This window comes from Capricornis sumatraensis, chromosome 12, assembly GCF_032405125.1.
Source record: "Capricornis sumatraensis isolate serow.1 chromosome 12, serow.2, whole genome shotgun sequence".
Taxonomy (NCBI): Eukaryota; Metazoa; Chordata; class Mammalia; order Artiodactyla; family Bovidae; genus Capricornis; species Capricornis sumatraensis.
Window position 1 is genome coordinate 43,068,653 of NC_091080.1, and position 496,127 is coordinate 43,564,779.

General features: G+C 44.6%; 1 protein-coding gene and 2 non-coding genes across 4 annotated transcripts; 1 reads left to right on the top strand and 2 right to left on the bottom strand.

Moving 5' to 3' along the window:
* Positions 1-22,729: 22,729 nt before the first annotated feature.
* On the bottom strand, positions 22,730-425,166 carry ATP8A2 (ATPase phospholipid transporting 8A2). 2 transcript variants are annotated; one of them, XM_068984498.1, is made up of 36 exons: positions 425,030-425,166; positions 391,156-391,255; positions 390,622-390,720; positions 389,776-389,821; positions 389,069-389,109; positions 385,083-385,156; positions 383,244-383,313; positions 381,871-381,998; positions 380,228-380,339; positions 372,746-372,911; positions 367,382-367,509; positions 366,480-366,557; positions 363,653-363,741; positions 361,000-361,044; positions 360,155-360,230; positions 358,396-358,501; positions 357,953-358,035; positions 356,398-356,447; positions 355,554-355,623; positions 353,661-353,745; positions 351,054-351,193; positions 349,534-349,672; positions 340,128-340,192; positions 278,266-278,438; positions 221,999-222,182; positions 218,001-218,111; positions 165,147-165,221; positions 157,537-157,659; positions 155,547-155,625; positions 140,555-140,616; positions 139,155-139,211; positions 137,665-137,772; positions 74,346-74,434; positions 66,435-66,539; positions 27,662-27,753; positions 22,730-22,827 (listed from the first exon to the last, which is right to left on the bottom strand). In XM_068984498.1, exons 1-36 carry the CDS (start codon positions 425,128-425,130, stop codon positions 22,730-22,732), a joined length of 3,447 nt encoding a protein of 1,148 aa, XP_068840599.1. In that variant the 5' UTR covers positions 425,131-425,166. The 2 variants fall into 2 exon arrangements, with proteins under 2 accessions (XP_068840599.1, XP_068840598.1); XM_068984497.1 differs by lacking the exon at positions 165,147-165,221 and having other exon boundaries at positions 425,030-425,130.
* Positions 344,229-344,335, bottom strand: LOC138089372 (U6 spliceosomal RNA). Its single transcript, XR_011145801.1, has one exon. It is a non-coding gene; the product is annotated as a U6 spliceosomal RNA (small nuclear RNA).
* Positions 425,167-492,455: 67,289 nt separating the features above from the next.
* On the top strand, positions 492,456-492,528 carry TRNAG-CCC (transfer RNA glycine (anticodon CCC)). The gene has a single exon. It is a non-coding gene; the product is annotated as a tRNA-Gly (tRNA).
* Positions 492,529-496,127: the final 3,599 nt, after the last annotated feature.

Here is a 496,127-nt window from a genome sequence, read left to right on the forward strand (position 1 = left end):
CTTTGTTCTTTTTTCTCAAGATTGCTTTGGCAATTTAGGGTCTTCTATGGCTCTATGTGAATTTTAGGATTATCTGTTCTAGTTCTGTGGGAAAATATTATTGGTATGTTAATACAGCCTTCTACTTTTTGTCTCTGTGAATTTGCCTATTCTAGGTACATCACATAAATCATGTAATATTTGTCCTTTTGTGTGTAGCTTATTTTGCTTAGTGTAATGTCTTTGAGCTTCATCCATGTTGTAGCACGGCAGAATTTCCTTTGGAGAGTAAACAATACTCCACCGTATGGATAGATGAATTTATGTATCTGTTCACCCGTTAGTGGACATTTGTGTCGTTTTCCGTCTTGGCTGTTGAGAATAATGCTGCTGTGAACCTGGGTGTGTAAATATCGGTCTGAGTCCCAGCTTTCAATTCTTTTGGATATATACCCAGAAATGGGGCTTCCCAGGTGGTGCTAGTGGTAAAGAATCTGTTTGCCAGTGCAGGAGATGCAAGAGACATGGTTCAGTCCCTGGGTGAGGAAGATCTCCTGGAGAAGGAAGTGATAACCCACTCCAGTATTCTTGCCTGGAAAATTCCATGGTGGGTTACAATCCATAGGGCTCACAAAGAGTCGGACGCAACTGAGTGCACACACATACACACCCAGAAGTGAAATTTCTGGATTGTATTTAACATCTGTTTAGTGTTTGAGGAACCTGTTGTTTTGAGCCTAAGTTCGGAGGTGGTTTGTTCCACGGTAACAGGCGACCCGAATGCTCCTGGATGGCACTGTGTGTTTGCATGTCTGCCTTCTCCACTGGGCAGAGCTCCTCTGATGCCATGTGTCTGAGCTGTTAGCTTGTAGCAGTGAGTGTGAAGCATGGTTCTGGCACTAGTTATTGGAGAGTCTTACAACCAGCTGTGACTTTGAGAATATTTACGAATCTGATGGGCAGTAGGCATGGGTTCGTTACAAAGGACCAGTGCCTTGTAGGGTCAGGGGTGCCCCCTGCCCCCTGGCAGGTATCCCCTCTAGTTGCTGGATGGTGGGGTGGTCCAGAGGTCACAGTGGAGTGGACCCACCTGCTGCTTTACTGGCAGGGGTGCAGCTAGTTATCACCTGGTATGGATATTTCAGCATCTCTGCAGGCAGCTGAGTGGTCCCAGGGTGGGTGTTACTCACAGCGACAGTGTTCACCATCACTGATGGGGAGGAGGGGGATGAGGACCACGTCCTGCAGATGAGGAAACTGAGGTGTGGGGGGGGGTGGGTCAGTGACTTCTGTGAGGTCACAAGGTGAACAGGCGTCCAGGCTCATGAAATGGGGGCTTTTATTCTTAGTTGAAGCCCTTCCATCACACTATGGGTACTGCAGGGGAAGTTCACAGTCATCCTGGGAGGACAGGCCTCTGTGGGGCCTGGGGACTCCAGGCTATGGGTGCAGGCTTGTAAGCCCTGCGGTCTGAGACGTGCCCTGGGGAGGCTGCGGGAACCAGGCTCTGAGGATGTGTGGGTCTTGGTCGGGGGGAGGGCAAGCAGGGAGCCCGGGTGGGCAGTGGGCCTGGACGTCCAGAGGCCCAGAACTCTGGCTGAAATGGCAATCCTCTAGTGAGCAGACAGATGGCCATCTTCTGGGGAAGGGAAGAGACATACTTGTCCCCTCTCTGGTCACTTACTGTGTGGCCGACGTGAATGTCCATTCAGAGAGAAGGTTGTGCGGTGAGAAGGAATTCACAGAAATATTAGCAAGAGGAGAAATTCATTTTCCAAGAGAGGAAAGGGTCAGATGCTTAGACTGGCGTTGGCACATAGATGGGGGTCTGACTTTTATCAAGTTTAGGGGACCAGGTGCAGGGAAGAGGGGGTGTGGGCATGTCTGTCTTTGTCCCCAGCAGAATCCGGGCTGCTGTGTCTGTAAGATGTGGTTTTACTGAGATTCTGTACATTCTTGTCCCCAGTAGTTTTGCAGTCCTGGGGTCTGAGAGAGACTCGATAGTGGCCCTTGACAGGTGCTGCTATTGTGAACAGTGTTAGGTGGGTTTATATTTCCCTCCTCTGAATATTCAGGCTTCTCAGGTAAAGAATCCATCTACCAATGCAGGCGACGGATTCAATCCCTGAGTCAGGAAGATTCCGTGGAGGAAGAATGGCAACCCACTCCAGTATTCTTGCCTGGGAAATCCCATGGACGGTGGAGCCTGGCGGGCTATAGTCCATGGGGTCGCAAAGAGTTGGATACGACTGAGCGACTAAAAAGCAGCTGCAGCTTCTGAATATTAACTTAGTCCTAAGAGTCACATGGAACCTAGATGGCCCCTCTGTTGGGAATCAGGATGGGGGGCTCGTCTTCTGAGCTGGGCCACAGAGCTGTCCCCACCTGGGGGCCCTGGAGGGTTGTCTTGGAATTGAACTGACCTGTGGTGGGCATGGGGGAAAGGGCAGAAGACAGTTCTTGGTGAGGGAGAGGAGAAACCATACAAGACAGGCAGAGGAGACAAAGCGCAGCGGTCAGGAAGTGCGTAAGAGAGCCACGCTTAGTGCCTGAAGCCGGGGCCACGGTTCGAGGACTGACAGAGGCTGCCATGTCATCCGCCATCTGAAAAGGTTGGGGGAGGCCTAGACCTGGTGTGGCTGCACAGGGGTGCAACAGTGCAGCTTTTGATCCAGTTAGGAGGAGTACAGAGGTCCCGAGGTCCCGCGGAGGAAGTGCAGTCCAGATGAAAGTGGTATCAGGCTATAAGAGCTGTGGTAAAGCGGACGTTCACACATCTGCCACTCCTGGCAGGGCCTGTGTAGGGGTTACAGCAAGTCCCTCCAGAGGGGTTAAGGTGGCAGAAGCCTTGGGGAGGCTGGAGGTTCTTTTCCCAGGTGAGAAGCTGTCCTTGAAAGTCAAAGCCCCAGCTTTTTGTAGAAGGAGCTGATGTGACAGGTCCTAGTTTCACCCAGCTGTGTAGGGCAGGTGCCAGGAGTTACAGAGGAGGTCAGATAGAAAGTCAGTGGAATTGATCAGAGGACGAAGAGAAGTCCTGTGAAAGGACCATTCACTGAAGAAGGATGGGATTGTTTAGATGCCCAATTTGGGAAGGCCCCTCAGGTGGGGAAATTATTTATTTGAGCTCTGTTTCTTGTTCTGCCCCAATGTCAAGAGGGGATTTAGGTAGAGAGTTTGATTGCAGTTTGGAGGTGTTGGGGGTGAAGGTGTGGTCTGGGTGTGAGGCCAGGGGACCACCCCTGAGGTAGTGCTGGCCATAACGTACCTGGGAGACTTGATCAGTAAGGAGACCTCCTAGAAGAGGGGTCTGTGGATGGGGAGGGGCATTAGAGGAAGTGGACCCATGAGACAGCCTGAGGCCAGAAACACCACTGTGAGGGGAGGGGCCCAAACCAGGGTGGGGGGCCTGAGTAGGGTACAAGGTTATCTGAGGGGGTGCTGGGAACCCGGAGGGGCCTGTCCCGACAGTGGTAGCAGCCAGCAGCTGTGATGCTGTGAGCCCTTGGCCTTTGGAAGGAGGGTTGTGGTTTCGTCTTTTGTGCGGAAGGAAGGGCGATGGATGAGAGGCTCCTGACGGGTGGCTGGAATGAAAGAGCGTGGTCAAGTACAAGGTGAGAAAGAGAACAAGCATTCTGTCTTAGCCATCTGTGGGGCTGGTCCAGCAGGGGCCGGGAACTTCCTTCCGGGGACAGGAGAAGGGTTACATCTGCCGTTGTGAACGATTATAAAGAGTAGAAGGGGAAATAAGAGCATAAGACCCATGTAAGCCCCCAGGGTATACAGGTCCTGGTGGTCTCTGGGTTCCAGTGGACCCGAGGTTTGGAGGCGGATGACTGCGGACTGGCGTAGGGAGAGGACTGTGTTGGGGACACAGCTGGGGGACCAGGGGGCTTGAGTCGTGACGGGTGGGTCCAGCTGGATGTCCAAGAGCTTGGCTGCCGTCGTGAGTAGTACCTGAAATGGACCCTCTGCAGGAGATCGGGGGGGTTGGCATGTGTGTGGAGGCTCTTTCATAAGATCCGGTCCCCAGATTGTAGGACTGTGGGTGGGGACAAGCCCTGAGATCAGGGTGCTTGCTGTGTGCCAAGTCGCTTCAGTCGTCATGTCCAACTCTGTGTGACCCCATGGACTGTACCCCACCAGGCTCCTCTGTCCATGGAATTCTCTAGGCAAGAATACTAGAGTGGGTTGCCATGCCCCCTCCAGGGGATCTTCTCTGCCCAGGGCTGGAACCCAGGCCTCTTATGTCTCCTACATTGGCAGGTGGGTTCTTTACCACTAGCACCACCTGAGGTTGGGGTAGGTATCTATTAGCTTGGGTCCGTGAAAGGTTGTAAGTTTAGTTTTAAGGTTGAGGGGTAAGAGCTTGGGGGAGGAGGCTTCATGGTAAAAAAGAATAAGAAGAGCTGGGTGTCATACATGAGTTCAAAGGGACGGAGGTGTAAGCGGGCCTTCAGAGTCATCTGGAGTCAGCAAGCCAGGGAAGGTGTTCTAGCCAGCCCTGATGGAGTTCCAAGGTGAACTGAGCTGATTTTTAAGGCAGGGGTCCCCAACTTCTGGGACCTAATGCCTGATGATCTGAGGTGGAGCTGATGTAATAATAATAGAAACAAGCGCACGATAAATGTAATGCTCTTGAATCATCCCAAAGCCATCAAACCATCCCCCAGTTTGTGGAAAAATTGTCTTCCATGAAATTGGTCCCTGGTGCCAAAAAAGGACGTGGACCGCTGTTTGAAGGGAAGAAGGTTGGGGATGCCAGGCTGTATGTGGTTTGTATTTAATGTCTAAAGTTTGAAACACCTGTTGGGTAATTTGAGAGGTGAAAGCTGAGCCACTGTCAGTCTTGAGAGAGGCGGGGAGACCCAATCTAGGGATAATTTCTTGCAGAAGTGCCTGAGTTGCACAGAAGCCCTTCCGGGAGTAGCAGGAAGGCCTTGGTCCACTTAGTAAAGTGTCTACGAGTGTTAACAGGTGCTTGCACCTTTTATGGGTGGTCGTACGGGTGAAGTCTAACTGCCAGTCCTGACCTGGCAGGCATCCCTTTAATTGCTGGGTTGGGAGAGATGGCACAGGCTTTAGACACCTCTGGGAGTTCACTCATTTGCAAATAGGATATGGTGAGGTGACATCTTTTAGTTCTACTTCCAAGTTAGCAGAGTGGAGTAGAGGGGCTGAGAGAACCTTTCAGGGCTCTGTGCCCATGTGGAGAGTGGTATGTGGGTCAACAACATTTTCCCAAGAGTGAAAACCATCCTGAGGAGGTCCTGGTTCTGAGCACACCTCAGCCTCGGACTGGTGAACTTGCAGGGCGACTTGAGAGGGGGAAGGGCTGGAGAGAGCCTGGCGGGAAGCGTGAGGCCCTGCAGTGGCCAGCGTGGCCGCTTTGCCGACTGTGCTGTTGCCTGTAGTCTCTGAGCACTGGGTCTGTTGTTGCCCTTTGTGGTGCGTGACTGACACCTGAGCAGGTGATGGGGCTGCCTGCCCGAGTTATAGGGTAAGATGGGCATGTTTACTTGAGGTTCCCTGGGTGGTGAGCAGGCCCCTTTCTTTCCAGATAGCACATGTGAGTGAAGGAGATGGAAGGCAAATTTAGGATCTGTGTGTATGTTGACCTCAAGGTCTCTGGCTAGTTGTAAAGCTCTGTGCCATGCCTAGTCACTCAGTCGTGTCCGACTCTTTGTAACCCCATGGACTGTAGCCTGCCAGGCTCCTCTGTCCATGGAATTCTCCAGGCAAGAATACTGGAGTGGGTTGCCATGCCCTCCTCCAGGGGATCTTCCCAACCCAGGGATCAAATCCACGTCTCCCGCATTACAGGCAGACTCTTTACCATCTGAGCCACAGGGAAGCCTGTAAAGCTCTCATTAGGGCTTTTAATCCAGCCTTTGGGGCAGAGGTGTTGGGTGGCAGTGGGGAGCTCTCTCTTACTCACGTGATGGTGACAAGAGTGTATCCTGTTTTGCATTGTTCATTGACCATATAGCTGCTGCCACTGGTGAACCAAGTGTGATCCAGGGAGGATATGGGGGTGTCTGTTAAATCAGATCAGACAGTGGTGGGCTGTTCCAGGATTTCTACACAAGAGTGTTCTGGGGTTTTGGGTTCAGAGGAGTCTGGCAGGAATGTGGCAGGTTGAGAACTGAGTGAACAGAGAGACAGTGAGTGACGGACTATCAGGTAAGAGAGTTTGATACTGAGTAATCCTACTGTTGGTGAGAAACTGAGGGGCCTTGTTTAGAATGTCCATCACCTGGTGAGGTGTGGGGAGAGGAAGTGTCTGTCCAGAAGTGAGTTTGTTGCCCTCTGCTCGGAGGAGGCCAGCCTTCAGCTGTGGTATCCTGGTTCTTTGAGAAGTAAGTTACAGCTTTAAAATCAGGGCTGTATTTTTGTCGTAAGACTTGTAGGGTGATTCCTCTTCATCCAGGGGAGTATAGCCAGAAGGGCTTCTCCAGGTTTGGGGGGCCAGGGCTGGAGTAGTGGGGAGGACTGAATGGGGAGAGGGCCTCAGGAGGAGGTTTGGCTGTAAGGCCACAGTGAGGGGCCAGATGTGGAAGTGTCCAGTAAAGCTCAGAAAGGCCCTGATTTCCTTTTAGTTCGGAGGTGGAAGGAGAGAGGCTGTGAGCTCTGTGTGTTGAGTAGTGGCTGCATGATGTCCTGGGGATGAGAGAAATTCCTGGGTATCCGACCAACTGGACTGATGTGTGCTCTAGAAGGAAGACCTTGGTAGCCTTGCAGAGCTTGGTGGGTGAGGAGGGCGATGGATCTGGTGAGGGAGGTGCAGTGGTCCCGGCTGTAGAGGAGGTGTCATCAACACAGTGAGGAGGAGTGCTGCCCAGGAGCCATGGGTAGATCAGAGGGAGGGGCTTGACCAGAGAGGTGGGAGCTATCTCTGAATCCCTGGAGAAGGGAGGGCAAGGTGAGTTGTTGGGAGCAGAGAGTGTCAGGGTCCATTCAAAAAAAAGCAAACATATTTCGAGAATCTCGGGGGAGAGGGATGGTGGAGGGCAGTGTGGGGATTTGGGACTGCAGGGTGGAGAAGGACCACTGCCTCATAAATCATAGCTAGGTCCTGTACTGGACGACACGTGCCTTCTGCCGTTTTAACGAGTTGAACTGAGTGTTATAAGGGGAGTTGCTAGGTCTGAGGAGTCCAGAGTGTAGAAATTTGTGAATGAGGGGTGTGTGTCCCCTAAGATCTTCCAGTTGTATAGGGTATTGAGAGCAGCGGGGACAGCGAGAGGGGTCCCTCCTGGTGACAGTGGCTGGAGTCAGGTGAGAGGTCCTCTTGGGGGTGTCAATGTCACGTACCATTGTTGTTGTTCAGTCGTGTCTGACTCTTTGTGCCCCCTTGGATTGCAGCACGCCAGGCTCCTCTGTCCCTCACTGTCACCTGGAGTTTGCCCAACTTCATGTCCATTGAATTGGTGATGACATCCAACCATCTCATCCTTTGTTGCCCCCTTCTCCTCTTGCCCTGAATCTTTCCCAGCATCAGCGAAAGAGCAACACTTTTTCAGTGAGTTGGCTTTTCACATCAGGCAGCCAAAGTATTGGAGCTTCAGCTTCAGCATCAGTCCTTCCAATGAATATTTGGGGTTGCTTTCCTTTAGGATTGACTGGTTGGAACTCCTTGAAGTCCAAGAGACTCTCAAGAGACTTCTCTACATAATTGAGGGAACCTGTTTAAGTACTGGGCTTCCCTTGTAGCTCAGTGGGTAAAGTATCTGCCTGCAGTGCAGGAGACCAGGGTTTGATCCCTGGGTTTCTTATGGGAGAAGAGGGCTGAGCATCAGAGGGAGTGTCTCTTAAGACTCCAGGGAAGGAGGTTTGTGATGTAGAATTAGTTCAGTCTTTAGTTTGGTCAAAAACACAGTTGGCAGGAGGCCTATGAGGGTGCCTAGGAGGGGATGGGACAGCTGGGAAGGACGAGGAAGGAATGTGAAGGTCTGATCTCCCAGTGAGTGTGGTGAGTCAGAGCTTTGGAGCGTAGGTTGAGGTTTGCCTTCTGCTGTGATAATGATGATGGGTGAGGGAATCAAGAGACCTGAGAACTTGGGAAGAGCAGAGTAAGTGGCTGCAGTATCAGTTAAGAAATTGACTTTCTTACCTCTATGGATAGTTACCCGAGGCTTGGCCAAGTCAATTAAAAAATATATTTGTTTATTTGACTGTGCCCGGTCTTTTAGTTGCAGCATACAGGATCTTTAGTTGAGGCATGTGAACTCTTTAAAAATAAATAAATACATATATATGTGTGTGTATATATATATATATTTTTTTTTTATTTGACTGCTGGGTCTTAGTTGAGGCATGAAAACTCTTTTATATATATATGGGCTTCTCCAGTGGCTCAGTGGAAAAGAATCTACCTGCGGGCCTGGTGGGCCATGGGGTCACAAAGAGTTGAACACGACTTAACAACTAAACAACGACAGTATTTAGTTATTTATTTGGCTGTGTTGGGTCTTAGTTGCAGAACGCTGGATATTTGGGTGCAGCATGCTGGCTCAGTAGTCATGGGCTTAGTTGCCCCAAGGCATGTGGGATCCTAGCTCCCCAACCAGGGACGGAACCCATGTCTCCTGAATTATAAGTGGATTCTTAACCTCTGGACCATGAGGGAAGTCCCATAGGCTTAGCTGATCTCATGTCAGGGAGCCAGGTCCAGGGTCATGACCGTCAATCTGAAGATGGTAGACGTTCTTGAAGATCATACGGGTGGAGGAGTCCTCACAGGAGGGTCCCCGGTTTCAGAAGGGGATTTCGTCCCTTCTCATCAGGGAGAGGGTGGGCAGTCCCTCGCCCAGTGCCTTGTTAGTTCACACAGTGGGCACGGTCCTGTGGGCAACCTTTCCTGGTAATCTTGACTCCAGTGCCCCCTTGTCTGCCGCTGGAGTAGGAGCCAGAGTCGGGGCTCAGTGATTTTTTCCTTGTCACTTTTGGGGGGGCCTCGGACAATTCTTAGCCTGATGGGTGCCTCTGATCGATTGCAGAGGTGAGCATTTGGAGAGATTTTTCTGCTTTCAAGACCCTGTGGTCTCGCTCCATCTCAGCCATCCTCATCTCGGTTATTGGAGACCTTAAAGATTGGTCTCTGAGTTCAAACTGGGGAGTCCGAGGGCCCTTCTCTAAGTTTTGGAGTTTTCCACGTGTGTTGGAGGTCGGCTGGGAGATGAAACACCTTGCCAGGATTGCTTTGCCTTTCTCAGAGGTTAAGTCTGAGTTGGTGAAAAGGCATAGAGCCTCTGAAAGATGAGACAGGAAACGAGCAGGGTTTTTTCCTGGGCCTGAAGTAATTTCTTTCATTTTGCCGTAGTTACGGCCTTGGTGGTGACCCTCTTCCTGCCTTTGATGAGGCAGGTAAGCACATGGACCCATCGCTGTCTGTCCCGACCCTTCCTGGTAGTTTCAGTCAGGGTCATTGTCAGGGGCCACCATGGGTCCCAGCACATGAGCATCAGCTGGCCCCTGTTAAGGTCGTCCCCATATTCCCCGGCTCTAGTCCAGATTCTAGCTTGTTCCGCTGTATTAGTACAAGTGGGGAAAATGACATGTATGTCACACCAAGAAAGGTCTTAAGTCAAAGTAAGATATTCAAATTCTTTAGTAAATTTGGTGGGGTCGTCCAAGAAATTGCCTAGCTTGAGTTCAGTTTGAGAGAGATCAGACATAGAAAAAGGAACACAAACACGAATGATTCCCTGGGAACCACTCACTTCATGTAAAGGAACTTGGGGGGCTGGCTCCAGAGGAAATTGGAGGGGTCATCCAGACCGGGTGTGCCAGGGAGGAGAAGGAGAACCGGGGGCTGGTGGAGGAGTGGTTGGTGGTAGGGAAGAGGGGGTGCTGGGGGTCCTGGTCTGGGAAAGGGTTTCCGTGGTTTTGAGGGGCTGGAGGAGAATGTGGCTGAGGGGACGCGGGAAGGAACAGAAAGAAGGAGGTGCTCAGGATCGGAGGTGGGGAAGTCAGGTGGTTTTGATGGTGATGTGTGGCACAAGGACCACAGTTTGGGGTCTTGAGTGAGTTGACAGAAGGCCTAGACGTCAGGAACCTCAGACCACTTGCCAAGGCAGCGGCAGTACAGATGGAGGTGGAGAATAGTACTGCAAGTGAGACAGCCATCCTGGGGCGGGACCTCCCAGTCGCCCAGTGTATATCGAGGCCAGGCCGTGTGGCAGAAGACCGTTCATTTGGGTCTGAGGTTGTCCAGTCTGAAGTGAAAGTGTTAGTTGCTCAGTCATGTCCGACTCTTTGCGACCCCATAGACTGTAGCCTGCCAGGCTCCTCTGTCCATGGGATTCTCCAGGCAAGAAAACTGGAGTGGGTTGCCCTTCCCTTCTCCAGGAGATCTTCCCAACCCAGGGATTGGACATGGGTCTCTTGCATTACAGGCAGATTCTTTACCAGCTGAGCTACCAGGGAAGCCTAGTCTGAGAGCTTTCCAGTGTTTGAGGAGACATCCCAAAGAGGAGTCTTTCCCTGGGGCAGATTGACAATTGCCTATAATGACAGCTAGGAAGAAGAGGAAAGAGAGAATTTGGGAGATTGGGCCATTCTGGGAATCCTGGGGTTCAGAAGAAGCATCCCCCGCCCCTTTGAACAACCTAGGATTCACTCTGAGTCAGAGATGAATCGGATCAATGATGGAAGGGAATAAGGAAGATGGACAGGGAGGGGCATCTGAGAGGCCATGTTCCAACCTAGACCTCGATGGTGACAGGCCTGACCTCGGGCTTTGTGCCGCCCAGATTCTGCCACTGATCTCCCTAGAGGAGGCTCCATCAGAGGAATGACTTTCAGTTTGGTGGATGTCTCGGTGGGTGATGAGGAAGGTCAAGCCAGAGGTGAAGGCGAACGAGTTCAGTTAGTGGAGGTTCTCCCCATTCCAGCCACCAAAGTGTTAGGTGAGCTGATGCAAGTTGTGAAAGACTTCACAGGAATATTAGCAAGAGGAGAAAAGAGTGTTTGCATTCGCTTTCCGAGAGAGGAAAGGGACAGATGCATAGAGCAGGGCTGGCACTGAAGATTGGGGGTCTGAGTCTTTTATTGAGTTTAGGGGACAAGGTGCAGGGAGGAGAGGGTACATGCATGTCGATCCTTGTCCCCAGCAGACTCTGGGCCACTGTGTCTCTGTAAGATATGGTTTTACTGAGATTCTGTATGTTCTTATCTTTAGTAGTTTTCCAGTCCTGGGGACTGAGAGACTCAATAGTGGCCCTTGATAAGTGCTGCTATATTTGTGGACAGTGTTAGGTGGGTTTATGGAGGTTAACAGAGAAGGACAGTCTTGTTGGCTGAGTGGGACTAAACCATCTTCAGGGCCGTGGGATGTGGCTCCGGGGTTTGGTGCAGAAGGTGGTCACCCTTTGCTGGGACTGGGTGCTGTGTTCCCCTGAAGTGCTGCCCCTGTTAGGAGATGGGCCATGGCGGGTGGTGGAGTTAGTGCTTTTGTAGAAGGGGCCCAGGAGCTGCCCAGACACTGGTGTGGTGGGAGGACTGGGTGGAAGGAGGCTGTGACCCGACCAGACCCCTCCCCTGCACCTCAGCCTACAGCCTCGGCTACGTGGGAAAGGAACGGGGTTCTCACGAGCCTCAGGGCCGAGTGGTCTTGTTGGGGCAGTGTCTGCTGTGGGCTGAGCTGTTGGATGCCCCTTTCTCTCTCTGCTTCCCCCAAGAGGCAGGGACTTTGTCTGCTCTGTGGCTCCTCTCCAGGGTTGGGAAGATGGCTCAGGAGCAGCTATGCAGGTATGTGACTATTCCAGGCCAAAAACCCATGGATGGCAGAACCCAGGGTCATTGGCAGGTCTTGCTTCTGAGCTTGGCGCCCACGTGGACGGCAGGGCCCAGGTCTTCCACCTCTGCCTCCAGCCTGGCTTCTCCCTGGGCACTGGGCCTCGGCCACCTCGTCAGAGGCCCAGATTCTCAAACAGCTGTCTGGGCAGCTGGGACCCCAGGGGCCCTGAGCCATCCCTTGTGCATGCAGTTGCCAGAAGTATGTTTTCTCCTGTCTTCAAAAACGAGCCATGGGCCAGCCTTTGCATACCTTCATAGCATTGTCAGAGCTGCTCTGCCAAATTCTCAAGGTTAAGAAGTTTTGTTCATTTGTGTTCACGGATGTTTGTCTCCTTCACTCCCCACCTCGGAACCAGCCCCTGTTTCACTGTGCCCATGTGGTTCCAGAAGTGTCCTCTGTGTCTGCCCCGGGGGCCTTCATGCGGGGGCAGGTGGTGATGGAACACCTGCCCACCCCACTTCCGGGCTCCAGGTCTGCAGTGAACCCCCTGGGGCTTATCACTGAATAAATTGGAGAGCAAGATTCCATTAAAACGTTTCCAGCAAAAGTATTAAATAAATTTGCTGGGAGATGGTTTCTTTTACTGATGCATGAGGGTCTCCCCCGCCCCCATCCAAGTTTAAATGTAATATGGAAACAAATTCAAGGGCTTTTACCTGCAGCCATCTTTGCATGTAATTTGCAGGCAGCAGCTTCTCTTAAGGACACTGAGAAGGAAAAAAAGAGTGACTTTGTTCTTGGCTGAAGGTCCATTTCCACTCACAGCAGCTACTTGTCCCCTCCATTTGGGGCCATTTGGGAAGCACTGGGGACAATCCAATGTAACCCCCCATCTCCCCCGGCCACGGGCAAGGTGTCTGGTCAGCAGAAGGACTTTACATTAAATGAAACTTAACATATGCACAGATGTTTTGTTGGAAGAGAATCAGGAAGAGTTTCTCAGCAATTAGAGTATTTCAAATCAAAACACACATTCTTTAGAGTAGAGGAGAGAGTGCAGGTGGCATTAAACTGTGAACAACAGAAACAAACTCTGTAGATCCTGGACAGGACAGACCCTCCCTGTTCAGGGCTCAGGCCAAGGCTGTGACTCTTAGGACAGCCCTGAATCCTTGCTGTCAGCACCAGTCACTCTGCAGTCTGAGGTCAAGGACGGTGCACTGCAGAGAGAGACGAGCATGAAGACAGAGCTTTGAGGCCGGCCGTCAGGAATTTTAAGTCATTTTATTTTTGTGTGTTGTTGTGATTCGAATGCTAAGTTGTGTCTGACTGTTTGAGACCCCCATGGACTGCAGCACACCAGGCTTCCCTGTCCTTCACCATCTCCTGCAATTTGCTCAAACTCATGTCCATTGAGTTGGGGATGCCATCCAACCATCTCATCCTCTGTTGTCCCCTTCTTCTCCTGCCTTCAATCTTTCCCAGCATCAGGGTCTTTTCCAATGAGTCAGTTCTTCGCATCAGTCTTCCAAAGTATTGGAGTTTCAGCTTCAGCATCAGTCCTTTCAATGAATATTCAGGACTGATTTCCTTTAGGATGGACTGGTTGGATCTCCTTGCAGTCCAAGGGACTCTCAAGAGTCTTCTCCAACACCACAGTTCAAAAGCTTCAATTCTTCAGCACTCAGCTTTATGGTCCAACTCTCACATCTGTGCACGACTACTGGAAAAACCACAGCTTTGACTGTATGGACCTTCGTAGGCAAAGTGATGTCTCTGCTTTCTAACACACTGTCTAGGATGGTCATAGCTTTTCTTCTGAGGAACAAGTGTGGCCTCTTTAAATAAGAAGACCTCAGTGTCTGGGAGCTGGACTATGTGGTTTGGTGCTTCTGGCTTTGGTAAGTGGAGGATTTTATTCAGTCCTCCTCTGGGAAAAGATTAAGTCCCACACCTCCAACTATAGACCCAGGTACATCGACTCCTTAGTTTTGCAACAAGTGCTGGAAAGTCCCCATGAAAGATTCCCATGTGGAAGAGAACGTAGGCAGCTGTTAGAGGCTGGAGTAGGTTTCTGCCATGTGCTGTGCTCCTCCGACCATACTTCAGTCCCTCATATTGTGTATATTGTACGCAAAGGTTTTGAAAATACACAGTGGAACCCAAATGATTTTTCAGAGTATTCTGAGTCTTTTTCAGAGAGAGAACTATTCTAGAGACTGCTGCTTTAGGCAGAAAGGTAGGGTTGTCAGCTGCCCTTGGCCTTGGTGGCTCAGGTTCATTCTGGTGAGCAGACTGGCAAAGGCAGATATTTGTAGACATGATCCAGAGATGACAAAGGGTGGAATTTAATACTTTGCTGCTGATTGTATGAAATCATCTTGTTTTGCATGACTTTTTAAAAGAGAGAGCAAGGACTATTTAGAGCAGAGGAAAAGCTACAGAACTGCCTGGAAGTGAGGCTGGCCTCTCCCCACCATGCCTGGAGATGGCGCCACCAAGGTCATGACCCCTGCCCAAGTCCAGTTCTAACAGCACATGGCTTATCTAGGAGGAATTGATACTGACCAGGGTTCTTGGCCTTCCCAAGGCAATAGAAACTGATCAGAGGCCAGACAAGAAATTCAGGCAGGGCTTTACTGAGGCCCCTCTGCAGCATAGGGGAGCAAGAACAAGTAAGGGGTTCCCTTACTCACTTGTTCCCCAAGGGGAGGTGATGAGCTGGCCCCTTATATGGGGTGAGGGTAGGGGTGTGTCCAGGGGTCAGGCTGGAGGGTGGCTTAGGTGGGGTTTGCTCAACCCTTTGGGGGTATTGAGTGCAGGGGACACGCATAGTACCCTGCTTTTGCTCTTGGGTCCTCAGAAGCGGTAGTTGGGGTTTTTTGGTCTCTCGGTATTTTATTGTCCATAACTTGCCCTAACTGCACATTGTTGGTGTTAAGTCTAAGTCATGTCTGACTCTGTGACCCCATGAACTGCAGCACACCAGGCTTTCTGGTCCTTCACTATCTCCTGCAGTTTTCTCGGTAATACCATCCAACCATTTCATCCTCTGTCACCCCTTCCCCTTCTGCCCTCAATCTTTCCTAGCATCAGGGTTTTTTCCAATGAGTTGCCTCTTTGCATCAGGTGGCCAAACTACTGGAGCTTCAGCTTCAGCATCAGTCCTTCCAATTAATATTCAGGACTAATTTCCTTTAGGATTGATTGGTTTGATCTCCTTGCAGTCCAACGGATTCTCAAGAGTCTTCTCCAGCACCCAGTTCAAAAGCATTAATTCTTTAGCAACTCAGCCTGCTTTATGGTCCAACTCTCACATCCAGACGTGTGTGTGTCCGGATGTGTGTTAGTTGCTCAGCTGTATCTGACTCTTTGTGACCCCATGGACTCCCAAGGCTCCCCTGTCCAAGCATAACTACTTGAAAAGCCATAACTTTGACTATATGAACCTTAGTCATCAAAATTATATCTTTTTAGTACACTGTCTAGGTTTGTCATAGCTTTTCTTCCAAGGTGCAAGTGTCTTTTGATTTTGTGACTGCAATCACCATCCGCAATGAGTTTGAAGGCCAAGAAAATAATCTCTTTCACTGTTTCCACTTTCCCCATCTATTTGCCATGAAGTTATGAGACTGGATGCCATGATCTTAGTTTTTTGAATGTTGAGTTTTAAGTCAGCTTTTTCACTCTTTTTTCACCCTCATCAAGAGGCTCTTTAGTTCTTTGCTTTCTGCCATTAGAGTGGTATCATCTGCATATCTGAGGTTGTTGATATTTCTCCTGGCAATCTTGATTCCAGCTTGTGATTCATCCAACCTGGCATTTCGCATGATGTACTCTGCATAAAAGTTAAATAAGCAGAGTGACAATATACAGCCTTGATGTACTTCTTTCCCAATTTTGAACCAGTCTGTTGTTCCATGTCCAGTTCTAACTGTTGCTTCTTATTTTGCATACAGGTTTCTCTTGAGGCAGGTAAGGTGGTCTGGTATTCCCATCTCTTTCAGAAGTTTCCACAGTTTGTTGTGATCCACACAGTCAAAGGCTTTAGCGTAGTCAGTGAAGCAGATGCATGAAGTTATTTTTAGTCCCTTAATGTTTCTTTGTATCCTGTTTCTGGAGGAGACATTTGTCCAGGTGACAGGCACTGCAGCAAAGGGGCCCAGGGCCTGTCTCAGAGTCCCTCAGTGTGCTAAGGGAAGTCACAGTAAATGTGTCAGTCACTCAGTTGTGTCTGACTCTTTGTGACCCCATGGACTGTAGCCCGCCAGGCTCCTCTGTCCATGGGATTCTCCAAGGCAAGAATACTGGAGTGGGTAGCCATTGCCTCCTCCAGGGGATCTTCCCACCCCAGGGATTGAACCTGCTTCTCCCATATAGCAGGTCGGTCCTTTACTGTCTGAGCCACAAGGGAAACCCATATGAAGTAGATAGGTAAGAGTTTTTTGGGTTCTGGCCTCAGGTCCTGCAGGGAACTGTGTCCAGCATGCTTTTCTTCCTCCCTGCCCTCCACCCCTGGGATGTGTGGAGCTGCCAGACAAAGCCAGGCGGGTGGGCCACCGGCCAGGGTTCCGGTGAGGATGCCCCCTCCCCTGTGCTCCAAAGCTGGCTTCTGGGCCCTCAGCTCCCCTAACCCAGGTTCCGCATGGCCTGGGCCATGTGAATTGTGCCTCCCAGGGAGGGACTTCTGGGTCTGTGGATGCTTGCCCGAATGCAACTCGTTGTGCCTGCAGGGACATAAGCGGTCTTGTGATGCTCTTGAAAATAATGTCAGGAAGGAAACCTTTCCTTCTGCCCTCCTGGTTCTGTGGCTGGTCAGGTTCATTGACATGAGACAGGAGAAGAGCACACACATTTCTTTAACATTTTTATGTGCACATCAGAGTCTTCAGGAGGAAAATCAAGACCCCAGCAGCTCATCTATTGTTTTACAGAAAGAGAGACTGTGGGACGTGAGCAGGAAATTTAGAGGGGGGAACTCGTGGAGGATCAGGGTTATTTCAGAAGATGGTTTGTCCATGCCTATGACTGCCTCCACACCCATTTCTGGTGGCAAGAACGTCCTTCTCTTCCTGGTGCAGGGAGGGAGGGCCCCTTTCTCACGCGGATGCTGGGGCCTAGCTGTCGGTGGAAAGCGGGGGCAGGGAGCCCTTCCCACACCTGCTGTTTCACAGGCGCCTTCAGCTCAAAGTCATCATTATGCCAAAGCGGTCCCTCTCCGGATGCCGTGTTTGGCCCCTCTTTCAGGACAGTGTCATGACTTCACACTTGACAACAGAATCTGAACTTCCCACATCTCAGTTTGCAAGGGAACTGGGATGAACCAAAGGGAATGAAGTAATTGAGAGAGAAGTCCTTCTGTGCACAGTTTGCCCCTTTGCCTGGTCAGTCCAGCTCAGGGAGGCCTCTCAGACCTGCTTCTCATAAAGGGGGCCTGGCCTCCTGCTCATCTGCAATTCAGATCACCCTGCACACCCGCTGTTCACAGTGATTCCAGGCTGTCAGCTTGGGAGGCAGAGCATGCGTGTGTGTGGATGTGTGTGTGTGTGTGTGTAGTCTGTAGCTGCTGACAAAACCTCTGTGTAATAGGCCAAAGTCCCTATGGCAGGAGCTGCTTATTAGTGGGAAAGAAATTCACAAATACAGCCAGGTCCAATCATTTACTTTAACAAAAGATTTATTTGAAACAGGTTTGTGCAGACATACACCAGTCAACAGGATTGATCAAAGCCATGTATCACTACATTTTCCAACCCCCCCTCCCCAAAATACCAGTAAATGCCCTTCATTTGTATTCACTCCATGAGGAACCCCTGTTCTGGCTAAAGACTGCTGTAATTTAACAACCAGAGGACGTTAATAGGACATGAGGACGATAGTAAGACTTCTAGAGGGGGAGGACAGGACCCCTATACTCCAGAGAAGAGCTGCCCACTCTGCTGGGAGCCAATTAAGCGAGCTGCCCCCTCCCCATGCCCCCTTCCCTCTGCATAACCAGATGAAATCTCCCAGCCAAACGCCATCTCAGCGGTGGCAGCACAGACGTGACAACAGAAAGGAGAACACGTGGCTTTGCCCAAGTGAAGGAGACACTGCCGGGTGGCACATTCAGACTGCAGCTGGAAGGGTGACCTGTCGGGGCTGCAGTCCCTGGGGGCTGGGGGTTGGGCGGGCAGCCCAACATACCTCCCAGCTCAGCCACCCGGGAGTGGGCAGGTGGAGTAAGAGCGACTGGACTTGGGTTGACGTTATTAATGGAAAACTGCGAACGCATTCCCCTGTGGGGAGGAGGGAGGCCCTGAGACTGGGCAGGTTGTCTTTCTGTTCTGTACCTGGTGTCTCCGGCTCTGCCTGTAGCTGCATGCCCAGCCATCTCAGGATCCCGGCCGGCTCCAGTCCCTCGGAAGGAAGCGGGTTCACATCCTGACCCTCAGGCGGCCCCCTCCTGCTGGCCCTTTCTCCACAATGTCAGGCTGGCCTGGGAGAGGCCCTTGAGAAGGCTCTCTTGACCCTGGGTTTCCCCGGGCAGGGTTATTTGGATAGCGCCAGTCTTTCCACTTGCTTCTTCCTCTTCCGTCATAAATCAAAGCCACCTGACACTTTGTTCCTGGCTTTTAAAATGCACAGGTCTCCTTTCTGTGGCCAGGTCAGGAGAAATGCCGATGGGCTAATCTCGGGAGTGTGTTTTTCTTGGTCTGCTGCCTGGGAGTAGATATCACTAAGGCAACTTAGGCGAGAGATTGTCGCTTGAAAACGAGCCGGCCTGGGTGTCAGAAGAATCGCTCCCTTGTCTCCTTCCTGCCCCCCCACCCCCCACCCCCAGTCAGGGGGGCAGAGGGGCTCTACTGGGTGACAGGTATGGGTTCTACGTGGTGTGTGGACATGGGGGCACGTGCTCCTCCTCCACTGCCGCTTGTTTCACGGTTCCAGCCACGTGGAGCTGATGTGGGCTCCCAGGGCTTTCTTCCCACCGAAAGGATTCCCACGTACCTCACTGAGACCCAACAAACCAGAAGCCCTTTAAAACAGCTGGAGCTGGAGGTCTGGCATTAAATGAAGCTCTTGTAAAAGAGAGTGGAGGCATGTGCTGCTGGGCACTGGAGGATGCAAGAAAACTCAGTGACGAGTCCGACACGTTGAGCATCATGGGTCTCTTCCTTCTGGGGACACTTGTTAATTTGTCATCACGTGGGATCTCAGGTCCTGACCTCTAAGGCCCACTGGAAAATCTTCTAACTGTCCTCTTAGTTCTTCAAGATGGAAAGATGGCTAATATGAGGCAAAATAATTTTCCCCCAAGACTTACAGAGACCAAGAATAGACTTTTAAAGCCATAAAGCCTCTGCTGTATGGCTCTATCTTTTTGGAAGGGACGCTTTATTTTCACTGTCTCCATCACTCATATATTTTCTAATTTAAGCATCTGTATGAAGAAACTGTTTAAGGAATATGATGGGGGGGTGGCATCCTTTAACTTGACCTGACAAACTCTCTTCTTTGCCACATTATTTCAGGCTCTGCTTAACCAGTTTCCCTGTTAAAATTCTTTATGGCTCCCAGGAGATAAAGGCTACATTTCAAATGCTGAGCCTAAATCACACTTGAATTACTTGGGGACAGTGACCCTGGGCAGTAATTCAAACCCTGGCTGAAACATGTGTAGTTCTTTCACATGTTCAAGACTAAAGACCACCTTATCTTAGAGCAGAGCTTTGAAAACATTCTATTCAACCTGTGGTCCAGGATGTAAATCTCTAGGAGTGGAACTATGATAGAAAATTCTCTTCTTTATGGCTCAAAAAGATAAAGGGTCATTGTTATAACAATGAGATGATAGACTACAGCTTTCTTTAAAGAATATTCAACTGTATAGTTGATAATATTATGTCCATATGCATTTTCAGACATTAGTTACTTATACTCACTTTTTCATGACTCATGGTTTCTGGACAAGTGAATATAGATTGTCACTGCCAGCTTCCTACAGCAAGACTAAAGCTTTGTCAGGGGAAAGCAAAGACCAGCTGAGCTCTCAGCTGTGGTCCACCAAAGCCCAGGCTTGTGTGTAAGGTCTCACAAGGCATAGCATCTTCTTCAAAGCATGGGGGGGCGGGGGGGGGGGCCGTGGTGGTGGTGGTGGTGTGTGTGTGTGTGTGTGTTGGGAGGTGGGAGACTGTAACACTGGTCAAGAAGTCTGGAATATTCTGCCTAGAGACAGACTAGAGCCATCAGTGACACCCCAAAATTATGACGAAGCCCCCAGACTGGTGATCACAGGCTAATCTCAACACCTCAGAAGAAATGGCTGATTTCTTCTGCTCTTTCATCTTCTCCTCTCAAGAGTTCAGGCACCCACCCGTGCTCACTGGTGCAGAGCTGAGAGCTGGGGAGGCTGCTCTCTTCCATCTGCAGAGGCAGCTGGCACTGAGCAAAGGGTCAAATGAGCATCAGCAGCCTGGGTACCAGACAAGCCCAGCGCTGGGCTCGAGGGGGATCTGCCATTTTAGCCCAATCGAATGTCAGGCCCTGCAGTGCCGAACTGCCAGCCTGTGTCACGTTCCGTGTGGCAGAGTGACAAGTCCCAGGTGGCATCTCCACGGAGCTGACAGCGAGCGGCTTAGTCGGCCCACCCTGCTCCCAGAGGAGGGCTTGTGTGTGACACTCTGACCTCAATTTAAAGATAGGACAAACAACACAGCCCGAGTCGCCCCAGCTGAATGTCATGCATCTCACAGTGACAGCTGCTCCTCCCGGACACCCAGTTTAGTCATTTGGCTACAAGATAGCTTAACCGTGGGAGAGAATAAATAGAAAGGCATCTCTAGCGCTTCCTTCTCTGTGCATCTTTCATGACTGCAAAGGCTGTTTAGTCTCCTTCTCAAGAGAGCTGGAAAATATACTTCAATCTCAGAAAACTTGGAACTGTATTTCAATGTGAAAAATCAAAATCATAAAGCCCTAAACAAGCACACGCTGTAATTCACAAATCTGATTCGGAAGGCTTCAAGTTCAAGAGCCAGCCAAGTGTTTGACAATAGAATTGAGTTTGAATTCCCTTTTCCAACCACGCTTAGTTCCCAGATGAAACCAAATCGTCCTGGGTGCCTAGCGCAGCTCAATCCAAAGGTTCATTTCCCCTCTGTACTTAGGATTTCCTCCTGTATGTGAAGGTGGGGCATCTGTCTGGCTTTGTGTGTTAATTACAGGCACGTATTTTGTTGTGATTCCTGCTCAAGGGTCCTCAATGCCCCCCTCTCGCTGGTTGCCCTAGTGTTTAAAATGCCTCAGACCTTGGGGAGGGAGGAGGGGCAATTTTCCTAACCTTGCCTGTTTGCTGTGCTGTTCTGCTTGCCCCAGAGCCCTCTCTGGGCTCTCATCACCTCTCATTTTCTGTAAGCCAGGCAGATCATACCCTAAATGATCTCAATGCCCAATCAGACGCGGATGCTCCTAAAAGAAGGCAAGGAAGCAAAATGCCCCATTGTTTTATTTCGTAATTTAGCATGGCCCTCCCCAGGGGAACTGTGTCATTTTAACCAGCAACAGCTGCCCAGAAGTATTGATGTTACACCATCAAAATAGCTGGTTTGGCAACAAAGCTGCAAGCAGGGGACATGCCTCCAGGCTGGTTCCAGGTGGTGCCTTCCCTCCTGAAGGCACCTGGGTTTTGTCCTGTTCAGAACTTGGACAAACACGTGGCCACCCACCCCCCACCCCCCACCCCCCTGTGTTGGAATCAGGGACCCTCCTGTTCAGACAGCTGCTTGCATCTGACATGGGCTGGATAGGAAGGAAAATCTGTCCAGGTAAGAAAAGCTGCTTGCTTGAAACGTCTGGAGCTCTGTTCAATTAAAACTGCGGGCCTGTGGACACTGTAGGCTGATCATGACCACTGTCTGGGCTTCGGGCTTGATTTCAGAATTCTACTGAGATTTGCAGGAAAAGCATCCTCCTTTGGTGTCTCTGCCGCCGCTCCCCTGCAGTGGCTGTCTTCCTCGGCACCCTCAGGGACCCTCACTGGGCTATTTATCCTCCCAGAGTCTGAAGCGACCGGTGTGTTCCTTTGCTGCGGAGACATGCTGTAAATTTACTTGAAATCCAAAATGTGCTCTGAACTCCCAAGAGAACGAGTGTGGGTTCTAATTTAAGCAGGTGTCAAGGTCCAGGGGTCTGGAGGCCAGAAAATGAGGTTTGCAAGCCTGAGCAGGGCAGGCAGGGCTCCAGCAAGTCCACATCACCCTGACCCGCAGGCCTCCTTGCCACCAGAAAGAGGAAGATAAACACTTGGAATATATGCAAATTGCTGTTTCTTTAGATAGAGAAGAAGGGGGCTTTCTTGCATCCGTTTCTGAATCTGGGGGAGGAGGGAGGGTGAGGATCGGAGCCGGTGCCTGCAGCTGCCATGCACCAAGCGCAGGGCCAACCATGCAGCGGGACTGTTGTTGGGGCGCCCGGCCGGGAGGCCCCGGGCAGGACGGGGCAGGAGACTGTGCGGACCCCGGCGGGTCCGCCCTGCCGAGACCATGACTGAGGTTCCAAAAGTTCTTCTCAGGTTTACCACCCAGATACCTATGTTTATGACTTCATTGCAATCACGATGATGATGCCAACTTCAAACCAACACATGGGACATCAAAGCCAGTGGGCTGTCCACCTCGAGGTAAGGTTCCGTGCAGCCTGCGGAACAAACCTGCGGGTATCCGACCCCCCAGCTGGGCTCCTCAAGCAGCACGAAAGCCCGTCCCTGTTCTCTCAGAGCCACCCGGACGGATGTGTAAATACTGGGGAAACATAATGGTTTTAATTTCACACCTCACAGCGCACAGCTGAACGCTTAAACAAGAGTCGGGCCGAGCATGGCGGACGAGCAGGGAGGGCGTGGGGCACCCCGGCGGTCCGGCTCCAGGGTCGCCAGGGCACAGAGCGAAGGAACGGGCTAAGGCCACAGGACGTGTTGCGGTGTTTTGGCTGCTGCCATGAGTCTCTTCTTGCGCTCCGGCGGGAGGCAGCGTCCTACTTCTTCCTGGATTTCTGCTTCGTGGTGTCGTAGGCGCGCACGATTTCTTCCTGAGTCACGGCTCCGTGTTCCTCCTGGGAGAAGGCGTACCCATCTGCAAGAGGAGCACAGGGGCCAGTGAGGAGGGGCGTCCAGAGCAGCTGCTCTGGGGGGAGACACTGCGGCTCTGTAGCCTTGGATGGGGGTCCAGGGACCTGTGACCCCCGTGAAGGGGTGGGTGCTGACACGACTGGGCAGGGCTCAGAGGGGTGGCCTCCCATTTAGCGCAGCCTGTGAGGCATCATCTGTGGGTCACTGGGCCATGGCTGCACTTTCCCACCACCCATCAAGGGGAAAGGCAAGTTGTCCTGTGCGGGAAACATTCCAATGCGCCCTGAGCCGCAGGCCAGTCGGTAATTCATGCAGCCCTAAACGCACTAACAGGAAAGGCTGGCAGAGCGCACGTGGTGCTGGGAGCCTGCCTGGCTGATGTCGCACGGATCTGGACCAGCAATAAATTATAGTGAGTGTGTGTTCATGTAAATAAAAAGATCACTAGATAAAGTTGAGGAGTTTAATGATTGGCCCAGTGGCTACATAAAGACTAGATTTTACAACCAGTACCAATAATGATTTTTTTTGGGGGGGGGGGCCACAAAGCTTGTGAGATTTTAGTTCCTCACCCAGGGATTGAACCTGGGCCCTCGGCATTGACAGCCTGGAGTTCCTAACCACTGGATCCCCAGGGAGTTCCCAGTTCCAATGATGACGACAGCAGACAATTATTAAATGCTCTGCGTCTCAGGCATTGTTGTATGTATTATGCTAAGCACATGTGGCTTGCTTCCTCCTCCTGACAGCCCTAGGAGACAGGTGAGAGTTCTTCCCATGTCACAGGTGGGGAAACTGAGGCACAAGGTGGCAGAGCTGGGAGCCAAGCCCAGGCAGGGCCCACATTCCCCTGCAGCTCCCCTGTGTTTTTGGGACGGAGTTTGCATTCCCAGCTCGAGGCAGGATAGTCCCTCCTAACCAGCCATTCCCACTGGAGGGACATTTGCAAGACGCCCTCTCTGCTCACCGACCCTCCTGGGTCAGAGGTCTGGAAACACCCCACAGCCAGATAAGACCTTCTGAGCAAAAGACAACCCAGGCCAGGGCCTGCCTCCCATCCACACCTGTTTATGACTTATCACTGGTGCTGTTATCTCATCACGTCCTTTAAAGGAGAACAAGAAATCAGGAGTTTTGCCTGTGTATCATACTGGATATCTTTTCTGTTTGCATTTTTATTTTATATTGAAGTATAGTTGATTCATAGCGTTGTGTTTTGGGTGGACAGCACAATGACTTAGTTATACATATGTTCAGTTCAGTTCAATTGCTCAGTCGTGTCCACCTCTTTGCTATCCCATGGGCTGCAGCACGCCAGGCCTCCCTGTCTATCACCAACTCCCGGAGTTTACTCAAACTCATGTCCATTGAGTTGGTGATGCCATCCAACCATCTCATCCTCTGTCGACCCCTTCTTCTCCTGCCCTCAATCTTTCCCAGCATCAGAGTCTTTTCAAATAAGTAAGCTCTTTGCATCAGGTGGCCAAAGTATTGGAGTTTCAGCTTCAATATCAGTCCTTCCAATGAACACTCAGGACTGATCTCCTTTAGGATGGACTGGTTGGATCTCCTTGCTGTCCAAGGGGCTCTCAAGAGTCTTCTCCCAGTTAAAAAGCATCAGTTCTTTGGTTGTCAGCTTTCTTTATAGTCTAACTCTCATATCCATACATGACTACTGGAAAAACCATAGCCTTGACCTGACGGACCTTTGTTGGCAAAGTAATGTCTCTGCTTTTAAATATACATGTGTGTGTACTCTTTAAGCTCTTTCCCCATTCAGGTTATTAGGGAGAATTGAGCAGAGTTCCCTGAGCTACACAGTAAGGTCTCTTGTTTGTCTGTTTTATATACAGTCGTGTGTACACGTCAGTCCCAGTCTCCTGTCCTATCCCTTCCCCCCACCCCTATGCCATGAGTTCATTTGCTGTGATTCTGCTTCTGTTTTACACAAGTTCATTTGTAGCCTTTTTTAGATTCTGCATGTAAGTGACATCCTGTGATATTTGTCTTTCTGTGTCTGACCTACTTCACTTAGTAGGTAAGTGCTTCTCCCACACCTGGGGAGGCAGGCAGCCACAGGGCTTTCCATCCTAAGCTGGATGTCGCCCCGCCCCACCTTTACAGGGGATCTGGAGCCCAGGGCCGAGGCCCCAGGTGAGAAGGGCTGGCCAGTCCTTGCTTGGCCATAGAACTGGTGCCCTTTAAGGTTTCAGTCTCCTGGGTTTACTTTGCTGTAAAATAAATGGCCTGTACTGGATGAGGCCTTCACCACGAGTCTTCCATGCGGGTGCCAGGAAGGGCCCTCGGCTGGCAGTGCCCAGGCCACAGAGCCCTCTCCTGCAGGCAGACTGTTTCTATCCTTGGCATCCCCAGGGGAGGCCTCCACTCCAGGCCAGGGACCAAGGAGCCTGACTTGACAATCAGCCCAGACAAAACAATTGCTAACTGTGTTTTAATGTGTCTTCTCTGGGGGTGGATGGGCTGGAGTGAAGGGGACTTGCTGAGATGTACAAGTAAACATTGCCTGAGATGTTCTGTAGGGAAGAGGACCTTAGCATCCGGAGTGGTCTACTCCCTGTTCCAGGGGAAGGGCCGCAGCCTTGTCTTTTATTTCTTGTTTTCTGTTCAGACCCGCCTGCGCCTGGGGAAATCAGCTGCAGTGCCCTCCCGGGCTCCTGTTTCCACTCACAGGCACAGGACGGTCAGGTGGGGTAGCTCAGCCCCTCGCAGGTGGGGAGGGTTTCCAGGGAAGCTTCTGGTCTGACAGCAGAGCTATTCTCCTGGAGGCCCCTCCACCGGCTCCCCCAGGGGGCATCCACCAGGAGGTTCTCAGCCTCAACTGAGGCTAAGTGGACTTGCAAGAAAGAAAGGATGGTGGTCCTGGGGACAAGGGTGCTCTGTGATTCAGATAAACATTTTCGTCTTGGAAACCAGGCCTGGGAGGGGTTAGACCAGAACCACCAGAACAGTAATCACCCAGCCAGACTCCGCTTGCCCAGCCTGACAAAGATTCCCCATCACTCACAGCTCCTGCCAGATGAACAGGTAACTGCCATCTGCATTCAAACGGGGAAGAGGGGAGCTCTGGCTCTTAGCATTTCCTACCATCATTCATCTCCAGGAAGTCCTGAGAGCTGGGAAGGAATGCTGGGGGCCTGGAGAACATACTTGATGGCTGGCGCATACGCTTTCTTGACGCTCAGCCGTGGCCAGGACCCAAGGACAGTGTTCGGGTAGGTGGGAGGGCAGACGCACTGCTTAGCTGTTTTGTCTTCTTCTGGTAGAACATTTGGGGAAGTCCATAAAATTGGGTCATTTTTTCATTATTTTGGAATAAAACGTCCCTTAAGTAGTAGCATTCCTTCGACGCTGAGCTCTGATAACATCTTAGGGAAAGTAGCTGTTTCCTGTCTGGAAGAGTCCTCAGAGCAGTAGAATGTGGGAAGACCAGGGGGACGGTAAGGAGATCAGACCAGCCAGGGAACGCTGAGCTCAGGCTGCGGACACCGTGTACGTGTGGTCCCTGCGAGCAAGTGCTCCGGGACCTGGGCTCCCGGTTCCCTGGGAACACTGAGGCCGGAGGCTGCTCCTCATGCCAGATCGCCTTCTCTGGGGGTGGGTGAATACCCTGCTGTCCATCAGGGTCTTACTACTAGTTGCTGACTGTCTTTAAGACATGGTGTGATTTTAGCAGCTTGCTTAATATGTTTGTACTTGCTCATTAGAATTTTTTTGTGTGTGTGTGTCCTTCAAAATATGGAGAGTTCAGAAAACAATTCTTTGTTGTTTTAAGAGCCTTTCTGGTTGTCGCCAGACACTTCTTGCATGGGTCCTCATGTGGTCTTTGCTCTCCTCTCTGTTCTTTCTCTGGTCGGAGGCTAAACGGCACAAGTCCCATGTTTATGGAGCCAGCGCTCCTGTTCCTCGTGGGCTGTGCACCGACCATCATGTGGCCTCACAGACTGTGTAAGATGGACATCATTCCATTTTTTCTCCTCAGGTGAGAAAACAGATGTTCAAAGAAATATGTAAGGGGCTCAAACTTACTCAATTAGTGGCAGAAAAGTAATACCTAGCATTTATCAGAGTCCTTACTGTTAGGCTCTGTTCCAGGCACTCTGTACGCACAACCTCAGAGAATCATCCCAGTAACCCAGGTATGTTCTCATGTCCTCCCTGGTTTATAGAAACAGAGGCGTTAACTCACCTGAGATCACAGAGGGGCAGAGATGGGATAGGACTGCAGGCAGCCCGGCTCCAAGGTGCGACCCCGAACCTGGGAGCCCACCACCCCACCTCCTCCAGACTCACCCTCTCAAGGATCAGAGGCCCTGGCTGGGCTCTGGAGCCCCAGGCGGTGCTGGATCAGTTACTGCACTGACCTGAGGCTTGGCCAGGTGTCCTGAGGCAGGTAAGCCCATCACCTCCCCGAGCTCCATTCCCGCTGACTCTCATGTCTCCCGCTCCCCTGGCCTCTGGCACATTCCCGTGGACCCCACTTGGCAGAAACCAGGCCAAGCCTCCACTTGGGGGGCCAGGGGAGGCAGGGGCTCATGATTGTCATTGCTTAGTTTGCCAAGAGCATGGGGCCATCCTTGGGGGGCACCAGGCAAAGGCAACATCACTTCCATCTTAGAAAGAATCTGACTGGGAGGCTAACCACACATGAGTTTTAAATTTATGGACCATGTCATTCAGACACTTGACTGGGTCCTGGGGAATTACCTGCTATCTGGCTGGCCCTGCCTGGCGCCAGGTACACCAATTCCACTTCCCCATGTGGGGCTCCAGCCTGGCCGTGGTCTCCCTCCATCCCCCCGTTCCAGGGGGCTACTCACGTGGCATGGACTGCTGGAGGGAGCTGCCCCGGAAGAGGGTGGGTGGCGTCTTCCTGCTCAGCCTCTTTAGCAGCCGGTCTCGCTCGTTCATCCTGGGGGCACAGCGCACATGGTCAGTCTCCAGCCCTGCGGATACCTCCTGGAGGTGCTTGGAGGGCAACTTCAGATCGTAAGATGAAACAGACCAGGAAGAAGCTGCCCCATCCAGAAGAACGCCCCATCTCACCAGCGCCCGTCTGTTCACACAGATGCTACCTGCTGCTGTTCGACTCTTTTAACTGGGTCCTCTGAAAGCCGCCCTGTGTCCAGCTCACCCTGTGCAGGACGCCTTGGAGCCCCACCCGCCTCACACCTGAGGGGACCAGAGCTGTGGTTCTGGTGAATGAAAACCCTCCATCCCTGCCAGGCCTGGAGCCTCCCCCGGTACCCTGGGGACCCGGCAGGAAATGGTTTCTTTCTGCAGAACCTGATGCTTCTTTAGAACCACGGTGAACACCAAGGTGCATTTTCTTTGAAAATACAAGGATTAGGAGTTCTTCCTGCCTCTCCAGACATGATCCTCTCCAAGGCCGCCACTGCTGTGGGGAGACAGAGGTCCCCCCCGAGGACGGCTGGGCTTTATGCCTGCAGACCAAGGGAAGGGGTACTTGGGGTGGTACAGTGCCCTGACTTCCTCCTGTTGGGGGGACGTCACCGAGCTTTCCCCAAGAGACCACGGTGTACAGAGCTGCCCACACCATCTGTGACGGCTGGACTGGGCCCCTCCAGACTGCGCCTGTGGGAGCCCCAACCCTTCAGAATGCCAGGATGGGGCTGGACTGGACAGGGGCCTTTTAAAGAGCTGATTAAGTTCAAATGGGTTCCCTGGTGGCTCAGACGGTAAAGAAAACATCTGTAATGCAGGAGATCTGGGTTCACTCCCTGGGTTGGGAAGATCCGCAGAAGAGAATAGCTACCCACTCTAGTATTCTTGCCTGGAGGATCCCATGGACAGAGGAGCCTGGCGGCCTACAGTCCACAGGGTTGCAAAGAGTTGGACATGACTGAGCAACTAGTGTTAAGTTCAGATGGAGTCGTTGGGTCAACCCTAATCCAATCTGACAGGGTCCTTATGAGGAGCGGCGATTAAGACACACACACACAGAGGGACGACCAAGCGAGGACACAGAGAGGAAACTGCCTTCACCTACAAGCAGAGGAGGCCACCCCCGGAGGAACCAGCCTGGTAGACACCTTGCTCTGGGACTTCTGACCTCCAGAACCGTGAGAAAACACTGCTGTTGTTTAAACCACCTGCTGAGTGGTACTTGCTATGGCAACACACACAGCCCCCTCCCCGACCCCCAATCTGCTCTGCCCCGCTTCCCACGATGGCAGTTGTAGGAGAAGCCAGGGTTGCCTATGGTCCAGGCCTGAGCCCAGGGCCCACTTCATGCTCCCCCAAGGGCCTGTGCGGGGGAGGCAGGGCCCAGCTCCTCTCCACAGACCTACGAGCTGAAGTTCACTGTGCACCAAGACCGCAGTGCCTGATTATCTTGGTTGGAAGGATGAGCCTCAGCCTGCCCACCTCGGGAAGACAGCTGATGAGAACACGCGCTTCTCTCTCCCCTCACACTGCTTCTTCCTGCCCTCTTGTCTTTCCTTCCAGGGAAATAAACTGCCCTGGGCCCTCTGAACCACCACCCTGAGCCACAAGGCTGGGCAGATGCACCATCCACAGCTCCCAGACTCTCTGGTCATCACCAGGCACTGCGCTCTTCAAGCAGGTATGCTGATCATGGTGCTTGGTTATTCGTCAGCTTGACTTACTTCCACACACACATTCAGACACAGTCTCCACTTGCACTCTTTTACCAAGTCCTACAAGTGTTGAGAAAGGGGTATAAGAATAATATTTACCACTTCCAGCATTCTGCTATCTATATATGGTCTGAAAGTCACCAACTCATGAAGACTTAGGAAGAAAGGTGAAGAAAACACAATCAAATATTTACTTTGGTTAATTCTGCTTAATAAGAAGAAAAAAAAGGAGTACAGATTACTCAGGAAAGAATAATTTAGGTCTAAAAAAGAGAACTCTTGACAAAATATTACAAACCAAATTCAGCAGTATAATTAAAGGATTATATAACCTTACCAAGGGCTTTGCTTGTGGCTCAGTCAGTAAATAATCTGCCTGCAATGTAGGAGACCCAGGTTCAATCCCTGGGTCAGGAAGATCCCCTGGAGAATGATATGGCAACCCACTCCAGTATTCTTGCCTGGGAAATTCCATGGACAGAGGATCCTGGCTGGCTCCTGTCCATGGGGTCTCAAGAGTTGGAAACAACTTAGCGACTAACTACCACCAACAACCTCACCAAATGGGATTTATCCCCGAATGCAAAGGTGGTACAACATACAAAACTCAATCAATATAATATACCACATTGACAGAATGAAAGAACAGTATCAATGATCTCCTAAATTCACACAGAAAAATCACTTGACAAAGTCCAATGCCCTTTCATAATAAAAATACTCAGCAAACCAAGACAAGAAGGGAAATTCCTCAACAGAGCATTTATGGAAAACCCACAATTGACATCATACTCTGTAGTGAAACACATCTCTCTTATGATCAGGAACAAGACAAAGCTGTGTGGTTTTACCACTTCTATTCAACAAATTTACTGGATGTTCTAACCAAAGCAGTTAGGTAAGATTCCAACAACTTTTTTTTTAATAGAAATGGAAAAATTTATCCTAAGATTCAAGTAGTCAAAATGATCTTGAAAAAAGAACAACAGAATTATTGGACTCATACTTCCTGATTTCAAGATTTACTATAAAGTGAGTCATTCAGTCGTGCCCAACTCTTTGCGACCCCATGGATTAAATAGTCCATGGAATTCTCCAGGCCAGAACACTGGAGTGGGTAGCTGTTCCCTTCTCCAGGGAATTTTCCCAACCCAGGGAACGAACCCAGGTCTCCCACATTGCAGGCGGATTCTTTACCAGCTGACCACAAAGGAAGTCCAAGAATACTGGAGTGGGTAGCCTGTCCCTTCTCCAGCGGATCTTCCTGACACAGGAACTGAACTGTGGTCTCCTGCATTGCAGGCAGATTTTTTACCAACTCAACTACCAGGAAGTCCTGAAATTTACAGACATATAAATCAGTGTAGTGTAGTTAACAGCCTAGTAGTAAACTTGTACATCTATGGTTGGCTGACTTTTGCCCAAGGTACCAAGACCATTCATGAGGAGAAAAATGTCTCTTCAGCAAATGGGTCTGGAGTAACTGAGGTTGAGCTCTAGCCTGCAATCACAGGCAAAAAGTAGCTCAGAATGGGCCAAAGACCTAATGTAAGAGCTGTGCTTGTTCTTCAGTCACCCAGTCATGTCTGACTCTTTGCGACCCCATGCACTGCAGCACACCAGGCCTCCCTGCCACTGTAAGAGCCAAAACTACATAAATCTTTATATGGATAAAAATAAAAAGATTTTTATATATCTATATAGAACTATATAAATATTTATGACCTTAGATATGGCAGTTTCTTAGCTATGATACCCAAAGCATAGGCAACAACGACAAATATAGATAAACTGGACTTCATCAAAATTAAAAGCTTTTCTGAATCAAAGACATTATTAAGAATGTGAACAATCCAATCAAAAAATAGGTCTTCTATATGTCTAAAAAATAGACATTTCTCCAGACAGATGGCTGAAAGATATGAAAAGATGGTCAACATCGTTATCAGGGAAATGCAAATCAAAACCACAAGGAGATTTCACTTCACAATGGTCAGAATGGCTATCATCAAAAAATCTACGAACAATAAATGCTGGAGACAGTGTAGAGAAAAAGGAACACTTCTACCCTGTCAGTGGGAATATAAATTGGTACAATATACATGAGTACAACTATTACATAGACCAGTATGGGAGTTCCTTACAAAACTAAATATAGAATGACCATGTGATCCTTAAATTCCACTGCTAGGCATATATCCAAAGAAAAACATAATTCAAAATGATATATGCACTCCAGTGTTCACTGTAGCACTATTTACAATAACCAGGACATGGAAGCAACCTAAGTGTCCATAGACAGAGGATGTATAAAGAAGACATAGTACATACATATATACTGGAATCAGTAATTCAGTCGCTCAGTTGTGTCCGACTCTTTGTGACCCCATGGACTGTGCACACCAGGCCTCACTGTCCATCACCAACTCTCGGAGTTTACTCAAACTCAAGTCCATTGAGTCGGTGATGCCACCCAACCATCTCATCCTCTGTGTCCCTTCTCCTCCTGCCTTCAATCTTTCCCAGCATCAGGGTCTTTTCCAATGAGTCAGTTCTTCATATCAGGTGGCCAAAGTATTGGAGCTTCAGCTTCAGCATTAGTCCTTCCAATGAATATTCAGGATTGATTTCCTTTACGATGGACTGGTTAGATCTCCTTGCAGTCCAAGGGACTCTCAAGAGTCTTCTCCAATACCACAGTTCAAAAGCATCACTTCTTAGGTGCTCAGCTTTCTTTATAGTCCAACTCTCACATCCATACATGACTACTGGAAAAACCATAGCTTTGACTAGATGGACCTTTGTTGGCAAAGTAATAACGCTCCTTTTTAATATGCTGTCTAGCTTGGTCATAACTTTTCTTCCAAGGATCAAATGTCTTTTAATTTCATGGCTGCAGTCACCATCTGCAGTGATTTTGGAGGCCCCCCCAAATAAAGTCTGTCACTGTTTCCCTTGTTTCTCCATCTATTTGCCATGAAGTGATGGGACTGGATGCCATGATCTTAGTTTTCTGAATGTTGAACTTTAAGCCAACTTTTTCACTCTCCTCTTTTGCCTTCATCAAGAGGCTCTTTAGTTTTTTGCTTTCTGCATTAAAGGTGGTGTCATCTGTGTATCTGAAGTTATTGATATTTCTCCCGGCAATCTTGATTCCAGCTTATGCTTCATCCAGACTGGCATTTCTCATGATGTACTCTGCATATAAGTTAAGTAGGCAGGTTGACAGTATACAGCCTTGACATACTTCTTTCCCAATTTAGACCCAGTCTTTTGTTCCATGTCCAGTTCTAACTGTTGCTTCCTGACCTGCATACAGATTTTTCAGGAGGTAGGTCAGGTGGTCTGGTATTCCTATCTCTTTCAGAATTTTCCACAGTTTGTTGTGATTCACACAGTCAAAGGCTTTGTATAGTCAATAAAGTAGAAGTAGATCTTTTTCTGGAACTCTCTCGCTTTTTCGATGGTCCAACAGATGCTGGCAATTTGATCTCTGGTTCCTCTGCCTTTTCTAAAACCAGCTTAAACATCTGGAATTTCACAGTTCACATACTGTTGAAGCCAGGCTTGGATAATTTTGAGCATTACTTTGCTATTATGTGAGATGAGTGCAATTGTGAGGTAGTTTGAGCATTCTTTGGCATTGCCTTTCTTTGGGATTGGAATGAAAACTAACCTTTTCCAGTCCTGTGGCCACTGCTGAGTTTTCCAAATTTGCTGGCATATTGAGTGCAGCATTTTCACAGCATCATCTTCCAGGATTTGAAAATGCTCAACTGGAATTCCATCACCTCTACTAGTTTTGTTCATAGTGATGCTTTCTAAGGCCCACTTGACTTCACATTCCAGGATGTCTGGCTCTAGGTGAGTGATCATACCATCATGATTATCTGGGTCATGAAGATCTTTTTTGTATAGTTCTTCTGTGTATTCTTGCCACTTCTTCTTAATATCCTCTGCTTCTGTTAGGTCCATACCATTTCTCTCCTTTATTGAGCCCATCTTTGCATGAAATGTTCCCTTGGTATCTCTAATTTTCTTGAAGAGATCTCTAGTCTTTCCCATTCTGTTGTTTTCCTCTATTTTTTTTGCACTGATCACTGAGGAAGGCTTTCTTATCTCTCCTTGCTATTCTTTGCAACTCTGCATTCAAGTGGGTATCTTTCCTTTTCTCCTTTGCCTTTCACTTCTCTTCTTTTCACAGCTATTTTTAAGGCCTCTTCAGACAACCATTTTGCCTTTTTACATTTCTTTCTCTTGGGGATGGTCTTGATCACTACCTCCTATACAATGTCATGAACCTCTGACCACAGATCTCCAGGCAATCTATCAGATCTAATTCTTTGAATCTATTTGTCACTTCCACTGTAAGGGATTTGATTTAGGTCATACCTGAATGGTCTAGTGGTTTTCCCTACATTCTTCAATTTCAGTATGAATTTGGCAATGAATTCATGATCTGAGCCACAGTCAGCTCCTGGTCTTGCTTTTGCTGACTGTATAGAGCTTCTCCATCTTTGGCTGCAAAGAATGTAATCAATCTGATTTTGGTATTGACCACTGGTGATGTCCATGTGTAGAGTCTTCTCTTCTGTTGTTGGAAGAGGGTGTTTTCTATGACAAGAGCATTCTTTTGTCAAAACTCTATTAGCCTTTGCCCTGCTTCATTCTGTACTCCAACGCCAAACTTGCCTGTTACTCCAGGTATTTCTTGACTTCCTACTTTTGCATTCCAGTCCCCTATAATGAAAAGGATATCTTTTTTGGGTGTTAATTCTAGAAAGTCTTGTAGGTCTTCATGGAACTGTTCAGTTTCTTTAGCATTACTGATCGGGGCATAGACTTGGATTACTGTGATACTGAATGGTTTGCCTTGGAAACGAACAGAGATCATTCTGTCGTTTTTGAGATTGTATCCAAGTACTGCATTCTGGAGTCTTGTTGACTATGATGGCTACTCCATTTCTTCTAAGGGATTCTTGCCCACAGTAGTAGATATAATGGTCATCTGAGTTAAATTCACCCATTCCAGTCCATTTTAGTTTGCTGATTCCTAAAATGTCATTGTTCACTCTTGCCATCTCGTATTTGATCACTTCCAATTTGCCTTGATTCATGGACATAACATTCCAGGTTCCTATGCAATATTCCTCTTTGCAGCATCAGACTTTGCTTCTATCACCAGTCATGTCCACAACTGGGTGTTGTTTTTGCTTTGGCTCCATCTCTTCATTCTTTCTAGAGTTATTTCTCCAATGATCTCCAGTAGCATATTGGGCACCTACCGACCTGGGTAGTTCATCTTTCAGTGTCATAACTTTTTCCCTTTTCATACTGTTCATGGGGTTCTCAAGGCAAGAATACTGAAGTGGTTTGTCATTCCCCTTGCCAGTGGACCACGTTTTGTCAGAACTCTCCACCATGACTCATCCATCTTGGGTGGCCCTACACAGCATAGGCTCATGGTTTCACTGAGTTAGACATGGCTGTGTCCATGTGATCAGATTGGTTAGTTTTCTGTGATTGTGGTTTTCAGTCTGTCTGCCCTCTGATGGAGAAGGATAAGAGGCTTACGGAAGCTTCCTGAAGGGAGAGACTGACTGAGGGGGGAAACTGGGTCTTGTTCTGACTGATGGGCCATGCTCAGTAAATCTTTAATCCAATTTTCTGTTGATGGGTGGAGCTCTATTCCCTCCCTGTTGTTTGACCTGAGGCCAAATTATGGTGGAGGTAATGAACATAATGGCAGTTCAGTTCAGTTCAGTTCAGTCGCTCAGTCCTGTTCGACTCTTTGTGACTCCATGAATCACAGCACGCCAGGCCTCCCTGTCCATCACCAGCTCTCGGAGTTCACTCAAACTCGTGTCCATCGAGTCGGTGATGCCATCCAGCCATCTCATCCTCTGTCGTCCCCTTCTCCTCCCGCCCCCAATCCCTCCCAGCATCAGAGTCTTTTCCAATGAGTCAACTCATCACATGAGGTGGCCAAAGTATTGGAGTTTCAGCTTTAGCATCAGTCCTTCCAATGAACACCCAGGACTGATCTCCTTTAGAATGGACTGGTTGGATATCCTTGCAGTCCAAGGGACTCTCAAGAATCTTCTCCAACACCACACTTCAAAAGCATCAATTCTTTGGTGCTCAGCTTTCTTCACAGTCCAACTCTCACATCCATGCACGACCACTGGAAAAACCATAGCCTTGACTAGATGACCTTTGTTGGCAAAGTAATGTCTCTGCTTTTTAATATGCTGTCTAGGTTGGTCATAACTTTCCTTCCAAGGAGTAAGCATGTTTTAATTTCATGGCTGCAGTCACCATCTGCAGTGATTTTGGAGCCCCCCAAAATAAAATCCAAAACAATGCCATTAGCAGCAAAATGGACAGACCTGGAGATGATCACATCAACTGAGGTAAGTTAGACAAAGACAAATATCATATCACTTAGATGGGGAAATTTAAAACACTAATAAAAACGATACAAATGAGCTTAGTTTCAAAGCAGCCTCACAGATCTCAAAATCACACTTAAGATTAACAAAGGGGAAACTTGGGGGAAAGTGATAAATTAGGAGATTTGGATTAACATGTACACACTATTATATATCAAATAGATAACTAACAAGGACTCAAAGCTATACACTGAGCACAAAGTTATGACACTGAGTGTGTACACTCAGTGTTCTGTAATGATGCACATATAAAGTATTTATATAAATATATATATATGACTGGATCATGTTGCTGTTCACATGAAACTGATACAACATTGTAAATCAACTATACTCCAATGGAAATCTTTTTAAGAAAGTGAAAGGACAACCACAGAATGAAAGTATTTACAAATCGAGTATCTGGTAAGGGCCTAGTACCCAGAATGTATCAATAATCCCAACTCCACAGCAAAAAGACAGACAAACCAAACCGAAAACGGGCGAAGGATTTGGATACATTATCCGAAGAAGAAATAACATGGTCGATGAGCACATGAGAAGATACTCAACATCACTAGTCATTAGGGAAATGCAAATCAGAGCCACAAAGAAATAGCATCCTAGCATCCACTAGGACAGCTATAAGAAAAACGAGAACAAATAATGACAAATCTTGGAGAGGATGTGGAGAGATGAGAACATTAGCACATTACTGGTGGGCCTGTAAAATGGTGCTGCCATGGTTCTTCAGGAACTTCAATGTGGAACAGCTATCTCACCTAGCCATTCGACTCCTAGGTTACGTAACAGCCCAAAGAACCAAAAATGGACTCAGACCCTTGTACACCAATGTCTGCAGCAGCGTTATTCATAATAACAGTCCAGAGAGATACCTATCAATTGCTGTGTGGATAAACCACGTGTGGTCTAGCCATACAGTAGAATATTATTCAGCCACAAAAAGGAACGAAGTACTGACATGGGCACAACATGGAAGAACCTTGAACACCTTATGGCGAGTGAAAGGCGCCAACCCAGTAGGCCACGTCTCATCTGGTTTCATTTACATGAAGTGTCTGGAACAGGCAACTACATGGAGACAGAAGAATGGGCGGGGACTGCAGCGGGCAGCTGGGGGGAGGTGGGGAGGGGAGGGGAGTGGGGAGCGTCCGCGGAAAGCATCTGAGGTTTCCGTCTGGGGAGATGCAAATGGTCTGGAACTAAACAGGGGTGATGGCTGCACAGCAGGTGAATGTAGTAAACGCCACCGAACTGTACACTTAGAATGGTAACTCTCATATACAGGGTAAACAAGGGCTTATACTGGACTATAGTCAGTATCCTGTGATAAACCACAATGGAAATGCCACCGAACTGTACACTTAGAATGGTAACTCTCATATACAGAGTAAACAAGGTCTTATATTGAACTATAGTCAGTATCCTGTAATAAACCACAATGGAAAAGAATATGAAAAAATACATATGTATAACTGACTCATTTTGCTATACAGCAGAAATTAATACAACACTGTAAACCAACTCTACTTCAATAACATTAAAAAAAACAAAACTAAATTTAAAAGGACAGGGACTGGCTTCTGAATGGAGCACAATTCCCTCTCCTCACCTGAAGGGTTGGTAATGATGTCCTCTTTATGGTTTATCTTCCCCACCGGGGTTGGGAGGGGGAATGGAGTTGAGTGCTTGTTTGACCTTTGTCCACTGCAGCTTAGGCAGAGATACTGCCTGAGCTCTATCCCCGCTGTGGAAGGTGCAGGCAAACACCAGTGACGGTGGTGAAAGCCTGTCTCAGGCAGCCCCTCAGGCAGACTGCTGCGAAGCCGGCACATCCCGGGGGAGGTGGTTGGTGCGCTCCAGTCTCAAAGAGCAGCAGCAGAATGGAGCAGAGAGCTGGCAAGTGTTATTCGGGGGATAATAAACCTATACCCACGTGTGTACCGGGCAGCTGCTCCTGCTAGAACCACACATGCATCACTGGTACAGAGCAGAGCATGGAGGGTACAGCAAGAACCACGAATCTGCTTTAGATCTTGTCAAAACTTGACACTTTCCAACTGTGGGGCCGGAAAAGCGAGGAGATCAAACCAGTCAATCCTAAAGGAAATCAACCCTGAATATTCATTGGAAGGAAGGATGCTGAAGCTGAAGCTCCGGTACTTTGGCCACCTGATGGCAAAGAGCCAACTCATTGGAAAACACCCTGATGCTGGGAAAGATTGAAGGCAGGAGGAGAAGGGGATGATAGAGGATGAGACGGTTGGATGGCATCACTGATTCAGTGGACATGAGTTTGAGCAAGCTCCAGGAGTTAGTGATGGACAGGGAAGCCTGGCATGCTGCAGTCCATGGGGTCGCAAAGAGTTGAACACAACCAAGCGATTGAACAACAACAGAAGTTACAGCTGGTAGGAATCACAGCTGACACCACAAAGCAGCCAAAAAATCAGGTATTTTTAGAAACTTATTTTTAAGTGACTGCAGGACTGTCTTCAAAACATAAATCTCATGGGTTCCTCAAGATAAAAGCTAATCCAAAGTCCCCTTACCTTCAGGTAGAGCCAAGCATCTACCCAGCTAGCTGTTGAAGTTTGAACCCACTTTTAAAAATCCCCAGGGAATGAAACTTCATGGCCTCAATTTGTAATTTATTTGGCCTCATTATAATCTCAACATTAGGAAATGAGAAATTTTGGGCTCAATCATATTCCAGACTTACCCAGGCCTTTGTAGGATTAAAAAGTAAAAACCCTACCAAAACAACAAAAACGAAAAAACCCCTCACCATAGTTAAATACACTTATGTAATGAGGGAAAATAGCAAGAATAAAACAAAACAGTATTTCCAGCCCAAGATTCTGTTAAGACAGGTGTTCTACGCTGGAGGTATGAGCCCTTCATAAACTCTATGGTGGTGGTGATGCCTTAAGTCGCTCAGTCGTGCCTGACTCTTTGTGACACCATGAACTGTAGCCCACCAGGCTCCTCTGTCCATGGGATTCTCCAGGCAAGAATACTGGAATGGGTTGCCATTTCCTTCTCCAGGGCATCTTCCTGACCCAGGGATTGAACCCAGGTCTTCTGCATTGGCAGGTGGATTCTTTATCCACTGAGCCACCAGGGAAGCCCTCATAAACTCTATTAGATGGTGGTAAATTATTCTCCTCCTGGTTTGCCTTTGAGGCACTGGGGGTGGAGGGCCATATCAGAGAGGCTCTCCTGGCCGCTTATCCTGCAGGAACCAGAGAGCAGGCCGGGGAGGAGGCCTTGTGAGCAGAGACTCAGGAACACCAATGCAGCTCTGCGTGTTCCCCTGGAGGGCTTGTCCTCAGACAGGGACCAGGTCCTCTGTCTTCTTTGCATTTTCACAGTGCCCACCCTGGCTGAGAACAGGGGACACAGTTACACACACAAAGCAACACTTGTGCTTGGCACTACCGTGGGTGTCTGCCCTGTGTCTCCATCACTGGACCTTGCATCCTGAGGCTCTGCGTCCATCCACACTGCCCACCGCTGACCTCAGGACAGCAGGTGTCCCAACGCTAGCTGTGAAAATTCCTCTTTAATAAATTCTTCTTTTAAAATGCCAGAATAGAGAGCCTTCCCGGGGGGCTCGGTGGTAAAGAATCCGCCTGGCAGTGCAGGAGACATGGGTTCGATCCCTGGTCTGGGAAGATCCCACATGCCACGGGACAGCTGAGCTCATGTACTGCAACTACTGAGCCTGTACTCTAGAGCCCTGGAGCTACTGAGTCCACGTAGCACAGTTCCTGCAGCCCCGGCCCCCTAGAGACTGTGCTCCACAACCAGAGAGGCCACCACAGTAAGAAGCCTGAGTGCCACGGCTAGACCGCAGCCCACGCAGCAATTGAGACCCAGCACACACAAAGACACACAAAAGTTAGAGAAGTGACGGAGTAGGGACACCATCCCACCTCTCTCTGAGAAGAGGAAAGCGCCCTCGACTACCCTGTGAGCGAGAATTGAAACAGCTCCGTGGCATTTACAGAGACAGGACACTGTGTTTTGTCAAGAAAAGAATTCAGATGCAAGCAACAGCTGGAGGACAGTCTGGCTGAGGACAGGATAGAGTTCAAGGTTAACTAACTTAATACAAATTCCATTCCCCAAATAAAAAGATTCCTCTCGTCCTCCCAGGTCTCAAGTCTCCTCTGACCATCAAAACTGGGGAGTGGAGGGAAGGAAGGCTTGTCTCAGCAGCATCTGTTTTCTTCTCTTCTGCACAAGGCTTTGGACAGTGCGGGTAAGGGGCGCATTCTGGGTGTCAGAAGACATCTCAGCCTTCTATAGTGTGGATTGGGTGATTTCTTTTCAAAAAGAAGAGTGTGACCAAGGAGTGGTAGTACCAAATTGTGTGGTGAACTTGATAGGAGAAACAGTGGGTATGAAACCTCAAAAAAAAAGGGGGTTCTGATAGAGAACAGACCGTGGACACAGTGGGAGAGGGCGGGGCAAGTTGAGAGAGTAGCACTGAAACATACACGTTACATGTGCAAAATAGCTGGGGGGAAGCTGCGGCATCTCACAGGGGCTCAGCTCGGCTCTGTGATGACCTAGAGGCGTGGGACGGAAGTTTAACTGGAGGGTACATATGTTCACTATGGCTGATTCACGTCGTTGTACAGCGGCAACCAACACAACATGGTCAAGCAATTATTCTCCAATTAAAAGTGAATTTTAAAAACTATTATACAATACCTCCTTGAAGTCAAAAAAGACAAGCGAGGTCTGTCTGTTGACAACCAGCCTGGCTCAGGACACAGGTGGTGTGTGTGAGGTGACGGTGGTGATGGATAGAGCTGCCTGGGAAACTTTTAACAAAAGGAGGGGCAGGAGACATTGAAAAGATCCCACAGCAAATACAGATACATGTAAATCCTCTTCCACCATGCCTGCTCATGGGGTGGGAATCTAAGTAAACAAGTGAGGTTAGGAGGAAAGCCAAAAAGAGATAGAAATGGGCAGCCAGCAACTATACTGTCCTTCACCTGAAACAGCAAATTAGGTAAAATTGACAAAAATGCTTCTCCTGAAAATCAGTATTATCATATTCTGTCTACTTTTAAAACATTTAAAAGACTGTTAAAAACAAAATTCCCAGAGAAACTTCTGCCTCCAAGAGGATGGAACAGGTGCATTTTTTCTCTCTTCTTCCTGTATAGTACAACGGACAATCCTGGACATCACATGTCAGACAAACATATGAAGACTTGGGAAAAGTGGCGAGAAGGTGGAAGGCCAGCTGGGCACCTTGGGGCATGAGAAACCGGAGTCTCCTTTTGGCTCGCAGATTCCAGACTTAGAGTGGAAGAGCCTGGGAATCCAGAAATGCCCAGGGGTGCAGACAGAAACACCCAGGAAGAAAGCCCTCTTGTCTTCTGCCAAAGAAGCAGGAAGGCTGCAGCCTCACAAGACAGAACACTCTTAGACTACAACCACTGTAACCCCACACTGCAGAAGCTGGGACTCTGCTCTCATCTGTGTCAGCAAAGACAAAGTGAGGCCTGGACTCCACCCTCAAGAGGCTGTGACAAGGTGTCCTAAAACCCTACTGTGTACGTGATGGAGGAGGCAAGGTAGGCACCTGTGGTTTTCATCCTTGCCAGCATCTGGCTCCCTGTGGTGTCAGCGGAGATGTTGGGAGATGCACAGGGGAAAATGGACTTCTGTCCTTCCTCTCCTCACTGGGGGTGATACCAGAAAAGGGCTAATGGAGAATCAGGACTTTCATCCTTACCCAGTAGTGATGAGGAGGTACCTACCTCTGACCCCCCCACCCCCCCCACCTTCCCTGCAGTGTCACTGGAGACCAGGCGGAGAGCAGGAACTCTCATCTGCTCTCTGCTGGCATCAACACAGACCAAGCTGGGGTCCGGGAGAACCTCTGCCTGGCTGGGGGGAACCTGCTATAAATCCAGAGTCACATAACACAACACCCAAATGTCCAGGTTTTATGTGAAAGGTTCTATACTGAGAACCAGGAAGGTCTGAAATTGAATGTAAAGAGATCAACAGATACCAATATTCAAGATGACAGAGATGGTGGAATAACCTGGCTAAGATTTTAAAGCAGCCACAATAAAAATGCTTCAGTGAGCAACTATGCTAAAAGCAAATGGAAAAAACAGAAGAAAGCCTCAGCAAAGATATAGAACACAGAAGAAGAACCAATTGGAAATTTTAGAAGCTCAAAAACACAATCACTGAAATAAAAAGCACGGTGGATGGGCTGTCTTGATGCCAGGGCAGAGGGGACAGAAGAAACAATCTGTAAACCGGAAGACAGGGCAGTAAGCAATTATCTGAGTCCAGTAACAGAGACAAACAGCCTGAAGGAAAAATTCACAGAGCCTTGGGGACCTGCGGGAAGATAACTGGCAACATAACCATTCATGTCTTTAGAGCTCTGGAAGGAGAGGTGACCAAGGATGGGGCTGAAAAAGCATTCCAAGAAATAAAGGCTGAAAAACTCTCCAAATTTGGTGAGAGACATCATCCTAGAGATTCAAGAAGCTCCATGAATCTTAACAGGGATAAACCCAAAGAAAGCCAGGCCAAGACAGATTATAATTAAACTTTTGGAAATTAAAGACAAAGAAAAGATCTTAAAAAGCAGCCAAAGAGAAATGACACTCTATCTATAGTGGAAAACCAATTCAAATGACAAAGGATTTCTCATCAGAAAAGACTGAGGCCAGACTTGGCATAATATTTTTCAAGTGCTGAAAGAAAAGAACTGTCAACTCCATGAAAATACCTTTCAGAAATGAGGAAGACATTGGAACATTTTTAGATGGAAAGAAAACTAAGAGAATCTGTCACCACTGAAACTGCCCTATGAGAATTGCTAAAGGAAGTTCTAAAAACAAGAAGGGAATAATAAAAGAAGGAATTTTAGCACATCAGGGGAGAACATGGTAAGCAAATATATGGGTAAAACAATGAACCCTCTCTTTCCTCCTGAATTCTCCAAATTACATCTGACAAGTTAAAGCAAAAATTACATACTTTCTGATCTGGTTCTGAATGTATGTAGAGAAAATATTTAAGAATATTATAAATATGGGTGGGTAAAGAGATAAAAGGAGGCAAGATTTCTGTACTTCATTCAGACTGGTAAAATGACACCACCAGTAGACTGAGATTAGTTTTGTATTTATAATATAATGCATAGAACAACCGGTAGAAAGAAACTATACTGTAGAGACATTAAAAAACACAACAGATAAATAAAAATGGAATACTAGAAAATGTTCACATAACACATGAGAAGAAAAAACAGAAAAATGAAAAATAGAACAAATAGAAAATAAAGGATACAATGGTAAATGAAGCCCAAACATATTAATGATACATAAAATATAAGTGCTTTAAATATGCCAATTAAAAGACATGGGGTGGCAGAATGGATCACAAAACTGGACCCAATGATATGATATGCTGTTTACAAGAAACTTACACTTTAAATATACTGCTATAGAAAGACAGAAAATAAAAGGATGGAAAAAATACATCACATGAATATTAACCAAAGGAAAGGAGGAGTAACTGTATTAACATAAGATAAAGTAGATTTGAGAACAAAGAAAAAGTACCAGACAGTGAAAGACATTATATAACGACAAAAAGGTCAGTGTACCCAAAACACACAGCGATCCTAAATGAATGTCTGTGCACCAGGCAACAGAGATGGAAAGTGTTGAAGCCCAAACTAATACATTGAAAAGAAAAGTAGATTCACAATTACAGTTGAATCTGTCAATATGCCTCTCCCAACATTTGATAGTACAGACAAAATACGCAAGGAAAAGTCACATAATCATATCAGTTGGTGCAAATTAATACTACAGTGAGTTGTTATTACACAGCTTTCACAGTGGTTAACATTATAAAAATAGGGACCACACCAAATGCTAGCAAGGATCTGGAAAAACTGGATTCCTCACACATTACTGGTAGGGATGTTATGTGGTCTGACCACTAGTTCCTTAAAAACACCAACCATACCACATTGTTATGAATATACCAAAACCACTGAATTTACACTTTAAAATGATGAATTTTATGTATTTAAATTGTATCTCCAAAAAAATGATTAGATAAGCCTGGACTAACATGCAGCCCAAGTTGCCAATCCACAGAACTTTGAGCTAAATAAATGGTTGATTTTTTTCAAAGAGTGGAGGGAACACCTAAGCATGCGTGTACCGTAAACCCAGCAGTTGTGGTGCTGGACTTTCATCCCAGAAAAATGAACTCGTGTTCATGCAAAAACATGTACACACATGCCTATAAGAGCTTTATTCATAATAGCCCCAATCTGGAAACCCAGGTATCTTTCAACAGGTGAATGGTTTAACAAAGCTTGGTATATCCATACCATGACGTACTACTCAGCAGTTAAGAGGAAGGAAGAACTGATACATGAAACCACACACACAGATCTCCAGAGAACCATGCTGTGTGAGCAAAGCTCACTGCCAGAAGGTTACATACTGCATGGTTCATTCATATGACTTTCTTGAAATGACCAAATTATAGAACTAGAGAACAGAGAGACGGAGCTAAGCAGAGGATAGAGAGTAGATTCGATTATAAAAAGATGACATGAGAAGCCCTGTGGCGATGGAAACATTCTATATCCTGACCACGTCCGTGTCAGGTATAGACGACTGAATCTATTCCTGGTTGTGAGACTGTTTCTTCGGTTTTGCAGGATGTTACTATCAGGGGAGGGCTTCCCTGGTGGCTGAGTCCGTAGAGTCTCCCTGCAATGCAGGAGACCCGGGTTCAATTCCTGGGTTGGGAAGATCCCCTGGTGAAGAAAATGGCAACCCACTCCAGGATTCTTGCCTGGAGAATCCCATGGACAGAGGAGCCTGGCAGGCTACAGTCCATGGGGTTGCAAGAGTCAGACACGACTTAGCAACTAAACCACCACCGCCACCACCACTATCAGGGGAACTAAGAGTACGTGGGATGTCTCTGTATTATTTCTTACAACTGCAGGTGAGGCTGCAATTTTCTCCAAATAACAAGTTTTAATAAAAATCCCTCTCAGTTTTATGCATTCCCTCCTGTTTTGTGTTTGTCTGCAGTTGCCCTTTTGAAGCAGTCGGGAGAACGCTACATCTCACAGCTGTGTTAGAGTGGGATCGGGCGGGGCCTCCTCCATCCCGCACCAGCCCTGCCCCAGGGAGCGGCCGTCCACCTCCGCGGAGCCGTCTGACCTCATTAGCGCAGGAGAAGTGGAGTTGGATCGACAGCCCCGCACATATGGAAACCATTCCCATCCCAGGACTCGCAGTGAGGTGGGAGGCTCCCCTCGAACAGAGCTGAGCTCCGTGGGTCAGTCGGAGAGCCCACGGTGAGGTTAGGTCAGAGTCCTGGGGCTGTGAGGAACAGATAAATTAGCAGGGGCACCTGGCTGACCCAGAGGGGCCTGGGGGAACGGCGGCTCAGTGGGTTGAGGAGCCCCAGATGTAATGGAGCGAGTCAGGAACGGCCCAGGCTCCGTGCGTTTCCTGATGGGCATCTGGGGAAAGGACGAGCCTCAACAGCACTGCAGCGGTACAGCAGCATATGGGGCAGTAAGAGGCAGCTTTACTGGCAGGAAGTCCTGTGAAAGCTCTGTTTCCACCCATTGGACCTGCTCAGAAGCACTGGCTAAAGGACCCTGGCTTCCTTTCCAACCCAGCATCCTACCAGCTCACCCCTCCCTCCCTCTGCTCTAGCCGCAGGGCCTTCTGGCCTTTCCTGGAGCACCCCAGACAGTTTCCCACCCCAGGGTCTCTGCCTCCCAGGCGGCCCCTTCCCCCAGTTCCCTCAGAGCAGCCCCAGGACCACTCACGTGAGAACGCCCTCCTCTCTCCACCCCCGTGTCCCCTGCTTTATCTTCAGCCTACTTTCACTGCAGACTTTGTGTTTCTGTCTGTGGTCCGTGCTGGATGTTAGCTCCAGGAGGGCTGGAATTTGGGTTTTGTTCATAGTTCTGCACCCAGAACAGTGCTTTAGCCCATAGCAGATGCGTAGGAACTATTTGTTGCAGGATTGAAGGAGTCAAGAGTCTGGTCTCTGGGCCAGAGCACCAAGCAGAGACAAAGACAGACGTGGCAAGGCCACAGAGCCCTGTCTTTTCTTCTCTCCATAAGCTCTCCTATTCCAGAGGGGTGAGGGGGTAGCTGGCACGACCTCACAAGATCTTGTCACAGGAGCTTCTTTCTATAAAAGGGAATTTCCAGGCCCACAGGACTCCCAAGTCTACTCTGTAATTTGGCCAAAGAAGAGCGGGCACTTAGCAGACTCACAGTCTGGTGAAGAGTCAAGAAACCATGCATTGCGGCCCCAGTCCCAGGTGTGCCTTCAGATGATGCACAGACTCACTGAAGGCCGCTAAATTAATAAATGAGGGAGTCCCTGGACCAAATCAAGGTTAGGAATTAAAATCTCAGGACACGTGATCCACCAGCAGCCGAGAGGGTTTGAACCGATGGCCAGTCAACAACCACCTTGCCTTTCTCCCCCTCCTCTGAGGACACGCCTCTCCCCAGCTCCACTCTGCTCTGTTGCTGCCTGACTTGGACTGTTTTTTTTTTTTTTTTTTTTTTGCTTAAACTCTTGATTTTTTAAAAGATGCCTCAGTTTTCTCTTTTTGTAGGAACAGTATGTAAATGTGATGAAAGAGGGAAAAGAACTTCGGAAAAATATTTATAAAAAGGCAACAGAGGAAGCAGCCTAAATGTCCATCAACAGAGAAATGGATAAAGAAGATGTGGTATATATATACAGTGGGACACTCTTCAGCCATGAAAAGGAGTGAAACTGTGCCATTTGCAGAGACACAGAGGTAAAGACTGCCACATGGGTAAAGTAAGTCAGAAGGAGAAAAACAAATACTGTATATTAATGCATATATGATGAACCTATAAAAATGGTATAGATGATCTTATTTGAAAAACAGATATAGAGACACAGATGTAGAGAACAAATGTATGGATATGACAGGGGCAGGATGAATTGGAAGATTAGGATTGACATACATACACCATTGATACTACATGTAAGAAAGTGAAAGTCGCTCAGGTGTGTCTGACTCTTTGTGACCCCCGTGGACTATACAGTCCATGGAATTCTCCAGGCCAGAATACTGGAGTGGGTAGCCTTTCCTTTCTCCAGGGCATCTTCCCAACCCAGGGATTGAACCCAGGTCTCCTGCATTGCAGGAGGATTCTTACCAGCTGAGCCACAAGGGAAGCCCAAGAATACTAGTGTGGGTAGCCTATCCCTTTTCCAGTGGCTCTTCATGACCCAGGAATCGAACCTGGTCTCCTGCATTGCAGGCGGATTCTTTACAGCTGAGCTACCAGGGAGGCCCACCGAGTGTAAAATAGATAAGGAGAGAACCTACTATATAGCACAAGGAACTCGATTCAGTGCTCTCTGGTGACCTTCAGTTCAGTTCAGTTCAGTCGCTCAGTCCTGTCCAACTCCTTGCGACCCCATGAATTGCAGCACGCCAGGAAGGAAATCCAAAAAGAGAGAATAGATGTACACATAGAGCTGATTCACTTCGCTGTATAGCAGAAACTGACATAGCAAGGTAAAGCAACAGTACTCCAATAAAATTTTTGTGAGAAGGCAGCAGTGAGTGATTTTTGATGGTTACAGGTAACAGCTGGAAGAGGGGCTGACGTAACACAGGGTTCTGGAGAAAAGCCGGGGGCGTGGAAACCACATAATAAAGGTGGGTTTGAACAATGAAGCCTGTTGGGCTGCAGTCTAATTTCCCGAGGGTAAGGCTAGCAGCCCAGGCACGTAAAAATACTGGAAAGTCAACCTGACTGGACAAAGGAGCCAGTCTGTGAAGGTTAAGGCATGAGGACACGGCCTTCATCATATTTTTTTAAATCAGTTAAATTCCCTGAATGTGAGCTTGCCCTTAAATGAAAAATAAAATTTGCCTATTAGAACCTGAGCAGATTTGAATCAAGTATGAAACCACCGATATCTCTCATGATGGTGATTTTGTTTTAAGGTAGCCAACTTCCCAGGAGGCCCATGAAGCTGCAAATTAATTACAATAAAATAACTCCCCCCAGCCCCGCCACCATCACCCCACTTTCATTCCCTCCAATACACACAGGGTCTGGGCAATGAACACCTGACTTCACAGATTCAAAGCAGCATGCAGACAGACAGAAAAATTCAGAAGGGGGCACAGGGTCCCCCGACTCAATTGTGGAAGAAATTAAAGAAAGATGAGCTTCTCTCCTGATTAACCTCCTAAACGCTAATTAAAGATAATGATGGATGGAGGTGCAGCCTGCCCTGTTCTCTGGTGGCTGCGGGCAAGTGCCCCCAGGGAGGTGAGGGTGGAGTGGGCACTGCCTCCCTGCTGATCGGTAGGGAAGACAATAACCTCACCTGATACGAACAACCGGGGAGGCCCTGCAGCCTCAGACCATTCTCTGTTTCTTTACAGACGTCAGACCACATACGAGTCACTGCTCGTTCAGCCCAGCCCACGGGGAGAGGTGGAAGACTTCAAGAAATTGGTTTTTAAACCAGAGCACTTGAGTCACAGTCTTGAGCTGCCTACAGCCTGTTTGGGAACCAGGTGGGTTTGTAATGTAAGCAAGACTTTACAAAGGGGGATGCACTCATGGTCCTGAGTCCCCAGAGTCCAGTCGGCCACTCCCAGCATGTGGGGGAAGCTCCTCCCGTCCTCCCCCCACCGCATCTATCCCCAGTCGGGGAGGGGACCGTGACAACCAGTCCTGGGGAGACTTGGGAAAAGCCACCAGCTGCCCTCCCTTTAGGATGATTGCGTTCCACGTGGGATGCGGTGCTGGGCTGCAGCGCCTGGGGACAAGGTGAGTGGGGTGACTGCGGGGTGAGCCCAGGCCTGTCCCCAGCCCCGTGCCACGGCCCAGCATCTCCACACTCGAGCACAGCGGGCGTCCGAGCTGTGTGACCCCGAGGGACAGGCCTGCCCACTGGCTGAGGCTGACGGCACCGCTTCGTGTCTTGGCGGGGCCCCTTCATCAGTCCCAGGGGACAGGTCTCCGCTACCAGGCAGGGCCACTTTGGAGCTTTCCCAGATTTTTGGAGATTTCCCAGAATCCTCTCTGGAGACTAACAACTCTATTTCTCATGGCCAAGCTGCTGGCCTGGCTGAACCCCTGACTTGAACTGCTTTTTGCTTAAATAAACTTTTTTTTTTTAAATTTTAATTGGAGGCTAATGACTTTACAATATTGTATTGGTTTTGCCATACATCAACATGAATCTGCCACAGGTGTACATGTGTTCCCCATCCTGAACCCCCTTCCCACCTCCCTCCCTGTACCATCCCTCTGGGTCATCCCAGTGGAGCAGCCCCAAGCATCCTGTATCCTGCATCAAACCTGGACTGGCGATTCATTTCTTATTATGATATTATACATGTTTCAATGCCATTCTCCCAAATCATCCCACCCTCTCCCCCTCCCACAGAGTCCAAGGACTGTTCTATACATCTGTGTCCCTTTTGCTGTCTCACATACAGGGTTATCATTACCATCTTTCTAACTTCCATATATATGCGTTAGTATACTGTATTGGTGTTTTTCTTTCTGGCTTACTTCACTCTGTATAATAAACTCTTACTTTTTAAACATATGCTTTCAGGTTTCTCTTTTTGTAGGATAGTATGTAGACAGCAGTGATGTTTCTCTGATGTTGCTATTAGTTGCTATTTCATAATCTTTATGGATGACCTAGAGAAAGTCTTCTTGGAAGAGGCCCTGTCTTCTTGCAGGTAGGAGAGCTGCTAAACCTGCTGGTGTTTCTGGCAGACCATCACTTTCAAAATTTCAAAATAAGATTATTGTCTGCATCACTGCTGGCTCATCACAGTCTGAAGAAGAGCCCTTGTTGAGAGGACTTACCTGTATCCAGCAGGGTGAGGCTGTCCAGGCAGGTCTGTGGGATCACCTTGGTCTGGGTGCCCAGCAGTCTGTGGGAAAGTCCTGGCAGCTGATGCTGGGACAGTGTGTGAAGGACGTGATGAAGAGAAGTGCATGGAGCACAGGAGAGAAAACAGGTTTCCTTTTTCTTTTCCAATGAATAAAAAAACCCTCTGGATTATGAACTTTTTAAAGGGTATATTAAATGTTTAAAGTTAACTCTTCATATATTATTACCTGGCCTCTCTCTGGGTTATCCATAAAGATGATGAAATAGCAACTAAAAATCATAGTCTGTCTCCAGTGTTTGAACCCTGTATTTCAGGCATGCATAAACCGCATGGGAGAACGCTGAGACCTCAGAGTATGACATATCTCTGCCTCTGGGAAGCGATGCTGTTTTTCTACAATAAAGAATAACATCCATCGAGAGAGGAATGGCTAAGGAGGATGTGGTACACAGATACAATGGAATACTACTCGGCCCATAAGAAGAATGAAATAATGCCATTTGCAAGAACATGGATGGACCTAGAGGTTATACTTAGTGGAGTAAGACAGAGAAAGACAAATACCAAATGATACCATTTATACGTGGACTCTAAAAAAAGAAAGATACAAATGAACTTATTTATAAAACAAAAACAGCTTCAAAGACTTAGAAAACAAGCTTGTGGTTGCCAGAGGAAAGGCGAGGGGCCAGGAGTTTGAGGTTAACAGACACACGCTGAGTGCTGAGTGAGTGTTCGGTCGCTTAGTCGTGTCTGACTCTGTGTGACCCCATGGACTTATGCCCACCAGACTTCTTTGTCTGTGGAATTCTCCAGGCAAGAATTCTGGAGTGGGTTGCCCTTTCCTTCTCCAGGGGATCTTCCCCATCCAGGGATTGATCTCGGGTCTTCTGCATTGCAGGTGGATCTTTATTGTCTGAGTTACCAGGGAAGCCCAAGATACACACTCAGTTCAGTTCAGTTCAGTTCAGTTCAGTCGCTCAGTCGTGTCCAACTCTTTGTGACCCCATGAATCACAGCACACCAGGCCTCCCTGTCCATCACCAACTCCCAGAGTTCACTCAGACTCACGTCCATCGAGTCCATGATGCCATCCAGCCATCTCATCCTCTGTTGTCCCCTTCTCCTCCTGCCCCCAATCCCTCCCAGCATCAGAGTCTTTTCCAATGAGTCAACTCTTCGCATGAGGTGGCCAAAGTACTGGAGTTTCAGCTTTAGCATCATTCCTTCCAAAGAAATCCCAGGGCTGATCTCCTTCAGAATGGACTGGTTGGATTTCCTTGCAGTCCAAGGGACTCTCAAGAGTCTTCTTCAACACCACTATATATAAAATAATCAACAACAAGCTACTGTATAGCATAGGGAACTTACACCTAGTGGTTACTTTTTAAAACCTGTTTTTGGATGTGATTTGTAATAGTAGTCTGGGTTTTAACACCTTCTCCATTCCTGTAAATAACCAGCACATGTTCTTTCTCCTGGCTGAGTAGACCCATCAGGTCCTGCCTGGGTGACAACACGCCCACAGAAGTGGTGCCGTGACTTCAGGATGGAGGCCGGTTCATGGTCATCTCCGGGGGCAGCGCTCTAAGGAGGCCGGTTCACGGTCACCTCCGGAGACAGCGTTCTAAGCGTGCTCAGCACTTCTCTGCAAGGCAGTCACTCACCTGCACTTTTTCTTTTCTCAAAAACGGTGTGAGGCCACTGTGACAAAACCTTCCTATGTTGTAAGCTGTTCTAGGGTGGGGTTGAGGGTGACCTTGGAATACTCCTGGATGGAACATGCGCATCCCAGGATAGCCCCGGTGAGGAGGACTCCTGGGGACATCTGAACTCTGTTTCTGCGTGGACGCACCGTGCAGAGCAGGGTGCAGAAGGCCAGTATCCTCTCTGCAGAGGATCTCACTACCTGGCTGTTTCTCGTAAGTGAGGCTGTCGACGGCTTCCTGCGGCTTACAGAATAAAGCCCCACAGGTCATATGATCTGGCCCTCCACCTACTCATGAGACCTAACTCCTCAGCCCTTGTTCTGCATTTTCACTGTGCCCGGATAACTCTTCACATTTGCCCTACGGCCAGATCCCTCCCCTGCTTCACTCTCCAGGGACGGATCCTAATTCGCACCGTGCTCTCTGGGCAGTCTCTCCATCACTGTTACAGCACCTTCCCACTGTATTCCCATGCTTCTCTGCCATCCCTCCCTGAATTTCTATACCACCCACAATGATCTCTGGTAAAACACAAGGACTCAGTATAGGCTCTTGCCTGGTTTAGCATCACCACGAGGGACAACAACATCAGCATCTCAGGGTGAGCAAACACATAAGCAGCCCCATGTGGAAAACTCTCGGGAGTCCACTTTTATCCAAGCTGACCCCTAGCGATTAGGAGGAAATTGCATCAAGGCTCTGTCAGAGAAACCTCTTTTCATAACATGACCTTCAACAACAGGATATGCCTATTCACAGGCATTTAAAAATAGTGGGATTCTACTTGCAATAGTGGGATTCTACTCGCTTATCAGGTGTTCTGTGCAAAACATTTGTAAGAGTTTGGACATGAACGGTAATGGTTTATAGAAGAAAAAAAATTAAGGGAGTATTATGTCTTGTACTTCTCTCTGATGGTTGAGCAGAGTTTTGAGAGAACAAAATGTCCCTGAAAACTCTAGCGTTGTTTTTGTTGTTACTTCATTTTTCTTTTGTTGTTCCTATAAATAGTAGAAATATTCTTTGCACAGCAAAGAAAGCCATTGATAAAATGAAAGGACAACCTCCTGAATGGGAGAAAATATTTGCAAATGATATGAATGACAAGGGATTCATATATAAACTATATAAACAATATATACAACTCAGTATCAAAAAAACCCCCACAGAACCCTATTGAAAATGGACAGAAGACCTGAAAAGACAGTTTTTCCAAAGAGGTATGTAGATGGTCAACAGACACAGGGAAAACTGCTCAATATGGTTACTCATCAGGGAAATGCAAATCAAAACCACAGTGAACTATCACCGCACACCTGTTAGAATGGCTGTTATCACAAAGACAACAAACAACAAGTGCTGGTGAAGATATAGAGAAAATGGAACCCTTGTGCACTGTTGGTGGGAATGTACAGAATAAACCACTGCAGCCACTATGGAAAACATAGTGTGGAGGTTCCCCACTCCTGGGTATATATCCAAAGAAAATGAAAAGACTAATTCAAAATGGTAAATGCACCCCAGTGTTCAAGGCTGCATTATTCATAATAGCTAAGATATGGAGACAATCTTAGTACCCATCAACAGACGACTGGGTTAACACACACACACACAATGACATGCTGCTCAGCCATAAAAAGAGTGAAATTCTGCCGTATGAAGCAATGTGGATGGATCCAGGGAATATTATGCTAAGTGAAATGAGTCAGACAGACAAAGACAAATACTGTATGATATCACTTACATGTGGAATCTAAAACATAATACAAATGAATGTATATTGCAAAACAGCAACAGACTCACAGATACAGAAAACAAGCCAGTGGTTACCAGTGGGCGGAAGGGAGAGAAAGGGGCATGAGATTAAGAGACACAAGCTACTATATGTAAAAGAAATGAGCAACAGGGAATTATAACCATCATCTATAATTATAGCTATAATTTAAGCTATCTAACTAACAATTGATCAGTCGTGTCCGACTCTTTGCGACCCCATGGACTGTAGCCCACCAGGCTCCTCAGTCCATGGAATTTTCCAGGCAAGATTACTGGAGTGGGTTGCCATTTCCTTCTCCAGCAGATCTTCCCAACCCAGGGATCGAACCTGGGTCTCTCGCACGGTAGGCAGATGCTTTACTGTCTGAGCCACCAGGGAGATCCTAATAAATAGCTTTAAATAGAGTACAACTTATAATAATACTGAATCACTATGTTTTACACCTGAAACTAACATTACAAATCTACTATATTTCAATAAAAATAGAAATAGATGTTCTTCTGTTGTTCTTGTAAATGGCAGAGGTGGATGAGAAATGTTGGCTGAGTATATGTGTGTGTGTGTACCTAACAGCATCAATCAGTGGTTAGGTATGTGGAAACATTTGCTGCTGACATGAACATGAAAGCAACAAGGAAAATCCAAGTGGATTTCCAGCAGGTGCGTCTCCCGGCCTCCACGCTACGTCTACTGATGTCATGGGCTGGCCGCACTCCAGCAGGGCTATAAAAGAACAAAAGTCAGAACCACGAAACCTCTGCTGAGTATGAGCTGCTGCCTTTGAGAAAGAAACGAAGGCAGGGAACACAGCCGTGACACAGCTATGAAGTAACCCTGATGGAATGATGTGGTTATGTCCTTTGAGACTACTACACGAAAAGGAAGAAGAAGAAGAAGTCGATCATAAGGATCAAAGCAGGAAGGAGGATGTCTGCTGGGCTGAGAGGAGAATTCCCTCACGATGCTCAAGACGAACCTTTATCTGGAATCAGACGGTGCACTCTGCCCATAGACATTCCTTACAAAACAGCACAGACACATACCGGTTGTTTCTGAGGACGAAAGGGTGTTCTCATTTCCCAGCACTGAAGAAACTCAAGCGAAAACCTCTGCGGGATGGCAGAAATGGTCCTCAGCTGTTGGATCAGCGTGGCACGATGTCCAGATGCAAGAAGCAGGGGCCAGATGGAGCAGACATGCAGGTGCAGCATTTCCCTGGGTTATCAAACGAGCAGCTCCCTTGGATTTTAATTTGGAAAGCCGCTGGGGAATCTCAGAGGCTCCAGGACACATTATTTGTGATGCTGGTCAAAGAACGCAGCACCTCAGCCATCAGGCCTGCACACAGCCCAGTCCGACACCGCTGCCGTTGAGGGCCTTAGTATCTTTCATCTACTCTGAGAAAGGCTGAATGAAAGATGCTGCCTGGATGGAGCAAGGAGAGGCCTTGGTCTCCAGCCTCGACAGTTCTCCCGCTTTCTACATATTTGTGAGGATAGTGAAAAAAATGCCACTAAGACAAGAAGCCCAAAGTTCACGTGACCAAAGTGCCTCCACCGAGTTCCCGTCCTATGTGCTTTTCAAAAAAGACAAGTGTTTTCTGAATAAGCAGCAGGACGATACAGGGCATCTGGGTGGTATGTCAAGGCTTTAATAAACAAAACTATTGTTCTACAGATATCTTGAATATCTAACAATTGTGACTATTTTGGATGAACAGGTAAAAAGAAATCTATGAGAGAATTTAAATTTTAAAAATTTCATTAATAATGAAAAGTTATATTTGTCAGTAAATTAAATAAGTACATAAAAATTTAATCACATGTTCAAGAAAACCGGGTCCTGCAGTCCCCTTGCTGAGACCCATCCCCGGCTCTGGTGACTGAAACCCTGGTCCCCCTGAGCTGGCTTACAATCCTCCAAGAGACCCTGCTGCCTGCAAGAAGATTCTGCTTGCAAGAAGACTCTGCCTGCACTGTGGAGGTCCCGGTTTGACCAGACAGCCCCCTTGGCTTTCCCACCAGCCTCTCTGCAGCCAGCAGGGCTCTTTCCTCAAATCTCTGTCTGGTTGGCCGTGTGTATTGATTTTATTCGGGTCTCTGATGAGTGTCACCTGGAGAGGCTCTGCTGCCACTCCAGCCCCACCAGTCTCACCCCAGAGCTCTGTCTCATTTTCCTCCTTTTCCCCTGTTCATTTTTCTGTTTGTCTTCTGTCACCTGCACTGGAATGTGAACCCCAGCACAGGAGAAATCTGTCTCGCCCTACGCCACACCCTGGTCTGGCTGGTCCTCACTTTGGACTTGTCTCCTAGTAAGCCGATCACTGGTTCTATTTGTTTGGAAGCCAATCCGGTGACTCATTAACAAGTGTGTGAACTCCCAATTATCCCACCCATGGTGCCCTGAGTAGATCCTAACTCCATGAGAGAGAATACATGCTGAAGATCCATGTTATCACTGTCTTGTTAGGAAGCAAAGACTTTGCTGAGGTCCCTGAGTAGCTGAAAACCGAGGTACCATGATTAGCACTCATGCCTGTGTCCTACGTCCTGGCCCAGAGAAGGATTTATTCTCTAGAGACACAACTCAGTCCATCACTAAATGCAGTGATTCTCCGACAATGACCGTCCCCTAGTTCTTGTGTCTTGGAAATTTATTCTCCAAGTTCTTCTCAACCTCAGGGTCAACGATGTCATATTTACCTGTGACCAAATGGGCAAATAGATGGGGAAAGCTGGAAACAGTGACAGATTTTATTTTCTTGGGCTCCAAATTCACTGGGGATGGTGACTGCTGCCATGAAATTAAAAGACATTTGCTCCTTGGTAGAAAAACTATTACAAACTTAGACAGTGTATTCAAAAGCAGAGACATTACTTTACTGACAAAAGTCTGTATAGTCAAAGCTATGGTTTTTCCAGTAGTCATGTATGGATGTGAGAGTTGGACCCTAAAGAAAGCTAAGCACCAAAGAATTGATGCTTCTGAATTGTGATGCTGGAGAAGACTCTTCAGAGTCCCTTGGATTGCAAAGAGATCAAATCAGTCAATTTTAAAGTAAATCAACCCTGAATAGTCATAGGAAGGACTTAAGCTTCAGCTTCAGTCCTTTGGCCATCGGATGTGAAGAGCCAACTCATTGAAAAAGACCCTGATGCTGGGAAAGATTGAAAGCAAGAAGAGAAGGGGGTGAGAGAAGATGAGATGGTTGGATGGCATCACCAACTCAATGGACATTACTTTCGAGCAAACGCTGGGAAACAGTGAAGGACAGGGAAGCCTGGTGTGCTTCAGGCCGTGGGCTCACAAAGAGTTGGACAAGACTGGGCAACTGAAAGACGACAACAAATGGGCCTTGACTGGCCTTCCAAGTGCCAGGAACAGACGGGGCCGCCTCATCTGACACAAACAACCATGCCTGGGACACGGGCAATATGTTCAGAGCAGTGTCAGTGCAGAAGCAGATATGGGACATCAACGAAAAACGTCCAGCAGCCCATCTCAGCTTTCTCCCCCCAACAGTCCAGTATGACCGGGAAAACCCACTGGCAGGGCACCAGAAACTCCACACTTGTTTCTTCAGCCTCCCCAAGAACCGAGGAGTGAAACAGGCAGTAGCATTGGGTCCTTCCTGGACAACATCTCACTGTGGCTCCGTTTCAAAGCAGGTATTCTGGGCCATTTGGTTTCTGGCTAGGATGTTTTGCTCCCATCTCAGCTGGAGGCAGGGGAGACAGGTTGGGGGGAGGCGGGCAAATGGAAAAGCAAACAGATCCCCGATAATCAAAGGAAAGCAATTAGCAGAGATCTTCTAAGGCAGGGAAGAACTAATCCCTGCCTGGAATGTGAAGCATCACCATTCAAATGATATGACCTGTACAAGCAAAACAGAAGTCTTACGTCCACTCTTGATTGCTTCTCTTGTTGCTCAAATGGCTTAAATATTAATAAAGTCAACTTTCAAAAAAGGGGATTAAAATGTTAGTTTTCAAAGTTTGCAATAAGCTGTCAATCCTGGGTCATTGCTGACATTAACTTCATGGGTGAAAAATTTTTGAAAAGGGGTCTTGTTGGCAGATAAAAGTTGACACTGAGCTAACTTAAGTCATAATCCAAAAAAATTAAACATATTTAAGTCATTTGATTAATAGGATGAGGACTGCTCCCAGCAAACCACTGATCAACACTGAATCTGCCTTCACCCATTACCTTGTCTCCCTACATCACAAGGAAACGGTGCTCCTGCCTGGCCCTCTCCAGGCGTCCTGTAAAGATGCCATCATCTTTCACCAAGCTATGGCCAGTGGCTAGATTCTGGGCAAACTCAGCACAGCTAGCCTGCCTCTCAAGGTGGAAGAGAAGTCTATTTCTCGCTTCAAAACAAATGACAAATGGTGTTCAGAAAAGTTGTTCTTAATTGTCAAACATCAGGCCATAACAACAACAGGGCCCTTGGGATGGAGCATCATAAAATATTAATAACAGAGCCGATTAATTCTAGCTGACACGGGCGGCTTAGGTGTTCATTAACCACATGCTAGTCAGGTCTCTCACCTCCTTAAGAGTTTATTCCCGCATCCCCTCCTGCCTGGGCCCAGGATGCAAAACAGTCCCCAGAAATCCCCGTGTGGGTCACCCCGTCAACCCTCCTGTCATTTTCTGGGTCGTTTACTCTCCCTGTCCCCCAAATGCATTTCCTCGCCTGCTCTGACAAATCCCTGGTCTCACCTGGAGTGTTGCTGCCTCTCTTCTTGGTTGTTTCCCTGAGAGGGCTCCCTGGTGTCTAAACTGAAAGACCAGCCGGTGCTCGGGCCTGCCCCAGGCTCTTCCCCACGCTCAGGGTCTGTTAGGCACACACAGGTCCCCTGGAAGGTGATGCTGGCCGGACGCCATCTTTCTCCACCAGGCTGCTCCTCTCTGAGCCCATGGAAACAGAGCAGTCTTCATCAGCTCCCTGCCCTTATCTCCTCTGCAGTGGTCAGCTACTTGGCTTCTGGGTTCCTTTAAGGGAGGGTATGGTTTCTCCATTTGCTCCATGTTCTTTTTGCATTTAGGGACCTAAAGCCACCACCCCCGGCTCCCCAGCTCCTGCAGAGCCCTGCTCATGACGTCAGACCCTGGTCTGCAGCCTCTGATGGAGCTCCCGCTCCAGGACCGGCCTCCCTCTTGGCCTCTGGGGTTCCAAGGCTCTCCAGGAACTCTGAGGAGGGTCAACTCAGAAACTGAAGCACTCAGTGACTCTCACAATCTTGGCTTCCTAGAAAGAGCCCTGGACTTGAAAGACGGGGTCCAGACCCTGCTTAGTTGGATGACGGGGGCATGAGTCCACCTCCCGGAGGCCAAGCTCCCCACTCTGTACAGAAGGAAAGTGCCAATTGCTGCCTGCAGCGACGATCGTGATGAGGAAAATCAAATGGGGCATCACGTCTTCAAGTCCACGTCATTAATAACAAGGAAGGGGATGCTTCTGGAGATTCAAAGAGACTTAAAAAACAGCAAGCCCATGTTATGTGTGGACCTCGCCTAGATCCTAAAACACACCTAATAAAAGCCTAAAGACAGGGCTGAGATGACCCAGAAAATCTGTTTATGGACTGAGTATCAATTGATACTGGAAAACGATTGTTAATTATTAGAGGTGATAACAGGCAGTGGAGTTACAGTGTTTCTATGTCACGACACAAACAAGGATAAGATGTATTTGTCATCAGTTCAGTTCAGTCACTCAGTCGTGTCCAACTCTTTGCAACCCATGGACTACAGTCCACCAGGCTGCTCTATCCAAGGGGATTCTCCAGGCAAGAATACTGGAGTGGGTTGCCGTGCCCTCCTCCAGGGGATCTTCCCAACCCAGGTCTCCTGCACTGCAGGTGGATTCTTTACTGTCTAAGCCACCAGGGAAGCCCATAACGTAGGATATTTAGAGCCAAATGCTGACGTACGCCAGGGTGAGATGCTGTCATGTCTAGGATTTGAGTGGGGAGTTCCCTGGGAACCCCAGTGGTTAGGGCTCGGTGCTTTCACTGCTGAACGCCTGGGTTCAATCTCTGGTCAGGGAACTAAGATCACCCTGCAAGCTGCGAGGCATGGCTGAAAACAAGAAAGAAAATATTTATAACAATAGGTGTATTTGATTGAAGGCAGAAGAGAAGGGGTGATAGGAGATGGTTGGATGACGTCACCAATTCAATCGACGTGAACTTGGGCAAACTCCGAGAGATGGTGAGGAACAGGGAGGCCTGGCGTGCTGCAGTCCACGGGGCCGCTCGGAGTCAGACGTGGCTTGGTGACTGAACAACAACAAAAGGGACTAGATGAAGCAACCGTGGCAAAATCTTGGTAAGTGTTGAACCCGGGCAGTGAGTACAAGGCAATTCCTTGTACTCGTCTCTCTACTCTTGTGTTTGTTGAATATGTGAATAATTTAGAAAACTGTAGAAATGAATATACTCAGGGAAGCCCAGGCATATGTCAGGATAGTGGGAAGACTCAGGAACGAGGGAGCAAGGTCAGTGTGTCTGGGGTAGGAAGCATTTGTCCTCAGGGCTGGGTCCGTGCAGGACGAGGATCCGACTCCTATGTCTCTCCAAGCCCTCTGGGAAAGCCAAAGATCCAGTGGAACTGAACTGCGGTTCTGCTTCTGAGTTACAGACACAGGGGTATTAACACTTTCTGAACATCTACATGTGCTACGGATTTAACATATATTATTTCGTTTAGACCTCAAGTCAAAGTGATGATGAGCAAACTAAAGTTCAGAGACGTTTGTAACTCAGCCAAGGTCACACAGCTCAGTGAGCAGCCAGGCTTGGAGCCCAACTCAGGTCTGTCTGTCTCCACAATCTGTGTTTCCTCCCCGCTTCATGACACATAGATGGAAAAAATGCAGCTGGAAGTGAAATAAATCTTAACCAGGTGTCGGAGGCAGGAGTTTGCCACCTGGCCTGGAGAGGTTCGTTGAAATGATGGCATAATTTCCTAACCTTTTAGCTAATAAAACAACTAATAGATATTTTAGGGGAGGAAGTGTGGGGAGTGGGGTGGAGAGGGAAACAAAATGAATGTGTTGTCTGCAGCCAATACTTTGAGAAAGAAAGTATTTTTCCTGAAACGATATAAAACCCATATTGGAGAATAATATACAGTCAAGCTGGTTGTATCCTATTTTTGGCCTTGTTTCTACTCATCTTTGACTCAGCAGTTGTACCCAATTTGCCTTGGAGGAATGATGAAACCAAATAGCTTTTTAAACATTATTTTAAAGATCAAAGGATTTCCATTTGAAGATCAAAGCATAATGGATATTTTTTTTGGTAAGAATACACACTCAAAATGTATTGGGCAGTTTTTGTGTTTTGTTTTTAAACTAACTGGTTTCAAAAGAGCCTGGGAGAGTGTGGCCTGGGGTGGAGTGGATGAGCTTTTTTAGTCTGAAAACCCTGCTGACGGTGCTCTCTGACAACCTGGAGAGATGAAGTGGGGATGGAAGTAGGAGGGGGAGCTCAGGACGTGGGTTGCGGGGGAAGGGGAGGGTTGGAGACACATGTATACCTGTGGCCGATTCATGTTGATGTATGGCAAAAGCCATCACTTATTGTAAAGTAATTATCCCCCAATTAAAAAAAAAAAAGAATAAAACAACGCCTGATGATGTGTTTCAGGCTCTGTCCTCTGGTTCTGGGCAGATGACACTCCACGAGGCGGCCCAGATGGCCAGCAAGGACCGTGTCCTGGCTGTGCGGAGCAGCCTTGATGCGATGAACGCTGGGGAACGCGGACTGTGGCCCAGACAGAGGAGCAGAGAGGAATTCCTGAGAGGCAGACGCGCATCTAGATTACCCCTGAGTGCTGGCTCAGGCGGGGTGGTGCGGGGGCGTGGGACATTGAAGCCTGTGCATCAGTGCTCGCAAAGGACAGAAAACCACGCGGAGGATGCGGTGATGCTCAGGGCCCGAGGAGACCAGCGCATGGCTTCCTCTACCCAGGCCTCAGCGAGCCTGCAGAACGCACATAAGTGAAAGAGAATTCCACCACCTGGCTGGCCCAAGGCAGAGGCAGCAACCAGAACTCTTGACCTTGAACCTGGAGAAGACCAGCACAGGGTCCACCCCACCGACCTCCTGCCAACTCTGATGAGCAGAAAGAAGGTCTGGGACAAGACTGGGGCCTCCTTGTGGTTCCTTCAGACTTAAGCCACAGCTGGGAAACTAGGTGTTTGCATCAAACACACCCAGCCTTTCCTCTTGCTTTGACAAAACACCTAAAACACCAGGACACACCCTACCACACACCAAGGAAGAAAAACAATGTAAAGGGGAAAAAACAATAGCTTGTCCCCTTACATGATATTTTAGGCATTTGTCTGAACTGTATTTGTAAAGGAAGTGGCCACGGGTAGATTTTCTCCCAGCAGGAAAAAAAAAATGCATGTGTTACACATTAGGAATAAAGAGGAAGGGATAAACAGCAAGGTCCTACTGTACAGCATAGGGGACTACATTCAACATGCTGAGAGAAACCCTAACGGAAACCAGTATGAAAAAGAATGTATAAATGCATAACTGAGTCACTTTGCTATAAGCAGAAATTAACACAACATTGCAAGGCAACTCTAGTTCAATTTTTTAAAAAAGGAATAAAGAGGGAAAGATATTACCAAAACATTGAAACAAGGAATTCTTCCAACTTAGCTCATTTTTAAGACCACGTAGAGTAACGGTGTGCATGCCAGACTGTTCCACAGGCAGAACGGTAGGGTTATCCTCTGGTGAAGAACACTGGGAAGATGGGTTGGCAACAGGCGTTCCAAACAACCAAATATCCGTTAAGTTCTTAGCATCTCTATGGTACACAAACTACCTGGTGAGAAAACCGCTTCACCCAGAAAAAACAAACTGAAAATCAAGAAAAATCATTTTGCTCATCCCCTTGGCATTTCTTACTTCACTATACTTTCCAGACACCTAGTTCTCTTTCTCGGTTTCTTTTCTCTACGTCATGAGAACAGGCTGATTTATGTCCAAATCACACAGGTTAATTTTGGAAGCCGATTCCACTCATGAGAGAAGGCAGAAACAGGTTCATGAAACTTCAAGGTTTACCAAAATCATGTAAAAATCTGGAGGCTTAGATAAAATCAATAAAATGTTTAGGTATTTTCACTGGATGAATTAGGGGCACAGAGGGGTACTTGGAATCTCCAGGTACCATTTCAAAATGCTCATTTGGCAGAAAAGGGGTTTTGGAATTGATGCATAAAGATTTTGGTTCTGTTTCTTATGAGCACGTTCCCGAGAAAAACGGCTAGACTTGGTTGTTCGTTAGACTTTGCCGGTGACTTGGACCTGCTTTTAAGGCTTGGCAGGCTGTGCTCAAGGGACCCTCTTTCGGGCATCAGAGCTAAGCTGAGGGACAGTGAGGGGCAGGGCGGCCACGGAGCCAGGACACCTGGGTGCTGGGGAGGCAGGGAGGACCAGAGCCCCCATCTGTGCTTCTATGTGAGCTCTCCTCTGAAGCCACCAGACTGAAGGGCCCTGTCACTAGCGGTCAGCCTGCACCCTCCGTGGCCACTTTCAACAGGAGCGATCGCCCTGGCACCCGCTGCCTGGGTGCTGCATGTTCACCCTCCTCTGCCCACTGGGTTTCTGCATTTCCATTCAGTCAACAAATACTTATGGGGTCTTCCCTGGTGGCTCAGTGGTTAAAAATCCACTTGCTAATGCCGGTTTGATCTGTGGTCCAGAAAGATCCCACATGCCGGGAGCAGATAAGCCTGGGCTGATGCTACTGAGCCTGCACGCTAGAGCCGTGTTCTGCAAGAAAAGACGCTGCAGTGAGAAACCTGGACACCACAAAGAAGAGTAGCCCCCGTTGGCCGCAACTAGAGAAACCCGAGTAGCAACAAAGTCCCAGTGCGGCCAAAAATAAATAAATTAATTCAATTAAAAGAAAACAAATATTTGCAGAGCTTCCCTATGTGCCAGACTGACAGCTGGTGAGAGAGGCGTGGAGGAACTCAAATATCACACGGGGCGGGGAAGCAGGCACGGGGAGGTGGGAGGAGACACAAAATACTCAGGGTCTCTCAAAGAGAGAGTCGGTTTGTGACTCTTCAGAGGGAGGGACAGGGTGGCCCCCACCCCTGCCCGGGCCGCCCCTCCCCCAGCAGCTCCGCAGCAGCAGGGAATCCAAGCAGGAGTGAAAGGAGCCGGGCAGGTGGTGGACGAACAACTGGGAGAGCAGAGTTCTCTCTCCGGAGCAGCTGCCTGTCCAGGCTGCCCATGGACCACCCAGGAAATCTGGGAGCCACTGGGGGGAGGAGTCAGATCGAGTGAGGGGTGCTGGGAGGCCCGGAGTCCCCGAAGTAACCTCTCCAGGAGCCCCAACGTGAGGCCAGATCTGTGACAGCAAGAAAGGAAGCTGTGACCCCACGTTTCCTCCTGCACACCCACATTCAAACCCTCCCTCCACCCCCCTGAATCGACTGTCCCGGCGAGAGTTTACAGAGGGCTCAGAGAAGAGACTCCAAACTGCAGGAGGCAGAGACCACGTTTAAACTCCAGTTATCTCCTGATCCACCTGAACATATGAAAGTGAACTTTGAAGAGGATAAATGCTTTTAGAAATTACATTCTTTTTGAATCTGAAAAAGTATGTGTATGTGTATATAACTGAATCACTTTGCTATACACCTGAAACTAATATACATTGTAAACCAACTATACTTCCATAAAAATAAGTATTTTTTTAATTTACTTTTTTTTTTTATCAACCACAAGCTGAGAGCCCACAACACCCTTCAGTATCATGACCTTCCTGCCAAACCAAAGCCCAGCCGCCGACCTTTTCCTGGCCAGAATCTCAGGCTTGCTCCCTGGGTCAGGAAGATCCCCTGGAGAAGGAAACGGCAACCCACTCCAGTATCCTTGCCTGGAGAATCCCATGGACAGAGGAGCCCGGCAGGCTACAGTCCACGGGGTCACAAAGAGTTGGACACGACTCAGCAACTGAGCACAGCACTGGCCAGTGAGCTGTCACTCATCATAAATTCAGTTTCATAAATTCTAACACCTCCCACCCCCCCACCCCCCCACCCATGAGTCTGCATCTGTAACAGATGAAGACAGTCTCCTTACAGAAAATCTCTCTCGCCCAAGACGGCAGGGCTTGCCCTGGCTGAGTCAGGATTCGGACACAGGCTCAGAGCTCTGTGATACTCCCTGCACACGTCGGACTTGAGCCTCTGCCACACAGCCTCTCATCCTTTCTGTGCATCACCATCTCCCCATCCTCACAGCTCTGCCTTCCATCCTGTCTCCAGTGGGCAGCCTCTCTCGACTTCTCAAGCCAGAGGCTGCCTGGGATTGCCACCTCTTCCGGACATCCCCTGTGCCGCTAACCCCCCATCCAGGCCTGTTTTGAGGACCCCATGGGCCGGAGATCCTGCCCAGGTCAGCTCAGACTTGGTGAAGGGCTATCTCACGCTGCCTTCCTTGCAATGTTTTCCTGTCCAACGTTTGAGAAGAGTTTTAGAATTTTGCTTGGAAATTCTCCTTGTCCTCAGAAATGACTCATGATCTCTTAGAAATCACTGTGTATATATGGGAGAGTTCTTGAGATACAGAAGAGCTTGCAAAATTTTTTGCAAATAGGATAAAACAGTGTGCTTATTTTGCTTTAAGACTGACATCCATGTATTAATTTCAATTTGCAGAGGCATCTCCCTACTTTTAGAAGCTATGAACACATTGTTTTGGGGAGATTAAAGAATTTTGTGGGTCCTTGACCACCTAGACAGAAGCCCTGTGTCTGCTGTCCAACGGGCAGAAGAGGCCTGCTCACCCTTAGCTGTGTGGCCTGTGTATCAGTTATACACAGACCACCACAAAGTCTAGTCCTGCCCCACCAGTCATGACTTCAAGCTTCAGACAAAGATTTTTGTTCAGCTGACTGATAAAGTCTTACAATGACTAGCACAGCTGGCATAAAATGAATGCTAATGGACTCAGGAAAAATGTCATAAATACACACAAAAAATCAAACTTCAACCAGAGAGTCTTCAATCCTATACTCTTCAGCCCCTTTCCTAAAATATCTAGCCATTTGAGATAATATTACTGATACTTCTCAAAATATTTGCATTCTCTTTCCTAAAAGCAACACAAAACAAAAATGCTTTGATTTCATTGCTTTGAAAGACGGTACAAGAAGACAGAACCTAAATAAAACAGAATAAATATCAGAGGGTCTCTGGAAGTACTCCACCTCCAGATATTTGTTTCTTGAGTAGCTAGTTCTAAGGTCCCTTCCAAGTGCTTAGAGGGGAGCCTTGCTCATAATCTCCTGGACCTCTGTGTCCCTAAGGTGGCCAAGGCCTCCTATTACCAGCACATTGTCCTTGAGCTCAGGTCAGTTTGCTTCAGTAAACTTTAACCAGATGCAATCTGATAACATTTTAACATACACGATTAAATCAAACCTACTCACTTGCCCAGAAGTTAGGGGAGGAGTGGGGGCCACTGAGGGTCTGTAAGAAATAAGGGGGGTGGGGGAGGGGGCAGGGGCTGCCCTGCTTTGCTGGACCAACCAGTAGGTCATGTGATGCTGTCTGAACACCAGGAGCAAAAAATAATTTGTCAAAAACAAAACAAACCACGGGTATACCTGAAATGAACAGAATCTACACAAACAAAATGCATTCTCTGATGAGCAGAACTTCAGGGCAGATACCCTTTAGCACATCACTGGGGCTGAGAGCAAGAGGCCTGGCTTTTTAACATGCTTTGCTAATACTGCTGACACAGCACTTCTCCACCTGAAGATCACAATGCTATTTCTATTTTCTGCATGTCCAGACGCCATATAAGCCTCAGTTTCACCTGGGGGCAGGCCCAGGGACCTGAAAGTAAGATTTTATGTTGCTCCTGAGAGGGCATAGTTTCTGTCTCACCCATCGTGTGCTCACATTGAAGACCGAGAAGAGGAGAGGAAACCCCAGAAGGGAGGTAGGGAAAAGGAGAGGGGGTCCTGGGGACCCTGGCCTGGTGCTGCCCACCTCTTTCCATTACTGTCCCGGAGCATTGCTCTGCCCATCACTCTGGACTTTGTCTCCAGCTCCTGCACTTCCTCCAGCAGCGTTTTCTTGCAGGTGTGCTTGGCCCTGTGTCCGAGGAAAAGACAAGAAGGACATGATGTGTGAACTCAGCTGTGACAACAGGCTGCTCCCCCATGGGCCCTCTCTGATGTCCTCTGACCCAGGCTTGGGCTTAGAGTGTCTGTGGAACATATGCCAGCCCTGTGCATGGTGAAGGCTCCACCTCTGCAACCCGGGAAGCACCCCAAGTCCTGCAGAATGGGCCCAGGCCATGGGTATCAGCAAATAATCCCCTAAGAGCATTGCTTGTGGCTGCAGAGCTGGCTGATGCCCTCCAAGTCCAGACAGAAGCCCACAGTTCCTGCAGGGTCACAGGTCTACCTTGAAAGCTGCCTACTTCAGGACCTAAAGACCCAAAAGATGCTCTAATCCTCACCCAAGTGGACATAAGTGGGTTCTTTGGACTGTGCCCCAACTGTAAGGTCAAGAGCCCAGGGGAAACAGTCGTTCACCCTTTTAGGGTGAAAAAAGTCACAGCCAAGATGGAGGTATGATGCCAGAGGTCACTGTCATCACACCAAACCCTTGATCTGAAATTTGGGCCAACGCATATATCTGGGCACAGATTTCCTTTCTTCTCTTGCAGACCTCAGCAGCATAAAACAGCAAACACAGTACCAAAACAGGCTGGCCTTTCCAGCCTGTAAACCTCAAATGCTCTCCCTGACCTGCAGAAAGAGTTACCTGATTAAACTAAGAAATACTTCACAATGTTTCAATAAGTGGCTGATCACAAAGGTCTTCCTAAAATTGAGATTAAACAGAGAATGGTGGGTTGGAACCCATACAGGAAAAGAAAGGGCACTGACTGAGATACAGGTTAGAAATGAGAGAAGAGAACCTGTATAAAAGCAAAAGACTCTAGCAGAGCAGCACAGGGCAGTGTTCTTCTGAAAATCTTTTTCTAGGTTTTTTTGCAGAGGCGCATGTGGGGTGCCCATCAAGCACCCAGACTCAGAGACAGAATCAGAACCAAACTGAATGTGTCTGCAAGGACACGGCACAATGCAATGGAACCTTCTGGAGACCTGAGCTGCTCCACGGAGCCACATGCTCCCGTCCACCTTCTGCCTTCAAGGAGTCTGGGAAGACAGCGCCCAGTTGTCTGCTGACACCCCAAGTTCATTTCCGGTGGAGAGTCAGAGCGGAGGCTCTGTGTAAGTGTAGGTCATTCATCTCCCCACAGGAAACAAGAGCTGAACCACACAGTTTTCACACATAATTCCTTAACCACACCAAGCAGTGTCCTGAGACTCAGGGGCGATTAAAACACTGCAATTCAAAGCGGAGACAGGGGAATTTTCATTTAAACAAGAAATGAGAAAACGTTTAACTTTCTGCTGGAAAGAAGACAAAGAGAACGTGACACTGTTCACTATGAATGAATATGCCAGGCCCAAAGTCTACCTTTGATCTCAACTGGGCTTCTGGGCTGTATTGATAAGAGCCATCTGGGTAAACAGCCAGCCCCACTCCACTTGGATTCACCCCAGATACACAGGTCCTGTGGAGTGTGTCTGGCTTGTCCTTACTGTTTCAGGAATGTCTTCACTCCAGCATCCTCCCTTCCTTCTTCCTCTCCCGCCCACAGAGCAAGCAGCACTCATCAACCTCTAGACCAGCCCCCAGTGTTATCCTCTGGGCTGGGGTGGGGGAAGGGAGACACGAAGTAGGCTTGAAACAGGAAGGCTGGACCACTGGGCGCAGAGCACCAGAAACTACCGCTTGGGCCAAGAGAAAAGAGACTTTGACCCATGGGACTGACCGCCAGTTTTCACTCATTCATAAAACTGCTCGAGAAGGAAACAAGCATGTGGATTCTACTTGGCCTTGTTCACATCCCGAGTAGATGAAAATGTGTTCATACCTAAGAGTTCTTCAGCAATTTTGTAGTATTTCCACAAGGCTAGTTCCCTTGTCAGCCTGGGAACTTAACCAGTATGAGAACATGGCTAGTCTTTCTGCCTGGAGCACTGCAGTAAAGTTGATGCTAGCAATTTAAAACCATGTTTTTGGGGACTGTCCTCATGGTCCAGTGGCAAAGACTCTGAGCTCCCAATGCAGGGGGCCTGGGTTCAATTCCTGGTCGGGGAACAAGATCCCAAATTTGGGGTTGCTCTTTAGTCCCTAAATTGTGTCCGACTCTTTTGCAACCCCATGGACTATAGCCCACCAGGCTCCTCTGTCCATGGAATTCTCCAGGCAAGAATACTGGAGTGGGTTGCCATGCCCTTCTCCAGGGCATCACCTGAACCAGGGGTCAAACCTGAGTCTCCTGCATTGGCAGGCGGATTCTTTACCACCAGAGAAGAGCCACCAGGGAGGCCCAGATCCTGCCTGCTGCAACTAAAAATCCCCCGTGCCACAACAAAGATTGAAGATGCCACGTGCTGCAACTAAGGCCCAGTGCAGTCAGATAAATACATAAAAATAGCTACAAATATTTTTCTTCAAGAATCTTTACCCAATAAGGCCTTACTTAGAGAAATGATTCTAAGACCTCCCCTGCCAAAGTCTACATTTGTCATCGACTAAAATCTAATACTTCCAAGTTTCAAAAAGCCAGCCACTAAGTATTGACCACTGGCAAGGAAATCAGATCTCACCATGAGCTGGGGTTGGGTTTGTTCTCAATCACAGCTTGGGCAGAGTGAACCCAATTACCTGTGGATGGCTGTTTCCCAGGGCTCCTCCCCCAACCCCATGTCCAGAGGCCAGGTGAGCACAGAAGGGCAGGTGGGGTGCTTAGACCCTGTAAGAGTCTGTGGCAGTCCACAGTGATCCTTCAGATAGAGTGAAAGGTATTACTGGGGTTATCAGAGATTTTTGAAGTAAGTAAGTTGGCCTAAAACCCTGAACTTTTCATCTTCTTATTTCTGAAATTTTTTTTCCTGGACTCCTTTTCTTTTTTTTCCTTATGGAAGGAGAACAAGTCAGAAGGAAACATTAGATTCTAAATGTGGATGAAAATGTAAATATAATGTGTCTCAAAAGAAATTAGTCTGGTTGGAAGGTTTTTTTTTTTTTTTTTTTAAATCAAGGACCCGTTGTACACAGAAATTTCTTATTACCTTTTATTTCCACTTAACTGCCTATCTGGGATTATAATAAGGAAATGAAGTCATTCTGGACTTGCTGAATGTACTGTGTGCTGACTGGTAAGGTACAGGAGATACAGTTAGATAAAAAGAGATGGGTCCCTGAGCTCTGTGGCCTTGAGCTTTATATTATTTCTATAAAGCAACATAAGTGAATTGTTGCTTTATGAGCGTAAGTACATGGCAGCTTACCTAAGAATGCAGTCATGGGTAAACATTTTGGAAGCACGTGAGCTAAAGGATATTAAAGTAGTTCCGGACAATTTAAACTGCACGCATCTAATAAAAATATTCATTAGCCAGGTAGCATCTATCATCCATTATTTTAATAAAAGATGTGTTAGTTTAGTCCCTCATGAAAATTCTGGTTAACAGGGTAAACAGAAGAAGTTTTTTACAATGTCCAAATCTGCCTTAGCATAGTTCAATAATGGATTTTCATTCAGAAATTTGATAGACTTCACTGAAAAAAATCACCAAATTGCCTCATGCTGTTTTTTTTCTTCCTTACGCTTAACAGTGCAGGTCCTGAAATGGGAGAGAGACTGGGCGAAGAAAGAGGGAAAGTGCAGGAAGACAGAGCAACCTGCGTGCACAGAAGTGCACAGTTAAGTCCCCTACATACGACCCTTCAAGTAGCGAACTTTCAAAGATGAGAACGTGTATCTGGTTCCAGCACGGAGCCAGCACCTGCTCCATCCACATCAGGCGTGAGGCACTCTGCCGCTGGCCCTCCATCTCCTACTGCTGACGGCCCTTCAGCTCTACCATCTCCCACCTCCTCTCCCTCTCCCGGGCAGTAACTCTTCTTGTCTGTTCACTCGATGCCAGCCCCTGTGTGCCTGCTATTGTACTACTAGGTACTGTACTGTACGATTTAAAATGCCTTATTTTTTGTTTTGCTTTTTAATGTATTACTTGTGTTAAAAGTACTATAGATCACTACAGTACCATATAGCTGATTATGTTATTTATAGTTGGGTACCTAGGCTAACTTTGTTGGACGTGTGAACAAATTGGATTTAGCAAACACACTCTTGGAATGGAACTGGTTTGTATGTAAGGGACTCACTCTATGTAAAAAGGCAGGACTGCTTTGAGCTGGAATTTAAAAGCGTTTTCAAAATAGAGTTAACCACCAAATCTCAAAATCAAACTAAAAGGTCTTAAGACTGGCCCAAGGCAAGATGAAAGAATCACAGCAAATTTACAGAAGTTCCAGACACTGCCTCAAGCTGATTCATCAGAGCCAGCCCTCCAGCGGCTCCCTGGCTCCCTATCATGTCACTCAAGCTCTCTTTCCCAGAGTCCAGGCTGCAGCCTGGCACATCACGTGACAAGAAACATTCTACAATCTGAACCAAATGACGGGCAATTTTCTGGACAATTGGGATTAATATTTTTGTTCAGTGTGTAGGAAGGAAAAACAGGACAGCTTTGTAAAGCTGAAGAAACAGAAATGACAGGTAAGTATCATGGCCTCATTAGAGGTAGTTCAGTTCAGTTCAGTTCAGTTGCTCAGTCGTGTCCGACTCTCTGCGACCCCATGAATCGAAGCACGCCAGGCCTCCCTGTCCATCACCATCTCCCGGAGTTCACTCAGATTCACGTTCATCGAGTCAGTGATGCCATCCAGCCATCTCATCCTCGGTCGTCCCCTTCTTCTCCTGCCCCCAATCCCTCCCAGCATCAGAGTCTTTTCCAATGAGTCAACTCTTCGCATGAGGTGGCCAAAGTACTGGAGTTTCAGCTTTAGCATCATTCCTTCCAAAGAAATTCCAGGGTTGATCTCCTTTAGAATGGACTGGTTGGATCTCCTTGCAGTCCAAGGGATTCTCAAGAGTCTTCTCCAACACCATAGTTCAAAAGCATCAATTCTTCAGCGCTCAGCCTTCTTCACAGTCCAACTCTCACATCCATACATGACTACTGGAAAAACCATAGCCTTGACCAGACGGACCTTAGTCGGCAAAGAAATGTCTCTGCTTTTCAATATGCTATCTAGGTTGGTCATAACTTTTCTTCCAAGGAGTAAGCATCTTTTAATTTTGCAACTCATAATACTGTTTCCCTGGGAGAAGCCTCTGAATTTACTTGAAGTGAAGTGAAGTGAAAGTCACTCAGTCGTGTCTGACTCTTTGTGACCCCATGGACTGTACAGTCCATGGAATTCTCCAGGCCAGAATACTGGAGTGGGTAGCCTTTCCCTTCTCCAGGGGATCTTCTCAACCCAGGGATTGAACCCAGACCTCCTGCATTGCAGGCGGATTCTTTACCAGCTGAGATATCAGGGAAGCCCCCGAATTTACTTGACTCAACAATAAATATTTCAGGCTGGGAGTATAATAGGAGATAAAAGATGGACTCCTTGATCAGAAGCAAAATGACCAAACAAACTTGCCAAATTCTTGCTTTTGAGGAGAGGGATAAGTAGTTTAGACATTAACTATGTATTATTGGTCATATATTTTGGGCAAACACTCTGGGCCAGAGGCTATACACGCCATACAATCCAAATTAAATGAGACAAAAACGCATTTCAGGAGATGGGTCTGGAATTCAGAGGGGCCTTTCCTGCTCCTACCTGGCTGGCAACCCCCTTGGAAAGAAGTGACTTCCCTTTCCATATGGTGGAGCTGGAAGCAGTGTCCTTGTTAAAATGTAAATAGTGCTAATCTGACAGTGCCAGGAAACCACCCCTCCCCCCAAAAAAAGAGTCCCGTTGGAGAGGATAGATAATTTGCTTCACGAAGACTGGGAACTCTTCCTTTGAATGTATTAGAAAAGATCCAGAAAACAGAGGAGGCGGCAGAGATATTACAATCTGCAAATACTCTTTTTTGAAATGAGATATTCCTGCCAGCATCTCACTTAGCAAATATATCAGTCTCAGCAAAAATGTATGGCCGAAACCAACACAATATTGTAAAGCAATTATCCTTCAATTAAAAACAAATTAAAAATTACATACTAATAAAAATTTTTCATGACATTAATTTGATAGTTGAATTAAAAGAGACCAAGATTAATTTATAATCAAGTTACTAGTCTCAAACTATACACTAAAAAGTGATCTGATGTAATCAAGACCACATTCTATTTACCCAAAACTAACTTGATGATCTTGCAAAACTGAAGAAATTTGGCAAGGCAATATATCATGCCATAATTGGGTTGTGTTATGAGCACAAGTCATAGAACTCAGATTTTCTTTCAGTTCATTTATTAGATTAAGAAAACATCTTTCTTGGGTGTCATAGTTTGATTTTCAAGGATTCCAATTCTATTTATAGAACACAGTTTTAGCAGATAAAATGGACGTAATGATAAAGTTTCTGAGAAATCACAGTTATTTAATTTTCACTAACAGTTGTAAAACTTAGTGAAGAGAAGAAAAAAAGGAAAACACCCAAAATATGTGCCATAAAATCCTCTCTCCCACCTTCTCTCTCTGTGGATCATTGTTGTCAAGATAATGTCAAGATGAAGATTTTTTTCAAAATACATTCCTACCTGTCAGGTAGGAGCAGTTCTCATTGAGTGTGGGAGGAAGGGAGAGAGAAAAATGAAATCTGATGTCTTCTGGAAGGTTTGGAATCAAGTCTCAATTCTCTACCTTAGAGACGCCAAATAATTATGTTTTGCCCAAAGTAATACCAATCCAGGAGTCTCGATTTTCAGGGAAGCTGGCAACAGTAGAGGTCATCAGGTCTAACCCTGACCTCAAAAATCAACCTGACCTCTTTTGCAGTATTCCTTCTTTTCCTTGCAGATGAAATAAAGTTTATTTTATCTTGGAACCTTGTACCTTTTTTTCACATTGTAAATAAGATAGTTAGAAAATAATATCTTCTGAAACACAAATAAAAATTGAGCATAAGTCATTTCCTACTGAACCTATGTGATAATTTTGTCATTGTGATTAATCTTCTCATAGACTTGTACACTGACACTTCAGGAAAATTATATTTGAAGGATTCTTACTGGGAATAATTTGGAAAAACCAAGACTACTTGATTCTAAGCATTTGGTGATTTGAAATGACATACATATACACACAATTTCCCTTTAAGCATGGAGTTTAAAGCCAGACGATATTTGTGATCACTCAGCATTGATAAAAATCAATGAATTTTGAGGGGCTTGTCTAGTGATCCAGCAGTTAAGGATCTGCCTTGTCATACAGGGGATGCTGGTTCAATCCCCGGCCAGGGAACCAAGATCCCACATGCCTGGAGGAGCTGAGTCCTCACACTGCAACTACTGAGTCCACATCACAACTGCAGAGTTCACGCAACACAAAGAAAGATCCTGCATGACGCGATGAAGATCTCGTGCGCCGCAACTAAGACCCGACACAGCTAATTTTTTAAAAAAAATCAATGAATTTTGAGTTATGCTTCTTAACCCTGGTGGAATGGATCTGTACTCAGAAATTCTCCCTTATAATCCTGTACAAGGAACACCTCTCTTGACCTTCACACAGCCTGACTCCTTTTCTATTATATTCTCATATCAAGGTGAAGTGCAGGTTAAAAGAAAAAAAACAAAACAAAACAAACCAAGCCAACATCTTTTATACCTGCTGTGGCCGGTGGCAGGAGACCTGTGACTTCAGAAGTCTCACAGCATCTAACACCCTATGGTGGGGCTTGCTAAAGACTAATGGAGGACACAGGACAAGATCTGGGGTATCACTTTATCTCTCACTTACGCTCTCCATGCCACGTCTTCGATCAGACATGCGGTGGGAACCAGAAATAATCCCAGCCAGAAGTGCACAGAGCTCAGAACCATGGTTGCCTGCAAAAACCAGAAGTGACACGTGCATTAACACTGCTGAGAGAGAGAAACGTAATTCAATCAGTATAAAACGCCCCTTAAGCAAAAGAAGGTTATTAAATTCAATGAAAACTGAAATACACACTCAGGAAGAATGTCAAGGGGACCAACCGGTGGCGAGAGCCCCTCACCATGATCTCCATCAGCTCGTGTCTCCATCCTGATAGGCTGACGAGTTTTGTCTTCCTCTTTTACAAAGCACTTCAAGCCCCTTCACGGCAACAGGAGTGGGCGTGGGAAAGGAAGCAGGATTAGCCCAAGTCTCAGAGTCAAACCTGAGACGTGATCTCCTGAAGCTGCCCACCCAGAGTTACACTGCCTCTTTAAGTGTTACATGCTGTGTATACGTCCATATACGTTGATGCGTATGATGGCTTTTGTATGTTCTGTTTTGGAATCTCCTCACCTTAAAAAAAAAAAAAATTCCTGGGCCTCAAACACAGAGCATCACTCCAGGCCTTGATCCACTGAGACTATGCAGACCACCAACCATTGGACCCACCATGAGATCACATGTCAGGAAAAACGCACGTGGGGGTCTCTCAGAGGGCGTGCACTGCCGTGTTCAGAGCTCTTTGGCTATCTCGAGTTCCCATTTCTCATACAGAAAGCATAAACACAGAAGGAAAATTTAACTCCCCTGCCCAGCCACAGCAGCCCAAGCAAACCACAGGGAGGAGCTGAGTTATCCAGGTTCTTCTGCAGGTCCTGCCTTCCTCCTCCAAACCTATCCCAAGTTGATGGAGCAGCAGAAGGCGGGCTTGTTAAAGCTACATTTCTGGGGTTGCTACATCCTGGATCATTACCGGCTGGGATATTTATTAAAGAATACAGTCATTTAAAAATAACATCTTATAGAATGCCATTTATACTATCATGTAAGAATTGAATCACCAGTCTATGTCTGACGCAGGATACAGCATGCTTGGGGCTGGTGCATGGGGATGACCCACAGAGATGTTATGGGGAGGGAGGTGGGAGGGGGGTTCATGTTTGAGAACACATGTAAGAATTAAAGATTTTAAAATTAAAAAAAAAAAAGGAAAAAAAATAACATCTTATAGAAATGACAGTTGTGTGATGGGCTGGAGGTGTTAGCTAGTGCTGTGATGATAATCATTTTCCAAGACGTAAGTGGATCAAATCGACAAGCTGCATGTACCCCTTAAACATATGATATTAGATGTCAGCTGTGTCTCAATAAAGCTGGGAACTGCTTTTTGAGAACAGTAAAAATGACACTTGATAACAATCATGTATGTGCTGTTTAAAGTCAGTTATGAAACATCAGTAAGAACGCTTATGGCTGAGGGAAATGAAGAAGATGATCTTTGAACCCAGTTGGCAAAGGTTATGTGGGGATTTGGAAGTATGGTTTTGTCGCTGGTTTTTAAAACTTGGAGCTGTTAAAACATGTCGTGGAAATAACTGATTTTAAGGGTGTGTCTCCAGAAAGATTTTCTAGTGTCTTGATTTTCACATACTGACTAAGTTCAAGGTACTGAAATCTTTGGCAAGGCCACAGCTATTGGTATTGAAATTGAGATTTAGTTAGATTGTTCTTATTCTCTTAGCATTAAAAAAAAAGGTTTATTAAGCTGGACTAGGTGACAAGCGGCATGACTTACTCCCTTCTCCCCACTCACGTACACTACTGAGCAAGGCGTCCTTTTGATGTGCTAGCAGCCCCACTGGGAAGAAGGCACCCTCAGGTACATCTTTAGCCAGTGAGGACTCTTGGGTTGGGTGCCAAATGCATGGGCTTCCCTGGGCACTCAGTGGTGAAGAATCCACCCGCCAATGCAGGAGATTTCAGTTTGATCCCTGGGCCAGGAAGAGCCCCTGGAGAAGGAAACGGCAACCCACTCCAGTATTCTTGCCTGCAAAATCCTATGGACAGAGGAGCTTGGCGGGCTACAGTCCACGGGGTCACAAAGAGTTGGACACGGCTGAGCTCACAGGCCAAATGCAGAGGGACCTCTTACAGTAAATCAGAGGAAAGCGAGGCTTGGGCGTGAAGCTACTTGATAATGAAACTACAGCTGGTGAGAGCCCAGAGAGGGCAGAGCTGGTCTGAGTGTAATACAGCACAGCATTGCATCTGGACAGACCAGGGATGCCGTGAAACAAGTGGCCAGGGATTAGGGCATGCAGAAACTTCTGTGGGCTCCTCATCACACACACACAATGTCCGTGGTGCTCAGGTCCAGCCCCCCATGGACATGGTGACAGACAAAAGAAGGTTCTAGAAATGAGGCTGGAGGAGCCTGAGTTGGGCAAGGTCGGTTTGTTTCCTGTTGTGGGGTGGATTCTGGACGCTGTGATAACCATGGAGGAGGCAACCACGGCAGTTGCTCTGCTGCCTGGAGGAGGAGACCAAGATTGCCTGGAGGGTCACCGAGTGCCAGGACTTCCCATAAAGCGTCCTTCTCAGTCCCTTTTCTACAGAAAAAAATCAATACTACCACCTCTGCAGGGACCCAACTCCCCCCCTATGTGTGAGGGGTGAGGGGCTTCCTTTGGGAGGGACCTGGTGGGGGCCATCTCCCCATGAATGAAGAGGCAGACAATAGGAACCAGGTAATTCATACAATGTGTGCGCTGACACACATATCCCAAATGGGACATCCTTCATCTTACAGCGAAGTCCTCTGCAATCACTCCTTTGGGCATTTAGAGTATCTTTAAAACTCCAAGTGTGACCTGAAAGACATGTATATTCTAAATTAGAATAAAAACCACCTGATAAAAAGGTCACATTTTCCTGGATCTTCAATCTCACCCAAAGATTTGAAAAATGGATCATTTCATATTGGTAAAACCAGAGTGTTCAAATACATATGAACTTGGAGATGCAGCGAGTGCTACCGGATGCGTCCCCGAGCCTCCAGGGTATGTATGTCTACCTCATCCGCTGTCAGAGAGAGAAATTAATTAAGGAGAGTGGACTTAACAGTCAAGAACACATATCTGGTGTGGAGACTATTTACACATTAGATAACCAGTCCCTGAGGTGGGAGCTTGGAGGGGCAGGAGCAGGCATTGGGGGGACACAGGGGCTGTGGGTCACCAGGCTTCAGTCACATGACAGTTTCACTGATTCAGGTTGCAGGTGGATCCTACCTGGATCAAGGCTTCCATGTTTCCAACCCACTGGATCTCTTGGGGGTACTTCTCAATCTAGACCTCAGAATGGACACAGAAGGGACAAGAAGGATTCCCCTTGGGAACAGGACCACCATCTTCTCCTCCATGAGTCACTGTGAGCATTTGCTGGGGATGGAGGGGCAGAGTCCTCGCCCCTGGGCAGCAGCCTCGGGCTACCAACTCTTGCGTCCTGGGTGATTTCTCAGCACTTGAGCAGGTGGATGGAGCAAGGACTTCAGGTTCACTCGGAGCTGGGAGGGAGCTGTGCCTCTAAGCTTTAGACAGTGACACCTGCACAGGGCCACTACCCTCTGCTTGACTCAGTTTCCCCTGAGTGGCCAGGACCAGGACAGTGGAAGCTCTTTCCTTCAAGGGGCTGTGGTACCCAGCTCACTGTCAGCTGTACTCACAGACGATCCATGCCACCAAAGCCTCGAGCAAACCTTCAAAAATAAGGCTGTGCTCCTCCCTTCCTTGAAGTCTTCCTAGTTCCCCCAACCCCCAAACATCTGATCTGGAAACAGCTCTGCCTGTAAGATGACTTAGAGCCGCCAGTGAGCTCAGGGCTGGCGCGGGGCACCGTGTCTGAGCCCCCGCCCGCCCTCTGGCTGCGCTCCAGCCCTCTGCTGCCTTCCTGGAGCAGAGCAGCCCGGGACCCTTGATGAGACATTTTCTCCACTGTTTTCTTTACCTCTGACAACTGCAACTGAAACTGAGCAGCAGCCCGCAGCCCCCCAGGGAGCCCTTCTGCAGTTTTTTCCTCTCTCTCTCACTCTTGCTGTTACTTTTTACAGCTCCTCCAACCAAAGTTCAGATTGCTATTTTTTTTTAAGAGAAAAAAAAAAAGTCTTGGGAAGAAAAGATTTGACTTCATTAACAGTTTATGATAAACTGAGAATCGCAAATAATCCATCCCAAGGACCAGATTGAGAAATGAAAACTATGCTTTCTACTTTTAATGTAAATTTATTTCTTGAAGCTAGAAACTTCACAGCAACAACTATTCTGCCTTCCCTTCTCTAAGGTTTTGGAGCACTTGGTACGCACCAACTTCAAGGTCCCTTTGTAGAGACTCGGGGATGGAGGAGGGCCATCCATGCCTCCAGGGCCTCATCTCCACCCACTCACAGCTTGTGTTGTGGGCACCTTCTCATCTCCATGGACACACTGCTGGATGTACACAAGAATCCGCCAACACACCCTGCACCAGCTCCAAATTCCCCACAAGGGCTTCCCAAATAATAGATGTGTATTAGCAGCTGAAATTAGTGATGGACAGGGAAGCCTGGGGTGCTGCAGTCCATGGGGTCGCAAAGAATCAGACACGACTGAGCATCTGAAACTGAACTGAGTAACCGAAAATCAACCCTCCCAACTCCCCACTCCTCCCCTAGCATTTCCTACTTTCATTAGGTGACACCACCTGCCTCAGGCTTATATAAGAGATGGGTTTGATTTCTGCTTCTCTTCTGTTAAACCTCTCTTTCTGGGCACTCCCACATATATTGTTTTTAAGCCCTACAAAAACCCCCCTGCAAGAGATACACTAATTGTTCCCATTTTACAGATGAGGCAACTAAGGCTCAAGGCCAATTCAAGGTCACCTGTAAGGGGCTAAGTCAGGATCTGAAGCCAGGTCTCTCTGACTCTGGTGCCAGGGCTTCTCCTGTGGTCTGAGATCCATATTCTCAACAGACAGTGGCTTTAATGGCTCCTCATAATTGTCTAGTATTTTCTTTACCATTTTGCTAGCATTTCAATAACTTTTATTTTAATAAATTGCAAGCCTTTAGATATGTATAATCCAGCTGCAAGTTTTAGCTCAGAAGTCCTACTCTATTGCAACCTTTCTGACCTTGTCTTTTTCTATTCTGCTTAAAATGCAACATTTTTCAATGATGGATTTAATAACTGGGCTATTTCATGGGAATGTCATTGTTCCAGAGGGTGATGCAATATTGACCCAGCGAGCAGACGTGCACTGTCTCAATTAACAGACAACAAAGTGCCATGTCCATAAAAACTAGAGTCCAGTATTGGAACAGCTGTGGGTCTGAGTGGGTCTCATGGTCCTTACTATTTCTCAGTAGGACAAGTCTTATTAAGGTTGGTACCTGTGAAGCAAAACCAACATCTTAGTCTTCATAGCATCTTGGCTGGCATTAACAGGTTAGGAAACAATCATTTTTATAAAAAGGTCTTTGATGACAAAGGTTCATATAGTCAAAGCTATGTTTTTTTTCCAGTAGTCATGTATGGATGTCAGAGTTGGACCATAAAGAAGGCCAAGTGTCGAAGAATTGATGCTTTCAAACTGTGGTTCTGGAGAAGACTCTTGAGGGTCCCTTCAACAGCAAGGAGATCAAACCAGTCAATCCTAAAAGAAATCAACCCTGAATATTCATGGGAAGGACTAATGCTGAAGCTGAAGCTCCAATACTTTGGCCACCTGATGCGATGAGCTGACTCACTGGAAAAGACCCTGATTCTGGGAAAGATTGAAGGCAGGAGAAGAACGGGGTGACAGAGGATGAGATAGTTGGATGGCATCACCGACTCAATAGACATGAGTTTGAGCAAGCTCTGGGAGATGGTAAAGAACAGGGAAGCCTGGCGTGCTGCAGTCCATGGGGTCACAGAGTCAGACATGACTTAGCAATGGAACAACAACAATTTTAAAGTGGAAAAGAGGCTACCAGTGGATGGCCCAATTGTTCTCTAGAGATTCCAGCTTCTAGACACTTAGCCTTAGCTATACCGAAGATCTCAGGACTCTGAGACTCTGCAGAGGGACAAAACCTCCCATGCAGTGGAGCATGCACCATCTCAGGCAGGCTCTATATTCAAGCCACTCACCTGCAGGCAAAGGCTCATGGTCCTCTAAGCCTGGCTAACAGAGTACCCCCACCCACTGCTCAGACTCTGCCCCTCAGATGCAACCCCAGTGACTGGGGGCCTGGATGTGCAGAATCCCAGTGACAGAGCTAGAGACCCAGAGGTTAGGAGTCCCACAGACCCATAGGGGAGGAGCTCATCCAGATGCAAACATCCGGTTCCACCTGCTTCGAGCCTCAGACACACATCATTTCTGGGGGGATCGGAGACCTCCCGGGGAAAGGCAAAGCTTAACACTTAGGGAAGAAAAGGTGGGACAGTCCCTGATTAGCTTTTGGAAAATTTGATATGAAACAGCAAAAACTAGGCAGGGAAATGGATGAGCATGCATTAAAATGGAAGACTTGCACTAAAGCACAACATAACAGAGTTTAAAGAAAAGCCACAGGCTAAGAGATTTCCAACGGGCATTCCAATCCCAGTTATACATACGCTCTGGTTATACGTATACATGTTAAAAACCAGATACAGAAATCTGTGCAGGAATGTTCACTGCAGCATTTTTGGTGATTGAACTTCACCAAAAGTCAAAACCTTAAATGTTTGTTAATAGGAGGAGAAATGCATTCTGGCATATTTATATGGGGGGATTCCCTGATGACTCAGCCGGTAAAGAATCTGCCTGCCAATACAGGAGAAGAGGGTTTGATCCCTAGGTCAGGAAGATCCCCTGGAGAAGGAAATGGCAACCCACTCCAGTATTCTTGTCTGGGAAATCCCATGGACAGAGGAGCCTGGTGGGCTACAGTCCATGAGGTTGCAAAGAGTTGGACACGACTGAGTGCACACACACATATTTATATAACTGAAAACGACTAAAATGAGTCAGCTACATATGCATCACTATCGGTAATCCTCAAAAACCAGTCTTGGAAAAAACCAAAGCAATCCAGTGTTGAGGGGAAGAGTATATATCATACAATCTATGTAAAGTTCCAAAACCCTGCAAAAATTAACACTGCCCATTGTTTATATTTTCTACATACATATTATATGCATGAGAATAGTAAACATGAAAGCAATGAGAATACTTCTAACTCAAGAGGAATGAGACAGGGAGTTCCCCGAAGGGGACTCAACAGCATGGCTAACATTTTCTTTTCGAAAAGATATGAAGCAAGTGGCATGTCAATATTCAATATTCAACTAAGCTGGGGGTTTGACTCCACATCCTTTGTCTCTCCATGTGAAATCTCTTACCAGGTTGAAAAATTCCACAGAAAGAGGGTCTCTGAAATAGCCAGGGGGACAAAGGTGAGCCTTGACTGGTCAGAGGGTAACAGAGGGGGTGGGCAGGAAGAAGAAAGCGCCCGTAAGGAAGAGCAGGTGGAACCACAGGTCCTGAGGCTGAATGAGGTGGACTTTCAGAAAGTTCTGGTTTTGCAGAGAACTTGGAGCTCCCAGTAATGACCACTTGGAGATGGATGAGGAAGGCCATGATGACAAGGAAAGAGCCTGCTGTGTGCTCAGTCCTTACCAAGTCAGCTTCCCCCATCATCCCTGCATCCAGGTAAGACGGGCACTATGGCAACTCCCAGCTTACAGATGAGGTCCTCTGCATTCTATTACAAGTTAATCACTAAAGGGACGTTGCCTATAAGCCATACATAATGGCTCAGCTCTGGGAACTCTGCCTCTTGGGTAACAGCATTAAGTTAAAATACCTTTATTTAGGTCACAGGAAATATCCTGACCAGACCCACGTGTGAACGACTGTGGGCAAGAAGAAATTAATACATCCCCTTTGGAGTCTAGCCGGAACCAGGAAATGTTTGACATCACTCCCTCCCCTTTTAGTATAAAAGAAGCCTGAATTCTAACTCTGGGAAGATAGTTCTCCCGCCCACCATCTTCTCGGTCTCCTGGCTTTCGAAATAAAGTCCTTGTTCCTTGTCCCAACAACTCCTCTCTGGATTTACTGGCCTGTTGTGAGGTAAGCAGTGTACACTTGGCCTTGGTTATAAACCCAGCCATCTGACCCCAGGGCTATGCCTTCTCATAGGAGAGGTGGGCTAGCTCTATTTATTCAGAGGCTCGTATGTACCCAGTGATGGGTGAATCTGTGGAAATATATGAGATCACAAGGAAAGGGAATACTGGGTGGGGAAAGGCTTGAGATTACCATGTGAGTGATTTCTACACTAGCAGGTGGGGAGCTGGAGGAGGAACCAAGACTCAGCGAAGCCTCGGGGGAGGGAGTCCAGGATGGAGCTGGGTTCTGAGGTGAGGAGATTTTAGGGACGATGAGGGGGAGGATGATGGGGGTCGGGGTACAGAGATAGCATGAGGAAATGGGGGGAAGGAAGGAGAGCCGGATGGAGCTTCTCCAGCAAGATGAGAGGGCAGCGGGGGGATGGGATAGGAGAGAGAAAGAACTTGGGAGGTAAAATGAAAGTGAAGTGAAAGTGAGAGCTGCTCATTCGTGCCCGAATCTGTTCGATTCCATGGAATTCTCTAGGCCAGAATAAGGGCTTCCCTCATAGCTCAGTAGGTAAAGAATCTGCCTGCAATGCAGGAGACCTGGGTTCAATTCCTGGGTCAGGAAGATCCCCTGGAGAAGGAAATGGCAATCCACTCCAGTATTCTTGCCTGGAAAATCCCATGGACAGAGGAGACTGGCGGGCTACAGTCCATGGGGTCGCAAGAGTCAGAAACGACTTAGTGACCAAACCACCACCAGCCGGTGCCCTTCTCCAGAGGATCTTCTCAACCCAGGGATCGAACCCAGGTCTCCCACATTGCAGGCAGATTCTTTACCAGCAGAGCCACCAGGAAAGCCCAAGAATACTGGAGTGGGTAGCGTATCCCTTCTCCAGGGGATCTTCCTGACCCAGGAATCGAACCAGGGTCTCCTGCATTGTAGGCGGATTCTTTACCAACTGAGCTATGGGGGAAGCCCTGAGGTAAAATAATCAGGAGGCCAGGGTGGGAGAATGGTCCCAGCAGACTGCAGAGAGGGGATGGGGTGGAAGGTGTGACTTGGGAAGTTCAAGGGCCAGTGTCAACTCAGAGGTGCTAAGGGCAACTTTCCAAGACCCCAGACACACATGGCACTTCGCAGTTGTCAAGAAACGACCCTCCAGCTCCTCCGATGAATAACGACACTGAACGAAAGCCTATCTCCTCCCAAGTCTTTCCTCAGGCTCCCAGGCTCCAGACGGACTTGGGAAAAGGAGCAGAGACCCATCACACATCCTGTCTCACCTCTGTCCTGTTACAGCTATAATTCAGATGAAACACGCACACACGTCTATGCGCGAAAGTTAGCATCACATCCCGGAATATGAAATACTACACATGTGCCATGGGGCTAATTTACAGTTACTGCGGGATCCACAACTGTGTAATTTCCTGGCTTTGGTTTGTATGGTTTTTCAGACGCAACGTTTTATTAGCTTTTTTTTTTTAACCCAGCTATCTGTTTTTGGCTAGTATTCCCCATCGTACTTGCGTGCATATTTCTAAGCTGAATATCATGTTGTAAAGGTCTGTCTATTTCCTCTCATCTGTCTCAGTCCATCTGTATTTTTATGTTTCACCTCCTGGGTCTTCACCTTTTTTTGGCTCTGTAAATTTAATTAATGTAGTTTTGACTTTCTTTACCAGGTCACTGCTGAAAATTTACATAAAACAGATGCAATTTTTTCATCGCACTCTAATAGAAACATATCAGCCATGTTTCCCTTTCCCATATATTTCATTTTATCTCAATATAGCTTCCTGAGTTTAAAAATTCATAGACGCAATAGCACATGAATGCTTCTGACTGATTCTTCTATAGATAGCCTACTACATTTCAGCATCTTCTCGTGTTAGAACTGGGTTGTCATGTACATAACATATGATAGCACTTGGTCTTCATAAAATCATCTAGACTTTCTTTTCTTCTTTAAGAGTTCAATACAAATATTATACATATATATATTCTTTTTGATCTTCTTTTCCATTATGCTTTATCACAGGATATTGAATATAGTTCCCTGTGCTGCACAGTAGGACCTTGCTGTTTAACCATCCTATAGATAGTGGTTTGCATCTGCTAATCCGACACTCCCAGTCCGTTCCTCCCCTGCCTCCTTGGCAACCACAGGTTTGTTCTCTACGCCTGCAGGTCTGTTTCTGCTTTGCAGACACGCTCACTTGTATCGTATTTTAGATGCTGAATACAAGTGACATCATATGGTATTCTAGACCTTCTTTTCTTTTGTCTTAGTTCCCTTAATATTGTTGAAGGCACTGTGGGATTTCTTTTCTTTTATAGAAATGTCTTATATTAATTTTGGAGAAATGAAGATGCTTTCAGAGGAGAAACAAAATTCAATAATTATCCCGCTTTCTCATTTTTAAAAAACAAAACAAAACAAAAATCAGTTAGGTTACATTGAGGCACTGTTAAAAAAAAATTCCTAGCTGATTGCATGAATGAATTCTACTAATGCATTTGAGATTTTGAATAATACAATGTTTATTCCAGGGATCCATTTTGCTTTTTCTCAAACTTTTACTTGTTTATTCATTATGGAAATTCATGCCAGTGATATACAATTTTATGTCTCCTTTATCTTTTTTTTCTTTAAAAAGATTTATTAGCAACCTATCACCATTCCTTTGTTCTCCATATTAACTACCTGCTTTCTCCCTAGCACAAATGTTTATATGTTTACCTCCAGAAAACACAACATATATACTACAGTCTCAGAAAAAAACAGAAAACAAAAAATTCATTATCAACTCTAAGGCAGTAGTAGTTGAACATACATCTTTGCCTGTAATTCTTTCTACTGAAATCCTTGAAAGTGAAAACCACTCAGTTGTGTCCGACTGTTGGTACAGCCCATGGAATTCTCCCAGCCAGAATACCGGAGTGGGTAGCCTTTCACTTCTCCAGGGAATCTTCCCAACCCAGGGATCAAACCCACGTCTCCTGCATCGCGGGCAGATTCTTTATCAGCTGAGCCACAAGGGAAGCCCAAGAATACTGGAGTGGGTAGCCTATCCCTTCTTCAATGGATCTTCTGGACTCAGAAATCAAACTGGAATCTCCTGTATTGCAGGAGTATTCTTTACCAACTGAGCTCTCAGGGAAGCCCTCTGAAATTCTTAACAGGCTATAAATAAACTGGCAACAGACCTAATGGAAGAGAAAAATCTGAAAAGAAAAAAAAAAAAGGTATTCTGAGTTCTATTCCACTTAGAGTCCCTATTTAAATACTTTTATTTCTAAAGTTTTCTTCAATGAGTTTTACTGGCTGAGGTGATTCTAATCATGCCATTCCTTTCTTTGTGGCTCTTTAAATGACTTTATTTTTTAAACCAACAACAGTTACTGACATGCACTGAACGACACAATTGAATTGTATGAGAAATTAGACTGAAGCCCATTACCCGCACAGAGGGTGACCCAGAAGCACTTAATGTAGTTGTCTTCCGGTTAGCTTTCCACAAAGCAGCGCTAAGAAACAGCCGAGGCTCACTGATGGTCATTGCGCAGATACTGACACTGTCACCTAGAGCGTTGTATGCTCTGCACTTCTAACTCACGGCGTCTCGGAAAAGCAGGCCGAGGATGAGGCAATAGTACAAGTACCGCTGGTGGAGCAGCTGGGCAGAGGAAGTTTAGGATGGCCAGACATGGGCAGGAACAAATGACTCTGTGTTATCCTGGGATAAATTGAGCCCAGCCTTAAAGGAGGCCCCTGGAAGCTGGGCCCAGGATGGGCCACCAAGCTTCTAGGGCTCTGCCAACCATCTCGCAGTGATTCGTGCGGAATCAATCAGAGGATAGCACTCTGATGCTTCAGAGTCAGGACCCCACTGATTAATCCACAGTTTAGAATTTGAACAAGTATCGGTGGGATTAGGGTTTCTTTACTTCTCTGTTCAGCTGGACTTGTAGATGATGATGAACGATTTTTCCTTCAGTCCAAGGACACTGGGAGAATGTCTGTTTTGCACCCTGACCTGCAGGCCCATTGAGGCTTATTTCCTAGAACTTCTCACTGCAGGTTCCACGGGGTCTGTCCAGTCCCCACAATGAATTACTTCCGCAGATGCTCAGGCCCACAGCCTCCCCAAGTCCTCCCTTGTAATCCCCAACATCTGTTCTGTGTCCAGCGCTGACCAGCGTGGGAACTGGCAAGTCCCGGCCATCAGCATAGCACAGAGGAGCCGCCAGGCCTGCACGGCCTCCGCTCTGCAATTCCAGCTGAACATGCCGGACATGGCAAGGCTCTCAGTTAAACCCTTGCAGCCCAGAGGAAACACCTGTTTAGAACTCATCCAAAATAAATGTGTGGTGAGCATTCCGGGTGCACAGCAGCAGTGGAGATTACAGAGCTCAGGGTTCTGGGGTGTGTCAGATATCCCAACTCCTGGCTTGATGTGAACGTGTGCTTTTATCACCTTTTAATTGAGGATGCTTCATCTGAGATTGCCTGCATGCATGCTCGGTCTCTCAGCCATGTCCTACCCTTTGCAACCTCATAGACTGTAGCCCACCAGGCTTCTCTGTCCATGGGATTCTCCAGGCAAGAATATTGGAGTGGGTTGCCATTTCTTCCTCCAGGGGATCTTCCCAAGTCTCCTGCGTCTCTTGCATTGGCAGGCGGATTCTTTACCTGCTGAACCATTTGGGAAGCCCAACCATCTGAGGTTGGTTTGGGTCTTATTCCTTTCTGGGTGACACACAAAATTTCATGAAATTCATAGCTTCAACCTCAACCCAATGTCTCATATTATCCTATTTTGCACTCAAGCTAATACCTACCATAAAAAAATAGAATGTGTTGTTTTTTAACAGGATGCCTTATTTATTTGGAGAGAATATGACCCAAAGTAAACATGAGTCTCTGCGTTGGTATTTTGCTTTTAACAGAGAAGTGGGGCTCCACCTCATCTGGTCAGTGGTCCAGCTGGTGAGGGTGACCCAACTCTATTTCAAGTCTCACCGTCAGTGGAGATGGTGTATTTATTGTTGGTATTGCTTTGTTCTAAATGCATCCAAGGGGAAGTGAGTAAACATGAAACAAAAAATGAGGCAACACAATTGAACATGAAATATGAGATTCCTCTGTCAGGTGGGCAGCCTGCCTAATTCCCCAAAAGTGAATATGGTGAGTTGAATGATGAAGTGACAATCTCCTTGAGCTCAAGTGCACACATCTGTAAAATGGGGCTATCTTATCCTTGGAGGGTGAATTTGGGCATCAAGTACCATAAAGAAAGCTGAACACCAAAGAATTGATGCTTTCAAACTGTGGTGCTGGAGAAGACTCTTGAGAGTCCCTTCGACAGCAAGGAGATCAAACCAGTCAATCCTAAAGGAAATCAACCCTGAATATTCATGGGAAGGACTGATGCTGAAGCTGAAGTTCCAATACTTTGGCCACCTGATTGCAAATAGCTGACTTACTGGAAAAGACCCTGATTCTGGGAAAGATTGAGGGCAGGAGGAGAAGAGGACGACAGAAGATGAAATTGTTGGATGGCATCACCGACTCAATGGACATGAGTTTGAGCAAGCTCCAGGAGATAGTGAAGGACAAGGAAACCTGGCATGCTGCAGTTCATGGGTCACAAAGAGTCAGACATGACTTAACGACAGAACAACAACAACCCATATATAAACTGCCTAATAGTGCACTCGGCACTGGGCTTTTTAGCATGTTGCAAAACTTGGCAAAATTTAACTCGCTACAAGGGCACCTGAGGCCACTTGTGGTCTTTCATTCAAGACCCAGCTCTTGGCCTTGCATGCCCAGCCATGCATTCTGGCCACAGGGACTGTCTACATTTCTCCAAATCCTCAAGGTTCTTTTTTATTTGGAGGGGTGCTCTGCCCATCTTGTTTTATGCGTGGCTGACAGTGCCCACCTCTGCCATGGTTCTAACAGTGAGAATTCCTCTTCCTCCCTTCGGGATTCAGTTCAAGGATCACCTGCTCGGTGTCTCCAGGCAGAATGGTCCACTTCCTCCCTTGTGTTCCTACCGGTGACAGTTCTATTGCTGCCACTTCTTGCAAGACTACTGTGTGTGGCTGCATGGTCACCTGCTGTCCTCTGGGTTAACACACACAGATGGCCCTACAACAACAGCATTCACCTCTGCTTCATAGATGGGGAAAGTCTGGTTCAGAGAGGTCATGTGTCCTCCCTCTGGAGCCGGAGGTAAGAACCACCCCCTGGTCCAGGTGGGCAGATCTCAGGGTGTACCCGCTTTCCACAGTGCCTTGTGATTCTGCTCTGTGCTTAGGGATGCTCACATGTTGCTTGATCTTCTGCCTTAGATGGAAAGCCTCCTGAGGGTGGAGGTGGGTCCTCAGTGGCTGATGTCATAGGTGGCCCCTTGTTAACAGGTTCGCTGGCACGGGCTAATCATATACACTATAGAATCTACACTGTGGTCTTGGTTGGGGTACAAATACTTGGTAAGAAAGCTAAGGCCGGGCCCACGAGTACCACCAGTTCCTAAATCTTCAGCAGCTGATACTCAGTATTTTCATCCAGACTCTTAAGGATTCTTCAGATGGCATCAGGCAAACGTCTTCCCTGGCCTGGCTTTCCAGCAGTCAGATCGGGCTAGGTTCCTCAACACGTGGGTCCATTTTGAGCTGATGACTGAGTGATCCTCTCCGAGGAGCAGGCAGTGTGCTCACTCCCAGGTCGGCATGCCCCAGCCCTGGGAAACATGGTGCTGGCCTGTAGGACTGTGATCCTGGTGATAATTCCTCAGTGAAGGAACAAGGCAAACCCTAAGATGTTGACAGTTTCCACCACTCCGCTCCCCCTTTGGCAGATGACGCAGCAAAGCATAAAGATATGGTGACTTGTCTAAGGTCCAGCTGGGAGACCCCGTGCTCTGAACCCTGGGCTGTGCTGCTTCTCAGGCAAACCCAGGTTTTACCAAAGCCTCTAGAGACCAGCAGGGAAAAGCAGGCAAGGAATCCGAGATCATGACCGCCAAACCAGGCAGAAAAGCCGGGCCGGCCCTGTCTTATAATCTGGCCTCAGCAGAAGGAAAGCTGAGTAAACAGAAGTTGGAGGAAAAGTTCACACATGGCTCATAATAACGCACTGGGAATGGGAAACCTCGCCGGGAAGATGAAAAGTGAAATTTGGGAGCATTCAATATGGTTCCTTTCAGCTCTAAAGCCCACGATTGACTTCCCCAGCAGGCCTGGAGCAATCCAAACACCCAGGACAAATCCTATAAGCGTGCCTAATGGAATAATCCACACTCTGTTTGCTTGGGGTTTTGAAGCATCAAAACAGTTCCTTTCTGCGCTTACTTTGGCTCCCCTGCAGTTTTAATTAAGCCTCCCGCAGCTCACGAGCATATGAAAATTAGGCAGAAAGAAAACCCGGGGCCTCTGATGCCAGGGACCACAAGGTGCAGGCCTTCCGGTTTGCTCTTTGCTTGAGCGGCCTCAACGAATGCTCAGAGTCCACCCAAAGGGAGAATTTTCCATCTTATTTTCTTTTGTGGGGAGGGGGCTGTGATGACTCAAGTGATGAAAAGGTTTCTTGTGGGAAGCTGCAACAAAACAGGCACCAGGGAATCCCCAGGCCGGGCTGTCATTTCTCCTTTGACCCGTCCCAGGAGACGAGATGACTGTGGGCCTCTTCCCTCTCTGCTCCTCTCTGCAGGCCACAGCATCCACCCACCAGCTGTGATGATACCATACTCTGGTCCTACGCTTGGTCTGCTGTCACGGAAGCCAGACATGTCAGGTCTGCACCCTGTGGGTAAATTTATTATAAAACAAGGAGCTCACCTACAAGTATATCCAATGGATCTAGCAAGGGAGACCAACAAGACACAATTTCCTCCAGAATCTCACATTCTAGTGCAGGAAAGGAAAAGAGTCAGTGTTTCTGGACGGCTTAGAATGAAAGCCGCCGAAATGAAGACTGGTTTTGACTTTTTCTACCCCAGCATTTCTGGAAGAAGGCATTTGCTCCACCATGATCCAGAGCACCCAGGTTTTTCTGGTCCTTCGGCGCTACCACCCTCAGCACTGGTTTTCTTCTTTCCTCTCTCCTGTGGCCTCATGGCCCCAAGATGGCGGACGTAGCACTAGACCTTCCATCTGTCTTCCAGGAGGGACGACAAGGCAGCCTATCCAGCTCCCCTTGTGCTGGAAGGCCCTGGCTGACATCCCCACTGACCACGAGCTAATTTTGGTTCATAGGACCACTTCCAGCTACCAGGGAGTTGGCCCCCTAAATATGTGTCTCCTTAGCATCCTTAGTAATAACTGGTAGGAACCAAAGAGGTTGCTAATGGCACTTGAGTCAGCCATGGAGATGTAACTTGGGGAAGAGGCAGTTAGCTTGAGGGAACAGAGCAATCACATGGCTCCTGAGAAAGAAGGTGAAAACATATGACACAGAGGAGCTGGGAGAAAGAGGAACATGAAGGTGGTGACAGCTCAGTCACCAGTGTGGCACACGGGACCATCCTCGGACAGAGCGCAAGCAAGGGAGGGCAGGGGAGAAGGGTGACCGCGGCAATGTCCTCTGGGCACCATGGAGAAGCACCTGTCTGTACTTAGGGTGAACCGCCGAGCTGGACTCCAGCATAGAAACCTAGGACCATGTTCCATTACTGAAACACCACTTCTGATACCAATTTCCTTTTAACTATTGGGTTGGCCAAAAGGTTTGTTTGGGTTTTTCCATAATGTTGTATGGAAAAGCCCGAAAACTTTTTGGCCAATCCAGTTGAATACTCATTTTGTTTTTTCTTAAATGGTCAGCTTTCAAATTCGTGGGGAGTTCTTGCTCTTTATTCCTTTTAAATATTTAAGGGACTGGCTGGACTAATTTTAGGGTGTAAATATCAGTGTAGGCTTAAAGGAAAGAAAGAAGACAGAGAAATATTGTCAACAATTTCCTCTTGAACACAGAAAAGTAAGTGGAATAAATATTTTTCCTACCTCCCTCAATTACATAATTTTGAATCAACTGAAAGGATTCTAGAGCTTCCCTGGTGGTCCAGTGCCTGAAAATCCGCCTTGCAATTCAGGAGACACTGGTTTGATCCCTGGTCTGGGAAGATCCCACTCACCTCGGGGCAACTGAGACCATATGCCACAACAACTGAGCCGGTGCTCTGGAGCCTGGGAGCCGCAACTACTGAGCTCACGGCTGCAGCTACTGAAGTCCACACCCCAGAACAAGAGAAGCCACCGCAACAAGGGGCCCGCACACCACAACTGGAGAGAAGCCCCTGCTCGCCACAACTAGGGGAAAAAGCCCACAGAGCAAGGAAGACCCGGCACAGCCAAAAAGAAATAAATAAATAGATCTTAAAAGAGAAAAAAAAAGGATTCTAGTATCTATGATTGCAAAGAGAGTACTTACATACGCTAATACGTATGTCTGCTGACTCCTTGTCCTTCCTTAATAAGCGCCCCCCCTCCAGCCCCCCCGCACCTCCCCCTCCCCCGTCATCTGCTCTGGGAAGCCCAGAGTGTCAAGGAAGCACCTCTGCCAAGCTGGAGCTCCTTTCCAGCCGACAGGGAGAAAATGTGGCTTTGCAGAACTTCCCAATTGTTTTCCCTGGGGTTTGAAACCATAACATTTCCATGCAGAGGAAATAGTCGTAGTATGTTTATTTTTTCAGACTTCATGAATATTAAAAGCACTCTGATTGAGGCCAAAACATAAGAAAAATGAAGGCAGGGATACCAAATGTGGGTGTTCTGCTTTCAAAGCCGTCTTCGCCCTTGTCAAATGTTTGACGCAAAAGAGGAGTGGGGTACATGTAAAGTGAAATCAAACGTGGTTCTGGACATGCGGTGATCAGGTTTATCTGGGCTTTGGCTGTGGTCTAGGGGACAGTGTGGGGGAAGGGCTGCACGGCTCTGTGAGTGGATGGAACCCCGAGAGGGGGAACCGTTGAATTTTCAACTGAAAACTCAATGTGCCAATTCTTTTTTAAAGGTTCACACTTACTCAGTCCGGATGTACCATGAACCTCTGAGGACTTACACATCTTTTTAATGTGAGGAACTAATAACCAGGGAGTGGCTTAGATAAGACCGTATGAATATTCAGACCTTTTAAATCTTCGGGTCCCAAGACACACACACTTCCAATGTGAACCTATTTACTCCAATGAACATTAGACTATTTCTTTTCCAGCCCTGTTGGCCCAGGAGCAGCCCCCACAGTTGGAGAAACGCTATCTGGCATTATGACAAAAAAGAGCTCAGAACCCTGACACAGCCACCTGCCTATTTTGAGATTGAGTATGATTCAATACTTTGGCCACCTGATGCGAAGAGCCAACTCACTAGAAAAGACCCTGATGATGTGCAAGATTGAAGGCAAAAGGAGAAGGAGACAGCAGAGGATGAGACAGTTAGATAGCATCAGCGACTCAATGGACAAGAATTTGAGCAAACTCCAGGAGACAGTGGAAGACAGAGGAGCCTGTGGCATGCCAGTCCATGGCGTTGCAAAGTATTGGACATGACATTGAGACTGAACAACAACATGATTGCAGGTCCCCCAGATGTCAACCCTGCTTCATTTTTAACGAGAAAAACCAAACACTTCTGAAATGAAGAAGTCATTACATTTTGTCCAACGAAAGTGATAAAATACAGAACCTTAACCTTTTAAAAGTTAAGATTACATGCTTTTTCCAGCGTGTTGAGTAGTAGAAGAGATGAATATACTGTGATGGTGGGGTTCAAAGCACAAGGGCCAGCCGCATGGTCAGGGAGGGGAGCCCAGTATCGAACTAGCATTGATACGCTTCTGTTAGAACAAACTGTGGGCCCAACACACCAGGAAGGATGGAGGGTGGGGAAAAGGAATGGGAAAGACGGAGTCAGCAGAGGAGAGGGATGCTGGGGCCATCGGGGAACACGCATCACCCACTGCTCCTGTGATCCTCGAAGGCTTCCTGGGGTCAGGGTAAGTAACTACCAAGCCATTTTTCAGTTCACTAGTTTATTCTTCCAAGCCTTTCTGTTAACTAAATCAAACTACATTAGCTCTGCAGTTTTACAAAAGATAATAATAAAAAAGCACAATCAAGTCCTTCCTCTGGGTAGTTCTTAGTGACAATTATACACAGTAGGAAGCGAAGCTATCTCAATGTAAAATCAATTTATGACACTGCTATAGGTTGAACTGTACCCCTCCCAAATTCTCACGGTAAAGTCACAACCCCCAGAACCTCAGAAGGCTGGAAATATGCTCACTGCAAATGTCATTAGTTCAGATGAAGTGGTTAGGATGGGGCCTTAATCCATTATGACTTGCATCTTTTAAAAAAGGTGAAGTGTGGACACAGACATGAACACAGGGAGAAAGCCATGTGAACATGAAGGCAGGAATTAGGTGCCAAGGGATGCCAATAATCACCAGCAAACCACTAGAAGCGAGGAGACAGAGGCCTGGGGAAGACCCTCCCTCATGGTCTCAGGAGGAATCAATCCCGCCAACACCAGGACCTCAGACTGGCAGCCTCGAGAACCGCGAGACATTTCTGCTGTGTGAGCCACCCAGCACGTGGTCCTTTTGGACAGAATCCTAGGACATGAAGGTGGATGTTAACAGGTCTGCTGTTTGCAGTTCAGTCGCCCTTATCAAGCCTTCCATTGCTCTTCCTCTGGGTCTGGGACCTACAGGAGGAAACTGGGAAGGAGCTGGGTGTGTTTGATGGGATCCAAACCATAGACATAACCAACCTACTTGATTCTTGCAAAGACACAAAGGGTGAGCTGAAGGGCTGCTGACTGGCCAGTGTGTATTTGCCAGCTGAGCCAGCCACCTGGAAGAGAAGTACCCTCTGAAAATGCTGTGGCTTCCAAGGTGGCGCTAGTGGTAAAGAACCCGCCTGCCAATGCAGGAGACATAAGAGATGCTGGTTTGATCCTTGGGTCTGGAAGAGGCCCTGGAAATGGCACCCCATTCCAGTATTTGTGCCTGGAAAATCCCATGGACAGAGGAGCCTGGCAGGCTACAATCTATGGGGTCACAAAGGGTTGGACACGACTGAAGAGACAGCCCACACGCATCCATTAAAAAGCCTGACACTGTAACCATACTGCTGTTTTCTGGAATGTCTTATGTAGCCAGAGAACAACTTCACAGAAAATGCTAGAATTACATGGTCCTATCTAGATGATATTCTCAGAAAAATAAAGCCAGAGAGGAATGAAATGATTCAACCCTCTGTCTACAAAAAGATGAAGATCAGAGCCATCATATCCAGAGCTTCTCTGGATATGGGCAGTGTTTTTAATACACACGGGACCTCCAAGGCCACTGTTACGATAACTTCCAGGTACCAAGGGGCCTAACATCATCCCCATTTTATAGAAGACAAGTGGAGGCCAGAGATCAAGATATCCCCAGGCTGAAATGTAAGTCATCTGAACTTCATCACTGGGATTTCAGTCTCAATCATTTTTCTAAAATAAATGGTGTCTGGATGGACACGGTCACGGAGAGGGTAACTTTTCTTAACTTGAAAAAAAAAAAACAGTAAAAGGCATAAAGCGCTTTCATACACTCTGCACTTCACGCTTTTCAGAGCTTAGAACAGCCCTCAGCGGCGGAGGCCACGGCCTCCCCTACTGTCTGCAGCGCCTTGCCGATTACTGGCTTGTGGAGGGCAAACAATAAACGTTCCCTGAAAGTGAAATAAAAGACTTTAATAAAATGCTCTTTTAGGAGACTCCTTGAACTGCAAGCCTGTGGCTGCTGCTCTTGGCAGGGCATTGCCAGTGGATCTGGTTGTGGGAAAACTTGACTACACTGTTCAGCCAAATATGATAATTGGTGACCTTTTCTGATGTGAGAAGGGGCGCTCTTTTTCACTCTGTGTTCCTCCCAAGACATGTGTTTCTAGGTCTTTCCTTGGCTGTGTAAAGTAAACAGGGTAGCCGAGTCTGGAGCTATTCAATCACACTTGTCCCTTCCCTATCACGTCGATAATAGAAAGAAGACACTCCACTTCAGATCCGGATCAGCTCAGCACAGGGTCTAAGACTGGGTCCCTGGGAACGAAGGCGTTCTCTGGGTTTCTACCAGGCGAGGCTCTGGGTCCAGTGATGCAAGCGAGGCTACAAGGATCAGAATTAGCCCATGTTGCAGGCAGACAGCACGGCTGGCTGGCAGCTGCCTGATGCCAACAGATGAGCAACAAATGCGCAGCAGACCAACGGTTCTCCCCTTTGGTTTGGGACGTGTGGGGTCTCTGGATGCACACAGGCGTATGCGCCTCGGCATCAGAATTCTAGCGGTGGGCCAAAGAAAGAATGCCAGGAATCACTGACCCTTCTGCCTGGTCTCTGAAGGGGTTCCAGTAATTGCTTATTTATAACCTCGGAGCACTTGGTGGCCGTCCAGGAAGCAGTGAGCAGCTGCCTATAACAGGAAACCCACGGCCCTGCCCACTGACTGCAAACACATGCTCCTTTCTGTCATCTTGGGAAGAGGTGCAGCTCCATTACGAGAGAGCTGTCGACTGGTTCACTGCAACTTCAGGATCGAAAGGTCTCATCGTCCTGTCACCAGCCGCTGTTAATTCCCCAAACAATGTGACAACAGTTAAGACCGATCACTCTTACTAAGTCACTTTTCATCCTAAACTACATGCTCGTGTGCCCCCTCCACCTACATACTCAGATACCCAAATTCTGGATGCTGGAGTAAAATTCTGAATGTTTAAAAACTCCAAACGAGCAATAGAGAACTGGCCACAGAGACATTTTCAAATCACATGTTACTGGTGAAGATGACAGACCCATTCACGGAATTTTAGAATTGAAGACCGCATCCATTTTGTAATAGTTTCACCTCCTTATTTATACAGATAAGATTCAGGCCATCACCATGCCAAGACTTCTCTGTTTGATCCTGAAACTCTGAAAATGCAGCTAATTCTTACTCTTCAAATTTAAATGAAGCTGCTTCTTACCCTCCAGACTTCACACAAGGGTGTCACTGTTTTTACATTTCAGAAGTTGAAGAAATAAAGCAGGGAAAGGAAAAATATTCAATACCTCAAGAAATTATTTAACTTATTTCTGGTTTAGAAACCTAGTTCAATATACGTTTCACTTTCATACACATTTGATCAAATAAACACTGAAAACTACTCTTTCAAACTATAAATATTGTACCGGGCCACAGCATGTCACATATTCCATCAAAATAACATATTTTGGCTTTGAAGTCTTTCAAGTCAGCACACAATTTTATAGGTAAATAAATTAAACAGAACACACAGATATGAATTACTTTCAGTTCAGCTTTTCTAATACCTGATCATCTTTTATATATTTTAAAGGTGGGGGGAGATTTAACAGTATGTTCTCTTTAGAAACTTGCTTACATTAGCTTATTCAGTTGGAAGCAAAGTCTTGCACCTTGCTGTTGAACTTCGTTAGGCCTTATTCATTAGTCATTGCTTTCATTGTGTGTGTAAGAGTGGGGAAACTGCTGCTTCTTGTAACACCAGGAGGAAGACAGAGTTCCTGCTCTCTGAACCCTCATCGTTTGTCCCTTGGCACAAATAAGGAACAGTAAAATATTACAACAGAGGATGAGATGGTTGGATGGCATCCCCAACACAATGGACATGAATTTGAGCAAGCTCCGGGAATTGGTGATGGACAGGGAGGCCTGGAGTGCTGCAGTCCGTGAGGTCACAAAGAGTCGGACATGACTGAGTGACTGAACTGAAGTGAAAATAAGAAAGTGTTGGGAACGTTAGGGAAAAGGACTATTTTAAAGGCAAAGGAAGGACTGGGAGCTCGAGATGCTGGGGCAAATGGTAAAGCTGCAGGATGGGGACCCCTGTGGCCTCCTTGGCCAGAAATGGTGCAATTCTACTGAGCCAAGCAGCCAGCACGCAGGGAGACCTGGCAATGTTTCAGACACAGAAACCCCCGGCTCGGTGATGCCTCGCCTGCTGAGAGAGAGAGGACGGTGGCTCCCGGTCATGTGGGCTGGGAGACGGGGAAGCCACCTTTTCTAAGAAGAGGCAGAAACCCAGACTGTTTCTGGGGATGTGCAGGGGAAAGTGAGGACCCTCCCCCACATGCTGGGCTAAGGGTGTGAGTGTTCTCATCCAGGCTGGGAAGCCAGGAGGATGCTGCCTCACCGAGTCCTCACCTGTCAGCACTGATGACGTTCCCATCAACTAGTCTCACCCAAGTCTGTGACCAGCTCCTAATTCCAATTCCAAAGAATAGCTTCCATCTTACAGACTTCCCTGTAGTTTGTAACAGTGGCCAAGGCTCTGAGCCCTGCTGCCGTTTCCAGTGTCCAACGAGCAGGCTAGGGAGCGGGAGGTCCTGGGGGGCAGGAAGTCTGTCTCATGGGAATACAAGTAAATCCCAGGAACAGTCCCAGGAAGTGGATTGGATTTCCTCTATTTTACTATAACAAGTGTGGGTATGTACACACTTAGCAGTCATCAAAATAAGTGCAGACAGTGACCGCAGCCATGAAATTAAGACACTTGCTCCTTGGAAGGAAAGCTATGACAAACCTAGATAGCGTATTACAAAACAGAGACATCACTTTGCCGACAAAGGTTCATCCAGTCAAAGCTATGATTTTTCCAGTAGTCATGTACAGATGTGAGAGTTGGACCATAAAGAAGGCTGAGTGCCAAAGAATTGACGTCTTCTAACTGTGGTATGGAGAAGACTCTTGAGAGTCCCTTGGACAGCAAGGAGATCAAACCAGTCAATCCTAAAGGAAATCAACCCTGAATATTCATCGGAAGGACTGACGCTGAAGCTGAAACTCCAATACTTTGGCCACCTGATGTGAAAAGCCAACTCACTGGAAAGACCCTGATGCTGGGAAAGACTGAGGCGGGGAGGAGAAGAGGGTGACAGAGGATGAGATGGTGGGCAGCATCACAGACTCAATGGACATGAGTTAGAGCAAACTCTGGGAGATAGTGAAGGACAGGGAAGCCTGGGGTTCTGCAGACCCACAAAGAGTTAGACATGACCAAGCATCTGAACAAAAATAACTTTAAAAATATCTGGAGTTAGGAGTCATGATGTGTGTATAATTTCACATCTTAGTTTACTCCTGAAAAACTATTCACAAGCCCTTTCCCCCACCCTCAGTGCAAAGACCACACTTAAGGAATCAAGGAAAAGAGAAGAACGAATCATTTCCCAGAACGCTGAATGCTTTAGCCAAGACTTGCTTGGTGTTTTTTCCCAGATGAACACATGTAGTTTTTCTCGGCATCTTGGTCTTGACTAAGAGATCACCTGAACCCTCCAGTAAGAAGAACAATGTAAAATTTTGGAGAATGTACTAAAAACATGACTTGAAAGCCGAAGTCAAATTCCAAGTTGGGTACACAGCCATTCAGTCACTGGCTAGGACTGTCCAGGCTTCCATTTCCTCATGGAAGGAAAGGACTGGGATGTTTTCTAAAGGTTCCTCCAACTTTGCTCGGACACATGCTTCACATAGGGCTTCCCTGGTGGGGTCAGTAGTAATGAAGCCACCGGCCAATGCAGGACACACAGGAGACTCAGGTTCGATCCCTGGGTTGGGAAGATCCCCTAGAGAGGGGAATGGCAACCCACTTCGGTATTCTTGCCTAGGAAATCCCATGGACAGAGGAGCCTGGTGGGCTACAGTCCACAGGGTCGTAGGGTTGGACACAACTGAGCATGCATGCTATGCTATGCTTCATGCAGTAGAGCCATGGCACTTTATTTAAAAAATTGAAGTATAGTTAATCTACAAGGTTGTGCTGATTTTCAGGTATACAGCAAAGTGACTTGACTCAGTTATATATATGTATTTTTTAAGATTCTTTTACACTAAAGGTTATTATAAGATACTGAATACAGTTGCCTGAGCTATACAGGAGGTTTCTGTTGTTCATCCATTTCACCCATGGCGCATTTTAAGTTGAAGCCTGCTATCTGACAGCCCCAGTCTGTAGGTTGGGCAGCGGCCAGGTGACATCTCAGGAGGGTGAGGCTAATTTACGAGCTGGAGGGTGACCCCTGCATGCCAGGACCATGGACGCTGCCCTGGGATGGCTTTATTCTTTGGTATGTCTCCTTCCAGGGAAAGCTGGGCCAGTGAGGCCGGCAGGCTGCCTGACTACACAGCTCTGGCCCCATACTCACTGTGCCCTGCCCATGGGGCCCATCTCTCTGCAAGATCCACTCTGCGTGGTCCAGGGAATCGGGTCACAGCTGGGGAAGGAGTGTGTTCAAAGGCGTATTAAGGATGACTAATGTGAAAATTGCCCACGATGTCATTTTTCCTTTTTCTCTCACATTGTTAGTGTTTATGAAGCCCACATCTCGGTTTCCCTTCCTTTATTTTCACGTGACTCACAGTTGGTGGAGAATGTTTTCAAAACCGAACTCAGAGCTGATAAATAGCACTGGCTTCACGGTAATAAAGGAACAGAGTCGAGATGGAACGAGAGCCTGGGTTTAAGTAAATAATGACACAAAATCCTATGATTTTTGTAAAGACAAATTTCATGGAAATGTTTCATGTTTTTGCTTCCACGTGATGATAAATGGAAGCAGAGCATGGGTAGAGAAAGTATCATTTTAGTCCTGGAAGGGAACTCGAGAATTCACTCCAATTCATTAAATATTTATTAAATCCTACTTGGTGCTGGGTGCTGTGGTTACAAAAGCAAGTGAGATGAGGTCCCTGTTTTTGAGTAGCTCAGAGTGTATCATGGAGACAGACACAGCCGCTATCTGCGCTTGGTCCTGTCTGCCTGCACGGCCCCGCTCTGCTTTGCTGCACTCGGACTGAACCCTGCGGGCTGCAGGTCCTGGGACCTCCAGCGGGGGTCTGCCAGGAGGGAGGCGTTGGCAAGCGATGACAAGGTGGGGAGTAGGGAGAAGCCAGGATTTCTCCCCTCTGCCTGGATGTCTCCAGAACTGGCTGTGTTTTCGCCGGGGCTCTTGCTCCTGCAGGTGAACTGGCCAGGATTCCTGCTCTGTGCAGTGATCCAGCCCTTTCCTCCTCCACCCTGCAGCCTAGGGTGGGGGTACTTTCCACTATGGCTCACCTCTGGCTGCCCTCTTAACCCCTGTGTTACCTCCACAACCATCTCTTCGAATTTAAAAAAAAAAAAAAACACTTAAAAATAATGAGCCTGTCTTCTCTGTTGCTGGTTAGACCCTGACCAATGTACAACAAATTAATGATGAGACAGAAGATGGCTGGAGAAGGAAATGACAACCCACTGCAGTATTCTAGCTTGGAAAATCCCATGGACAGAGGAGCCTGGCGGGCTACGGTCCATAGGGTTGCAAAGAGTCAAACACAACTTAACAACTAAACAACAGCAACAATAAGTAGAATAGATGTTCTAGCAATCTGAGCACTTCAGAGCTAGGGGTGGGCATAGAGAGAAAGTTAGTTTGCTCAGAAGACTGGAGAAGACCCACCCAGGTCGTAACACTTGTCATGGTGAAACCCTGACAAGTGATGAGGGTTTAGTCCTTGAAAGGTCAACCAAGTCTTAAGAACTTTACAAAAGGGGGAACTGAGGTACAGGCTGGAAATGAGCCTTGGGTTTTCCTGCCTAGAAGGGAAGGTTTTGGAATGTTTCCACCTGGGCTTTCCTGGCGACTCAGATGGTAAAGAATCTGCCTGCAATACAGGAGACCTGGGTTAGATCTCTGGGTTGGGAAGATCCCCTGGAGAAGGGAATGGCAAGACACTGCAGTAGTATTGGTTGGAATCCGATGGACAGAGCAGCCTGGCGGCGGGCTAAAAGTGGTGGAGTCACCAAGAGTTGGGCATGACTGAGCGAGTTACACTTTCACTTTCACCTGGGTTGGAGCCTCCGACCCCCACCCAGTCGCTGACCACATGGGTCCTAAACTGCCAAGCTACTAACTCCTTCCTTTCAAGCTCCTCCCTGATCCCTTTATGATTCTCAGGGTAAATTCTAACTGCTCTCAGCATACTTCCTCCTGCTTAAGCCTAAATGAGCCCCTACTCTGGACCCCCACAGGGCTGCCCTGGTACATCACAGGACACTGGCTGGGAAAATCTCTTTTTAGTGCCCGAAAATCACCCTAGTACCTGTGCCTCTGAGGAGGCCTGTGCCATTATTTATTACAGAATAAGCTCTAGCTGTTGAGGGTCAATTATTCCATTGACCAGGCATTACAATAATTCCTGGTAATTAAAAGAGGTACTTATGTGAATCCGGGTGCATATTGAAAGAAACATTAGCCCTTTTGTCATCTTGGCAAGTCTATTGTTCTGAGCCAGGCCCAACCAATTAACATCTTTCCCCAATCCCTGTCAGCTGGGGCTTGAAAAAAAAAAGGAGAGAAATGGGGTCACTCAGATGCTAATTTAGATACAATTGTGTCAGGGCTGTTTGGAGGAGTCTGGCTAGAAAGAAGCCACTGGGGTTTAATGAAGCAAACAGCTTGGGTCCCAGCGACCCTGCAGGGGTAATTTTTAAAAGACCCTTCTGTGTTCCTTTGCCAAATAGAAGAGGGCATCACAAGAAGCCCTTCCTTCAGAAAAAAAAAAGAAAAGAAAAGAAAAGAAAAAAATTAAGACAGGGATAATCATGCATTTAATCTGCTCATTAAACAAATCTCTCAGGCGGACTTAACATGAATTAGCACTTCTCTAAAAAGGTAAAATGTGACATAGAGCAGACAGTTCAGATCATTTGAAAAAGGTCACAATTCTTTGTCAGAAGCTCAATTGTTAATGTATTAATATTCGAGGATATTGAGCAAAGACCTCCACCTCCATTCAACCCCAGGAACAGAAGAGTATACATTTTCCTAACTGGAAAACAAAAACACTTTCTCCAGGTACTGATACAGATGGAAGCACAAGCTACATACAGATGATGCGTGATTTTCAAACATAGGAATTAAGAGAGAGAAGGGAAAAAAAACCACAACTGAGTCTGTGGACTCCCAGGACAGCTTTCCACCTGACCCTGCTGGGTTCACCTGTGTGGTTGCTAAGATCCAATAGCGAAATCAATCCTGAATACTCACTGGAAGGCCTGATGCTCAAGCTGAAGCTCTAATAATTTGGCCACCTGATGTGAAGAGCCAACTCACTGGAAAAGCCCCTGATGCTGGGAAAAATTGAAGGCAGGAGAAGAAGGAGGCAACAGAGGCTGAGATGGTTAGATGGCATCACTGACTCAATGGACATGAATCTGAGCAAACTCTGGGAGACGGTGAAGCACAGGGAAGCCTGGCGTGCTGCAGTCCATGGGGTCACAAAGAGCTGGACAAGACTTAGCGACTGAACAACAAGACTCCCCTTCTGTGTGGACCCTCAGGGCCACCTGGTCTGAGCACTACAGTCTAGACACAGGGACTCTGGCAGCTGAGGCTCCAGTGAGGTTCCAGATTGACAAGGTCTGGAATATGAACTTCCTGGAAAACTGTGGAGTCTTTTGTTCACCCATGAAACATCACACTGACACATACACCTTTCAATGATCTCAGCCTCCTCTAAAGGGGGCTAACTGTCTTCTCTCCATAGTTACCTAGTTTTCTGTAGGTGCCGCAGAGGTCGAGGCGGTGTCTACACGAAGGCGTGAGGACTCACACAATCGTCTAACTTGTCAACCTAGACCCTCATACAGGACGCGCATACCCATGGAAGTATTGTTTCCATGGAAAAGAGTAAAAAGGCTAATCCTGGACCTCTTTTGAAAGATGCAGTTGATGTTTCTTGTCAAAAAGTATTTCCCATCATAAGAAAAAGAGAGAGGGGCCCATTTCAAGACAAGTCAATACTCAAACAGAAACAACACACCTCTGTTCATGGCAGCATTACTCACAATAGCCAAAAGGTGGAAATGACACAAGTGTCCATGAACAGATGATGGATAAACAGAACGTGGTCTGTATTCGTGGGGTTGAGGACACCCTATCCTCACCTATGGCACCTTGGCAGAAAGAATTGTTTAAGCTGAAGGAGTTTGCAACATGGCAGGAGCAAGATGGGGCTCCGACCTCCGCCCTGCACCTCTGAGGTGGGTAACAGACTTTCACCTGAGAGGTATGTCCTTAAAGAGCGGGGACACAGAGGGATCCAATAGACAGGCTGTGCGAAGCCCCTCCAGGTCACCATGCTGAGCTCCTTCTCTGCTCAGCACAACTTTCCACTCTTCACCAAGTGAAAAGGGAAAGTATTAGTCACTTAGTCATGTCTGACTATTTGCGACCCCATGGACTGCAGCCCGCCAGGCTCCGTTGTCCATTTGACTCTCCAGGCAAGAACACTGGACTGGGCAGCCATTTCCTCCTCCAGGGTGTCTTCCTGACCCAGGGCCTGAACATTTGAGCTATCTGAGAAGCCCACTCTTCACCAAACTCAGCATAAAGGCATTCAGGTTTAATCATTTTTTCTGGTCTTCATTTCCTTATGAAGTTTTCTGAGTCATATAAAACTCAAATAAATTTGCATGCTTTTCTCCTGCTGGCTCAGATGGTAAAGAATCTGCCTGCAATGCAGGAGACCCAGGTTTGATCCCTGGGTCAGGAAGATCCTCTGGGAAGGGAATGGCAACCCACTCCAGTATTCTTGCCTGGAGAATTCCATGGACAGAGGAGCCTGGTGGGCTACAGTCCATGGGATCGAAAAGAGTCAGACATGACTAAGCGACTAATGCTTCTCCTGCTAACCTGTCTTTTTCAGTTTAATTTTCAGACTCAACTAGCAACTCTAAGAGGGTCAAGGAAAACCTTTTCCTTTGTTTATGAAGCATTTAATGGAATCATGTGATTCAGCCTTTGAAAGGAATGAACTTCTGATACGAGCGACAACATGGGTGAGCCCTGAACGCATCATGCTACATGAAATAAGCTAGAAACAAAGGATGAATGTTGTATAGTTCTATCTACACGAGGTACCTAGACTAGGCAAATATAGGACAGAGCGGGGCTGGGTAATGAGGGGGTGTGAGGAGTTGATGGGTATAGACTTTCTGTTTGGAAAGATGAAAAAATTCTGGAAGTGAATAGTGGGGATGGTTGCAGGCGTTATGAATGTCCTTCATGCCACGAGTTGTACGTGTAAAAATGTTTAAAATGATTAAAAATTAATATGAAATGAAATATGACATGGATAATAAGTCACAGTTAAATGACTTTACCAGATACGTTATTCTAGAAACTCAGTCTCTCAGTCGTGTCAGACTCTTTATGACCCCAGGAACTATAGCCCACCAGGCTCCTCTGTCCATGGGATTCTCCAGGCAAGAATACTGGAGTGGGTAGTCATTTCCTCTTCTCCAGGGGATCTTCCTGACCCAGGGATGGAACCCAGGTCTCCTGCATTGCAGACAGATTCTTTGCCATCTGAACCACCAGGCAAGCCCCCTAGAAACTTATGAAACTATTACCTTGGAATGATTTAATTAGAGTAACATAAATTGGAAAGTAAATAAACAATCAGAAGATAAATCATTCAGCAACTCCAACGTCTATTTGCAAAGCTCTTCTACTCAGCTTACAGCAGGTTGAAATAAAGATTCAGCATATGGGTATTACTGATAAAGAAGAACCCTCAAAGTTCAAGGTTTATTTTACACCATCTAAAAATTTAATTCCATAAATTCAACTTAAAGCCATGAATAAATTATTTAGCTTTCTTTTGCTCCAAAACTGTTTGGTTTTCCAAACGAAATTTTCTATTTTATTAGCTGCTTATATAAAAGCTAAGTCACACACTAAAAATATTAAGAATCATTGAGTCAACTGCCCCGTCTACAGAAAGGCCAAGGGAGAGAAATGCTGTTGAAGTCAGTGGAACTAGGCTCCCAACTGCCTGAGAGCTGCTCCTGGGAAGTCAATCTCTTTTGAAGAAAGCAGCAGTTCATTGGCATTTGAACTGTTTTCCCTCTTTGGTACTTGTCGTCTGAACAGTAAGTCATGTCAGCTTTGGCTCAGCCCCCTTGAGGCCCAAACCCAGCGAAGCCTGAATTCACCATTCAGCGCAGCAGCAGCCGGAGGGTGTCTGGAATCTGTTGAGTGCAGTGAGCCTTACAATGGCACAGCTGCCCTGGAATGCTGTTACACGACACCCAGGGGGCCTGGGCCTCAGGGATATCCTGAACAGGGAGGCCAATCACGGCTTCATTACCTCTTTACCAGACAAGAAGCTGCAAATGGGAAAGTGTCCAGGAGCAGCCTAAGGACCAACGGGGAAATTCTCGGCTCCTTGCAGCCCCAGCTGCACAAGACCACTTGGTGGGTGAAACCCGGCTCTGCTCCCCTCTATCACTGTGACCACAGACCAAAGTGCTCAGTGCAGAGTCACCAGGCTGTGAGCCCACAGGATTGATGACTCATAGAAACAATCGCTTGTATAAATATACCATGTCTTCTTTATCCGTTCATCTGTCAATGGACACAAGTTGCTTCCATGTCTTGGCTATTGTAAACAGTGCTGCAGTGAACACTGGGGGGCATGAATCTTTTTGAATTATGGCATATTTATACAACAGAATATTATTCAGCCACAAAAAAGAATGAAATAATGCCATCTGCAGTAACATGGGTAGACCTGGAGACCACCTTACTAAGTGAAAGAAGCCAGAGAAAGACAAATACCATATGATATGACTTATGCGTGGAATCTTAAAAAAAGATATAATTGAACTTATATACAAAAAAACACGTAGAATACAGAGCTGTGGTTACCAAGGGGAAAGTGGAGCCAGGGATAAATTAGGAGTTTGGATTAACAGATACTCTCTACTGCATGTAAAAGAGTATATATATGTTTGTGTTACTGAATCACTTTCCTGCACACCTGAAATCAACTCAACATTGTAAATCAACTATATTTAGATTTTAAAAAAGGAAGCTATCAAAACCATGCATGAAAGATTTGCTCTATAGATGCAGAAGCAAAGAAAGTCTATTTCAATAGGAAACCATCAGGCATGGAAGAACTGGCTCCAGCAGAGATTTCTAAGGTTTATGTCAAATCATGGTAGTTATTATTTCAATCTTGATAGCCTGGTAGTGGGCGGCACTAGACCGTAGAAACGATTTGTTATCAAAGAACGACGATCTGAAAAAAGTCTATCAAGGATGCAGAAGTAAGTAAAATCCTAAGGACACAGCTACATAACATGACACCTTAACTCCTGAAAATCACCTGTAAGACCCCACTTCTGTTCAGAGCCAGCTGCACCAGGTCACGCTTTGGTCAGTCACAGACTCTCAGAAAATCTCCTTTTACTCTGTAATCTACTGTGTTTATTTAAGAATGTCGTCTGATGTCTGAGAGCCAAAAGCACAGGGACCAAACCTTGGATGGGAAATAAAGGTAGGAGATAAAAAAAAGAGGGGCATGTGGAAAGCTTGTGATGGCAAAATGGGAATTATAAAAAAAATATCTCTCTGAGGCCTGTTAATCAAGTAAGGCTTTTTTGTCTGTCTTCAGAAAATGCCACTGATACTGTGTAGTTAGAAGCAGACTTAGGAATCTGCCGTGTCCCTTTCGTAGGAATTCACGGAACGGTTGTTGAATGGTTGAGTCAATAAACCCTTTTACTGACTAAATGAGACAGCAAGAAAAACAAAGAAGACATCTTAGACCTCTGTCAAGGAGGAACCCACCGAAGAAGCCAAGATTCCAAACTAGTGTTAATGTAAATGGTTATCAAAGTGGAGGTTTCAGGTTAATTGAGCTCCCTTTGAGAGTTATTATTTGCTGGAGCACAGCAACATCCCAGCTCTTTGAATGTGTTCTGCCCTGTTTTAACTGCCTGACAACCTGTACTGGTTGAGGAGCCCTGCTCCACGCCTAGATGTGCTCACCAGCGAGAAACAGTGTGTGTGCTCAGTCGAGTAGCCATGTCTGACTCTTTGCCACCCCATGGACCACAGCCCTCCAGCCTCCTCTGTCTGTGGAATTATACTGGAGTGGGCTGCCATTTCCTCCTCCGGGGGATCTTGCTGACCCAGAGATTAAACCTGCGTCTCCTTCAGTGGCAGGCGGATTCCTTACCACTGCGCCTAGGAAGCCCAGGGAGAAACAGGCACAGATGCAAAGCTCAGCCAGGCCCACATCGGCGCAGAAACACATCACAGGAGCCAAGGTCTCCTAATCAAAGGCTCTCATTTTGTCATCTTGATAATGAAGCAGGAAAAGCAAGAGCAAAGCAAAGACTGTGTAGAACGTATTCACAAAGGAACAAGAACAAGGAGAAGCAGAGTGTCTGGAAAGAGGGATGGAGAGGAGAGCAGAGCGTCTCCTCTGGGAGCACAGAAGACGTCACAGGGAGGCAGAGCAGGGAGGAGGGAGGGGACCCCGACACTGGGCAGTGGGTGCAGGGGGGCGGCGGATGGCCGTGAGGAGCTGGGAACACCGGGGAGGTATGTGCGAGGGAAATAACGGAACCTCTGCAGATTCTGGGCAGAGGGACAATGAGAATGGGCTTTCAGAAAAGTCAAGGCTGTCGCTGTGTGGGTCCCAAGAGGAGAGACCAAAGGTGGGAAGCCAGGAAGCAATAGAAGGTTTACACCCTCCGGCTGGAAGAAAAGCCAACAGGGGCAGACGGATGGGCTGTAAGGGCAAAGGTGGAGGGCAGAGAGGTGATCAGAGGCCTGAGACACGAGTCAGAGCGTGGATGGCAGCCACAGAAACTAGGAAGCATCTGTCGTAAAAGGGAGTAAAGAAGACAAAAGTCTCAGACAGTGAGGTTTAAGGGAAGGGTATAACCCATAGGGGCACAGCTGGCAAGCAGGGGGCTGAAGGGAGGGCTGGGGGTGCTGAGACGGAGGGAAGAAGGACAGAAGTGGCAGCCAGGCCATGTCAAGGAGAGGAAACTAGGAAGCAAGGTCAGGGTCCTGCTGCTGACCTGGGGAGGCATGCATACAGGAGTGATGCAGGAGAAGCCAGAATGAGTCCCTGATTTGGGTTACTTGAAAGCCAGACAGAGCTCACAGCAGGAGAAACAAGTTTCATTCTGCTTTGTTCCCCCATCCTCCGCTGCACGCATGTGTGTATGTGTGTTGGGGGGTGGATAAACTAGTTACTATTTTGACATGTTGATTCTGAGAGGTCCGGAGACATTTAGGAGGAAGTGACCAGTTGAAAAAGCTAGAAATGTGCCCAGTCAATATCAGTCTGAGGTTCAGGATGCAGTCTGGGCTGGACAAGGGCATAGGGTCATTACCTAAGAGTCAGGGTGGATATTGCAGCAATGATGTACCAGGCATTTCCAATGAATGGATGTAACAGACTGTTTCAAATACCCATGATCCAAAATCCAAATACAGGCACGTAGTATTTACACTTTTCTCTGTCCACCAGGTATGGGGATTCTATAGGCAGAAGCTGGATTTCCTATTTCAAAAATGCCCATCATTTGGACAAATAACCCAATCAGCTTGTAAAGAGAAGTGTCCAATGTCCCCCAAGGCTTTGGGGAGAGGGGCACAGAGATATGACTGAAGCTTCAACGTGTAACTAAAAGAAGACCAGATGGACCATTATCACATCACTCTGCAGTCAGATAATGTCTTCTGGCAGGAACTGCAGCTGCCTCTTGAAACGCCAAGATGCTGGCGGGAGAGATGGGTCCCCGTCCACTGAGGAATCACCCCTTCCTGCTCAACTTTTTCATTGTTCTTTCCCAAACTCCATGCTTTTGTTTCACTTTTTTGCCAAGAATTTTTAACTTTGTTATCTTTTTCTATAAATGCTAGGCTAGTCACTTAATGAATCCCAAAGCCAGGTCAACACAGCCAAATTATTTAGAATTATCTTTAGTGAGTCACCTTCCAGTTTGGTAGGTCAGCTAGTATTATGTATGCTTGCGCATATGATATTTTCATTCAAATCATCTGTATATGTTTCAAAGCCGGCCCTCTGAGTACTTGGGGATGAGCTATTGTCAGAAGGAGCAATGATCATTTACAAATAATCACCATATCCTGTTTGGAGAGAGTTTCCCAGCCAAGAGGCTGGAAGAGGCCTCTCCAGAGTGAAATCTAATCTGACTTTGAAACCTCAGCCATCCAGCACAGTTTCTTTGTTATCATCAGCAATTTAAAGCCTAGCTATTCACTCCTTCTCAGAAACAGACCTGTGAAACGGCTCTGTTCCCGCTTCTAAGATTTATATACAAAAAACAATGGAAAAACGAATCATTAAAAATTTTATTTGACCCTATCTAGTTGACCTAATTTTTCTATGAATCATACTTTATATGTATATAATATAGCTATGAATTTGTAGTCATAGCTATGATACATTTCTACATAAAAATGTACATCTTCTGAGTATATAATTTAATTCCTTTTAAGGCACACATGTGCAGAGAAAGCATCTCAACTACAAATACTACATGTAATTTTTTTTTTTTTCTTGAACATGAACAGATGCTGCTGGAGCTCCTTCCTTCAGAAAAGTTCTCCAATCCCACAAAATTCCCAAAGCCCCTCCTGCTCAGCCCATTTCTCTTTTCCCTGTTCCTCAGACTCTCAACTTTCATATCCCAGCGCTACTTACAAGATCCCCAGGCCAATGCGCTTATCACCCGCTTCCAGCACCGCTCACGCTGGCAGAAGCCTCCAGACGTATCCCTTCCTCCAGGCCTGGCACCTTCAGCAGATCTCACCAGCCCTGTGTAGTCACCCATCTTAGCCCGTTTCTGTGCCATCCCAGGGTGGTCGCCATCACTCCGCCTTTCTTCACCCTCCCTCCAAACTTCCTCCTTAGACCGGTGGAGGGTCACTCCCTGGGCCCCAGCTCCGAGCACGCCACCGCGCTGGCATTTGCTTCAGAGTGGCTCATGTTTTGGATACCATCAGATCCAAGGGGAGTCAGAATTTTCTCTCACCTAGACCCCAACTCCAATGCTCTCTGATTTTCTTGCTTCTTCCAAGTATCTCCCTGGAACCAACGAGGCCGGAATAGACTCACTGATAAAGGGGAGCTGACTCCCCAATAAAGGCACCTCTGTGCTTCACGTGAGGGCAGCCTGGCCCAGGACCCTGTACGAGTCACCTGAGCTGGTGACGAGGCCGCTGCAGAGAAGGGGGCGTGGGAGAAGCTTCCAGTCGTAGGAGAGACAGCCCTGCACTCTGTGGGCACAGACCTCCCAGAGCCTCTCAGTAACACGGGTGGGAGAACAAGAAAAGTCACTACGGCATGTGAAAAGACCGTGTCCGTGACTTTTCACCTATTTTCCATGGGCATCAAGGAAATTTCTCTCCTCCAGCCCAGATAAATCTCTGATAAATCTCTTATATCTCAGATAAAGCTCTTATATCCACAGCACGCCCAGATAGGCCCTACATGTAAGAACCTAAATGACACCACCTCCTAAGAAAATGAGAAAAAGACATTCAAGGTCACACACATCCATTTTCTAAAAGACATGAAGCCTCAAAATCAAGCAGACAACAACAACAACAAAACACAGTTCCAATCAATCCATTAGAGACCTTACCCTGGGCTTTCTTTTGAATGAGTCAGACAAAAGAAAACCATCAGTGGTCTTTCTGCTTCTTGTTCTTTTCCCAGAGTCGTGCACTCTGGCCCTTCCTGGGGAAACACTCAGACACCTGAGTGCAGAGACAGAGACGGCAGTGACCCCTCCAGAGTTAGTCCCCTAAAGTCGATAGATCTCTCTTTATTTTTTAAAGTTTACTTTACTAAAGTATGATTGATCTATGATGCTGTGTTAGTTTCAAGTAGACAGCAAATGATTCTGTTATACACACATTCATTCTTTTTCATATTCTTTTCCATTATGGTTTATCACAGGAGAGTGAATAGTTTCCTGTGCTGTACAGTAGGACTTTGCTGTTTATCCATAATAGACAGATTTTTTTTTTTGATAAGTCATAGGGATGAAGGAGGGTGGTGGCAGGACCCAATGGTTCAGATCTAAGAAGCATCGCTGAATCTACTCCATTCTGGATTCTGTAGGCTTCTTAACATGATCATTTTTGAATTATTTGAGATATTTGCCCTAAAGAAATATCAAGTGAAGAATCTAAGCTACTCCATTTTGTAAACAGAAAAACTCCATTTTGTAAGGTTCCGGGAAAAGAGCCTTTGGAAATTCAAGAGCCTTTGGAAATTCCCTGACCTTACCCCACCGCCCACGAGCCAATCGAACCCCAGACCAAAATCTCCTGACTTAACGCTCAGGAACTTGTGTTCTACCTAGATAATAGGGACCAATCAAGAACCAACACACAACCCTTCTAAAGAAAGTGACCAATCAGACGTTCCCCTACCTAGAAATCCTTTTTCTTCCATGTATACTCCCTATATAAGCAATGTAATCCAAAACCCGGGGCTCCTCCCTATAGCCGCTGTGTCGGTATCGGTGGGAGCCCCAGCTCCAGCTTGGTAATAAAAACTCTCTTGCTTTTGCATCGGATATCGGCTCCCTGGGGGTCTTTGGGAGATTTTGCGACTTGGGCATAACAAAGCACGCATCAAAGAAAATCTATGGTTTTCTCCAGTGAGACCCAAGTAGAATGTCTATTGAAAAGTGAAAGTGAAAGTCGCTCAGTCTTGTCAGATTCTTTGCGGCCCCAAGGACACAGTCCATGGAATTCTCCAGGCCAGAATACTGGAGTGGGTAGACTTTTCCTTCTCCAGGGGATCTTCCCGACCCAGGGACTGAACCCAGGTCTCCTGCATTGCTGATTCTTTACCTGATTGCTGATTCTTTACCAGCTGAGCCACCAGGGAAGCTGGTAATTGATTAACCCACATTTTTCATTAGACAAAAGTAAATCTCAAAGATCAGGGAGCTTGCTGGCCTCAGAAAGAGAAGCATGATACTCTAACAACGATGGACACCCCTTCCCTCTGCAAACCCGTGGCCACCACACACCCTCAGCTGTGAGCTCCGCTGAGCTGTCAGAGTGCGTTCCAGGTTAGAACTTGGCAAACGTGACTTAACCTAAAGGAAATGCTTTAAAACAAATTTTCATAACATCTGCCATGTTCTGTCTAAGCAGTACCTTCTGTTTCCACAGAACTTAAACACAACTTTGTTTTTAAAAGCTAAATTTCATAGATCTTTCTTCAGCCCTATGGAAGATTCACTTTTGGCCATAAAAATCTCTCCCTAGGAAAAAAGTTTCCCAAATGTTTCAGCATTTCAGCTCCGTAGACTTAAGATCAAAAGCAGTCTGTCCCACAAGAATCTAGGAAAAAACTATTCTGCAAAGTGTCACCTTGATCCCCAAAGATGCACTTGTACAAGAAGTGTGATAGGTGGGTCCTCAGGTAAAAAGGTATCAATAAAGAACATGGCATGAGGACAGAAGAGTCTGGGAAAGGAAACATCCTAATTCATCTTTCAACATTACTTAGGGAATGGCTTCCCAGGTGGCTCAGTGGTAAAGAAGCCACCTGCCAATTCAGGAGATGCAAGAGACACAAGCTCAATCCTTGACTTGGGAAGATCCCCTAGAGAAGGAAATGACAATCACTCTAGTATTCTTGCCTGGGAAGTGTCATAGACAGAGGAGCCTGGTGGGCTGCAGTTTATCAGGTCGCAGAGTCGGACATGACTGAGCAACTGAGCACTATTAGAAGAAGTTCATAAAATTAACAGAGAAATTAATTTAATTAAGTTTCAATTAAATTTTTACCAGTGTGATCATGTTCTCCATCCTTCTAATATTTATTATGTACCAGGTATTCTGTTAGGTATTCAAAGAGATACAAAAGGTGAAAAAGACCTGTCTCTATTTTCTAAGTAAATCAAGCTGCAGGCAACTATCAAGCTTTGGCTGAAAGACAGTTAGGTGTCATTAGTTTTTAGCTGAAATTGAAGACTTTGGTATATACACTGTAACCTAAGAGAAAGTTAAAATAAAGTAAGCAAAGAATCCTTCAGACTAATTATACTTTAGGGATGTGCCACTGAAATGGAGGTAAAGAAACAGTTAAGAAAGATAGGAGAGAACTATGTTTCAGAAGCAAAAGACAGAATTTCTAGAAGCCTCAGGATCAAGTGCAGCCCAGAGATCAACCACCATGAAGGTGAAGAAGAGGTCATTGCATCAGGGAGGGAGGGGGCGGAAACGGTACTGATGATATCCAACAGGAAAAGAGCTAAGGTTTGCATAAAAAAGCCCAAACTGAGCCTAAAATAATAGTCCTTCCGAAAGAACGCGTTCTTCATCCGCCACGGAGCCTCAAGCAAGTGTGAACAGAGTTATGATCAGACCACATGTCAGGGACTTTCTTAAGAGAAATGAAACCACGTCTTCAAGAGTCCTCCAGCCAAGAAGCAGAGAGGCAGTGATTTCAACAAAATTCGTGCATACAATGCTCTGACCCCAGGATTTTCAACTTCCTGAAATCATAAAACCTTTTATTATCTTTGAAAAATCATTTCAGTGACATATTTGACGATGAGAAAGCAAATTTAACAGCAATAAAGAGACAAGGTCTCTGCTAGGAAATGGGGAAAATCGGAACAGTAAGAGCAACAAGATAGTAGAGCAAATGATAGTCTGAAATGGGCTTCAGACAACACTGCGTTATTCCTTTGTGGAAGTCTCAGGTGATGAAGCTGAAATGGCTTGCTTCTTGGCACAGCCCGGGTCAAGGGAAAAAAAATGCCATATTAAGGTGAAAAAGGGAGCATCAGAAATAGAACTTGCCCATAAACTTAAACCTATGGGGGGAAAAACTGATCTATTCCAGTAAACTTTCCATCCCTGAGAAGGGCCACTGAACTCACACAGGAAGATGCATCGACTGGTCCAGAAACGTGGCTCCGGTCCTGGCGCTGCCTGAACCCCCACTGCCGACCCCCGAGAGGCTGCTGCACACAGCCTCTGTGTGGTCACTGTCCTTTTGCTTTTAGCTTTTTCTGCACTTTTTCTTTACGGAAAAAAAAAAAAAAAAAAGAGTTCTTATCTAGTTTTAGAAAATTTACACAAAGTATTTTAAAGTTCTTTATTGAAGCAGACTGTCTTGCTTACTAAATACTCTGTCAGGATATTGCTCTAACTTTTCAGATTGGGAATATCATAGTGACTCAAAGTTATTTCATTTTTCTTTTCAATTTGAGTTTTTAATTGAAGTACAGTTGATTTACAATATTGTGTTAGCTTCAGGTGTACAGTAAAGTGATTCGTGTGTGTGTGTGTGTGTGTGTGTGTGTGTGTGTGAGTATGTGTAAGCTCTCTCTCAGACTCTTTTCCTTTATAGGTTATTATAAAATATAGTTCTCTGTGCTATTTAGTAGGTCCTTGTTGGTTATCTGTCATATATAGTAGTATGTATATACTGAGCCCAAACTCCTAATTCATCCCTCCTACACTGTTGATGGGAATACATGTTGATGCATCCATTATAGAGAACAGTATGTAAGCTCCTTAAAAACCTAAAAACAGAGTTACCATATAACCTAGCAATCCCACTCCTGGGCATACGTATGGAGAAAATTATAACTTGAAAAGATAACGTGCACACCAATGTTCACTCAGCACTATCTATAATAGCCAAGACATGGAAGCAACCTAAATGTCCATCAACGGATGAATAAAGGAGATGTGTTGCATATATGGGTTTCCCAGGTGGCACTGATGATAAAGATCCTGTCTGTCAACGCAGGAGACGCAAGAGATGTGGGTTTAATCCCTGCGTTGGGAAGACCCCCTGGAGGAGGAAGTGGCAACCAACTCCAGTGACTAGAGAATCCCATGAATATAGGACCCTGGTGGGCTACAGTCCATGGGGTTGCAAAGAGTCAGACAAGACTGAAGTGACTTAGTGTGGCTGGGTGTATATGATGGAATATTACTCAGCCATAAAAAAGAATGAAATAATACCATTTGCAGCAACATGGATAGATCTTGAGATTATCATACTAAGTAAAGTAAGCCAGATAAAGACAGATATCATATGAGTTTGCTTATTGTGGCAGCTAAAAAAAAATGACAAAATGAACTTCCCCAAAAGTTCATCCAAAATGAACTTATATACAAAATGGAAATAGACCCACAGACATAGAAAACAAACTTGTGCCAAAAGGGAAAGAGAAGGGACAGAAGATTTAAACAGACATTTGTCCAAAGAAGACATACAGATACCAAAAGGCACATGAAAAGATGCTCAATGTAGCCATTGCATTTTTATAAAAAGACTGAGTTATTCAACCCATCTTTCTATTCACTGCAGTACTGCCTAGGAGCTCTCCTGGTGGCTCAGATGGTAAAGAGTCTGCCTGTAATGCAAGAGACCCGGGTTTGATCCCTGGGTGGCTAAGATCCCCTGGAGAAGGGCATGGCAACCCACTCCAGTATTCTTGCCTGGAGAATCCCATAGACAGAGGAGCTTGGAGGGTATAGCCCATGTACTGCCTACTATCCTGTGCTATCTTTGGTGGGCAGAAGGACGTTACCCACCCCACCGTGTAAATGCTGGGTTCCCTCGGTCTGGTCCTTTCTTGTCTCTCTGCCCACTGACGACAGGGTGTGCTGCCCCTCCTGTGATCATCACCCACATGGTACTAATTTCCAAGTCAGCCTATTGAAAGGGATATTGAAGATTATTCATTGCAGAAGCAGCAACAGAAGCTTTTATTCAAAAGCATTCTACTGAGGTTAAAAAACATATTGATATGCTTATTATTAAAAAAGAAAAAAGAAACCCAAGCCAAAAAACCAACCTGGGACCCTCAATAGACAATCCAAAGCTTTGTAGGGAGGGTCATCAGATAACACACAGCCGATGGGGTCCCCACCTCCAGTGCTGCAGGAAACACCCACTTCAATCTGCAGCCTCCTCTCTCCTCTCTGCAATTATTATTAATGAGAGGTGGATTGATGGCTCAGCGGGTAAAGAATCCGCCTGCAATGCAGGAGACACAGGAGACGTGGGTGCAGGTTCAATCCCTGGGTTGGGAAAATCCCCAGAGGAGGAAATGGCAACCTACTCCACTATTCTTGCCTGGGAAATTCCATGGACAGAGCAGTCTGGTGGGCTACAGTCCCTGGGGTCGTAAAGAGTTGGACACGACTGAGTGACTAAGCACGACAGATTGAGGAAAGAACATTATCCGTATGCTCTTATGTCATACTTATAAATGTAAAGTTTTGATCAAAGTTTTGATCGAAATGAAACATGTACATGACAGAGTGCACAGATAATATGTGTACATCGCAAACGGGCTTTCCTTTTTGCAAAACGAATACTGTGAACACAGCACTCTGATGGAAGCCCCCAGAAACTCAGCAGACGACTCTTCAGGCCTCTCCCATTTCTCACTCCTCCTCCACTCAAGCGTAACCCCAGCCCTGACCTCTAACACCATAAATTAGTTTGGCACGTTTTTGAACTCTCTACGAATGTAATCACACAGCATGGATGTTTGGCGAGACCACTTGGATGTTACAGAGAGTCAACCAGTCCATGGGAAAAGGTTCTGTCTGCCTCTTGACTGGGTGTTGTCAACAGCCGAAGTGGATGCCCTTTGCTTTGCAAACTGGGTTCTATAATATAATAAACAACCTGTGATGTCACATCTGTAAAGCCTACGGAACACAAAGGGCCTGGCAAATGGAAGCCTCCTCATGTTTTTCTCATAATTTTCCATGTTCATGGCAGTAAATCTCTGATGGTCCCACTGAAGGAGGCCCCAAGTCTCAGAACATTTTTCCTACGTGCCGTTCAACAGCTACCAGATGTGACAAAGATGCCCTGGGCTGCTGCTTGGCACAGATCCCCCGAGTGGCTGGGGAGCCGCTCTGTCCATGAGGTCAAACCCAGGGGGACCACCCCTCTCCTGCAGTCAGCACCCAGCACACATGGAAAGTGTGGGGCCATCATGGCGGCAGCTGTGTGTAACACCCTTGTCTGGATTTAGGGACCTGTTGTAAAAGGCAGGCTATGCTTCCAGATGTGGCCCAAAATAGAGAGACCAGAGGAGGGGACAACGTCCAACAGTCACTGCCTGTAAAACTAGGGCACGAATGCCCTCCTGCCATAAGCACACAAAAAGCACATGCGGTCAAGTCCAGCCAGAGCCCAAAGCCACCAAGTCCACTGTGAGAATCTTCCAGAATGAGAGCGGATTGAGATGTATGACCTAATTTCCCCAGCATCACTTTAATTCACCATCATCTCCCATGATCCAGCATCTTTGGAGAGGGGTGGGACAGGGTTTGTATTAGGTAGGGTGGAATGCATGGCATTGTTGATTGCTACGGGCACATAAACACATAACCTCATCTAAGAGGGGATGCGCCACGACTCGCCAGCTTCAGAACTAGCTACGACAATATCCCTAGAGATAAAACTCCCTTCAGGCCAAATGCAACTTGAAAATAAAGGTATATGCCAGAGGGGCAGTAATGTGCTGCTCTGGGAGGTTGCTCTCTTTTTTCAAAAGTTTAATTTAAAAAATATATTATTTTAATTAATTTATTATTTTTATTAATCAGAAAGATTTTTATAATGCCATGTTACATTGGAGATGGCTCTCTTAACTTAGACATTTCCACAGCCTCTTTGGTAGGGTTTTAATTCAGTTTCTCTGGAATTTTGAATCTTCAGTTCCCTTCGCTTTTCCTGAACAAACCCCTTCCTTCAGTAGAAATCCTGGTTATTACAAGTTAATATTGGATTACTCAGGGTGAGAGAGGTGGTGTGGGTCTAGGTAAATAAACACACCATCAGGGAGCAAAGCGTGGAAACAATGCCCGTGACTGCGTCAGAGGCCAATTTTCAGAGAGGAAAAAGCACCTCAACTCCACAAACACGCTGACTGAAGTTCCCTCCACTTGGGTTATGACTTCTAGGGGACAAGACTATAGAATCAATGGAAAGAAAGTAGATAACCAGAAACAGTGGGCACTGAGGCGTCTCTGGGTTGGGGCTGGACTGTTCAGGGGCTGGTAGTGTTTTCTCCAGTTTACCTGGAGTGGCCGACACAGGAGGGGGCTCTCTAGCTTTTCAAAGCAGCTTCCACAGAGCCCTCAGCAGCCCACTCCAGTATTCTTGCCTGGAGAACCCCCATGGACAGAGAGGCCTGGCGGGCTACAGTCCACGGGGTCACAAAGAGTCCGGTATGACTGAGCAACTAAGCACACGTGGGACAAAGCCCAGGGACAAGGGCTCTCCTCGCCCCTCCAGAATCACTCAGCGGTCAAGTTCCATCACCCAGCCTCCCCTTCACCGTCCCCCCCGCCCCAACCCGCCACCCAGGACAGGGCACGGCACAAGGATGGAGACTCGGGGCTGGGGGCATTCAGGAGGAGCCACCTCTGATCACTGCCAGCCCGTCCTAAGCCAGGCCCTCTCCTAAGATCCCTACCGGTCCAGCGAGTGAGGGACGTGCACACACACTCGTCTGTAATAATAACGATAATCTTTTTTCATAACTAAATGACACAGAGGACTCTGAGAGCACGGAGAAGGCAGGAAGCCCTCTGGGAGGCAGTGGCAGGGAGGCATGTTAAGAGGCTAAGGGGGGCTGTGTTTGGGAGGGTGGCCGGGGCTGATAGGGGCCCTCAAGGCAGCCCAAGGTCAAATCCTGCCTCCCTCCCTGACTTAGCAACCACGGCAGTTCCTTTGCTTCACCAGAACTTGGTTTCTTGTCTAAGAAATGGAAACTGTAGTGAGGATTAAATAGCTGAAGCATTCAGTAAAGTGCCCAGCACTGGGTGAGCCCTTCTGATCAGCAAGGGCACCGAAGGCTTAAAAAAACATTTGCAGATAAAATGAGGGAAGAATCTGCCTCTCTGGACAGCCATTCCTTGCTGAGTGGGGACAAGGAGTCACCGGTCATTACTAGCCGGGAAACAGATGTCTCTTTGGAACACGTGGCAGTCAACAAGCTCCTACAAAGGGCAGCACAAGAACCACCTGGCAATACGCAAGCGAGCACCTTGCCCAGCACGGTACGAGGAGTTTAATAAACACGATCCGGGGAGGATGGCTCCATCCCCCAAAACCATTCATGAACATCAAATGCCAAGAACCAGCCCTGTCAACATTTACAGGTTTATGGTACCAAGGATGCTCTTGTTCTAAGACTCATTCTTCCCCTCCCTGCTTCTCAGGGACTCAGCTTTGTAAGGGAAGAGGTGATGTGAACAGGTCACTTATCTGCCAGCAGGCTGTGTGGGACCGGCCGCTGTCCCACTCATCTGAACCCCTGGAAATCTGATCTGTATTGATTTAAAGGAAGAGGAGGGGGCCGTCCAGGGTGTTTCATCTTTTCAAACAACTGAGATTTGATCTTGGCTGGCACAGCCCTCTCCAGCTTCCTTTGGTTTGGCGCTTAATGCTGCCCTGAAAACCTTCCTTGCAGGGCAAGACCATCTCTTCTGCGTTATCTCGTGGTCACAGGGCTGCTGCACTGGTCTGCAGTTGGGTTTCTGCGGTGCTGGTCCCTGCATTCCAGCCTGAGCCCGGCAGGAAACAGAGCCTCTGCAGCTGCCAGCGTTTATTTACACACATTCCTGCCTCAAATTGAATTAATGAGCATAATTTAACTCAGCCGATGTCCTCCCTGCCCTCCTTCCACTCTGCCCCACACGCTCTCAGACGATCTTACTGGGATGGGACTCTGGTGGCCGAGACCTAACTCAGGCTTCTTCCCCTTTAATGTCCTACGAACCTCCTGGGACTCTGGTTACAAATGCAGACTCTAGTCCAGTAGTTCGAGACTAGGGCCTGAGATTCAGCATTTCCAACAAGCCCTCTCTTCAGTGACACTGGGGCTGCCGGCTGGGGGCTGCACGAATTACCGAAAAACTCACCTGTGCTGCATATAATGAGCCCCGTCCTCAGTGAGTCACCTGAAGGCAAATGTGACCCCGTGAGCCTTCTGACAAACCTGAAGTAATGTAAGATTTCTCAGAAGCGTGTCCACAGGGAATCCATTTCCTGCGTCTACCTTCTCTGTGTGTGCATAAATAATACAGAATAAGTCCTATTAAACCCCAAGGCCTATTAACCCCTAAACACAGCCATACGCCAATTCCAAAGTGTAGGGGTTAAAGGAGTTGGCATAGGAATGCTGGGACCCTTAACTTTTACACAAAGAGCAAAAGGAACCCCACATAAGAAACTTTGGTGTGGATGTGGTTAGATGCAGGAGGTCTGTTTATTGCATCGGGCAGACCCTGGAGGAATTTCCTGTATGCCAAGCCAGAGTCAGAGTGCATGGAACTTTCTCTGAAGTCTGCAATGAAACCAGCAGCTCTCCTGTGTATTCACACACTGTCTGCCTTCGCTTGTTACTCCTGGCAAAAATCCTTCCAAATTCTACCAAGTGTGGAAAAGGATTAAAAGGGGGAGTGGGGAGAGAAACATTCCCCCAAGACAAGAGAAGGCAAATTAATATATTTCAAAACCACTGTCAACGTGTTGGATTTTGCTCTTCCTGGATATGAATACATGTAATGCCTCCAGCAATAAATATCCTTAACCTTGGACCCAGCACTGTTTGCCCAGGTCCACACAGACTCAGCATTTGGCTGCTTCATGAGAGAAAGTCCCACATGTCAAAATTTGTGCAGAAAAGTAGATTCGGGGAACTTCTTTTTAGAGGAAAGATTGAATTTATCATGGAACATATTTCTTCGAGAAACTGGTAAAATGAACCACCTTTCTACCCAAACCACAAAGACTGCAAATTCCTTTGCTGGAAAAGTTGGCTGCTCTGTTGAAAAGATTAACTCATTCTGAGTAGCTTTAGGAGGGGGCATGCAGGAGTAGAGGGGATTGCATTTTTCATTTAGAGACACAGAACTTGTAAAGACACTTAGTAACTCTTGGGAGAGGAAAAATGGTTATCTTATTGTAAAGATTCTTCTGAAAATTTTACATGAATTGATCTAAAGGTATTCTAGAAAGATCCTCACAATGCCTAAATTCTGCTGCAAAGCCAGAAGTCATCTCAAACCTTTCATTCCCACTTAAGGTCTCACTGTAAAGACTAACAATAGGGGAGCAGCTTCCCCTGGTTTTAGTGACTGATCTGCTCAAGCTGAAACTACCACTGTGTTTTAATTAATATGATGAAACAATGCTAATCATATGTTTTCTCTTCTCTTATTTTGGTTGCTCCTGATTTGACAGAATCCTGAAAAAACAGAAAAATTACACTTTTGAACCTGGTGGAATGTTTAACTACTTCCTGTGTGTGTGTGTTTAGTAGTTCAGTCACGTCCAACTCTGGGACCCCAAGGACTGTAGCCCACCAGGCTCCTCTGTCCATGGGGATTCTCCAAGCAGGAATACTGCAGTGGGGTGCCATGCCCTCCTCCAGGGGATCTTCCCAACCCAGGGATCGAACCCAGGTCTCCTGCATTGCAGGCAGATTCTTTATCATCTGAGCCACCAGGGAGGCCCTACTTCACACAGAGCAAGTTTGCCAAGAGACAGCCCTCTATGGATGAGCTGCTCACTCCCCTTGAAGCAGAAGGAAAAGGAAATTCATTCTTTGAGTTGCTATGGACCCTGACAAGCTCTAGGTAATTATATGTCTATATGTGGTTTACTTCTGACTCCAGGATTATGTCCTTCTTGAGTTCTTAATGAGCACAGCCACTTCCTAAGCTACGTCAAAGGGGGCTGAGGGTCTTATAGGATGGTGTCAGAATTCATGGTGACAGATTTTGGTAGAAGACACCTGGGCAAAACTGTGATCTATAAGTTAATTTAGTCTGGAGCCACTACGGCAGCATACAAAAGTTTAGAAAGGCACTTGCTCTAAGGCACATGAAAGGAGACGCCCCATAGACATGACCAGAGTCAGATGGGAGAGCAGGGCGCGACCGTGACAGGACATCAAAGGGAAAGCCAAGAGCTAGCCTGAAAGAAGGCGAGAGGTACGGAAAACTACCAAATACAGCCAACTCTCTGTGAAACACAGCAAAGCGACATAGAGAAGTCACACACAGCGCAGCTTCAACACGTCACTTTTTCGGTCAGATGTTCATTGTTCAGAGTTTTGAGATTTGGAAGCTCATTTCACCCTATCGAAAGTTTAGGGGATAAAGAGGGGTGGGGCTCTGTGGACAACGTGGCCCCCAAATGCAACTTTCTAAAATGACAAACTCCATTTTAGAGAACTAATGGTTACCAGGGGGAACGATGGGGAGAAGGGATGGTTAGGGAGTTTGGGATGGACATGTACACACAACTATAGTTCAAGTGGAGTACCAACAAGGACCTACTGTAGAGCACAGGGAACTCTGCTCAGTGTTATGTGGCAGCCTGGATGGGAGGGGGGCTTTAGGGAGAATGGATACATGGATATGTATGGCTAACTTGCTTTGCCACCCACTTGAAACTATCGCAACATTGTTAATTGGCTATATTCCAACATAAAATAAACACTTAAATAAAATGACAACCCCAATCTTTGTAGTTACATAAATATATATAGAAGAATAAAGGACAAATTGCTTTTCTTTAAAAAAAAGTTTTTGGGGAGCAAATGGCCTGAAACAGCCTCTAGAAGATGATAACCCATCACTAAGACCTATGCCAGAAGAAGGTCTTAAAAGGTTTGAATAGAATTCACATTCGTGCCTTGTATGAGAATACTGCCTTTGTTTAATTATTCCACTAAATCTGAGTCATTGAAAACACTGAAAATCAAAGGACCAATTTTTCTTTTAACACAATGAGCACATCCCCAAGTAGACAACTTTGTTAATTATCTAAAGTTGTTCCTTGATTTTATGTTTCCAGTTCAAAACAAACCATTCTGGCATAATAAGCTATTTTCTAAAACTGTGATCATCTCAGATTTTTTTAAAATTTCATCTAGAATCAATAAGTTTATATAACAGAAAACTACTGTAATGTTCTAATCCAATATTTAATTATTTTTCAATGGTGGAATGAAGACTTTTTTTTTTTAACAGCCTAGACAAGGGTTACAATTTTATTCATTTAAAATGATTCAGTCATCAGAAAGTCAACAAAAAATGAGACTCCTATGCCCTCTATTTCCTTTTGTTTCTAAGAATTAATTTTCCCACATTGATCATAAGAAGGTAAAACCCAGACTCATTATGTTACAGGACCTTTATTTATGGTCACCCTCATTCTTTCTTGATGCCATGTCTTGGAAAATTTCTCAACAACCCTGTAATTTCCTTTGGTGAAATTTTAAAGCCCTCTCCTTCCAGCTTCATTGCCCCACCTGGCCTTCTCCATCACACTAAGACTTCTCATGTCCTTCCCGTATCAATCACTCTCCCCTCCGTCTCTGCTTCCCACCGCTGCTTCTTCTGGTTTCACTGGGCATAGAAATCACTGTACCTACCGCTTTCCTTTCTTTTAATGAAGATGCTGTATTGGGTACAAATCAAACTTTTTCCTTTCTTGTAATATCACTTTACATGACACTGAAATTCTACGTCCCAAAGTGGTTCTTGGTGTCAGATCCACTCCAGCTTTAAGCCACAAGCCTGGAATGCTTCCCCTTTTGACTAAAGGCACAACACCCTCCAGAGAAGGTCTGTTTCTTCCATGAAATCATCTCAGATTTATCACAGGCCAGCTGCTGATGAAACTCTACCTATGACATTTTCTTGACCAAAACCTCCTCTCCAGCTATGTGCTTGTATTTATTACTCTAAAAATAACCAATCCCTTCAACAGAATAATGAAAATGCTGTCTGATAATGCTTTTTAAGAGAATTTACATTTCTGCTAAAACTATCTGTGAGCCACTAACTTCATCAGTTTTATCTCCAGTAATAAAACTGTTGGAAAATGATTAGCTTAGTACTTCCTTGAACTAGGTACTCACTTCTATCCCACATTTGCCTTTCCTTTAATATTTGCTCCAAAACAGCCATTTCCACTAAGTAATTAAACCTTAATATTAACTCTACACAAATACCAACATCAACAACAAACACTTACCACAGATATCACCCATGTAGCTAAAAGTTATTCAACTACAGTTTTAACTGGAAGTGTTTCAAAATTTTTAAAATCTAGAAATCATTCTTTTGGTGGGAAAAATGTATGGTTCGTGCACTGGTTTTTTGAGCACACTTCAGAAAATGGTAAATTAACTAATCAATCACTTCTTGCACATCGTGTGCCAGGCTATTTCCAAATGTTGGACTATTTGGCATCTGCTTTTGTTATCAATTCAGCAAACAGATATTAAGCACCTATTACACAAAGTCAAATCCATTCTCCATTTCTACAGGAGAGGTGTTTAATTCTGCTTTATTAATCCATTCATTTAAATACTTACTGAATGCCAGGAAAGAGCAGAGGTAGGTACCAAAGATATATTGAAGAGGGTTCACTTTCCTCATAAACTTACAATTTAGAGGAAGAAATAGATATGAATTAGATAAATATAAATAGAAGAAGAAACTGACATGAATTATGAAACCACATAAATACAAATAGAGGACAAAATTGATATGAATTATGAAATCACATAAATATAAATTTTTGAAAATTGTGATAAAAATAACATAAAGTTTATCATCTTAAGCCTTTTAAGTTCAATAGTGTAAACTATCTTTACATTGTCCTGCAATGTTTTCATCTTGCAAACCTGAAACTCTGCTTCCATGGAACACAGCACCCCATTTCCCCTCCCAGCATCCCCTTCTATTTTCTGCCTCAATGACTGTGACCACTCCAGGTTCCTCATACAGTGGAACCGCAAGGTGTCTGTCTTCTTGTGACTGGCTGATTTCACACAGCCTACTGTTCTCAGGATCCATCCATACTATGTAGAGGCTGCATAGCATTCCACGGCATGGTGTCTGTCTTCTTGCGACTGGCTGATTTCACACAGCCTACTGTTCTCAGGGTCCATCCATACTATGCAGAGGCTGCATAGCATTCCACGGCATGCACAGATTGCATTTGTGTAACTGATTACACGTCGACAGGCACTCTGCTGCTCCTTCCTCTTGGCTATTGTGAATCCTGCTGCTTCGAACAAGAGTGTACAAATACCTCAAAATTCTGCTTTCAATTCTTTCGGGAATAAGAAGTGAAATTATGGGATCGTGTGGTAATTCTTTAACTTTTTGAGGACCCTCCATACTGTTTTTTTGCAGTGTCCACACCATTTTACATGCCCACCAACTATGCCCAAAGATTCCATTTTTCCACATTTTGCCAGCATTTGCTGTTCTTCTGAGTCTTTTTAAATAGTGGCTATCCTAATGTGTATAAAGTATTATCTCACACACAAAGGTAGATTTTTAATTGTGGTAAGTGCAAGGGAGAGAGGTAAGTTGTGTTAAGAGAACACACACCTAGGAGGGTTCGACCTTGTCAAGGCCACAAGAAAAAGTACCTGCAGGAAGAAACGACTCATCTGAGGTGTGAACACCAGGTGAGCCCTAGCTCCGTACAAAGTAGAGACCAGGGCATTAGGAAGTGGGGGCAGGAGCAAACACACTGTGAGAACTTAAACGGGGAAGTGAAGGAAGGCCAGTGTGGGTGGGGTGGGAGTGGGCACTGGACAAACAGGCCTGGCAAACGGCCTGTAGTTTTACCCTGAGCACACTTGGAGGCCAGGGGGACAACTCCATCAGCTTTCTGTTTTGAAAGCCACTTTGGCTGCAGAGGGCTTCCCTGGCGGCTCAGATGGTAAAGATTCTGCCTGCAGTGCAGGAGATCCAGGTTTGATCCCTGGACGGGGAGGATCCCCTGGAGGAGGGAATGGCTATTCACTCCATTATTCTTGCCTAGAGAATTCCGTGGACGGAGGAGCCTAGCAGGCCACAGTCCATGGGGTCACAAAGAGCTGGACATGACTGAGCGACTAACAGTGTCACTTGGCTGCACAGAACAATGGGTCTAGACAGATTTTGAGAAACCAGTCATGAGGCTACTCTACTGCAATGGTCCAGCCATGAAATTCTGTAGCACTAACTAACTGGGTGGGAGCTGAACTGGATGGAAGGGGACAAGGTAAGAGATATTTAGGAGGTAGAAACAGTAGGGCTTGTATCCAGCACAATGAGGCTGGAAGGATGGCCTGAAACTCTAGAAGGAATAAAAGGGATGGAGGTTCCTACAATCTTAGGAATTAAGACTCCTACTTGAAATTGCCACTTGCTGAACAAATTAACCCCCTGTTCAGAACAGATCTGGTTTATTTTTGGTGGCACTGGTTCCTGTGACTCCAGTGACTCCTTAGTTGGTTGCATCTGTGTGCATGCTCAGTTGTGTCCGACTTTTGTGACCCCATAAACTGAAGCCCACCAGATCCCTTTGTCCATGGGATTCGCCAGGCAAGAATACCGGAGTGGGTTGCCATTTCCTCCTCCAGGGGATCTTCCCCACCCAGGGACTGAACTCATGTCTCCTGCATTGGCAGGTGGATTCTTTACCACCGAGACACCAGGAAGGTCCTTTCAGCTGGCTGCCCCATCATAGAAAAGTGACCAAAGGCCTCCATCCTGACCTCTTCCATCCCACGTCCAGGTGGATGTGGTCGGAGAATTAGCCAGCACTTTGGGAAAACCACCTGAAGTCAGATCCATGCTTTATAAGTCTTGGTTTATATACTTTGTTTAAAGCAACTAATCAGCAGCAATGAACAACAGCTCTGGGGTCCCCAGAGTTTCTTCTTTAGGGGAAGCCTCCTGTAAGAGCCAAGACCCTTTTCACGGCAGGTGACAGAGATCAAAGTCAGGCACCCACACCATGCTGCAGAGGAAGGTCCTGGAGGCCAGGCTTCTCCCAGGCCCCAGTCTTATCTGAGCCTGGGTTTCCCATCTCTTAATCTCGCCTGCACTAAATTTAGCTCTGGAGCGTGAAACTGCTGTTTAAGAGCTGGACTGTCTGATACATTAGTTGCTGTCCAGATGTGGCTACTGGGCACTAGTCATTGAGTCAGGCTGCCTTGGGATGCCCTCCAAGTCCAACATATACACTGGCTTGCAAAGATTTAGTGCAGCAGTGCAAATTACCTCTTTAATAATTTCTTTTAATGTCGACTACATGTTTAAGTGATACTACTTTGGAAACGGTGGGCTAACTACATTAATAAAGCTAACTTAATCTGTTCCATTTTCCTTTTTTTAACGGGGCTGCTAAAAAATTCAAGGTTATAATGTGTCTCCCGTTCTATTAATATTTCTATAGGACAGTATTGCTCAGGACCATGTGACTCTGAGCCATGTTGAATTGTTGGCTGCAGAGAGAAAGAGGCCCATCTTAGAAAAACTTCCATTTCCTTCCATTTCATTTTTGAAGAACCACTTCATGTCTTCTTTTTCTTGGGGGTGGTGCATGCCAGGAGAAGGGCATAGGAAAGCCACAAAACTAGGCAAATTCCCTTGGTACCCTGACTCTCTGACCTCCGTTGCAAGATGCACAGTAGGGAAATTCACCAGCTGCTTTTCTACAACATAACCAGTTTCCCAGAAGGGAAGGGTTCCTGTTACCTTAGCTTGACCCAGCTGATTTTATTCTTTGTGTCTGTAACTTAGCAATTTTTTTGTTAATTAGAACCCTTTTCAGAAGTACCAGAAAGCCAACTTGAATTGTATTCTTCTGCAAAAATGGGTATATATTGATTTAATGTATCTGGAAGTTCACAGATCATTCCAGCTTCAGGTAGAGCTTGATCCAGGTGCACACTCAATGCCATCATCTCTCACTTTGGTTTTTCTCTGTGCTCGATTCATCCCTGGTCACACACTCTCTTGGCGGTGGCCCATGGCATCTCGAGACTGATGATATCCCTAATATATAACAAACCCAGCGGCAAGAGAGCTCCTCCCTTTCCTCTTAGTTTCTATAAATAATCCCTGAATTGTCTCTAAGTGGCCTTGGTGGGACACCATGCCGTTCCTGAATCAATCCCACAGTCCACGAGACGAAGATCCTGCTTGACTAGTCCTGGGTGGCGGGTCCAGACCCAGAGGCAGAGCAGCAGTAGAACCAGCATTGTGTCAAGTGCATGTTCTGAAAGAGGGGATGGGACTGGGGGCTGGGACCAGAGGAGGGGAAAGGGGATGTAGGACAGGTGACAGGCAAGGAGATGCTGCCGCAGGGTGGAGTGGGGGAAGATGCCTCCATTTCTCTTTTCCTATCTTTTGCCAAAGGAACACCAAACACCATGGTTGGTTAACCCAACTCAAAAAGCATATCATTTCAATGAACATTTGAGAGTTTGCAGCACCCTGAGGACCAGCACATCCACATGTACCCTTCGTTCTGTTTCTATCCTTTATCAAGACCGGGGATCCCTGACACACTGTTGGTGGGAATGTAAACTGGTGCAGTCACTAGGGAGAGCAGGGTGGTGGTTCCTTAAAAAACGAAAGCTAGAACTACCATATGATCCAGCAGTCCCACTCCTGGTCATATATCCAGAGAAAATCATGACCTGAAAAGATACCTGAACCCCAGTGTTCACAGCAGCACTATTCACAACAGCCAAGACATGGAAATGACCTAAATATCCATCAACAGATGAATGAAGATGTGCTACATATATACAAAGGAGCATTACTCAGCTGCAAGAAAGAACTAAAGAATGCCCTCTGCAGCGACACGGATGGACCTAGAGATTACGATCCTAACTGAAGTAAGTCAAAGACAAACACTGTATACTATCACTTATGTGTAGGATATAAAATGGAAACGAATGAAGTATTTACAAAATAGAAATAGAGTCATAGACATAGAGAACAAATTTATGATTACTAAAAGGGAAAGGTGGCAGAGTGGGATAAATTGGGGAAAATAAATAGAGAAAATATGTAATAGATGGAAAAAAACAAAATTGGAGACAAAGGACAACAGGGTGCTGGATTAGGATGGACCCAGAGTACTATCAAGTAAGACTCTGAAATCAATGGCTATTTCCTCGTAAGAGACGCCTTGTCCCACGCTAACGACGTGTGTTTACATTATGGTATGTCTAAAATTTTCCATAATAAAAAAATCTTAAAAATTAAGAAAAAACACACTGCAGTAATTTTACTTAAAAAAAATATGTGGATGAAAGTGCACTACAGACATGGACACAGATAACCTAGAGTTCTCTTTTCCTGCCTTTTGCCAAAGGAATGCAAAAAAAAAAACCCAACAGCTGGTTAATCTGACCCAAAAGGCATATAACTTCAATGAACATCTGATAGTTCGCAGCACCCGTGGCAACAACAGTTACAGCTCTCACCTGCTTTAAGTCCTTCCACTATTTGGTGCTCTGGGGCGCTGTCAGTAAGAGCTTTGCATCCTCATTCGCACAAAACAGGGGAACTTGGTGCATGTATAATAGTGTGCTGAGATTCTGTTTTCTCTCTTCTTAGCCTAACCCAACCTATCTTCTCCTGCACGAATCCTGTATCTGCTGGTCTTTCTCAGGCACCTCTCTATCTCTTAAATAGAATAAACCTAAAGAACCCGGATGTCAGCGGGTGGCGGGGAGAACTATAGCTCTGGTCCCCAGACAGGCATCTCCCTTCACAGATGTTTGAGAAGAAGTCAATCCCTGCAGAGAACTTCAACCCCAGGGCTCCCCACACACATTTCCACATGTTTGCAGAAAGGAAAAGTTCAAAACCACATCAAACATCCTCTGTGACCATGGAGGATAAATATTCCAAACAAACAAAATCAGCATGTAATGTGTACTTCAATTTGCTGACAGATATTTTAAAAATTAACATCATAATGAATGGCAAACGCCAACACCACCACAAGACCTTTAACCCCAGAGAAAAAGAACTCGCAACCAAAGCCATCCGGTCTTAAATTAGCACACAGCATCCTTGAAATGAGAGGCCAAAATAAAACAAATCCCCAGAATGGAGAGAACAGCGCAGGGGGCAGGGCTAGGAAAATTTCGGCTTTCTGTCCTGTGGTTAGAAAAAGGCCATTGTTTGAAACTGGCTTGACTAGGGTTCATAGACAGTTGTTATTCAGTCACTCAGTCATACCCAACTCTTTGTGACCTCATGAAATGCAGCATGCCAGGCTTCCCTGTCCTTCACTGTCTCCTGGAGCTTGTTCAAACTCATGCCCATTGAGTCAGTGATGCCATCCAACCATCTCATTCTCCTCAATTGCTGCTTAAATATCAAGTATGTGTAGAAATTCTATATTTATATTTGAAAAATTCTCTGAAACTGCAGGGCAAGTCACTTCAGATACAATCTAACAAGACCAAAATTTTAAGAAGTTTCTAAGAAGTGACTGACACTTATTTGATCCCTGGTTTGCACCCAGCATTGCCCTAGGTGATCACCATAGTGACAGCGTGTGAGGGCTCCTACCTGAGATCCAGGGGACTCAGGAAGCCCCAGCTGCCTCCCGCAGCCTGACCAAGGTGCTGGTTTCCTTCTTTCTAAGCCCCTATCTGTTCATATGGTTGTAGAGAGAATTATCAGATGAACTAATGCTAATTTATTATACATGTAATTTCACAGGCAAAGCATATTTATTTGAATGTATATTTTGTCTGGGACATAGTACTTTCTCAATAGACATCATCTGTTGTTACTCATTGGAAAAGACCCTGATGCTGGGAAAGACTGAGGGCAAGAGGAGAAGGGGTCAACAGAGGATGAGATGGTTGGATGGCATCACCAACTTGATGGACACGAGTTTGAGTAAGCTCCAGGAGACGGTGAAGGACAGGGAAGCCTGGTGTGCTGCAGTTCATGGGGTTGCAGAGTCGGACATGACTTATCAACTGAACAACCACCTTATTTTCTTTCATGTCTTTATTAACTCCAAAGATAGATATTACTTTTTAACAAAGATTTTTTGATGTGGACCATTTTTAAGTCTTTGTTGAATTTGTTACTGTATTGTTACTGTTTTATATTTTGGTTTCTTGGCCCCATGGCATGTGGGATCTTAACTCTCTGACCAGGGAGAGAACCCACACCCTACTTGGCACTGGAAGGTGAAGTCTTTAACACTGAGCTACTATGGAAGTCACATATTATCTGTTTCTCATACCTGACAAAACTAAGGCTCAGAAATAACACAATTATGGCTCTTATGGACAACTGACTTAACTTGATCGATTTCTTAAGCACGAGGCTAATTTAATTCACATCCCTCTTTCACTGTTAGGATTTGCAGTGAATAGGATGGAAGTTTGATTCAGGTCACATTAACCTAGACCTCAGTGGATCCTGCAGACCCTGTAGGAAGCAGCCAGGATCCAGCGGGTCCTGGTCCCATTCCTTTAGGAAGAATCTGGAATTACTTTGAGGGGCAAATGGATTTTATAAAGCATACTTTCTTCCTTGTTTGGTAATCAAGGAAAGAAAAACAGAAACAATTTGGCGTGACACGTAATGACTTTGAAAGCCAATTTCTGATAGAACTCTTGTCCAATGCCTGAATTTTCTGATTTTTAGAGCCCAGATATTTATAGGCCTATATTTATAGTGAGAACTCAACTAGATAGAGCTGGTCAAGCGACTGTTTTTGATTTCCCTTTTATTAGTGAAGAACTTTTTGTTATAGTTTTATTTATTTTTCAGTTCTAGTGACTAACTCAGGGATTCGTGTAGGAAGCCTTCAAGAGGCAAATGTATATGAATGTTGGAACCCTGGAGGCCAGACACATAAAACCCAGAAAGTCCTTAACCTCTTAATTTTATTCCTATTGCTATTTTTTCAGATCATGTCATCTAGAAACAGCAAGGTCCTCCTTGGATGTCAGTCTTATTATTATACAAAATGCATAAACTGAAAAATGTAAACTGAACTTCAACAGATAATTTGGCCAAGTTCCACACAGAAGAACACTGTACAAAGATGTCAGACAGTTATTTCAAACCAAGAGGCAAGTTTCTACTGATGGGACTTCCTGCCTTACTGGGATGACCACGTCTCACCCTAGCCAGGCCATAGGCTCCTGAAATATGTTATTTAAGAAAAATAAGACCAACTCTATTCAATATTGCTGTATTAAAAGATTAATTCCAATGAATTTATGGCATTCACATTAGGTGTTTCTGGGACATTATCATCTAAAACACTCATAATTGCAACACTCAAGTAACTGTTTACAAAATCTGTAAACAAATCTATAAATACCTAAGTTTGAGTAAAACAGAACATAGGATATTAAAGCCTATGACTGCTTTTTAAAAATCACCCGTTTTCTTTGTTGCCCTTATACTTGCAAACATAAGAGAAAGCTCCGTCCACAGGAGGCTGACAGCTGCTTCTCACTGTGTCCAGGCAGCCCAGGAGGATGCTCCTGGGAGGGCCTGCACCGGGGGTGGCCTTCGAGGCTGCTGCACCTGCTGTCTGGAAAATCATGTAACAGACGTTTGCTGGTTTCAGTCTTTCTATTCCTTCTCTCACAGCAGCAGTTTGATTCTGGAGCTGGCCTCTCTACCAGTGGTGAACAACTCCAGGCAACCTTACCCACTGTGCATAAGAGCAGACCAAGTCTCTGATGGGCTTCTTTCAGGAGCAGACATGCGACTTTGCCAGGAACCCCCAGTGAACATTTCCTTGCATCCCCCACCTGCAGGGTTCTGAACCACCCATGACAGCACAGGGTTAGGGACAAGCTCCCTGCTGGACTGAGGGGTGGAAAGGCTCCCTAAGGGGCTGGGCTCATCCAAGAGGGCAAGGATGGGATACAAACTGGGCCCCTCAGCAAAGGCGGGAGGGAAGGTGGGTGCTGGGGACAAATGGCGGTGTCCCAAGGCACAACAGTTAACCTGAGGACAAGGGTTCTCCTGGCCCTCAGGCCAGCTTCGGCCTGACACAGACATTCTGGAATGTTCTGAGCAGAGATGGCCCTTACCCCAGCTTCTTGGCGTACCTCTTAAAGCACCTGGAAACAAAAACCTTTTTTTCATATTTATATGGAAAATGCCTGCGCCTGAGATCTTGCTCAGCTGCAAAGTCCAGAGAAAGCCAGCGCGTAGGGAAGAGGAGGAATTAATCGCTTTGATCCAAGGACGGTACGGAGGCAGCCAGACTCACCCCCCCTTCCCGTTCACTCTTAGTCCACTGGGATCTGCACTGTGTATACAAAGTGTGTATATAAAACTCAAAAGTAAACCCGTTCCTGGGTTTGGATTAAAAAAAAAAAAAAGGGGCTGTCGTCTGCCAGAAGCTGGCTGGAGCCTGGCACTGCAGACGGAGTTAGCGGTTTGTCGGCTTTGAAGTGAATGTTTCTTTCCCTCTTTACTAGCCATGGAAAGGACTTTGAAGGAAAAGCAAGGAGCAGTCGGCGAGCAGTACGTTTCTGTGGCGGACGAGGTAATGTCTTTGGGTATAATCTGCTGTTTAGAGCGCGGGGCTGAGAGCAGACGCCACACCACCTGTAGGAGCTCACAGGCCCACTGTTCAGAGATGCAGGGCCTCCGTGGACACCCAGACGCCATCTTCTCCAGGAACCCCCAGGGCTGGCTTGAAGGTCAGGAGTCACATTTTAGGTGTGGTGAGCAGGGGTGCTCCAGCTTTAAACAGCCTGGAGATTTATCAATATTCAGAGGCTGGGGCTCCATGCTCAGGGATTCTGATTCTGTGTGTGTGTGTTGCAAGTACGTATGTTTTTTGGTAGAGAAAGAGGCTGTCATTTTAACAAGCAGCCCAGATGGTTCAGATGTAGGCGGTCAGTGGACCCGACTAAGGGATTTCACCTCAGGAACCTACAGAATGTTGCAAATAAAACAAAGTAAAAAAGAACCCGTAAAATGTTAAAACTCTTTAGCCAAAAGAAATGGGAGTTTAAGTTACAATATTCTGATTTATAAAGGCTTGAGGACATAACTGACCAGCGAAAGATGAAGATGAGGAGGCATGTCTCTTAGGTAATTCTATTTTGACTCCTGGTAAGAAATGCCATTCGCCTTCAGAGACTAGTTTAATTTTACGACTCAAAAGAACCGCGTTCCATTGCCAAAACCTGACTGCCCGTGACCTACAAAAAATGCCTTATAAAAATCACTAGAAACAATCTTATGATAATATAACAACAATAATTTTAAAAATGCAGTCTTTTTTCCAGAATACCATCACCCCAAAGCCTTTGCCAACCATCTCAGTCAGCTTAAGCTACTGTAACAAAATACCCCAAAGTGGGTGGCTTCTCAACAGCAGGAATGTATTTCTCCCTGTTCTGGAGGTTGAGTATCTGAGACCAGGGTCCCAGCCTGACTGGGCTCTGGTGAGGGCCCTCTTCTGGGTGGGAGATATCTAACTTCTTGTATCTATTTCTTCCCTCTCTTGCTGTGTCTGTCAGGCATTTTAAAAAATTGAAGTTTAGATGACTTACAATATTGTGTTAGTTACAGGTGTATAGCAAAGCGACTCAGATATATATTTCAGATCCTTGCATTTTCACACAGCAGAGAACGAGCAAGCTGTCTCTCAGGTTGTCTCTCCGCTCATTTATCTCGAGTCCCTCCCCAAGGCCCCACCTCCATGCTGGAGGGGGGCACTCAGGGCTTCAACACCAATTTGAGGGGGGCCCAAACATTCAATCCACAGGACCAGCATAGCACCAAAGGGATGGATATGACTTGGCGATATTTTCAATTTCAAGACCAGAGATAAGAAATAGTCCTTTCAACACAGACTGTGGATTATCCACCCAGCAGCCCCTGGACGTGAAAACGACAGCAATATTGTCTTCTGTGTCTAATGAGAACCTTGGTCTCAGCCAGTGATGGGAGATTTCAGAACATCTTCTGCTTCATGGAAACAGACCAACCAACTGAAAACTGAAATGATGTGGTTTATGTTAAAAAAAGCTTTTATACCCAAATGAAATGTGATTTAGTATTACAAATTTCTTGCTCTTGGATGGCAAGAATAGCTCACTGGTTTTTGTTTTTTGTTTTTTTTTTTTTTCAGAAAGTCCTCAACTATGGAAATTTCATCACTACATTGAGCCTTTGAATCACACAAAAGAACATGCAACTCGGACTACACAGTGAATGGTCCCTCCACACGTCAAAGGTCAACCTCCTGATGAACTGGTGACCAGCCTAACTCACACACATCTGAATTGGGGTTACTGGAGCCAGTGAACACAGAGGGGTCACTGGAATATCTCTCTGGGGAGGGGCTTTCAAAGGAGGGGGCTTTGTCAACCAGTCACCCATCAGCTGATTCCATCCTTCCGCTGTCATTCTCCTCTAATTTAGAAGACTGTTCTCTGCAGTTGGCTGCTGTCCCTTTTATCGTCCTCTGCCCCAAATCCCCCAGATGAAATGGTTATTGGCCACACTCACCCTTAACTACAAGGAAAGAACATGAAGCAGATATTTTAGGCACCAAGCCTTACCCGGTGATCATCGTTATGGATAGTTTTCTTGGTTAATTAACCCATGCATGTGGAATCTAGAAAGATGGTACTGATGAACCTATTTGCAGGGCAGCAATGGAGATGCAGACGTAGAGAAGAGACTTTTGGACACAGTCAGGGAAGGAGAGGGTGGGACAAGTTGAGAGGGTAACATGGAAACATACACTACCATATGTAAAATAGACAGCCAGTGGGAATTTGCTACATGATGCAGGGAACTCAACCCAGTGCTCTGTGACAACCTAGAGGGGTGGGATGGGGTTGGGGGGGGTGGGTTTCAAGAGGGAGGGAGCATATGTATACTTATGTCTGATTCATGTAGATGTGTGGCAGAGGCCAGTACAAGATTGTAAAGCAATTATCCTCTAATTAAAAAAAAATTCAAGAACAGAAAGAACTGATTGGTGTGTACAAAGCACCTCTGCTGGGAAACGCTTGTTTTGCTACACAACGATCTTCTTGATTTATTCACTGCTCGGTAACTGCCTCTACCGCTTGGACTTGGGAAGGACCTGAAAAGTGTGTTACATGTTTGTCCTGGTGCCTTACAGGAGGCAAAGCTGTGTTCAGGGACATACAAGTCACCCCTCTAGGACACGCCCATCCTGCTCAGCACCTCAGAGGAGGTCCCAGACCCCCGAGCCTACATCAGTGGATTCACCGAGTAAAAATGGCAAGCAGCCGACCCTGATGACCTCACAGTCAACAGTTGCCGGGCGTGTATCTAGACCTGGGAGACCTGAGTTCTGGCTCATTTGTGCAGAGTAAGTGAGGTAATGATAGCAGCCCAATGTGCCACGCATGGGCCTGCCCCTATAATACATCAATGTGGGGCAGGAGCCAGAAGAAGCCTGCAACCCACAGCCCTCTCTTCCCATGCTTGGTTCCGACTAGAGACACCAGCGCCCTCATGCAAATTCGGGGGGATGACCCAGAGCAAACCTTAGCAGACCCAGCGCATGCCCCCTGCAAACAACTGCCTGGGCCCTGCGGTGTGCTGTGGGCCTGGAAGTGGGGACAAAACAAGGCAGGCCTGGCGGGTAGAGTTGAGGAGCAGACTACAGCTGGGTGCTGCCCCAGCAACAGGACTGCTGACCTGGACAAGCCCGACTAGGGACGGTCAGCACCTCCAAAGGGGTCCAAATGCAAGGAGAACAGGGAATGCAATGTCTTCCTTCATAGACATTCTGTGCCCCTTCCCACAAATCACATATTCTCTTATAAACCCTGAAACATTTCCCTGTAAAGCAAGTTTAACAGCTTCATTTGTAAACTGAGGGCGTTTGGAACCGAGGGCTTTCAAGTCCCCCCCACCAGACCCCATACCGTGGGATCTTAAGATCCAGTGTGCCAGGGCTGAAGGCTCCATGGCAAACACTAGTCAGAGATAATATAAAAGGTGAAACGAAATACAAACGAGCATAAAGGTCTTCTATCTCAGCCTCTCGATGAAGACATGCACAGTGAGAAATCCTGGTTAACTAATGATCTGGTTCATAGAGTGGTTAGATTTCTCTTTCACAGGTGACATTGTCAGCTACTCAAAGGATAATAATACCACTACTGAAATTGCAAACAATATAACCATGAACAACGACTCAAATCATCTCCCATTTTCCATGTCCATGAACTGTACCCCTGAGAACAGAATTCACTGTGGAAATGCGGACGTGCTGGGTAGGTCAGAGGAATTAAGTCAACAGTTTACCTAACTGTGAACACTTCAAATGCTGTTACTGTGGCCTGGACAACCTCTTCCAGGGGCTCTGACGTGGTTTGTTTCCCACCAGATTCATTTTGACAGAAGCAGGCAACACCAGCCTGTCCTGCAGTTCTTCCCCACCCAGAGACCCAGGACCCCAGTGACAATTAGTGGTACTGACCTGTCCTTTCATGTCTGGAGCGATGGGAATGGTGGGCCAGATGGTCGAGTAGATGCCAAAAAACACCAGCCAGATGAGCATGCTTCCCCAGACGGCCAGGTGACTGAACTGCAGGAGGAAACAGACACTCAGGCAGGGTTGTCTGCGGGTCCAGAAGCCACCTGACCGACTCCCACCCCGCATCCCCCTGCTGCAGGAGCCCTCAGTCCATGCCACTTTTCTTTATGGAAAGGTTTCTATGAGTCACTGGTCATTGGAGAGTTTGAGTTCTCATTTGCTTGTCTCAGTATTTAACAGTGAATTTAAGTAACTAGTGACTCCAAACCACCCAGAAGAGGAAAGCACTTTTTGCACCACTGCTGATGGTCCCCCAGGCCCACCCCATGGTGCCAGCAGGCTCCCACCCGTCCCTTACTGGTGTGCATTCCAACCTGGATGTGAATAAACAAGGCCCCATTCATCTAGTAAGAGGGTGCTGGACAGACAAAACAACCAAGGTAGTTTTATTTATCATTTTGAGACTTCAATTGTTCTTTTCCAAAAAACTTATAAAGAAATTTGGCATGGACATATATCTTAAGAACACCACTCTGAGCATCTACTGGGTTGTGAATTTCTTCTCCTTTTGTCCTCTTAATAGGATACTGCTTGACTTCCTCTATGATCTAATCCATCATGAGCCTCTGTCAGCTTTTAAACAATCTGACCACTGCTTAGCGCCTGTTCCCACTCCCAGGCTAAGCCACCATCCCCCTCACCTGGCTTCACTGTCTCTGTCTCAATTCTCTGCTTCCATTTACCTCCCACCCCTCTCTTAAGTAATCAGCCCAGAATTAGAAGCCTTTGTAAACTGCAGAGACAACCATGAAACACTGGCCATAACCCTCAAGAGTTGGAGATAACTAAAAATGCCCCAAATTGGGGACTGATTAAATAAGTGATGGGATATTGATAAAACTCCATACTCTTTAATCATGAACTATGACTTTGCGGAAGCATATTTTAAAGCATGTAAAATACTGATATATTTTTAAGTGAAAAAAAAAAAGGCTACAATACTCTATGTTCTGTAAAGCTTCATCTTATTAAAATAAATGCATAAAGTCTAGAAGATAATACAGCAAATGTTAAAAGTAACTACCTCTTGGTGGTAAAATTATGGAAATTAAAAATTCACCTTTCTGTCCTGTATTTTCTTTGTATGTGTGTGTATATATATATATATATATATTTTTTTTTTTATAATGTGGATACATTTTTGAAATGAGCTGTTAATAGCTTAGAGCTGTATTAAGAGCCTAGCAAATGATTAGGGAACTTTGGATGGCAAATGTGCCCTGATAAAGATCAAACCACAATTTTTAGATGCATAACTTTAAACTACCGTGGCTTGACATTGCTTACTGTTTTCCTGGGTTTTAAAAAGATACTATGCCATAAAAATATCTATACTGGATAGAGAAATATTAATAATTCTATAGAAAACTTACTTTGGTCCAAGCTGTCGTCTCCAAACCAGCTTTCAGACAAACAGTAACAACAACATACTGTGAAAGAAAGTGGAATTTGGGAAATGTGTTATCCTTGTATTTTCAGCCAGGAGAAACCCCACATCCTCCCCAGGGACAGTTTCTTCCCAGCAGCTGGACTTTGGAAGTGCCACCTTGGGAGCTAGTTTCCTGGGGGTAAGTTTTAGGAAACTTATAGGCAGGTTTAAGAAAAGCCCTCACTTTAGAGACTGTCTTCTCATAAGTAATAGTTACTCCCCCCTTTTGTTTAGCTTGGACGATTAGGGAGAAATCACCTTCTCTCAATGTAGGGGTTTTTTTTTTTTCGTTGCTTGTTTTGATTTTTCACAAGTAGGTGTGAAATGTTCATGTAAAGACTGAGGGAAGTCCATTGGTCCCTTGTCCTGAAATCTGAACTTTACATAAGTGAGTAAGTGAAGTCGCTCAGTCGTGTCTGACTCTTTGCGACCCCGTGGACTGTAGCCTACCAGGCTCCTCCATCCTCGGGATCCTCCAGGCAAGAATACTGGAGTGGGTTGCCATTTCCTTCTCCAGGAGATCTTCTCGACCCAGGGATCAAATCCAGGTCTCCCGCATTGTGGGCAGAAGCTTTATCCTCTGAGCCACCAGGGAACTTTGCATAAACTTCACTAAAATACAAGGTAAGCATTTTACAACCATTTTGAGCTTGTTGTTGTCGTGCAGTTGCTAAGTCGTGTCTGACTCTTTGCGACCCCATGGACTGCAGCATGCCAGGCTTCCCTGTCCTCCACTATCTCCTGGAGTTGTCTCAGATTCATGTCTATTGAATTGGTGAGGCCATCCAACCATCTCATCTTCTGTCATCCCCTTCTCCTCCTGCCCTCAATCTTTCCCAGAATCAGGGTCTTTTCTAATGAGTCGGCTCTTCTTATCATGTGGCCAAAGTGTTGGAGTTTCAGCTTCAGCATCAGCCCTTCCAATGAATATTCAGGGTTGATTTCCTTTAGGATTGACTGGTTTGATCTCCTTGCAGTCCAAGGGACTCTCAAGAGCCTTCTCTATCACCACAGTTTGAAGGCATCAATTCTTTGGTGCTCAGCCTTCTTTATGGTCCAACTCTCACATCTGTACATGACTACTAGAAAAACCATGACTTTGACTATACAGACCTTTGTTGGCAAAGTGATATCTCTGCTTTTTAATATGTTGTCTAGGTTTATCATAGCTTTCCTTCCAAGGGGCAAGCATCTTTTAATTTCAAGGCCGCAGTCTTTAAGGAATCTATAATATATACTTCAGAAATTTGAAATAATAATGACAAAGACTTTATATAAAGGGAGAGAGAGGTAGAACCCACACATGTGCCATTTAAGAAAGATTCAATAAACAGGCAAACTTACAGTATAAACGATATTTCCAACAAATAAATAGTCTGTGGCATGACCATTGGCCAACACAGTATCTGAAAAACAAAGAAGTTACAATTAACCTGTAGAGCCCTGCAGTCTGTTTTACTCAGAATGTAAAAAGAGATATTTACATTCATCACGTCGTCTGTGGTTCTAATGCCTCCTCTTTCTAACTCTGAATTTCTTCTTCTTATATTTTCTCCAAATGAAGCAAACACACAGTCAGGTTTCCAACAAACCAACCAATCAACCACTTTTCATACAGATTAAAATTTCTCTGTCTATTAGAAGAAGAAATAGAATAAAACCATATTAACCTATCTCTGGTTTTCCCTGGTGGCTCAGTGGTAAAGAATCCTTCTGCCAATGCAGGAAATGTGGGTTCAATCCTTGGGTCAGGAAGATCCCCTGAAGACGGAAATGGCCACCCACTCCAGTATTCTTGCCTGGAGAATCCCATGGACAGAGTGGCCTACAGTCCATGGGATGGGTCACAAAGTGTCGGACATGACTAAGCGACTAAACGACCAAAAACTCTATCTCTGTAGGTGCTAGTATTACACAGTCTCTGTGTGTTCATTTACCATTTGTCTTTAATTTTTGCTAAATTGGCACTGGGGGCCAATAGCAGAGATAACTATGTGATACAAAATGAGTCCATGACGACTGCACTCAGAATTCTGGAGGACTTTCACTACTCATGTTCTCCATGAACTTTTTTGTGAACTACTGGGACCTGTAAATGCAAGCATCCAACGCGAGATGCCTAGACAATATAACTAGGATGCGAAGCCTTAATTTTGAAGGATGACTATGACAACGTACATAGTGATCACTAAGACAGAAGTGAAGGGAAAGTCCCTCAGTCGTGTCTGACTCTTTGTGACCCCATGGACTATACAGTCCATGGAATTCTCCAGGCCAGAATACTGGAGTGGGTAGCCTTTCCCTTCTCTGGGGGATCTTCCCAACCCAGGGATCAAACCCAGATTGCCTGCATTGCAGGCGGATTCTTTACCAGCTGAGCCACAAGAGAATCATCTAGTTCAGGTCAGCTAGCCTGCTGTGAAAAAGTCTGGTTTTTACCTTGAGGGTTGAAAACCTGTTTTAAAATCAGAAATGGTTTATTTGAGTGACACCGCCAATCTCCTTTTATTCTTTCTTTATACCCAAATTAGAACTGTGGCATATAGGCCAAGTAAATAGGGATTTTTGAGTTCAAATTTCCAACCCAGTAGCCGATGCACACATACATTTGGGCTCATCAATTTACCCATTTGTTTGTTGAAGAATCTGACTCATGAAAGAATCAAGATCTATTTAGTTTTGTCAAACACCATAATGACGAAGTACATCACAGGTAAAATATGATTGTCATGGGACCTTGGATCCAGCCACAGGGTGTTCCCTTTCTCCTGATTCCAGGTAAGAAAACTGGTGGGTAAGGACAGATGAATCCTCAAAGAGACATCACGGGCTGTGTTAGCTACAGATCTAAACTGAGAGTTTCCGAACTACCTCCTGTTCGTTTTAGCTCAAGGTGGATTTCTTATCCTTAGTCTAGCCCTCTGAGTTCACAAATGAAGAAAAGACTTTTGACTGAGATGAGCAGTGATCTGAGGGCCCTGAGTTCTACCTAAATGAAACCCTGATGGAGTCTGGAGAGAACGCCGATCAGACAGAAGACTTAGAAGGGCTGGGGGGCTAAGCTGAAAACCAGGTTCACAATTATGGTTTGACAACTTCTGAATTTCCTTTCAACAGTAATATTACAAAGGCTGGTTGTAATTAAACATACAAAGCATTTGTCTACATATGGAGGACTTAGAATGTATTTCATACTTCAAGAATATTCACTTAATGAACAGAAAACTGTTTGTTAATTCTGCACTGAAAATAGAAATTATGTTACTAAGCATAAGGTGGGCTCTGTTCTAAGCACTTCACCTCCATGAGTATGCTTACTAATATATGTAATACTAATAGATGACTATCAGCATTACTAATACGCAACACTAAAATACCTAACACTTCTTTGATGCTCCAGCATGCTATGAAGTGGTATTATGACCTGCATGTTTCAGATGAGGAAACTAGGGCAGCAAAGAGAAGCTAAATGACATGTGAGGCCATACTCTGAGTGAGAAACTGTGAACTCTGGAAATAAGACATTGTTTTTACTAACTGAGAGAGAGAAATGGACCCCAAAGTGGTACAGAATCTCTGTCACGTGAATCTCACTTTTATTTCCACCTTATTTCTCTCCTAGAAAGTTCCTTCCCATTAGGTGTTGGTATTTCAAAAGACTTCTTCTTAATCTAGTGATTTTCCCCTTGAAGTTGTCTTCTTTTATTCTTTGGGGTCCATGTCTCTCACTCAGTTGGGGGCTGCTGTCCCGGTGACGGTGGGGTGTTTGGCAGCATGCCTGGTCTCTATCTGTAAGATGAGAAAAGCACTGACCCCCTGGTTGTGAGCCAGGATTATCCACCACCAAGTTGTGACAACAAAAAGTGCCTCCGGACACTGCCAATGTCCCTTGGGGAAAATTCCCCATATTGAGAATCAATGTTAGAGGAAAGAAAACAGAGGAGCTAGAATAAATACAGAGAATACACCCTGAAATAAGAGTGGCAAATGAAGGGAACATCCCTCGTCTGTAGTCAGGCCAAGGAGCAGAGTGTGTTGGGACCTCACAGTTTACACCATCAGCAGAGAAGCAAGGTGAGGCCTTGGTACAAAGAGATGGAACTGCCATTGCTTGATGGCCTTTAAAGGGGCAAACCCTGTGATCACCTCCAGGATCAAGAGCTCACTGATGGAGAGAGGATCTCCATGAAGACCCTTAAGACCATGGACCACCATGCTGGGAATTTGGCACAAACAGAAGAAACAGGTAGTGAAACCCAGGGACCTCTTCTAACTGTAGCTTCTAGAATTTTACAAGGCATGTATTTCTACCTTGCCATGACAGTACAATGCTGCTGGCATTAAATAACTTGCTGGCACCTGAGTTCATTTGAATACACTTGGAGGGTAGCACCGTGTCAATGGACGTGAATTTGAGTGAACTCCAGGAGTTGGTGATGGACAGGGAGGCCTGGCGTGCTGCAGTTCATGAGGTTGCAAAGAGTCGGACACAACTGAGTGACTGAACTGAACTAAACTGAAGATTAGTGAAGCCAAGATAACCCTACTATTCCAACTCATCATTTTCCAAGGATAACTCAACACTACATTTTAAGTTTCTGCTTAGGAAAGAGCATCTCCCAGCCCAATCAAAACTAATACCATCTGGGAATAATTCATTCCTTGAAGGAGAAATTCCAAACTAACTTGTGATTCTGAACATACCAACAGCCTTGGAAAAGACAGCATCCACTAAACAACTCACAAGTCACTGCTTGGCCCGCCCTGTTGGGGAAATTCCCACAGAATAGCGTGTTCTCTTAAAGGTTAAATTTTGACTGCTTTAGAGGGAAATACCTGTGGGCATCAGTTCTTGTTAAAAATTTGCCAGTAGCATCCTCCTAAAGAAAAGACACTAAGTCTTAAACAATCATTGGTGGATGAACACATTCCTAAGCTACAGCTTGCTTATAATTCAAGGCTGGAAAAGTCCATTTGGACTGTCCCTTTTATTATTTCTGTAGCACGTTACTCACAAATTATTTCTTCCTATTTTGCTTAATTTTAACAGTACTGTTATAATCCACCACTCTACTCAGAAAAACAACTTTCCTGTAGCTTAGCTGTTTTCATTTTAGCAGGGTATTTAAAACTCAAGTGACCTTTTTTTCATAGGAGATAAAGAACCCCCAAATCAAAGTAAGTCATTGGGTTCGCAAGCCAGCCTTTAGAACATATTTATCCACTATCTGTGTAAGCGATGATAAGCTTACTGAAGATGAAGCATCATGGGGGGCGCAGATGGATATAGAGAAGAAAGGGGCAGAGAGAGGGGAAAGGACAGTTCAGGCACAAAAGGAAATCCGTCCGCCTAGAGACATGGGGGTGGATGCCTGCACTGCATCAGACGGTGACGTCAGCTGGAGCCAGGCCATTCCACGTTCTGAGAAGGTCCCAGTAAGAGAAACCCATCCAACGCACAGGTGGAGAGAGGTGATCTCAACACATCTTTATCCACCAGCAGGACGTTGAGCATCTCCCAGCAGAAACCATCACTCGCACACAAAGGTCCAGCAGGCCTAGGCCGGGATGGGGGAGGGAGAGGGAGGGAGAAAGGGAGCGAAGGGGATAGGAGTGAGCGGGAGCGAGGGAAGAGGAGGGAAGCAGGCTGCCTGCTGCATCAGCACTCTCTGCAGCATCTCCCTGGACCATGTGAGATCAGCCAGGAGATCGAGATTGAGGATCAGCTCCCCCCAGAGGAGAGCTGAAATGGGGGGGGGCAGTGTGTGCTCCCTGTTCCCGCCGTCCAGGGAAAGAGCTCCGCAAGGTAAAAGAAGCCGTAAGAGTGGGAAAGATGCTTGTCCCACTTGTTGGTCACATATAGAATGACCTGGTGGGGCTTCACGTGGGATAAAATCTGATTCGATGATGGGATGACCATGTGCATCAAAAGTGGTATTACAGGAGCCTGAAGCCCTGTCCTAAGAGCCATTCATTCTCCTCCAGGCAGAAATGATGCCATGGCTTTAGGACCCATAGACCCTCAGCAGCTGCCCTGCCTGTTGGTCCACACTTACGTCACCTGCAAAGTCAGGTTGGAGTCAGGGACTGGCATGATGTAGGAATAGCCAAATGAGGTTGACAAACCCAAACACTAAACCGACTGGTGTGAACAATGACAACAAACCCACATGGACCCTCCAGTGACTAGTGACAGCCCCAAACGCTGCATGCAAAACGCTCTCCAAGAATGTGTGTGGAGAAAGTCTGTCTCGTTTTCTAAACAGGCAGAATGACTGGGGAACTTACCTCAGAGGCTTCCAAGGGGCTAGGCTGATGACATCTTATAAAGATGCCATTTCAATGAAATGCTCGTTAAACACATTACATTATGACCCGGCTAAACCACAAAAACGTATTCAGAGAGGGCTTTGACGAAAAGCAAAATCTAAAGCCTAAGTTACAGTGTAGTCCTGTGCAGCCAGAGAAGACAGGGCTCAATAACCAAGAAAACAGATGAGGTGAATGCATAAATGTGTTTTTGGTGTAGTAAGAACCTGTGGAAGCCTGGATTCAAAATCACAGCATTGTGCACACATCTGACTCCAGAGGAAGAATTAGGGAGATGGCACCATTCCCTCAACAGACACCAGGGCACCTGTCAAGAATTTTGCCTGGAGAGCAGATGCCAAGTCCCTCCTGTTCTCTTTCTTCTGATCTTTTGCCTCAGCAGCACCAATTCAGTGTGTGTGTTAGTTGATCAGAAGTGTCCAACTCTAAGCAGCCCGCCAGGCTCCTCTGTCCATGGGATTTCCCAGGCAAGAATATTGGAATGGATTGCCATTCCCTTATCCAGGAGATCTTCCCAACCCAGGGATCGAACCTCTGTCTCCTGCATTGCAAGTGGATCCTTTAGCATCTGAGCCTCGAACCTTCAGTAGCACCAACTCAGAGCAGCCCTTGTTCCAGCATATTAACAGGCTCTCCTCTCCCCATCTCACTCCTGGGGCCTCTTAAGATGGCAGAGGCTCAGAGGTACAATGCCAACCAGCTACTACTGGATGAATATCAAGAGTGAAAATGTCTTCCAAGTGCAGAGAACTCACTTACAAATGCACTTAGAACTCATCCTGCTCAAATGTCTGCACTGTCTGTATGACAACTGAAATGATTCTTTTTGCTTCTGATGCTGTGTATTCATAAGAGAAGATTCATTTTTCCCTTCTCTGTAAAGAGTGCCATACCTTATTGCAAGGCGTTTCTAAAAGGTAGAGTTTATACAAGTGTTAGTGATTATAATTACATTGAGAACCAGCGCTGGGTTAAGTTCCTGGTTATATAAGCCTTTTTCTGGATTTTCTCCTTTGTATTGACATTTCTGCTGGATAAAGTTAAGGATATGAAACTCAGATTTCAACCTTTCTCTTTTTTCATTCTTATTTACTAAAAATAGATTTTAAAAAGGAAGTGAAAATGATGGAAAGTGAACTCGACTGCCTGTCGATGTCCAACAGCCACCTTGTAGGACAGGCTCATTTCTGATGCCCAGGAGCAGAGTCTAGGGACAGTCTGAGGCCCTTCCTACCTAGGCGGGCCCTGTGACTAGTTCTCGCCAATCAGAAGTGGTGGGTCCTGTCCTGCCAGAGAAGGTTAAGAGCCATCAATCTTCCTGGCCCTCTCCTGTCCCTGTGTGAGGCCAAGGGTGAACTCGGGGGCCATGAACAGATGAAGCACCACTATGGAGATGAATCCAGGGCTTGTTTTAACCAGATGTCAGAAGAGAAATAGATATGGATGTGATGGTCATGAAGGACAAAATTTATACTCAAGGACCCCTAAAAACAGGACACACAGGATGTTAGGTTGGGCCACATGGGGAAACACCAGGGTCAGGCAGGAGGGAAGAGGAGAAAACATGACCCAGAGCTTTTATTTGGGTTTTCATGGGATAAAGTAGACAAGGCAGGGTAGGTACACTGTGTAAGCTCAAGGTTGGATAGTGTGAAAAATTTCAACAGCCTCTGGGTTCAAGGTTGATCCCTAGCTATGTGATACCTGGTCCAGGGTGACTTAGGGTAGAGAACATTAGTCTGGCATGAGAGAGTAAGATACAGAGATGTCTGGGGGCCCCAGAACTGTTGGTTGGATATCAAAGGCAAGCCTGCAGGGGAGCTGTCTGCTCTAGGAATCAGCCAACCCTGGGAACACAGTCTCTCCAGGAACAGTTCAGTTCAGTCACTCAGTTGAGTCCAACTCTTTGTGACCCCATGGACTGCAGCACACTAGGCTTCCCTGTCCACCACCAACTCCTGAAGCTTGCTCAAACTCATGTCCATTGAGTCAGTAATGCCATCCAACCATCTCATCCTTTGTCGTCCCCTTCTCCTGCCTTCAATCTTTCCCAGCATCAGGGTCTTTTCCAAGGAGTCAGTTCTTTGCATCAGGTGGCCAAAGTATTAGAGTTACAGCTTCAGCATCAGTCCTTCCAATGAATATTCAGGACTGATGTCCTTTCAGACTGACTGGTTTGATCTTGCAGTCCAAGGGACTCTCAAGAGTTTTCTCCAACACCACAGTTCAAAAGCACCAATTCTTCAGGACTCAGCTTTCTTTATAGTCCAACTCTCACATCCATACATGACTACTGGAAAAACCAAAGCTTTGACTAGATGGACCTTTGTTAGCAAAGTAATGTCTCTGCTTTTTAATATGCTGTTTAGGTTGGTCATAGCTTTTCTTCCAAGGATCAAGTGTCTTAATTTCATGGCTGCAGTCACCATCTGCAGTGATTTTGGAGCCCAAGAAAATAAAGTCTGTCACTGTTCCCATTGTTTCCCCATCTATTTGCCATGAAGTGATGGGACTGGAAGCCATGATCTTCATTTTTTGAAAGTTGAGTTTTAAGCCAGTCTTTTCACTCTCCTCTTTCACTTTCATCAAGAGGCTCTTTAGTTTTTCTTCACTTTCTGCCATAAGGGTGGTGTCATCTGCATATCTGAAGTTATTGATATTTCTCCCAGCAATCTTGATTCCAGCTTGTGCTTCACCCAGCCCAGCATTTCTCATGGTGTACTCTGCAAAGTTAAATAAGCAGGGTGACAATATACAGCCTTGATGTACTCCTTTCCCGATTTGGAACCAGCCTGTTGTTCCATGTCCAGTTCTCACTGTTGTTTCTTGACCTGCATATAGATTTCCCAGGAGGCAGGTCAGGTAGTCTGGTATTCCCATCTCTTTCAGAATTTTCCAGTTTGTTATGATCTACACAGTCAAAGGCTTTGGTGTAGTCAATAAAACAGATGCTTTTCTGATATTCTCTTGCTTTTTCGATGATCCAATGGATGTTGGCAATTTCATCTCTGGTTCCTCTGCCTTTTCTAAATCCATCTTGAACATCTGGGAGTTCATGGTTTACATACTGTTGAAGCCTGACTTGGAGAATTTTGAGCATTACTTTGCTAGTGTGTGAGATGAGTGCAATTGTGTCTTAGTTTGAACACTATTTGTCACTGCCTTTCTTTGGGATTGGAATGAAAACTGACCTTTTCCAGGATCTAGGTGCCTAATACCAGGGCATCACAAATGCAGAAAATAGAAAACAATGCCAATATACCATGTACAATATACTATTCCATTTGATGATGACACGAGGCAGAATAAGCCTTTACTGGGCTAAGCCCTTGACATTTGGGGGTTGTTTGTTGCAGCAGCTGTTCCTACCCTAATACACCTTGATTCAACTTCTTGACAGAGTTCTGAAGGTGAAATCTAGGAACTCCAGCTCCTACTTTTTACAGCATTACATCAAACCCAACTGTGTACAATACATGTGACACTGTCAGGTTACAGAAGTTGTCAACAGTGCAAAATAGAAATGGCTAATGACTCATACTTTGGGACATGGAAGAAGTCCAAGGTGTACAGTTTATTATCATCGTCTTGAGAAAATATTGGCTTCCTAGGCGGCTCAGTGGTAAAGACTCTGCCTGCCCTACAGGAGGTACAGGTTTGATCCCTGGGTTGGGAAGGTCCACTGGAGGAGGGCACGGCAACCCACTCCAATATTCTTGCCTGGAGAATCCCCATAGACAGAGGAGCTTGGCAGGCTACAGTGCACGGGGTCACACAGAGTCGGACACGACTAAAGCAACGTGGCACACATGCATGCACAGTCAGATAGACCAGGGAAGTTTTCATTAATGCAATATTGGATCCTTCCAGTTCTGCCCCCTTAGTAGCCCTCTAATCCGTGCACCTCTCTGACTCTGTCACTACACAACCTAAGCAACAGCCAACCAGCTGTACGCCAAAAATCGTTCTGGCCAGAGTAGTCACCTTGAAATTCATCAGCTACTTGGCTCTCTGCTTATAACCCATCAGTGGCTCCCACTGAACTTATACTTCAAAAGGCTCACTAGTCCCCAAGACTGGGAAAGGTCTGATCTCTCAGTCCCCATCCTTTACCACCCCTAGGCCATCGATCTCACAGCCTCGCTCCTCAGTCTTCCACCCACACATGCCTCCCTGACTCTGAATCACAGCCTCTTACCCATGCTATCCCCATAGCCTGAAACCTCTCCCTCCCTACTCTTCCCAGCTCTCTCCTCCCACGCATCCTTTGACTATGTAACACATCCTCAAGGGGGCAGTCCTCAAACCAGGGGCCAGATCAGTGGTCCTTGAAACGCACACCATTTGACCTTGATTGTCCTCTCATTACACTTTCTGTTCAGTCCTGCTTTGTCCCGTGGGAGCTCCAACAGGGCAGGGAATCTGCCTACTGCTACTTGTACTACATCTGCCAAAAGGGACCTGGCACAAAGGACACAGTCACTTGTCTTTTTTTTTTTTTTAAATGAATAAGTAATTGATTTTAAGAAGATGCAATCTCAGAGAACAAGGGCAATCTAACCCCAGTTTAGCTTAATATGAAACTTATGTGACATAAAAGTAACCAAGTTTATAGTATCAGGTATAGGGTCATAAATAATTCAAGCTAAAATGACCCAGTACTGCCACAGGCAGAGAGAAGTACCCTACATCTCATTTTATACAGGTATACTATCATTTCAGTTTATAAAACGTGTCTCGTCTCACAGCAGCACATTTATTAGAAAATATAATGTAGCCTTCTCCAAAAATGTTCAGAGATCCTGCTGCTTAATTAGTGCCTATACAGTAAGTATCTACATCACATTTCTTCTGGAAAGAAATGGGGATGGTTTCCAGAGTGTAGACAGGGAGGAATCAAGAATAAATCTTTTTGGGGGGCATTTTTCTCTGATGCTAAGTATACTCCTATCCCTTCCCTCTTAAATTCCATTAAGAAAAACAAAATCTGAAATTTTCCATTTTAAAAAATCAAAATGGATTTGCCAATAACCACATTCCACTTCAAGGAGGGTTGCTCAAATATGCATACTGGATACATCACTTGGAAGTCCAAGAGTGGCCCAACACCAAAGTCTTGGTGAATTTCAGTCCCTGCAAAGGTGACATCTCTGGTTTTAACCTAGAATCACGTTTAAGTTTGAAGGCTGGGAGCTGCAGACTGGCCATGGCCGTGAGCATAAGGTTGTGATGGTTGGAAGAAATCTGATTTACTACAGAATTGCTGGAGTGGAAAAATGTATTTTGAAACTTGAAATGAATCATCACAAACTCCATCAGCCGAGCACTGCTTTGAAAATTCTATCCAAAACCACACAGAAATAAGCAAAGCAAAATTCTTGGACGCTTCTTAAGGAATGATTGACGGGCTAGCACCTCTCAGAAATGTTTCTGCCAACAATGATGCTGGAGGTGTCCAGCTCTGTCTGTACCTGAGCCTCTATGCTGGGGGTGACCAGCACTCTCTGTACCTAAGCCTCTCTCGAGGGAGCCTGGAGAAAATTTCCTGGTAAAATCCACCACATTGATGATTCAGCCCACAGAGCATGAAACACTGCAACCAAGCTGCTCTGTGGATTTCAGCCCCCAGTCGAGCAAAGGTCCTCAGGGCTGAGTGTAGCCCGCGGCTGACAGACAGCTTCCAGCAGGACTTGGGGCTGGAGCGGAGGGCGGGGGGGGGGGGGGGGGGGGGGTCCCAAGGCACTGTTCTGTGAGATCAGGGTCCCCGTGGTTTGAAGATGCCCTCGTTTGTCTCAGATTGGTGCCATTTTCCAACACTTCTTTGGGAGCAGGGTGGAATGCCTCCTTCTAAGGAGTGGTTCAAAGTGTTAACAGGAGCTCATTGTTATTTAGGGCAATCAGCCCATGAGCAAGTAATCAAATCAGCTGCCACATCCCGGTTCTTCTCAGACTTGCAAGCTTTTTGATTTCCTCCTCCACTAAAAAACTTAACACACAAAGACCCGTGCTCTTGCCAGACCTGATGCACTTCTCTACACAGCTGTCTTGTCTTCCTCAGAGGCAAGTCCGGGGTGTAACTCTCCCACCCCAAACCTCTCCCTGAAAAAGGTCCCCATCTGAGTTTTAGTGATCTGACCCTCAACCTAACACCTCTATGCTACTGCCCTCTCGACTAGGGTGCTGCTGCAGATGCAGAGGGGATGCTGGAAATGTGTGCAGTCACGTTTTGATTCACAGCTGCACAAGGACGGGGTGGGGGCGGTCGGGAGGGGGTTCACTGTCCACAGCCAGGGAAGCTCAGGGTCTGGAAGTGCTCACCAAAGGCTGAACAAGCTCTTGAGACCATCCCTGCACCTCCTTGGGAGCCACTGCCCGAGGACTCGCCCAGCTCCCAGGCAGCACGAGCCCTGTATGCTTGCGCTCCCTGTCAGGAATGCTCTTTCTCCCCTACTTTCCCTACACCGCCCCTGCCCCACCTGCTCACTCCCTGCTCCTTTTTTACTACTTACTTCCTTGGAGAAGATGCTTCCTTGACCCACTAGACTAGGTTATGTCCCGATATTACAAGCTCCCCAGCAGCCTGTAGAACACAGCACACTGGCCATTAAGCAATTACGTGCATAATTCCTGATCATCTAACATCTTCTTCCCGATCATCAGCTGACTTCACAGAAGCCCCCAGAGGGCAAGACAAGCTGCGTTTTTTAGTGTCCACCACGCCCTTGGCACCTGGCACATCACTGGTCTGCTATGATTCTGCTGAAGGACTTCTTCTCAAAACAAGTTCTCCCCTTGCTAAACACATCCCTAGTCCCAGGTTTAACCCTCCTTAAGCTCCCTGGAACAGCTGGAGACCTAACCAGGACTCCTGCCTATCAGTTTTCCTTCTCCTATTGGCCTTACAAGATATGATGGGTTTAACTTCCCAAAATTGCTCTGCTTGCAACACTCAGCTCAATCTAAATGCTACTGACTGCTTAATGCTTCCAAATGGAGTCTTGGCTTCTTAACATTGCATTCCAAGCTCTCTGCAGGCCAGCTTTCACCCACCTTCTCCAATTCTTCTGCCTTCCTCCCTGTAAGGAATGAATGAACTTCTCAAGCTCTCCGCAGCTGTCCTGAATCACCCCCTTCATTCAGCTCTTCCCTCCAACTCACGCATCTTGCTCTGCCTGGACTTCCAGGCTAAGCCTTCACGTTACCCCCTCCAACAAGCCATGAGTCATCCTAAATGAAAGACATCTCTCTCAGCCCCCTGTAATCTGAGAGCGCTTCCTCTGGATTTTACTTGAGAGTTACTTTCTGCCTGTACTAGAATTATCCACATCCCTTACCAGACTTCAAATGTTTTGACGGGAAGACCCACATTGCCACGTTTACCCACTACCCTTAGACTCTATCACAGGGCCTTGGACATAAATATCACATCAAAGAATAAGGCTGAGGGACATTGTAATCATGTTTGTACTAACAGTGAGAATTTAGAAATGATTCCTACAATATTCATTCCATTTGTTAGAGGACATCAACTAGTGACCAAGAACACCAACAGCCTTCTGTTGTTCTTTGCCAAATAGACTTCACACTTGCTATTCATTTCACCTTCAACAGTTTCAGTCAAAAGGTTACTGTTTATAATATAACCAAAAGAAAACCTCTATGCAGAAGGCTTAATAAATATGAAATAATGATGCTAACCATGATGGCGATTAAAAAATCAAAAAAAGCCATCCTTTTGGTTGCTAGGCAAATTGCTAATCTGAATGAAGCATATAAGGTGAAAGTCACTCAGTTGTGTCTGATTCTTTGCGACCCCATGGACTATACCGTTCATGGAATTCTCCAGGCCAGAATACTGGAGTGGGTAGCCTTTCCCTTCTCCAGGGGATCTTCCCAACCCAGGAATTGAACTGGGCTCTCCTGCATTGCAGGGGGATTCTTTACCAACTGAGCTACCAGGGAAGCCGTGTGGTGGAAACTAACTTGAAATTTACCTGGTGACACCTCTTAGGTTAACTAGTAACTGTTGGGGATCTATCTTCTTTTAAATACAGACCACATTGGGAGAGTGGATGGATTTATGTGATGTGATCTAGGTAAACAATAGTGATCCCACAAAAGAATACAAGCCACCATCTCAAAGCATGTAATGGTGACTCAGGATCAGAAAACCACCTGATCCGTCGGGGCCACACTAGCTCCTTCTGAAGCGGGCAAGTAAAGGACAAAACTTTATGAGTCCAACTTGCAAAACGTCTATGAGTCCATCTTGCAAAACTTCTATGAGTCCAAAGCAAGCACTGCGTATTTACAGAGTCCCTGTAGACATATGAGAGTGGTGGGCCAAGGTATAATACCCAGAGTCAGTACGAGTACGAGTCTCTTCCTATGCATGAAAGGCTGGGCTTGGGGACCAGAGGACACGTTCCAAAGCTGCTCTTGAGCTCAGCAGACAAATTGCCTCCCATCACCAGCCCAGCCTGATACAAAGACAGCCACTTTATCACCAAATTGCCAGAGCTTCTAATACAAAGCACAGTCAACACTCATATTTGTAAGCTCTTAATCGCAAAATCATTTCAAAATATTGGATTGGTCAAAAGGTTTGTTCAGGTTTTTCTATATATCTTATGAAAAAATTAAAAGAACTCTTTGGCCAACCCAATAAATTAAAACTACTACATGTAAAGGAAATGGCAACCCACTCCAGCAGTCCTGCTTGGGAAATCTCATGACAGAGGAGGCTGGCGGGCTACAGTCCATGGGGCTGCAAAGAGCCGGACATGACTGAAAGGACTAAATGACAGCAACACATAAAGACGAATCACAGGAAAGCTTCACCATTCAAAGAATGACTCATCTAGAATGCCCCTTTGGGGGTGAGGCTGGAAGCAAAAAATTTTACTTTCTGATTTAGAGACTTAGGTGTGGAGTAGGAAATGGCAACCCACTCCAGTAGTCTTGCCTGGGAAAGTCCATGGACAGAGGAACTTGTCAGGCTACAGCCCATGGGTCACAAAAAGTTAGACACGGCTGAGCACACACACAAGTAAGCAAGAGACTCAGGGACCCTTGAAAGAAAAGGGGGTCTGATGAAATAGAGAATAAGTCATAAGGTCTATAACACCTTGGCTGTGCATGCATTTTCTCTAACAATCGATACTTGACAGGTTAAAGCACATCAGTGAGGATGAATCATGTCCGTCTGAAGCACAAAACCCACTGACACAGAAACTTGGAAGAAGAAGCAAAGAAGCTCGGAAACTTTCTATCCTTTGGTTCTCTGAACAGTCAGAGGCCTTGTCTAGTCAACATTTGGGGTAACTTTCCCCAGGGGTATTATTACGATTTGAGAGGGGTAATAGACTGACATTCTCATAATACATTTTCATTTTTTGAGGCTAAAAGGTATGTCTCTTGTAAGAGGCCACATTCTGGATGCATTAATGAGAACAAGCACACCCTCCTCCAGCTCAGCGAAGGTTAAAAACAACTGGAATAGTCCGGCCTCCAACAGACTTTAAACATTTGCTTGAAAAGTGTACCTCAAGGAAAAGAGACTTTCAGAAGACAGGGTATAAAATTATACTCTCGTGAGATCTGAGTTATTTGGCATAGAGGTGCGTCAGGCTTGGAAAACGAAAGCCCAAGTAATGAACAGAAAATTTCAAACTCGAGGGCAAGAGGCATTGATGTTTCATTATAGTAAAGTGCTTTTCTTCAAGATTTTTGACTCAAACGGTTATTAAAAATAAAGTTTCAAATGCTTAGTGTTTAAACTCTCCAGGCAACTGGAAGGAAAATGGGTTCTTAGAGCCAGAAGGGGTGAAACCTACAAGCTATAAAGCCGAGACTAGCTCTCATTAGATGTTACGTATGTTTTTCTTCTAAAATTTGTTCTTGTGATCTCTAGGCCTGTGGAACTGGGAAAAAAATTTGTGAACAACAGGCATGGAGGCGCTGCAAAGCTACTTGCTGAGAGTTGAATCACAAAGCCATTACCTACCATGCTCCAGCGCTTTCATGGGAAACCAGAAGAGGATGAGCGAATGGACCAAGGCGTTGATGCAGTGACCCCAGAAAACCTAAGGGAAAACAGACCGAGGTTGTCAGGAACTGCCCACACTCTTGACCTCTGTGTGGCTCAACAAGCCCCTCACTGTCAGGGATGCAGGCGGCAATCCCAGCTCCAGAAGGCGGAAAAAACCAATTTCCTCCTTTTTTAGCTACAAATGAGCCGGCTGTCTCCAGATAATATTCCTCGAGTACAAAGACCTAAAGAGATATTCACATATACACAAGACAATATACAATCTACCCACATCTGAAAAATAAATGATGATCCATTTCCTTTAGAACTGAAAGCAAAACAACGACATTTTACCATCACTCAAAAAAAGGGGTCACAGTGGGACTGACGAGACTGGAACCATACTTTTGGAAAGCATTCAAAACACTTAACATGTGAATTCTCACACAGCACGCTCACTCTCTTGTTTTACCCCTGAAAATCCCTCCCATTTTCGGTTTTCAGGATTTAGATGAATACCATTCAGAGTTAAAGATTCTCTTTAACCCTTGAAAGGTCAAACAACAGAACATTAGTTCTAAACCAGTAGTTTCTTCTCAATTACAGATTCATAAATGCATTTCAACCATGCCTTTAACCCTGAATGAAAGAATTACTAAAGCCAGATTGAGTTTCTTTAAAAATCTACACATCGTACTAGGAACTGCCATATAGCTTGATCTTAACTAGTGACGGGACAACAGAAAATGACGAGAAATGATAAGACAATGAGATCTCCCTACTTTAATGTTCATGATTTCCCTATCTGTTCCCTGCCTTCTACATCCCCCGCCCCACATCTTCAAAATGCCTGGGGGTTGGTGTCCAAGCACCCTCATCTATGCTACCTTTCCAGTGGGTCCACTCCCTACCCACACCTTATGCAGCCTTTGAATTCAAACCCTGTAAATGACAGATTTGATTCACATAAATGACGCTGAACAAAGAGACCATATTTCTCATGGACAGAGCCACAGTGCACAAGGACACAATCAGTCACTCCCATCTCCTTGTGTGTGGAACACACGAGATCCAGCAGGATCCCTCGTATTTTTTCCAGATGTGGACACAGCTATCATGCTTTCCCGAACATGAGGTGGCTCTGAAGGAGGACTGTCACAACACCTGGCTCAGAACAAGGTCTTCAGGGACCGCTCTTTGCCCAGGACTCCCGGATCACCCTCTCTCAGGCCCCAGTGGTGGTCATGCAGGCTGGTCACACACTCAACCAGCACCTGCTGTCTTAGTTCCAGCCCCTGAAACCCCTCCTGCATGAACACTGGAGATGGAAACACGGCAAATGCAGGCATGTGGGCATCTCTGTCTCCAGCCCAGCCGGGCACCTGCCCTACTCAGGGTAGGTCCTCACCTCTGGTCCCCAGACGTGGCTGGCCAGCCAGTGACCCACGAGACCCCTTGGCTACTCCTGATTGGAGGACCCTGAAACACCTAAGCCTGGTCCTGCTAAGCTCAGCCCTGGATCCCTACTCCTTGTCTGTCTTGATGTCTTCTCTTTACCGATTCTCCAGACTGAAAAACAACTGCCATGTCTGACTTGATTCTTGCGTACACCTCTGGCCAATTCCCCTCACTGGCTGAAGGAATATTTTCCTATCACTGAGAACCAGGCAGTGATGGAGCGAGGGCCATGCCAGGCAACGGGGCTTGATAGGATGGGGGAGGATTGGATCCTACAGGCCTCGGGGTGTAGGGGCCACTGGCCACGTGGCCATCAGGGGCACAGGTAGGGAAGAAGGCTTTGTTAAACAGGAAGACCAGATGCTTCCTGCCTGATCAGGCAGCTCAGATTCCCTGGGTGTGCTATCCTGGGGGAGGTCTGGGGCCTCGCCTTCCTTCAAGGGCCCCCGCCGAGCATCGGCGGGGTCACCAGCCTTTCCGAGGGGTCCCATTTGCACACATGGCTCACCTTGGTGTTGAAGCCCTCGGCGTTCTGGGTGATCTTGTAGAGCTGCGGGAACCTCAGCATGCTCTCCTGGCTGCAAGACCTCTCGAAGATGCCCAGCGTGAAGGGGGGCAGTGCCGTGAAAATCTGCAGAGATAACAGCAAGCCGTTAGCACAGGCCCTTCCAATTCCTGCAGCCCCAGAGGTTCATGTCGATGTGATGACGCCATAACTTCAGGTCAAGTCCAAAGCCTGGGTTCAGGGACTCCCTGGACACCCTCCTATCAGAGAAAATAAACGAAAGGTCATTTTACACTATTGCCTAATCAGTATAAAATTGACACAGAACACTAAGACCAACATCCTAAAAATATGATTGGCCAAGAGCTCTGGTTCAAGGAACAACTGCCTTCCTTTGCAGATAAGCTGTGTCTTCGAACCCGAAACAGTGGGCGCTGTGTGGTGTGGGGTGTTTTTCTGTGGCAGCCGAGACCCCATTTACTTTGATTTTATGTTCACTTTTCAGGAAGGACAATGTCCTTCAACCACTTACTCAGTCATTTTACTGGGAATACATGATGGGTTAGATATTGTGAAAACCCCCAGGAAGGGAGAGATTTAAAAACAGAAGAAGGAAGAAGGCAAAGAAGCAGGCACCTGACCCCTTGGAACTCTGCACACTGCAGAGGTGGGGACGCGGCAGCTGGCAACAGACATGGAACATACATACACAACAGCGTGCTCTGCAAAGTCACTCCTGGGGAGGCGATGCAGGAAGCGGGGGAGTCAAGGAAGGATGCTTGGACCACAGAGCCTCTGGCCTGGAAGGTACTGTACCTGCAGAGTTTGGCGGGATGGCGAGGGGTGTGAATGGAAAGGGACAGAGGGCAGCAACTCCATGGAACGAGTACCCATCCCAAAGATCAAACACAGAGAATTCGGGGGGACCTTGAGGTCATCCAGGGTGGCCGGGGACACACACAAGACAAGGCTGGGATGGAGACAGAATGACCTCTGGATATGCTGAACAGAGGGTGCTGACCTTTGTCTGTCCTCTATAGCACGTGACAGGCTTCTATCTGTGTTCTGGAAAGAGAGAGCTGGGTGCTGAAGCAGAGGGCTGGAACAAGCATGTCATCCCAGGCCGGCAGATCTACAGGCCACCTCCTCCTCGGGTGTGAGCACAGGTCGCTCTCTGCTTGGCACGGACCAAATCCATACCCCGCAAGCCCGCCAAGCTCTGGGGGCCGTGAGAACTGAATGTGCATCTCGAGAGAGTGCTGAGGGCACATCAGTTCCCAGCAGCCTAGATGTCTGGCCAGGAGTCAGCCTGGCCTAAGCCTGCTGGGACAAAGCAGCCACAGTGTGGTGGGGTGAGGCCCAGGAACCTGGCCGGCTCCACCTTCAGCCGGGAGCAGAGGAGATCAGCCCCGGGATGTCCATGTTCTAAAGACCTCAAGGAGAAAAAGATCTCAATGACAAACGCTACAGGAAGGTGCCCCACAGACATCTCAGAAGCGCTGGACACTCAGTGTGTATATGAACTCACCCTCACTGTCAGGCTGAAGGAGCCATCCGCACATCATGTACACAGCCGGCTGTTTCTTCTTTTCCTTTTTTCACTTAACTTCCTCCTCCTACCTACTTCAAATCCTCTGGCCTTCTGTACCCCCAGGCTAACTACCTGCCAGATATCTCACCTGGATTGTAGTGCACACACATATACACACGTCAGGGATCATTACTTGTTTTTCAGAAACAATCCATCATACACACTTTCTTCATTGTATTTTTCTCATTAAACAAAACACCATGGGAAGCCCCTAAGTTCCCAGGGTTTGACCCCAAAGCAGTCATTTTCATGCTCACATAATAACTCATACTATAAGTGGACCATATTTTTTCAACCATCACCTATGGATAGGCATTCATCTTGTTTCCAGTTCTCTGCTGCCATAACCATCGTGTAATAAACACCTAGAATATATTATAATATCTATCCTGTATCTGTTATTTCTCTGTGAAGGATTCCCAGAAGTAGGGCTGTGGGATTTTAAAACACAAATACATTTTTAACTTCATAGGATGCTGCCTGGCTGCTTCCAGAAAAGGTCCCAATGGTTTCTCTCTCCTTTCATGAAGGACACAACTTTCCCCTTCTTTCCTATCAGCAATTGCCTGTTATATTCTATTTAATACTCTCCACTCAGAAAAACTGAAGATATTCACTACTTCTAAAAATAAATATTCCCTGGACCACCAGTGAGTCTGACCATGTTTTCATGTATTTGCTGGATGTGAGGATTTGGAATTGGGCAGAACATCAGGTCCTTTGTCCATTGTCAATTCATGGTTTATCTGCTTTTCTAAGAGTTCTTGAACTCTGTCTTTCTATTATAAAATTTCCTCCAAATACACTTTTTGTCTACTGGCTTTCTTTATGGTTTCATTTGTCATATAAAATGCTTTCAATTTCTGTAAGATCAAGAATAGCTTCTCAACATGCAACTACATCAGGAGTTTCTTGCAGGATTTTTATAGTTTTACTTCTCAAATTTATGTCTCAATTTTTCTGAAACTAATGTATCTATGCTGGATAAGAAAGGAGTCTAATTTTGTTTTTTTCCCCCTATAAATAGCCAGTTTGAGAACACAATCCAAACTTTTTCACTACACTAAAATATCACCTTTGACATTTACTTATTATCTTATTATTTACTTATTATCTCACATATTACAGATCTAGAAGCTAGAACTGGGATTTAGTGCTAAGTTCCCTGACTATCCGCCCAGTTCTCTCAGTACTGTGTTGATGAGGTTGTGGCAGCTTTACAGCATGGTTTGATGTTTAGATAAGTCTACCCTCTGACTGTTCTTTTCTGAACATGCTTTGCATATTTACTCCTAGGCAGGCACCTGTTAATTCCATTTATATTTCAATATCATTTTATGCAATTCCCTTCCCCTACTTTCTCCCCCCAAAACAATCATCCATCGGGATTCTAATTGAAATCACATAAATTTACATACTAATTTTGGAAGGGTTGATACTATACTAAGTTTTTTATGATACTGTGTGAAAGTCCCTCAGTCGTGTCTGACTCTTTGTGACCCCATGGTCAGTCCATGGAATTCTCCAGGCCAGAATACTGGAGTGGGTAGCCTTTTCCTTCTCCAGGGGATCTTCCCAACCCAGGGATAGAACCCAGGTCTTCCACATTGTAGGCAGATTCTTTACCAGCTGAGCCACAAGGGAACTCTTCAGTATAAAAATTATTCCTATGAAATGTAGAGTTCTAATTGCTATTTTGAAAGGAATTATTATTCTCCTTCCATTTCTAAATCTTACTTCTATACTAAACAAAAATAGCTAGTGATTGCCAGGTCAGAAAAAGCTATTTGTTTTCATGTATTTATTATGAATCTAGTCACTTTATCAGATTTTCTTTTATAATTTTATCATTGTCTTATAGTTTTATAACTTATAATCAAAATCTTACAATTTTATAATTTTCTTATAATTCTATCATTTTTTTACTGGTATGTTTTGGGCATTTTAGATGTACAGTCATATGAACATATTTACACAGCCATTTTTGGTTCATATATTTGTATAAGCACAGAAATATTTCACTTTTTCCTAGTATTTGTAATAGCTATTTAATTTTCTTGGCAGTTGCTGAAAATTCCCAAACAATGCTGAATTATATAGTGATGACAGGAATCCCTGACTAATTTCTTATTTAAAATGAAACAGTTTTAGGATTTTACCATTTATGGTAGTATGGTACTAGTTTTTCATAAATAGTATGCATTATAGCCGATTGACTTCTTTCTTTACTATACTACTTAGATTCCTTATTTTGGGACTGGCAGTTGGATTAACTCAACAACTTTTGCAGCATCTACTGATGGGATCACATTTTTCTTCTTTATTTGGCTGATACAGTGATATTTAGAATGTTTTTTAAAGTTTTGAATCGCCTACATTTCTGAAATAAACCAATTATCTGTCAAATATTTTATCCTTTTAATACACCGTTGAACTCTATTTGCTGACACCTTATTTATAATTTGTACATTTCTGTTCATAAGTGAAGCTGAGATCAGTTTTCTTCAAATTCTGCTGGCTTGATAAAATTAAGTCGGATACATTTCTTTGTTGTTAAAAAGTTATCTCTTCACAAAAAAATGGATAAAATGGAACTGAAATCCATTTGATCATGGTAGCTTTTGTCACTGGTGGCTTCTTTGGTCTCATTCTACCCATAAAATAAAATGATGTAGAAATCTGACTATGGATATAATTAATATCTAATAGGATAGCACTGATCCATGACTTCAGGATACGGAGGAATCTGAAGTTCGTTTCAGAGCTATTTAATTCAACGCTGTGAGAATTAAATTGGGAAACAGTAACTTGCTGCTTTAGCTGGTTTGGCGAATCAAATATCAAGAGTTAAGTACTGAAGAAGGAAAATCAATATTGCTTGAAGAAAATGGGAAGAGAGACCCCAGCCCAGAAAAGGGGTCACTAGCTTTGTCTCAGATGTCACTAACTGTCTCTTGCCCTGGGTATCTGTGGAGCAACCTGGAGGGGAAGGAAATACTCAACAGAAGAGTAATGACAAAGTTAGAATATGAGCTGGTAAGGGTTTCCCTGGTGGCTCAGTGGTAAAGAATCTGCCTGCAATGCAGGAGCCAAAGGAGACCCAGGTTTGATCCCTGGGTTGGGAAGATCCCCGGAGAAGGATATGGCAACCCACTCCAGTATTCTTGCTTGGAGAATCCCATGGACAGAAGAGCCTGACGGGCTATACCCCAAAGGGTCGCAAAGAGTCGGACACGACCATAGCGACTTAGCACACGTGTACACATAGATTAGACAGCAGTGTTGTAGCCATGTTAAACTTCATGATTTTGATCATCATACTGTGATTACATAAGAGAACTGTCTTACCAGCTATGCATTTAAGGATAAAGCAGAAGGGACATGATGTCTTAAAAAAAATTTTTTTCTAGTAAATCGCTTATTTGTTGTTTATTTAGCTGCCCTGGGTCTTAGTTGCAGCATGTGCAATCTAGTTCCCTGACCAGGGATTGAACCCGGGCCTCTTGCATTGGAAGAGCAGAGTCTTAGCCACTGCACCAGCATATAAGTCCCAGGGACATAATGTCTTAACTGATTCCCAATTGGCTCAGAAATACACATGTTGCAGTGTGTGCACGTGTTTGACTATATGTGCACGTGTGAGTGTCTTGAGAGAGAATGCAAGTGGGGGCAAAATGCTAATAACTGACAGATGAAGGTATACAGTTCTTTGTATCCTTTTTACATCTTTTCCCTAAGTTTCTATTTATTTCAAACAAAAGTGACCAAGACAATTTCCAAGGGGGCGGGCAGACTTCCAGTTCTCAAAAGCATTGGCCCTTCCAGTGACTGACTGCGAGGTCAATGACCCTCTGAGCCCACTGGACTTGACTATCCCAATTCTCTGCCACCACTTCCTGGTGACCGACTTCCACACCGTGGCAACAGGGCCTTTTCACCTGGGAATTCACTTCTCAGCTGTGATATTCTCTCTCCTCTGGATTTTTAAATTACAGTTAACAAATACATCCCAAACCCTAGGGGGTCAAACTTTAATGTGGATAACCACTGCTAGAAAGTTTTCCTAAAAAATTTTGTTTTGTTTCTCAGTATCTCTGGGAAACTCTTTGTTAAGTTGGGATGGTACTCAAGAATCCGCATTGTCAAAGAAATCCTGGTGATGCTCATGCATGTGGTCTGAGGACCACATTAACCAAAACTGTCCCACAGCCCATCAGCATCTGATGTATCATAGCTACGAGTTTGCTGGATAACCCTGAACTGCCCAAGATGCCAGAGAACTAAGGAGAGGATTCAGTGCTCCTGCCTGAGCATGAAAACAGGGCTAAACTCCTTTTATTGTGTAACCAGGTGATATGTATTTCAATTCTTAGTGCTAAAGCACCGCCTCTTAGGTCTCAGCCTTCCAGTTACTAATACTATATGTATGTGGGCCAGGGTTGGCCTTTTCCAATACTAAATCACTGTGGAGCAGTCAGTATATTTCCCGCTGAATGGTCACATAATTTTAACCTACTCAAAACACTTCTAAGTCCTGCAAAGTTAACAGCCTGCCCAAGGGGAGGCCCTTTCTATGTGGTAGGTGGTTAGATTGGCTTTTCTAGCACAGGTGATAAATGGCCATCAATTCAGCTCTGTTCTCTCCACTTGTCACTTTTGTCTTGGGGGTATTAATTATTAGCAAAAAATGTACTAGTGTACTTTGCGGTGAGTAACACAGTTATCAGCTGATCAACCAAGATCTTAACTTGGTTCAGCACCATCTTAGTCTCTTCATCTGTTGAGCTCTACAGGGCTGGAGCTGTGTGTTCTGTGTGTTGTATGCAGTATTTTATTAATATATAGTGCACCTAGCAGAGTGGCTACTTAAAAAAAGAAGGGACTGAGTAGATGGATGACTTGAATATCCAGCCACAAATGTATAAGCTGCTGCTGCTAAGTCGCTTCAGTCATGTCCGACTCTGTGCGACCCCATAGATGGCAGCCCACCAGGCTCCCCCATCCCCGGGATTCTCCAGGCAAGAACACTGGAGTGGGTTGCCATTTCATTCTCCAATGCATGAAAGTGAAAATTGAAAGGGAAGCTGCTCAGTCATGCCGACTCTTAGCGACCCCATGGACTGCAGCCTACCAGGCTCCTCTGTCTGTGGGATTTTCCAGGCAAGAGTTGGAGTGGGTTGCCATTGCCTTCTCCACAAATGTATATACAAACTCTAAATATTTATAGCACCATGATTTATATTATTGTATGTCTGGTAACTTCCATCTATGCCTACCTATAATGGCTGTTTCAGAGTATAAACTCCCCCAAGGCAGAGAATGTCAGAGTAAGGGTCCAAAACAAAAGTGTGGAAGCACAATTCAAGAAAGGTGCCTTAAGTTACACCCCTTGCCAGGAAAACAAAAGGCTAAGTAGCTACTTAGTCATGTTAGCCTATAGTTGATACGTATTTTTAGCTTTTGAATTCATTACAGTCAAGTAATGAAATGAGAACTCGAAAATCATAAAAAATACCAAATAAGCTGAAGACCATTTGCCACATGAGCTGGGAGTCAGAATTCATTACTTTAGCACTAACTGTGGGAGAAAACGTCCATCCACAGAGACACATATGCTTTTAAGAAGGACAGAAAGGACACCAGGTTAGGTTTTGTACATTCACATCTGTGTTGACGGATGTAGAAACGAAATTATGGAGCGGAATGAATTTAGACACAGTTCAGAAATTTTTTTTCTGGAGCTGCAAACATGGAAATGTTGCCCAGGCATTTAGTCAGGAGGTAACAAGGGTCTATTATCAAGATATATGGGTTAATAATTTCATGGGGTTATTCAGGAATGATCTGCGATGATTGAAACCATGTGTGGGGAGTTTGTGCTTCTGCAGGATGTGTGGCAGCAACGGAGGCCCTAACGATGTATGTGAGCCGTGGATGCAGATGAGGGACTTAGCTCTGTGTCCCGGACACAAACAGCGCGGCCCCGCACGCTGTCAGAGGGAGAGGGAGAGTGCTTACTTACCACGTTGTACAAGCCGATGCACCAACGTTCAAATAAAATCTGCCCAGAAAATCCATTAACGAAGGCAAACCAAAGCTGAAAGAGAAGGAAGTGCATGAAGTTTTATATCAATATTGACCTAAATGTTTCCATCCACTAAAGGAATCGTGGGGAATGAGGACCACCAGCTGGACACAGCTGCCGAGGGACACGGAGCCAGAGGACCGAGGTTATTCTTCCATAAAATACAGATTCCCAATATCACAAATACCAACATTTTAAGGAAACTGTACACTGAAGGCATTCATTGATTTTAAGAGGTAGCATGCACATATTTATAGAAAAGCAATTTATGTTTAATTTATATCTAATGTTTCATGTCAGCACATCCTCAATATGGGAAGGATCTCTGCTTCATGTTCTTTTCCCTGTAAAATTGACTTGATAAATATGACTTATCTTTGTAGGACTTTCAAATAGATAAAAGTAAAGAAGAAAAAAAAAAAAAAAAACCCAGACACTCCACTGTTGGTCACATGTGTTCTTAGCTCCTAAAGTATTTGTGTGCTCAGTCATGTCTGACTCTTTGCAGCCCCATGGACTGTAGCCCACCAGACTCCTCTGTCCATGGAATTTTCCAGGCAAGAATATTGAAAGGGGTTGCCATTTCCTCCTCCAGGAGATCTTCCCGATCCAGGGATTGAACCCACATCTCTTGCATCTCCTGCCTTGGCAGGCGGATTCTTTACTACTGAGCCACCTGGGAAACCCGATTTAAAGATTAGCCACCCCTAAAACAACGGTTTTATCCACATGGCCTCCCTACCATGTAAAGCCTCGGCAATCAGTACTTCAACCAAACTTTTAGTGTAATGAGAGTCCAGATCTATACAAGATACAAACACAATTACAAAGTGTTTTAAGGGTCTTAACCTAATTTTACCAAGATTGTGTTTTACTTTTCTTTGTCCTTTTCTCAAACAAATGAGTGAACATTGATAAATACCTAGCAAACAGAACTGTTTATCACTTATTTCAGTTAATTCACTGGTTTTTGTTGAAGATAGAGTAGCAATATTTTTACTGCCGTCCTCTCCCTAATAGCAACTGAAAGCAGCAAAAAAAAAAAACACAAAAAAACTGAAAGCACTGCAACTACTGAGCCTGTGAGCCCCAACTAGAGAATCTGGTGGTGCAGTGAAAGGACCCCACATGCCACAACTAAGACCCGACACAGCCTGGTTACCTAGTTAATTAATTAATTAAAAGAAAACAGAAAAAAAAACCATTCAGAGTAACAAGGTTTCCAAGAAAGAGGTGAATCAAGCCCAGAAAGAGCAGAATCAACTCTTATTTAGAGGGTAAGATTGATGTAGGGGTGAGTCATGACTGATGTCCTGAGACCGATTCAACATAGCAGGCACACGGAGTTCAAGGGCAATATACACATATAAGCCTCCTCTCCTCATAAGTGATGGAGGAGGAGAATGGCAGGGCCCAGTAGGGAGCAAAGGGCAATCAATTTGGCAGATGCTAATCGAGGTAAACCAAAAAGAAACAAATGCAAATTCACCTAACAGGAAAGCTGTAACACACAGAAATTCACCATGGGGTACAGAGGCCTCCAACTCACCTGCAGAGAAAAAACGGTGGTGAGGGAGATGGTCACGACTGCAAAGGGACAGGTGACCCGTGTGGAAGAGACAAAACATTGATGAGAAAGTGTTCTGCAAAACTCTGAAGTCCCCTCCCCTAGACGTCATTACAAATAATTAAAAATACACAAAATAATATGACATAAATAAATGGTCAAATATGAAACAATCTCCATAGAAAGAACCAGTTCAAAGCACAGAAAAATATTTTGAATGCTCTTGACAAGCCTAAAAGAGCTAAAGTAGATGTTACCTTTCCCTGAAACATGCTGAAACAAGATGGGTAAGATATCAAAGAGGGAAACAAATAATAAGAGGGTGATGGGACAGATTGAGGACACATAAAGGAAATAAAAATGGGCTTCCCACAGGGCACTGGGGGTAAAGAATCTGCCTGCCAATGCCAGAGATGCCAGAGGTGTGGGTGCAGTCCCTGGGTTGGGAAGGTCCTGTGGAGAAGGAAATGGCAACCCACGCCAGTATTCTTGCCTGGAGAATTTCATGGACAGAGGAGCCTGGTGGGCTACAGTCCATGGGCTCACAAAGAGTTGGACATGAATGAGCATCTGAGCACACGCACAAAAGGCAACAAAACCCAGGATGGACACTGCTGAAACTAGTCTGGGTTGGGTAGTATAGGCTCAAGTAGAAAAACGCTGGGCAAAGGACAAAAGTTAACACTGAATTTAAAAGAAATTGACAGCCTTCCAAATATAACAGCAAAAGTCCAAAAAGGTGTACCTTTAAAAAATATGTAGACTAGAAACAAATGTTCAAAGATATAATAGAAGAAAAATTTCTGAAATCATCTGAAACCTTACTCAGCCAATAAATACAGGACACCGTTTGTCCCCAGAAAACAAAACAACAGCTACAAAAAGATCAAAAGCCATGCGTACCCTGATGTATCAGTTAATAACTTTTGAAATTTTGTGGTATCAACTCTTTAATATATTCAAGCAGGAAAACCAATTAGCCTACAAGGGGAAAAGTCAAGTTGGTGTCACGTTTCTCCAGCACAGTAGACAATACCAGAAGTCAGCAGGGAGTGTTCACAAGCCCTTAGGGAAATAAAGCATGAGGAGAATTTCAGCAAAAGGTAGAAACCAAGGGAACAGCAAGAGCTGAAAACATAACATAAACTGTGATGACAGAAGTAATACCAAATATGTCTGTTACATTAATAATACACTGAAAAATGCTGAAAGGATTAAAAATATGAAACCCCAAATATATGCTAAGTACAAGAGAAATGTGAAAAAGAAACACTATTCAAATAAGGTTGAATTCATAACCCTAACTTACAAAGTCCTACCATGGACGAGGCCCTCGCCTGCCATCTTGAGGTCACTGTCCTTCCTTACAGAGATGTAATGGCCTTCCACTGGTTCCTATGGGCACCAGCTTCATTACTCTGAACCCAAATAAACGGCAATTATGTCAGCAGCCTTTGGTTCATAAGCCACCTTTATCTCACTCTGCTGAAATGCCCTTTAATATATAATGTTACCACAGTATTTAGGAGAAGTTTTAGGTTGTTTTGGTCTCACTCCATATACTGAAACTAATTACAGATGGCTTGAATACTTAACCATGATACCCAACACAAAGCATTAGGAGACAGCAGGAAAAAAAGTTATTTTTTTGTATGTGAAATTGACTCTCTATATGACATTAAATTCAGAAATCATACAAAAAGAGAAATACATTTGAAACAGTTCTAAAGAGACAAACATTAATAAAGTTGAAAGAAGATGAATAAGCAGAATATATAAATATGTATTTGTAATATCTATGAAGATCTAATTTCCTTACTCTATAAAGAGTTCCTCAAATTACAAAGGAAATGCCCAACAAACTGTTAGGAAAACAGGCAAAGCATACACATGCACTGTGATCACAGGACACAAAACCACTTATAAATGTAGGAAATCTCATTTTTTGTGAAACACACACACAAAGGGATATCATTTTTCACCCAACAAATGGTCAAAGATTTAAAAGTTTGACAACCTGAGAAAACAGCTACTTTCATACCCAGGTGGCAATACAGCACTGTCCACAAATATCTTTAACCTATTTTTCCTTTGATCCAGCAATTCCACTTCTAGGAACATACTCTATACCTTACAGCTATAATCATATAGCATTCAACATAAAATTCTAATACTAGGGGTTCAGTTTAGTTCAGTTCAGTTTGGTCGTTCAGTCATGTCCGACTCTTTGCGACCCCATGAATTGCAGCACGCCAGGCCTCCCTGTCCATCACCAACTCCCAGAGTTCACCCAAACTCATGTCCATCGAGTCGGTGACGCCATCCAGCCATCTCCTCCTCTGTCGTCCCCTTCTCCTCCTGCCCCCAATCCCTCCCAGCATCAGAGTCTTTTGAATGAGTCAACTTTTCACATGAGGTGGCCAAAGTACTGGAGTTTCAGCTTTAGCATCAGTCCTTCCAAAGAACACCCAGGACTGATCTCCATGCAGTCCAGGGGACTCTCAAGAGTCTTCTCCAACACCACAGTTCAAAAGCATCAATTCTTCGGCGCTCAGCCTTCTTCATAGTCCAACTCTCACATCCATACATGACCGCTGGAAAAACCATAGCCTCGACTAGATGGACCTTTGTTGGAAAAGTAATGTCTCTGCTTTTTAATATGCTTAAAAGTTGGTCATAACTTTCCTTCGAAGGAGTAAGCGTCTTTTAATTTCATGGCTGCAATTATCATCTGCAGTAATTTTGGAGCCCCCCAAAATAAAGTCTGACACTGTTTCACCATCTATTTCCCATGAAGTGATGGGACCAAATGCCATGATCTTAGTTTTCTGAATGTAGAGTTTTAAGCCAACTTTTTCAGTCTCCTCTTTCACTTTCATCAAGAGGCTTTTTAGTTCCTCTTCATTTTCTGCCATAAGGATGGTGTCATCTGCATATCTGAAGTTATTGATATTTCTCTCGGCAATCTTGATTCCAGCCTGTGCTTCTTCCAGCCCAGTGTTTCTCATGATGTACTCTGCATATAAGTTAAATAAGCACACTCAGATGGTTAATATTCATTATCTTGATGTAGCAGAAGTGGTCTCTAGGGGGTAGTATGGAGACTCACTCATACCTCTGTGAACTTTTTAAACATGTCCATGTTTTATTTGGATAACTGTTTGAAGCAGTTCTTCTCAACTGGGTTGATTTTGTCTTTGAGACACCTGACTGTGCCTGGAATCCATCTGAGTGTGTTACTGGCATCTGGTGGGTAGAGGCCAAAGATTCTGTTAAATATCATAGGATGACCTGGAAAGCTCCCTACAGCAAGGAACTGTCTAGTCCAAGGTGTCAACAGTGCCACTACAGAGAACGCCTGGATGAAAGAAATAGATTCATGAGGTCAACATGATAAAGTTTTGAAATAATATTGTAATATGTTTGTTATAAGCAAAATAACGCCACATGACAGACTAGGAAGTCATGCTTGTATGTGTGTGTGTAAAAGGTGGGGGTTCCGAAAGCTTTGCTTCTTTTTGAGTAACTCCCCTCTGGGCTGACCTCATACATAGAACCACAGGCCCTACACCTTAGAGACCATGGCAGCAATGGATGTGACTGTAAAACTGGACAAAATTAGATCCCTAAACCAGAATATATCTTGATAAATTATCACTGAGATATCACTTTAAAGACTGAGTGAATTTCGTGTAACTGTGACATTTTAGTTGTTGAAATTCACAGTAAGGAAAAAAAAATCCTAAGAAATCAAGCATGTCTTTCTCAGCATTAACCTTCGCCCTGAGCGATCCTAACCAAGTCACAATTTTCAATCTTCACTTCAGATTAACGTCCCTGATTAGCTGAATGTTGAGATATTTCCTCTAAGCAGCCAGTGTTATGATTCTGTCCAAGTTGGCCCTGGCTGAGCCACATGTTTCTTCCAAGATTTTTGATATGTTTGTACTAATTTTTATCAATTGCAGGTGCTGCAGCTTTTTGAGAAGTATAAGCCAGCTCATTTTCAACATTTCCAATTTAGTTTCCATCTTCACTCAAATAATCCATCATTAGATGATCAGATCTGTTTATTTCATTAGAAATATTTATTTGGGAGAGGAAAAAATTAAAACAAAAATAAACAAAAATACACAATTCGTCTCCTAAATTCAAAATCCATGAGCTGGTTTTCTCTTACATCGTAAACACTCAAACTTGATTTTATTTTGGCAAGATCTCCCTAGGTGAAATGGAAAAAGTAGAACACACTGTATTTTAAAATATTTATATAAACGTACTGAGTTTTTACTTTATTTATCCACGAGACAGGTACACGACGACTCCCTGACACACTGTAAAATCAGACTTTCACACTGGTTAGTCATATACAAATGCTAATTCATCTCCTAAAAGAGAAAGCACTGCCCAATTCGTAAACATCAGTGTCAATTTTGGAGCACCAGGGCTCCAAGCCGCACACCCAGGCACACAGCCCGCAAAACAGATAGACCGCCCGCCTGCCCTCTGCGGTGGGGTTACTTGGACCATGGCTTGCTACAGTCACTAAATCTTACTCTTCTAGACTAAGGGGGCAAGATTCCTCCACCTTCACTCTGCTGTTAACTAGGAATGATATTAAATGGCTGCAGTCAAAGCGGAGAGCCAGGCTCTGCCCGGAGAGCCTCATACTTGTGAGCTGGTGGGAAGACTGGCCAGCAACATGGTTTGCCAAGCTCCTGGGGTTTCTCCTGCTCAAATGCAGCGCTGTTAGGAGCAAACTGACCCAAACTTATTAAATGGCTTTTCCTTCTTGGAAAAAGATCCTTTCTCGCTTTAACTGCTGCCCTTTTGCCAAGAATGCAGTAACCATCCTGGCTGACTACATAGACTCCTGTCTAGGGTCCCGGGCGCCACTGTACCACCTCGGCAGTTAGCCCTGCTGCCACTCAGAATCTGAGCCCCCAGCCCACATCTTGGGTGATGGTTTCACCCGGGAATGGGTGGACCTGATCCTCAGTTTACTCTGTTCTTCCCGCACCCACGGTAGAGGGCTGAAGCGGAAAAGTACCCTCCAGAGAGTAGTTAAATAAATCAGCCACAGCTCCTCACTAAAGTGGCAGCAACACTGATCTACTGATGTGCGGATGGGTCTGAGCCGATCAAAGTCAAAGCACTACAGTCTTCTCGGAATTCGATCTGGCAATATGTATTAGGATAGAAAAGAAGCACACACCTCACCTAGAAATTCTATTTTTAGAAGTTCATTTCTCATAAATAAAAGCACCTGTATGTTAAAATATGTCTTCTTTTGCAGCGCTGTTAACAGTGGAAAAACAGATCCCTTGAAGTTCTTTATTAGGGGGTGAATGCAGCAAGCCTGTCTTTTAAAAATGCAAAATCTATATGTACCTGAATGAAGGAATGTGTGCCAGAGAATCAGCATGGAACTGACCAAGGAAAAGACAAAATGAACAGGAAAGTCTGTAGGTAAGTAGTTAGGAAATCAAGGGAAAATAATTCACATAGCATAGAGGTGCTATGATAGAGTTAAGAGTTATCAGAAATAAAATAATAGAACAACAACAACAACAAAAAAAACAAACCACTAGGTAGGGGACGTCTCTGGTGGTCCAGGGGTTAAGACTATACCTTCCAGTAGGGGGCGTGCAGGTTCGATCCATGGTTGAGGAGCTAAAATCACATGTGCCTTGTGGCCAAATCATAAAACAGAAGCAATATTGTAACAAACTCAATAAAGACTTTAAAAATGATCCACATTAAAAAAAAATCTTAGTAAAAACAAGTAGTAGCAAAATACCCTAGAAACCTCCCCCTTCGGGACGTCTTGTCCAATAAAGATGGGACTAAGTGGACAGAATTAAATGAAGACTATGGTAATAAACAGGTGGCTTCATCTCTGAAAACTATGAGGTTTTTTCTTTCTGGGCAGGCCCAGTGCTAACAGCAAACACCACATGCTTACAAAACTTCTGGGGATTTTTTTTCAAGGCAAACTAACACAAGAAAGTTACACAGTGATGAGTATAGAATCCACCTCTTGTAAAACTACAGCAAGAATGCTGCATGTTTATGTATTTCTATGAATGCAAAGAAAAGCATGGAAGTGACTATTAGTGCAGAAATAGAGGCGGATGAGGAGGGAGTTATTTTTCTGTACACATTGCTACCATACAGCAAATAAGCATTCCTTTCAAGAATTTCATAGAAGAAAACACCTGGTTATTCTCTGTCCCTTCATCGTGTCCATCTATCTCCTGTACTTTCTGCCGCCTTGTTACCCGTCTACCCCATCATCCGAGAGAGGCACGCAGCCAGGGATGATATCAATTACACCCACTGAACTGCTGTGATCGGGGAAGCTTCCTTAGTTCACCTGGGCTTCTTGCTTTTACGAAATAAATGGAAAGAAAACCACCCGCTGCAGAACTGTCACTGTTTCTGACAATGACAATAAAAGCTAATGTGTATTGGATGCTTACTCTGCACAGAAACTTTGAGCACTCTAAGCGGAGTGAATCATTTAAACCTCCTAGCAGTCCCAACAAAGGCATGGGCTGCATTTCACAAGTGACAAAATCAGGGCACAGAGACGACTTGCGATATTATGACTGCTACCAAATAGGTGTCTGAGAGACTGCTGTAGTTATTAACAGTAGACCCTGCATAACAAATCAGTGGGTTTTTTTTTAAACACTGATGTTAAGGTGATTCAGAATCAAATCAATATTTATGGCAACTCACCATGCTGTTGACAGTTTAAGATTGAGACAGGAACAAAATACTTCACAACTATAAGCATGTAAGAAGTTCAAAAAACTTATTAACAGAATGATCTCAGTCTTCAGCCTCTAATAACGTGGAAGGAAGCTAAGTCTCCTTTTTAAATTAAGATAGAAATTGCTTTGGAAAACATGCCCCCAAACAAAATGCAACCACTCTGGTTCTAAAAACATTTTCCTCCAGTATTTTAAGCTAAAATATTACAGTCTTTCACTAATATGGTTGAAACCAACCCAGCAGACAAGAGTAAGCCTCTCACCTTTCATTATCCAAAAATTTTTTATATAAAATAACACAAATTAATACTAAAGTGAACCGTCTAAGTTATGTTTAAAGAGATTAGAATGTCAACAGAATAAAACAGAATTTGTTACCTGCAAATAAATGTAGCATATGATCTGCATATAGCAATTTTCTTGCTTCAGTTTAAACATTTTCTTTTCCATTAAAATCCCAAATGATGGAAGATGTTGAGTCCTATAGCTCAAAAGACCCAAAAGTTGGTAAAATGAAATCTGGTAAACAACCTCAAAGTTTCCTTAATTTTTCAGGGCTACCAAATGCCTCCTTTTCTGCAAAGTTACATGCTTGTCCTACAGACCATCAGGTAAATACAGAAATGTGTTTCCTTCCCATAAAGACCATAATACCAACCAGATGGAGTATGCACAATTAAATTGATTTTTAATAAGGAATTCTTGGCACAATAGAAAGTAATTGCTCCAAATTGTGTCAAGGACTACTTACATTTTTTAATAGTTCAAGGCTTAGACTCTCAGCCCAAATCCCGTGCTCCAGTGTTACGAGACCAAACAGCCCTGGAGACTAGTAATGAAATAATGAGCCTTTCGTCTGGGATAACTGATGCTGGAACAGTGGCAGGGGGTTTATTGCAGAAGGGTAGCAGAAATATGAATAAGATCACTCCACTTATGGCTAGGACCTATGGCAAATATTTGGGATCATATGTTTTATAACTAATAAAGGAGTGCTCCTAACATATGAACGGTAAGATTTAAGGCCTGGCTACACAGATGGGGACGGGAAGAAGGCAAGAGAACGCTGATGTTGTCCCTCCACCTCCACAGGTCATCTGACACCTGCAACCTGGGTGAGGTGTGACATTCCTTTTCCTTATTTACTTGTTCTGGAAAGTGGGGGCAAATGACTGTCTACCCTCTGAGAAGGATTAGAAAAATACTATGTATTTTCAAAAATTCAGTTATTGAACTATTTCCTAAGACCCTGCTTCAAATTATGTTCTGTGCTATGTGTAGCTGGTACAAAGGTGAGGCGGACATGTCCTTGCCCTTAAAGACCTCACTCTGGTTGAGGACAAGTTTCGGATGGATCAGAAAGATGGAAGAGTCCTTTAGTAAATGGATTCTGTCTACAGAAGTCACTGCAGCTTTTCCAAAGGTGGCAGGCACTTGGCTGGGTCTTGAAGTATCAGATTCCATCATCAACTCACAGGGGCAGAGGGACATTAAAGGCAGAGGAAAGACTTGCATGTAATTTTAGCAGATGTGAATTTCCAGGTGGCTAGGACAAGGGAAATGAAGTGAGAGGAGAGGGCTGGCTTCAGACTCTGAAGGACATTACACAGCTGTTCTTCAAGAAGGTGAACAGCGCTGCGCACATTGCCTTAGAGGAATGCTCTAGAGAAATATGCATATGCAAGCCCGCAACTCTCTCAGTATACACTTATTTATCTTACTGTGGCAAAACACACATAACATAAAATTTACCATTTTAACCATTTCAAGTGTGCAATTTAGTGGCATTAAGTACATTGGCATCACTGTAAAACCATCACCACCATCCATCTCCAGAACTTTCTAATTGTTCCAAACTGAAACAATTCCCATAACCAATACCCGCCCATTTCCTCCTCCCTCTAGCCCTTTGTAACCATTCTTCTGCATTCTGTCTCTGTGAAATAACTACTCCTGTGGCTTCATATTGGAGAAGGAAATGGCAAACCACTCCAGTGTTCTAGCCTGGGAATTCCCATGGACAGAGGAACCTGGTGGGCTACAGTCCATGGGGGTCACGGAGAGTCGGACAAGACTGAAGCTATTGAGTGTGTGTGTGTGTGGCGCTTCAGACAAGTGGAATCATGCAATATTTGTCCTTCTGTGTCTGTCTTATGCCTTTAAGCATAACAGTTTCAAGGTTTATCTACAATGTAGTAATTATCAGATTTTCAGTCCTTTTTTAAGACTGAATAATATTTCATTGTATATATTGACCACATTTTGCTCATCTCTTCATCCACAGATGGACCCTTGCATTGCTTCCACCTTTTGGATACTGTGAATAATGTTCCTATGAAACCCTGATATCCAAGTATCTATTCAGGTTTTTGTGTTTGATCCTTTTGAGCATATACCCAGAAGTGGAATTGCTGGATTGTACGGTAATGCTATGTTCAACTTTCTGAGGAACTTCTACACTGTCTTCCACAGTGGCCACACCATTTAACTTTCCCACCAGCAAGGCACAAAAGTTCTAATTTCTCTATATCTGCACCGATACTTGTTATTTTCTGTGTGTATGTCTGTTTTAAATAGTAGCTATCTTAATGGGTGTGAGTTGTGTGAATTGGTATTTCATTGTGCTTTGGTTTGCTTTTCCCTAATGGTTAGTAATGACCACAACCAGAGGTGGAGCTTGGAGGTGAGAGGGCAGAAGACAAGCTGGTTTTGGGGGTGTGTTAAATGTCCAGAACCTAGGGGCTTGGCTCCCCAGGGAGAAATCCATAGTGCAAGGCTGATGCTCAGAGGAGAATCTAAATAAGGACAATGTTTTCAGTATTAACAAATAGGTAACCGTATCCGTGAGAGTAGAAGACATCCAGCGAGGGACTCTGGGTTAGAAGAAACCCATGGATGGGCCTCTGGGTGTCCGCAACAGTTATAGGTCAAGGGTCAAACACAGAAGCAAAGCAAAGGCACTTTGCATTAAATTTTATAAATGGCACTTAAAGTTTATAGCTCATTTATTTCACTGCTGAGTAAATATTTGCTCATGGGCCAGGCACTTCTGGACGTCCACCCAGAGGCATTTACTTATATAAGACTGGCCAGAACAAGGCACACAGTTTGGCCCAGAACAATCATTCTGGGTTTGTTGGGGGAAGGGTGGGAAGCTAGAGGGGAAAACATTATAGACGAGGTCAAGTTAGCCCAACATCCGTGTTTGTCCCATCAGATGAGAAGCTACATGAGACAAAAGCTAACACCATGCTTTGTAAAAGCACTCCTACCCTGCCCTCTGTACCAAATGTGATGTTCAAAGTTCTGACAAGGGACCCTTACAAGTGGCAGTTTCCTCAAAGGTCCCACATTGAGAGTTGCATCAGTAGGTTTAATCTCAGGATCTCTGAGTGAATTAATACGGGAAATATTGTCAAGAGCATCCCCTCTCTCAATCAACACCACATATTTGCCCCAGGCCTCACCAAGTTGTCAGTACAGGGCAAGAGTGATGCTGGTGAATGAGCATGGAAAACCTTCTTGAGTACTTTCCCCCTTTTCTTCTCCCTTTTTTTTTGCCCTCAGCTTTTATTTTCAGAAGGGAAAATATCTCCTCAATAAATTCATAGCAATCGAGCTACTATGTGGCATTTTATTGCCTTTTATTTAATTGCGGCACGATTCATATTTAGAACATAATTTTAAATAATTTGGGGGCACTAATACAGCAACTTGTCCATTTTAAGCACATTTGTATGTGTGGTCAGTCATATCCAACTATTTTGCAATCCTATGGATTGCAATCCTATAGCCCTCCAGGCTCCTCTGTCCATAGAATTTTCCAGGCAAGAATACTGGAATGGGTTGCCATTTCCTCCTCCAGGGGGAATCCTGATCCAGGGACTGAACCCATATCTCCTGCATTGGCAGGCAGATTCTTTACCTTGTGCCACTTGGGAAGCTATTTTAAGCATAGGTTCAGAATAACAATTTAACAACCAGCAGAAACATTTTTCAATCTTTTTAAAAGGCTAATATAGACAGGCTAATATAAACACTAATACGGACGGAGTATCAGCAAATGCTAAAGGCACTAATTACAGCCTGGTATGTATTTTATGGGGAGTTAAATTCTCAAAATAGCTTTTCTTGTTGCAGATACTTGTCAGTCTTAGCCTTACACTAAATAAGCTAATATACAATTTAACCTGAATCTAATATATAACTCAATTAATTAACATCTGGGAAAAATTCCAGACTTCATTCCTGAGATAGACCTCTTGATAGCTATCCAAGGATATATGCAAGTATGCAGTAATAATGATGCATTTTTTATATTTTCATGAAAGAAAACTCTCACAATAGGATGCAAAGGAATAGGCATAATGCTTGTCATTAACTAGATTTGCTAAGTAATTTGTTATCCATTATTTTCGTAACTTATTGAGACATTCTTTCAGGAAATGAGAACAAATGTGATAAACAGAAAATGCTGTCACCTTTGATCCAAGGGTCAAATTACTATGAGCATACATTAATTTCATGATTGTCTGAAATGTCTTAGCTTATTCAATGTTTACCTTATTAGGTGAATGTTAAAATATGTAAATAAGAAAAGAGCTGATTAAAGAAACTCTAAAACCACACATTGGAGCTTCTGAGAAGAGCTTTCAAAAACAGAAAAAGAAAACCACATAAAATGAAGGGCAATATGGGAACAAAAAAAAACTTCAAATAATTTTTATTTCACATCCTCAAAGAGATATAAGAAGATATTTCACCCATAAACTAAGGTCAGGATGTTACTATAAAAGTAGGGAAGAAAATAAATAAAGCACTTACGAAATAAAAAGATCAACATTAAAAAAAACCTCAGTCACAGGGCTAGCAGATAAGACAAGGAATCTCCAAGAGGGCAAAAAATCAGATAGAAGAAAATCAAAGAAAATACAATCAGCTTGGGAGATAAACCCCAAGGTTTGATATATGACTAAGCTGTAGAAAGACAAAATGCAGAAAGTTGAGGAGGATATTACTAAAAAAAAAAAAAAGAAAAGATAATGAAAAAAATTTCCTAGACTAAAGAAAACCAGTCTCTAGGTTGAAAAGGCACATAAAGGAAAGAAGATCCTCCCCCCTTCCCACATCTGCAAATTTCAGAACACAAAACTTAATGAGAAGACAGAAAAATATCCTAGAGTCTAAGTACAAAGGATTGGGAATCAGAATTGCATTGAGTTTCTCTCAGAAGAAAGGTAAAGGACACATAGAATTCTGAGAGGAAAAGATTTTCAGCCTATGATTTTATACCTAGCAAATTTACCAACCAATTACAGTAAAAAAAAAAAAAAAAAGAAGAAGAAGATATTTCTGGTTATCTAATGTCTCAGAACAGAGAAGGTGATGGCATCCCACTCCAGTACTCTTGCCTGGAAAATCCCACTGACGGAAAAGCCTGGTGGGCTACAGTCCATGGGGTCGCGAAGAGTCGGACACGACTGAGCGACCTCACTTTGACTTTTCATTTTCATGCACTGGAGAAGGAAATGGCAACCCACTCCAGTGTTCTTGCCTGGAGAATCCCAGGGACGGCAGAGCCTGGTGGGCTGTCGTCTATGGGGTCGCAAAGAGTCAAACACGACTGAAGTGACTTAGCAGCAGCAATGTCTCAGAAATACACTACCCAAGTAACACTTGTTAAGAAGCTACTGATGTTTATGCATCAGGAACATGACTGAAGAATCTGAGAATAAAGATGACAAGGGGTCCAGGGCACAAATTTCCATAGCAGAAGGAACAGACCATCTAGATGGAGGCTGGAGGACGAGAGCTTCAGAAGGGAAGGAGGATGGACAGGACAGCAGACGCAAGAGAACAAATGACAGGATGGAGCCCACGGAGAGTATTTTGGGGAGCATCAAAAGTATGCAGAATTCAGTTACGAGGCAAAAAAGAACAGCTTTCAGAAACTACAGGAAAAACTGCAACCTGAGCAAGAAAGGAAAAATAATCCTAACACATTTCTTGGCTCTAGAGCAAACATGATTTGCATCATTTTAAAGAGGCTAACATGGATCCATGCATTTACAGCATGATAGATGTAACTGCCCTAGAAGCGAGGGGCGGGGGCGGGGGGGGGGGGGATAGTGCAGGGCTATGGGGGAGGGAATTCCTTACCCACCAAAACGGGAAGTCAGAGGTGAGGTGTGAAACAGACAAACCAACCCAGAGCACAAGCACGTTCATTAGAGATATGAAGATCATTTCCAGGAGAAACATCTAAAGGGGTTTTTCTCTTGGAATTATGACCAGAGGAGAAATAAAAGTAGTGGTAAAGATTAGGATTTTTAATGGAATATAAATGCATACACACTCCCAGTGTATGTAAGTATATACATATATGCCTACAGGTACTATGACTTAAACTTTTAAGTAAACTGTATGTTTTATTTTTATTAGAAAATTTAATGTAATTTTACTTCCCAGAAACATTAATTCTCAAATTATTGACAACCTGGTATAAATTTTATTTCTGCATTGACATTTGGATTACAGGCATTTTTTTCTACTGCCACAGTTATGCCAGTGATGGTGTGCTTCTTTCTTTGCCAAGTGCCTTCCAAACACTAATTATCAACCTAAAATCATGTTATTACATCTCAGTCAGCACAGATTATATAATTAAGAGGGGGAAAAAACCCAGGAAGATAGCTGCCTCTTAATTAAGACAGGAGAGTCTTTTAATACAGTTGTGGGTATTTTTTTTCTCTTAGGGGAAGCAAAAAACAAACATCTTGTATAACTCTATTGTTCATCCCTTAAAATCCTTAACTCCAACAAAATTTATAGGGCAAACTGAAAACAAAATGATGTATAAAATGTAAAGATGACCATAATCCTATTCTTGAATATTTCTAAGAAGTTGGAAAAGATAATCAATAATTTGAGGGTATACGCTAATACACTGTAATCACATTAATAATCGTTAAAAAGTTCAAGTTGCCAACCCAGGAAACAAGCTACCTGCCTGCAATTCTGCAGCTAAAAGCTCAAACTGGCTTTTCCTGTTCTCTCTCTCTCTTCATGCCCCTCTTTCTCAATACCTGAGCCATTCTCACTGAGCCATTCACATCCCTGTATTTGAATTGTCTGGACATTTATTCACTATTCCAGCAAAGTCACATTATTACTACTGCAGGAAAATGGCTCCACGCATTACAGACGTCAGCATTTTCAGGTTGGAAAGGGACGTATTCTAGAGATAGAGCAGTTTAGAGAAAAAGACAGACATGTCCTCTGGTCTCCAGGATTTTTTCAGGCTGGGGCTAGGATGACAACAGGATGGATGATTAATTGTCGTCTTGAATGCGATAAATGCTATTAAGGACAGTAAAGGCTGCTCAGGACCCAAAGCAAGGCCCCAGCTTCAGCTGTGGCATGAAAGACAGGAGGTAGCTCCTACCAAGATGGACAGGGAGAGTCAGTGCTCTCCTTCCTACTGTAACCTCTAACTTGCCATCTAAAGACGCAGAATCTTGTGTCAGTTCATCAGCACTGAGACCAGAAGCACAGCCAAAGTCAGAAGCAACACGAAGCCTCATTCCGACAACCTGCCTTTTCCACATTACTTCAGTTCAACAGTCCTTCATTTAAGATCACAAACCCTGAGTTGAAGGAAAGCTGTTGTGACAATGACTTTTCTGGGGTTCAAAGCCCAGGGAAGAATGAAACCGAACAGAACTGAAATGACTTTGCTGCATTTGAATGGTGGAGGTTGGCTAAGTGGGCTCCCCAGGAAGAGCGAGGTATGGATGGTCCACTCCATGGCAATCCCTCAGTTAGGGCTCTGCACAGAGGCTAGTTCTTGCAGATTCTCCAGGGGTTTGACTTTGGGTTATTGCTCACTGCTTATGTTGTGATCATGTGTGGGGCATGTATTTATGAAGCACCAACCATGTACAAGGCTCTCCTCCAGGTGCTGGAGATTCAGGGGGAAAGAATGGTCCTTACCTCCATGGCAACCGTGGACTAGTGGGAAACACAGGAGAAAGGGGAAAACATACAAATCAGAGGGTCCCGATAGGGAAGAAAATAAACAGGGTGTTGTGAGATGGAGGTGAGAACAATCACGTTTCAAAGGGAGATGGATTAGCCCAGTTAGAGAGGAAGAGGAGGTGTATCTGTTTAGACTACAGGACAGAAGGTAATTCTGCTGGAGCTTAATAAGTAATTGGGAGTGTGGTGTGAAGAGGCAGAGAGGCAGACAAGAATGGACCAAAGAGGAGGGGGAGGGAAGAGGAGGAGGAGGGGGAGGGAAGAGCAGCAAGGCTAGGTTTTGAGATGAAAGCATCAACACTCTTCTTGGACAGGTAAAGTTTGAGAGGGCAAAACAACATAGATTTTAATTTCAAATAGCAGTCTTTCCCTTTCTGATCATTTCAAGCCAGTACTTCACATACAAGCCAAGCCACTGTCAAAGTCAGATCGTTTAAAATATGCCATGTAAATATTCACCAGAACAATACATTTTAAAATATTACATATGTTTTTCACATCTGGCTCTTAAGAAGGACAGAGTCCCTCCTCCTGAGAGGTGAATTCCTTAGCTCTCTTTCAACTTTTTTGAAAAACCTCTCAGTTCTCTGAAAATATGAATTCCCAGTTTGGTTCTCAAGAGATCTCTCTGTTTGTAAGGTCACAGAGGTACCTAAAAGTTAAATCATGTGTAGTAAAAGTATAGGTATCTGTAGGTTTTTTTAAATTCAAGCAGAAATATCTTTTATGTAGGTATTTCAGGTCTAAAAAGTCTTTGGGGAGCCAAGAAATCAGCTTGAACTTTAGTTCAAAAAAGTTTATATGTTGTTCAGAATGCTCTTATTTCTTGCCCTGAAATTAAGGTAACTTGTGATTCAAAGCTCTCGTGAAAATATTCCTGAAAGCGTGTTAAGAGACAGATTCGAGGGCACAGCTGGTGCAGGGACCCTGTACTGCACTCAGTGAGTCAGGGAACAACAAAGAATAGAATATTAAAAGGAAATTTAACAACCCCTTTCCCCTTCCTGCGTGTGTGTGTGTGTGTGTGTGTGTGTGTGTGTGTGAAGTGATCCTAGGGGTCCCGCTGCTTCATGTGTTTCCTCTGTGCTCTGCGGAGTGCAGGAGAACAAATGAGCGAGGCAAGAAGACTGAGTTTTAAAAAAAAAACAGTAAGAATAACAACTTTAAAGGAATTAAATGGTCCAACTCTCACTCAAGGGAAATATGGCAAAACATTCCCAGTGACAGGATTATAGATATTTTTCCATCCTCTCTTTTCCACAAGGAATAAGTAATGTGACCAAGTTAATTGTCTCACTATTGGTATTTATTTTAAGAATTTTGAGGTTAGACATATAGATCAATAGACTATAATTAAGAACTCAGAAATCAACCCTCTCATTTTGTGGTCAACTGATTTTCAATAAGCATCCCAAGACAATTTAATGAGGCAAAGAATAGTCTTTTCAATAAATGGTGCCAGTGGATATTCACAGGCAAAAGAATGAAATTGGACACCTGCCTTACCCTATATACAAAAACTAACTCAAAGTGGACAATGGTCCTAAATATAAGAGTTAAACCTATAGAACACCTGGAAAAAATATGAGTCCATTTTTGTGACCCTGAGTTAGGAAATGGTTTCTTGTACTGTGAAAGTCATTCAGTCGTGTCCGACTTTTGTGACCCCATGGACTGTAGTCCATGGAATTCTCCAGACCAAAATATTGGAGTAGGTAGCCTTTCCCTTCTCCAGGGGATCTTCCCAACCCAGGGATCCAACCCAGGTGTCCCGCATGGCTGGCGGATTCTTTACCAGCTGAGCCACAAGGGAAGCATTGTGAAGTGAAGTGAAAATGTTAGTCACTCAGTCGTGTCTGACTCTTTGCCATCCCATGGACTGCAGCCTGCCAGGCTCCTCTGTCCATGGGATTTTCCAGGCAAGAATACTGGAGTGGGTTGCCACTGCTTTCTCCAGGGCATCTTTGTGTCCCAGGAATCGAACCCAGGTATACCGTACTGCAGGCAGATTCTTTATCATCTGAACCATCAGGGAAGCTCTAGTTGCTTGTATATCTGACACAGAAAACAAGGGACAAATAAGAAAAAGATAAATTGGGCTTTGTGAAAATTAGAAACCTTTATACTTCAAAGGATACCATCAAGAAAGTGAAAAGACAACTCACAGAATGGGAGGAAATATTCATAAATCATATGTCTGATAAGGGATTTGTGTGTATGTGTGTGTGTATAAGAATCTCCACAGCTCAATAAGAAAAGACAACCCAACTGGCAAAGAAAAAATAGGCAAACGATCTGAACAGACACTGCTTCATAGAAGATACACAAATGACCAAATACACAAAAAGGTTCTTGATATTGGTCATTCTGTGTTATTGCTCAGTCGTATTTGACTCTTTGCGACCCCATGGACTGTAGTTTGCCAGGCTCCTCTGTGCATGGAATTTTCAAGGCAAGAATACTGGACTGGGTAGCCAGTCGCTTCTCTAGGGGGTCTTCCTGAGCCAGGGATAGAACTCTGGTCTCCCACACTGCAGACAGATTCTTTGCCATCTGAGCCACCAGGGAAGGGAAACGTAAACCAAAACCAGACTGATGTACTGCACATCCACTGGGATGGCCATAACTAAAAAGGAGGGTGGTAACAAGCGGTGGTGAGGGTATGGAGACATTGGAGTCCCTGGATATTGCTGGTGGGAATGCAAAATGGTGCAGCTAACTTGGAAAACAATTTGGCCATTCCTCAAAATGTTGACATAGAGTTATTATCTATCTCTGTCTCAAGTGTATACACAATTCAACAATTCCATTCCTAGTACACACCAAGGGAACTGAAAATATATGTCTGTACAAAAAACTTGTATATGAAAGTTGACAGGAGTATTATTCATAATAGACCAAAGGTAGAAATGTTTCAAATATCTATCAATTAACAAGTGCATACACAAAATGTGGTCTATCCATACAATGGTGTAGTACTTGCCACAGAAAGAAGTGAAGTCCTGACACCTGCTACAACATGGACAAACCCGTGAAAGCCTCATGCTGATCCAAAAGAGCCAGACACAAAATGCCACGTATGGAATTACTCCACCTACATAATAAAGCGTCCTGAAGAGGCAAATCCACAGAGACAGGAAGTAGGTTAGAGGTTGTCAGAGGCTTTGCCAGTGGTATTGGCTCTATTTTATTTTTTTCTACCACTTCTCCCAAATGTCGAGCCTCTACCAGAGCTTTGGCTCTTTTGCCTCTTCCTGTAAACAGACTTTCTTCTGTAGTTAAAAGAAAGAAAAATGCTGTAATAGCTGTAGCCTTCATCAAGACAGTAACTTAAATATTTCCACATTTTCAAAATTAGACGCTGCATGCCATTTTATAAGAGCAGTTTGTACTTAATTTCTGAAATGCCAGTGTGGTTTTCAATGTGAAATATGGACAGAAACTCCACAAATAGGCACAGCTTTAGGTCCCAAACATGCGGAAATTTAAAAAGCAATCTTTGCTTTGGAATAAGTTACACATATTACAGATTTCTGTAATCAAATCCAAAGATATATTATTTCCCTACTTAAATAAGGGTAAATAAGAAAAAGTAAGCGATCTCTAAGTATCTATCTCTAAAGCAAAGTCAAAATTTGTAGGACATGAGAATTTAAACAAGAAAAGATATTTTAACAAAACTCTTAACCGAGTATCTAAAACACAAGCACTGAAAAGTAACAATCAAGAAACCAGAAGCTGGCAGCCGAATGTTTAATACCAGTGAGTTGGAAATCGTTATATTTTGGACCCAAGACCTGAGTGTTTCAGCACTATTAATTGATGCTGAAAATTTGGTGGCTGTGTCTAACACCTCATTTTTCTCCTAAACAAGCTTCATAAACGTCAGCGAGTCTCTGCCTTTTCTTTATACTAGAAGTCCCCTGGGGCTGCGACTTCAGGTTCACAGAAATCATTTTTTCTACACAACTTGAGTCAAGAAGTCTTTGCAGGGCCACCAAACCTAGGCTGTGTCAGCTGGGCAGCCAGGCCACACCAGGTGCAGACTCCCTAAGGAGCATCTTCAGAGCAAAACACCTGCCCAACCGAAACCCTGTCTTAAAAGAAAAAGGGGGGAAAGCTCACTTTTAAAGATACTTTTAGATTTAGAATGTGTTTACAGAGAGCTTGACAATTTGGGGCCCGCATCTATCAAGGAGAAACTAGCCCCACCCACTAAATGTATAAATGCAGACACAACCATTTTTTCTATTGAGTTGTGAGATCAATACAATTGCAAAGCTACAAAACTCATTACATGGAATTGGCTAATATCAGAGAAAATTTAACTCCAAAACATGGAGATGCTATTTCAGAGTTAAAATGAGCTTCCTCACTCTTTGTAGGTTCTAAGTTTTACAGCTTTTCAAGTAGGCACCACTTATTTCTATCTTCACACTTTCAATACATATTGTAATTTTTACTAACACTACTTCCTAGCCCAGAATCCTCTGTTAACATCATCAAAGTGACCCTTCCTCACAGCCTCCCTCACTCCCAGAAAATGATGATAAATGCATACAAGCATTTAAAAATATCCTGGCAAACACTAAAAGGCTCTTGAAGTTTAAGCAAAACATTAAGCCAAAGTACACAGTGCTCTATACATGCAAGGCATCACTTCAGCGGCAGAATATTATTAATGTGTTTTTTCTCAAGAGCTGGATCTGTTCATGCTTGCTCTGATCATTTGCTGTCTCTTCAAATACCTAAGTTTACGCTGCTCTGCACAGTATTTCTCTCAAATGGGAGTTAAGTAAAAGAGCTAAAGACAGTGTTTCACAAAAACTGGAGATGTGGTCTTGGGTTCAGACAAACCTACACCCAAGTCCAAGTACGTTCTCAGATGCATCGCCTGTAACACACTTCTGAAAAACACAGTACTGGGACCAACCCCAATTAAGGCAAAGAGTAGGTAATAACCTCCAGCCACAGACAAGTTTCACGGGTCCGCTGGAGCATCACATGGAGAACCTAGAAGAGCCTGCAGGTAAAGGTGATGCTGGATCTAGTTTTCAAAGGATATGTAGCATTTCAATACTCAAATGTAGCGAAGAGGCAAGGGGCATTTGGGTTGAGAGGCTCATTTAGACAAATACACGAGAGCAAGGCAGCATATATCATCTGTGCGATATTTATTAAATGACTGTAGCTAAAAAAAGTTCATACGTGGGCCAAGTCTCTACAAATATCCTATTTAAGAATATACATATATATACTTATATATTATGGGATATTCCTTAGAGAAGACTCTTGAGAATCCCTTGGACAGTAAGGAGATCAAACCTGTCAAACCTAAAGGAAATCAATGCTGAATATTCATTGGAAGGACTGATGTTGAAACTGAGGCTCTAATACTTTGGCTACTTGATGCAAAAAGCCAACTCACTGGAAAAGACCCTGATGCTGGGAAAGATTGAGGGCAAGGGGAGAAGGGGGTGGCAGAGGAGGACGAGATGGTTAGATAGCATTACTGACTCAAGGGACATAGGTTTGATCAAACTCTGGGAGACAGCAAAGGACAGGAGAGCTTGGCATGCTGCGGTCCATCAGATTGCAAAGAGTCAGACATGACTTAACGACTGAACAACAAATTCCTTAAATTGACATCAAGGAACCTCCATTAAATGACTGTGTTATAGATTTAACTGTTCTCCCAAAGACTGAATTATAATTTTAATGTTCAGTTTCAATTATATTATGAAATTCATTTTAGCAATCTATTACAATCCTGTCATCTGGTTTTCCTGAGATCTGCAGTAAGTCAGTTAATCAAAAAATGAATCAAACCTGGTACATAAATATTTTGTTCAATTGAGAATACACAAACGTAAATCTGTTCACTAAACGTGATTCTGTTGGTAGGAACTCCTCTCTGAAACGAAGTTCCATCTTCTCCATGACACACAGACACTACAAGATGTCCATACCATAAGTTACAAAATGCCCAGTGTCACTTTTTTTTAGGTAAAGAGAAAACGTGCATGGCAATTTGGGTGTAACTCTTTCATGATTTTTTTTTTATATCCACTGGTTTTTCAGTTGTTTTACTCCTATCTAATTAGCTTTCAAAGCAAACCTCCACCTTTGAGTCTTTCCAAAGCATACAAATTAGTTCTCATTAGGACAACACAACACCCTCGCTTTCTGCAGGAATATTTCATCACTTCATGTAAGTTTACACTACATGATTATGACAACTTGCATGCCTAGCAAGGCAGTAACCACTGAAGGGGATGCAAGAATGAAAGGGAAACAGAATTTCATTTTTATTCCCCGCACTGGAGGAGAAAAAATTTCCAGGTGGAAGGCTAGAGGTTTATTTTTACGACAAAACTAAAAATAAGTTGATTTTCAGATTTCTTTTCTGCTAAGTTAATATCCAACGTCTAAGCCTTCTACTTTACAAATAAAATAAGGACGGGCACACACAGTGGTTACGTCTTCTGTTGCTTCCCAATCTGCTGTTTTCATGAGAAAAGGACAATAAATGTTTACCATCTCCCTATATTTTGTGTAGGAAAGGAAGTTCACTTGGGGTTACTACTTTTTTTTCAATTAAAACATGCAGTCCATATCTCCTAAGAGATATATTGATTGGTTAATTTTTTTATTTTTAATTGAAGTATACTTAATTTACAATGCTATGTTAGTTTCAAATGTACAGCAAAGTGATCCAGTTATATATGAATTTTTTAGTATTCTTTTCCATTATAGTTTATTATAAAATATTGAATATAATTCCCTATGCTATAAGTAGAACTTTGTTGTTTGTTTTATATATAATGGGCTTCCTTGGTGGCTCAGATGGTGAAGAATCTGGAGGAGACTGGGGTTCGATCCCTGGGTCTGGAAGAGCCCCTGGAAAATGGAATGGCTACCCACTCCAGTGTTCTTGCCTGGAGAATCTCATGGACAGAGGAGCCAGGCAGGCTACAGTTCATAGGGTTGCAACAGTTGGACAGGACTGAGCGATTAATACTTTCACTTTTTCATCTGCTAACTCTAAACTCCTAATTTATCCCTCCCCTACCCCTTTCCCCTTTGGTAACCAGAAGCTTGTTTTCTGTCTTCAGGTCTGTTTCTGTTTTGTAATGTAAGTTCATTGTGTCATCTTCTTAGATTCCACATAGAAGTATCATCATGTGGGATCTGTCTTTCTCTTTCTGATTTACTTCTCTTAGTATCATCTCTGGGTCCATCCATGTTGCTGCAAAGGGCATTATTTCATTCGATGTGTTTATTTTGTGGAAGTTGGTACGCAGTGACAGGGCATTCATCATCCCGTCTCTCACCACTCCTGTCTGCTCCCAGGGGATGGGGAACCAGAACAGAGCTGCTGGCCTCCAAGGTCTCTGTGAAGCTGCCTGCAGGAACTGAGCCTCCCTGACAGAATACTGATCACTTGTTCCACCTCAGTCATTCACCGTGTGTGTTTGTAAAGAGAAGTTCTAAGAGAACATACACCTATTTTTAACAACCATGGGAGGCGTCTCTAAAGAAAGACGTGTTTTTAAATCTAGTATCCAGATGATGAATCTCTCGTTAATGTAGGTTACCACAAAGATCACATTTTTAATATCTAAGTTTGTCTAGTAATATCCATTCACATCCAATCACTTAACAATCTTCAAGTTTCAAGGCATACTGTAAAATTCCCCCAAAGCAAGCCCCAGTCCTCCGGGAAGAAGGAGGAAGGAGATTTAGCAGCACTTGCTCCCTGATCATCCTGTCCACCTTCATGAGAGAACCACCCACAGACAGGGACGGAGGAGGCAGATTTTTACCAGCAGCAGTGATTTGAGTTTACCCGTGTGAGCTTCCAGAAGACTGATGTGTGTGGCTGCTGGGCTGGAGTGATGGAGCAATCCCAAAGCTGGAGATTTGGCTGGAAGCTGGGAGACAAAGGGCATTTCATTTGGGTCAGAATGCTAACCCAGTCTAGGTGAGTGTGTCTGGACAGCCTACCAAGTATAGAAAAATGCCTTAAAGAGAGAGATGCCCTGGGCTCCACAGCTGTCGCCAGGAGATGGGGCGCAGATTCCAGTGGAACGTGAAGAGGAGGCAGGGATCAGAGGTGGAGCCCCCAACTGACGCCTACCCTCCAAGCACACTTTAATTCTCTTTCACAGGCAGGCTCCTTTCTGCTTGCAACTGAAGCTATCTTATTATGACAATAGTCCAGTGTATTCTACAGACAAACCTCAGAAAACCAAGCAAGGTTAGGCTCAGAGTTCAGCTTCTGTGTCTGAATGGAAGTAGACTTTTGCTGAGGGTCTCAGTGATTCTCGACCCAGAAAGATGCTTTTTGCTGCTTCTTCCTGGAATCAGCACAGAATGGGCAACTGACTGCTTTGAAGGGAGGAGGTCTTCGAATCACAAGCCCCTTTCAGCCACTGAAACCATTTCCTACCGACCCCTCGTGGATCCTCTCACCGCTGCTCACTGAGAATTTCACAAAGGTCAAGTTTTCCCAGCAACGATGGAGATGTGAGGTAGGCTGAAGTCAGGACTGAGACGGAAAAGCTCAATCTAGCTATATCGGCTGAAGTCCTCCTTCACCGTGAGACACACACATCCTTTGTGAGAGAGAGCTCAGCATCTGAGGGCAGCCGTTTCCTCCCAAGGGACAGTTTTTTAGGAAAAAGAAATCCATATAGTGCCTCCAGGTGTTCGAGAACCTGCCATATAACTCCTTTAACGTCAAAATAAGTAGCTGCACCTGAAATCATATGCAAGATTTCTGAAAACTCCAGGAAAAGGGTTCTATCAGACATCTGGACCGGATTCAAGCTATTGCATCATAATTTCTGGTGTGACTTCTTAGGACTGACCTGCCATCCAGTTAGTGGTTTTATAATCATGTCCCTATGTTTTTATTACACTCTTCCCAGGTCAGCACAGATGCCTGCTCCTATTCTCACTGGTCTCAGAGATATAAGTACAGATGCAATGCGTGCATGCATTACAACCAGTATGCCTGCTTTAAAATGTTGGCCTGGCCATTGTTTGACTATGAACACATTACTTCTGACCTGCATGCTGCTTGGTTTCTTCATGTAAAATGGGGATCACCTTACTGAACATCTAATACGGAGTGTGTGCATGCATGCTAAGTTGCTCAGTCATGTCCAACTCTTTGTGGCCCACCAGGCTCCTCTGCCCATGGAATTCTCCAGACAAGAATACTGGAGTGGGTTACCATGCCCTCCTCCAGGGGATCTTCCCAACCCAGGGATGCAACCCAAGTCTCCTGCGTCTCCTGCGTTGGTAGGTACGTTCTTTACCACTAGCACCACCTGGGAATAAGTAAATATATGTAAAGCACTGAAAATAGTGGATGGTATGCAGAAAAGATGTCTGCTACACTGTGACTGTACTTATTGCGAAATATATCGAGTCATTGGAAAATATTTCACCTTTACCACTTCCTTTGGAAAACATGTTACATTTCCCCAAAGATCTGGCTGCTCAGAGTTCCAAAGAATAGCAAGAAGAGATAAGAAAGCCTTCTTCAGTGATCAATGAAAAGAAATAGAGGAAAACAACAGAATGGGAAAGACTAGAGATCTCTTCAAGAAAATTAGAGATACCAAGGGAACATTTCATGCAAAGATGGGCTCGATAAAGGACAGAAATGCTCTGGACCTAACAGAAGCAGAAGATATTAAGAAGAGGTGGCAAGAATACAAGGAAGAACTGTACAAAAAAGATCTTCACGACCCAGATAATCATGCTGATGTGATCACTAATCTAGAGCCAGACATCTTGGAATGTGGAGTCAAGTGGGCCTTAGAAAGCATCACTACAAACAAACCTAGTGGAGGTGATGGAATTCCAGTGGAGCTGTTTCAAATCCTGAAAGATGATGCTGTGAAAGTGCTGCACTCAATATGCCAGAAAGTTTGGAAAACTCAGCAGTGGCCACAGGACTGGAAAAGGTCAGTTTTCATTCCAATTCCAAAGAAAGGCAAGTTGCAGGTGAAAGTGTCCCTCAGTTTCTTTGGATTAAAGCTTTTTATAAACATGCCACTTATTGTTATAACCAGCTTACAAGCGTAAACTTTTAAATACACAAGCATATTTTAAAACCAAAGCCAAAGAATGCTCAAACTACCGCACAATTGCACTCATCTCACATGCTAGTAAAGTAATGCTCAAAATTCTCCAAGCCAGGCTTCAGCAATACGTGAACCGTGAACTCCCTGATGTTCAAGCTGGTTTTAGAAAAGGCGGAGGAACCAGAGATCAAATTGCCAACATCCGCTGGATCATGGAAAAAGCAAGAGAGTTCCAGAAAAACATCTATTTCTGCTTTATTGACTATGCCAAAGCCTTTGACTGTGTGGATCACAAGAAACTGTGGAAAATTCTGAAAGAAATGGGAATACCAGACCACCTCACCTGCCTCTTGAGAAATCTGTATGCAGGTCAGGAAGCAACAGTTCGAACTGGACATGGAACAACAGACTGGTTCCAAATAGGAAAAGGAGTATGTCAAGGCTGTATCTTGTCACCCTGCTTATTTAACTTCTATGCAGAGTACATCATGAGAAACGCTGGACTGGAAGAAACACAAGCTGGAATCAAGATTGCCGGGAGAAATATCAATAATCTCAGATATGCAGATGACACCACCCTCATGGCAGAAAGTGAAGAGGAACTAAAAAGCCTCTTGATGAAAGTGAAAGAGGAGAGCAAAAAGTTGGCTTAAAGCTCAACATTCAGAAAACGAAGATCATGGCATCCGGTCCCATCACTTCATGGCAAATAGATGGGGAAACAGTGGAAACCGTGTCAGACTTTATATTTCTGGGCTCCAAAATCACTGCAGATGGTGACTGCAGCCATGAAATTAAAAGACGCTTACTCCTTGGAAGAAAAGTTATGACCAACCTAGATAGTATATTCAAAAGCAGAGACATTACTTTGCCGACTAAGGTCTGTCTAGTCAAGGCTATGGTTTTTCCAGTGGTCAGGTATGGATGTGAGAGTTGGACTGTGAAGAAGGCTGAGCACTGAAGAATTGATGCTTTTGAACTGTGGTGTTGGAGAAGACTCTTGAGAGTCTCTTGGACTGCAAGGAGATCCAACCAGTCCATTATGAAGGAGATCAGCCCTGGGATTTCTTTGGAAGGAATGATGCTGAAGCTGAAGCTCCAGTACTTTGGCCACCTCATGCGAAGAGTTGACTCATTGGAAAAGACTCTGATGCTGGGAGGGATTGGGGGCAGGAGAAGAAGGGGACGACCGAGGATGAGATGGCTGGATGGCATCACGGACTCGATGGACGTGAGTCTGAGTGAACTCCGGGAGCTGGTGATGGACAGGGAGGCCTGGCGTGCTGCGATTCATGGGGTCGCAAAGAGTCAGACACGACTGAGCGACTGAAATGAACTGAACTGAACTGGCTGCACTGTTGGGGAGGTCTGAATCTTGTCTTCATGAGAAAGAGTCATTGTCCTGCTCTCTTAGGGGCAGGGCGGCCCTTTGTAATGAACACTGCTGCTGTGCCCTACAATGTCTTCATCTGTCTTCTATAAGAGCAGCTGACACCTTGAGTATGAGCACTGTTTAGGGCTGAGTCCTTGAAAACACAGAACAAAAGTTCCTCGTTCACCTGGATGCAACTGCACTGGGAGCACGCCTCACCTGGACTCCTCTCTCCAGGCTCCTGCTCAGCCTCCACCTGCTTTAGACGATTTTCCAGGAACAAACTCCTATCGCGCCCCACAGAACTGCCTGCCAGAAAGACTCTGTTTCGTATGGCAGGGCGTTTAGGGGTTTAGACTCTATTACATGCCCACACGTCAATACTATTTAACAGGTGCAACTACCATTTAGGGTAGAAAGTCAATGAGGACGCTGAAATGCAGAAAGATAGTTAATATCAAGATGTTTAATTTTTATGAATTCAGCCTGTGATGTTAAATAAAACTTCAAAAATGTGCCAACACAAGTGCTACTGAAACAGTCAATAGGCCCTTGGGGATTCTACTTTCACACACTCAAGCCATCAGATAGTATTAGTTTGGCCCTTACAACACCTAAAGTAGAAGACAGAACTTAAATAGAAGCTATACTAATACAACCTATACATCAAAACCCCCCCAAATAAGTATATATGCTTAATAGTCTGTACAGTTGCAGGTGAAAGTGTCCCTCAGTTTCTTTGGATTAAAGCTTTTTATAAACATGCCACTTATTGTTATAACCAGCTTACAAGCGTAAACTTTTAAATACACAAGCATATTTTAAAACCAAAAAGGAGCAAATTAATATAGAAGAACTCAATAGAAGACAACACAGCTGACTGCAATGAAAGTGAGATGAAATTAACGACTGAAATAGGTACAACACAGCTATTCTGTTTACCCCTCACTATGGCAAGTTCTTATTATTATATTTGAATGTGTTCAGAACTCAACTCATGCAGAGGTGTAAATTACCTAGTGTCCACTAGAGACCCTTGAAGAGAGAGTTCATTAAATCCAGCCAAGGTGAGTATCATTTTGAAACACTTTCACAGTATGTATCTTTCAGGGAAAACTGTTTGTAAATAAATACGTATGACTGACAGCAAAACATATGTAATAATATAAGATTCCCTGATACTTTCCCCATAACAGCCTAATTTTTGTTGCAATGGCCTACTTGAGTTTCAGTGGATTTGGGGAGTGATTTTGTTTTTAATACATATGACAGCTATAACTTCTGGGTGTCTTTTTCCTAACCCTCTTCATTAGAGCATCTATTTACACACATACAAATTAAAATGACATTTTTCTGCATATAAAATCAATATGTTAATTTAGGAGACATTTAAAAATATCTATAAAATACATAGAAAAATCACCCACACATTTACTCAAATGTGAGTATGGGGCTATATTAATATTTGCCCTTCTACTCTTTTTTATATGCACATATATTTACAGAGCTGAGTTTATATGGTATAAAAAAATGTCATTATCTTAAGGAAGCTTTCTAGTGGTCATTACAAATACAGTCATCACATTTTAAAATATGGGTTTAAAATGGGGCAGTAACTGCAAATAAAGTATCAAAAAGTTTCCTACCCATTCTATACTTCATCCTAAAAAGGAGGATTCGATGCAGGTGAAGCCCAAGGGTACAGCTCAGCCACAATGTACAGTTTTGGGGTCAGAAGTGAAGCTGTGAATGGCACTCATATCTGCAAGTTTGTCTTAGTAATTTCATTTTTATATTCGTTTTCAATTCACTATCATCGTTGTTTTAAGTCACCTTTCCAGACTCTCTTATTCCTGTGACCAATGAGGTAATAAAGCCCCATCTACCAAGCGGCCTCCATCCACTAAGGGGTAGGACAAAGCCTCCTGCTCAGACAGCCAGGAGAGGGTCAGGGTGATGCGGGCAGGTGTCAGAGACCTGAGATTCCATGGGTAGGATCAGGCACTCAGAGCTGGAGTTCTATGGGGCACCCACATTCCTGCAGGATGTTCCTGGATTCACCCAAAAAAACTCCACCAGTGACCCACCAAGGACCCTGCCAAGGAACCTTCGCTGTTTGTGGGCAGTTGTTGAAGGATTCATGGTCTCTGGTGGCTGTTAATTATTTTCCAAAGGAAAATTAAAACTGCTTTCTCCAGTACACAAAATTTACCTTCTTCATCCATGTGATGGTGATTTCACCGCCCCGGGTCCATGTCCTATAAAATCTTACCAGTTTAAAACAAATCAAGGCAGGTGATGCTTTTGGGCAACACAATGGCCATTTCCAATGAGATGGTCCCAAACATTCAGAGGCAGAAAACACACAGCCTGCTTCCTAAGCAAATTCCAGAAGCTCGGGTCATAACTGGATTATAGACACAAGTTGAGCCCCTGATCCTAGTCAAGGATCCAGGATCTCAGAGTGATCATAGTTCTCCAAATAGTTACATTAGGGAAATACTGTCCTGCCAACAACAGATTTCAGTTCAGTTTCATGAATAAATGTAAGGAAATGCCCTGTCTACCATGCTTTGATCAGTTTCTTTCCTCACACATTATCCAAGTAACAAAATACAATAAAGAAGAAGAAGCAATTCTAAATTATTAATTTTTTCCCTCTGTCTTCAGCCAAGAAGATTCAAATGATTTCTTTACTACTTACTCACAGGTCTATTTCTATAAATGTGAGAATGCTTTTCAGCAAACTCCAAATTTTCTTTTTCTTTTGTAAAATACTTGCTATTAAGTACAGAGTGGGTTGACCATAACCCCACAAAAGGGGGAAAATTCTGTAAGTTTGGTACATGGAATAATAATTCTTCTCCTTATTATTGTATTTGTGAGAAAAACTCACTCAAAAATCATTTATACCAACCAAAAATATACAACTAAAGCAATCTACATCAATGTGCTGACAATCTGTCATCCTAAAGAAATTCCTTCAGCTGTCATTAAGTGAGAATGGAAAAGAAATTGACTAAATATGCTAAAGGTGGGCACAGGAGGTGTTTGCATCTTTGAATTGTGGTTTACTATTTACTGTAATATTCACATTTGAAAGTTAAGGACATGTGTAGAAATATGAGCATTTTAACTATCTTCTTACAACTCAAAAATAATGGGCAGTATGAAGCTGTGACAGCCCGATGGAACCTTTGAACCACATAAACTCACAAGGATGAGAAAGTGGAATGAAAGAAAACCCCCTAACATGTGAAGGACTTGCATCACTTTCCCAGGCTTTGGCTGTGGTCAGGGAGACAAAGTTTACTTTGGTCAAGTGTTCCCCAGTTTTATAAGTTATAGAACCAATCTTCTGATCACAGCTCTGTCTGCTGCATCAAAACCCAGGCAGGGGTGCATGGATCAGCCTTAGCAGGCCTACCCATCAAAAACGATTATAAGAAAGTGTGTGAGATAGTGGGCACATGACCTGAGAAAACCTTAATTCAAAAAGACACACGAACCTCAATGTTCACTGCAGCACTATTGACAATAGCCAGGATATGGAAGTGACCTAGATGTACATGGACAGATGGATGGATAAAGAATATGTCACACACCACACACACACACACACACACACACACACACACACAAACACACACAGGAATATTACTCAGCCATGAAAAGGAAGGAAATTGAGTCAGTTGAAGTAATGTGGATGAACCCAGAGCCTGTCATACAGACTGAATTAAGTCAGAAAAAAGAAAAACAAACACCATATATTAACACATACATATGGAATCTAGAAAGTGGAACTGATGAACCTATTTGCAGGGTAGGAATAGAGGCACAGATGTACCGAATGAACTTGTGGACACATGGGGGGAAGGAAGGCATGAAATGAGAAAGGAGCACCGACATATATACGTCACCATGTGTAAAAGCTAGCTAGTGGGAAGCTGCTGTATCACACAGGGAGCTCAGCTCAGTGCTCTGTGAGGACCTAGAGGGTGGGATGAGGTCGGAGAGGGAGGTTCATGAGGGAGGAGACATACATATACACATAGAGCTGATTCACTTCATCATACAGCAGAAACTAATACAACATTGTAAAGCAATTACAACAAAACATGTGTGAGATTATGAAAGAGAGACAAACTCTATGTTTATGCATGCATGTGTGTTTATGTGTGTGTGCGTGTGTGCGTGCATGTTGAGAGCAGCAAGAGGACAGGAGGGTAGAAGTTCAATACAAATGAAAGGCTTTTCTGATAGATGTGGTGCTTGACCTGATTCAAATATCAGGAAGCAATCAGTAGACTCTCTCTCCACTTATTTGTATTTATTTTTAGATATAATTTATATACAGTAAAATTGGCCCTGTTCCAGGTATGGTCCCATGAGTTTTAACAACTGCATAGACTTGTGTAGCAAGAGGAAGACCTGGTACTTTCCTATCACTGGGACACGGATGGCTTCAGTGTCTCGGCAGGTCCAGGGGGAAAGGACAGAGGGCAGCGTGCCTGGTGCCTAATCATTACATCTCCTGGGGACAGGGTCCTTGTAACCAGGCTGCTTTTTGATGAATGGATTGTTTGTATTAATATATAACACAGCATTGCCCAAAGTGCCTGGCTCAAAGAAACACGAACCAAAAGATAGAAAAACTTGTTGGCCGGATGGGGCATTAATTAAAATCAAAATGGGCATAGCTCATTTGTTCCAGTGATTGCGGTTCCTTAATGAGTAACTCCCAAGACTTAGTGGCTCAAAGTGAGGACGTGGTGAATACGGCTTACAGATCTGCCCCTTGGCAGGCTCAGCAGGAAGCAAGCTCTACTACCCTGGCATCAACTGGGGGAGGGGCTGGCAGCTGAGGCCTCAGAGAGCTGTTAACCAGAAAGCTCTGTGTGCCCTGCCCTTTGCCCTGGTCTTCCTACAACAGGACAGTTGGTTTCCAAGGGTGGTGACCATTTTGTGCTTTACCCTTGGAAGTCACCTAGTGTCCATGGAATAGGGAAGAACAAATCTGACTCCATATTGGGTCTATTTCTTTAACTTTTATATTCTCCTGCTTTTTCAAGTCAAGAATGTTGCCTGTAGCCTAAAATATACAGGAGAGCCTATTCTCAAGACTCTGATCTTTAAAGGTATAGAACTTTCCATTCTTACAGATATAAAAAGTTGCCAGAGAATAATTTGTCTTGTTGAAGGGTTTACAGGACTATTATGACCTGACTTACCTGGACAATGGCAAGAATAAAAGATCCTGACCAAGAAGTTTGCACCAACCAACCACATCCCTCCCATTTTCGTATCAAAGAAGCCTGAAATCAAGCTCGAGGAAGGTGGTTCTTCGGGACAGGAGTCCAGCATCTTCTCAGTCTGCTGGCTTTCCAGATAAAGCCACTATTCCTTGTGTGGACAAGTCATCTCCAATTTACCAGAGTATGGAGAGCAGTACAAGCTTGGACTCAGAAACCTCTGTTGCCTCAGGGTGTCACAACAGTCCACCCTGAATCAGGGAAGGGAAACACGTTCCCAGTGCTTAGCTCAGGAGTGACAGGGGCACTTTGTATGAAGATCACAGGACCTAAAAGACACATTGGTAGCACCCTCTGTGTAAAACAGCATCTGTTGCTCTGCTATGAGCCATCAAATCTGAACTGCTACCAGAAAGACCTTCCAGAAGAGTACATCTCATCACATCACTGCTCAGCTCAGCTCAGTTCAGTCGCTCAGTAGTGTCCGACACTCTGCGACCCCATGAATCCCAGCACGCCAGGCCTCCCTGTCCATCACCAGCTCCCGGAGTTCACTCAGACTCACGTCCATCGAGTCCGTGATGCCATCCAGCCATCTCATCCTCGGTCGTCCCCTTCTCCTCCTGCCCCCAATCCCTCCCAGCATCAGAGTCTTTTCCAGTGAGTCAACTCTTCGCATGAGGTGGCCAAAGTACTGGAGCTTCAGCTTCAGCATCATTCCTTGCAAAGAAATCCCAGGGTTGATCTCCTTCAGAATGGACTGATTGGATCTCCTTGCAGTGCAAGGGACTCTCAAGAGTCTTCTCCAACACCACAGTTCAAATGCATCAATTCTTCGGTGCTCAGCCTTCTTCACAGTCCAACTCTCACATCCATACCTGACCACTGGAAAAACCAAAGCCTTGACTATACGGACCTTAGTCGGCAAAGAAATGTCTCTGCTTTTGAATATACTATCTAGGTTGGTCATAACTTCTCTTCCAAGGAGTAAGCATGTTTTAATTTCATGGCTGTAGTCACCATCTGCAGTGATTTTGGAGCCCCCCAAAATGAAGTCTGACACTGTTTCCACTGTTTCCCCATCTATTTCCCATGAAGTGATGGGACCAGATGCCATGATCTTCGTTTTCTGAATGTTGAGCTTTAAGCCAACATTTTTGCTCTCCTCTTTCACTTTCATCAAGAGGCTTTTTAGCTCCTCTTCACTTTCTGCCATGAGGGTGGTGTCATCTGCATATCCAAGATTATTGATATTTCTCCCGGCAATCTTGATTCCAGCTTGTGTTTCTTCCAGTCCAGCGTTTCTCATGATGTACTCTGCATAGAAGTTAAATAAGCAGGGTGACAAGATACAGCCTTGACATACTCCTTTTCCTATTTGGAACCAGTCTGTTGTTCCATGTCCAGTTCGAACTGTTGCTTCCTGACCTGCATACAGATTTCTCAAGAGGCAGGTGAGGTGGTCTGGTATTCCCATTTCTTTCAGAATTTTCCACAGTTTCTTGTGATCCACACAGTCAAAGGCTTTGGCATAGTCAATAAAGCAGAAATAGATGTTTTTCTGGAACTCTCTTGCTTTTTCCATGATCCAGCGGATGTTGGCAATTTGATCTCTGGTTCCTCTGCCTTTTGTAAAACCAGCTTGAACATCAGGGAGTTCACGGTTCACGTATTGCTGAAGCCTGGCTTGGAGAATTTTGAGCATTGCTTTACTAGCATGTGAGATGAGTGCAATTGTGCGGTAGTTTGAGCATTCTTTGGCATTGCCTTTCTTTGGAATTGGAATGAAAACTGACCTTTTCCAGTCCTGTGGCCACTGCTGAGTTTTCCAAACTTGCTGGCATATTGAGTGCAGCACTTTCACAGCATCATCTTTCAGGATTTGAAACAGCTCCACTGGAATTCCATCACCTCCACTAGGTTTGTTTGTAGTGATGCTTTCTAAGGCCCACTTGACTCCACATTCCAAGATGTCTGGCTCTAGATTAGTGATCACATCATCATGATTATCTGGGTGGTGAAGATCTTTTTTGTACAGTTCTTCCGTGTATTCTTGCCACCTCTTCTTAATATCTTCTGCTTCTGTTAGGTCCAGACCATTTCTGTCCTTTATCGAGCCCATCTTTGCATGAAATGTTCCCTTGGTATCTCTAATTTTCTTGAAGAGATCTCTAGTCTTTCCCATTCTGTTCTTTTCCTCTATTTCTTTGCATTGATCACTGAAGAAGGCTTTCTTATCTCTTCTTGCTATTCTCTGGAACTCTGCATTCAGATGCTTATATCTTTCCTTTTCTCCTTTGCTTTCCTCCTCTCTTCTTTTCACTGCTATTTGTAAGGCCTCCCCAGACAGCCATTTTGCTTTTTTGCATTTCTTTTCCATGGGGATGGTCTTGATCCCTGTCTCCTGTACAATGTCACGAACCTCATTCCATAGTTCATCAGGCACTCTATCTATCAGATCTAGGCCCTTAAATCTATTTCTCACTTCCACTGTATAATCCACTGTATAAGGGATTTGATTTAGGGAATACCTGAATGGTCTAGCGGTTTTCCCTACTTTCTTCAATTCGAGTCTGAATTTGGTAATAAGGAGTTCATGATCTGAGCCACAGTCAGCTCCTGGTCTTGTTTTTGTTGACACTGTATAGAGCTTCTCCATCTTTGGCTGCAAAGAATATAATTAATCTGATTTCAGTGTTGACCATCTGGTGATGTCCATGTGGAGTCTTCTCTTGTGTTGTTTCCTCTGACCAGTGCATTTTCTTGGCAAAACTCTATTAGTCTTTGCCCTGCTTCATTCTGCATTCCAAGGCCAAATTTGCCTGTTACTCCAGGTGTTTCTTGACTTCCTACTTTTGCATTCCAGTCCCCTATAATGAAAATGACCTCTTTGGGGGGTGTTAATTCTAAAAGGTCTTGTAGGTCTTCATAAAACCGTTCAACTTCAGTTTCTTCAGCATTACTGGTTGGGGCATAGACTTGGGTAACTGTGATATTGAATGGTTTGCCTTGGAGATGAACAGAGATCATTCTGTTGTTTTTGAGATTGCATCCAAGTACTGCATTTCAGACTCTTTTGTTGACCATGATGGCTACTCCATTTCTTCTGAGGGGTTCCTGCCCACAGTAGTAAATATATGGTCATCTGAGTTAAATTCACCCATTCCAGTCCATTTTAGTTCGCTGATTCCTAGAACGTCGACATTCACTCTTGTCATCTCTTGTTTGACCACTTCCAATTTGCCTTGATTCATGGACCTGACATTCCAGGTTCCTATGTAATATTGCTCTTTACAGCATCGGATCTTGCTTCTGTCACCAATCACATCCACAACTGGGTATTGTTTTTGCTTTGGCTCCATCCCTTCATTCTTTCTGGAGTTATTTCTCCACTGATCTCCAGTAGCATATTGGGCACCTAATGACCTGGGGAGTTCCTCTTTTGGTATCCTATCATTTTGCCTTTTCATACTGTTCATGGGGTTCTCAAGGCAAGAATACTGAAGTGGCTTGCCATTCCCTTTTCCAGTGGACCACATTCTGTCAGACCTCTCCACCATGACCCGCCCATCATGGGTTGCCCTGCAGGCACGGCTTAGTCATTGAGTTAGACAAGGCTGTGGTCCTAGTGTGATTAGATTGACTAGTTTTCTGTGAGTATGGTTTCAGTGTTTCTGCCCTCTGATGCCCTCTTGCAACACCTACCATCTTACTTGGGTTTCTCTTACCTTGGGTATGGGGTATCTCTTCACGGCTGCTCCAGCAAAGCACAGCCACTGCTCTATGTTTAAAATGCTGGACTCACCCATACCTGAAGGCTTACCTTCACTCCTGCTGCATTTCTAGGCATTTCTTTTATCCCTAACTTTCAACCATTCAGACCTACTTACAACTTCCCAGCCTTACTTGCACACCCTCTTCCGAGGAAGCCTTCCTTCTTTGCTTTTCTTTGCTTCTTCCCACTTGTTTCTTTAGGAATCATGTCTCCTGAGCTGGGGCCTTCTATAAGATACTGTCCTTAGAAGCAGCAGCCTATATCTGTGCTCCACAAAGACCAGGGCCTGTGGTCCCCTCCTGGCTCTGCCCCTGGCCAGCCATCTGACCCAGGGTCCCATACATACATTTGCCTGAGTTACAGTTTCCAGGAGCTTCCATCCTGCCCATCAAGAGATGCTGATCTCAAGGGCACTTCCTAACAAACACCCCTCATGCCAACCACATCTCAGAGTCTCCTTCTCAGGAATCCCAACCTGAAGTTAATGGCTTAGAATGATTCCAATCTTTTACAATGAAAAATAAAATGCTTACAACTCATACCACATACTAATCTCCACAATATATAAGGAACTGCTAGAAATTTTTTTTAAAGGGAAAATGACAGTGTTTATCAAAATTATTAATGCATTTACCCTTTGACATGGAAGTCCCACTTCTGGGAATTTATCCAACACTGCAGCATAATTTGTTAAAGGAAAATGTTGAAGTTGGAAAAAACCCAAGTGCCCATCAAAAGGGGACTGGTTAAATAAGCTATTTACCTAACTGAACACTCTGCTATTGAAGAAGATTGAGGAGGCCCTCCAGTTTATGTGGAGAGATTCTTGGGATACATTATGTCACAAAAGTGGGTGCAGAAGAGGTCAGTAGAATACAGCCTTCTGTGTAAAAAAAGAAGGCCTAATGGTGAATTTCCCAGGTGGCACAATGGTAAACAAACTGCCTGCCAATGTAGGAAACACAAGAGACATGGGTTCAATCCCTGGGTGGGGAAGATGCCCTGGAAGAGGAAACGGCAACCTGCTCTAGTATTCTTGCCTGGAAAATCCCTAGGAAAAGGAACCTGGCAGGCTATAGGCCATAGGGATCACAAAGAGTCAGACATGACTGAGCACACACGTACACACACACACACAATGGTGAATAACCATATAATCCAGTATCCTTAAACAAATGCCAGAAGGATGTATGAGGGACCCCTTCAGAGGGCAGGGGGCAATGATGCAGAGAGGCTAGAGACAGAGGCAGGTTTATATTCTTCACTTTGGATGGGGTTTTACAGCTTAGAACCACATGACTGCATTGTCTTTCCACAGCATGGAATGGTTTTTTAAACCAATCAGCCAGCCAACCTCAAATCCACTTGGAATTAACTTTGGTGACAACAGTGAAGAATTACCAATCCACTGAAATAGTTTTTCCAAATGGCTCCCTGTTGCCCGTTAGCATTTATGTCAAGATTTTGGACCCACTCATTTCAAATGCCAGTTTCATCATGACTCAAAGATCCTGCTGGAGTTCAGATCTGTGTGTGTTTTCTCCATTCAGTTTTACGGCTCTGTCCATGCACAGTCCCAGTGGCTTTTCTTGCTATATTTTTATACTATGTTTAACATCTGGCATGACAAATCCTTCTTAACACCCTTATTTTCAAAATTTCCAGGCTCTTTCCTATTTATATTTTCTTATGATCGTCAGCATTTCCTCATCTAAGTAAATAATCATTTTGATACTTTGTCATTTGAAAGTCGCTCAGTCGTGTCCAACTCTTTGCGACCCCATGGACTATAGAGTCCGTGGAATTCTCCAGGCCAGAATACTGGAACGTGTAGCCTTTCCCTTCTCTAGGGGATCTTCCCAACCCAGGGATCAAATCCAGGTCTCCCACATCGCAGGCAGATTCTTTACCAGCTGAGCTATGAGGGAAGCCCCTCGAATTGTCATATATTATACATAGATATGTATGAATATGTATGTATGTATCTGAATGTCTGTGTGTGTGTGTGTGCATATTTCTTCATATCCAAGAGTGGGAAGGTCTTCCTGTTTATTCACATTGACTTCTAAAATAGTACTTCTCTTACTCTAGCTTAGGACACTTACAGTCAATTTTAATATCTTTTTAAGTATAGTTGATTTTTAATGTATTAATTTCTGTTATAAGCAAAGTGATTCATATATACATATATATATATATATACACATTCTTTTTTTTATATTCTTTTCCCTTACAGTTCATCACAGGATATTGAATATATCCTTATGGTTAATGTTTAAGACAAATATTTCTGTAACTCATCATAGGCAGAAAAATTTGATTTTAAATATCATTTTAATTCTATTCTTTAGAATTCCTTCTACCAACTTAATCAGCAACAATAAGACTTAATTGTTTTAAATAGAATTGAGGGTTCTTTTTTTTCCATTTGTGCTTACTGTTTAGAAACCACTGATTAGCATTATTTGATATGGGCTGATACCACCAGGGGGATTACACATTGTGGCAGATGCCACAGAAACAGGGTAGAAAAGAGAAGCAGCAGATCATCACTCATGACTCCTCTCTGCACAGACTTGGGCCTGAAGCAGGGTAACCAGCGTGCTGGCTGTCATTATAGGAAGTAGCTGATAAGAGGAGGGATGAGGGAGGAAGGCAAGAGGAGGGATGCAGGAAGACACATCCAGTGAGGGTTCCTGTGGCAAGAGTCCCAGGGAATTTCCATCACAGACAGATTCCTATCAGACCACCCAAAGAGAAACAGGAAGGAAAAGCAAGCTTCGAGTGTATTTGTATATACATGGCTCTTGTGCATCTGTGGCAGTGCTTATTCTGGGAGGAACTTCGAGAAAGATGTGACCAGGAGACCTGTGTTAAAACAAGGGCCATCTGCTTGGTGTGATTCAGGTGGGAGGAAAAACCCACAGCTGCTGTATAACTTTCCTATGGTGAGTCTTCCATCAGTCTTTTCAGATACATTTGAGGATAAAGTAACAAGATACTGAGAGTACTTAGTAAGAGTTTTTAATGTTTCCAGAAAGAATCACTAAGTCAAATGCACTAACTCAAATATTTTACATCAGCTAACGATACTATTACAAGAATGGACCCCGGTGGCCTTTACTATGACCCATCAAATAGCACAGGAATGCTTTATAGCGCTGCCTTTTGGTTTCTCTGGCAAGTCTCCTCCCCCACCAAAAAAGTCAGGCTATACCAAATGCACCCGACTTTTAAAGATTTAAAATGTGCTCAGCAGCAAGAATAGCAATAAGAACCCAGGAAAACTTACTTTTTATTTTCATACCAACACATACTGATGGCCAGTATCTCACTGTCACCTGCTCTTATGGTAGAGAGCCCAAAGCAGGTGAATTTCAAAGCACCTTTTTGCAGGTGTAACTGGCAGAACTTCTGGATGCTTTAAAACCGTAAGTGGAAAGTGCCCAAGATCAACACAGCACTTTACCCAACTGAAAGTCCTGACATTACCTTTTTGACAGCACAATTCCCACCCAGTTTGTACATGAGGAAAGAGGACGGTGTGTTTTCAGGTGATCAGCAGGCACCCAGAAACAGGATTATTTTGGCTTCTATAGCAGACGGGCATCCTGATCCTTTACAGCCTGGAGAGGGACCTTCAGTCCACAAGAGATGGCCTGGCTTTGAAAGAAACCGGCAAATCTCACTCTGAGGGTGAAGCCCTCTCACGTGGATTCCATCCAGCAAAGTCCACCAGAGTGGACTGGGGAGAGGATGCAGTTTTAATGTTTCATTTAAATGCTCCTGATGTAACTCGGGCAGAGTGTGTGGGCACTGAGGGGGTCTAGGCTACATGATAAAATTTGCAGGGGTCACTCTCGGTCAGGGCAGAAGATGAGACTGCAAATAATGTGAGAAGAATTATTTCTCAGTTATGGACAGGGGCCCATGATACTGGAAAACAATGTATCAGCACCTCAGTTATTAGCAATGCACAGATGGGAAGCAAGCAAACTTCCAGTTAATCTAGCAGATTGGTCCTGGTTGTTTTGCTCGACAGTGATTATCCACAGTTGCAGGGTTTAGGATTATATAATCAGAGCCACACTTAGGGCAGAGCTTCTACAGAAGCAGTGAGGGAAGCCATGCCTCCTCCCCAGAAGGCTTCCTGTTGTGCAGGAGGGGGACTAGAAAACTAGTTCCTGTTCTGGGGAGAACCAGGGACGAGAAGCATCTAAAGCCTGTGAACACAGTGTAGCTGTAAGGGTATCAGATATGAAATAACTTATAGGGATGCTAAAGGCTGATGTGATGTGAGGGCTGCTATGTGGCTGGCTAAAGGCTTTCCATGGTGATGTCACTTAATCCTCACCAACTTTCTGATGCATGTGCTTTCTTATCATCATTTTACAGAGAAGGACACAGGCTGGGAGTGGTCTGGGGCTTAGTCTGCATGGCACAAACTGGAGGCAAAGCCCCCCGGTGGAGCCTCTGGCCATGGCCAATGCTGCCATGGCGATGGTGCCCTGGGCTAATGGTCACCAGCCAGACAGTGGATGGAAGTGTGGCTCTAGCAGAAAAGTCTGTGGGCCGCTGGTCTTTCTCTTCCTGGAGGGGTTAAGCAGACAACGTTCACCAGGCTGACTCACTCATCCACTACCACCATCTTGATTTATTATGAAATCAAGATGCCATCCCAGTGTCATCCTAGTCAAACTTGACTCCAGCCCTTCCTTAAACTATGATATTATCTGGAGTTCATTGACTTCCTGGCCCTTGGTTCTCAACCCCCTGGGATTGGGTTTCCAGAACTCCCCAACCATGGGAAACTCTATTCCTATAAAGGAATACTGTGCTGTGTTTAGTCACTCAGTTGTGTCCAACTCTTTGTGACCCCATGGACTGTAGGCCACCAGGCTCCTCTGTCCATGGGATTCTCCAGGCAAGAATACTAGAGTAGGTTGCCATGCCCTCCTCCAGGGGATCTTCCCAACCCAGGGATTGAACCCAGGTTTCCAGCATTGCAGGTGGCTTCTTTACTACCTGAGCTACCAGTGAAGACCATAAAGGAATACTATTCAGCAATAAAAAAGAATAAACTACTGACACTGTCAACAACGTGGATGAATCCCAAATGCATTATGCTGCAAGGAGAAGCCAGCATGACCACACACTCTGCAGTTACATGCCTATGAAATTCTAAGAAAGGCAAAACTATAGCATCAGAAACCAGACCAGTCATTTCCAGGGACTGGGTATGGGGGTAGAAGCTGATACAAAGGGAGCTGGGGGAGGTTTGGGTAATGATGACACTGTTTTATATCCGAGAGTGGCAATGCATTTGTTAAGATTCACAGAACTGTATGCTAAAAAGTATCAATTTTGTTCCTGTAAATTACACCTTATGAAATAGGAAATGGCATACCTTATAATAAATACTTTCAAAGGAATAAGGGAAACTAATTAGGTGAAACTAATGAGGTAACAGCTTCTAATTAATAGCCCATGTTGTGAAAAAGCAATTTTCAAATTGACAAGTGTCCCACAAAAGATTATCAGAACAACGTGCAGCTTAGTTAAGGAGCAATGATAAACTTAATCCAATGATCCCCAGATAAGAGAAGCCAACATTTAATCAATATTCTTTTAATGGTGTGCTTTGGAGGTATTGGCAGCATCTGATTGCACAAATCTACTTTGTTTCCCCTTGTTTGAAAGATCAAGCAAGAAAATATATACATTACTCTTGAGCTTTCTTGAAACAGTCTACTGGGTCTGCAAGGACCTTGGAAATAAAAAGGAAAGGGCACCTATTGGAAAACCAATACAGGGGCTCACATGAGCTTTGAGAATGCAGCAGAGATTAACTACCACTTAAGGGTACAGGCCTTTACTGGAGGGAAGATGAGTTTCTAATGTGGTGCTTATTAATAGGAATGATTTCAACTAAAAGTCAAAGCCAGAAAGCTCTCAAGTACAAGAAACAGAAAGATGAATTGCATTACCATATGTAATTACATTTTACTTGCCTATAAAAGATATTTTAAAACTATGAGCCATGCTACCATATGACCCAGCAGTCTCACTCCTGGGCACATATCCAAAAAAGTTGAAAACTCTAATTCAAAAAGATACATGCACCCTAATGTTCATAGCAGCACCATTCAAGATAGTCAAGCCATGGAAGCAAGTTAAACATTTATGGATAAAGAAGATCTGATATATATAAACATGCACACACACACCAAGAATGAAATATTAGCCATAAAAAAGAACACAATAATACCATTTGCAGCAACATGGATGGACCTAGGGATTATCATACTAGGTGAAGTCAGGAGAAAGACAAATATCATACACTATCACTTCTACATGTAATCTTACTTATTTACAAAACAGAAATAGACTCACAGATGCAAAAAAATTTATGGTTATGAAAGTGGAAAGGCGATGGATAAATTAGGAGTTTGGGATTAGCAAACACATACTACTACATATAAAGTAAACAACAAGGACCTACTATATAGCACAGGGAACTATGTTCAATATGTAACCTATAATGGAAAAGATTTTTCTGCCATTGGAGTCACACATCATCAATCAATACACTCTGTCTGTTACTGTTACCACACCCTCGCCACTGCCGACTTTGTCGTCTACAGAAGGTGCCTTCAGTTGTCACTTTGTATCTTCTGGGTCTATAATCAAATCTCCATTTTTTAGAAAACTTTTTAAAAATTAGTTTTTGGCTGTTCTGTGTGGCATGTGGGATCTTCATCCCCAGCTAAGGATTGAACCCATGTCCCCTGCAGTAAAGGCACAAAGTCTTAACCACTAGACCACTAGGGTAGTCCTGAATCCTCCATTCTTGATCTTGGACCTTCTACCACATCTGCTCAGCCCAGGGTCCCCCAGTGTACAGAGATGAACACAGACAGGTAGGAATCACAATGGATTTATGCTGAGACATTATCTCAAAATTAACTGTAAAAATGAAAGGAAACCACTTTCACCGCTACTATTCAACATAGTTTTGGAAGTTTTGGCCACAGCAATCAGAGCAGAAAAAGAAATAAAAGGAATCCAAATTGGAAAACAAGAAGTAAAACTACCACTGTTTGCAGATGACATGATACTCTACATAGAAAACCCTAAAGACTCCACCAGAAAATTACTAGAGCTAATCAATGAATATAGTAAAGTTGCAGGATATAAAATCAACACACAGAAATCCCTTGCATTCCTAGACACTAATAATGAGAAAATAGAAAAAGAAATTAAGGAGACAATTCCATTTACCATGAAAAGAATAAAATACTTAGGAATATATCTACCTAAAGAAACTAAAGACCTCTATATAGAAAACTATAAAACAATGGTGAAAGAAATCAAAGAGGACACTAATAGATGGAGAAATATACCGTGTTCACAGATCAGAAGAATTAATATAGTGAAAATGAGTATACTACCCAAAGCAATCTATAGATTCAATGCAATCCCTATCAAGCTACCAATGGTATTTTTCACAGAGCTAGAATAAATAATTTCACAATTTGTATGGAAATACACAAAACCTCGAATAGCCAAAGCAATTTTGAGAAAGAAGACTGGAACTGGAGGAATCAACCTGCCTGACTTGAGGCTCTACTACAAAGCCACAGTCATCAGGACAGTATGGTACTGGCACAAAGACAGAAATATAGATCAATGGAACAAAATAGAAAGCCCAGAGATAACTCCACACACCTATGGACACCTTACCTTTGACAAAGGAGGCAAGAATATACAATGGAGAAAAGATAATCTCTTTAACAAGTGGTGCTGGGAAAACTGGTCAACCACTTGTAAAAAAATGAAACTAAAACACTTTCTAACACCATACACAAAAATAAACTCAAAATGGATTAAAGATCTAAATGTAAGACCAGAAACTATAAAACTCCTGGAGGAGAACATAGGCAAAACACTCTCCGACATACATCACAGCAGGATCCTCTATGACCCACCTCCCAGAATATTGGACATAAAAGCAAAAATAAACAAATGGGACCTAATTAAAATTAAAAGCTTCTGCACAACAAAGGAAACTATAAGCAAGGTGAAAAGACAGCCTTCAGAATGGGAGAAAATAATAGCAAATGAAGCAACTGACAAAGGATTAATCTCAAAAATATGCAAGTGACTCCTGCAGCTCAATTCCAGAAAAATAAATGACCCAATCAAAAAATGGGCTGAAGAACTAAACAGACATTTCTCCAAAGAAGACATACAGACAGCTAACAAACACATGAAAAGATGCTCAACGTCACTCGTTATCAGAGAAATGCAAATCAAAACCACAATGAGGTACTATTTCACGCCAGTCAGAATGGCTGCTATCCAAAAGTCTACAAGCAATAAATGCTGGAGAGAGTGTGGAGAAAAGGGAACCCTCTTACACTGTTGGTGGGAATACAGACTAGTACAGAGACATTACTTTGCCGACTAAGGTCCGTCTAGTCAAGGCTATGGTTTTTCCTGTGGTCATGTATGGATGTGAGAGTTGGACTGTGAAGAAGGCTGAGTGCCGAAGAATTGATGCGTTTGAACTGTGGTGTTGGAGAAGACTCTTGAGAGTCCCTTGGACTGCAAGGAGATCCAACCAGTCCATTCTGAAGATCAGCCCTGGGATTTCTTTGGAAGGAATGATGCTAAAGCTGAAGCTCCAGTACTTTGGCCACCTCATGCGAAGAGTTGACTCATTGGAAAAGACTCTGATGCTGGGAGGGTTTGGGGGCAGGAGGAGAAGGGGACGACAGAGGATGAGATGGCTGGATGGCTCACTGACTCGATGGACATGAATCTGAGTGAACTCCGGGAGTTGGTGATGGACAGGGAGGCCTGGCGTGCTGTGATTAATGGGGTCGCAAAGAGTTGGTCATGACTGAGCGACTGAACTGAACTGAACTGAACAGCCACTATGAAGAACAGTGTAGAGATTCCTTAAAAATCTGGAAATAGAACTGCCATATGACCCAGCAATCCCACTGCTGGGCATACACACTGAGGAAACCAGAATTGAAAGAGACACGTGTACCCCAATGTTCATCGCAGCACTGTTTATAATAGCCAGGACATGGAAGCAACCAAGATGTCCATCAGCAGACAAATGGATAAGAAAGCTGTGGTACTTATACACAATGGAGTATTACTCAGCCATTAAAAAGAATACATTTGAATCAGTTCTAATGAGGTGGATGAAACTGGAGCCGATTATACAGAATGAAGTAAGCCAGAAAGAAAAATACCAATACAGCATACTAATGCATATACATGGAATTTAGAAAGATGGTAACAATAACCCTGTATGCAAGACAGCAAAAGAGACACAGATGTATAGAACAGTCTTTTGGACTCTGTGGGAGAGGGCGAGCGTGGGATGATTTGGGAGAATGGCATTGAAACATGTATAATATCATATGTGAAACAAATTGCCAGTCCAGGTTCGACGCAGGATACAGGATGCTCGGGCCTGGTGCACAGGGATGACCCAGAGGGATGATAAGGGGAAGAGGGTTCAGGATGGGGAGCATGTGTACACCGTGGCAGATTCATGTTGATGTATGGCAAAACCAATACAATATTGCAAAGTAATTAGCCTCCAATTGAAATGAATAAATTTATACTTTAAAAATGAAAGAAAACCTGGTTTCAACAGTTTTAGGAAACCTAGTCTCTACTGGCAGAGAAAGGAAAGGAGAAAATGCATTTCAGGAGAGAAAATCAAACAGGAAAATGGCAAGAAAAAACAGTAGATGAAAAACCTAACTGGTAAAATCAACTTCCTGAGAGTGAAAAGTCTATTTGAGAGTTTCAGCTGAAATAGAAGTTAGTTTGTGTAGGAAAGTGTGTGTGCTCATGTGCTGTCATGTCCGATTCTTTGTGACCCCATGGACTGTACCTGCTAGACTTCTCTGTCCATGGCAAGAATACTGGGATGGTTTGTCATTTCCTTCTGAGGGGATCTTCCCAACCCAGGGATCAAACCCATGTCTCGTCTCCTGCATTGGCAGGTGGATTGTTTACTACTGAGTCACCTGGGAAGCCCGTAAAGTGTGTAAAGAATGCAATCAAAATTATACTTCACTCTCAAAAGATGAGATTCAACACACTGTAAAATGAATTAACTGTCTAATACTTGGAGGGGATATTTCTCCATGTGAAAATTCCACCAGGAAAGATTTAAGTTTAGACCAGAAAGGCATTTCCTAAAAGGCAAGACACACAGTACAAAGTGCAAACCTTCCCCTCTATCCTAAAAACAAAAAACAAACAAACAAACAAAAAAACCAGAAAGTCTGACAGTTTCCTAGAGGCTGGCCTCTACTGAAACCCATTCAGTTGAGTGTGTGTTTATTGGGTGCTGGTCACTCATTGTGCCTGGACATCCCCACCGATCTGGTGGATAGAGAAGCACCCAGTACTGCCCTGTGTGGAGCTGTCTCTGGAAGCAGGAGGCCTTTACGAAGGGAAGCAAGTTGGAACCTGTGAGCTTTAATGCAGACCAGACGTGATGAGCTGGACACTTTGCTGGGTTTGGGTGTTTTGTTTTGTTTTTCCTTTTTTGGCCCAAGTACCAGGTGGTGGGGAAACGTGGTCACCTGGAATAACGCATACTGTAGAGCTCTCGAAGTCTTTTTTGTTTTTGGACTTGCGCCTCTTTTTTTTTTTTTAATTCCAGGGAGGCTTAAACATTTTATGGAGTTAGAGACTCAATTTTTATAACAGCCATGGCTGAATACTTTTTTCTTCCAGAACGCTGAATCTTTATAACGATCCTCTTAGGTAAAGCAGCTGCGAAAACATCATTAAAAAAGTATATATTGTCACCTGTAAAAAGCAGTAAGAGTCTATTTTTATAAAGTTCAAAGTGCTTGGGTATCTGGTGGGGGGATCCCTCCGGACTGCTAAGACGTCTCTGGCTTGGTGACCGTTCCTCTCTCTTACTCCTCCCCTCACCTTCTGCTAACACACTCCCAGCTCTAAGGACCAGCAGCGACCAACTAGGCTTTGAGAGGCTGGTCCTGAGCCCACGTCTAACTAGTTCTGCAGCCGCCTTCCCACTGAAACACAAAATCCCAACAAAATGTACTTTTCCCCCATTGTTTACTTGTATTATTTCTCTACAGAGCTGAAATAAACAGGGAATGGGATGGGAACAGCAGGTGTGGGCTCTCCCTGGTACATGGGTCTAACCTTCCCCTCCAGCCTCTCCTTATCCTTCAGGTGTTGACTTGTTTCGTCATAGAACTTGGAGGCTGCCACCCTTCCTGAAGCACGCCTTCTGACAGATCTCATTGCAAGCATCTTCCTGGAAGTCATCTGAGTGGTGGGTGCTTGTCTTTGTGTCCCCTCACTTGACTCCAAAAGCCAGGGCTCTGTCTTGTTCATCTGGATCCCGTGTGTGCGTACTAAGTCGATTCAGTCGTGTCCAACTCCTTGCGACCCCGTGAACTGTAGACTCTCGGGCTCCTCTGTCCACGGGATTCTTCAGGCAAGAATACTGGAGTGGGTTGCTGTGCCCTCCTCCAGGGGATCTTCCCAACCCAGTGATCAAACCTGTGTGTCTTACATCTACTTGTGTTTGCAGGAGGGTTCTTTACCACAACCCCAAAATGCAATAGTTTAAATCTCTATTTCTTATTAGGTGGTAATATTTCCAGACCACCAGGCTGATATGCATCCCATTTCCTGGCCTGTATTCGATACCAATTTAATGACCCCAAGAAAACATTAAAATTTCTTATATATGGTGCCAAAAATAAGTAGGCACTCACTCTAAGTGGTATAAAAATTCTCGTTTTTTTTTTCACTTCGATACCTATGTGTCATGGTTATTCTCTGTATTAGGAACCACCAACTGCTCACCTTCATGATGGCCAGGATTCATGCCCCAGGTTAAAACTACAGAAGTACATTAAAGGTCTCAGCTTACCATCTGTCTGCCACACTGACAGACACATTTTCTGGAGCTGCTTTAACTGTGGAACATGCCTATTCCAGAATGAAAACCAAATCCCAGCCTCCAAGAGCAACAGAGCTCCTGTCTGGCTTCCAAGCACCTCCTCTGGCCACTCCAGAGGCCACCCATGCCCTCCTTGCTTCTGCTAATTCAAAGCACACTCCCCTCCAACTGGCTGATAGGGGTCCCACCTGCTTGGCCAGCTTGTGAAGCCACCCCTCTCTCCCAAGTCAGCCCCATGACAAGGTTTCTCCTTCTGAGAAGTATAGTCCATCTGGTCACAGACATTAAACTCAGCATCTGCTTAGTTTTAGTACAAAACTACGTGTAAAGTTTGTCTCTCAAGCCTTCAATAAGCTGATGTGCATTTTTTTGGTTTCCCCTCAATGTGACTAAAGCAGCCAAATGCTTGTGACATTCTTTAACATTTTAGCAAAAAATTGTGGCAAAATTCACATAAAGTTCACCGTCTTAACCATTTCCAAGTGTGTAGTTCAGTGACATCAGTACATACATCCACACACGTGTGCTCAGTCATTCGTGTCTGACTCTTTGCGACCCCATGGACTGTAGCTCTCCAGGCTCCTGTGTCCATGGGATTCTCCAGGCAAGAGCACTGGAGTGGGTGGCCATTTACTCCTCCAGGGGATCTTCCCAACCCAGGGATCAAACCCAAATCTCGTCTCCTGCATTGGCAGGCAGGTTCTTTACCATTGCGCCACCATATACATTCACACTGCTCTGCAACCATTATCATTGTCCATCCACAGGACTCTCTGTGACATTTTTGTTTGTCATCATCTGTAAGAGGCAGACAGAAAACTGCCTATTAGTTTCTAATGATAAAAACTCCATTTTAATTCATGGAACTGTACACCAAGAAATGGTATCTCTCACGGTGTATTAATTATACTTTAAAACGGTGATGTCTGCCCATTCAAGCATCTCTAATGCAGGCAGGATGGGCTTTCTGAAACATACATCTGAGCAGTCCCACTGCCTGGCACAGAATTTGGAGCATGGGTGCTCCAAATTGTTGGCAACGAATAAGTGAATGAATTCAACTCCTCTCTTCAAACTTGTCAAGGGTTCCTGTGTCTAACACTTTCATTGTTAATTTAAGTCATGTAATGAACCTTCTTGGTAGCTTCCATGGTGGATCAGTGGTAAAGAATCCACCTGCAATGCAGGAGACATGGGTTTGATCCTTGGGTTGGGAAGATCCCCTGGAGGAGGAAATGGCAACTCACTCCAGTATTCTTGCCTGAAGAATCCAATGGACAGAGGAGCCTGGTAGGTTACAGTCCATGGGGTCACGAAGAACTGGGTATGACTTTGCAACTAAACAATAACAACAAATGATTCTCCTACTCATGGCTAATACGTGTGTGTGCATGCATGATAGCTTTGTATTGTATTGATACCTTTTTTAGTTGGCAAATTATTTCAAGTTTGTATTTTTAAGTGACAGTTACATGTATCACAGGGCATCTGAGATGAGAATGTCCTGGCTATTGCAAAGAGTTTCTTCTTGAGTTACAACAAAACCATTTAAGAAAAATACACAATATATTTAATTTATTCTCCCATAAGTAATTAACTACAAGGTAACCTTTAGATTGCAAAACTTTTGATTGCAAATGAACAAATCAAATTATAACCGTCTTTGATCTTTCAGCTCAAAATACACTAAAACAGCATGCAAGTAGTACTCTCCTATGTTTGAATTATGCTTGAAGCGCACCCACTGATGCCATGAAGGTTATGTAGCAATGGCAGACGCAGTCTGAGTCAGTGCTCTGTCTGGGCTCAGGAAGGATTTCGTTTCCTATTTTAAAATGAAGATCCCCCCAGCCATACCAAGGAGAAAATTGGGCATAGAGCAGTGGAGACATTGTATTTTATATATAATGTTTTAAAAGCCTGATTATGCAAGACTGTTTAACCCCTGCTGCTCAGCCACAATAGCCAGTATTAATGTAAGGAACTTGCCTGGCATGTTCAGAGTTGAAAGTGTGCCAAACAGAATTTTTCAGACAGACTGAAATTGTACTCGTCTCAGAGTCAGCTCACTGGAAGCTTTTCTTTTTTTAAAAGGAAAAAGCCAAGATAGTAGGTGTCAATGACTAAGAAGGGCCCCCAAGGAAGCTCTGGAAAGCTCCAGGGTTGAGGCTTCATGGGGACGGTTCTGATAAGAAGTCTAGACTATCTGTAATGTGCTGATCATGAGGAAAACCAGATTACTGCGCAAGCTTCTGAAGCCAGCAGCTTCAGGAGACAAACGTGCACATGAGACACACTGACACGTGGGAGCTTGCTGACACCAGGGCCTCGGTGCTCCTCTCCCCAGACCACAGCCCCAGTTATCTGTGACCCCGAGTGACACTCAGGAGTGACTCCTGTTACAGATGCAGAAAAGGCTGTGGGGAGGCGGCTGGAAAGCGTCTTTAAGCACCAAAAGGGAAGAATGCGGACAGAAAGAAGGCAGAAACCACAGCATCTATGATGGATAACATCTGAAAGCTCTTACTCAGAGAGGGTGGAGTTGAACACGGCAGCACCAGATGAGCAGAAGAGGCAAGCGGGCTGCCCTATGTGGGGGTAAGAAAAACATATCCCTGCTTCTAGGTTTTCCTATGTTTCAGCCGCTTTGGCTGGGCAGCCTTGTGCAGTAAACAACCTATGCAACTTGGGGAAATTACTTGGTAGGAGTTTGGCTACAGAAAGTGAAAGTGAAGTCCCTCAGTCGTGTCCGACTCTTAGCGACCCCATGGACTGCAGCCTACCAGGCTCCTCCATCCATGGGATTTTCCAGGTGAGAGTACTGGAGTGGGGTGCCATTGCCTTCTCCAAACTGGCTACAGAGGGAGGCATGCAGACCTCTAGGTCTGAGCTGACTCTTCAACAGGAAGGAGCAGATGATTTGATCAAGAAATGGTTAACCGCAGTTCCACTAGCAAACCCCGTGTCCCACGATCTGAGCTGAGCCTTTTCAGGGACCACATCAGAAACAGTGGATCTATGCCTCGGTTATTATTTCTGCCAAGAGTGGAGAAACCAGACACAAAATAACCCGCACCACACACAATGACCACTGCTTCCCTATTTCCCCAGAGTGACTGCCTGTTGCCTCTTTCCTAAACACATCTGGAACTCTCTTAGTCGTGACGGCCACACCTTTATAGTAGAGCTGCTCCAAAGGAGGAGGAACGAGGTGGCTGGTGCTCCCATCGGAGTGGAACTTGAAGTGTCCTTTCCACTCGGCCCTGGGCCAGCACCTCTGCCCCACTGGTCTCTCCAACCAGCGTGTGTATTTCACTTACAGCCTAATCCACGTCTTGAAAAACAGGCTGGCGACTCAATGCATTCATTGAGACATTTTTAATTATGTTCCTGGCTTCCTCCCCACTCAATCCCACATCCTCCCAGCTAAAGCGGCAGCATCCACATGTCCCAGAAACAAGAACCAAAAGCTCAGGAAGCCAGCAGAGTCCGTGAGACATCCAGCAAGAAACCCTTCCATTCAGTGAAGAAAAACCAGACTAGGTTGCCTAGGAACGACTCAGCACCCACCACGCCAGGTGCCAATGTCTGCTGCCAGGCTCTGGCCATTGAGGGGTGGGCGAGGGTGTGAGTGACAGCAGGAGGGACATGAAGAGGAGAGGGCCTTGCCCTGTCCGTCTGTCCACCAGGGAGAGAGAGAAGGGCACATGCTGTGGAGAAGGCAGCCATGGATGTCTGACTTTTGGTCCAACAAAACTAGATCTGGAAGGTGTCCCCAGCTTCAAAGAGGCTGAGTGGATGTCATAGGTTTCCACATGTCAGGGGAGCATCTTTTATGTTTTGAACAAAACCCTTCCTTGAAGTCACCTAATGTCCCTCTGATAAGGACCCTCCTCCTGAAGGAAGGGGCCAGCCCTGCTCACCTCAATGATGTAGAGCACCACGTTCTTGTAGAAACAGTACAAGATGCACTTGGTCACCCGGTTGTAGCTCCAGGCGCCGTGAACCAGCAGGAGCTTCTCCAAGTAGGAAAACTGAAAAAGGAAAGAAAGAGGGTCTGGAATGTCCTTCAGAGGAGAAGATGGGCTAGGGAGTGGAGGAACCCGGATTCTGCTGGTGACCGAGAACACCACTCGCTTTAGAGGCAGAGCTTTCGGGCCAGGTGAGGACTAAGATCTCCTCTTTAAGCTACAGAGATATGATTTTCCCCAGTTATACAGCTAGACTTCCAATTGCTGCCTTGTGAAATTCTATTTACCCTAATGCTTTTAGGATATTAATTATTAAAAGGAGGTGACCAACCAGAATTGGAAGAAAAGAGCAGTGCAATCGGAAGCTTCTATTCAATCACCAATTTTGTAATGACAACAGGAGTAAGGGACAGGGACCGTCATGTACCTGTATCCTTTTAAGAAGAGGGATGCGCATGTAGACACTACCTATTCCTATTTCCACTGTCAGCCTGCAGGTGAAAGACAATGACACTCCACACACAGAGACACACACGCTCTGCCCTCCACTTCTAGACCCATCTCCTTCCCCTTTTTCTGGCCTCCAACAAGTAAAAGCCCCTCTTGCTAAAATGTGTTATAGTCATCCATCCAAATAAAACATCAACATGCAGTTGACACCAAGTTGAGAGTGATGTAATGGCTTAGCTCTCGCAGTCTGAAATATTCAACAATATTCCAATAAAATACTCAAATCCTCCTCGGGGCAGGGGGTCTTTGGACACCATTCCAATCCTATCTCCTCAGCCTCCCCTTAGCCTGGCTTTGCCTTCTGGGTCCTATTTCACAAAAGCCTCCAAAAGTGTGAACAAGGAGCTGGAGGGAGGGAGATGGGCTGTTTTGGGGGTCGTAGTCTGGGCGTGTTCTGGCGGTATGCATTGTTAGGGGTGATCCTGCTTCACTTCACGGTTCCTATGTATTCAGTTAGCCTCTCCTGGCACTGTGTCCTCCTTGGTTGCCTTGAACTAAAACCTTATCTCCTGTTCTGAGTCGCAGGGCAGCCCACAAACTCAAATCCGTCACTCTCCCAGGAGAGAGGACCATGCACAGATGCTAGGAGTTCTGCCGTTGTCAACTTCCTATTAACTTTAGGTTACTTTTGAAATTACATTTAACCATCTACAGAAAAGGAAAACTGGCCAAAGATATAGTATTTTTTAAACGCTTTTTCCAGAGGAGGCCACATAATATCTGGTGTTAACACTAAGGACAGGAGCTCAAGCCACATGAACCACATCTGGGCAAGTTTCTGCAGATGGCTTGTCTCTGTGTGGCTCCAAAAGCTGAATGAGACTCTGGAGTGGCAGGAGTGGGTACATGTGGAGAAATAAAGCTTCCCATACAGGGTCATCAAGGATTCCAAGGGGAATGGCTAAACAAATAAAGAGGAAGCTTGTGTTTGACCTGGACCCCCTGGCGTTCAACCTTCCATGAGTACAGAGAACATCTGCTGGAACCATCCAGAAGGCCCTGGCTTAGTGCTACAGTGATTTCTTTTCAGAAAACAAAACAAAACAAAATCCTAAATCAAAATGCTGTTTTCATGAGTTTGCTCAAAAACCATTAAGGAGGCAGGGGGCAGAAATGACTCTCTCCAAGGAGAACAGGCAGCGGAGGGCTGGAGACACAGCATGACACGGGCTGGCCCCACACAGTAAGGCCCCAACGGGCCGGCTGGCAGCCTGGGGCCACCCCGTGGACACAGCACAGGTCAGCTGGGGAGAAACAGAACCAGGGCTTTGCCGACTTCATCATTTTCCCAAGGACAAGTCTCTGAGCTAACCTTTTTTTCCTTCTGGATATAACTTTCCAGGGCACATTCTCAAGAATCCAATCAAAAACGTGCTCATCCACATTAAAATAAACAGATCAAGTGCTAAGCCATGAACTTTGACCAAAGACGTTTATCACTTTATTAACTTCAACCAAAGGAACTCGGTCAGTTGTGGCATGTCCTACCTAGCAATTATGGCAGAGGAAACATCCTGGTGAGGGGGGTATGCAGTAAGCAGAATGCAGACCTGAAATAATGGGATCTCTGTCTACACCTGAACAGGATGGTGGACGGGGGGTAGAGGGGCCATGCAGGGATGCTTGTTGGCTAGAGACCCCTGGTGTTCCTCCGTGTTCAGTCTTTGGGGCTGTCCATCAGCTCCTCGAGCATAGGTGATGTAGGCTGGATGGACAAGAAAAGCCCCAAACAGAATCACAAAGCCCTGCTCTCTTCTGCATCTGCCCTTTCATTTTGATTTGCTTGTCATTTTGATTTGCCTTTAATTTGAAGAGACCAACCGCTCCAGATCCCACATCCTATTAGTCCAGTTTCAATAAAGCAGGTCACGGAATCTCCCTTCCCTTGACATTTGCAAGAAAAAGACAGACAAATATTTGCCTGGAGCTCCTAGGAAACCTCTGAAGACCCCTGCCAGCCATATGATGCTATAACTCAAGTATTTAATAATGCTGGGGTGCATAACATCTCCAGGTGCTGACAGCCTGCAGGAAGCGCGAGTCCCACAGGCCTTGGGGTAGTCGACTCTGGAAAGGAACCAGGCAGATGCACGGGGCTAGTTCCCCAAGGTCGTGTGCAGCTCCGCTGTTCTCTGACCCTGGGGGCTGGGACCCGCGGTAGGTCACTGCTTATAAAGGAAGCCCAGTTTTCCCACCTATAAAGTTGGAATTCCTTCTCCTACCTATGTCAGTCATCATCTAGAGGATTCATTTGAAATCGACAAAAGGAACAAGGTTGATTTTGTGCACTTTTTGGACTTATAAGGATCCCGCTGTTCTCTGTGTTTGCAAAACCACTAGCTGGCAGGTGGCGGGCGGTGGGGATTTGAGATGGCATCTAAGCAGAGCCCCACCTCTGAGAAGTGGGGCCTTAAAAATGCAGAAGGCCAGTCTGCATCCCTGGGCTTGCAACAAGTTCTTCCACACTTAACATGCAGCCCCAGATTTCAGAGTCAAGGAGGAAAAGGCCATGATTACTCATGCTCATGTGATAAGGTTAATGCATTCTCCCAAAGACTGAACACGGAGGAACACGAGGGGACTCGAGCCAACAAGCAGGCATTTAATCCCAGCACGCTGTGATCGGAGTCAAGAGGAAACAGCCTGTGTTCTCTGAGACACCTAGATTTCCCGGATGGTCAGGGAGCAAAAGTGGTCTAGATGCAAATCCCAGGGGGCCAAGAGCTTAGCCATTTCCCTTCACTTTGGGGCTGTCACTGAGAACTGGACATTCCGTTCGGTCTCCGACTGCTAGGACAGGAACTACTAAGTATGTCAGTAGCCTCTGCTGAATCGAACTGCCAAAAGCTTTGTGCTGCTGACCACGGTGAGGGGTGGGGGGAACTGCTGCCCAAGCCTGGGGTTCCTGCTCCTGACAGCTCACCTGACGGCACTGGCCTGTGCCCCTCATGGCACAGCCAAGAGGGTGGTGTCTGTCAATCACTGATCCCCCCGACCTTACATGCCACGTGAGAGAGAGGGTTCCAGCATCTTCTGGAAGAGGGGAGATGCCAGGAGGGGGATACAGAGAACAGGTACTACAAGCACAGCCATCCTTGGGCACAGAGGATGCTGGAAGAGAACATGCAGCAGTTGCAGGGTTTAGGGGAAGAGATTATTATCATAAAATCAGAGATCCACCTGTTGGAAATGACCTCTCAGCTGGACGACAGAAAGCCTGGCCCTTCCCACAGCTGAAACAGAAACCCAAACCACAGGACAGGGCCTTGTAACTACACAAGATGAAGCCAAGAGAGAAACCCAGCTACACCAGTGGGTTCTCCTCTATGTCACCTCCAAAGGGGCAGCTGAAGGATTGGACTGAAGGTCAAGTGCCAGCTGGCCTTCATGCCCAGCGGACTCTCAACTACATATGACGGCCAGTCAACCACGTGGCTCACCTGAGCGATGGCGTAATCCGAGTTGTTGGTGGCCTGCATGCCCTCGTTCCCACTGATGCCTACACCCACGTGGGCCGTCTGGATCATGCCTACATCGTTGGCACCATCCCCGATGGCCAGGGTGATGGCTTTCACCCGCTTCTTCACCACATCCACTATCTCCGACTTCTGCAGAGGAGACACCCTAGAGGAGGAGAGAGACGAGTTAGGACTCTACGGGTCCTTCCAGAGGAAACAGCTGTAATCTACATTTCGCTGCATTAAAAGGGCTGTTACTGGATAATTTCCAAATCCAATACAGACGGTTTTAGGCTCATGTGCAAAGAAGCTTTCAGAAAACAGTAGCTTGCGGCTTTCAAGTATGTGCCAGCTTCACAAATGAAATACACAACTCAAGCTAACTCAAAACACAGCCTCTCAGTAATGACACTGCCGGGCGGGACCATACGTGCAAACTCCTCTGGGGCATGCCTGCCCTCCCAGATGATGAAGGCAGCCGAGATGCTCACAGAGGTCTTGGGATAGGTCTTCTCAATAAATCAGAAAACTAGCACAGATTCATTTTGCTTTGCCGTCCATCACATGTATCTTGGGGCGGGCAAGGGAATTTTCTACAAAACCTGCTTTCAGAAAAGGGAATGAAAAATTGGCAGGGCTTGAGAAGTGCAGAAAAGAGGACTAGTGTGCGAGGAAAGAAGAAAGAGGTCTCCATCTCCACCCTGGAGATGGAGGCAGCGTTTGAAGGGCAGCCAAGGCAGAAGGGCTGAAGACGGGCAATCCCAGGACAGAAGGTCCACAGAGACCGAACTTGTAGAAGCCCGGCCCCAAAGGAGATGGTGTGCAACCAGTACCTGAGAGGGGCTATTTCCATGGAAAGTCAAAGACAGTGGGCTCTTGTCCATAGCCCACCTGGGGGCAGTATAAGTCTATGGGGTCTAAAACACAGCACCATCAGTTATGATGAAGTGTTTGTTCAGAGTATAAAACCAGATAATAAAACATGGTGGCTCAGATGGTAAAGAATCTGCGTGGAATGCAGGAGACCCGGGTTTGATCCCTGGGTTGGGAAGATCCCCTGGAGAAGGGAATGGCTACCCACTCCAGTATTCTTGCCTAGAGAATTCCATGGACAGAGGAGCCTGGTGGGCTACAGTCCATGGGGTCGCAAAGAGTGGACATGACTGAGCGACTAACACTTTCACTTTTACTTTTCAAAATGACTAGTATATGGTGCGTGTGTGCTAAGTTGTGTCAGTCATGTTTGACTCTGTATTGCACACTTAGAACTAACACAACATTGTAAATTACACTCCAATATAAAATAGAAGTTAAAAAATGTCAAAACCACATCTGATTGGTAATATAAAAGGGGAGGTTTTCTACAAAATGCCATAGGACTGAAGTTACTATTCCTCCTCTGACCCCATAAAAGAGCAGGAAGGATGAGAGACCCCAAGGGGGGCCACCAGCACTTGAAGTGCTAGTCCCTAAATTGCATTTACTTCTATGAACCCTTATTGATATATACGCAGTGTGACTGAGCACATCCTTTCTGCAGGGTGTGTTTGTCTCTTTCACCTTTCCTTCCTCATCCTGCCTGGCCCTCACCCCTCACTGCTAATCCAACGATTCATACAGTGGACTTTCAATCCATGGGGACTAACTACCACAATCACGGTTCTAAGATTAATTACATCTCTAACCATACTATGGGAGAAGGCAACGGCACCCCACTCCAGTATTCTTGCCTGGAAAATCCCATGGATGGAGAAGCCTGGTAGGCTGCAGTCCATGGGGTCACTAAGAGTCGGACATGACTGAGCGACTTCACTTTCACTTTTCACTTTCATGCATTGGAGAAAGAAATGGCAACCCACTCCAGTATTCTTGCCTGGAGAATCCCAGGGACGGGGGAGCCTGGTGGGCTGCCATCTATGGGGTCGCACGGAGTCAGACATGACTGAAGCGACTTAGCAGCAGCAGCAGCAGCAGCAGCAGCATCCATACTATGAATAACAGGGGGAAAAATACTCTTCAACCTACACAAAAATACGTTAATTTCTGTGTAAGTAACAGACCTAGAAACATGGTGAATGAAAGCATTCAAAAAGTGACCAGACGCCTCTGTAAGATCTAAACTTGACACCCTCAGAAGTAGATAAAAGCACCCCCTCCCCCCACTGCCTGTGGTCCAGGAATGGACGCTGTTTACAAGCTTCCTGACTAAACAAGCCAAGGGTCTTGATTCTGTTTCCTACCAACATTCCTGGAAACATTATAGACTTACTACAGGCTTTTTGTGACAGCTCCTAGTGACGTATAGCTGCCAGCGCTCTTAGGCCTCTCGTAGGGCTCTCCTGGGGCTAGCACGTAAGCCTGGTCTCTTCCCACTCCCCCTTCCCCCAACCCCAGGCCTCTCTCCATCACTGTGCTTTGACTATGATAAGCCAATGGTGAGGCCCTGAGTATCATCTTAAACAAGCACTTAAGAGGGTGGAGCAGACACTGGCTCACCAAGTCTCTACAAACAGTCTCGGGATGTCGGGTGATGCAAGTCCTCCAAACAAGGTCTGTTTAAGCACTTCGCCGGGTGTTTCAGTCTGAAATCACACGCTATTGAAACCTCCAACACTTCAGTGCCTTTGCACTAAGAACGATCAACGCAGGGGCTAGGAGAGTAAGCACCAAACTTGCTGACTGAATGAAACGCAGAATCTCGTTACTGGTGACAAACAGCTGCATGAATTAACGATGAGCCCTGATGCTGTCCAGCCAACGCTATGACACACAGGCCAACATGCCACTGGGTTTGCTAAGAAATGAAGCCAAGAACCCAGGTGTGCTAGCACCGTTACTTATTTTGGTACGGTTGAAATGCACACATTTTGATAACACTTCCTGTATTTTGCCAGTTTCTGCCATAAGGTGGTCTCCCTCTGACGTCAGCGGAGGTTGAGTGTGTGCTTTGGGCACAATATGACAAATCTGGCTATGTCGGGGGTGGGGGGAAGCAGGCAGGAGCCCTGTCATCTCGCTTTATAACCTGCTGGGACAATTCTACAGTCACTTTAGGAACTTAACACATATATGTGGGCATATATTAAATTCAAACTGCAGAAAGTGTAACATTTCTGCAGCATCCTACAGGTACAAAGATGACTTTCAACATGGTCTAAGTATTCATTTTCCATAAATGGTAAGTAAAAATGATTCCACACTCCAGAAAAGACGCTTCAGGTACAACTCAACTCTCAAAAGCTGAAGTTGAGCTCATCTTCAAACTCTACCAAAAAGGAGGAAAAGAGGGAGGAAGGGGAGGGAGCGGGCAAAAGCAGGAAGGGAGGACAGAAGCAAAAAAAGAACTTGAGAGGCTTTTAAAAAATACTATTTATATAAACTGACTGCTATAACAATACATCAACCTTTTCTACTGATAATATCCTTGTTGTTTGAAAGGTTCACTCACCTCATTTGATATTTAATATTTAATAATCATATAAAATCTGGAGGGGTCCCTGACTATCTTAGAGCTGTATACACACACACACACACACACACAGCACAAAATACAGATTCTCCTATGTTTGGTGTTGGACCTTGAAAAACAAACTCGCCCGGGCACTTTCACTGGGATGCATTACCCAAGGTTTAAGGATGAAAATTTTCAAGACCAGATTTTCTGGTCCTCTGAGGTCATCTTTATATGACCTCCGCATCTTGATTACAAATACTGAAAGTTTCCTCAATAAACAGGAATTTTAAAAGGAAGGATGCTATCACCTAATGTGGAGATGAGGCCATCTATTAATATTTATCACTGACCTCAGTGACTACCTGCTCCCTAATGGCCCATCTTGCTCCCCAGCCTCCGAGGGGAAAGACCAGGCATCCCACAGCACGAGTCAGAGGGAACCTGATCTTCTTTATTAAGAGAACAAAACCTTTATAACCTGATCCTGCACCAGGGCTGTAAATGCTGCCTGGGCAACTCAGGCTTTCAGAAGTGCTCTTGGTAAAGGGAGGACACCCCGGCTGAAGATCAGCTTACTCTGCAACTGAGAAAGGGCTCCCTTTGAAATCAGGATACCCAGCTTGTGGGTTCAGGATTTATCATCTGCACTTGTGTCCATGACAATTTTATCACAGAGCAACTCAATAGGTGCTCAGACAGGAGGCTGGCTTCTGAAAATCCAACACTGACACCAAATGGTGTCAAATCGATTAAGATCTGGGCAACTGCAATTTATAAAAACTTTACTAGGTTGTATGTTGTGAATGACACTGAGTTTTATATTCACGGAAGTCGACTGGTTAGCGTCTGTTTCTTCCTGTACTAGGCGCAGTTGAGGAAAGCTGGGATTCAAATAAAAGATATAGGATTCAAATAAAAGATATAGGATCCTCCTGTTCCCAGGCTGCAAGAGGGATTAGAATAACACATTTAAATACCTTAATGTTTTTAGCACAAAAAGCATAAATTCGATACTCTGCTTCCTTGAAATGCTTTATTAAGGCCCCCAAGACCCTCTCAGGAGTGTCTGCTTCCTTGAAGCTAACATACATTAACTACTCCCCACTGTAAATTTCACTACTATTTCAAAACAGCATGCCTGGCCTCAGATCCAGGGCAGGTGGGTATAGGAAATACAGTCGGGAGGAAAGCTGAGAAGGGCTTGAGTTTTGATGTCTCGGAGCAAGCTGACGGCTCCATCAGGACCAGGCATCATGAGATGCTGCAAGGCTGAAAATGAATGACGACCATGGTGCTTAAGAGAATGACCTTAATCACACCTGCCCATCACCTGTGCCTGGAACAAAGGCCCCCACCTGGTTAATGATCATCAAGCAGGGCAAGCTGTAACTGCTCATACTCTGCAAAAAGAAGGCAGCCACTTCACCACTGACCTTCACCCCAGTCCTAATCCAAACAGCCAAGAGTGCTGAGAGGCCCAGGGATAGTGGTAGCCAGGACAGGTTCCCATGCCTAGGGGGTTAGTGCACAAATCAAAGTCTCTTTCTCCTGCCCTTTTTAAAAAAAATTTGAGAGTGGGATTTGTTGGGTGGGAATAGAAGTGAACTAAACAAAGGTTTTTCTTTTAAATAACACAGACCCATCTCAAAGCTAAAGCTTATATTTAATAAACTGGAGAAGGAAATGGGCACCCATTTCAGTCTTCTTGCCTGGAAAATCCATGGACAGAGGAGCCTAGTGGGTTACAGTCCATAGGGCTGCAAAGTGCCAGACATGACTGAGCACACATGCAGTGCAATGCATATTTAATAAAAACCACTAATTCTTGGTCTCAATAGCAGGAAATAATATGCTTCCCTTTTCATGACCACACAAGTAAACGTGTGTAAACCAGGAGATACATTCATCCAAACCCATAGGAAGTACAACACTAAGAGTGAATCCTACTGTCAGCTGTGGCTGGTGGGCAATAGATGTTGGTAGTGGGGAAGCCATGCATGTGTGGGGCAGGGGGACAAGGGGATATCCGGACCTTTCCTTCATTTCCTGTGAGCCTAAAACTTCTAAAAATAAAGGCTACTGGAAAAAAAATAGCATTCTACCACTCCCCAAACAGAGCATGAAAATGATTCTTGATGGCTCTGGACACCTGCTAAAGTCCTGGACAGAGGACTTTATGGCCTGCCATCAAGAGAGATATGGCCAGCCATCAAGCACATGGGGCAGGAGGACCTGGGCTGGTGGGCACACCTGGTATAGTGAACACCCACGGGGGTTTGTGTAAAGAGGACGTGGGCCTTAAGGCATGTGCACCCCCAGAGGAAATGAACTATGACAGCAGTCAGCCAAGTCTACTGCAAAGCTGTATCTGTAACTCGTTCTTCAAGCTGATCGAGGCCATCGTCATAGTGCTTCTTCAGATAAAGCCTCATCTGAAATGCAGTCAGCTATGTACTTCTGTCTCCACAGCTGGGCTCTGAGCTATCCAGTGTTTGGGACCTGCTTTACAGCACCAAACACAACAGGTAGTAAATGAACATTTGCCGAATCATCCATTTTTTTAATGATTCTTTGGGACTTCAAACACAGCTCCCCATTTCCTCCTTCTTAATTATAATGAACAGTTTTCATTTCATGTTCAAGGACACACTTAGCATGCTAAGTGAATAGTGTTCATCTTGCAGTTTGATTAAAGAAAGTGCAAGATTAAGAGGATTCGTTTGCCTGTTCAGAGAAGCCTAAATCACAACCTTTGATTCCACCTGGTACTTTCAGAGGAAATGAATTCACCAACAACCACATGTATCGGGTTACCACCTCTCGCAACCTCTTGTGCCACTGCCAAAGAATCAAGCCTGCCGTTTACAGGCTGGTAGTGGGTCGGTGCCACCAGCACCTGCCAGGCCCACCTTGTCTGGCAGGACCACACTGCCTCAGGGCAGAGCGCCTTGATGCTGAGCTTGTAACGAGGACCAAGAGAGAACTCACCAGACACCTGACTGCAGGGCTAGGGCTGGTACCAGACTGGGGTCAGGGGGAGAGAGAAGGGGAGAAGGAAGTTCCAGCTGAGACACTTGAGATGTGTGTGTTGGGGGGCTGCTCCCACAGAGGGGCTCCCAGCTCCACGAAGACAGGTCTAAGTTCTCGGCCCACAAGAGCCTTGATGCAACCTTATGATTCTACCCACCTTGCAGCCAAATATGGGACCAAAGTGGGCCCCAACCAAGAGGATGTGTCGGGAGCATGAGACTAGATCAGTGTCACAGTGAACACCCAAACTCTTCAGTTCATTTACACATGTACACTCATCCCCAGAGTGTCTAACTAAACTGAATAGGTAAATATATCCCTTACATACAATGAGCTCTATACCAAGAGCGTATTTGTTAAGTCCAGTTTGTTCTAAGTGCAGCAGATAGCCTAGGTACCCAAGTGACAATTGGCTATATAGTCCTGTACTCTAATAGGTTTATCATACTTTTCACACAAACATTGCATTAAAAAAACAAAGAAAACACTTGCATCTTATAGTACAGTACCTTGAAAAGTACAGTAGTCCAGTACAACAGCTGGCACACAGGGGCTGGCATCAAGAGACCAGACAAGAAGAGTTACTAACTGGAGCGGGGAGAGGGGGTGGGAGCTGGTAGAGCTGAAGAGTCGTCAGCAACTGGAGATGAAGGGCCAGGTGCAATGTCGCTCATGCCTGATGTTTATGGAATGCACATTTGCATCTTTGAAAGTCTGCAACGTGCAGGTTCGTGTGTAGGGGACCTACTGAACTACAGATGGACTCTGAAGTATGATACCTTCTGTGTCGTTATCTGTTTTTCAAGCAATGTAACAAAACTCCAACAAAGCTACTTTGCCCTCTGGTTCTCAGTTTCCTGCTGGTACTTTGGTGGGTTAGTGGGGTGACAGCTAAAGGGGTTTCTTTCTGAGGTGATGAAAACGTTCTACAGTTGACTGTGCTGATGGCTGCATACTTGCGAATGTACAAAAACCCACTGAACTGTACATGCTTAAGAGGGGAACTATATGGTATATAACATTAAATCTCTACCAGCCTGTTTTTCAAAATAAAAAAAATAAATGTTCACATACTGAGGTCTGGGGAAGTCATTCTGAGTTCACTTGAATGAGTTAACTTGAATTGGATGCTAACTAGAACAGCCTGTTTGTGGCCTACCAAACATACACTGTACATCTGCTTTAATTATCAAAGAAAAGCACACACTGACCAGAAGTGAAGAACTGTCCACATTCAAAATAAAGATTGAACGCCTCCCTTCCTGGGACGCCGGTGCTGGTCCTCCTTTGATGGTAAGTCTCCCTCCCAGATGCCAAGGTCATACTGACTCTCCATGGACGTCAGGCTGGTCTGTGATTTGAACCCTTGAAGAAATGTATCCCTGGCTTGTTGAATGCTCTTTGTTCTGACAAGATATAAAACTGTGCTGAGAACCTTGCTTCTCCAGAGCAGTTTCTCAGAGTCATCTGGGAATCAGGCTTCCGGGCTGTAGTCCTCACTTTGGCTCAAAGAAAACTCTTCTATTCTTACTGCTGATGGTTTATTGAATTTATTAGCCCTTCCCCTAAAGCCCTGTGTCGGAGGTCTCCATGTGTAATTTAATATACGGTTTCTTTCTCTACCAACCCATTAAATAATATAATCATTTACACTACTATTCATACCTACTGAATATGAATGTAAGTAAGCACAAGCGAGATTTCAGGTCTTTCAGAGTGAAGACAATGTCACCCCTTTTTCAACTCTCCACACACCCAACAATGTGCTTGGCACACAAGGGCTTCAGCTCATTTACCCTCGTGACCAAGGCTGTAGAAGTGATGGAAGCCCCTCTGCTGTGTGCTGTGGGGACAGATATGCACGGAGCAAAGAGCAGATGAGGAATGGGCGGCCTTGTCACTGTCAGCACCCCTTCCCAGCAGCTCTGTCCCAGAGGAAGTGGGGAGCTGAGCAGAAGGCCTGCATCTGAAGATGGAGGTGAAATAATACCAGCTTTTTCTGAACCATCACCACTGTACGATGAGCCCACTCCATCCTCATGCCCTAAAACAGTGCCCATTGTTCCTTAGATTCAATGACAAACACCACTAATGTATGTGCAGCCGTCACAAGCACAACCTCCTCCCCAAGTGACCTCAAACACAGAAGCCTGGTTCTCTTCATTCAGACCCCACATCATCCTCCTTGCTCTCAGCTCCAAAATCAAAACAAAACAGCAAACCATAACCCAGCTGGGGTGCAATTAATACAAGTGAAAGTTTATAGACCCAGTTTTATGCTTTCCAAAGAAAATGGATAAAAACATATAAAATAATGTCAAATAGCCCTAGCTAGGTAAGATAATATCAGTGAACAAGTCAGAAACAAAACTACCCCTCCAGTAGATGACCATTCTCAATTACCCTATGATTCTAACAAAATCTGTGATTCTTCGATCGGATATAATCTGCTGGTGCCTGGTGCCTCAGACAGTAAAGAATCAGTCTGCAATGCAGGAGACCCCAGTTCAATCCCTGGTCCAGGAAGGTACCCTGGAGAAGGGAATGGCTACCCATTTCAGTATTCTTGCCTGGAGAATCCCATGGACAGAGGAGCCTGGCAGGCTATAGTCTGTGGGGTCACAGAGAGTAGGACATGATTGAGCAACTAACGCTTTCACTTTCATAGTAAAAGACAACAGAATCTAAAGAGCACTTCATTTCTGAGATGATGATTAAAGTCACAGAAAGACATTAAATTAGAATGTGAATGTGTTCTTTGTCTCTGATACAATTCTAAGCTAAAATGATGTATGCCTGTGTCATCAGACAATTCCCCACTATGTGCTCCCTCTCATGGGGCTCGATGGAGTCACAAAACTCTAAGCAGAGTTCTAAAATCAAAGGAATTTTCAGTCGAAGGGAAAGGCTTTTCAACATTACTGAAAAGATGGTTTGGTTTCCAAGAAGCTAGCTGCAGCCTATTAAGTCATATTTGCAAAAGCAGCACCTCCTCCACCACCCCCCCACCCGCTGCCACACACACACACACACACACACACACACACAAATCACAGAGGGGTTTTTTTTCTGTTTGAAATGTTTAAAAGTTGGAGTTTCCCTAAGAAGCAAACAGAAGGCTGCTGCTTCCTGGAGAGATAACCGCTTGATGGATCTGGGCCATCAGCATGGGGATAAGCCCACTCTGTCTGACTTGCTTGCAGATATCCCCAGAGGCCAGGGCCAGTTAGTTTAATGAGACACCGACATGCTCTGTCAGTTTCCTTTCTACATTTGGGGACACTTTTTATCCACATGCTATAAAGTTTAGGTCATTAGTTGAACAAAAGAATATATATGTTAACAATCCAGCTACACAGACTGCAGCCAACTGGTTGACCAATATAAATGCACCTGGCAATTAAGTTGGACGGATACAGACATCCCCCCAGCTGCTGAGGTGCTGCAGTGATATGGTGGACCATCAATCCCCACTGAATCAGATGTATCTGCAGGGGGGATGTCCCAGCAGCTCTTGGAATAAATCACACAGTGTGTGTGTGTGTGTGTGTGTGTGTGTGTGTGTGTGTGTGTGTGTGTGTGTGTGTGTGTGTGTGTGTGTGCACTCAGTCGTGTCTGACTCTTTGTGACCCCATGGACTCAAGCTCGTCAGGTTCTTCTGTCCGTGGAATTTCCCAGGTAAGAATACCGCAGTGGGTTGCCATCTCCTCCTCCAGGGCATCTTCCCAACCCAGGGATCTAACCCGCGTCTCTTATGTCTTGTGCGTTGGCAGGTGGGTTCTTTCCCACTAGCACCACCTGGGAAGTCCATAAAGCACACAGACATGGCGCTAAATGCAAGGGAAGTGGTTTCTTTCCAAGTCCTTGAGTGAATGAAGGAGAGAAAAATATATACGAATGTTGGCTCCGTACATATTAATGGTAATCGGAAATTTTCTATTTCTATTTCTATTTCATTTTCTATTTCTTCCAGATGCACGTTAATCAAGGAAATGAACTCGTCCTGAATTTGAGGAGGTTGTTTTGATGCAGATGTGGTACCTCTTTTCCTGCACACTCACTCACCATGCCCAGGGGAAAAGGACACCCTTCACAGGCAGGGAGACCCTTCACTCCAAAGCATCATCACGGGTCCCTGGTGGGGCTGCCAATTCTCAGACATCTCGTCCCTGAGAGAAGCTGGGAAGTGACATCGCAGGCATGCAGACCCCGTCCTTCCACACTGAGGCTGGCATTCCTGCTGCCATCTTCCCAAGGCAGCACCACACTTGCTGTTTCCCAACATAACACCAGTGGTCACCACACTCCTGGGTACATGGTCCACTCTCATGATGCTTGTGGATGGACCTTATCCCACCAGAACGAGAGTCTCTGCACCTACAGCTGCATGTCACCCTGGTCTGTGAGGAAGGCAGTATTGTGCTCATCAAGAGAAGAGGAAGCAGCCTACCACACACACATACCTAGAACATTCTGCCAACACTCAAAGGATTCAGCTCTGAGCTGTTGGCTTAAGGAGCTGGAGAGGGTTTTATATGTGTCTGTGTGTGGTGAGGGGAGGTGGTCGAGAGGGGGTGGGCAGCTGCAGGACCACACCCAGAAGAATCACCCAGCTCATGGGCTCCCATGCGCATCACCCGGGCTGTCTGTGATGCCACCTCCCAGCTTCACCTGTGTGTTTTACTCACCCAGTGATCTGACACGTGCTGTGATTGTCCTGCCAGCATGTCTCTGATCTGTGGTTCCAAGGTGGCACCCACCTGGTCTGTGCCTTCTCTCAGCACAGGAGCTGCAGTCCCACCCTGGGGAAGAGTCCCATGGGAGGGCCAAAGACCCCACGGTAATCCAGATCCCACCCCTGCCCCCAGGATGCCACACTCCAGCACGAGAGATAAGAGCTGCTTATTTGTCACCCCAGTTGGGAGGACAACGAAAGTGACCAGCGCATCACAGTTCAGCCAAGGACACAGCAGAGGGTGGTGAGTAAAGAGATGTTGGGAGACAATCATATAAAAGGAACCCTTCTCCGAGCTCATCCTGAAAGGATGGCCAGACACAGTAGCCAAATAGCCCAAAAGTCTTCACATGGAGGGAGTGTTTTGAACAGAATTTGGCAAAAACTAAATAGACTAAAAATACACAGTGATGATGTATGGGTACATGTGCAGCCCCTTAAACTACTACAAATGGGGTGACGTAACCAGGTATCACTTCTGAACAGGCAACTCAGCTCCAGGAACTTCTGCTGAGAAAGTAAACGGAGAGCAGATAGGCCAAGGTGTCAGCATGGTGAGAGCACTGTTCACTGTGTTGGGTGTTTTTCTTAAAAACAAAAGCTGATGAACAATCATCAAAAGCCTCACTTATTCCACACTCCTCTTACTCCTTTAATGACCACCTTTGGCCCAGATCGCAGCCACCTGAGTTATACTACACCACCGGGTATTCAGGCTTCCCCAGTGGCTCAGCAGGTAAAGAAGATACAATGCAGAAGATACAGGAAACGGAGGTTTGATCCCTGGGTCAGGAAGATCCCCTGGAAAAGGAAACAGCAACCCACATGACGGGCACGATTTTTTACTTATAATCTCAGGCTTGCTCACTACTCTTGGATGAGATTGAATTTGAAATAAACCAAGAGTGTAGGAGGTTAACTTAGTTATCTTCAAATAACCACAGAGAAGGTTCCAGGAGAATTGGAAAACCCATCAACTTGAGAGTCCCTTGGACAGCAAGGAGATCAAACCAGTTAATCCTAAAGGAAAGCAACCTGAATACTCATTGGAAGGACTGACGCTGAAGCTGAAGCTCCGATACTCTGGCCACCTGATGTGAATAGCCGACTCACTGGAAAAGACCCTGATGCTGGGAAAGATTGAGGGCAGGAGGAGAAGGGGATGACAGAGGATGAGATGGTTGGATGGCATCACCAACTCAATGGACATGAGTTTGAGCAAACTCTGGGAGATAGTGAAGGACAGGGAAGGCTAGCGTGCTGTATGTAGTCCACAGGGTTGCAAAGAGTCAGACATGACTTAGCAACTGAACAACAACAACAAATCAGATCCACGGTGAAAGCTCAGTTTCACCAGGAAGACACACAATTGTCCCCTGCAGACAGCATGGCTGCCTGAGTTTATGGACTCTGTGCAGTCAGTGCCCTAAGCCTCTCAGTTTTCTAATCCACTAGGAAGGCAATGGCACCCCACTCCAGTACTCTTGCCTGGAAAATCCCATGGACGGAGGAGCCTGGTGGGCTGCAGTCCATGGGGTCGCTAACAGTAGGACATGACTAGGCGACTGGTGGGCTGCCGTCTAAGGGGTCGCATAGAGTTGGACACGACTGAAGCAACTTAGCAGCTGCAGCAGGATGCAGTTATAAAACTCATTTAACTTTTAGATTTGGGCCCAACAGAATAACACATTCTTAGGCTTTAAAATGGAGAAGGCAATGGCAACCCACTCCAGTGTTCTTGCCTGGAGAATCCCAGGGATGGTAGAGCCTGATGGGCTGCTGTCTATGGGGTCGCACAGAGCCGGACACGACTGAAGTGACTTAGCAGCAGCAGCAGGCTTTAAAAATGGGTATCTTGCTACTAGACACTTTGCTGAACTACCAACATAATCCCCAAAGGATTCTATTTTTCCCCCTCTAAAATTCTTTCAAAATAGACATTTTGTAGACACAAGTAGGATATCTCTACACACAAGTAATATTTTTTTAAGTAGATTTTAGATAACACTGAACAGAAACTAAGGAGACACTATTATAGTTACCTGATTTTTTCTCCAGAATGATCAAAACTTCCTGTTTTAATGTTTTTTCCATTTAAAAAAAGTCTGAGCAAGCATCACAGGTTTGTCTACCCTGCAGCCTTGCTCTGCTCGTGGGAGTACTATGCCCAGCGGACCCTTTCCTAAACACGCTGCCTCTCCCTACCAGGAATGAGTCCACGGCCAGCAGCTCACCACTCAAGAGGATCCCTGATCAGCTTTGCTCATGATGGGTGTGTCTGGTACCCTGATGGTGGTGATGGTTTCATGGTCATTTGCATATGTCCAAGTTCAGACTGTACACACTACCTGTGTGCAGCTTTGGTCTATCAATTATAGCTCAACAAAACTTAAAAATATGCAGGAGTCAAGGACTCTCAGGAGACTATGGTGTTTTATATCTCTAATTGTGTTTTCCTGGGTATACCTAGTTTAATTTTCTCTTTTGACTCTCTTCTGCATTTGACTTGCAAATTAATATTTCAAACACAGAATCTCTCCTTTCTTTCTCTGAGTGCAGACCACGGTATTAAATTACAATAAATTCCTGTTTTTGAAGTAAGAGGTTTCCTGACCATCCCCTGAATCAAGGCTGTTCCCTCCAGACACTGCCTCCCTCTGAGAACTCTGGTGCCCAGAACTACACGCCATCTACACCCCCCACCCACCCACTCACGTTCCTGTGCCTGCTTCTTCTCCTGACCAATGCGCCCGACCCGAACCTGCAGTTTCCTGTTTCCCCTCAGGTCACTTCGGTCCATTCTGAAAAGTTCCAAGGTCACCTCCTCTTTGAGAGAGGTCTGCCCCAGTGACTTTCCCTATCTGGCCCACCCACCCGACTAGCCCAGCCACCCTCCACTACTCTCCTGTGGTCCCCTGGTAAATATCTCAATCAGAGCCCGCACCCCATCATCCTGAAGTGACCATTTATGTTTCTGTTGTCTAGTTCCTAAAGGCAAAGATGACTTTCCTTAGGAGGACATCCCTGGTGGTCCAGTGGTTAAAAGTCCGAGCTTCCACAGCAGGGGGCAGGGTTCAATCCCTGGTCGGGGAACTAAGATCCCACATGTTGTGCAGTGCGGCCAAAAAGTAAAAATTAAAGATGATTTTCTTTTGTATTCTCAGTGCCTGGTACAATGCTTAGCACAAAATGTACCAACTATAATAAAAGTGTCAACTTTTATCCACTGGAAGGAAAAACAATGCTAAGGACCCACAACTGGATGTTACCAAAAACTATTCTGATAACTTCTCTCTAGAATGGTGTTATAACTTCATCGTCTCTCAAGGACAAACACTGATTTCCTATGTTAGCTCTCAAACTTCCTAAAAATCTTGGCATAGAACCAAACTGGGTTCCTGTATTCCGACCTCTATGTCTTTTAAACGTGAAAGTCGTGTCTGACTCTTCGCGACCCCCATGGACTATACAGTCCATGGAATTCTCCAGGCCAGAATACTGGAGTGGGTAGCCTTTCCCTTCTCCAGGGGATCTTCCCAACCCAGGGATCGAACCCAGGTCTCCTGCATTGCAGGCAGATTCTTTCCCTGCTGAGACACAAGGGAAGCCCTTATAAAAATTGAAGTGTAATAATTGACAATACTGTATTAGTTTCAGGTATACAGTGAAGTGATTCAGTTATACATATGTATATATTCTTTTTTCAGATTCTTTTGCATTATATGTTATTACAAGATATGGAAGAAAGTTCCCTGTGCTATGCAGTAGGTCTATGAAAACCCCATGGTATGTACATGTGGGAATGATGGTGGGCTGGCTCTCTGCAGATACTAAAAACATTCAAAGAGAAAGAACAGAAAAGACATTTTGAAAACGCTATAACCCAAACCAGAAATAACTGCTAATACAAACAGACCCCTTCACAAATGCAAGCAGGTCACAGGTCATGGGTCACCTCAAAGCGGTCACAGCCATACTGTTTACTCTCCTTTTGGGGCTTAAAAGCATTTTAGTTGATGAACAGGCTCTGAGGCAGAAACATCTAAACCCATGCTAATGCCCAGCAGTGCAGTAACTTCTTTTGATTAATTTACCAGGACTGAAAGCACAAGAAAGAGATCAAACCACGTTCTGTGCTAAACAATTAAACAAGCGGCCACTGCCTCCAGGATGGTGTATGTCAGGATGAAAGCAGGACGAGGTCGAATGAAAAAGCAACAAATAGCTTCCATTGATTAATGCTTATAGGATTTTTTCCCCTTAAATGTCATAACATTTCATTCAAGGGTCCAACCAAAGAGTTTATATAACATTTACAACAGAAAAAAAAAAAAAAAGTTCCAAAAGCTTAAGAAAATTCAGATGTGTAGTAAGGAGAAAAATCAGGTCAGTTTCAAAGATCTTTCAAAATGGGTAGGCAGAAGTCTGGCCAATTTGTTGAAGAATCTTCAACATGAAACAGCACAGGGGGTGTGTGTATGGTGGGGGGAGAATCTCACTGTCTCCTTTCACCAAAAAATAACTTTTACTATGAGTGAAATTTTCCCAAGCTATTTAGCTCATTTACAATGTACAGTGCTATCTACACATACTGCTTTGAAAACACAGAGCTAAAACTATTAAAGTACAAACAGATCTCTACTGAACGTTTTTTTTTCTATGAACTAAGAAACTTGAATTTAAACCAAACTGACTTTCAAATCAAAATGAACTACAAACATGTTAGAAATGAACCCTTGGATTTTCTCAATCATTAGCTGAATGGATTTTTTTTTTAACCCAGTGAATCCTTCTGTAATGAAACAAAACTCACTCACATATTGTACTTATAGAAAAATACCTGAATAGAACCAGCTAAAAATGTCAGACTACGGGAAAATCAAAATTGGCTAGTTTTATATCCCCAGGGAACATTTCTTAGTTAATTCAGTATCATGTTTAAATGTATTTCTGTGCTCGTGGTATTTCTCACTGCTGCTCTTCCCGGGTCTATACAATGCAGACGATGAGGCATGCCTGCAGGGTCTTAAGCAGAAATGACAGTATACACAAAGCAGGTATCCAAACTCCACACGAGCTACATGCCTCACTGCACAGTCTGCACTGGTCCTCACTAGACCATCCTGAGTGGTCCCTCCTCCTGGGAGACGTTCCACGTGGCCAGCTCCCCTCCATGCTGGCACATCACCTCAAGCGTCACATCAATGCCACCGTATCCTAAAGACTCCTTCTCAAGCGGCCTTAAGGGCAGCTATTCTTCTGCAAAGGTCCTCCAGGATGTAAGACATCACAATACCCTTTACTACTTCTGCCAAAAAATTAAAATAGAATTCCTTAAACTCTTCTGTGGAAAGACCATAAAAACTGGAGAATGCAGAAAGCTGACTCTTCTGACCTGCCCATAATCCTGCCCCTCTTATGAGTCCAAAGATCATGGATATAGCAGCATGTTTTCCAGCTTAAGCTGGTTCTAGCAGGCTTGAATTCCTTATTACCACTAGTGGATAAAATAACAGGGTTATAGATGAGATGGATGTATCTCTTGATCCCTATTTTTCCTTTCTCCTATGTGTACACAAAACCAAAATTACCCTTCTAAAGATTTTTGAAGATGGCAACATCCTCCCTTGTTAAAAAAAAAAAAAATTGGAAAACCCTTGGGTGAGATCAGAAAACCTGAGAAAGAAGCGTCTCATTTTACAGAGGAAGTGGGGAGATGTGAACATGATCCCAGCGGACCCTGGGATTCCCCCAAATGAACTAAGTGCCTCCAATCTAAGACGTTCTGGCCACAGGGGTGTTTTGAAAGCCCAGATGGAAGAGCCAGAGATGACACCACAATGTTTAAAATATGAAATTAAGAAATACCTACTCCACAGTGACTTTCACTCTGGTTGTGAAAATTGGCTTTCACTCTGACCTGTTTATACAGCTCAGACTTAAATGCAATTCTGTCTCAACACTCTGAGCTGGGACTGTCAGGTTTTAGCTATTGAGGAAATGCTTGCTTTGCTAGTCATTGTCTTTGTTGCTGAGGCTTAAACAGTGTCCATCCAAGGCAGAGGATGCACTGGAAAGTTTCCTTTTGATAACCCGATCCTCAAAGTGCAACGAATGAGCAAAGAACACAGTAGACTCAACCTGGCTTCATTTCTTTCTAACCATAATATAACCTCACAAGTATTTGAACACCTACAATATACATGTGTCAGTCACTTCAGTCATGTCTGACTCTTTACGACCCATGGAGTGTAGCCCGCCAGTCTCCTCTGTCCTTGGGATCTATCCAGGCAAGAATACTGGAGTGAGTTGCCATGCCCTCCTCCAGGGGATGTTTCTGACCCAGGGATCAAATCTGGGTCTCCTGCATTACAGGTAGATTCTTTAGCCGCTGAGCTACCTAGGAAGCCCCATAACATACAAAGTCATCTCAAATATTTTCCTTTAAAAAGAGAAGAGACTGTTACGTGTACAGAAAGGGACTGTTTGAAATCCTTCCAAGTTCAAATTCAAATTCTTGTGAACACTTTACTAAGGAACTTTAACTGTGGGCAAGCATCACTCTTTTTCCTTTCCTAAGTTCAATAACCAGGGAGGTGCCCAAGCCATGTTATCCATCCTGCCTGAAGCCCAAGACCACTGCAGAGCCCACCAACAGCCTGAGAGCTCTGGATCAGTCTGCCCTGTTCCGCCTGGAGTTTTGTCTTTAGGTTTTGAGATTTGAATTGGTTTTATCATTAGTGCCTTGAGGGTATCAGCGAGCACACCAATTGCAGCTGGAAACATGATGAACATGAATGACATTATCTGGATTTTAAAGTCTTTTCTGAAAAGCATTATTTCAATGGTGGCAGTCCCTGGGGTACCAATGAAGTTGTAACAAAGGCTCACTGCAGGAGAATGAGAACTTGGCCCTAAAAGATACCCAGAGCATGGTGAAAACACTGGAAAGCAGAGACGTGTGGAATCTAGCCCCATGTTCAGCATTCTGTCCAAACTAGGGAGATCTACTCCTGCAACACTATTTCTCTTTGACTAAAATACCTTTTTTGGCACCAAAAAAAGTATATTGCATTTCTAGGAAACTGAACAGGAGGGTAAAACTCAGGTATTCTTTGTTTGCTTGCTTAAAAACTATTTTTGAAATGAAGCAGCAATGAAAGTCATAATCACATTAGAAATTGACACTGGCACTTACTTCATTCATGTAATATTCATTTCGTTCCTTATCTTTCTATCAACACTGCCCTGCCTGAATTCATATTCCTCTACATGTAAATTCGCCAGCACATCCCCAGTTGCCAGGAAAATTCCAGCTTCAGTCATAGGTGGATATAATACAGAGCATCAGTGGACTTAGACCAAGCGAATGAAATATTCTAAGTCTTCCTGAGATAATCCTGAAGATGACACGAAATCGAATTCAAGCACCTCACATAGGGTATCAGAAATAAGATGGGCTATAAATAAAGATACATTAATAGTATAACGGACTTGACTTTAAATTTCAGGCTGGCTCCCCTGTCACTGGCACATGATTCCGGTTGACATCAAGCAGTTTGCAGCATAAAGCACAGGGCTTGTCATCAGCCTGAGGAAAGGTAAATTATATACCATACATGCTCCCTCCTAATTCCAAAGCCAAATCAGAACAGGTGGGTCCCTGCCCTAGCACTCTCCTCCTTCCTCCTCCCAACCACTTAACACAACCATACAGTCACTAGGGTTTTCTCGAAAGGTGTTAATTTCCCTCCCCCTTCAGCTTTACTGAGATATAACTGATATGTAACATTAAGGCATAGAACATGTTGATTTGGTACACTGATACACTGTAAAATTATTAGCTTGGCTCACACCTGCATGCTGTCACATAATTACCATTTCTTTTTTCTTTTTTGTGGAGACAATTTTTAAGATCCACTGTCAGCAACCTTCAAGTATATAATATAGCATATCAGCTGCAATCAGTACTTTGTGCATTAGATCCCAGAACTTATTTATCTTACAAATGCATGTTTGTATTCTCTGGCCAACATCTCCCCTCTAACCTGCTCCCCAGCCCCTGACAACCACCTTTCTCATTCCCATTTCTATGAGTTCAGCTTTTTCAGATTCCATATATGTGATAGCACACAGAATTTGTCTTTCTCTGACTTACAATTTCCCTTTTATCATCTGCAGGACATGGGACTATATCCTTGAAAGACATATTGAGTTAGCCAACCCAATATCTAAGATCCTTTCCTCTGGACTGCAATCTGTGTCTAATCAGCAAAGAATTAAGAAAACTCCAGTATTTCTCTCCAGACAAGTACACATTAATTTCACAGCACACTTTGTAATGTGGTTGTTGTTACGTTATCTGAGGTAAGTCACTCTGACTACAGTGGCTTTGAGATTTCTGACCAAGGTCACATAATAAGGATGCAGTTGAGCTAGATTCCATAGTCCCATCTCCTTTCTCAATCTAATTAAAAGTTTGCAATTACTTTCTAATTATCACTACCACAGATGCAACTGAAATGATCCCATAATCTCAAATTACAGAACCATATTTATACAGATTAAGCTCTCCCCTTCACCCATCCCTTTTGAAGGGACCAAGGAAAGTGCATTTGAAATGACATGTGCAAAACCACATACAACATTCATTGCCCAGCAGTGTCTCTAACCCCACACCCCTGCATATTTGGGTAGAATGAACCTCACTCACACACACAGACACAGACACAGACACACACAGAGGAGGAGAGAGGCAGGAGGGCAGGGGGACAGTGAAACCAAGCCTAGAAGAGAACAATGAAATATATTCCACAGACAGTTTCAGGGTTAAAAAAAAATCTACTGCATTCAGATTGGTTTGTAAGTTGAGTAGTTTGAAACCATATGCTTGTTTTCTATGCACATTCGGTATGTTGAAATTCAGAGAGACTGCCAACAACGCAGAGCACTAAATGGCACCAAAGGTTGTTAATAATAAACGCTACCGAAATGTCAAAACTGTACTCATTTATTTATGCAGGGAACACTTCCTTTTCCACTGCTGTCAGGAAAAGTTGGACGATGGTCTAAGAAAATTCATACCTTAGGGTGCATTAGATCCCCAGAACTTATCTATCTGACAGACACATGTTTGTATTCCTTGGCCGACATCTCCCCTCGCCCTTGCTCTCCAGCCCCTGAGAACCACCCTTCTTGCTCCCATTTCTGAGTTCTTTTTCCATCTCTTCCTTCTCACAAGACTGAGGCACTTATTGGAAGACGTTAGCTTGTAAAAATTACCACATCCACAGAAGATAACAAATGACTTTAAACATTGCTGCCATGCTAGAAGACAGTATATACGTTTTCCTTCCTAAGTAATAGATGTAGTCACAGGATTAACTTACATCCTACAGCATTTCAAAATACTTTCCTTCTAACCCAAAATGCTTTTTCCAAGGACATTCCATCAATGAATAAATCAACTGCTAACTGACAGAAAGCATGCTTCTCAAGGGCCTTCACCTCATTCATCAATATAGGTTTTCACAACTAATTAGCATTCTTGCTAAGGTTAAGACAAACTCAGCAACAGGTGAAGTGGGTGAAATTGATCAACTTGTTGAAAGCTTTAGAACAAATCGCCGCAGAACCCTTTCAGTGGCGCTGCTGGACACCCCGGCACACACTGGTCTAATGTTTCTTTTCCAACCTAACACATGCCAGAAGCTGATGCAAGGTCTCCCATTACTAATGACAAGTGTGACTGGTAGATGCCACATGCGAAAGTGGAGTTGTGGTCCCAGATTCCGTGACCACCTACACCAACTGGGTTTATCTCCTCCACACCCATGAGCTGACTCTTTGTGCTTCCTTCCCGTGACCAGACTGTCCACCCCTCAGCAAGGATCTTGAGATAAGGGCATAGAGAACAGACTCATGGACATGGTCGGGGAAGGAGAGGGTGGGATGGATTGAGAGAGTGGCATGGAAACACATGCATTGCCATATGTAAAACAGTCAGTGGGAATTTGCTGTATGATGCAGGGAGCTCAAAGTGGTGCTCTGTGACAACCTAGAGGGGTGGGACGGGGGGCAGGTGGGAGGGAGGTTCAAGAGGGAGGGGACATGTGTATATCTATGGGTGATTCGTGTTGGTGTATGGCAGAAACCAACACAATATTGTAAAGCAATTATCCTCCAATTAAAAACAAATTAAAAGAAAGCACTTCTTTGAGTCACTGTCTCCCCTTAGGTTAGTTTGCTGGGGCTTCCATAACAAGGTGCACACCTGGGCAGCTTAAACAACAGAATTGTATTGTGTCAGAGTCCAGGAGGCTGGAAGGCTCCATCAAGGGGTTGGCAGGTTCCGCCTGAAGCTCCAAGGGAGACTGTTCAGGGCCCTCTCCTCACTTCTGGTGGTTTGCTGGCAACTCTTGACACTCCTTGGCTTGCAGAAGCATTGCTCCAACTTCTGTATTTATCATCACATGATATCCTGACCACGTTCCTCTCTCTGTCCAAATTATCCCTTTATATAAAGTCATCTTGGATCAGGGTGTATCCTAATCCCGCTGCTGCTGCTGCTGCTGCTCAGTCGTTTCAGTCATGTCTGACTCTGCAATCCCATAGACGGCAGCCCACCAGGCTCCGCCATCCCTGGGATTCTCCAGGCAAGAACACTGGAGTGGGTTGTCATTTCCTTCTCCAATGCATGAAAGTGAAAAGTGAAAGTGAAATAGCTCAGTCATGTCTGACTCTTCACGACCCCATGGACTGCAGCCCACCAGGCTCCTCCATCCACGGGATTTTCCAGGCAAGAGTACTGGAGTGGGGTGCCATTGCCTTCTCCGGTATCCCAATGACCTCACTTTAATTTAACTAATTTAATTAATTACATCAGAATGACTCTTCCCACTAAGGTCACAGTCTGAGGAACAGGGCAGGTCTGGACTTCAACATAAGGATTTGGGGAGACAACTCAATCCACAATACCCTTAAATCTTCCACCTCTTCAAGATCCCTCCATCTCTCAAACTGGAATCTAGCTCCTCCAGGAAGTCTTGTGATACAAGGGTGCCCCCCTTGTATCTCCGTCTCCCCACAGTCTCACATTTCACATCCTTCAGATTGAAAGGGGCAGCAGCTGCCTTCTCCTCAGCCTCTGAAGGCCAGTTCCAAACCTCTGCTTCCTCCACCTACTGTAAAATCTCTGGTTATGGGTTCCCTTCCTGAGGTATATTCCTCAGAGTAAAAGGCCCCAAAGATTCACTGCCGATAAAAAAAGGGGATGTCAAATAAGTCAAATACGTGTGGGCATCACAGCCTACTATGGATTGCCCTTCTGAAAAGATAGACGATGCCAGCAGGGGAGACACTAATGATGGTGAGAGGAGCAGAAAATACTCTGCGAAGCAGAGAGCCTCAGCAACTCCCAGCCCCTCACCTGTCCCAATTCTTCCTTACGCTGTCCCCGCGTGCTGTCTGCCGTAGCCATGCGCTCGCCGCAGACATGAACAATGCACTTTATCTCATGTGCCTCACACGCACCCTGAGAAACTGACTCTTAGAAAGACCTGGAAGGAAGGCTGCTGGGGTTTCCCTCAATGAGTATCCACAGCGGAATCTCTACAATGAAGGAGGAGAGACGCCCAAGCACATGCCCTCAGGTGACCGGCTCAGTTGTGACCAGAGTCGTCAGAGCTCACACATGTAAAGGGCAGATCCAACCCCAGAATACAACTCTCCTGGTTTCGGGGTCCAGCTTTCTCCACCAAAATACAATGACATCCAGGCCTCATTTTGTAAAGGGTTGTATTTTAATTGAATGTCAGTAATTCAACATCCCTAAGCATTTAAACTTAAAAGCTAAAATTTTGCTTGCATGTGTATTTCAGCTATTCTAGGAACACTTCTATTCTGGATACTCTGCCCATTAGCTGCTAATTACTATCAAGGGGGAAAATTCCAGTATCTTAAGAAACAAAGCAGCAATCTGATTTTAACCTCACACATCATCAATGTCCTTAGAATGTGAGGTTTACATCCAGTACACAGTAAAGTTCCCATAACATCCTAGAATTCGCTGATTTTTAAACTAATTCTTTGTCAGACAAAGGTCTATCCTACAAAACTAAAATTATGAGAACTTACATTAAGTGTTCTTTTAAATAGTTGTTCTCTTAGGTAGTTCATAGCAACTACACATGGTTTTAAATGTGTGGTGACTGAAATAGCTTTATTTACCATAGCTGTAGTTAAGAAAGGTGGGGGCTTCCCTGGTGGTGCAGTGGTTGAGAATGCACCTGCCAATGCAGGGGACATAGGTTTGATTCCTGGTCCGGGAAGATATCACATGCCATGGGCAACTAAGCCTGTGTGCCACAACTACCAAAGCCGCGCTCCACAACAACAGAAGCCACTGTCGCAAGAAGCCCATGCACCGCAACTGGTGAGTAGCCCTCACCAATCACAACTAAAGAAAGCCTATGCGAGGCCATGAAGATCCAGCAGGCAAAAATGAATTAATTAAATAAAAAAAAAGAAAGGTGAAGAAACAGTCTTGTAAAAAGAAAAAAGATGCTTAAATAACTGGTTTCCCTTGTTTTGCCCAAGTTGAGATTCTTGCATTTTTCAGTTTGGGGGGAGGAAAGGTTAAAGGTCAATGCAACGTAACAACTGATGTTTCATATCAACCTCGAACACATTATTCAATTTGCTAGACCAACCCAGCTGGACCTAAACATTGATTTGGATACTAGAAACTCCTACAACTGAATATACGTTTAGCCTCTGCCAAAAGTCAACTGCCAACACTGCCAACTCTGACTTGCCTCCTACAGCCTCTCCTGCGGGTGTTCATCGTGACCTGCTGCCCCAGTGGTGGCGCATCTTCAACTTCTCCCTCCTTCTTGGAGCTTCATCTTGTTGACTTTGCCTCCTGAACTTCTCTGAGGTCCATCTCTTTGGACCGACCCCACGATCATGGTCTCAGTTTAGTCTTCATCTCCATGTCCATCCTCCCTAGGGTCATGCTAACGTCTACCAATCAGTGCCTTCCAATCTCCTTGTCTCTTAAACAGTGAAATGATGGAAACTAATTTCAGCACTGCTGGTCATCTCTCTGCAAACTAAACCATCTCTTTATTGAGGATGTGCAATGTAGGTGGCCCTGATAGCTAGTCCACTGTAGTGTATTACACAGTCTGATGGAGACTTCCAAACATTGCTGCTCTCTGGCAGTTTAGAACACATTTCTTCCTGCACTTTACATTATTTTCCCCCAGTCGTATTAGTGTGCGTTTTTCAAGCTGTATCTCATTTTGTTATTTCCTGCCTATATTTTTAATCCTTAAGGTATAATTATAATAGTTCTGTTCTTCCAGATTTTTGAAATCTCATGATTCAAGACCACCTGCCAACCTCATTAACATGAAATCTGTTCCTCCTGAGATAAAATAAGATCGATCGTACAAATCCCCATAACGTCAAGCTACAGTGGTAACCCTGCCATTTATCGTACATTTATTTACTGTCTTCCCGCTATTTTCCATCTGTGTGGCTCTTCTCCAAGCCAAGTTGAATTTACTTGGCAATAGAACAGGGTCAAAAGTACTGTCGAAAAATAAGAAAGAAAGAAAGAAAGAAGCCTCCTTCTATTCTGTATCATGATGACTTGTACCTATTGGTTATTAGTTACAGAGAAAAAAGTTAATGTCCACAAGTTTCACCTTTAAATCTTGCAGCTCCTATTTCTCTCTCTGTTTCAATATGGTTTGATTGAAGGAGAAAAAAATTTCTCCTGCAAACAAGAGCATCAGATCAATAAGCCCCATTTAGGATAAAGTTGGGAGGAGAGGGGGACACACTCAGTGCTGCAGATGACTTTGGGACCTGTGTTGGCAGGTGCTGTGAGGGATGGCACCCCAGCATTCATCCTGTGACCAGCAGTCACTTGGGCAGGCATTGGAGACTCTCTTCAAATGCAGGGTGTGACTCATTTGCCCCAGAAGTTTGAGAGAAAAAACAGAACATTTACTCACCACTTTCACATGCCAGTCTACCCTTTCATGCCTCATGTCTCCCTTCCACACCCGCCAACACAGTAACAGAAGTTTATTCATGATGAGACCACTCATCAGCTCAATAATTCCCGTGATTTTCAGCGTTGTAAAGTTTTACGTTTTCATGTTTCATGTTTCTTTATATAAAGGAAACCAATATTCAGATATCCTGTGCTGAACAGCTGTAACAGATGCAGCCTTATCTTGCCACCTCATTAGAAGAAACAAACAACTATAAATCTGATATTACATCCAAAATATTGTCAGCCCGAAATAAAAGCTGGCAAGGATCCAGGTGGTATGAGTCTTGATTCCAGCCATTTTGCCTGTAGTTCTTACGTATGTAAATTGAGAAACTGTTAGCAGAAGTGAGCCAGCTGAAAACAGATGTGTTTAGGGTACGCAGCCACATTCAGAGGGGCCCCCAGGCTTGGGCCCCTCCCCATTCTTCACCACGAATCCCTTTCCACTTCCTGCCCTGGGCACCCCCTCACCCACCCTCCCCCCATCACGACCCATTCCCATCATTTCTACTGGCTAAGCTCACAAGTCCAGCCACGGCGGTAGACCTCAGAATGAGAACACAGAAATGACAAAATTCTACAGCCCTACAACCTTCTTAAAGATGAAACCAGAGCAACAATCAGAAAAGGAGGTGGGGGTGGAGCAAGGGGACAGGCAGAAACCAGAGGAACAAACAAGACAACAGAAACATCACATCTGTGTCTCTGAATCTGCAGTCCGTGCCGAAGTTTCAGCACCCAGGGATCTAAATCCTGGGCCACCACCTGCTCTGGGGATTTTGGAGTCTCTTAGGCCTTTCTTGTGGGTAAAATGAAAACAACACTCCTGAAATCAGAGGGCTGATCTAAGATTAAACAAACTGACATGCCTAACGCTGTGGGTGCAGAGTACAACATGGTCTTAGGACTCAGCCAGCAGCACCCTATGTACAAAAAGGGTCGTTTGTCTCTGGATGTGAAAATGAGTTTATAGAAATAAACTATTACACTGTTTACAATAACTAGGACACAGAAGCAACCTAGACATCCATCAGCAAAAGAATGGATAAGAAAGCTGTGGTACATATACACAATGGAGTATTACTCAGCTATTAAAAAGAATGCATTTGAATTCATTCTAATGAGGTGGATGAAACTGGAGCCTATTATACAGAGTGAAGTAAGTCAGAAAGAAAACACCAATATAGTATATTAATGCATACATATAGAATTTAGAAAGATGGTAATGATGACCATATATGCGAGACAGCAAAAGAGACAGATGTAAAGAACAGACTTTTGGACTCTGTGGGAGAAGGCAAGGGTGGGATGATTTGAGAGAATAGCATTGAAACATGTATATCACCATATGTGAGAAAGATCACCAGTCCAAGTTCGATGCATGAAACAGAGCATTCAAAGCCAGTGCGCTGGGACAACCCTGAGGGATGGGATGGGGAGGGAGGTGGCAGGGAGGTTCAGAATGGGGGACACATGTATACCCATCGCTGATTCATGTCAATGTATGGCAAAAACGATTACAATATTGTAATGTAATTAGCCTCCAATTAAAATAAATTTTCTAAAAAAAGAAATAAACTATCAAGTTTGTTGTGAGTTACTTGTAGAAGAGAAGCTTTTACCTGCACACAGTAGACCAATGGGTGGCTTATCCTTGGTCAAACAGGAAAGGATTCTCTTAACGTGGGACTTAACAAAATGACCAGAAGAATTCATCAGGGCCCAGGTGGGTACAGTAAAAAACTAAAACTGTACACAGACACCTGAGTTTGAGTTTTGGCTCAGATTTGGGAAATTTGTTTTGCCTTCGCACAGGTCTGTTTCCTTGCATTTAGACTTGGTAAAGACCCCTGTGCTCACCTGCCCACCTTCCATTCACTCTCCAATCTACCTGTGTCTCTCCTTCTGGCTTACCCCTCCCCTACACGTCCCTCCTGCCTGACAGGCATCACAAGGTTGTTATCTCAGCACTTAAGACAGTCGCAGTGACACCTGACTTTGACAAGCCTTCCCAAATGCTGAAATCCTCTCCCCAGTTTTTATCTTCTGATTAGTGTTTTCCCCAGGGCTCTGCATCACATGGCCACAAAGTACATGTTCAAAGGCAAACTCCACATGGATACTCTTGTAACCTGGGGGTCAAAATTCCAGCCCACCGCCCAACCTCCTAAGCACAAAAGCCCCGGAACACAGCCCACTTCGCTTGTTATGAAGCATCCACAGCCATACAAAGCTTAGGATCCTTATTATCTGACCCTTTACAGAAAAGGTTTGCCAACCCTCAATCCAGACTGTGCTTCAGGTCACACTGGCATGGGTGTCTCCCAGGCTGCTCTCCAAACATCCACAAGTGCCTGCTTCCCTGTCATCCCTCACCTTCACATTGCACTTGGAATTAATAATGGAGGTGTGATCCACCCACAGCCAGGAATCCACCTGCCACAGTGCAGTCAGCCTCACCTCCAGCTCTCTAAGCACCCCTATCCACTCTCCCCTGGTTTCCTCCCCTCGCCCACCTCACCTTCTTCTCATTCACCCTTGCCCCAGCTGTCAGTCATTTTTCTGGCATCAAAAGCCTTCAACTCTTATTTCTCACTCAGTGTCCCCTAAGATATGGCCCCTCAGGCTTCATCTACATCTACAATCATTTCTGTCTTCACAGGCAACAATTTCCCATCCACAGATCCAGCTGCCTATGTGAGGATTTCCAATACGCACCTTCTAGGAGGGAGATAGAACCACAGAACTAAATAAATCGAGCTGGATTTTAGGTGGTGGACTGGGAACCAAGTCAACTGCTTCTTCCTGAGTCTCAGTTGATCATCAGATGGAACTGATCATGTGTTCCTTTCTGCCACCACGGCACCTTGATCATACCTCCATCAGACAGCTATCATGATGGGTCATGATTATTCATTACATGCCATCCCTCCTCTGGGCTATGAACTTAAGGTAAGAGCTGTCTTGGGCAATGCTAGAGTCCCAGTAACCTCACCCACTGCAGCATAACAGGTGCCCAGTAAATGCCTGCTAAGACACGAAATGCTTTGGGCAAAGTAGTGCACAAAAGAAAAGAGAGAGGCCTATGCTGCCAACTGTTTTCTGTTTAGTTTACCACCCACTTCCTACAGACACAACCTGTCCTACAGACACAATCTGCAGAAGGAAAGGCCACTTGTCTGGACTTGACATAGAGGCCTTTCCAAGTAGGATCAACCAGGAAGACAGAAAAGGGGATAAAGATAAAGAAAAAGTAGTTCAGAAGGAAAGCGATGCTTTATCTGCACAACAATTCACAACCAATACTGATACACAATTAAGCATATTATGGAATGCATACCACATGGCAGACATGATATTCGAGGTGTCCAGAGTCAGCTCATCATGGCAAAAGAGAACAGAAAGAAGAAGTTTAACAAGAAGAGGAAGTTAGAGGGAATTTGGTCGTTTCTGTACATTGGGGAAAGGTAATGTTACAGAAAAGCTGACCAGCTGTTCCCCATTGCCAAGGGAGAAGAATCTAAAGGAAATGGGGTAAGCTGTGCCCCAAGGTATTGAAATTAGGTAGGAGAAATAATTTGCTGACATCAAAGGGTGCTAAACACTATTTGTGGTTTACAGTTTTACTTTCAGGAGGTCCTTAAACCATTTGAGAGAATCTGGGTGGCTCTATTTGAAGAAATGAGAAGGAACTGATAAATTCTTAAGCTACCTCATTGGATCACGACAGATTGACTTTTGATTAAAGTGGGCTCATGTATAAAATAGACTAAGTAATTCCATACTTGCAACCACTAAACAACACATCCTTTGGAAACACTATTAAAACCCAGTAAGTAAGAAAGTTGACCAAGTACAAAGAACAAAATAAGTAACTTCTAGATTAGTATAAAAGAAAAGAGAAAAGTTCTTAACACAAAGAACAGAACTTTTGGGTCTTGTTGACCTAGGTTTCTAATCTTCTCACATCACTGATGATCTTTTCGACCTTGTGGAAAACGCATGATGCACCCTGTGTACACCAAAAGAAATGAGACCCATGTGCGCATGCACAAACAAGTACATGCAGCAAAGGGTGTTATAAGGAAATAAGAGTATTTGTCTGAAAATGGTGGTACCATTAGTGATTTCTAGTCTCTGCACTTTTTCCAAGTTCTACAGTTAATATCTATTACTTCTATAGTTGGGGGAGGGAGAAATTGTTCCCCTTCCCACTCCCCCCAAATCTGTCTTATTTTGGGGGGCAGTATAATCCTTCATGCCATTCTTTATTATGCTATAAACTAACTTCTCTGTTAATGAAAACACCTGCCGTGGGTCAGCTTCTTCCTGTATTCAGCTTGAAGACTTCACAACGCACATTTCCTACCACCCATATTTCATCCTAAAAGCATGTAAAACTGTTGTTTAACAGCCTATTATTCTCCAATCTACCCTATTCAATTTTCTCACATGTGGGAAATGACACCATTGAGATATAAGACAAACCCCAGCCAACCATAATAATTCTAGATTTTTGGACAGGAACAAAGAAAGGGTGGGAGTTTTGTACTACATTTCCAATAAATTTTCAATAACTTCCAAATGTTTATGCTTTCTGAGTGTATTCACACCTGTGGGACAAATCAGCAATAATACCGGGTATGAAGTATTCTTTTCAGCCATAAGTTAGCTCTTTTACTGGGACAAATTATGTACTTTTTTCCATAATTTTTATCCCTCTGAGACCTCACTGATTGACTCATTAAAGACAGCATCCATTCTGTTATTGCTGAGTTTGCTAGACCAATTCAGCTCATAGATAGGCTGAGATCCTTGATAAGTCAGGATGCTGTGAAAATAAAACATTTCAAGTCAAATATAATCCCACAGAAAAGTTAAAAAGCACTTCCTGAAATGACTCATTGACATCAGTGAATATTCTTGGTTACAAGCTATAAGCCCAAAGTAAATTCAGGAGAGATTTCACTTATTTCTCTTAGGTACTGAAATTTAAATACTATCTATAATTTCTGAACAACAAACAATATCTTGGAGATGGTGGAGTCTATTCCTACTTAATAATCAGGAAATAGGGGTCTGAAGTGTGAACAGCTTGTTCAAGGGACTCATGGTGAGTGACAGTCTCCATGTGGCCACACAGGTCCAGACACTCTCCCATCATGCACTGCTGCTCATCCCTGGAAACCCATGAGCACATCTCATCCACATGGGACCATCCACACATCCAGCCTCCAAACACTGTACAGGGGGAGAAGGGCCTCCTTCCTCCAAACCCAATGACCGGACCAGGGGTTCCTCACTCCTCCAGGAAATGCCGAGCTCTTTGGACTAGGGAGAGAAAAGCTTGTTTTCTCTCCTGATGTTAGGGAGATTGAGCAGCATGTCCCAGGTACAGCACCACATGAGGGATGGTGAAGAGGGAGAGGAACTAGTTGGGGGTGACACTGGGGACCCTACAAGGACACCAGAGGTCCGAGGGGGGGCACTACTCACCTGTGGAAAAAGTCTGGTTTTCCAGTGTTGATGGTGTCACTCTAAGATCAAGAAAGCATTTGATTCTACTTTTTGCAAATATGATCACACCAACAGACATATTCCACTAACCATCTCGGTGACCCTAAGTGTCTTACATGAGCTCTCACGGAATCAGCACTCTGACTCAGAAAAATGGAAGTACAAGCCTGGACAGGCCTTCCTCCAAATAAAAAGTAGTCTGTGGCCAAAAGAGTTTGGAAAGAGAATGGGGAAATCAGGACAATAATTCAATTGATTAATATTTTAATGACTATGGCTTTCCAGGAATCCCACCCCTAGGCATATATCCAGAAAAGATGGAAACTCTAAGTTGAAAGGACATTCTCCTGTGAGGGTGACCCAATAGACCAGTGAAATCTTCTTCAAGAAAAGAGAGAGAGAAAAGCAAGATTAGCCTTGAGGGTGTATGAATGCAACAGGAAGAGACCCATCTGCTAAGGCTGAGACGAAGTTATAGCTGCCCTTTGAAAAACAATTTTCAGAGTCAGCGTTGGCCTGCAGTCACTGTCCAAGGAGAACTTGACGGGAACCTCACAACAGTCTCAGGCACACGCCTAGACACGCATACCAAAGTGCCAATTCCAGATCTCCCCACACACACTGAAGAGCTGCAGCGAGAACCTCGACCTGAAAGCTACAGCTGTGCGAATAGCCCAGACCAGGGGTGGTGGCGGGGAAGATCTCAGAGGCTCTGTTCTCGGGGACACAGCACCAAACCTTCAAAAGCCAGCTCAGATGCTTCACCACTCAGATTTCAGACGCTCAACTCAAATATCTGCTGGTGACAGTATGATGCCATCCTGACCACTTACAAAGTCCATTTGCTCCCTAAGGCAAAGACCTTTTATCTGTCCATTCCATGGCTCAAATATCCTCAGTTGTCCTAAAAAGAAATATGACCTTTAAGTACAGATCTTCCTCAACTTACCATGGTGTTATGTTCTGATAAGCCCATCATCAAGTTGAAAATACAGTAAAATGAAAATGCATTAATACCCCTAATCTACCAAACACCACATCTTAGCACTGCCTACCTTCAATGCTCAGGACACTTACATTAGCCTACAGTTGGGTACATTCACCTAACGCACTGATTATTTCATAATGAAGCATTGAGCAAGTCATGTAATTGACTGAATACTGTACCGAAAGTGAAACACAGGATGGTTGTCTGCATCCTGCATGACAGTCAGCATGTCAGGTGCGTCCCCTTGTGATTGCAGGGGAGCTTCACTCACCAACGCTGCCCAGCAGCACAAGATAGGATCAGACCCCCTATTTCCAGCCTGGGAAAATATCCAAACACCAAATTTGAAGTATGGTTTCTACTGAATGCATATCACTTTCCCACCATCATGAAGTCAAAAAACTGTAAGTTGAACCATCATAAATCAGGGACCATCTGTCCTAGTGGTTTCAGCACAAGATGAGGAGTTCAGATGAAAAGCCCTAAACATCTTCCTGTAATAGTGGGCAAGACCTCACTGCCACTTTTACTTTCATAATTAAACAGGGAATATCATCAGCCAGGCAGTGTGCTGGGCACTTCACATTTGCACAGGTGGATTTGTGAGGCAGATGTCCCCGCATCTCACAGGAGACCCAACACATGATTCTGGTCAATTCCTTGATGAGGCCCCACAACTAGCAGGTGGACGAGACAAGGTTCAGAACCTGCACCCTCCTAACTATAGCTGCTAAGTTCACTCACACAAGCCATTTAGACATTGTTAAATTCTAAACAATAATACATTATTAATAATGAGTACTTAATAATAAGTAATAAAAAATATTGGTGCAAATGTTGATGTCTGGTAAAGACTACAAACGCGGGTTTTGGTTTAACTAAATCTGACAAAGTTTTAACTAAACAGACCATGTGCCAGTTTAGAGCAGGAGAGGGTTCTGTGGATGCTCACGCCACGGCCCTGCCCCGCCCACACTCTACCCACAGCACCCCTGCCATGCCCCCAAGACACCACACCAATGCCCGTCACCCCCATATCACGCCCCCAGCCCACCCCACCCATGCCCCACCCATACTACGTCCACAGTGTCCCACCACTCCCACTGCAAAGGGTTAGGGCCACACCTGGGGAGTGGGTCGGGGACCACAGGTGCGCCGTGACTCTGAACCTCAGAACAGAGGGCTTACAGGCAATTTAAGGTTTCCATCTGGGTCCTTCCCCACATGCAGCCTCTGTAGGGCTCATGTTCTGTCCGTAACTGAGGAGAACTGGTAGGAAATTACACAGGGGCATGTTCCCAGCGCTCTGTCATACTTGAGGAAATGAAAGGATTTAAGCATATCTGGCTTCAATAAATATTTTCTCTATAAAAACTAATCTACAATTACATTTAGTGTGAAATATTATATACGAAAACATCCCACGTGTTTTTGTTGCCGTAGGACTCTTTACAGTTTGTGTTTTATTACCGGTCTGCTGCGTAAGTCTGGAAAATTCCCTCTGGGGAAGTTGATTCTGGGTAAGGGCTGACTTCAGCTGCGAGTACTCCCGGTCCTCTAGGACAGAGGGTCTCAGATTCTTCAAAGGCCCATGGTATCTGCTTTTCTATACTGCAAATACAGCTCTACCACGTGGTGGATGCCCTGGTCCTGACACAAACGACACCATGGACAGAATTACTTCCCTGGCTGTCCACAGCATCTTGTGGGAACCAAGGTTTTCAAGACACGGAACATAATCCCCAAAGCCCTAAACTTCTTCCTGTAATATTTCAGTGCAGTAAACATATTTCTCAGAGGATGGAAGTCTGTCACTGGAGGGTTAAGCTTGAAAAGGTTTTGAGTTTCATGATTTACCTTGAAAATTCAGGTGACCTTTATAGTCTCCATCATACCTCAGTGAGGTTAATTTATACACAAAAACTTTCCTCCAAGAGCTGAGGGGAAAAAACATACCCTGGATGGGCCAGGTTTTCTGTGAGGCCCTGATCACCCCAGTCCAACAGGACATGTGTGCACACACCCTACCACAGCTGGAGGAGGGTGGGGATGTGGTATTACAGGTACCAGGCACTGCACTGAACATCAAGACAAAGGAAAGGAGGTGAAATGTATACACACGTGTCCACCCAAATCCTCCTCCTCCTCCAGCTGATGCTTAACACTTTATGACCAGGGTTTTTTTGCAGAAACCAATGTCTGTGGCTGGAGATTTCTTAGATAAGGGATACTGCTATGGCTCCAGTCAATAATGTTCAGGTAACACAAGACTACAAGGAGATCAAACCAGTCCATTCTAAAGGAAATCAGTCCTGAATATTCATTGGAAGGACTGATGCTGAAGCTCAAACTCCAATACTTTGACCACCTGATGTGAAGAACTCACTCATTGAAAAAGACCCTGACGCTGGGAAAGATTGAAGGTGAGAGGAGAAGGGGATGACAGAGGATGAGATGGTTGGATGACATCACCGATGCAATGGACATGAGTTTGAGTAAGCTCCAGGAGTTGGTGATGGACAGGGAAACCTGGCTGCTGTCCATGGGGTCGCAAAGAGTCAGACACGACTGAGCAACTGAACTGAACGCAAGATGTATTACTTCCTGCCTGGTCAGTAAGCTGTTAACTGCTCTTCCCTACAGAGCCTCCTAGCATTTCTGTCTTGTTGCTAGATATTTCCTCCAGCCCCTGGAAATCCAGCCTTCTCATGGAAAGGTCTCCTTGGAATCCATCAAATGACTCCTCTGTCCTTTCAAGCCAATCATTCTAGGCTGAATAAAAGCTTACGCCCACATCCTAATCCTTGTAACCCGTAAATGTTACCTTATATGGCAAAGAGGACCTCTGCAGACATAATTAAGTTCAGGAGCTAGAGCTAGGGTGATTATCTGGGATTATCTGTGTGGTCTCTACATGTGATCACTGCCGTCTGCTGGGGACGGTCTACTGCAGAAGCAGAGGAGGCGATGTGATGACAGAAGCAGGCTGCAGTGATGCATTCTGAGGATGGGAGAAGGGGCCGCGAGCCGAGGAGTTTCTCATTTGCAGTGATGCATTCTGAGGGTGGGAGAAGGGGCCAAGAGCCGAGGAGTTTCTCATTTAAAGAGACCCTTCAGGGTCATCCCAGTGCACCAGCCCTGAGCACCCTGTCTCATGCATCGAGCCTGGACTGGCGAGCTGTTTCACATATGATAATATACATGTTTCAATGCTATTCTCTCAAATCATCCCACCCTCCTGAGGGATGGAAGGGGAGGGAGGTGAGAGGGGAGTTCAGGAGGATAGGGAACACATGTACACCCATGGCTGATTCATGTGAATGTATGGCAAAAACCACCACAATATTGTAAAGTAATTAGCCTCCAATTAAAATAAAAAAAGAAAAGAAACCCTTCAGAATTCTGCATCCATCAAACGCTGGAAAAGACAAGGTAACAGTCTCCTCTGGAGCCTCCAGAACTGTAAGAGAATAGCTGCTAAACTTGTGGAGACTTGTTACAGCAGTAAGAGGAAACTACTGATACCGCCCAGCGTGCAAGGGGCTCCCTACCCTCTCCGGGGGCTCCCCCCACTGCTGCCTGCCTTCTAAACACAGTTTGCCTCAGCTTCTGGACAGCAAAACATGACGATCTATTTCACCCAATTGGAAACTTTTCCCCCCTATATATATATATATATATATATATATATATATATATATATATATATATATCCTAAATATTGGATATATAGGAAATTTTTTCATTATATATCCAGTATTTCCTCTTTTGAAAATAATTCTCATCAAATAATTCTTTAAATAATAAACACCACTGATGCCTTTGAAATAAATAGGTCCAAAATATGTTGGCGGAGTTTTCTATTAAATGTATATCTATATACCACAGGCGAACATGGGCTCAGATAGTGCTTGTCAAGTCACTTATCCCCTCTGAGCTTCAGCTTTCTTTCTAGAAAAGTAGTGTAGCCACACAAATGAAATTACATATAAAACGTCTTGTGTAACAGCCGGTACATGATGAGCACTCAGTGTGTGTCATCACCCCGGCATGTGACATTGAGCCACAGGTATCATATTGATCCCCCCATGCTCTAGGACTTTAAAAGGCACACGATGGGTCTAAGAGTCGGAAAACTAGCTCACCTGACTTCCCAGTCTCACCACCTGCAAGCTCACAGCATATCCCTACTGTGGCTGGCTGCATCTCCATGACACCAGAAACAAGAACATCATCAATGATACAGGAACTGAAACAGGAATGGGGACCCATAGTTATGTGTGACCATCAGGAACAAACCAGGGTGATATCAGCAGGAGGAGACAGAGAGGAAGCTGGTGGGATGAAGGGTCCAGCAGCTAAGGGACCAAGAGTGTAGCGTTTCGGTAATAAACTCCGAGGCCTGGGCAATGCACAGGGCAGGTTTTCAGCCAAGGCAGGCCTGAGGGCGGCTGTCCGACAGTGTCTGGTCCGGGCCAACAGATGTGTCTGGGAGTCACACCCCGCAGCCTGGCGACCACAGATGCAGTTTTCTGCCACCAGCATCCAGCGACAGAGCTGTGGGACCCGGCTCCCCTGCTTCTCCATCCTCACATCCACCCAAGAGCGAGTCCTCTGTTGTCCTGCCCCAATCTTCAGTCCTTCAGGTCTGAGAATGCTCACCTCAGATGAACAGAGCCTGCACAGTGAACCTTGGGTCTGAAAAGGCCCTCAGACCCCATCTCGGTCAACAGTCACCATCTCTAACCCTGGTCAGCAAGACAGGCACATGACACCACACTCAGACTCTGCCCCGAACCTCTGGGTCCATTCTCACGGGTAAGTGATGAGCCTCCAGAGATGACTTACCCACTTTGGATCACTGCACGATGGTGCTACATGTCAGCTCATCCCTCCCATCCTTCATTCACCCCGAACAGCAGCAAACAATCACCACAGCCTCTAGGAAACGACCACATTCTCCAGCTACACCGACCCTCCCAACAGAGTTACAAACCGTAATCTAACAAAAGCCAGCTAGACGATGCTTGAAAGGAACACAGAAAAGCCAGAAGTGAAACGATGGGGAGGATGTGCCAGGTAGATGCTCACTAAAGAGAACTCATTACAGTGCTAAATTAGTATCCAATATGAGACTGTAAGGCCAAAAAAGCTTTGCTAAAAATACAGAAATGCCTCTCGTGAGCAAGCAGGGAGCAAAGTTAGGACAAGGAGATAAGGCACATCACATTTTCGAGGTTGGTAAGAGTTAGACATGTGCTGGAGAAGACTCTTGAGAGTCCCTTGGATAGCCAGGAGATCAAACAAGTTAATCCTAAAGAAAATCAATCCTGAATATTCATTGGAAGGGCTGATGCTGAAGATGAACCTCCAATACTTTGGCCATCTGTTGCAAAGAGCCGACTCATTGGGAAAGACCTTGATGATGGGAAAGACTGAGGGGAGGAGGAGAAAGGGGTGACAAGATGAGATAGCTGGATGGCATCACTGACTCAATGGACATGAGTTTGAACAAACTCGGGGAGATAGTGAAGGACAGGGAAGCCTGGTGTGCTGCAGTCCATGGGGTCACAAAAAGTCAGACACAACTTAGTGACTGAACAAGAGTTAAACATCTGAAAAATCCATGTCCTTAGAGAACAGACTTGTGATTGCTATAGGGTAGACAGTGTGGGGTACGGACTGGGAGTTTGGAATTCACAGACGCAAACAGTTATAGAATGAATAAACAACAAGGTCTATAAACAATATCCTATGATAAACCATAATTGAAAAGAATATGAACACACACACACCTGAAGAAGGAAATGGCAACCCATTCCAGGATTCTTGCCCGGAAAATCCCATGGACATCAGAGCCTGGTGGGCTAGAGTCAATGGGATCACAAAGAGTCGGACACAACTTAGCAATTAAACCAGCACCATACACACACACACACACACACACACACACACACACACACACACACACACACAAGTAAATCACTTTGCTGTATAGCAGAAATTAACAGCATTGCAAATCAAACATACTTCAATGCAGTTTAAAAAAATACATGTCTTAGCATGTATGTAGATTTGGGGAAACTTCTATAAACTGCTGACCATTCACTTGAAAAAGCAATTCTGCCCTATTTAGAAAAGTTGAAAATGCACATTTCCTACTACCAAGAAATTCTACTCCCAAGCATTACACTCTAGGAAAATATTTGTACATGTGCACAAAGGGACATTTACTATTTCCATATCCACATTGTGCGTACACATAATAATCTGCCATCAAGCCAAATAAATGCCTGTTGACGGGAGAATAATAAAATAAGTCATGGGGATATTCATACAATGGGCATTTGTGTGGCAGTGGAAATGAAAATACCACAGTTACACTAATCACAGATTAAATGCAAACAACTTTGAGCAAAACGGGCCACACTGCAGTACAATTCCATTTACGCCACATTCAAACATACACACAGGGAAGCAACGTGAGTCACAGACAGGCAGAAACTAGGAGGAATGCAACTGACCAAGCAAACAAGGTGAATGGGCACCGTCACCGCTGTGGGGGAGGAGGGGGTGTAGTCTCGGGGACAGAAGGGCTTCAGCGCCATTGATACAGTTCCATTTCTTGGCCCTGGAGTGAGACAGCAGTATTTGTTTTGCTGTGGTCATCCCTGAAGGAGAAAGGGCAGCTGTCCAGTGCCCTGGATGCGGTGATGCGGTGGAACTATTCTGGAAGAAATGAAATAGGGAGACTTTCCGAATTGAAGCCTGAAGCCCAGTGATAAAGTCTTTCCCTGGGCCTGAGCTGGAGTCCCAGAACAGCAGGGCTCAGTGAAGGAAGCCCGGGTGACAGCACCCGCGGACACTGATGGCTGAGTGTTTCTCCCACATTCAAACTCAAAGGAGCCAGAAGAAGGCACCGCCTGTGAGACCCTGCACACACAGACGATGCCACCGGGTGTCCACGTGCGTGTCTCTACACGTGAACAGGGTGCAGCCCTTTCCTTCCCTCTGCCATTTTGTACCAACTTTGTCCACTCATCCCTTCCTTCCTTCATTCATTCAGTTTGTTCTCATCTATAGCATACTGAAAATCAGAGACATTACTCTGCCAACAAAGGTCCGCTTAGTCAAGGCTATGGTTTTTCCTGTGGTCATGTATGGTGTGAGAGTTGGACTGTGAAGAAGGCTGAGCGCTGAAGAATTGATACTTTTGGACTGTGGCGTTGGAGAAGACTCTCAAGAGTTCCTTGGACTGCAAGGAGATCCAACCAGTCCATTCTGAAGGAGATCAACCCTGGGATTTCTTTGGAGGGAATGATGCTGAAGCTGAAATTCCAGTACTTTGGCCACCTCATGCGAAGAGTTGACTCATTGGAAAAGACTCTGATGCTGGGAGGGATTGGGGGCAGGAGGAGAAGGGGACGACAGAGGATAAGATGGCTGGATGGCATCACGGACTCGATGGACATGAGTCTGAGTGAACTCTGGGAGTTGGTGATGGACAGGGAGGCCTGGTGTGCTGTGATTCATGGGGTCGCAAAGAGTCAGACACGACTGAGCAACTCAACTGAACTAACTGAACTGAACTGAAGTCAGAAGCCAGTTACAACAGAACACTCACTAAATTGGTCCATGATCATATGTTTTCACTTCTAACCAACTTTTGAAAGATCAATTTAAAACAGTGTACTGGTGGTTGGTTTTTTTAAAATTAATTAATTATTTTAATTGGAGGCTGATTACTTTACAATATTGCGGTGGTTTTCACCATACACTGACATGAATCAGCCACGGGTGTACATGTGTCCCCCATCCTGAACCCCCCTGCCACCTCCCTCCCCATCCCATCCCTCAGGGTTGTCCCAGTGCACCGGCTTTGAATGTCCTGTTTCATGCATCGAACTTGGACTGGTGATCTATTTCACATATAGTAATAAACATGTTTCAATGCTGTTCTCTCAAATCATCTCACCCTCGGCTTCTCCCACAGAGTCCAAAAGTCTGTTCTTTATATCTGTGTCTCTTTTGCTGTCTTGCATATAGGGTCATTGTTACCATCTTTCTAAATTCCATATATATGCGTTAGTATACTGTATTGGTGTTTTTCTTTCTGGCTTACTTCACTCTGTATAATAGGCTCTAGTTTCATCCACCTCATTAGAACAGATTCAAATGTATTCTTTTTAATGGCTGAGTAATACTCCATTGTGTATATATACCACAGCTTTCTTATCCATTCAACTGCCGATGCACATCTAGGTTGCTTTCATGTCCTAGCTATTGCAAACAGTGCTGTGATGAACACTGGGGTACACATGTCTCTTTCAGCTCTGGTTTCCTCAGTGTGTATGCCCAGTGGTGGGATTGCTGGGTCATATGGCAGTTCTATTTCCAGTTTTTTAAGGAATCTCCACACTGTTCTCCATAGGGGCTGTACTAGTTTGCATTCCCACCAACAGTGTAAGAGGGTTCCCTTTTCTCCACACCCTCTCCAGCATTTATTGTTTTAATCTCTCATTGTTATTCTTAGCTAAATTAAACCACCTGTTTTCCTTTCCTCAACTCATTGTTTCAGGAACCGGGGCCTCTGTATTGGTCTTCTTGGAGCATGTATCCTAGATTATTACTGGTTCTTCAACACTTTCTTTAATTTTTTTTTTTTTTAGTATGTGTTGATTTTTGTAGCTCACTTGGGCAAAAAATTACATATTCCTCCAGATTTAACACAGTGTCAGTTAAACAACAGCAAACAGGCTCTCAGTTTTGTGTACTAGCTGGCATTTGTAACCCCAAGAGTGATAAACATATAAAAAAGAACCAAGAGATTCAGAACAGCAGGACAATAAAAAGGAAACAAAGCTCAAAACAAACTGTCTAGTCATTTAACTTTCTTCTGACCCCAAGTCTCTGAGATACTAAGATGTTCTTTAATAAATTTTATAATCCAAGATTTCCCTTCAACTCAAGGAATGACACAAATGCTTGGTTTTGGAAACTGTTGCTGATTTCATCATTATGACAAAAAAAGTAATTTTAGTCCAACTTCCCTGACATCACCATACCACTCTAAAAATTTAGCACACCAGCACACAAATAAAATCCCATGACCTAACCAGTCCCAACATCAAGGGGAAAAGATCTTGGGATACATGTGACATCAGGTAGGAGTAAGCCCCATATACTAGGCTCCAGGACCATCCCGCCATCTAATCCCCAAGTCCTTACATGCAATATCGTTTTCTTTTCCTTGGGAGCCTGGACTTTAATGTGCTATCATTAAAATATATATCATGCAGTAAAAGGGAGGAAATTAAAATGCCAATGATAAGCAAGCTTGATCTCAATTCTTCATTCCAACTTGTGTGCCTCAGGCCCTTGCCCACCCCAGGAGGAACTTCAGTGGGGCACATGCTCTAATGACTAGGGTCAATTATTCAAAGAGAAGCATTCAGATTAGGGTTCATCCCCCCAAAAGCAAGCATAGCCACCAAAAGACCATCATATGTTACAGAGTCAGTGAGATTACAGCTTTTGGGGGGTGTCAGCTTTCCTTCTTTGATAAAATTTTACTTAGAGTTATTATAGATTGTTTCATTCCATCTTTGGATACTTTTTGAAAAGAGGAGTTTGACAAAGCAAAAGGAAGTTCAGCATACTGGTAAGAGAAACTATTATTGATCAAGGTTCAGTTTTGAGATCTGGGGCCTGTGACTTTATATCCTTAAGACTTGGTCTTGTCTGATGGCAGTGGTGGTGTGCTCACCTTGAAAGGATTTTTTGGACATCATGTGAAACGAGGCCTGAGAGGTGCTCAGTAGGGAGCCCATTCTCAGCATTAAATAGCGATCATTACCAATAACATATTGAATCCCTGGTCCCATTCTTGACAATTTGCTCCTTTCACTCTGACTTTATATACTTGATTAGAGTCCTCTCCATTTTCTGTCCTGACCACCCTCAAATCTGTGAACTCTTCAGAACTCTTCAAAACTTTCTCTTCAACTCCTTAATCCAAGCTACTCAGATCTGATTGACTATGGACCAATGAATGAATGAGATGAATAAATATAAGAGTGACCATTCTTTCAGTCTGCCTGTCTCTGGCAATGTCACCAGCAGTTGGAAACACAGATTAAATGAAAAACTCACAGGCAAAAATAGCACCTATGGGACAATGACAACTAAAGACATCTTTCTTTCCAGAAGACTATTTACCAACTCTGTTCTACCCACCTAGTGTGACTTGTTGCGTTCGATCCAAGCATGGAAACACATGCGAGACCTTGTTTCCACCACCTCCTCCTCCCCTGCCACCATACAGCTGTTCCCCAGAACAGACCAGGAGCGCCCAGGAGGTATTAGGCAGGAAGTATTTTTATACTACGTACCTTTAACTCATTCAACACATATGCAAATTTCGTCTTGATTTTCAACTCAAGACACACACATTGTGACCTACATTTGAACTAATCTTTAGAAGACTTCTAGAATTTTCTGGGATAGTCACAGGAAAGGCACTAAGGTAAAAATAGGAAAAACTTATAAATCATTAATAGTTACTAGATTCATATTGGACTTTTCTTAAACCTTGCCTGAGAATCTTAGCTCACAGCAATGAGATATTTATTTTCCCTAAAATATCTACATGAAAGCTATGGCACTTCAAATCAGACTGATTAATTTCAGGAATTTGAAAATGAGTGGGCTAATGTAAATTGGTTCTAAATCAGCACCCTTTCATACACAAAGGTATGCTTGAATAATATAGTATAATATTATATATATATATATAACTGGTAAAAATTCTGAAGCCAATGAAAATCACCCCTTAGTCCTATCAGATAACACAGACTCTGTGAGAATGATGCAATTTGTTACATAGAACTGTAAACGTGCCTTTCAAGTTGGAAACAGAGGGGGCATTTTCTGCTTCTCAAAGCTGACATCAAAACTGAAATATGGGATGAACTGACAAAGCTGGGAACTTAGTAAGAGAAACAGACATCATTCTGGGAAAGGAGGCAACTGTGTACAGTGATCACCATGTTGATTTTTAAGGATTAAGTTACTAAATGTACCTTAAGACAAAATAAATCAAGTTAATCTTAGGGTAATCTTAAGGGGAGACTGGTAGAGTGAACTAAATACAGTGTTACATTTTCAGCTCCATGAAGATACCCCTCACTTTCCCATGTTATCAGCTGAATAACTTATCCTTGGTTGTTTGTTGTTATTTAGTTCTCTGTCATGTCCAACTCTTATCCCCAGGGACTAGCCTGCCAGGCTCCTCTGTCCACAGGATTTCCCAGGGAAGAATGCTGGAGTGGGTTGCCATTTCCTTCTCCATATGTTTTGTTGGGATGGCATAAATTTCCATTCCAAGCAGTTCCTGGTTTATTTCACAGGGAAATACTTCTAAGGCTATTATTTCCTACTCATGTAATTCTCCCCACCTACCATTCATACCCTGCAAATCCTTTTATATACACAAACTCAGACTTGAGGATTTTATTAATTAGCTTGAGCAGTATGGAGACCTAAGCTTATCGGCTGGCTCAGGTAGGCATAACGAAGTACCACAGACTGGGGGGCTTCAACAACAGAAAGATACTTTTCCCACTCTTCTGGAGTTGGAAGTCCAAGACCAAGGTGCTGGCCAGCTGGGCTTCGGGGGAGAGTGCTTCCTGGCTTGTAGACAGTGCCTTCTCACTGTGTGCATACCCGGCAGAGAGCTCTCTGGTACCGATTACAAGGACACTAAGCTTATTGGATCAGGTTGTTGCTGTGTTTTTGTTGTTCGGTTGCTAAGTTATGTCTGACTCTTTGCGACCCCGTGAACTGCAGCATGCCAGGCTTCCCTATCCTTCACTATCTCCCGGAGTTTGCTCAAACTCAGTGTCCATTGAGTCGGTGATGCCATCCAACTGTCTAATCCTCTGTCACCCTCTTCTCCTTTATGACTTCATTTTACCTCAGTTACCTCCTAAGGGGCTGTTTCTGAACATGCTCAAATTAGCAGCTAGGGTTTCAACATACAAATTTTGTTGTTGTTCAGTCACTAAGTCATGTCTGACTCTTTGTGACCCCATGGACTGAAGGCTTCCCTGTCCTTCACTATCTCCCAGAGTTTGCTCAGACTCATGTCCATTGAGTTGGTGATACCATCCAACCGTCTCATCCTCTGTCGCCCCTTTCTCCTCTTGCTATCAATCTTTTCCAGCAAAAGGGTATTTTCCAGTGAGTTGATTCTTTGTATCAGGTGGCCATTGGAGCTTCAACTTCAGCACCAGTCCTTCCAATAAATATTCAGGGTTGACTTCCTTTAGGACTGACTGGTTAAATTTTGGGAGGATGTAATTATGCCCATAGCACTTAGATTCCCTTTCACTGTGTCTGTGGTCTCGGGCAGAGCATGAGAGAAGCCACTTAGATCTTTGTCACCTAGTCCCCCAAAGTCTGTAGACTTCCAGCAAACCCATGGAATTGGTCTGGATACAGGCAGCATATTCATATTACCCTGAATAGGCTCATTACTCAGCAAGCAAGCCTGACCCTACCCAAAGCCCTGCCTCTCGGTGACCTTGACAGAGGGACTGAGTTATGGAGGATGCTTCACCTTCCTTGGCACTTCCTCCTCTTCTAATCCTGCACGGAGAGAGGGACTTCCTACAAGGCTCGTCCGCTCAGCTCCGGAGACCTAAAGGGAGCAGCACTGTCCAGTGAGGATGGTCTCCATGCCTTGAGGTGAAAACCCCCATGTTCTGTGTGAACCAAGCGGAGCTCAGAGTCCTTGTCTCATGGGGAACAGCTTCAGCAGCCTGGCTCACAAACCCAAAGACAAGGAGCAGCCCTGCGACTTGCGCCTGATGGAAGCACAGCAAGTCGACAGAGGAGAGCACAGGCTTTCAGTGGCTGCTTGTCGGTGCAACGTCACACATCAAGGATATTAATACAGAAAGGCAAGGGCCCCCCAGAATCAACTGCAAAACATTCCAGTTTCCTCCCGCAACCAAAAAGGAACATTCATAGAACATCTGTTCTACGAAAGACGCCAACCGTGTCACCTGGTGTCCCAAACTGCATCAGCTGTGACGCGCCTTCCTCCTGAAGTCCTGTCCACCTCAGATCCTGCCTGACCCCCTAGGAAGATAGTACTAGCCTCTCCCCGTGTTACAAATTTCCATCACTTCTGCAAGCTGCAAAGAGAATTTACCTCCTCCAGAAAACGTCCCCTGATCAGACAAACCACAATGATAAATACTAGAACTTGCCGCTGTATGAATTTAATTTGCAATCAGCTCTCATCATTTACATGCTTTGTTTTATATATTTTCTAAAGATGTACTACGTTTATATTTTTTCCACCAGGTTGCATGTAAGCTCAGGGTGACTGTGTGCAGCCCAGAGTCTTTCCCTCTCGTTTTCATCCTGCAGCTGCACAAACTGTAGTAACTAATCAAATGCCGTTTGCAGCCACACGGATGGACCTAGAGATGATCATACTAAGCGACACAAGTCAGAAAGACAAATATTATAACACTTCTATGTGGAATTTAAATAGATGATGCAAATGAACTTACTAACAAAACATAAACTGACTCACAGACAGAAAACTTACGGTTTGCACAAAGGGAAAGGGGAAGAGAGGGTGAATTAGGAGTTTGGAATTAGCACGTTCATACTACTACATATAAAACAGATAAATAGCAAGGACCTACTGTATTCACAGGGAACTATGCTCAATATTTTATTATAACCTATATGGAAAAAGAATCTGAAAAAGTATATGTGTGTGTGTGTATGTAGGGATGTGAATATATGTATGCGTATAAAACGGAATCACTTTGCTGTACACCTAAAACTAATACAACATTGTGGATCAACTATACTTCAATTAAAAATATATATAAAAATATTAACCATAATTAGACTCTAACCATAATTAGACTTTGGCAGGTCTAGAAAATATTTAAAGCCCTCTTTTTTTCTTTTTTTCTAAATAACATGACACTGAATCCAGAGAAATCTTTAGCACAAGACAACCTCAGATACCAAAGAAATACGGGGAGGTCCCCAGGGGTGGACTCACACTAAAGATTCGGCCACAGTTTTTACACAGGAAACACAAATAGGACCACAGCCAACCCCTGCCTTTTCTCTTCAGCTTCTCTAATTATAAATATTTTAAACTTCATGAAATGTTGGCACCAGCCCTAATGCAGTTGTTATTTATTATTCTTAAGTAGCTGTGTTTACACTCTCATGGGCTAATGTACAATTACAGCTATACGGGAATAGAAACTCAGATCCCAAGTGTCATGAAAGTAAGTGAACATCATGCAACATTTTTCTTCCATTTTTCAAAAAAGGCTTCATTGCCTCCTATATTAATCTGCATTTGTTCCCAGATTTGATCATTCAAACTTCCTATTGTGACGTGAAGCATTAGGGTTTGAAAAAACACTGAATCTATATGTTCACATGTTCAATAGTCTGCAAATAAGCATCTGTTCCCCTACTGTTGCTATCTTCTGTTTCAGGGACAATAGTTTATGTTTATCATGGTTTTATAAAGACAAAATAAGAACTTAAGCCTCAATTATCTGTGCTTTGGCAAAACACTGTGATAACATAAGACTTCTAATTTCTCAGGCTCTAGTATATTCAAACAACACCTATTCATTAAAACAAATAAAAGGAAAAACACACAATGATTGACAGATGGTTTTAACTTGATGCTTGTATATTCGTGAAAGGATTGTCTTCAAGCTGGTGTATTTACTTTGGTCTTTAATGACTGGTGTGCCCAACTGAAAGGATGCCACAAGGAGTACTCGCTTAGTAGGAAGAAAGGCTGGCTCTGCTTTTCTCAGATGAGCCAGATGTCAAATGATGGAGTCCATGGGTGAGAGTGGCTGTCTGTCTGTCTACCTCGCTCTCTCATTTGCCAGCCTATCTGGAACTCAGCCATAGGGGACCACTGGCTGGCAGACCTCTGTCAGCTGATCAACAGCAGAAAGCAAGCCTTTCAGCAGAAGCTCTTAGCCTTCGCTGACCCAGCAAAGCTATGCAGAGAAACCTGATAACAAAGCTCTGAAATCACCAATCAGAAAACTCAAACCAAGCCCAGGCTTCCAAAACTTGGCAACTTGACTCCACCAACCTGACTTGTCTCCTGTTGACAATTCTGCTTGTAATCTAAAGGGGGACAGAATATAAATATTACATCAAGAACTCTGAGAAACAAAAGATGTCAATGTTCTTCTCTGTCTTGCATTCTCTCCCTTGCCCTGCATCCTCTCTCAAGTTCACTATGGAACCTCAGGGGCTCAAAGCAGAGAAGCCACCCTCCCCTCACGGTGGACAGATGGACCTGGAAGATGTTATGCTGGTGAAATAAATCGGTCCCAGAAGGACGACTACTGCATGATTCCTCTTACAAGAGGCGTCTGAAATAGTCACTGCTAGAGCCCCTCCCTGGTGGCTCAGAAGGTAAAGACTTTGCCTGCAATGGCAGTTTGATCTCTGGGTCAGGAAGATTCCCTGGAGAAGGGAATGGCTACCCACTCCAGTATTCTTGCTTGAAGAATTCCATGAATAGAGGAGCCTGGCGGGCTACCGTCTACTGGGTCGCAATGGAGCGATTGACACTTTCACTTTCTTCTTTTCATAGAAATCAACAACAGAAAGGTGGTGACGGAGGGGCGAGGGGCTGTTGTCCAGTGGGTACAGACTTCCAGTAACACATGAGTAAGCTCCAGAGATCTGCTGGAGTTCACGATGAGGTCCTTGACAATCTGTCCACAGAGCTGATCTCACACTAAGCATCCTTACTACATCAAACAAAAGAAACAAGCAAAAAAAACACCAATGGGGACACAAGGAAACCCTGGGAGGTGGTGGATATGTTAATTGCCCAGATTGTGGTGATGGTGGAAAGAGTGGATACATATGTCTGGACTCTGCAAACTGCATATGCTAATTACCTGTGGTTTCTGTATACCAATTACACCTTAATAGAGCTGGAAAATACAAGCAGAAACATAGATACCTTCAGTCTGTGGATGCAAACTGTAACCCTGATCCTTCCTATTCAAACTGGGGGACAGTGAAACTTCAGGGTGGAGCACTCCATATGACGTTCAAAGTCATCGGAGGAATCCTAGCTGTCAGATAAGGACAGGGAAGGCATCGATAATTCAGGAGGTGATAAACGAGGGAACGCATCAGATACATAGACAGGGAAAGGGAAAACATAATTTTCTTTGGGACCAATTAAGGTAAGAGCTACTCTGCATATTCTCAATCAGGAAGACATCAGTGCTGTCAGGAGAAGTGGGATTTTTTTTTTCCAAACGAAAGTTAACATGACACTTGCTTGTATTAATGAAACACGTTCTGGACGACTTCACAGGAAAAGGGAAAACAAGGCACTTTGAGTACAAATACTATCACAAGGCAAGACCTGGGGACATAAAATATTCACGACGTATTCCACATGTTTAATTGAGCTCTGCTCTTGACTTTGTCCTCCACTGGTTTGTTTTTCCAGTAGGAAAGATGCCAAATATTATGAGCTTCTATTTCAGAATTTTGGACCGTGGTTTGACCTAACATCACCCTGTTTTGTTTGGCAAGCAGCACTGTCAAAAATGACATGCACAGGCAAATTAATCATTCATGAAAGGGGGGAGAGGAAGAAACACAGGAAAAAACGTTAGACGTGACGTGTCTCTGGGCTCCTCTGGCATCTCCTGCCGGGCCCTGGTGGTGGAAGCAGCAGAGCAAAGGGATGGAGAAGCTGGGGAATCCTGTTACCATAATTCTTAGACTACTGCCGAAAAGGAAAAGGGCCTCCATCCTTCCCCTGCCCACTTTCTACCTGAGGTCCTACATAGACACACTGATGTGAAGATCACCAATCCAAGGGAACCCTTGTCATGTAAACCACTTTTCAGAAATGTTCAGAATAATATTTTCTTTACAGATGAAAAGTGATATAACACCAATTTTATAACTAAAAAGAATTTTCTTCTAGGAGATGTTTCCAACAACACAGCATATTATTATAGATCAAACCCTATTATCAAATGTCCCCCAGTAGATATTTCTACCATGTTGTCATGCTGCAAGTACCAACTTTTCATTTGAATTACTTATACTAGATTTTCTTAAAGAGGATTTTCCTGCAATCTGAATCTATACTAAAATATTTGCCCATGTTTTATCACATGTACTATAAAAAAACATCTGTCTACCAAATCACTTTGTTAGTTCTGGACACAAGCAACTAAGTTGACAGGTTAATTCACCTTTCTATTTCTCACCAGAAGGAGTTACATGTAAATAGTTGTAATAGATAAGTTTTAGCTGGAGGGGAATCAAACATATCAGAAACCTCTAAAAGTCAAAAGTTGATCTCAGAATGATTAGCATAAACTATTTCCTGCAATAGTTACTTAAGATGAAAATAGTCCATTTCTAAACATGAGTCATAGCCAAAATTATCTTTGGCTTCCAAAAGTTGAATAAAATTCTTTTTCTAAGATGAAATGTTTAGAAAGGGATTCCTTTCACTATTTCGGATTAATACTCTAAAGCCCTCAAATATGCCAGTCTCTACAACAGTTAACATAAGGAATTTTTTATACATTACAAAATCTACATCCATCTCATTTTCATTCTGGAGAAACACTAGTAAAACTGTGGGTAGAAAAACATTTCTTAAACTTTGAGCTTCTGGAAATTGTTTTCATTCAATGTGTTGCCAAAGAATCATTACATCTAAGCACTTATCTTTAGCAGAGTAACAATAAGGCCAGTTAGGACCACATAAAATTGCTGTAATCATTCAAATAATAGCATTCATGTTAGAGCTAACCAAAAAAACAGAAAACTTGTCTAAAAATGAATTCTCCCTTAATTGCATTTAATCAACAAATGGGCTTACATAATCTTAAGCCGTAATACAAACAACCCAAGGACAGACTTACAACTCGACAAGTTAATGATGCTCTCTGGAATAAAAGGTCCAAGGAGGAAGCTGACTTGTAACCAAACACGTAGGATTCCAAGAAATCACATCATGAAAGAAACCAAAGAAAAGTTTTATTTTTGCAAGTGTACGATTGGATCCCTACCAACATTGAGGCCAACCCAAACACTATCAGTGGTACAATTCTAATTAGTGTGTCTGAGCTCTGCTTTGATACTATTCTTGTGGATGGCTCACAGGCTGAAAGACACCCCATGCAAAATCACAGCGTCCTAAGACGTCTCAAAGTCCATCATGCCTCATTGATGGGAGAGCGGAGCTGGAGGGAGACTGAGCGGGAAGAAGCAGTTCCTTTCCCAGGGGACAGAGGCACAGACATTGGATAAGTGAGTCTGGAGCTTCAGGGAGCTCAGAAAGTGTAAGACTGAGCCAGTCGTGGGAATGACACTGTCAGCAGGTAAAAATGCAGTGTGGTTCCTCCCTAGATTCTGCATATGTGTGTCCTGACACAAAACAGCCTCTCAACTGCTCCTCTTTCTAGGCGAGACTAACAAAGCCCAGCTCTGCTGCCCAAACAGAGGACAGCACGTTTGTCCTGGCCAGGGGTGACCAGAGAGTGACCACTGACCACACCCAAGTCATCACTTCGCTTTCCGAGGGGAAGGGCACAGACATTTTTGTAAGTTTCTGTATTGCTCCCTCTTGAATCCACTATTATATTATGGAAATCAAGCATCCTTACAAAGACTGAGCTATGACAACCTTATTCATAGTGATACTTAAACAGTGAGGGGGAAAAAAAAACCTTCTTAACCTGAATATTCAGCAACGAGGAATAAACTAAACAACACATTTTATGTTACTATTTGCCATAAAAACTATTCATCATCTTTGCACTCCACATACTGTGGACAGTCTAACCCTCTTCCAAGAAAAGCCATTTCAACTGAAAAAGATCTACATTTAGACACTGATCACTAAAAAGGCTTATCTCCAGTCTACAGGACTGGGAATGCTGTTTTCTTTCTTCTTGTTTATCTGCACTCTCTGACTTTTCTCTACAAGAAATATAAATCACTCTTAGAAAAATAAGCCCCCAAAGCTTTCAGAAACATTGGTTGTGCCCACTCTGCACTCTCCTTGCTCCCATGGTACGAGGGTAGGCACATACTTGTTTATCTTTGCATCTGTCCTGAAAGACAGACGTCTAAACACATCGGAGAAAATAAACGATGCCTTCTGAGATGCCTAATTTGCACAACCAGGGGAAATCTCTGCTGTGATGTTTTCCTTCCACTCCATCTCCTGCCCAGAGACACAGCGCCATAAATCACCTCTGCCCAGGTGGCGGCACTGGAGCTGTGAGCACCCCGCATTTGCAGAGGGCTGTGGTGGGGCCATCCACCAGCTCCCTCACAAAGCAGGCCCTGATGACTCTTTCATGACTCTCTTCCTGTCGAGATAAACTTTCAAATTTGTCAGTGTTCAAGAAGTCAAAGTGTCCCCAGACTCTCATCTGTGCCTACAAAATTGATCTCCATTTTGAAGCTCTACAAAATAAAGCGCTTCACAGAAAAAGGAAAAATAGGAAAACAAGATAGATGGTCATTCTAGGTAATGGGAACAGGGAAGAGAGAACAGAGGATTCCTTCTTTCAACCCATTTTCTACCTACCTGCTATCCCTCCGTGTGTGCTTGCTAAGTCACTTCAGTCATGTCCCACTCTGTGTGACCCCATGGACTGTAGCCTGCCAGACTCCTCTGTCCATGAGGTTCTCCAGACAAGAATACTAGAGTGGGTTGCCATGCCCTCCTCCAGGGAATCTTTCTGACCCAGGGATCAATCCACATCTCTTAGTCTCCTGCATTGGCAGGTGGGTTCTTTACCACTAGTGCTACCTGGGAAGTACTCTGGGGAATAATAAATCCCACAAAATTTTATGCTGAATAGGTTTAAACAAATTATATGGGTTGAAAAATGTGTTAAAAATAAAATCTTACATTTGGTCCCAATAATAAACACAAGACGGTGGATTTTCTGGCACAGATAACTTCATGACTCAGAAGCAGAGGTCCTCATCTCACTCAGATTGTAGATAGTGTCTCCTTTACTCGCTGAACCCATAGGCAAGATGATGTAATTTGTCCGAGGCTTTCATTTCCTCACTTATAAAAAATCAAGACAACACTTTTCAAGAATAACTTATGAGCCTGCAATTTCTGACTTCAATGCCATAATCTGTCTATGTGGTTTAGTCTCTCTAAAAGTTCCTTGGGTATAAAATCATGCCTGTTCTGCTACGAAAAGGCCCTGGCAACGCAGAAGAGTACCATCCACTGAGACAGTAAACCTGGAAAACCAGCGAGAAGACTGGCAAGGATGAGGAGATGCACAGACCAGAGGACAGTAACCAGCTCAGTCACATTCCAACTCAAGGTGCCCAAGAATGTCAGTGTGAGGAACCCCAGACACAGATGGCGGAGCTCTCAAGCTGGAACTCAAGGGAGAGCTCACATGGGACAGAAAGACTGGGGAGGTCATCTAGTTTCAACCCTGACTATTCATCAGAACCACCCAGAGGCTCATAAAATTCCTAGAATTCCACGTTAATTATCCTGGGATAGGGCCTAGGGCTCAGGCTTTTTTTGCTTATTTTCTTTCAACAAAGATTTCATTCAAATGAATCAATAAAACTTCCATTCAACAGTCCATTTTTTCATTCAACAAACATGTCATTGCAGTGCATGAATTCTTTGGTTCATTTGTTTATATTTTTAAGTTAACATTCTCCTTGGAAGAAAAGCTATGACAAACATAGTGTATTAAAAAAGCAGAGACATCACTTTGCCAACAAAGGTCCGTATAGTCAAAGCTGTGGTTTTTCCAGTAGTCAAATATGGGTGTGAGAGATGGACCATAAAGAAGGCCAAAGAAATGATGCTTTCAAAGTGTGGTGCTGGAGAAGACTCTTGAGAGTCTTTTGTATGGCATGGAGATCAAACCAGTCAATCCTAAAGGAAATCAACCCTGAATATACATGGGAAGGACATATGCTGAAACTGAAGCTCCAATACTTTGGACACCTGATTGCAAAGAGCAGACTCACTGGCAAAGACCCTGATCCTGGGAAATATTGAGGCCAAGAGGAGAAGGGGACGACAGAAGATGAAACGGTTGGATGGCATCACCAACTCAATGGACATGAGTTTGAGCAAACTCTGGGAGATAGTGAAGGCCAGGGAAGCCTGGTGTGCTATAGTCCATGGGGTTGCAAAGAGTCAGACACAACTGAATGACTAAACAACAACAGCAAAGTTAACATAAAATTAACCACGTCAAGTGTAACAGCTCAGTTCATTCAGCATGCTGTGCAGCATCACCGCTGTGGAGTCTCAGAACACGTTCATCATCCCCAAAAGGAGACCCGTATCCACCCCCCGTACTCACTCCCGAGTCCTCCTCCCCCAGCCCCAGACAACCACTAAGCCACTTCCTCTCTGTGTGGATTTGCTGATTCTGAATATATCCCATGAATGGAATCCTATAATACATGGCCTTTTGTGACTGGCTTATTTTTCTGGGTATGTTTTTGAGGTTCATCCATGCTACAGCATGTATCAGTGCTTCATTCCTTCTTATGGCTGAAGAAGCATCCATTGTATGGACAGACCACATTTTGCTTGTCCATTCATCCATCGAGCGACACTTGGGTTGTGTCCACCTTTTGGCCATGACAACTAGTGCTCCTTTGAACATGCACACACAAGTATTTACTTGGGTACCTGTTTTTAATTCTCTTGGGTAGCTACCCAAGAGTGGAATGGCTAGGTCATACGGTGGTAATTCTATGTTTAATTTTTTAAAGAAAATGTCTTAGGCTCTCTAGATGATCCAGTGGGAAGTTAGCACTGAGAATCACTAATGGAGAAGATAAATGAGCTGTCAGAGCAGAGGGAACACATGTGTGGAAGAGATGTGGGTTGAAAACACAACAGGGCCAAAGGTGAAAGCTAAAAATATGGAGTCTCAAAGCTGGTGTGAAAGACTCTATGAGGGAAACACAAAACTAGGGAGAAGAGAAAGGTGTCATGGAAATAGAGGAGAATCCAACGGGTGGTGGCTCTCAACATCAGATGCTGAGGACAAATCAAGAAAGGAATTGAGAGGTTGTGCGTATGGCAAGATGGAGGCCTTCCTGGAGGAGGCCTGATTTCAAGGAGGAGAGGAGTACAAGAGAAGTAAAGGAAGAGACCAGAAGCAAGGATTACAAAGACACATTCATCATTTGCACTGAAAGCAAAGACCAGTCTTTTCTCTGTTCTCCTATGATGCCCAGGAACATACAGTGTGAATATCAAGCCTACAATAAACACCTTAGTGGACTATTCATTTTATATCTCAATAAATAAATGCCAACATCCCTGCCAACAACAGTAATCTGTCATCCACACTGATCGCTAAATGTACTGTTGCCCAGATGATGACTTGCCTAGGATTTTAAGCACATGAAAAAATATTGGTAACAGTTCAGTTTAGTTCAGTTGCTCAGTCATGTCCAACTCTTTGAGACCCCATGGACTGCAGCACGCCAGGCTTCCCTGTCCATCACCAACTCCCAGAGCTTGCTCAAACTCATATCCATGGAGTCGGTGATGCCATCCAACCATCTCATCCTCTGTTGTCCCCTTCTCCTCCCACCTTCAATCTTTCCCAGCATCAGGGTCTTTTCCAATGAGTCAGTTCTTCAAGTCAGTTGGCCAAAGTAGTGGAGCTTCAGCTTCAGCATCATTCCTTCCAAAGAAATCCCAGGGCTGATCTCCTTCAGAATGGACTGGTTGGATCTCCTTGCAGTCCAAGGGATTCTCAAGAGTCTTCTCCAGCACCACAGTTCAAAAGCATCAATTCTTCAGCACTCAGCTTTCTTCACAGTCCAACTCTCACACCCATACATGACCACTGGAAAAACCATAGCCTTGACTAGATGGACCTTTGTTGGCAAAGTAATGCCTCTGCTTTTTAATATGCTATCTAGGTTGGTCATAGTTTTTCTTCCTAGGAGCAAGCATCTTTTAATTTCACGGCTGCAGTCACCATCTGCAGTGATCTTGGAGCCTAAGAAAATAAAGTCTGTCAGTGTTCCATTGTTTCCCCCATCGATTTGCCACGAAGTGATGGGAACGGATGCCATGATTTTAGTATAACGATGAGTAATTAGCAAAACAGTGTGATTCCGATCTCAACAAAATCTTAAATTCTTCCATTTTCCCTCTTTCTGCTGCCTAAAATATTGCTTTAAAGTATTTATCCATTTTCACACAGCCTTTGCCAGTCTTTGAATCAATACTCTGGGAGACAACACAAAACAATTTCAGTGAAAAATTATTTTCTGAAAAAAAATTTTTTTTCTTCTATTATTAGAGAAAAGGATAACTTTGATAGCTATTACATTTTAAAAATGAAAAGGTCAACCTTAAATGGAAGGTAAACCTTATATCTGAAGTCACATATTAAAGTTTAAATTCTCAATGAAGAGAAAGCATCTGAAAGATGTGCTTAAAAAAAAAAAAAGTATGTGGTTTTTTTTCCCCCCTTAATCTTAAATGTGAGACCAGCCAAGAAACGTCTCCTGGAGGTAAAACTGCACCATCTCAGGTTTTTTTTTTTCTTTCAATTAATGCTTCTATTTTGTAGAAAGTAACGGTATTTAATTTGAAATTTCCTCTTCCCGTGCCAGTTCCAGGGTGAACGCCTTCCTGTGAAGCAGTGAGGGACCCAGTGAGGCAGGACACACAGAGGCTTCAGAGAGTAGCCACGGTCAGAAGGGAAAAAATATGTTTTCCTGTGGTGTCCAGCACCTGGTAAGCAGAGCGTGAGTTCCCGTAGAGCCTGGAAGGCGTTCTTGCTCTCCCCTGAGAAACCCAAAAAGGCTCGTTTCACTTTCCCTTTGAAAAACCATTTAGTTAGAGCACATGTGCTGGGACTTACAGTCTACCAGATTTTCCGTGTTGTTTCTGGTGGTTTCTGGTGTGTTTCTGCTCACCACGGAGGCAGGGTGATGGCACCCTGGCCATCGTGGCAGTTGCTGGGGATGGTGACATTCTCACCGTGACCTCCAGCTCCACTTGAGACAGTGAGTGACGCCCTCGGGTGGTGACACCTCACAGACACCAGAGTGTGCCTGCCAAGAGATCCTGGCTCTGAACACTTTTACCTTCTCAGAAGACAGTAAAGAAAACAAAAATGCAAAACCCACTGATTGCCTTCCACAAAATCTGTGAACAGACAGTAGAATCTGTATTGTTGTTTTGCTTCCCGCCCCCGCAACCGCCCCCCTGCAACCCCCCCCCCCGCCCCGCCCCGCCGAAAGTTCACCCTTAGAACTCCCACATGTGGTTCTTTTACATAAACGAAGGACACGGTCAAGTCAGAGCATGAGCCTGGGCCAGCCTGGCACCTACCTGCAACAGATGACCGCTTTGCACGAGAGGGCCAGGTCCAGGAAGCTCCTCCGGACCTCGAAGGACAGCGCGTACTTGAGGGTGTGGCCGTCGATGATGAGGGCCGCGTCGTTCTCCTTGCCCAGCAGGCTCCCGAGGTCCGCGCAGTGCTGGGTGATGGCTGCCCGGGTGGCCTGAGACAAGGTGGTGAGGGGGAGGGGGAGGCGGGGTGTTACATCTCAGTGTAGCAGAGGCAGAAGCTTTTAAACAGCAGAGAAAAGACCCAGAATTCCAAACTAAGTTCCTTAAAATGAAAACATGCCCCCTATAATGTAAAACATACAAACAGAGCTCAGCTTGGCCTGTTGATGCATTGATATTACAACAGACCACAGCCTAGGTCTGTGCCATGGGTGAAAACATCCCCATAGTGATATTTACAATAACCTACTGTGGTTGCCATCTTCAGCTGATCTAGCCTATCCAAATTCTTTTCCACTGGAACTTTAATTGCTAAGGTTCTTGTGACTATCTTTCTCTTCCCTCCTTTACCTACATACATATTATTCTTGGTGTTCCTAGAGCAGGAAATTCCATAAATACAAATGGTTTTCTTTGGGGGGGGGGGGTGAGGGTGATAACGTTGCTGGAACTTAAATGTCAAGAACTTCTCAGTTTACACAAGGTAGTCTTCAAAGCATGCAAAAGAAATTAGAGGATATAAAAATAACACAAAAGTTCCCTTTCTTTCTTTTGCTGAGATCTGCAGATTAAACCATTTTTCTCCATGAATCATTGGAGTAAGAAACAAATTGATAATTTTTTTCATGTTACAAAAAATATTCAACCAAATTAAATCACCAGTACCTTTTAAAACATTACTACCAGCCTGAGTAAGTGTTTTAGTGTGATATCTATTATCAGATGGAATTAAAGCATAGAACCATTTTTTTAAACTTTTTATTTAGTATTAGAATATAGCCAATTAACGATGTTGTGAATTTCAGATGGACAGCAAAAGGACTCAGCCATGCAGGTACATGTATCTATTCTCCCCCGAACTCCTCTCTCATCCGGGCTGCCACATAACTATTGAGCAGAATTCTCTGTGCTATACAGCAGCTCCTTGCTGATAACTCATTTTAAACAGAAAAAGTGTGTATATGTCCAACCCAAACTCCCTAACTATTCCTTCCCCCCATCCTTGCCCTCCAGCAACCATAAGTTCATTATAGAACCATTTTTAAGATTAAAAAAAAAAAAAGGGATGTTCTGATATTCCTAGGGAATTCATGATTACGAATAGGATATCCGGTTCAAATATAAGAAGATATTTTGGGCTCATAATAAAAACCTGCTTTAAATTAATCAGGGAAGCACACCAGTCGGCTAAAATTACTCTGTTTGGACAACTGTCCTTCGGCTATTAAGTGACATATACATATATTTGTCATCTGATAACGTAGAGTTAAGAAACATGTAGAATGAACTGAAATTCTTCTTCTCCTCGCTAAACTCAGGATCAGCTACCATCACAAGGTGAGAAGCAGGTTCTACTGTCTGACTGCTCAGCAGGAGGCTGTCAATACCAAAAAGACTTTGCTGTGCAGCAGAAACTAACCACACTGTAAAGCAACTATTCTCCAGTAGAAATTAATTTCAAAAAAGATGCATCTAAGGCACAATTGTCATTCTATGGTCAAGTGGCCTGGGGTCTGGTCCCAACTCTCCCCTTATATCCTCTGTGACCTTGGGCAAGATGCAAAACCTCTTTAAATAGCAGTTTCCTCAAGTGTAAAATGGAGCTAAGAATACTCACTGCATAGTGTCCTTCTTATGAAAAATGAGCTACTCAGTGTAACCTACTTGGCAGGTAACAGGCATCCAGTCAAACCCATTCCTCTTCCTGTTACTATTTATTTAATAAGAACTTCCCACATCAAGGAAAACACACATCTCTGCCACTTCAAGCAGTGAATAAATGCCATCCGTGACAAGACCCGCTTTGTCAATGCAGTAATAGAGGAAGTCATAAAATAATGCTCTAAGAAAAAACTTTAAATGGACTCCTACTAAAAATAAAAATAAAGGACACTTTATGCTTCTTACTGTTGGTGAGTTGGGTAATTCTGAATCTCAAAACATCTATGTTTACTTTATCTGTACCAACAGCCTGTCCTTCAGAATTTGGGTAGAGAAGACAATTCCAACCACTTAGGGAAACTCCAGCCTGGCAGTCTGGGGATGTCTCCAGGGGAACTCAGACAGGTCCAGGCAATTCCGGAGGGCATGCCTGCAGGGTTCAGCGCACAGTGGCCAGAGCACCCTCCTGGGAAACTTCTCACCCACAGCGATGAGACTGGGTTTGCAGATGCGGTCCACGGAGGTTCAAGCATGAATGGGGGTGGGCCCAGAAGAAGTCTGAGCAAAGGGCACATGATGGCAGAAATGTGCTGATAAAATATGCTCCAGGGTTACCAAGGCTGCTCCCCTGGAATCATACCCTGAAGTGAAAGTTAGTCACTCAGTCGTGTCCGACTCTGTGTGAACCCATGGACTGCAGCCTGCCAGGCTCCTCTGTCCATGGGATTCTCCAGGCAAGAACACTGGAGTGGGTTGTCATGGCCTTCTCTGGGGGATCTTCCTGACCCAGAGATTGAAGGCAGGTGTCCTGCATTGCAGGCGGATTCTTTAAAGACAGAGCCAGCAGGGAAGCCCTTCATACCCCAGCCCCTCCCTCAAATGTCAATCAATTGCTCTTATCTAAGTTTTAGGAAGAAGCTGCAGAGAATAAAACTGGTTAAAAGCAACTAGGCCCAAGATGGTATGGGCCAAAAATGTCACCTGCCGTGTCAGTAAATAAAGGGTGTTGCAGTCATCAAACCATCAGCCACTGCCCCTGACTGTGTACCCTTGGGGGTTCAAGATGGAGAAAAGCAGGACAGTAGCCTGAGATAAGATGCACAAAGGACAGAATTCAATGAGCCCATAACAACCCCATTGTGCCCTTTAGGAGAAGAGACAGGAGAACTTCTCTTTCCTTTCCCCTCAACCCTTCTGAAGACAAACCAGGAAGAAAGCCCGCATCAGACACTGGGTCTACTCCTGGGTTCTGGTGTTCCAGCTTTCACAACCATGATGCGAGAGTTCCTGTTGTCTAGTCCACCAGACTATGTACTTTTGTGACAGCAGCCTGAGCTAGGACAGAAGGTCACTCGGTGAATTCACGGGCGATGCAGCACTCTTCTTGGAGTAGTAGACACAGAGATGAAAGGACCAGGAGGACACGGTCACTGAACAAGCAACAACCCATCACATTTCCTGTCTGGAATGAGCCTTCTACTCCAGTGTGGCAATGGTGGTGTCAGATATGTGCAACATGGGAGAGAAGGCCAAGAATACATGGAATACATGGAATTGGGGTGAGCAGGGCATGGCCACTGGGGCGGGTGGTGCCCATTGGCTATGCTGAACTACACCCTGTAAAAACAGGGCCACCAAGGTCTCCACTTGCAGTAAGAACACTAAATGTTACTAAAAAGTATTTTTTAAAAAAGAGATTTCACGTTCATATTCCATTGACTGGGCAATTTCTCATATACACCAAGGTCTCCACTTGCAGTAAGAACACTAAATGTTACTAAAAAATATTTATAAAAAAAGAGATTTCACGTTCATATTCCATTGACTGGGCAATTTCTCATATACTGGTAAAGAGTGCAGTACATTAACAAATACAAGTTTCCCCATGAATAAAAAGCGTTCAACTAAGCAATTACATGAGTCAGACCTATTACCATCAACCAACCAAGATGTGGTTACTCGAGTACTTACCATGCTCTGGGGGCGTATATGCCCCCAGAAGTCCTACTATACCATCAGGGTAGCAAATACACACACAGAAGAGTAAATAAAAACCTAATATTCTTATGGGCAGAGTATAGGTCTCACCAACATCCTGCCGCAGCCAGCTCTGGCTCATCTTTGAGTCTGGCTGGAACTGTACTCAATTGTAAATTCGATGAAGGCAAAAACTTCCTTTGCCAAACTCGGATCATGCAAGCCCAGAGTAGGTGCCCAGTAAATTTGCTGACTTCGTAAATGAATGAATGTGTCTCAGCTAATCCTTCAGTGTAGTATCTTTAAGAGATTATTTATAGGTCTCGGAGGCATTTGTTTGGAAGACGTGAGCTATCCAGGCTTCCTGGTACATTTGACATTATATTTCCTTAAAAATGACTGTTTCTTCATGAGTTTGCTTTCTATGACTATGGGTCTATTTCTGTTTTATAAATTGGTTCATTTATAATTTGTATCATTTTTTTTGGATTCCACGTATTTATTGTTGTTCAGTAGCTCAGTGGTGTCCGACTCTGCGACTCCATGGACGTATATAAATGATATCAATGGTGTTTGTCTTTGACTTACTTCACTTAGTATAATAATTTATAGATCCAACCATATTGCTACAAATGACATTCTTTCATTTTTTTAAAGAATGCCACTAGATTTAACACTTCTCAGTAAAATCTATAAAATGTATGGAAAATAAGATCAAATGTAAAAGAGATAAGGGTATAACTCACCTTCTCTAATTTAATAAGAATATTTGCAAACCAATTAAAACATAATTTATATTTCCAGGTTTAAAAAAAAAATGACTGGTTCTTGATTCACCTTCCTCCTCCTATCCTAGCCTTTTTGTCTTCAACATTTTCTACACTTAACCTCCCTCGTCACCTGTTCTCCCCTCATTTCATCAGCTCAGAATCACACCTGTGCCCTTGAGATTAAAAACCTTTCCTACCTCTAAGCCCCCTCCAGACCCATCCTTCCAACTCCACCCTTGACTTGTCTCCAGTCTCTACTTTGGTTTTAATTCCTAGGTTTTCAATGCCCACTCAGCAATAATCTTTGATCAAACCCAGACTAGCTCGGCTCACCACACATGTGTGGCAGAATATAGGTCCCTTCTGTGTAATTCTGGAGCAAGCCAATTGGAGGTATTACTATCACAAACAGTTCCTTATTCTCAAATGGACTATGATTCAAAAGTCTATTTGTAAGTTAGTTATGGGGCACTTAGAATCCATTTTCCCAAAGGAACGATGTTACAAATTGTGGTTGGATCCCAGGGCCTGTTAATACCTATTTAGCCTAGTTGCTAAAATTTATACTACACTCTCTTATTTTAATAAAAAACCAATTACAGAAAGTTACAATAGACTTGGCTGTTACAAGGGGCATAGGGAATTGGGGCTGGGGTTTCATTGCCTGAAAGATGTGAAACATTCTGAAATTCTTCGTTAGAACTTGCCTTTTAGGCATCGCTATGAAAAATTTCATTTCCAGCTTTTCATACACATTCTCCATTTCCCTTCACAATTAAAAGTACATAAGACTTAAAGCTAAAAGTGGGTAACTTTGAGTAAAGATTGATTCCTAAGTCACACCAGACACTTTTACCCAGACATGCTGTACAATGAACCCTGCACTTCTTATCAGTGAAGTCAGTGCTTGCCTCTGCCTTTCCGGGTTTTTAAATATAATTAGATAAACAACATAGACAGCGCTACCCTGTGATCTCAGGAAATGGTTCTCCTCTGCAGATTCACAGATCAGATGTTCATCAGATGGCCCCTGAGCACAGCTGAAGTGCACCCTGCTCAGCCTACAGGCAGATGAGATCTGGAAGGTGGTGCTACTGTTCTGACTTTAGATTCAATAAACCAGGAGAGACAGCCATTTCTAGACCCTGGATGCATGACTACCAGTCTGCAGATAGCAGGAATCTCTTCTCAACGTGAAACAGTGCACCAGCACTGAGCTCTGTCCAGGCGGGTCACCCTCCCCTTCCCTGGCCTTGGCAGTGCCCTAAGCAATGTCTGAGAGTGCCCCGCTAGCAGCAGCTGCCTCAGCTCTCACTTTGATCTTCTGTAAATTCCAACGCTCTCAGAGCTGACGATGCTGAAAAGCCTGGATGGCTTGAGTTTCAGGGGCGGCAACTCAGTCAAATCACACTCAAGAACTTGCACAGCCTTCATGTTCGAGGGTGAACCACCTTCTCCTGAGGGAGCACTGGGCTCACGAGCCTCTTAGGCTCGAGGTCATCCTATGGCCCAAGGGTTCAAGAGAAGAGGAATCTGTTAGATGTGTGACGTTTCAAAGACTTCCTATAACACAACTAATTTCAGGGAAAATGCCATGATATATCACAGGCATGAAGCAAACAGCCTCAAGAGATCACGTGGTCTCTTGCTATTAACACAAACACAGGTGCCTGTCAGGTATCCGCACATCACCTTTTACCCCATCCCCCACTCCCATCAGGCCCTTCCCTGCACCAGCCATCTCCACCTCCTGTAGAATGCTTGCATTTCTGATTTAAAAAAAAATTAATCTCAGAGTCAACCAACCCAATTTACTAAATTTGCACAAGCACAAGAGCCTATCCAGAGGTTTGTTTGGTTTGGTTTTGTTAATCAGCTTCGTTGGGTTATAATTAACAAAAAATTGAGCCACTTTAAGTGTACAATTCAATGAGTTTTGCCAAAAGAATACAAACAGATTACAAGACATAAAACTAAATGAAGTGGAATCATTCAAGTAGTGCACAGGGATATTTTTGTGTAGGGTAATAACAACAGGGCTTCCCTACTAGCTCAGTGGTAAAGAATTCATCTGCCAATGCAGGAGACGTGGGTTTGATCCCTGGGTTGGGAAGATCCCCTGGAGATGGAAATGGCAACCCACTCCAGTCTTCTTGCCTGGGAAATCCCATGGACAGAGGAGCCTGGTGGGCTACAGTCCACGGGGTCTCAAACAGTTGAACACAACTGAGTGGCTAAACAAGGATAACAATAGAGGACATAGGCCAGCCCCAAGAATCTCTCTACAAGCTGGTCATGTAACCTCTTCTACCATTAAAATACAGATCTCCATCACTCCAAAATGTGCCCACCTGACATTCCACAGGCAATTTCATCCCTTCCTCTGCCAGCCTTTGGCCACTTGTGTTACTACAGTTTTCCTTTTCTAGAAAGTCATATAAATAGAATCAGAGGTTAGTCATTTCTATCTCACCTATCCATTCAGCCTAATCTTTTGAGATCTGTCCAATATTTATGCACTTACCAATAGCATATTCCTTTTTGTTTCCAAGTGGTATTCCAACGTATGACTACACCACAATCTTTCACTCACCTGTTATTACACATGGGGACTGTTTCTAGTTTTAGGATATTCTGAATTTAAGTCTACTATAAATACTTGTATACTAGTCTTTGTGTGGACATATGTTTTCTTTTTTTTTGGTAGATTCCCAAATTGGAATTACTCTGTCTTACCATCTATGCAGATACATACAGAACACACACATGTTTACTTTATGGAAACTAAGAATCTTTGCCAAAGTTGTTGTATCATTTTGCCTTCTCACCAGTCCCAGCTGAGCTTTCTAACTATGCCTCATCCTTGTGCTCACTGACACCATCCATCTTGCTAATGTCAGTCATTCTAATGGACAGGTAGTATTAGATTTAGTAGTTTCCACTTGCATTTCTCAAATGACTAACAGTTTGAAATATCTTTGGATGCTTAAAGAATTAAACAGACTTCCATTTGCTGGAATTCATGACATGCAACAAAGTGCAGTGGAATAATTCACATAATACATGTGGAATATTATGTAGGGTGATGTGCTCAGATGGTAAAGAATCCACCTGCAATGCAGGAGACCCGGGTTTGATCCCTGGGTCAGGAAGATCCCCTTGAGAAGCAAATAGCAACCCACTCCAGTATTCTTGCCTAGAGAGTTGGACAGAGAAGCCTGGGGGGTTACAGTCCATGGGGTCACAAAGAGTGGGACACGATTGAGCAACTAACACTGACTAATAACAACCATGTGCATAGGCTAGCACCAAGAACCTCTCTTCAGGGCTGGAACACTCTATTTTTTCAGGTTCTTCTTTTCTTTTTACATTTCACATCCACAAAGATCCATGACTTCCTGAAAAGGCAGCCCCAGCAGTGTTAGAAAAGAGATTCAGCAGGTGGGCCATGTGAAAGAAACCGGCAGCAGCCACTCACCCACAAGTATCATTATAAGAAAGAGACCATTTATTCACTGAGGCCTCAAAGCCTAGAAAGTATGAAAACTATCAGTCTCCACTATTTATTGAAAGAAAATTCGACTAACAGTTGTGACACAGTTCACATCACTGAGGTTAAAAAACTCCCTGAAAATATGTACTTCCTTTTGCTTCTCAAAGGATATTAAGTAGCAACCCAAATATGCTTAACTTATTTTCTTCCAAAAAAGTAGATTTTGGTTTTAGCACCAGGAATCCTTTTATAGACTGAACAGATATGTTTCTTGCATAACTGTGTATAGTGAAGTGAAAGTCGCTCACTCTTTGCAACCCTATGGACTACACAGTTCATGTAATTCTCCTGGCCAGAATACTGGAATGGGTAACCATTCTCTTCTCTAGGGGAATCTCCCCCAACCAAGGATGGAACCCAGGTATCCCGCATTGCAGGCAGATTCTTTACCAGCTGAGCCACAAGGGAAGCCCAACTGTGTATAACAAGATCTCAGAAATAATGTAGATGCATGAAAAAACATTTGGTATTTGAACTTCGACTATGGATCCTTTTGCCAATTTTGGAGAAGAGAGATAACCTTTTTCTTTAAGAAATGACTTCAAAGCATAACCCTCTTGCAAGAAGAATGTGACCTCGGCATTTGTGAGTGATCACTCAGCTGTGTAGCAAACGACCCTCTATAATTCCACGCAACAGTTGCTTCTCACGCATCTGTCCAGATTGGGTCTCAGGAAGTAGCTGTCTATTTTGGGGACATGGTGAGTCATATTTACAATCATCACAATAGATAAACAACAAGGTCCTACTGTAGAGCACAGGGAACTACATCCCATGTCCTGTGATAAACCATACTGGAAAAGAATATGACAAGCACTTATGTATGTGTCACTGAGTCACTTGGCTGTACAGCAAAAAGTAACACAACACTGTAAATTAACTAGACTTTAATAGAATTAAAAATAAAAAGATAAAGAACTCACACATAAATACAACAGAAAAAAAAGATGTAAGTATTGTCAGTGATTTTGAAAGAGTCACAAATAACACATTTATCACTAAAGTACCTCCAGGACTCCAAAATTTCCTGGGCCTTATCCCCCTCCCTGACCACACACACCGAAAAAAACCAAAAACCACTCACCAGGAATAATTTTACTCTCCACATAACAACCTCAGCTTAATTGCTTAATTTCCTTACCTTCGCAGATTTACACTTTTAACTTATAACCTATCTATGATATAGTCATTGAACTTAACTATTTCTAAAGTTGCCTTGGTTCTTGGAGGAATTATAAAGTGCCCAAAGCAAATACAATGGTGACTGAACTGAGAAGTGCAAAACGAAAAGTATTACAGAAAAAGTTGGTAGAGTATTTCTAATGAACTGTGTGATTAACTACATCAGGTAAACTTTGGCAAAGGAAGACAGTGCTATTAATCTCACGTAGGAAAGATAACATACCTCAACAAGGACCTACTGTACAACACAGGGAGTTACAGCCAATGTTTTGTAATAATCTATAAGGGGAAAGAATCTGAAAAAAATCTAGAAAATATATTCTTCTCTCTCTCTCTCTCTCTCTCCATATATATATATATATATTCTGAAGAGAATATATATATATATATATTCTAGATTCTTTTTCAGATTCTTTTCCCTTATAGATTATTATAAAATATTGAATATAGTATATATATTAAATTCATAAGTCTAGGTATTTCTGGGCATGTGTGTGTGCTTGGTGTGCGCTCAGTCATGTCCGACTCTGCAACCCCATGGACTGTAGCCTGCCAGGTCCCTCTGTCTATGGGATTTCCCAGGCAAGAATGTTGGAGTGGGTTACCATTTCCTCCTCCAGGGGATCTTCCCGACCCAGGGATCAAACCTGAGTCTCCTGTGTCTCCTGCATTGACAGGCAGATTCTGTACCACTGAGCCATCTGGGAAGCCCAACATATACCCAGACATACATGTATATGTTTAACTGACACTTTGCTGTACAGCTGAAACTAATGCAACATTGTAAATCAACTATACGTCAATTAAAAAACAGATAAAATACCAATTACAAACTAAAGGCCTAATTTGCTCCTCATCTGTCATGTCCTCATGCAGAGCACACTGCAACTACTACAAAATCATCTTCGTTCTCGAACTACTGATTTGTTGTATGATGAGACCAGATTCTTTAAAAACACAGGCTAACTTTTAAAATAAACGTTAATGATGCCCTGTAAAAAATGATCATAACATTAGTTAATTTCCTGACGTTGGAGATTCAAGCTCTTAATGTTAATATTTCGATGATATGGCCTTTGCACTTCCTACTTCTAAAGGCTTGTGGACTCTGAGAGGAATTATAATGTGTCCAGACTGTGTTTAGACTTGTGTGAGCAACAGAGAGGGTCAAAAAAAATTTCTGAAAGAGAAACAGTGAAGGCAGATCATAAAAATGATCTGTGTGTGGCATGTGTGGCAGCTGCAGGCTGTGCAAGCGGGCAGTGAAGAGTGTCACCCACGGGAAGAAGAAGGGACCAGGGGCTCTCATTTGGGGGCCCTGAGGCAGAAGCACAGAAGGAGGAGGACTGGGCCTGGCTGCCACCAGCGCTGACTCGCCCCGGCCCAGGTCTGCAAAGAGTCTGGCCACAGGTCCCCTGCACTTTTCCTCAAATCAGCAGTCGTTGGGAGAAGAATCCGTCACATAAGAGGAGAGGCCAGCTGTCCACAAACCCTCAGCTCTGTTAGGAAAACATCTCATGTCTTCGTGGACACTGCTGCATACTTAAACATTTTCTAAGCGACAGTCTCCGGTCAGAAAAGCCAGGGATGTACTCCACGGCATACGCATTTGAAAAATGAAAAAATAAAACCAAATAAATCAGTAAAGAGCGTAGGAAAGATCGCGTTTCCACAGGTGACGTCTTCCCTGGATTGATGCCTTCCCCGTGGCCTTTTTCTGAGCCTGAGCTGCAGAGTATGCTCCAACCTTTCCTGAGCGACAGGAGAGCTTCGAGAAGGGAGCCGTGGGTGGGGAGTGGAAGACCAGTCCAGGGGCTGTGCCAACAGCCACAGAGGGCGAAGGTGGGCTGGGAAAGTGTGGGATTGGAGACTTCTCTAGAGCAGAAGTACCAGGAGGGTTGGTAACAGAGTAAGGCCGTAGGAGGGGCCGTCACCTCCAACAATAGCTAGACCACCTTCATGGAGCTGGGGGCGGCTGGAGGGATCGGGGGAGGGCAGGACAGATGGACACAGAGTTTGACTTCTGAGCCTCTTAATTAAACAAGGGGCACTGATCCATCCTTCTCAGATGCAGTTCAAAGCCTGATAAACTCCTCCAAGACAACTTTTAAAGGCTTAATTTATTCCTTGAACAATTCATTCTTTGAACAAGCCCTGAGACATGGGCTCAAATTCACAAGGTATCTGAGCTACATCCCAGAAGAAAAGAAAAATACCAACACCAGAAATAAGTGTGAAATGATGATATGCAGAAGACCAGAGTGTCCCTAGTGCTTGAAAACTATGTAGAAAATTTTTAAAAGAGTAGCAGCTCTTCCCTCCAGACCCACATTTAATAGGTTCTAAATCCAGGCTGGATTTGACCTTTACTTTAAATACATTTTCTTACAGAGAAGGGAAGAAAACATTGATTCATCCAAGACTCCTGAATGACCTACTGTTCACATGACTTGAAATAATGTCTGCTTTAAATCAGAATTCTTGAGACACAGAAATAAATATACCAAGAGGGTTCTAATTCTGGGCTTTCACCAACTGATTATTTTCATTCACAACAGAGGACGAATTTGATATGGCCTTTCCAGAAGACAGCCCTTGACCACAGAGAGGAACGTGGGGAGGAACTGATCACACCACTGCCAGCCAGCCTCAGGCTGTAGCCAGTCGCGAGATCAGCACTTTCAAGAGAACAAATAGAAGAAGTATGTGAAATGGAGAGGATTTTGCTTGTGTTAATTCAGCAACATTTGGGGAAGAAGGGAAACCTACGAGCAAAAAGTCTTTCCAGTAAGATCAAAAGCAGTGAAACCAGGGTCATTCAATACCAGGACTGTTCACTCAGTCAGTGTGAAGCATATAAGCTTCCCACCCTGATAAACGCAGTCATTAAGATTAACGGCACCAATGAACAGGCTAATAAAGCAGTTGACCTGTAATCCTGGCCCTAAGCCTTCCTAGTCTGTCCTCAGCAGTTTTATTTCCTTTCGTGAATGTTGTTTCAACTCTTCATTTTCAACTTTCTCTTTTTTGGCCACACTGCTTGGCACGCCGGATCTTAGTACCCCAACCACAGATCGAACCCACGCCCCCTGGACTGGACTGCGAGGGAAGTCCCCTCAACTGTTCATTTTAAACCACTATCAGAAGATAGCTGGAGAGATAAATACAATTGATCCTTGAACAACATGGGTTTTGAACTGTGTGGGTTCACTTATACGGAGTTTTAAACACTTAATAGGGTTTCCAATAAATGTAGTACCTATATTTTCATTTTATGGATCTTTAAATTAACTAACTGGGGAAAAATTTTGATATTGTTAGAGATCACAAACGGAGAAGGCAATGGCACCCCACTCCAGTACTCTTGCCTGGAAAATCTCATGGACAGAGGAGCCTGGTGGGCTGCAGTCCATGGGATCGCAAGAGTCGGGCACGACTGAGTGATTTCACTTTCACTTTTCACTTTCGTGCATTGGAGAAGGAAATGGCAACCCACTCCAGTGTTCTTGCCTGGAGAATCCCAGGGAAGGAGGAGCCTGGTGGGCTGCCGTCTATGGGGTTGCACAGGGTCGGACACGACTGAAGCGATTTAGCAGCAGCAGCAGTAGCAGAGATCACAAAATGTGAAATCAGAAAAAGGAGGCTTTACGTCTACCCCAAACGTTTCAGCTTTGTCCATTTGAATGAGTCAACCATTCCTTTGTGGTTGAGGCAGAGATAGTAGAATACAGATCTTCAGCTACTCAGGGATGGTGCCCCAACCCCTGCTCTAATAACGGGTCAAGGGTCAACTGAATAAACTGAATAGAAATCTGCCTGTCTATTGGCTTTTGGTTGGGAAGAACTTGAAAATGTGCTTTGGGAGATCATTTATCTGCACACAAATGTATCTATGTGCAGATAAATGACCTCAGGGCACCAGGCAGGTTATAAAAGTATAGCTGACACTGAGGAGCAGTGGGGTCTGTGGCCAATTACAAAGTGCCACCCACCAGCATGGACAAGATGGTTGGAGGGCATTGCCGACTCAATGGACACGAGTTTGAGCAAACTCTGGGAAACAGTAAAGGACAGGGAAGCCTCGAGTGCTGCAGTCCACGGGGTCAGAACTGAGCAACTAAACAAGAGCAGAAGCAAACCAATCCGCACATGTGAATCCTCAGAGCAAGCCCCACAGCTTGAGGACTTCGGGGAAAGACATCATGCAATTGAGAACTAACCAGGTCCAGTACTCCTCAGCTGTAATGGGATCGGTCACCCTGCAGAAACCCACCAGTTGATGGCTTTGCCAAGAAACTGAGCAGAAGGCACAGGTCTCGTCACCAGCCGTGCACCTCGTGCAGAGAAAATAATCCCAATAAAGAAGGGAGGAAATGACTCTCTATGATTTTCAAGAGTTTTCAAACAGATGAAGAGAACTGGGGCCAATTAAAGCAGCAGCACAAGTAAGGAAACCGGTGGCTGGGGAGTGCACCAGGCGGCCTGGCCACTCCGGCTGGAGGGCGTTCCAGGGCTGGGCTGCGGGCTGGTCACCCCCTCTCAGAGCTGCAAAGTGTCTGGGGAGGAGCGGGGATGGAGGGTCCAGTTTACCACAGACCCATGGGGAAGGGGCAAGGCCAACTGGGGACTCCAGAAGCCCCTGCCCCCAGGCTGCCCACATCTTCATGAAAACCGCCATGGCACTTCTTACTGCCACATTGTCTCGGTCACAGAGAACATCAATCACAAGTTGTTCCCCCGACATTAGTGTTCCTGCAGCTACAGTTACACACACAGTTAGAAGCAGAAGCCGACACGTGTTCATCTTGCTTCTATGTGACATGGTTTGCTTCTCAGCATCAGCCAAGGACCAGAGTGTTCTTCTGGGCTTGGATTATGGTCCAGCACGCTCACTAGAGACTCGGCCTGTATTAGTCTCACAGACCACATGGCCAGCCAACAACCCACAGCTGTCCCCTCACCCCCTCAGTTCTGAAAGGTGCATGGAAGGGAACAGGCCCTGAAGTCACCCTTGTCTCCTGCCATCTCAGATCACTGTTTTCACACACTTCCAGTTCTTGAGGACCCAGGTGCTTAGTCTTGGTGAGATGAGGAGGAGGGAGATAAAAAGAAAAGGAATGGAATGGCCAATCTATGGAGGGAAAGCAGGGCCGTCCACAGTTTCTACCGGGACCACATCTCTTCTTCCACTGGGAGAAACCACTGTTTCTGGAGATGCCCTGGAAACTTCGAGAAGGGCTCCCGGCTGCTTCCTTCCCAGCCAGAGGGGCTTTGCCAGGAGTCCACGGTGGCCAGGATGGCAGGAATGCACACAGGTCAGGCTGCTAACCTAAAGTCACACACCTGTCCATCTCTGGAGTAGCCACAGCTTGGAAACTTAAAGAAAGCACGAGTGAGGGGAACACAAATATTTCATGCTACATCCAATATGCGACAAAGCTTTTAACATGTCAGCATTTAGTCCTTCATTGGAAGGACTGATGCTGAAGCTGAAATTCCAATACTATGGCCACCTGATGCAAAGAACTGACTCACTGGAAAAGACCCTGATACTGGGAAAGATTGAAAGTGGGAGGAGAAGGGAATGACAGAAGATGAGATGGTTGGATGGCATCACCAGCTCGATGGACATGAGTTTGGGTAAACTCAAGGAGTTGGCGATGGACAGGAAAGCCTGGAGTGCTGCAGTCCATGGGGTTGCAAAGAGCCACACACAACTGAGTGACTGAACTGAACTGAACTTAGGCCAGGCTCACCTTCCAACATGGCAGCTCTAAGAGAATGGACTGAAGACACAGGTTCTCATGTGTCCGGAGTCACAGGACACATAGACAACCAGCCTGCAATGCCTTTGCCACCCTCAGGCCCTGGATCTTGGGACATCCAGCTGCCTGAACACAGATCTTTCCTTTTATTTTCCAGTTTCTTAACTTTCAAAGACTCTGTTCTCCAGAAAGCCCATCTAGAATTCCCAGTGTTCCTGGAGGCCCTTGTAAAGAATCAGTCACTTTAGAACCAACTATTTCCAAGACTTGCAGTTGCCAAGAGGGAAGCAGGGAGGGTGATGGACTGGGAGTTTGGAGTCAGCAGATACAAACCAGCTTATATAAGATGGATAAACAGCAAGGTCCCACTGTATAGCACAGGAAACTATATTCAATAGTCTGTGATAACCCAGGATGGAAAAGGACAAAAGAATGTAAACATGTGTATAACTGAGTCACCCTGCTGTACAGCAGAAAGTAACACAACATTGTAAAGTCAACTGTTGTTGCTTGTTATTCAGTCGCTAAGTCGTGTGACTCTTTGCGACCCCATGGACTGCAGCATGCCAGGCTTCCCTGTCCATCGCCATCTCCCAGAGTTTGTTCAAACTCACGTCCATTGAGTCGGTGATGCTGACTTCAATTAAACAAACAAAAAAATGCTTCCACACAAATTCCCTTCACCTGTCAGCCTGCAGTGGTTCAGAGAGTGGGAATTATTCTCCTTGTTCTAGGAAGAGAAAGCGGCCTGGGAGGTTGCCCTTTGTTCCCTATACTTCACCAAGATCTTCCACACTTCTGAAACTGACCCCATTCACACCTTTACTCAGACCAGCTCCTGCCTGTTGGAGCACTCATTCTTGAAAAAGGAATGAGATGCCTCATCCATTCCACCCAGTCTCCTGGGAGCTCCAGCCCTTGGGTTTTCCTCACCACCTGATAGTGAGTCATAGTCTGTACAGACAGCAAGACTGCAGAAGGCTTAGAAGCCAGGTTAAGGTGTTTACATGTGAAGCTTTAAAAACAGGGAACTGTTATGGACGTTAGACCAGCATCACCAACAGAACTTTCTGTGAAGATGTCAGTGTTCTTCTCTCTTGTCCATACATGGCCATGGAGCGCCTGAAATGTGGCTGATGCGACCACATTGGAACTAACATTTCAACTGTGTTTAATTGAAATAGCCACGCACAGCTGGTGGCAACAGGATGGGCAGATTTCTAGACTATGGTGATGCCACGACAGGAGATTTTTTTAAAAAGATGAGTGTGATCCGGCAGGAGGGCAGGTAGTGTGTAGTGGACCCAGTGAGGGAAACTAGCCAGGTGGCCCCTGGAGGCAATCTGGGCAGACTTCTCTTTCTCTAGAAGGGAAGAGAAGAGAGGACTGTTCTATCACCAAGGCACTAGGAAAAAAAAAAAAAAAACGAAGAGTAAGGGGTTTTCTAAACTCCTTAAAAACACAAAACAACAAAAACCAAAAAACTAAAGAAGATAAGAGACTTTTCCATTCGGGAGCCTTGAAAGTGTGTTGGTAGCTCAGTTGTGTCCAATTCTTTGCGATCCCATGGACTGTAGCCCACCAGGCTCCTCTGGCCATGGGATTCTCCAGGCAAGAACACTGGAGTGGGTTGCCATTTCCTTCTCCAGGGGATCTTCCTGACCCAGGAATCGAACCCAGGTCTCCTGCATTGCAGACAGATTCTTTACCATAAGACGTTTTTCCATTTGAGAGCCTTAACTTGTCAAATTTGAATTTCCAATTGACTAACTCTACCAGTAAGAGATTTTGAGCCCCTACTAAGTTCATCATTCTGTCAAGTCAAATGCAAAATTATTATTTGCTAGAAAGAATACATAAAATTTAAAATAATCATGTAACAGTAATTTCTACATTTTCCTTTCCACTTTGGCAAAATTCAGCCTTTTTATTTTGGCACACATAAAGCAATCTATTTCTGAAGTGTGGCAAGACTGGGAGGAGGTAGTAGGTTTTATGATGTGCCCATGTAAAATCAACCCCTGCCAAGGAAACAGTCAGGATGTCCTCAGGTACTGCTCACAGTGGTCTCTGAGTCAGATTAGACCTCACTCCCCTCAAATGACTTATTTACCACCCTCTGGCCTCATGCAAAGGTCTGCACTTTCCCGGTAGAACTCAACTTTGGTGACTTGCTACTGAGGGCAGCAAATGCAGAAAGATCTAAGCCAAATGGGAAAAAACAACCTAGCTCACCGTTCCCCGGATGCCCATGAACATTAAGGACATCTGACAATCTCTATGCTTAAGCTCTCAAGTTGGAAACTTACTCCTTAATTTGAAATTTCAATCCCCTGATTTGTACCTCCAATCAGATCATGAGCTTATAACCATTATCTCTCTGTCAGAAGACTTATCCTCCAAGGCACTCAGATTTTTCAAATGAATAAATAGCCAAGTAAATAAATAAGTGATGTAATTATAGTAATTGAGTTTATGTAACTTAAATCAAAGAAAGAAAGCACCAACTGGGAGGTTTCCATTTAAAAGTGTTCTTTTTTTTTCATAGAAAATAATAACATCAAAGGGGATATCAAATAATATCAAAGGGGAAAGTGGGAAGGGACAAATTAGGAGATTGGGTTTTTCTTTTTAATTGGAGGATAATTGCTTTACAATGTTGTGTTGGTTTCTGCTGTGCAATATCATGAATCAGCTATAAATATACATATATCCCCTCCCTCTTGAGCTTCGCTCCCACCCCACCCCATCTCACCCCCCTAGGTCATCACAGAGCACTGAGCTGAGTTCCCTGTGCTAGACAGCAGCTTCCCACTAGCTAGCTATTTACATTTGGCAATGTATATATTTCAATGCTACTCTCTCAATTCATCCCAGCCCTTCTTCCCCTGCTGTGCCCACACGTCTGTGCTCTACATTTGTGTCTATTCCTGCCCTGCAAATAGGGTCATCAGTACCAATTTTCTAGATTCCATATATATGTGTGCATATATATACACATATATCATAAATATACAGTATCTGTTTTTCTCTTTCTGACTTACTTCCATCTGTATAATGGGCTCTAGGTTCATCCACCTCACTACAACTGACTAAATTTGGGATTACAATATACACACTACAATATAAATAAAATAATCAACAAGGACCTACTGTATAGCACAGGGAATTCTACTCAATATTCTGGGGAAAGGATCTGAAAAAGAATAGATACACATATACATATAACTGAAGCCCTTTGCTGTATACTTGAGACTAATACAGTATTGTAAATCAACTATATTCCAATATAAAGTAAAAAATCAAATGTTCTTTTTACAGCCTCTGCATCACTCACTGGGAGCACTCAGTTCTGCTAATTGAAAGTAAGCGTACTCAACTGATGAACTCCAGCAGAGCCCAGGAGAATATTTTCAACACTCTTCCAAACACCTTCACTCTCCAAAACATACTCATCAGAACAAAAGTTAATGTCTGAATCTGCTAAAATCTGTTCACAAGACATCATTCTTCCATAATTCTTTCCTCCTTCTGGAGGAATGACTTCACATTCTACCAAAAGCACATAAGATATTAGTGAGAAAAGGTTATATCATCACATTTCCTAAGATATTAAAATGAGAACCTACTTGATAAAACACATAACCTCCACATAGTTGCCAGCATCTGAAAAAGATTGCAGGCATGTACCTGGCCTGCAGCAATTCCGTCTATCCTGTTCTACAACTCATGTATCCACTAGGCTTGACTTCAACAGTGACCATGTGTACACATGACATGCCTTCTGGAAAGGAAGAATGTCAGACATCTTTAAACATTTCAGACTGGCAACTGCAGGGCATTGGTCCTGGAGACAGACAGTCAGCTTGGCTCCCGCTCAGCCACCTGGCATTCCAGGTCACATGACCCAAATCTTCAGGAAAACAGACACAACAAACTTGTAACAGGCATTGCTGCCATTCCCCAGACTCCGTCCCAGGAGGCCTCCCTTCCACCTCATGGGGACCATGTCTATTTCTTCTGTTCCCTACCTTGTAAAGCCTGATGCTAACAAGCAGGTAGACACATTCAGGGGGAGAACTGGCAAGAGGGACAAAGGGAGGGAGAAAAAGCAGGTTCACCCCCGCCTGGCCCCAGAATAGTCCCATGAATAAGAGAAGGACGAAGGGAAAGAATGAAAGGGTCCTTCCATGGCTCCCTATATTCACTTGATGACTACAGCTTTGCTTTCAAACCACGCAGAAACACAACCAGTGGATCCTTCAAAAGCCCACCCGTGGGCTTCTTGAGGCAAGTGGAAACAATTCAGATGCAGTTTCAGTCTTCAAGCCTCGCTCACTTCAACACTGCTCCCAATTCCATGCTACTTAGAACTACAGTCACACTGCCATTTTGAAGAGGAGTCAAGTATTACTCTCTCGAGAGCTAAGCAACAGGAAGAAATGTGCCACTGAGGATTCTGGGGTGTGGAGATTGTGCCAGAGAACGCACTTTCTCTCAAAGTCTCAGTCTCATTTTGCTCTCCAAATCTGATAGTAATTTTATACTCTTCAGAAGGAAAAAAAAAAGAATAGGAAACTCCAATCTGTTGCAGGGATTATAAAGCAACAAATACACCACCTACTAGGAGAGGCAGAAACAAGAGGGCAGTCCTGGCAGGGAGCCCATGGTAACCTCCTCATGCTGAAATATGGGCACCAACAGGAATCAGAGACATTTAAAAGCTAATTTGTTTTAACCAATTCAGGACCTAATGACTTGATTGGAGGCCTAAAACTGCCTGGAATGGAAAAACCATTATGTGAGGAGTCATGATTTATTTAAAAAAAAAAAACTAATTTGCATGCTTTATTCTACACATGGCTGAAAATAAAACAAGCATCTTAGAGTGTGCCCAGGGTCCTCATAGAACTGATACAGTTTCTTGACATCTAGACCCTCCACAGGACCCCTGGACAGACACCATGACCAGGATGACTGTGTTTCCTTCACAGAGATCTGGAGGCTTCTCTCAGTGCAGAAATGTTACTTTGGGCAGAAAATGGAGCTCCTTGGATGGCTCAGTTATAACTTAAGGCATCAACACCATCCCAAAAGCATCATTCTTCAGGCAGGGTGTAGCCATGATGGATTCCATAGCTGCAGTCACACTCCTGGGTGTTTTCTGCTGAACCACCAAGTCTTTAAAACACAAGCTTAAGGAGGACAAAGCAGCATGTGGACTATAAAATTTCCAACCAATGTCCTATACCATCTTTCACTTTTTTCCCTGAACTCACTTTGTGTATTTCTCCTGTCCACTTAAAGGACCAAGTAAACTAGGCCCACAGAAGCAAATAAATACATCTTTCAAAGTAAGGGATTCCTTTTCCGTTAGTTCAGTAGCCATTTTCCTTTCTTTTTGTAAACTCCGCTGTTGTAAAGTATTCTTTATAAGCCTAAACCATGTTTCCCACTTACGAAGAGCTGTCTGAGTAGTGTAGATGGAAGATTCCAACTCCATTTGTGTCTAGAGTAAGAAACCGTGCTTACCGGAGGGACAAATCAGGGTGAACAGGGAGTGATAAATGCCAGTTTGTAAATGTCATGAAATTAAGGTAAATTAGTCGGTAAGGTTGTATGACTCTCAGGATCACATTAGTTACAGTATATTTTTTTACTTCCATTCCTATAATTACATCGATATTATACACAACAGGATTGGAGTAATGAGATTTCATTTCCTGTGTGGTGTACAGACATGAGAGTCATTGCTTTCTAGTTATAGCAATTGGTCTCTGGGAAGTTAAACACGAATTATGGAATAGAATCCCTTATAAGTTTACAGAAGGCCATCAGCATTCACTGGTAAGAATCTCAACGGAAACATGCAAATAGCGTGATCTCAAAGTCAGAGCTTTGAGAATGTAGGAATGCCTCAGTCTCCCCTCTGGTCCTCCTCTGCTGGTAGGACAGGGGCAGGGGCATGTGGAAAGACAGTGCTAACGTCGGAATTCTGTGATTTTCCATCTAAAATACCACGCTCATTTTCATTCTGAAGATGGACGCTGGAGAGATTATTTTCAGGGTGTGTGTGTGTGTGTGTGTGTGTGTTAGTCCCTCACTCACGTCTCACTCTTTGCGACCCCATGGGGTGTAGCCCACCAAGCTCCTCTGTCCATGGGATTTTCCAGGCAAGAATACTGGAGTGGGTTGCTGTTTCCTTCTGCAGGGGATCTTCCTGACCCAGGAATCGAACCTGGGTCCTCTGTGTTGCAGGCAGACATTTTCCCATCTGAGCCATCAGACGCTTTCAGGGCATACCAACCATAAAAGCTGCCACAGGAACAAAATTTTTGTCCCTGACCTGCCTCTTCCATCTCTTCCACAATGCCTCATATTATTCATGTCTCCCAAAGTCCCTGAAACCACTGGAGCTTGTCCCATCCCACACCCCTCCCACTCTGTAATTGCCTCCTCTTTCCTCTATGACCCAGGCTTTTCCGGTCTTAAATAAGCCATGTTCACAGTCTCAAAATGTTTTAATAGCTATCATATGCGAAGGAAATTAGAAGAATATATTAGCTCCAAAAGGCAGAACCGGGACCCATTGGTACAGATTTTCACCCTGTCCTAAGGTCAGATGCATCCACACTCACAAAGGAACAAACTGGCCCACGCCTGGCAACTGGAAGAGGCAGCTCCAGAAATGCTGCTGACAAATGAATTTAGAGAACGAAGAAAAGAAATAGCAGCCAGAATAAGTTTGGAAGCAAGGAAATTTTTTTTTTTAAAGGAAATTTTAGGGCCTCTCAAAAAAAAAAAAAAAAGCACACGTTAAAAAATATATTCCTTATAGTTTGGGATCTGACTTCCCATATCAAATGTGTTATAAAAGAGTATCGCCCCATCCCCAAGGTCCAGCCCCAAAGAGAAGTGATGCTGTAAGTGATGCTGTCAAGTGATGCTGTAAGAGGTTAGTACTTAGAGAAATGCTTAGGACAAATACAGTCAGAAAAGACAAAAAGCCTGACATATCTGCTTTAGCGCATGCAGGCTCAGTGGTGTCTGACTCTTTGCAATGCCATGGAATGTAGCCTGCCAGGTTCTTCTGTCCACGGAATTTTCCAGGCAAGAATACTGGAGTGGGTTGCCATTTCCTACTCCAACCTGTTCTACGGTGGCCTGTAAAGACAGGCTGAAACAGAATCAGAATCTCCTTGGGCATCTTGTATTGATGCCCTATAGAAAAAACAAAAAATAGCAATCTTCAAACAAGACAAAAGGCATACAAAGAGATAATCAAAGAAAGAGATAAGAGACAGACAGATCGGCATATACTAACTCCAAGCTGGTACCCATCTGAGGCAGATGCTACAGCCTACAAGGTCCTCACTGAACAAAACTGTATCCTGTTCCTCTGTCTGTTTCTAGAGGCTACAGGCTAAGGTGTGATATATAATAGACAAGTGAATAAGAAAGCCTGTGTACCAAGAATAACTACAAGACACTGGAACGTTAAGAGCAAAAAGTAGTAAAGCAATAAGGAATTTTTTTTTAAGCAGATGTTTCTTTTACAAAGATTTCCAGTCCCCCACAACTGGCAGATTTGACATCTGAGACAGATTTTGAGGAACAGGTAGATTACAGGCCCACGAAGTAGAGAAGGTGAGGGAGGGGAAACATGGAGAAAAGGGAACTACAAGGTGGAGACCCCAGGCTCTACACCAGCAATGGTGACTGGCTCGCTGTGAATACCACAGAACAAAATGGGAACTGGAGGGAGAGTGAGACCAGGCTGGCTTAAGGGAGCACTGGAAGGGGAGCCACTAAAGCTGAGGTTTCATTTTGAAGTTAACAGGTGTTTTTTGTTTTTTGTTTGCTAATTTTTTCAACTGAAGTATAGTTGATTCAGGGAATTCCCTGGTGGCTCAGATGGTAAAGAATTTGCCTGCAATGCAGGAGACCCAGATTTGATCTCTGGGTCGGAAAGATCCCCTGGAGAAGGGGATGGCTACCCACTTCAATATTCTTGCCTGGAGAATTCCATGGACAGACAAGTCTAGTGAGCTACTGTCCATGGGGTCACAAAGCATCAGACATGACTGAGTGACTAACACTTTCACATTTACAAAGTTGTTAATTTCTGCTCTACGGCAAAGTGACTCAGTTACACATATACATTCTTCTTTCATACTCTTTCCCATTATGGTTTATCACAGGATATTGAATACAGTTCCCTGTGCTCTATAGAAACATCAGAAGTCCTAGGATCATGTTGATATTGCCAGATAACCATATCTGATATAACCAGATAACCTAGTTGCAAATCCATCTTGAAGTTTTATTCCTTTGCCCTAATCTTTCTGAAAGCAAAGTTAAAATGCATAGTTCTTTGCAGCAGTTGGTGTCAAACTCTCAGAGTTTAACATATACAAAAATGAAAAATACCAAAAAATATCCACTTTTAAGCCAAAAATTCAAAGTTATGATAATAAACCCCAATATGTGAGACAGCAAAATTTAACCTGAAATCATTCATTTTAAAACTACTGTTTTTAAGATTAGACAAATTAAAAGTTCCAAAGAATCTCTTCCCAGGAAGTTTAAAGCCCACGTCATACCATGCCAGTTTTTGAGAACAGAAAGGCACACCTGCCTTGGTCTGGGTAAACATTCTGCTTACAAGCCTGTGATGTTCTTCCCACCAGCCAATAAGAGTCAAAGGAAAAAAACACCATTGTTAATCTTAAATTTTCTACCACACATTTCATGATTATACAAGGCTTAATAATCCAGCTCTGGATTTAAAAACCTAGCCAGCATGGTTACTGGGAAAATTGAACAGCTACATGCAAAAGAACAAAATTAAAACATTTTCTACCTTCATATACAAAAATAAATTCAAAATGGATTAAAGACCTAAAACCATAAAAGACCAGAAACCATAAAACTCCTAGAGGCAAACAAGTAGGACACAAATTTTTAGACTGCAGCAAACTATTTTGGATCCATCTCCTAAAGCAAGGGGGCAAAAAAGCAAAAATAAACTAACAGGACTGAATTAAACTTCAAAGTTTTTGCATAGCAAAGAAAACCATTGACAAAAAAAGACAACCTACTGAATAGGAGAAAATATCTGCAAATGATATGACCTATAAGGGATTAATATCCAAAATATCTAAACAGCTCATACAACAAAACATCAAAAACTAAACAACCCCATTTAAAAAATAGGCAGAATCTCTGAGCAGACACTTTTCCAAAGAAGACATACAGATGGCCAATAGCACATGAAAAGATGCTCAGCATTGCTACTCATTAGGGAAATGACAAGTCAAAACCACAATGAGATGTCAATTAACACTTGTCAGAATGGCTAGCATCAAAAAGAACATAAACGTGGAAGAGGGTGTGGAGAAAAGGAAACCCCTGTATATTGTTGATGGGAATGCAAATTGGTACAGCCACTGTGGAAAACAATATGGAGGTTTCTAAAAAAATAAATAAAACTAACTAAAAGTAGAGCTACCATATTGTTGTTCAGTTGCTAAGTTGTCTGACTCTTTATGACCCCATGAACTTCAGCATGCCAGGAATCACTGTCCCTCACCATCTCCCAGAGGTTGCCCAAGTTCATGTCCATTGAATCAGTGATGCCATCCAACCAAAAATTCCACTCTTGGATATGTATCCAGAAAAAACAAAAATACGAAATCAAAAAGATTAATGTACCCCAATGTCCACAGAGGCAACCTAAGCATCAGTAGATGATTTGATAAAGAAGACGTGGTATATATACACCAGGGAATACTACTCATTTTTTTAAAAAAAGGAATTTTGCCATTTGCAACAACATGAATGCACCTGGACAGCATTACGCTAAGTGAAATAAATCAGACAGATAAAGACAGATACAGTAGGGGGAGGGACAATACATGGAGAGGGGAATGAGAGGTACAAACTTTTCTGTATAAATTAAGCTACAAGGATACACGTACAACATGGGGGAATATGGCCAATGTTTCACGATAACTATAAAAGGAGTATAACCTTTAAAAATTGTGAATCACTTTATTGTACCAGTCAATCCTAAAGGAAATCAACCCTGAATATTCACTGGAAGGACTGATACTGAAGCACCAATACTTTGGCCACCTGATGCGAAGAGCCAACTCACTGGAAAAGACCCTGATGCTGGGAAAGATGGAAGGCAGGAGAAGAAGGGGACAACAGAGGACAAGATGGTTGGATGGCATCACTGACTCAATGGACATGAGTTTGAGCAAACTTCGGGAGATGGTGAAGGACAGGGAAGCCTGGCCTGCTGCAGTTCATGGGGTCCCAAAGAGTCGGACATGACTCAGAGACTGAACAACAACACTATATTGCACACTTGTAATTTATATAATGTTGTACAGCAACTATACATCAATTAAAAAACATTGATGCATCTGCATATAAGGGCTTTCTTCTGCATTATAACAGGATGCTTTTTGTTGTTGTTGTTCAGCCGCTAAGTTGTGTCTGGCTCTTTGCGACACCATGGACTGCAGCACGCCTCGCTTCCCTGTCCTTCACTGTCTCCCAAGGTTTGCTCAGATTCATGGCTTAGAGTTGGTGATGCTATCTAAGCATCCCGTCCTCTGCCACCCCTTCTTCTCATGCCCTCAATCTTTCCCAGCATCAGGGTCTTTTCTATAGGCAGATATTCCTGGTTGCATTGAAGTACCTTGTAGATGCATTAGTTGAATCTTATGAAACCTGCACCTTCAGGAGATTTGGCAGCTCTGGAGTTACTCCAAAATGAGTGATGTGAGCCTTGGCTCTGCCATGCGCTGTGTGTGATCTTGGCTGGGATGCTCTTTTTCCCGCAGCCTCGCTCTCCTCCAAAGCCCAGATGGAGGCCACTGTGTCCCTCTTCTGGATGCCAGAGCACATTCACTGGACTGATGGCTGAGGATGCCAGCACAAAGTGCAGGCAGAGTGGTTGGTTAGGTGTCCACCTGGCTCCCTACCAGTTACTCTGTGAGTTCTAGGTGATCCTCTGGATTTGGGCTGCTGCCATCTTTTCACTGACAGAGTACTTGGAAATGAGCTAGTATCTGTGTATAAAGGTTTTCTTCTGCACTGTAACAGATGCTACAAGCAAATATTCCCAGTTCCCAGAAGAACCTGCAGCACAGACCCAGGTTTCTATAAACTTTTTCAAGAGCACCTTCTTAGATCCCTCAGCTAATAGTTTTAAGGGACATCAGCAGCCTAAAGACAAGTACACACAGGTACCTCAATGTGAGGGTGGTCTGAACCAGGGTCTGAACCCTGGTGGTTCAGACAATAAAGAACCTGCCTGCAATGTGGGAGAGCAGAGTTCAATCCCTGAGTCAGGAAAATTCCTTTGAGAAAGGAACGGCAACCCACTCCAGTATTCTTGCCTGGAGAACTCCATGAACAGAGGAGCCTGGTGCGCTATAATCTGTGGGGTCACAACAGACTCGGATATGACTGAGCAACTAATACTTTGACTTTCACCTCGATGTGTAAGGTTTATTTGTGGCCAAGGGATTTTTTTTTCTAGGTTAATCACTAATTCACTTTTAGAACAGTGATTGTGAATTCACACTTCTTAGAATAATTCGTTTCAGTTTGCAATGACTCATTATTAACTTCCAGCCAGGCTTCTCTCTCAGACAGACCATTTCAAGAACATTCTTATTTTGATACCAAAGGATCTAAAAATTAGTACAACCTCTCTTCTGTTTAATACAGTTAAGAAAACAACATTCAACATGCAAAGCTAGAGAAGAACAAAGATCCAGAAGCCCACACAGGGGTGGTGAGCACATAGGCTCCAATCGGTCATGCATTAGGCCTACAACACTTTCTTTCTGAAAAATGGGGTGCCATCTTGAGGCACCTACTAAACCTTTTTTTAACTGAATTATTACTAACATATAATGCTGTGTTAATTTTTGTTGTACAAAGTGATTCAGTTATACATATATATATTCTTTTTATATATTTTTCCATTATCACTTATTGTTGGCAACTACCAAATTTTATCAAGGATACAGCCCACAAAAAGCACTTATCTCTGATGCTGTGAGCTGCCTTTGTGCCCTAGTCAATCTCTGCCCATTCATCACAGCAAGTCACGGTAGCCAACACATAGTGCTGACAATGTGCTATCAAGTGCCTATTTTTTGCATTGTGGTATAGCCGATTAACAACGTTATAAGAATTTCAGGTGAACAACGAAGGGACTCATCCATACATATACATGTATTCATTCTCTCCCAAATCCCCCTCCCATCCAGGCTGCCACATAACACAGAGCAGAATTCCATGTGCTATACATTAGGTCCTTGTTGGTTATCCATTTTAAATACAGCAGTGTGTTCATGTGCCTATTTTAACTCACTTGATAATCCTGAGGTTGGTGTTATGATTACCACCATTTTACAGTAGGGAAAGTCTAGGCATAGAGAGTTTAAAACTTGGTCCAGATCACAGCCACAAAGTAGTACAACCAGATTCAGTTTCAGACCATCTGACCTCAGGACTCTTGGGCTAATTGCTACTCTATATTGCCTCAAGTGTGTTGGAAACAAGCATAGTCAAAGTACAGAATCCTCACATTTCCACTGGTTCTCAGTTCACATCAGTGATTGCATGTGTGCCAACCCCAACCTCACACCCAACACTTTGATTAACATATATCCTCTTTCCTTTAAAATGATGCCTTATTCCCTGGTGGCTCAGCTGGTAAAGAATCCACCTGTGATGCAGGAGACCTGGGTTTGATTCCTGGGATGGGAAGATCTCCTGGAGAAGGGAATGGCTACCCACTCCAGTATTCTGGCCTGGAGAATTCCATGGACTGTATAGTCCATGGGATGGCAAAGAGTCGGACACAACTGAGTGACTTTCACGCTCACTTATTTTTAAAACATCCTTATACAAGCAACAGATTTACTCCTCAATCCCAAACAATGAGGTTAATTTTATGTCAGTGCCCATTAGGATGTTAGAAATGGATGCTAAGTAGAGTCACATGGTTCATGATTCAGACATTACATCTCACATTTTCTAAATCCTGCTTTACAGAAGTGACATATAGCCTCTCCAGAGCTATGCAAATTGATTTCATCCTGCTTAAGTTCCCCTCTTTTTCCTTCAAGCAGTTTTCACTTGATTTAGTATGTAACTGAAATATCAAGGCTAATAAACAAGAGATAAGATAATCCCGACTCCACTCAACGATCTACATAATTGTGCATGCCTGCTAAGTTGCTTCAGTTGTGTCCGACCCTCTGTGACCCTACAGACCCTAGCCCACTAGGCTCCTCTGTCCATGGGATTCTCCAGGCAAGAATACCAGAGTGAGTTGCCATGCCCTCCTCCAGCAGATCTTCCCAATCTATATAATAATTGTGGTCAAAAACAAAAATTGTCTATCCTAATGAGGACCAAAAGACCCATCTATATGCCAATAAACAAAACGAATGAACGAATATCATCTGAATCAAGAAAAGTACAAGTAGAAAAATATTTCTTATCTTTAATACTATGCATTTATTCAACTTTGGATCCATCTAGATTAAGTGGGGCAGCAGCAGGTTTTAGAGAAATGAAAGAGTAGAAGAGATGGTCCTATAGTCAGTATCTGATAGGTGGGTCAGGTGTTTTCCTGTGTCAGAGAACTTGTGTATCATAATATTCTTGAACTTCAAGGAACTCACAATTCAGTAGAGGATTCTAAATCCCCCCGCTCCCCACCCACACACACACCTCTCTCTCTCTCAGACCCATGTGCATGCACACACATCAGTTCTTACTACAGATCTATGGTTAACATGAATTCAGAAACACAGATATCTCATACAATTGTGTGTACACATGTGCTGAGTGTATGAGTTGTGTCTGACTTTTTGTGACCCCATGGACTGTAGCCCACCAGGCTCCTCTGTCCATGAGATTTTCCAGGCAAGGATACTGGAGTGGGTTGCCATTTCCTTCTCCAGGGGATCTTCCTGACCCAGGGATCGAACCCATGTCTCCTGCACTGGCAGATGGACTCTTGACCACTGTGCCACCCAGGAAGCCCCACAGTTGCTGTGAACAAAGGTAATTATTTCAAAAGTATCCAGCATGTGATAAGAACTCAACAAATCCTGCCATCATCATCCACCTGAGAAACAGTTAACAAAATAATATACCTGTTGCTGGATCAAAAACTTCACAGAAGCTAAAAAGCATATATAATCATATTGCTTAGTTTACTGTTTTGCCCAATTTGCTGCAAATATGTTAAAGGGATTTTTCTTGAAAATTATCCACACTGTGATCATCTCAGCATATTTAAATTTTTTTGTATATTTCCTTACACATCCCCACAGGCTAGTTCAGACAATGGCTCCTCATTTACAACATTCTTTAGCCTACCTTTGCCAGTGTGTGGGCTTTATCCGGGTAGGTATATTAGCTGCCAGAAACCAAGAGTACCTGACAGGCCCTGCTCTCAAGGGTATGTTGAGATAACAAGGGAATATTTCTAGATTCATGACTTGGTTTGTTGCTTCACACCTGAGCATAGTCTATTTTTATTTTCTATGATATTCTCTACAGTTTGACAATGTTATCACTAGATAATGTGGGGCACCCTTTGTTTGTTTTAGGTTTATGGTCTGGGATCTAAGTTTCTGGCTCCAGACTGCCATTTTTCTATGCCACCAAAACTCCGGAAGAGTTCCAGTGTCCTATTCGGGAGTAATTTTTGATAATAAAGCAGACTCAGCTTACTAGCTGGCACCTTCTTGACTGCCCTCTGGGCTCTTGCTATCGTATGTGTCCCCAGCACCACACTGTTTTAAGGATCAGTGTGTCAACTTGGGCTCTAGTATTTGATGGGTTAAGCCCTCGCCTCAGATTTGCTGTTTCAGAATATATTTGGTTGGCCAAAAAGTTCCAGTTTTTAAGTAAGCTGTTATGGAAAAATTCGAACAAACTTTTTGGCCAACCCAACACTACTGGCCTCTCTGGCCCATTTATTTTCCGCATGAATTTCAGAATCACAAGATTTCAGTGAAGATGATGTATTTGACTTTAGGGGAGAAAGCTCAAGCATGAGGACAGGCACTGAAAGTAATGAAAAGGATTCTTCCATCCCACTTTAATTTTTTAAAAAAAGAAATGGATGCTGTCTAGAAAGACTTCTTTAAGTCTAACATTTGCAAGAGTTAAACTTGTCTGAAATAAAGGGCCTGACAGTAAAAGATTGAGTTCCTTTCTGACTGCATCCTGTTAGCAACAACTGGCTTCGACTGGTTCTAGTTCATTAAAAATAAAAGGGGAAAAACTGGCTAATAGCAAATTCAGGAGGGTGGCTCAGCTCTCAGTAATTCAATTCTAAATGTAATAACATGCTTATTAAAAATGGAAGGTCACTCTTCCAAAAATTTCCCCAAAGGCACAGCTGCCAAATTGACTTCTGATTTCGTCTTTACAACGTTATTAATTCAATGACATAATAGAGCTGGCAAGAGAAGAGCTGGCAAGAGAAGGCTCTGCATCTGCCTCACAAAGGGAGCTGCCAGCGCCTGAGAGAGGACCTTGCCTGTTTCCTAGAAAAGTGACCTGAAAAAATAAAAGTCAGCTTACATTAAAAAAAAAAAAGATGTCCTGATAAAGGACTAAAAATACTTTCCTCTGGCTTTTGGGAAAAGCCTACCAAACAGCTTCCCTAATTCCACCACCTCATAGGCTTCGCTTTGTCTTCACGCATCAGTAGCAAAGAGTCCTTTAGGCAGTGGTGCTAGAAGGGTTGGTCCAGGGTCCACTCCCCACATCGGGTCTACCGGCTAACCGGTCTGGGGAAAAGGCAGCATGTCCTGGGAGGTTGTCCACTTTGTCTGTTGAAACACACTTGGCATGGAGGTCAGCCTCCAAACCATGACTTGGCAGCAAACGCTAATTAAATGAAACTCGACCGCAAGATGCTTGTTGATCTTAACTTGTCTCAAGTTCCAGACTTGGACAGCAGGTTGAAACCTGCTAGGATCGTAATCAGCACAATCGATAGCTTTTGGAAAGAACATTCTCGTCTTGGGTTGCCAAGGGTCATCAGCTCCTCCTGACTGAGAATCGCCACGTCTGCAGTTCTGCCCGTGAGACGCCCTGGCTCTCCCGGGTCCTGCAGAGGCCACCCGCTCCCCCCAGGTCTCACAACCTGGATAAGAGACTGTGTGAAGCAGCTTTTAATGAAATGGATCATTCATTCAGTTTTTACCATTCATCTTCCTGTATAAACTTTCTCCTATAAAGTTTATAACTTCTCCTTTATTTCTCCTGTGTCCTTCTGCCTCTAATGTTTCTCAAGTAACGAAAACAGCGATGTAATAATACCATCAACTCTTACACAGGTATCAATGCCCTTCATCTGCAAATCACCAGGACAGCCTGTGGGAATCAGGTGGCCAACAGGCAATGGGAACTGGGGTAGGGGTTGGGGGGCACTCCAGAACTGGTCCAGGAGGGGCTTGTTACAGGTTGAGTTCTGTCAGCTGATTTGGGGAAAGCTTCACAGAAGGCTCAAGTTCTCTCTAGATTGGGAGCTGTCAGAAAGCAGGGGCAAATCTGTGATTGGGGGTCTTGGTAGCTTTATCAAAAAAGACCCAAGAAGGGACAATAGTCAAATGGAAAAGCAGAGTAGCCACCTGCAGGGGAGGAGGGAGTGTGGGTGTCTGTAGCTTGGACTGATAATGCTGTTATGTATATCTGCCTATATGGTCAACTTGCAAAGTCACATAGGTTTTTCAGGTAATTCAACTTAGGGAATCTTTCAGTTCAGTTCAGTTCAGTTCAGTCGCTCAGTCATGTCCAACTCTTTGTGACCCCATGAATCGCAGCACACCAGGCTTCCCTGTCCATCACCAACTCCCAGAGTTCACTCAAAGTCATGTCCATCGAGTCAGGATGCCAACCAGCCATCTCATTCTCTGTCGTCCCCTTCTCTTGCCCCCAATCCCTCCCAGCATCAGAGTCTTTTCCAATGAGTCAACTCTTCGCATGAGGTGGCCAAAGTACTGGAGTTTCAGCTTTAGCATCATTCCTTCCAAAGAACACCCAGGACTGATCCTTTAGAATGGACTGGTTGGATCTCCTTGTAGTCCAAGGGACTCACAAGAGTCTTCTCCAACACCACAGTTCAAAAGCATCAGTTCTTCAGCACTCAGCTTTCTTCATAGTCCAACCCTTACATCCATACATGACCACTGGGAAAACCATAGCCTTGACTAAACGGACCTTTGTTGGCAAAGTAATGTCTCTGCTTTTCAATATGCTATCTAGGTTGGGAATCTTTAATGAAAGCCAAAGCCAAACAACTGTCTGCTGAAGAGGCCAAGCAGTTACTTCAACCTGCTCTGATGTATTAAGATGACCATCTGCTATCCTTGCCTAGGTCTGGGGGTCCTGCAAGCTCGGGTGTCTCTGTCCGCCCCAGGCCTCCCCTGATTTCAGGATTCTGAGCCATAAAACTGAAATCCTTTAGCAAATGATGCAATCAGTTGAACACGAAAGAAGAGAAGAAACCAAACCTTGAACCTTGACAAGGGAAACATCACTAAAAGGCAAAAGACAAGTATTCCAAGCATTTTACAGGGTTGCATCTGCTGCGTTGGGCCAAGTCTGACTTGTAGCAACTGCTCTACAGAGCAACTGTGGGTGGAGCTACATATTCACTCAAACAGCTGGTGTCCCAAATAACTCAGGCATCCCACAGTAGACCAGCCAGCCCACAACAACCCTCACTAGTCCATTCCAGGCCACTTCACTCAGAGCTTCCAGTAACATCACCTGACACCCTCAGTATTTCTGTGTTACATGCATAGTAAATGTGTTCTTCCCATTTCAAAGAAAGCCAACAGATGGTTTTAAGCCTGGATCCTAAGATATGATTTACTGGGGCCATGCAGTACTCCTAAAGCATCATTTCCAGCATGCCAAGTCAAGAGTTTTTTTTTTTTTTATGTAAAAATCTAAGTTTCTGCTTCTTTTGAAAAATCAGACTCTGGGATGGTGGGCCTGAATTCATACATGAAACAAATGGTTGGCACCAGTCGGTGGCTGAAACTTTAGAAGGAAAAGTTCTGCCTGGCAACAGTCCCCACCCAGCCACCATACTCATGTACGTCCCTATCTCACCCCAGAGGCATCTGAGCTTGTGAAGTGGATCAAGACCAACACTATGGGTTCCTCCCAGGACAGTCCCCTACCCCTGCCATGCCCTCCACCTGCCTCTCGTCTATAAACAAATTTTAGTCAGAATAAATTTAATCAGACAAAAGTGAGGAAATATAGAAAAAGTAGTTAAAACAAAATAGCAATAGTTTCATCATTAAATAAACGATCTTGCCCTTCAGTTCCCCATCAAGGGCCGGAGACAATATTCTGAGCTGTGTCCTTTGACCTGTCTTCCAGATACTGAACCCTCTACCAGGTGGACTAGCTTCAGGTGACTTGATCACAAAGCTGGGGTTTTTGAATCTCAGAGTCTTATTTCATATCCAAGGTCAGAATAACACTTCAGATTAGAGTTTCATTAGAAATACAAATAAAGTTAAGTTGGAAGAAATTTCTAAATCTTTAATTTCTAGAGAGAAGATGGCTTTCCAGGTCTAAAAATAAAGGGAGAAATTACAAACAAAAAATCAGATTGAAGACCTAAGAATAGCAGAGAAAATCATTTACAACAAAGTTGGAAATTGCATTAAATGATTAATATCTTTCATAAAGACTTAACTTATAAGAAATAAGAAAAATGGTTATGACAGACAAGAGTGAAATAGATGTATACAATTCACCCTTCAGAATGGCTATCAAATAAAGCCCAAAGTCTACTCCCTGGTAATATTGCTCTAATCAATAAGATCTAAAATAAATCAATAACTAATTGAATTAAAATGAGAGGCACTTCAGCCATAAAGTTAAGAGGATCATAACTATGAATAACTTTAGGCCAATAAATTTGAAAATTGAATGATATGAGCAACTCCCATCCCCTGAAAAACAGTATAGCATAATAACCTGACTTTCCAAGAAAAAGAAAACTGAATAATCTTATACTCATCAAGAAATGGACTCCATATTTTAAACCTTTCCACAAAGACAATTACAAATGAGCTCTAGCAAAGTGTAGGGAAAAAAAAAAGAAATAATTCCAGCTTTATACCAACCATTAGAGAAAAATACAGAACTTGTCCTTAATTCATTGTGTGTTATGTAACTGATATCACAATCCAACAAGGACAACAGAGAGAAACAAAAATCACAGACAAATTACACCCATATAATGTATATATACATGTAAATAGAGATATAAAATTCTAAATAAACATTTCCAAACAAAAGTCAGTAAAAAATAAAAAATGTAATTCAGCCTAAGTTGGATATTTCTGGGAATGCCAGACTGGTTTAATACTGAATAAATGTAAATGTAGCTCAAAGATTAAAAGTACTTCCAGGCTTCCCTGACATGGCTCAGTGAATCTGCCTGCCAATGCAGGAGACACAGGTTCAATCCCTGGCCTGGGAAGATCCCACATGCTGCGGAGCAACTAAGCCCAAGCACCACAACTATTGAGCCTATGCTCTAGAGTCCAGGAGCTGCAACAACTGAAGCCCACACAGCCTAGAGCCCATGCTCCACACCAAGAGGAGTCTCTGCAATGAGAAGCCAGCGCATACAACTACAGAGGCGCCCCCGCTCTGCACAACTAGAGAAAAGCCCTTGCAGGAACGAAGACCCAGCACAGCCAAAAATAAATAAATGAAAAGATATTAGAGAATTAATTGTAGCTCAAAAATTAAAAGATGAAAAATCAACAGATTCTCCGAATTAATATATAAAAAGAATCTAATACAACTCACATCCATTCATCTTAACATGGTAAAGAGTATCTACAGAAAATCTGTAATAAGCATCATTCATAAAGGTAAAACTTGAAAAGAATTCAGACAAGAAAAAAACAAACCCAGCCCCCTAACTACTTTTATTTGGTAATGTGCTGGAGGACCCAGTCAGTAAGGTAAGTCAAGACAGCGGATAAACCACAAGGACTTGGAAGATGTACTACAATGCCATTCAAAGGGTATATTATCATTTTCACTAAAAACTAACATTTCATTTTTAATGTTTCATTAAAAACATTTCATTTTCATTAAAAACTAATATTTACATTAGAATATTAGAGTTTAGCAAAGTTCTAGATCACAAAATAATCTACTAAATAAATTCCTTTTAGGAATGTCAGCAATGTATGTGTAGCAAATAAAGTTTGGAAGAAGTCACTATCTATCACAACATAGAGCAACATAATATACCCAGAAATAAATCTAAAAGTATACAGGAGGCCTTTAAAGAGAAATTACAAAATTTCAGCCACAATTGCTCTTTCTTATGGACACAGATACTCAGCGGGACCCTCCGCACATGATGGCAACCTTTAAGGAGGAACTTTTCATGCCTCATTTTCCCCCCCTGTGCTTTCTCTCCAATTAATTTTTTCCACCTTAACCCTTGCCAATCTTAGCCCACTCCTGTCTACATCCCTCCTTATTTTCACAGCCCTCTCTAGGTTTATGAGTTTGCACTTTTAAAACATTATGTTGGTCCCTTTCCCTTGGACTGTTTGGTGAGCCTGGTGTTGAGGGCTTGCCTCCCCAGCACAGGGCAAAGCCCCTACCATGCAGTAAAAACTGACAAACACTAGGCAGATAGAGACAGTGCACACAGAGCAATGCAAACTCACTTTTCCCCCCTAGTTTTGTTTCTGGTACTTTTTTTTTAATTAGAAGGAACATTCCACAGAGCAATTTCAGTAGGTATTTCCATCCTTCTCTTTAAAATTAAAAAAAAAAAAAAAGAGTCCTTGCTAATGATCAGGTAATTTTTTATGATTACAATTTCCAAACCAATGGCTAGCCATGATGGTTAGTGTCAAGGAGGTTAGTCCTCAGGGTCCTAACTCCCCTGGCAGGCCTAGCTGGTCAGGGACCAGAGTTAAAACTGCAATTCTATGTCAACTTGAAAAGACAGGTGTAATGAGGCAAGTGGAAGAAAGGTTTGACACAAGTCTTCTTTCCAACATTTTCCACTGAAGACAGAATACAAAAGTACCACCACAGGAGGCAGTGGTAAAAGCAAGCCAAACATGGACTTATTTTTCATGCCACTGCTTGGTACAGGAGGATTTAAAAGAAAACACCAGTTCCAACTCCCTTAGAGAGTCTTAAGAGATTGTTATAGTCATAGCTAAAAAGCCTTAAGATGAACTACTTCCCATTAAAATTTGAATTTTTTCATAGTTTAGATGTAGCTTAAGTTTATGATGTGTTAGAATTTTATTTCTGAACGATTACTTTATAGGCTGGATCAACTGAACACCCACACCCACTAAGAGCGCTTACTGGAGTTTAAAGCAGAATGTGGCCATTTTAAAGGGCTAGAGACCTACTATTTACTTTTTAGAAATTAATATTCATGAGTTCAATTGATTTGATGCCTGCTCCATTAGGAGCACAGTTTCCAACCGTAGTAACGGTTCCCAGTGAAAAACTGACAGCTTTTCTGAAGACTTATTTGGGGACACTGTCTCCTAAGACATTTGTAGCTAAAAGCAGAGACAGCACAGGTCTGTGTCAAGCTTAACTGAGTTAATCCTTTCAGTTCTTACATTTTTGGGTGAAGTTTTGCAGATTTTGAGAGCACTCAAGTTCATTTTTTCTTGATTATGTTTAATATTCAGGTGGTTGTTCAATCAACAAATAATATTTGCAAGGTACTCTTGACTACAATCTCGATTTTGCTGATGCTACGTTACATCCAACTTATCCCACACCTCATTCCTGCAGTGCACAGTTTGTCCTCCCAGAGACAAACTGACAGAAAGTGGCTATTACAGCATCATTACTGTGATCACATGTCATTTTACTGCTGTTACCGAAAGGGCAAAGTAAGAAATTAATTTTGATGCCAACATCTGAGATTTCTATTGGGTTAGCCAGAAAGAAAAACCCAAACGAACTTTCTGGTTAACTCAATAAAAAGTCAAAGATGTGATCTCACTCACACTCTGATGCATTTCATATTCTCATTCTCTCCTTCCTCTCCCCCTGCCCCCACCTCCCACCTCTTTCATTGTGAATCCATGAACTTTAGCCCACCAGGCTCCTCTGTCCATGGGATTCTCTAGGCAAAAATATTGGAGTGGGTTGCCATTCCCTTCTCCAGGGGATCTTCTCGACCCAGGGATCAAACCCGAGTCTCCTGCACTGCAGGCAGGTTCTTACTGACTGAGCCACCAGGGAAGCCTCCTAGAAAGGAAGACAAAGCTGTAATTCGAACCACTCAGACGAATGATGGATAGTATTCACTGTTCATTTTTTGAAATCACACTACAGGATGAATCCCCTTAAAAGCAGACTATGAGCAGTGAACACGGATATACAATGAATACTCCAGGAAGCAATACATGTCTTTACACGCCATTCTAAAGAGAAGTCATTACTTACTTGGTGTGGACACTTGGGGAACCTCAATCTTGACTCTGCTTGTAAAAACAGAGCATGCCAGGCCAGATCAACCTCAATCTATGAAGGTTATAATAATGGATGTCACCAAGCTCCGGAGGAATCTAGCTTCATTTTTCTTTGCTAATGGGAGTAAGTAGAGGCTGGAGGAAACCAATCCCCAGGACTCCCTTTTTCAATACTTTGGAAAGCAATCAAACATTCTTAGACACTAAATATACTCCCATGACTCAGCACTTTCACTTAAAAGGTTGAATTGCGAACAGATGGTCACCTAGGCATGAAAACATCACCAAACTGTCAGTAGTAAACAAACTGTGTGACTCTGAGAGCATCTTCCAGAGTCTTCTCCCTGGGGAGGTGACAACAACTTGGAGGGTGAGCAGGGCACCCCCATTCCCCTAAGAGAGCTTCCCCCTTGAGCTGGGGACTCAAGAAGATCCTGCATCACAAAGACACAGATGCCCACACCTCCTCTGAATCTCTAAATGAAAGGTGCTCCCACAGAACTGCCCCTCATAGCCCAGGATCCCACCATCCATCTACCTCCCACACACCCTCCCCTCTGAGTTAACCCCTGTGCAATGACCTCAAATACAGCCTGCAGAAGCCCACCAGGTCAAGAGAGTGTGAGGTGAAGGACAGGCACTTTAGGACAAAAACCAGGTGAGCTGTGAATGCACAAAACTGGAAGAAGTAGAGGGATGGTACCCATGTTGACAATAGCAGCACTTTAAACACTGTCATCATGTTCCCCGGGCCACTGTAAGCTAATTCAGCCTCAGGTGAAACAGTATAATGCCCAGGACAGATACAGCCTTGGTCTCTTCAGCTTGTGAATGAAGCATAACCCACCAGGTTACTCTTCTCCCACATGAGCAGCAAGCTTTTTCTTCGAGAGGCAAGGTCATCATCCTCACCCAGGACTGGACAAAATGATGTTGCATAAAGAATAAGTTTAGATGACCTCAAAAACATAAGCCTCTTCCTCACATCAAATCAAGACCAAAAATATAAATGTATCCTGGAATGGACCTAAGTACACTAAATTTACTTAGAATCATCTCCAGCAGGTAGAATTATCTCCAGTCTTTAAAAATATTCTAAATCTCCCCTGGAGAAGGGAATGGCTACTCACTCCAGTATTCTTGGAGCTTCCCTGGTGGCTCAGATGATAAAGAATCTGCCTGCAATGCAGGAGACCTGGGTTTGATCCCTGGGTCAGGAAGATCTCCTGGAGGAGGAAATAGAAGCCCACTCAAGTATTATTGCCTGGAGAATCCCATGGACAGAGGAGTCTGGTGGGCTATGGTCCATAGGGTCACAAAGTGTCTGACATGACTCAGTGACTAACACTTTCACTTTTCACTTTCAGAACTGTCTTTGGTCTTTAAAAATATTTTCAATCTATTTAATACACTGCCTGATGGGGCAGCTACAAGTCACATATGGTAAGTTACACACAAATTCAGTAGAATAAAAAGTTGAGCTCCTTGGGCACACTGGCAACAAGTGACTAGAGGTGGCCAAGGACATGAAGAGCACAAACGAACATTCCTGCAGGAGGGGACGCTGCTGCTCTAAGTTCTGAAGACCTGTTATTCCCCCTGCAAAGATCACATGTGTTTTTCTCTTATTGAACAATTACTTGGGGAAAGTTACTCACTTGCTGGGTCAGAAACTGAAAAGGAAATTGCTCTTAGCTCCCTTGGTCTCTGAAAACCCATCATCAACAATTCAAGATGCTGTGATTAAGCACCGATGAGAGAGGCCCTTCGCCGTGAAGCCTGCCGTCTCCAGCACAGCCCAAGACTCATACCCAGACTTAATCCTCAGGAAACACTCCCAAGTCATTCCCAAGAGCAGTCACCGCTTGTGCAAGTTAAAATGAAGGAGGAGAAAGAGAACTCCAACAAGTTCTCAATAAAAGATGCAGTGGCCTTTGGTATGTCTGAAGGATTCGTAAACACCCTGTTCGCCAGCCAATCAGCACACTGGAGCACTCAGTCATCACTCCGTTTATCTGATTATCACCAATATGCATTAACTAAGTGGCGGATTTTACTTCTATCAACATAAGGGCTGTCTCCAGATTTTCTGCAGAGTCTTTCCTCCAGGAAATACCTGGAAGAGCTTTCTGTTCATCAGAGGACACGAGCACTGCTAGCTGAGTGAGCAAAGCAAAGCTCTGGCACTTAAAATTGTTTGCCTGGAGCTAAGCTTCATCCATGAAGGATGAAGGAGGAACACGCCTGTGTGTAAAATGAGGATTACGGCTGGGACACACTGGCCAGGAAACTGACGCTGGAAAGGCAGTGTCGCACCAAATAAAATGTTGTCAGATAAAGAGGGAAAGGGCATAGTGTCCCGATTGGCCATCTCTACAGAGACTTGCCACTTCTCTTGGACACACGACAGTAACTAGACCTGGCCTGTGGGACTCACACGGTGGGTTTGAGTTATAAATTGTCCTGTGAACACATTATTTCCCACTAATTGTGAGCAAAACTGGAAACATTTCAAGGCCACAAAATTAAAGCTCTGAACCTCCTAGCTTCAGCTTTATGTGACCATATGGTCTCCATTCACTTAGAAATAAAACCCTGGAAGGCAAGCACTGAAACACCCTACGCCTGGTTTTCCCTCCCAGTCCCCTGCTCAAGGAAGGGGGGAAAAGTGTCTTTAATAGCATGAGGGTGGTGCAGGTTTATGACAGAATAATAAGAATCACTTTCTTTGAAAGAAATTGCCAACACAAAGCTTTCAGTTCCATAAATACATTACGCTTTCTAATGTCAGTGATTTTGTCATAAAATTAAACTGTGGCTCCCACATGAACTGTAGTATTATATTCTGCCTTCCCTCCATATCTTAAGTTCTCTCTCAAATATCAAAACAATAAAATTATTACTAAAAACATTGTCATAGAAAGAAGAACTTCCTCCTACACTTTAAACATTTAACAGCATCAGATGGTGTGGCATGGTCTGTGACCAACCGCCACTGAGCCTGGCTGGACCTTCCTGGGCACCGTCCCTTTGGTTGATTGCAATACCCAGGTGGTCAGCCTCTCAGGATCCTTATCATCTTTCCTTTTTACCAACTTTTATCTCTTTCAGTTTTTTCTTTCCTTAATGTTAATTCCTTCAATCGAATTATACTACAGGCCCTCTAGCCATGACACACAGCTCTGCTTTGATCCTGTGTTAACTAATCACACTGCATTTTCAAGTTCTAGAATGTCTAGGATAGTCCTGTCTCCTTCTGTGTACAAGGGCCCCACGTGACCTGCCAAATCCTTTCCTGCTTCTGGACCTCACCCAGTAAGTCTCTCAGTGAGGGTGGAGTAAGAGTAAATACCCATTTCCTCAGTCCACATGCTCCTCCCCTGGCCCTATGCCCATTGCTGGGTCTCGGGCAGAAGGCCAGCTCCTCACGATGGACCCTCTTGAGCATCCTACAGAAAGGTGCCCTCCTTTACCCCCCAAACCACTCAACACACCAGACGGTCACCTGCCCTTCAAGGCACTTACACTGTCTTGTTGACTCATTTATCCACCCACCTCCCTCCAACTACACAAGGCACTCCCTTCAAGCACCTTCTGTGTCCTTTATAACCTCTTATTCCCTGTCACCTAAAACTACACCCAGCAGGTTCTCAATAAATTTATTAAACTGAAGAATTCAACCTCTTTTAATGAACATCCAATCATCACCCCTTGAACATGGGTTGGAAAATCAAAATCACTATAGACTTGATCTTTGACTATAAAATATCTGAAACCTCAACGTAGCAAAGACAGAGTTTAAAAAAATGATCAGACATAGGGAATGGACATCTGGACACAGGGAGGGCAGGGGAGAGTGAGATGAATTGAGAGAGTAGGACTGATATATACACACTACCATGTGTAAGATAGCTCGAGGGAAGCTGCTGTATAGCACAGGGAGCTCAGCTCCGTGCTCTGTGATGACCTAGAGGGGTAGGTTGGGGGAGGGTGTGGGAGGAAGATACAAGAGGGAGGGGATATATGTACATGTGTAGCTGATTCCATATATTGTTGTACAGCAGAAACTAACACAACACTGTAAAGCAATTATCCTTCAATAAAAAATTAATAAAATTTTAAAATAAAATTAAAAATAAATTGGACTCCACCAGAAAATTACTAGAGCTAATCAATGAATATAGTAAAGTTGCAGGATATAAAATCAACACACAGAAATCCCTTGCATTCCTAGACACTAATAATGAGAAAATAGAAAGAGAAATTAAGGAAACAATTCCATTCACCATTGCAACAAAAAGAATAAAATACTTAAGAATATATCTACCTAAAGAAACTAAAGACCTCTATATAGAAAACTATAAAACAATGGTGAAAGAAATCAAAGAGGACACTAATAGATGGAGAAATATACCATGTTCATGGATCGGAAGGATCAATATAGTGAAAATGAGTATTCTACCCAAAGCAATCTATAGATTCAATGCAATCCCTATCAAGCTACCAATGGTATTTTTCACAGAGCTAGAACAAATAATTTCACAATTTGTATGGAAATACAAAAAACTTCAAATAGCCAAAGCAATTTTGAAAAAGAAGACTGGAACTGGAGGAATCAACCTGCCTGACTTCAGGCTCTACTACAAAGCCACAGTCATCAAGACAGTATGGTACTGGCACAAAGACAGAAATATAGATCAATGGAAAAAATAGAAAGCCCAGAGATAAATCCACACACCTATGGACAACTTATATTTGACAAACGAGGCAAGAATATACAATGGAGTAAAGATAATCTCTTTAACAAGTGGTGCTGGGAAAACTGGTCAACCACTTGTAAAAAAATGAAACTAAAACACTTTCTAATACTATACACAAAAATTAACTCAAAATGTATTAAAAATCTAAACATAAGACCAGAAACTATAAAACTCCTAGAAGAGAACATAGGCAAAACACTCTCCGACATACATCACAGCAGGATCCTCTATGACCCACCTCCCAGAATATTGGAAATAAAAGCAAAAATAAACAAATGGGACCTAATTAAAATTAAAAGCTTCTGCATAACAAAGGAAACTATAAGCAAGGTGAAAAGACAGCCTTCGGAATGGGAGAAAATAATAGCAAATGAAGCAACTGACAAACAACTAATCTCAAAAATATACAAGCAACTCCTGCAGCTCAATTCCAGAAAAATAAATGACCCAATCAAAAAATGGGCCAAAGAACTAGAGATTTCTCCAAAGAAGACATACAGATGGCTAACAAACACATGAAAAGATGCTCAACATCACTCATTATCAGAGAAATGCAAATCAAAACCACAATGAGATACCATTTCACGCCAGTCAGAATGGCTGCTATCCAAAAGTCCACAAGCAATAAATGCTGGAGAGGGTATGGAGAAAAGGGAACCCCCCTACACTGTTGGTGGGAATGCAAACTAGTACAGCCACTATGGAGAACAGTGTAGAGATTCCTTAAAAAACTGGAAATAGAACTGCCTTATGACCCAGCAATCCCACTGCTGGGTATACACACTGAGGAAACCAGAATTGGAAGAGACACGTGTACCCCAATGTTCATCGCAGCACTGTTTATAATAGCCAGGACATGGAAGCAACCTAGATGTCCATCAGCAGATGAATGGATAAGAAAGCTGTGAAAAAAATAAAAAAGAAAAAAAAAAGAAAGCTGTGGTACATATACACAACGGAGTATTACTCAGCCATTAAAAACAATACATTTGAATCAGTTCAATGAGGTGGATGAAACTCGAGCCTATTATACAGAGTGAAGTAAGCCAAAAAGAATACTAACAATATACAGTATACTAACGCATATGTATGGAATTTAGAAAGATGGTAACGATAACCCTGTGTGCGAGACAGCAAAAGAGACACAGATGTATAGAACAGTCTTTTGGACTCTGTGGGAGGAGAGGGTGGGATAATTTGGGAGAATGGCATTGAAACATGTATAATATCATATAAGAAACGAATCACCAGTCCAGGTTCAATGCAGGATACAGGATGCTTGGGGCTGGTGCACTGGGATGACCCAGAGGGATGGTACAGGGAGGGAGGTGGGAGGGGGGTTCAGGATGGGGAACATGCGTACACCTGTGGCGGATTCATGCTGATGTATGGCAAAAACCAATACAATATTGTAAAGTAATTAGCCTCCAATTAAAATAAATAAATTTAAATTTTAAAAAAAGATGAATTAAATCATTTTTAAAAATAAATAAATTGGAGCCAGGAGAGCCAGGGTCAGCAATTCTACTTAGTGGTGTGACCATGGATAAGTCACTTCTGAGCCCAATACATCCATGTGTGAGAGGGAGACAGAGCTGCTGGGAGAGTTAAATAACAGTAACTGAGTTATATACCAATGGGCACTTTTCAATTCATAAGTCATTTAATTTCTAGATGCTCAGAGTTCAACCCAAAAATTAAAGCAAGAGTCAAACAATTCAAGAAACCTCAGCTTTTCCAGACCTGCGAAGGAATCAAATCTCCCCCCTTAGGAAGCAGCCCACACATCACACACAAGTGCCAGGCAGCAAAGCTGTAAGGAGACACCCATCACCTGACATCTCCAAGACCCTCCTCCCCACTGCTCAAATCCACGGATGGTAGTTCCCACAAGAAAGCATAATTCAGGCATATCCGAATTGCTGAGGTCTGTGCAGTTTTAAAAACCTGAGGGTTCATTTAGCAGCCGGAGTTCAATCACTGTAGCAGCACAGGTAAGTTTGGACAGTCACTTCACACCTTGCAGGGAACTTCGGGTGTAAAGGGCCATGACTTTTAAGTCCTATTCACATGACTGTGTTTCTACATCCTTTTCATTAAACGATGTCTTCAAGGACTGCGTTTGAGGGATTGATAAAGAAGGAGTTTCTCTCAAAGGGAACTCTACTACACAGTCGGTGGGAATGTAAATTGGTGCAGCCACTATGGAGAACACTATGGAAGATCCTCAAAAAACTAAAAATTGACCTCCCATATGATCCTGCAATCCCACTCCGGGGCGTACACCCAGACAAAATTAAAATTCAAAAAGATACATGCATTCCTAAGTTTACAGCAGCACTACTGACAACAGCCAAGACATGGAAACAAGCTAAACATCCACTGACAGATGAATGGATAAAGAAGACGTGGTACAGATGTACGATGGAATATTACTCAGCCATAAAAAAGAGGAAACGATGCCATCTGCAGCAACATGGATGGACCTAGAGATTATCACACAAAGTGAGCTCAGAAAGAAAAAGAACGTATGAAATTACATATAAGCAAAATCTAAAATATGACACAAATAAACTCATCTATAAAATGGAAATAGATTCACAGACATAGAGAACAGACTTATGGCAGCCAAGGGAGGGAAGAGAGGTGGGGGAGGGGTGGGTTGGGAGTTTGGGAATAGCAAAGGCAAACTATTATATATAGGCTAGATAAACAAGGCCCTACTGTACAGGACAGGGAACTATACTCAATTTCTTGTGATAAACCATGGTGGGAAAGACTATGAAAAAGAATGCATGTACATATACATACACATGAGAACCCCATGAACAGTACGAAAAGGCAAAACGATAGGATACTGAAAGAGGAACTCCCCAGGTTGGTAGGTCCCCAATATGCTACTGGAGATCAGTGGAGAAATAACTCCAGAAAGAATGAAGGGATGGAGCCAAAGCAAACACAATACCCAGTTGTGGATGTGACGGGTGATAGAAGCAAGGTCCAACGCTGTAAAGTGCAATATTGCATAGGAATCTGGAATGTTAGGTCCATGAATCAAGGCAAATTGGAAGTAGTCAAACAGGAAATGGCAAGAGTGAACATCAACATTCAAGGAATCAGTGAACTAAAATGGACTGGAATGGGTGAATTTAACTCAGATGACCATTATATCTACTACTGTGGGCAGGAATTCTTTAGAAGAAATGGAGTAGCCATCATGGTCAACAAGAGTCTGAAATGGAGTACTTGGATGCAATCTCAAAAATGACAGAATGATCTCTGTTTGTCTCCAAGGCAAACCATTCAATATCACAGTAATTCAAGTCTATGCCCCAACCAGTAACGCTAAAGAAGCTGAAGTTGAATGGTTCTATGAAGACCTCCAAGACCTTTTAGAACTAACACCTGAAAAAGATGTCCTTTTCATTATAGGGGACTGGAATGCAAAAGTAGGAAGTCAAGAAACACCGGGGGTAACAGGCAAATTTGACCTGAATGAAGCAGGGCAAAGGCTAATAGAGTTTTGCCAAGAGAACACATTGGTCATAGCAAACACTCCCTTCCAACAACACAAGAGAAGACTCTGCACATGGACATCAACAGACAGTCAACACTGAAATCAGATTGATTATATTCTTTGCAGCCAAAGATGGAGAAGCTCTATACCGTCAGCAAAAACAAGACTGGGAGCTGACTGTGGCTCAGATCATGAACTCCTTATTGCCAAATTCAGACTCAAATTGAAGACAGTAGGGAAAACCACTAGACCATTCAGGTATGACCTAAATCAAATTCTTTATGATTATACAGTGGCAGTGAGAAATAGCTTTAAGGGACTAGATCTGATATACAGAGTGCCTGATGAACTATGGATGGAGGTTCATGACATTGTACAGGAGACAGAGATCAAGACCATTCCCATGGAAAAGAAATGCAAAAAAGCAAAATGGCTGTCTGGGGAGGCCTTACAAATAGCTATGAAAAGAAAAGAAGCGAAAAGCAAAGGAGAAAAGGAAAGATAAAAGCATCTGAATGCAGAGTTCCAAAGAATAGCAAGGAGAGATAAGAAAGCTTTCCTCAGTGATCAGTGCAAAGAAATAGAGGAAAAGAACAGAATGGGAAAGACTAGAGATCTCTTCAAGAAAATTAGAGATACGAAGGGAACATTTCATGCAAAGATGGGCTCGATAAAGGACAGAAATGGTATGGACTTAACAGAAGCAGAAGATATCAAGAAGAGGTGACAAGAATACACAGAAGAACTGTACAAGAACGATCTTCATGACCAAGATAATCATGATGGTGTGATCATTAATCTAGAGCCAGACATCCTGGATGTGAAGTCAAGTGGGCCTTAGAAAGCATCACTAGGAACAAAGCTAGTGAAGGTGATAGCATTCCAGTTGAGCTGTTTCAAATCCTAAAAGATGATGCTGTGAAAGTGCTTCACTCAATATGCCAGCAAATTTGGAAAACTCAGCAGTGGCCACAGGACTGGAAAAGGTCAGTTTTCATTCCAAAGAAAGGCAATGCCAAAGAATGCTCAAACTACCGCACAATTGCACTCATCTCACATGCCAGTAAAGTAATGCTCAAAATTCTCCAAGCCAGGTTTCAGCAATACGTGAACCGTGAACTTCCTGCTGTTCAAAGGCAGAAGAAGCAGAGATCAAATTGCCAACATCCGCTGGATTGAAAAAGCAAGAGAGTTCCAGAAAAACATCTATTTCTGCTTTATTGACTATGCCAAAGCCTTTGACTGTGTGGATCACAATAAACTGTGGAAAATCTTCAAGAGATGGGAATACCAGACCACCTGATCTGCCTCTTGAGAAACCTTTATGCAGCTCAGGAAGCAGCAGTTAGAACTGGACATGGAACAACAGACTGGTTGCCAATAGGAAAAGGAGTATGTCAAGGCTGTATATTGTCACTCTGCTTATTTGACTTATATGCAGAGTACATCATGAGAAATGTTGGGCTGGAAGAAACACAAGCTGGAATCAAGATTGCTGGGAGAAATATCAATAATCTCAGATATGCAGATGACACCACCCTTATGGCAGAAAGTGAAGAGGATCTAAAAAGCCTCTTGATGAAAGTGAAAGAGGAGAGTGAAAAAGTTGGCTTAAAGCTCAACATTCAGAAAACGAAGATCATGACATCTAGTCCCATCACTTCACAGGAAATAGATGGGGAAACAGTGGAAACAGTGTCAGACTTTATTTTGGGGGCTCCAAAATCACTGCAGATGGTGATTGCACCAATGAAATTAAAACACACTTACTCCTTGGAAGGAAAGTTATGACCAACCTAGACAGCATATTCAAAAGCAGAGACATTACTTTGCCAACAAAGGTCCGTCTAGTCAAGGCTACGGTTTTTCCAGTGGTCATGTATGGATGTGAGAGTTGGACTGTGAAGAAGGCTGAGTGCTGAAGAATTGATGCTTTTGAACTGTGGTGTTGGAGAAGACTCGAGAGTCCTTTGGACTGCAAGGAAATCCAACCAGTCCATTCTAAAGGAGATCAGTCCTGGGTGTTCTTTGGAAGGAATGATGCTAAAGCTGAAACTCAAGTACTTTGGCCACCTCATGTGAAGAGTTGACTCATTGGAAAAGAGTCTGATGCTGGGAGGGATTGGGGGCAGGAGGAGAAGGGGACAAAAGAGGATGAGATGGCTGGATGGCATCACCAACTCGATGGACATGAGTCTGAGTGAACTCCAGGAGTTGGTGATGGACAGGGAAGCCTGGCGTGCTGCAATTCATGGGGTCGCAGAGTCAAATACGACTGAGTGACTGAACTGAACTGATACATGTATGTTGCTAAGTTGCTTCAGCCATGTCCGACTCTGTGCAACCCCATAGATGGCAGCCCACCAGGCTCCTGCATCCCTGGGATTCTCCAGGCAAGAACACTGGAGTAGTAGGTTGCCATTTCCTTCTCCAATGCATGAAAGTAAAAAGGGAAAGTGAAGCCGCTCAGTCATGTCTGACTCCTAGCGACCCCATGGACTGCAGCCTACCAGGTTCCTCCGTCCGTGGGATTTTCCAGGCAAGAGTACTGGAGTGGGGTGCCATTGACATGTATATGTATAACTGAATCACTTTGCTTTACAGCAGAAACTAACACAATGCTGTAAATCAAGTATACTTCAAAAAATAATCTTTTTAAAAAATGGAAACAAAAAGAACAAGGTTTTGTCTTCTTAAAGAACACTTTGTCTCTTGATGACTGGACCCCAGCTTGTGCGTCCCCCTAAGGAACAGTGCTGCTGATTCCCTGCAGCCGAGACAAGTGCAACTCTGGATCCACACCAAATTCTTTTCCTCTGGTCACTAAAGGTCCATCTTCTCATTGCCCACCCTTCATACTCCAAGTTGTTCTCCCCACAAATGGGACTATATACAACTGATCATGCACAATCTGTCGTTGCTGTGAAGCTTTCCTTACACCATTAAAGAAACAATAACCTTTCTGCATGTCTAGAGGGAATTCAGATACAAAAACCTTCTAGATCTCAGCCGATTCAAGTATGCCCCAAGTAACACACTACTGCACATGGAAAGGACCTCCTAAAATCAGGCAGTCATTAAATTTACAGGAGCTGAAACAGAAATGAGAACTTATGGGGTGGTCACCAGGAAAATTGTACTAGTCACGTTATTTGGGAAAACTGGCTATATTTCTGCAAAGCAGCTCATGTACACAAGACCACCAGCTGGCAAGTTGGCAAGGTGCATACATATCTCAGATGCCCTTTGTACTTACAGTTTGGGGATATACTGTCATGTGTGCTTAGAAAGTGCATTGTTCAAACTTTAGGCAATATTTTCCAATACAGACACCATTAAAAATATACAGAAAAATATCAAGTATTTGTTGCAGTTCACCAAGTCTCCCAATGACTTAGCAAAATGGAAATTAAATTGAGATGACATTTAAACGTAAAGGAGCTGTCTACAGTTACAAAAAGTAGAGCATTAAGATTATAATTCAATCAACCCAAGGCAGTTTCTATAATTTAATTTCCTCCAAATTCCTCTCCTTTTTCACTTCTGTGTTCATAAACCACAGGTATAAATAGGTGATAATAGAACTCTGGCCCCAGGCTTAACCTACTGTCTCTTCCCAAGCTGTAAACACTATACAGCAGGGACTCCTACAGACCAGCAAAGGCAAGAGAAGTGAGAGAGATGCTGATGAGAAAAGAAACAAAGAGGAAAAGGCAGGCCACTTTCCCACTGAAAAACATGCTTCTTAGGGATTTCAATTCTGTTATTGTCTTAAGCACCACCTACATGGAATACACGTCTTAACACACAAGCTCACAGCCCTAAGGAGAACAAGGCAAAGCCTCCACTGAGTCAGCAACACAGAGCAAAATAAGCTCCCTAAGATGAGGACATGGAAACCCAGATTTTGTTTGAGAGGTGCAGGCATGAAGGAAACAAGGTAAGCCAGGAAGAAATGATCATCCACACGAGCAGGATTAGGCTGAGTATCTCAGGAGTGAAAATCAGGAACAAAGTGAGAAATTCATTCTTTCGGTATATTGAATATCCATTATAATGTAAGGCAGCATGCTGGATGCTGAGGATGTTACAGGCAGAGTTTGTTCAATAGACCAATTCAGAATTGTAGGGAATAAGATGGGGGGGATGGATTTGGGGGGATTATATTTTGGGGAAGTTTTCTATAACAACTGAAAAGTTAGAGCAGTTTTGTTTCCATGAAGATAAACTCCTCCAGTGTCCCAAGTCCACGATGGTGATAAACCCAAAACAAAGAAAGAGAAACTGGTCCTAATGACAGCATCAGAAAATGAAAAATACACATACACCCACACACACACACACATATATGCAAAAAATACATTTAGTGAATTTATAGGATTTTTATATTGGCCTCTTCATATCTTTCCTTGAAAAAAAAGGGGAGGGGAACCTGTTTCATCATCTGAATTGATACTAAGAAGAACCTTTAAAAAACATCATGGTCCTAGGCTTTCATGTTCAAGTTTAATCTGGGGGCTGAGGGATGCATATTACAATATAGTCTTTAAACTTCAGTGGCTCATAATTTGTAGCAAAGACATTTAATCGAGAATACCTCTAACAGATTTACACACAAACGTTTAAATGAGAAAATCTGGGCAAATCCATTTTTCTCTTACATGATGACTTAGGTCCGTAATGACCCTATAGGGACTCCTATAAACATTTGTTTCAGATTATTTCACCCTTTTCTAAAGTATGGGAGCGGGGAGAAGGGTCAGGGGGGCAGGACAAGATTCATGGCTTTTCTGGGTTTCAAAATATAATCATTTTATACCTGAACATTACCAATTTGAAAAAGCTTTTATTGAAGTATAGTTGATACAAAAGTGTGCTCCTTTCGGCTGTACAGCAAAGGGATTCAGTTATACACATATATGCGTTTTTTCATGCTCTTTTCCACTGTGGTTTATCACAGGATATTGAATGTAGTTCCTGCGCTCTACAGTAGGACCTTGTTGTTTATCCATCTTATATGTAACAGCTTGCGTCTGCTAACCCCAAACGCCCAATCCTTCCCTCCCCTGCCTCCCCTGCTCCTTGGCAACCACAAGCCTCTTCTCTAATGCCCATGATTCTGTTTGTTTCACGGACAGGTTCATCTGTGTTATGTCTCAGATTCCACATTTAAGGACATCGTGTGGTATTTGTCTTTCTCTTTCATCAGCACCCCCAGTCTTTTGTGACACCCTCCCTCCTGGCTTCTGCTCATCATCACGCCTCACGAGACTGCTTATGTCACTGGTTCTTTTGGTTTCTTTTCTCTCCATTAGGCACTAAACAGGCCAGCTGCCCAAAATCTGCTTAGCTCCACTTACACACCTCACTCTTGCCACATACATTCCCTGAACATCTTGATTTATAAAAATAACACAGGGTCAAGGTATAATTGAATCATGTCCACAGGACAAAATTCAAAGCCCACTGTAGATGTTAAAGACAAACTTTGGGGTAAATTTGCTCTAGATTCAGTACAAACTTGTCTCTATGATTTCTAATTTTGACAATCAATACTTCAAAAGAAACAGATCTTCAAATTCCTCAAGGGGAAACCCACTGTTATATAAGCAATTGCACCTGCCACTCACCCCCAAATTTCCTCACATATATCAGGATTGGATTTGATAAATATCAACATTAGCTGGAATGATTTAAAAAAAAATGGACTTTGGGGTCTGACCCAAAAAACTATGAAGATCTCTGTCCATAATGACTCTCGTTAGGAAGAATATAGATTACACAGTAAGGTTTTTTGTTTATTTTTTTCTCTAGAATTCAATCTTTTATTTGAATAAGTATTTTACATCATTTATTCATTGCCATTATGTAGATTTTGATACAAATTCAGAATTAGAAATGATCTAATGGAGTTCCCATAGAAAGGGCGAACAGAAAATATATTTTGTCCCATGAACTAAATTTATGGTAAGTATTTTCCACATGAATGCAATTTAAAACAAAATGTATGTGCTTACTTAAAGAAAGAATTCCTCCATTATTGTCTCAAAACTTTGAAACAAAAATAAAACTCCATGTTCCAACATGTCTCATAATACAGAAATAAGAATGCATGATGGTGAATTTAACTGTATGTGAATTAGATTTTGGTAAAAAATGAAAGTGTATTAAATAAAACCTAAGACAATTATACTTAAGAGAAAGGAACTGATCTCTCTGTTCTGCAAAATCCCTCAAGAATTTCCAAGATCGACATTTATAAGCATTATCAGCCCAAGATAATACTTTAGGAGTTAAACGTACTAATTTTAAAAATCCAAGACAATGGCAAGTAAGCACCAAGTAGCAGAACAGTTTGTGGAAAATAAAAATAGCGAAGTAAACAGATTTAGCCTAGTTCTAATTGAGTTTTGTCATCCAGTGTCTCCACCAACACTCAGCCCAGGGACTAAGAAATCAGATATTTGACACATAAGCCATTTTTATACTTAATAATGCACAACAACAAATTATATTGAGAGCATCTCTCCTGATTATTAAGTAAATATTTCTTGATGCATCTCAAGGTACCTTCTTGGGAAGTGGAGAACAGAGCAGACATAAGAGTAAGTAGGATAAGACACCTTTCCTGGGGATGCTGAGCCTAGAGTGGAGGACGCTGGGACCAGTCACACAAACATAGCAAGAGAAGCAACAAAACAGAGGCCAGACAGCAACACTGATAATCCTTCCACAGGGACACGGCTCAACCCTCACCTTAACTCCCTCAAACCAGCTCCCCCCATCATAACGATCATACATTCCTTGAGGATTCTTTCATTTGTTTAGGTCTCTTTTCCCTCTACAGTTTCATATAATTTTACTGAAATAAAATTAAAATGTCATCATTGGAGCCAGGACATGGAAGCAACATATATGTTCATTGACAGCTGAATGGATAACAAAGATGTGGTGCATATATACAATGAAATATAACTCAGTCATTAAAAAGAATGAAATAATGCCATTTGCATGGATGGGCCTAGAGAGTATCATATGAAGGGGAGTCAGAGAAAGACAAATACCATACGATATCACTTATATGTAGGATCTAAAATATGATACAAATGAGCTCAGATGACAAAACAGAACCAGACTCACAGACAGAAAACAAACATGGTCACCAAAGGGGAAAGGCAGGGGAGGGATAAATGAGGAGGTTGAGATTAACAGATACAAGCTGCTGTATGTAAAAAAGATAAATGACAAGGTCCTATTATATAGCACAAGGGACTATATTCAATATCTCATAATAAACTATAATGGAAAAGAATATAAAAAGGAATATATACATATACACATATAACTGATCACTTTGATGCACAGCAGAAACTAACATGGCTTTGTGAATTAACTATACTTCAATAAAAAGTAATGTCATCATTGGTTTACCGATTTCCAACTTTCCCCCTTGATGACAGGTACCAAGCAATAGGATTCACAGTGTCTACTTGGAACATTTGGTTCCATTATTCTATTTAAAAGGGAGGAAAAAGCTGTTAAGTCTTCAGAGTTCTATCAACCATAAAGCAATTTCTGCTTGAAAACTATTTCCAAACAACATGAGGGTTTCCAACTAACATCTATTTCCCACTCTTCAACTTGTAGGCTATCATCATGTTATATTTCAAATTGACACTATATCCCCAGGTATTACTGAACATTCAGTATTAATCTAGGTTTTATCGCAGATTTTACACTTTCTTTGCTTCTCAGTCTATTGTGCAACTTAGGTCTTCCACCCAAGGCCATTTTCTTTCTGTACAAAATACAAACTTCAACTTCTCAGTCCTAGTTCTGTGAGTACTCTGCACCTGACAGGTGCAAAGAGCACAGGTGTCAAGCCCACAGGAAGCCAGGTTGGCCCCGCTCACTCAGATTCCTAGGCTATGGCCATGAAGGCCTTCAGGACAAGGCTTCTGTTCTTCCTTCAGTTTTATCTGAGAATTCCTCACCTGTCTTCTCTTCAACACTTATAAAAATATTAATTCAACAGCCTTACTTATTTTCAGCAGGAGAGCTGGTTAAACTTACATCTACCACAACTAGAAACTAGAAATAGCTTCAGTTCTAAAGTTCGAAAAGGAATCTCCTTTCCCACTGCCACCCAAATGTCCATCCAAGCTCATACCGTCTTTCAGTTCCTACACATTTTCTACAGGACAGGCAACAAGCCCTGGATTCTCAACCTGCTTTCATGAATATGGCATACTTACATGCTGGACACTTGCACGTAATTTCCAGACCAGTAATTGATTTCTGTATTGTTTAAATTCATAATATAAAACATAGAAACACATAAATTAATAAAAATAATGTGTCATGAGGCAGAGGATTTTGGTAGGCTACATGGGTAGAAACGGTTGAATTTTAAACACAAACATGCATCACACCACCAAGTGCTATCTTGCAAAACAGTTAGAAACCCACTCCTTTCTTTATCCATTGTGTATTTTAAATCTAGATAATAAGGTTTATGAGGGGAAGGTCACGGAAGCTAAGAGTGAAGGGAGAGGGGTGTTTCTTAAACTCTTCTCACCAGATCACACTCACTTTTTAAAATAAAGTAATGAAGAAAAAACATGGGAAAATATAAGTAATTCAGTAAATTGCATGATTCTAACAAAAATAAATTCAAGAAATTCACAGAGAAAACCACAATAAACAACAAAGTTGAGGTAACACCAACAAAGAATCAGGTTGGCAGGCAAATATCTTGTCCTTGTCTCAGCACCCAACTTAAGAGTTTTTGTCAGATAAACCAGTTTTCAGTTCTATTTGGCCAAACCCTTCAAATAAACACCCACTTACAAAACTAGTCTGTAAATTCTCAATGGAAAGAACTGAAATATTGAAAGGTGCTTATAATTCAGATTCAATGGAACATAAAATCCCAGAATTTAAATAAAAATATAAAGGGAATTTCCTGGTGGTCCAGTGGTTAGGACTTGCTTTCACTGCTGAGGCCCAGGTTCAATCCCTGGTCAGGGAATTAAGATCCCACAAGCCACAAGGTGCAGTCAAAAAAGAATAATATATAAAAACAATCAACTTCTAAAACTAAAACCTAATATCTAAATACTGCAAATGCCACATAAATAACAAGGAAAAGACCTTCAAATTAATCTATTAGACAATGATAAAGAAACTGTACATGGTCATGGAAAATAACTCTCCATACAATTACAGTCAAAAAATTAACTGCAAAATTAATTGAAACTGGTTTTACATTCCACTTGGCATCATAGCTTTTGCTATTTCCATACAAATGCAGCAAGATTTTCAGTCCTACATGAATCTCCTTGTGGAGATTCATCAGTTGAGCCTTGTCTACTACTAAGACTATAATTAAACTGTACAGTAAGCTATTTATATGTCTGAAATAATTTCCTTTTCAAGATACAGCAGGCTTCAGCTTTATTCTGCAAAATCATTGTCAATGACATATTTAATCTTGAGGTTACTGCTTAAATTACATGTGCACCGCCCTCTAAGCCTAGATCCTGGCTGGAGACTGGCAGCAGCTGCCACACGTGTCAAAGGGTTACTATGATTACCTTCAATAGGAGCCATATGTGCTTGGTTGGCCACAGCAATTTGTCCCCTACAACCTAATTAAATCTATCAGATTTGCTAAGTTTTTTTTTAAAGGAACAAAGAGTGATTCCTACAACTTGTGATTCAGAAACAGAAAATAAATGTTCCAGAGGTGGGGACAGACTAGAAGTATCTCTTTCTGGATCCCCAACAGGTAACTTCAGGGACTCGAAGAATCTGATGAGAAAAGCTATACAGAATACTGCTCTTAAAATTTCGGCTTTATTAAGTGGTCACTGAAGAATGTAAACAAAGAAGGATTCGTATTCATTTATCTGGGGGAAAAGGACTGCTTTAGAAACCATTTACCCACAAAGAAAAAAAAAAAAAAAGATCACCAAAAAGGTACGGAGGGCAGGAGGTGGAGTCCACAACCCTTGAGAATGATGTTCCACACACTGAACATAATTCATCACACAGGCCCCAGAAGTTCTTGAGAGAAATCAGAGTGGAGGAGCACGCTGGAAACTTTTCCCAAGCAGTCAGGAAGCAGTATGAAAAAGACCCACTAAGAGGTGACTGTCAGCCTTCGGCAAAGACAATGGGAAACTGACATCTTTTTTGTGCCTATTGTATTACAGATGGAGCATCCGCAGAAATGGAGTTTGTAGTCATGGAAACCTGTACACACTCCTGGAGGAGGAGTGTGTGGTGGAACCACCCCAGAGAGAAAGAAGCGTCACCCAGTGACACAGAGGGTGTGCACACTGAGCAACTGGACTTGTTTCTCGGTGCAGGGGCACAGAGATCACACACGTGCAACGGTCTCAGCAGCACTCACCACAACAGAAAAACAGAAGCTCAATCCGAAACGTCTACCACCAAATTTTCAATGCTGTTCAGCAATGAGCTGGAACTAGACTAATCAGCATGAGTCAATGTCAAAAACACGGGTGAAAAAAGCAAACTGCACAGAGATACATAAAATACGATCTCAAAATTAAAGCTTCAAAACCAGGTTTGACATAGCTTATAGATACACACATGGATGGCAAAGGAACCCAAAGGTTTTAGACCATGGATAAAGGAGAACTAATGAAGCTTCAATCATCTGTAATATTCTGTTTCTTTAAAAAGTCATCTAGCAACCCAGGACATCTAGGCAATAACAGGGACTCCTGGCGGGAACATGCTGTCTCTCTACTTTACAGACGAGTCCATCATTGACCATGAATGATATGGTTATTTGACATAGGATTTCAGTAGATGCACCTTATCAAGTTAAGTGCACTCCTACTCCAGGATTTAAAGTTTGTTGCTGTTGTTGGCCAAAGATAAATACTAAATTTTTTTCTACATCCAATTGGATGACTGTATTATTTCTATCTGTTAATGAGGCAAAGTATATTAACAGCATATTTTTCTCAAGAAAACACATGCTTACAGCCTTGGAATTAAACCCAACTATATCATATGTCTGATTTCCTTTATATTATTGGATTTGGTTTGTTGATCTTTTATCACAGAATGTTACCTCTCCGTTCACAGTTGAGACTGACCTGCAATTTTTCTTTATCATTCTGCTCCTATTGCTTTTGATCCAAAGGTTACTTTAAACATCAACCTACATTGAAAAGTATTGACTCTTTTGGGTATTTTTTTGGAAGACTTTTTATAAAATTGGAACTGTTTGTTCTTTTAATTCTTGACAAAACTAGAGTATAATGTATTCTCTTTGGAGGAAAAAATCAGAAGTCATGAGACTATTTCTCTAACAGTTGCAGGGTTATTCAGGTTCCTATTTCCTGGAGTCTGAAGTTTTATGTTTTTCCTAGGTAATTACCCATTTCATCTAAGCCTCAAATTTATTTACACAGTCATTCATATTTAATCACTGCTCTCTCTACCTGAAGTTATTTCTCTTTTCTCATTCCTAACATTTTTTTTCCCTGACCAGCTTTGTGTGTGTTAATCTCATGAGTCTTTTTGAAGAATCCACTTTCAGTTTTGTTGATCTTATCTTGCTCTTTTGCTAACATCTTAAACTGTATGAATAGCTTACTACTTTAAAGTATTTCCTTTTTTATACGATAAGCAATGATGGTACAAACTTCTCTCTCTGGGAAATTCAAATCCCAGAGATTTTGATGCAAAGTATTTTTCAATCATTCTAAGTATTTTCTAATTTCCAATGTGATTCCTCTCTGACTCTTGAATTATTTATGAGTGGTTTTTAAATTTCCAAGACTACAGATTTTTATGAGTGTGAAAGTCCCTCAGTCGTGTCTGACTCTTTGTGACCCCATGGACTGTAGTCCATGGAATTATCCAGGCCAGAATACTGGAGTGGGTAGCCTTTTCCTTCTCCAGAGGATCTTCTTAATCCAGGGATCGAACCCAGGTCTCCCGCATTACCAGCAGATTCTTTACCAGCTGAGCCCCCAGGGAAGTTTTATAATGAACTTTTTTTTTAAATCACTGATTTGTTGGTTCGGGGCCTTGGATTCACAGAACAAGCCAAATGATGACCAATTCTCTGAAATATCATGAAGACTTCCTTTTTGACTCATACAGTCACTTTTGGAAAATACTTAATACATTATTGACTGGAAAGGTATTATGGCCACTGGTGTTAGAGTCTATAAAATCCCCTGGTCAGTAATGTGTTAAGAACATGAGTACAAAGAGACAGATGTGTGTATGCGAATGGGACACGCTCACATCTGTGTATGTGTGACCTGTGTGTGTACTATCTACAGCTGCTTTCTCATTAAAGGGGGAGAAAAGAGCAGCTGTGACCTAGAGCCTAAAATATTTACCATCTCATCTTTCGCCAAGAAAGCTCATGAACCCCCCTAACTATTTGTACTTAGCATCTTACCTTACATTTCTCCTTTGTGGCAACTGGCACAAAAAAAGCTTAATTAAGTCAATACTAAATGGCTATTTTCTCAGCTAAAATAGAAACCTGAGAGTAGAGAATACACTGTCATTTATTGCTACATCTGCAATTCTAGCAATCTGCACGGCCTACTAAGAACACTCAAATATCTCTTGATTTCACATAAATTCTGAAGTTAAATATGTGTTTTTCTGTTTTCTTACTCTGAGTATCCTCTTTTATTTGCTTTTACTTTATCACATCTGTAAAGAGGAAATCTCTATATTTTTAAAATCAGCATTTCTAAACCTGTATTGCTATCATTGATGCTAAAGCTGAAACTCCAGTACTTTGGCCACCTCATACGAAGAGTTGACTCACTGGAAAAGACTCTGATGCTGGGAGGGATTGGGGGCAGGAGAAGAAGGGGACGACCGAGGATGAGATGGCTGGATGGCATCACGGACTCGATGGACGTGAGTCTGAGTGAACTCCGGGAGATGGTGATGAACAGGGAGGCCTGGAGTGCTGTGATTCATGGGGTTGCAAAGAGTCAGACACGACTGAGTGACTGAACTGAACTGAACTGAACTGAATTGCTATCACAGAGTTACTTATCAAAAAAAAAAAAACAAACTCAGTGGTTTAAATAAGTTTGGTTAACAAAATATTCTATATCACCCTCTGCCTGACTCACAGTGTGATAAGCATATTAAAGATAGCACAAAACTTGTGGTAGGGAAATGTACTTAATTATTTATAACTCTGGATCTCCCCCCAAATTAGCCAAAGATTCTACTCCTCTCTTAGTGCTTCTTAACATTTCAAAAAACATTGTTTTAGAAGATACAGCAATAGCACACAGTGGAACTAGAATGGAGTCAGCTTCCTTCTCATCAGGGAGGGAGCAGACAGCAAACAGGTGAGGGTTCATGGACGATTTGTTCTGTTTTGCAATTATTTACCTTTACCACTGACAATACGTAAATGACTATCTTCCAATAAAACTTTATTTACAAAAACAGGTGGTCAAATCTCTATGTTGTGTAACAGGAACTAACAGTGCTATAGGTCAATTATATTTCAAAAGCAAACTCATAGAGAAAGATCAGATTTGTGGGCACCAGAAGTGAGGGACTGGGGAGGGGGAAGTATAGGAAGATGGTCAGAAGCTACAAACTTCCAGCTGTAAAGAAAATAAGCACTAGGGATGGAATGTACAACATGATAAATATAGTTTATTTATTAACTGCTGTAAGTTATATATGAAAGTTGTTAAGAGTAAATCCTAAGAGTCCTCATCACAAGAAATATTTTTTCTATTTAATTTGTATCTAGGAGATGACATTCACTCAGTGTAGTGTGGTCATCATTTCATAATGCAGACAAGTCATTTTATTGAACACCTTAAATGGGTGTTATTGGTCACGCCTGACTCTTTGCAAGCCCATGGACTGGAGCCTGCCAGGCTCCTCTGTCCATGGAATTCTCTAGGCAAGAATGCTGGAGTCGGTAGCCATCCCCTTCCCTGGGGAATCTTCCCGACCTAGGGATTGAACCCAGGTCTCATGGCAGATTCTTTATTGTCTGAGCCACCAGGGAAGCCCAACGTGTACAGTGCTGTATGTCAATTATGTCTCAAAAAAACTGAGAGAGAAAAAAACAAGTGGTAAGCTTAGATTTGGACCAATGGCCAGAAATTGCTGACCCCTGCACAAATGGACTGAAAATGACCTTCACTGTGTCTTCCAGTACAGCAGCCACTAGCCACATGTGGTCATTTAAATTACTTGAAATTGATAGTTCCTTAATCAAACTGGTTACACTTCAAGTAATTAATAACCACTTATGGCAAGCGACTATTGCCATGGACAGCAGAGAAAAACATTTTCACTTCTCATTAACCCCTTATAGGAAATTTTCTCTTTATATATATATATATATATATATATATATATATATATATGTGTGTGTGAAGTGAAGTGAAGTTGCTCAGTCGTGTCCGACTCTTTTGCAACCCCATGAACTGTAGCCTACCAGGCTCTTCAGTCCACGGAATTTTCCAGGCAAGAATACTGGAGTGGGTTGCCATTTCCTTCTCCAGGGGATTTTCCCAACCCAGGGATCGAACCCTGGTCTTCCGCATTGTAGGCAGACGCTTTACCATCTGAGCCACCAGGGAAGCCCCATATATATATATATATATATATATATATCCCTTTATTTTACACTGAAAATTTAAGTTCTGGGTAATAAAGGGAAAAGAGTACCTCAATAAAACAATGTTCAGGTCAAATGAGTAAGTTCACATGAACTAAAACATCTTCCATGAGGTCTATGATTCGAATTTAAGTGGAAGAAGTAGATGGTTACACTGGGAGAAGGAGACAGTGGTAACTTAAGAATTTCCCCAATGAGAGCAGACAGCTCATCTCTAAGAAAGAATACTCCTGTTCCTACTTATACAGTAAGCTTGGGTTTTTATCTGCCCAGGGATTCTTATTCTTCAACATGTTCTTAAGTCATGTGTGTAAGACTGCTCTCATATTGAAAGACTGAGAAGAAAATGCTCATCCAAACAGAAAAGCGATCAGCAACACCTCTTACCTCTCGTGGTTCACCCAGCGCCACACCCCAGGGAGGGAAAGCAGAGACCACCCGCATCAACTGACGAGGGGCTTCAGCGGTACAGACGCCCCCCCGACTCCCGCCCCTGGAATCCTCAACGGGTACACCACAGCCTGGCCTTGACAGGAGGAGTCACACCCCCAGTTTGCAGGTAGTACATCTCCCCCCATTACAAGGGTAACTAACCCTAACACCAGCTCTGAGCACGGGCATTTAAATACGCACTGACAGTAAGCACAGCCACGGGTACCTGCCAGAACAAGCTCTTAGTAAGTGACCTACAAATGGAACCTCACTGTTGAGCTCCTGGTACCTTGTCACACTGCCAGGCAGACCACTGGTGACCCGCAAATCAGCTCCCAGCCAGGATCTCACCAGTGGCTTTAGACCGTGAAAGGGCAAATAGGGGTCTCTTCCATTCTCCCTGAGCCCGTGTAACCAACTGTCATATACACAGAGACAACTCCTGACACTTGAAACTGGAAAGGAAATCCTGCAAGTCTTCATAGCAAGCATGAGCTGACTATCACTCCTTTATGGAGATCCTAACAGGAAGTCAAACCAGACTAAGACTACTCCATTATAAATGCACAACTCTAGGTGAGTAAAACAAAGCATCATCATGAAGCTCAAAAAGCAATGTCCTAAACTTACTATTTTGATGTTTAAAGATATGACTTTTGCCATCCATTCATAAACAAAAACAGAAAACACACCAAGTAGTTTCATAGTCACTTTTCAGGAAAATACATAAACACTGCTTATCGGCCATAGTAGAAATAAACAAAGGTTTAACACAATTATATCAAATATAACTTTCGAAAAGCTACTTACGTCCAACGAATCCTCCTTCAGTAGGATAAGGGCCATGTTCTGTGACACCAACCGGCAAGAATAACCTAGAGTGAGGAAAAGAACAAGATACGTGAATTTCCATCCTCGCCAGGACGCACCGTGTTCAGAGTCACCTGAACTCAGTCCCTGTCCTGGACCTGACTGATGACTGTGTTAAGCCTACGGGCTCACACAGAGGAATCGAGTAGAGCTTGACCCTTGCAGACAGCTTTCACAGCAGTGCTCACGAAGGTCTCCATAACTAATAACTGAGATATCAATAAACACTTGTCAGTGTTCTGTGGATTTTCCCTTATCCTTGTTATCCTTGTAGAACAATAGGATGAGCCCTGGGTTCTCTAGAACAACAGCAAACACTTTAGGAGACAAATGGAACCCAAAATTGCTCCTCAATCACTATAAACGCACCTACTGTGACATTAAGTCCCTCACCTGCTTGGGACTTCCCTGGTGGCTCAGACGGCAAAGAATCTGCCTGCTAATGCAGAAGACCCGGGTTCGATCCCTGGGTTGGGAAGATCCCCTGGAGAAAGGGATGGCAACCCTCTCCAGTATTCATGCCTGGAAAATCCCATGGACAGAGGAGCCTGGCGGGCTACAGTCCATGGGGTTGCAAAGAGTCAAACAAGATTGAGCAACTAACACTTGCACTTTTACTTCAGTTCTCACAGCAGGTTTCTAAGGAATCCTATGATACACAGAGAGAGTTACTTTTCCTGCGAAAGCTCAAAGCAATCCCATTTCAAAAATTACATGAGCTTTAAAATGGGTTTGGAATAAGAGTATCTCAGTGCTAATTCTTAACAATTCCCATTGCATTTTAAACAATGGTACCTCTCCTCTGTAGGTTAATTTAAGCTAGGTACTCTCCCACTTTTCCTCCCAGAAGGTGAACATATTTCCTACGGAGACTTTGAGAGCCTCTTCTGACTCCTCCCCTTCAAATCCCCAGGCTCTGGGGAAGAGGAGGAGGTGGGCCTAGCAAACCCCAAGTCCCAGGGTGTTTATAGGGGCCCTGGGCTTTCTTTCAAATCACCCTGCTCGAGAGAGAGCTGGCAACAACATGCGTTCCCCACCAACCCCTACTCAATTGATCTCATGGAGACAAGGCAAGAAGAGAGTCCTCCCACCTAGAAAAGTAGCCCTTACAGCAATAATGGACCACTGACCAGAGAAACAGGGAGCAAGTCATCAGCACGAAGGACATCACCCTTCATGCAAGGATGCAGGTGACCGTCACATCAACGGCCTTAACCCGTGCTGTACCCTGGGCAACAGGAGCCAGGGCAGTCCTCCACAGAAGAGCCAAAATAACCCTTCCCACAGATGCTGTATTTACTAGAAAAGACAACAGGCATTTAACTGATGGACAAGCCATAGACCTACTGTGAGTATGTGCTCAATTCTACCCAGCAGGCTCTCTTTTCATCCCCAGGAAGCACTACTAACAGGCACAAAATAGAACTCAAGACAGACTAAAATTAAGATGAGAAAAACCTTGGGGTGTTTTTTTGGGGGGGGTGATAAATATTTTTGTTCATTTTGGAATGTATGAAGTATATTCTCCGCTAATGATGGTCATTTGACAAGAATATTTAGCAGCCACCTCAGAACACAAATTTTCTAGCACAAAACTATGGCTTTTTATCCAATTGTAATTTTTTTAAGAATACCATCAAGAATACCTAGTTCAGGCAGTTAGTAACAGTTATCTCAAGGGAATGAGACTATTTTGCTGGTTACAACCACCACATATTATTAATATTTTTAAAGTGAAAACAACTAAGTCAAAAATCACAGGACCACACAAGCAAACACCTGTTAAACCTCTAAGAGGGGGAGAGAAAAAAAAAGGAGGAAATACAGCACAAGTTTCTGTGCATTTCCAAACTTGTTCAAGTCTGTATTTTAACAATAGTGATGAGTAGGAGTGAGTTTCCCACAGGATGCCATTAAAAGTGCTACAGAGCAGGATAGAAACAATTGAATTTTCTTTCCCCCAAATTTTACAAATGTATTCTTCCTTCCTATAAATTCTTAGGTGAAGTATAGAAGGGAGTCTACATTTTATTTTCATTGACAAACAGGGATATTGAAACTTTAATCATTTTTCTTCCCTTGCCCCAGAAACTTCCAGCAACTCTACACAATAGACACTGTTACAAATTTAGTATAACTCATGCGAAAGGATTTGCTGGTAGTTTTTGATATGAACAACAGCTGCAGAAGCAAGCTGTAATCTTTAAGCCGTCGCCTGCCGCTTGATTTTACATTTTGCAATTTAAGTCAAATGCCACTTGACAACTGAAGCTGCATAAAGATATTATGGAAAAGCTCAAAGTATTTTTCTATCCGTTGCAGGGAGAGGGTAATAAATAAAACCACTGACACATTCATGAATTTAAATACACAGAACTCAAGGCTTCTGAAAAGAAACAGGTTTGTTTTTTTTTAATTTGGAAAACGAAGCAAGATTTTTCTTAAAGAATTATCACACAGAACACTTGCTCTAGACAGACCATGGAAATTTAACACAGTTAAATGTGACTTAGCTAATGTGGCAAATTAAATCATGTCAATCCAAGTTTGCTGTGCTTGACTTCTAATGTTTTTGGATAAAATGAGATCAACTCTTGGAGAAGAGCCAGGTATGAAATGTCAATCTACTCTTGTAAATTGAGGTCTATTTCTTTAATCTCACAATCTAACAAGACGACCGGAAAATGACTGAGGAGGGGACCTCTGGGATTTCACTCTTTACTAGGGCTGAAGTTAACAGTACACCACAAAAGTGTTGAGTCTTTCTGCTACCTGAGTAGAATCAAAGAAATCAAAATATTACAGCATCTACGGTACTTAGAGCCAGACCTGGGTTTAATAAAATCATCATTCACACTAGAAAATATGACCAAAACAAACCTCTTGGAACTCACTATCAGTGTCTTTTTTTTTGAGGTAAGCATATATTGTCAAAGATAGCTCAACCCAGATTTCTTCGGAGACACTTTTCAAAGTTCGTGTTCATGCTAAGTCGCTTCAGACATGTCCAACTCTTAGCGGCGCTATGGACTATAGCCCACAAGCTGCTCTGTCCATAGGATTCTCCAGGCAAGAACACTGGAGTGGGTTGCCATTTCCTTCTCCACGGGATTTTTCCGACTTAGGGACTGAACCCGTGTCTCTTACATCTCCTGCACTGGCAGGTGGGTTCTTTACCACTGTGCCACCTGGGAAGCCCTCTGGAAGGGTTAGGAATGACTGATTCCTACTAACCATATACCTGGGATCCACCAAACTACCCGACAATGGGATTCGCCTTGGCTCCAATTCCTCAACAAGTGTGCTGTTGGTTCTAAATGATATCAGGTAGAATCTGGTCACTCAGTGTTCGAGTGTAAGCGTACGGAACATAGCTCCAGACGTCAAAAACGGATGATAACAGATGGAACTCAATCTCCTCCAGACTGGGTCAAGGCTCAAGAATCCTTCCCCATCAGAGAACCAGAATGCTGAAGGCTTGTCCACAGAACCACACCCAGGCACCCTTCTCGCCAGATTTTCAGATGCCTCTCAGAAAGGCTTCAACCATACCTCACCACGTCCCCTGCAAACCCTGCCATCGTTGACCTGTTTGATGCTCATTCTTTGTCTGAAACAAATTCTTGAGGTTCAAGTTTTAAACCCATCTCACCCACAGAGCATCCCTTGGTCTTTCTTTTTTTTTAAATTAACTTTTTTTTATTGAAGGATAATTGCTTTACAGAATTTTGCTGTTTTCTATCAAACCTCAACATGAATCAGCCATAGGTATACATATATCCCCTCTCTTTTGAAACTCCCTCCCCATCATCCCACCCCTCTAGGTTGGTACAGAAACCCTGTTTGAGTTTCCTGAGCCATACAGCAAATTCCCGCTGGCTGTCTATTTTACATATGGTAAGTTTCCACGTTACTCTTTCCACACATCTCACCCTCTCCTCCCCTCTCCCCATGTCCATAAGTCTATTTCCTACGCCTGTTTCTCCACTGTTGCCCTGTAAATAAATTCTGCAGTACCATTTTTTCTAGATGCCATATATAAAAACCATGGAACGCATCATGAATTTGCGGGTCATCCTTGCACGGGAGCCATGCTCATCTCCTCTGTATAGTTCCCGTCTTAGCATATGTGCTGCTGAAGTGAGCACTCCCTTGGTCTTTCCGACGCACATCTGTCCTTCTGGGAAGTGACTGTCACATGTCAGGCTCACACGCTCAGACTCTCAAGCTAGGTGTGGCCCAGGCTAGGTGACCTGGTATCTCTGTGCCTCAGTTCCATCTTTGAAAGGGGATAACATCGATCTCAAAGGGGATGTAAGACTTACAGAAAGGATTTAGCCATCATAACGCCAACCGCCATGTGCACATTCACTGAGTGACTACTATGAACGCCAGCCATGCTCAGCATCTACACTGCATGACTGGTACTTTCTCATCTATCTCATTCCTGAGTTGGTCTCATGATTCACTCAGGCCCCAAGATGGGAATCTAAACTCCCCAGTCTACAGAGGAGCAGCTGGCAACTACGGAGCTGCAGGTCATCAAGAAACCACGCACCTGACCCTTCTGCGAGCGTCACTGGGCCCAGGGCTGAGGGCCCCCAGCACCGCCCGACAACCAGACTCATCTTCCTGCCAGTGGGCAAGTCCACGTTCATGGCTTTCAGGAATTAAAGTTGCAAAAGACTACAGAAGTGGTTTCAAGGTATGAAATGACACCAAAATGTCAGGGGTGGGGAGATGTCTGAATTCGAGCTCACACGGTTCACAATGAAATCTGTTCCCAGCATGATGATTTTAAAATGGAATATGCATTCGGAGTTTGTTCTCACTTATGCTACCTCCATTAAAAGAAAATTATAGACTCTGAAAACCTCACATCTACTTTCTTACTACGTAATGGATGCTTCATCCAGCCATAATAGGAAATGACAATTACATGATTCACCAAGGCTACAGCTGAAATTTCACTTTAGAATAGCTGATGCTAAATTTTTAGGCTAAAAAAGAGAATTGCCAGTTCCCGGAAACACAGCTTATTAGTGTGTTTCAAGCACGGCACTGCAGAGTCCTGGCATTGTGCCAGTTCCAAAGGACCTCAAAGTCACATGTGGGATGACTGTGTCTACCTAATATTCATAAGCTCATACGAGACAAATATCCTGGAATTTAATTTGACTACATGTATTTATTTTCAAGGTATAAACTAAAAGGAATGCTTCAAATAAATTTTCAAACTCAGACAGATGGGTGGACAGGTGGTAGATAAATGACAAGAGATAGAGCAAATACTACAGACAGCCAATAGCACCAAACACCAAATGTCAACTCTAAAGGGAAACGTTGCCAGTTAAAAACCATAAGAGTCAACAGTCATAAGACATTCCAACTTTGGAAGCAGTAAAATATGAAAACAATGTATGTCTTAGAATGCATGAAATAAAGTACCTTCTCTAGGGTTTTCTAAGTCAAATTTTGGAGAAGGGTGTTCGTGAAAGCTGTGTGAATCTGTTTAAAATGCATCCTGCACCAGGATTCATGGCCCCGAGACCCAGCACTAACTAGCTGGGTCATTAAGTAGAGTGAGACCTTGTAGACTCTGATGTCTCCAGCTCCCAAGGCTCTAAGACTGCTGACGTGTAAAGACCGAAGACAGAGTAGAGAAACCCCCCAGCACAGCAAAATTGGCTTTCAGGACTCTTCTCCTTACTCCAGCTAGAAGGAGAACTGCTAGACACTTGATCTGCTTCCCAAGTACCTTCTGGGTACCCTAACATACACATAGGACAAACTCAAATGTACAAAATATCCAGTCCATATAGTGGGAGACAGATGGATAACAGCTCATATCACAGAAGGTTTGAAGAACATGGGACTAGAACAGAGGCTGACAATTGTCCTTGATCTGGAGCATGACCTCAGGCTGCTCACAGCCGTTGCCTGTGGTCTGATGTGGACAAGTCCAACATCAAGTCTAGAGATCTACATTGCATCCTCTGCAGGCTCAACTGATGCCCTTCAGCTCAGTTCAGTTCAGTTTAGTCGCTCAGTCGTGTCCGACTCTTTGCAACCCCATGAATCGCAGCACACCAGGCCTCCCTGTCCATCACCAGCTCCCCGAGTTCACTCAGACTCACGTCCATCAAGTCCGTGATGCCATCCAGCCATCTCATTCTCTGTCATCCCCTTCTCCACCTGCCCCCAATCCCTCCCAGCATCAGAGTCTTTTCCAATGAGTCAACTCTTCGCATGAGGTGGCCAAAGTACTGGAGCTTCAGCTTTAGCATCATTCCTTCCAAAGAAATCCCAGGGCTGATCTCCTTCAGAACGGACTGGTTGGATCTCCTTGCAGTCCAAGGGACTCTCAAGAGTCTTCTCCAACACCACAGTTCAAAAGCATCAATTCTTCAGTGCTCAGCCTTCTTCACAGTCCAACTCTCACATCCATACATGACCACTGGAAAAATCATAGCCTTGACTAGACGGACCTTAGTCAGCAAAGTAATGTCTCTGCTTTTGAATATGCTCTCTAGGTTAGTCATAACTTTTCTTCCAAGGAGTAAGCATCTTATAATTTCATGGCTGCAATCACCATCTGCAGTGATTTTGGAGCCCCCAAAAATAAACTCTGACCCTGTTTCCACTGTTTCCCCATCTATTTCCCATGAAGTGATGGGACTGGATGCCATGATCTTCGTTTTCTGAATGTTGAGCTTTAAGCCAACTTTTTCACTCTCCACTTCCACTTTCATCAAGAGGCTTTTTAGTTCCTCTTCACTTTCTGCCATAAGGGTGGTGTCATCTGCATATCTGAGGTTATTGATATTTCTCCCAGCAATCTTGATTCCAGCTTGTGCTTCTTCCAGCCCAGCGTTTCTCATGATGTACTCTGCATATAAGTCAAATAAGCAGGGTGACAATATACAGCCTTGACATACTCCTTTCCCGATTTGGAACCAGTCTGTTGTTCCATGTCCAGTTCTAACTGCTGCTTCCTGACCTGCATACAGATTTCTCAAGAGGCAGGTCAGGTAGTCTGGTATTCCCATCTCTCTCAGAATTTTCCACAGTTTATTGTGATCCACACAGTCAAAGGCTTTGGCATAGTCAATAAAGCAGAAATAGATGTTTTTCTGGAACTCTCTTGCTTTTTCCATGATCCAGCGGATGTTGGCAATTTGATCTCTGGTTCCTCTGCCTTTTCTAAAACCAGCTTGTACATCAGGAAGTTCACGGTTCACGTATTGCTGAAGCCTGGCTTGGAGAATTTTGAGCATTACTTTACTAGCATGTGAGATGAGTGCAATTGTGTGGTAGTTTGAGCATTCTTTGGCATTGGCCTTTCTTTGGAATTGGAATGAAAACTGACCTTTTCCAGTCCTGTGGACACTGCTGAGTTTTCCAAATCTGCTGGCATATTGAGTGAAGCACTTTCACAGCATCATCTTTTAGGATTTGAAAGAGCTCCACTGGAATTCCATCACCTCCACTAGCTTTGTTCGCAGCGATGCTTTCCAAGGCCCACTTGACTTCACATCCAGGATGTCTGGCTCTAGATGAGTGATCACACCATCGTGATTATCTTGGTCATGAAGATCGTTTTTGTACAGTTCTTCTGTGTATTCTTGCCACCTCTTCTTAATATCTTCTGTTTCTGTTAGGTCCAGACCATTTCTGTCCTTTATCGAGCCCATCTTTGCATGAAATGTTCCCTTGGTATCTCTAATTTTCTTGAAGAGATCTCTAGTCTTTCCCATTCTGTTCTTTTCCTCTATTTCTTTGCATTGATCACTGAAGAAGGCTTTCTTATCTCTTCTTGCTATTCTCTGGAACTCTGCATTCAGATGCTTATATCTTTCCTTTTCTCCGTTGCTTTTTGCCTCTCTTCTTTTCACAGCTATTTGTAAGGCCTCCCCAGACAGCCATTTTGCTTTTTTGCATTTCTTTTCCATGGGAATGGTCTTGATCCCTGTCTCCTGTACAATGTCACGAACCTCAGTCCATAGTTCATCAGGCACTCTATGTATAAGATCTAGGCCCTTAAATCTATTTCTCACTTCCACTGTATAATCATAAGGGATTTGATTTAGGTCATACCTGAATGATCTAGCAGTTTTCCCTACTGTCTTCAATTTGAGTCTGAATTTGGCAATAAGGAGTTCATGATCTGAGCCACAGTCAGCTCCCAGTCTTGTTTTTCCTGACGGTATAGAGCTTCTCCACCTTTGGCTGCAAAGAATATAATCAATCAGATTTTGGTGTTGACCATCTGGTGATGTCCACGTGTAGAGTCTTCTCTTGTGTTATTGGAAGAGGGTGTTTGCTATGACCAGTGCATTTTCTTGGCAAAACTCTATTAGTCTTGGCCCTGCTTCATTCCTCATTCCAAGGCCAAATTTAGTGGCATATACACAGTGGAATACTGCTGCTGCTGCTGCTAAGTCACTTCAGTCATGTCTGACTCTGTGCGACCCCAGAGATGGCAGCCCACCAGGCTCCCCCATCCCTGGGATTCTCCAGGCAAGAACACTGGAGTGGGTTGCCATTTCCTTCTCTGAGTGGAATACTACTCAGCCATAAACAAGAAATAAAGCCATCTTCAGCAACACTCATCAAGTCATTTGGACTTAAATTCCCTTTCTTCAATTTTCATTTCTGCAATACTTAGAAACCAAAGAGGTTATCAACTCATACAGGGAAGGGAAAAATGCAAGACTCTTAGAAAAACATATCAATTGGTAAAAATCATTAAAATGGCTATAACTACATAAAATAGTAACACACATTTAAATTTAATGAAAATATGCTTAGTCTCTTAGACTAAATTTTTATGAAAAAAGTAATAAGAAAATCAAGCTCTCATCAACTCTTAAATTCTCTAGGTTTTATGAATGCATACTCAGTCACTCAGTCCTGTCTGACTCTTTAATCCATGGACTGTAGCCTACCAGGCTCCTCTGTCCATGAGGTTTTCCAGGCAAGGATACTAGAGTGGGTTGCCATTTCCTACTCCAGGGGATCTTCCCAACCCAGGGATCGAACCAGCCTCTCCTGTGTCTCCTACATTGCAGGTGGATATTTTGCTGCTGAACCACTAGGGAAGCCCTATAAGTGTGTCCAATTACTTTTCAGGAAGGTATCATAGTTTTAATGTTTATAACAGGCAGATAATGCTCATAAAGAGCATGTTCATTTCGTTTCAGTAAACTTTTCTCGACCTTGTGAATGAAGAATTCTATAAAACACCATCTGTCAGTGTGTCTGAGGAGCCCATGGACACTTCTACAAGACTTTAAAAACACAAGACAAGAATCAGCATCGGGAAATTATTTTTTTAATGAATTACCTATATTAATAGCAGTTTCTTGTTTGTCGCCTGTCAACACCCATATTTTAATCTCAGCCTTCAGCAGAGTTGCTATGGTTTCCGGCACACCTGCCTGAAGTCGATCTTCTATGGCGGTGGCTCCAAGTAGCAGTAGATTCTGGATTGAAAAACAGCTTCAGTTAAAGATGTGGAAACATGTGAGCGGCATGAATGACAACACTCCTCACAAAGGAAAGGTGGTCAAAAGTCCTGAATTACCTTACTTCCTCTGCATGAAACCTTTGTTTGCAGATAATTAATGACAGACATGTGTGGCATTTCCAAACCATCCACAAGGCTAGAGCCCCCGCTCCCCACACACACACACAGGCCAGCACTCATCATCTACTTCTGGGTACCCAGGCATCATGAGATGGAGACCGTCCAGCAGCAGAGCACTTGGGCAAGTCACCCTGGGGACACTAACAGGACTGAGCCCTCCCTCTCACTTCACTGACAAGCAAGGGACAGTGGTCCAGCTAACACCGGAGAAGAAATGATTCAGTGACCAGCAAGCCAACGATGTCCTGAGTGCCCACCGCTAGCATGGGGCCACATGGGTACTTCATCTATTTCATTGCTTTATGATTCACAAAGTAAATACTGGAATCTTCAGAGAATCAGGGTAAAAGGACACGTGAATTCAGCTCCATCTGCACCCAAATTTCATTAAAATGACAAACAAGGGGGCAAAAAGCAAAAGGAATGAGAAAAGCTAGCAAGCAATGACTTTGAAGCTACTGAAACTGGAAAACAGACGAACCAACAGTTGCTGACATGAAACAAAAGGCTGAAATCCGGCTTCCAGATTTCAGGGGATCAGCCTGTAGAAAGCTAATTCACATCTTGGGAGAAACAGAAATAACAACAAAATCCACACCAGCAACGTGAAGCAGCAAAGGCAGAGCTCAAACCGTGTTGGGATAGAAAGTGTGACAACGGTACGTGAGATGTCCAACCAGCCTAGGCATTCTATCGGCCCAGGAAACTCAATAGGGTCAACTAATCTCATTAAGCCTCATCTCAGGCCAGCCCAGAACGTCATCGATGCTGTTTTTGCCCTGATACTTAAGACACGAATGCTTGGCAGACGGTGGATAGACCTTTCCAGTACCCCATAAAAACTGATGGTTTCTTAAAGCAGAGAAATGATTAAAAACTAATGATGACTTTTTACTTGGTTTTGTGTTTTTCCAAAGTGTATCTTTCTTCACTGATGTACTTCATTGATTTAATGAACTCGTTTTATGAAAAGTTTCAAATAACCAGTAACTGTTACATAAGGATAATATGTCATAAAGTAAGTTATCAGGCTGCCAATTTTTTTGTTCAATAAATTATAATTTCCTAGTGAGAAAAAAACAAAAAAAAAGCTAATGGTGAGTTAAGATACTCATAAGACAGCATCACTGTGCAGGTAGAGCAAAAGGAGCCCTGCTCACAGACTGTCTGCCTGCTGGGTGTCACTGGGCAATAACAACCCTGCCACGTGCTGTTACCTTCTCGATGATCTCATAGCACTCCTCCAGCCGCTGAGTGCGGTCCTTCAGGATGGTGCTGGCTTCCTGGTAGACTTTGAGCCACTCCTCGTAATCCCGCTCAGTGAGGTCAGCGTAAGCCACACACAGAGTCCGCAAGCCTGCAAGACAGCCCCAGGGTCTCTCGGTGAGGCTGCTGGTGATGAGCCAGCAGGGGACTTACCTCCGGGAGATACCGCGTGACCCCACCAGTGTGTGCAAAAGTGATACAGACCATCAGCTTTGTAGGGTCACTCTGACTCCACGTTCACATGCTCAAAAGGGGAATTTAAAAGCAATTCTATTTTAATATAAACCAGCTCTTCTATAGATGCTGACAGTAGAGAAGAAGCCATAAGAGTGAGCCCCCAGCAACAGAGCAGGGCAAGACCTGGGCATGACCCACACCCAGGAGGAGCCAGGGCTGGAGGGCAGGAGCACCTGTCAGACAGCAACAAAGGCCCAGCACGCCACCGCGCAAAAGACACAGGCTTCAATCAGCCAGGCTGTGTGTGTGCATGTGCATGTGTCCCTGTGTGGGAGTGTGTTCCCAGGTGTGCACGTGTGTTCCCCCATGTCCCTGTGTGTGTGTGTGTGTCCCTCGGTAGGAGTGTGTTCCCGTGTGTGCATGTGTCCCTGTGTGGGAGTGTGTTCCCAGGTGTGCATGTGTGTTCCCCCATGTCCCCATGTGTGTATGTGTCCCTTGGTGGGAGTGTGTTCCCGTGTGTGCATATGTCCCTGTGTGGGAGTGTGTTCCCAGGTGTGCATGTGTGCTCCCCTATGTCTCCGTGTGTGTGTGTGTCCCTCGGTGGGAGTGTGTTCCCGTGTGTGCATGTGTCCCTGTGTGGGAGTGTGTTCCCAGGTGTGCATGTGTGTTCCCCCATGTCCCCATGTGTGTATGTGTCCCTTGGTGGGAGTGTGTTCCCGTGTGTGCATGTGTCCCTGTGTGGGAGTGTGTTCCCAGGTGTGCATGTGTGTTCCCCTCTGTCTCCGTGTGTGTGTTCCTCGGTGGGAGTGTGTTCCCGTGTGTGCATGTGTCCCTGTGTGGGAGTGTGTTCCCAGGTGTGCATGTGTGTTCCTCCATGTCCCTGTGTGTGTGTGTGTGTCCCTCGGTGGGACTGTGTTCCCATGTGTGCATGTGTCCATGTGTGCATGTGTCCCTGTGTGGGAGTGTGTTCCCAGGTGTGCACGTGTGTTCCCCCATGTCCCTGTGTGCATGTGTCCCTGTGTGGGAGTGTGTTCCCAGGTGTGCACGTGTGTTCCCCCATGTTGCCATGTGTGTGTGTCCCTGTGTGGGAGTGTGTTCCCATGTGTGCATATGTGTTCCCATGTGTGTTTCCCCATGTCCCCGTGTGTGTGTGTCCCTCAGTGGGAGTGTGTTCCCGTGTGTGCATGTGTCCCTGTGTGGGAGTGTGTTCCCAGGTGTGCATGTGTGTTCCTCCATGTCCCTGTGTGTGTGTGTGTGTCCCTCGGTGGGAGTGTGTTCCCATGTGTGCATGTGTCCATGTGTGCATGTGTCCCTGTGTGGGAGTGTGTTCCCAGGTGTGCATGTGTGTTTCCCCATGTTTCCATGTGTGTGTGTCCCTCGGTGGGAGTGTGTTCCCATGTGTGCATGTGTCCATGTGTGCATGTGTCCCTGTGTGGGAGTGTGTTCCCAGGTGTGCACGTGTGTTCCCCCATGTCCCTGTGTGCATGTGTCCCTGTGTGGGAGTGTGTTCCCAGGTGTGCACGTGTGTTCCCCCATGTCCCTGTGTGCATGTGTCCCTGTGTGGGAGTGTGTTCCCAGGTGTGCACATGTGTTCCCCCATGTCGCCATGTGTGTGTGTCCCTGTGTGGGAGTGTGTTCCCATGTGTGCATATGTGTTCCCATGTGTGTTTCCCCATGTCCCCGTGTGTGTGTGTCCCTCAGTGGGAGTGTGTTCCCAGGTGTGCATGTGTGTTCCCATGTGTGTCCCCTATGTCCCCCTGTGTGTGTGTCCTCCTCAGCGGGACTGTGTTCTCATGTGTGCGTGTGTGTGCCCCTACATCCCCGTGTGTGCATGTGTGTGCACAGACATGGGTACACGTGCCCACGGGAGCCCAGGGAGATGAGGAAGCAGTGGCCAGCACTCACGCAGGGGCCCGGCTCTCACTGCACCCATGTGCAGGGGATCCTGACAACAGTCTGTCTAAAGCCCTGCAGAGAACTCCTTTCCTGTTCTCTGTGGGTTCAGTAGGTTATTCTCGCCGGAAGTCAAGGGCAAGCCAGTGTCATAAGGAAAACACCAACAAGGGGAGTTTTCCAGAAAGGGACTAGAAGACGATTCTGTGCAGCGTCAGGTGTGAACCTGCCTCACCTGCGTCCCCTGGGTTAAGAGCTGGGGGGTTCCTGTGTAGGTCGCAGAGCACAGCTGGTCTGGGGCCTCAACTCTTGTCACTGCCAGCGGCACAGAACACCAGGGTGGGGACGGGGTTGGCACGAGACCACCACTTGCCTGTGAAGCAAGCCAAGTGCTCCCCAGAGATGACACGTGAACGTGAAGGCTCACTGGAGTGCTCCCTGAAAGCACAGCTCTGACGGCAGAAATAACATTTCCAAACTCCACTCACCTTCCGTGGCAAAGTACTCCAGGTGGCAGAGAGTCTCCTCCATGTATTTTGAATCTTTTGAAAGCCTCTCAAAAATCACATTATCCTATAAAACAGGGAAACGCTGTAATTGGCAAACCGTTAGGCCAGCTGACCCTTCAGCGCCGCAAGCCCAGCTCTGACTTCCTGGTTTCAATCCAGTGCACGCCTGAGTGGGGAAGGGAAAGGACAGCTCTGGGCTGGATGCAGTCATGAGCTATGGAAAGCAAATCGGCTGTGGGTCCACAAATTGAGGAGGACCCTGGGTGTCGGGAGGATAAATAATCAGGAACACAAAGGGGCCCACATTCACTCAGATCTGCGAAGCTCCCAGTGGAGTTTATAATATCCTTTGCAGAAGTGGGAAGCATAAACACATACCCTATACTGTTCAAGTGTGCAATCTCTTCCTAGCGCTGCCGGACTCCCACCTGGGGGTGGGCACAACCTGCCTGGCACAGAATCCAATTCAGCTGAGAACACATGGTATAGACAGTTCATCACCCAGGGATTATTCACATAACCTACAAAAGTAGGGCTGGAGAATTGCAGGCCACAGATGATGCAGCAAATATGTTACAAACAGCAACGTTTTAGGCTCCCCCCCAAATTTTTTAAATCTAGTTTGGTTTGGGGGGAGGCAAGTTGGAAAAAATTAAATCCTATAATACTTCGGGCACCTGATGCAAAGAGCCAACTCATTGGAAAAGATCTTGATGCCAGGAAAGACTGAGGGCAAGAGGAGAAGGGAACACAGAGGATAAGATGGTTGGATGGCACCACTGACTCAAGTGATCACCGACAAACTCACTTGAGTTTGAGAAGACTCTGGGAGATGGTGAAGGACAGGCAAGCCTGGTGCACTGCAGTCCATGGGGTCGCAAAGAGTCAACCCTAGCATAATCTGGACCTTAATGAATTCACACAGGATGCCTTTAGAATTCACACACATTGCCCACTTTTAAAAACTCTGGTGACAGTGTGCTCAAATACTTCTTCCCACAATTGGTAAAGATCAGTAAGATTCCCAATGTATCGTTGATCCTAGTATTATTTCATATTTCCCGACACAGACTCAAGAGCAGACCTTAATAAAGCTTTCCTTCAACACATAAGACCACAGTTTTACAGAATGTAGTTTTGTGAGTCAGGCTCATAAACAACAGCATCTTTCCCTAAAGATTTAGATTCAATGACCAGGAGGCAGAGGACAAAAAGCCTGACGTAGGAAGTAACCAGAGGGGACCAGAGTGATGATGGACCACAGATGGACACTGCCTCAAGCCTGCCACACAGCCTCTGTGGTGAATAAAAACCACAAATACTGAGAACTACTAAAGAAAAAAATACACACCAGAATCCTTAAAAGATTAAGTCGCTTCAGTCGTGTCTGACTCTGTGCGAGCCCCTCGACTGTTACCTCCCAGGCTCCTCTGTCCATGGGATTCTCCAGGCAACAATGCTGGAGTGGGTTGCCATGCCCTCCTCCAGGGAAACTTCCTGACCCAGGGTCCGAACCCACATCTCTTACGTCTCCTGCATTGGCAGGGGGCTTCTTTACCACCCGGGAAATCCTAAAAAGATCACAGGTCAACACAAATGATTGCATCTCTCCCAGTCACAATGCAAAGGTGGAAAATGGCAATCAGAATTCACACACCAAGGATTCTGGAGGACACAGCCAGCTACTGTTTCTGAAACCAACCACTGACTGTCCTGGCCACGCTGGCTTGAACCCTCATCATGGTCAGCGGGCTTTTACCTCTCAGTGAGCTTCAGGAGCCTTTCAACTGGGTGACCCATGAGGGGTGCAGAGAATGGCAGTTAAGGGAGAAGCAGGGGTCCCCCACCGTGCAGACATCAGCCAGTACTTACAGCCCCTTTACAGTAGAGTCGAAGCTGTCCTGAAGGAGTTCGCACTATCACAGACATTCTCTTTCTGTCGCTGTAAGAGTACAGACACAAAGGAAAAAAACTCTCATTGCTGTTTTACAGAATCACATCCTGTGATTAAACAGTAAGCAGCCCAAAAGGTGGTCTGGCTGCCCCAATCTCCATTTTCCCTAACTTCCTCCTCCAAGTTGAAATTTGTGTGCCTCCTACTGTCTTATTTACATACAGGGGACATAGTGAAGTGAAGTCGCTCAGTCGTGTCCAACTCTTTGCGACCCCGTGGACTGTAGCCCACCAGGCTCCTCTGTCCATGGGATTCTCCAGGCAAGAATACTGGAGTGGGTTGCCATTTCCTTCTCCAGGGGATCTTCCCAACCCAGGGATCAAACCCAGGTCTCCTGCATTGCAGGCAAACGCTTTAACCTCTGAGCTCACTAGCACAGCTCCTGATGGCAGGAGAGACAGAAATAGGGACCTTGAGTGCCTCCTCTGGGCATCTAATTTTCTTCTGATGATACTCTGTCCATGTACTCTTATTGCACAGCTCAAAAATATTCAGTCACATGCCAGGTAACAAAGGGGAAGATTGAATATGAACCCACTTCACTCAAAAGCATCTCATCCTGCCTTCTTTTGACTGGAGTGGAAAGAGATGATGGATTCCAAGAACCTCGTGATTTAGCACTGAGGTCCCTCCACGGCTCCTCCCCAGCACCCCCGCCAGCACATGCCTCCTTGCACATCTTCCATCAGGACCCGCCCTCTCCCTCTGATTCTTCTTTCTGATCAGTATATATAGAGAGAGTTTAAGAAAAGAGAAACATACCTGGAGAATTCCAGGACATTCAGGATTCCAAATGTCTGTTCCTGTCCCATCTAGAGGAGGAAAAAATAAAAAGCTCTTACCTCTCTTACCTGAAGTGCAAAGCATTAACATCTCAAAACAACCGACTCCCCACTCAAACCTCTCTACTCACACCTGCTCCCCACGCCTCCCCTCCTCCATGCTCTCTCACTCTCTCCATCTATTCCCGGTCAGACGCCTTCCAACCTGTACGGGTCCCCGCAGTTAGTCTGGTGGGGTCCCAGCGCCCCCTTCTGGTGGAAGCTTCTCATTTCCTCCACCAGGAGTGACCATCCCACTAGCTAGCGACAGAGTCATTTCCAAGACACATAAACAAAGGACACGAGCTACACAGGTCTATCCCAAACCTGGGGCCAGTTAGGCTCATGAATCCAGAAGTTTTCGCACTTTGTAGAAGTATACACACACACTACACCCTACTACATTCCCACAGGGCTGGCTGGGACTGCACCCTGTTATGCAGCACATGGGTTTTCTGCAGTGTTAGTCGCTCAGTTGTGTCCAGCTCTTTGTGATCCCGTGGACTGTAGCCTGTGCAGCAAGGTATGTGGCTAGGTGAAAGTCACACGGAACAGATGCAGCCCTGTGGCAGTCCCGTTAGGTTTTGCTACCAAGTGTCCACACCCCAAATTCAGGGGAATTCTGAAAACAACTCGGAATATGATATAAGTTTTGCATGTAAGTAAAAGAATGGACTGCCGCCAGGTCGGGAACAACATGGACTTATTATACCAGATGGGCATGGACTTCACACGCATCCATGAGATCCGAGGATGCAGAAAGCCAAGAGCTGTAAAAAGCCACAAGTCCTCCCCAAACGGAGGGTGGGGATCGTTAGAGGTCCCTCACCCACCAAGACAGTGAGCGTGGCCCCTCTCAGCTCATTACAGAAAACACCCGTCCCACCCACCCATGTCCCTACTGCCACCCCAAGGTCCCTATCTGACCTCATTCCTGATTTAAACCTTTTCTTATCCCCAAATTTCTCCCTCTGGCTCCTTGAAAGGGAAACTCAGAAAAAATTCAAATGCCTTGATTTCAAGGGGGGGAAAAAACCCATATCAAAAAAAAAAAATTTAAGTGCCAACTCCGTGCTCTGCCAGCCCCAGAGACTAGAGTCAGAGACCAAGGGCTTCAGAGAGACAGACATGGACCCGCCCCGAGGATGGGGTTGGGGCAGGGGCTGGATAGGGGATTATTCCCAACAACCACAGACCCAGTATCAGGCTTCCCACATTCTCTCCTGCACATTATTCCACAGCAGCGGGTGGAAGACCATGGGTAGTGCCTTTGAGAGAGAAAGATGATAGAAATGCAAAAACACAACCCTGAGCCAACAACATAAAACCACACAACCCTGAGCCAGCAGAATCACACAACCTGTCAATTCTCAACATGCCTAGTTTCACAGACAACCAGCTCTCCTGATTGCAACAGACGTTATTATATTTAACAGACAGCCTTCCAGAAAGGGGGTGACCAGGAGCATCCGGCGGTGCCCGGGGCTGTCACTTACGGCCTCGATGATGACAGAGTAGGGCGTTCTGGCTGTGAAGACAAAGCCCAGCTTCCGGGCCCCTTTGACCAAAGCGGCTTCATCTGTCAAAAAGAACAGAGAAGGCATTGACTTGTTTCTGGGATGGATAGCATTCTGTTCAGCAAGTGTTATTTTTCACATGAAAAAAACCCACACCAGTGACAGACGCCTGGCCTTCCTTGCAGTAAAGACCGGGCACCTAGAAGGTGCCCACTCACTGCTCGCCCCCTACTAGGGCCCAGAAAGGAGCACCTCCCTCAGAGGAGAAGCCGTGGACCTGGAACTGGTCCCCAGGACACTCTGCAGCCAGCGGGAGACCGGAGGCACATGGCGGCGCGTGGCAGGGCAGGGCCGGCAACAGCGCCGCAAACACCCAGGGATCGGGGAAGGGGGCAGCGGGCACCCCGGCCGCAGGGCCTCACCTGGGGAGGAGGCCTGGTACACGATGCTGTCCCCATCCCTCTCGGGGACCACGGTGTGGCACACGGCCAGCAGGGTCAGGAACTCCTGGATGCAGGGTGCGGTGGGCTGCAAACAGAGCCAAGATTAGCGGCTGTCAGGACGCCCCTGACCTACTTCAGGGTCAGGCTCAAGGGACCTCCTGCTTAGAATCCAGGGGCTCCTTCCTGCTCCCCTCAGAACAGAGGTCAGGAGCCCCGATGTGGACTCCAGGCACACCTGCTCGTCATCCAGCTCATCTCCTGCGGGTTACAACCCGCTACTCCAGGTACCTTGTGATGTATTTGATGTGAACTAAACCCTTAAACTGTTTCTAAGCGAACGAGTCTCTTATGGACCAGTTTGCTGTTTGACCGTTTAAATCCCTTGCTGCTGCCACCCTGTACTTTCTCCTTACCCTTCACCATTCATTCCAATGTGAACAGACCATTGCAGCCATCCATCTGCATTATCACTGTCAACCTGACACTCTATAAGGACGCTTGAGTCCTTTCTCAGACAGCAAGTCCTCACTGGCGCTCGTTTCTTTAACATCCTTAATTAACACTCCACTCCTCCACAGAAGGTTCTTCTGAGACGCCTCTCTTCTGCTTAGAGGACCTCTAGCCGAGTAGCGCCATCTACCTCTGAGACCAAAATCCAGGAAATGACAGTATCAACGTCTGTGATCCTGACACAGAGCACAGCCTTCAGCAGCATCCTCTGTGCAGCCTGGACCACCTGGTCAGCATCTCTGGAGCTGAAGCAGGACGGCTGCATCCCAGCCCGGGAGCGTGGGTGCCTTCCATGCTCACATCTCAGAACACTGCTGGGAAACTTCCAGCATCAACAAATAGGCACTAACTGAAATATAGTATAGCAGACCTCCTCACTGAAAATTCAGAGAACATTATAAGTATATCTATCTCTTCACAAAATTTGGGAAAGATAAAGTTTTAATGTTGCTCGATTCGAGTTTACCTAATTTTAAAACTGATTTTTTTTTTAAGAAAAGTCATATTAGGTCTCATTTATACTGGTTAAACTGGTTGTGAAATGCTCTGATCACTGAAAAAGTTAGTATTTTTCAGAATAGCCTGTAGAACAAAAATGCGTTTATATGGACCAGCAGTAAATCCTGGTTTGCTACAACAGTTCAGAATGTGACATCACAGTTAAGAATCCAACAGATTAAGATTCTGACTCTCATTTCTCCATCTGTTTGCTGGGTAACTTTTGGCCAAGTCACGTTTTCCGTGCAGCTCCCCATCATCTCTCTGAGGTGACTCAGGTGCTAAAGGAAATGTACTTCAAATGTCGAGCACATAAGTAGGATGCTATAAATCCTGCCTATTATATCTTGTTTCCTAGATGATCCTAACCAAAAGATACTGTGATTACTTTTCCAAATACATGACCTCTTAGATTCACAACTATGAAGAAAGAGTCTTGCAGAAATCTTACAAAACAACAGAAATCTCAAATGCTAGCGAAGTCTACGATCAGACTCATCCTGATGTGATTACTTTATAACTTCACTGCATACTTAATTAGGCCCCAAATTAAGTTATGCCAAGTGTTCTTCACAAACCGACCATTTTCCTAAAGTACGAACACCATAGGAGTGAAGCCACATCTCTTCCCCAAGTTCCAAAATAGCAACTTTCAAGATGCTACATACATACATAAATGCAAGTGCATCACAAGATGTTTAATGTCCCAGAAGTGAATGATGGCCCTTACATGATGATCCTCAATATTCTTCAAGAGCCTGGGGTCATCAAAGTCGCAGGAATCACTAGGTGGAGGAGGAATCCGGCTGAGAAGAGAATAGGAGATATTACTCAGCTCCAAAGTTCCTTTAACTCAAACCTAGGAAGAATCTGTCTTCAGAAAGAACCACACATAAAAAACCTAAAAATTTATATTAAACTTTTAAAGATTTGAAATATTGTGTATTATTTCAAACCTCAAGACAGTAAATGTCACACCTGACTATAAACAAAATAAGGATGGTCCCTGACTTACATTGTTTTGACTTAATAAATTTTCAGTGGTGCAAAACTGATAAGCATTCAGTAGAGACTATCTTTCAGTCTTTGAATTTTGATCTCTCCACAGGCTGGCAACACATGGTACAATCCTCTCTCATGATTCTGGGCAGTGAGTGTATCCCCACCATCACAAGGGTGAACAACTGAAACACAACCGTGCTGGACCCAGACAGCCACACAACAGATGAATTAATAGACAAAACGTGGTGTGTATATATATGGAATATTACTCAGCTTTCAAAAGGAACGGAACTCTGATACATGCTACAACATGTATGTTACGGCCTTAAAGATATTATGCTGGGAAGTGGGAAGTGAGCAGGACGTATCAGACCGATAGCTGGGTATTTTTGTTAAAAGCCCTGTAGCATGATTGGACTTTCAAAACCATACTCGTGTTTCATTTTTATTCTGGTTCTTTCTTGAAATAACATGCAACTTTTATTTTCAAAATAGTCAGGTGAGAAATGCTAATATAAAACTGTTCCAAAGCCTTTCCCACTAAAGTGGAAAGAACTGTTAAAATATACTTACGAGAAATCATCTGAGGATGGTTCCCTTGTCAGTTCTGGAAAATGACTGCCAGAGAGAGAAACAGAGTCGTTACAGAGCTGTGATCAGAAACACAGGTATTCACACAAAGTACAAGCTCAGCACAGATCATCCATTAGGCTACTAAACAAGCCTTGGTAAATTTAAGAAGACTGAACTAGTAAGCATCTTTTCCTATCACAAGATACAAAACTGAAACTCAATCACCCCCCAAGAAATGGAAGATTCACAAATATGTGATGATTAAACATCATGTGAAGGAACAACCAATGGATCAATGAAGAAATCAAACATGAAATCCCAAAATACCTAGAGACAAATGGAAATACTAAAACTTGCAGAATGCAGCAAAAGCAATTCTGAGACATTTTATAGCAATAAATGCCTACCTCAAGAAACAAAAATCTCAGACAACTTTACACCGAAAATAACTAGAAAAGGAACAAATAAAACTCAAAGTTGGAAGGAAATAAGGATTAGAACAAAAATAGATGAAATAGAGACTCAGAGGTCAATAGAAAAAAAAAAAAATCAATGAAACTAAAAGTTGCTTCCTTGAAAAGATCAAGTTAAGAAACCTTTAGTTAGACTTACCAAGAAAGAGGGGACTCAATCAGAAATGAAAGAGAAGACATTACAACTGACACTACAGAAATGAAAGGATCACAAAAGACAACTACGAACAATTAGATGGTAACGAATTTGACAACCCAAAAGAAACGGATAAAGGCCTAGTAACACACAACCTACACAGAAAATCTGAGTACACCCATTACTACTAAAGAAACTGCATCAGTAATTCTAAAACTCCCAACAAAAGTCTGGAACCAGAAGGCTTCACTAGTGAATTCTACCAAACATTCAAAGAAGAATTAATACCAACCATTTTCAAAAAATAGAAGAGGAGGGAACACTTCCAAACTCATTTTACAAGGTCAGCGTTACGCTGATACTGAATGAAAAGGAACATCACAAGAAAATTACAAGCCAATATTCCTGAATAACAGACACAAAAATCCTCAGTAAAATATTAGCAAACCATATTCAACAATACATTAAAAGGGTCATACACAATGATCAAGTGGGGTTTATTCTAAGGATGGAAGATCAGTTTAGTATCTGCAATCAATATGACAGCACCATCCACATTACCAAAATGAAGAATAAAATCATATAATTGCTTCAGTGAAAGAAAGTGAAAGTGAAGATTGCTCAGTTGTGTCTGACTCTTTGTGAACCCATGGACTATACAGTCCATAGAATTCTCCAGGCCAGAATACTGGAGTGGGTACCCTTTCCCTTCTCCAGGGGATCTTCCCAATTCAAGGATCAAACCCAGGTCTCCCACGTTGCAGGTGGATTCTTTACCAGCTGAGCCACAAGAGAAGCCCAAGAATACTGGAGTGGGTAGCCTATCCCTTCTCCAGTGGATCTTCCCGACTTAGAAATCAAACTGGGGTCTTCTGCATTGCAGGCAGATTCTTCACAAACTGAGCTATGAGGGAAGCCCCAATATATTTGCCTCAATAGATGCAGAAAAAGCATTTGATAAAATTCAAAATTCACATATAATGAAAAAAAAAACTCTCAGCAAAATGGGTATGTAAGGAATGTACCCCAATATAATAAAGTCCATATAATATATGACAAATCCAAGGCTAATATAATACTCAACAGTGAAAAGCTGAAAGCTTTTCCTTTAAGATCAGGAATAAAACAAAGATGCCCACTCTTATTATTTTTTTTCTCAACATAGTATTAGAAGTCCTAGCCACAGTAATTAGGCAAGAAAAAGAAGTAAAAGGTATCCAAATAGAAAAGGAAGAAACAAAACTGTCACTGTTTATAGATGATATGATATTATATACAAAAAAAACTCTAAAAGATTCCACCAAAAATCTGTTAAAACAAATTCAGTGAAGTTGCAAGATACAAAATCACTATACAAAAATCTGTTGCATTACTATATATTAGTAAAGAACTATCAGAAGGAGAAATTAAGGAAACAATTCCACTTATACTTGCATCAAAAAGAAGAAATACTTAGGAATAAATTCAACCAAAGGAATGAAAGATCAAACACTGAAAAATGTAATACATTACTGAAAGAAATTCAGCAACACAAATGAATGTAAAGACGTTCTGTGCTCATGGATTGGAAGAATTAATGTTGAAATGTCTATACTATCCAAAGAAATCCACTGACCCAATGCAATCCATATCAAAATTCCAAAGGCATTTTTCACAGAAATACAGCAATTCTAAAATTTATACAGACTCACAAAACTTTGAGAAATAAGAACATAGCCAGATGCATTATGCTCCTTTTAAAACAGGAAAGTGTTGCGATCAAAACATGAAGTAGAAATGTATACTTACTAGATTGGAAATATAAAGTTACATATTCCTTGAGATTTCTCATAGGTTAGTATTTATAGAAATAACCATGTTTTAACTGTTTTAAATTGGGACTCATTCAGTTTCAAATATCTTCAGTAGTAATTATGAAACCAAATCCCTTATAAATACCCTTTCAAAGTATCAGAAAGTCAAGGTATTTGACTAAGTGGCTAAAAATAAACTTCTTTTGTTGGAAGAATACAAATAAAATTCAGTAAGTTATAAAGACACTCACCCATAGGTTACCCCAGCAATGCTACACTTTTTGAAGTTCATGATATTGCATGTAAGAGTTCCTGTTTTGTCAGAAAATAGATATTTTACCTAAATCAAAGAGAAAAATATATGCCAAGAATGTAATAACATGCAGAGACACATTAAGTGAAGTCTTTTATTCTACATTTTTCAAAATCTGTATTAGTTTTCAAAGGTAAATTTCCTTAGGCAAGCAAAACATACTTTATAATTAAATATATGTTATATATCATAATTATATATTGTAAAACTAATATATTTTAAAGCTTAAGACCACAATTCTGGAGTCCAAGTGTGTGGAAACATACAAAAGAAATTTCAGTAACAGTCCTGAATCCATTTAACATCAGTAGGCACTAAATTTCGCCACAAGGCATCTCAATGACATTTACACAGAATTCATTCTTGTGTTTAATACATCAAGACAACAAACTCAGACAGTGGCAACCACAAAATATTTGTTTTTAAAACTCCATCCCTTGGTTGGACTAAGAAAGCATGTCCTGAAATAGCACAGAACACTAAGCTTTTCAATCACCATCATAGTGAGGTTACATAAAGGCAGCGTGGCACTGCAACAGATTAACGTAACATTCTAAGGCACAAAGTTCTATAATTTAACACGCTAGGCTCTCAGTAAACAAAGGTGAAAAGAGAAATTCCTGTGAAAGTCAATAAGCAAACCATTTAGACATGATTAACTGAGTGCACAAGAGAGGAGCCCACAGGCATATGTGCTGTTACGGTCTGCCCTCCTGGGTGGATGCTACGATGGGGTAACGGCAAAGAACTCAGAACCACAAGGGAAGGGAGTCCAGGTCAGGCTCTGAACCATGCAGGTTGGAAAAGTCACCTCAGCCTTCTGGGACTCAACGTCCACGTCCATAAGGGTTTGGCTATAAGGTTAAGTAACATTACTCCATGTCTAACTTTCTGGGAAATTACATCATAGATTAGTGAGAGGGGAGTAATTAACAGAACTGTCTCCAGCAAAATTCCAGTTTCTCAGTGACTTTCTAAAGAGGGGTCGTGACTGCAGCTGGATGTGAGATGGATTCCAGGAATTCCCAAGAACCGTGCTAGGGAAGTCACACTGCACTGTTTTTATACAAGACAGATTAATAACAAGAATTGTTTACTCTAGACTTTTTCTAACTGATACAATATAAGCAAATACTAAGAATTATTTTTAAAGTGCCTTCAAGTAATGATTATTAATGATCCTAAAGAAGTCATATAGTACACAGAAATATGAAATCAGTACACTATTAAAGTAATGAATTCTTTAACCATAAACAAGTTTAAATAAAAGCTTTATCTGCAGTAAGACTAGGGGTATAAAAAGTTCAGTAGAATCAGCCTTTCAAAAAGCAGTATCTCTTTCTGTTTCTTTTTTAAAAGTTAAAAGATGATATCAAAATCTTTTAAAATGACAATTTCATAATAAGTAATTAAGATTTTTCTATTATTCTGCCTATTGGCTTTTGACTTGTCTTTTCAGTTCCAACTCAGAACTACTTCCCCACGCAAACTTTTCCTATTCTCAGGATGAACCATCTCATCGTGGGAGCTGGAGGACACTGAATCCTTCAATCATTTGGGTCCAGTTCAACAGCATCTGAGAACAAAGTTACGCTAACCATTATGCTAAAATGATAAAGGCAGACAAAGATGACCAAAGAGCTCGTCTCCACACCTTTGAACAGGCTCCGAAATCCCAGGATGGAAACAGACACATATCACTGTCACTCTTTTTTACTGTATTTATGTTTGGAGAGACTGTTGCAGAAACACTGAGGAGAGGTGAATTAACTGCTGGGAGACTGGAGCAGGGTTCAGAGAAGGCCGGTTTAGTTTGATAAATACTGCACTCGCTTCATGCGGTTGTTGGCAGAATCATATAAGATAAGTAAATAAAGTGAAATTATAATCTGTAATTACAGTGCATTCAACAGACTTAGACTTTGCAGTGATTTCAACTCACAATAAGGACATAATGCAAAGTGTAACTTAGTAAAAAGGCAATAGGGGTTTGGGGGTGATGGTGGAAAAGAAACTGGGTCCTTGAAATATTACAGAGACGAAAGCAGGAACATGTGAGAGATTTTATGGATTTATATCCTTCAAATTAGCTCCCACATAAAGTTCCTTGGACAGCAAGGAAATCAAACCAGTCAACCCTAAAGGAAATCAACACTAAATATTCACTGGAAGGACTGATGATGAAACTGAAGCTCCAATACTTTGGCCACCTGATCCAATGAGCCAACTCGTTGGGAAACACCTTGATGCTGAGAAAGATTAAGGGCAAAAGGAGAAGAGGGCAACAGAGGATGAGATGGTTAGACAGTATCACTGACTCAATGGACATGAGTGTGAACAAACTCTGGAAGATAGTGAAGGACAGGGAAGCCTGGTGTGCTGCAGTCCATGGGGTCTCAAAGAGTCAGACACAACTTAGCAACTGAACAACAACTCAGTACCCATTCATCTTAATCATCGCCATTGCTTTATTTGCTCCTGATTAACAATCCTGCATACAAAGTGACCTTGCTCTTTATTTTTTGTACTAAATTTGTTGCAGGTGATAAGATCTTCTAGGTGATAAGATCTATCCATGTCTCAAAAACCAAGTCAAGATCAATTAACATTTGTATTGAATAATACCTCCAAATACTACAGAGCTCTTCAGACATCAAAACCACCTTTATGGAGAATTATTTTTGCACAATCTCTCCACAGTTCTTCCAACACTTGTCTGCCCCTGTGCTCATATCACTGTCCCAAAGTCCCCAAGAGGCTCTCACCTGGCCAAGCTCTTCATTAAGGTTTGACGTCCTGGCCATGGCAGGAGTGTCATTTCCCAGATAATACATATCTGTGTCCTGAGTGAGAGAAAGGAGTGGGGGGACTTCAGCAAATATCCACCGTTCATCACTCATTTAGATTAAGAAGAAACTCAAAACAGGTAACTCAAACAAATGCTAATTTTAAATTTAGTGGTGAAAATACAGGGCCTATTTATGTAGAAAGACACTGAGATACAGGGGAAAACATGGTATTTATTTATAGCCAGAAGATTTGGCTTCCAGATGATCATTTCCTAACGTAGACTAACTCGTACTTCTGAGCTTAGCTAATACCTCATTCAAAACGTTGTTGTGAAGCTCAAATAAAAATGCCCATGAAGAAAAAAAATGCACATTAAAGTGTCTGGTCATCAAATACTAGCTGCTGAGGTCCAGTGCTTCACGACCATGGTGGGTCCTTGAAAATTCCACTTGGACTCTTGCAACAGAACCCAAGTTCACTGTCACTGTGAATTTTGATATAAAGAACACTTAAGCAGACACAGCTAAGAGGGCTTTCCTTCTACACTATAAAGCATGAGCTGCTGCAGCCACTTCATGCCCATGCACTGGAAGACAGGGACCTGCTTGCCCTCTTCTCCATTATCCCACTGACACTCCTGAGCGCACCTGCCTGTTTCATGGCCCAGGAAACTGGGACACTAGGTTGACTAGTCACCACCACCACTAGCTCAGGGACAACCTTGCCCAGTCTCTAGGCAGTGAAATCCCAGATCGAATTATAAATCAGTGACGTTCCTCTTTTTCTGGAGGCCCAGCTTCATCACTAAGGCTCCGACAGGATATTAGGAAAGGACACGTCCCCAGCAGCTCTGCTTCCAGCCCCGTGTGATTCTCACCCAGTTTATGAAGAGGGCTTGTGTGTACTTCACAACCTCGAGAGTCACCAGCAGACTGATGGGAATCAGATTGTTGTAGAGGATGATGAAAGTCAGCAGGTTGTATCCGAAATTGTCTGAGGTCGCGTCTGCAGAAGAAAACCACAACATGTGCATAGCTTGGTCTCCGTTCAGTATCCCTGTACTTTATTACGCTGGCATTTTTCTGAAAGATGTTCACAAGAGAAGTTGATTGGCTTAAGCGTACATTTAGAGATTCAAGTTGAAACAGTTACTGAGCACCTGCTCTGTGCCATGAACTGTAGATACACAAGGCTGTGATGACACAATTCCTTCCAATAAAGAGCTGGCTTCCAACAGGAGGCTTTGCGGGAAGGGGGTGAGCCGAAGTCAGCATCTGCCAAGGTGATCATGCAGCAGGAGGTATCGATTAAAGAGGAGTTCACAGGCATGCAGACACCGCGGCAGCAGGGGTTTAATGGGAAGGCACAGTCACAGTCACTCAAAACCGTCCAGAAGAACGGAGGCTTAAGACAAGTTCTGGAGGATGGCACGAAGGCAGCTAACTGAAAAGGATGCAGAAAAGAGGACAGGAATACCTACAACCTCACTAAGGTAGGAGTGTATTGGGGATACCCTGAAGAATTGGTCAAACTGGGGCAAGTGTGAACAGGCAAAATAGGTGCAGACAGGGAGGCAGACAGGAAGCTTTGAGCCTATTTACAGAAGACAAGAGAAAGAATGTCTTAATGGAGCGTGGGCCCTAGAGGAAGAATCTGAAGCCGAATCAGCTAAGGCGGGAGGAGGGACCAGGAGAGGAGGCAGAGGTACAGGGTCTCTGAGTGTCAAAGAGGAGAGTTCTCTGAAGTCAAAGCTCTGATACGGATGGCACAAATGGGAAGTCTGATGGCTTTTACTGGAGCTACTCAGACTTCACCCTAGGGATGACAAGGCATAAAGCACTGAATAGAAAAAAAAAAATAGGTAAATTCTTCACTGTAAATCATGCAGCTAGTACTGGAGTTTGATGTCAGCTGAGCAATTTAAATGACAATTTCCACAAAGCTTATATATCAGTATAGTGTCACTGTTGTTTATGTACCTAAGCAATGACATGCTGCAACTAATACATATTCAAATTCATCTGTCTTCACGTTTGAATCTAAACATACAACACGGTTGAAATCCATGTTTTAACAACCAAAATTAAGGAATTTTCACCCAACCTAAGAACAGAATGGGAAAGACTAGAGATCTCTTCAAGAAAATTAGAGATACCAAGGGAACAGTTCATGCAAAGATGGGCTCGATAAAGGACAGAAATGGTATGGACCTAAGAGAAGCAGAAGATATCAAGAAGAGGTGGCAAGAATACACAAGAACTGTACAAAAAAGATCCTCATGACCCAGATAGTCACGATGGTGTGATCACTCATCTAGAGCCAGACATCCTGGAATGTGAAGTCAAGTGGGCCTTAAAAAGCATCACTACAAACAAAGCTAGTGGAGGTGATGGCATTCCAGTTGAGCTTCACTCAATATGCCAGCAAATTTGGAAAACTCGGCAGTGGCCACAGGACTGGAAAAGGTCAGTTTTCACTCCAATCACAAAGAAAGGAAATGCCAAAGAATGCTCAAACTACCACACAATTGTACTCATCTCACACGCTAGTAAAGTAATGCTCAAAATTCTCCAAGCCAGGCTTCAGCAATACGTGAACCGTGAACTTCCTGATGTTCAAGCTGGTTTTAGAAAAGGCAGAGGAACCAGAGATCAAATTGCCAACATCCGCTGGATCATGGAAAAAGCAAGAGAGTTCCAGAAAAACATTTATTTCTGGTTTATTGACTATGCCAAAGCCTTTGACTGTGTGGATCACAAGAAACTGTGGAAAATTCTGAGAGAGATGGGAATACCAGACCACCTGACCTGCCTCTTGAGAAATGTGCATGCAGGTAAGGAAGCAACAGTTAGAACTGGACATGGAACAACAGACTGGTCCCAAATTGGGAAAGGAATACGTCAAGGCTGTATATTGTCATCCTGTTTATTTGACTTATATGCAGAGTACATCATGAGAAACACTGGACTGGAAGAAACACAAGCTGGAATCAAGATTGCTGGGAGAAATATCAATAACCTCAGATATGCAGATGAAACCACCCTTATGGCAGAAAGTGAAGAGGAACTCAAAAGCCTCTTGATGAAAGTGAAAGAGGAGAGTGAAAAAGTTGGCTTAAAGTTCAACATTCAGAAAATGAAGATCATGGCATCCGGTCCCATCACTTCATGGGAAATAGATGGGGAAACAGTGGAAACAGTGTCAGACTTTATTTTTGGGGTCTCCAAAATCACTGCAGATGGATGAAATTAAAAGACGCTTACTCCTTGGGAGAAAAGTTATAACTAACCTAGATAGCATATTCAAAAGCAGAGACATTACTTTGCCAACTAAGGTCCGTCTAGTCAAGGCTATGGTTTTTCCTGTGGTCATGTATGGATGTGAGAGTTGGACTGTGAAGAAGGCTGAGTGCCAAAGAATTGATGCTTTTGAACTGTGGTGTTGGAGAAGACTCTTGAGAGTCCCTTGGACTGCAAGGAGATCCAACCAGTCCATTCTGAAGGAGATCAGCCCTGGGATTTCTTTGGAAGGAATGATGCTGAAGCTGAAACTCTAGTACTTTGGCCACCTCATGCGAAGAGTTGGCTCATTGGAAAAGACTTTGATGCTGGGAGGGATCAGGGGCAGGAGGAGAAGGGGACAACAGAGGATGAGATGGCTGGATGGCATCACTGACTCGATGGACGTGAATCTGAGTGAACTCCGGGAGTTGGTGATGGACAGAGAGGCCTGGCATGCTGCGATTCATAGAGTCGCAAAGAGTCGGACATGACTGATCGCCTGAACTGAACAACAGAAGTCCCAATGACTTTTCCCATCTATAAAGTGGCAACAAGAGTCTTCCTGGGCCGTTCAAAATGTGTGAGCTTTCTATATGAGATATCTAGGAAAGGGGGAAAAAAATGTCTTCATCAGTTTAACCAAAATATAAAGAAAGGTGGGAATAATAATTATCCCAAGAAAATACTTCAAAGTTTAAAATTCAAATGTGTTACTCAACTTATCATTATTTATTTTGTCATTAAATTTTATTTATTTTTCTGGAATTGCTGTGGAAGGAGATTAGCAAATCCTCTCTCAAAACAAGAAACCATAAAACTGGACAAACTATCAAAACAAGCATTCAAAGTGCTGAGAAACCGATCAGAGAGCACACGAAAAATTCAAAAGCATGCACTCAAGAATAACTGCTCAATCTCAATGAGTGGGAGACTTTGGCATTTAAGCCAAAGTCTGTTTTTTCCTTCTCTCCCCCAGATCCACGTTGCTTAAGTTCTGCTCTGGGTGGTAGGTGGGGAGGGCCCTGAGGACTGGCAACTCTCATCCCCGCCCCCACCCCAGCCCACGTTGTGTAAATTCTATCCCAGGGTGGGACAGACTGTCAGAACAGGAACAGCCTGAGGGATCCGACAGTATCTGAAGCAGAGCATAAAACTGCCATGCCTAGGGCACTGTGAAAAAACAACAGACATCCCTGATCAGGGAAGACAAATCTCTCCCAATACTAGTAGGGGCAAACAAACCAGCAGAGGAGACAGCAATTGAACAGGCAGATCCGCGGAAAGATGGCCAAGGGAAACTAGCTAAGACTACAGCCAGCCCTGGTGGTCCACGCACAGGTCCATGTGCAAGGCTGCACCTGCTCACGAGACGGGACAAGTCCTCGTGAGCCTCCAGTCCCTGATTGAATGTGAGGTCGATTTTAAACTTCCCATCAGTGAGGCCAATTCCGAAGCCACACACAGATCAAACAACTGGCCCCTCACTGGCTCGAGGGAAGGTCAGGACAACCTCTGACCACCCACTGGCTGACTTCTAAGCTATGCTGACCCCCTAGAAGTCCAAGATAAAAACCTGGGATGATTTGTTGCTATCTAGTCGGCCTTACAAGAAATAACAAAGGAAATTCTCCAGGACAACAGGAAGTGACACCAGACAGCAATTCGATGTACATAAAGAAACAAGGGCAATAAAGGGAATTATATAAGTACTTATAAAAGAATATAATTACATATGTTCTATACTTTTACTTGGATTTTTTAAGTGGTAAAAGATTATAAAATTGCACGATGGACTTATCTACATGTAACATGGCAGCCGGTGGTTTAGCTGCTCAGTCATGTCCAACTCTTTGTGACCCCATGGACTGTAGCCTACCCGTCTCCTCTGTCCATGGGATTCTTCAGTCAAGAACACTGGAGTAGCCTGCCATTTCCTTCTCCAGGGGATCTTTTCAACCCAGGGATTGAACCCATGTCTCTTGCACTGCAAGCAGTCTCCTGCAGAGCAGGAGAATTTTTTTTACCTACTCAGCCACTAGGGAAGCCCCGATGTAAAATACATGTCAGCAAAAAGAAGCCAGGAAACAAAAGAAGGTATGTGAAGCAAAGACATGACAAGTTGGTAACTCAGATAACACAGGAAGAAATGAAAAGAACTGGGAATAAAAGTAAATAAGTAAGTTAAAGTGAAACAACTCTATAAATACACTTTTTTTTTCTTTTTGCTTCTTTAAGAGACATAAAATTATGTAGGCAGTAAGTACAACATTGTACTATTGGCTTGATAACAAAGACGGATATAATACACATGGTAATAACAACACACAGTAGGGGAGAGAACAGACCTACAATGGAGTAAAGTTTCTGTATTTTATCGGAATTGAGTTAGTATTAATCTGAAGTCGATGCTGATGAATTAAGACCTATGCCGTAATTCCTAAAGCAACCACTAAGAAAATAACTCCAACACTAACAATCAAAAAGGAATCATCGGGGATTCTCCTGGTGGTCCAGTGGTTAAGAATCTGCCTGCCAGTACGGGGGATGTGTGTTCAGTTCCACAAGCCTTGGGGCAACTGAGCCCATGTGCCACAACTTCAGAGCCCAGGCACCAAACGTACTGAAGCCCACAGGCTCTGGAGCCCGTGTGCCTTCTCACGACAGGGAGGAGCCCGCAAGTCACCACTAGGGAGTAGCCGCCACTTGCCGCAACTAGAGCCAGCGTGCACGCAGCAGTGAAGACCCAGTGCAGCCGAAACATAAGTAACTTTAAGAAATAATCATCTGAACATACAGCAATCCCCAGGTGAGTCCACCTTCACTTTATCACGAGACTCCTGTTCTTCCGGTTCTTCAAAAGATGGGCTTTGTGTACAACTGCCCAAGGGTGAAGAAGGAGAAAGGATGGCACGTACTCGGAAGGATGGACCACGTCAACCAGCAGCCCGCCCAGCACGTACCCATCTTCTTGATGTACCAGTTCTTCCCTCCTTGAGAGCCGTTCCAGTACAGGGCCCCCACCGAGCTCACCAGGGCCATGACCAGGAGGATGCCGAACAGCACCAGGATCTGCACGTTGGTTACCTTCTCCACATTCGACCTCTTGAGAGGGGCTTTGGTGGAATTCTGCACAAGAGCATTTAAAGTCAATAAGGGTCACAGAACACACTCAAGGGCCAAGAGGAGGGGGAAAAGGAGGCACGTTAACCAAATTCAGCATATAAAAAGACCATATTTTCTTTGCCCAATAAACAAAGAAATTTTAAAGCGTACTATGCACCTCAATCAACATCTAGTTTTACATAAAGAACACAGAAGACACACTCTAAAAATCGTCTCAACTCTACCCGATTCAGTCTGTACTTCTTATGACTACATTTTAACAAAAAATTAGCTACTTGTGTGATCTTAGAACATGGCAGGTTCTACGTCATTTACATCCAGTTTTAAAGAAATCAAGATGTTGCTAATTGAAACAAAGATTCTACATCAGGAAAATCTAGAATCTTCAAAGGAATAAGATAGCTCTGTAATTAACACATGATGAGCTATTTTTTAACCTCAGTAGCTCAAATTTTAATTGGGGCGGTACGCGGGTGGGGGGGAGACATACACAAACACAAGTATCAATAATGCAAAATAGAACAGTAGGTGTCAAAAATAAATGGACAGACGAAAAGTTCATTTGGAAAACTGTGAACAAGAAACAAATAAGAGTCAGGAAAGCTTGAGGGGCCAGGAGAATTCTGAACAGAGTCCTAAGGTCCTAACAACAGACAGAATAAGGGCAGGAAGCAACAACAAAAGCAGAAAGACAGTGCAGCCATCTGTAAATGCTCATGGCCTGCTTTCTCACTGCTGATGGGGAAACCAGCCCAGCTACACAATAAGCGAGTGAGTCCAGAAAGCTTCACTAAGACCAGATTTGAGGACCGGCACCCCACTCCAGTACTCTTGCCTGGAAAATCCTATGGATGGAGGAGCCTGGTAGGCTGCAGTCCATGGGGTCGCTAAGAGTCGGACATGACTGAGCGACTTCCCTTTCACTTTTCACTTTCATGCACTGGAGAAGGAAATGGCAACCCACTCCAGTGTTCTTGCCTGGAGAATCCCAGGGACGGGGGCGCCTCCTGGTCTCCCGTCTATGGGGTCGCACAGAGTTGGACACGACTAAAGCGACTTAGCAGCAGCACGTCACCTTTGGAACTGTATACCCTCTGCAGTGGAAGAGTCAACACAACTGTTTGCAATGGACAGGTATTCACTCAAAGTCATTTTTTGAAAATCTCTGAAGATAGCTGTGGTGAACAGAATAACGGTCCTCCCCAAGATGACCTGGACCACGAATATGTTCCTTTATATGGCAAGGGGGCTTTTCTGGTATGACTTAGGGAGATTAACCTCAATTCTCCAAATGGGCCCAATTTAATTACTTAGGTCTTCAAAAGCAGAGAAGGAGGAGATCCCTTCCCAGCTATGGTCAGAGGGAGATATAACTACAGACAGATGGCCGAAGAGATGCAGTGCTGATGCTCTGAAGATGGATGTTACTGTTTAGTCCCTCAGCCATGTCTGACTCTTTATGACCCCATGGACTAAAGCCCACCAGGCTCCTCTGTCCATGGGATCTCCCAGCAAGAATACTGGAGCGGGTTGCCATTCCCTTCTCCAGATCTTCCCAACCCAGGGATCAAACCTGAGTCTCCTGCATTGGCAGGCAGATCACTGAGCCATGAAGTCCCTAAGATGGATGTGCTTAGTCACTCAGTCATGTCCAACTCTTTGCAACCCCATGGTCTGTAACCCACCAGGCTCCTCTGTCCATGGGATTCTCCAGGCAAGAATACTGGAGTGGGTTGCCATCCAAGAAATTCAGGCAGCCTCTAGGAGGCTGGGAAACGCAAGAAAGGAGTCTCCTCTGGAACCTCCTGGAATGTTCTAAAGAGGAAGGCTGCTGGCCAACACCATGATGTGGGTGAGACCCTCATCAGACCTCCGCCCTACAGAACGTCACGTAAGAGCTTCGTGTGGTCGTAAGCCACGGCATTTGTGCGATTTGTTGTAGAAGCAAGAGGAAACTGACGCAGTAATACAGCAGATGGTGACAACCCTTCCTGGAGGAAGACAGAGCAGAAGCCAGGGGAGGACAGTGGGAGTGGGGTGGCGGGAGCTCCACGCCAGTCTCCCATGAGTCCTGAGCCTTGTCCCTCTACAGGCGACACCGAGTCGCAAGATCAGGTGATCTGAATGCTTGCAGGGCACTGACTGGCCATAAAAATGGTGCCAGCTCGAGTCCACTCTCTCCCTCCTTCTTCCCAATCTATCGAACCCCAACAGAGCTAGGATAGAAATGTCCCTGAAAGTCACAACGTGAGAACAAAATCAAGATAAAAATGAGAGGCGACTCATTCCTACGTTCCATAGAGAATCTCAGACCACAGGAGGCTGAAACTTATCTGAATTCTATCCCCAAACCCAGGACTACTGTCACTATGGCTTTCTGTGAGGCTGGGGAGTCTAGGAGTCACAAAGCTAGTGATTTTGTAGTCTTATAAGAATCCAAACAGCATAGCACCATTTCCTTCATTATATACTCTTTTCTCCATTTCACTTTCAGTTCAGTTCAGTCGCTTAGTTGTGTCTGATTCTTTGCGACCCCACGGACTGCAGCACGCTAGGCTTCCCTATCCGTCACCAACTCCTGAAGCTTGTTCAAACTCATGTCCATTGAGTCGGTGATGCCATCCAACCATCTCATCTTCTGTCGTCCCCTTCTCCTCCTGCCTTCAATCTTTCCCAGCATCAGGGCCTTTTCCAACGAGTCAGCTCTTCACATCAGGAGGCCAAAGTATTGGAATTTCAGCTTCAACATCAGTCCTTCCAATGAATATTCAGGACTAATCTCCTTTAGGATGGACTGGTCTGATCTCCTTGCTGTCCAACGGACTCTCAAGAGTCTTCTCCAACACCACAGTTCAAAAGCATCAGTTCTTTGGACTCAGGTTTTTTTATAGTCCAACTCTCACATCCATACATGACTACTGGAAAAACCATAGCTTTGACTGATGGACCTTCATTGGCAAAGTAATGTCTCTGCTTTTTAATATGTTGTCTAGGTTTGTCAAAGCTTTTCTTCCAAGGAACAAGTGTCTTTCAATTTCATGGTTGCAGTCACCATCTGCAGTGATTCTGGAGCTTCATTTTGGTTTCACTTTATAGTTCACTAAATTATTCATCCTTTGAAGATTTTTTAAAAATTTTCCTCTGGAATCTAAATGGAAATCCATCAGTAAAGGCCAACTTATCAAATATCATCTCAAAGTTGACAGGGTTGACACATCACCTTTGGCCTCATGGCATGAGCCAGAAGACCCGTTTCAAGACTGCCTACCCCAATCTTTTAAAAGTTATTTTTAATAAACATTCATTGGAGATACAAGTAGCAAAAAATTTACAATAAACATTATTTCTGTGACTCTGTAAGTTTAATAACTTCTGGTCTCTCCCAGTGTTTGAATCCTGGCCAGTTAACTGGGTTAAGAGAAGCTGTGTTTCATTAAACACAAGAGCAACAACCCAAAACTTCCGGCTTCAGCCCATGCACTTAGGGGACACAAGATCTATGTGCTGACCCCCCTTCCCTAAGCATTTCTCCTTGTAGCGATGAGCCTATAATAATGCAAGTAGGAATCTGATTTAAGTTCCTCTCCAAAATTCTCAGAAAATACTGCTACTTCTGAGTGATGGAGTTCTAAATAGAAACAGGCCAAAACATCAGATTTTGCAAAATCTTAAATCAGGCCTGAACTTTACACGTTTGATTCCCTTCTAAGAAAACAGTCAGCAAGGCACTGGTCAGAACAAGGAGCCAGACTGCCTAGATTTGAATCCCAGCTCTCTCTTACTGGGAATATAACTTTGGTAACTTACTTAGGTTCTGCACCTGTGTCCTCATCTAGAAAATGGGAACAACAATTCATATTCTTCATAGCACTGTTGTGAGAAATCAGTGAGTTCATAAATGCAAGTTTCTTGGAACAATGGATGGGGCACTATTTGCTGTTATTAATGTGACGGTATCTCTTTCCCATTCAATCAATCAACAGAAACAGCAGACATTGAAATATTTTTTACCAGTAAGTACTCTCCACATGAAATGAGGGAACTCTGAAGAGTGAAAGCCATTGAGGTGAGGGTTGAAAAAAACAAAAAAGAAGAACCCTAAAGCAACAGTGTTTCCTCTCTCCGGTCAAGCAGCACAAGTACAGACGGGAAATGTTATTTCACAAACAGGATGGCTTCCAGCTACGTGTGTTGTATTATATTCCTTTCAAAAGCTCATTATCTTCACTTGTTGTTTTAGCCCTAAAGGCACAGCAACCGTAGCACAGCTGTTCCTGGGGCTTTCCATTATTCTGCACTTGAGCAGTCAACATGGAAGAAGCCTCACAAAGAGGCTTACCATATGCAGAGGCAAGGAAGGTGCCCTGCACACTCAGGGGACACAGACGTCATGAGTTCACGTAGTGTACCTTGTTCACTGAAGGGAGGGCAGAATCACTCTTGAGCGTCACTTAATTATCTCTTACACCTTAGTTAACAAAGTTGTATTACCAACACACGGTCTAGAGAAACAGCGCGCTTAGTCGCTCAGTCGTGTATGACTCTGTGATCCTACAGACTCTAGCCAGCCAGGCTCCTTTGTCCATGGGATTTTTTCGGGCAAGAACACTGGAGTGGGTTGTCATTTCCTTCTCCAGGGGATCTTCCCAACCCAGGGACAGAACACACATCTCCTGAGTCTCCTACATTGCAGGTGGGCTCTTTACCCACTGAGCCAGCAGGGAAGCCCAAGATTTCCATAGAGAAACAGTACTGCACCCTGAAAAAAGAACCACTCAGGGTACAAGGAATATTAGCGAGTGGTCACATTTGTAAAATGCACAACCTGAAAACTAGCCTCAGGGCCCTGCCCAAATCTGAGCCTCATGCTCTGTCACTTCATCATAAAGACGGAGGTGAAGTGTGGCCGCCAGAGCTTCCAGCTCTGGCCGCTGGCTGCTGATGCCGGGCTGGGGCAGGGTGAGGACCCTCCGCAGGTGGCAGGGCACTAAGCTATTCACAGAGATCAGGTCTTCCGCACAGCCGTTCCAAACCCACACACTTCACGTGTTCTGATCAGCGCTGGTGGACAGGTGAGGAACTGCAGGAAGGCTGGAGCAGGTGTATCCCAGGTAAGCACAAGTCTTCACCCACTCAGGAGCTGCCTCCCAGCACTCACCAGCTCCTCTCTCTGTGAGCTGCCATGGACCCCTCCTGCCCAGCACGCCCTCTGCAGCAACCCGCCTGCCTCCAACACCAGGACTGCCCTAGGCCCCAGGCCCTCCTCCCTGCCCCTGCCTCACCCACGCTTCCTGGGAGGTTCCCCCGGCAGAGGGGTCTCTGTGCCGACTCCCATGCTGCAGAAGACAGTGTTACTAAGCGTCTACTCAGGACCCCCAAATACTCTGACACTTTCTTCCTCCAGTGCTGTGTTTAAAACCCACATGTAACATTCCTGCATTAGCTACACCACCTTCTGCCCCTTCCCCCAGCAAGTCCACCAACTCTTGCCTCCCCCCACTCCCTGAGGACTCGAGCCACTGGCTTCGGCGTCCCTCTCTACCTGGCCCTCATCCTACAGTCACCAAATGCTGTGGTCCCTGCATCGTCCATCACTCCTCAATAGCCTCCGACAGCTTTCCTTTAGCATCTTACCCCCTGGGAATCAGGTCTGGGTCCCCCACTCCACAAACCCTCTGCCCCGGGAGGTCAAAGCCAAGTGCCCTGCACAGAGGCCTATCACTCATCAATCTTCCTCCACTTCAGTGAGTCTCAGCCCTTCTAATCCCCCCCGATCTCCCTCTCCTGTCTGCATTGCAGTGACCAGCTGGTGTCAACACTGGGCTATATCACTCCATTGGTCCTGCTGCTGCTGCTGCTAAATCACTTCAGTCGTGTCTGACTCCATGTGACCCCATAGACGGCAGCTCACCAGGCTCCCCCGTTCCTGGGATTCTCCAGGCAAGAACACTGGAGTGGGTTGCCATTTCCTTCTCTAATGCATGAAAGTGAAAAGTGAAAGTGAAGTCGCTCAGTTGTGTCCAAGTCTTCGCCACCCCAAGGACCGCAGCCCACCAGGCTTCTCCATCCATGGGATTTTCCAAGCAAGAGTACTGGAGTGGGGTGCCATCGCCTTCTCCACCATTGGTCCTAATCAATAGCTAACTCTCTCCTTCTATATCATTTGACCTTCAAGAGTGGACCAACACAACAGCCTCTGTTCTTCAATTCAACATCTAAAATGTGCTTCTTGGTATCTGGTCAAATGACACCTCCTAAGCTGGGCTGGTTGGCCTTCCATATGGACCTGGTGTGTGTGTGTGTGTGTGTGTGTGTGTGCGTGTGTGTGTGCGTGCATGCTCAGTCACGTCCAACTCTATGTGACCCCATGGACTGTAGTCCTCCAGGCTCCTCTGCCCACGGAATTTCCAGGCAAGAATACTGGAGCGGGTTGCCATCTCCTACTCCAAGGAATCTTCCCAGCTCAGGGACTGAATCCTCATCTCTTGTGTCTCCTGCATTGACAGGTGGATTCTTCACCACTGAGCCACCTGGAAAGTCCCCATGGACCCGTGACCCTCGGGAATGACCTGCATCACACAATCATCTCTCCACTCTGCAATCCCCATCACTCCTCGGTCTATCTAACTCTCTGGGGGGGAGGGGCAAGACTGGGCCTTTCACTTTTGTATCCACACAGCCTGCCACAAGACATGGTGCATGGTGGCCACTAAACACTTTTAAATCAAGGAATATCACCAAACATGTGCCTCGGACATTATACAAAAGGGCAGACAGGTTGAAAAGCCAATCCTGATGATAATAATAATCTTTAAAAAATGAACAGGGAGAGGAACAAAATCATTTTAGTACTTTTTCTCTTTGGTATAGGATACAAAGAACAAACATGATTTCAGAACTAACTGATTTTCAACTGCCTGCAATTCATTTAAATAAGACAGTTTCCTATAAAATCTCAATCAATCGTGCGAGAAGGAGAAGTAGAGAGAAAAATAAAGAAGTTAGAACAAATCCCCTGCCTTGAGTTTGAAGGCAAAAAAGGCGAGGACTGATTGTCCCATTAGATCCAGAAAATAAAGACGGTGGATATTTCAGGCAAGAGGTAACAAATACCTGATACAATAAAAGAAAACCAGGAAAAACCACCTGGGAACCAAAATAAAGGCCCCTCCTTTCCAAATTTAGGTTCACAGACAAAACTCGAGCCTCTTAAATGCAACATATGCATTTTCCACCCTCTGCTCCATTAAAAAAAAAAAAAAAAACAGGAAAAAAAAAGACTAAAATCGGCATTGTTTCTCAGCACAGAAATGTTTTACCTGCATGAGCTTGGTGTCATGTCCAGTGTAGACAACTATGCCGAAGCCCCATTGAGTGTTTCTAAGCTGTGTGCCTCTCAATAAGATCTGGTCCGGCCCAAGGGCAACAGGGCTAAAAACAAGAAACAATATTTATATTCAATGAGAGTTCAAAAAAAATGAGCATGAGCTTTCCCCTTAAACAAAAGCCCACAATAAATGAAGTGTTTCCTTTAGTCAAATTCAGACTACTTCACTGCGACACGGGGGCCATAAAGGTTACCGCTGGCTTAATCTACCCCAGAAGAGACCCACACAGAAAGGCTGACCTCATCAATTCATCAACACAGAAAAGGTTTCTTTATTTTTTTTTCCTTTAAAACATTAAGAGGAAGTATTGTCTCTTATAATTCTATTGCTGCTGCTGCTAAGTCACTTCAGTCGTGTCTGACTCTGTGCGACCCCATAGACGGCAGCTCACCAGGCTCCCCCGTCCCTGGGATCCTCTAGGCAAGAACACTGGAGTGGGTTGCCATCTCCTTCTCCAATGCATGAAAGTGAAAAGTGAAAGTGAAGTCACTCAGTCATGTCTAACTCTTAGCGACCCCATGGACTGCAGCCTACCAGACTCCTCCGTCCATGCGCTTTTCCAGGCAAGAGTACTGGAGTGGGGTGCCATTGCCTTCTCCGTATAACTCTATTAGGAAACTCGATATCCAAAAAGAAACTTGCTAAGATAACCAGAAGTTTATTCATTTGGGAAAGTCAGTTTACAGATTATAGGGCAAAAAAAAAAAAAAAACACCAAAGCTATAATATCAGATCTGTTAAAGATGACTTCATTAAATAAAAGCCTGAGTGAGAATTTAGAAATTTTAAAAGATAGTCTACAGAATTGCTCTGCGGACTGCATGAGACCAAGAGAGCTGTCACACTTAAGAGTTGTCAGAGTTATCTTAGGTTGATACCTATGGCTGGGTCCTTTCCCTTTGGGTCTGTTCAAATGTGAAGGTGGGGAGCGCTAGTAACAGGCATGATGATGAAAGATGAGCAGAAGAGAGACACTGCACCCCAACATGATGACAAAAAATGACTCAAATGATAAAGCAAATGCCAAGAGGACAAGGATGACAGAATACAGACGACAGGGCCATGAACATTCTAATGGGAGGACAGTTGTCCTTTCATTTAACTTGCTAAAAGCATAGACTACTTAGAAGCAAGCAAAAAGATAAATAAAAAGGATGTTTCTGTAATAACTGTTAGCCTTTATACACTTCAGACACCTCTCTTCTGCTTTTCTGCACAACTCTATGCACTCAAAACCAACGAGTCTTAAAAAAAAACCAAAAAACAAAAAAAGAACCAGCGAGGCTTTTACCTGATGGGTAATACACAGAGACAGACACACCAGGTGAGTTTTGTGAACCTCATTTCAGACCCTTGTGACATTTCCTTGCCAAAAATCAGGTCTTTCCTTAAATTCCAGGAAAGGCTTAAATTGATTTAAAATGGTGTTTCGAAAAAAGCTCAACATGGAGAAATCTGTTTTAAGACATTATGAAACCAGAAGACAAACTGATATTTCCCAAAGCTCCTACATATAATTCTTAAGTCACGTGAAGGATTAAAATAAAAACCACCAAGACAAGAGGAAGTGGTACCTTTTCCCATCCAAGTTCAAGTTCCCGGTGAAGTCGTAGAGGTGGCGATTGGGCCCTTCGCACTCTATGGTCCCAGACAACTTCATCAGCACCTCCCTCGTCTGCATGTCCGCAGTGTGACTCAAACCCTAAAACGTTCAACCCCCAAGAGGAAACTGAACACAACCTTCCAGGCTTAGGAACGACACTCAGCACCCCTACTGTTAACCCAAAGGGAAGACTAAATCGACTAAAATGGAATAGTTTTGGGGGAGGGGGGTCCTCAAACGTATCAACCCCTTAGGATGGGTCATAGGTGGCTTTGGCCCCAGCAACCGAATAGAAAAGGTTCAAAAAATTCAACAAAGCAGAAAGTCAAGACTCTACTACTATGCTGACACATCCTGTCCAACTCTTTGAGACCCCACAGACGGCAGCACACCAGGCTGCCCTGTCCTTCATTGTCTCCCAGAGTTTGCTCAAACTCATGTCCATTGATCGGTGATGCTATCCAACCATCTCATCCTCTGTCGTCCCCTTTTCTTCCTGCCTTCAATCTTTCCCAGCATCAAGGTCTTTTCCACTGAGTCAGCTTTTCGCGTCAGGTGGCCAAGTACTGGAGCTTCCGTATGATAATTAGCACACCAAAACACCTTACAGAAAGCATCCTTCATTAGCAGTATCCTGACATGACCATAAACACAGCATAAAGGACCCCTTTAATACACTGTGATGTGTAATGCCCTGTAACTCTTCTCTAAAGAGAAAAATAAAATGTCTAAGCCAAATATCTAACACAGAAATGAAAACTATGTGGACAGAATCATCAAATTCCTCTTGGTACCGCAGAAAACTGAAGTGTCAAAATGAATCATTGTTAGTTGAAGCTTAAAACTTTTCTAGTAAAGACTAATCTCCATTCAAGAATTAAAATATGTGGTAAGAATAACTTTATTTAAGGCATGGACATTTTTGTACACTGGAAATCTAATATACTACTCCTAGAATTAGAATCTCCATGAAAACAACAAAGTCCAGTGAGGCACCCGGAGCCCATCTGGGTCCTCTGTCCACTGCACGTGCAGCCCACTGCCTCTCCCAGAATCCCTTTCCAGCCACCTGAACATGTGGAGAGTCCAGTGAGATATAAGCCAAGACATGGCTCCCTGCGTGGCCTGCGCTCTAATGAAGCCCACTTTTTCTAGTTTTGTCATCACTCCCAAGGAATCCCTCTCCTAACCGTGCTCTTCCCACGGATCCTATCAGGGTGAAGGCATAACCTTTTGTGACTGAACGTTTTGTTTACTCTGGAAACAGCACCGACGGTTAACCTGTAGGAAGCGCCTTTACAATCTGCGCTCCGTGTCGCTGCAAGTGGTAAAGGGCCACGTTACCTGACGTATTTTAAGGTTCGTCTCCCCGTCCAGATTGGCTGTTTCAACGTAACACATTGCCTGAGGTTCACTAAGGAGAGAGAAAACAAAACGGCCAAGTTGAGTAAGCTCCACTCCGGCACGTCACAGCTGACGGAGCCTCCACCACGGAAACTCTGCTGGCGGACCCTCACAGGGGTGTCAGAATCGACCGCCGCAGGAGCAGCGACTGACCGGGCAGACAGATGGGCACTCTAGTCCAGCGATCCGCCCACAAGGGCCGCACACGACGGCACCTGACCTCACGTGGGCAGAAGTAACAGAGGAGGAACCGAAGGGAACAGGCACGTGATGGGAAGTATACAAGATGTCCCAGCTAAGACCGGCCCAGTGGGCTCAGGGACCCTGAAAGTCGGAGGCCGGCTTGCTCTTGACCACAAGAGCTGCCCGCCCACAAGAGCCGCACACGCGGCTTCTGAACGAGATCGCTGCCGGAGGAGCTGAGAAATCATGGCAGGGGATTGCAGGCCTTTTCCTTCTACGGTTTTTACAATGTCTACAGGCAAATTTTTACTCAAAACACCTAGTTTCAAGGACAGAGAATTCAAAGAAGAAACATAAGCATGGCAGAGACTACGCCCCGAGTTCAGATATTCAGATCTGGGCAGCAGAGTTCCGGGTTAAGAGAACAGATTCTATGACCAGCAGCCAAGTACGGTCTCCTGGCACTGCCCTTCCTGGCGTTGTGACCTCAGTCAGCTGTCCCATCTCTCTGCATCCCATGATTTCTCATGGACCAAGCAGGGATGTCTAGGGTTGCTGGGAAGGTTAGATGGGCTAACGTGCTCAGCAGGTGGCTTGGCGCACACACCAGCAAGCACAGGGGTGACGTGACGTCTGCTCAGACACGCTGCCTTCAAACCAGGCTTTCTGAGGGTCACATCCAATCCTCATAACCCAAACCATCAAGTGATCAACGTTTTACTATTTCTGAGTTTCTTGGTTACTGATCATTAGGGACAAACATGAGCCCTGCCCCAGCGTATACAGTGCTTTTCCTGCTCTACAGGGCTGGGGTGCTTTTATTAAGCTTCTTATCTCAAGGAGAAAATTCATGCTAAGGCTTAAAATATGACAAAATGAGTGATCCGGTCCCATAAAAGAAAGTCTGTCTGCACTCAAATTACACACACCCAGTGTGACAGCTGATTCCCAGCAGCACATCGATACAGCATCTAGTTTAACCTTGAGCTCAAGTTCAAGTGTATTCTTATCCTGATTTGGGCTTTTCTTCTCTGATAGATGTTTTTGTGTCATCCAGGGGAAAGTCAAGGACTCAGATGTCTATCACTTATGCCCCTTGGTGATGACATCTCCATGACACAAATTACCTAGAAAACAAGGCAATGATGCTTGGACAGAAAGGGGGCAAAATATGGGCCATCTGCAAGTCACATGGACACTGAGAAATGCCTGTGGTCTCTGAACCTCCAGTGAATGGAGGCCTGGATTCTGGGGAAGGCTGCTGGGCCAGACCCTCCATCAGAGCTGGTCCTCAAGTTTCAGAGACTCTGTGACCTCGATGCTACTCAACACATCACTCCACTGCTCTGAAATGTTTCCCTACCAATGAGGAATAGCCCAGAACAGCCACGAGATGAAAATGAGTCAAAAAACAGAAAAGTTCAGGAAAAAGTACAATGTGAAGGCAGGACAACGCAAAGGGGTAAAAGGAGGAGAGTGGGAGGGGGTGGTGACCCGGAGATGGACAGAAGGTGACCGGAGTCCTCTCCAGGCACCAGGGGACACTCTACTGTTCTCAACACCGACTTCAAAGCCGTGCCCACGAGCCCACCTGACCTGGAGGAGAGCAGGACCACGTCTGCTGGAAGGTACTGCCCGTTGACGACTTTGACGATGTCTCCCACGGCCACCTAGAACCCGGGGACAAGGACACAGACCCATGAGAGACAAGAAAGCGCAAAGTGGTTAAACATCTGGAGGAAAAATTGCTGTGTAACTGTGCCGTGATGTTCAAGGCAGAGAAGCTCAAATTCTTCTCCTCGACAAGAGTAAGAACATTTCAATACAGACGAATGGTAATACTGTCTTTTCACAATGATGCTGAACACAGGGGCAGGAGAAGAGAGATGAGTCACAATGATCAAGGTGTCACTTTCTCACAGCTATTCATCCACTTACAAACACACGCATGTCCATCCCCATGGCTGTGGACAGCAGGACGAGTGGCCAAGTGCACAGATCCAGAGCCTGTCTGGATCAATCCCCCTTCCCCAGGGCCACCCCTTCCCCGTGCGTGTAAACATTTGATGTTCATATCCAATTTAAAGGCGAAGGAAAGGCAAATAATTAAAGGAGATCCCATAATGAAGTCAAAGACGACACATACCTATTTCGACAACCAGCACTAGCAGAAGTACTTACAAAAACTGAAAACGTTTTCTTAATGTAAAAACATTTTATGTGAATTGTTTAATTACACAGAAGAAAATCAGAAGCAATTAGTTAAGGCAAAAACTAGAAAGGAAAATTACTCATGTTTTCAAAAGAAAAAAGGCCATGAATTTTTTTTTTTTTTAGTTCAAAGTGGGAGGACAGGGAAATTATGGCTTTCTCTTGTCTTTGCTAATGGGGTAGAAATGCTTCTTAGATTAAAAAAAAAGTACTAAAAAGTTTCTTATATATGAGAAACTACTTACTTGGAATTTCATTTGAAAATAGCTTTCTATCTTGTGTCCTTATGTGCAGTTGTCCCTTACGTGTGTAAGACTACCTAGAGGAAGGTTTCTTAAGGAGGGAGAGAGCCCCCCAATGGTCCCTGAATCCCCTCTTGCCTCACAGGGCTGCTCATAGTTCTGAATAAGCGCAGGGGAAAAAAGAGCCAGGGTCACGGAGACTTCCCTGAAGCTGCTGCTGCAGCTGAAGAACTAGGACAGCCGACTCCAGCTTCCAAGTCTCAGGCTCGAGTCACGGTGCTTGCGGACCTGAGAGGCAGCCAGCTCCCCAGGCCTGACTTCTCGCCCCACACATCACCCCAACCTCTCATCACCTGTCCTCTCACACCTTCTCAGCCTCACTGAGCAGCTCTGAGGATGCACTGGCTCTCCATCCACCTCTAATTTCGCCCAGTTAGCTCTTCACTGCCGGAGAAGGCAATGGCACCCCACTCCAGTACTCTTGCCTGGAAAATCCCATGGATGGAGGAGCCTGGTGGGCTACAGTCCATGGGGTCGCTAACAGTCAGACATGACTGAGCGACTTCACTTTCACTTTTCACTTTCATGCATTGGAGAAGGAAATGGCAACTCACTCCAGTGTTCTTGCCTGGAGAATCCCAGGGACGGGGGAGCCTGGTGGGCTGCCATCTATGGGGTTGCACAGAGTCAGACACGACTGAAGCGACTTAGCAGCAGCAGCAGCTCTTCACTGGAACATCTGTGAAGCAAGCCTTTCCTGACCTGAACCAGTGGGTCCAGACCAGATATCCCTCCCTGACGGCCCCAGGGCAACTGAGGCAGGCCCCGCCCCAGGGCTCAGTGTCCATACAGCATCCTGTTTACCTGCTCATCACTTCCACTACACCTGTGATTCAGGAGTGGGATTCCCGGACCAACACCATCAACCTCACCAAGGAACTCTTAAAAATGCAAATTCTGAGGCCCCAGCCTGGTGTTGCTGGGTCTGAGAGAGGAGTTCAACACATCACTGGACCAGGCAACTGGGGTGGCAGCTGAAGCCTGACCACTTAAAACCCCTCCAGGGGCAGGTGCCAGGCTTAATTCTTATCTGCATTTCAGCTCCTAAGACTGCCTCTGGTCCATGCTCTTCATGCTTCATGCTAAGTTGCTTCAGTCGTATTTGACTCTGTGCAACCCCATGGACTGTAGCCTGCCAGGCTTCTCTGTCCACGGGATTCTCCAGGTAAGAATACTGGAATGGGTTGCCATGCCCTCCTCCAGGGGATCTTCCCTACCCAGAGATCAAACCCAGTCTGTTATGTCTAACCTGCACTGGCAGACAGGTTCTTTACTACTAGCAGCACCTGGGAAGCTTGGTCCATGCTAAGAGATCCAATTAAATAAGCACAATGCATTTTTAACTGAAATAAAAATGCATGTGGCAAAGCATATAACAGGTATTTGTTTTGTTTTGTTTTTTTCTCCTCTCTCAGCAAACGTGTGTGGGAAACAGGAACGAGATTTAGGAATCTGAATCCATTCGCTCCTAGATCCAAAATTCTGAGCTCATCACTCCAATTTCAAGCCGTGCCGGGAGATCCCAAATTCAAATAATTCTCCACTCTGGCCAGGATGACTGCCTTTCCGGGGAGGCGGCAGGGAGTGGCAGCAGGGACTTTAGGGAGAGAAAAGCCATTCCTCAATGTCTGGGAGGTTTTCTCTAGTACTGGGAGCACTGCCACCCTCTGCAGAGGCAAGAATTTCCAACCACTTGACCAAGGGCCATCCCACTTCGAAATGAGATCCAAGTGAGATCAGTCAGTATTTACAATACAGGACCTCTGAGTGTCTATCAGGTTAAGGTGCTATCATGTAACTCTGCTGCTGCTGCTGCTGCTAAGTCACTTCAGTCGTGTCCGACTCTGTGCGACCCCACAGACGGCAGCTCACCAGGCTCCCCCGTCCCTGGGATTCTCCAGGCAAGAACACTGGAGTGGGTTGCCGTTTCCTTCTCCAATGCATGAAAGTGAAAAGTGAAAGTGAAGTCGCTCAGTCATGTCTGACTGTTAGCGACCCCATGGACTGCAGCCCACCAGGCTCCTCCATCCATGGGATTTTCCAGGCAAGAGCACTGGAGTGGGCTGCCATTACCGGGGGCTTAATGTAAGCCAATAACAGAGTTAAAAGAAAAGAACTACAATGAAGGCTGCATTACCACATCTCGGGCATCCTGAAGACTCACAAGGTTATAGAGACATTTTGAAATATTGCTTATTAAATGCTTAGCAAGAGAAACTATTATAAGTCACCCTTCTAAAACACAGTCTTCTGAAATGAAGATAGTCAGCTTTGCATCTTGGAATCATGAGTCACACTCCAAGAACATCTTGTGACCGTTAAGCTCCAGTCACAACAGACACTCCCTGAAAAAGCCAACTTTAGTAGACATGAAACACCCAGATGGCACAGCAGATCCTTTCTCAGTCTTCAGTTTATCGCTAGCAACAACCGAATCACCAGGCCGTTCTCAAGCCCTGCCAACTCCAACCTCCAGGCATGTGGATGCAAAGCCTTCTTGCTCTTGTAAAGCTAAAAGCATCAACAACTCTCAGCCTCAGGACCAACACAAGATGATTCCAAACCCCGACTCCATCATTTCAGATTTAGTGCTAATCAGACCCAAACTCTTTCCACCAAAAAGGTCAGAAGTGAGAATCTCAAACGTTAAAAAAAAAAAAAAAAAAGAAAACCTTAAAAAAATTGAACTGACACTAAGATAGCAACAGAAGACCAGAGGAAAATGTTTCTTGAACTGGATTTAGGAACTAGAAAATGCTGTGAATTTTCAGAAACATCCATCAAGAGCAATGAATTTGCCAGCTCTGAGCCGACATGCGAGAACACCTAGAAGATCCAGGAACAAAGGATACACACGCCCGTTCTAGGGAAGTCTCAGGGGAAGCCACACTGCCACACTTACCTGAAATGGACATGGCTTGTGTCTTAACACAAACTGGATTCCAAAATCTACAGTAACAATTAATTACAAGTCTCCAAGGCAGTACTTTCTGGCATATCTGCCATCACAATATTGTAACTATCCTCCAATTAAAATACATAAATTTAAAAAATAAAATCAGTCTTTACCTCTTTCCACACAATGGTTTGCCACATACCATTCCTTAACACTGACAAAGAAAAACAAAACAATGTATTGGTTAATACCGATGATAATCAGAATAAGAGCAGCTTTCCAAACTCCAAAAGGCTCCTTTTAAAATTCCACTGATTAAGTCCAATACACCATGTCCTTAGACATAAAGGTGTAACACCACCACTCCCCGAAACAGAGCCCCATCAAGATACTTACATACCATATATACAGCAATGCACGCACATAAATACATGTGTATGCAAGGAAGTTACATCTATGCATATTTAGTCCATATGAAGTAAAGGACATCACTGTGCTGCTACAAGATTTTACCAAAACACATATGCACCCCCTGATAACACAGAGCTACTGTTCTAGAAATGCTAGAATAAGTTTTCAGAGGTAGGGAGCAATTGCAAAGCCAGAGTATGAATGCTTTGACTTTTTATGGACATAAAGTATGTCTCGCTCCTGAAAACTACCATCTTTTCTTAAATTCTGCACAAATCCTGTTCAAATCTTAACTACTAGGACGCACCTTCTGTTGGACTTGTCTGTCATTTTGCTATTTTTAATGTATTTTATAGATTACTTCCCTCAATTTCTCTCAACACCGTTAACTATCAATTTAAAATTCCTTAAATACAAGTCTTGTTCTTAAGTTTTCTAGCAGAAAAAGTGAGCCAGCCTGGAATCTTACCTATGGTTTTCTTTTTGTTAACTGCATTGTCTGCCTTATGTCGCTTCTGTTACAGAAAGAAAAAAAGAGATTAGTTTCAAAAGTTCCAAATGAATAACTGAAACAGCCAACAATAAGACTGGGCAAAAACAGGGCAAAGAAGGCAACTGGCAGGAACACTAATGTCCTAAAATTCAGTTCGATGGTCAAGGTCACTCACTAAATTTCAGAGGCTAACACAGTAACAATAGATGAGATTTAAATGCTTATATTTTGGCTATTGCAAGGAACAAGCACTTTGAAGTATAAACTTCTTACTCCTAGATTGTTGTAGATTGAACAAGAAGAATTATTCTACATGATTACCAACAAACAACTGAGTTCATTTTAGTGATAAAGAACTTTATGGATAAAGTACCTTGGCTTTGATTTACATTGCATTTATTCACTTATCTATTTCCAGGAAAATGTGTGTGCACGTAAGAGAGAGAGGGGGAGACAGACAGAGAGGAAGGGGAGAAGAGAGAACCTGAGAAGAAGACAGAAAACAGAGGAGAGTATGAGCCAGTGAACCTGGAGACACTGAGACAAGGATGAGAGGGAGAAGAGTCTAGTAAAAATAACCTCAGGGCTGCTGCTCTAGACAACCTGACATCAGTAAACACAGACTGAACTATTTCTGTCTCACTGTAGGGGTTTTTCTGACTTTGTGTGTGCACATTTTCTCCCCCAAAATACCATCACAAGCCTTGAGAGGCTGGTTAGCCTACAGACGAATTTTTCTGTCTTAAAAGACCCCAAAGCAACAAATAAGTTGTAAGCTACAGTCAATACAATGTTGTTATTATCCAAAAGCAAAAAACTTACAAAATCTTCTACAATCTCTTTGATGCCTGCGATTGTTAAAATAATGATCAATGGCACCAGGGTGGTGTATCTTCCTGTTGGAGATACATCTGGAATTTGCTGTAAGATAAAGAGACCAAAAGTAGGGACTGGGCACATTAAAATCCTCTCCATGAAAAAGAAAATACAGTACTCACTCCTCACTCTTCTGTAGTTCTATCCATTCCTGTTGCAAAGTGATTACCTTATTTTAAAAACTAGCTAAGTATGTTACATGTCTTTAAAATTCTACCCGACATCTCTGTGTTTGGAACAAAAACAGGGTTAAAGTGGGACCCCACCATCATGTTTCAACGCCTCTTTTCACAACTGCAATTCCCTTAAGCAAACACCTAAAGAACTCTACCTTTGTGCAAATATTAAATTCATGCAAACAGTGACTGGATGAAGGAGGCAAACTTCATCAAGTATGACAACACTTTCTCAGTTAAGTGGCCTTTCAGCAAGAACTTATTTTGCATGCAATTAAAGCTATGAATTTTATATAAACCTCACCTGTAATAAGGCAATGAAGAGGAAGAAGGCATTGGCAGCTCTCCTGATCTGCTCGTACAAGAATCGAGGTAGAAACGTCACCACGCTGTACTTAGCCGTACTGTCAGGGCAAAGGACAACACTCCTATCAGGTATAGACAGAAATTCTAAACAATGAAAACAAAGATTCCAAAATAACACAAGTAACTGTAAGAACAAAATATTTCAAAACTCAGGATAAGAACATTGCTGTGCTGGCCTGCTCCTATGAAGCTTCATCATGTCAAAAGACACCTTTCCTAAGAAAATCTTCTAATGTGATCTTGGCTTTCAAACGTTGATGGATGTGTGTTTGGTTATTGCCACACGGTGTAAGCAGGGACATGAACCTACCTTCTGGGAGCCTCGGGCTGTGAACAGAGTGAGCGTGCAAATGATGTTTTTAAAGATAAAGACATGTGTCAAAGATCACAAAACAGAAAGAGGCACACATTCCCAACGCAGTAAGATATGAACACAAAGAGGTGAAGCATCAACTGAGAAACTCACAGTCCAGGGAGAATTATCACCCTGGAATTGGTGGTGCACTAGAATTCTCATCACACAGTTACTGATTCGATGCAGAAAGTCAACTCTGCCAAGCATGGTAACAGGTGCATGGTTGGCCGTTTAATGCACCTCTCTGGGCACTCACCACAGACACTTTACCCCACTTCCACACACCCTTCGCTCAGACACGTTCATCCACATTCCAGCTTCCACAGCCAACGTGCTGTGCTTCCATGTGGTGTCTCCAGGACTAAAGGGTCCTACCCATCTTACCCTCCCATGAAGTCTGGTCCAATTTGACGGCTCCTCCCCCAAGTCACAGTGTGGTGTTTACACCTCCGTTTCATAGTCTCTGCTTTGCTTTGTATTATATTTACCTACTCCCAGAACAGACTCTGGGAATAATAAGATTATTTACCTTATGAAAAAAAAAAGAAATAACAAACCCAAAATGGAGTCACTTGTGCTCAGCCCACATCTCCAAACCAAGACTCAATGCCAGATGTTACAGATGAGTTTCAGCCTCTCTCAGGAATGTATTCTCAACCAGTCTGGAATCACCTGCTGAGCACTCGGGAGGTAATCTGCCTGACAGACCCCCATGGCGTCCCCCCAAAGGAAGGTGACCTTGTCCCCAACAACCTATTCTTTGCTCGCAGCCTCTTTGCCTGCTCCTATCTGCTTATAAAAGTCTTCCACTTTGCCCAGCTCTTCAGAGCTCCTTTCTATGTGCTCAATGGAATGCTGCCCAACTCATGAATCATTGAATAAAGCCAATATGATCTTTAAAATTTACTCACGTGAATTTTTTTTTAACAACTTCGACTTCATATATTCCTGGCACATAGCAGATAATCAATGAACCGTGAAATAATGAAAAGGCCTGAACTGGAGATCTGAGGGATAAAATGAACCATGTCTCCTTTAGCTGCTCAAAGGCTCATCCATAAAAGTACCTGCCTGGGTCCTAGCTCACCTTCTGAAGCCAACTCTTATCTGAGGTACAGTCTCGAGAGATTTTCTAGGTTTAAAATACACTGATGCTGAAGCTGAAACTCCAGTACTTTGGCCACCTGATGCGAAGAACTGACTCATTAGAAAAGATCCTGATGCTGGGAAAGATTGAAGGCAGGAGGAGAAGGGAACAACAAGGATGAGATGGTTGGATGGCATCACCGACTTGATGGACATGAGTCTGAGCAAGTTCCAGGAGTTGGTGCTGGACAGGGAAGCCTGGCGTGCTGCAGTCCATGGGGTCACAAAGAGTCAGACATGGATGAATTGAACTGCAAATACACCTCAGTTAGAAGCACCAGACAGAAGAGCCAAGAGCTCAGAAGATAGGCCACCTGAAGCACAGGTACTCCCCAAAGGCCTGAGAGTGACCAGACCTGGGAGGGCAGAAGGAAACGCGAAACAGATAACTCAAGCAGCACAGCAGCCAGAGGCCACCCAATGGAGCTGAGAAGCCACTCCGTGGACCATCTGTGGCCACTGCCTCAGGCAAGAACAACAGCGACAGCCTGGGGTTTCATCACACGGTGATTACCGGCATCCTTGAGTTATCTTTAGCCTTCTTCTGCGTAAGGTGCCATGATTTTGTGCTTCATCACAAGAAACATATACTTGGTCTTCATCCCAGTTTCTGGCACAGAGCTCCCAAAACCCTGGGGACTGCCACAGTGTTGAGAGAGAGATAAAGGTATCTTTAGTCACCTCAATGAGGTGACTCATGGAAAGCCCCTAGGATGCTGGCTGGTTGCCAGAGGAACCAACCACATGATCGGAGGGTTGGAAATTTCAGTCCTGCCCCCTCCTAAGAGAGACGAGGGGCTGGAGATTGATTTCAATCACCAACAGCCAATGACTCAATGATTCACTCAACTGTGTGTTTGCCATGAAGCCTCCGTAAGAACCCAGAAGGACAGGCTTTGGAGAGCTGGAGGCCTGAGGGAAGATCTGATGTAGCGATTCGAGCCTGTACACCATCTGCTGGCAGAATTCCTTCTTCCTCAGTGAGGTGACTCTGTTCATCAATGCTGTCAGCTGATCTGACAAGGTCCACCTACATTACCGTGGGTAACCTGCTTTATTCACAGCCCATCAATTTAAATGTAAACCTCATCCAAAAGGCACCTCGAAAGAAACATCTAGAGACATGTTTGGCCAGATATTCAGGTGCTGTGGCCCAGCCAAAATGACATGGGAGGTTAACTATCGCATGCATATCCTGATTTAGTGAGGCCTCCCTGGTGGCTCAGACGGTTAAGAATCTGCCTGCAATGCAGGTGACCCGGGTTCCATCCTGGGTCAGGAAGAGCCACTGGAGAAGGGAAAGGCAACCCACTTCAGTGTTCGTGCCTGGAGAATCCCATGGACAGAGGAGCCTGGTGGCTTACAGTCCATGGGGTCACAGAGAGTCAGACATGACTGAGCGACTAACTTCCTGATTCAGTGGGTCTGACGTGGGTCTCAGATTTTGCATTTCTAACAAGCTCCCAGGTGAGACCAGAGCTGCTGGTCTGAGGACCACAGTTTGTGTGGCAGCTACCCCTGAGGAGGTAGATGTATTCAAATCTCACATTTGAGTTCAGTCAGTCCAGCTGAACATTACATGATGCAACGGGATGGGAGATCTTTACCATCATGGCCCCAGGCGAAGAACACGTACAGGATGACCTGGGGGAAGGAAGAGCTTCCCAGCAGAAGAGTCTGTCCACCGGGTGAGCTCACTGACCCCGCCACGTCCCCCCTCAGTCTGCAGGTGGCAGCACGCCTGAGAGCCTGGCCTGGCAGCGGCTCCCAGAGAATCTCAGGCACTGAGAGAGTCCGCAGGGCCTGGGGCATGGGGAGAGATGCCCAGGAGGAAACAGAACCGGACCCTGTGGTTCAGTCCATCTAAACACCTGACAAACCAGTGTCTCCTGAAATCGGGTGACATGGAGAATGACCAGGGGCTTGACAAATATCCACCCATCCATCCATCCATCCATCCACAGGTATGTCCTGAGCCCCATCTATGTACCAGGAACTGGGCCAGGCACTGTGGGAAACTGGAGGGTCACAAAAGCATAGTCTCAAGGGAATTGCATTCTAGAGGAGAGTGAGATTTAAAAACCAATGCATGGCAGGATAGATGGTGATGAATACCATGGAGGAAAACAGACCAGGGATGGAGGGCGGGGGAACAGGTTGCTTTCAGTGCTGATAAGGGACCATGTCGCTGAGAAGGTGACCTGTGAGCAAAGGCCGCTCTGAGGACCTGACTCAGTTGGCTACATGTGCGGTGGACACACGCCTTGAGGAAACTCTCACAATCTGGCAAGTGTGGGAAACAACCCATCAGAAAATAGGGCCTGGAGAAATGTGGATCAGGGGCTCCCCATCCATCACAAGTCACAAGCACTTACAGAATCTGACCTCCAGAAGGCAGCCCCAGGACCAACCCTGAAATGATGTCTGAGTGCGAATTTTCAGCTGGAAGAAAAATTCAAGTTGATTTCCAAAGGCAAATCTAAAAATTCAACAGCTGCTCAAAGTGTAACTTCCCCGGATAACAAGCCTCCAGAAACCCAAGAACCAAACTAGCTTATACTCTACGTGTGAACAGTAAACACACACTGGGCTGTTTTCCTTCTCTGGCCCCACACAAATAAACTTCTTGCATGAGCCTAATGTACCCGAACTGTTCAACGTTTACTGGAAGAGCAGGAACCTGTTTAAACCCCTTCACCCCTGTGAGCTGGCCAGGGGCTCTAACACCCTTTTCTGGTACCCTCCACTCTCCCCAGCTCCCTGCAGGAGACCTTCCACCTTTCTGCTCTCACATACTCAATGAGAAAGAAGTTCCAAATTACCAGAGGAAGAAGACATGTCCTCAGACAGTCATTCATGTCCTCACAAACAGCTTCCTTCATTTACCCCTTCATTCATTTATTCCATTTATTTCAGCTTCATTCATTTATTCCAATTATTCCATGGAATGGTCTATGGGATGCTCCAGGCCAGAATACCGGAGTGGGTAGCTGTTCCTTTCTCCAGGGGATCTTCCCTACCCAAGGATCGAACCCAGGTCTCCCGCATTGCAGGCAGATTCTTTACCAGATGAGCCACCAGGGAAGCCCAATAATACTGGAGTGGGTAGCCTATCCCTTCTCCAGCAGATCTCCCAACCCAGGAATCAAACCAGGGTCTCCTGCATTGTAGGCGGATTCTTTACCAGCTGAGCTACCAGGAAGGCCCTATTTACCCCTTCAGTTCAGTTCAGTTCAGTCGCTCAGTCGTGTCCGACTCTATGCAACCCCATGAATTTACCCCTTGAGAGTCCATTATTCTCTAACCCAGACCACCCTATGCAAAGCCCCCAGGAGCCCCCCTGCCACTCTCATTGACACCTGGCCTCACCACACACCTAGGACTCACCCGGAGGACATGCCCAATGGACGGCCAAGCCCACCGTCCTCTCCCCTGGCTGGGACTCCTGATGTCTTGTCAACCATCCCTCCCAAATTATACTCTGGAAATCTCAAATGCAAAAGTCCCTCTTAATCACCAGTGCCCATCCACATGAATATAAGACCACCTCCCTAGAAAGTTTTACCTCATTTTACTAAATTACTAAAATTTTACCAGTTGCACATCAGAGGTTAATAAACTCATTTCAAAATGTTGACATGCTTATTTTCAACACTTCTCTGATTTTTTTGGTCTATAGCTGGGAAACAAGTACTAAATACTGCCTGGCCTCATTGCCTGGACCAGAATGTAGTCATGAGACCAGCAGCACTATTAGTGCTATAATTATTTATAGCCTTTATTATAGATCATGCCAGCTGAAAGATCAGCCTAATCTTTATAACACACATCCAGTGAGAAAAATGGGTTGAATTTTAATCAGCTTATAAGTATACCTTTGAAAATTAGATACCTTCATAATTCCTATTAAACAGTATGAGAGTCTTGTTCCTTTCACATTCCTAATTTGGTTTTCTTTACTGAATACATTATTCAATGAATGGCTTTGGCCATAAAGCAATTTATTTTGCATAGAAACATGGGCTGAGAAGAAGATAACAGAGAGAAGATAGCATCTTGAGCACAGTACTTGCTGCCAAGCAAGTCTTTCAGTGCAGAAAACTCTTAGGTAAGCATTTTCAAAGGTCGGACTTTAGATACTGATGGCTAACATCTTTAAACGCAGCACCATGTAAGAGTAGGTTAGATTCATCTGCTTTAGAAGAAAACGTGTGAACTTTCTGATGTAAAATCAAATGGAAAGGAGTTCTGAGACTTATTCAATTTTGCATCACAAATCTCCTAAGGATCCTTTTCCATGAGAATTCTCATCTTTGGTTAAAAAAAAAAAAAAAACCCACCAGATACTTATGAAACTATCTGTCTTGAAGGCAGATAAGCACAGAAGTGGTCACAGTTGAGGCCCGATCCTATCACTGGGCCACAGAAAGAAAGCAATACGGGTCAGTCCACTGAATTACAACACCCTTGGCCCGTTGTTCAGAATTCAGTATATTCCTTTCAAACCCAGGGCAACAAGCCCTCTCAGAAGGGAAGGATTAAGGCTGCCCTAGATGTCAAACAAGGTGTGACCTGACTCTGAAATTAAGTTATAAAAACAGAAGCATCCAAGTCCACCGTGGGTGTCTATGCCCTCAGTCAAGGGGGCAGTGGTGCTGCAGGGCACGAGGGGAGGGCACGGCGGCTAGCCCAAGAGGCCACTTCCTGGTGGGCAGAGTCTGGGAGCTCCAACAGGGAGCGGTGCCTACCTGGGGGCCAGGAAGAGGTGGGATCAGGGTGCAGGACTCACACACAAACCTCACTCAGGCCGGGTGTAAAGCAAGTCTGTCTGTCCTTTATCACTGTGTGTGTGTATGTGTGTGTGCACGTGTGTGCATGCACGCACTCAGTCACGTCCAACTCTTGGTGGCCCCATGGACTGCAGCCCGCCAGGCTCCTCTCTCAATGGGATTCTCCAGGCAAGAATACTGGAGTGGGTTACCATGCCCTCCTCCGGGGGATTTTCCCAACCCAGGGATCAAACCTGCACTTCTTTCGTCTCCTGTATTGCAGGCAAATTCTTTACTGAGCCACCTGAAACTAGTTTATTTTTGTCAATTTTTCACATAATTGCCAAACTTAATCCAAATGTTCAGTTTTAGTGACAGATTTCCTTTTGGGTTCTGTGCAATTTCTTACATGCAGGATGAGCTAAGGATACACCTGGACTTTCCAGAAGTGAACACATCTATGGAGGTGACTGCCTGAGATTTAACACAGAGACATGAGGGATGTCAAGTCTCCATGAGTGGATTTGAGAGCAACAACGGCCCAGTCTCAAGGGGACCTGGCTTCTGACATCCAACTGTGAAATGGACACACACATGTTACACTTCTGCCTACTCAGGCACCATTAAAATAGTAGGAAAGAATGCCATGTGTTTAAAATCGAGGAATGAAATTATCGATTTGATTTTTTTTCCCCTGAAATAGACTCCTTTCTGCTTCTGGCAAAAAAAAAAAGACATCTACTGTCCTCTAAGATGCCTTCTGAAAACGAGCCGTGATTTGAGAGGGATCTACAGAGGGACTGTGGCCTCCTGGTCCCAAAGATCAACCCAGAGAGAACACACCAAGAAAGACTGCAATTTCAATGAGGCAAAATTAAAGAGAATATTAACAGCAGCAAAGGAAAGGCAACAAGTTACATACAAGGCAACTCCCATAAGGTGATCAGGTGACTTTTCAGCAGAAACTCTGCAGGCCAGAGGGAGTGACACAATATACTTAAGGGATGAAACCTACAACCAAGACTACTCAATCCAACAAGGCTGAATTCGGATTTGATGGAGAAATCAGAAGTTTTACAGACAAGCAACAGCAAGGAGAGTTCAGCACCAAACTAACTTTTAAAAAAATTGTAAAAGGAACTTTTCTAAGCAGAAAAGACCACAACTAGAAATATGAAAGTCACCAAAGAAAAAATTATTAGTAAAGGCAAATATGAAGTTGAAGTGCCAATACTTTGGCCACCTGATGCAAAGAGCCAACTCACTGGAAAAGACCCTGATGCTGGGCAAGATTGAAGGCAGGAGGAGAAGGGGACAACAGACGATGAGATGTTGGATGACATCACTGACTCAATGGACATGAGTTTGAGCAAACTCCAGGAGAGAGTGAAGGACAAGGAAAGGAAGTCTGGCATGCTGCAGTCCATGAGGTCACAAAGAGTCAGACATGACTGAACAACAACAACAAAAAGAAAGTGCACCATAAAGGTAATAAATCAGCCATATGTAAAGCTGGTAGGAAGGCTAACTCAGCAGTGGCCACAGGACTGGAAAAGGTCAGTTTTCACTCCAATTCCAAAGAAAGGCAATGCCAAAGAATGCTCAAACACCACACAATTGTACTCATCTCACATGCTAGTAAAGTAATGCTCAAAATTCTCCAAGCCAGGCTTCAGTAATACGTGAACCGCGAACTTCCTGATGTTCAAGCTGGTTTTAGAAAAGGCAGAGGAACCAGAGATCAAATTGCCAACATCCGCTGGGTCATCGAAAAGGCAAGAGAGTTCCAGAAAAACATCTATTTCTGCTTTATTGACCATGCCAAAGCCTTTGACTGTGTGGATCACAATAAACTGTGGAAAATTCTGAGAGAGATTGGAATACCAGACCACCTGACCTGCCTCTTGAGGAACCTATATGCAGGTCAGGAAGCAACAGTTAGAACTGGACATGGAATGACAGACTGGTTCCAAATAGGAAGAGGAGTATGTCAAGCCTGTATATTGTCACCCTGCTTATTTAACTTATATGCAGAGTACATCATGAGAAACACTGGACTGGAAGAAACACAAGCTGGAATCAAGATTGCCACGAGAAATATCAATAACCTCAGATATGCAGATGACACCACCCTTATGGCAGAAAGTGAAGAGGAGCTAAAAAGCCTCTTGGTGAAAGTGGAAGTGGAGAGTGAAAAAGTTGGCTTAAAGCTCAACATTCAGAAAACGAAGATCATGGCATCCGGTCCCATCACTTCATGGGAAATAGATGTGGAAACAGTGTCACTTTATTTTGGGGGGCTCCAAAATCACTGCAGATGGTGATTGCAGCCATGAAATTATAAGATGCTTACTCCTTGGAAGGAAAGTTATGACCAACCTAGAGAGTATATTCAAAAGCAGAGACATTACTTTGCCGACTAAGGTCCATCTAGTCAAGGCTATGGTTTTTCCTGTGGTCATGTATGGATGTGAGAGTTGGACTGTGAAGAAGAAGGCTGAGTGCTGAAGAATTGATGCGTTTGAACTGTGGTGTTGGAGAAGACTCTTGAGAGTCCCTTGGACTGCAAGGAGATCCAACTAGTCCATTCTGAAGGAGATCAGCCCTGGGATTTCTTTGGAAGGAATGATGCTAAAGCTGAAGCTCCAGTACTTTGGCCACCTCATGCGAAGAGTTGACTCATTGGAAAAGACTGATGCTGGGAGGGATTGGGGGCAGGAGGAGAAGGGGCCGACCGAGGATGAGATGGCTGGATGGCATCACTGACTCAATGGACGTGAGTCTGAGTGAACTTCGGGAGTTGGTGATGGACAGGGAGGCCTGGCGTGCTGCGATTTATGGGGTTGCAAAGAGTCAGACACGACTGAGCGACTGAACTGAACTGAACTGAACTGAGGAAGGTTAAAAATATTAGTAGTAATGTCTATATCCACGATAATTATTAAGGAATACACAGAAAGATGTAAAATATGTTGTCAAAACAGTTCACCTTAAACAGTATTACACATCAGTTATATCTCAGTACAGATGGAAGAAAAAATGAAAACACTTTAAATATAAGGTACAGTGAGAGGCTGAAAACTATAAATATATAATGTTCTGATGGAAAAAATAAGAGTTGATGTGCTAAAAAAAAAATTCCAGTAGAAAAATAACCCAGGAAAGGTAAGTTGCATTAGAAAAGAGACGAGTGTGATACACTACTTCACTAATCCATCCCAAAGCAAATGAGTTAAATATCCAACTACAAGAGAGTTCAGAGAGATCTCTTCTAACTCTAGTTCAGAAACATGGTGGAAACCACCAGAAGAATTAAAAACACTGGTTGCCCTTGGTGAAGTAGAATGGGAGAGATGAGGCTGGAGGTACTGATTTTCCTGCTAAGCTTCTACAGCATTCAAACTTTTAACTACCTTCATGTACTGTTTTATTAATAAACATTTTAAATAAGAATAGTACCCAGATGTAACTGTCAAGGGACTATCGGTTCTTCTGTTTTAAGCTAATTTCAGGAATGGTCGCATATAAGGAGCTGCTTATTAGAACATGAAATCAGACTGAAGACCTAAGTTATTCACATAGTACCTCCCAGCACAAAACACTCTATTGACACTCGTCTCCGACAGTGATTGCTATGGTCACTCTCTTCTGCCAGCAGCTTCTGGGCCCCTGGTGAGGGATAAAAGGAAGGGATTTCTAACCTGAACTCCATGAGCCTAATGAGGAGCAGACATCAGCCCAGAACCCCAGGTACAAGGTGTTTTTCCACCCGTCCCTTCGAGAAGAGCAGTCTGGCTTTCAGGATGGGAGCCTCCACCCTGTAACTCAGACCATGAAGAAACAAAAGTTCCTCCCCCTTAAATGGAAATCATTTATTCTGAAGAGTATCGAGCTCTGCCTCAGTTCCCTTGCTTCCTGTCATCCTCTGCCAAATTCCTAGAACATCTTTCCTCTCAAACCACATCCTTCTCTTCTGAGCCAACAGCCCAAGGGGTCATCTTCCCTGCAAGCCTTTCCCTGTTCATGCCTTCCTAACACAATCATTTCGGCTGCTTGTGTGACTGTGCAGGGGGCGGGGTGGAGGTGAGGGCGGGTAGTGGGGGAGAGAGAAAAAGCAATTCCCTCTTGTCTTAGCGGTGGGCTCTATGAGCCACATCAGAGACCCACTCCCTTAATTACCTGTGCTTGCCTTGCAGGTGGAGAACTGTTCAACGCACCCCGCACACCGGCAACGCAGCGCCCTCTGCTGGCTGATCATAACAGCGGCGTTTCTGCCGGTAAACACTGCTCCATCCAGCCTGAGCCAGACCTGGGTCCTCAGTCATTTTCTAACAAAGCTTCAGGGGACCAGTATTTAATGAAGAACGTTCGTGTTTTATTTAATTTTAATAGTTTGCCCATGTAAATTCACTGGAGAAGTCTCTGGAGAGTCCCTTGGACAGTAAGGTGATCAAACCAGTCAATCCTAAAGGATATCAACCCTGAGTAAATCACTGAGGATGGTGACTGCAGCCATGAAATTAAAAGACACTTGCTCCTTGGAAGAGGTGAGTGGAAAAAGCTGGCTTAAAACTCAACATTCAAAAAACTAAGATCATGGCATCCAGTCCCATCACTTCATGGCAAATAGATTGGGAAACAATGGAAACAGTGACAGATTTTATTTTCTTGGGCTCCAAAATCACAGCAGATGGTGACTGCAGCCATAAAATTAAGATGCTTGCTCCTTGGAAGAAAAGCTATGAAAAACCTAGACAGCATATTAAAAAGCAGAAACATTACTTTGCCGACAAAGGTCTGTCTAGTCAAGGCTATGGTTTTTCCAGTGGTCATGTATGGATGTGAGAGTTGGACTATAAGGAAAGCTGAGCACCAAATAATTGATGCTTTTGAACTGTGGTGTTGGAGAGGACTCTTGAGAGTCACCTGGACTGCAAGGAGATCCAACCAGTCCATCCTAAAGGCAATCAGTCCTGAATATTCATTGGAAGGACTGATGCTGAAGCTGAAGCTCCAATACTTTGGCTACCTGATGCGGAGAACTGACTCATTGGAAAAGACCCTGAAGTCAGGAAAGACTGAAGGCAGGAGGAGAAGCAGGCAGTGGAGGATGAGATGGTTGGATGGCAGCACCAGCTCAATGGACATGAGTTTGAGCAAACTGGGAGATAGTGAAGGACAGAGAAGCCTGGCGTGCTACAGCCACAGAGTGGCAAAGAGTCAGAAACGACTGAGAGACTGAACAACAACAATTTTGACTTGTGGCCACTAAATATTTTTAAAATAAACTACTCTAGTTCATTCCTGAATGTGAATTTGTTAGTTGGTCAGTCGTGTCCAACTCTTTGCGACCCTATGGACTGCAGCCCACCAGACTCCTCTGTTCACGGGATTTCCCAGGCAGGAATACTGGAGTGGTTTGCCGTTTCCCCTAAGGGGTCTTTCTGAACCAGGGATCAAACCTGGGTCTCCTGCATTGCAGGCAGATTCTTTACCATCTGAGCTCTAAGTAATCCTAAAATTTTTTCTCATCTTTTCATTTAATTTACTCATTTAAATATTCAGATCCAGATTTTGTGGGATTGAGAATATGATTTGTATATAATAGGCATACAATTTGGAAATCTCAGTTTTAAAAAAAAAAACACAAAATTACCAGAACAAAACAAAGTACAAAAGTGAATATTTATTTAGAATGGGGCGGGGCTGGGGGGGGGTGGGGAAGAATCACCAAATAATTCATGAAAGCTGGTATATACTACACTAACATCCAGAAAGCAATATTTTTTATTAAATATGTGGTATTCTATAAAACTTTTTTCCATATTTCATTGCTTAAATTGATTCTTGCACAACAGTTTTGTAACAGTTTTTATAGAAAAAATATAAAAAGAATTCATTCTTTCCTCTCATATGGTTATTTTTCATTGATCTTTCGGTAATGTTTCTTTCAGCGTCATAACTCATGAACAGCTGTGCCATGTAAATTTTTATGGTTGGTGTCAAATCAAGAGATATTTCCATCAAATTTCTTCCAGAAATTTGGATGTGGGAGGAAGGTGTCCAAAAGGAAAAATGGGAAGACAGAGGTGACTGCTTTTCAAAACAATTATTAAAATGTCAAAAGCTTCAGATCAGATTTTGTCCTTCTGTTTTCAGTTTTCTAAACACAGATGAAGGTCCTCTGAACACCAGAAAAGCAAAGCTCTTCTAAAAGCCCACAGGTACCAGAGTCCCTGCCCCTCAAAAAATGAAAACAAAGAAACCAGCACAGGCTGCATCCTCCCTTTTCTCTTGTCACCCCCGCCTTTCCCATCCATCTCTGCCAAACCAGCCTCCATACCCTCTGCAGCGGTGGTTTGGTTCCCAGGAAACCTAATTAAATATTTATTCATGTTTCAACCCTCTGCAGTGGCAGGAAGGTCAAAGCTTCCCCCACCCACAAAGCCCTCTACCACACCCAGAAGTCACAGCCTCAGAGCCAGGCTGGCCTCTTTACTTCATTTTGGCTTTCTTTTTCAACAAAGAAACACTAATGCATGTTACTCCAGGAAGCAAAGCCCAGCAGACCCTCCACTGTGCAGTGACCCACGTGTCTCCCTGGGTTCCCTGAGCGCCTCTGGAGGGGACAGCTCCCTCCCCAGTCTCCAGGGCCCTGCTCCTGCCCCACCCCCTCCCCACCAGCCCTGCCCCTTTCCTCCGAGGCTGTGACCCGCCCCCTGCCACGGGGGTAACTAGACTTGTTTCACCTGGATCTCCAGCTCCCCAGCTGCCCCAGCTCCTCAGGCTCTGCCCTCCCCATCCTCTCTTGGGAAGGGATGGCTCTCCCATCCTGTCCAAGTCCACGGTCGGCCCCTTAACCCCCAGTGCCTCCTCCAGGACCTGGTACCATCAGAAGTGTCAACATCTCTGCCCTCCTCTCCTCTCCCTCACTGCTAACCCCTTAGACTATGAACAGGCTCAAAACTCTGCGGCAAGATCTATTTTGATATAAAATCCCTTCAGCGCTTCTCCCCTTCATCAACCTCTCTTCATCAACTTATCTCAGAGGAAGGGACTCCTGCCCACCTCCCTCCCCAGAGGGCCTCCTCCCTGGGGACCACCTTCCCTCCTTCACTGATGAGCACTTAGATGGGACTCTCTCTTGCTCAACGTCCTTGAGCATCAGTCCATTCACTTCCACGTCTCAAACTGCCACCAGGGTGCGCACGGTCCCCAAGTCCACCTCCAGCCCTGGCCTCTACCACAAAAGCCCTCCTTGGACCAGCATGCTCACTTCTGCGTTCACCTGCCCGCCCATCCCAGACCTGCCGGGTCAGCGCTGATGGTTCGAGCTGATGGTTCCGCCTCCCATTGCCCACTTGGTTAGTACTTTTGCGATGAGCGTCAGCAACCACGCTTGAGAGTTCAGAAAAAACAAGAAAGCAAAAACAGATGAAACAAACAATAGAGAGGTCAAGTGTCCCTCTGTGAGGAGTCTGTCACTTAGAAAAAGTAAAAACGTGTTCACGAGCAACAACACAAACACGAGCAAAAAGAAAGCAAAGGCTTTTCTGTTCCACCAAAATCAAGTCTGAGGCCAGAACAATCAGTAAGCATAAAGCAGTGGGCTTCCTAGGTGGCCCAGATGGTAAAAGAATCAACGGGCAATGCAAGAGACCCAGGTATGATCCCTGGGTCAGGAAGATCCCCTGGCGAAGGGCATGGCAACCCACTCCAGAATTCTTATCTGAAGAATCCCAAGGACAGAGGAGCCTGGAGGGCTACAGTCCACGGGGTCACAAAGAATCGGGCACGAATGAGAGATAAACACTTCAGAAATACCAATTGGAGCCAGTCACCACCAGCGTGTAAATTCTAGGTCCTGACACAGTGTGAAACAAGTCAAGCAAAAATCCTGAGCACACTGACCAAAACATCTGTGACAGGAGGAGGCTGATGATGTTATCAGACTAACTGGATAGATAAGAACATGGAATGTCATGTAAAACAGTGTTCCCCAACCTTTTTGGCACCAAGAATCAGTTGTGTGGAAGACAATTTTTCCATGGATGGGGGTGGGGAAAGGTTTTGTGATGATGTGAGCACATTACATTTACCAGGCACATTGTTTCTATTATTATTGCATCGGCTCCACCTCAGACCATCAGGCATCAGATCCTGGAGGTTGGGGACCCCTGATGTGAAAGTGTGAACACAGGAGCTCCAGGACCTACAGAGGATCTGTTTCCTCCCAAGTGCAGGGGGAGACCTGGGCACACACCTCTCTCTTCCAGTCTGAGGGAACAAGAAGGAATCCACAACATGCCCACGGGCCAGCTGCAACGTCTGCCAACCGGCGAGAGAAACCGATCCCGCCCACCTCCAGTGCTAAGGATGGCAGGTGTGGGGGGGTCACAGTAGAAACGGGTTCACAGGTCACACCAAACCTGTTCCCCCAGTGCCGGGCCATGGGTTCTGCACCGAGTCACCACAGATCACAGGTGAAACAGAACTTGAAAGATCTCCTTCCAGCCCCTCATTTAACACAGGAGGAGACTAAGGCCGGGAAGACACAGTGCTATGGCCAACTATACCTGCCCAGGTGCAGGAGATGTGTTCCACAGTCAAGGGCAGTGAGAGACCAGGATCAGGCTAGGCCAGCCTACATCCAGTGTGTCACACACCCAGAGGACACGGGGTATAACAATCCCCTCCTCTGTGTTGCAAAATTACTTTCAGTAACAATCATAAAATTAAAACATATAAAACTGACCAGGAAACAGGAAACATTGTCATGATCAAGTTTTATCTAATCATGTCTAATTTTGGTACTAAAATGATAGTACCAAAAAAGCACAGCTATCCGTTCAATCATTTTTATATCTACATGGCAGCTTGAACTTGGATCCTTCAGTTACAGGCTGCTACAATATTTACGTCCGTAATTGTCAAGAGCTCACGGTGAAATTTAACAAAACTGGAATGACTGCAAAAATGTCATTTAGACAACTACTAAATCATACCACTAATGTTAGGTTTCTACTTTCTTGATATGGTCTCCAAATTTGCAAACAATGAATAATTATGGAAAAGTCTCAACTGTAAGGTTTTTATTAATTTAGTCTGTATGCAGTAGATGGGGGCAGAGGGTTGCCTGGGACTGCCCCTAGTTGAGCCCCCATGTCGAAGATAATAAGGTAATGAAAAAAGTGCTAGCCTAGAACATATATGTGCATGCATTTTACACATATATTGGGTTAGCCAAAAAAGTTCATTCAGATTTTTCTATAATATCTGACGGAAAAGCCGAAACAAACTTTTTGACCAACCCAGCCCAATAAAATCTTTAAAACTAAATAATCATCACTGCAAGAGAGTCCAAAATGCAGTACTTGGGTGCAGTCTCAAAAATGACAAAGTGATCTCTCTTCGTTTCCAAGGCAAACCATTCAATATCACAGTAATCCAAGTCTATGCCCTGACCAGTAATGCTGAAGAAGCTGAAGTTGAATGGTTCTATTATAACCTACAAGATGTTCTAGAACTAACACACCAAAAAAATAAAAAAAAAATAGTCCTTTTCATCATAGGGGACTGGAATGCAGAAGTAGGAAGTCAAGAGATACCTGGAGTAACAGGCAAATTTGGGTTTGGAGTACAAAATGAAGCAGGGCAAAGGCTAACAGAGTTTTGCCAAGAGAATGCACTGGTCATAGCAAACACCCTCTTCCAACAGCACAAAAGACAACACATGGACATCACCAGATGGTCAATACCGAAATCAGATTGATTATATTCTTTGCAGCCAAAAGTGGAGAAACAAAAACAAGCCCAGGAGCTGACTGTGGCTCAGATCATGAACTTCTTATTTCCAAATTCAGATTAAAATTGAAGAAAGTAGGGAAAACCACTAGACCATTCAAGTATGACCTGAATCAAATCCCTTACGATTATACAGTGGAAGTGACTAATAGATTCAAGGGATTAGATCTGTTAGACAGAGTGCCTGAGGAACTATGGATGGAGGTTCGTGACACTGTACAGGAGGCAGTGATGGAGACCACCCCCAAGAGAAACAAATGCAAAAAAGCAAAATGGCTGCCTGAGGAGGCCTTACAAATATCTACAAAGAGAAGTGAAAAGCAAAGGAGAAAAGGAAAGATATACCCATTTGAATGCAGAGTTCCAAAGAATAGCAAGGAGAGATAAGAAAGCCTTCCTCAGTCATCAATGCAAAGAAATAGAGGGAAACAGTAGAATGGGAAAGACTAGAGATCTCTTCAAGAAAATTAGAGATACCAAGGGAACATTTCATGCAAAGATGGGCTCAATAAAGGATAGAAATGGTATGGACCTAAGAGAAGCAGAACATATTAAGAAGAGGTGGCAAGAATACACAGAAGAACTGTACAAAAAAGATCCTCATGACCCAGATAATCATGATGGCGTGATCATTGACCTAGAGCCAGACATCCTGGAGTTGAAGTCAAGTGGGCCTTAGGAAGCATCACTACAAACAAAGTTGGTGGAGGTGATGGAATTCCAGTGGAGCTGTTTCAAATCCTAAAAAGTGATGCTGTGAAAGTGCTGTGCTCAATATGCCAGGAAATTTGGAAAACTCAGCAGTGGCCACAGGACTGGAAAAGGTCAGTTTTCATTCCAATCCCAAAGAAAGGAGATGCCAAAGAATGCTTAAACTACCACACAATTGCACTCATCTCACACGCTAGTAAAGTAATGCTCAAAATTCTCCAAGCCAGGCTTCAGCAATATGTGAACTGTGAACTTCCAGATGTTCAAGCTGGATTTAGAAAAGGCAGAGGAACCAGAGATCAAATTGCCAACATCCATTGGATCATCAAAAAAGCAAGAGAGTTCCAGAAAAACATCTACTTCTGCTTTATTGACTATGCCAAAGCCTTTGACTGTGTGGATCACAATAAACTGTGGAAAATACTTAGAGAGATGGGAATACTAGACCACCTGACCTGCCTCTTGAGAAATCTGTATGCAGGTCAGGAAGCAACAGTTAGAACTGGACATGGAACAACAGACTGGTTCCAAATTGGGAAAGGAATACCTCAAGACTGTATATTGTCACCTGGCTCATTTAATTTATATGCAGAGTACATCATGAGAAGTGCCAATCTGGATGAAGCACAACCTGCAATCAAGACTGCTGGGAGAAATATCAATAATCTCAGATACACAGATGACACCACCCTTATCACAGAAAGTGAAGAAGAACTAAAGAGCCTCTTGATGAAAGTAAGAGGTGAGTGAAAAAGCTGGCTTAAAACTCAACATTCAAAAAGCTAAGATCATGGCATCCAGTCCCATCACTTCATGGCAAATAGATTGGGAAACAATGGAAACAGTGACAGATTTTATTTTCTTGGGCTCCAAAATCACAGCAGATGGTGACTGCAGCCATAAAATTAAGATATTTGCTCCTTGGAAGAAAAGCTATGACCAACCTAGACAGCATATTAAAAAGCAGAAACATTCATTTGCCAACAAAGGTCTGTCTAGTCAAAGCTATGGTTTTTCCAGTACTCACATATGGATGTGAGAGTTGGACTATAAGGAAAGCTGAGCACCAAAGAATTGATGCTTTTGAACTGTGGTGTTGGAGAGGACTCTTGAGAGTCACTTGGACTGCAAGGAGATCCAACCAGTTCATCCTAAAGGAAATCAGTCCTGAATATTCATTGGAAGGACTGATGCTGAAGCTGAAGCTCCAATACTTTGGCCACCTGATGCGAAGAACTGACTCATTGGGAAAGACCCTGGTGCTGGGAAAGACTGAAGGCAGGAGGAGAAGCAGATGACAGAGGATGAGATGGTTGGATGGTATCATCGACTTGATGGACAAGAGTTTGAGCAAGCTCCAGGAGTTGGTGATGGACCAGGAAGCCTGGTGTGCTGCAGTCCATGGAGTCGCAAAGAGTTGGACATGACTGAGTGACTGAACTGATTTGAACCTAATCATCCCTGCAGTTGTTTAGACCTTAGTTCAACTGAAGACTTCAGGGAGGAGTATTTTTATTGCCAACACTGCTGACCACTGCTGGTGCGCGGGCCAAAGCATAGCAGACAGACTTTTAGTTGGTTTTACTGTCTGCATCTCAGGCAGATGGCTCCTTAGTCCTCCATGGACTGTGAGGCTCAGGTGAGTTACAGACCCTTTCCTTGCACGTCTTCCTGTGAAGTGGGGACCCCAGCTCCGCCTTGCCCACACTTCCCACCCAGCCTCTGCTTGGGGTGCAGGCTTGGACGTGGGAACCTGGCCCCTTGCCTGTGCAGAGTCTGTACCCCAAGGAGAGCCTAAGAGGAAGGTGCCATGGGAGCGAAAGTTACAAACGCCAGGAAGGCTGATCTCAGTCTCCAGCTCGTAGAACTCCTCTGTTAAGGGGCCGAGAGTGTGAGCCAGAAAGCAGAGGGCAACTATCTTTGGGGGGTTGATTCTGTTTGATAAGCAATTAGGTTGGACTCAGGTCTGGACAACATGTGTGGTCCCTCAGTCATCACTTGTACTCAAGCCCATCCAAAAATCTAAAGCAAAAAAAAAAAAGGAGGGGGAGACTAGTCACAAATGCCTTGCTTTTCCATAGTATCCTCAGTGGCAGTTCAGGGATTGGAACACTAGGGACTAAAAATAAATTTGTCGAATGAACATATTTTAAACTTTGAAGGACAGAAATGACTAAGGATGCCAGCAATCACATTAAATCCCAAAGGCACCCACCCTGGAGGGCAAATATCAATCTGTTAAGTCTGAAGAACTGATGTGAAAAGCATTTAACTCAGCACACCCTCCCCCCCACCTTTCAAGAGTACTTCATAAATAAAAGCAAAACATCCAAACCACATAAAACATCAATTTCCAAGGTATAACTAATTGCTTTGGGGGTTCAGCTCTGTTCGATAAGCAATTAAATAGAAAGGGAAATCTTAGAACAATGTATGAAGCCAATTCCTATTTTCTGCTCAGTTCCGACCTTTACCTGTGGAGCAAAGTCAGTCAGCAAAGACTTCCGGCTTCCAGCTGGCCAGCAACATGGGGACTGGGTCCTGGGGAGGATGCTGGGTAAAGTGGACGGACTTTGCCATCAAGGATGATACAGAGGAGCTGGAGAGTCAGCCATAAAAATAGATGTGATGTAACCCAACCAGCTTAAGGCCCCAACAGAAAAGTCAGAGCAGCGCTGTGGGGCTGAGAGGGGCTGGACTTGCCAAGGGGGGTGGGGGATGTGAAACAAGAAAGACAGGCTTCTGTGATATGAAACCCTCCTGCGATAAACCACAATGGAAAAGAATACATATATTCTATTCTGTAGGATAGGGTAAAAATGAGACCACCTTCAAAATCACCAAGTGCTAGTTTCCAACAGAAATCAGAGCCCTGCGCTTTCTTACGCAATGTAAGGTTATTTATTTTATTTTATTTTTTGGTGATATATATCTCCTGGTCTACCCAACTATACAACAGGAAATGAGAAGCGCAATACAGCCTGTGGATTGCAAGCATGATAATAACAAGAAATTGAGGGCAAAAAGTGACCACTGGCCCTGATGCCATTTTGCAAAAATTTCACAAAAATGTATTTCATTATTTACGGGCTACATAAGCCTGGCAAAAAGATTTTAGAGACAATTCACTTTTCAAAAACAATTTATGGACGTCTATTTGATTTACAATGATGTGTTAATTTCTGCTATAAAGCAAAGTGATTCAGTTATATATATTATTTTACATATTCTTTTGTATTATGGTTTATCACAGGATATTGAATATAGTTCCCTATGCTGTACGTACAGGAGGACCTTGTTGATTATCTATTCCATACATAATGGTTTGCATCTCCAATCCCAAACTCCCAATACATTCCTCCCCCACCCTCACCCCCTTTGTCAGAGACTATCTTCAAAGTCTTGCTAAGCAGAGAATACATCTCAGACATTATAACACAGCTGTATCACTCAACCACTACTCTGCTCAGTATGTCATAAACATTATTCCATGGACGTTTGTGAACCCATTTTTAGGCTAACTTTTTAAACAGCCAATGTATTTCAAAAAGTAAACAGGATATGAGTTTCTCAAAAACCCTAGACATTCTTATTGTGTTCATTTTTTCTAATCACAATACCTCAAAATACCAAAATTCATGAGGTCCCTTACCAAAGCAGTTCAAAAGAACAGGTGATGCAGAACCAATCTGTCTTCAACCACTGTGTGCAAAAAACATATTTGGCTGTGAAGAATGTTAAGTCAGTATCTTCAGACTGTTTATATAGAAGGGATTATGAACTAAGATCTAAGTCAGCTAACTTTCTCATAAAGCAATCCACTGTTCCAAAATCCTTAGACATCATGTGTTGGTTTCTGTAAAACGTTTATTTTACTTGATGGCAAACACCAGCACTGTATTAAAAAATAGTTTCTTGTCTAGGTTACGTATATGATGAAACAAACCTTTGCAGTACTATATTGTGTCCATGAACCGTCCAAAGAAAGACTATCAAATGGACCACAAAAGTCAAAATACATGGTCCTCAGAAACTGGAATTAGAAACATGAATAAATGGTCAGTAGCTGATTAACATCAAACTTTCTCACCATGTCCTCAAAGTTCAACATAAGCATGCAGCTTTAGTTTTCAGGTACAGTTTTAAGGGCAAAAATATGGTAGCCAACTTCTCCAACCCTTCTGCCTCATCCAACAGGTGCTCATTTGTAGGCAAATGAGTTACAAGTACTAAGTGAGAGTTTCTGGTGTGGGAAAGGGGTATGCCTGGACACACATTTACACAGAATGGAGGAAAGAGACCGGTTAAGACAACAGAAGGAATGTCCCACGTTGTTATCTTTTGCCTTGGAGTTTCCTGACTTCGCAATATTGACAATATTTGGCTTATAAACATGGCTGACTCATGTCAAGACCGCCATATAAAGAGTAACTGTATACACATACATACATACACACACACACACACACACACACACAGGCCTTCCTGTCCTTAAAATTATTTATCCTGAAACATCTAAGGAAACAGAATGAATAAAATGTTACTGAAATCCCAGCAGCAGTGAAATCCTGTGACAGCTGACAGATAAAAAAAGAACTCAGAGAGAAGTCCATGCTTCTGTCTGCCCTCGCCATGGTTGTTTTACGAAATACTTCAATTTATTCTGATATATCAACACTAGAATGATTAATGAACTCTAATTTGTAACAGCAACATTAAAAATTCAGGCTTAACTATTCTAACAGAGGTGGAATATTAAGGAAGTAAGGATATACTACTCAGTCAACAGCCTTCCTCTTTTCAAGTAAAGAGCTCTATTTTTAAACTGTCAGAGCTTGGTAACACATTTCATATGCTAGACAATACTTTTAAAACTTCCACCCTTTGCAGGAGCAGAAATAAAGGAGGAATTTTTTGATTCCTTAAATTATCCAATTTAAGGAATATTCCCTTATGTAACTGAGTCAGGCAGAAGGGTCTCAGACAGGAAGGATTGCTGTCACTCGTCCCTTTAAAAGCCTTCCTGGCTGCAGCTAACCTTCCTCTGGAGCCTGGCCCTTCCAGGCACCTCAAGCATCATCCGCGTTGTTTCTGGAAAGGCACACACGTGGCTCATAGCCCTTCTGCCCTTCCAACATCAACTGCTACTCACCTCCAACCCAGCTCACTGGTCAGCCGCAGGCAGCTTCCCCCCACCCCTCAGAGCCACAGGCCACCCCCTAGCCCACCCCATCGTATATCACTCCCGATAGAAGGAGGCTCACAACCCCCTTGTACAGACCAACGCAGGCCTGGAAGCGGCGCTCAAGTCTCCCTTCTGTGATCAGTCTACGGCTGCTGAGGCTGACTGGGCAGGACAGGTTTTCCCCAAAAAAGAGAATCTAAAGCAGATGGTTCCACCGGGGAGTGCGGGAGGAAATTTTACAGCTTATACGTACATGCGCCTCCAAAAAGTACGCTTTACTAACATTTACTGAATGTGTTCACACTGGTACCCCCAGCTGCGAGGGGAGCACCATAACAGTGCGGGTGGGGTGCTGTGGACTGAACTGTGTCCCCTGAATCCACAGGTCGACGCCCTCATCCTTGGCAGATGGGGCCATTGGGAGGTGATGACGTTGAGATGAGGTCAGGAGGCTGAGCCCTCGTATGGGACTGCAGCCGGCCCAGGAAGAGACACCAGAAAGCCTGGTCTCTCTCCCTCCTCACCACGTGAGAAGGAGGCTGTCTGCAAGCCAGGAAGAGGGTCCTCACCAGACCTGACCCTGATGGCCCCCTCACCTTGGACTTCCAGCTGCTAGAACTGTGAGCAAATGCATCTCTGAGGTGTAAGCTCCCAGGCTACAATGTTCTGTCACGGCGGCTGAGATGACTTAAGACGGGAGTAACAGAGGTGCCCTCCCTGGCTGTTCTCTCTGCTTATCACGACACATTCTCCCGTTTCTGTGTCCAGCTAGGTACATTGATGATTAATTCACTTCATTTCAACCCAACTAACCCTTCCGACTAAGGTCCGTCTAGTCAAGGCTATGGTTTTTCCAGTGGTCATGTATGGATGTGACAGTTGGACTATGAAGAAGGCTGAGCACCCAAGAATTGATGCTTTTGAACTGTGGTGTTGGAGAAGACTCTTGAGAGTCCCTTGGACTGCAAGGAGATCCAACCAGTCCATTCTGAAAGAGATCAGCCCTGGGATTTCTTTGGAAGGAATGATGCTAAAGCTGAAGCTCCAGTACTTTGGCCACCTCATGTGAAGAGTTGACTCATTGGAAAAGACTCTGATGCTGGGAGGGATTGGGGGCTGGAGGAGAAGGGGTCGACCAAGGATGAGATGGCTGGATGGCATCACGGACTCAATGGACGTGAGTCCAAGTGAACTCTGGGAGCTGGTGATAGACAGGGAGGCCTGGCATGCTGCAATTCATGGGGTCGCAAAGAGTCGGACACGACTGAGCGACTGAACTGAACTGAACCTTCCCAAAAAGAACAAGGGGCTTAAGACTGATGCAATGAAGCAAACTGCAGACTGAAAATGACAACCTAATGACAAGCCCACAGACAGCAGAACTGGCACTTCTAGGAAAGAAAAGCTCTTCAAAATCATGTTTCCAGGTTGTGTTAGGATAATTTAATCAAATCTGATAAATCAGCCCAAAGTATTCAAAAATCAAGAAAGTTACCAACAATATGGACTGACACCCACAATTCTTAACCAAGAAATCTTGGTCAATACATATTGGGTCTTCAGATAAGAACTGTAACACATATCAAGTCAAAGTGTTAGCCACTCAGTCACGTCCGACTCTTTTGCAACTACGTGGGCAGCCAGCCACCAGGCTCTTCTGTCCATGGGATTTTCCAGGCAATACTGGAGTGGGTTGCCATTTTCTTCTCCAGAAGATCTTCCTGACCCAGGGATCGAACCTGGATCTCCTGCATTGCAGGTAGATTCCTTACTGTGCCACCAGGGAAGCCCGGTAACACAGACAGACAGATAGTTAAATAGACACAGTACAGGTTCACGGTAAAAAGGTTTACTGATGGGCCATGTGATCAGAAAAGTGTGGAGATCACTGATACAGATGCAGAGCTGACGTGAGGGAGGGATGGTCCCCCCCCAGATGTCATCCTATCTCAGGCAGGTCTGAAAGCCCGAGCCAGCCAACACTCTCCGGGAGCTTGTAAAGGATGAATACCGAGGATACAGAGAATAATTTCTCCGAAGGACGAACAACAGCATCCCAAGGTCAATCCCAAATCCCTCCCTAATTACATCCAATAATCCACCTGCAATGTGGGAGACCTGGGTTCGATCTCTGGGTTGGAAAGATACTTGGAGGAGGGTATGGCAACCCACTCCATTATCCCTGCCTGGAGAATCCCATGGACAGAGGAGCCTGGTGGGCTATAGTCCATGGGGTCACAGAGAGTCGGACACGACTGAGCAGCTAACCACAGCACAGCACAAGGGTAGCTAAAAGCCTACAGTCCGAGTTGTGACGAGGCTTTCATTTAGCAGAAAAGGGTAGATCAGCATTTAAATGATCAAACCCAACCTCACAATTTCAGGAAATTTCTCTGCAATGGTCTCCGGAAAACAAAAGGTCTCTGCCTTTTGTTCTCCGGAAGCATTGTCCCTCTTGAAAGGGCTGCTGATTGGCATTTCTGAGTAAGCTTCTGCTGTCTGTTGAGTGACTCAGCCAGAAGTAGTAGAATGAACACTTAGAGGCTACTTTCTAGATCACTACACGAAAGCTCACAAGACTGAACTCTGACTGCACCATTTTCTATAGCCCACAGTTTTACTTTTTCAACTTCAACACAGCTAGATCGGACGTTATGGAAACAAACTCCAGTACTGCTAGTTAGGGATGCTGTCTCCCTGAATGGTCAGCGTAACGACAAATGTATGAAGACAGGAGTCCAGTCTCCCTGACTACCTCCCCTTCAAACACACAGCTCTCTCCAATAAGGACCCAGCACTTCCCATAGCATCCAACAGAAAGATGAGAGTTGAGCATTTAGTTCCTAATCTCCCAGACAGTTCTTGTTAATTTTTAATATATTTTTATCTTGAGATAAGTTTATAGTCACAGAAGTTACAAATATAGTACAGAGCTGCCATAAACCTTCACCCTGCTCCCATGTTAGTATCTTCAATCGCCACAGTATAATCTAGATCAAATTAGATTAAAACTAATATAATGGCATCAGCATAAGAATACCCCAAATTACAGAGTTCAAGTTCAGTAGTGTTCTGTTCAGTTCAGTTCAGTTCAGTCGCTCAGTCGTGTCCGACTCTTTGCGACCCCATGAATCGCAGCACGCCAGGCCTCCCTGTCCATCACCATCTCCTGGAGTTCACTCAGATTCACGTTCATCCAGTCCGTGATGCCATCCAGCCATCTCATCCTCTGTCATCCCCTTCTGTTCCTGCCCCTAATCCCTCCCAGCATCAGAGTCTTTTCCAATGAGTCAGCTCTTCGCATGAGGTGGCCAAGGTACTGGAGCTTCAGCTTTAGCATCATTCCTTCCAAAGAAATCCCAGGGCTGATCTCCTTCAGAATGGACTGGTTGGATCTCCTTGCAGTCCAAGGGACTCTCAAGAGTCTTCTCCAACACCACAGTTCAAACGCATCAATTCTTCAGCACTCAGCCTTCTTCACAGTCCAACTCTCACATCCATACATACCACAGGAAAAACCATAGCCTTGACTAGACGGACCTTAGTTGGCAAAGTAATGTCTCTGCTTTTGAATATGCTATCTAGGTTGGTCATAACTTTTCTTCCAAGGAGTAAGTGTCTTTTAATTTCATGGCTGCAATCACCATCTGCAGTGATTTTGGAGCCCCAAAAAATAAAGTCTGACCCTGTGTCCACTGTTTCCCCATCTATTTCCCATGAAGTGATGGGACTGGATGCCATGATCTTCGTTTTCTGAATGTTGAGCTTTAAGCCAACTTTTTCACTCTCCTCTTTCACTTTCATCAAGAGGCTTTTGAGTTCCTCCTCACTTTCTGCCATAAGGGTGGTGTCATCTGCATATCTGAGGTTATTGATATTTCTCCCGGCAATCTTGATTCCAGCTTGTGTTTCTTCCTGTCCAGCTTTTCTCATGATGTACTCTGCATATACGTTAAATAAGCAGGGTGACAATATACAGCCTTGATGTACTCCTTTTCCTATTTGGAACCAGTCTGTCGTTCCATGTCCAGTTCTAACTGTTGCTTCCTGACCTGCATAAAGGTTTCTCAAGAGGCAGGTCAGGTGGTCTGGTATTCCCATACATACATTTAATCAAATATTACTCAGTCATAAAAAAAGAACAAAATAATGCCATTTGTAGCAACATGGATGGACCCAGAGATGATCATACTAAGTAAGTCAGGAAGAGGAAGGTAAATACCAGATAATAGCACTTATATGTGGAATCTAAAATACAGCATAAAATGAACATATCTGTGAAACGGAACAGATTCACAGTCACAGAGAACAGACTCATGGTTGCTAGCGGGCAGGGGAGGGGGATAGATTGGGAGTCTGTGATTAGTAGATACAAACTATTATATATAGAACAGATAAACAAGGTCCTACTGTATAGCACAGGGAACTATATTCAATATCCTGAGATAAACCACAATGGAAAAGGACAGGGGAAAGAATGTGTATATATGTATAACTGAATCACTTGGTTGTACAATAGAAATCAACCCAACACTGTAAATCAATTATACTTCAATTAAAAAAAAAAGTCCAGTGCTTCTTCCAGTGAACCTTTTCTGTTCCAAGATCTGATTTAGAACTGATACTGTCACATCGCCCTAGTCTCCTCCAGTTATGTTAATTTTAACTTGCGTTTTTCACAAATCCTGATGCTTCATTCTTTTCATGGGTAGAGATCAGAAGTGCTTAGTTCACAGAAGATGTTAAAAGTTAACAAAATCTGCAATCAGGGACAAGCGGAAATAAGTTAGTGACCAGAACTCAAACCCAGCACCTTTCCCAGTTTTTACAGATCAGAAAGGCACAGACGTTTCAGTCTGTGTTTTTAGTTTTGAATATTAGTTTTGAAAAATATTTAGTTTTGAATATTAAATTCAAAATATGCATTGGGTCTACCCATACAAGGGTCAACTTGATGAAGAAATCACCCCAGTCAACTCCCCTAGACATCTGCTGTTTCCTTAGAAACAAATACAACACTGGCCCAAGGCTGACACAGTTTTCTGTTTCTAAAAATAATATATTTCAAGAAAGCTCAAGTGTTTGATTACCAAACTATACAATGCCTAAGGCCCTGAGTTTGAATGCTTTTGCCTGCAGAATGCCTCAAAAGCCTTGTTCAGGGGTGCAAACCTGTTAAGAGTTCTAATTACAGGCAGCTTCTGTGGCCGTAATTGCTACTGGCTTGTATAAAGAAAGGATTCTCAGTATACTATGACATTCATGTTCAGGAAATATAGGAGTGCCTGGTTTGGAGACTAAATATATGGCTCTAAAGGCTGCCGAGGTGGCCTGCCTGTCAATGCAGGTTAGAGGTAAGAGACGTGGGTTCAATCTCTGGGTCTGGAAGATCCCCTGGAGGAGGGCACAGCAACCCACTCCAGTATTCTTGCCTGGAGAATTCCTGACAGAGGAGCCTGGTGGGCTGCAGTCCATAGGGTCTCACAGAGTCAGATACAACTAGAGCAACTTAGCATGCACTCATATGGCTCTAAATTAAAAAAACAGTGAATGGTAACTACGTGAAGACACTAGATAAACCATAGCTTTTTGCTACATAAATCAAATCTCATTTTGTATGTCTTAAATACATACAATTTTCATTAAAAAATATTTAAATAAATTAAAAATATATTTATATTGGGGCTTCTCTGATGGTTCAGATGGTAAAGAATCCACGTGCAATGCAGGAGACCAGGGATCGATCCCTGGGTCGGGAAGATCCCCTGGAGAAGGGAATGACAACCCACCAGTATTTTTGCCTGAAGAATCCTATGGACCAAGGAGCCTGGCAGGCTACAGTCCATGGTTTCACAAAGAGTCAGACATGACTGAGCAACTAACACATTCACTTTCTAAATACATATAGTTTTCATTAAAAAAATAAGTAAACAGAAAAATAAAAAGAACATTAAATAGAAGAAAATCTTGGTCATTTGGAAGTAGATAAATGGAATGCTTTCAACATAATCCACTATTTGGGGCGGGGTGGGGGGGTGGCTGTTGTTGAACATTGTATTTATTTTCTTTCCTTGGGCAGATTCTATGGAAATGATAGGAAGATACATGCAAAGGAAGTTGGGGTTAACATATACATACTACATTATATGAAATAGATAAATAACAAGGTGCTACTATAGCACAGAGAACTCTCTTCAATATTCTAATAGCCTATATAGAAAAAGGACCTGAAATAGAATAGATATATGTTTCTGTATAGCTCTTAATTAATTATTCTTGATAAGGGTTTTTATATACCTTCACCAATCTTGACAAGGATAACTATCTCAAGTGAGATCTGTAAACCATGGTTCTTAATACAACAATCTGTACGTGAATCAAAAGGAAGTTAGAGTTGTTAACAGCATCTTGGTATTCTTTCTCTATTAAACTCTAAGCACCTTCATTGTGAAGACCAGATTCCACTTAAATTCTACAGTGGTAGCCGCCCAGGGAGAGTCACTGCTCCTCGAAGTCCTCCACAGTCTTAGAGCCGGTACCACATCATCACTTACCACCCTTACTCATGCACAAAGTGCTTTTGAAGATGACTCTGTTCTCTTCACTCCTTAAGACAAAACTACCCTCTCAGACATCAGGATCCCAGCAGAATATTAATGCTACAAGACCTACCACCCCATACTCAATTCTCCTTTCTGTAAAGGCAAAATTCTATTTCAATCTTATCCTGGCAAAATCAACAGAATATTCATATGAAGTCATTTTCTTTCAAGACAAAGGAACCTAAAGCAATGCAATAGCTTGGCAAAGCTCGAGTTACTGCTTTAATGAAGATTTTTGCTACCTGAAACTCCTACCTGAAATGAATGACTCATTCAAAACTGAGTATCTATAAACATTCCTAACCTGCTTTGAAGACCTCATTTCAGACACTGGAGAAAACCATTTGATAGTCTTGAAACTCATTGTTTTACATGGTGTGCTGACATTCACACAAAAAGACTGCACTGAACTTGATGGCATAAACATTGCCCATTCCTTTGACCAGTAAATCATGAAGATATTTTCTGGAAAGAAATTTAACTTGAAACATTTAAGATATAGATATATGAAATTAATTATTCTCCATCAAGAATAATGAATACCAAGTTTCTCTAAATATCAAACTTTCTATAAGCATTTAATATTTAACTTAAAATGCTTATCCAGAACAGGAAAATCTGCAGAGACAGGAAGTAGGTTAGTGGTTGTCTCAAGCATGGAGAGAAAGGGACTAGGCTATGAAAGCCATGGGAACAGTTTCTTCGAGAAATGACAGAATGTTCTGAAGTGGTGGTGATGTGTGTACTATTCTGAATATACTAAAAGCCACAAAACTGTATCCTTTAAATGGGCAAAATTATATGGTATGTGAATTATTTCTCAATAAACCTGTCCAATTTTAAAGGCGATGTGACTGTACACTTCAGAAAAGGAACCTTGTAGAGCAGACATACGTATAATCGTACATGTACAGATGTAAGAATTACATTGTAAAATCTACTCATTTCTGGATGATGGAAGACAACTATTGTCTTCACAGTTAAGGTCCTAGAAAAATCTACAAGGCCCCCTGGAGAAGGGCATGGCAACTCACTCCAGTATTCTTGCCTAGAGAATCCTACAGACAAAGGAACCTGGTGGGCTACAGACCATGGGGTCAGAAAGAGCGGGACACGTCTGAAATGACTTGGCACACACACAAGAAAAGACCATGTTATGTGTCTCTATAATTATGATAATCTAAATTCACTGGCTTCAGTAATGGAAAACTTCATCCTAGCACAGCTTCAGGTCAAATTAAATGCTGGTGTCAAGTGTCAAGAACAAGGTTTAGAGAGACATCTGTTTACATAGCACAGACCCTCCCAGAATTTCAGGAAAGAGCTTGGAATTTGAGTCACCAGAACTGGCATTCACCTGGGGCTACCAAGGCCACAGTCAACCCAGGCAGTGACCTTCTCACTCCCACTAGCCTGGTGGCACCTCCTCCTTGGACAGACACACCAGTCCAAACACTAACCCCAGACTGTCCATCCCTGCTCTAATGGTACCATCCTGCCCTCACCAACCTCTCCGAACACCCAACCACCATATCCCTTCCTGGCAAACTCCATATCCCTCTAGTAAAGTCAAAACACCAGCTGCCCACGAAGGTAGTCAGAGAGCAACTGTCACCATCACCGGGTTCCTTCCAGGGAGGCCCTGGGATGGGGGAAGATAAGTGAGACCTGGGGCCCTGGGAAGGCCAGTCCTCAGAAGGGCAGAGTGTCAAATATGCCAGACAACCCCAATACCCACCTCCACTGATCACGTGGTCCCTTCTTCTCAAAAGCCTCCATTTAGATGCCAACCACCCGGGATGACACTCTCTGACCCACCAAGAAAATCCATCAGTGTTTTCTCAAGAAAAAGCTACTAAGAAAAAGAAATCCTTTATCAACTCCCTTTAATGAAAATATCCCTTTCAGTAGCTTTATCAACTTTCAGCAAACATTCATGACCAAGATAAGAAACCTTATGTTTTTTAATCAGTATTTTATAAAATGAATGGTCCAGTGCTGAAACAATGTTGCTCAACATTTTATAAAATCCTTAAACCATAATGCCAAGAAGCTTTAAAATCAATTCTTTAATGAACAATGAGTCACATTACCATTAGTAATTCCTAATTAAATACAGTCAAGATAAAGTAAAAATTGGAAGACCGTATTCTAGGACAGCAGGCAACACACCTTAATTTCTAAGAGCCTACTCCATGTATTCTGAAACCGATGCTTACAGTATAAGCCATGAACCCAGAAACTGTATGAACTGTAAGAATATTTAACTAATTCAATTGTACACTCACATAATAAGGAATGGTTGTGTCTACCTACTTTATTCCTAGCCCACCTATGGTATACTCCCATTTAGCCCTCCCCGACTCCAAAAAAGTACAAATGAAACTGTATAACAAACAGCCACTGGAAATCTCTGATATAAAAATCAGTCTCAAAAGTCAGTGAGTCTTCAGACATACACAACAAACTTATGGTCACCAAAAGGGAAAGATGGGAGGAGGGATAAATTAGGAGTTTTGGATTAACATATACACCCGACTATATATAGATAGATAGATCTAACAGGGACCTACTGTATAGCGTAGGGAACTATACTCAATATCTTGTGATAACCTATGACGGAAAAGAATCTGGAAAAGGACTTATACATATACATGTATATAGAGAGCTATGCATAGAACTGATTGCTTTGCTGTACACCTGAAACTAACATTGCAAATCAATGATACTGCGATAAAAAATAAATACATAAAAAAATTTAAAAAGTCAGTGTGAGTCAATTAAAGAACAGTCTAGCCCATTATCTAGACTTTTAAAAATCTTCACCTTCCATGGGAACTAGAGAATTTAGACAAAAAACAAAGACCCCTATTTCTTTCTCCCAGCTTTAAGCATCCACAAATGAATACAGAAATTAAGAAAATTAATAGGAACTAGTCAAAAGACTCGAGAGTTCCTTGGACTACAAGATCAAACCAATCAATCCTAAAGGAAATCAATCCTGAATATTCACTGCTGCTGAAGCTGAAGCTCCAATACTTTGGCCACTTGATTCGAAGAGCTGACTCATTGGAAAAGACCCTGATGCTGGGAAAGATCAAAGGCAAAAGAAGAAGGGGACGACACAGAATGAGATGGCTGGATGGTATCACCGACTCAATGGACATGAATCTGAGCAAACTCTAGGAGATAGTCAAGGACAGAGAAGCCTGGTGTGTTGCAGTCCAAGGGGTCACGAAGAGTCAGATGTGACTTAGCAACTGAACAACAAGGCAAAAACACTACTTGAAAACATCTTAAAGTTAGAAACACACGGCAAAGTCTGAGGAAATGGAACTATGCTGTCAACACGGGATTCCGGATGGTGTAGATGTCTTTCACAGAGTTGTGGATCCATCACCCCACAATGAAACCCCATGTATACTACAGTCTCTCTTCTTTTCCCAACCTCCTCCTCCACTCTAGAAACCGCTAGTCTATCTTTTGTCCCAGTGTTTTTGCCTCTTCTGGATGCTTCATATACATGCAATCATACATGAGACCTGTTTCTGGCTTTTCTCTTAGCACAATGTGTTCAAGATTAATCCATGTTTTAGTATGACATTCCTCTCTGTGGCCAAATGACATTCCACTGCATGGACGTACCGCATTCTATTTATTCATTTGTCAGTTGATAGACACCTGGGCTGTCTCCCCTTTGGGCCACTCTGATGAAGCTGCTATGAATATCTGCACCTAGTTTTGTGTGGATGTGTGATTTCCTTTCTCTTGGGTATTTATTCACACCTTGAATGGCTGGATCATGTGTAACTTTACATTTAACCTTTTTAGAAACTGCCCAACTGTTTTTCAAAGCAGCCGCACCACTTTTCATTCCCGCCAGCATTGTAGGAGGGGTCCCATTTCTCCCCATTCTCACCAGCACTTGCTACTGTCTTTTTGATTAGCGCTGTCGTAGTGGGTAACTCACGTGTGCTGCTCTGCATCTTAAACCAAACCCACTTATCCTTGACTTTTGGCCTCAGTTGTTCTTCCAAGCTACACATTTAAGTAAAAAATAGGCCCCAATGGCCATTCTTAAAAACTAAAATAAAGTCAGGCTAATCTAACACTCTTTTAATAAATGTCACTTCTGCACAGTATATGCACCATTATTTTACCCCCAACCCTATGAAGCTACAAAGACGCCCAACAGCCAGGCCTTTCTGAATAAAGATCTCAGGCTAAGTTCAAGCGCTAAGGCTTCAGGGTGACACAAGACCCAACAAAGTTTTAGCCACAGCTTTCAGGAGAGAGCCCTGGACTGGAATTCAGTTACACACGCACAGTACTGGCAAACCTGACCCATGGCCTCCCTTCTCTGCACCTGAGCACGCAGTTCGGAGCCACTCACAGAACCACATCCTCTTAAGTCCCTCCCAGGGATAAAGTTGTCAAAGCCTGAAAGTTTAATGAAACTTGCAAACATGCCAACTTCCGTGCCTAAAAGATTTAGCTTTGCACAGCACAAACACTTTGAGCTCAGCAGCCAGACAGGCTGTGTTCTATGTCCAGGTCTGCCACTTGGTAGCTAAATGGCCACAGGTCCTTTAACATCTATCTTCCTATGTCAGTTTCCTCACTTGAAGGTAAAACTGCCTTTTTCAAGAGGTGATGAGGTTCCCTAAAGCTAGTGTAACTAAAGCATCCAACAGAGCAGCCAGCAAAGAGCAGACATCTAAATCTTAGTGTCCATCCGTCTTCCCGCTAACTTTAGGCAAAGTTTCCCAGCAAAAGAAAGCCTTCTTAACAAATGTCCTGGGCATTGAGAGCTGAATGCAAGTTCTTGTGACGGGAGGGATCCATTATAAAGCACTCTGCCACATTACAGTCGGCAAATTGCTAAGGAGAGCTTAAAACAGGCTTAAATAGTCGGGATGGGGGAGTTCTTGGGAGGGCACTCAGGGATGAAGAGAGAGAAGAAACCTTATTTTCGCCAGGACAGAAGCCTGCAAGCATCCTCCAGGCTCACAGACAGCCTGCACACAGAACCAACCCAAAGGACAGCAGGATGAAAGGTATATTCCCTCACCCCAGCGGTACAGACTGCCGGGCGTGAGTGGGGAGGGGAGGGGATGGGGCCGGCGGCCTCGGGGACACGGGCAGGGGCTGGCTTGGCTCCTGCGGAGGTCTCAGAGGAAGCCAAGGCCCCTCCTGTCTGGGAATTAGTGAACTGCTCCGACTGGGCCGCCCTCTCCTACCTGATCTGGTTGTCACAGAATTTGTTGAGATGCGGCTGGTTGAGGTAAATGGTGCGGGCTGGTGCGTCCAGCTGGTCTCCAACAGACGTGGCCCGGGACATCTCATCGTCTGCCTTCTTGTAGCCCGGAGGAGGACGGACAGGTCCTGCGGAGAAGAGGCGCGGGCAGAACGCAAAACACAAAGAAGTCACGCAGGGCAGCGGCGGCAGCACCGGCGGGCGGGGACTAGCTGGAAGGATGCTCCGGGCGTCGCGCCACCCAGTCCCTCTGCTGCCCTGGAGACGGGCGCCAGCCCCGCCCCGCCCGCTGGTCCCCAGGCGGAGGAGCCTCTCCGCGGGTGGGAACCTCGGCCCCGCCCCCACTCGTCCCTACCCCCTCCCTCCCCCCTCGCTCCTCCTTCCATCCTCTCCCCAAACCTGCAGCCCCTGCGCCAGACCCGCAGGCTCCGCGGGGATGGTGAGGGGTGCACGGCTGGAGGCAGGGCCCCCGTAGACTGCGAGGATGTGGGGAGCAGAGACCAGAGCCTCCCCTCCCCCGGGCGAGCTCCCCCTCCAGGCCCAGAGACCGAATTCTGGAGCTAGGCTTTCTGGTTCCTTTGTGCTTTTGAACCGCGAGAGGACTGCAAGGGGGTGTGCCCTGCACGGCCCCAGGAGAAGGGGCTGAGGAAGACACCTCTGTGCTCCAAGATAAAATTCCCAAACCTCGGTGCAGAGCCCTGCCCCTCGGCTTAGCCTGTACAGACCAGCAGATGCCCCTGGCCACCCGACCGCAGGGCACTGCCCATCCCAGCTCACGGGTACATGCGAGCCCGCGCCCGGAGCCTGCATCCCGAGCCTCTGTGGTTAAGACCCAAGCCCGTCTGTCTCCTTAAGACGCGATTTCAGCCATACAGCTGACCCTCTCTTGGGCTAAAACTCCCCACTCACCTTCACTTGAGGAGGGGTCAGCAAGGGGAATGATGACATAACCATTACTGAAACCACTTCCCCCGGCTCACCAGGCCCCCCTGCAACACACACACACCTCCAACCACAAGGCAGGCTCCCTCCCTGAACAGGGCAACCCAGCTTGAGAATTGACCTTCAGGGAGGAGGCCCTGAAGTCCAGGCTCACAGAGAAATAAGTGCCCTGCAGGTGACGGGGGCCTCTCTCCATTTCCTTAAATCCCATCTGCTCTAGTACCTGCCGCACGTCCCACCTATAAAAGAAACAGGTGTCGCAGAACTTAGGTAACAGGTGTCTCACTTCAGACACAGCCACTTCCTGCTCAGAAACGTTTTGAAGTAGACAGTTTGAGCTATGTAAATTTATCACCTTTCTCAAGTGATTAGAATCCTGTTATGATCTGCATCCTAAGATGGGGACACTCCCATGTAACACTGGCTATTGAGAGCTGACAGGCTGTCACAGGATGTGCTCACAACCAAGTCCCCAGTCACAAGCTGGGTGTAGGTCTGAGTACAGGACCCCCCCATTCTCAGATCACCCCCTCTAGCCCTCATTCTCCGGCGTCCCTCTGCTCTGCCCCCTGCTTGTCCACAGGGGGCAGCAGAGAGCAGCAGGACCTTCAAGACTGCCTGGACCTCAGAGGAGGCTGGTTTTAAACCTTTTGCTGATTTAAGGCCGACACAGGATATTTTTGAAACCAGCCTATACAAAAGTGCTGCTTTCCTCTCTGCCCACTCACCCCACTTTGTTCTCCTCCACAGCCGGTATCATCATTACCTGACATTATTTATTTATGGTCTGTCTCCCCAAGGCCAAGAGCAGAAGCTCCAGGGCAGCAGAGACGTGTTTTTGCCCAGTACAGGGACCTGTCACCCAGAACAATGCCTGGTACATAACGGGCACTTGTATTTGCTGGTTGAGTAAGTCATGTAAGGGGTCGCTTTGAATCCTCCAGGCAGGGACATGGTGATGGGCATCAAGGGCACAAACCCCACACCCTACTGTAGGCAGAGCAGCTCAGCTCCAGGTGGTCTTCATTCAGTCGCTTTCAACTCTGGCTGCACACGATCACCAAGAAAGCTCTCACAATTAGCCAGTTCCTGGGTTCAACCCTCACCAATTGTGCCTCTTGTTTTTAAAGCTTCTGAAAGTGATATGAATGTGTGGCCACAGTTGAGAATCCATGGTGAGATGCAGGCGAGAACACAAAAACAAAAAAGCTGGCTCCTGCTCTCAAAAGAGATAACCAGCATAACCCTGGCTACCAGCAACTAGGACCAAGTGACTAAGAGGGGACTTGAAGGTGCCAGCGGGGTCAGAGGTCAGTGGCCACCTTGTGCCAAGGGTCAAGAGCCGGTCAGAACAGTGCGAGGGCAGGTCTCAGAGCCTTAACCTCTGGTTCAGGTTTATAGTAGGAAAAAGGAGGACAATCTAGGTGAGGACAAGAAGACCTCAGACAGAGGCCCCGTAGACAGAGCACACTGGGGGGCAACTGAGAATGACAAAAACCAGTGCTGAGCGTTCAAACTGGGAAATAATAGAAAGGAAACTCAGAAAAATAGTCAGTGGCCAGACTGTGGATGATTTTAATGACAGGGGAAGAAATCTGAGCTTCATCCTGCAGGTCAGATGAACCACAGAAGGTTTCTAAGCAGGAGACAAGTGTACCCAGCAGTGACTCACAAGACAAGCACAGGAAGAGACAGAAAGGCAGAAAATGAACTCCACCATCTAGGAGTGAAAGTGAAAGGTGCTCAGTCATGTCCGACTATTTGTGACCCCCTGGACTACACAGTCCATGGAATTCTCCAGGCCAGAATATTGGAGTGGGTAGCCTATCCCTTCCACAGGGGATCTTCCCAACCCAGGGTTCAAACCCAGGTCTCCCACACTGCAGGCAGATTCTTTACCAGCTGAGCCACAAGGGAAGCCCAAGAATACTGGAGTGGGTAGCCTGTCCCTTCCCCAGCAGATCTTCCCTACGCAGGAATCGAACCAGGGTCTCCTGCATTGCAGGCAGATTCTTTACCAGCTGAGCTACTGGGGAAGCCCAACCATCTAGAAGAAAAATGATAAAAGTATCTATTACATGAAAAAGGGAAAAACAATGGACATAAGAAACATCTCAAAAGAAAATTCTGCATGACTTCCTTTGGACAAAATGTGTGGACCAGAAAGAAGAAATATTGGATAACTGAGGTGTGAAGAGAAGACTGAGGCCAAAAAAAAAAAAAATCCCTTTTAGAAATAAGAATGGAAACAAGTTTTCCTTAATAAGTATTTCAATGTTGGATCGTAAATATTGGGGTGAAAAATTACTGACACAATTTGGTGGGAACATAATGAAGTGAATGATTTCCCAAGTACATGTCATCTATCAGGCCAGCTCACCTTTCTATACAACTATGGGGCCAAATCTGGAATTTTAAGTAGAAATACTGTCCCTACCTCTTCATCCCACCTCCAGGACTCAGATAACTTTCTTCTAGCTCAGGGGCTGCATCGTGACCCAATCCTGCTTTGGAGAAAGACATTAATATTTTGAAAATAACTAACATGATTTGTTGAAAATGTCTTGCCTAAGGAGAATGATGTACTATATATAGCAAAGCACATTATGACCAAGGTTTCCAATTCAGACCCGTGAGATGAATTCTGAGTTAATGTACTAGGAAAATACCACTGTATAAAACCAAAGTGTATGTTTACAGCTCCCCCATGTACATAAGCCTGGTGTCAGCAGGAACTCAGGAAACATCTACTGAGAAAGAAGCCAAAGTGAAAGGAAAGAACAGACTCAGATGAACACAAAGCAACCCAGACTGGACAGCGGACTGCCAAGGCCACGAGGGCAGGGGCTCTCTCTAGTTCGTGGCTCTACCCCCGTCCTCCTATCAACTGGGTAACACAAAGCGCTATGTGGTTATGTGGTTATGTGGTCCGAGTTGACCCAGGAAGAGTCTGTCTCCTGGGAACTTTGACATGGGACCCAGGGAGATTATTTGTTTTTCTGTTAATCTGTCTTATGTCAATTTGATTATTAGATCAACTGGAGAACCTCCAAGGACAGAAGGAATGTTTTTCTGCCTTTTCACGTGCAAAGTTTTACTATCACACAGAAGGAATTCTTGGGAAAGACTCTTGCCTTCCTAAGTCAGAAGCCTGTTAAAGCGATAAGCCTTTTGGCAGTACCGCCCCCAGCTCCGCGGGAAGTGTCAAGCCTCAGCCACTGTCACAGAGTGAAGAATTCAGCTGGTCTTAGTCCTGGCTTCGCAGAGGGGAGCCCCTGGCCCCCTGGAATCTCCCAAGTGATAGGAGTATCTGTTGTTCATGTTGGAACCTTCTGAGCACACCTGAGTTTATGCCAATGGTGACTCCTGTGGGCCCTGGACAGTCTTAGGATGAGGGCTGACCTGCCAGGAACACCGTGTGATTGGAGGGCTGGGGATTGAGCCAGTTGACATCAGCCTGACCTCCTGAATGGGAGTGCAGGGGGGCGACATGAGGACTGGAGACCTATAAACAGGAGTCCCATAAAAATATGAGGCCCAAAACACAGCCGGGAGATTGCAGCTTATGTAACATCCTGAGCTAAGGGGGCAAGGGGGTGTCAGGACACGAAGGAAGACCTTTCACGGGAGGCAGAGGAAGTGTTTGGAGAACAAAGGTCACCCTGCACCCTGTTATGCAGGGAAGTTTCTCAGGTAGAAAGTTATCTCAGATGAAAGTTCAGTCATGTGGCCAGTTAATAACACCCGTGTAATGAATGGGCTTCCCTGGCTCAGTGGTAAAGAATCTCCCTGCAATGTAGGAGACCCGGGTTCAATCCCTAGGTCTGGAAGAGCCCCTGGAGAAGGAAATGGCAACCCACTCCAGTATTCTTGTCTGGAGAATTCCAGTTTCTTTTTTCATGAAACCCCAATAAAACTACAAACACCAAAGCTCAGGCAATGTATCTGGAGAAAGCTTCCCACAGGGAACCTCCCAAGCCTCACTCTGTCTCTTTAGGCTAGTCCTGATTTGTACCTTGTCTGATAAAACTATAATCATAAGGAGATCAAAGCAGTCAATCCTAAAGGAAGTCAACCCTGAATATTCATTGGAAGGACTGATGCTGAAGCTGAAGCTCCAATACTTTGGTCACCTGGGTCTCCCATATTTTTATGGGACTCCTGTATATAGGTCGGCAAAGCGCTGACTCACTGGAAAAGATTCTAATGCTGGGAAAGGTTGAAGACAAAAGGAGAAGGGGGCGACAGAGAATGAGATGGTTGGATGGCATCACCGACTCAATGGACATGAATTTAAGCAAACTCCAGGAGATAGTGAAGGACAGGGAAGTCTGGCATGCTGCAGTCCATGGGATCACAAAGAGTTGAACTCAACTTAGTGACTGAACAACCAGTAACACTCTTTTCTGAGTGCTCTGAGTTATTCTAGTTTATTACTGAAACCACAAGGTCAATGGGAACCCTGAATTTGTAGCCATTTGCTCATAAGTGCAGGTGTTCTGGGGACCCCAGACCTTGCAGCTGGTGTCTGATTGAGGACAGCCATAAAGAATTGTGTTCCTAACCTGTGCAGTTTGACCAGCTCCAGTAGTTAGTGTTTGAATCTCATTGCAGACACCACTCTGAATTCTAGGATGAATTCTAGAATTCTAGAGTCAAAAGGGAAACTTCAACAATCACAGAAATGTATTAGGTAGGTCCAATGAAAGCGGGGTGAAAAGCCAGACCTGCAGACACTTGGACCCAATTCTCCTTCCACTGGGTCCGGCTTCCCCATGAGCTCAGCACCCCTGAGCCCTGGTTTCTTCAGCCACAAAACAATATACAAATCAAGGGCTGGCAAACTTCTGCAAAGGGTCGAGTAGTAAATATTTCAGGTCTGGGGCTACATGTGGCCTCAGTCTCTTTTTTTAAACAACAAAGTCTAAAAAACGCATGAACCATTCTAGCCCCTCGTCAGACCAGATTTTGCTGACTCATATAAGCCAAGTCCTTTCACAGTTAAACTGATTATATCCCAACCCCCATCTCAAGGAAAAGTTAGATTAAACTTCTCCTTTATCAAAAAGACAGGACATCAAGTTCCTGGCAACACAGGTGCTTGGGCTTTGGCCGCATGAGTTAAAAGTTGGCTGGATAAACAAGGTCCTTGCTCAGTCATGTCCAACTCTGCATGGAATTCTCCAGGCCAGAATACCAGAGTGGATAGCCTTTCCCTTCTCCAGGGGATCTTCCCAACCCAGGGGTCGAACCCAGGTCTCCCACATTGCAGGTGGATGCTTTACCAGCTGAGCCACAAGGGAAATCCTTAATATACAGCACAGGACATCAATATCTGCGATAAACCATAATAAAAAAGAATAGGAAAATATATGCTTATATAACTGAAACACTTTGTAGAATAGAAATTAATACAACACTGTAAATCAACTATATTTCAATAAAATATTTTGTTGACTATTTTTGTATATATTAAAATATTAAAAAAAATTTTTAGGTTGGTTATGTCATTTTCCTAATTTTTATGTACCTAGAAAGTATGTAAAGATGGGGGTGGGGGTTGCCTCCAGAAAGATTTCTAAGAAGACTGCAGTCATCACAGAGCTATGCAATAAGAGGTACATGAATGTCTGCATGCATGCAAACACACACATACATATACACACACATACACACTCTCCTTCCCAAGGAGTTTCGAGTTCAACTCCAGCATCTACCCACATTAACAAAGATGTTTCTAAACCTTCGAGACAGACATGGAGCAATCTGTCAAGGAGGCACTGGGGCTGTTAGCTCTCCTAATAAAATCAACATAATGAAAACACTGCACAAACGCAAAATGTGCCTCTTCTCGCCTTGACAGACACACTTCAGAGGTCTTTTCTAGACCCCATCTTGTGCAAACCACATCTCCCCAAACACAGCATCTGCGATCCACTTCCACCCAAGATTTCAAAGGAAATACACCAACAGGTCAGGATCTCTCATGACTGCAAATGCCTATTAGTTTCTCTTTTCGGGGAAAGAAAAGATGGGGAGGAAAGTACGGGCCATGGACTATTTCCGATTTAAGATGTTGTGGGGCACCATTTCACCCGGAGTCATGGGGCATCTCCCAGACAGAGGCATGTTGCCGGGTGGTGGGAAGGGGAGAGGCACACGGCCTTGGGAAGAGGCTTACATCTAACAGAGGCACCGAAAGAACCAGTAACCTGGGAATTCAGAGGACAAACGTGACTGCCAGGCTCATGCGGGCCAAAAAACCAGAGCAATTTCATTAAGGAAGAGTTTGCACTCAGCTATGAAGAATGGCTATGATCTGGCCGTGCAAAGTGCAGAGCCTTCCAGGAACGGCATCACACGAGCAGAGAGACAAGCCAGCGATGAATTCACAGCCTGACCGGCTCCAGCTGGTGGGTGAAAGGTGAGCCACAGTCACCCAAAGCCTAGTGTCCAGTAAGCACAGCTACACAGACTGGGCTGTTCCTTGAAGCCCGTTTTGTACACTGTGTGCTTAGTCGCTCAGCCGTGTCCAGTTCTTTGTGACCCCATGGACTGGATAGCCCGCCAGGCTCCTCTGTCCATGAGATTCTCCAGGCGAGAATACAGGAATGGGTTGCCATGCCCCCCTCCAGGGGATCTTCCTGACTCAGGGATCGAACCCAGGTCTCCTGCTCAGCAGGCAGATTCTTTACTGTCTGAGCTACCCAGGGAGACAGACACATTAAAATCCATCATGTAAATTAAAACAAGTATGCTTTTCATGGAATTCTGTTCAGCGTTATGTGGCAGCCTGGATGGGAGGAGAGCTTGAGGGAGAATGGATACATGTATTTATATGGCTGAGTTGCTTTGCTGTCCACCTGAAACTATTACAACCTTGTGACTGAGCGATACCCCCAATACAAAATTAAAAATATAAAGTTTAGAAATAACAACAAAGACTATAATAAAGTTAAGTAAAAGTGAAAAAAAACTGTACTTTTAAGAAAATACATTTAATAACTAAAAACAAAGAAGAAAAACTATGCTTCAAATATTCAATTCAGAGATTTTTTTTCAACATGGACTGGATTGATTGAGACTTAAAATACAAGCCCAATGAGTTTTCTGAAGCAAGTCCCCCTTTTGCTGGCATGGACATTCTGCATCACTCCTGGGGCCTCAAAACTGGTCTGGAATTACAGACAGACTTTAAACCCCACTGCCGATTCAACATGCATGAACACAGTCTCCGCTCAGTTAATCCTAGGAGAGGGCGAGTTTGAACTTGTAGCTTGCCTATTCTAGGTGCTTTAGGCTTCCCTGGTGGCTAAGTGGTAGAGAATCTGCCTGCCAGTGCAGGAAATGGAGGTTTGATCTCTGGATGGGGAAGATCCCCTGGAGGAAGAAATGGCTACTCACTCGTGTTCTTGCCTGGAGAATCCCATGGACAGAGGAGCCTGGCGGGCTACAGTCCATGGGGTCGCAAAGAGCTGGACATGACTAAGCAACTAAACATGCCACACACACACACACGTGTTTTGAGACTCACAAGACCTTGGCCCAAGGCACACAGGCTCGCTGCACATGTTCTGCAGCACGCTGGTGACCCATCTCTCCCTTGGTCTTGGAGCTCCCCTCCCCTCAAAGCAGTCTTCTCCCCTCCTCTGCTCTGTCCCCCAGGGCGCTGGCCCCTGCCTCTCCTCCCACCTGGTCTGCCCCTCAAGGCTTGGCTTTGCTGACACCCTCCGGTCACAGCCCCTGACGACCCGCCATCTCCACCGCACTCCTCAGCTCAGTTCTTCCCTGATGCCACATCCTTCCTTTCACTGCACCTAGGAAACTGGTTTGCTCATCCTCCGACTTCCAGCATTAGCTCCACGAGCAGGGGCCCTGCTCATGTCAGTCGCCTCCATGTCCCCAGTGAAGGGACACAGAAGGCGCTCAATAAATGTGTCCCACAAACAAAGAGAATGTGGCCACAATAATCCTATATTAAGTGGACAGAGAAAAATGTAGATTGAATTCAAGGAGTTGCAAATTGGACCCTAAGGTACCACCCAAAAAGGATCTGGGGGAGAAAGGGCAATATCCGGTTCTGTTTGGAACTTAGTCCAATTTTATAATTTTAAAAATTCATATTAGTGGTGTTAACTCTCTTGAGGAAAGATGTTCTGGCTGCCAGAATTTCACCCTCTTCCTCTCACCTTCAGATGCCATGCGGGATGGAGAGGTGGGAGGGGGCAGGGCGTGGGCGGGGGAAGAGCCCAGATCCTTGGGTGCCTTCGGTCTCCACTGGTCTACAGGGTGATATCTTGGGCCCCCTGCTGGAATCTGTGGCTATAGCGGGTCTGGCTGGGCTTCATCAGGGAGCATTCGTGTCCCCAGGAGGCTGCCTCTCACCTGGGCTCCCTCTGCCAAAACCGCCACCCCTGCCATTGTCTGAATCCAGCTGCCCACATCAGCCATCCACCTGCAGCCATGCAGGTCCAGCCTCTGGTCAGCCAGAGGCTTTCCAGTCAGCTCCCAGACCTCATCGACTGTCAGGCAGGCAATTCAAGAAAATGAAACCTATCAGCTCTGTTTTACTCTCATGTGTCCCCCGCACCTCGGCTCCCCAACTCAGAAAACCTTTCCCAGAGGAAAAAAATTCAGATGTCTCTTGTCCAGTGTTTCCTCTCTCCCAAACCCTCTCTTTTCTATCCTGAGAAGATCAAACACAGAGGCAAGCTTCTGAGTCCTGGCCCTGACACCATCCTCCTGGATTTCAAACAACCCTTTAAAAATCTACTGAGGCATCTCTTCTTCAAGCTAGAAAATGCTGAGTCAAGACTCCCAACATCTGTTGTAAATACGACAAGATGGGGAGAAACCGACCTGCAAAGACTCTTCATAACCAAAATCTGTGCTTCCCTGTCCCCGCTCTTCCTGAAAGCTGGGAGGTACAGCACCATGAGCTTTCTCCTGGAATTTCTCATCTCCCCTGGGCCATCAGGGCTCTGAATGTCTACAAGTCAGATGCCACGTTCAAGAGAATGGCACGTGCGTGTGCATCGGCCACCACCCAGTGTCACGTGCAAACCAGCCTGTTAGGGTCCCATGACCCGTGATGACAAGCAAAGCTAATACTGTACTTTTCATCAACAATCTTAACATAACCTCAAAAATGATGCACAGAGTTGAAGAAACCAACACGGAGGCCAACTCGTCCATCTTCATGGCCAGCTCGTCACATACAAAAGATACTCGTCCGCAGTGTGAGGGCTCCTCACGACTTTCCTACTGATGTGACATTTTGTGTATCACGTTTCTTCTCAGACGGAGAAGTGAGAAAGTCTCAAATATGGGAAATCGTTAAAAAGGCAGCGCAGCGCCAAGGAGACCCAGACATCTGGAGCTCGAGCCCCTCTGCCAACTCGGTGCCCCCATGTCCGTTGTCTCCGTCAGGTCATGAGGTCACAGATATGAGGTTATGATAAGAAGCACCTTTATCTTCTGTCGAGCTTTGTCTAAGCATTTTATCTATGTTAACCCTTACGATCCCTGTAACAATCACAGGGTAAGCATACTCAACCTGGGAGGAAACAGAAAATGGGGCAAAGAGTAGCTCCCGGGTGGCACAGTGGTAAAGAACCCGCCTGCCAGTGCAGGAGACACAAGAGATGAAGGTTCAATCCCTGGGTCAGGAAGACCCCCTGGAGGAGGATGGCAACCCACTCCAGCATTCTTGCCTGGAGAATCCCAGTGACAGAGGAGCCTGGCGGGCTACAGTCCAAGGGGTCACAAAGAGTTGGACATGACTGAGTGTGCACACGCACACACACATACACACACGTGAAGTATAACTCTGCAACTAGCTCAATGCCTACAGGTGGAATTTTTTCTCTGCAGTTCGACACAAGCAGCTCCTAGGTGTTTGTTCACTCTGGTAACTCTCCCCATCCTTCAAACCTCCTCCTCGGAAGCAGCTCCTCTCAGACCCACCTGCAGAGGGGAAGCAAGGCACCTCTTACACACACCTGCGCCCCTCCCCCCATCTGATCCAAGTCTCCGATCAGTGCTTGGTCTATACACACACATACTCTACCCTGGTCTCACGCAGGCACTGGCCACCAAGAAATCGGTTCCAATCCCAGGTGAGGCCACAGACAGGGGGCAGCAGACACAGAGGGCCCAGTACAACTTCCCCTGCTCACCCCTGGGTGAGTCACACTTGTCAACAGGAATGCATGTTTCATATCAATGCCTATCGTGGAAACATGCTGGCATCTTGGCCTGTTCATGCATGCTGCTGCTGCTGCTAAGTCGCTTAAGTCATGTCCAACCCTGTGCGACCCCATAGATGACAGCCCACCAGGCTCCCCCATCCCTGGGATTCTCCAGGCAAGAACACTGGAGTGGGTTGCCATTTCCTTCTCCAATGCATGAAAGTGAAAAGTGAAAGTGAAGTCGCTCAGTCATGTCTGACTCCTAACGACCCCATGGACTGCAGCCTACCAGGCTCTTCCATCCATGGGATTTTCCAGGTGAGAGTACTGGAGTGGGGTGCCACTGCCTTCTCCTTATTCATGCATACTCAGTTTCTAAGTCGTGTCCAATTCTGTGCAACCCCATGGACTGTAGCCCACCAGACTCCTCTGTCCCCAGAATTCTCCTGGCAAGAATACTGGAGTGGGTTGCCATTCCCTCCTCTAGGAGGGATCTTCCCAACCCAGAGGTGGAAATTGCGTCTCCTATGTTTCCTGCATTGCAGGCGGATTCTTTACCTACTGAGCCACCTGGGAAGCCCCTAAGTAACTTCCAATTTGAAAGACAAATTTGCATTCTGTTTGGAATTTTACCATCATCCTCTAAGAATAACTTTAAGACAGTTTTGAAACAAAATGATATTAATAGTTTCAAAGTCAAAAGTCAGTGCTCTAAACTTAATTATGTTTTACGTGAAAGTCACTCAGTTGCGACTGACTGTGAACCCGTGGACTGTAGCCCACCAGGCTCCTCTTTCCATGGAATTCTCCAGGCAAGAATACTGGAGTGGCCATTCCCTTCTCCAGGGGAGCTTCCTAACTCAAGAGATTGAACCCAGGTCTCCTGCATTGCAGGCAGATTCTTTACCCTCTGAGCCACCAGGCAGTTCAATTATGTTTTATAGCAAGATAAAAATTATTAAAGCCAATCCCCTCAAAAGAGTTCCTTGAGGGATACATACGATGGAACTCCCTGGATAGTTCAAGTGTTGAAAAGTGAAAGTTTTAGTCGCTCAGCCAAGTCTGACTCTTTGGACCCCACGGACTATAGCCCACCAGGCTCCTCTGTCCATGGAATTCTTCAGGCAAGAATACTGGAGTGGGTAGCCATTTTCTTCTCCAGGGGACCTTCCCGACCCAAGGCTCAAACCCGGATCTTCTGCATTGCAGGCAGATTCTTTACCATCTGAGCCACCAAGGTAACATGGTTCCCGATTCAGTTCTCTCCTATCCTGTTGCTACGGGTGACAGCTGTCAAGCGCCCGCTCCCTAAGGGTGAAATTTCAGCCTCCCCGTAAATACAAAGCTGCCACCTGTGGCAAGCTTCCCACCTGAGCCGACTCTATTAATGCAATGATCTCATCACAGCCAGACACCAGATGTTACAAGGAACTCAAGTCTGTCTAACCCAACGTCATAATCCTACCTCCAGGCCTCATAACAAATCTCTTAATCTCCCTGACCCCAAACACTGATAGGCCCTCCCAAGAGGTGTTAGAGTTAACAAAGACAAATTTTACAAGCACAGAGTTTTTTTATTAATGATTCCATGAGCCCCTATGTCTGTAATTGCCAAATAAAAGAGTTCCAACACCATAAGAGGAGAAGGAAATGGCAACCCACTCCAGTATTCTTGCCTGGAGAATCCCATGAACAGAGGAGCCTGGTGGGCTATCTGACCTGACAAAGTCAGACACAACTGAGTGACTAAGCACAACACCATAACAACACTTAAGTGTCTAAATATCAGCTACTAGAATTCCTCAACACATGCATCACTCTCTTTGTTTCAAGACTCATTTCTCCCAAGAATCTCTCTTGTTTACTTACTTTATATTCCAGCCAGGAATTCCTCTCCCCCATCCAAGGGTGAGTTTCAGATGACAAGGGGATCTCGCGTCTACTATTCCTTCCGACCATATTGCTCCTGTACCTTATAATTCTAAACTAAGTCCCATATTTCCCTTGCACACAAAAGCAGTTCACTTGTATATTGCACTATCTGACCTGACAAACTCTTTTCCTACAGTGGAGTCACAGTTCATCCTGGAAAATATTTTCCAGTTTTAAGGCTGCGCTCAAATTTATATCATGGTGACACAATGCATCACAGAAAAAATAAAAAACAAGCCCTGTCATTACCCAAATCTGGTATAAACCTCCTGGCTAGAGGACTGGTAAGTATAGTCATGAATTACCCAGACCAAAGACTATTCCATTATAGCTCTACAAAGTGTCTTACAATGGGTATTGATGCAATAAGGAAGAACCTTGGTCTGCTGTTACAAGTTAGTCACTACAGGGGTGTTCCTATAAGTTTAAATTGCACACAATGGCCCATCTCTGGGAACCCTGCCTCCCATGTAATGAGCATTTAGCTACAATACCTTTGTTTAGCTTGCAGGAAACATCCTGTGAAGGGCTGCAGAAATTAACACAGCCATTCACTCTGAGACTGACCCAGAAACAAGACTTTCCCCTTTTAGTATAAAAGAAGCCAGACAACTTTCAGATGACAAAGCCTAGAATATATACACCTTACCAGAAGCCAGAGAAAACATATTACATATTGAGGAACAAAGAAATATCTCAAACTTCTCATCAGAAACTATGCCAGTCTAAAAGAAAATGGAAAAATATCTTCAAAAAGTATAACTTAACTTAGAATTCTATACCAATAATATCTTTCAAAAATGAAAGAGAAAAAAAGACTTTGTTTTCTAGAAAAGCAAAAGGCGACAGAGTTTATGAACTGCAAGAAAAGTTACAGGAGGATTTTTAGGCTGAAGGAAAGAATATAGATAGAAACTTAGATCACACACACACACAGACACACACACACACACACAAAGGGATGCCTAGAAACTTAGGTCACACACACACACACACAAAGGGATGCCTAGAAACTTAGATCACACACACACACAGACACACACACACACACAAAGGGATGCCTAGAAACTTAGATCACACACACACACAGACACACACACACACACACACACACACACACAAAGGGATGCCTAGAAACTTAGATCACACACACACACAGACACACACACACACACAAAGGGATGCCTAGAAACTTAGATCACACACAGACACACACACAAAGGGATGCCTAAAACTGGAAATTAGGTAAGTGGGACATTTCTGTACAAATTTTTAATAGATAATATAAAAGTGTGTTGTGCAAATTATACTTGGAACTAAACTGATTTCTTAAAGGAAATCAATCCTGAATATTCATTAGAAGGACTGATACTGAAGCTCCAATACTCTGGCCACCTGATGAGAAGAGCCGACTTATTAGGAAAGACCCTAATGTCGGGAAAGGTTGAAGGCAGAAGGAGAAGGGGACGACAGAGGATAACATGGTTGGATGGCATCACTGACTCGATGGACATGAGCCTGAGCAAGCTCCGGGAGATGGTGAAGGACAGAGAAACCTGGCGTGCTGTGTAGTTCATGGGGTCGCAAAGAGTCGGACATGACTGAGCGACTGAAGAACTGTTGCAGCCACGTGTTCCGGGAAACAGACTCCCTCAGAAGGACAATGCAGATATGGAGTGCAGTTTATTACACCAGCGGGCCCAAGAAGAGTCTCCTCTTAGCCAAGGACCCCGACCAGTTTTTGTGAAAACCTTATATACCCTAAGTGTAGGTACCCAAACCCACCTCCCCAAATTCCCTGAAAGGAGTCTGAACAAAGGAAAAAAGAAAGATACAATCAAAGTTAACCCATGATTCATATGCCTTAAGCCTAGGTAGTTAACAGTGGACAATTATCAATAGGCCTGTGGTCATACCCCAATTAGCATAATAGAATATATGATAATTAGGGTATTCTTTCAGGTGATGGAAGGCCTTGGGGCTCTTCCTTGGGGGGGGGGGGGGCCTGATTTTCCAGTTGGTATGCCGTTTCCATAGATACTGGGCATAGAGCTCAAAGTCCACAGACCGGCCCAAGATGGAGTCCTGCTTTCAGGATGGAGCCTGTTCTGTTTCCTCCTTCACAACAACAAACTGGATAGTGCAACGGATAGAAGGGGAGTAAATAAAAGATACCATATTAAAGTTCTTACATTACACATAAAATACTTTGTTATTTGATGGTAGAAAGTGACAAATGAAAAGATGTATATAGGGAATCCCGGAACAACCACCAAAAAACATCTAAAATACACAATTAATATTTTTAAGTGATAAACGAGGAAAGTAAGGAACAAAGGAGAGACTGGACAAATAAAAAATGAAGACAATTTAAACCCAACCACATGGATAACTATGTTAATTATAAACAGTCCAAGTACTCTAATTTATTCAACTTTCATACTGAATTAAAAAGATCGAACTATAGTCAATCTATAAGAAATCCATCTTAAATATAAAACAGATAGGCTAAATGAAAAGAGATAGCAAGCAGGATCCCAAAAGGAGGCTGGAGTTTAACACCACTGAAGGAGGAAACAGAACAGGCTCTGTCTTGAAAGCAGGACCCCATCCTGGGCCAGACTGTGGACTTTGAGCTCTATGCCCAGTATCTATGGAAACAACATACCACTACCACCACCACCACCCCCAAGGAAGAGCCCCAGGGCTCTCCATCACCTAAAAGAATACCCTAATTATCTGTGTAACCGAATAGAATCATACATTCTATTATGATTATTGGGGTATGACCACAGGCCTATTGATAATTGTCCACTGTTAACTACTTAGGCTTAAGGCATATGAATCACAGGTTAACTTTTGATTGTATCTTTCTTTTTCCTTTGTTCAGACGCCTTTCAGGGAATTTGGGGAGGTGGGTTTAGGTACCTATATAGTGAAGTGAAAGTGAAGTCATTCACTCGTGTCTGACTCTTTGCGACCCCATGGACTGTAGCCTACCACACTCCTCCGTCCATGGGATTTTCCAGGCAAGAGTACTGGAGTGGGTTGCCATTTCCTCTTCCAGAGCATCTTCCCAACCCAGGGATCGAACCCAGGTCTCCCGCATTGTAGGCAGACACTTCACTCTCTGAGCCACCAGGGAAGTCATTAGGGTATATAAGGTTTTCACAAAAACTGGTCGGGGTCCTTGGCTAAGAGGAGACTCTGCCTGGGCCCGCTGGTGTAAGAAACTGCACTCCACTATCTGCATTGTCCTTCTGAGGGAGTCTGTTTCCCGGAACGCATGGCTACAACAGCACCAGGCAACAGGAGATTTTACAGCAATTTTACTGGGGTAAAAGGCATCTCTCAGAAAGATGAAGGACTCAACTCACCACAAAGACTTCACACTAAATATTTACACCTCTATTCAAAGATACATGAACAAAAACTAACAGACTTCTGTGTAGAAACAGCCAAAGCCACAAGTATACTCGGAGACTTGAATATGCCTCAGCAGTTGATACATCAAGGAGAAAGAGAAATCAACAGGGAAACAAGCAACCATGCAGCAATTTGAATATCATTATAAGGAAACTTGACACAGCTGGCACTTCCAAAACACTCCACCCAACAAAAGCATATGGCGGACCATTTGACAAGATTAACCACATTTATACTATAAAGTCTCAACTCCTTTAAAGGGGCTGAAATTATACAAAACATGTTCTCTGACCACAATTAGAAATCAATAATGAAAAGCTCTTTGAAAATTTCCAAACATTTGAAAATTAACACACACTTCTAAACTGTAGGGCAAACGGAGAAATCAGGAAGTATGTCAAATTGAATAAAAATAAAGACAAGAGAAAGACAAATATATGTGATTTCATTTATGTGTGGAATCGAAAGAAGCAAATGAACAAACATAACAAAACAGTACCAGTTACATATACAGAGAACAAACATGAGGTTGCCAGAGGGGAGGAAGGTGGAGGGAGCAGGGAAATATGTGAGAGATTAAAAGCTACAAACTTCCAGCATGACTCTCAGGGATGAAGTGGACAGCCCGGAGAAGAGTCAATAATAATGTAATAGCTTTGTGCAGCCACAGACGGTAACTAGATTTATCATGATGAGCATTTTTAAATGCACAGAAAAGTCGAATCACTATGTCATGCCTCTGAAACTAGTGATGCTGTAGGTCAATTATACTTCAATTTTTAAAAAAGAAAAAAGCTTATAATTGAAAGCTCACAAAGGAAAGGTGAGGGGCAAACCAGGGAAGTTAGGCTCAACAGTATAAGCAGAGCAAGGACAAAGGTTTGAAGTCCAAGTTAATCTATCCGCTCTCAAATTTTATCCACCTTTGCTGTGGCAAACAGAACATATTCTTTTTTATCAAGCAGAAACAGAATTTTTTTAAAAGTTCAGGCAGCATCAAGGTGGTGTGAATCATTCCACTTTTCTCTCCCTGTTATTTACAACTAATCAGACATCCATGTGTGTGCTAAGTCATGTCCAACTCTCTTTGTAACCCCATGGACGGTAGCCCACCAGGCTCCTCTGTCCATGGCATTTCTCCAGGCAAGAATACAGGAGTGGGTTGCCATTTCCTTTTCCAGGGCATCTTCCCAACCCAGAGATTGAAAACTGCACTGGGGAGATGTCTCCTGCATTGGCAGGTTGAGTCTACGGCAGATTGAATCTTTGGCAGGTCAAGTCTTTACCACTGAGCTCTCTGGGAACCCCATGGATATCCATAACTGGGAAAGTAGTGCCTCAGCCATTTCTTTCAAAAACTAGTAATAAATCCACCATATGATCCAGCAATCTCACTACTAGGCATATACTCTGAGAAAACCATAACTCAAAAAGACACCTGTACCCCAATGTTCACTGCAGCACTATTTACAGTAGCCAGGACACGGAAGCAACCTAGATATCCATCAACAGATGAAAGGGTACAAAAGACGTGGTACAAATATGCAGTGGAATATTACTCAGCCATAAAAAGGAACAGATATGAGTCAGTTCTAGTGAGGTGGAGGAACCCTGAGTCTGCTATACAGAGTGAAGTCAGAAAGAGAAATACAAATATGATTTATTAATGCATACATGTGGATCTAGAAAGTGGTACTGATGAATCTATTTGCAGGGCATGAACAGAGATGCAGACACAGAGAACAGACTTGCGGACACAGAGCGGGAAGGAGAGGGTGGGACGAGTTGGGAGAGAAGCACTGATGTCCATACACTTCCATGCGTAAAACCGATAGCTAGTGGGAAGTTGCTGGATAACACAGGAAGCTCAACCTGGTGCTCTGTGACAACCTAGAGGGGTGGGATGGCGTGGGGGGGTGGGGGTGGGGGTGGGAGGCTCAAGAGGAAGGGAATCTGCGTACGCTTATGGCTGACTCATATCATTGCGCGGCAGAATCTAACACAACATTGTAAAGCAATTATCCTCCCATATAAAAAATTTTTTTGAAAAAAGCATCTCTGCTTAGTAGCCCCGGACACTGATAGATGCACCCATCTGCGCACCTGAGAGTGGGTGGACTGGACCTCGGAGGAGGCCGCAGGGCGAGGGGACTGGACGTGGGGCCAGCGGGGGCAGAGGAGACTGTCCACCAGGCAGCAGATGAGCACAACCGCTGGCAGAGGCGGCGGAGGGTGGAGGCGGTGAGTGGGGTCTGCCAGGACCGGCTGCTCTCTGAGGATGGGCCACAGCGACCAGGGGAGGGAGAGGGACGGGAGGTGGTGGACTGGACGAAGAGCCCTGGAGGAGAGTGTCCCCTGCTGTCTGTCCCGGGAGGCAAGAGCACCACCACTGACCTCTAGGATCCCCCCACCAGTCAAGGATCCCTTTACCAGGCGTGGGCACACCCAAGGGCACGGACACACCTCACCCCACTCTGCCCCCACCCTACTCTGCCCCCACCCTACTCTGCCCCCACCCTACTCTGCCCCCACCCTTTGCTTCTCGTGCCTGTTCTTAACGTGCCCACTCCCAACCTTACTGGGGAGTCAGCTCAGAGAAACCAAAAACTTGTGCTGTAACACCACCTCCTGGAAAACAAGGAGACGCCTATCTAGCAAACTGTTGAACTATTAGAATCAAAGGAAGTGAAGAATAGTCTAAATTAGGAAGGTGTCCAAGACGTCAAATGCGGCAGCAGGGGCACTTTCCACCAGGCACTATGGAAAATCATGGTAGTACAATATCACAAAAAAAGAAAATGACAATTTTCCAGCAGCTAAACCCAAAGACATGGAATATTGCAATCTAACTGAAAGAATTCGCAACAGCTGTTAGGAAGAAATTCAGTGAGCTACAGGAAAATTCAGAAATGCAGTTCAGTGAGCTCAAGAACAAAGTTAACAAGGAGTTCAATACGGACCAATGAAACAGAATAGGAAGCCCTGAATTAAATAACTGCATTTACAGTCAACTAACATTCACTTTTACTTTTCACTTTCATGCATTGGAGAAGGAAATGGCAACCCACTCCGGTGTTCTTGCCTGGAGAATCCCAGGGACGGGGGAGCCTTGGTGGGCTGCCGTCTATGGGGTCGCACAGAGTCGGACACGATTGAAGCGACTTAGCAGCAGCAGCAGCAACATTCGACAAGGGAGCCAAGAATATCCAATGGGGAAAAGACAGTCTCCGCAACAAACGGTGCTGGGAAAATTAGAGAAACACATGCAGAACAATGAAACCAATAGAACCTGGCTGGTCCCCTCCTGTGGACCAGGAACCCTTCCAGACATGAGAGCTATAGCAAAACCAAAACAGGCAGAAGGGTCTGCCCTCACAGTCTGGGGTCGGGGAAAGAAAGTGAAAAAGTGAAGTCGCTCAGTCATGTCCCAAGAATACTGGAGTGGGTTACCATTTCCTTCTCCAGGGATCTTCCTGACCCAGGGATCGAACCCAGGTCTCCCACATTGGAGGCAGACGCTTTAACCTCTGAGCCACCAGGGAAGCAGGGTAGGGGAGAGACAATAAATGAGTTATATAGTATTTTATAAGGAGAAACGTAAAATAGCAAAAAAAAAAATTTCAATGAGTGAGGATGGAGAATAGGATGGGGAGGGAGTCTGCGTTACCATTCTGGCATTGACTCCATAAACTCCTGGCTAAATCGAGTCATGATGGATACACACAATTTCATGTATTTTTTTTAACTGTGGTAAAAATGGTTAAGAAATATGTGCTTTAAGCATACAGAAGTGTTAAGTACATTCACATCCTTGTGTAGCCAACCTCCAGAACTCTTTCTCTTGCAAAACTGAAACTCTGTTCCCATTAAACACTGACTCCCTACCACCCTACCCCCAGGCTCCTGGCAACCACCATTGTCCTCGGTCTCTATGAGAGTAGCCATCTACAGCCATCACACCCTGAACTTGCTTCATCTCCTCCATGAGAACAATAGGTTTCATTTGTTACATGTAGTAATACAACCAGGAAAAAACTTCTAGTTATGTGTGACGGATGTCAATAAGATTCACTGTGGTGATCTCTTTGCTGCTGCTGCTGCTAAGTCGCTTCAGTCGTGTCCGACTCTGTGCGACCCCATAGACGGCAGCCCATCAGGCTATCCCGTCCCTGGGATTCTCCAGGCAAGAACACAGGAGTGGGTTGCCATTTCCTTCTCCAATGCATGAAAGTGAAAAGTGAAAGTGAAGTCGCTCAGTCATGTCCGACTCTCAGAGACCCCATGGACTGCAGCCTGCCAGGCTCCTCCGTCCATGGGATTTTCCAGGCAAGAGTACAGTTAGCTGCATACAAATATCAAATCATTATGTTGTATACCCAAAACTAACATGTTATATAGGTCAATATTCATGCGAAGAGTTGACTCATTGGAAAAGACTTTGATGCTGGGAGGGATTGGGGGCAGGAGGAAAAGGGGACGACAGAGGATGAGATGGCTGGATGGCATCACTGACTCGATGGACGTGAATCTGAGTGAACTCCGGGAGCTGGTGATGGACAGGGAGGCCTGGCGTGCTGCAAGTCATGGGGTCGCAAAGAGTCGGACACGACTGAGCAACTGAACTGAACTGAACTGAACTAATCTCAATTTTTAAAAGTCCAGTCTAATTACTGAAAAACATATATGCAAAGCATGAAATTTTAGTGTTGGGTGTTTACCACAGCAGTTTTCTTGGTCATCCAATAATACTTAAAGTATATCTGAAAGAATAATTTGCATCAGGTTGCAAAAACCTGAGTCCCAAGTTATAGCTAGGATGGAGAAAAAATGAATGAGTAGACAGGCCAGGATAGCAGACCAACTGAGTAGAGAGCTCCTAGACTACTTCACGGTACCTGGTGCAGCAACACCTCATCACACAGGTCTGGAATAAATGACTGGCACTTCTGGACTCAAGGCCTGATACTGCTGTTCTAATTGTACAGCAGGGATCAAAACATTTGATTGCCAAAAGCACTGTATCTTGACAAACAGCTTTAGAGTCTGTTCAGCTACAGCTGTACAGCTGTAATTATTACCAATTAAAAGAAGTTGCCCAGAAACTCAGAGTTCAGTTCATGTTCTTTGGATTCTTATACTTCAGCAGTCATTCCATCACTGTTGCCAAAGCAAATTAAATACCTAAGAATAACTCACCATGATATTTAAACTAAAAAAAAATAGCAAAAAAACAAAAAAACCCAGGGGATTTGTAATGCCCAACATTAAAATTACTTCCTCTCCTGCCAATCAGAAGCATGAAGTTTTGAGCTTATAATATTTCTTTCACCTGCTGAGGGGTAAAGAAACCTATTCCAAGACCACAGAATATTATTAGATCATTTTCACACGTAACCTCTGTCCTAAGTACTATCTAATTCAAGGTTTCATCTAAATATCTACATTACAAAAAAGCTATGTCAAGGCTCTCAACAAATATTTTTAAACTATTTGGTTAACATTTGCAAAAATAAAAAGAATTCCCTATATCATCATCAAGGCTGTTTCAGTTTCCTTTTAAGCTAAATGACACATGTTCAGTACTGAGAAGGCATAAGAATGAAGAATTGCTGACTACAGACTGACCCATCTGCTCAAAACCTTGCTGCTCCTCAGAGGGACCCCGTGAGCCACTCCTGTGTGGGCTACATCTCTGCTCAACAGCTGCAGATGTGTTCATTACCTATAGAGCAGTATCTTCTCCAGCTGTGGGCCAGAGGCATGGCGCTCCGTCCCCCAAACGGACACATGGAGACTAAGGCGGCAGTAACCGCTCATGGGTCTCTGAGTATTAGGAGAGCTCAGGGCTGATCTCACGATAATCTGGGAGAATTGTGTTACGTCCTGAAACTGTCCTGCTCCAGTTCACCTGGCAGGAAACACAGCTCTCGAGCACAAGAAGCTCACAGTGGGTAGTAGAGTGTCACATGGAATTGAGGAGCGGGGGAATTTTTGATTAAAAAAAAAAAACACCCTTTACCTACTAAATTAGAGAAGGGGGGAAAAAAGGAGGGAGGAATACTACTCAACGCTATTTCCTGCTGCTACAGTAAACCCTCTAAAGTCTTCTGGCTGTACTTCCCGGTCACATCTGAGGATTGATTGTGGAGTCCGTGATCGAGTCACGGGGAGAGCCACGCCAAGACCCAGGCTGTCCTGGCCACCCTGGAGCGCCTCCCAGCCAACCGATCTTCCTGCAAGATTCAGGCGAGGACCACGCCACATCATGTACAAGGACAGTGCAAACGGGTGACACACGCAACCGCAGTTTCTCCCTGGCTAACCTCCTCCCATAAAATGGCTCCTGGAGGGTACAGAGAAAAGGGACTCACCTACACTGTTGGTGGGAGTGTAAACAGGTGCAGCCACCATGGAGGGTCTTTAAAAATTACAAATAGAAGTACCATCAGTTCCACTCTTGGGCATATATTCAGACAAAACTATAATCCCAAAAGATACCTCACCTCCATGTTCACAGCAGCACTATTTACAATAGCCAGGACATGGAGACAACTTAAATGCCCATCAACGGATGAACGGATAAACATGTGGTGCAAAGACACAATGGAATATGGTCAGCCATGGAGGAGAATGAAACAAGGCCACCAGCAGCAATGTGGATATACCTAGAGAGAGTCATTTTAAGTCAGAAAAAGACAAATATCTCATGATGTCACTTAGATATGACATCTACAATAGGACACAGTTGAACTTATCTATGAAACAGAAACAGGCTCACAGAGAACAGAGAATTCTCCTTCCAAGGGGGAGGAGAGTTTACGGAGGGAAGTATTGGGATGTGGGGATTAGCAGCCCACTCTACTACTCTTGCCTGGAAAATCCCATGGATGAGGAGCCTGGTAGGCTGCAGTCCATGGGGTTGCTAAGAGTCGGACACGACTGAGCGAATTCACTTTCACTTTTCACTTTCATGCATTGGAGAAGGCAATGGCAACCCACTCCAGTGTTCTTGCCTGGAGAATCCCAGGGATGGGGGAGCCTGGTGGGCTGCCATCTATGGGGTCAGTTCAGTTCAGTTCAGTCGCTGAGTCATGTCCAACTCTTTGCGACCCCATGACTTGCAGCACGCCAGGCCTCCCTGTCCACCAATCACCAATTCCCGGAGTTCACTCAAATTCACGTCCATCGAATCGGTGATGCCATCCAGCCATCTCATCCTCTGTCGTCCCCTTCTCCTCCTGCCCCCAGTCCTTCCCAGCATCAGGGTCTTTTCCAATGAGTCAGCTCTTCGCATGAGGTGGCCAAAGTACTGGAGCTTCAGCTTTAGCATCATTCCCTCCAAAGAATGCCCAGGGCTGATCTCCTCCAGAATGGTGTAAAACAGATATCTAGTAGGAAGCTGCTGTCTAACACAGGGAGTTCACCCCGGTGCTCTGTAGGGACCTGGAGATGGGGGGGTGGGAGAAAGGCTCAAGAGGGAGGGAAAATATGTATACACATATCTGATTCTTTACCATCTGAACCACCAGGGAAGCTCTGGAAAAGACCCTGAAGCTGGGAAAGATTGAGGGCAGGAGGAGAAAAGGGCGACAAAGGATGAGATGATTGGATGGCATCACCAATTCAACGGACATGAACTTGGGCAAACGCTGGGAGATAGTGAGGGACAGGGAAGCCTGGTGTGCTGCAGTCCATGGGGTCGCAAAGGGTTGGACACAACTGAGCAAATGAACAACAACAACTGATTCACGCTGGATAGCAGAAACACAATGTTATAAAGCCTTTATAGTCCAATAATAATATAAAATTTAAAAAAGAAACTATACTAAGTCAAAGAAGCCAGATGCAAAAAGCCCCATATCCTAGGACTTACAAGAAATGTCCCAACCAGGCAAATCCATGGAGACAAAGCAGGTAAGTGACCGTTAGGGGCTCAGAGGAGGGGCTGCTAAGGGGTACAAGGTTACTTTGGAGGTGATGGAAATGTTCTGGAATTAGATGTGGTGATGGCCATAGGACTCTGAGTATAGTAAAACCCACTGAATTTTACACTTTAAAAGGGTACATTTAATGCATGTGATTAAAATAAAAAATAAAAACCATGCACTTTTCTATAAGTAGTAATTTAATGAAAGTTAAACTTGTAAAAAAATGCTACAAGCATTTTTTTTCTCAGAAGCATCTCCTATTAAATTAGAAGCAATCAAGCTAGAGCTTAACTGAATCTCAGACAACCTCAGGTTGTCTTCTAGAGCTCGGGGCGGGGGGGGGGGGGGCGATCAATTCCCATTTTGTTGTGACTGCATGAGGCTTCTTCCCAAAATAAAGGTTGTGTTAGTACGCATCGATTAACATTTGTTTTAGAGAAAGCATATAAAATGAATGTCGTTGAGGTCTTCTGGCCCACTCAAAGGCTTTATCATCAAAATAGGAGATTATAGATTATATAAAGGAAATACAGACATTTATATCATGTGACTAATATGATAAGTGTTACGTGTTGTATATCGTATGTAATACACACACAATGAATGTCTACTTTGTAAGATACATCTTAGGAAGGAAGACATACTTAAGCTGCGAGAGGCACTGATCACCAGCGCCCTCCTCCATCTCACAAACCAGAAGAGGATGATGCTGTTGCCTTGTCTTTCCTGAGATAAGAAATCAAGGTTGCAGTCCTGCACCTGCTTTTAATCCCCTCCCAGTAATTGCTCAGTACCACTGTTTTAAGAAGGACACTACGTGATACAGAAAAATGATGATACATTTACAAAGAGCGAAAAAAAAAAAGAGATTCAAATACCCTCCAAGGGACTTCAGCTGTCTTTGTCAGCCCTGCCAGGCCGCACAGTTCAGCAGTAAATACACATGCAATCTTCATCTCGGATTTCCACGGCACCAAACAGAGCCAGCACGTGGTGACAGACTAAATTCTATTTTTGTTTTCTTTGCCCCGCTGTGCACTGCCAGTTCTGTGCAGGCAAAAGAGTGATCATTACTTGTGTCATTTTCCGGTGGCCATACAGTTTACTCCTCTTTTAAAAGGAGAAAAGAAACTGTAAGTTATGGAGAAACAGGTTAACAAATGTAAGAATAGTCACTATGCTCCCCCACACAAACTGGGGAACCACTCTGGAGGAGCCCTGCAAACAAAATGTACTGACAAGCAAGCACCCGGGAACCACTGCAGCCCAAGCGCATTAAGAGAATGATCCCTGGGAAGTTCAACCTGACCTGTGCGTTTTATGCCAACGAAAATGATCAATAATCAGTAATAGGAACAGAAAATGGTCTTACTTAAACCAAACTGAAGACGAGCCCGCAAGCCTGATTCCCAGATGACTCTGGGAAATTACTCCAGAGAAGCAGGGTTTTCAGCACTGCCTTATTTCTTATCAGAAACAAGTCAGAGAAACAATTAAAAAAAAAAATCAGCATGAGCACAGCGAGTCAGCAGGGCCTCTGCACCTGGGAAGGAAGGTTTATCATCAAATGAGGACCAAGGAGGGAGGCATTTCATCTTTATTTTCATTTTTAAACACAGACATTCTTCTGGTCAATGTGCCCTTTCCTTTAGTAATTAAAGCATTTGATATGCCACAAGCAGGTTGTTTCACTTAGCATAAAAATCAAGTTAATGTGTAAGCCAGAATGATATCCCCAGACCTCAGTATGTGAGCATTTCTTTTATCAATGGTCATTTCTTAGAGAACATGAGGCCTCTGTCCCTTTAGAGTTTTCTCACACTTTACACAATAGACACAATCCGAGTTATTTCGCAATTAGACCTAGAACTTGGAGCAAAGTTTTGGAAATACAGGGAAGGCACAGCTTAAATAAGATAACCCTGGAGACATTCTATGGACCTAAGGTAAAGATAAAAGGCATTTGTACAGAGCTGGTTTTACCTATCCCAGCTAAATCTTAAAACTGAAATTCATCCTTTAACATTTGAGCTCTACTAAGATCAACGCTTCCCTTGTAGCTCAGTCGGTAAAGAATCTGCCTGCAATGCAGGAGACCCGGGTTCGATACCTGGGTTGGGAAGATCCCCTGAAGAAGGAAATGGCAACCCACTCCAGTATCCTTGCCTGGAAAATCTCATGGACAGAGGAGCCTGGTGGACTGCAGTCCATGGGGTCGAAAAGAGTCGGGCACAACTGAGCGACTAACACTAACTAAGATCAACGACTGTGATCATGAAAGCATGTAACTTTACAGATTCAATGTGAAGTCCATTTCAGTCATCCCATTAAGCTCTGTCTTGTACTCACAACATTGCACCCAAAGTGTGTCTAGTATTCAATGTAATAATCTTTGGTACATCCCATTTCTGAGAAAACAACTTGTAAAATGCTAACAAAAGAGACCTCCTTTCCACTGCAGCCTGGCCTTGACTCCAGCAAAACTGCCCGCCCCTCTGCCCCACCCCCTCACTTTATCCTGGTCTCCGGTTGCTTTATTGACTATGCCAAAGACTTTGTCTGTGCGGACTACAACAAACTCTGGAAAATTCTTAAAGAGATGGGAATGCCAGACTGCCTGACCTGTCTCTTGAGAAATTTGTATGCAGGTCAGGAAGCAACAGTTAGAACTGGACATGGAACAACAGGAAAAGGAGTACATCAAGGCTGTATATTGTCACCCTACTTATTTAACTTATATGCAGAGCACATCATGAGAATCGCTGGGCTGGATGAAGCATAAGCTGGAATCAAGATTGCTGGGAGAAATATCAATAATCTCAGATATGCAGATGACACCACCCTTATGGCAGAAAGCGAAGAACTAAAGCCTCTTGATAAAAGTGAAAGAGGAGAGTGAAAACGTTGGCTTAAAACTCCACATTCAGAAAACTAAGATCATGGCATCTGGTCCCATCACTTCATAGCAAATAGATGGGGAAACAGTGGAAACGGTGACAGACTTTATTTTCTTGGGCTCCAAAATCACAGCAGATGGTGACTGCAGCCATGAAATTAAAAGACGCGTGCTCCTTAGAAGGAAAGTTATGACCAACCTAAACAGCATATTAAAAAGCAGAGACATTACTTTGCCAACAAAGGTCTGTCTAGTCAAAGCTATGGTTTTTCCAGTAGTCATGTATGCACGTGAGAGTTGGACTATAAGGAAAGCTGAGCACCAAAGAATTGATGCTTTTGAACTATGGTGTTGGAGAAGACTCTTGAGAGTCCCTTGGACTGCAAGGAGATCCAACCAGCTTTACTAAAGGAAATCAGTCCTGAATATTCATTGGAAGGGCTGATGCTGTAGCTGAAACTCCAATACTTTGGCCACCTGATGTGAAGAGCTGACTCATTTGAAAAGACCCTTATGCTGAGAAAAATTGAAGGTGGGAGGAAAAGGGGACAACAGAGGATGAAATGGTTGGATGGCATCACTGACCCAATGGACATGAGTTTGAGTAAACTCCAGGAGTTGGTGAAGGACAGGGAAGCCTGGTGTACTGTAGTCCATGGGATCACAAAGAGTTGGATACAGCTGAGCAACTGAATTGAACTGAACTGATTGCCACTCACCCCAGCTGGGGTCCTGCCTGAGGCAACCCGCTTCCAGGCAATTCATCCTAAAGTGGTTCTTTTCAAAGGGTTCCAAGGATGAATCCTCTTTGGCCCTCTTCCCATCCTCCAAATGAGTCAAGTTTGGAGATGCTCTCAAGGTTTAGTCTGAAGGCTGTTTCTCTGGTGGTTTTTCTGCAAACCCTTCAATAGAAAACCCCAGAATCCTGGGAGATGACTTAGTCTCTGGGCCACTGTGTGCACACACACACTCCGTGAGTTATCTTTGATGATGCTTTCTAGGCCTACTCACACATCTGCATCAGTTCTTTGCTCCCATCAACTGTCAGGAGAATCCTGGCCAAGATCGCCCTTAGTCAGGATTGTTAAGAACCATAAGTAGAGAGTCAGCTACAGCTATTATCATTTATTTACATTATTTCTCATCACAGCTCCTGACTGTATTTTGCTCTTGTAGAATCTCCCATTTTAAGCTTATATATCCAGTTAAATATAACCTCCCTAGAGCAAGTGATTAAGTCTTACAGTTCTCTAGAAGCCTGTAGAGGACCAATGCTTGTACTAAATACACTGTGGTTGATGGAAGAAAACGAACTTCCTGATGGTTCCCATAGACTATTGTCTCTTTGAGTCACAGCCAGTCCTGCTACGGAAACTCAGAGACCCCTGGTGAGAGGTCCCTCGGGTATCAGTTAAACGTCATGGAATTTTTGTGATTTGGATGCTGTAGGGGTCCATGTTTCCCCCTCAGCCCCACCCCATGGTGGAGGAGGATAAGGTCAGTGGAGCCAGGTTACCGGCAGGGAAGGGAGGCAAGCTCACTTTTGGAGAAGACCTGCTGCATGCCAGGCACTTTGCATGTCATTTGATTTCAACTTTACAAAATCCTGAAAGTGAAAGTCGCTCAGTTGTGTCTGACCCTTTGCAACTCCATGGACTACAAAGTTCATGGAATTATCCAGGCCAGAATACTGGAGTGGGTAGCCTTTTCCTTCTCCAGGGGATCTTCCCAACCCAGGGATGGGACCCAGGTCTTCTGCATTGCAGGCAGATTCTTTACCAGCTGAGCCACAAGACAAAATCCTAGCAGGGTGAATAGGGGCTTCCCAGGGACTCAGTGGTCAGGAATCTGCCTGCAATGTAGGAGCTGCAGGAGATGCAGCTTCAATCCCTGGGTCAGGAAGATCCCCTGGAGCAGGAAATGGCAACCCACTCCAGTATTCTTGCTTGGAAAATCCCATGGGCAGAGGAGACTGGCGGGCTACAGTCTGTGGGGTCACAAAGAGAGGGACGTAACTGAGTGGCTAAACACGTACACACTCACACACATACACACACACACTCACACATACACACACACACTCTCACACATATACACACACACAGAGGGTGAATACTGCTACCTCAGTTTGAATGACCATGGGGGAATCACGAAAGTTCAGCAATCTATTCAGTTCACACAAGAAGAGCTAGAAGAAGGATCTGACTCAGGATCCTTGCCCCCTTCACTCTCATATAAGGAAGGACCAAAATCAATAGCCGGGATGGAGGTGATGGCCCACATGACAATGAGGATGGGACCATGCAACACACATGCTCACACGATCACGTATGAAGTGCTTTGACAGGCGTATCTGAGCCAACCCTCACACAAACCTTGTAGACAGGCACCCCGGTATTTTTGCAAGCTTCACATGAAGGATCTACAGGTAAGAGGCTGGACCACAGCCACGAGGGGTGCCAGCAGTTCAGTAGGATGAGAGGTCACCTCTCTAGGGTCAAGGGGCTGATGTCACTGAATACGCTGTCACCTGTTCATCTCCACTAAGAAATTTTAGTTCTGTTTCTACGCTTAATACTGACTTGAGACTGGTTGTCCATGCTGCTGCTGCTGCTGCTAAGTCGCTTCAGTTGTGTCCGACTCTGTGCGACCCCATAGACGGCAGCCACCAGGCTCCCCCATCCCTGGGATTCTCTTGCTGTGTCTGGCATCCTCACCAGAGACACGGTGTTTCTCCAAGTGCAGCCAATAGCCCCCTGATCAGAACAGCTATGATTCCTTGTTACGATGGAGATTCTTGGGCTCTACCCCAAACAGCGAGTCAGAAATCTCCTCTCTAAACAGACTCCTCATTTATAGCCACTGAAGTCTGAGAATTGCTGACATGGAATCATTATACAACTGAATGACAGGACGACTGGACTATCAAACTATCAAATTTGGGTTATTGGAAGGGGTTTCTACAGTTAGTGTTGGTTGCTCAGACGTGTCCAACTCTTTGCAATACCATAGACTGTAGCCTGCCAGGTTCCTCTGTCCATGGAATCTTCCAGGCAAGAATACTGGAGCTGCCATTCCCTTCTCCAGAGGACTTTGTCAACTCAAGGATTGAACTCAGGTCTTCTGCTTTGCAGGCAGATTCTTTACTGTCTGAGCCTCATATCTAAATGACCTGCCTCACAGAAATGTTATGATAACCAAGAGGGATCATTTTCGTGAAAGTGCTTTGTATGCTGTGAAAGTGAAAGTGAAGTCACTCAGTCGTGTCCTACTCTTTGAGCCCGCCAGGCTCCTCAGTCCATGGGATTTTCCAGGCAAGAGTACTAGAGTGGGTTGCCATTTCCTTCTCCAGGGGATCTTCCCAACCCAGGGATCGAACCTGGGTCTCCTGCATTGCAGGCAGACACGTAACCATCTGACCCACCAGGGAAGCCTGTGAAGGCAAATGCTATTTCCCGGCTGTCTCAAATTCTTCCCAGAAACAAATTCGAATGTGAGTCGATGAATAAATGAATCAACCAATGAAGAGTTACCCACTACTATACATAAAACAGATAATAAGGACCTACCGCACGGCACAGGAGCCCTACTCAATACTCTGCAATGACCTGTATGGGGAAGAATCTGAAAAGAAGTGGATCTATGCATACGTATTACTGAGGCGCTTTGCTGTATACCTGAAACTACTGCAACATTGTAAATCAACTATACACCAAAGAAATGTTTTTAAACAAGAGTTAAGCAGTGTCTATGAAGATCAAAACCCATGTATCTGCTGATGAATGAATTCTCGGGTATAATACAACCATCGCATCTTATAGACAAAGAAACTGAACGTCAGCCTAACTTGGCCAAGATCATGGCGTTAGACTGTGACGAATTCTGCCCAGACCAAGAAGGCAGGACCTGGGGCCAAGCTCTGGGGATGGGGGATACCTCACCATGTGGTCAGGGCACAGCGTCCCAGAAGCTGGAGACCTGTCATACCATCAGGCTAAGGATGGATGGAAATGCCACATTCAGCCTAACCTAGGGAAACCGAAATCATAACCTGCCTCCAGAAACGGCCATAAAGTCTGTTAAACTGAGGACAAAAGGTCCCAGGGGCAAAGACGGGGTCTTCAGACGAGAGGAAAGAAAGGAAGTGCTTTCACTTTGTAATTAAATTGCTGATAAATGACATCACTTAATTTGGAAACCAGTTTTCAAAACAGCCCCCCAAGGTGGCCCAAGTTTTAAGCCTGGTGACAGTCCAGAGCAGGAGAAACCCCAGACCTCCCATGATGAGAAGAATCACCGGTCACAAGGACCAAGTCAAGGCCTTTGACACGTGTCTGTCTCAATACTTTCAACCCTAAAAGAAGAAGGGCTACTGTGAGCATCTCCCATGAATAAAAGAAAGGAGTAAAGGGAAAGGAAACCATTTGGAGATTAATCTTAAATATTAATGCAGTTAAGTCATTCTGCAAGAATTATGGACAGTTCGGGCTTCTCCTGTGCCATGTACGTCTTGTGATGTGACAAGCTAACCAAAGGATGGCAGAAACGGGCCACGAGGGGGTTAGAATCAGCCCATTTGGAGAGGGCCTGGGGGAGAGAAAGACAGATCCTCAGCTTCCTGTCAGGCAGATGAGCACGTGGACAGCAGAGCTGCCTGGAAGTGCACGCACATCTCGTCTTGCTGTCGCCGGATGCCGGGTCATGAGAGGAGCACGCAGAGCTCTCACCTTCCGAGTCTGGTGTCCGGATCTGCCCTGGAGTCTTTCAGAGACCTTCGTGTGAAATCTAGAAAGATAAAACGGGCTTGGGCTGGGGGCGGGGCTGGGGGGTAGGGCTGCACAGACAGACCCAATGAGGGAAATCCTAGGATTTTACTACCTGCGTGTTGCCAGCACCCTTGCAGCCCTAATGTGCAGCTGCAAAACTCTGAGCTTTAATAGCAATCTTAATCATTGCAATAGAGGCTCAGATAATCCCAATTATTCATTTCACAAATACTGGTTTTCTATATCAGAAACAGTGAACAAAACCCAAAATACAGACACAGATATAGAAAACAAACTTATGGATACCAAGATGGAGAGGTGGGGGTGGGAAAAGGAGGGTGGGATGAATTGGGGGATTGGGATTGACATAGCTACACTGCTATGCATAGACTAGATAACTAATGAGACCCTCCTGTATAGCACAGGGAACTCGACTCCATGTCCTGGGGTGATCTAAATGGGAAGGAAATCCCCAAAAAAGAGGGGATATAGGTATAGCTGGTTCACTTTGTTGTACAGCAGTAACTAATACCAGAATGTAAAGCAACTATGCTCCAATAAAAATTAATTTAAAAAAATGCCCGGGGACTTCCGGATGGTCCAGTGGTTAGGACTCTGAGCTTCCACTGCAGTTGGGGCACGGGTTCGATGCCTGGTCAGGGAACTAAGACCCTGCCAGCTGCACGGTGCAGCCAAAAAACAAAACGATGCCTGTCTTGTGGAGCCTGCAATCTAGTCAGCAGGCAGATAACACACATATCACATATTCAGTGATGAAACATAGAGACTAAGGGCTTAGAGGGTGAGCCAGGAGTGCAGTTTCAGATGCCGGAAGTAGGAACCAACCCTGTGAGTGCACAGTGTTCTGATGGAGGCCAGAGTGTCTGAAAATCGTCAAGGAAGCCACGCACTGGGGGTGCAGGCAGGAGCAGGAGGCTGGCGGGGAGTCAGTGAGGGTCCCAGGGTCAGTCACAGAGGACGCACACCTGTGATGGGCTTTAGACTAAATTCTAAGCGGACTGAAAAGGCACATTAGTGTTCCAGCAGGAATGTATGCTCAGAGCGTCTGCTCCCAGAAACCATTCATCTTTAGCATCTCCTTGATCCGCAAGAGCACCATGCTCTTCGGCTTCATCCCTGAAAATTCCAAATACATACGTGTTCCTGGTCAATTATTTACAGAGCACCTGCTCAGCATGCCCTGGGCCAAGAACTGACAAAAGGACAAATGAAGAGCCAGAAGCACAGCCGGGTAGTGGTGAGGGCGCACAAGGAAGGAATACATTAAAAGCAACCAAGGGCAATTCTCTGAGAACAAAATGTACATTAGTAATTAACCAAGATAAGGCAATGAAATTCAGCCTTGTTTGTGATTCTGAGACTTTGCAGCATGGAATTAATACACGACGAGGGTCCTTAACATACAGGAAGCCTCAGTAAGCTACATGGAAGCACTCAATTTATGGAAAAGTGACAGAAGTAAGGTGATTCCAGGGACTGATTGATGCAGACACTTCTAAATGTGTCCTGGGGCACAGAGCAGCCCGCTTCACCTCCTAAAATATATTATGTTTACTTTTAAAGCCTATGCAACTGATGCTCCCATTTAGAAATACAGTCCTTCAAGAAGACGGACATGATGTCAAGGGCCTGGAGTTCCCAGTCACAGCCCTGGTCCCTGAAAAGTCACTGGGTGCCTGTGGGTCTCAGTGTCGCAGTGTGAAAGTCAAGGTCAGGTCAGTGGCCACCCAGCCTCCTCCTCTCCAACAGCTCTGCTCTCTGCTCATGGTCAGGCCACACGGCAGACACTGGCCAGTCCCCTGCCCTTATCGCTGCAGCCACTAAGGCAAGAACAGGCCCTCCACTTCTAAAGATTTTCAGCTCGTTGGCAGGAAAATGATGACCCTCATTAGGGATCAAAGAAACAGAAATAAAAACAGAGGGTTATTGAGGGATTACAACACAAGGCCTTTTAGAAATGGAAAATTCTTACTCTGAAATAATGGCCAGGCAATGGAGAGCAAATGGTCAGCAATGGAGAAGTGAGTCTCCCAGGGGGGATGCCCTCTCCTGAGGTGACCACCAGCCTCATAGTCACTGGTCATGGAACATTTCCAGCCTCCATTTTCTTGTTTTAAAAAAGAAGTGTTTGAACTCCACACTGTGTGTGTGTGTATTTGTGTGTGTGCTCATGCACGCATGCACTCACTCATGTCCAACATCTTGCAACCCCATAGACTGCAACACACCAGGCTTCCTTGTCCTTCACTATCTCCTAGAGTTTGCTCAGACTCATGTCCCTTGAGTCGGTGATGCTATATAACCTTCTCATCCTCTGCTCCCTTCTTCTTTTTCCTCAATTTGGCCAAAGTATTAGAGCTTCAGCTTCAGCATCAGTCCTTCCAATGAATATTCAGGGTTGATTTCCTTTTAATATTGAGTGGTTTGTTCTCCTTATAGTCCAAGAGACTCTCAAGAGTCTTCTCCAGCACCACAATTCGAAGACATCAATTCTTCAGCGCTCAGCCTTCTCTATGGTCCAACTCTCACATCCACATACAACTACTGTAAAAAACCATAGCTTTGACTATATGGATCTTTGTCAGCAAAGTGATGCCTCTGCTTTTTAATACTCTGTTTAGGTTTGTCATACCTCTTCTTCCAAGGAGCAATCGTCTGTTAATTTCTTGGCTGCAGTCACCATCCACAGTGATATTGGAGCCCAAGAGAAAAAGAGTCTGTCGCCTTTTCTCCATCTATTTGCCATGAAATGATGGGACCAGATGCTGTGATCTTAGTTTCTTGAATGTTGAGTTTTAACCCAGTTCTTTCACTCTCCTGTTTCATTTTCACCAAGAGGCTCTTTAGTTCCTCTTCACTTTCTGTCATCTGAGTGATATCATCTGCATATCTGAGGCTGTTGAAGCTGATAAGAGGTTTTTTAAAAAAATATGCTTGACGACATTATAAATAAGTTGTTTTTTTTGGGCATACTGACCGATGGGCAGCTTTCCAGAGAAAAGGTAAGGGAAGAACCTAATGGGGAGTGGACAGGAACCCAGCACTCCTGGAAGACAGCGTCGCTAGGAAGCAAGGATGCTGACAACAGAGCAGGCAGCTGGGTGGACCTTGCAGGACCCCACATGTGAAGGTGTGAACAGCCAGAAAGAGGAGGATGGTGGAAGCAGTGATCGGGGAGGCATGAAGGTAAGATGTGGGCCCAGGCTAGGGCAAAGCCTGTTCTGGGAATTTCCCCAAGAGTGATCCCTGGGAAGATGCTGTTGGCTCTGCCAGCTGCCAAGGGGTAAGGCCACAGCAGGGCTCATCAGTGGCAGAGAACCTTCCAATCCTGACGACAGGCTTCTCAGAATGCATGCCCACCCTCCTCACGGGCGGAGCTGAAAAACCATGTGCTGACTCAACATGATCTGCTATACAAGGGCCCCAATCCTTCTGCTTTATTTAGAACTAATTTATTCCCCAGGCAAACATCTCCTGGGAGCGTACTCTCATGCTGTGCGCTGTACAGGACGTTGAGAACAGAAGGGAGAAAAAGATACAGCCTGTGAGTTCAAATAAGTCAGAATCCAGTGGGAGAGACAGGAGTGTAAATAAATATAGGACAGCAAGCGAACGTCTCCCTAGGAACAGACAGCGGTGCATGGGGCTTTTAGGAAAAGTTATATCCACACTGATGAGAAGAAGAAACGCTTCCCAGAAGAAAGAGCCTTGGGCCAGGTTTTGAAGGCAAAGTGAGTTCAGGACTCAAAACTGGAAAGACCATTCTCGTGAAGGGGGAGAAGGCCTGAGAAGTGGCATCTGTACAAACTCATCTACACATGTAAGTCCTCAGCCACGTGTGTGCTGTGAGCAAAGGCCCCGCAGCGGGGGCCAAGCAGAAGCCCCACTTCAGTGGGTTTCATACTTATTCTGGAAAAGCACTGCCCCAGGGGCAGCCTCTCTGGTCCCTGCTACTCCTTGTAATATGACGAGATGTTGGGCATCCCGGGTAGTGATAGGGGTAAAGAACCCTCCTGTCAATGCAAGATATAGAAGAGATGTGTGTTCAATTTAGAGGAGGGCATGACAACCCACTCCACTACTCTTGCCTGAGCATCCCATGGACAGAGGAGCCTGGTAGGCTATGGCCAGGGGGTCACAAAGAGTCAGACACACCTGAAGCGACTTAGCACACACACAGCACACTGGTGCAACAGGAAAATGGTTTAACCCCTGTTGGCCAACTTAGAGGCCCACAGTCCTTGCTGAAGACTGGGCAGTGTGTCCTGTTTCCTTGGTGAATGTTAACGTTTTCGTATTTTCCATGGTTTTCCCAGTTACCCTCTGATTCAGAGGCAGCAACCCTGTTAGACCAGAGCTTCGATGTGCCTTGCACAGACCTCTGTCTCTTCCTGAAGGTCATGATTTATAAGAACCTGAAATAAACCTGTCAAATCACTTTTTCCATTCACTCTTCCAGGTTATCTGTTCCACCATCTCTGTCTCACCTCAGCTTAGCTATTTGCTATGGTATTTGGAATTTTTCATCTCAGATCTTGAGCCCCGGATGTCAGAGAGCTTGCCCTTTTGTTTGTATTTTTCACGCTCCATAATGATCACACTCAGACTGATAAACAAATGTCAGTAACCGTCTCCTTCCTCCCCAGAGGGAAATGAGGCCCAGGCAAATCCCTTTTTGTAAACAGACACAATCGACATTAGTACTAAGCCTGCAGACTCTGAGTCAATACTGCAGTGGACAGAGTGTGCATCAGGGCAGAGAAGGAATGAAAGCCAGCCTGCTGGTCTACCCAGCAATTATTTCCAGAAACTGTTGTTTGCAGAAAAAGTGAACTTTACAGGAATATCAAAGTAAGAAAGGGCATACATCAGTTCAGAAGGAGCAGAGAAAACTAAAAAAGAAAGATCTTCAAATAACAATTCCACATGATACAGGAATCTGCATATAACTGAAGATACTAAAATCAACCGCCACAACAATGCTTTACTAAAGTGTTATTATGATTCTTTGCATATTTTCAGAAAGCCCTTTTTTTTCTATATTTAGGCTGCTTCTTGTGCAACATTCCAAGAGGATCACAGTATTGTTCTCCATCTATAATCAGAAATCAAAACTAGGAGACATAAAATCAGTTTCCTAAAATTATTAGACATAAGTTGGGTTTCCAGGAACCACGAGAGCTGTTCCAAAGCACAGGAGCTATGAGGATTCCCTAATGAAACTGTCTTTAAAATAAGGCCAAGATTATTTTGGGAGAGAGAAGATTTAAGGTAAAGGCTTAGTACAGAAAACCCATAAATAGAACTCATTAATAAGATGCTAATACGATGCTTGGAGAGTTTTTACTTTGCTCTACTACAAACCTGGCTGCGTGCTGTGTGCATGCTCAGTTGTGTCTAACTCTGTGACCCCACGGACTGCGGTCCACCAGGCTCTTCGGTTCATGGGGTTCTCCAGACAAGAATACTGGAATGGGTTGCCTTTTCCTTCTCCAGGGGATCTTCCTGACCCAGGGATCAAACCTGGATCTCCTGCATTGCAGGCGGATTCTTTATCATCTGAGCCACCAGGGAAGCCCCCCTCCAGAGTGGAACCAGAGTCAAAACTCTCTAGTGCGAAACCCATTGTGGGAACTTAGAATCCTTCAAAGGATCCTCCACCACTTTGCAGGGGAAGTTAAAGCTGTTTAAGGAACCTGGGCTTTCCCGCTCCCCAGACCAGACATATCCGGCCCCCACAGGCTGCTTCCTGGACCCTGAGTCCTCGTGTACCCCGACTCCCTCCTTCCGTCTTCACATGGAGCCTCCTCTGACCACCTCATCTGGGTGCCCCCCCTCCCCCTGTCATGGCACCTATTACCCTGAACAAGCCGTCTACTCATCTGGATCCCCCGGGCTCCCAGCACAGTGTCAGCACTTAATCAGCCCCTGCACCCAGCAAGTACTCAACGGCTGTCCCCGGGGATGGATGAGAACACGAATCAGTGTCCCCTGCATCCGGCATGATCCCAGGATTCCTCACCTGTGATCAACAAAGTGACCTGATAACTTCCATGCAGATTATAGAATCATACATAGGATTTTCTTGGACATTCCCAATGTCAAGGTCTCTACTCCTCTCAGGCCCTAATCTTCAAAGTGTCATGGCTGAAACTAGCTACCAAATGCCTCAAATCAGTGGGCAACAGTCCCTTTAAAAATAAATGGATGTTAGAAAAATATGCCTCTAGACCACATGTTCCAGTTGAGTTCTGGGAAAGCATGGTGCACCCCCTCCCACCTCCGTATGGAGAACGCTGGCCTGGAGGCAAACATCTGGATGCAAAAGAGTTGAAAACTGATTCAAGGTCGTTCCTGGCAAAGGTGGAGACGAATTTACAACTCATACGACTCACCATGAATTCTGCTTAAGGATGGTTTTCTTCATATTTTCTGCGGCTCCAGTCTCTTCCAGCTCAATAGTACTAACCAAGACAGAAGGTTCCATGGAACAAGAACCATTCTATCAAGGAGGCCTCTGTAAATGGGCCTCTATAAGCATGCTCATTCGCTGACTCTCTGTGACTCCATGGACTATAGCCCACCAGGCTCCTCTGTCCATGGGATTCTCCAGGCAAGAATACTGGACTATGTTGCCATTTCCTTCTCCAGGGGATCTTCCTAACCCAGGGATCAAACCCATGTCTCCTGCATTGGCATATGGATTCTTTACCACTAGCACCACCTGGATAGTCCCTAGGTGGACCTGGGGAACTTAAAATTCAGAAGACTCTGTTTCCACCAGAGTCCTGAACTGGCATTCTGCCAGACTCAGCCACTCTCTCCTGAAAGGCAGAGAATAAATGAGACTGAACCAGTAAATCCTACACTTGTACCAGGAGCCAGCACCCGGGAAACCAACACGGAATGCAGGCTGACTGCAGAGGGCACCGTCCATCAAGCCTGCCCCCTCACCCACACAGACACTTTCCAGTACAGAGGCCCCGGGGCCAGGATGGCTGCTTAAGGCTGATCACCTGGCTCTCATGCACACATCTGCTGCCTGTTCCTCCAGAACCAAAAAGCACTTATCTTTGTCGCTCGAAATCGAGCCTACACTATATTAATTGCTGGGGGGAGAAACAGCCTGAAGCAGGAGAATAGGGATGAAAAACAGTAATTTTTGGAGAAGGAAGTTTTTGGCTGCCAGTTAAAGGAAGCAAGAGCTTCCTATTATAGCCTGTTGTTCAGTCGCTGAGTGATGTTTGACTCTTTGCAACCCCATGGACTGCAGCGCACCAGGCCTCCCTGTCCATCACCAACTCCTGGAGTTTATTCAAACTCATGTCCATAGAGTCGGTGATGCCATCCAACCATCTCATCCTCTGTCGTCCCCTTCTCCTCCTGCCCTCAATCTTTCCCAGCATCAGGGTCTTTTTCAATGAGTCAGCCTGAGTAAGCATTTATTAATACTGGGGACTCCCTGGCAGTCCAGTGGTTAAGACTCTAAGCTCCCAGCACAGGGAGCATGGGTTCAATCCCTGGTTGGGGAACTAAGATCTCACATGCCCCACAGCATGACCTAAAACTAAAATATAATAATAATAATAATACTGCTGCTAGCCATTTTTTCAGGTTCGATTTATAACCTGAGAGATACACACTTTTGCTCAAATGAGGCAGGCTGAAAGTCCATAAGAAAATGTTGCTTCGATTACAGCATTGCGCCAGTTATCTGCAGATCTATGTTTAACACTTTGAGTGTTAAACTATCCCCTTCATTTATAACACTGAACCACTTTAAAGGGCCTTAGTGTACTTCTCCTTATCCTCATCGGCTCTGCAACACTGCAAGGGCGAGAACGTGTTCAGATCTCATGAAGAAAACAGGCATCCTAGAGCAGGTAGGACCTCCGTCTCACTTCCCAGCTGGGGAGCCCCATGTGGCCGATTCATCTCCATATTAACCCAGTGCACACAGCGGTCGTCCAGGGGACTGAATAAGAATTACCATTAATGCCAGCTGAGGACGTGATCATGGGAAAAAGACACTAAACCATAAAACGCCCATCGTTGAGCTGGCAGTCACAGAGCCCATGTGCACTCAGACCGCCACCTCTCGACCTCACCCACAGCTTTCAATAAAATGTATCAACCACACTGCTGCTGCTGCTGCTAAGTCACTTCAGTCGTGTCCGACTCTGTGCGACCCCATAGACTGCCTCCTACCAGGCTCCTCGGTCCCTGGGATTCTCCAGGCAAGAACATTGGAGTGGGTTGCCATTTCCTTCTCCAATGCATGAAAGTGAAAAGTGAAAGTGAAGTCTCTCAGTCATGTCTGACTCTTAGCGACCTCATGGGCTGCAGCCCACCAGGCTCCTCCATCCATGGGATTTTCCAGGCAAGAGTACTGGAGTGGGGTCCCATTGCCTTCTCCCACAACCATACTGTATGGGCACAGTTCTATAAAGGTCTCCCTCTCCCAACTCCACCACTGGGGCCCCCGTCCAGACCCCAGCACCACAGCCCAGATTCCACAGTGGATTCGGGGCACCAGCCGGCTGTGGTTCCGCTCCCAGGTGGAGCCCTGAGGGTGACCACACCTCACGTTGTGTGGACTCGGCACTAAGACAGTGCAGCCAGGGACGTGCTGGCTGCTCCTCCATGCCCTGGAGTTTGATAGATTTATATCTTCCTTTTTAAAATACTTTATGTGTTACTTTTGGCTGCGCTGGGTCTTTGTTGCAGCGAGTAGGGAGCTGCTCTCTTGCTGCGGAGCACAGGCTCTGTGGTGTGTGGGCTCAGTAGCTGTGGCCCAAGAGCTTAGTTGCTCTGTGCCATGTGATATATTCCTGGACCAGGGATTGAACCCGTGTCTTCTGCATTGGCAGGCAGGTTCTTTACCACTGAGCCACCTACAGAGCCCAACAGCTTTATTTCTTAAGCCAGGTACTTATATATTGTAATTATGATAGATGGCTGGTGAGTGTGCCACAACGACTGAACCCGTGCTCTAGAGCCAAGAGCTGCAGCTCCTGAAGCCTGAGCACCCTGGAGCCTGTGCTCCAAACAGGAGGAGCCACAACAAGAAGCCGCAGCACCACGGCTGGAGAGAGGCCCCTGCTCACCGCAGCTAGAGAAAAGCCACCGCAGCAACAAACACCCAACACAGACACATTAAAAAAAATTTTTTTTAATTCATACATAAACTTAAAAAAAAAAAAAGCTCCCTGCAACCCTTCTGTGCCTCTAGTGTTCCTCTATCATCCACATAACCCATCCAGCCATTAATTATGCCTTGTGGGCAGCTCTTCTATGATTGCCGCGAATTGTTATCTATTTTTCATTATTTTCTCATGACATGCCCAGCTCTTATCTCCCCACCCAGACGGTCAAATCCTTGGAAACGGACCGCATAGTCCTGTGCATCCTTCTTCCACAACGAGGTACCCAGGTCACTGTCTGACATAACGTAGATGAGATATGTTCAGGAAGTATTTACTTACATTAAAAAACAGATAAGTGAAATATCTGAGGGACTTCTTCAATCCAAAGTTGAGTAGGATAAACAGGTGTGCAAACGCCTTTCTCCACTAAACCCACCCCCACCTGCAGCCTTGTGTCATAGATTCTCCTAAATTTACCAAAGCACCATCCTCAGGTGGGAAACTGATGTTGTTTCACAGGAAGAGACAAATTCTCCTGTGCACTTACTGATATGAGCAGAATTCATTAATGCTCTTCAATAATTAAGCCTACTCTGTATCCACTGACTGGAGAATGGATAAAGATGTGGCATATTACATACTGCTGCTGCTGCTGCTGCTAAGTCGCTTCAGTCGTGTCCGACTCTGTGCGACCCCATAGACGGCTGCCCACCAGGCTCTGCCGTCCCTGGGATTCTCCAGGCAAGAACACTGGAGTGGGTTGCCACTTCCTTCTCCAATGCATGAAAGTGAAAAGTGAAAGTGAAGTCACTCAGTCGTGTCCGACTCCTAGTGACCCCATGGACTGCAGCCTACCAGGCTCCTCCATCCATGGGATTTTCCAGGCAAGAGCACTGGAGTGGGGTGCCATTGCCTTCTCCGACATTATATACAACGGAATACTAATCAGCCATAAAAAAAAGAGAATGAAATGATGCCATTTGTAGGAGCATGAATGGACCCGGAGAATATCATACGAACTGAAGTAAGTCAGATAAAGACAAAAATCATATGATATCACTTATATCTGGAACCTATAAAAATGATACACATGAATTTATTTAGGCCCACAGATATAGAAAACAAACTTTTGGCTATCAAAAGGGAAAGGGGAGAGGAGGGATAAATGAAGAGTTTGGGATTAACAAACTACTATATATAAAATAGATAACCAACAAGGACTGGCTGTACAGCATGGGTAACTGCTAAAAATCTTATAATAACCTATGATGGAAACATTCTAAAAAAGAAAATACATATATATACTATAAAAATTATATATATATTATTTATATTATTATTTTTATATATAAAACTGAATCACTTCACTTTGCCCCTGAAACTAATACATTGCCAATACACTCTATTTCAAAAAAAATTTGTTTTAAAAATTAAGCCCACTAAGACTGACATATGACTTTCCAAAGACATTTGTAACCACACAGACAGAGCTCGCATTATACAGAGAGAAGTTAACGATCTAGTTATAAACAAAATAAACTGTTGGATGATACAGGCCCTATAGTCCTAGTATATTGTTCTTGAAATAATTACATCATCAAGTCACTGCCTTAATTATAAATTTTATAATAATTCATAAGTCACACTAAGTTTCAGGCAGTGTGAAGTGCTCTCAGTAGTCAGGGAGGTAGGGAGGACTATCACTGTGTTTTACAGGTGGGGAAAGTGGTGCTGAAGAGGAGGTCACTTCCTAGGGACACCCAGCGAGGAGGGGTCAGGGTCAAACCCCACAGCAGCAGTCATCTGGCTAAAAACCCCATGGGGAGAATTTCCCCCAAAGAAGGACACAATTCTCAAACGGAAAGAGCTTTCTAGCACTGAGCATTTAACTAACAGAAAAAGAAATACTGAGGCCATCATATTGATATTTGAGAACATCAAGGGTGAAAATATTAGAAACTAATTAAAAAGAAAAATAGCTGCAAAGGAACGAGAATCAGATTTTTATCAGCACATCTGAGTAGAGGAAGATAAGGAAGCAGCCTCCCAAGCGCTGAAGGAAAAGCATTTCGAGTCTAGAACTCTGTATTCAGCAATACTAGCCCTCAGTTGAAAGGGTGACACAGAAGTATTTTGTGCTCAGCCCAGACCACAGGTCCAATCAAAGGAGAAAAGAGTGTCTGGTTGGCTTCCAGCCTCAACCAGCACACATGCTCTGAAGTAAAGAAAGGAAAAAGTGGAACAGACAACTCACAAGGGCATGTGACCCCAATGCCTAGAAAGGATTAACCCACTGAAACACTGGCCCTCTGGGGACTGAAAGGCCAGCAGTTTTCCCTTGGTGGGGCCCTCAGTTCACAGGGTACACAGAAGGGCTGACGAGGACAGGGCTCAGCAGACCGGCCACGAGGAAGCCCTGGCAGCTCATCCCACCATCCTGCACTCAGCGAAGACTGTGCGGACGGTCCCAGTGGCCAGATGCGTCCCTTCCAGTGACTCTCAACTTCAAAAAAAAAGAGTTCCGAAATCACTGAGTCCCAAAGATGCATGCACACCATGAAAAGGAGAAAGCATTCTAGCTCATATTCAGTAATAAAGTGAACAGAAAATACTCTGAAACAAGTATAATTTTGTCTTCCAGGAAGGGAGTGAGTAATCAATCCATAAAGCAATACTAGACTGTTACAAAAAAGAATTGGTTAGAGACTCTGGAAATAAAATATTTAATTGTTGAAACAAGAAGTCAATAGATATGAAGAACTGACAAGAAGAGAAGCTGAAGAGAGAATTACTGAACTGGAAGGCAACTCAAAGCAATTCTCCCAAAGTAGGGCATAAAGAGATGGGCGGGCGGGGGGAAGAAGAACTGAGAAATCGGAGCTGGGCAAGGGACCAACAGCAACCTAACTGGGGTTGCAGGGAGGAAGAGGAGCAGAAGGGAGGCAGTAAGAATTGACAAGGGAGGTGAGACACGAGAATTTCCTCCAAAGAAAGACACAATTCTCAGATTTCCAGAGCTTCCCAGAACGGAACATTTAACTAATGGAAAAAAGAAATACTGAGGCTGTCATACCAAAATTTGAGAACATCAAGGACAAAAATATTTCAAACTAATCAAAAAGAGAAAAACAGCTTAGCTGCAAAGGAACGAGAGCCAGTTTCTTATCAGCAAGTCCAGATAGAAGAAGATAAAGAAGCAGTATCTTTTAAGTGCTGAAGGAAAAGCATTTCGAGTCTAGAACTCTGCATTCAGCAAAACTATCCCTCAGTTGCAAGGATGACACAGGAGTGTTTTCAAGGACAAAAGAATCAGTTTACCACTCACAGATGGTCACTGGGAGACCTTAGGGGATCTCTTCCAATGAGAGAAATGAAACACAAAGAGGAAGATCTGTGAGCAAAGAAATTAGTAGGCACCTGTTTCCTGCTGTGTGGAACAGATGCAAGTGATGTCAGCAAGGAGGCAGTGGAAGGGAGGGGAGATAGTGGAGGGGCGGAGAGACAGCGTCCACGGCTTGTCCTCCTTCTGTCCTGGGGGCTCCGCGAGGAGAGGGAAGGGATCTATATACTGATTAGTTCTAGCCGCTGTTACAGGAAAAAAATAAGTAAAGATGTGTATTCGATTTTTATAACTTAAAAGCACCCTCTAGAAGAATACGTTTTCTTGTACAAGTTTCCAAAAACTAAGGGAAAACATTAGCAAAGAAAACTGGAAACAACAGAAGCATCATTCATGGAAGAAAACATTGATAAGCTGAATTCTTTTTTAATTAAAAACCTGTGCTCTGCTGAAGACACAGAGAATGAAAAGATGAGCCACAGACGATTCGTCAGCTGCTCCCCGTAGACAGCACAGCATGTGGTCAGAAGTCCATTTAACTGTAAATCCCGAGTGTACAATGTTTGCAGATCCTCCCAGCAAAGACTGAAGGGTAATACCTGACAACCAAGACTCTCTAACAACTAAGCGTTATGAGCGACTGAAAGTGAAAGGGAAAGTGAGTCACTCAGTTGTGTCTGACTCTTTTGTGACCCCATGGACTGTCACCCACCAGGCTCCTCTGTCCATGGGATTCTCCAGGCAAGAATACTGGAGTAGGTGGCCATTTCCTTCTCCAGGGGATCTTCCTGACACAGGAATTGAACTCAGGTCTCCCACATTGCAGGCAGAGTCTTCACCAACTGAGCCACCGGTTCAAAGAAATGTAACAGGCCTTTGCAGTATTATGACCCAGTCTGTTCTTAGACTATGCCCATGGGAGATTTTCACTCAGTGGAAGAGGAAGATAAAATATCCCTGACAAGACACGGCTGGAGCTTGAAGGCATGGGTCCTGGTCTCCATCACTGACCTGGAGCCCCAGTGGGTCCTGGCTTCACCCCTCCCAGCCTTGGTTTCCTCACCTGGAAATGTGGGTGCTGGACTGCCAGATGATTTTATTCCAAAAAGTCTGCAATTCCATGAACAGTCAATCAGAACTGTTTGGATGAGATGATCTATCACATTATCCAACAGGCATATTTTTTAGCATTAAAAAAATTTTTTTCTTGGCATATAGTTGATTTGCAATGTTGTGTTAGTTTCAGGTATACAGCAAAGTGAGTCAGTTTTAAATATATATGTGTGTGTGTATACGTTTTTAGATTCTTTTCCCATATAGGTCATTACAGAGTATTGAATAGAGTTCCTATTCCATAGGAAGCTCCTCAGAGGTCTATAGACTCTACAGACTCTATAGAGACCTATACAGTAGGTCCTTACTAGTTATCCATTTTACATATTTTGCTGTTGTGGTCGCTAAGTCGTGTCCAACTCTTTGCAACCCCATGCACTGCAGCACGCCAGGCTCCTCTGTCCTTCACTATCTCCGAAGTTTGCTCAAACTCACGTCCATTGAGTCAGTGATACCATCCAACCATCTCATCCTCTGTCGCCCCCATCTTCTCTTGCCCTCAATCTTTCCCAGATCAGGGTCTTTCCCAGTGAGTCGGCTCTTTGCATCAAGTGGCCAACTTTATATATAGCAGTGAGTATATGTCAATCTCAATACTCTAATTTATCCCTGCCCTCCACACCTTCCCCACTGGTAACCATAAGTTTCTTGACCAACAGAAATACAATGCAACATTAAACATATGCAACCTGAAATTTTCTGGTAGCCACACTACAAAAGGTAAAAAGAAACATGGAAAATAATTTTTGATATGTTTTTATTAAACCTGACATAGCCAAAATATTATTTCAATATATAACATGCATAAAATATTAATGAACACTTTACTTTCCATTTTTGTAAGAGGTCTTCAAAATCCAGTGTGTATTTTCTGCTCATACAACAGCTTGTTTCTGATTCATTTTACTGTGCTCAGTAGCCACGTGGGGCTGCTGGCCCCACACTGGATGGCACAGACTTGGGGGATGCCTTCAGTATTGTTAATGCCTGACTTTGGGCAGAAAACCCGAGCTCTCTGAGGGACAGATATCAGACCAGCAAGATGGAAATACAGCTTTTCTCCTTGCCCACCCTCAGAAAGCGTCTCCTCACCTCTCACATGCCTGGTCTCTGTCTCTCCAGCTCGCGATTCCATAACCATCTTTCCTTTTCATCACTGACGTTGCCCTGGTTCAGACTGGCATTTCCCACAGCCCCTAACCGGGTGCTTCATTTGCAGTCTTCACTGATCCCGTGTTTCCCCCCAGTCCCATTCATTTCCACAGGAGGCTCCTCTCAGTCACCTGCCCACACTGGTGTTCCCCCTCCAGAAAAAGCGCCTGAGCCCTGACTCACAAGTGGAACCCAGAGAGGCACTGGGATCCAGGAAGGGGGCACAGGAACGCAGCGCAGAGCAGATCTGGAGCCTCTCTTCGTTATTCTCACCAGCAAAAACGAGCAGGGTACTTTAGGGAAGGGACGTGTAGGGCAGCGCACGCAATAGAAACAGTACAATCGGACACTTCTAGCAATTCAGTTCAGCCACACTTGGCCCTTGAACGAGTCCCTGAGATTCCAGAGGACAGAAGCTTGGTTGCTAGATATACAGTAACTGCCTCTCTGGGGGTTCAGCGATGGACAACCTAAATGTCCATGGACAGAGGAATGGATAAAGAAGGTGTGGTACGTATATAACTACAACGGAATATTACTCAGCTATAAACAGAATGAAATAACGACACGTGGAGCAACATGGATGCAGCTAGAGGTTATCATGCTAAGAGAAGTCAGAGAAAAGCAAATATCATACACCACTTAGGTGTGGAATCTAAAATAAGATGCAGATGAACTTATCTACGAAGCAGAAGTGGACATAGAGAACAGACCTGTGGTTGCCAAGGGGGAAGGAGGTGGGGAGGGGTGGACTGGGAGTTTGGGATTAGCAGATGTCAATTATTATATATAGAATGGAGAAACAGCAAGGTCCTACTCCACAGCACGGAGAACTACAGTTCAATATTCCGTGATAAACCATGATGGAAAAGAATATGAAAATGAATGTATGTCAACTATAACTGACTTAACTATACAGAAAAAATTAACACAACATTATAGATCAACTCTGCTTCAATAAACATTATTTTTTAATTCTGTAGCTTTAAAACCAAACTTATGCTTCCTTGGTGCATGAGTAAAGAAAAGAAAACTGAAGAATCTTAAATAAGGATCAGCATGAAGCTAAAAATAGCCGATAAGAGGCCTGATCCTGCAGTGCCCTGACCTGAATAAATCACCCCCAGTGAGCGAGCCACTCCCTGCTCTGAAGATGCATGAGCATCTCCTGGTATGAAGGTATCGGCTACTGGGAAGAGCAAGCATCTCTGCGTTGAGGATGTGGAATGAGATTCCTGACGTCAGAGCGGAGAAGTGCTGACTCCACGTGTCGCTTGCTCACCCTGGTTCCCCGGATGACCAGTCTTGGTAATGTGCTTAAAATATTACCATAAGCCTGGGGTCCTCGGTTCCACTGATGGCTAACAGAGATAGGAAAGGGAACAGGGGCTCCCAAATGCCCCCACCAAATTGTGGGAAATGCGCCATTCGGCATAAGGTTACCAACAACTGGAAAACTTGCTTGCAAATGTACAAGCTCTAAACCAAAGTTAATTGAGATTAGGGTCTTTTTAAGGGTGAAACTTGATGGTATATTAAGATTCTGATTCCTTTTTTATGGTTCAATTTTTTTAACTTAATTTATTTATTTTTGGCTGCGCTGGGTCTTTTTTTTTTTTTTTTTTTGAACTTTTAATTTTGTATTGGGGTATAGCTGATTAACAATGTTTCAATAGTTTCAGCTGAACAAGAAAGGGACTCAGTCATACATATACACGTATCCATTCTCCCCCAAATTCCTCTCCAGTTCAGGCTGCCACATAATACGGAGAAGAGTTCCCTGAACTATACAGTAAGTCCTTTTGTGTTATCTATTTTAAATATAGCAGTGTGTACAGAGAGGCATTGAGCAAGGTAAGAGATGAGCTGTCAAAGCAAGAGACACGCACAGAAAAAACACACACACACAGACACACACAGACACACGCACACACGTGCTGGTGAATGAATGGAACAATAAGAACTCAGCTACACATGCAGCACCAAGCAGCTGTGTGTGGGAGGCTGTGTCCCTTCCACTGTCAGTATTTTCAAGTGCAAGCAACCATCCTCAAGTCCAGGTGAGGGCTCTGTCCAAGGTCCTGCTTCTGCCTTTGTCCTTGATGATGGAGAGAAGCTCCCAGGGCACGGATATGAGATCACTTTTTATTTTTAGCCTTTCTTAACAGTTGTTAACATTTGCTCTAAGCACTGTCACAGCCTAAAAGGACGTAAATAACACCTTATATGCAGTGTGGTATTGACTAGCGGTTATATTTAGTCCATGTAAAGACCCAGACTGGAAATGTGGAGACCCATCTTTAAAGGTGCTCTGTACACATCCACCCACAAATGTTTGAAACCTTTTCAGAGAATAACTTTAACTTAATCCATGTGTCTAGCTGGCACCTATGTTAGATGAGGGTTTGAGATGAAGCATCCGTTGTAAAGTAAAATCAGTGAATGATAAATAGCAGAAGTCATCAACTGAGGTGCTTATTGTCCCCTGTTGGGTAGAAAACAGTCCTGGAGGGAAGACTGCTTCTAACAGAAGGGGACAAGCTTCAGAGACACCAGAGGATGGAAATCAGAGTGCTTGCTGGGTAATCACGCACACTGGATAACAGCGCAAACAGAACACAAATTAACCAGTGACGACCATGCAGTCATCTCCCAGTTAAGCCTCCATCATTTGATGCAGACAAGAAAATAACAACTGAGGTTTTTGCCAATTCTGCTGTTTGCAGGATAAGTAGGTGGTGGAGTTGACCTTGGCTGATGCTGGGCAGCATAAGAAAGACCAGACATGCTGATACCAGCTCAATCGGATCACAAAGCCCTCTTTTTAATGGGCCAGGTAACGAATGTGTGCCCCTTTATACATACTACTCACTAATTACAACCACCCCATGAACTACACATTTTTTAGTTTCATCCTTATTGGTAGTAGAAATAGAGAAAGCTTTGTAATGTCATACAGGTAGCAAATGAGTCGAAATTTAAATCCACTTCTCTCTCTCTCTCACCCAAAAGCCTGATGTTTTAACCCCCATATATGTGTGACCTCTAAGAATCTTCCAAGTTAGACCAAGTTCAAAAATAAGCTCAGCCAAATCTTAATTTATTGAGTACCCACAGGATAGACAGTACAGAAAATGGAAGAAATTAGGCCTAGTTCGTTATTTCCACTGGAGGAAGAGAAGACAATACAGAATGAATGAACCTGTTCTGTGAATGCAGTCCTGATACTGAACTAGGCAAGCTGGAAGTGGTGGAAAGTGCCCTGGTTTTGGAAACTAGCTGCTCCTGCTGGAAGTTAGCCAGCAAGCAAGACATACCTGGGGTTGGTGTCTCTTCCGTGAAATGAGGGGATTGAACTTTGAGATCTCTTCCAGTCCTTATATTTCTGGTCTTCACCCTTTCAGCTGCCCCAGTTCTCCTCATTCTCCCCCTGAAACTTGGGGCAGGTCGTTAGGGGAAATCTAGGTCCATGTAGGAATGCTTTTCAAAACAAAATAAAATTAAAACCACCTTTGAAGACCAGGAGAGGGCAGACAAGATGGATGAGTGGGGTGTGGATCTGGAGGGCTCTTCTGGAAGAGGTGTCAGCCTCCCGGGTCGGTATTTGGTCTGTGTGCCTCCTGCCTGCTCACCGTGGCTAAACCTTTGCCAAATCTATACATTCAATAAGGCTTCCCTGGTGGCTCAGACAGTAAAGAATGCACCTGCAATTCACAAGACCTGGGTTCGATCTCTGGGTCGGGAAGATCCCCTGGAGGAGGGCATGGCAACCCACTCCAGTATCCGTGCCTGGGGAATCTGTATGGGCAGAGAAGCCTGGCAGGTTACAGTCCACGGGGTCACAAAGAGTCGGACACTACTGAGCGACCAAGCACACAGCACACATTGAATAATGCAGGGGTCAGCTGCTGCCAGCAGGGGCCACAGGACTGAAAAAGGTCAGTTTTCATTCCAACCCCACAGAAAGGCAATGCCAAAGAATGCTCAAACTACCACACAATTGCACTCATCTCACACACTAGTAAAGTAACGATCAAAATTCTCCAAGCCAGGCTTCAGCAATATGTGAACCATGAACTTCCAGATGTTCAAGCTGGTTTCAGAAAAGGCAGAGGAACCAGAGATTAAATTGCCAACATTTGCTGGATCATGGAAAAAGCAAGAGAGTTCCAGAAAAACATCTATTTCTGCTTTATTGACTATGCCAAAGCCTTTGACTGTGTGGATCACAATAAACTGTGGAAAATTCTGAAAGAGACAGGAATACCAGACCACCTGACCTGCCTCTTGAGAAACCTATATGCAGGTTAGAAAGCAACAGTTAGAACTGGACATGGAACAACAGACTGGTTCCAAATAGGAAAAAGAGTGTGTCAAGGTTGTATATTGTCAGTCTACTTATTTAACTTATATGCAGAGTACATCATGAGAAACGCTGGGCTGAAAGGAGCACAAGCTGGATTCAAGATTGCCGGGAGAAATAACAATAACCTCAGATATGTAGATGACACCACCCTTATGGCAGAAAGTGAAGAGGAACTAAAAAGCCTCTTGATGAAGGTGAAAGAGGAGAGTGGAAAAGTTGGCTTAAAGCTCAACATTCAGATAACTAAGATCATGGCATCTAGTCCCATCACTTTATGGGAAATAGATGGAGAAACAGTGTCAGACTTTATTTTGGGGGGCTCCAAAATCACTGCAGATGATGATTGCACCAATGAAATTAAAAGACGCTTACTCCTTGGAAGGAAAGTTATGACCAACCTAGATAGCATATTCAAAAACAGAGACATTACCAGCAAAGGTCCGTCTAGTCAAGGCTATGGTTTTTCCAGTGGTCATGTATGGATGTGAGAGTTGGACTGTGAAAAAAGCTGAGCACCGAAGAATTGATGCTGTTGAACTATGGTGCTGGAGAAGACTCTTGAGAGTCCTTTGGACTGCAAGGAGATCCAACCAGTCCATCCTAAAGGAGATCAGTCCTGGGTGTTCATTGGAGGGACTGATGCTGAGGCTGAAACTCCAGTACTTTGGCCACCTCATGCGAAGAGTTGACTCACTGGAAAAGACCGTGATGCTGGGAGGGATTGGGGGCAGGAGGAGAAGGGGACGACAGAGGATGAGATGGCTGGATGGCATCACCAACTCAATGGACATGAGTTTGGGTGAACTCTGGGAGTTGGTAATGGACAGGGAGGCCTGGCGTGCTGCAATTCATGGGGTTGCAAAGAGTCGGACACGACTGAGCGACTGAACTGAACTGAACTAAAGCTGCTGCCCAATACCACCAGACATCGTTGTCCATAGAAAACACCTCCCCTTCCTGTCTGTCCTCACTCTCACCCCTATCACACACCCACCAACACACTCAGCACCTGATTCCCTGCTCACCCACATGCACCATCTGTGAGGACATGCATCCCGTGTGCCCAGCACATAGCAGGCCCCCATACATATCTGTTCAAATCAATGACTTTGTTTCCACTTTGCCTCCCTCACTAGACTGAAAGGCTCCACCTCAACCAAACTGTAAGTTCTACAGAGGCAGGAGGCCCCCTCTTAGTAGTCTTTGTATTCTCATCCCCAGGGAAAATGTCTGAAACACACCAACACAAAGTATATTTGAGCTGACAAATACAGCTGGATATGAGTACAATCTCATATCCAGGCTAAGACAGGAGTCAAAGACATCTCATAGGTGAAAAACAACAACCCTAGAATTATTTTACTCAACCGTATGCAGCTTGGAGGGTTTCCCAGATGGCACTAGTGGTAAAGAACCTGCCTGCCAATGCAGGAGATATAAGAGATGCGGGTTCGGTCCCTGGGTTGGGAGGATCCCCTGGAGATGGGCATGGCAACTCACTCCAGTATTCTTGCCTGGAGAATCCCATGGACAGACAGAGGAACCTGGTGGGCTATGTAGTCCATAGAGTCGCAAAGAATCAGACACGACTGAAGCAACTTAGCACATGCAGCTTGGCATGTAGTCTTTTTTAAAAAATATTTTATTGACCTTTAGTTGATTTACCTTGTGTTCATTTCTGCTGTGCAGCAAAGTGACTCAGTTATGCATACATATATTCTTTCTCCTATTCTCTTCCATGATGGTTTATCACAGGATATTGAATATAGTTCCCTGTGCTGCACAGTAGGACCTGTTACTTATCCATTCTATAGGTAACAGACTCCATACACTAAGCTCAAGCTCCCAGACACCCCTTCCCCACGCCTCTCCCTCTTGGCAACCGCAAGTCTGTTCTCCACGTCTGTTGGCACATAATCTGAAAGCAGACCATGACCGCTGATCCCTTCATTGCTAGTTTGTAAAAAATGAGAAGCACACTTTGAAGGGAGTACACTATTGTCTAAGCTCACCCCTCCGCACACCCTGCCAAGATACATCAAGCAGGAGGTAACGTGCCAAGCACAAAGATTCTTAAACACAGACACTGTGTGGTGTTACAAAGGTGGTGGGCAATCTAATTGCCCTGAAGGAACCTCCTATCAATGAAATTATAATAGTATAATTCAAATGTCTTCAATGGGAGTACACTACAAGACCTGCAGCATAACAATTAACTAGTTGATTTGATGAAAAATGACTATGCCTTACTTTTGTATATTAAATTTTATATTTTGAGATCATTTCAGATACACATGCAGTTGTAAGAAATGACAGCTGAGGGCTTCCCTAGTGACTCAGTGGTAAAGAATCTGCCTGCCAACGCAGGGGCCATGGGCTTGATCCCTCAGCCGGGAAGACCTGACATGCTGTGGAGCATCTAAGCCTGTGCGCCACATCTACTGAGCCCGTGCCCCGAGAGCCTGTGCTCTGCCGCCAGAGAAGCCGCCGCAATGGGAAGTCCGCACGCTGCAAAAGGGAGAGCAGCCCCCGCTCTCCACAACTAGAGAAAAGCCCTCGCAGCAGCGAAGACCCAGTGCAGCCAAACAAATAAATAAAACTGAGACTGCGTGTACCCTCCAGCCAGTTCCCCCAGTGGCACCATCTTCAAAACTATAAGGCGGCATCACAAGCAGGATACTGACACGGAGGAAGTCAAGACGCAGAAATGCCCGTCAGCACAAGGATGCCCATGTTGCCCTGTACCCCTCCAACCCTGCACCCTCCTTCACCCCAGCAACCACTAGTCAGCTCTCCATTTCTATGAATATGATGTTGCATTTCATGAATGTTACGTCAGTGGGATCAGACAGCATATAACCTATTGGGACTGGACTTTTTTCACTCAGCACAACTCTCTGCAGATCCACCCAAGCTGCTGTACTTGGTTCCTGTTTATTGCTGAGCAGTGATCCCTGATACAGAGACACCACAGTTCTTGTTCAATCACCCAGCCACAGAAGGACAACTAGTTTTTGGCTATTAGAAAGACACCTAGTGTTTGGCTATCTAGTGCAGCTGCTATGAATATCGATGTACAAGTTTTTGTGTGAAGGGAAGTTTCTCTTTCTCTGAAATAAATGCCCAAGGGTACAACTGCTGTGTCAAAGGACACTGAACGTTCAGTTTTGTAAGAAATTGCCAAACATTTTTCCTGAGTGGCTGGCTGGACCATTTTACCTGCCCAGCATTAAGGTATGAGCAATCCAGTTTGTCTGCACCCTGGCACGTGTTTGGTGATGTCACCACTTTTCATTATAGCCGTTCTGATAGATGCTCCATGATTCACTTTAATCAACACAAAGTTCCAGAGGTGAAAGGGAGAGACCCCCACACAGCCACCAGGAATCTTGATGTATTTTTTGGTTTCTTATGATTATCTAAAAGGTGCAAGCAAAACAGCCTCTGCTCATACTGAACTGGGTACAGGTAGGAGGGCAAGAATCCTTCCCTAGTGTAACAGAACTACAGCTCTGAGAGCACATGTCGCACTCCAGAAGCACGAGATCCTGGAAGCATCCCCTTATTGCACTTCCAGTAACCATTTATTGGCAGTACTAGCAAATATAATCAAAAGAGAAAAAATATTATAGCGATTATAAAGGAAGAAACTAAATGACTATTGGCAGATACAGAGACTACCTATGCTTGAAAATTTTAAAGAATCCATAAACTATCAAAATTCTTGCCACTATTATTTGACATAGTTCTGGAAGTCCTAGCTACAGCAATCAGAAGAAAAAGAAATAAAAGGAATCCAGATAGGAAAACAAGAAGTAAAGCTCTCACTGTTTACAGATGACATGATACTGTACATAGAAAAGCCTAAAGATAGTATCAGAAAAGTACTAAGCTAATCAGTGAATTTAGCAAAGTTGCAGGATACAAAATCAATACACAGAAATCACTTGCATTTCTATATACTAACAATGAAAAATCAGAGAAAGCAATTAAGGAATCAATCCCATTCACCACTGCAACCAAAAAAATTAAACATCTAGGAATAAACTTACCTAAGGAGACAAAAGAACTGTGCACAGAAAATTATAAGACACTAATGAAAGAAATCAAAGATGACATAAACAGATGGAGAGATATTCCATGTTCCTGGGTAGGAAGAATCAATATTGTGAAAATTACTATACTACCAAAAGCAATCTACAGATTTACTGCAATCCTTATCAAATTACCAATGGCATTTTTCACAGAACTTGAACAAAAAATTTCACAATTCATATGGAAACACAAAGACCCCGAATAGCCAAAGCAGTCTTGAGAAAGAAGAATGGAGTTGGAGGAATCAACTTTCCTGACTTCAGATTATACTACAAAGCTACAATCATCAAGACAGTATGGTACAGGCACAAAAACAGAAATATAGACCAATGGAACAAGCTGGAAAGATCAGAAATAAATCCATGCACTTATGGGTACTTTATTTTTGACAAAGGAGGCAAGAATATACAATGGGGCAAAGACAGCATCTTCAATAAATGGTGCTGGGAAAACTGGACAGCTACATGTAAAAGAATGAAATTAGAACACTTCCTAACACGATACACAAAGATAAACTCAAAATGGATTAAAGACCTAAATGTAAGACCAGAAACTATAAAATTCTTAGAGGAAAACGTAGGCAGAACACTCGATGACATAAATCAAAGCAAGATCCTCTATGATTCACCTCCTAAAGTAACAGAAATAAAAACAAAAGTAAACAAGTTGGACCTGATTAAACTTAAAAGCTTTTGCACAGTAAAGAAAACTATAAGCAAGGTGAAAAGACAATCCACAGAATGGGAAAAAATAATAGAAAATGAAACAACTGACAAAAGATTAATTTTCAAAATATACAAGCAGCTCATCAATACCAGGAAAACATACAACCCAATCAAAGAGTGGGGAAAAGACCTAAACAGACATTTCTCCAAAGAAGATATACATACAGTTAACAAACACATGAAAAGATGCTCAACATTACTTATTATTCAGTTCAGTTGCTCAGTCACGTCCGACTCTGAGACCCCAGGAACTGCAGCACGCCAGGCCTCCCTGTCCATCACCAACTCCTGGAGTTCACTCAAACTCACGTCCATTGAGTCAGTGATGCCATCCAGCCATCTCATCCTGGGTCATCCCCTTCTCCTCCTGCCCCCAATCCCTCCCAGCATCAGAGTCTTTTCCAATGAGTCAGCTCTTCGCATGAGGTGGCCAAAGTACTGGAGTTTCAGCTTTAGCATCATTCCTTCCAAAGAACACCCAGGACTGATCTCCTTTAGAATGGACTAGTTGGATCTCCTTGCAGTCCAAGGGACTCTCAAGAGTCTTCTCCAACACCACAGTTCAAAAGCATCAATTCTTCGGCGCTCAGCTTTCTTCACAGTCCAACTCTCACATCCATACATGACTACTGGAAAAACCATACCCTTGACTAGATGGACCTTTGTTGACAAAGTAATGTCTTTGCTTTTGAATATGCCATCTAGGTTGGTCATAACTTCTCTTCCAAGGAGTAAGTGTCTTTTAATTTCGCGGTTGCAATCATCATCTGCAGTGATTTTGGAGCCCAAAAAAATAAAGATTGACTGTTTCCACTGTTTCCCCATCTATTTGCCATGAAGTGATGGGACCAGATGTCATGATCTTCGTTTTCTGAATGTTGAGCTTTAAGCCAACTTTTAGAGAAATGCAAATCAAAACTACAATAAAATATCACCTCACACAGGTCAGAATGGCCCTCATCAAAAAGTCTACAAATGATAAATGCTGGAAAGGGTGTGGAGAAAAGGGGACAATCTTGCACTGTTGGTGGGAATGTAAACTGTTATAGCCTCTATAGAAGACAGTATGGAGAGTCCTTAAAAAGCTAGGAATAAAACCACCATATGACCCAGCAATTCCACTCCTAGGCATATATCCCGAGGAAACCAAAATTGAAAGAGACACATATATCCCATTGTTCACTGCAGCACTATTTACAATAGCTAGAACATTGAAGCAACCTAGATGTCATCTACAGATGAATGGATGAAGAAGTTGTGGTATATATACACAATGGGATATTACTCAGCCATAGAAAGGAACGTATTTGAGTCAGTTCTCAGGTGGATGAACTTAGAACCCATTATACAGAGTGAAGTGAGTCAGAAAGAGAAAGATAAATACCATATTCTAACACATATATACGGAATCTAGAAAAATGGTACTGAATAATTCACTTACAGGGCAACAGTGGAAAAACAGACATAAAGAATAGATTTATGGACATGGGGAGAAGGGAGGAGAGGGGATGGGATGGGGAGGGTGATAGGAGGGAGCTTCAAGAGGGAGGGGATATATGTATACCTATGGCTGATTCATGTTGAGGTTTGATGGATAATAGCAAAGTTCTGTAAAGCAATTATCCATCAATAAAAAATTAATTAATTTTAAAAATTCTTAAGACAGCCCACTAGGTTGTTGTTTCAATATAGAAACCCTAAAGTTTGCTAGGTACTAGCATAACCAATTTAAACTGTAATTTGTGAATAATCCTTTTTTTTTTCTTTTAGTCTTTGGGTGCATGCTCAGTCATGTCTGACTCTTTGTGACCCCATGAATATAGCCCATCATATATGGCTCCTTGGTCCATGCAATTCTCCAGGCAAGAATATTGGAGTGGGTTGTCATTCCCTTCTTCAGGGGATCTTCACCTTGGGATAGAATCCGTGTCCCTTACATCTACTGCATTGCAGCCTGGTTCTTTACCTCTAGCGTCACCTGGGAAGGCCCAGCAGGCCCTTTACGCAAGTTCAAATGTGTGCCCCAAGGAGCCCACACTGTCAAGGCCTCCCTCTTCCTTACATGGTGTGTAGTGAAAAAGTGAAAGTCGCTCAGTCATGTCTGACTTTTTGCAACTCTGTGGACTGTAGCCTGCCAGGCTCCTCTGTCCATGGAATCATCCAGGCAAGAATACTGGAGTGGGTAGCTGTTCCCTGCTCCAGGGCATCTTTCCAACTCATGGATCAAACCCAGGTCTCCCACATTTCAGGTGGATTCTTTACCATCTGAGCTACCAGGGAAACTCATGAATACTGGAGTGGGTAGCCTATCCCTTTTCCAGCGGATCTTCCTGACCCAGGAATCAAACCAGGGTCTCCTGCATTGCAGATTCTTTACCATCTGAGCCTCCAGGGAAGTGTAATAGACCCCAAATAAGCTCCCATCTCGCAGCCTATCCAACAGCGAGACCCCCATCCTCCACCACTGGACGTGTCTCCACTGCTCCACCCTGACGACATGCTCTCTTCTCTGAATCTCAGAACCCTGCCCTCCCTTCTCCCCTGGCTTTTACGTCCATGGCAACAACTGTACAACTGTCACAGGCCTTAAAATGGCCTTCTAGAACTCATATCCTCCTCCAGCAACCACTCCCCCCTCTGCTCCACGCCCCCTAGCAACAAAGTTCACCCCAAAGAGTTTTCTGGTCAAGCTGTTTCCAATGCCTGTCCTCTTCATCTCTTATGGACATTCTTCCCGGGATCACACAGAAACAGCTTCTGCAAGGTCACTGATGCCCTACCCTCCCTGCTGCTGAACAAACAGACGGTTCTCAGGCCTCACCTGTCCTGAGCCCGGGGTGATGCCAGGCCCAGTCGGACACCCCGCTTTCTGGACACGGTCTCTCGGCTCCCTCTGAGCTCACTGGCCAACCTCGTAGCCCCCTGCTGCCGCCTGCATCTCCCTGACCTTGAAATGTGGAGTGCCCAGGGCTCTGGGCAAGGACCCCTCTCATTTTGGCCACATCTATATACACGGATTACGTAATCGGCAGGGCACAGAGCCAAATGAAAGTGCACGCCCCTGGCTCAAAAATCAGGAAGACTTCCGACAGAGCAAGGGCAGGGCCTGAAGGCAAACTGGGGACTCTTTCTAGATGGCGGCCTGAGTGAGTGCTGGTCACACCCGTCCTGAGAGTCTGTCCTGCTGGGCAATCCTCATAGTTCTCCTCTGGTCTGTACACCGGCCTGCTTGTCTCCACTGGGCTCTCTGGCTGGCACCTCACAGGTTCAAAACCAAACTCCTGACCCCCTCTCCCCACCAAAAAAACAGAACTCTGCTCTTCCCGAACCTTTCCCCATCTCAGTAACCATTTCTTGGACCCAAAACCTCCATCTTTGTGTCTCTTTTTTCACTTACACCCTCATCCTAATCATGAGCTGCAGGTCCTACCTTCAAACACAAGGCAGCTGTACCCCCTTACCCCTGGGCACCCTCACAGGGACCATCCGCCCTCTCCCGACCCCGGGACTCCCACAGTCTGGTCTCAGCCCGTCAGCCCCCTGATCCTCTGTCGCTGGGATTCTCTGCCGGGACATCACTCAAGCCTCGGAAACACCGGTCTAGACTGTCTGATAAGCTAATTCCCTTTCACATTATTCAGCCACAGGAATAGGGAAGTCACTTATTTTTATATGCTTATTTTCTCAGACATAATCTACGGGAGACTACCACCAGCGAACCCAGCTCCAAGCCGCAAACCCTGCACCTGCGTGTATGTACCTACAAACTTGCCAAGAGCCCCAAAGTGGCACGAAACCTAATCGTTTTGAAGCGCCCTTTCAATGCTTCATGATCGAAGGGTGTCGATAGCGCAGCCTGTGTCCCCATCACGTGACATGCAGCTCCACAAGCCTGTGGTCCCTACACACGTTTACATAACAAACCACACACGGCTCCTGAGGACTGGCGGCCCAAGGCCGCCCTCGACGCGCCGGGCTGCGTGCGGCTCTAACGACCCGGCCTCCGAGGCGCATTGCCGGCTCGCGGGGGCGCCGGGCGGCCCCCGGGGGTGGGAAAGGGAAGGGTCAGCGGCTCGGGCGTCGCTGCGCGCGGCCGCGGGGTCCCCAGGGAGTCACAGAGCCAGGTGCCCCGCCGCCCCCCACCCCAGCTCTGCGGCAGCAAGACGCGCGGCGAGGCCAGAGGGGCGAGATGCTGGTGCGCCACCCGCCCCGAGCCCACCGCGGAGGGGACGCGGGTAGGGGGTGGGGGGACGATGGCCGGGGCTGGAGGCGAGCCGGCGCCGGGGCTTTGATCCGGGACCCTCCCTTCCCCCTCCCGGGGGGACCTGCCCCCACCCCCGGCCCCGGCCTCGCAGCGGGGGGAGGGGTCGGAGGCGCGGACGGAGGGCGGGGCTCTGTGTCCTGACCGCGCCCCTGGCCCGCCCCGCCCGCGCCGCCCCCCAACTCCGCCCGCGCCCCCGCCCAGAACCCCCCAGTCCGCGCCCCCGCTCTCACCCACGGACGCGCGGATCCGTGGCCTCCCGGGCAGGGACATCCTAAGAGTCTGGGAGCGGCCTGGGCCGTTGGGCATCGCGCCCCCCGCGGGCGCTGCGCGGGGCTGGGCGCGGAGCCGGCGGCCCTAGGGCCATGGGGGGCGCGCCGGGCGGGAGCGGGCTGCCTCTGCGCGGGGCTGCGCCGTCCGTGCAGCTGCGGCGCCTAGTGCGGCGGCGCCCGGGCTGCGGGGTGCGGGGCGGGGGCGGGGGGGCGGCCCGGGGCTCCGGGAAGCCGCCGAACGTCACGCAGGACGGGACGCCTGCAGGTGCGGAGAAGGCGCGGGGCGGGGCAGGGGATCCGTGCTTTGGGGGTTCGCCTCGGGGACGCGCGCCCCTCAGGGACTTTGTCTCTGGTTTTCCCTGCCCTTGCCGTGGGGCGCTGATGTGAGGCGGTCAGGACGCCTGCTTTCTCTTTTTACGCCCCCTCCCCCGCAGTTTCTGTTCTTCCATTTCCTCCGTGTCCGGTCTGCTGGGGCCTATGCGGAACCTCACAGGAACAGGTATTTCTAAGGTGCCCGATGGTGGCCTTGTCACCAGTGAAGTCCTGGGTATCTAGACTACTACCACCGCCCCCCTCCCCCCCAGCAACCACGACACAACCTCCCTCCAGCTCTAGCTGGTGGCCTGTTAAAACTATAAGAAATCGTGGGCATCACTTAACGCCGGACACACACACACACATACACACACTCACACCTTCTGCCACAGAAACAGAATCATTGAGGGGTGAGAGAACTGGTCCAAGATCACGTGATCTACTTTTGGTTGTTTTTACTTTATTGTTAATGTTGAAACTGGGCTTGTTCCCCCTGGGCACCGTTCCATAAAGGCGTGGGGGGGGGGGAGGGTGTAGGGGAGAGGGGGCGCAATCTGTTTAATATCTGATAAAATTCTGATCTCAAAATGAACACACACACACACACAAAATGACGTAAGAGCCTGCCCCAGCATTTACTGATGCGATCATTAAGCTTCAAAACACATAAACGAAGAACAGAGTTCAGTACAGAGAATTCTCCCCCAGTTGCAAAGCCATGTGGTGCCAAGCCCCCCCTTGGCTGGCCTCTGCCTCCATCCTTGGAAAAAAAATGCAGAAGGGATGGATAACTTGCTTTGAAAACTGGGCTGGGAATTTCAGCTTCAAGTAGAATTCCTGCCTATCCTGGGCCCTAAAACAAAACAAAACAGGTTCCTGATAAGCAATAAGTCTTTAGCAGGAAGTTGAGGAAGAGGACATGTTCTGAACTGCAGGACTAAGCTTCAGGGGGGCAGAAGATGTTTCCTTAGGATGTCATCACAACTGCTGGGGTGATCCTAAAAGTTTCTACCAGTGAGTTCATCTTTATAAATTTATAAATAAGACTTAAAGGGACTTCCCTGGTGGTCCAGTGGCTGATACTCTGCGCTCCCAATGCAGGAGACCTGGGTTCATTCCCTGATCAGAAAACTAGATCCCACGTGCCCTAAGAGTTCACATGCTGCCACTGAAGAGCCCACATGCTGAACCTAAAAGAACCTCCCTGCCACAAGGAACATCAAAGACCCCACGGGCTGCAGCTAAGGCCCAGTACAGCCAAAGAAATATATATATATATATTTTAAGACATTAAACCATTTCTTAAGCCTTTCTTTTCCTCAGACTAAAACCCTATTTCCTTTTAAAAATGTTCATGAAAAGTGAAAGAGTCGCTCAGTTGTGTCCAACTCTTTGCGACCCCATGGACTGTACCCACCAGGCTCCTCTGTCAATGGGATTCTCCAGGCAAGAATACTGGAGTGGGTTGTCATTTCTTTCTCTGGACTCAGTGCAGCCAAATAAATAAAATAAATGTTTTAAAAAGGACTTTAAGCCATTTCTTAACCCTTTCTTTTCCTCAAATTAAAACCTCATTTCTGTTTTAAAAATGTTCATAGTAGGTATACGTATACATGTCTACCTTTTACACATGGATGGGCTTCCCAGGTGGTTCAGTGGTAGAACCCACCTGCCAATGCAGGAGACACAGGAGATACGGGTTCAATCCCTGGGTCGGCAAGATCCCCTGGAGGAGGAAATGGCAACCCACTCCAATATTCTTGCCTGGGAAATCCCATGGACAGAGGAGCCTGGCAGGCTACAGTCCACAGGGTTGCAGAGTCGGACACAACTAACAACGAACACACGTTTATTTATGATACATGTCTATCAGTTCAGTTCAGTCGCTCAGTCGTTTCCGACTCTTTGCGACCCCATGAATCGCAGCACGTCAGGCCTCCCTGTCCATCACCAGCTCCCGGAGTTCACTCAGACTCATGTCCATCAAGTCAGTGATGCCATCCAGCCATCTCATCCTGGGTCATCCCCTTCTCCTCCTGCCCCCAATCCCTCCCAGCATCAGAGTCTTTTCCAATGAGACAACTCTTCGCATGAGGTGACCAAAGTACTGGAGCTTCAGCTTTAGCATCATTTCTTCCAAAGAAATCCCAGGGTTGATCTTCAGAATGGACTGGTTGGATCTCCTTGCAGTCCAAGGGACTCTCAAGAGTCTTCTCCAACACCACAATTCAAAAGCATCAATTCTTGGGTGCTCAGCCTTCTTCATAGTCCAACTCGCACATCCATACATGACCACTGGAAAAATCATAGCCTTGACTAGACGGACCTTAGTCAGCAAAGTAATGTCTCTGCTTTTGAATATACTATCTAGGTTGGTCATAACTTTTCTTCCAAGGAGTAAGCGTCTTTTAATTTCATGGCTGCAATCACCATCTGCAGTGACTTTGGAGCCCCAAAAAATAAAGTCTGACACTGTTTCCACTGTTTCCGCATCTATTTCCCATGAAGTGATGGGACCAGATGCCATGATCTTCGATTTCTGAATGTTGAGCTTTAAGCCAACTTTTTCACTCTCCTCTTTCACTTTCATCAAGAGGCTTTTTAGTTCCTCTTCACTTTCTGCCATAAGGGTGGTGTCATCTGCATATCTGAGGTTATTGATATTTCTCCCGGCAATCTTGATTCCAGCTTGTGTTTCTTCTAGTCCAGCATTTCTCATGATGTACTCTGCATATAAGTTAAATAAGCAGGGTGACAGTATACAGCCTTGACGTACTATAGTCATTTATAAAGGAAAGGCATATATATGGCATGTAAAAAGGCACAGATAAGCATATAGCTAGCTCGCACACCTCTACTCCCCAGTTTAGGGAACAAACAAATCCAAAACAGTGAAAGCCACCAGTCCCTAACCTCCTTCCTTTCCCTCTGGTCCCCAGACCAATTTCCTTTCCGGCTCTCCTCTGATGTTATTTATAAACTAATAAACCAAAGAGCAACCCTGACAGGATTAGGCAAAGGGTCAGTTCATGGGGTCACAGAGTCAGACACAACTTACTGACTGAACAACAACAACTGGGAAGGGAGAACATTCAATAGAAATCTTTATTCCCCTATGGTGGGCTTCCTAAGAACTCGGCAAATGCATTTTGATGACTCCTCCAGATTCTTTTCAATGTTACACATTGTTTTTAGAGAGCAGTGGACCACACCAGACATAGAAGAAGCAATATGGGACTTCCCTGGCAGTCCAGTGGTAAAGAATCCACGTGCCATTGCAGAGGACACGGGCTCCATCCCTGGCCCAGGAAGATTCCACATGCCTCAGGGCAACTAAGCCCATGCACCACAACTACTGAAGCTGCGCTCTGGAGCCCATGAACCACAGCTGCTGGAGCCCATGAAGCCTAGAGCCAGAGCTCCGCAACAAGAGAAGCCTGTGCACCACAAGGAAGGGTCGAGCCCGCTTGTCAAAACTAGAGAAAGCCCGAGAGCTGCAAGGAAGACCTAGTGTGGCCAAAAATAAAAATAAATAAAATGTTAAAAGAAAAGAAAAAGCAACCTGCCGTAGAACCGCCCATCTATTTTCCTGATGACAAAGCGGCAGTTGTGGCAGGCCCTCCCCCTCAGTCATCCATTCACCTTCACTTGTGGCTGCGAGGCTGGCTGCAGCAGGACCCCTGCACATGGCCGCTCCTGGTAACCCCAGCTTCCTCACAACATGCTGGCTGGATCCAGGGGTCCCAGGAAAGAGAGGCAGGTGGACACTCTGTCAGCCCTTCCAACCTGACCTTGGAAATCATGCACCATCTTTCCCACCACATCCCGTTCACTGAGGCAGCCACAAGGGCCCAGTCGGTCCCAGGGGACAGGAAAGAGGAGACCCCATCTACTGATGGGAGAGCGGCGGGAGTCTGCAAGAGCCTGAGGACTGGAAACCATTGCAGCCATTTTGGGAAATATAGTCTATCAGAACTACCAGGAAGCAATAGTGATTTTCATAATGTATTAGTCCTAAGTGCAGCAAAATCATAAAATACTTACTGAAAAATTAGTGGAATATGTGCAGAACCTTCACACTGAAAACAAGGCATTCAGGCTCCCAAAGAACAGAACTGATGGACTTACACTGCCTGGTTTCAGGTTTATTTGAATGTGAACACTACTCAGGACACTGGAGTGTGGGCATGGGAGTAGACAGAGCCCAGAAACAGATACCTGCACATGTGGGGAAGTGATTTTGAGAGGCACTAAAGCAATTCAATAGGGAAACAGTAGTCTTCAATAAATGGTGCTATGACAACTTGATGTCCATACGAAAAAAATAACCTTGACCCCCTTAACCATATGCAACAATGAACTAAACATGGACCACAGACTTAGAAGTAAAAACCTAAGCAGAGAGAACTTCTAGAAGAAAACGAAGGAGAAAATACTTCCTGTTCTGGGCCACAAAAAGCCCTGATCAGAAAAGGAAAAAGTAATAAACGGAACATCATCAAACGTCATTTCTTCTGCCAAGAAAATGAATAGGCCATTCACCGACCAGGAAAAGATATTCGCAATGCACCCTTTTGACAAGGACTTGGATCTAGAGCGGAAAAGTAATTCCTGCAGCTCACAACTAAAAGAACAGCCCCAGCTTGTTCAGGAAAATGCACATCACAGCAGATATCATGTGATGCTGCTCATGTGTGGAACCTAAGAAAGTGGTACAAATGAACTTATTTATGACACATAGAGTCACTGATGTAGAAAACAAACATGTGGTTGCCAGAAGGAAAGGATGAGGGGAGTGATAAACTGGGAGAATGGGATTGGCACACACACACTGCTATTTATAAAACAGACAACTAATAAGGACCTACTATACAGCACAGGGAACTCTACACCATAGTCTGTACTGACCTATATGAGAATGAAGGCTTACAAAAAAGAGGATGCACGTGTAACTGATGCACTTTGCTGTACACCCGAAACTAACCCAACATTGTAGGTCAATTATATTCCAATTTTTTAAAAAACAGTAGTCCACTACACACCCACAGGATGTCAAGGATAAATGACTCTAAATTATTGTGGAGGATGTTGAGCAACCAGAACTCAGACATTGCTGGTAAGAGTGTAGAATGTTGTAACCACTCTGGAACACTCACAGTCCCTGTGGAAGTTAAATATCCACCTTCCATAAATCCAGAGATACCACTTGCAGGTACTAACCCGTGAGAAATGAACACGTATTTACAAAAAGACTTGTAAGAGGATATTAATAGTAGTTTTCTTCATAATAGCTTCACACTGGAATTCCCTGGTGGCTCAGTGGTAGAGAATCCGCCTGTGATATAGGAGGCATGGGTTCAGTCCATGGGTTGGGAAGATCCCCTCAAGGGCATGGCAACCCACTCCAGTATTCTTGCCCAGAGAATCCCATGAACAGAGGAGCCTGGTGGCCTACAGCCCGTGGGGTTGCAAAGAGTTGGACATGACTTAACAACTAAGAACAATAACAACTTCACACTGGGAACAACCCAACAGGTAACTGGATAAACAACTGTAATATATTCATAGGATATGACTCAGCAGTAAAAGGGATGCATTTGCAATTACCATTGTGTACAACAAGAGGGATCTCAAGAGCCTGATGTTGAATGAAAGTGAAGATCACTCAGTCATGTCCGACTCACTGCGACCCCATGGACTATACAGTCCATGGAATTCTCCACATCAGAATACTGGAGTGGGTAGCTATTCCCTTCCCCAGGGGATCTTCCCAACCCAGGGATCGACCCAGGTCTCCCACATTGCAGGTGGATTCTTTACCAACTGAGCCACCAGGGAAGCCCAAGAATACTGGAGTGGGTAGCCTATCCCTTCTCCAGGGATCTTCCCAACCCAGGAATTGAACTAGGATCTCCTGCATTGCAGGTGAATTCTTTACCAACTGAGCTGTGAGGGAAGCTGAATGAAAGCAAGACACAAAAGACTAGATAAAGAACGGTTATCACAGACTCAATGGACATGAGTTTGGGCAGACTCCAGGATACGGTGAAGCATATAGAAGCCTGATTGCTGCAGTTCGTGGGGTTGCAAGGAGTCAGACATGACCAAGCAACTGAACAACAACAAATGTTAAAATAACCAGATTAACCCCAAGATGAGTTGCTCATGCCAAGCCCCACATCAGCAAACTGAAACTTAACAAAATTTCCATGCTCTATGCTTGACTCTCCCAGAAAAGGAATGCCTCATCCACCCATCAGGGCTTGTCTGCTCAGCACAAGTCTTCTGTCCGCTCCAAGACTTTCCTTTGTTCCTTACAGGGAAAGTAGTGACTGAACAACAACAACTTAACCGATCAGCAAATGCCCAGTATCACTTCCTTGTTCCTGCTCACTCTGGTCTCTAGAAATCTCTTGCAAGGTATTCAACATCACTAATCATCAGAGAAATGCAAATCAAAACAACAGGATTAGCTCACATATGTAAGAATAGCTGCCATCAAAAAGACAAGAAATACAGGACTTCCCTGGTGGTCCAGTGGCTAGGACTCTGTGCTCCCAATGCAGGGGGCCCAGGTTCAATCCCTGGTCAGGGAACTAGATCCCACATGCCACAGCCAAGATCTAAGGTCCTGTGTGCCGCAACCAAGACAGGATACAGTCAAATAGATGGAGTAAATATTTTGTTTAAAAAAAGAAAGGACTGGTGGTTGTGAGGATGTGGAGAAAAAGGAACACTCATGTACTATTGGTGGTAATGTAATTGGTGCAGCCACTATGGAAACAGCATGGAGGGTCCTCAAAAAATTAAAAATAGAACTGCCATACAATCCAGCAATTCCACTTCTGGGCATTTATCAGAAGAAAATGAAAACACTAATTTGAAAAGATATAGGCACTGCTATGTTCATTGCAGCATTGTTTATAACTGTCAAGATATGGAAGCACTCTAAGTGCCCGTTCATAGATGAGTTGATATAGAAAATGTGGTGTTATATATATATAACATATATATATATATGGAGTCGAAAATGCCACCCAGCTCCAGGATTCTAACCTGGAAATTTCCATGGGCAGAGGAACCTGGTGGGCTACAGTCCATGGAGTTGCAAAGAGTCAGACATGACTGAGTGACTGAGCATATATATATATACACACACACATACACATGCATACAGAGAGAGGTTTTATATATATATAATATATGTATGTATATATTTCAGGGAAACTAGACCACAACTTTTAAAATGCTAATATATATAATATATGTATGTATAGATTTCAGGGAAACTAGACCACAACTTTTAAAATGCTAATAAAGGGAATTCCCTGGTGGTCCACTGGTTAAGACTCCAAGCTTCCACTGAAGGGAGCACAGGTTCAGTTTCTGCTCTCAGGTAACTAAGAGCACATCACACTTTCAATGTGGCCAAAAAAATAAAATAGTAATAAAAGGGAGTTCCCCAGTGGCCTAGTGGTTAGAATTCCAGGGTTTCACTGCTGTGGCTTGGTTCAGTTCCTGGTTGGGGAACTGAGGTCCCGAGAACTGCACCACCCAGCCAAAAAAAACAAAATACTAAATAAAGGAAGTATTTTAGATGCTTGTCCTGGAATACTCATAATAATGTTATTCCTAACAGCAAAAACCTGAAAAGCAAGCCCAACGACAAAAGAACAAGCATTTAAATAATGCGAAATTCTTTCTAGAAAATGATTCCCTTCAAAAACAAAAATTTTGAAGACTATTTAATGGTTTGAGAAACCATACTATGTTAAGTGAATGTCAAATGTTAAATGAACAAAGGGAAAATGCCACTGTATATGTTGTGATCTAGTTTTAAATACACATATATAGAGAGTTTCCCTGGTGACTCAGACGTTGAAGAATCTGCCCACAGTGCAATGCAGGCGACTCAGGTTTAATCCCTGGGTCAGGAAGACCCCCTGGAGGAGGAAAAGGCAACCCACTTCAGTATTCTTGCCTGGAGAATCCCATGGACAGAGGAATCTGGCAGGCTACAGTCCGTGGGGTCACAAAGAATCAGACACAACTGAGCAACTAACACTTTCACTTTCATTTATTATATGTGTGTGTGTGCGTGTATACGTATATATACACACATATCCCCATATCTGAAGAGTGAGTTATTAAAATGTTAGCTGTTATTGCCTCTGGGTGGTGGTTTTTATTTCCTTCTTATACTTCTTGGTATATTTTCATTTTTCACAATACAGTAAGAAAAAGTGTCTTCTTGCACGAGGTGTTGCTCAGAGGTGTTGCTTTGCTGGAATTCCACAGAGAAGAACAGTGCAGTGGGTGAAAGTAAGACAGTGACCAGAGCAAACGCTGGTGACCAGGCTGAGCCTGATGGTGGTGGGGTCGGGAATGAAGCTCCTCCTGAAGGAAACACAGCACCTGCTGCTGAGTGCTGGGGAATTCAACAGCTAACAGGGCAACCTGGCAACCATGACCAGTGAACAGGCATAAAAGCAGATGAACTGGCTTCATAATATTGATAACAACAGCAGTTCTGAGTGCTTCCTCCGTGGCAGCAAGAAGCTCAAAGCTTTGCTTGCATGTTCTTTTTTCATTTTCAAAACAACACGAAGGGGAAAGCACGTTATTACCTCTGTTGTGTGGATGAGAAAATGCAGGATTAGAGAAGCTGAATAATTTGCCCAAGATCACACAGGTAGTCAGGACGTGGAGCCAGAAAGCGAGCTCTTTGTTACCTGTGTCGAGGGGTCACACTCATAATTACTCTCCTCTCTTGCAGCTCCAAAGAGGTCTTCCAACAGAGCGATTTGAAAAAATAAAAAATCTAGAAGCTGTAATAGCCCAAATTAAAAGCACAGTTTTATATAAACAAAAGGAAGGACTTTACTAAAGCTTCTGTATTTTCTTTCACATCTGCTGACCGAAGACCAGCAAAGGTAAATACAGCTTTGTGGGGAGGGATAAATTAGGATTGGGAATTACAGTTACACAGTCCTGTAAATAAAACAGATAAACAACAGGACTTGCTGTAGAGCACAGGGGACTATATTCAATATCTTGTTATCTTGTTATAACCTGTAATGGAAAAGAATCTGAAAAAGAATAGATATATGTATATATATAACTGAGTCTCATTGCTATACTCTGAAGCACAAGACTATAAATCAGCTATATTCCAATTTTTAAAAAAAAGGTAACTACAGATTTGAACACATGTACTCTCATATACGTTATGAGTAAAAACTCATATTCCACTAACTCTGAGGTTCAACAGCCCTCAGTGGACAGACATCTGTGACTTGTCATCTTTTATTATCAGCAGTTTGGGGGGAGAGATTAACAATGTCTCAGCCTCCCTCTCCCACAAATATGTGGCCAGGGGAGCACGCTGGCCAACCAGAGTAAGTCTCCCTGGAAACCTGGCTTTACTTCCAGGGGAAAAGGTGATCCTAGCAGGGGGAACTAGAGGGCTTTACAGAGAGACTTACAGAGGGAAACTTGAGGACAGAGAAACTGTAGGGAGTTAAAAGAAGGATGTGAAGTCTGGGGCTTCTAACAGCCATCTTAGTACCACTGGGAGAGACCATGTGTAGGTAGCAAAGACTGGGACTCATTTTTTTTGGCCACACCTGTGGCTTGTGATGGAGAAGGCAATGGCACCCCACTCTAGTACTCTTGCCTGGAAAATCCCATGGACGGAGGAGCCTGGTAGGCTGCAGTCCATGGAGTCGCGAAGAGTCAGACACAACTGAGCCACTTCACTTCCACTTTTCACTTTCATGCATTGGAGAAGGAAATGGCAACCCACTCCAGTGTTCTTGCCTGGAGAATCCCAGGGACAGGAGAGCCTGGCGGGCTGCCGTCTATGGGGTTGAACAGAGTCAGAAACGACTGAAGCAACTTAGCAGCAGCAGCAGCAGCAGCAGTGGCTTGTGAGATCTTAGTTCCTTGACCAGGGATTGAACCTGTGCCCCCTGCAATGGAAGCATGGAGTGCAAACCACTGGACTGCCAGGAAATTCCCTGAGATTCATTTCTGATAATATTGTGTGACCTGATTGGTCCAGCTTTTTCTGAAATCCAGACCACTCACTGGACTTTATGTGATTGAATAAATTCCTTTATTTACTTCAGATAATGTGCAACTCTGGAAGTTCTACATAGGAAGGATTTAGGGAGGAAAAAGCAAGGAAACATAG

What these genes read in the sequence shown, in the direction of transcription:
- ATP8A2 (XM_068984498.1), bottom strand. Translation starts at nt 425,130, where the DNA reads ATGTCCCGGGCCACGTCTGTTGGAGACCAGCTGGACGCACCAGCCCGC. An exon ending in ATTGCTGGGGTAACCTATGG is followed by an intron (nt 361,045 to 363,652) that starts GTGAGTGTCTTT and finishes TCTCTCTGGCAG; the next exon opens with TCATTTTCCAGAACTGACAA. An exon ending in CCTCCAGCAGTCCATGCCAC is followed by an intron (nt 22,828 to 27,661) that starts GTGAGTAGCCCC and finishes CTCCTCTTGCAG; the next exon opens with ATGGGTACGCCTTCTCCCAG.